The 476,174-nt window shown below is 39.0% G+C and overlaps 14 protein-coding genes and 2 long non-coding RNA genes across 28 annotated transcripts in view; 9 read left to right on the top strand and 7 right to left on the bottom strand.

Moving 5' to 3' along the window:
* Positions 1–13,762: 13,762 nt before the first annotated feature.
* LOC131685198 (chromatin target of PRMT1 protein) lies at positions 13,763–37,502 on the bottom strand. The gene is made up of 6 exons (XM_058968747.1): positions 37,244–37,502; positions 36,695–37,070; positions 36,467–36,612; positions 17,003–17,563; positions 14,303–14,424; positions 13,763–14,228 (listed from the first exon to the last, which is right to left on the bottom strand). Exons 2-6 carry the CDS (start codon positions 36,968–36,970, stop codon positions 14,086–14,088), a joined length of 1,248 nt encoding a protein of 415 aa, XP_058824730.1. The 5' UTR covers positions 36,971–37,070; positions 37,244–37,502; the 3' UTR covers positions 13,763–14,085.
* On the top strand, positions 18,974–20,522 carry LOC131685199 (uncharacterized). Its single transcript, XM_058968748.1, has 5 exons — positions 18,974–19,080; positions 19,162–19,348; positions 19,404–19,531; positions 19,622–19,909; positions 20,147–20,522. Exons 2-5 carry the CDS (start codon positions 19,222–19,224, stop codon positions 20,399–20,401), a joined length of 798 nt encoding a protein of 265 aa, XP_058824731.1. The 5' UTR covers positions 18,974–19,080; positions 19,162–19,221; the 3' UTR covers positions 20,402–20,522.
* A 2,296-nt stretch (positions 37,503–39,798) lies between the features above and the next one.
* Positions 39,799–41,627, top strand: LOC131685197 (WD repeat-containing protein 5). 2 transcript variants are annotated; one of them, XM_058968746.1, is made up of 5 exons: positions 39,799–39,912; positions 39,999–40,249; positions 40,312–40,408; positions 40,465–41,090; positions 41,159–41,627. In XM_058968746.1, exons 2-5 carry the CDS (start codon positions 40,115–40,117, stop codon positions 41,345–41,347), a joined length of 1,047 nt encoding a protein of 348 aa, XP_058824729.1. In that variant the 5' UTR covers positions 39,799–39,912; positions 39,999–40,114; the 3' UTR covers positions 41,348–41,627. The 2 variants fall into 2 exon arrangements, with proteins under 2 accessions (XP_058824729.1, XP_058824727.1); XM_058968744.1 differs by having other exon boundaries at positions 39,800–39,912; positions 39,995–40,249.
* Positions 41,628–41,753: 126 nt separating this feature from the next.
* Positions 41,754–359,446, bottom strand: LOC131685193 (actin-histidine N-methyltransferase). Of its 5 annotated transcripts, none has more exons than XM_058968738.1 (4): positions 359,137–359,446; positions 356,866–357,691; positions 42,522–42,824; positions 41,754–42,461 (listed from the first exon to the last, which is right to left on the bottom strand). In XM_058968738.1, exons 2-4 carry the CDS (start codon positions 357,579–357,581, stop codon positions 41,957–41,959), a joined length of 1,524 nt encoding a protein of 507 aa, XP_058824721.1. In that variant the 5' UTR covers positions 357,582–357,691; positions 359,137–359,446; the 3' UTR covers positions 41,754–41,956. The 5 variants fall into 5 exon arrangements, with proteins under 5 accessions (XP_058824721.1, XP_058824720.1, XP_058824722.1 ...); XM_058968737.1 differs by having other exon boundaries at positions 356,866–357,715; positions 359,155–359,446; XM_058968739.1 differs by having other exon boundaries at positions 359,225–359,446.
* On the top strand, positions 196,573–356,781 carry LOC131685192 (uncharacterized). The gene is made up of 3 exons (XM_058968734.1): positions 196,573–197,612; positions 338,810–341,701; positions 355,471–356,781. The coding sequence occupies exons 1-2, from the start codon at positions 197,379–197,381 to the stop codon at positions 341,627–341,629; spliced, it is 3,054 nt and encodes a 1,017-aa protein (XP_058824717.1). The 5' UTR covers positions 196,573–197,378; the 3' UTR covers positions 341,630–341,701; positions 355,471–356,781.
* On the bottom strand, positions 267,582–268,465 carry LOC131685194 (uncharacterized). Its single transcript, XM_058968741.1, has 2 exons — positions 268,317–268,465; positions 267,582–268,213 (listed from the first exon to the last, which is right to left on the bottom strand). Exons 1-2 carry the CDS (start codon positions 268,400–268,402, stop codon positions 267,628–267,630), a joined length of 672 nt encoding a protein of 223 aa, XP_058824724.1. The 5' UTR covers positions 268,403–268,465; the 3' UTR covers positions 267,582–267,627.
* LOC131685195 (uncharacterized) lies at positions 289,219–289,915 on the top strand. Its single transcript, XM_058968742.1, has one exon. It carries the CDS (start codon positions 289,289–289,291, stop codon positions 289,823–289,825), a length of 537 nt encoding a protein of 178 aa, XP_058824725.1. The 5' UTR covers positions 289,219–289,288; the 3' UTR covers positions 289,826–289,915.
* LOC131685196 (uncharacterized) lies at positions 302,732–303,389 on the bottom strand. The gene has a single exon (XM_058968743.1). The coding sequence runs from the start codon at positions 303,290–303,292 to the stop codon at positions 302,816–302,818; it is 477 nt and encodes a 158-aa protein (XP_058824726.1). The 5' UTR covers positions 303,293–303,389; the 3' UTR covers positions 302,732–302,815.
* An 11,026-nt stretch (positions 359,447–370,472) lies between the features above and the next one.
* On the top strand, positions 370,473–372,345 carry LOC131685191 (beta-1,3-galactosyltransferase 5). The gene is made up of 2 exons (XM_058968733.1): positions 370,473–370,961; positions 371,020–372,345. The coding sequence occupies exons 1-2, from the start codon at positions 370,661–370,663 to the stop codon at positions 371,907–371,909; spliced, it is 1,191 nt and encodes a 396-aa protein (XP_058824716.1). The 5' UTR covers positions 370,473–370,660; the 3' UTR covers positions 371,910–372,345.
* On the bottom strand, positions 372,339–374,297 carry LOC131685190 (acid phosphatase type 7). The gene is made up of 5 exons (XM_058968732.1): positions 374,258–374,297; positions 373,919–374,193; positions 373,451–373,861; positions 372,963–373,383; positions 372,339–372,849 (listed from the first exon to the last, which is right to left on the bottom strand). The coding sequence occupies exons 2-5, from the start codon at positions 374,125–374,127 to the stop codon at positions 372,553–372,555; spliced, it is 1,338 nt and encodes a 445-aa protein (XP_058824715.1). The 5' UTR covers positions 374,128–374,193; positions 374,258–374,297; the 3' UTR covers positions 372,339–372,552.
* A 9,108-nt stretch (positions 374,298–383,405) lies between these two features.
* Positions 383,406–387,094, top strand: LOC131685187 (transmembrane and coiled-coil domains protein 1). 5 transcript variants are annotated; one of them, XM_058968728.1, is made up of 2 exons: positions 383,406–385,086; positions 385,173–387,094. In XM_058968728.1, exon 2 carries the CDS (start codon positions 385,240–385,242, stop codon positions 386,794–386,796), a length of 1,557 nt encoding a protein of 518 aa, XP_058824711.1. In that variant the 5' UTR covers positions 383,406–385,086; positions 385,173–385,239; the 3' UTR covers positions 386,797–387,094. The 5 variants fall into 5 exon arrangements, with proteins under 5 accessions (XP_058824711.1, XP_058824714.1, XP_058824712.1 ...); XM_058968731.1 differs by having other exon boundaries at positions 383,406–385,115; XM_058968729.1 differs by having other exon boundaries at positions 383,406–385,115; positions 385,168–387,094.
* A 4,458-nt stretch (positions 387,095–391,552) lies between these two features.
* Positions 391,553–394,263, top strand: LOC131685189 (uncharacterized). Its single transcript, XR_009304748.1, has 2 exons — positions 391,553–393,976; positions 394,042–394,263. It is a non-coding gene; the product is annotated as an uncharacterized LOC131685189 (long non-coding RNA).
* Positions 394,264–420,967: 26,704 nt separating this feature from the next.
* Positions 420,968–423,414, bottom strand: LOC131680920 (E3 ubiquitin-protein ligase TRIM37-like). The gene is made up of 4 exons (XM_058961635.1): positions 423,036–423,414; positions 421,759–422,050; positions 421,598–421,699; positions 420,968–421,535 (listed from the first exon to the last, which is right to left on the bottom strand). The coding sequence occupies exons 1-4, from the start codon at positions 423,412–423,414 to the stop codon at positions 421,082–421,084; spliced, it is 1,227 nt and encodes a 408-aa protein (XP_058817618.1). The 3' UTR covers positions 420,968–421,081.
* Positions 423,415–437,375: 13,961 nt separating this feature from the next.
* LOC131685188 (uncharacterized) lies at positions 437,376–440,751 on the top strand. 2 transcript variants are annotated; one of them, XR_009304747.1, is made up of 4 exons: positions 437,376–439,366; positions 439,469–440,273; positions 440,358–440,550; positions 440,615–440,751. It is a non-coding gene; the product is annotated as an uncharacterized LOC131685188 (long non-coding RNA). The 2 variants fall into 2 exon arrangements; XR_009304746.1 differs by having other exon boundaries at positions 437,390–440,273.
* A 17,272-nt stretch (positions 440,752–458,023) lies between these two features.
* Positions 458,024–476,174, top strand: part of LOC131685173 (spectrin beta chain, non-erythrocytic 1) — a 418,083-nt gene continuing 399,932 nt past the window's right edge. The window contains exons 1-2 of one of the 3 annotated variants that reach the window (XM_058968702.1): positions 458,024–458,088; positions 474,771–475,150. The gene's annotated coding sequence lies outside the window, so the exon portion shown is untranslated. Of the gene's footprint in view, positions 458,093–474,770; positions 475,151–476,174 lie in introns of all 3 variants that reach the window. The other 2 variants (XM_058968703.1, XM_058968705.1) reach the window with 2 other exon arrangements.
* LOC131680919 (uncharacterized) lies at positions 460,058–466,388 on the bottom strand. The gene is made up of 2 exons (XM_058961634.1): positions 461,010–466,388; positions 460,058–460,930 (listed from the first exon to the last, which is right to left on the bottom strand). The coding sequence occupies exons 1-2, from the start codon at positions 466,386–466,388 to the stop codon at positions 460,058–460,060; spliced, it is 6,252 nt and encodes a 2,083-aa protein (XP_058817617.1).

The following is a 476,174-nucleotide window of genomic DNA, read 5'->3' as shown; positions in this document are numbered from 1 at the left end:
TGAATTGTGGGGCAATCATATCCGCAACAAAAACGGAAACTTGCTGTTCGACGAAGCGCAACTCGGCTACTTTGTCGTCAATGCACCAGATCGCCCAACCTATCTGTCTCCAGCTGGCGTGCCTTCTACCATCGACTTGTTCCTGACGAATCTTGAGATGCCGAATCCTTACACCATTGAGGAGTTAAGTTCTGACCATTACCCGGTCGTACAACAAATCCGCGAAGAAGCAGTCCACGGTCAGCGACAGTACAGGAAGGACTATCATAGAGTGAACTGGATCGAGTTCCGACGGCGAGTAGATCGACGAATTGCCTTTGACGCTCGACTGGAAACAACTGAAGACATCGATTGCGCAGTGCAAGAGCTACAGTGTTCTATCCAGTCAGCTGAGGATGAATGCGTGCCCAAAGTTCCAGTAGTAGGTAAGCTAGTGCACTTAGATCCAACTACCCAAAGCATAATTAGAGCGCGGAACACCTTCAGACGTCAATTTCAAAGAACTGGCAACCTATCAAAAAAAAGAGCGGCACAATACCTAACAAAATTAATTTCCCACCATATCCAAGAGCTCAAAAATATCAAATTCAACAATCTAATCCGCAGCTTCGATCCATATTCTAAACCCTTCTGGAAAACAGCCAAGATCTTAAAATCCAAACCCCAGCAAGTTCCACCACTGAAAGATAATAACGTTCTACTAGTAACACCAGCAGAAAAAGCCAATGCAATAGGTACCCATATAACCAACTCGCACAACTTGGGCAGCACCATCGTTAGCCCAATGGAAAATGTGGTTCAAGACACGTTAGTAACCTTAAATAACACCGCTTGTTACGTACCGCTCAACAAAAGAATAACCCCTGAACAAGTGTCAGCCTCTTGCAAACGTTGTAGGAATATGAAAGCCCCAGGTTTTGATTCAATTTTTAACATTGTGTTGAAAAAATTAAGCCCAGAAGCATACGCACATATCGCAAGACTTTTCAACAGATGTCTTGATCTACTGTACTTTCCGTCAAGCTGGAAATTGGCAAAGGTCATCCCACTGCCGAAATCGGGTAAAGATCCTACAAGTCCTACTAGTTACCGTCCAATCAGCTTATTGTCGTCGATTAGCAAGCTTTTTGAAAAAATGATACTAGACAGAGTCCTTGAGCACGTGAACAACAATAGAATAATCCCTCCTGTTCAGTTCGGCTTCCGAGTTGGTCATTCGACGACGCATCAGCTGTACAGAGTCATGCAGATAGTGCGCAGGAAAAAGGCCGTGGCAAAATCAACCGCAATGGCCCTGCTAGACATTGAGAAGGCCTTCGACAATGTCTGGCATGATGGCCTGATTTACAAACTGTACAGATACAACTTTCCGGTATATTTAATCAAAATCATTCAGAACTACCTATCAAATCGCTCATTCCGGGTTGCATTGAATGGTGCCCTCTCGGATAACTTCCAAATCCCAGCAGGTGTTCCGCAGGGCAGCTTGCTTGGTCCCGTGCTTTACAGTATATATACCGCCGACATTCCCGAACTGCCTGACGGTTGCTTCCTATCACTCTTTGCGGACGACACGGCCATCCTCTGCAAAGGGAGAGTAACCCGCCATGTTACCAAAAAGCTGCAAGACTGTATCAATAGCATCTGCACCTACATGACCACGTGGAAGATAAAGCTAAACTACTCCAAAACGCAAGCTATGCTTCTCCCATATAGCTTGTCTCCAAGGCTAAAACCACCAGTCGATTGCAAAATAGTAATCATTGGCTCTACCGTGGAGTGGTTAGAAGAGGCTGTCTACTTGGGACTGACCATTGATCCAAAGCTGTTATTCAGTAAACACATTGAAAAAGTGAGAAACAAATGCAATCTCCTAATAAAAAAATTATACCCTCTTATGAACAGACGATCCAAAATGAATCGGAAAAACAAACTTGCTATATATAAGCAAATAATTGCACCGGTCATGCACTATGGCATGCCCATCTGGGCCACCTGCGCTAAAACCCACAAGCTGAAATTACAGGTTGTCCAAAACAAATGCTTGAAGATGATCCTTGATTTGCCATGGGACACAAGGACAACTGAAGTGCATAGATCTGCTGATGAAAAAACCATCGAAGAAAAAATAGTCGACTCTTGTGCAAAGTTCAGAAATAGCTGCATCAACTCAGAGCACCTTCTGATACAAAATCTTATAGGTTAATTTAGGTTAAGGATTAGGTTAAGGTTATCAGTAAACAACTACTGTTGCAAAGGAACAACTTGGCTATGCGAAAAACTGAATATTATTGCTACACAAAACAAAGATGAAAATTTTTATAAAAATTGCGCCACTTAAAATGTAAATTATAACAGAAATGTAAAATACAAAAGAAACAATAAAATATTTAATGTAAAAAAATACAATTTAGCGCATATTAGTCTCTACGATTCCTGTTCTCGTTTGTTATCTTCTATGTTCTCGAAGCGTATTAATCTATTCACTTGTAAGTAGGAACACCAACCTGTCCGAACCAATGAGAACAGGCGAAGCCTATCGAAAGCCACAGAACCAGGCTCAAACCGCCTATCTCTATAAAAATACGTGTACCTGTTTCAAACGCTTTAAAATCTGATACGGAATATTGTTTGATGACAAAAAACCCTAAAAAATAGCGAACCTGTTTATCCCATTGTTGAAATTCTTCGCATAACTTTCCCACTAATAAAATAACCAAAAAAAGTAAAAAGTAAGTTTGTGGAAAGAGAAAGTTTCATTGACTTAGACATGGATACGATATTAATAACTAGAATAGTGAGATCGATCCTGTAAAACTATTCATCACTGTCGTTGCTTACAAAAACTTAAAACATGGCAAATACACCCATTTCCGATTTTAGTAAAACTAAAAGTCGCCCACTCAACAAGAAATCTATCAGCGTACACGTTCGTAAACAAAATGAATAGACAGCATCGTGGATCGTGGCTAGACCAACAGGCTAAGAATTTTCTGATTTGTATCAGATTTTACCACTGAAAATTTTTCGTCAAATATTTTGTAAATTAAATTTTTCCTAATGAAGAACTGGACTAATTACATTAGAAACGTTGGATATGAACGTAATTTTAGAATGCAAAGCTTTAATTGATGTGGCGTTTCTCTCCAGATCGCTAATTTAATTTTCAACTTCAATCGCGTTTTGCTTAATTGTCATTTTTGAAACATGGGCGTGGAATAGTTGTGAACTACCAACGCTCTGTGTCTAATTATTTAAAGAATAAATTCTGCATTGCACTTTTAAGGAGATTAACAATTAAATTTCATTGGCAGATTAAATTGTCTTTCATAATGAGTCTATCTGCAAAATTTCAGATCGATCCTATGCTTGGAAGTTGGATTAGACAACTGTCGGACGGTTCGGTTATATAAATTTTTTTGCACTGATAGGGCATTAGGTTTAATTTTTCTGCCAACTAACAACTTGAGATAGTTCTCTGGTTGCTTCTAATTATGTAGGATGATAAAATGAAGATAAAAAAAATTCCCGATTTTATCAACTTCCCCGTTTTATCAACCAAATTTTTTTAGCTGGTTGATAAAAACGGGTCATTACTGTACTGTAAAGGCGAACACGAAATTATTGCAACACATTCAACAGGGTATAACTTTTTTACCATTGGGTAAAAATCAACCAAATTTTGCACACTTTCTCATTGATGTGTATTGTTTACATGCTGTCAAACTCGAAGTCGTGTTTTTCGATTCAACGAAAATGGAGGTGAACCAACGCGAGTCGAGAGAACAAATTCTTTCCAAACACCTGAAATTTCCTGACCTGTCGCACCGGCAGTTGGGAAAAATGTTGAACATTCACCATTCAACCGTCTCCAGAGTGTTGAAGCGGTTGACGTTGAACCACGGCAAAGGAGCTGGAAGAAAACCGGGACCGGAGAATAAAAAGACGGACGGAAAGGTGAAGCGGATGATTAAAGCAAATCCCAACGTCTCAAGCCGTGATTTGGCTAAAAAGATCGGCATGTCTCAGAGCTACGTCCAGAATGCAAAGAAGAGAGCTGGACTACATACATACAAAGTACAGAACTTCCCAAACCGCGATGAGCGGCACCAACCGACGGCTAAAACTCGGGCACGGAAGCTCTACGAGAAGATGCTGACAAAATATGGCTGCTGTGTGATGGACGACGAAACGTATATAAAAGCCGATTTTAAGCGAATTCTGGGGTTGGAGTTTTTCACCGGTAAGAGCAAGTTCTATGTGGACGACAAATTTAAGAAGAAGCAAATGTCGAAGTTCGCCTCCAAATATCTCATTTGGCAGGCCATCTGCTCTTGCGGACTGAGGAGTGAGCCTTTCGTGACAAAGGGCACATTAAATGGCGAGATCTACAAATCTGAGTGCCTCGAGAAGCGCCTTTTGCGGTTCTTGCAGCAGCACGACGAAGCTCCGCTATTTTGGCCAGATTTGGCATCATGCCACTATTCTAAAAGTGTCCTGGAGTGATATGAGGCCAATTCTGTCCATTTTGTTCCAAAGGACACGAATCCGCCAAACTGTCCGGAGCTGCGCCCGGTGGAGCAGTACTGGGCAATGATGAAGCGGGAACTTCGGAAGAGCAAGAAGACAGTCAAAGACGAGGACATGTTAAGAAAATGGAAAAAAAACTGAGAAACTGGTACCGGATGACACTGTAAAGACTTTAATGGAGGGCATCAAGCGAAAATGCGTTCAATTTTACACTCAAGGCTCCATCGATTAACTTTTCTTTTGATTTTTGAAGTAAATGTATGTATAAAACTACCCTAACTTTTTGGTTTGATTTTAAACATTATAAGAAAATTGGCATGACATTTTCGGTGTTGCAATAATTTCGTGTTCGCCCTTTACGAGACGAACAAAGGTCAATGCGAGTCGTAGCGGGCGTTCCTCAGGGATCCATTTGCGGTCCAACTCTTTGAAACGGGATTTACGATGGGATGTCAACACTGCGACTGCCCGGGAAAGTGAAAATCGTGCGTTTCGCGGATAACTAGTCACTAACGGTGATGAGTGAGACAGTTGGAAAAATGGAGATGTCTGTGACGGAAACAATAGACGCAATCGAGAGCTGGATGAACGGGGTCAAGCTGCAAATAGCTTACCACAAGATGGATGTGTTGTTGGTCAGCAACTGCAAAGCTGTTCAGCGGATAAAGATCACCGTCGAAGGACGTGATTGCATCGAAGCGTGTACTGAAGCAATTGGTAGTGATAATCGACGACCGGTTGAGCTTTAACAACCACGTTGATTACACCTGCGAAAAGTCGGTCTGTTATCTATTTTTTTTATTCATTTCGTTTATTTGATAGGCACAAATGCGTTAGCTTGGCGGTGCCAAATTCTTTTGTTTTTACATTTTGGATATTTTAAAACTAGGAGGTTACAATGGTGAAATATTTTTTTTTTTTTTAAAAGAAAAATTTTACAGCTATCTTAAGACTAGAAATAAGATTCTATATACAAGAGAGGGAACAAAAGATTTTTTTTTATGAAAAATTTTAAAACAAGGAATTCAATAGTAATAGTTTTTAGGAAATATTTACAGTTATCTTAAAACTAACAATATAGTTTGGTACACAAAAGGGGGAACAAATGTTTATGAGAAAATTCACCGGTGTTTTAAAACTAGGGATACAATTCTATTTACAAGATGGGGGACAATAGTTTTAACAAAGAGGTAAAATTACAACTATCTTAAAACTAGGAATACAGAATACAAATTTGAACTTTTTTAGCGGAGACTTATGCTTGGTCAAGATATTCAGAGGGGGCTGTAGAAGCAGTTGTATCAAGGACAGGGGAGAGAAAGCGTAGATGGTGACCGGGAGAGAAGAGCAAAACTTGCAACTTTCGGGCAAACGGGAGATCAGCGAGACAAATTAGCGCCTCAGTCTAGTAGGTCGGATTGGCGGATGGTATTCTTCGGACCCGCGGGGAATCCTTCAAAAGTCATCGGACCTCGAGTCGCTCTCGCTTCAGTTTCCGTAGTGGTAAGTGCGACGGCGGTTACATAGTTGCAGTCTGGAGCTGATCGGTCCCAAAAGGCAGGAGAAAACTTCTAAAACGAGAAATAAAAAGAGAGGGGCTAAATTGGGATATTTATCGTTTTTATGAAAGTATAAATAAGGGACATATAGGGGAAATCACGATTTGCCAGCATATCTCGGACTGGGACATTGGGTGGTCTACCTCGGGCCCGAAGGGAATCCTTTAACTGAGACCTGGCGTCCAAATACCCGGCGCATACCCAGACAACGTGCTCGATGTCGTGATAGCCCTCGTCACAAGCGCACAGACTACTCTCCGCAAGCCCAATACGCCGCAAATGCGCATCCAAGGTGTAGTGGTTGGACATAAGTCGGGACATTACACGAATAAAATCCCGACCCACATCCATCCCCCTGAACCAAGGCTTCGTTGATACCTTTGGGATAATGGAATGTAGCCATCGTCCAAGTTCACCATTGCTCCACGAGGTTTGCCAACTGCTGAGTGTCCTCTGACGACAAATACTAAAAAATTCGTTGAAGCAGATTGGTCTTTCATATATGTCATTTAATGCGCCCACCTTTGCTAATGAGTCGGCCTTTTCATTGCCCGGAATAGAGCAATGAGAGGGGACCCAAACAAAGGTAATTTGATAAGATTTTTCAGATAACGTACACAAGGACTCCTGTATCATCCCCAGAAAATACGGGAGTTGCTTTTTAGGCTTCACCGCACGAAGAGCCTCGATAGAGCTGAGGCTGTCCGAAACGATGAAGTAGTGATCTGTGGGCAGAGTGTCGATGATCCCAAGGGTGTACTGAATTGCAGCTAACTCTGCGACGTAAACTGAAGCGGGATCATTGAGCTTGAATGAAGCGGTGATAGTATTGTTGAAGATACCGAAGCCAGTGGACCCATCGAGATTTGATCCGTCAGTGTAAAACATTTTGTCGCAGTCGACTTCTCGGAATTTATTATAAAATATATTGGGGATCACCTGCGGGCGTATATGGTCCGGGATTCCACGAATCTCTTCCTTCATGGATGTGTCGAAGAATACAGTAGAATCAGAAGTATCTAGGAAACGAACACGGTTGGGAGTATATGAAGAAGGGTTAATGCTCTGTGCCATGTAGTCGAAGTACAAGGCCATAAATCGGGTTTGAGAATTAAGCTCGACGAGCCTCTCGAAGTTTTCAATCACCAACGGGTTCAGAATGTCGCATCGGATGAGCAATCGATATGAGAGTTCCCAAAATCGATTTTTTAGCGGAAGAACGCCCGCCAGCACTTCGAGACTCATCGTATGGGTCGAGTGCATGCAACCCAAGGCAATGCGCAAGCAACGATACTGGATTCTCTCCAGTTTGATGAAGTGTATGTTCGCAGCGGAGCGGAAACAGAAACACCCGTACTCCATCACCGACAATATCGTTGTTTGGTACAACCTGATCAGGTCTCCTGGGTGAGCACCCCACCATGTTCCAGTTATTGTTCGGAGAAAATTGATCCTTTGTTGGCATTTCTGTTTCAGATACCTAATGTGACATCCCCAGGTACCTTTAGAGTCGAACCATACCCCGAGATATTTAAATGTGAAAACCTGATTGATCGTTACACCCATTAATAGAAGCTGGAGTTGCGCCGGCTCACGCTTCCTAGAAAAAACAACCAACTCAGTTTTCTCCGTGGAGAACTCAATACCCAGCTGAAGAGCCCAAGCAGACAAATTGTCCAAGGTATTTTGTAATGGTCCTTGCAAGTCGGCAGCTTTGGGCCCTGTGACAGAGACCACGCCGTCGTCTGCAAGTTGCCTTAGCGTGCATGAATTGGCAAGACAATCGTCAATGTCATTCACGTAGAAATTGTAGAGCAGGGGACTTAGACATGAGCCCTGGGGAAGACCCATGTAGCTAAATCGCGATGTTGTTAAATCGCCATGCGAAAAGTGCATGTGCTTTTCAGACAACAGGTTTAGCAAAAAGTTATTTAAAATTGGTGAAAGACCATGCTGGTGCAGCTTCTCTGACAGAATGTTGATAGAAACTGAGTCAAAAGCCCCCTTAATATCCAAGAAGACTGATGCCATCTGCTCTTTGTTAGCATAGGCCATTTGGATTTCTGTAGAAAGCAACGCAAGGCAATCGTTCGTCCCTTTGCCTTTGCGGAAGCCAAATTGTGTATCTGACAGTAAGCCATTTGCTTCAACCCAATTGTCGAGGCGATACAAGATCATTTTCTCGAACAACTTCCGAATACAGGACAGCATTGCAATCGGCCGATACGAGTTGTGGTCGGAGGCTGGTTTTCCTGGTTTATGGATGGCGATGACCTTCACTTGCCTCCAGTCATGAGGGACAATGTTACCCTCAAGAAACTTGTTAAATAAATTCAACAAGCGCCTTTTTGCAGTGTCAGGCAGATTCTTCAGCAAGTTGAATTTGATTCTGTCTAACCCTGGGGCGTTATTGTTGCATGATAAGAGAGCAAGTGAGAACTCCACCATCGAAAACGGTGTTTCGTTCGCGGTATCGTGAGGAGACGCGGCGCGGCACGTTTTCTGTACCGGGACAGAGTCCGGACAGATCTTCTTGGCGAAAGCGAATATCCAACGGTTTGAATATTCCACGCTCTCGTTGGTACTATTACGGTTACGCATACGTCGAGCCGTACCCCAAAGAGTGCTCATCGCTGTTTCTCTCGTTAACCCGTCGACGAACCGGCGCCAATAACTGCGTTTTTTGGCTTTCATTAGACTCTTCATTCGCCTTTCTAACGACGCGTACTGTAGATAGCTAGCGGGTAACCCGTCTTCCCGGAAGGCCTTATATGCAGTGGACTTTTCCGCGTACAGCTCTGAGCACTCTTTATCCCACCACAGGGTGGGAGACCGTCCATGGGTATTCGCGCTGGGTACTGGTTTAGTCTGAGCTTGATTCGCACTGTCGAGAATCAAGCCAGCCAAAAACCTGTACTCTTCCTCCGGAGGAAGTTCTTGAGTGGATTCGATTTTAACGGATATCGCGGTCGCGTAACTCTTCCAATCAATGTTCCGTGTGAGGTCATACGAGACATTGATTGTTTCCGATGGTCTTGAACCGTTAGCAATTGAAATCACGATAGGCAAATGATCGCTACCGTGGGGATCAGGGATCACCTTCCACCTGCAATCTAACTGTAGCGATGTCGAGCATAGCGATAAATCCAACGCGCTTGCGCGTGCTGGTGGTGTAGGGATCCGCGTCATTTCTCCCGTGTTTAAGATGGTCATGTTGAAATTGTCGCAAAGATCTTGGATTAATGTTGATCTATTATCATCATGAAGACAGCCCCATACCGTACCGTGCGAGTTAAAATCTCCCAGAACTAGCCGCGGTGCCGGTAAGGATTCCGTGATATTACAAAGCGTTCGGTGCCCTACCGAGGCTCTAGGAGGAATGTAGATGGAAGCAATGCAAAGGTCTTTACCTTTGATTAGAACTTGACAAGCGACAATTTCAATGCCTGGTGTCGAAGGGAGGTTAATTTGGTTGAAAGAATAGCACTTTTTGATCCCCAAAAGTACTCCTCCATAAGGGTTTTCTCGATCCAGACGGATTATATTAAAGTCGTGGAAGTTGAGATTTATATCGGAAGTTAACCAAGTTTCACATAATGCGAAAACATCACATTTTAAACTGTTTAGTAAGAATTTGAAGGAATCGATTTTCGGGAGGATACTTCTGCAATTCCACTGTAGGACAGTGATCGAATCAGTGACCTCGTTTGATGACTTAGCCATCGAAGGATACGATCGCTGCAAGGAGGGGCCATTTAGCAGTCAACTGTTTCAAAAATGTTTGCACTATAGGGAGAAAATGTATCAGAATGCTTTTAAGAGGATCAGTAACATTGAAAGCTGTGAAAATTAAGTCCACTATGTCAGAAAATTTCATTAGTCCGCTACTGGACTGAGTATTTGTTTGAAAAAAGGGAACACTTGGGGTTTTTGGTGTCCCTGGAAGTGGTGGATACTCCTTGTTAGAATTAAAATTTCCAAGTCCTGGAGCAAATTGCTTCGGCTTTAGTGCATCACTTCCGTTGGATTTATTGATTGTAGTTGGCGCACTCTGAGTGGATGACACCTTGGCACCCTTACGAGGCAATCTAGGGGAAGCTTGATTTTTCCTCTTCCTGGACTCCCCTGGGTTAACCAAAGATGTTCCCTCTTGTGGGTCGTCAGATTCTTGCTCAACGCCAGCCAAAAGAGCAAAGGAATTTTCGGAAGGGACAGATGGCGAAGCATTCTTAAGAATTTCTGCATAAGAGCGCTTCGAGCGTTCCTTAAGGGAGCGCTTAATTTTATCCCCGCGCTGTTTGTACGCGGGGCATGATTTAAGATCATGCGGAAGGCCCCCGCAGTAAATACACTTCTCAGTTTCTCCACTGCAAGCGTCATCCTCATGTTCTCCCTCGCATTTGCCGCACCTTTTCTTATTGCCACAATAGGTGGCTGTGTGGCCCAGCTGCTTGCAATTGCTGCAGTTCATTACCCGCGGTACAAACAGGCGAACCGGTAGACGAACCTTATCCAGGAGGACATAGTTGGGGAGGGAAGACCCGGAGAAAGTCACCCGAATCGAGTCTGACAATGAATAAGTTGTCTTATTATTCTCAGTTTTTGCTGAATACAATTGCTTGCATTCCAGAATCTTCACATGTTCAAGTGAGGGGTCCTTAAAGCAACCAACTCCATACTTCAACACGTCTTCGCACTTCAAACCCGGCTCGGCAACGACCCCGTCGATCTCCACTGCCAAACAAGGTATATACACCTTAAATTGCTTTGTAAAGCGCTCGTTGCGAGCAATCTGGTTTGCCTGGTCGAGGTCATTCACTAATATGCGTATCTTATTAGCTCTAACACGTGTTATCTGAGCTACGGCCGGGTAGTTAGCAGTCAGCTCCCGTGAGATCTCTAAAATATTAAGCGATTTCGTAATGGGCCGGAAATAGACCACCCAGGGCCCAGTTGAACTGGGTGGGTATGTTTTAATACGAGGAGGACTGGGGGAATCAGGGGAGGGAGTAATTTCGGGTTTATCCGGTATATCCATGGGAATATCATTCCCATCCAATGTTACTTCGCCCTCGGCCATTTAGGCACGAGGATAGCCCGTGGTGTAAACGAGAGATGAAACTTATATTCAGGGGAAAGGGATCTAAGAAATAGCGACAGATCGGGGGAAAGGGAAATGAGAAAAAAAAGATACTTAGCTTATATAGCGGCTTGTCCGGTTATTGAACTATTCACTTCACCAACCTAGGCACCGGCGAACAAAGCCTGCCGCAAACAATGACTGGCCTTCACAATGTATATATTTATATTGATCCACTCTATGCACAGCACAAGAAAACGATCTGCTTCGATCGAGAGTTCAGACGATTGTGGTCTGTTATCTATAGTGCGATATGAGATTCCTGCCAGCGATGCGGTGCTGAAAACCTTACGGAACCGCGAAAAGCTGAACAGGACGTTCAGGCTGGTGATTGTACGAATTACCTACAGAACAATATCTTCGGAGGCAGTATGCGTCATCGGCGAGATGATCCCCATCTGCATCATCCTGGCGGAGGATATCAAGTGCTATAATCAATCAAACGCCAGAAAGGTGAGGAAGATGAGAATCGATTCGATGGTGACGTGGCAGCAGGAAAGGGACAATACGGAGAAAGGAAAGTGGACCTACCGGCTCATCCCAAACCTGTCGACGTGGGTCAATAGAAAGCACAGAGAGATTACCTTCCACCTGAAACAGCTCCTGTCGACCCACGGTAGCTTCAGGAAGTATCTTCATCGGTTCGGGTACGCAACATCACCATTGTGCCCGGAGTGTGAGAACGTCGAGGAGACACCGGAGCATGTGGTCTTCGAATGTCCGAGGTTTGAAGCAACGTGCAGGGAGTTCCTCAAAACGGGAGGACCGGACATCAGCCCGGATAATGTAGCCTACAGAATAACAAGCGACGTAAAGACGTGGAACGCAGTCAACAGAGTTATGATGTTGACCATGACCGTCTTACAGCGGAAACGGCTTGATGAACATCGAGCAACGGTTTCAGGAGAGCAATCACCGCCATCCGAAATCGCCAGACTGACCACGGAAACCACACTGGTTATTCCGATAGAAATATGTATAGCGAAAACCAAAGAAATATCGGTATTGGGAGAATTTCTTTCGCAAGTGAACTCTCCGTCAGCGTAAGCTAGATTCACCGCTGGGAACTGGACTGAGTAGACCACGACGAGACACCACCAGTCGCGGGTCATCGGGGCACCAATGAACCGGACGCCATGCTTCACCGGAATCGCCGAACTGACCTTAGCACCTAGCTGATTGGCTTTGGGAGAACTTCTCTCGTCGGGGAACTCTCTGTCGGAGTAGGTTAGGTCCATCGTCGGGAAATAGACTGAGTAGTTCACGAACAAGTCAGGGAGCTGAATGGCTCATTAAGGAAGTAGTGCAAGATGGCACAAGAAGGGAACTAAAGGGAAAGATGTTGCGGTGCTAAATGGCTCTGTACACGGAGCCAAAGGGCTCAAGAAGGTTTGGTACTGAAACCAAAGAAAAATCGGTATTGGGAGAATTTCTTTCGCAAGTGAACTCTCCGTCAGCGTAAGCTAGATTCACCGCTGGGAGCTGGACTGAGTAGACCGCGACGAGACACCACCGGTCTTGTCGGGCCTCCAACAAACCGGACGCCCTACTCCACCGGAATCGCCGAATTGATCTCGGCACCTGGCTGGTTGGCTCGCTTTCGAACTTCCCTCTCCGTGGAGCTCTTCATCGGAGTAGGCCATCGTCAGGGACTAGATCGAGTACTTCGCGGATAAGTCGGAAGCTCAACGAAGAAGTGATACTAAATGGCACAAGGGAACCGAAGGGCTCAGTAAATTAGAGTCTGAAGTTTGCCGTCTAGATTGTCCTCGTAGCTCGACCCACACCTAGTTTTCCTAATATCATACAGAAATTACCACGTTGTGTGGATGGTCGAAAACTGGTAGTGTGTCAAGGATGGATACTGTAACCCTACGGAAAGAACTAACTACAAAGTAATTGAATATGAGTGTGCGCTGTGCACATAAAAAACCTCTTCTCGGGGAGGAATCAGGTTGCGTGCAAGAGTAGTTTTACTAGCGGGTCGGGTGGCTACTTAAATCCGTTCCCTGAGTTGTAGCTTTGGTACATTTTTTCCTTGTCAAGTTGTTTTGAACATATTTTTCTGCTCTCGAAAAACATATATACAGTTAACAGGAGACAGAACAGCAACATTGCAAAGATTACACACCACAGTGACAGGGTAGGTTCCATTTTAGCAGTAATGCTCACATACCTAACAGTTAAAGATCGCAACAGAAACAGCCAACAAGATTAGGAAACTTCCATTGTTATTGACCCGGCGCGACGCAATGTGGAAAAAGTATACACTCAGGTTTGTTTTACGCGGGGGATACAGGCCGTGTAAATGAAAACCGCGTAGATTCCAAAATCCGCGTAAATGAAGACCGTGAAAATTTAAGAATCCGCGTTAATGAAAACCTCATTAATGGATACCGCGTAAATTCAAAAATCCGCTTAAAAACACGGCCCAAAAAATCCGCGTCAAAAAACCCTGAGTGTACTTCATTACGACGAATGGTTTCTTCAAACCAGTCAGGCATTCCGACGTAGTAGAATCAAAACCAATCTGTTAATGTATTCAGTCATAAGAAAACAATTTATTTCTCATCTTAGTTTGCAGGTGCTGTATATTCTATATACATTCAATGCTCACGACCTTGTTGATAAATTACTAAAATGTATTCCTCAAGTTCAGTTTTCGGCGATTTATCAAGTTCATTTTTCTAAACAGAAAAACGGTTCCTTATCGTCTATAGTTAGTTTAGCAGTTTACTTTAATTATAAGGATACACACACATGTGTTTTGTATCATTAGTTTAATTAGATTGGACAGCGAACCTCCATCCTACTCAAACCGCCCAGTCTGTGTCTACTGCCAGGCGTTACCAACTCCTATATACTACGGTGCATCCCGTTCATGTACTCGTCCATCTCCTTGTCCAGTGATGACTTCGTGCTGGCCATATACTGATCCAGTTCCTTGTCAAGATCTTCCTTACTTTTGGAAAATGCCGATAGCCTGCGTCCTTGTGATGCTAAAACCGGAGAAAAAGCAAAAAATAACAGGTATTAGCTCAGATTCGAAACTTAATCCTATGAAGCAACTAACTGTTGCGACCGCGTTGTCCACTACGTGACCGATTCAGTGACGCCGGTCGTCCCCGAGAGCGCGAACGTCCACGGTATGGGATTCCACCTACACCTCCGCTGAAACCGCCAGCTCCTCCTCCTCTGCAATTAGAAGCGAAGACGAAGGGCAGCTTAGGATCGGGCCCGACGAGAATGCTGAGTTTTGTGCGGAGTTTTGTTTCGTGGAATGAGTTTGGTTTTTTTTCAGAGCATGTGTGTCTCAAATGATGGAAATCAGGCTAAGAAAATCGAGTGTTTCTCTAGACTTCCCACCCATTTGGTATTTTTGTATCAAAGTCGAGATATTAAATGTCCCTTATCTGACTAATTCCTGGATCACTAATAGGTGTTTGTAGTTGCCAGAAATAAAGTTAGGGATCATCCATAAATGACGTAGCATTATATGGAGGAGGGGGAAGTTTTGTATTTTGTGATGATGTGTGACGACAGGGGGGTAGGGGGTCATGTCATGCTACGTAGCTTTTTTAAAGGGGAATAGAATAGAATTTAAAAAAAAAATACGGTGAAAAGGGGGGGGGGGGGGGCAGAGTTACTGTCAAGCTACGTAATTACCAGGGGGGGGGGGGGTATTTAGAGGTTTGTGACGAAATGCTACGATGGGGGAAGGGGGTGTAAAAAATCACTCAAAAATGCTACGTCATTTATGGATCATCCCTTATAAACTTTTCATTGAACCCACATTCATACTAAACAGATTTTCATATGTTGTCCAATGTAGAACTGAAATGAATTTCTGAAATGAAATTTTATGATTTGCATTCTCAATAACGGCAGCAAAAAAAACAAACGGAAATCAGTCAAATCAGTTCGAAAATTCGATCCGTGGTAATGCAGAATAAGACTGTTTCTGGTTTGTACCTGAATTGCATTAGATAAATATTTTTTAAATTGAATAAGATGATCTCAAAAGTCAAGTGCATTGCGTAGCACTCTTTTTACTTTAAAAATTGAAGAGATCTGATACTAAGTCGGTGCCAAATACTGATGAAATGGTTAAAAAACTAATCAAAATATGGAACAACAATAAGTCCGGTTTTACAGTGTAGGAATTATTCTCACATTGAAGCATCCGTAATACCATTAAAGAAGTTCTACAGAATATGATCTGGTCTTCCAACTTTTTGCCAGCCGCTCAATTTGAATATCGGTATACTTCCATAATGCTCGTCTTTAGGGCAAGTTCCTTACTGAAAGGTTGGAGAAATCATTTTTCCTTTCCAATTTGCTCACAATTGAAAGTTTGTCCTATTCCCTGGCTGCTCTATTTTTCCTTTATGAGCCAAACTACAGACATTTCAGAATATCTGCCGTTAAGCATCAACGTGTATTGCTAGTCTGTTTTTATTTATAATGCACTAGTAGTTACAGATATATTAAGCTTATTCATAATAACGAACAGAAGTCGTAGTATTTTACAAAGCTGGCTGAAATAAAATTAATTTCTCAAAAAGGGATAAGTTCAACCTGACAGTTGCGAGCATGAAAATTGAAAATAATTGGAGTATTTTCATTTCATATAAAAATCAAATGGTTAATTCCTACGTTGCCTCTTCCCCAACCACATAAAACTACCGCAAATACACCCAGAACCAACTCCCTCCGAGCCGATCCCCAAGCTTCCTTCTTCGGTTTTGGTCGATTGAGCTACAAAAAGAAAAAAAGTATTACGAGAAGTACTCGCACACAGTCCAGTGATGATTGCACAATGATACCAAACAAATGATAGCGTTTTATACCAAACCAGTGATCTCTAGCCAAGACGAACGTCGCAGAGAGACTCTTCCCAGCTGATGGACTAAAGGATGGACCACATACTGGCCGCTCCATGTTGATCAACCGTTGTTTTGCTAATCCATCAGTTGTAGGGCAGTTGAGTTGTATCCCAACAGAGCGTCGTGAAGAAATGTCCGAGCACTTGCAGTGCTGTCTGGTTCACGTCTTACCACAGGGCTACTACTGCAACAACTACAAGAAAAGTGCTCGATCGAGCGTACTTTGTTCGGGAAAGGCACCGGCGAAGTGCAATAAATTTGGGGAAGTATAACCATTTGTATATGATTCAAACGATCAGTAACCTAGGATGTAAGATACGGTTTGCCAGGAGAGCGGTTAAGAGCTGACTGTTAATGGTGGTAGTCTTGTTTATCAATGTGCTTCCGAAAGTAAGGATACCAAAAGTCAATTGTCACTGAGCACTGCTGTTACAATCCCCAACTGTTTCACTGTTGTTTGAAAAATATATCCACGTCTTCAATTAGAGCAATCCATTACGTTCTGATCTACGATTATGTATCGAGTAAATGCATCCAGTTAGCATGTGTCACTTTGAAATTAATGTTTTTGGCTGTATAGCTTTTTTGTGAGATGAAACTAATCCAAACACGCTCGATTCTGCTTCTGCCGGCCACTCAACAAGGTTACTGAACGATTTCAAGTTCTCTTTCGGCATCTCCCTTCTGTTATATCCTCTAAGAATAGGATTGTTTACAAGAAATTAGATTTGGGTTAGAAATACTCGTTTCTATCATCGCTGCACGGCGATCTGCAGGGCTTTCACCAACCCAAGATTCAAAAAGGGACTGTTTCCACAATCAATCCTTTTCCAGGATGATTCATCAAAGAATTGTTCTCAGTTGCGTTTATACCAACGGATCATTACCTCTGCGGGTTTCGTCCGGGTCTTCCTCCGTTCCAATCGTTCTGATAGGGGGTAGCTCCTCCACGTCGTAGACCACGATTGCCAATCCATCCGCGTCCACCGCGGTACCCATTGGTGCGATTCGTGCCGAGTCGCCCATTCACACTTCCATACCGCAGGTTCGAACGTGAACCAGTACGCATTAGATAACCATTACCACGGCCCCGTCGACCATTGGAGCGTCCACGTGCGCGACCGTAGCCACTGCCGCCACGATTTCCATAGTTTCCGCCATTGTAACCATTCATACCGGTGCTGCGCGATCTGTCGCGAACGGACTGTACGCGTGAACGCGAACGGGACATACGGGGACGCGAACGTGATCCCGAATTTGAACGATCCCGGCCGCCCCGGGATCTGGATCGTCCTCCCATATTGGCGGAAGAATTCGTACGATGCAACGGTTGGCGGGCATTGCGGGAGCGGCTGCGGGCTCTTGAATTATTGCCAAGACGGCTCGAGACGTGCTGCTGAGAGCTGGTGCGATACAGCGCCTGCCGCTCGACGTAATCGGCGTTCATTCTGGAAGATGGAAAGAATATTTCAAGGTAAAATATTTGAAGCAAATTTAGTATGTTTTATAGAGCAAAAGTTACGTGTAGTAGCAAAATAGATTAAGCAGGTAATTTAGCATAAGAACAAGTGACAAATATTTCGTTTCGCAGAATAAACATTTCCAAAAAATGGACTTTTTTCCTTTCGGTATAACATTTATTTGTTATAATTATAGAAGAAAGTTAGTTTATCCTCATAGTATGTATAACATTCCCCCGAAAACCATTCTCCAGAAGAAAAAATGCCGAAGCTTTTTCCCCAGAAACACATATTTCAGAAAGTATTATTTCCCAGAAAACTGATTCCCAGAAAGTACCAAAGCCCAGAAAACTTTCACCAAGAAAGAACCAGAATACAGAAAACTGTTCCGCAGAAAGTACCAAAACACAGAAAATTATTTTGCCGAAGAATTTTTTTCTTCTATTGTCTCAATAAACAATTCGTTACATTTAGATCATGTGTACTTAAATACTTGTTATAAGTTCGCTATTCACAGTATTTTTTTAATATTTACGCATTAGCACATTTTCAGCCATTGAAATATTTTTCGATTTTTTGAAAATTCTAAGAAATGTAACCCCTTAATAACTCGATACTTTCAACAACAGAGTACTTAGCATAGATCATTAACGTTTTCTTTCATTTTCATTTTCATTTCGCAGCGTTTGGTGGGGCAATGAGAGCGCAAGTCAGTCCAAGGCCGATGATCGGAGGGGTAATGGCAGAATAGTCTATGCGGACCACCAAAACGCCATGGGAGAGGAACAGGGTGTGGGTTGAAGTAGGGTTAATGGATTGATGTATACTTGACGAATAATTGCGCTGCAGAATGTGATGAAAAGGTGCATTGAACAGTACTAACAGTGTGGATGATTACAATTGCATGTTCGCGTTTTTGACCCGGTTTGTGTTATCGCGAAGGCTAGCGGCGTTTGTACGTTTTGAATGAGATATTATGAGTGTATATGGGAGCATATGCAATTGATTGTGTTAGTGAGTGTTATAATGAATCTAAATTAAGATATAGTGATAAAACGAAAAAGAACATGCCGAATCAAAAGAAAAAAATGAAGACATTAGGTAGAAGCGTATAAATTGACTGATTTTTTAGTTTACATGAGTAGTGGAAAAGCAAACTAGAAGTAAAACAAAAACAGACAAATGAAGTAGAAGAAAAGAACGGGAGGGACGTATTCTAAGTTGCTTATATTTGGGAACATAGCCACTTTATTGACGGTTTGGTTCGCGTGGATGATGGTTCTTCAAAATTACTAGGCACATTTTGAACATTTGACTTGATATGGTCCCAATACTTTGGATAGTTCACTTAAATTTTAAATTCAATACATTGTGCAATTGAATGATGTTTACTTTACACGCAGAGAAATTTCGAGTAGTTGAATCAAAAAATTCCATTTTTGAACTCAACAATTCATTATTGTTATTTCGAAAAATAATTATAATTGGATCAACAATACTCGCTGGTAAATTCAAAAAAATATTTTTTTTGATTTGAAAAATAAATTGTTGAATCAACAAAACAAATTGTTGATTTTTTTTTTCAGTGTGTAGGTCTAGTATAGTCAGCAAAGAAACCGCCATTTTGCAAACATTCAAAAGTTAAAATGAGTTCGCCGGAAGAACATGTACAGCAGGAGGTTGCAGTGGAAGAAGTGTCCGCTGAAATTATTGAAACCGTCGATTTGTTAAATGGATTTGGGTTATCGGTGTCGATAATTGAGAGCTTTATCGGTGAGTAAGTTATTATTTATTTGTGCCAATTGTTTTAAAGTATTATTGTTTTCAGCTAACGAATACACCGCTGAAACATTGCGCATCATCGAGCGACGCGAGGTGGAAGAGCTGATTCCGGTTCCGTTTCTGGCCGAGCGAACTAAATGTATCAACGGGTTAAATACCTGGAGAAAAGCTCAGGTATTTTTTGTTCACGTTAATTGTTACCCATAAGAAATTATTTTTTGTGTATAACTGCCACTATATAGTTTTCTTTTCTCTTTCCTATAGGGCCTCCCCACGCTGGTAGATCGTATACCATTGCAGTCAATTTTGCCTTCCACGGAGAACACTGTAACCCGAGAAAACTGCACAGCTGCATATTTGCTTGGCTCTTCACCCAAAGGACAACAAATTATCCAGCAATATAGGGACGAGAAGTTCCTGTCACGAAGCGACAAAAAAAGCATCACGCATATTGTTGTAGATGAGTTCAAGGATCGGTTTTCCAAACTGACTCCTACTGAGTTGCTGGATAGAGCGATCGAACTGCATAGACTTTTTCCAAGCGAGCCACAGGTAAGACATCCCTGCAAATCATCAGAATGGTGCTGTGTGTATGTAATTCCTATTAATGTTCACTGTTTTGTAATTAACCCTCCTTTCCATACACCTGCGCATGTCTTGTGCCTCATAGATTATTGATATCATATCTTGTATCATATATACTTTTTTGTACGTTACTCAGTAGGCGTAACCGTGTATTGTTCGTAGAAAATAAAAGTAAATATTGCAATTTTGTGATATTTTTTACAGGAAATTTGGTATCAGCCCACATGGACCAAGGACAGTGCTGGTAAAAAAATCAAAATACGTAAACAGGCAAAGGGAAGATTATATGATCGTAACGTTAATTATAAGGAAGCGACGAAAGACAAACCGATACAGCCATCATCATCGCAACAGCATCAACAAGCTGAAGGAGGACATTGTTTTACGGATCAGCAAGGTAAGCCAAATCAAAAACTGAAGTGCTTCTCTATATTACCAATAATATGCCTCCTGTTATAGTTGCCGACTTTAAACAAACTATAAACTGGATAACTCACAATCAGGATGAATGGGATGAAGTTAAACATAAATGGAAAAATACAAGTGCACAGAGGATTTACGAATTATTAAAACTCAAAAACCGCACTGCTTCGTTGCTATTATCTGAGTATCCAGTCTTTAGAAACCATCAAGGATATCAATTGATACAAATAGACTTTCAGCTGCAATTTCCTGATAAAGAAAAACTCCTTTTCGATCGCTGGTCGAGTTTTCTAAAAGGAATTCGTCATATCTTGCAGGTTGAAGTTTCAGATACAGAAGGAAAAGCATTGCTTGAGCTTCTTAAAGCCGATGATATATCCGTTGGTAAGTAAATAACTAGATTTAGTAATAATTGCATGACTCAATTATATGTTCATTTTCATTCATAGATGGTCAATCCTTGATTACTGTTTGGTTGTTGGCTCACGTACTGCCTAGCCCCCTATTGATCTGTTCGGGAAAACGACGATGGAAACCTTCGATTCTTGAATCCCGAGACAGCATCGTAGTACTTGTTAAAGACCTGTCAGAGCTACAAGCAACAATTGCTAAACTATTTAGCTCCTGGCGTGATTACGACATAGCATCAACCCCCTTCATAGTTGTTCATGGAGAAGATTTAAAACATCCCACAGGATTCACAGTGTGGAATAACGTGGTGTCGTATAAGCTTCCTAGTTTTCAAAAAGCACTGGACATATGCTTGAAGCTCTATAAATCATATTCTCTTGATTTTCCACGACAGACCGCTTCTGTTTGACATTTACTGGCATGTTATTTGTACGATTTTACTCTCCCGAGTGAACAAACCAACATCACGGCTATGGTTACAGCTATTCGTGCAAAAGCATCGTCATGATTTCTTGTATTGTACCGCAATGTCCATGGCAATCGAAGTTTTTACATCGTTTTTATGATCATTTAAATAAATTCCACGATCAACTGCCTATATATGCTTGTAATCACTTAACCTGTACCCGAAGATTTAGCGTACGATATTCGTTTTTCCGCCATTTTAAAAAGCACCTGGAAGAAGATGAACAAGCTCAAAGCGTATCTGTTAGCAACGAATATAGCATAAATGAATTTGTAACAAAAACTTCCGAAAATGTACGACACGAATATGTAGAGGAGAGTAGAAGTGTACAAATTAATGAAGAGTTTTCGTTGGAATCATTAGAACAACAAAATTCATTATCTTCCGATACAATTGATATGAGTACTGTGTTAGAAAAAATAGAAAAAATGTCAATTGATTTCAATTTGAAATGGCTAAATATGAATTCGATGCCAAGAAAAACTGTGTTTGAAGTACACAAGGATATACAGACGAAAATTTTAAAGCCGTTCGTGACGGTATCAGAACTAATGGAAGTTAGAGGCTTAATTACAAAAGAAGGGAAACACATGTTCGATAAAATGTGTGAAAAATTTAGTAGCGTTGACACAGAATATAAATGCATTGAAAAATTGAAATCCACTGACCTCTACATTGCACCAAAGGAATTTGTTATTAGTAATGAACTGCGCCCAGGAGTTGTAAGAAGTGGACAGTTAATGGATAGTGATCCAATAACAGGTTAGTATAAAGGCGATTTTTAAATTTATCTTAGCTTAATGACACAATTTTATATTTCAGGAATATTAATGCCTATCAAATTCAATCTTCGAAAATATTTGGAATCGAATAACGTGATGAAAACTGTTTTAGACAATCTTACCCCATCTGACGATGGATACATTCGCAGTTTAATTGATGGTTCTGTATGGAAGAAACGGACACAAGATGCGGCGTCGAAAATCATCATACCATTAAATCTTTTTTTTGATGATTTTACTTCAGGGGACACCGTTTCTCCACATGCTACTCAAACCTCGGTATGCGGTATTTACTACTACATACCAAGTTTGCCGGGTTACATATTAGCCAAATTAGTGAATATTCTTGTAGCCGGATATGTACTGTCCATGGATAGGAAAGAATTCAGCAATGAAGATCTGTTCAGCAATCTGATAGATGTATTAATTGAACTTGAAACGGAAGGATTAGAAGTAAGATATGAAAACAAACTAATACATGTTCATTTTATGATAGGTTTTATTACGGGCGATAATTAAGGATTGTCAGGAATCCTAGATATGGTAGAATCAGTTCGTGCTCATTTTTATTGTAGACTATGTAAAAGAAATAGAACAGAGAGAGAGACTGATGTCCGTGAATACGAGGAAACTTTTAGGACAGTAGATAATTACGAACAAGATTTAAAAATGAATGACGTTTCACTGACCGGTATTAAGACCGACAGTATTTTTAACCGCATCCCTTCTTTTCATATAACATATAACGTATATTTTGATTCTATGCATGATGTATGGGAAGGAATATGTGTATATGGTCTCAGACATCTATTGAATTATTCTATTAATATTAAAAAACTGTTTACTCTTGATGAGTTAAATAATAGAAAAAATGTTTTCGTATTTGGGAGCTTGAATTCTTCAAATATTCCCAACGACATTAAAGATATTAACATATTGAAAACAAAAATTAAAATGACAGCAAGCGAAATCAAGACATTAGTTACGTTTCTACCGCTCATTGTGGGAAAATTAATTTCTGAACATGACGAAGTATGGCAACATTTTTGCATATTAATACAAATTTGTCATATTGTGATGCTGCGTGAAATTCCTAAAAGTCTAATAGAAACTTTAAGACAGTTAGTAATTGTTCATCATGAACAATACCAAATATTGTTTAAAGATACTCTCAAACCTAAGCACCATAACATTGTCCACTACGCTTCATTTATTATGCATTCCGGCACACCCCGTCATCAGTGGGCCATGAGGGGCGAAGCAAAACACCGCGACGCGAAACAGTATAGCAGGATAAATAATAATAAGATCAACTTATGTAAATCATTAGGCATAAAAGGAGCTTATAAGTTCGCCTACAACGTATTCAACAATATATTTATTGCTCCTGTAATTGACTACAGCGAATCTAAAATTTCATTTTTACCGCTTGCTCATGAATTTCAAATGTTACTGCGAGATTAACAAAGATTCAGCATGTCATATTGATAAATTTTGGAAACAAGGTTCGTTGTTTACTAAAGGAACCATTTTTTATATCAGCAACAAAGATTTGATTAGCATGTATGAAGTACAAGACATTCTAACTGACGATGATAAAAAACTATTTTTAGTTTGCTATAGCATTCACGCGCAAAAATTTGTGGAACATTTACAATGTTTTGAAGTAATTATAATAAATGAACCTAGGATAGTTGTTGATATAGAAAAGCTGCAAACACTAACTATAAATTTACATAGAGTAGACGGTAGACTCTATTTTAGGCATTGTAATTTTGTAAATATTTTAAATATTTAAAATAAATAAAATATTAAAAATATTATTGTTCTTTCAAACTACAATAAAAAACGAATACTATTGACTTACATATCGTAGAATCGATATTTAAAAATAATTGATTCAACAAAGGCTTCATTTCGATTCAACAAATGAACATGGCTGCTTCAAAGATTTGAGTATTATTTCAATAAAAAATATTTTTGATTCAACCAATAAAAATGGTTAATTTAGAAACTTAAATTCGTTGCTTTAAAGATTTCTTTATATTATTTCAAAAACTGATTTTTTGTTTCCACTAGCAGAAATAGTTGTTTTATAAATTAAAACTTGTTGCTTCGAATATTAATTTTATTATTTCAAAAAACAATATTTTTGATTCAACTAACAAAAATTGTTGATTCAGCAACTAAACATTGTTGTTCAAACAAATTTTTGTGATTTCAAAAAAAAAAATTGTTGACCCATGGGATATCTGTATTTTAAAAACAAAAAAATATTTCATTGAATCCAACAAAAAAAATTGTTGGTGTCAACAATATTTATTGTTAGCCGGGAAACAACAATTTTTTTTTTGTTGATTTCAATACAGTATATTGTTGAAGTTAAAAAATATTTCTGTGCGTGTAGATTTGGGTTTAAAATGGTATGATCGTTGGCTAATTGCTTTAAGTTTTAATGCATTGTGCAAATTGAATGATATTTAATTTAGATTATATGTAATGAACCACTAACCACAGGATACTGCATCGGTCTGGATCTAGTTGAGTTGATAGCAAAAATAAATTAATCTGCCAGTCGTCAGGGTATATCTTCGCTTCTATCCACCACCTGAAGCACGCGCCGTGTTGCTATTAGATTCTAGGGACCAACAGAATCCAAGGTCTCCAAGCTACAAATCCCTAAGCATACAAATTTACAGTCTGGAGTTCACCGCCAAGCCCACGGATCTTGTATTTGTATTGCTTTTTTTTCTTTTTTTTCTTCGAAACCAGGTGGAACAGTTATAGTTAAGTCAGTCCTGGTACGGGTCAGGTGGATAGTTTGGGTAATGACTGAGCTGCTCCATGCGGACGACATGCACTCTATAGGAGAAGAAGGGATGATGGACTGGGAAGAAGGGTATGAAAGGTTTGTTGAGCGTAATGTTAAGTCATTTAGTATGTCCGTCCATAAGTCAGTACAGTGCTTATTTGTCTGGGTTAGCGTGGGCGTTTACTAATTGTGTAATAGTGTGATCGCTAAAGGCTCGAGCATTTGAATGCTAGCGTGTCTCTAACTTTGCGTGCATAAATTCTATTTTAGATTCGTTTGGCCATTCGCATATTCACGTGTATTCTTGAACGATCGCGCGCGGACCGTGAATCTGATAAATTATTTTTAGTGTATGGTAGAGGGACGTGTTGTCTGGTGAATATGAGCATTATTCTTGATTGGTCCAACTGAAGGCATGAGTCCAGGCTGATCGAGAGTAGAGAATTCCAAACGTAGCCGGTCTATGATCACGCGAGTGGTGGGTTAATTCTTGAGACCGCGGTTGTAAAGTTATAGGTGCTGAAAAGTTCACTTAAGTAGGGGGGTGTTTGGTCGGGATTGTTAATTTATAAGTGCTTAACCATCCACTTAGTCACCGGGGTGTTATGCTTTTAACGAGATCGTGGGTGTGGTCGTGCGTGGATGAACGCGATGGACTCGAGCGTTTGTATGTGGACTTTTTTGTCGCGTGTGCTAGTATGTATGTAACTTCGCGTGGACACATTATTTTTATAAGCGTGTGGCCATTCGCATGTTCGCGTATTCTTCAATGATCGCGCGTGGACGTCTTGTCTAGTTTTTATTTCTATTGGTCCAACTAAAGGCATGAATTTGGGCTGCTAGGATCAAGAGCGGAGACTTTCGGACGTGACCGATTCATGATTGCGCGAGCTTAGATTCTTAGGTTCCAACGTTCACCTAATCAATCGGGGTGTTTAAATATTGGCGAGATCGCGGGCGTTCGTATTTGTGGCCAGGTTTGTGTTATCGCGTAGGCCACGTTTGTACATTTGGAATGAGAGATTGTTAGTGTATATGAGAGAATAAGCAATTGGTGTTAGTGAGTGTTATCATGGATCTAATTGAAAATATAGCAACAAGGGTACCATGGAAGTGGATAATAAAGGTCGCCAAGTTAAGTACTCAAATTGATCACAATGTAGCTTAAGATTGTATACTATTCCCCCGAAAATCATTCCCCAGAAAGTCATTCCCCAGAATTCCACTCCCCTAGAATTCCATACCCCAGAATGCACCATCTCCCAGAAAGCCATTCCCCAGAAAAGTTTAACTTTTTTGTTGATTTGATCTTTTCAAACGTACTACTGTCGTGATTCGCTGGTTGGACACTTTTTAACTGGACCGCTTTTTAGTTGGACCTCCGCTAGTTGGACCATTGTCCAACTACAAAGCATCTGAACGTCAAAATCTCGTGTAAAATTTACTTTGACAATCAATCTGACAATGTTTAGAGATATGAACAGATGCATTTACACTGCCAACATCTCCTTTGGAGAGTTTTTGACATTCGTCCCCACACTATCAGGGTGGGTTGCTGGGGAGTTACGGCGGGTTTCCTAGAACAATGTTTCAATAGCCTACCGCTCGCCAGCATGTATTTTAACACGCCTAGCCGCCATTTCGTTTACTGGGTCCAACTAGCGAATCAAATTAGTTAGTTGGACAAGGCTGTGGCCCAACCAGCGAATCACGACTGTACTCGTTCCCACTTTCATCGAATTTAAATAAAGAATAGCAGACTTTCCCGAAAAACCATTCCACAGAAACTAAAATACCGAAGTGTTTTCCCCAGAAAGAACTATTTTCTAGAAAACCTTAACCAGAATGAACCAATGCTCATAAGTTCATTCCGCAGTTATAACCATTTCCCAGACATTTTTTTGAAGTGGGAAATTCTTTTGATGAAAATCGAAACATTTTTTCAGTATGTTGGCCATATTACGCCCTCGAAAAGTGCACTGGTAGCAGCATTAGACAATAGCAATATTTTTACTTTTCTTTTAATAATATAAGCATACATATAGGACGAATCGCAAAATTCAGTAATGGTGTGTTTTTCAGTGCCATTTAACAACAACCATAGAAAGCGGTAGCCCCCTTCCTAGGATCCAAAGAATGAAACAGTGTTATGTATGTAAGGTTATTTGGCGAAACCAAAACTTTGTACATTACCTAAGTCAAGGAACTGATGCATGATGCACGATGTTAAGCTTGTACGGATAAGCCGTCGAAAGCGGCGGCTCCTCGCAAAAATATCATTGCACCAATTCGGCCAAAACACTAGCTACACCTTTTATACACGATTCCAACCATTCATTTACAAATTAGTCAACCCTCAGGCCCAGGAGCAATTGGTATATCCCCCGTATACTTGTGCATATGTCAGTGGCGCCATAATCGGAAATGCTTTAACAGTCCCAACTAGTAATATATTCAATTCAAAATGATCGCTAACATTGACGAATAATTGTTGTCAAGTATTATGTCTGTAACTCTGTGGTATAAGTACCATTTGGCGTAAGGTATGAAAATACTTTCGAATGTATTTAGTGCAACCTGTTTGAGTAAACCGAGTAATCGGGTGGATCGTACATTTGTGTACGAAACATTCCCAATACAAAAGAAACTCTAAAAACCCACGAACCCATTTGTCAAAATATGCATTCATTTCAATTTTAATATGGATTCAACCAAAGCTTCAAAGAAGGAATCAACATATATGTTTGAATAAACCGGGCAGACGAAAAGATCACAAGTTTGCGTGCAAGAATTACTTGGCGTACAAATTCAAAGAACTGCTCATGTTTGAAAGAAGGAACCAAGTCCTATGTTCGAGTAAACGGGTTATACGAGAGGATAACAGGTTTGCTTGCGAGAGGCCGCCGCTTTCGACGGCATATCCTCAGCAGCTTAACACCGCATAAGTTCCTTTATGCGTAAACCTTTGGCTCAACCACAAATAATGACCCAGCAAACCACTAAGAACTAAAGTAAGCAGTATATTGACTATATAAGAGCTGTCCAATGCTTATAAGCTTTATATGACCTTCACAAATGTTTATAAGCTGTATATCAGCTTTGCAAATGTTTATAAGTTGTATACAAGCTTTGCGAATGTTTATAAGTTGTATACAAGCTTTTCGAATGTTTATAAGCATTACGAACATTAAGCATTAAAATAGACCGTATATGGGTATATGAAGCTATACTTCAGAGCCTAAAAACCCTGTAGTTGTAAGCCGTAAGCGGTAGTCAGCGATGCCGTTATAACGCCGTTAATGGTTGACATTTCTATTAATCAGAAACAATGAAGTCCAAATCAAAACAAATATGATATGGCGCACTTTGTAAGCACAAAAAAAAGTTTGTCGGCTTAGGAGTCACAAACAAATTAAAGGGAATCAAATTTTTGAGCCAGAAAATGTAAACCGCGATGAATAAATTTTAGTTTTGTGTAGGAAAGGAGGTAATTTGAAAAAAAAATATTCCCAAAACCATGCTTTTATTCGTCAGCGAGTGAAATCAACTTCTAATCAAAACAAAAATCGTTCAATTTAAGAACGACAATATAATTCATATAACCAAATGTCCAAATGGATCAAACAGCAAGCGCACTGGAACAACTTTATCCCCATAGCTTGTAGAAGCATAAGTTCGAGTCTGGATCAAACGATGTATTGAAAAAAGTTAAACACATGTGGCAGATAGATAGAAAGAAAGAAAAACAACTTTTGCTCCATTTTCATTTTGTTTTTTTTCTCAACCAGTACACAAATTGTTTTGATATTCCTCCATAGGCGCGGTAGAAAAGTATGTATATCAGCCGAATATTTCGCAAAAAAATGGCTTTTGAACAGCACTCATGTACAATACGATGCCTATAAGGCCAGTTACCCTTGTTCTATACGCGGCTATAGAGCCGATAACTTTTCTGGGGAATGGGGCATCCTGGGGAATGGGACATTCTGGATAATGGTTTTCTAGGGATTGGTACATTCTGGGAAATGTCTTTCTGGGGAGTGGCTTTCTGGGAAATGGCTTTCGGGGGAATGGTATACAACCGTAGCCTAACTAAAAAGAAAATAATCGTATCCCAAGTTTCTGTGATATAATCACTGTAATACTGTTTTGGTGGAAAAGCCCCCGGACCACATCAAGGCACAGTATCATGCCGAGGGGGATCTTGTATTTGTATTGCTTATTGGGGCTTTAACTTCGATGAGTCATTCGCCCTTAAAAATTCGTATGTTACATTTCGTGTTTACATTATAATTGTCATATCTCAGCTTTATTTGTTGTCATGGCTAGATGCGGATTGGTTCGAAGGGTCGCGGGAAGCCTCCCCGGAGCTCGTCGATTTCCAACCTATGGGCTTTCTAACGATTATCAAATACTTATTACTCGACTTTGCGTCGGAACAATCTTTAATGCAACAAGCATTAAAATCTGTCAAACAGTGGTGACTAGATAAATTATCAGTTAACCCAAACAACAATTCACTGGAACTTTTCACGAAGAAGCAAATAACTACCGGGGTTCGTCCCTTGCAGTTCTTTGATTCTGAGCTACTGTGTGCAGATCAAGTCAAATACGTTGGAGTTATATTGGATTCCAAACTCACATTAAGTTCAGAGGCAAGATAGCGTGCATGGCCTTCGAGCAGTGCAGACGAACTTTTGGAAAGACCTAGGGTCTTTAACCTAAATACATCTATTGGATTTACACGACAATTGTACGTCCAATAGTGTCATACGGATGCCTTGTGTGGTGACAGAGGGGAGAGTTGATGACAGGCCAGTCAAAGCTAAACCATCTGCAAAGAATGGTGCTCATGGCGTTGACTGGTGCTTTCACCACGACTCCGACTGCTGCTCTTGAGGCACTTCTAACTATCAAACCATTACACATACATGTATTCTGTTTGTTGATTTTTCTCGGTGAAATTAAAAACGATACTAGTTCAGCCTGATGGCTGAAGCATAGTAGGCCGAAACGTTACGTAACGACGAAGAAAACTAGTATCGTTTTTAATTTCACCGAGAAAAATCAACAAACAGAAAACATAACAATTTTGCGGTGACAAATAAACCCTAAAAAAACATTACACATACACTTAAAACAAGAAGCACTATCATGTGCATACAGACTGCAGGTTACTGGGCTTTGGAACAATAATCATGTTGATCTTGCTACCAGTCATACACGATTGTGGTCACAAATGGTTACATGGGGTGAAGATATTCTTGCTCCCAGCGACATTACACTCACTTGTAGTTTTCCTTACAGGACATTCCATGTGAAGATTCCCTCTCGAGAGGAGTGGTTGTCTGGCTTTATGGAAAGACAACAACAAACGCAAGTGGTTTGTTACACTGACGGTTCTCTGATGGAGGGACGTGCTGGTGCTGGTGTCTACTGTCGTGAAATGAGATTGGAACAATCTCACTCACTAGGTAGATACTGTACTGTATTCCAAGCAGAAATCTTTGCGATTATGTGCGGGGTGCAATCGGCCCTTCAACTGAGTTTATCCGGCAGAGTTATAAACTTCTGCTCCGATAGTCAGGCTGCAATCAAGGCCCTTAGCTCAGACAAATCCCGGTCCAAGCTAGTGATCGCGTGCCGAACCCAAATCGAAGAACTAAGCATTGTCAACACTATCTACCTTGTCTGGGTGCCCGGACATTGCGGTATTACTGGAAATGAATGGGCTGACGAATTGGCCAGGGCAGGTTCAGCGATTGACTTCGTTGGTCCTGAGCCCGCGCTGCCAATTTCGACAAGTTGGATAAGGGAAAAAATTCGGTCCTGGGCTTCGTCCGAGCACCGCAATTATTGGAGAAATCTACAAACGTGTCGCCAAACAAAGGCGTTTCTAGAACAACCATGCCGACTGAAACTCAGAGACATACTAAAGTTTCTTATCCAATGTGGTAAAGAGCTTTAGGTTTATTCGCAGGCAAGTAAGAACTACTTGTGAGTTTAACTTACCTGTTGTTTATTTTTGTTTCGTGCTGTTATTTTTCCCACCCTTCCAATTCTACTTCCCCACACCTCCTTGTCCTTTCCTTCCGCTCAGGAAATGATGAAAACACACGGCAAGGCACAAATCCCCGACTACGTCCGGGGAACGTGCCATTTGAGCCAATATATTCTGATTCCTGATTCCTGATACCCATTCATAACCTCGACCCACGCCAATATTGCCTTGTCTTCCGGACCAATATGAAATTGAGATTGAGAAATTTAAATAGCTCACCGGTACCTTGGCAGCTCCTTTCCTCGACTACCCAAAGCGACTATTCTGTAGCCCGCGTAAATATTTGAAATCCCTGCTTGAATTTTTTCACGTGCAGGCCTACGCGGTACTTGCCAGCCGTACAAGGTGCAACTGCCGTCCTCGACCGTCCCTTAGCACACGATCGTTATCCAGTCCACCGTGTCTCGTGCAACCGTTTTCGTTTCGCGAAACACCGAAAACTACTCGTCAATTTAAAAGCCTGTACCGTGCTTTTATCGAGTGAGAACTCTAAAAAGGATGGCATGTCGCATGTAAACGGTCTTCGACCGTCGCTCTACATGACCGTTCCACTGAATATGCTGATGATTTTCCTTTTCCTCTCAGAGAAGTTGGATTTGAATGTTTCGTGAAACCGGCCGACCACAAAATATGACCATCGACGATTCGAACGAAACTTTGAAGTTGAGTTCGGTTTATGAATCTTCTTGATTTTCTCTGACAATTGCAATGTTTTGCTACAAGAGCCTTTCTTTAAAAGGGTGTAGACATTTCTACGTGCATTTATTTCAAAATTTTTGTTCGATTACTGTATGTTATACAGCAAAACTTTCTGAGAACGAGTTACAGGGAATGAATATTTCTGTACAAAAAATATACACTGAAAAAAATTCTGGGTCATTTCTCAAAAAAAAAAAATGGTGTTTAAAAATTTAAATTGTGAAAGAACCTATTTTTTATATTTTTTCTACAACAACCTAAAAAAGAAACATTTTGAATGTGATTGTATGATGGAAAACTTATCAGTTGAAAAGTTTTTCTAACTAACTTTATACGTGTTTTTAAATTCCGTACTGATTGATGCTTAAAACTGTTTTTTTATTACAGAGTATAATTTTAAGTATCGTTTTAAATCAAAATGCGTTTTACAAAAATCTCCCAAAATGCTATAGTTTTCGAGATATTTGGAATTTTGTTCCAACATAAACAGTTAATTCGTGTGATTGTCCTTTTTAAAAGTTAGTTGTGTTCCCCTATCAAAAAATAACAAAAATCTAATGTGGTAGTTCTCGAGATCGGGTTGCCCTCAAGAACCATCTGCACCGGGTCGTCGTCCGACATTCTTACGTGTCCAGCCCACCGCAAACGTCCTATTTTTGCGGTATGCGCGATGGATGGTTCTTCCAGCAGCTGATGCAACTCATGGTTTATTGGTATGCACGCCACAATAGATGGTACGCAACACCTTTCGTTCGGAAACTCCAATGGCGCATTGGTTCTCCACGAGCATAGTCCAGGTCTCGTGGCCGTAGAGGACCACCGATAATCAACTAAGTGCGGCGGCGAATTTTGTTCGACTGGAGCGTCCTCCGGAGTCCAAGGTAGGCACAATTTTCCGCCAAGAGCCGTCTCTGAATTTCTCTGCTGATATCATTGTCGGCGGTTATCAGTGAGCCCGAATACATGGATTCATCGACCATCTCGATTTCGTCACCGTCAATCGGAACTCGGGATGGAAGGTCCACATTGTCGTCTCTAGAACCTCTTCCTCTCATGTATTTTGTCTTCGAAACGTTGATGGCAAGTCCAATCCCGCTGGCTTCAGCTTTCGGTCTGATGTACGTACTCGACATCGCCTCAAAGTTCCGTGCCGTTATGTCAATGTCGTCGGCGAAGCCAAGAAGCTGGACGGACTTCCTGAAAATCGTGCCGCTCGTGTCTATCCCCGCTCTCCTTATTACACCTTCTAACGCAACGTTGAACAGCAGGCACGGTAGACCATCACCTTGCCGTAACCCTCTTCGAGATTCAAAGGGACTCGAGAGTGTCCCTGATACTCGAGCAACTCACATCACCCGATCCATCGTCGCCTTGACTAATCGTGTTAGCTTATCCGGAAAACCGCACTCGTGCATTATCTGCCATAGCTGATCTCGATCGATTGTGTCATACGCCGATTTGAAATCGATGAACAAATGATGTGTGGGCACGTTGTATTCGCGGCTCTTCTGCAGAACCTGCAGATTGCATTCTATTTGAGATAACATAGTCAAATTTTCCCCTCACAAGGATCACAACATCATCTGCAAATCCAATCACTTCCTATCCCATTTCAGTTAATGATTTCAATAGCTCGTCCACAACTAATGACCACAATAAGGGTGATAGAACTCCGCCTTGAGGACATCCCTTATTTGTTTTCATAGTCAGTGACGTGTTTCCAAGCGCGCTAGTTATTTCACGGTTTGTAAGCATTGAGTTGATCCAATTTATTGTGTAAATGTCAAACTCATGTTTTCTCATAACATTCCGCATTGAACTATGAGATGCATTGTCGAAAGCTCCTTCTATGTCTAAAAAAGCCGAAAGTGAGATTGCTTGTGTTCCATAGAATTCTCTAGTTTTCCAATCAACATGTGTAATGCATCTATTGTTGATTTGTTACTTTGAATTGAAATTCGCTCAGTGGAGAGTCTTTCAAGTACTCTGCTTTAATGTGTAAGTCAATCATTTTCTCCATTATTTTCAGAAGTATGGAGGTTAGGCTGATTGGCCTAAAAGATTTTGGAAGTGATGTATCGCGCTTCCCAGATTTTGGTATAAATATTACCCTTGTTTGTCTCCAGCTTGTAGGTATATAGTTTAGTATTAGACTTGCCCTAAACATTTTCGTCAGGTATGGAATGATGTTCTGTTTGCTTTTCTGTAGCATTATTGGCAGTATTCCGTCCATCCCCGGCGATTTGAATGGTTCAAAGGAGTCGATCGCCCATTCCACCTTTACGACTGTTTATATAGCACTGACAATTTCGTGAGCTTCGGCACTAGCTTCATATGAGTCAAGCTCTGCTTCAATTTGATTCTGTGTTTGTATATTATTAATGGGAAACGACCCAGGAAAATGTTTCTCCATCATGATACTAAGTGTTTCTTGGGAATCAATGGTGAAAGTTCCGTCGTCCTTCTTCACACTACCTAACCCATTTGTATGATCTTTAGAGATTTTTTTGTAGTCTTGCAACGACGGAAGTTTGTTCAACCCGCTCGCACATCAACCTCCAACTCTTTCTTCGCGATTTCCTAATTTCTAGGTTATATGCCGAAAGAGACTTTTTATGCTTACTTTTTTACACCGGCTACTTTGTTGTTTTTCGGCCGACCGATCTCCTCCTTGACTTTTTGGAGATCAGGGGCCGGCAGCCTATCGTCTTCTGCGCGTGCTTCAAGATCCGTTGCCATACCGGCTTCGCCCTCTGCTGCTTCACCGTTGAGGCGTTCGTCATAGTACTGCTTCCACCTCTCAATCACCTCACACTCGTTCGTAAGAAGGTTATCTATCAGAATATATTGGCTTAAATGGCACGTTCCACGTATGACACGGCATGCAATCGACAATTGTTTCACAAGTGTCGGAAATTGCATGACCTCGATCCATTGATGCTCTCCTTGGTTATACACATGATCTTTCCAGTCCTTTGTATCAAAATTTAACAAGAACGTTGGTTCACGAATATATTTCCAACGGGTTGTACAGTTTCGCCATTTGGGATCCGTTTCATCGTTGGATTCAGTTGACGTAGACGGCACATCAGCGAGAAAAAAATAGCAGGTGAATGCCAAATAGACAAGAAATTTCATTGCTTGGTTGATGTTGTTGTCTTCGATCGGTTTCGTCGTTTACATATCGAAATGCTCAAAATATTTCGAAAAATGTCAACATTACTTAAAGTGTTGCAATCTCAATATCGATTTGAGTTGACGATGGGGGACGACATATTCCTGAAATGTATCCGAGACTCGACGTAGCAATCCAGCAGTCAAGTAGTTCCATAAGGGACCGTGGTCAACTCTAGAACCTTCACTTTATTCATTGATCTACACCAACAGACCCCTTGGCCCCAAATGGTGGTTACATAGACTAATTACATGTAAGGATTGACAAAAACATAACTTCAATCGTATTTCTCGTCAAGTGAAAATAAAATAGGATGACAACTCTGCACAGTAAGTCCAAGACGAATAGGGGTCAAACGAAGTTTTCCGCAGTCAACAGATTTCTTTTGCAGATTCTGTAGAAACGGGTGTCCATAGAATGCATGCAAATTTGTTGGGATATTTTTGAGATGTCGGATGAGAAAATATAAAGATGCAATCGGAATCCCAATGCGATTACTTCCTCTGCCCAACGGGTCCCATTGTGCACGTCGTTAAGGGCCATTGCGTTGATATCAAACATCTCTCTTACGACAATATGTAGATGCTTTTGAAGGCCTGTCTTTCTGTCCTTCGGTAAGACGATCGCGGTTTGCAAAAAAAAGAACAATTGTTGAATATGGCAGCACAAGCATGATTGCTTATTCGATTGGAATAGAAATGGAGCCACTTTTTGACTGCCCATGATCGCATACCAGTCCCATAAAGATAGGAAGCCCCATAGAAAACGGGACAAATATGCGATCATGGGTAGTTGAGCAAGTTGGATTTTTCCTTCTCCTCCGTTAATGCTATTTTCACGCAGATGTTGTTTCTGTGTGGTTCCGTCGTTTGATGCCGATTTTGGCATTTACAACAGCTTTTGGATGACAGTTGTTCGGATTCACTATATACATTGGACAATTATGCGTAGGGCGGTCGTATAGAGTTCATCAGTGTTTTATTTTGTGCTGTGATCACATTGTGTTGGCATTTTCCATTTCCATTCATCTATTCCCTTCCAAACAGGAATATGATCGAACCGCATAGCAAGACACAAATCTCCGAATAAAGGTAAGGTACGTAGCGGACTCATGACTTAAGACAAACATCTATAGTCTTCTAAGTCGCCCAAAAAGAACTTAAAATATAGCTTGAGATTCCACCTTACCGTAAATAGAACATGATTGATACCGATTCGTAGGTATCTAACAAATAAAAAAAAATCAATAGACCGAAATCAGGCCCCATATCACCCACCCTCCATGATGAGTGCAAATTTCCCATGCAACAATACGTTACGTCGTCCAATGAAAGCGAAAACCTACCAATAACGCCCTACTTCAGTCAAAGTGGCTCGCTCAGAGTCACGCGATAAAATGATTTCCATATTCCACGATATGGTGGTTTATTGAAATCAATGTTCCGCTGTTACTACAAATGCGATAGACAACATCTACAGTATTTTATTTGAACCTCGTGCATGAAGGGGTCGTCAACGAAAGTGATTGTTTGTAACCAACCCCACCTACACGTTGTGGGGTGGAAATGACATATTGGCACATTTATATCTGTTTACCAATAAAATCTTTCACATTAATACACTCGTCCTCCGCTAAATTACCATACACAAAGCTACGATGAACTTAATACTATTTATTCGTCAAATGTTACTCACGTGGCGATATCGGAAAGGCTGTTGGAGCGCTGAAGGTGGTATGAGCCTCCCACCAGTGAAAGCGTATTTCCGGCTGCCCGACGAAGATTAACTCTCGTTGCAAAATTACTGCGATTTAAACGCTGCCGACCGGAGCGAATGTTTCTCTGTTGAAAAATAACAATCAGTTTATAAAAAAAAATCGTCACTAGTCCTGCATAGATTTAATATTAATAGCAACATCCTTACATTTTTCTGACGAAACGCTGAATTATGTCCCGTATGCAGTCTGTCCAGCTGCCTGAGCAGCTGCCGGTTCGCTAGCGAACCTTTAGTGTTAAGCGAATCGACCGAATTGGATCGCTTGCGACGAAGAATTCCATTTGCCATGTGGGGATTCGTTCGGGTGATCGTAGCGTAATTTTTGTCAGCTGGAATCACCTTGGACATAACGGTGAAGCGGTCATTTAGCGAGACACCGGTCGAGCTGTTGAAGTGAACTTTGCTAACCGTGACCGTGTTCATGGTGCTTTCGCTTTAATTTTGTCGAATCTTCAAACTGCTTTATTTTGTTCTATGCCGCCGAAGATGATGCACTTCTTAATATAATCAAAGATGGCGGTGTCTGAAAAAATGGAAATAACACGCAAAAATAGGTAAACGATGCGGATCAACAGTAGAAAAAATCTCTCGTCGGCCGAAAGTAGGTAGCCATTCTTCAAAATCTATTCTTGGAACTGAATTAGGTTTGCCCTCAAAATGCTGTTACTTAACACATCTGCGTTGTGAAATTCTTACCTCCACAGTAAACTCAGAACTTCTGCTTCAACTTTTAACTAACGAAACTTCAGAATCGCACCTGACGAATTCCGACCACGTTTCAACCAGCAAAATAAAACTTCCTTTTTGGGAAGTTATCACTTCCACGCTAGATTGTTCGTTGAACCGTTGCTTTTTTTGCTTTTCTAACCTTCTTCTACACCGATGACGAATCTTCAGAAGTTAAAAAATCAGAGGGAAAAACGAACGAAACACGTCCACTCTCGGTGCCGTTCAGTTACTTTATGCGAAAGGCGAAACAGAAACAGGGTCTTCGACAAAAAGTAAACCAGCGGGAAAAGCTTTTGTCGCTCTAGTACCTCATATAAGTGATGCGAAAAATGTGCTTGCAGGGGTGTGAGTTGGCGATTTGTGGCAAAACCAAAATTAGTCATGCGACACCTATGATTCAGCTCAAGAACTGGCAAAGTGATACAGTTTTCTTTTTTCACCCGCAAGTGAGTCCTACCCGAATGGAAATGCACAACAGTATTACAGCATTTTTTACTGCAACATTACAACGAAAAAACAATGTTATTCTGGAAAAGTTGCAATGGAAATATAATCACATTTGTTTTTTTTTTTTTTTTTATTTCGATTATAGAGGTTTTAACCTTAAGGTCATTCGCCTCTTCGGGTTAGAAAAATCTCTTATGAAAAATTTCTAACCCTATGTGCGGGGTCGGGACTCGAACCCAGGTGCGTTGCGTACAAGGCAATCGATTTACCAATACGCTACGCCCACCCCCATAAATCACATTTGTTGTTTCTACATCCAATTTCATTGCAAACTCGATTTTTACATGGAAAAAGGGGGGTCGTTAAGGGATGTAAGAATGAAAAAAATGATCTTTTCCCATACATTCTGAAATCAAAAACATCGATTTACATTGTTGTTCCGTTGTAGATTTTGGAGGAATGATGGGCTAAATCATAAGTACATCGATGTTACAAGACAAGTTGTTGTTAACAAATAAAACTGTTGTAAATTCAATGTTTCTACGATCAATTTCGATATTGCTTTCTGTTAGGGTAGCTTACAACAAAAACTTTATTTTCTTCTCGGAAAAAGCTTACCACTGCCAAAGTATGAAACAAACGAGTAAGAAATTTAGTTTTATTTGCAATTATTCTGAAATTACAGCCATTTGCAACTATTTGGCTCATACATTTCTTCGAAATGTAATCGGGGCAGAGTTAAAAATAATCGAAGCTCTTTTTTGACGGCTGAAAATGAACCTGATGCGACTCGCGGTGAATAGAAAAAATATTCATTCAAATATCCATGTTATTCATTCAGTTGAATACCGTACAATATATTCATTTCACTACTTATCTAGGAAAATGTTTTCAAATGCCGGTAAAGCATACGAAACAACAATCATCATCGCTAACATTGTACCAGGGCCTACTTTGATGCGTTTGATTCGTTGCTGCACGATCGCTTCGTGTAATAATCGGAGACGAATGAAAATCTGCATGGATGAATGGGCGGTTTGTTCGTTTGATGTTTTCAGCTGCGTCACTGAATATTGAAAATGAATGCGGCTGAATATGATCAATTTTCATTCAATAAATTTGAATATTTTTAACTTTGAATCGGAGTATTATAGTGGTAAAAAAAAATCGTTCCATAAATGAAGTTCCAACTCGAAACCGAGACCCAATCAGTACCAATGTCAAACTGCTTCATATTTTGGACTACGTTGGACAGCGATTCTCAACCTTTTTCGTACCACGGACCCCTTAGAAATCACCCTGGGTTACTGCGGACCCCCACGAATAAACATCGATTTTGTATGCCATCTGACACTTTCCTATTAGCCGGATATATTGTTTCCTCGCGTGATCTGGAGAGTTTCATGAATTTACACCATCTCATGAAGGTTTAGCTTAATTTAGGAGGAACGGGAAATGATGTTGCGATGGCTCCGGTGCTCAACAAATTACATTTCGGAACAACACACATATAGTTCTGCGAATAATATTAGAAACCACCATGTTTTACACTTTTTTCGCAAAATGTTTACTCATCATCTTATAAAATGATGGTTTTCCTTCATTTTCATAAACAATTATCAGTAAAATTATCGGTGATTTGGTGTTTAAAAGTTATTTTTTACCAATGTTTACAGTAAATAATATTTATATATATATATATATATATATATATATATATATATATATATATATATATATATATATATATATATATATATATATATATATATATATATATATATATATATATATATATATATATATATATATATATATATATATATATATATATATATATATATATATATATATATATATATATATATTATATACACTATGACAGAACAGAATAAAATCAGCGCACTTTGCTTCCAGCGCTATCTATAAGCGGTTTCAACGTAGAATCGCCGATCGTTGCAACCAAATACAAATATTGTATTTGGTTACAACCCTGTTTCATATCATGCCCACGTGGCAAAATTTGAAGAAATTCGCCTTAAATTTTGACATTTTCCTTTATTCTTTTCTTGCTTCTAAAAGAACGCGATTTTTGCAGCTTGATAGAAGCTGTGGTTGTTTGAAAGTGATTTGAAAGAGTTGTTTGAAAGGGAATTTCTCACTAATTATCTTAACCAATCCTTCAAAAGGTAGGTATTTTTCCGCACTACACTTCAATGATACCGGTACCAAGGAAAAGTGTACATTTTCGCTTTTTCTCCTCTCCGCTAGTTAGTACGGGCATCGAGCGGAGAAGGGAAAAAACCTACAGCACAGATACAAACACGTCTGCGCGCGTCCTAGAGTAAACAAACGCCCTCCCGTTCGGAATAACCCGGTAAATTAGCCTCGATGATGGTCCCTATTGGCGGCCCTGTCGGACACGGTGGTCATCCGATCCACATACCGACCCCAATTCAAAATGCACCCCCACAGTCACAGAGCCAGCATGCTCCGTCCAGCCAAAATCGACAGTCACTTTCGGTGGTGAGTATCGCTTTTTGTCTACATGATCGATCACATTAAACATTGCTTGAAATCTGTTCTAGAAACCTAACTATACCCTAAAGTTTACGTTGGCTGGGCACACCAAAGCCGTTTCGGCGGTGAAGTTCAGTCCCAATGGCGAATGGCTAGCGAGTTCTTGTAAGAAAACATTTTGGTATTATTTTCTTGTATGCTAACATTTAAACAATTTTCAGCCGCTGACAAGCTCATCAAGATCTGGGGTGCCTACGATGGCAAGTTCGAGAAAACAATTTCCGGTCACAAGTTAGGTATCAGCGATGTGGCCTGGTCCAGTGACAGTCGGCTGTTGGTGACCGCTAGCGACGATAAGACGCTAAAGATTTGGGAGCTAAGCTCCGGCAAATGTTTGAAGACGCTGAAGGGACACACCAACTATGTGTTCTGTTGCAATTTTAACCCACAGAGCAATCTGATCGTATCGGGTTCATTCGACGAGTCGGTTCGGATTTGGGATGTCCGGACGGGAAAATGTCTGAAGACACTACCTGCGCACTCGGATCCAGTATCGGCTGTTCACTTTAATCGGGATGGTTCTTTGATTGTGTCCTCCAGTTATGACGGGTTGTGCCGCATTTGGGACACCGCCAGCGGACAGTGTCTCAAGACGCTCATCGATGACGACAACCCACCGGTGTCGTTCGTAAAGTTTTCACCCAATGGAAAGTACATTCTGGCTGCTACGCTGGACAACACGTTGAAACTGTGGGACTACTCCAAAGGCAAATGTCTCAAAACTTACACCGGTCACAAGAATGAGAAGTACTGTATTTTTGCCAACTTTTCCGTTACCGGAGGGAAGGTAAGTGTCACGATTATAAGAGGTCATGTTTAAGATAAATGTCAAATCTTTTTGTTTCCGGAAACCAGTGGATTGTCTCGGGAAGCGAGGACAACATGGTTTACATTTGGAATCTGCAGAGCAAAGAAATTGTCCAGTGTCTACAGGGCCACACCGACACGGTCCTGTGCACGGCATGTCACCCAACGGAGAACATCATAGCTTCGGCAGCCCTCGAGAGCGATAAAACGATAAAGCTGTGGAAAAGCGACACATAAAATTGGGCCCGCAGGCAGTTGGGTGACCACCGGCCGTGAATCCTAGCATCCTGCTGGCGCTAATTTTGTGTGTCCATATACCTATCTACTGCTACTTCTACTACTACTACTGTTACTACACCTCTAAGCGTAATTCAACGTAGAATAAGTTTTGCACCTTCGATTCACTTACTATTGTCACATTTTTGAATGATAATGTGTGAAATTATCCAATAAGACATTTTGACTAAATGTAAGAGAAATATAATCCAGAAAATAATAAAACAATGATATAAAATTATTTGAAATGTCTTTATTGTTAACTATTGCGATCCTGTGGTTCGTCTGGCATTTTTACACCTTCAAATCTAAATTGCGTATGGATTTATGTAACCAAGGCTTTCGGCTTACAAGTAAACTGCAAAAATAAAATCAAGTGATTCGATTTTATATTAAATAACTTCGGTTACAATGCAAAAAATACTGGCCCTGCGTGGACTACAATTGAGCATGAATAACAAATTAATTTTTCCAAGACGAAGGAAGCTCTGTCATTACAAGAACATTAAATGTTTTAAATATCTGAGAAGAAATTCGAGAATTTTGACAATTTTATCCTACCAAATCCCCCTACTGACCGGATTCCTTCTGCTTACAGTACTCGACAGCTTCGCTAATTACTGTTTTCTCCACCACCCGGTACTGCACTAGCATCGCCCGAATGTGCCCCAGTTTCGGGGCACCCTTCTGACTCTGAGTGGCCAACAGGGCCTCATCCTGTTCCAGTGTGGTGCCACTCATTCGCAGCAACAATTGCAATCGGATGGATAAGAACTTCCATACTTTCCGTTCAAGTGCTTCGTCCAGGACGTGGTTTGGATCCAGCAAGTTCTTGGTAACTGACTCTTCCTGGGCGATCCAGTGTGCGAGTTGTTCTTTGGTCATATTGAAAACACGGGCAAATCCTAGTAGCTCCGTTGAAATGCAATTTGTGCCTCGTTGAACGGTGTAATCACCGGCGGTTGAGAGCTTCAGCGTCTCAAGCAATTTTTTCCTTTGCTCGAACAGCTCGTCCGCTGCGTTCAGACTTAGCTGCATCGACACGGTGCTATTGGTGTTGTCCGGAAAGACGAAGCTATCGACGATAATCAAAATAATATGTTATTAGAATTAGTACCAGTTAAAAACAACTTACCCATTGTGCACGAGAAAATCCGCATTGCTTCGGTTGCCATAGTAGATAAATATCTGCTCTCCCTTCCGGAAGTCCTTCAGCGCAAGGCTTTCCACTCTCTCCGATTGCTCGTTATACCCAGTCGTAATTTCCCCATTCATATGATTGGCCATATCCCAGAACGGAATCAGCACCGGGTTGGTTCCGAATTCATCGGTATCTGTGCCAGCAGTGTTGTCCGCGTCGCCAGTGCTGCTAGACTCGGGATCCCTCAAATTGACCGGTATCAAATTCTGGCGGGTCATTACCGTCGATGCGGCCCAGCTGTGAAAGGAGAGAATGGAAAAGATTGAGTTTCGAGGGAGAAAGTATTCAGCGATATGTTTTATTGTGGCGAGCCAAAATGAGAGTCTCTTAAAGCAGACTGGTCATCTACACTGCATCCCACATTTATGGGTACTTCCCATTTTGAAGGGTTTTTTTTGAATTACTACATTTTTTGAGTAGATTAAGAAGTTGAATTGAAGATTTTAAATAAAATTTGTGAAGCCTATTCTTATCGGTTCGTTTATATCGACAGTCTGTGTGAAATGGGAGGCTCAAATTAATTTGCAGGCACACTTCCGTAAGCTAACGCTCCATTTTCACGGTTACAGCAATACATAAAATCAACAGCTGTGTTGTGTCGGAATGTTTTCCCACATTCTGCAGAGCCTAATTCATTTCGACGAATATTCATGAAACTGAAATATTATTTGCAAAAGCTCCGTAGTTTGACCGCCATTCTTCAGTTTCCTTGAACGCCAACTACACGCGCATCTTCCTCAATTGCAGACAACCAGCGAGTGCGAAGTCGGCTACCTCTTGCATCTTCTGTGCTGAGTGTAACTTTAGATGGTCTCTCGGCATTCACACAATATGTCCAGCCCGCTGTAGTTTGCCATGTTTTATCAGCCTTCCAATATCAGCACGTTTGTGTACTTGGTACAGCTCGTGGTTCATGCGTCTGCGCCAATTGAATTTTGTACTGTACCGCTGAGTATTGAACGCAGAATTCTTCTCTCAAGTACAAAGAACAATTATTTGCTCGTCTGCGGGATACGGAGCTTAAACTGACTACGCAAACCATAAAAAGTCATATGCGCAGCCGCAACATGGCTTTTCACCTCTCGGATGACATCGTTATCGCATATCACTAGTTTTCCAAGATATATGAATTCGTTTGACAACCTTGTACTGTACACCGTCGATTTTCACTGCGGAACCAACTCCGTTCAGACTGCCTCGATATATACCAGCTACCATGTATCTCGCCTTGTTAAAATTTATAGTCGGTCCGTTTCTCGCAACTAGAGGTGTGCGCCACGCCGCCGCCGCCGCGCCGCGCCGACGATTGCATGTAAAAATAATAAGCACATCAGCGTGACGCCGGCGCGCCGCTGATTTTTACCTGAAATCGGCGGCGTGGCGCACACCTCTACTCGCAACCTCCTTTTTAATGGACTCCAGTGCCTCTTGCACTGCTCTGCGATCAACGCTAATGAGCTCGGAAATAAAAGGACTCCCCTCGACCCACTCCTGAGTCGATTCCTTGTCCTACCAGGAGTTTTTGCTCCAAATTTCAAGCAAATTGGACAAGTCTCGCCAACGGACCAACGTGCATGAAGTTTGAATGGGTTTTTTCGACAATTGGCATGGATTACAAATTACAAATTTTCGTAAATTTTTGTAAATTTTACAATTTTTCGTAAATTTTACAAATTTTCGTAAATTTTACAAATTTTCGTAAATTTTACAAATTTTCGTAAATTTTACAAATTTTCGTAAATTTTACAAATTTTCGTAAATTTTACAAATTTTCGTAAATTTTACAAATTTTCGTAAATTTTACAAATTTTCGTAAATTTTACAAATTTTCGTAAATTTTACAAATTTTCGTAAATTTTACAAATTTTCGTAAATTTTACAAATTTTCGCATATTTACAAATTTTCGTAAATTTTACAAATTCTCTGAAATTCTACAAATTTTCGTAAATTTTACAAATTCTCTGAAATTCTACAAATTTTCGTATATTCTACAAATTTCACAAATTTTGTAAATTTTACAAATATTCGTAAATTTTACCAATTTTTGTAAATTTTACAAATTTTTGTAAATTTTACAAATTTTTGTAAATTTCACTAATTTTCGTAAATTTTACTAATTTTTGTAAATTTTACTAATTGTCGTAAATTTTACAAATTTTTGTAAATTTTACAAATTTTTGTAAATTTTACAAATTTTTGTAAATTTTACAAATTTTTGTAAATTTTACAAATTTTTGTAAATTTTACAAATTTTCGTAAATTTTACTAATTTTACAAATTTTTGTAAATTTTACAAATTTTCATAAATTTTACAAATTTTCGTAAATTTTACAAATTTTCGTTAATTTTACAAATTTTTGTAAATTTTGCAAATTTTCGTATATTTTACTAATTTTTGTAAATTTCAGAAATTTTCGTAAATTTTACAAATCTTCGTAAATTTTACAGATTTTCGTAAATTTTACAAACTTTCGCAAATTTTACAAATTTTCATAAATATTACAAATTTGCGTAAATTTTACAAATTTTTGTTAATTTTACAAATTTTCGTATATTTACAAATTTTCGTAAATTTTACTAATTCTCTGAAATTCTACAAATTTTTGTATATTCTACAAATTTTGTAAATTTTGCAAATTTTCGTAAATTTTACAAATTTTGTAAATTTTGCAAATTTTTGTGAATTTAACAAATTTTCGTAAATTTTGCTAATTTTCGTAAATTATACTAATTTTCGTAAATTTTACAATTTTTTGTAAATTTCAAATTTATGTAAATTTTGCAAATTTTTGTGAATTTTACAAATTTTCGTAAATTTTACTAATTTTACAAATTTTCGTAAATTTTACTAATTTTACAAATTTTCGTAAATTTTACTAATTTTACAAATTTTTGTAAATTTTACAAATTTTCGTAAATTTTCGCAAATTTTCGTAAATTTTACAAATTTTTGTAAATTTTACAAATTTTCGTTAATTTTACAAATTTTCTCAAATTTTACAAATTTTCGTAAATTTTATAAATTTTCGTAAATTTTATAATTTTTGCAAATTTTTGTTATTTTACAAATTTTCGTAAATTTTACAAATTTTCGTAAATTTTACAAATTTTCGTAAATTTTACAAATTTTCGTAAATTTCACAAATGTTTGTAAATTTTAAAAATTTTCGTAAATTTTATAATTTCACAATTTTTTGTAAATTTTACAAATTATCGTAAATTTAACAAATTTTTGTAAATTTTACAAATTTTCCTGAATTTTGCAAATTTTCGTAAATTTCACAAATTTTCGTAAATTTTGCAATTTTACGTGAATTTACAAATTTTTGTCAATTTTACAAATTCTCGGAAATTCTACAAATTTTCGTATATTCTACAAATTTTGTAAATTTTACAAATTTTCATAAATTTTACAAATTTTTGAAAATTTAACAAATTTTCGTAAATTTTACTAATTTTCGTAAATTTTACAAATTTTCGTAAATTTTACAAATTTTCGCAAATTTTACAATTTTTTGTAAATTTTACTAATTTTTGTAAATTTTACAAATTTTCGTGAATTTTACAAATTTTCGTAAATTTTACGAATTTTCCTGAATTTTACAAAATTTCGTAAATATTACAAAATTTCGTAAATTTTGCAAATTTCCGTAAATTTTACAAATTTTCGTAAATTCTACAAATTTTCGTAAATTTTACAAATTTTCGTAAATTTTACTAATTTTTGTAAATTTTACTAATTTTTGTAAATTTTACTAATTTTTGTAAATTTCACTAATTTTAGTAAATTTTACAAATTTTCGTAAATTTAAAAAATTTTAGTAAATTTTACAAATTTTTGTAAATTTTACAAATTTTTGTAAATTTTACTAATTTTTGTAAATTTTACAAATTTTCGTACATTTTACAAATTTTTGTGAATTTTCGCAAATTTTTGTATATTTTACAATTTTTTGTAAATTTTACAAATTTTCGTTAATTTTACAAATTTTTGTAAATTTTACAAATTTTCTTTAATTTTACAATTTTACAGATATTTGTAAATTTTACAAATTTTCGTAAATTTTACAAATTTTCGTGAATTTTACAAATTTTCGTGAATTTTACAAATTTTCGTAAATTTTACGAATTTTCCTAAATTTTACAAATTTTCGTAAATTTTACAAATTTTCGTGAATTTTACAAATTTTCGTAAATTTTACAAATTCTTGTAAATTTTACAAATTTTCGTAAATTCTACAAATTTTCGTAAATTTTACAAATTTTCGTAAATTTTACTAATTTTCGTAAATTTTACTAATTTTAGTGAATTTTATAGATTTTCGTAAATTTTACAAATTTTCGTAAAATTTACAAATTTTCGTAAATTTTACAAATTTTTGTAAATTTTCGTAAATGTTACAAATGTTTGTAAATTTAGTACATTTTACAAATTTTCGTAAATTTTACAATTTTTTGTAAATTTTACAAATTTTCGTAAATTTTACGAATTTTCCTGAATTCTACAAATTTTCGTAAATTCTACAAATTTTCGTAAATTTTACAAATTTTCGTAAATTTTACAAATTTTCGTAAATTTTACGAATTTTCCTAAATTTTACAAATTTTCGTAAATTTTACAAATTTTCGTGAATTTTACAAATTTTCGTAAATTTTACAAATTCTTGTAAATTTTACAAATTTTTGTAAATTCTACAAATTTTCGTAAATTTTACAAATTTTCGTAAATTTTACAAATTTTCGTAAATTTTACTAATTTTCGTAAATTTTACTAATTTTAGTGAATTTTATAGATTTTCGTAAATTTTACAAATTTTCGTAAAATTTACAAATTTTCGTAAATTTTACAAATTTTTGTAAATTTTCGTAAATGTTACAAATGTTTGTAAATTTAGTACATTTTACAAATTTTCGTAAATTTTACAATTTTTTGTAAATTTTACAAATTTTCGTAAATTTTACGAATTTTCCTGAATTCTACAAATTTTCGTAAATTCTATAAATTTTCGTAAATTTTACAAATTTTCGTAAATTTTACAAATTTTCGTAAATTTTACAAATTTCCGTAAATTTAAAAAATTATTGTAAATTTAAAAAATTTTACAAATTTTTGTAAATTTTATTAATTTCTGTGAATTTTGCAAATTTTCGTATATTTTACTAATTTTCGTAAATTTAAAAAATTATAGCAAATTTAGAAAATTTTAGTAAATTTTACAAATTTTTGTAAATTTTACATTTTTGTAAATTTTACTAATTTTCGTAAATTTTACAAATTTTCGTAAATTTCATGAATTTTGCAAATTTTTGTTATTTTACAAATTTTTGTAAATTTTACAAATTTTCGTAAATTTTACAAATTTTCGTGAATTTTACAAATTTTACAAATTTTCGTAAATTTCACAATTTTTTGGTAATTTCACAATTTTTCGTAAATTTCACAATTTTTTTGTGAATTTTACAAATTTTCGTAAATTTAACAAATTTTCGTAAATTTTAGAAATTTTTGTAAATTTTGCAAATTTTCGTAAATTTTACAAATTTTCGCAAATTTCACAAACTTTCGTAAATTTTACAAATTTTCGTGAATTCTACAAATTTTTGTAGACTTTACAAATTTTCAACAAATTTTTGTAAATTTTACAAATTCTCTTAAATTTTACAAATTTTCGTAAATTTTGTAAATTTTAAATTTTTGTAAATTTTACAAATTTTCGCAAATTTTACTAATTTTCGTAAATTTTACAAATTTTCGTGAATTTTACAAATTTTCGTAAATTTTACAAACTTTTGTAAATTTCACTAATTTTCGTGAATTTAAAAAATTTTCGCGAATTTTTACAAATTTTGGTAAATTTTACGAATTTTACAAATTTTCGCAAATTTTTCAAATTTTCGTAAATTTTACGAATTTTCGTAAATTTTACAAATTTTCGTAAATTCTACAAATTTTCGTAAATTTTACTTTTTTATATTGTAACGACATATGATTAGCAAGGGACTGGAAGGTGAAGTATTTTTCAAATATTAAGAGCCATAGTACTCAAGGGAGAGCAAGGATTTGAAGTAGTCGGCTCCGACAGCATAGGTCATTAAATTGACTTTACGCTTGTCCGGACATGCCGCAGACTCAGGTGATTCGCATTTAATGCCAAAAGATCCTGACTACTGCGCTGCAGATGACAAAAAGCTAAGTAACCGGGAAACTCTAAGCTTGTTCATTGACCCTACTCCACGCTTTTCTAAACTTTCTTACTTCAAATCCTTGCTCTCCCTTGAGTATTATGGCTCTTAATATTTGAAAAATACTTCACCTTCCAGTCCCTTGCTAATTATATGTCGTTACAATATAAAAAAGGAAAAAGATTGACTCACTATAAGTCGTTAATAAAAAACGTAAATTTTACAAATTTTCGTCAATTTTACTAATTTTCGTAAATTTTACTAATTTTCGTAAATTTTACAAATTTTCGAAAATTTAAAAAAATTATAGTAAATTTAAAATTTTTTAGTAAATTTAACAAATTTTAGTAAATTTAACAAATTTTTGTAAATTTTACAAATTTTTGTAAATTTTACAAATTTTTGTAAATTTTACTAATTTTCGTAAATTTAACAAATTTTTGTAAATTTTACTAATTTTCGTAAATTTAACAAATTTTCGTAAATTTTACAATTTTTTGTGAATTTTGCAGATTTTCGTATATTTTACTAATTTTTGTCAATTTCACAAATTTTCGTAAATTTTACAAATCTTCGAAAATTTTACAAATTTTCGCAAATTTCACAAACTGGTAAATTTTACAAACTCGTAAATTTTACAAATTTTCGTAAATTTTACAAATTTTTGTCAATTTCACAAATTCTCGCAAATTTTCGTATATTCTACAAATTTTGTAAATTTTACAAATTTTCATAAATTTTACAAATTTTTGTAAATTGAACAAATTTTCGTAAATTTTACTAATTTTCGTAAATTTTACTAATTTGCGTAAATTTTACAAATTTTCGTAAATTTTACAAATTTTCGTAAATTTTACAAATTTTCGTAAATTTTGCAAATTTTCGTAAATTTTGCTAATTTTTGTAAATTTTACAAATTTTCGTAAAATTTACAAATTTTCGTAAAATTTTCAAATTTTCGTAAATTTTTGTGAATTTTCGTAAATTTTACAAATTTTCGTTAATTTTACAAATTTTTGTAAATTTTACAAATTCTCTCAAATTTTACAAATTTTCGTGAATTTTACAAATTTTCGTTAATTTTACAAATTTTCGTTAATTTTACAAATTTTTGTAAATTTTATAAATTTTAAATTTTACAAATTTTTGTAAATTTTACAAATTTTCGCAAATTTTACAAATTTTCGTAAATTTTACAAATTTTTGTAAATTTCACTAATTTTCGTAAATTTTAGAAAATTTCGTAAATTTTACGAATTTTCGTAAATTTTACGAATTTTCCTGAATTTACAAATTTTCGTAAATTTTACAAATTTTCGTAAATTTTTGCAAATTTTCGTAAATTTTACAAATTTTCGTAAATTTTACAAATTTTCGTAAATTTTACAAATTTTCGTAAATTTTACAAATTTTCGTAAATTTTACAAATTTAAAAAATTTTAGTACGATTTTACAAATTTTTGTAAATTTTACTAATTTTTGTGAATTTTGCAAATTTTCGTATATTTTACTAATTTTTGTCAATTTCACAAATTTTCGTAAATTTAAAAAATTATAGTAAATTTAAAAATTTTTACAAATTTTCGTAAATTTTACAAATTTTCGTGAATTTTACAAATTTTTGTAAATTTTACAAATTTTCGTAAATTTCACAATTTTTTGGAAATTTCACAATTTTTCGTAAATTTCACAATTTTTTGTAAATTTTACAAATTTTCGTAAATTTAACAAATTTTCGTAAATTTTACAAATTTTTGTAAATTTTGCAAATTTTCGTAAATTTTACAAATTTTCGCAAATTTCACAAACTTTCGTAAATTTTACAAATTTTCGTAAAATTTACAAATTTTCGTAAATTCTACAAATTTTTGTATATTCTACAAATTTTCGTTAATTTTACAAATTTTTGTAAATTTTACAAATTCTCTTAAATTTTACAAATTTTCGTAAATTTTATAAATTTTGTAAATTTTAAATTTTACAAATATTTGTAAATTTTACTAATTTTTGTAAATTTTACTAATTTTCGTAAATTTTTCAAACTTTCGTAAATTTTGCAAATTTTCGTAAATTTTACAAATTTTAGTAAATTTTACAAATTTTTGTAAATTTTACAAATTTTTGTAAATTTTACTAATTTTCGTAAATTTTTGTAAATTTTACAAATTTTCGTAAATTTTACAAATTTTATGCTTTAGAAAACGTTTTGATAATATTTAAAGTGATTGTTTACTTGTTTCAGCTCACATTCATTGCTGTTTCAACTTACCTCGATATGAGGAGAGTTGAAACAAAAATCAATATATTGATGCTTTGTTATTGATTTGTACCAGTTATTCTGATGTATTTTGATAAAGCATAAACAGAAGTAAGAAATTTCAAAATAAGCAATCAACGAATGCCAGTTTTTGTCGAATTATCTAGCAAAAACTAAAAAATGTTTCAACCCTCCTCGGTTTCCCCTACAGCAAATTAGCCGCTGTTGGTCACGGTCTTGGCTATCACAGCAACGTAGTTGAATAACATTATCAGTGTTAATCTTATTATTGAACACGGCGGATTGATTTTTCAAAGGAATATGGTTCGTTCAAATTAGACACCAGTTTGGTTTTGCCGTCGTTATTAGAAATGCAAATCACATTGTATCCGAAAAGCTATCGATTGCAATGAAGTATATATGTATGCCTGTAGAAGCGTTGAAGTGTATAGCTAGCAATCTTGCCTACATGGTCGTCCAGCAGATCAACAAAGCAGTGTAACGAGATCAAACACTGCACTACTTTGTGGAAAAAGAATTGAGACACAAAATCTAAAACTTCTTCTATAATCTATATTGTTTAAATATTTTCCAATATTTTGTTCATCGTGTACAAGCTAAGACATAAATAAAGCAAACGACGGTCAAACATCATTAAAAATGAATACATGTTTTTACTCCATAAACTGACAATATAAAACAGTTTCTACTTAAATTAAATAATTCAATAAATGAAGTATTATTATACTAGAAAACGTTTCATTTTCATTTTGCAGAGTTTGGTGGAACAATGAGAGCGCAAGTCAGTCCAAGGCCGATGATAGGAGAGGTAATGGCAGAATGGTCCATGCAGACCACAAAAACGCCATGGGAGAGGATCAGGTTGTGGGTTGGGTTAATGAATTGATGTATACTTGACGAATAATTGTGCTGCAGAATGTGACGAAAAGGTGCATTGAACAGTACTACTGTTGGCTGCTCAGAAATAAGTATAATATGTTTCTCCATAAGGTTTGATATCAAATGTATATATTTGTGATTATGTGATGCCACTTCATAAGTGTTAAAAAGTTCACTTTATACCTTGGTTTTATCAAGTTTGCGAGATCGCTAGCGTAGGTGTACGAGAAAGATCGCGCAGGGCTCAAGCGTTTGTATGTTCACGTGTTTGTCGCGTATGCCAGCACGTATGTGATTTCGCGTGTATAAATTCGATTTTCTAACTATGTGCCCATTTGCATATACGCGTGTGCTCTTGAATGATTGCGCAGATCGTGAATCTGATGCTTAATTTTTATTGCACAGTTCAGGTACTAGAAGAGAGTTCCCCCATAAGACTAGAGTTCCCGGTCACGTTTCCATAACGTGTTGTCTAGTGCATATGAGCGTCAATTTTTATTGGTCCAACTGCAGGCATGAATATAGGCTAAGAACGAGGGCAGCGACTGCTGGACGTGACAAATGCTAAAACGCTAATTTAATCACCGGGGTGTTTTAATGTTGGCGAGATCGCGGGTGTAAGTATGTGTGGATGAATGCAATGCACAGTGGTCCAGGAAGCGAAATTAGCGGGAAACAATTGTTAACGCATTCATCTTTAGGTTTAGAGGTTTGGTGTCTTAGAAACATTTATTGTGCGTGACAAACTGCATCTTTTGGCTGAAACGGTTTTAGGGTGGTCCTTAAAATGTCAAAGTTGTAGATATTATTTCAAATTATAGTTCACAGAGAATGATACTTTCTTCTGCAATATTCTAGAACAATCAATTCTGAGCAACTTTGTTGAAGATACTAACTTTGCATCTCAAGCCGTTTTCATTTTATAGTGAGTTCCATGTCATAACTTAGGGTGTCTCTCAAAAAAGCAGTTTTCTCCGTACAGTTTTTTAATATGATTTTTCTCACAAAAGTACTCTTCAGTGTACTTTTAGAGCATGATTAGAGGCAACTTTTGCTGAAGAAAGAAAAATTTTATCTTGTCTGGTTCAAAAGTTATACTTAATTTTCACTTAAAAATGTCGATATCTCAAAAGGGGGCAAACGAAAATTGATAATTTTGATTGTATTTGAAAGGCTGTACTTTTGCCTACAATATATTGAAAAATTGGAGAACGCTTTTTTGTCTTTCTCAAATAAATCAAATTTCGGTAAAAACATTTTTGCGTATAATTCTACAGCGCTCATATTAAAAAATATTTGTTTTACGCGGATTCTGTGAATTCTTGTCAAGACTTTTCAAGGATCACATACATTTGCAGGCTTTTCATATTGCAAATAGGGTGATGACCCTATTTTGGGCTCGCTCTTTAGGGTGGCGCACTCTATCATTAATTACTCGACCTATGTACAATCGTTGAAATGCATATAAATTATGATCAATGCGTTGGGGTCAATATATTTGCTTTATTCTTGAGAACCAGTATATTAAATAACTTGTATGCGAGTGCAATAGAAACTAGAATCGCTTTCCTCTTACTTCCACCCTACCATACCACCAACAATAATGGAGCTATCGGAAATGCAAATATACACTGAAGTCTTTTTAGGCGGTTTTTTATGCGCGCATCCCCTACATAAAGAAGCCTAAGTGTACAGTATGTAAAATACTTAAAGACACCCTCGTTCTTTTCTATTTAATCCCATTACCACTACTAGACTGCCACACATTATTACGACGACTAACTTATTCAGTTTTTTATTTGTTGGCTGTGAAACGCAAATCAAAATTTTTTAAAGAATTCTCGTGGTACAATACAACAAACCTTTCCTATGACCAAAACTACTGAAGCGATAAAGGGGTGTCTTTAATTTTTTACATACTGTATATAGGAATTGTTGCATTCGCGCAATTCTCTGTTTTCATCTTCGTCGATGAATCTTTGATCATACCCATTAATTTTTGTAGTAGAAGATTAGTTTGATGATTTGAAAACCACAATAAGCGCGTCTTTTAAAGATTACTGCTAGTGTGTGTAATACTGGGAATCGTTACCAAACATCTTAGCTGCAATGAGTCGAACTCTCATCAGTTCCCCATTTGATAATCAAAATCATGCTTAGTTTCTGGGTTTCAGTATTGCACTTGATGTACTCAATTAAGCGCTTTGCAGAGTGGTCTACCAAATCTACGACAGTCGTTTTAAAGTACTTGAATGATTCTACTGTTATATGAAGGTCAATTTTGTTTTTTGGTTTGTGGTTAGTAGATTGCAGATCTTGATACTGCTACCTGCTAAAGCTGTTCCTGCAAATGAACGAAATCGATTGTAAATTTGTGTAGATTTTAGGAAATCTTGGCATTGGAATTATAGGTCAAGCAAATTATAGGTCAAGTCATTGGTGATTGGTGGTCTTCACCCTATCTGCATTATGAAAAGCCTGCAAATGTATGTGATCCTTGAAAAGTCTTTATAAGAATTCACAGAATCAGCGTAAAACAAATATTTTTTAATATGAGCGCTGTAGGATTATACGCAAAAATGCTTTTACTAAAATTTGATTTATTTGGGAAAGACAAAAAAGCGTTCTCCAATTTTTCAATAAAATTGTAAGCAAAAGTACAGCCTTTCAAATGCAATCAAAATTATCAATTTTCGTTTGCCCCCTTTTGAGATATCGACATTTGAAAAGGGCGTATTTTTAAGTGAAAATTAAGTATAACTTTTGAACCAGACAAGATAAAATTTTAGTTTCTTCAGCAGTGCCTCTAATCGTGCTCTAAAAGTACACTGAAGAGTACTTTTGTGAGAAAAATCATATTAAAAAACTGTACGGAGAAAACTGCTTTTTTGAGAGACACCCTAAGTTATGACATGGAACTCACTATAAAATGAAAACGGTTTGAGATACAAAGTTAGTATCTTCAACAAAGTTGCTCAGAATTGATTGTTCTAGAATATTGCAGAAGAAAGTATCATTCTCTGTGAACTATAATTTGAAATAATATCTACAACTTTGACATTTTAAGGACCACCCTAAAGCCGTTTCAGCCAAAAGATGCAGTTTGTCACGCACAATAAATGTTTCTAAGACACCAAATCTCTAAACCTAAAGATGAATGCGTTAACAATTGTTTCCCGCTAATTTCGCTTCCTGGACCACTGTGCAGTGGTAGCTTGAAATTTTAAACTCGATTATCTCGAAATGTCGTTTTTCCAAAAATGGTTTTTACCACTCAACCGATTTTCTTATTTTTTAAATTGATTGTAAATAATTTTTCTCGTCCCTTAATGATTCCTTTTTTATGCATAAATTTTTGTTTTGTAGATGAGATCTTTTTTAATACAATTTTAAGAGCTTAAAACAGTGATTTTTTAAATTGTTATCTATTCAACTAATCGTTAAAGTACGAGGAGTACTCATATATTATGGATTTTTTTGAGTTTTGGGATATTAGTTGATCTATTGCTTTTCAATAGTGATCACCGTAAACCTCTTAAATAAAAAAGGGTTTTGGGAAAAAAGTCATAACTCCGCCAATTATCAATATATTTTTATAAACTTATGCTTGTTTATTTCACTGAAAATGTGCTACCAAAATACTATAAGTTTGATGTAGTGAAATCATTGCTTTATGCCTTTACGTAAATTCAAACTTTCTTGACATTTTTTGCGCAAGAAGGTATGCAACCGTTCAATGAAGGAATCATTGTTTTTATCTAAATTGTTCTCCGCTAAGGAGAAATACAGAATAATGAAAATAAACTAATTTATTTGGAAATTATTTTTTTTGTATTTTTTGAGATACCGGCGTCTTGGGCAATTTTCGAAACAGAAAATATTGAAAACTATATTACTGGCGGGAAGATCTCTTTTGATCGTTCCATTTTCTGCTATCGCACTATTTTTTGTGTCTGCCATCCTTAAATTGAGGGTTAAGGCAAGCTAAATACGTGCCTTCAAAAAGGATCATTCCCAACACCCAGTGAAATTTAAAGCACGAAATCACTCGATCATTTCGGTTTCCAATTAAAAGTTCATTTTATCTCGAGAATTGTAACCCGCCAGGTCTTGTTGAGGGTTAAAAAATAACAGTATAAAACCGTAGCGTTTTCGATTGAATTTGTATTAACGGGAAAGACTCGAGCGCTTATATCTTTTGTACTTTATTTCCATCGCGTGGACGTTTCAATATCGTGGGTACTATCGCCATTCGTAATTTCGCGTGTACTAATGCTTCTTATTAACCGCATGGTCGTTGCATATTGAATAAATGTGTATGAGAGAGCATGTATGTGTATGTTTTTATAATAATACAACAGCTCTGAATCAATCTTATAGTAGTGAAAAAAATAAAGTGAAAAAAAAACAAAACATTAATTACTACTTTTATATTCATTTATTAACTGATATTTGGATTTAAGTACCGCCAATCCAATCTTGCGCAGTGAAAGTGATTCTTACGAAGCAAAAATAATGTAATCGACATCGCGACAACACTGCGTTTCGAGAAATATCACCAACAACTAAGATAGCGATCGCCACGACAGACTGGGCACTGATATGTTTTGTTAATTAATTTCATTTCGGTCGCGGGGGTCTGTCGTTTACTCCAATTCAACTGCACAGCATTCAGATGAACACGTATATATTGTAATTTGCTTAGCCCCTATACTTATCCAAGTTTTGCAATAAATCGTATAAACCCATTACTTAATATCCTTAAAATAGCGCCATACTGTGCTGAACCGGATAGTCTCTAGAAAAGCGATAATTTGAAAGCTTCAGTGAATGGATGGTCCAATTCAATAATATCCCATTCGGAATAAAAAAAAATCTGCGATTGCAATTTGGCTCTTCACCAGGAGGCGCAATGCAGAGAAGTGGAATAAAAAAAACAAATCCCCTCAATTATGATGATGATAACGATGTCTGTGAATAATACCGCCGCTAATGATGAAAAGCGTCGTTATTTGCAGTCTACCAACGAACGAACGAACGATTTACGCATATATGGGCTGCAACGTGCGGCTTTGCATATGCCTACATAAATATAGAATGGAATCATCCTTCACACAAAGGACGGAAACTTTCCCCCTATACTGCGGTAGGCTCTTGGCGGATCTAGCTGTATTGCATTCGCGCACACATTTCCGCATAAATTGCGGAATAAATCGGTTCGAACGAAATGAAACGATCCAAATGAAAAACATAGACCGGTACGTGATGAATGCTCGAGAATGGAACATTTCGCTTCGACGGTTTGGGCTTTCCAGGAGTCACGATATATTTGATATCCACGATGATGCTTGTTTATTGAAAAGCTTCTCACAATTAAATAATGCCAACTTTTGGCTAGGCTGTCTCAAATATTTACTCCCATAAATTCTGTCCGAGTAATGTCGCAGAATTAGTGAATTAGTTATGGGATTTGCGTTTCGACTTCGTCTCGTCAGAATCCGACACCAACTTAGTGACAGGACTAAGCTAGTGTCGGGTTGACGCTAGCTCCAAAAAACGAAAAGATTAGATTTTTTGACAATAATGTCATTTGAATTCGGTCTTTTCTTGTCTCGTTCAGTCGTGTCATACTCAACGTTCCGCCCCGTACATCATCGAACTACGAACATACCAATTAGGTAAATATATTACGAAGTTATTTCAGCTTCAAGTCTGACTACCAATGGTACACCGGATGTATTGTTAAAATAAATGATTTTGCCACTTAATTTGCACCATCGAACTTTAAACAGCTAGAGCTTTGTTCTCTAGAATTGAAAATGTTAAAAAATCGGGTTTCTCATACAAATTCTCATGCAAATTTCAAAAGCAATGCGCTACGACGAGTCATAATTAATCGACCGTAAATTTGGCGGTGGTCAGTATTACCGTCCGCGTCCCTTATCACCTATTTTATAAGGTAATTCATCAACAGTGTTATCTTTGAAAATGAACTATCTTGGTTATGCAACTAATTTCCCTGATCTTATTTTATTGCAAATAATTAAGTACGTTTTATTTTATTATAGATATTCAGAATTGCACATATTTTGTCGTATGTTCTTTTATTTGATGGCATTGTAAGGGAACACGTATCCGCCGGTTGATGCTAATCGAGCTGACATTTCTTAGGCTTGATCTACCTAATTTCTTTGTTTAGTGTTTACTTGACCAACTAGGACACTAATCCACGGGGCATTTAATGTGTGTGGGGAATACGCATGGTCTTGTCTGAGTGAAATGATGACTGTTGATTCATATAGTAGGGGTTGAGAATTGGCAGTTCGTCAGAAGAATCAGAAGCTCTATTTATCAATTTGCAGCAGTTATATCAGCAAAAAGAATATATGGTCGGTTTTGTGTCAAACCGGACTAAGTCACAAAACATTAAAAAATGAGATAATCATAGCACTGGATAAAGAATTTCTTTAACTAAATTCGACTTTTAGCTGATTTAAAATATGTTACAATAAGCAAGAATTATAGCAAAAAATAATTTCAAATTATAATGTAAAGGATACTGCGATTCAAGCATTAAATTCGTTTTTCTCGAAATCAATACAATGTCACTTAGTCCGGTCTGACTTGACACCGACCATATGTTTTATTGTCATATTCATTGACTTACTTTTAGTCTCATTAATTAATTTACTGAAGGGGTGGGCGTAGCGTAGTTGGTAAATCGATTGCCTTGTACGCAGCGCACCTGGGCTCGAGTCCCGACCCCGCACATAGGGTTAGAAAATTTTCATAAGAGATTTTTCTAACCCAAAGAGGCGAATGACTTTAAGGTTAAAACCTCTAAAATCAAAATAAAAAAATAATAATTTAATGAAATCAAATTAATTAATGATTCGCCGGAATAAAGAAACAAAGAATAATGAAATCGTGAACATACCGTTAGATTTAATTAAACATGAGCAACACTCCCGACTGTCGGCAGTCCTGAGCTGAAGTTGCTTTTTTACAAACCGATCATTTCCAAATTAATTCAACAAACGGTAAATCTATCATAAATTCTCGGCAGCCGGCTGCCCAGAGCAATAAACAGATGATAACACTTCTGAGAGTTGCATATCACTTATCAAAGTGAATCCAGATTTGTGTGACTCTTTACCTCATCCTACTAACAAAAAGTCCTTCCCCGTGGCAAACGTGGAGATGCGCCGTTATTGACATTTCAAAGTATAGAACTCTTGAAACGTGCACATTGAGAATGGATATCTGCTCCCAGGCCCCGTTCGATGAGTTTTTGTGCAATTACGCTTGTTCTGGTCAATCACGGAGTAGCAACTACAAATTGTACGGTCATCATGCTCATGCTCATGCTCAAATGCTCATGCAAATTTCAAACGCAATGCGCTACGCCGAGTCATAATTAATAGAACGAAAATCGACAGTAATTTAGAGCCCCGAATAGAGCCAACAACATTTTGTGCTGAATAAACGGTCATTTTTCACCACCCTAATATCTACTAGGGCGGGGAAAAATGATCGTTTATTCAGCACAAAGTTTCGTTTTTGTAAGGCTATATTGTCTACCTAATGCATGTATTTTTATATTTGAGCTGGTGTTAGGTTGACGAGATGAGTGGGTGGCGGGTGGAATTTTCCATTCTCAGACGGATTTTAGGTAACTTAGCAGCTGCTTAGGTATTATTCGCACATATGTTTGATACTTCGGGTTGTTGCGATTTGATAGATATTTCAAAAGCACGGGCAGACTTGACTGGGTTTGCGGATCATCAGAGGAGTAGTTAGAGATCGTAGTGGATGAGGAGAATGAGTCATGTAGAAACAGTTTCAGCAGTGATTCCTTTTTTCATAAAAGTTGCAAAAGCTTTACTAAAGCGATTCTAGGCAATGAACCAAAAGGTACGCTCTTTTGAGCAAGATAAAGCTTTTACTACAAGTTTGTAGGAATATTTTATATTGATCAATTCCTAAGTTCATTGTTTTCGATTCAAACTTGCATATTTTTGTTTTTACTAATTCCATATCAACATATCAACATAACAAACATTTGTTTTGCTGATTTCTCTTAATTTGTTATAATTTTAACCCAGAAAACATTTGAAATTGATTCTACCAAGGGTAAAGATGTTAATTCATGTGTATTTGTCACGAAATTCAACTCGACAGCGGAATAATGATCGAAATAAGTTTGTTTACAAAAATCTCTTTAGCCCTTTGAAGAATTTATATTGAATTATCAATCCGAATTTCTATGATTCATCAACGAGATTACAAATTTAAAATCACATAAATTAAGGGGGAACTGTATTCTACTGCATTGCGGTTATGTCTCAAAGACAGGGCCGTATATAGAAAATACGGGCCCGGGGGTCCAACGTACGGGCCCCCACCACTGTATATTGCCCGTGCATCACAAAGTTAAAGTTTGAAATCTATTGTACTTACTGATATTATGTACCTATATTACACTGAAATTATATTGTTATGTGCCAGTTTTTGCTCTAGTTGTTTGTAATGCCAATGACGATAAAAACGGAGGGCTGTTAATACTCTATAGTATTTTGAATACGTCTTCGTACGTTTTGGTGACTTTGAAGAGGAATTTTTCGTCAATAGTATTAGAAAAAGTAAAGAAATGGAAATATTGAAAATGTAGTACATAATTGCAAAAAATATAAACATTATCTAAACAAAAAAAATCAAAAATTCCCTTTGTTCAATTGTGCACAAAACAAAATAAAGGGAAAACTTTATATTGAAAGTGTGTACAGAAAAACTAAAAATCGCAAAATCAACCACATAAACAAATTAAAGTCAATTGTCAAAAAATATATAGTCGAAAACAAAAACCAAAACAAAACCTGTAAGAATGGATAAAAGAAAACAGGAAACTAGACAAATTGCAAAGATTAAAGATGTCGAACATTGTTGAACAAATGGTGAAAATTATAAAAAAATCGGCAGATGTTGAAAAATTTTGAGAATCAACGAAAATAAAAAAAACAGCTAAAAAAATACGAACATTGATATAAAATAAAAATTCATAAAACTTAAAAGCTCAAAAATAATAAAATATATTCAACATTAAAAACAAGAAATATTTAAAGCAATAGAAAAAGTGAATAAAGCGTTAAGAATGCATAAAAGTAGAGGAATAGATATAAAAGACAAAAATAAAATAAACTTGAAGAAATAAAAAAAATGAATTGAACAAAACGGACAAAATGGAAAACAAAAAATAGTAAATGGTATACCATAGAAACACACAAAATTGAAAAAATAACAAGAAGAAATTTAAAAAATAAATTAGATTATTTAAAGAATGGAAAACAACATTACAAATGAAACTTGACAGATATTCAAACAACAGCCTAAATGTAAAACGAAAAAAATGCGCATAATGGCAAAAAAAATCTAATGTTTTATAGAAAAATAAAAAAAAAAACAAACCTATTGGAAAATGGCCAACAGAAAAAAGTACTTTCAAAATAGGTTATATAAAAAAATGAAGAATAACAAAAATGAACAAAATGAAAGATTAAGGAACATGTGCAAAAAATTAAAAAAAAAACTACAAGGGGCAGCCCTATGGGGTTGCACGAGTTGTAGATGTAGGACTATATTATTTAATGTAAATTATTTATTTTCTTAGTACATTTATAGTAATAATAAATCAAATATATTTCTTACGTATGGTTTAATCACAACCAATCAACATCGAATATTACATATTGAACCAAACCTTCTTGGTTATCAGGTCATTTCATTTGTAGTAGGTGATCGAATCCGATTAAACTTATTTAAGAAGATCTGAAGAAGGAAGACAGAAATCTGTGACCAAACTAATATCTGGAATCAAATCTTTATAGCATAAGATTAGCTTGTAAAAACTTTTCGATTGTGTGTGGTAAAAAACCGGACCAGTGAAGAAAAAACAAATTTTAGACAATATAATCACATTTCATGTATAGACCAAGCATTCTAGTTATATTTTACCGTTAGGAAAGTTGCCTAAAGTACGCATACAAATATAGCGAAAGCAATGGTCTTAATCATATATCGTAACTATAAATATACAAGAATCGAAAACAATTTTATATATGGACAAGATGCGTTTTTGCAACGGTTTTCAAGTGGCAGTGTAATCATTCATAAATAGGCTTTGTAGACATACCACAAAGCCTATTTATGAATGAATATACTGCCACTGCCTACTAGTAGAATGAAAATACTATAGCCTGAGTATAAATGAATCACGTGAAGGGGAAATGAATTGATTGAACGTAAATAATAAACTTTCTTTGTGCAATTTAGTAACAAATAAGATCTACCTACCTACACATTCGCCTCAAACATTAAACCCAAGCGCACAAAGCAAAATGAATCAACGCTGATGGGTAGAGCGAAAGAGACAACTAATATCACGACACTATGTTAACCGTGTTTGCAAATGAAGCTCGCATGTACAAACTATTTTGTATACGAATAATTATACATAGAAGTGTGCTGGAAACGAGCACAACACAAAAGATAGCATAGTGTTCACATTCACTGGGTAGCGTACCACCACAGGCAGTGGAACGGACTTCTAACTCAGCTACACTGGCTGTGAAAATACACAGCGCAGTGATCTGCTTCGTCTGCTGCTCAACCGGCAACTGAGCTGGTGCGGCGAAATCCGTCCGTTTAAATAGTCGATGATGACGTCATTCATAGAAGCGTAGCGCGCTAGGTACACAAATCTGTCGTGCTGGACTAGGGAAGCGCTATCTTCTGTGTGTAAATGCGCGATATTTTGACTAGGTTGTTCATTATTTAAATTTTTAATGCCATGATATCAAAAATCTTTGCGTTTATCTATTGGAATGTTTTCTTAGAAGTATTTCGGGGCGATATGCGCAAAAAATTTGAAAATTTATCGTGAGATGGCTGAATTATATGCGTTTAAAATTGGACCACTTTTCGTTACATACCATTTTTGTAGAATTTGCAACGTGCATCCCTATATCGAAAACAAAGACGTAGTCCTACGTCAAAAATGTAATAAATTAGCAATGAGAAAAAATAATACGACAGAAAACGGAAAGCTAAAAACTAGAAAACATGTACCAAAATACGAGAAGTGTAGATAAAGAGACAATGAGACATTTTAGAATGTAAATTCATTCTAAAAACGTTATTAATCCACCTAACAGTGTGATGAGACATTTCTTATAACTCTTATCACTCTCTTCGGATATTATATCGTTTGAGAACATTTAGAACTTGATGCTTCGCGATGTTTTTGATAACACATACTACATGGGATAGTGGCAGGACTCAGAGAATCACTCAAATCAGCATAGGACAACATCAGTGCTAGAAATCTCAAACCAAATCAATGGGAAGGCGAAAAAATGGCCCATAAAATAGACATACAAACGAATTATTGCTAATGCTCTGTTAATAAAATATCTAAATTCCTCAATCAATGCATTGTGGTGGGAAAACTGATTTTTCTAAAGGGGTTATGTATATTGTACTGAACCAAAAAAAAAATCGATTTGTTTTAATCAATTTAAAGTTTATACTTTACTCAAATTTTCAACGCGACTGAGAATTAAGAAATCAACGCTTTTTCTTGAAAAAACCCACCATTCAAAGAAAATCAACAGTGCATATTTTTAGACTTGGTTTTATTTCCTATTTAAGAACTATTGTGTTTTTTACATCCTAGATTGCATGATTCAGTGATCGAAACCCAAAACTTCATGAAGTATTTGAAATTATTAAATTAAAATTTGTGTTTGCTATTGAAATTGACAAAATGATTGTATATATAGTATATAGTCCCTTTGGCGATTGTTTACTTTTTTGGTCCCACCTATCAGCATTGAAGTATCGCCCTTACGTTTTTTTACAATACCAATTTTACAATTGGTGGGGGTTTGGTGAAAATCGATCTTAATGTCTAAACGGCATAATTCTGAAACCGTAATTTTTGAAATTTTTAAATTATGCAGAATTAATTTTTCAGAAAATAGTAACAAGCAAAAAAGTACCAAAGTCCAAAAAATCAATTTTTGTCAAACGTAATTTTTTCGAGTTTACATCAAATCTCAATGTTTCATGCATTATAATGTCATTTGGCATCAAAAATACAAATTTGATTTTGAAAATTTTTCATTTCAGTTTATATTGGAATTTGCTGTGTGATTGCACTCTTCAACTCGTAACTCCGGATCCGGAAGTCCAATCAATAAAAAAAAATCAATTACAGCCGATGGGAAGATTGTACCTTTCATTTGAGACTAACTTTGTGCAAATCGATCCAGCCATCTCTGATTAACAGAGGTCATATTTTTTTTCCACATACACACATACTCACACATACATACAGACATGCATACACACACAGACATTTTCCGATCTCGACGAACTGAGTCGATTAGCATATGACACTCGGCCCTCCCGGTCGGGATTAGATCGACGAATTTTAGAGTGAATGAGAAAGGCAAAAACATTTTTAGCAAATGTTGAAATTTATGCATTTTTTGGTGAGCAGTTCTATGTTTCATAGACATTAAATCAATTTTAACTTCGCTTCCTATTAAATAAAGACCCTTATTACAGTACATCTCTACAAAAACGAGATCAATTTGAAAATAAATCTGAGGATTATGATTGATTACAGAACTCTGGAATTTTCTATTGGAATGTTTTCAGGCAGAAATTTGATATTGATGCTATTAGATAACTGTGAAATCAAGACCAAGAGATCAGTTACATATCAGGACCCCATTCCGACAATTTATCAAAAGTCCTCATGATGTTTACAACAACAGGTTATCAATCTACGGATCAGATAATTGTTATTGTAATATTGAATTAAATCAGTCTGCATCAATAAATTTTCAACTTCAATCCAATATTTTTTTTGGGTGTGGTGGAGGGGGGAGGGGGGTTGTATGGTGTTAAACCCCAAAACCTTCTCTTGGCTACGCCGTTGCTTGGAGTTATTTATTTCGCTTTTCATTTTCCGATATGTTTCAGATCGATCCGATGGTTATAAGTTGGAAAAATTACAGTCAGAAGGTTCGCACAAATGAACATTTTTGTACTGATAAGTTATCAAGTTCCTTCCAGACAACTTGGAAGTGTTCGGTGATTATTTCTAGCGGTTGTAGATAGTAAAATGAAATACAAAATTCGTTTTATCGAAATAATGTTTGGCTTATTTCAATGGATTATTACTATATTCAACAATAAATAGGCGACAAAGAGTAATCAACAAACAACAAGCCATAACTTTTAAAGTATTCAAAATAGATATTTGAAGTCTTCAGTAAAGTTATTCGCAAAAGTAAGAGCTACAAATTTGCTGAAGGCATCATTTCGATGTAATCACTTCCAAGAAAATTTGTGAAAATATCTCACTCATAGGGGGATTAATCAGCAAAAGCACAATACCAAAAGAAAGGGCATATTGCCTCCATTAAATTCTCCGAAGATACTATTGACCTAAAATAAGCCGTTTTGTCGTTAATAATAGATTACATGTTTTTGGTCATATTTCTGGCTATGGGAAATGATAAAAATCTTTCGTCCGCATTTAATGTTAAATATCTCTTTTGATAATAGTCCGATTTCAACAATCTATAGCTTGTTCGAAAGGTATTCGTTAAAGCTGTCTAAAAACATATAAATTGTTAATCTATATTGTCAATTTCGGCAGATAATTCAAAAAAACTGCAAAAAACGCCATTCTTACGCATTCAAACATTCATATCTTGGAAACTAAACATCAGAATCAAAAACAAATTAATAGCGTTCATACTGTTTTTTAGTTCTTTCATTTAAAATTGGTTTGGATAAGATCGGTTCAGCCATTGCTGAGAAACACGAATGAGAATTTGTCCGTTACATACACACACACACACACACACACACACAGACATTGTCCCAAATCGTCGAGCTGAGTCGATTGGTATATAAGACTCGGCCCTCCGGGCCTCGGAAAAAATCTTGAAAGTTTGAGCGAATTCTATACATTTCTTTTATAAGAAATGTAAAAAAGGAAATGGAAAATGCAAAAATATATAGAGAAAAAAGAAAATAGAAAAAAGGAATTATAAAAATGAATGGAACTAATAGACTAATTCTAAAAGTTTGATGGAATGACAACAATGACAAAAGAAACAAATGAAAAAGCAGGGTATTGAAATATGAAACAACAGAAAAAATGGAATGGAATGGAAAAATTGCAAATACAATGGAAAAACTCAGCAATGACTATAAATTAAGGTAAGTGGTAAGGATAAAAATGCAAAAATAAACAGCGTGAAATGCAGGATAAAATAAAAATATGGTAACAATGGAAACAGATAAAAAGCAGAATGTTGAAATTGCAGATATACCACTACTTGCAGCCTTCATCAGTGTTTGTATCAATATGCTTTCATCAGTGTTTGTATCAATATGCGAAAGACATCAAAAAAGAAAAAAAACATTCCACTAAGTCGCCCAAAAACAGTGCTTTTTAAAGTGCTGAAAAAAATTGATCAACAAAATTTTAACAAAATTTAAAAAAATCCATGTAAAAATGGGGAAAATAGCGAAACATGGATCAAATTACAAATAAGGGTTGTGATTCGATTTAACGCTATGCTGGTTTCGAAAACATTCATAAAAGCAAAATAGACTCTGCTTTATTTCTTATGTTCGTAGCACAAAATATATCATATATTCTTCACATTCACCGCAGAGTGTAATATTGTGGTAGAGCATTTAGGTGTATTTTTTTCGCATTTGTGAAGTTTTGTTGTTTTAGTGGGGGCAGTACTTCACATCCTTGAATATCTGCAAAAAATCAAAAAGCACTAGCCACTCTCACTGTGAAGGATAACCCAAACGAAAAATCACACTTCAGTGTCTTTCAAGAATCTTTGTGAGGAGCATATAATCCGTTGATCCATTGAAGTGAAGGTCCTGTGGGGTAAAGTGAATCTGAGCCCAAATGATGGTGAGAACTTTTTAAATATATTCGCCAACATCGAGAGGGGCCCTACTTATCGATTATGGTCTGCAACCCGGAAATGATGTTTATGATGACTGTGTGCTAGACGATTTATAAATTGATGCTGAGAGTTCCTGATGAAGAAAAAATTGCAAAATTGCAAAATAATCCACTGGATTCATCCGGATTTGATCGTGTGGGCGTTTGTATGTCGTGTGGGTATATACCTTCGCGAATATAACATCGATTGTATAACCGTGTTGTCATTTGCAAATTCGTGTAGATTCATGAGTATACGCGCGGGTCGCGAGTCTGATGTTAGATTTTTAGTGTTCTACTAAGATGGTTGAACTGAAGGCATGGACCGAGGGTGCTAGGACCAAGGCACTTGAGACGGCGTTAATAATTTCGTAAATGCCAACACATTCACTTGATCCTAGATATATACATACGAGATAGCGGGCATAGGTGTGCTCAGATGATCATGATGGCATGATCGCATGTGTGTTCTTATGTCTTATCGCGAAGGACATGAGCGTTTTTATGTTAATGTGTTTAATAGAGTGATCCAAAGTAATGTTTTTCGTGCGATAGTGCCCAAACCATACTAAAAAACATAAGTAGAACATGACATTTAGGCTGTTTTTTTTTTAATAAAATACCAACCGGAACTACTAGCACAAGTCGCTTGAAAATAATACCATTTTCACTGCTTTAATGATTTTTTAAACTTTCATTTCGATAAAATATATCAAACTAGTTGTATTTGTCGTTTATTGCATTGAGTTTTATTTATTTAAACTGTTTTATGCTAACTTAGATTGCAATAATCAGTACAATGGTCAAAAAGCGCCAGAAATGATTATTTTTGCAATCTTTGAGTTTTCACCACAAAAAAAATCTAAAATTGTTTTGCGTGAAAACATGAATTTCAAATCCATACCTATCGACAGTCATCATAAATGAGTTGAAACTTCTTCCATGATGGATATTTGATACACCCAAAAATAGTAATTTTCAGCATTGTTTCAGCTTTATATTATCGCTGTTGATAATTTATAAACATTATCTAGTGAAAAACCAAAAAATTACTCTACTAAAACCCAAATAAAAGTGTTGGGTAATTTCTACATAAGAAAAAAACATATTTTGGTTTTAAAATTTGGTCGCCATATTGAACCTAAGCATTTCTTACCGAAAAATGCCTTATTTTCTGTATATTTGGATTTAACTAAGTAATTTCATTTTTTTTTTTTACAAAATCATGTTTATAAATATAGAGTGGGCGTAGCGTAGTTGGTAAATCGATTACCTTGTGCACAACGCACCTGGGTTAGAGTCCCGACCCCGCACATAACGTTAGAAATTTTTCATAAGAGATTTTTCTAACCCGAAGAGGCGAATGACCTTAAGGTTAAACCTCTATAATCGAAATAAAAAAATGTTTATAAATTATCAACAGTGGCATTGTAAAGTTGAATTTTTTTATGAAAATGACTATTTTTTGAGTGTATTGAATATCCATCATTGAGGAAGTGTGGAGGTGATGCATATCAATGAATATCCGATGTGAAATTCATGTTTTCATTTTTGAAATTTTTGCTTCACGATAAAAACTTGAAAATACGGTAAAATTGCTTTTTTGACACTTTTTGACACTATGCAGGTTATTACAAACTAAGTTAGTATAAAAAAGTTTAAATAAATGAAACTCAATGCAATAAACGCCAACTATAACTCTTTATAATATATTTTACCGAAATAAAATTTTGTATGTTCAATAAATTAGTAAAGTGAAAATGGCAATTTTTTCAAGTTGTTCTGGTTAAAATATTGATGAAAGAAACAGCTTGAACTTCTTGTTTTTGTTCATATTTTCAAGATTCGGTTGGGGTATTATAGAACGATAATTTTTTTGTACCACTCAAGTGTATAATCGCGTGGGTGTATTGATGTCGCGTATGCTAGCGTGTGTAGAACTTCGCGTGTTTGAGTTCGTTTATATTACCGAGAAATCGTTGGAGTTTCCAACTATGGACTACCGGGTGAATATGATTATGACCGCGCCAGAGCGGGCGTTTATATGTTGACACATGGGACCGCCTTTATAAATTCGTAAATGCTAAGACGTTGACATAACCGTCGGGACGTTTATATGATTGCGAAATCGTGGGCGAAGGAATACGTAAGTGATTGCGTTTGCGACAAGGTTTGTATTATTGCGACAGATTCGAGCGTTTGTATATCATTTTGGGCGCAATTTTTAATCGTGAGGGCGTTTGTGTGGCGCGTATGCTAGCACGTTTATAATTTCGCGTATACTAAGGCGTGTCCATAACCGTGTGGTCGTTTGCATATCCGCGTGTGCTTTTCATTGTCGCCGAGGAAGACACACCAAAAAGAAACACAAAACATTAATTAGACATTAATTAATTAAAGTTGGACGGACTTACGACTCGTATGCTACAATATAGTAGAGAAAAACATTAGATATTGGAGTAATCATGCGCGGAAGGGGAAAAATTGAAATGAGAGATGAGAAAGACCAAAACAAATAGCACAATGACAAAAAAAACACTAGTACTCCGAATACAATACAAATATTCGAATGGCTGAGCTTTGATTTTGTCAAATTGAAATAGGTAAAAGCATGCAACATAAAACAATTTTTTTTCGAGAGTTGTCCTACTGAAGCTGTAGAGCTAGGGTCCCGGAAGGGTTCCCCTTCAGAATCACTCACTACAATTGCAGACGATACGGGAAATGTCATCCACTAAAACACTGCTTAAGGCAGAAAATGTCATCCACTGCAGCGGTACGTGATGCTGAATGTGATTATATGGGTTAGTTATGTGGGGGCGTATGAATCACACGATCGCGTGTATCATCGCGAAGGGATCACGCGTTTGTACGTTCGTTAACGTGGTCGATCGCGTGGGTGTTTGTATGTCGCGTGTACCAGCCTGTATGTAACTTCGCGTGTTTTATAACCGTGTGTCCATTCGCATATTCGCGTGTATTCTTGAATGATCGCGCGTGGACCGTAAATCTGATACTTATTTTTAGTGTATGGTTTAGATGATAGAAGAGAGTAAGTTTCCCTATATCACTAGATTCCATGTTGCCATGGAACGTGTTGTTTAGTACATGTAAGCGTCATTTTTTGTCCAACCGAAGGCATGGACCTAGGCTGCTAAGACCGATGAGTTTGTTAGTGCTAAGCCATTCGCTTAATCATCGGGGTTTATTCATGTTTGCGAGACCACGGGTTTTGGTATGCGTGTGTTATCGTCAGCATTTGTATATTAACAGGCTGAAAGCTAGAAGAGAGTCAGATTCTTCATATCTCTAGGGTTCCCGGTCATGTCGCTCTGGGACGCGTTATTTAGTAAATATGTGCGACATTTTTTTGATTGGTTCAACCGAAGGCATGAACCAATACTACTAGGGTTAGGAACTATCGGATGTGACCGAGTCATGAACATGTGTTTGAAGGTTCGCGCTTGAGACTGTGTTCATGAGTTTATAAGTACTAAAACGTTCACTTAATCACCGTGGGATTTTCATGTTTGCGAGATCGCGGACGTAGTTTTGCGTGGACGAAGCTCAAGCGTTTGTATGTTAACGTATTCGTCACGTCTGCTAGCGTTTGGCCATTCGCAAATTCAGGTGCGTACTGAAATGATCGCGCGGACTGTGAATTTGATGCTTAATTTTCAGTGTACGGTTCAGATACTAGAAGACTCACTCACTCATATTCCTAGAGTTCTCGGTCGTGGAACGTGTTGTCTAGTGAATATGAGCGTTATGTTTTTGATTCATCCAACTGACATGAGGCTAGGCTGCTAGGACCGAGGGTACGGACTTCCGGACGAGACCGATTCATGATCGCGCGAGTGGTGGGTTAATGCTTGAGACCTGTAAACTTATAGGTGCTAAAACGTTCACTTAATTAACGGGGCATTTTAATGTTGGCGAGATGGCGGGCGCAAGTATTTGTGGATGATTGCAATTGCATGTTCGCTCTTGTTTGTCTTATCGCGAAGGACACGGGCGCTTGTACGTTTTGAATGAGAGAGAGTGTGTATGAAGAAAGATGCAACTGAATGTGTTAGTGAGTGTTGGTATAAATCTAATTTAAGATATAGTAATAGAAAGAAAAATAACATGCCGAATGAAGAAAAAAAGATGCAAAGAGATTAAGTAAAAGAGTACAAATTGGCCGATGGTATTTTTGGTATACAAGAGTAGTGGAAAAGTAAACGACAATTGCATTCTTCTAGAATTTTATGATACTATGCTGACCGGGAATGGATGATACACGTGCATCGGTAAACGAATCGTACCTTAATTTATCCAATCCGATCTTCCCGAATGAATAGAATCGAATGCACGAATTAAACACCGGTAAAAAGTGACCAGCGAATTCTAACAAGGATTACCCACTAATCTATCATATATGCCAGTTCTGCATCCATTCCCTGACCGAGCTGTCACAAATACTCAGACGAACAAATACACAGATGTATGTCTATCTATGTATGTCTCGACTAGCAAATGACAACTGTACACTAGTAATTAAAACTATAATTACACAGTGCTACAAAATAAAAATAATTGAATGTACTTTTAAAGTGATATATTAAAGGTTGTAGTTCTGGTCAAATACAACACAAAACCATGTTGATCAATTTAATATACCCTCAAAATCTTGATTAATAGCAAAAAACGATTTTTCGGAACTTTTTTACGCGGTCATTTTTCAACCGATTTTAAAGTTTTAGAAAGAAGAAGATAATATGAAAATTACCAATATTATGCGATTTTTTCATTAAAAATATGAAAATTGCTCAACATTTTTATTAGAAAGCGTCTTCGTTTAAAAAAAAAATTAAGGAGAACATTTAACTTCGTATCCAACGACCTATTTATGAGTAAAAACGGTTGAAGAATTAATTATTTTTTTCCAAATTGGAAACTTGCTCGCATGAACTTTTAAGGGGACGGTTTCATATGAAATTTCCAAAAAAACGATTTTTTTGCTCAATTACGTATACATTTAAAAGTATGTGTGTGAACTTTGAACATGAAATTGGATAAAATAACGGAAGATATAATTATAGCATCTTATAGTGCGAGCCAATACCTCACTAACCCCTTAAGAGTTCATGCGAGCAGGTTTCTAACTTGGAAAAAAAAATTAATAACTCAGCCATTTTTCAACCGATTTTGTTCAAAAATAGGTCATTAGATGCAAAATTAAATGCTTTCCTTAAATTTTTAATAAAATTGTTGAGAATTTTTTATAATTTTAATGAAATTTTTAAATTTCATATTATTGTCCCAGAACCGCATAGTACTTTTAACAAAAGAACATAATATAGCAATCCGTCGAAAAGAAAAGTTCTTATTCTTTCCAAAATATCCAAAAAATTAAAATCAGTAGAAAAATGATCAGGCAAATTTTTTTTAGTGCCGAAAGTTTCGAAAAATCGTGTTTTGCTATAAATAAAGATTTTGAGGGTATACAACATTTTTGGTACATTTTATTTAATTCGTTTATTTGACACGGCTCAATGCGTTAGCTTAGAGGAGCCATGGGTCTTTTTTATATTTACAAGATGTAAAAAATAAAAATTGCAATACATTTTATTTTGAGCCTGTAAGATCCCGTGCGCGCAACTTGCTATTGCGTCGTTTACGCCCGTATCAGCATCTTGATTACTGCCTTGATACTCGCGATCAGATGTTCTTCCTGGCTTCTTCCCCTTTCGGGTTACGAGTGTGAACACTCCATCCTTGATGGTAGTTTCTTCACTGGTGGTATTAGTTAAGTTTGAAGTACTTGACGCAGCTTGTACAGTTGTCATTATTGCCTGAACAGCAGCCACGAATTTGGCAACCGTTTGCGGTTCAGGTGAAGATATTGGAACTTGGGTGTTGGCATTTCTTTCAGCAGGTGAGCTTTCCTCAGCGGTTTCTGGGCAGGGTTGTCCGTTTGTTCACAGAACTGGAACGTATTCGTTTGTCCTTGATATGTACAAAGAGTTCGCTGTGTATTGGTATCACCCCCTTCTGTTTTGTACTGCAGGGTAAGGTAGGAGGGAATGGGTTGGTCTACCCGCATTCTCACCACAAAGACACCATTTGAAATGCCTGGGAAGTAGTTTTCCCATGTGTCCTGAATTTTTGAATTGCCACTTTGCAAGTAAGTGGAGATAAATCATGTAATTTAACTTCAATATTTCCATTATCCATGTATATAGGGATCTTGATTTCAACGTTGTCACAAACAAGCACGTGTTTCAAGTTGTTCTGCGAAATAAATCCTTTCGCCTGGGCGAATTTGTTGAAGGTTATCAGCACCGCATGCCTGACGTGTTTAAGCTGTATGGAGGTGACTTCCGAAAACCGAAACTGCATTTTCACCTTCAGCAGATGTTCCACATCACGAATATTTGGTCTTATGCGAAAAGACCTGAAGTCAATCGCCGATGTGTTAGGCCGAATAATCACGTTTTGTTCATGAGACTCAGTCATCTTGAAAAATCACCCAAGAATACAAGTAACGGTATCCTTTGTTCTTTAAACAACGCACACAAGAAACTGTTTTTTCGCTTTGCACTGGCTCGGACAGAAGCAGGAGCACACTGAGTATCGTGACCACTGTCTTTGATGATTGAAAATAGACTGATTTTTTGGTACATTGTTTTGTGTTGCATTTGATGATACAACCTATACTAGGTCTCTTAAAAAGTACAAAATCACTGTAGCACCGTGTTATTACTACAATAACTCTAATAGGGTTCTACTTTTACATTTCTTTAATTAATTAATTAGCCTGTGTACAATACCGACGTCGACCTAAAATCGACATACAACGAACTCCACTGCAAACAGTTTCCACCAACACCTCCATTAAGTTGTGGAACAGTTTGGAAACACGGCCCACAGCAAAAGTCAAATCACGCCAACCCGCCGATCGACCACGCCAGCGCGCACAGGCTAGTGGTTGATCATTAGTTGTGCAGAATATGAAAAAAACACAAAAAATAAAACAAGGTCCATAAGCCCTCTCGGTCTCCTCGATGCACCACTATCGAACACGATAACTCAAAACATAATCAACGAATTCACTTGATTTTTTATGAGATTGTACAATATGTGTAGCCTGTCGATGAACCACAGAAAACTGAATAAAAAATTTGTTCTCCCTATTATTTTGAAGAAAAATGAGATAATTTATAGTAAAATTTGAGATTTTTTGGTTTTCATGAAGCCATTTTGCGAAACTAGAACTTTTATCTATTTTTTTTTTGTTCATCAAGTAACCAAAAGTCTTCACAAATCTTATTACATGTCATGTGTCATGCAATTTTGTCAAGAGCTATTGTGTTCGTCGCGGCGCTCCTCGACGTGGAAATTGTTGGACGTTTACTCTTGGAACGCTCGTATGCGTGGCTCTGCGTGACTGAAAATCTTTTTTTTCGTACACTATGAATGTATACATAATTCATAACAATATTTCAAAAGTTTTCTTCCATTTAATTCCACTATGTTTTTTATAGTTAATGCACTTGCACTTCACTATTTAACAGAGACCGGTATTTCGATTACTACTTGTAATCTTCTTCAGTGTTTGTATCAGACGAAATCCAGGTATCTGTTAAATAGTGAAGTGCAAGTGCATTAACTATAAAAACATAGTGGAATTAATTAGAAGAAAACCTTTGAAATATTACGTACATTCCACTAAGACCTCCGTTCGCGTTTATATTGTAATTCTTAACATTACACAAAATATCCATTGTTGCCTTGCCTTCAAAATCGTAAAACAAAATAACTTTCGGGTTGAGCACTTTACACCAGACGCCCCCCCCCCCCTTAATCCAAAACATATGTTCAGTTATTATGCTTTCTCGATTGAAGAAAATTATGAACTTAGGAGTAATCTTTGGACGGGGCTCTAGGGTTAATCTTTGGGCTAGGAAGATCTATGGACATATGTATACTGCTTAAATGCATTCCACAGTACATTAATCCGCTCGACTTTGGAGTGCTGTTCTACTGTTAGGCATCCTCACTAACAACATAGAGTTGAATTAAGTTTGATTTTTGTGTTTTGAATTCTTTCAAATTGTGTTTCGATTTGAGCATGATGACCGTACAATTCGTAGTTGCTACTCCGTGATTGACCAGAACAAGCGAAATTGCACAAAGAACCAACGAATGGAGCCTGGGAGTAGCTTCCCATCCTCAGTGTGCACGTTTCGAGAGTTTCAAATTTTGAAGTGTCAATAACGGTGCCGGCCACGTCCTTACAGTTATCGGGGAAGGAAGGGAATGTTAGTGTGATAACCGTTGTTATGGAGACCGTGTATACCTCTGCATCTCCACGGTTATCACGGAAAGGAGGTTTTGTTAGTGGGATGGGATACATAGTTACATAAATCTAGATTCACCTTGGTAAGTGATACAATCTATGCGACTCTCAGAAGTGTTATAAGTTAATAATTGCTCTGGGCAGCCGGCTGCCGAGAATTTCAAGAAGATTTATCATTTGCTGTATTAATTTGGGAATTCTAGGCTTAAAGATATGCAACTTAAACTCCGGACAGCCGGCCATCGGGAGTATTGCTTTTCTTTAATTGAACAAATATTTTTATAAGACAAGGGAACTTTCAAGTTTCTTTACTCCGACGAAGGTCGAAAATCTTAGAACAATAATATAGAATATGATACGATTGTCTTAAGTTGTTACTTGATTGAATATTACTATCTTACTATCTTAGTATAGTTATCGAGGTTAAATCGCGATATAAGCATATATACTTTCTTTATACAGTCATGATGAACAAGCCGGCTCTTGTAACTATTATTCACGCGCGATGTTATGCTATCTCACGACGAATTCGCACTGGGGTATGGCAATGTTTGGTTTTTATTTTTCATGGTTCATCCCAAATGAAGAACCCTAATTTTAGGTATTGAAAGGTACCTTGAAAGGGGGTCGAGAAGTCGTTGCTGGGGGTCCGCGAAGCAAAATATTTTTTCCGAGTGGATATAAAAAAATCAAGTCTTGTTTCCTAACAGACTGAAAATGATATATTGATAGCCATGTTTGGCCGTGTGGGTCCACAACATCGCAGGGTGATTTCTAAGGGGCCCGTGGCTCGAAAATGGTTCAGAACCGCTGATATAGACCGATGCAGAGAATCCCTTCTCAATTCAATATTTCCAACGTTACTCTTAATGGAAGCAAACTACAGCCCATCGACTTACAAAATTTTGGACTCTTTATACAGACCTGCGAATCGTAAAAAAACGCAACCAAAAAGAAAAAAACGTTTTGACAGTCCTTCTGGACGTAATCCCCGACACCTCGCAAGACCGGGCGCAAAGTCTATAGAAAATCATATCCGCAGAAAACCGTTAACAAGAAAATACATAGGCAATACATGTAGTAACGGATTTTTTACACGATGCACGCAGATAATCGATTAATCATTATAACAATCGAAAAAATTAATAATCGGCTGTCAGTTTTCGGAATATCCAGTAACTCGAGCAACTGATATCCGTTAAGCACCACAAAATACCACAAAGAGGTCACCACCGAAGTTTGAAAACCGTGGAACAAAACGGGACGACTCTCCAAAAACACCAAGCCACCCATACCTGTTGCAGCAATCGGTTGTTACGGTCGACTAATCGAATACACCAATCGGGCTCTCGAAAATCACTCGACCAACAGATAACAATTTGTCAAAATCGGACATCACTAAATCCAAGAATTTCGTACAACGTCTATGTCTACTTTCACCCGCGGCACACCTAACACAACACCAGACCAGATGACTCGCAAGCCATCAAAAATCTCGACTCGCACCTCTCCCATGTCGCTTTCTCCCCTGACAGTGCACTACACCGGTGTAGCCCTTGTTACACTCAAATCTGGGTGTAATCAGTCTGTCTTTTTTCCTGCACCACACCGATGTAGCACCAAGAAAAATCGAAAACGCTATAAAAAACAAAGCCCGCATCTGTATAAAGAACGTGGTTGCATGCTTAGGAACTCGTATCGAGGGCAGACCAAACAAACAAAATCACATGTGAGCTCAGCCGATCCGAACCCACACGCATAAGGCGCTGCTCTTTCACCACACGCACCTCACAAACCCATCACATGACACAAACACACCGGATACCACTCTCAATACTTTGTGGATTCTCAATGAGCCAGGTACAGTGTAAATTCAATCCGTCCAAAGGCTAGACCCAGCGCAAGTATGACACTCAGTGCTGCTCACGCGTGCACACATGTGAGTGTACACATGAAACCTCACGCGCCCCACCACTTGCCAGCAAACACTATCATCCCCGAGGGGCAAGCACTAAATCTTCAATACGACGCAGTGCCAAAAGTCTTACATAATTAGTTACTTTAAGTACCATTAAGTACCACAAAGTATATTAAGTACCGCAAAGATTCCAAAAAGTACGTGTCAAATTCATTGTAGTTGAATCACTGAAACGGTTTTATGTACAGCACCTTCGTAGTTTAAATACGCAAAATATTTTAATTACCATCAACATGAACTTTAAATACTTTAAGTACGTACACATCGATATTAATTACATTAAGTACCTTATTAAGTACAACAGCAGAATTTTTAAATACATTCATAATTTACTTTGATTATATTCAAAATAAGCTTGTATTTTCAATACGACGCACTCAAACCAGCTAGTGCTTGTCCCTCGATCGACCCAGTAGGCAGAGAGAAGGCACGTTAACCGATCGCCATCAGGGCCGCCAAAACGCGTAAAAGCATACATTTTGTAGGATTCCAGATAAAAACCAATTTACCTGAATTGTTGGAGAACAAGCATTAGCCTTGATCACCTCCCAACGTCAGACCAGAAAACACACACTCGTCAACACTTTCAACTCATACAGCAAACATCTAATACGGATAAATGTTACGGACACACTTTATAGACCAGTTTCAACTTCGACCCCGATTACGGTTATTTCCAATCAAATAGCGCACTCTGTTGCTCTAAACCTGTTCATTTCGTAAAAATACCATTTCTAATTCAGTTCTCGCAACACTTTCGAATTGTGTTTCGATTTGCTGACAAAAAGCGAAAGCAAATCAGAGCTTCCGTTTTTGCTTCCCGGGACATCACCCGGGACAAGCCAATTGCTTTAGGCGTTCACATGTGTCGTGTGAACTGTTTGGGTTGTTTTGTGTCTAACGAGTGCTAATTTGGGCACTAGTTTAGATACATCGTCTAACTTGACACCCAGTTGGTGCTAGTTACTGATGAGATGAATCCGAAACACAAAAATCAAACTTAGTTCAGGTTAGGTCTTGTGCCCTTAATGCGCAAATTGGTTTAATCCAATTTTTCCATTTGGGAAACATTGTATAACGTAGAGTTGTAAAAATCGAATCAGTTAAACGGTGTTTCATTCAATTTCAATTTCATTCCAAGCTGCAAGGACCGTTAACTAATTAGTCTAAATTCTTCAAACATCATATTATTTTCAGAAAAAGTGAGAATGAACAGTTCATGTAATCAGAAACAAGTTAACATCATTTTCCATCAAACTATTAAGCGGCCTTGGCGAGCTTCTCCCTGCAGAAGAGTATCCATACGAATACGAAAAACTGGACGGACATCCAAATTGGATGCGCTTATTACTCCGAGACGAACTTTCAGCGCATTAAACTATTCAATCCAACCGGAACTGTTTGGTCTCTACTGAACAGAGCGGACTTTATATGCTAACAGTGGCTATATGCCGGAATCGGTTTCACCGCCTCATTAGCTCCTTTATTCTGTTTTGATTTTTTGCCACTTAAATTAAGTCATAACATACAAACATTTTAAAGCTACTGCCCGCTCAGGGCCAAGCAAGACCGCTCTATCTCGCCAGGTGTATCGGCAACATGACTCCAAACGCACACCAGACACGCTGTGATCAATAAGTGGTTATTAAATGGCAGCATAAAAAATGCGTTACTTTCTTTTGCTGCAAGTCGGGCGCGGTATTTACGATCGTTTTCGCATGAAACAGACAGAGGGACAGACCACAGATGTAAACAACCCGGGGGCAGCCTGGTAAACGACATGCGAAACGGAACCATACGTATTACTTTCTTTTGATTATGTAAGAAGTTTACGGATTGGGGATGTGATTCCTTCGTTGAATAGTCTATTCGGACACCATCCACTGCTTACAACACGTACTTCTCGAAGTAGGACTTGAACTTGACTATCAAATTCAATCGAATTTACCTCCATGCTTCATAAAATCATAAAATCATCTTAGTTTACTGCAAACCTGATTAGCGTATCGATTTTGCTACCGGATGGTTCTCGTTTGCATTCATCTCTCTTGCAAATTGCTGTTCTCAATTCCACCTTCGTTCGGTCGGTTGGTCTCTATTGAAATAGCGAAGGACAATTTCCACCCAATTTCGGGTACCTATCCACGTCGGGCAACCGATTTTTATTGCGCTTGAAATTTGAATAATTGATTTAGCAATTTTACTCTCCGCCACACCACCGTCAAAACCACTGCCATCGAGGCTACCGCCGTTCCGTGCTTCACACTCACATTCACTTCCGATTTTGATTCCGTAGCACGAACGTGATTTGATCAGGGTAAGGCGTGCATTGTAACAACAGCACAATGTTGTGTTTTCAATTTCTAGCGGTGGCGATGGGTAGCTAGATTATTAAGATTTGTGAGTTAATATGTTCGGTGTAATGCTGATTTCGGTTTTCGATTCCGGTCACCCTAGGTTCAAACAAATGTTTTCAAATCGATTGAAAACCGACAGTTTCGAGTGAACCTGGAGCGACTTTGATCCAAAAACGAAAGGGTCGACAGCCTCAAGATGTAAGATTCAAGTTACCCTTTTTTATGAACTTAGCAGTAATCCCTTTTTTGCAACTTCTTCCACCTAGTGCAGCAAAGATTAGCGTTAGTAGCGTTTTCTATTTTGCGGAAGCTCAACACAAATATAGTAAGAAAAATAAATACCTATTATTACTACGCTCAAGTACGAGCGAGCGTAGCCTAGTGTTACAGCGTTACGACGAAATCGAAAAAGGCATTACAAGAAACACAACAAGCTTGAACGAATAAACTATCGAAGTCATCGCATTAGGTGAAGCGTTTATTTATTTTATTATGTCGGTTGCCCTAATTGTTGAAAAATGATGAAAAATTAATTGGCTTATTTTAATATGCAGCATGAACAATGCCGTAAAATTATTTTACTAAGCTTTTGCTCATTCCTTAATCTTATTTTCAGTTCCAGCAACTTCATTTCTTTTTAGGTAATCCGCCCTAAGATTCTCCGGCCTTATAATCCAGCATCAGTTCCAAGAGGCGATTGCGATATTATCCTTCACAAATCTACTATATCTATTTACAATTATTAAGGTTGTTGGTGTGGTTGTTTTCGCCGAACACCACCATGATGCCACAACAGATCCATCACTATGGTGCTGGCAAAGTTGCTAATTTCGCAATTTACATCGGAAACGAAGTATAAACGATGGCTGTGAAAATTGGCTGAGACCCCGTCATCACAACCATAATCATTGAAATGCAGCTTCCTCTTTTCGTTGGCGGACGTAAACGTAAACAAGTGAGGTAATTATTTTGAAGAAAGAAATGCCGTTTACTACTGACTTTTGCAAGTCTGAACGACCTTACTTTGAACAGATATGTTGAAACCTTATAGTTTTCTATATTTCGAAGATTGTACTCCAATGAATGTTTTTGATAAACCGTATTGTAACGAACGCGTAGGATTTATCTACAGATGGCTTGATGCTATTTATTATTATTGGTAGGTATATTCAAAATCGCCCAAATCAGTGCTGATCTAGGAAGTAATTTTAACAGGAAACCATTTTTCACGTTTTCCACGGTGTCTTTGTCGAACAACTTTATTCAAAAAAATTCGGCATCAGTAAAACTTCAGGATATGAAAGAATGGACTTTTCCCTTTCATTTGAAAGTAAAATTAAAATATTCTGTCGGGGGGTCTAGAACAACTTTTTATTTTAAAGTTTTTTGATTGAAAACTTAAGTTTTTTAATGAAATTAATTCGCATTTTTGCCACTAATTGGTACTATAGACATTCAAAAAATACTAAAAGTGAGAATCTGATGAACAACCCCATTGTCTACAACTTCGTAGAATGCTATAAATCGATATAAAATCACCCGAGAAAGTTATTACAATTTTACCAGCTTTAGGTGTGCGCGGGGCCTAAGGATTAACTAGGACTTACAAAAACATGTTAGGTTTAAATGAACAGTAAATTCAGATACACTTCAATGTATACAAAGTCCCATTCTGAGCAGAAAAAATATATTTTTAGATTTCTCCGAGTGTTGGGCGAAAATGACACTTATTTGAATGAACTAAATAGACAATTCGAGTCATTGTAATAAACGACGGATTTTATTGCAATTTTGGGTTGAGAATCCTGTTTGTCTTTATCAACATTAAAAGAAAGATGATTGAAAAAGAAAAAAAGCTCTTCGAGTTTTGGATCCATGTTTGTTTTCTTTTGGGGCAGATTCATCAGAGTTTATAGATGCAGATTTTTGCTTGTCCTCAAATTTAATTTCCAAATCGAGCACACTTCACATAATCCATAATTTCTTTTAAGAAGAAATTCCGGAGTCGTTACTGTACCATACATTCAAGTAATACAAGTCTGTTTATTAAAGATTTCCCTCATAATATGGGATAAGAGCAAAACAACATATCAAGAAGACAGAGTTGCCAGTTCAGTTCAGAATCTGGAGACATTAACCGCAACACGTCTTTCGGGTAAGGGTGATACTTTCTATATCTATTTTTATATTGAGATCGCTATCTTCGTACAATAGACAAAACCTTTATTTCTCATTTACTATTGCGATTTCTGTTCAATGTACAGCGATTTCCAAAAGTTAACAAACTTGAACATAAATCTCATCGAATTATTTTTCTATCCTTCATGAAACTGTCAATCAGGATTCTCACTCGAAATCAAATCAAATGACTGAATATCTAATCGAGTTTGATCAAATATAAAGTTAAAATTTAGGCCAAATATATCCCACAAGATGCTAACGAGCAAAAAGGTGGATTCAAGGTTACATCAAGCGTACTCCAGAATGAGTGAAGAAAAAAAAGAAGAAACAAATACAGTGGAGACCCGATTTTATCAGCCCCCATCTTATCTACCTCCGATTTTATCAGCTTTTTGACCCGATTTTATCAGCTTCATATGAAAATTGATAGTTGGTAGTTTAATGGGCTCTAGCAGACGAACCAAGTTGAATTTGAGTAAATCCTTTCTTAGGCATATATTTCTTATCTTAGAGATCCGAAAAATGCAAAAATATTTTTTTTTTTTTTTAATTTTGCGCTGTCAGACCCCTTTAAAGGGAACTTAAAGTAAATAATCAGAAAAGGTTGCAAGGCTATATCTAAAGAACAAGGAAGAATATTTTAAGAGCTTCGGTTTATTAAAAAGACAGAAAAATATATGTCCCGATTTTATCAATGTCCCTGTTTTGTCAGATTAAAATTCGCTAAGGGGCTGATAAAAACGGGTCTTTACTGTATATCTGTGACAGAAAAAAAATGTTTCATTTTGCTGCATTGCCCAGCATCTTTCAAAAGAGTCTTAATTTCGTTCAATTTTTATCTACTCTTCTCTATATCTCCAAGCTCCTAAAATATCATTGGTGCGCATAAAACGGTGGAATCTGTAATTATGTTTTTTACGCTTAAAGGTGGGACTTTGCTAGCATTCAGGTTCTTCTGAGCACACTGTTAAAATAAGGCAATCTATTTTTTAACAAATAAAAACGTTTTTGGAACAAAGCTTCTTAACCAATAGGCCCCGTGCGAATCTAGAAACTTTGATAAAAATTTAATATCTTTCTCTGGCGATTTTAGATCGCGATGAAATTTTTAACAAAGTTGTACACAATGAAATTGTCCATCTGGTTCTCACTTTTGGTAATATTTGTATGTCTAAAGTACTACCTAGGGGCAAAAATGTGAACCAGTTTCATTGCAAAATTTAAGTTTTCAAACAAAAAAACTTCAAAATAAAAAGTTGTTCTGGAGCCCCCGATAGAATATTTTAATTTCACTTTCAAATGAAAGGGAAAAGCGCATTCTATCACATGCTGAAGTTTTAGCGATGTCGATTTTTTTCGAATAAAATTGTTCTACCAAACACACCGTGTTTCATCTTTGAATTTTTATTGGATGTGTTAGAAACATGTTCACCCCACAAAAAATGGTTAATTACGACAAATCGGTTTTAGAGTGATCACAAAAACACCAAAGATCTACAAGTTATTTCAGCAAATCGTTGATATAGTATGTACGATACTTTTTTATGCAATGTTCTAGAGCCATCAATTCTGCACAAATTTGTTAAAAATGCCAAATTTATCTTTTAAACTGTTCTGATGTTAGTGTAATTTCCACAATTTCACGGTGTGTTTAGTACTTTAGCCGTAAGCTCAAACACGTACTAACTATTTTTAAACCGGACTAACTTTTAAACCGGCCTAAACTATTTGGTAAGCTTTAACCCAACGATGCTGTCATTTATATGGCTGCGTTCTGATCTGCGATACACGACAATGTTAAAAAACAACAAATTCATGTTAAAGAAAATGAGTAAATTAGACAACATGGAGAATTGTTTTTTCATTCCGATATTTTCTTGCAATAAAATAGCTTTTCTTCGTCATATGTCTCGTTCCATAGCGTGTGAGAACAATTTTCTCAACATGTAATCGATATGTTCCTGAAATTAGAACTTTAACTTGGTGGATAGTTTATAGTTGGCCGATGATGTACAGCATTTTGTAGTGACATAATATTCAATGCACAAAAGAAAATAAGTTCGAGGTGGTTGAACCATCGTTTGTAACTGGTGCCATGATAGTTATTTTAAACTTTGATTAAAAAATTGGTTGAAATATTTCAATTTGAATTCAAAATGAATTGTGAATATCATTCTAATTGAACACGATACCTGTCGACACGGGGGCAGAATATTTATATTCGTTTCAAGCTAATTTTCACAAGTTTGGAATAAATATCAATTATAAATAAAGGTTAGATCACACTCTGCGAATTAAAATTGTGCACGTTTTTTTTCAGCGAAGCTTAAATAAAAAGTAAACAAAGGTCAAACAAAAAATTAAACTTTGACAGAATGATCACAAGTGTTATATTTCATATTTTTGATCGGATATTTCTGTAATTCATCAATGCAGATTGGAACGATTTTATTTGCTAACAAAATTTCTACGATTTTATAAATAAAATAATAAGTACATTAAAACAGAAATGGAAGTTTTGAGCATCCTAGTAATATATTTTTACGAACAAATATATTGATCGCCGTTGCGTTCGCAATCAATTTTAAAATATTTTCATTTTGATGTTTTATGGGAGTTTATTCATATAGGAAAAATACGTATATTTGAAATCTTTTATTTAATCTTTGCTTAGGGTATCTATGGAGTTACTTTGTAAGCAGTTAACATTCTGATTCAATTTGTGGACAATTGCAGACCTACTGATCACTGATAATCCTTCCTAGCTGAGACTCGAACATGCGATGAGTAGTTTATAAGATCAGCACCTTTCCCTCTGAACCATCAGACCAGGAATCGTTTCTAGGTAGCCCAATACTAGCTAATATGTCTCCAAATGAAATCAGAGAGTTGACATATATGATTTTAATTATGCTCGGGTTATGTTATTGCGCATTTCGAACGAAAAGCTGGAAAATGAATAAATAAGGCTCAGAAGGTCCTCAGACAGTATTCTAAAGTATAAGTACTTTATCGACCCAAATTTTATTTTCGCCCAGCAGCCCAACACCCCTTTTTGGTGGGATACTTATCCTCAGCTCATTTATTTATTTATTAATTTATTTATTCATTTTTTTATGTATTTTTTTATTTTTATTTATTTATTTATTTATTTATTTATTTATTTATTAAATTATTTATTTATTTGTCTACCAGGTGTATAAGCTTGTATTTATGACATGCATTAATAACGAAAAACTGTTTTGAAAAATGTTTCGAAAACTACTCAGGAATGGTGAAAAGTCTCAGCTTGTCTCGGTCAGAGCCGTCAATGCGGTGCACCAACCGAACACTTAAATGATGAAAAGTTTTAAATATAGGTCCGATGCAGATTTGTTTCATTATTATTTGTGTTGAGCTGTTTAAAGCAGTGGTTTTCAACCGGGGTGAATTCACCCCCAGGGGGTAAATTATGATTAGATCTCGCTAATTATATGCAATTAGCCGCAAATCTTGAACAGTTCTTGTTCGAAGCACCACCTCTTTGGCGATGGAAGTAAACTGATTTCATTAGATGGCCAGCCCATTTGGCTTCGCACGCAAACTGGACCAATATTACCCACTACACTGCTTATGGGCAATTGTAGCGGGCCGTGATTCTGAATGTGATATTCATTGTACGGTTCAGATATGTGCGGTCGTAGGGACTTCACGATCGCGAAGGACTCGAGCGTTTGTACGTTAACGTGTTCGATCGCGTGGACGTTTGTATGTCGTGTGTACTAGCGTGTATGTAACTTTGCGCGCATAAATTCGATTCGACCATTCACATATTCGCGTGTGTTCTTGAATGATTGCGCGCGGACCGTGAATCTGATACTTAATTTTTAGTGTATGGTTCGGACGCTAGAAAAGAATAAGTTTCCCCATATCACTAGTGTCATCGGTCATGACGCTATGGAACGCGTTGTTTAGTAAATATGAGCGTCATTTTTTGGTCCAACTGATGGCATGGACCTAGGTTTCTAAGACCGAAGGTAGAGATTTCCGGACGTTTGTAGGTTGCATTTGTAGGTTCCCGCTTGAGATCGCGTTTGTAAGTTTATTAGTGCAAAAACATTCACTTAGTCACCGGAATATTTTCATGTTTACAAAACCGCGAGCTTTAGTGTGGGTAGATGATCGCGAAGGTCTTAAGCGCTTGTATGTTAACGTGCTGAATACTAGAAAATAATAAGATTCACCATATCCCGGCAGAGATGGTTTGCTCATCAGTGTTCGTAGAGAGAAAAGAGCTATCACACGCTACACACGTATTTTCATTGAGAGTGCGAGTGCGCGCCGGTAGGTCTCTTACACACAATGCCATCGCACGATCTCGGGCATCTCACACAGCTCGCTTCAGAACTGTGCACAGGCAAAATAAAATGATAAAATCAGTTCTCACACAACTGAAATAGACGAAGAAATGTGTACGCAGCTCGCACAGCTCTGCGTAGTTTACAGTTGTATGCACAGAGCTATGCACAGTGTTATGAGTGAGCAGAATTGAAATAAAGCACGTTTAAAGAGGCAACATTATTTGATATATTATATGACACGTAGAGATCTATATTGGTAATTGGCATCCACATCAAAGATTTTCTTCTTTAACAAAATAGTCAACTTCGCATTCATTGTTTGATTATCATGTTCAATGTTGATATTTTTGAAATTCAACTTCTGAGAACAAAAAAGCAACACATTTTTTTTTAATAGCCCGCCTCACCCCCACACTAAAAAGCTCACAAACGGAGCCCCCTGGTAGTGGACACATCAGTTCTCAGCGTACAAAAAAAAAGGTCAGCACAACAAAACAAAGTCACGAATCGCGGAAACGCTGAGAACAAAAAAAAACAATACGAGACCGACAAAACACAAAATTTGACAAGAAGCTACGGCGAGTACCCAGCGGAAAAGGATCCTTTTAAGGGTCCCATCGTAGCTTTGCAGGAAGCTCATAATAATTTAAATTTATTTATTACTTATTGCTAGAAAAAATGCATTTATCAATTGTTTTTATTTAAAAAAAATGTTAACCAATTATAGCTAAAGGAATAAGCTCGATTGGTGGTGAACGAAGTTTATATTAAAAATTCTCCTATTTTATTTTTTAAAATTAGTTTCAATTTTGCTTGGAAACGAGTGCGACATGTTATTTGCTTTAAATCAGTAGGAAGCTGGTTGAATAACTTAGGTCCGATGAAAGAAATGCGTCTTTGACCAAGGTCCGTGGATACTCTGGAGTATAATAAATGATTGGCTTGTCTGGTGCTGTGAGCTCGAATTCCTGTCGTAAATTCTAGATTATTATGAGCAATAGTATTATGCAAAGCATTGTGGATGTACATTATTGTTTGGTAGTTAGTCAACCCAAGCAAAGGTAAAATGTTATGGGCATTATTATTGTATAACAAAATAGTAGGGTACATAAATGGTTTTTTATAAATAATTTTAAGACATCTGTTTTGAAGCGTTTGTAGCTTTTTCAGATTCGAAATACTGGCACGGCCCCACACAGATACAAGGTAGTTCAGCAATGAGTGGATGTGCGCATAATAAAATTTTAGAAGTACATGCTGGGGAACAAAAGAGCATACTTTACACATAGCCCCACATAACGATGCAACTTTTCTCTCTATAGATGTTATATGCTCAATCCAGGAGAGTGTGGGGTCTAAGTGAAGTCCTAAATATTTGAAGCAGTTAGTTTCCTGAATTACAGACTGTCCCATTCTTGGGTCTGGATGCACGCCTATAGCTCTTCTAGATGAACGAAACAGCATATATTTAGTTTTTGATAGGTTCAAGAAAAGAAGGTTTTCGTTGAAATAGGTCGTTAGTGTTTTTAAATCCGATTCAATGTCGCGTACAATATCCAGGCAGTTGTTGTTCGGGTAGAACAACGCGGTGTCATCCGCGAAAAGACGAGGAGTCCCTTTTAACCCGAGTCTACCTAGGTCATTGATATACAATAAAAATAACAGTGGCCCAATATTACTGCCTTGGGGCACTCCTATTTCTATTGGTCTATGAGAGCTACACGAGTCTCCAATAGATACGAATTGGTTCCTATGCGACAGATAGCTACGAATAATATGATTTGATAATCCTCTGATACCATAGCATTCTAACTTCTTAAGCAGGATTGAGTGATCCAGTGTATCGAATGCTTTTTTTAGGTCCAGAAAAAGGGCACCAACAATTCTTTTGCTATCAATTTGACTAATGATGGAATCAATTAGTTCGGTCATTGCAATTAAAGTGCTGCAGCCCTGTCTGAACCCATACTGGTAGTTGTAAATTATGTTGTGTTTGTTCAAAAACTCGAGTAGTCGAGTGATGAGCAATTTCTCAAGAATTTTATTGAAAACGCACAATGTTGAAATTGGTCTATAGTTGGAAGGTTGGTTTGGATCACCAGCTTTGAAAATTGGAATTACTCGGGCTATTTTTAAACAGTCTGGGTACCTGCCGGTTTGAATTATTAAATTAAAAGCTTTGGTTAGGATATTTGCAAAAGTGGTACAGTTACTCTTAAGAACACTAGCGGGGATCTTATCAGGACCACAACTGTTATTTTTTTCGAGGTCTTTAATCAAAAGGATCACTTCGTTTATGGTTGCAGGACGCAAGAAGATTGTTTCTTGGACGTGTTGTATATTTATAATAGGATTTGAGTTGGGACTCGTGGGAATATTGCAGCCAAATTTTCGCCAATACTAGAGAAATATTCGTTGAAAACATTACATAGTTCTTTAGTCTCAGTGACTCTGATATCATTGCAAATTAGGCTGATGGGAACATCCGACTTTGAACGACCAAAAATGGTATTAATATTTTTCCAAAGTTTTGAATGAGTTGTGTTGGATAGAAGGTTTTCAAAGTAGGCCTTTTTGCACCGCTTTTTCATTACATTAACTTTTTTAGTTATGTGTTGCAGAAGAGCTTTGAGGTTTTCATCATTGGGGTTATTTTTTACTCGTTTCAGATAATTACTTTTGATTTTAATCAGTATCCACAAATCGAAATTGATCCAGGGGCAAAAAACGCCTTTACATTTAAAAGTTTTGGAGACCGTTCTAGTGTTTTCCGCAAGTAAAGAATTGTAGGTTGTGATGATATTTGTAAGACATACATCTACATCATCAATCAACTCGATGTTTTCTATGAAATTTTGGAAGTCGTTATTGAGTTTTTCATGATTGATTATTGATTTAGTCAAATTAACGGGTTCTCTTTTTACTGCAAGTTTATATGAAGATATAATTTGAACGTGATCACTAACTATGGTGTAAACCGTGTCGTTTCGTAAGCGAGCAGCATCCTCCAGTCTACAAACAACGCGATCAAGAATATTTGAACTAGCTGGGCGAGTCGGAAATGTGTTCGTACATATGAAACCATACGATTCCAGGAGAGTTTTATAACGTGAGACGATATTGTTATTCGATAGGTTAACCGGTATATTGAGATCTCCTACAATGAAACAGGGGCGCGAATTTGAAGCGGAAGCGAGAACACTTTCAAGCTTGGTAAGGAATTGACCAATATCGTAAGATGGAGGGCGATAAAAACAATGCACATCGAAATAATGTTGCATTATGCAGAGTTCGATGTGAGCATGATGAAAGCCGTTAACAACAGTGTTCAGCACTACTCTATGAGAAATATTCTTCCTGACGTAGATAGCTACTCCACCGTTCGATTGTTCTCTACAGGAAAAAAAATCCCATTATAGCCCCTAATTTTAAAGATATCTTCATTGCCCGACTTGATCCACGTTTCCCCGATAACAAGCACATCAATTAATTTATTGCAACGATCCAATGTTTGCAAGATTTGATCAAATTTACAAAGCTCATTCATACCCCTTATATTCCATTGCAAAATATTCAGCGATTTACTATTATTCATTGAAACACTCGCATTATAACTGTCTATATCATCGTGAAAGAAATTTTCTATATAAGCCATTGAAATGAAATGTAAATTATATGTAAAAGAGCAAAATGTTATAAAAGCAAGAAGCACTATTCCCTCGGGATATTGTTTGTTCGTTTTCTTTTGGGTGATGGAGAAATATTCGCAGGTAGCGAGTCTGCAGCGTCAGAAGAACCATTTGAGTATAGGCTAGTTATGCGGTTTAGATCATTCCGGTTATTTTGCTAAATCTTCATGAAAAATTAATCAGCACTTTCCCCTAACAATGATAACTGCTTTGCGTTTACATCACACAAATTACAACATGCAACTTTAACAAGTTTTCCACTTCCGTTATCAATCTGCTTTCTCGAAAAAGAAGTTCTCGACCACACTTTCTGGCAGGAGCGGATCCAGAAAAAAATTTCGAGGGGGGGGTCCGAAATTTTGATTTTTGAATGAACATTGTACAATACGTTATGTGTAACAACCTCATTTAATGAAAACCAGTTTTGGTGGTCAAATTTGGTTTGCAATGATTTTAAGTTTGAAACTAATATAAAATCGAAACTCATATTCAAAATTTCTCACCAAGTTGAAAATTTTCGGAGGGGGTCCCTCTAGGGTTCGTCGCGGTGCGGATGTGGGCGGTAAATGGATTGTCCGCACCGCAACCGCAAAAAAATTATAAAACCGCACCGCTTACCGCAACCGCAATTTATTTACCGCACCGCACCGCGCGGTAATGCGGTAAATGCGGTAAAATTTTTATATTTTTAAAAATAGTGTTGAAAAATTGTACATACCATATATAATAAAATGTTATTCTTATTCACACGAAAATTTAACTTTAAGAGACTCCTCAGAATGTAATGTTTATGAAAAAAATCAACTTTTGTATTTTCTATTAATAAAATTCCGTACATTTTAAGGCAAACATTATACATTCAAAAACGTTCTACTGCAGTAATAGGAAAACTTTTATTTTAGCAACCCTTCAGTTAATTGAAAAATGTGGAATAAAAATGTAATAAGAAATGAAGTTGCATATTTTTTCTTTAAATTTTCATATTTTCAATGTTTTTGACATATGAAAATGAAACGGATGATTTTCACATTTACGTAGTAAAAACCACCTTTCATTCTTAAAGGAATCTCACCAAAAAATACAGTCTAAATACCAGTACTTCTATATAGTACCGCATATATTCCAATACAGTGAAATAAAAACATATTGTATTTCATCAATAAGAACGACGCCATATTTGACGAAATAAAAATGCTCTATACATTACATCTAAGCAGGAGTCCGGTCTCAACCGGTACAGAATTATTGAGCATTAGAAAAACTGCAAAAAATGTATGGTTTTTAAAAATAGGGGGTTTTACGGACAAAATATCCCAAAACTCTAACTTCCGCATTCTTCAAGAAACAGATGTATTATCATTCAAAAACTAGGATTGCTCCCTTTAAAAATGTACGAAGTGTAATTTTCTAAAGGCTAGTTCGAAAGTTCTAGCATTTAATGTATTTTCCTATAATTTTTTCCCAAAGAGCCATTGCAAAAACTTCAATTGAAGTGAACCGGAGTCAAACTATGTGGTATTTGTGGCTTCATAAAAGCTACAAAATAGTCTTAACTGAAAAATATTAGGACTTAATTTGGTAGAAAATTATAGTAAATTTGAATGAAAGTACCCAAAAAAATTATGTAGCATACTTTTTGAGAAAGAGTCCAATAAAATTGACTGCAGAATATTCACATTGAATTTACACAGCAATCAAAGAAGATAGAAATACGATGTTGATGAACGAATGATAGAATAATCATCCTAATTTGGATCCCTCCTTATTTTGGACGCTTTCATACATTTGTATCCTTTACTGCCAATTACTCCAAATTCGTTTGGTTTGATGAAGAGGGTTGTGTTTAAGTCCTAGCATAATTAGTTCATCTCTAATTCCATTAAATTAGTCAAAATTCACAGCTGAAAAATTGATATCGAAAACGATTCATAATTTCACGATTTCCAACAGAAATCGGGAGAAGTGATGCACTTTTAAATAGGATTTAAGAGTACAAATTTATTATTTTAAATGATCTAATAATTTTGTCCCTATTGGGTTCTTGAATTTTATGTATTTGAAATGGTTAGTTTGTGAAGTTTTACTTAGAAGTATAAAATAACTAGTCCAAAATATGTCGTAAAAATAATAGCGCCAAATATTTCGGACACAGCTAGATTTTCTTTCGTTATAGCAGTCTGTTTATCAATTTAGAATAATCAAAATTATTACTTTATCAATTTTTTTTGCGGTGCGGTTGCGGTAAAACCGCGCGGTAAAAGCTCTTTCCCGCACCGCATCTGCGGGAAAAAGTGTCTCACCGCACCGCAGATTTCGCGGTGCGGGTGCGGTAAATACCGCGCGGTTGCGGTAATTACCGCAACCGCGACGAACCCTAGGTCCCTCTGGATCCGCCACTGCTTTCTGCTAACATGCTCTTAGCCATTTTCACATCAGACAAAACGCACGCATTTACCTGATTGCTGCTGTTTACTCGATGAGATCAGTTTGCATTGAAAACAGAAGAGTTCAGCTGACTGTGCGCAGAAAACTGTGCACAGAGAAGTTTCCATGAGCACGCAGAGCATGCTGCTGTGCTTTCGCATATTTACGAAAGATAAGCTATAGAGAACATCTCACAGTACAGCAGCACTCATAGAAGATTTTCTACCGCTCACACAATATTGCCCTCGCGCAGTATTATCCGGTTTGTAAATGAGTGGGCTTCGCAGTGGTAGAAGTGAGAAACAGAGCTGCGCGCACAATTTATGGAAGATGTGCGAGAGTGCGCATATATGATGTGCGCCATGCCATCTCTGTATCCCGGTCATGTCGCGATGGGACGCGTTGTTTAGTGGATATGAGCTTCATTTTTTTATTAGTTCAAGTGAAGACATGGACCTATGCTACTAGAGCCGAAGGTGGGGACCAGTGCTGAGCTCCATCACGGTACTGATGGCAAACCTGCTAGACAAAAGAGAATGAAACGGTTAGCTGTTAGAGCAGTAAGCGATGCTTATTGAGTTACGGTTCTCATTCCAATGAATTGACAACAGTCAGACGGTTCTCTTCTGAATCTCTCACTAATTGGAATCATTATTGAGAAGAAGGGAAATTGACCGTCGTTTTATTAACAATATAAATACGGTTATGACAGTCATCTTATTACAAACAACGAGCTAGAATTAACAAACATGCGGTTTCACATAAATAGCTATGCATAAAAGAAACTGAAAGGTGGAAAAAAATCAACAAAACACCGCATGCTGCCTGAATACAATACACTGATAATATTTCGTTTACCATACCAATACAGAATAAATGGTACTCAATCTGTCGATCATTTCAATACGTTCTCTCTCGCACGGCTTCTGTGAGAGATAGTTAACTGAAACACTATCCGAGGAAAATGGAAATGAAATAACGGTCATTTTTGTGGTGATACGGTTACTTCATATTTACCATCACAATTTAAAGAGCATCGTGAGATTGCACAGCACTGGTGGGGACTTTCAAACGTGACCGATTCAGGATCGCGCGAACACATGCGTTTGTAGGTCCGCGCTTGGGACCGCGTTTATGAGTTTATAAGTGCTAAAACACTCACTTAATCACTGGGGTGTTTTCATGTTTGTTTGTTATCACGAAGGCCAGGAGCGCTTTTACGTTGGAATGAGAGAAATTGTGAATGAATATGATAGAATGTGCAATTGATTGTATTTGTATGAATCTAATTTAAGCTGTAGTTAAAAAAAGAAAAATAACATGCCGTATAAAGATAAAAATGTTGCAAAGAGATTAGGTAGAAGCGTATAAATTGACCGAGATTCTTTTGGTATACAAACTAGTAGAAATACAACAGAAGCAGATTAATGAAGTAGAAGAAAAGAACACATATAACATGCAATCGAACTACTTAAACTCGTCTAAATGCCAACAAATGATATTTATTTACCATTAACGACAATTGCATGCTATTTCGATTTTGTCATACTATACTGACCGGGAATGGATGATTCACATGCATCGGTAAATTAACCGTATCTTAGTTTATCTAATCCTATCTTCCCGAATGAATCGGATCGAATGCTCGAAATAAACACCGGAAAAAGTGACCAACAAATCCTAGGAAGGAAAATAATGCACGCGAGACAATAAATCACACACTATTCCATCATATACGCCAGTTCTGCATTCATTCCCTGACCCATCTTTCACAATTACTCATACACAAATAGACATACGACTAGCACATAACAATTGTACATTAGTACTAAAAACTACGATTGTTACTACACTAACACTAATAGGCTTACATTTCTTTAATGGTTGATCATTGTACAAGTTTTCAATGCCCTGAACTGTTAATCTCCTAAGAATAAAAAACAAAAGTAATGTTAAAACCAGATAGAATGAGTTATGCTTAGATGAGATTACTAAAAACAGCACGAATAAAAACAATCAACATTCGGACTATAATTTTGGTTGGCTAGTAGCGAACTCGCATCGATAATGCAATATTATCGATGCGACATATTATAAATATTTTTTTTTAATTTTTACAAGAAATACAATTAACTTACAAATTTACTTTGGTAACTACAAAGATGTGAAAAAACATGAATCAAACGTCAAGAGCAGTCTACCTTCTCATCTTACTGAGAGCAGAAGTAAAACATTGCTCCGCTATAGATATCAGTAGCTCAAACGATCAATTTCACCTACCGCTTTGCAGGTTATTCGCTACACAAACAGTATAGTATCGTTACTCCCGACTGTGAATTTTTAAATATGGGAAAATATATGAAGAATGGAAACAATATGTTACATTCAGTAAAAATGCCAATACCATCCTGTGCATCCCAAAATCCTCAGATATATAGTTTCAGGTGTAAGGATCAACATTGTCGAGGACTCTATCGATACTATTCAGCAATAAAAAGATATTCTAACAAAGTTATTATTCTCTCTTCTCACACGTGCTTAGAAAAATATATTTTTGAAAATTGTGTTGACCTTGTCCGGTGACTTTCAATGCAGAGTAACAGTGGATTTTTTAAAATTGAATCGTGAGTTTTTATTTTCGATTTTCTCTTATATATTGCTTAAGATACTTGAAAACTCTTGTGAGCTATCAGAGGTATCAAAAAGAGCTTATTTTTGGCATACGGTTTGTGGAGTCAATTGCCATTTGAATTAGCAGGACACCAAAAGAAAGCTCAAACCGTTGCCGGTCTACTGACTGTACAAAACTGGCACCCAGCGAAAAACCCTTCCTTTAAACCGGCAAAGAAAAATTTAATTCATCAACTGCAAGCAACACCAAGATATAGAAATCGATACCTTATGCTTAACCGCAACGGGCTACATCCAGTCATTGCGGGGAATACTCATTCTACTTTGACTGCGCCCAGTTCCTCAAAACCAACAGCCAGCATCGCCAACGAAAAAGCAAATGCTAAGGAACCCAAATACACAATCGTGGCCGGTAAAAGCAAGAACATCAGACTATCAGAACGGAAAATGGCAATTGCGATAACGACATACACGTGAGCGATAGCATGATAGGAAGCAAACTGGGGTTTGAAATTTAAATATTAGATAATGAAGAGAAACAAATTATGAACAATCCACCTAACATGAGTTCTTCCAAAAACCGCTAGTATATTTTTCTAAGCAAAGAAAAATTGTTTAAAAGTTACTGTGTATATATAAATTTTGAATAAAATAATTATTTCAATATATTGGAAAACCAGAGAAAAGCTATGAAAATTTTAGCAGAGCTATTAATTTCTAGCTTTTTTGTAGGTACCTTCAAACAGTTCAGCATGAAATAAAGTATGACGGGTTACGCTTTGCTAGCACACTATTTCGACAAAGGCCGACCATTGACCTCAACTCAACTCACTCGTTGGAAAATCCTTATTTCAAAAGCGAAAACAACACATTTACAGCCAACACCAATCCTCGTGAATTTCCACCGACCGAGCTCAGTATCAGCGTTGAGCATTTGTTGTCCAATTTGTGACGAGTGTTCTCTGTTGTTTGCATTTGATTTATTTGCTCACTTTGGATGCTGTATACTGCTGCTGGCCGGGTTGGCGAACCGCTTCAACAATAAAAGGATTAGCGAAACAAACCCGGTCAGCCAGCTAGGTGCTAGGTGCCAGAGCGAGAAAAATATGCTCGGTTCAGTTTTCCTACTAGACCGCCTCGTTGAAATCAATTACGCGGGTACTCACTTCCAACCCAACGCGTATTGGATAACCATATAACCGTAGCCAAACAAAAGTTATCGATTCGTATCCCTCCTGATGCCCTGGCTGCAACGATCTGTTTATTGTGCAAATAAGCATCGATCCTTGCCATGTTGATGGAAATTCATCAGCATTAATAAACACTGTTGCGCTGTTGTAACCGAGATGCGATGTCATTGAGATGTGATTAGGTAACTCTTCGATGGCGCGCGCTTGGATGCCAGGCACGTAGCCAGAGGGGGGGCTAGGGGGCTAAAGCCCCCCCCGAAATTTTTCAAAAATAAATTTAAAAAACCGGTGACTTTTAACAAAACTTGTTGCTTATTTGGTTTGAACAAATTATTGAGAAAAAGTTAAAGAAGGCTATTTCTAACCACCGAAGGCAATGGTCACGAAATTCAGTGTGCTTTATGCTTTTGCTCGAGCCAGTGCGAAGCGAACAACAAAAAAGTAACTTTTATATAGTGTGCCTTGTCTGAAAAATACAAGAGACTGTTACTTTAATTGTAGCTGTAATAATCTGTCGAGATTAGTGATTAGCAGAAGCAAGAATTGGTGCTCCAGCCAAATGCGGTGATTATAAATTAGATTAGACTTTCGGAAACCGGCTCTATCCAGTTCTACCATGGCAGGCATTTAGCGCTCAACAAATCAGTGCAGACGAAACCATTCATTTCGCACAACTTAAAGCACAAGGTTGTGTGTGACAATGCTATAATTAAGATCCTTCTGTATATGGACTATGAGAAAATGAATGTTCCGCTACAAGATCGGATACCGCTTACTCGCAGATTAATGTCACATTTGGGAGAAATGGAATCTATTTGGAAGGGCAATTATTGAGGGCGAAAAGCAAGGAAGATATTCGCGAACATAAAGGCAGCAACTACGTTGATGACACGGAAATGTACAATAGCGAGATAGAAATGAACTACTCCCCCCCAAGACATAGTTGGTGAGGAAAAAAATATTTCCTCGCCTCGTAAACAGGTTTCCACGTGCAATGGCTAAGCGCTTGCGCGAGATCTGTAGGACAACCACATAAACTCGTTATATTATTTTTATTGTTTACATAAGTCGTAGAGAAACTGCAAGAGCCTTATTCATCTCTGATCTTCTGTCAGGACGCATCGATTCTCCAGATTTACTAGAGCGAGTTAACATCCAAGCAAGGTCCAGAACGTTACGCGGAAACGTTCTTCTGAGAGTGCCGTTTCGACGAACTATTCAAACAGCTAATGCCGCTATCACGGAACTACAACGCCTCTTCAATCGTGTGTCGCACTTGTTCGACTTTCATTTGTCTCGAATATCATTGAGAAATCGATTCCTGCAGTTTTTTAGATGTAATTAGTTTAAGTTTCCATCATTGGGGCCGAGTACGGCCTGTTGATGTGCGTGATAAATAAATAAATAAATAAAAAAAGGAAATATATAAAAGACCCACGACCCAGTTTGTTATTTTTAAATGATAAGTTTTTGAATTGCACACAATTTTGAATTTCTGTATTAGGTCAGTGCACACTGTACACTCTGTTCTCTGTACACTACTCTGCGCTACACAAAAAGTATTTCAATTTATCTGAGAACGATTGAGCCGAGAATAGAATTTTCATTTCGCGTCATTTTAACGCAATACCATTTTTATTAACGCTTCATTTCATTGTTACGAGTAATTCGTTCCGTACTAATACACTGTTAATCCGTAAATCCGAAATATCTTCGACAAACGTGCAAAAAAAATTCTTTTAAAAGTGGACCGGGCAAAAAGTGGTAAAATAATAGGCAATCACGAAGAGGGACTAAAATGTTGGGACTGATTGAATCTATAAGTCAATAAGTTGGGATAACAGTTTCGATTTCATGTCTTAAGTATGTGACAGTCTTTCGTTCCGTTTTTGCTCGTCATGGAATAAAATGAGAGAGATAATCTTAAATAAGAGAGCAAAGAGAGGAAAAAATCAACCAATCTAAATCGACTCAAGATCACTCTTCTATCTTTACTATACACTCAACACGAGTTCTTTCCGAATTGCGCTCTGATCTTCTCATTTCGTCTTCGTTGCGTTAGGTGCAACAACTTTAATTGAAACTTTTTCCCAAATAGTGATAAAACAAACATGTAATCAGACAAACATTACAACTTTCTTCAAGAAATCATACATCTCTTCCAATCTTGATGATGATTGAAAAAAATCAAGAGCTAATTATTTTTATTCACAAACAAACCTATTACTAAACAGATTAGTGTTCATATTTGTTTAATGAATTGGCAAAGAGTTTTGCAAAAGTTTTACAGGAAACGGATAATTTGCTGTAATTTAAAACAGACAACTCTAAAAGAAAGCCTCGGCAAATTAGGTGCAAGTGCGATGTGTTCTCTTCCATGTGTCGGAAGCAAGTGATGCTGAAATTATTATCTATGTTTATAGTCTCTAGTTATTTTGGTGGTGTAATCAATGTTATATTTACCAAATTTTATGTAAATTAGAAGCATTGAGTAATCAGTGCTAAGTAATTTTCTTTCGATTTGTGAATAGATTCTGAGCAACTTCGCTCAGTAGATTAAATTCTGGGTAGTTTCCATTAGTAGATTAAATCATTGAAATATATATTTGACATTGTCCAAAACCCCACGAATTCCGAAATAAAACCTTCAAATAAATAAATAAAACCAAAATGTTCAAATATAATATTTACTTAATCTAGGTAATCTTCTCAAGTTACAACGGTTTTGCAAGATTGTCAAAAGTCAATAGAGCTAAGGCATTCTTGCTTTGTAGTGAAATCAGTAGTTTTTGCACTCACTTTACATTTTGACTTTTACTATAGTTTTAGGGATCTAGGAAAATCAGTCTACGATATTTTTAATTCATAAGTACAATGATATAAAAAGTACCTAAAAAGAATCAACTTAAATAGATAAAAAGATAGTTATTCTGAGTTGCCTGATAATGTTGTCGAAGATAGTCTTTAACCCATTACCTATGAGAGTCAAATGAAAAAACATGTGTTTTTTTCAGGATTGTTTTGATTACGACATGATCAGTATCATTTAAATTGAAAATTTCATAAAGTCGAGTTAACGCAAACTTCGGATGAAGTCAAAGAGCTAGTAATAGTAGAAAGAAACCTGATCATGAAAATAGGAGTTGAACCTATTTTCTGCATCTACAAATCGCCTGCCTTATCAGAAGATTTGAAGCAAATTTCGACATTCACTTTGTTCGGACATTCTTTGCAACGGTAAACTTTGATTTCACACTGATATATTCCTATTCATGGGGACAACCTTGACGTTGGTTTCGTTCTTCTGATTAGCAAATGCGTGTAAAGTTTCATGAGACGGGTTTTTGGATATTTTTCTACTCATTCCAATTTAGCGTCTTCTACAAATTGTAAAGGTGTATCGAATGTGTAGCATTTTCAAGCAGCGTAGCATGCAGCGTAGCATTTTCAAGCAGCCCTTAATACTTTGAGCTCTTGACTATTCATTTTTGTAACTAGAGAAATTTCTAACTTGTAAATCAAAAATAATCAAATTTAATTCGTCGATGCACTATAGCCTTTCTTGTAACAGGCAACATATTATTAGAGTTTTTAGTGTCTATTGTCTTATTTTTGGAATTGTTTTCACTAAGAACTTTTCATAATTACGTTCAGTTTCCAGTGATTGTTTCAAGTCATCAGAATTAATACATTTATGCAATAATTTTTAAGCCCCTCCCGAAACAAAATCCTGGCTACGGGCCTGTTGGATGCACCTTTTCAAAGCTAGGTTAAGGATCCATTTGTTCGTTAGGACTGTTTCGATTGAATAATGAAAGATGTTTGCTTGTAGATTGTTTGTATTTGTTCAATAAATGTTACGTTTTTCTGTTTTGCAACTTCCATTGAGCGGTAACGATTTTTTTCAACCAAAACAATTTTGGAGGGTATCTTGGAGGAGGGTCTTGCTAAATGCACATCTAGGCATGTAACGAAATAATATTTTTTCAGATCATTTTCGGTGTTCAAGATAGGTTGAATGAATTTTGGGGTGGTCTTAAAAACAATTGAAGAATTTGACGACCAGCACTCAAACTGATCAATTTCGTATGAGATGTTGTTACTAGTTATGTGTTGAACTCAACTGTTGCAAAATTAGTGTGCCAATTCAAAGCATCACACACAATCAAAAATAACTTTCTGGTTGAATTGTAATCGCTGAGTTCTGTTCGATTGCGTTGAGGATCACTGCGATTGACAAGAAACTGAAGAACAAATTTAATAAACGTTACGTCAACAGAAAAAAATCGCTTTCGTTTATTAGGGTCATTAAACTCGCCACAATCTATTAAGGCATCGTCCTATTTTAGTTGATCTTGGCGATACATATTATTTGCCTCATTGCACATTGTTGAAGTATCATCAACTAGCCAGCTCTCGCCGATATTAATCTTAGGTCCATTTTGAAGCAATCTCAAAAGACGAGAAAAGCACAGCTGAAAGCGAAAGTGTTTTGTCGTAGTTGTACAGCGTGTAGCCTACGTCTGAAATTGGTTAATACATACTTCTGCTTCATCAAGTCCAAGCCGACCATCCACTCGAGGGGAGGCTCACAGCTGAGATAGATGCGATGACCCCGGGGATCGCGGGAACAGAGCATTGCGGTGCGATGGGAACCAACCACTGCACTGTTTAGCAGTGATTTTAATAACATTGTTTCTCGCGTAATGGCTTACTTCATAGAGCACGGCTTTGTTTGCTTTTCTGATGGGAATAACTCCCAAGAAAAGGAAGGAAGTAGAGTTTTGAAATTGTTATACATAGTGGTTCTTCCGTTATTTAATTGTGAAATAATTGGCGATTATGTTGATAATTGTGGGATGTGTTTAACTCATGTATAAATGCGGCGGTGTAAGTTTTTTCTTATTAACCGTTTAAATTTTTAAAAAGGTGACCGAGTTCCGGTCCAAGATGATATGCATTAATGCCTCATAGGCGGCTACCACGCAAAGAACTCTCCCAAATTGAATAGATTGAAGGTATTGCAAACAATATTACATGTACATTGAAAACCCGTTTTTATAGTTTTATAGTTTTTTGACCCGATTTATCGACCAACCAGTATTATGAGGCTATGTGAGGAAAAGTGGCAGCACTGCCGAATCTCTCGGAAGTGATTTTGTGTTTCTCCCATAGTTTACAAAATTTTGCAGTGAAATATAGTATATTTAATAGTAAATCGAAGTTAATCGCTCGGTAGGTCGTTTCTCCTGTTGTGTTATGTGTTGGTAGGCAAAAATATCGTTGGAATAGTGTAATTTGACGTAGTGATTTTATCGTCACATCACAATTATTTTACTATGTATGTGCGCGAATCGAGCGAGCTACCAAAAAAATGTTCCCACTTAGCATCGACAGCGCCATCTGAACTTGACTAGTTGATGCAACGATTTCACTGATTCCCAGTTAAACTCATTCCGGAACCGGTTCGGATATCTGAATGGAGTTAGCACCCGGTCAAAAAAAAATGCGGACGGAGATCGTCAGGCGATTTAAATAATTTGACGTTAGACTCAACTCGCCTGTGCTAATTGCCCCTAGGAACAAATGCTATTTGCGAATGCGATTTAAAGGCAATTTCAATACTTAGACGACAAATTTTCTGGCGGCTGCAATGGACTTGGTTGTTTTTGCATTTTTCAAATATGGCGGTTAGTGTTATCCACATTATTCATATTATTTATCTTATTAATTCAATATTTTTTTTATTGTTTTATTCATGTTATTTGTTTCATTTGTTTTAATCATTTTATTAAATTGTTAGTTTTTCCCAGTTCATATATTGTTCAGTTTCTTCATTTTATTAATTCGGTTTAGTCAGTTCTTTTAGTTTTTGGATGACAGTTAGCTTGAAACAATTTAGTTTACTCTCTTAATTTCATAACTTTTTTAATATTGTCTGATTTTCATTTGAGCTAATTTGATTTGTTTTATTAATTTGATTTATATGGATCATTCTATCCATTTTATGAATAACTTTTTTTTGCTTCATAATTGTTTAGATTTTTGGTTTGTTTTGTTATTGTTTTTAATTTATTCAGTTTATTATACGTGTTATACGTGCAGGACTCGAGGCTGTGCTTGTCTCACATATAGTTGCTTGCCAGCTTTGCGTGCGTTTGGCAATTTAATGAATAATACAATTATATGTATGATAGGTGTCTCATCCCACTAATGGGTGGATTAAATCGGTTTTATGTATACATGTGTGTATATATGTGTATGTGTTTATGTGTGTATATGTACATATAAATGTTCAAAAACTGGTTGCATTATACACGGGATTGTTTTGTAGTGTACACATATAATCTATTAATGTGAAAAACTGATACTTCTGGATAGAAGTCAGATCTTCCTCCAATTACAGCTCCTTGGAGATCTCCAATGGAACAACTTACACAAGTCCAACAGGCAGTGACACCAGACTAGGAGAAACGGAAGCGCTGAGGAAAACACGGAGTCTATCGGTTCTTTTTTATTATTTCCCCTTTTCTTTCTTAAATAAGCAGGAATTCAAGAAATGTGGATGAGAGTTAAAGGAGACATAAATGGGAGATAGGAATGAAGGTAGAAAACTGAAAAAATGGTAAGTTCTAGTACACATGTGTTATGTTATATATACAAATTGAACCATTATAATAAATACGCGTCGATTTCCTGCTTAAATGGAATCGAAAGTTTTACTGTAATGTTACAATCCAATTGATACAAACATTACAGTAAGGCGGGGCTAGTTGATGGAACGATGACCTCGGAACATGTCTGGCACTGTACACGAAATGGGTCATCGGAAAGTCAATTGAGCTAACACCTTCCTAAATCCGTGAACCAAGTTATTTGCATGAATGTTTAAATACATGCAAACATCTTTTTTCTGTAAATCACTACCAGCTAGTGGGAGATAGGAAGGTTAACACACACACACAACCAGTATTATGAGGCTATGTCTAGAAATTGAAGGAGAATATTTTCAGAGCTTCGGTTTATTAAAAAGAAATAAACAAATATGTTTTGCCATTGTCCCCATTTTGTCAACCTAACATAAACAAAGGGGGCTGATAAAAACGGGTCTTCGCTGCATCAGTTTGAATAAATTAAATGCCTTAATTATCAACAACTAATACTAGTTTGGGGGACGGGCAAAGCGTAGTTGGTAAATCAATTGCCTTGTACGCATCTCATCTGGGTTCGATTCGCAACCCCGCACATAGGGTTAGAGATTTTTCAAAAAGAATTTTCTCTAACCCGAAAAGAGGCGAATGACCATAAGGTTAAAACCTCTATAATAAAAATAAAAAATACTAGTTCAATCACAAATCTCCATTTAATGCGCCAGCTAAGAAAATAGTATATTTTTTATTTCGATATTTATTTAACTCTTTTCGGGTTAGAAAAATCCCTTTGAAAAATTTCTAATCCCATGTGCGGGGTTGGGAATCGAACCCAGGTGAGCTGCGTTTATGGCAATCGATTTGCCATCTACGCTATGCCCGCCCCTAGATAATTGTAACCAAGGATGCAAATTGCCTACCTTTTCTATGGCTGTAATATTTTTGGCTACATTCTACTTTCTCATACGACGCTGCTGTCATTCGCTACTGCAGGACGCTCAGCGCTGTACGGCAGGCTGTGTGCTAAGCAGTAACATAACAAGAAAATACTGCCCCTAGTACAGCCACCAGACGCGAGCGGTACAGCTTCTTTTTTTCTTATTTTACACTTTTTAATATTTTTAATCACAAACAACGGCAATCAATTTACGCCACGACCGGCATCAACGCTTTCGTCTGCGGCCCTCTCTCTTTGAATGTGTACAGAAAAGTGCACAAAGCGAGAGGACAAACTTTACTGCGCTACACTCTCACCGAGCAGTCGGAGTACAGTAGCAAAACGAAAATGTTTCTTACTGCTGCACGGAAAAGTGTACTCGGTTTGGCTACCGTTCGGGCAGGCGCAGTAGTGATGCGTCGCTATAGCGGACTGTACGGCTTATGCAAATGTAAATGTACCGGAAAATATGTAGTTTACCGATACCGTTCGCATTCCTGATTGTAGCATTAAGACGTTGATTGCAACACGCCTGGATAGTGGTGAATAAACAATGCCGGGAGTGTTTATTGGGTCATGCTTTTCAAGCTTTCCCTTGCCTAGCCAATAATTAGTATTTTTTATATTTGCATGGTGTTCGTATTTTCTCATACACGACATGCAAACGTCCACTAGATAAAAAGAACGCGCTCAATTAGGGGAATATGGGGAGATTTGAGCAAAACCTGCATAAATCACCAAAAAACTTTTCAATCTTTCCAAAGTGATTAAAATATAATGTGCAAAAGTATTGTGTGTGCTCATGAATGCAATGTTGCTTCAGAATCTTCATCGCGACGAAGCACGGTGAATATGAATCTCCTGCATTCGTCCCACATCGTTCTTCGCTGTTATATTCAACTTGCTGTTGATATTCATCCACGAATGAAGCCGACTGCCAATCCATGTTCATCCGAATGCCTTATCCATACGTTCTTGCCTTGCTACTCATCGAACGACCGAATGAACTGCACGAGGAAGCTATGCAGTGAATGATGAATAAACGAATCAGCAAACCATTCCTCACCATAGCGATGATCGCTTCCAACTATTGGCGAAGATGACTTCAATTTTATCTTCGCAGAATGATGGCTCGCGAAGAAATATATTTTTATTCTGATGCGTTGTACTTTTCGGAACAAGCCAATGCGCTACTGGTTCTTCAGTTCAAAACTTTGGGTTAAATTAACAGCCGAATCAAGGCAATATTTGTTAAATATAGTACAATCTTAATAGAAGCCTTGTGTGTCAAGTATTCAAAGAAGATTGAACCCATGTTTGGTGATAAAACTCGACATAAGCAAAACAAAATTCTTTTGGATGAAGTTTTGATTTTAATCTGCACATGGTGTTATATCACAATAATTTAACCTATTGCGCATGTTTTGCTAATATCACGACGAAATCGCTTAATCAGCACGGTTGTTTAAAAATAAATTAGCTGTAGAATGAACAGTGTGTTGTGGGTGTAATATGGACAATACAAATATTACTTCTTGTTCCCCCATCGGGAAAGACTTGGCATAACAAACGTGCTGTAATTATTTTACTCTATATTGTCGAGATCCTTAGATACCAACAAAAAATATAAAATGGTTGAATTACGATTTTTTAATGCATTCCCTTCTAGGGATTAGCTATAATGATTACATTGCATGTGCACATCTCACGAATTCAACCATGACTGCTAACTTTGTTAACTAGTGCTATAAAGATAGATTGATGTTTAAGGTGAGATTTTTTGTGACGTGGTTAACATTAACAGTAGGTACCACAGTTTGATAAAAAATACATCATTTAACGCAAATTTATTAATTAGGGGTCATACACTAATTACGTAAGGACATATGGGGGGAGTGGGTGTTTCAAAATATCTTACCGATTCGCACCTGGGGGAGGGAAGGTTTGCCCTTTCTTAAGTAATATCGTGCATGAAAAATGAAATCGATAAGAAAAATATTCTTCTCATAAGAAAAGAAACTATTTCTTATTTGTGCCATGAACATTTTATATATCAAACAAAATGAGCACATACTGTACATCATGGTCATGGAAACGCAGACCTCAAATTGAAGTGTTTTGTAGCGACAAAATATGATTGTTAAATTAGTTATGGAATTTATTGTTGCCAACGTAAGGGGCGGCTTAATTGTCGATGGTTTTGGAGCAGTTACAGAAATTTCTTGACTCTTGGTGGTGCATTGTTCTGATCGGGAACTGGAGTCACAATCTGCTTTACAATTTAAGAAGTGTTGAGACCCTTTGTGTTGTTAGGCCAACATCCTTCTTTTCAAACTTTCGCTTCAATCCCGCAAGGTATATGAAAAAATTTCTGTCATGTGATTGTCAAAGAACTTGTTGGCCGTATAGTTCCAGAGTGTGAACTGTATTTTACTTCAAGAAAATTTGAAGATAGCTATGTCGGAACTATGCGTACGATAAGCGTTATAGTTGAAACTCCGAACAAATTCACACCAGAAGTGGTTATAAATTCTTTTGAGTTCTACATCACAAAGAAATAGATTCAAAGGAAGTGGAATATAGTGAAGCAAATTATGTGGAACAAATCGGAGTTTCTAAATATCTCCCAAAATTTATTCTGAAATTTCTATGATGATTATACACACACTTAGAAAAAATCGTATAAATTTACGTCTCCTGATCCTGATATATACGAGCATCAAGTTTTACGTTTGATTTTAATTTTACATGACATTGAATTTCGTAAATCATGTAATTTTACTCAACATATGGCGTTTGTTCTGAATGACAGTAAGTGTAATTTTATGTCATTGCGCATGAAAAATATGTTTCATGTAAAATTAAATGGAACACGATGATGTTTAATGTTTAGTCATTTCGTGAACTACGGTTTGTTAAATTGTGTCATGTTTGCAATTACGTCAATGATAAAATTTATAATTTTTTGGTGTGTAGTTAAATTTTGTCCTGAGTTCTCTTTTAATAATTCAATAAGTATCGTGTTCGCTATCGAATAATTTAATGAATTAACAATATGATTTTTAATTACACAAAGCAAGATAAAATCTTATGTAGGGGGAGAGGGAGTTCACCAAAATCATACGAACTCTTATCTGGGGGGAGGGCGAGGTTGAATAGTTCTAAAAAAGCCTTACGTAATTAGTGTACGGCGGCCCCGAGCAGAATATTTTCTATGATGAAAGGATTTTTCATTTTAAACATTTATAATTACCTTAAGGGATCGAAACAAGCATAAAAATATTTTTAAAAAATTAAAAACCAAAGAGAATACGTTATAGCCAAATGTAGAATCTTACACTTAGTCAAGTCTTCCCATGTTCCCCTACTCTATCGTCGGAGCAATTAAATTTACGTACATTTTCGAAATATGCTAGAAGTACCAAGTTCCAATCAATTTTACATTTAAATTTCGCCCATTTAAAATAAACAACTTGATCAAATTTAGTAACGCAAGCTTCAAGATAATCAACACATTTCTGATCAAAATTAGTCGATTAAAAAAAGCATTTCGCGGAACGCATTTTCACGCTAGACATTTTGAATTTATTTATGAAACTGTTATGAACACTTTTTCATTAAAAATATTTCTGTTTAATATTCCAGTAGCACTGATTATGGCAAGCAAAGCTTATTTCCGTTCAACTTCATAGTATGTCTTGACTTGTAGAACGCTTGAGCGATTTTGGAAAATATTGATATTTTTAACGTCCATTTCTCATATTATTTAGGCGCTTCTTCACAAAAGAAATTTTGAAGTTTTCGAAGAAAACTTTTGCCTTTAAAAATCTGGCCTAGAGGATTGATATGTCTTGACATATTGATTCCCTAGACTCTAGTTTGTTCCGTGAAAAAATTATGAACACTTTTTATATAGGGTTTTGAATGAATATTGCAACATTTAAAAAAATTGTTATGGCATTTTCAGGCCATTTTTTTCTAAAAAGTCGTATATTCTTTATGGAAAAAACAGTTTTTACTTTCAGGCACTTTATTCAAAGATGACGAAGTTCTTATAACTTTCAAATGAAAATAGTATAGTGGTTGGTGTCCTTAAACATCTCATGCGCTCTAATATATTTTTAATATGTCCAGAGATTACATTTATGTTAAATAATAATTACTAAATTTATCTAAAAACGGTTTTAAAGTGTCACAGCACTGTAGAATTAAAAAAAAGTCGATTTTCAATTTATTAGTCAAAAATGGCTTGAGAATGTTAAAAATTATATCCCAAAACATGGAAGACGAAAACAATACATAAATATTCAGATTTTCAATTCTACCGCAATGCCTCTTATGTATATCTCGTGCGTACTGAAAACTTTTACCGCGTTTTTCTCGAAGCCACTTTTTTTGAGCTGGCCGCAAATGTAACTCGAGCAAATGATTTTTGAACGCTTGGAAATTTTCACAGTATATTCAAAATTGATTTCTCCAGCGACGTACGTAGGATTTTTTTTATTGCTTAGCTTTTTTAATTAATTTTGTGTCGATTTTCATGACATGTTTGACGTGCTCTACAGTGGTGTAGCCCCTTAATAGAATATATCCAAATTTTATTTCTTGATGTCATGTCAAGTGAGATATACATATTCAGCATTTTTTCTGTAATGCTTTGTTGTACAACTTTATTGAAAACATGCTAGATTTTGTTGAAATTAAAACCATATTAGCTGCTATTTATGGTACAAAAACTTATGTTTACAAGCAACAATTGAAATTTTATAGCACGCTACAAGTGCAATTTAAATGTTATGAGTGGCTATAAAAGTATGATAAAACCTCAATTGATACTAGGGTATAAGACTAACCGGTTCAGTTTTGGCAAAAAGTTTAATATTTGCTAAGTTTGGTTGAAATCGGAATGCATCGATTTGTCAAAAACTTGTGGCTTGATTATACTTCTATAGATATAGAAATTATATTATATAAGAGTATTTCGTCTTACGGTTGCTATTTGTGCCAAATGGTCCTAAGAAAATCATTAAACGTAGATTCAAGGAAACTATCACCCAGTGTTGATTTCATCATTAGAAAAAACTTTAATTGAAGTACCAATAGTCTAGTATGTAGATTCATAATTGTGTTGATTCGGTTTTCGCCCGCGAGACATCCGCAGATTGACAAATGTAATTGATTTGTTTTGCTTTGCTTACGCAGCTTCCCGTTTCAAATCTGGTAAAAAAAACATCAGCAAATAATCATTATGTACTACTAATTGTTGTTAATAGCAAAAGTCATCCTATTCCGAACATAGCAAGCATTTCTGCACCACTTCAGTCATGAAGCTCTGACCCTTCCATCAATGAACAAGAAATTTGTTTTTCTTGGTCGCAATGCAGGAGGAATGAAGAACGAAGAATCCTTAGCGAAGAATGGCTAGTGGCGATTATCACCTAAGCCATTTGTGTGCCGATCCGAACGATGCGTGAAGATGAACATTGCATGAATGGCTAAATTCAACAAACAACGATGCGAACAAGCAGCGAACAGCAGACATCAGATTCGGATTTTTTGTTTGTTTGTATTATTCATTTTCGCTGATTCTGTGCTTCCGTGTGACGAACGGCGCAGCGTTATTCGAGGCATGGGTGAATGACACGACGAATATCGCATCGATGATGAACGAATGAACTAGTTCGGAGAAGAATATTTGCAACATTGCATGAATGTTTGCAGAATTTTTAATTTACTTTTTCAAAAATTATAAAAGTTTTTCTGTGATCGTCCCCGGGAGACTTGACCAAGACCTGGTGAGTTTTGACCAAGAGAATTTTGAAAAATCAGACCAAAAAATAATGACATAAAATATACTGTAATTCTTTTTCTTCATATTGACGAGATCCTTTGGTAGCCGTAAACAATATAAAAAGGTTGCATTTCATAAATTGCGACTGTTTTTAATGCATTTCCTTTTAACTCTTCGCTACGCGAATTTTTTTCATCGTTAATACTGTTATTTTTAGATTTATATAGGTTTTCAGAGACGCTGATTTTGACGTCGAAATGTAAAATTCAAAATAGCGGATCCAATACGGCGACTGAGCTTGGCTGAGTTCCATGTTTTTTGTATTGATCTAAAATGTTTTACAAGGGGGTTTTCGGGGTCGCTGATTTTGATTCTGACGTTAGAATTGTCAAATTAAACAAGGCGGATCTAATATGGCGATTGGGTTTGGCTAAATTTTATGTTTTTTTATATTGACCTATAACGTCACAGAGAACAGACATCCCTGATCGAACAAAAATATTTAAAAAACGTGTGTAAACATTCGAATTAATATACGATAAAAACTAGCGCCGCCACACCAACCTATCCAAACTATCCGTCAAATCCATTCCTGAACAGATTTGAAATCCTGAATGGATTCAGTATGGAATCTTGCTCAAAGAAAACAACCGATTCCGACTCTATCGGTTAATGCATTTGAGCTGGAATTCATGCTGGAAGTCCGAACCGGTTCCGGACTAGTTTGACTGGGTAGAGGAGTAACCGCTTTCAATTCTGTTGAACTCAGCCACAAAAAAACAAGACGACGGTAGCGCACCTGGTTTGGATATCCCAACTACCTTCGAAACCGTTAGAGTTTTTAAACAAGTTGAATCCTGAAGATGGACGTCTGTTCTCTGTGATAACGTCTTCTAGACGTTTCTTAGGGTCACTGACCACAATGGAGATGTTATAACTGCAAATTTCATGATAGCGGATCCAATATTTGGCATAATTTCATGTTTTTATATTGGCATAAAGTGCTTCTAGGACAATTTTTGGGGTCACGGTTCTGACGTGAGTACTGCAAAATTAAAAATGGCGCATCTAATAAGGTAACTGCATTTGTTGTCATTTCGTAAAAAAAAGTTGCAATTTTGTAGACGCCATTTTGAATCTTGGAAATCTCATATCAGAATCGTAATCAGCGATCTCAAAAACCACATAATCTATTTTTATGCTAGTTGATCGGTGTTAGGTCAGACCGGACTAAGTCGCAAAACCTTAAAAAAATGAGATAATCGTAGCGCTGGATAAAGAATTTCTACAGCTACATTCGACTTTTAACTGATTTGAAATATGGTACAATAAGCAAGAATTACAACAATTATTTTTCGCATTTATATGTCAACGCTAACTAGAAATCCAATAAAACCCTAGGAGAAGTAGGTGGGACGTATACTTCCCACTGCGTCGCAAAGGGTTAAGGATTACTTGTACTGCTTACATGACATGGTCACACGTCACGAAATCAGCCATATTACTACTAACTTTGTTTACTAATACTAAAAGATATAGAGTGATGTTTGGATGTTTGATGGGGGATTTTTTGTGACGTGATTAACATCAGCAGTAGGTACCACAGCATAGTAAATATCAGATTTTTTTTATCTTTCTTCAGCTTACTATCACTTGGTCAAGTCAAGTCTAGATATTGCTTTCAATGTCGTGCAAATTTTGGTCATAATGATTTCAATGTTCCGATTTATGTAAAATCATTTCACTAGTTCATAAAGAATAAAATATATGGGGACTTTAAAAGTAATTAGGGACCGTTCATAAACTACGTAGACCGAAATTTGAGGATTTTTAACCCCCCCCCCCCCTTCACCCTAGTAGAGCTTTGTAGACTTTTACCAACCCCACTCCCCGCGCTATAAGTCTACGTATTTTTTTTATTCGCGGGAAATGTGAAATTAGCAAAAAGTACATTATAATGTTCAATTAAAAATTTGCGTTCAGATTTACTTCAAGTTTTTTTTTAAAAATTAAGGAAAGGTTTTTTACATTGGTTTTTGTCTATGATTGATCAAATCAATTAATACCAATTTAAGGAGCTTTCCAACGTTTGTGTAGCGGAATACTTCTTTTCAAGGTTAGTCACTCAAGTATACAGTAATGTTTCGATTATATCACGCTCGGTCTATATTTTAGCTTGATATATTTGAAACGTGATATGGTCAAGGCTCCGAAAATGGCAACCACAGGCGAAATTTTTTTTATCGAATTTTGCGTCAAACTGTTTGTTTTCCGTATGTATTAGAGGTTATCTAATATTAAAAAATATGAATGTTGAGCCCAGAAAAAATCCCATGTCTGTCATCTATAAAAGTTTCTTGATGCTACTTGCATGACCTGAAAATTGCTAAAAACCGTAAGGAGTTAAAAATGTACTCAAAATGCATATTTTCAATTTTTTTTCTGGAGCCACATTTTTCCACCGTAGTCTAATTTAAATTTGATGATATTGCTTGAAAAATTGAGATGAATATGGATAAATGCTTATTTTCAATTGTGAAGTAATGGAAACCATATAACTTGTAACGCTTCTAAATTTCTTAGTATATGCCAGTCATAAATACAATTTTCTTATACAATACTAATACTAAATATAATTTCTAAGCAAAATGCTCTTACGAAAAATTTTCCGAAATATTTTGCTTTTTTCCTTCAACAAAAATATCTAGTAGTGAAAATACGTCCTTTTAATAAATAACTCACAGATACCAAACGCGAAAACATAACACGTTTAAGATTTTGGTGCAAATAAAAAATATTTAAAATATAATTGCATTGTGGAGAAAATAACAATAAAAAGAATTTAACATATTTCAAAAATTCTTTTAATTTTTAAATTTAATATTTTTTATTTCAATTTAATTTTTTTTTCTTTAAATAATTTAGTTATAGAATGTATTTCAAAATGGTTTTTGAATTCAAAATTCTCATGAAAACGTGTGCTTCAAAATGCAGATTTTTTTCAGTTATTTTAGATTTTTTCGACATAATATATTACTTCGTGAAATTACGACCTTTTCATAAGTTATTCACGTTTCTTCATCAAAACCAATATGTTTTACATTTCTTATAAAAGAAATGTATAGAATTCGCTCAAACTTTCAAGATTTTTTCCGAGGCCCGGACGGCCGAGTCTTATATACCAATCGACTCAGCTCGACGATTTGGGACAAAGTCTGTGTGTGTCTGTGTGTGTGTATGTAACGGACAAACTCTCATTCGTGTTTCTCAGCAATGGCTGAACCGATCTTATCCAAACCAAGTTTAAATTAAAGAACTATCAAACAGTAAGAACGCTATTAATTTGTTTTTGATTCTGATGTTTAGTTTCCAAGATATGAATGTTTGAATGTGTAAAAATGGCGTTCTTTGCAGTTTTTTTAAATTATCTGACTGACTTATTAATTGACAATATAGATTATTTTTAGGCAGCTTATACGAATACCTTTCGAACAAGCTATAGCTTGTTGAAATCGGACTATTATCAAAAGAGATATTTAACATTAAATGCGGACGAAAGAATTTTATCATTTCCCATTGCCCGAAATATGACCAAAAACATGTAATCTATTATTAACGCCAAAACGACTTATTTTAGGTCAATAGTACCTTCGGAGAATTTTATGAAGGCAATATGCCCTTTCTGTTGGTATTGGTATTTAATGTCTATGAAACATAGAACTGCTCACCAAAAAATGCATAACTTTCAACATTTGCTAAAATGTTTATGCCTTTCTCATTCACTCTAAAATTCGTCAATCTAATCCCGACCCGGAGGGCCGAGTGTCATATGCCAATCGACTCAGTTCGTCGAGATCGGAAAATGTATGTGTGTATGTGGAAAAAATGTGACCTCTGTTTCTCAGAGATGGCTGGACCGATTTGCACAAAGTTAGTCTCAAATGAGAGGTACAACCTTCCCATCAGCTGCTATTGATTTTTTATTGATTGGACTTCCGGTTCCGGAGTTACGAGTTGAAGAGTGCAATCACACAGCAAATTCCTATATAAACTGAAATGAAAATTTTTCCAAAAGCAAATTTGTATTTTTGATGCCAAATGACTTTAAAATGCATGAAACATTGAGATTTGATGTAAACTCGAACTTCTCATATAGAAAGGTTATGCAATCACTCTAAAAATCGTCAATCATACCGGCCCGGAGGGAGTATGCAGTGAGGGGTTGCTACTTTAAAATTAAAACTAGTTTAAAATTTCTTAACAAGTTGAAAATTTTCGGCAGGACCCGGACCTCTCGAATCTTTCTCCATGATCCGCCGCTGGTTTCAAGCGATGTTTCAGTATCACATAGTGTCTCAAGATCGTGGCTGTCGATCCATTGTATGTATGTGCAAATCGTACTGAACATTTCCACCATTGTATTGTACATAATCAGCCATGGAATCGTAGTCTGGACAAATGAGAAAAGCACAATTGCACCACTAGGTGGATTAAAACAGGTTTTTATTTAGGGAATTCGTCGAGTTGAGACGAAAACGTAATATGATTAATAACGAGGATAACACTTTCCGAATGTAGAGAGAAATTTATGAAAAATGACGATTTCCATTCGACTCTAGCAGGTTCTGATCGATTTTGATGAGCATTTGATTTTTGTTGTATGACCAATTATATGTATAGGTCAAATGTTCAAAAACAGTAATTTAAGGTCAAGATATCATCATTTTGAAACCGCCGATTTCGGAGGTTTAGTATCTTCGATGAGTTTTACAAACATTAAACAGCGCATCATTTGATAAAAAATTTTGACGGTAAATCGTCCAAGAAGTATTTATGGTGAATTTTCTCAGGTTAATATTCATGATTACAATAAAGTCTCAACAAATTCGCTAAAGACACGAACTCTGTTACTATTTTCTGAAAAATTAATTCTGCATAATTTTAAAACTTCAAAAATTACGGTTTCGGAAATATGCCGTTTGGACAGTAAGATCGATTTTCATCAAACCGAATTTCTGGCTACGCCGCTGACTTCAAGAAAGTAGAAACAAAGTCGTTCTACACTCGTTCACAAGAAACTTCTTCGAATGCTGAATATCTATTATAATACATTGAAATCCCAATTTTATCAGCCAAATATGAACATATGTTTGAGGGGCTCTAGCAGACGAACAAGACTGAATTCGAGTAAATCCTTTCTTGAGCATGTTTTCCTTATCATGAAGATGAAAATATGCTAAAATAAAAAGTTCATCATAATCAGAAATAGTTATCAGACTACATCATGGGATGGGAAGAATATTTTAACAGCTTCAGTTTATAATAAAGAAAAAAAATTGCCCGATTTAATCAATGTCCCCATTTTGTCAGCCTAAAATACACCATGAGACTGATAAAAATGGGTCTTTATTGTATGTATTATTCACTGTGTTTCACATTAATAGGTACATTTCATTTTAGGGGATATTTGTATTGTACTACAAGAATTTTTAGATAGTTTTCAAGGGGTTATTTTATAGACTTCTTCCATAATTTGGCGAACCTATTCCAATTCGTATACCAATTAGTGTTATCAAAAACATCGCGAAGCATCAAGTTCTAAATGTTCTCAAACCATATAATATCCGAAGATAAGAGTTATAAGAAATGCTTCATCACACTGTTAGGTGGATTAAAAGCGTTTTTCAAAATAAACATGAAATTTCCCGTTAATACTAAGTTCCCAGACCAAGGATGATTTGTGCACGACTGTGTCGATATGCTTGCTTTAATAAAAATATAGAACTGTAACGTGACAGATTCTGGTTGTAACGTGACAGATCGTTGAGAATACTTCATTAAATCGAAAACAAAGTTTTTCTTCAGGAAAACTATATTTCAAAATCTTCCTTGTTTTTCAAGCTTCAACTTAAAACTGTGTTCATGCAAATTTGGGGGCCAACGGAACAGACTTTTTCAATTTAGTCGGGCAACCTATAAACTCACTGCGAAAAGTATGTAACGTGACAGACTATTAAAATGACAATAACACGAAAACCGTTCATGATAGAAAATAACTTTCTGTAGAAAAAATGTGCGGTTTAGTGACCTTAATAATGTGCAGTTGGGATAGAATCTGATTTTATGCTGACTTATCTTATGAAATATGCGTAAAACTGTAACGTGACAGACAGAAGCCTTGATCATATGTCCAAGGAACAACCACAGTAACTCAAACAAACATTGAAATGTAACACCATGTATATTTCTACAAATAGTTTCATGCAGTCTTCCCAAACCCACACACACGATGTTTCGTACCAAAACACGTGCACATGTTCGCCTGCACAACCGAGCCCCATGTACGTACACGGTGTGCGTGCACATAGGTTCGTGACAGCAGTTTTCTCTTTCTTACTCTCATCATCACTAGCGTTGACTCTTTTTGCCTTGTTCGAATAGTTCTCGTGAATTAGAGTTTGCCTATCGTTCGCTTGGGTTCGATGTTCGGGGTAAAGCTGTATATCGAGAAGAGGCGTGTTTGAGGTTGAACGCGTGAACGAAATTTTGTATACAGGTACAAACTTGTTCATGGGAAGTCTCGTTTCATGTATACGAAGTTTATTATTCAAAATTTACGGAACAATGGCACTTTTTTCGTAAATCGTTCAGGTCATGCAATCGTGATTTGTTCATAAATTTTTGATCGGATTTGGACTTCGATTACAGTAATACCCAAAATGCATCCGCGGTAGTGTTTTCATGATGTAGTCACAGAGCAGTGTGTGCGTTTTGTCCACAAGAATTTAGTACCAGTACGTTTTCATTTCCAATTCCCAACATTTAAATCCTATGTCTTGGAGATTAAAATTAAAATGATCTCCAGAATTTTACGGTGAAAAATGTGTAGTCGCGAAGTGTGCTCTGAGAAACTACATTGTTAAATTTTGACAATTTATGAAGCACAGGGGAAGCAATAACCATGTAAACAAAAAAGGTCCACAGTTTAACTAAAAAACTAAACAAAAAGTATGTTTAAACTTTTTATTTCAAAATTTTAGTAGTTCGAGCTTAAACTTCTACAACAGCGTGCATATTTGAGTTTGACTCTTCATTTAAAATCATTTTCACTGTTTGAAAAATGTTTTTTAAGTCGTAGGTCCATGTGTTGTTAGGACGACATCTAGGGTTCAGAGGTGAATTCGCCTCTCTGACATGGGTGTTAGGTACTCAATGCGAATAGTGCCAGACGGAAAATGAATATCATTAAAAAACTGGCACCATCGTGGCAACCAAATATACACTAAATCTAAAAAATCGCCGGTCTTGTATGACGCCTAAACAACTCGAATTTGGATTTGGCGTCTAAATGGTTGCCAAAACAGTTCTAGCTACTGATGAGATGAATTCGAAACACAATATTTGACGTTATTTATCCAAGAGTTGTTCAATTAGAAACGAATAATATTTTTCGGTAAATTTTCGTCTACCTTGAAGTTGTCAAGTGTCGCTTTCCAGATTTATAAAGATGGATCTTCTCTTCTTCCACCTGAGGGCACTTAAACATAATAAATCTATCATTCTAGCCAGACAGACAATCCGGTGCGGCGGCTAAACGAGCAAAGCGTGAAAGCAATCTCCCCCGGAATCCCTCTCGCTGCCAACTCAGACCAAACAATGCACAGGAGGGCAATTTAATTTGACAAAAGCTCGGAAAAGCATTTCAGTCGAAATTAAAACTCGCTGACGTTGACAAGACAGGAAGCTGGCTAGTCTGAAACGCTGTCGTACCATACAGTACACACGTGTGGCATACCGACCGCGTCCGCATCGTCTTTTCGAGATGAGAAAATGCATTTCACACAGAACTGTCTCGTCACTGTCCAAAGCCAGATACTTGAGTGTCCTATTTTCACCTGCATCCAGACAGTCACACTTAAAAGGCTTTTCCATTTTTTAAAAGCAGCCATCGGTCAGATGGTTCCGGAACCCGAGTCTTTCAACTGTCGGCGGTGACTCCGAACACAGAAGTGCTCTCTCAGTATGGTAGCTTGGCTCCGGCAGCGTCGGAAGGATCGGGATAGAGGATTTGTTTGTTAGTTCTTTTATAGCTATTAAAGCAAATCAGGCATAAGTCTCCATTAGAGTTCGAACAAATAATACCGAAATAAGCATAGTGAATGATATTTTTTTCTTCGACCTGATGTGCTCTGCTCGGTAATATCAAAGCTCGAATCGAACGTGTATACCTATCGAATCGATGCAGCAACGCCAATGTGAAATAGAAATTTCAAGTCAAGCCATTAATTCGAATTAGATTGGGTTGATTAGTTGGATGCACGCTGATTATTTCAACTGACGTATCCTATCAATTTAGTTTATATTAGTGGAATCATGGAATACTACTACACTGAAAATGGCGAACCTAATCACGTTAATGGTCTTTACAATAACTGTCAAAATTTTTCAAAATTCTTATATTGTTACCGACAAGCAGCACAACATAAAATGCAGTTCCAGGCCACCGCCAGCGCGTCAACCAGTTTGTTGCGATATGCACGAAAGGGAAAACTTCCCTGATCGGCTAATGGCACTCGTAAAGAAGAAGAAGTTTCTGCTGCATGTTTACATCGAGAGCAACTTTCGCTATCGATTGCCGGTCCCGATAAGTGCACTGTAGACATGGTGCCCATATTATGAAAAGATGAATGCACAACATGCAGCTAGGCAACCGGTTCGGTGGAAGTGTCAAGGTGTGGAACTATTATCGATCTCCTCTGGCATACGGACTAGTGCACGGTGCACCTGATGAATGATGACTTTGGGAAATCTGTTTTATCATACGTTGATATGGTGAAACAAGTTTTTCCACCCTTCAGCCGATTGCGCTACTGAATGAGGATGAAGAGAAATTTCCCACTGCATAGCAATCAATCGAAATGGATGGCGAGTTTGTTTCGTAGCTCCTAGCGGAACCAAAAATTACACCTTCGGGCGAATATCCGAACAAACAATGTTTGCCGCTCCAACGAAATGATCTGCGACATGAGTTCAGTCATCCGTTCGATTTTGGTTGCCCTAACGGGTGCCATCATACCGATGATGAACGATGACAATCAACGTGCCAATTGTCAGTGCAGTTGCAGTAAGTAAGTAGTGAACTGGAACTTTCACCAGGAACGGGTGTCCTAAATTATAGCACTCGTAAAAATACAGGGAGAATTTTGGGGAATAAAAGGCGGGCAGCAAAAAATAATGAAATTTAAACGACATGTAAATCAATACGAATGTAAACATACAACGATTGAATCAAAAATTTGATTGAAAATTACGTTAAAATCAATTGGAGCATCAAACAGCATACAATTTTACACTTTCGTTCGTGTAATATTACATGTCATTCATTTTACAGCAGTACTCGAGTAAAAATACATAGGAAGCGCATTGGTTTTCCGTTTAAAGAAACTGTAATTTTCAATCCACGTGTAAAATTATAATAAAATTTGTTGAAGAAAGCACGACAAGTCGTGTGTGTTTGTGGTGGAACTTAATTTTACATTTATATTCATGCTCCAAATATGTGCAAGAAAATAAACTTAAAATTACAAAATATTTTTTTCTGTGCAATGTTCTATACTAAGTCATAACTCTGCAGTTTCGTTTTCTCTACTTCTTCTACTTCTACTTCTAAGACTTACGCGGAAGTTTTCAGACACAACTACGCTGCTGAATGATACTGGTACTCATTCAAGTATAATATATCATTAGGCAACCCAAACTAAAAAAAACAAACTCGCTGCAAACAATATACCAACTGTGGGTAGCAACCAATTTTGCAACATAGGTACTAAATATGTTGGCTAATCCGCTAGTTTGCAAACTCTTTCATCAGAAGATGCTTTCGTTTACCAGCTGGTGATCCAAGCAAAAATGAAAGTGAAATTCGATTTTGTTATTGATATGGTTTTTGCTCTGCCAAGCCGGTTATGTTTATAGCACTTGCAAAATAGCTTTTTATTTATTTATGCTTTGTGTTCACGCCCGCCCCACAGCTTGTTAGCGCTTTTTTTGTAATTAAGATACTTAATGAGAGAAGCAGCGCTGTATCGACTATTGTAGCTAAATAAAGTGAGGAGATGAAACATTTTGGCCCTCTACTGATGACGCGATTGGATCGACTTTTTAGTGGGGCTCTTAGCTCTTCTATGCAGAAAACTCGTGTTGAATTTTGACTTTTAAGATTTCCATTCCGATTTCCGGGAATGATTTATTCAAATCCTGGATATCCCGGAATATTAGATTTAATCACAAATTGTCTTTGGTGTCTGAAAATAATACTATTCAACATACTCGTCAGTAACTAACACCAACTTAATGCAAGTTAAATAAGTCCAAACCAGCACCAAATTGGCGCCAGTTAGACACTAAAATCCAAAAACTCACACATCTAGTCGCTGATGAGGAGAATCCGAAGCACCAAAACAAATTTTTATTTTAAGTATTGTGTCCTTATATACAAAAAAATGGTTTTGTCCATTTTTTGCGCAGTACCAAACGTGTGGGTCCCATCCCAAAAGACGATTACTTAGTTCTCATCAGCAACCATGAACTTCTGAGCCTACTACCGAGACGTCACTCGGTACTAGCCAGTTGATTAAGCGTTCGCGCAAGATGCAGCGATGTCAGATCTACGGAAATGTTCGTAGATCTACGGATTTGAAGGTTTTCTGCGGTTCTGCGAATCCGCAGATAAAATCTACGCGAATTCAATTTTTTTTTCTACGAAAAGCTAAGGATTTATCGCCGTCGTACTTTTGAAGGATGTTGCCAACAATAATTCACGGATATACTAATTTCAACATAAGTCTGAAAATGGAGAATTTGCAACAGCACGTCAAATGATAGTACATAATCGCGACCAAAACTCGAAAGCTTAGACCCTACTTTATAAAACGCTTTACATTGGTTAAAGAGCCTTTAGACGATATTGATCTGGGGGAAAATGCATGCAGTTAGAATCAATAAATCCTACATAAGTCGTATACCATCAATCATTGAAATGAAATTTAAGTTCATTTTCAAATGAGAATTTGTTTGGAATCAGATAGATTTAAAGCAAACTTCAAGTTTTCTATCCGTGTGTAGATGAATCTTAAGTAAAAATATAAAATGTGTCCTTTTTGGACGCCAGCTAAACTGAATTTTACAATGTACGCATTTTGATTCAGCTGATTTTCTATTATAGTTCATCACAAAATTAATATATAACGGATTTATAACTATTAAGTTTTAATATAATTTTCAAATGTTCATTGAAAAAGGTATATAGTTCATTGTGATTCAGGTCACGGCTCATACGCACGGTATAAACCAGCAATTCGCCATTTCGTTTCTGGTGCACTATCATCGCTTGGACTTACGAATTGTAGGGGAGACCGGGGCTAGTTTGTGTTTTCAGTTTTCGTTTTTTACAGCTTTGATTTTGGTAGATCTTGTAAAATAGAACACGTTGCATGAAAGGGTAGACTGTTGGCAACATCTCTGAATTTTATTAGAATATTTGATACGTTGTCTTCATTTCTAGAGACAAAAATATGTGACGCGGAAAAGCCGCCAACTTACCCCAGCATCGGGGTAAGTTGGCGGTATGTATGGGGTAAGTTGGCGGACTGCCAAAAAATAAGCAATCCAATGAAAATATAATTACATAAGTGGTCCATATGAAATGTGCCGATTGTCATTTCAATAAAACTGTATAGTATTCGACACTTTTCATTATATTTCAGTCTCAATGCCCCGTCATTTTGACTTCGACGCGTACTCCATATTCAAAAGCAAATTTTCGAAATTCTTCAGGCGATTAGCTGAAATAATTGTCCCCTGCATTGACGAGAGACACAAGAAAAAGTTTCTCTTACTGTGGAGTGAATTTCAGAAATAAAAATATATGGTGACTATTTTGGCACTATAAATAGTACCGCCAATTTGCCCCGTGTATGTGCGTTACTGCCAACTTACCCCAACCGCATATTTTATAAAAAAGGATTTAAAAAATTACTTTTGGGTATGAATAGGTATAAAATCTATACGGACGCTGAAAGCTCTTTTCACGTACTATCGAAAAATATAATCGTTCGGTGAATAGATAGAAAACCATCTTAAATAACACAAAATGTTTAAAATTAAGAAAATTTACAAAGTATGCTCAGAAACACAACATCGCCCACAGCTTCTACAAAACAACGTTTCGCAACAAAAACACATTGGATAATGCGTTTCACATTACTTGAGATACACAACGAGTGACAGCGCTTTATGTTTAATAGAAACGGCGAAAAGGGGGTTCCGCCAACTTACCCCAACCGCCAACTAGCCCCGGGCTCCCCTACGCATAGACAAATGTTCCCCATTCGAAGCTCATGTGAAATGAGGACGCTTGAAACACGGCAACCTCTTCTATCAACTTTGCGATACAGATGGAAGACTTCGTATAACAAACGAAAATATCTTCATCATCCTTTTATGTGTAACTTTCACTTATAGCGTTTTCATTTTTACCTAGTGCTACACCGGTGTAGTGCAAAAAAGACACAGACTGATTACACCAAAGTTTAAGTGAGTCTAGCACCGACTACACCGGTGTTACGCACTGTCAAAAACGAAACGACAATATAGCATAGACATTAGTGTCTGGGCTGACACATTCACTGTTCTTCTTCAATATTTTCGAAAATTTCGGGTTTCAAGATTATTAATAATTTTATGAATGATTTATTCACTGGTAAAGGTACAGAATTGGAATGGAAATGTACAGGTCGCAAGCGAAGACTTCTTTTACCAATTATTGGTAAGGAGAATCTTAAGTCAACCCCAACCGACAACGGCCTAATATGGATCAATCTCGACGCAGTCAGAGGTAAATATAAATATCTATAGCACGAAGCAATATTCAGAAGCACACCTAGAAAGACCGAACCCGATGTTATCGAAGTCAGGACTTTCTGAGAATCGAAGGTCGATTCTGACCATGTTCTGGTAATGTGTAAAATTTGTGCTAGAGCAGACTAGAAGCCGAATGATTGCAGCGACTACAAATGAAAGCTAATTTTGAGCGCAATAAGCTTCCGTAAAGTTGGTTTCTTTGTTGATCATATTACTATACACATATGAACGTGTGAGGAACTCAGCCAAAAGTATTTCTATCTCACGAGAAGGGACATCGAATCCAAGAAAAATCTCATTAACGCATTCAGGGCCGTTTAGTGGTCTTTTGGCGTCCTTGGTGGAGTATCAGTTTGGCGCCACTTTGATGTCCAGTATAGAGACAATTTTAGGAACTGTGAGCTGGTTGGTGAATTGTTGGCTACAGTCCATATCATTAGATGCGAATGATCTAATGATATGCACCGAAACCATCAATCCATAAACCAGATCACAGCTCCTATGATTGTCTCCTCAGTATCCCGGTCTCTTCTTCTGAATAGATGCTCCGTTCGTAGTTTGCAAACATCAAGCGTCAATTGATTTTCATGTTCATGATTAGCGACTGTAATTTGCACGAAATAAGCGACAGTCAACAATGAACGAGCGTCAATCGATTTTACGTCTAATAATGTCACGACATTCCAGTTATGTCCCAGACATTACCCACCCGTTATTTTGCACAAGCGAGGTAAGCAAGGATGCTTTTTGATCTGTTTTCTGTTTCTGCTTTTAAACATTTTTTGTCAGTCGCTAGGAAAATCGGTAGCATCCAGTCATACATCGAGTAAAGATAGGAGACGACATTTTTATTTTGCTATACGCTGGCTCTTATTAATGAATGTCAAACAAGATTCATCGCCGAAGAAACATCAAACTCATTCGAACCATATCTGATTTTCTTTCGGATCAAAAATAATCCCATAAGAAGCGACTCCAAACGTCACCACGGGCGCTATTTTATTTTTTTCGTCTTAAAAAATGTATGAATGAAGACGAAAATATAAACTTTTTGAATGCTGAAACTTTTTTCAAATTTTTCTTGATCATTTGGCCTTTTATTTAATTAATTTATTTCTTTGCTAATTAATTAATTTATTCATTTATTCAGTATTCAGCCAAGGTACAGACATTTGTAAAATTGTAAAATAATCCATTAATGTCCACCTTTTTCTGAGGTACAGAAAGTTGCAAAAGGGGTTTTCCTTGAAACTGTTGGAGTTAGAAAAAGTAGGAAAAATCTCTTTTGATCAGGATAGGTGCTTCCATCGCAGTGCTAGAAGCTGCTGAATTTTTAATTACCGATACTCATGGAAAAGGCAGTCGACGGCATTTTCAATTGATAGGTTTTATCAATTTTCAAGACAACGTTCGTATTTCACCGTTACCGTTACTGTTCCTGGCAGCACTGCTCCAGCGGAATACAAACGGGCTAATTGCAATAACTTTAGTTCTACGGATAATACTTCTAACTGTTAGTGTAGTTGGTGGGATTTTCACGACAAAAAGGCCTTCCTTTCAAATTAATGCTTTTTATTTATTTTAAAAATTATGAAGCGGCTGGGCTGTTTGAATGAATGATGCTGCCAGGGCCGGCGGATAGCGTGGGTAGTATGGGTAGTACTACCCACTCGAAAATAACCGAGTGGGTTATTACCCACTTGAAATTTTTGACATTTTCATAAATTTGAAATCTGATACGTATGTATCTCGGGCACACATTTGAAAATATCGATGCACAACTACTTCATTTACACAAACACACTGCAAGTGATTTAATGTAAATGTAATGCAAGCGTGTGTATTGCGAAAATGAGACAAATCCCTATTTTATTACCCTCACCCTATGCTTACTACCCACTCGTGCTAAATGTGTAACGCGGGCCCTGCATGCTACTAACAACTGCAGTTTGAACATGGTAGGGTATGATTTGAGATTTGTTCCTTCTTGAAGTTCAATCAAACCTGTCGAAAATGTGCAATCAACAAGTTTTAATACATAACATACATGTAAATTTTTTTGGGCTCGTCATTCATGTTGTTTCATAATATTCTTTGTTGGGTAAAAAAATAGTTTGGCGCAAAAATCGATAAAAACATTTTCGCCCGACGTTGTCATATTAACCATTGAGAAAAACTACTCAAAATAATCGTAGTAATGTAATAAAGCAGAGAGAGTCGGTTATTTTCACAAGTGTACGTTGTAAGCTGGATGAAAATGTCAAGGATTGGTATTGCTACTTTGTCGCATCGGTAATCGGAACTTCTGTGCTTGCGGGACAACCACTAGCGAAAAATTGTTCCCGAGCCTGAAAATGAGTGGTTCGGACCGTGTATACATGGTGGCGCTAGTGTTCTAGTAAAATTCGCGGATCGAAACTTTTTTTAAGGAATTTCCTCATAGTGTTATATCTGTTAGTCTGTGATATTATGGCCAACATTTTTTTTGCAGTAGCCATCTAGATTTGGTTTTACAATGCCACATACTACCAAAAAATTGGATCCTCCATCGAAATTGTGATATCACCTAATTCGGGTGGCCTGTTTGAGAAATTTTGACTCTACACGGGGCATTTTCAGTAGTAAAATCACAATTTTCAATCTCGATTTAATTTTTTTAGAAATATCACATTCGCCATTTTTTTTATAAACGTGCCTGAAAGTATTCTCTTTGAAATTCAAGTAGATTTTTTTTCGTTTGTCCCAATTTTAGATATAAATATTTTAAAAGGACCTATATTTTATTTAATATTGCTCATAACTTCGGTTCTGGAAGTGATATCTGAATTATTCTATTTTGAAAAAAATTGTCGCAATGAACTTTAAAAGTTGTCTGAAGACACCGTTTACGAGAAATAAAAAATACAAACGTTACAGCAAAAACAGTTTTTATTAGGTACACCCTAAGTTGCTCAATTAAAATAGCTACAAAATGAAAACCTTTTGATACAACTACGACGTCTTCGGCAAAGTTGCTTGGCTTAAGTTTCTCTACAATATTTCAGAAGACTGTAATATTCTATATCCCCACATTCAGAAAATAATTTTTGAAACACCCTAACAATAAGAGCCACCCTAATACCATCTACTGAAAAGATGAAACTGCTTATCGCAGTGTGCTTGAATATTTAATTTTAAACCACTGCGATGGCATATTGTTTTGAACATAACACTCGGGGAGAATCGCGTCGACTAAAATCGGGCCACTATATGAAAGTAAAAAGCTAGTACTTTCAGAATGTTATGATGTTGTTTGCTCCTTTTTGCTCCTTAACGAGTTATTTAAGGAGGAAGTTACCCCAAAAATATCGCAAAATTTAAAATATCTTTTAAAAATTCTACAGATAGGAAGTAACTATGTTTGACCAAAATATGTGTTTCGATATCGCAAACAACTTTGTGAAAGATTCCAAGAAGATAGGAGAATGTCCTAAAAAGTTATCACGAAAAAACTAATTTTAAGGGGTCTTCCATATAAAATGTTCCATAACTTGCAAACTATTAAAGCTAGATATATAGTGTCTTCAGCAATTTCTTTTGTAGTAACATTTGCTACAACTTTGTCGAAAACACAAAGTCTCTATTTTAATTAGTTCAGGAAATAATTTTCGTATATCACTTTTAGGTGAATTCATCACAAAACGATATACTCCACAATCATATGGGTAACAACTTCTCCGAACAAACTATACACTCAAGTTTTTTTACGCGGTTTTTTTACGCGGATTTTGAAATTTACACGGTTTTCATTTACGCGGATTTTGAAATTTACGCGGTTTTCATTTACGCGGTTTTTGAAATTTACGCGGTTTTCATTTACGCGGTTTTTGAAATTTACGCGGTTTTCATTTACGCGGTATCCATCAATGAGGTTCCCTTTATCGCGGATTCTTAAATTTAAGTGGTCTTCATTTACGCGGATTTTGAAATCTACGCGGTTTTCATTTACGCGGATTTTGAAATTTACGCGGTTTTCATTTACGCGGATTTTGAAATTTACGCGGTTTTCATTTACGCGGATTTTGAAATTTACGCGGTTTTCATTTACGCGGCTCGTATCCCCCGCGTAAAAAAACCTGAGTGTACTTCTAAAGTTAACGGTTTAGACGCTATTAATTTTGAGCACGAAAACGTTTTAAAACACTGTGCATTGGAAGTTCACTAATTCCAAGGCAATGTATCCGAAAAATGGTAAGAAGGATTATTAATTACGATCGCAAAGCAAAAGCTGGTAGAATTCTACATATTTTTACCAAACATCCTATACTAATGTCACGATAAATAGCGTTCAGAAATCTGAAACAGTTCGAAACTGATTTCAGTTTTTAGTTTGATGAAGAATATTGCTCGGTAAACGTCACGCCCTCTTCAAAACCAATTTTCAGCGGAACCAACAATTGGATTCACACTCCACACAATTAAAGAAGAAACAACCATTCCGTCTCCCTTCTCTTTCCCACACAATTTAATTTCCCCGAAAAATTGCTTCATTAGGTAAGACAAAGAAATACTACGAGAGGCGGAAGCAGTTCAAATTGAAATAACCCCTTCTCAGCAACACTGCCCCTCTATCTCCTCCCCCGCATGCGCCATGGTCCTACCGGAAAATGCTTTGTAAATAAAGCTTAACATAAAAGTAAACTATCCAAAAGCGGCACTTCTTGGAAATAGTTTCAAAGAGAGCATACTGCAATGGCCTCCTCCACTTTACCGGTGCCATCCATACCGGGTCGCAGCTTCCGCCTGTTACAGAAGCTCTGTTTCCAGTGGATAACACGCAAAATAAGCAACGTTCATGAATATTTTCGCTAACAATTATTCTCTTTTTTACATTTACGCCTTCGGCTCGATTTCATTGACGGGATAATTTTTTCTCCAGTTTTTTGTTGCACTTGTCTCTTGTCTGTTCCGAACAGTGCACCCGCATCGTACTCAACGACGCCATCGACGTCGGTCTTGCGCTCGTCGAAAAAAAAAAAAGTACGAACAACAGAAAATAAGTTAGCCTGGTGCATTTTTTTCCTCTCTAACATAATAACAAACTCAATTTAACTCGATCGAGTGGGAAAAGATAATTAAACTTCAGTGAGTGGTAATTATCGACGAAAGATTTAATTGAAAATGTGCAATTTACCTGACGGTGCGGCGAAGACGGGCGAACAAAGTCAAATGGAATAATACGTTTTAATTGATTGCTGGACACCGGGCTGTTATGAAATTGATTCGACAATTGTCAGATAACGTTTGTTTTGATGCAAAAGACACACTGCACGTTCATCCGGAATATATGACGTAACAGTGGTTCCATAGTGTGGTCCACTTATCCGGAAGCATAAAATCAGGTGTTTCTTGGAGAGGGCGGGCACAGTGTAGTTGGTAAATTGATTGCCTTGTAGGCAGCTCACCTGGGTTCGATTCCCAAACCCGCACGTGGGGTTAGAGATTTTTCTAACTTGAAAAGAGGTAAATGACCATAAGGTTAAAACCTCTTTAATCAAAATAAAATGAAGGTATTTGAATAAAATAAGGTAAATAAAATAAGGTAATCTAATTTATAGTCATACTGAAGGTATTTTGTTATAATTTCATAAAAGGTAGCAAAACTACTTCAACTTGAGAACTTTCTTTAGGATTCCCATCTTCATCTACAGCATACTAGACAACCCCCACGACCAATTCGTTCTAACATCGAGCCATTTGTGCAGTGTCTTAAGTTGATATTCCTGTTTTCGTTAACGTTCGCTTGATAATTGACCAATGCTTTTCGTTGGGTGGAATTGCCGGCAGTTTGGTGGAATCAACATTATTTTTACAGGAATGAAACTTTTCTCATGTGATCCCTATGCGTACTTTACACTAAAAGTAGCAAATTAAGTAAGAATTTATTGTTAAATATAGTTAATATGCGCGATTTAATGATAAAAATGTGAAATCGAGACTAAATGTCAGAAAATTTGATGTTTCTGAATTTTACCGGTATCGAATCTATTTTTGTTTTATTTCTAAGAATTTTCCACGTTCCACAAGTTACATTTTATGAAAATTGATTGAAGAATGATAGAGATATATACAAGATAAAATTTAATATGAATGACAAAAGGTTCTACAACAACAATATTTGTAGTAATTGGTGTAAATATTCTGTAGATATTTTCAATCTTTTTAACATGAGCTGTTCTTTCTATACATTTATTTTATAAATTCCTAGCATTTGCAAATTTGAGCCATATTTTCCTTATCTTACATAAAGCTATATAAGGTGCACAGAATTGTAAGAGAGAGAGAGAGAGAGAGAGAGAGAGGGACGAGATGGGAAATGTCACCTATTAAAATACTGCTTAAGGCCAATTGCAGTGGTCCAGATGTACGGGCGTAGAGATTTCACGATTGCCTGTATTATCGGGGAAGCCTCAAGCGTTTGTATGTTAATATGTTCGATCGCGTGGACGTTTTTGTTCCTCGTGTGCTAGCGTGTATGTAATTTCGCGAATATGAATTCGATTTTATAACCGTGTGGCGGTTCTTAAGCGAATGGGTTGCCCCATATCACTAGCTTTCCGATCATGTCGCCATGGGAAGTTGCCTAGTGGACAGCATCGTTTTTTATTGATTCAATTTAAGACAACGACGTAGACTGCTAGGACAAAGCTTATGGACTCCTGGATGTGACCGATTTATGATCGCATACACGGGCGCTTAGCAGTTTGCGCTTCAGATAATGTTTGTCAAATTATACGTGCTAAGGTCGGATCGCGAAGGCTCGAGCGTTCGTATGTTAATGTGCTCGACCGCGTGGGCGTTTGAATGTCGCGTGTGATGGCGTATTGGTATTGTGTATTAATTAGATTTTATAACTGTGTGGTGATTCACATATCCTGTAGGGTCGCCCTCAAGAACCACCTTCATCGGCTCGTCGTCCAACATTCTTACGACGTGTTCAGCCCACCACAGACGTCCTATTTTTGCGGCATGCGCGATGGATGGTTCTTCCAGCAGCTGATGCAACTCATTGGTCATTCGCCTGCGCCACGTTCCGTCTTCATCTGCACGCCACCACAGATGGTACGTAACACCTTTCGTTCGAAAAACTCCAAGTTGGTCCTACACGTGCATTGTCCAGGTCTCGTGGCTGTAGAGGACCACCAGTCTAATCAGCGTCTTGTAGGTAATCAACTTCGTGCGGCGATGAATTTTGTTCGACCGGAGCGTCCACCGGAGTCCAAAGTAGGCACGATTTTCCGCCAAGATCCGTCCCTGAATTTCTCTGCTGGTATCATTCTCGGCGGTTACCAGTGAATTACACGAATTCGTCAATCCGTCAATCCTAACTCGGTATGGGAGGTCCACATTGTCGTCTCTAGAACCTCGTCTTCTCTTGTATTTTGTCTTCGAAACGATGATGGCAGGTCCAATCCTGCTGGCTTCAGCCTTCAGTCAGATGTACGTTTCCGACATCGCCTCAAAGTTCCGTGCCATTATGTCAATGTCGTCAGCGAAGCTAAGAAGCTGGACCGACTTCCTGAAGATCGTGTAACTCGTGTCTATCCCCGCTCTCCTTATTACACCTTCTAACGCAACGTTGAACAGCAGGCACGGTAGACCATCACCTTGCCGTAACCCTCTTCGAGATTCAAAGGGACTCGAGAGTGTTCCTGATACTCGAACAACGCACATCACCCGATCCATCGTCGCTTTGACTAATCATGTTAGCTTATCCGGAAAACCGTACTCGTGCATTATCTGCCATAGCTGGCCTCGATCGATTGTGTCATACGCCGATTTGAAATCGATGAACAAATGATGTGTGGGCACGTTGTATTCGTGGTACTTCTGCAGATCCTATCGAATCGCGAATACTTGGTCCGTGGTGGTGGAACCCATGAATCCTGCTTAGTAGTGCCCCATGAACTCCCTTGCAAATGGTGGCAATCGACGGCAAAGAATTTGGGAGAGGACCTTGTAGGCGGTGCTAAGTAGTGTGATCGCGCGGTAGTTGCAACAATCCAACTTGTCACCCTTTTGTGTAGATTGGGCAAAAGACACCCTCCATCCTCTCCTCCGGAAGAATCTCCTCCTCCCAAATTTTGGCGATTGGTGCAGCGCTCTAGCCAATGATTCACCACCGTATTTTAATAGCTCGCTGGGTAATTGATCTACGCCGGCAGCTTTGTTTTCAGCCGACCGACCCCCTCCTTGACTTCTTGGAAATCAGGGGCCGGCAGCCTATCGTCTTCTGCGCGTGCTCCAAGATCCGTTGACATACCGCCTTCGTCCTCTGCTGCTTCACCGTTGAGGTGCTCGTCATAGTACTCCTTCCACCTCTCAATAACCTCACACTCGTTCGTAAGAAGGTTGCCGTCTAAGTCCCTGCACATATCGTCTTACGGAATGTAGCCTTTGCGCGAACTGTTCAGCTTCTCGTAGAACTTTCGTGTGTCGTTTACGCAGTACAGTTGTTCCTTCGCTTCGCGATCTCGTTCCTCCTTTTGGCGCTTCTTTCTCCGAAGGACCAAGGTTTGCCTGTTCCATGCTTGTTTGTATCGCTCCACATTCTGTCTCGTTCCGTGCTGCATTCTTCTTCTCTATTAACTGCTTACATTCCATTCCTAACGGCGCAATAGTACTTTCTATGGCGGAACGGATCTCCCTCCAGCCATCTTCAAAAATAGCTGCGCCCAGCTGTTCTTCTGTGGGTAGTGCTGCTTCCAGCCGTTGTTCGTAGTCTTAGGCAACCCCGGCGTCCCGAAGATACGCGATGTTGGGCCTTGGCGTCCGACTACGACGAGTGTTGTACATCGTCAAGAGTTTGGAGCGCATGCATACTGCAACTAGGTAATGGTCACGTTGCGCATCAGCCGTCGTACACCTCCTCCAGCTTCGCATAGAACGCTTCCTTCTCGTCGTCGGGTCCCCCATCGTGTGGTCAGCGTACGTTGATGATGCTGTAGTTGAAGAAACGGCCTTTGATCCTCAACTTGCACATCCTTGCGTTGATCGGAGTCCATCCAATCACGCGTTGACGCATCCTACCCAGCACTACAAAGCCGGTTCCCAGCTCGTTGGTGGTGCCACAGCTCTGGTAGAATGTAGCCGTCCAATGCCCGCTTTTCCATACCTTTTGTCCTGCCATCCAAAGTTCGTGCAGTGCTACGTGTTCAAAGTTGCGTGGTTGGAGTTTGTCGTAGATTATCCTGTGGAAAGCTGGAAAGCAGAGTGACCTGCAGTTCCATGTTCTGAGTTTCCAATCGTAGTCCTTATTTCGTCGTGTAGGTCTTTGCCGATTGTTCCGATTCGTATTTTCTTCTGCATTGTTCGTAACGGTTAGTTTTCCAGGGCGGCTTGTTGGGCCTTCTCCAACCACCTGTCTCGCGAGAGGACCATCGTGTCAGCTCTGTTTAGAGTCCCACGCTGACACGAAGACGATACATCGGCCGCCCCTAACATGAAGAACAGACGCTGTTTTGAGCCGCCCCTGACATGAGGAACAGACGCTCGGATGGACTCACCCTCCGAAAAGAGAAGCCCCCCTTCCCTGTCAGCATACGACCATGGTCCCACAGGAATTGATTTCCCGATCTTTCCAATGGTTACTCGTACCCCAGCTGGCATCGCGGGGAGGTATGGATAGGAGTTACTGGACAAGATGCTAAGGACCACTGTGGCGAACCACAGGGTCTATATTACGTATTGCCCAGTCATTTACTAACCACGCTTGATACCGCGTTTGAATTATAGACGTGCTAAAACGTTAACCAAGTTTTTTCATGTTTGCAAGATCGCGGGCTTAGGTTTCGTTGATGATCGCGAAGGGCTCGAGTATTTGTATCGGAGCATCGCACGGACCATGAATCTGATACTTAACCCTCCGGCACTCGCGCCGTTGTATTTTGTACAACACCTTCCGAAACTCTAGCGAAATCTTCTTCCAGCACCAGGGGCTGCTCACTCGGGGAACCATTCGCGCGAGTACCGGAGGGTTATTTATCAGTGTACGGTTCAGATGCAAGAAGAGAGTGAGATTCCCCATTTCCGGTTATGTCGTCATGGAACGTATTGTTTAGTGGATATGAGCATTTTTATTGGTCCAACTGGGAAAGATCTAGACTGCTAGGATCGAAGGTAGGGACTTCCGGACGTGACTGATTTATGATCGCGTGAATAGATAGATGTGGACATTCGCGCAGCCAAGATTGTAGTACAGATACCACTTTTTATTTATTATTTGTAGGATCATGCAAATTAAGGTATGTACCGAGGTATAGGCGTTTGTGTAGCCACAATTGACATAGTTTTTATAAATCCGAAGGTTCTAACAGATTGACTTAATCACGGGGGCGCTTTAATGTTTGTGAGATCGCGGGCTGTACAGTAGGGCACCTTTAAAAATGATCATCGTGATTTTTATAAACAGACTCACCGAAAAAGCTAGAGCACCGGAAGTCCCCACACAAAGCCCAAACCTATCGGATATGATCATTGATCAAAGAGCACAGAAAAGCGATTAAAGTCAGAAAATACACACCTCGCGAGAAATCATCGCAAATCTAATACGCCAAATGGGCCAGAGATACATCATACGGTGCCATCTCATAGATAATACTTCCCCTCAAAATAGTTTCTCCGGGAAATCTTCGAGGAAAGTGAAGAAATGCGGCCTTAAACCTTTCCCCGGTATCACAACTCTCAAAATTGCACACCTGCCGATGCAAGAAAAAATCAACAGCTGCGGCTCCTAACCCAGGTCGCATTATTGCCCAAAAAGTCGCCCAAGCTCCTGAAACCCGTATTCAAAATAACAAAAATTTTTATAATAATCATTTTTACATTCGATTGAACTGCTTTTAGCATGGCGTTAGTCCAAATGGCATTCGGAAAATTCGCTTTCGACCAAATGGCTCTTCAGGCCAAATGACATTCAGGTAAATGACCCTTTCGGCGAAATGGCATTCGGCCCAAAGTCACTCGGGTAAATGACCAGTTGGGCAAACAACATTCGGCCAAATGGCTCAAAAGCCAAACTGCCTTCAGCCCGGCATTCGGGTAAATGGTATTCGTCAAATTCGTTTTCGGTCAAATGGCCCTAACGGTATTAGGCAAAATGAACAGTCAGGAAAACAACATTCGGTCGAATGGCTTTCGGACAATCGAACCGGAACTTTATCAAAAATCTATAGCTTAATCTATTGGGATTTGTTTCTAGAAGAATATCTGAGCAATACATTCAAACATTTCGAAAATTTATTGTGAAATCTAGATAAAAATGTGAAAAAGGCATAACGCAAATGAGAGTCTCGCTTTGTTTACTTTCTCTTCCGTCAATAACGACGCCGCTTTACGTTCGCCCCTTAACGACATCAGTCTTTCGATATTTATTGAAACAATGTTGGAAAGTTTTATGATGACGCCATAATAATAGAAAGAGAAAGTAAACACAGAGAGACTCTCGGTTGCGTTATGCCATTTTCACATGTTTATCTAGAAATGGTTGACTATAAGCGCTCAAAACCTAACCACTTCTCGTTATACATCATTTTTGTTGCATTTGCTAAGTGTGCCCCCATATCGAAAACAAAGACGTAGTCCTACGCCAAAAATATGAAGAGACAACAGCGATAGGCAAACCGATTCAGTATAGTGAAAAAATGATCAATTCAGTGATTTATTTGGGAAGATTAAAGAAATATCTGTTTGATTTTGATCTGGAGAAGATATTTTGATTCCATAAAAGCAAATAAGTGTGCATGTGTTCATTGGGCTTATTTAGTTCGGTGCAACGCTTTCATTCAGTTATTTTCGATACAAATTCCAATTCAGTTTCAAACAGAATTTTATTTCTGTGCTGGCTCTGAGTGCAATTATCGAGCAAAAATGCATCAGACAAGGATTGCGAAGTTCACTTATGCTTTAAAATTTGAAAGATGCCACATTCTGCCTTCAAATATAACAAATAAATGTTTTTGTTTGTGAATTAAATAATATTTCCTCTGAACTGAAGGCATCCGATTCTGTGTAAAATCTCAGTAAGCTTGGAAGTGAATGAATGAAGGAGACGTTGGAACTAAATGCTGGCAACTTTTACAAAAATTATTCCGCTCGACATGTTGTATTTTTTTCCCTTTTTTATTACGAATAATAAGTAGTCACATTTTCTTTTTTACTTTTTTTTAACGACATTCAATTAGCTACTACTAAGTAGGGAAAGTTATGAAAATTTATGGCCATAGTACTCAAGTGAGAGCAAGGATGTGAAATGTACAGATCGGAAAACTAGAATCGCTCAAGTCTACCAACATGTCTCCCGGCAAAGACAGACTTGTCTCTCTTTACCATGTGAACCGACAAAGGAGAAGTCACGTAGGATCACCACTGAAAACCTGTCGCTACCACTGCAAGAGCAATGGCAATAGCCTAATAAAAATCTACTTCGGCATTTGAAAGGCACACAGAGATAAGGATTTTCATTAATGTTGTTAATCGTCGACAGGTTTACAGTGGTGACTTCTCTTTTGTCGTTTCTCATGGTAAAGAGGGACAAGTCTGACTGGGCCGGCAGACATGTTGGTAGACTTGAGCGATTCATAGTAATGCTGCCTAAGCTCGACTCCTGCTTGCCGAAGACAAAAGATTAGTCCGTAAGATTTTAAACCTGACCTTTATAATGACCCTGTCACTTCTAGTTTCCCGATCTTTACATTTTACATCCTTGCTCTCACTTGAGTACTATGACTCTAAATTGTTATAACTTTCCAGACTCAGTCATCTCTATCTAATCTCATCTAATTGAATGTCGCTACAAAAAAAATAAAAAAAGTTGTAATTATACATTCCTCTAAGGCGCTCAATATCAGATTTATTTTAAAGAATTGTAACTCTTTCAAAAAGAATCGTGGCTCACTCACTCTTTTTCAAAAGTGATTCTTTTGATTGATTGGCGATTCACTCGCCCATCTCTAAACAGCGTACAATCAGAGCTGTCTAATGAAGGGACGAGGTTTTATTCGCTGGGTAGATACTGCACGGTATTTCAAGCAGACATGATCGCGGGTAAGAGGGGGGTACAATCGACTTTTTAACAGCTAGCAAGGTTATAAACATTTGAACAGCGCAGTTATAAACTTCTGCTTCTGTCAGGATGCAATCAAGACCCTTAGCATGGATAACTTACGGTTCAGTTAGTTATCGTCGGGCAAATCGAAGAATTTAGCATTATCGATACTATCAACGTCGTCTTGATGCCAGAACATTCCGATGACATACTAAAGTTTCAAACCAGTCCTTACTGCTTTAGGCCTCCTGCGAGTATTACTTGCCTCCTGTTCGTATTTGTGCCGTTATTTTGCCAGCTCTTCCAATTCCTTCCCTTCTCTTTCACAAATGTGTGGAAAGTCTTCCAATCAGGGATACGGTGAAAAGACACGATAAGGCATTAATTCCCGATTACCACTGTTGACTTACCATATTATCCAATTTATGTTGATCCTTAATGATTCCTGTTTCTTTGACAACATAATTGAGCATTGAAAAAAAATTCGAATTTTGATTCGATTAGTGACTTCAAAAGCCTGACAGAAAAAAAACTCATTACCAAGCATCAATCTAATGACGATTTTCAGCAATAACATTACCAACATAATCGTAACACAGAAAATCTCTTTAATTTACTCATTCGAATCAACTGAAGCTCATTCCGGTGAATTATTTAATAAATTGTTAGAAATTCATATATTAAGCACGTGTAATGATGCCATTGTGAGAATTTACGGTATCCCGAAAACGCAAGGAAGGCACCGGGACAGGGAGGCTGTAGCAACTCATGCATTTTTAAGAATATAAATTACATACCATCACATACTCGTAGTTGCATAGCAGAGTGCTCTGGAATCAGCTACATCAGCAGCAACTAGAATGCTGCCCACACTGCTAAGTGCTAGCATACTTTGTGCTATTTCACTCATATATTTCATCATCGTTTCATGACCCACTCACTATTTGTTGCAGTGGAATAATACAAGGATATCGCATTAACCGAAAAAAAGAACTTTCAACGTAAAGCATGTCTTCTTTTCATTTGTTTAAAAGGCACACTGATTCTCTGTATTTGCCAGCTGCAGTTCCATAATGATACCGTTCCTTTGGACCATTAGATAGCCCAATCTGAGCAGCATTAAAGCGTCTAAGAACAGAACAACAGTATCAAGTTGCTACCATCTAAAGCTCGAGATTTATTATCACAATGGGCACTCACTGGAATACACCGGATTACAAAGCTACATAAATAAACGTCTGTTTGAGGGAAGTTGACACTCATCGGTAGCTTTACAAGATGGTACAATTGAAAACGGCTTTGACAAGACTTCCTCTGGTGTCGATTTCTTCGTCTAAACATATTGAAGAGAATTTTCTGTTTCACTATTTCCAACAGCAGACTGCAAAACATAACTTTATCCTATAGGTACGCCCAAGTTACATAACAAACGACAACAATAATAATAATCGGATTGCTCTTGGCAAGTGCGCTGGACTGCAATGACCACAGCAGCTCAGTTGGGTAACCGACTTTACGACGTGCCATAAACATCAGCCCAATCAGCCTGCAGTCTTCTCTAGTCTCTCGTTTCGATAGTCAGCAGCCAATGGTGGAATCGATTGTGTGGTAGTAATACTACACCTTATCCAGAGGAAATGATCACTACCTGAATGGAGAATGGCACGACACGACCGGTTCGGACTCAGGAACCATTGAGTGGAAAATCCGGTTGCTGACTGCAAGATGCGGAAATTTGTTCGAATTATTAACAATTGTGTTTCATCTTGCTTTTGTGGCCGCCTCCCCAGCGAAGGCACTGGAACTAACCCGAAAGTCGAAGGGTTATGGGTTTCACTAAATAACTACCGTGAGCAGCTTTGGGTTTTTCGATCAGTGTCCGTTTTCGGCATTTTTTTGGCCAATTCGCCGACAGGGACTCAACAGATTTTGGCTAGAGATAAATACAATCGATAGTTAGTGGGGCAAATTGACCGTTGATTAGTATGAAGATTTCGTAATACATGTTTAAAGTCCGCAGCTAAATCACACCGCTAACGGATGAGTGGATCAGATGTGTATCGAGAAGCCACACTCATGAAGCGTACTAATGATGAATTATGAGTACCAATTTGCGGTCACCATAAATCAATTCAATTGTACCACCCAGTTTCTATTCAATAGGAAGTGCTACTTATAGTACCTCTTACAATCAGCGCCAGAGTAGGCGTAGGGCACAGTAGTTGAAGAAGGCGTTGAAAGGACGCAGCAGGGCAGAAAACGAGCTTAATTAATAAGCACTCTAGTTTATTTGCCATTGTCGGAAATAGTGCGGTCGATTGGGACATTTACTTCAACAAGAAGAGAAATTTTCCAAATATTTTAACTCATGTGCCTATGTACCGTCATACATGATGTGTTTAAAGCTGTTTTCGTAAACAGAGCACTCGATTATGTGGATCTTCTCAAGTACTACAACGTGTATTAATAGATGTCAATCATCATTGAGAGATGGGCGAATATTACTATTTTTGATGTCTATCGCTGAAGTATAACACTTTACAGAACTTTTTGGTACATAAAAGGCAGACAAACTACGGGACCGCCTATTAAGCCTATCCACGAAATTTTGCACCACATGCTCCGAATAACTGAAATTGACTTAAATAAAGACTAACGTGTGCAATTTAAATTCTGTTAAATTGATATTATTTTAACAGTTTGGAACCAGATAATTAAGCCAAACAAATGTAAGAAAGTTTAGCTTGCACATCGCATGAATTCAACACTATCCCAACGGAACCTCGTAAAACGACTCAGGCTCCGAAAGTGCTTCATACTTTACCGCCAGAGATAAATTTGATGTCACAGAAAACTGCAAAAGAAACATTATTTTCGAAATTAGCCAGAAATATTTGATCTAGCAAGCAATCTACAGTAGCAGCAAACGAAGTCAGATTTAGATTACAACTGGAACTATGAACCAGGAAACTTACCTCAAAGAGCACGTTTGAAAACTGACTATTTTTAGGCAGCACTATGGTTCTACGATATTTTGGTGTGATTTGTGCCGGTGAACAAAATCAATTTTGGAGTAGTATTTAACTTTGTGCCCAAAGACTGCAGTACGACAAACTGCGCCGAACTGCAGTGAATCAAAGAATTCTGCGTAATATTGAACAATAATCTAAAAAATCTCTTGGCTACGATTTTAACAAGACGCTGTCCTAAAACAAATCTATTTCACAAGATTTGTTCGACTGAACTCGCAACAGTGTTATTCTTAGCATGTTGAACGTGAACACTACAACGTTCCTGATGCGATAAAGCTGGACATTGGCTTCTAACTTTGGAAAAAGTAATCTTTTGTTCCCCAATAATACCTCCACTTCGCTAGCAGAAGGCCAAATCTGGCATCCCTTAAAATCAATCTATATTGTACTGGTAAACCCCTTTTAGACACATTCTTTCGTGACGTTACAACGATTTGACGAATCTTCAACCAAGTAGACAAAATTTCACGAAAGAAACAATCAACATTAACCGAATATACTGGAAGAGGATTGTTTTATGACCGATAATGTAACGTGACGTTACAACGCGTGGCAAATTTGGACTTTCAATGTATTTCAACAAAAGTCAAATCATCAAATTCTAGTATAATCAGTTTATGTTGATTGAATCTTTCGTGAAATTTTGTCTACTTTCCGAATCTGTAATAAGTTTTGATGTAGGCGTTCATTTGATAAAGTTATAACATATTTGTCGAATGAAGATTCGTCAAATCGTTGTAAACGTCACGAAAGAATGTGCCTTCAGATGAATTCAATTTCGATCCTCGCTTTTTTATTGCAAAATAAGGGATGTCTATTCTTTGGTTTATGCTCTCTTTTTGTACAAAAAATTTTCAGTAGTATCTAAAGATGGGCGAATGATTCGCGAATCGATAAAAAAATCGACTCTTGCAAAAGAGTTAATGAATAGAGCTTCCATCCCGGGAATTTATTTCCCGGGAATCCCGGGATTTTTGGATTTCCCGATATTCCCGATTCCCGGGAAATTGTGTTTTCTCATTCCCGGGATTTGGGAATCCCGGGAAAAAGATTTTTAATTTATTTCAAGAGACTTAGGTTCTGCGAATGAAATTCTGTAGGAAATATCTTTACCGGCAAACATTTGGAGTGAGTAGTGAATGCAGATTGTGCTTTTCTAACTGATTTGCAGATCAGTATGTTTGACATGTTTTCGTGATTTTTTTAGGTATATAGTCCAAGCCATACTCAAAACACTGTTAAAGAATGTTGATTTTTTCATTAAAAACCTGTTTTAATCCACCTAGCGGTGCAATTGTGCCTTTCTCATTTCTCTAAACTATGGACGGAGGCTTTTTATGTTCAACATAATTGTGGAAATGTCCATTACATTCTTAGTACACTTTGCACTTATACACAATGGCATGCCAGCCACGAACTTGATGAGCTACGTGTCGACGGTGAAACACTTGAAACAAAAAAATATCATACTCCATTAGCCTAATCAGCATTAGATCAATGTTATCTGCTTGCTAACTCATTTTGTCATGCGGGGATGGGTATGTGAGGAGGGCGAAAGTCCCATGAACGAACGACTCCCCAGCTTAAATTGGTATGCTTTGTAATATAGTGGTGGTTTAAAGATGATGGGGTTGAAAGGGAGGGGTATGAGGTGGTGGTCTGAGGGGTGATTTAAGGAGATTTTTAAAGGAGGGGAGTGAACAGTAGAGGGGGGGGGGTGTAACCCCTCTCCGTAAACCATCAACTACGCCCCTGTTAAAATCCAGAAACCTTATGCGAGTCGAAAAAAAAATTTAGGGATTAGGTTGACGTTTTTCAGAGTGATTGCATAACCTTTCTATATGAGAAAGGCAAAAATGTGCAAAATCCAAAAAAGTGAATCTTCGTCAAATTTTTTTTCGTGTTTGCATCAAATCTCGACGTTTTATGCACCTTGAATACATTTAGCATCAAAAATAAAAATTCTATTTTTAATTTTTCCCATAGTTTTTATGAGAAATTTCTGTGTGGCCGCACTCTGAAACCCGTAACTCCGGAACCAGAATTCTGATCGATCCAAAATTCAATAGCAGCCGATGGGAAGGTTGCACCTTTCATTTGAGACTAAGTTTGGGCAAATCGGTCCAGCCATCTCTGAGAAAAATGAGTGACATTATTTGACACATACGCACATACATACATACACACACATACACACACACATACATACACACATACACATACACACAGACTACACTCCGCTAGCGAATGACGGATCCCAATAGTAGCATGTCTGTAATAACATACGTACATGGAACTATTGAGAACCAGAGCTACAGGTCCAAAGCCCTGGTAAAGGAGGATGGTTGTGATGATCCGGGCCGAGATCACCACGTAAAGCAAGGTAGGGCATAACCCCAATTCCAAGGCGTGAAGCGACCCGTGCCGAGGGATGAGTGATCGAGGGGGTGAAAAAGATGCTCGATCGTTAACGGAGCCTGTGGGGTACCTGGGCAACCCCCACAGTAAGCGTCCCTTACCACGCTAATGCGGAGCTCTGACGTGGCGGACATATATTTCTCGCGCTACTCGTGGGACTATACATGGAGATAAACAAAAATAAAAACAAACAGACGGAGGTGCCAAACCCCTTCGCTAGAGGTGGTTTGGCGAGGTCTCCCCCCCGTGGGGAGAGTAGTGGAGCGATGAGTGCTGCATCCGAAAGCACCAGTGACCCCCCAGCGGCGGTAGGCAATAACCCTACCAATGCATCGGAGGGGCCAATATCTGCGATGCGCAAAGTAGCGAAGCAACTCGATTCTATAATCGACTTCGCTAGCGGAAAGCAGAATATAGCCAAGGAGTTGAAGTTGAGCCTCCTGGAGCTCCGGAAAGCTGTTCGTGTCGCAAGACAGGAACAGCAGGCATATGTTGAGAGGGTGGAATGTCGGGAGAGGCCCGACAGAGAAACCCAGACAGTGGCCTCCAATAGGGAGGAAAGAGAGAAGGTCGATAGAGGTTCACAGACAGTGGCCTTTACCTTCTACGGAGCAGCCACGTCGATCGGAGTGGCGACCGAGTTCCCCTCGAAGGGAAAAGGAAAGGGCAATCGCAAGACGGCATCGAATGCGAAGCGCCCTAGGAAGTCGCCAGGCGAGGGTGCCAAAACCGACACCACTCGGCGTGCAACCGTCAAGGTCAAACGCCGCCTGGGTGAGGTAAGCGAGGGCGAGAGTGACCTCGCTGTGGAGAGCGATGGTACCAGCAACCCGACACGACCGGGGCAGGGGGGCTCAAACCCCTGGACGCTGGTTACCAAGAAAAAGCCGGCACCGAAACCGGAGGTACCGCGGCCTGCGAGGAAGGCCAAGGACAGAGGCGAAGCCTTGTGGTTAAAAACCGACAAGGACAAATACGCCGATGTCCTTAAATCGATGAAGGCGGCCGAAAGTCTCTCGGCCCTTGAGCAGGATGTGCGTAGCGTAAGACGCACCAACACGGGAGAGATGCTCCTGGTGCTGAAGCGAGGCGCACAATCAAGTGCAGTATATAAGGCCTTGGCCCAAGAGGTCCTTGGTGAGGGCGCCCAAATCAGGTCGCTAGGTGCGGAAACAACTCTCCAGTGCAAGCACTTGGACGAGTTCACGACCGCAGAAGACGTCGTCGCAGCCGTCAAGGAGCACTGCGGCGTCACAATCGAGCGGGCCTCTGTGCGATTGAGAGACGGACCCTCTGGCACCCAAGTAGCCTACCTCAGGCTACTGAATGCGGATGCCAAAAAGGTAACCGAGAAAGGGAAGCTGAAGATCGGCTGGTCGGTATGCCCTATTAGTATACCCCAGCCGCCTTCAGTGGATAGGTGCTATCGGTGCCTCGAATCCGGCCATAAAGCATACGAATGCAAAGGCATAGATAGGAGCAAGCTATGTCGTCGCTGCGGCGAGGAGGGGCATAAAGAGCGGGGGTGCACTAAGGCATATAAGTGCCTTATCTGCACCGCTAAGAAGCAAGCCCATAAACATGCTATGGGCGGACCTTCGTGTCCCTTCGGCGAGTTAAATAAGAAGAAGCCGTGAGAGTCACACAGCTAAATCTTAACCATTGTGCAGCAGCCCAACAGCTGCTGTGGCAGTCGGTCTCGAAGTCGAGGACAGATGTCGCCCTCTTATCAGACCCGTACAGTATCCCTGCCGGCAACGGCAATTGGGTGTCGGACGGGTCTGGAATGGTGGCAATCTGTACAACGGGAAGGTTCCCGGTTCAAGAGGTAATACACCCCTCCGCCGAGGGTGTGGCGATTGCCAAGATCAATGGTGTGTTCTATTGCAGCTGCTACGCCCCATCAAGGTGGCCAATAGAACAGTTCTACCAGATGATCGACAGGCTCTCGTCGGACCTCGTGGGCCGGAAACCGGTAGTAATAGCGGGAGACTTTAACGCTTGGGCAGTGGAGTGGGGCAGCCGCTGTACAAATAGCAGGGGTCAAGCGCTAATGGAAGCGTTTGCGAAACTCGATACTGTGCTAGCTAATGATGGCTCCGCTAGTACATTCCGTAGAAACGGAGTGGAGGCGTGGATTGATTTGACCTTTGCCAGCCCGAGTCTGGCTCCAGGCATGGAATGGAGGATAGACGAAGGCTACACCCATAGCGATCACTTAGCAATCCGCTTTAAGATCAACTATGGTGTGCAGCATCCGAGGGCGGGAGATCCCTGTCAGGTACGCGGGTGGAAGTCCAATCACTTCGACAGCGAAGCTTTCACCGCGGCCCTGGGACTGCAGGCCAACACCGACAGTCTAAGCGGGGATGCGCTGGTAGCTGTTCTATCACGCGCGTGCGACGCCACTATGCCGAGAAAAACACTGCCAAGAAACGGTAGATGCCCGGTATACTGGTGGAGTGCCGAGATTGCAGCTCTACGGTCAGCCTGTCTCAGAGCTAGACGTAGGATGCAAAGAGCTCGCACCGAGGATGCAAGAGAGAACCGCCGTGAAGTGTTTCGAGCTGCGAAATTGGCCCTTAACAAGGCTATTAAGAGCAGCAAGAGAGCGTGTTTCGACAACCTGTGTGAGAGTGCCAACGCGAATCCGTGGGGTGACGCCTACCGGATTGTGATGGCCAAGACCAAAGGGGGCTCCTCACCCCCAGAACGGTCTCCGGACCGGTTGGCAACGATTATCGAAGTACTCTTCCCGTCTCGAGCCACAAGCCCCTGGCCACCTGCACTACGAGACAGTGCGGGCACGGTCGAAATGGTGGCTCCAGTGACGAATGAAGAACTACTCGCAGTGGCTAAATCCCTAGCAATGAACAAAGCTCCAGGGCCGGATGGAGTTCCAAACAACGCTCTCAAGGCAGCGATCATAGCGAACCCGAACATGTTCAGGCTAGCTATGCAGAGATGCCTTGACGAGTGCCGTTTCCCCGATAGATGGAAAAGGCAGAAACTGGTGCTGTTGCCGAAGCCCGGGAAGCCGCCAGGCGACCCATCGGCGTACAGACCAATCTGTCTGATAGACACGACTGGCAAACTGCTTGAGAGGATCATCCTCAACAGGCTCACCCCGTACGCGGAAGGTACGGACGGTCTGTCAAGCAACCAGTTTGGCTTTCGGAAGGGTAAGTCCACAGTGGACGCTCTCAACTCAGTGATAAATACTGCCGAGATAGCGATCCAACGAAAAGGGCGAGGTATTCGATACTGTGCGTTAGTGACACTTGACGTGAAGAACGCATTCAACAGCGCAAGCTGGGATGCCATCGCGCTCTCGTTACACCGGCTTAGCCTACCGGTGGGTCTGTACCGGATCCTGGAAAGTTACTTCCAAAACCGCGTACTGCTATACGAGACCGATGCCGGTCAGAAAAGGGTTCCGATTACCGCCGGAGTCCCGCAGGGCTCGATCCTAGGCCCGGTGCTATGGAACCTCATGTATGACGGGGTTCTGAGACTGAAGTTCCCTCCTGGGGTCAAGATCGTCGGCTTTGCCGACGACGTAACCTTGGAGGTCTACGGGGAGTCAATTCCTGAGGTAGAACTAACCGCAGAACACGCGATTAGCACGGTGGAGGAATGGATGAGCGCGAGAGGCCTGGAGCTCGCTCATCATAAGACGGAGGTAGTTATCGTCAACAACCGCAAGTCGGTACAACATGCAGTTATCCATGTGGGAGAAGTCGCGATCACTTCACAGCGAAGTCTGAAGTCTCTCGGAGTCATTATAGACGACAAGCTGACCTTCGGCAGCCATGTCGACTATACGTGCAAGAGAGCGTCGACTGCTGTTGCGGCACTATCGAGAATGATGTCCAACAGCTCAAAGGTGTGCGCCAGTAGACGTAGGTTACTGGCAGGCGTTGCCGTATCTATCCTCAGGTACGGCGGCCCGTCATGGTCAAGAGCACTGAGGGTAACCAGTTACCTACAGAAACTGGAGAGCACCTACCGCGTGATGTGCCTCAGAGTGATATCTGCCTACCGCACGGTATCACACGATGCATCCTGCGTGATAGCGAGCATGATGCCAGTCGGGCTGGTCATTCGGGAAGATGAGGAGTGCTTTGAGCTACGTGGAAATAGGGGAGCCCGCGAGCGCACCAGGGTGACCTCGGTCGCCAGATGGCAGCGTGAGTGGGACAACTCCTCGAAAGGTAGGTGGACCCACCGGCTGATACCTAGCATATCGAGCTGGGTGGGAAGACCCCATGGGGAAGTTCACTTCCACCTGACACAATTCCTGTCAGGCCATGGCTGTTTCCGTCAGTACCTCCACAGGTTCGGGCACGCGGAGGTCCCAGTCTGCCCGGACTGCCCAGGTGTAGATGAAACTGCCGAACACATACTGTTCGTATGTCATCGGTTCGACGTCGAAAGAAGAGCAATGCTTGACGTCTGTGGCTGGGACACAACCCCGGATACCCTTATCCAGCGGATGTGTCAAACGGTGGAGAAGTGGAACGCAGTCTCGGCTGCTACCATCCAGATTGCCAGTAGGCTACAGGTAATCTGGCGAACCGAGCAACAGACGACGGGCACGGCTAACTAGTGATTGGTTAGCTGGAGCGAAAAAGGCCAAGCGCAAAATAAGAGAGTGAATGGTCTGTTCATGCCGAGGTAGGTTGGCGCAGCGAATGGCAACCGCGTAAGGGGTAAACCCAGCCACCCCGAAGCAAGACAGAAGAGTGAGTGTATAGGCGTATAAGTGGACTGCCTCATGCCAAGACGGGAGGGTCGTAGCGTAGTATATTGGAACTAAGCTATCGATGCCTCATGGCGTGGCAGAGGAGTGAAAGGGTGAGCATCCAAGTCAGTCTCACATTGCATGTTAAGGGTGAGCATAAAAGTCAGCCTCACAGGTTGGTAGAGGCTAGCACAAAAGTCAGCCTAGCAAGGAATGAAAAAGGTGAGCACAAAAGTCAGCCTCGCATGGTATGTCAGAAGTGGGGCCTAAGAAAAATGTCCCACATGGGATGCCAGAGGGAGTGACAAAGGTACAATAGAGTGGCACGATTGAGAGTGAATCAGGTGATAGGGTGAGCACCCAAGTCAGCCTCACATGGATGGGTAGGGCGAGCACAAAAGTAAGCCTAGCAAGGAACGAGTAAGGTGAGCACACAAGTCAGCCTCGCATGGAACGTAAAAGGTGAGCACAAAAGTCAGCCTCATGTGGGAGTGTTTGAGAGTGAATCAAAGTGCGATTGAGAGAGCACCCAAGTAAGCCTCATACAGGATGTATGAACGCGTGAGTGAGAGTGAATGAGTACATTTAGTACAGCCATCCCCCCAGAAGTAATACCGAGAGGTAGTTCCTGGGAGGAATGATGGCGGAGCCCAATGGAGTTTAGTCGGTATTAATGGCTGGTCACCATTCGAGTCCGATACGCCCCCAGTGCACCCCGTGCGGTAGATTGGACCCTACCAATAGCACGTGTACTGGGCTAGGACATAAAGGTCTTCTCCATTGTAAAAAAAAAAAAACACACACACACATACAGACTTTTTCCGATCTCGACGAACTGAGTCGAATGGGATATGACACTCGGCCCTCCGGGCCGGGATTAGGTTGACGTTTTTCAGAGTGATTGCATAACCTTTCTATATGAGAAAGGCAAAAATGTGCAAAATCTAAAAAAGTGAATCTTCGTCAAATTTTTTTCGTGTTTGCATCAAATCTCGACGTTTTATGCACCTTGAATACATTTAGCATCAAAAATAAAAATTCTATTTTTAATTTTTCCTATAGTTTTTATGAGAAATTTCTGTGTGGCCGCACTCTGAAACCCGTAATTCCGGAACCAGAATTCCGATCGATCCAAAATTCAATAGCAGCCGATGGGAAGGTTGCACCTTTCATTTGAGACTAAGTTTGGGCAAATCGGTCCAGCCATCTCTGAGAAAAATGAGTGACATTATTTGACACATACGCACATACATACACACACACACACATACACACACATACACACATACACACACATACATACACACATACACACACATGCAGACTTTTTCCGATCTCGACGAACTGAGTCGAATGGGATATGACACTCGGCCCTCCGGGCCGGGATTAGGTTGACGTTTTTCAGAGTGATCGCATAACCTTTCTATATGAGAAAGGCAAAAATGGATTAATTTGCCGTCCGTTGTACCGAAACATTTCCTTACAGTAACGTTAGTGATGCGTACGATTTCTCTGCAACCGATGATCCGATTGATAGTTAGATCTTGAGTGAAAGGGCTTGCAATCAAATTAGCAATGGAAATTGCGTTACTTTCTTAAAAAATCGATGTGTGTTTGTTTCAAAACTTGGGATAGTTTGTAGCGATATCATGCTTAACGCAAACGCTATTTAAAATAAGGTATGTTTCTAGAACTTGTGCATAAATATTTGGTCGGCTCATCGAATGCATATTTTGTCTTTTTTGTTATACCGTAACTGTAATATCTGTAAATTTTTGGATGCATGAAAAGAAATACATAACGTTGTATCTACCCAATATCATGCGCATCCAAACTCTTTGAATGTCGCTTTCAAGGATGCAGGCAGGATTTTTGAAGGGATACGATCAAGCAATCCAGATACTTGCCCGTAATAGGAAATCGATGGTAGGCTTCATCCATCGCTGCACAGTTTGTCTATTATCTACTTGATTTTGATTCACACTTAATGATGTTGATCCTACTGTGACGGAAATGGATTCCATATATAAACTTTCCTCTTTTGATCGGAAGTAACTGTACACTACCCTGAAGCAGCTCAATCCTTTCATTCAAAATTACCAAAGAAGGTGCTATGCATTAAATTGATCACATTCCATCGTATCAGAAAAACAAATTCCAATTTTGGACAGTAACTCCAGCAGCTGCGTTTAGTATATCATCCTAATCGTAATCGTAATTACCAAAATTTAGGTTCTACATATAGACAAGAAAAAGTTGATGTTGCATAAACTTATTGACGAGTTATCAAATGATTAATGATGTGTAGGCCACCAAAATGCCATCTTCTGACAACTGCTTTAGGGCAGATATACATGCAATCAAACGGGTTTGAAAACTTTTCAATTTATTCTTTTCTTTTCAAGAAAATTACTCACCTTTTTATTTTTCTTATTTATTCCCGGGATCCCGGGATTTCCCGGGAAATTTATTATTTATTTCCCGAGTCCCGGGAAGCTGAAAACCGTCGGGAAATGGAAGCTCTATTAATGAACCACGATTCTTTCTTAAAAAGTTGCAATTCTCTATAAAAAACCTGCGCTTGAACAATTTAGTGGAATGTTTTATTTCCAGCATTTAGAGGGGAACAGGCATTGTATTTATCGCTCATATGAGTAATTGAGTCTGGATAATTTGCTACTGCGACAATAAAAACTCACATTTTCACACGAAAAGTTATTGGCACTCACACAACTTCTCCGGATAAATAAAACGTGTTATTTCTCCGGATAAAGAAAATCGCCGGAGAATGAGCGAATGAGTTTATCGTGGTATCCTTTTTGTGCTCGCTGCCTTGCTGTCGCAATTCCAAAACACGAAAAAACAAGTCTGTCGTACTTCTTTGCCGCATTCCTTTGAAATTATGTTTATATTTTGACGCTTTCATTGATTTCTACGAAATTAAAATATTATCCCAATACTGAAACATTCCTCCGGAAATCTAAATCCCCGGGAAGCAGATTAATTCATTCTGTTTATTTCAGTTTTACGGCCCCCAAGAGAACAAAATTAAGGCTTTACAATATGTCTATAGTATTTTGGAGTAGTATAAAATATCCCGACGTGAATACTCTCCCTGAGTAAAAAGAGCATAAAGATTCGTCGTGGTGAGTGGTGAAGCGCTTTATAGTATTTCTGCAAAAGACTGCTTATAACGTCTGTTTATACACGAGGCATTGCAGCCTTCCCAATGCGTAATTGTTACACCAAGCCTTATTGCGGCATATATTTGAATTTAGTACAATGCCACAATACGTTGCACAAACAACAGAACAGACGATCTTTTTCAAAGAAGACGTAACTAAACACAAAGTAATCCCGCCAAATGTCATCCGATAAGGGACACACAATTTTCTCCCGTCCAGTGTGATTGCCATTCAAAATCCTAGAAAGGGGTTCACGAAAAAGACAACCTCGAATCGGTGACCACACCGTCGATCTCACCTTTGTGAGCGGAGATGAAGACGTGGTAGTCCTTGATAAAAGAACGAAATTCACTTGTTTTAGGAAAAAATATCGCATTTCTGAGTTCATCTAGACGCATTTTCGAGATATCTGTCACGGCTGAATATTTTTGTGTTAGTTCTTTCGAAATCTTTAGGGATTATCTATTATTCGAATGAAGATCAAATGTGAGCCGTGTGAGTTCAATGTTTATTCAATTTACCATCAACTGAATCTTTTCAGGGTATGGATACCGGCGCAAAGTAAAAACTTAAAAGCTTCTCAGAGGACAGAAAAGGAGAAGTGTGATCACCTATCTTCATTCTCTTCGATGTATGACTCGCTGCTTTCACACATTGTTCTTAGCAACTGTCACGAAAAATGTATAGGATATAACAGCAATAGATCATAAAATGTACTACGAAATCATCTGAAGGAATCCCCTACTAATTCGAGGAGCATAACTCAGTTCATGATGTCTCCTGATGTAAACCAATTTGCGCATGATGGCACAAGGCCTAACGCAGAAAAGTTGGATTTGAATCTTTCATGTTCTACTCGTCAATAACTCACGCCAACCGATAGCAGCCAAAAGACAGTTCATTTCCTTTATTCGTCAGCGGCCCAGAGCTTCTGCGCTTGGCTAACCGAGACATCAATTGGTACCAGCCAGTTACTTTATGTGTCTAATTTGCTCCAATTTTGGTGTTAGTTTGGATATATCGTCTAACTGGTAGCAAGGCACAGTGGTCGAACACGACAAAAACGTCAACTTAATTCACTAGAGGCCAAACCATCGAATCACAGGGTGTCTTTGGAGGAATTGTCCGTATTAATATTCCCCACAATCTGATAACAATTGAAATTAGGCATGGCTTACTATGATCGAACTGAAAAAAATAACTTTTTATACTGACGAAGTAGAAAGTTGGAGTCGTCGACAAAGTTTTAGAAATGCTCATAGTGAAGAATTTTGTTGAAGAACTTGAGCTTGTAGGACTAAAGGTTATCGATTTATAAGGCGTTTTCTATGGCAACCCCCTAAAATCTAGTTTTTTTTAAATAACTTTTTTCATTGTGACTTTTCGTGCAAACTATGTTCAAGACAAATGTGTAGGTATCAAAACTACATAATATTCATACTATGTTGCGTTTCGGCTTCGCCTCATCAGAAACCGACACTAACATATTGTCGGAATAGATTAGCGCCGGCTTGACGCAAATCCCTTAAAACTAAAACACACTATGTGTTTATGAAATGAAATAAGGATTTGTGCCCTCCTGTACAAAGACTGGTTATACCAACAAATTTTCACCCTAGTGAGAAATTTTGGTTTTTACCAAATTTTCCTCCTTAGGGTGAAATATAGCATAGTGCTTTCGCATAGGCCTGCTAAGCCAAGACAAGTTTCGGCTTCACTTGTGTCTCATCGGCATAAACAGAACTTCTGCTCGAACGGAACATCACGTTTGATCAGTCGTTTGATTGAAACACATAGTGTGTTTTAGTTTTAAGGGATTTGCGTCAAGCCGGCGCTAATCTATTCCGACAATGTGTTAGTGTCGGTTTCTGATGAGGCGAAGCCGAAACGCAACATAGTATGAAATAAGGATTTGTGCTGCTCGAACGGGACATCACGTTTGATCAGTCGTTTGATTGAAACACATAGTGTGTTTTAGTTTTAAGGGATTTGCGTCAAGCCGGCGCTAATCTATTCCGACAATGTGTTAGTGTCGGTTTCTGATGAGGCGAAGCCGAAACGCAACATAGTATGAAATAAGGATTTGTGCCCTCCTGTACAAAGACTGGTTTTTACCAACAAATTTTCACCCTAGTGAGAAATTTTGGTTTTTACCAAATTTTCCTCCTTAGGGTGAAATATAGCATAGAACAATTTTCGAAAAACTGACAGTGATAAAAAAAAGTGTAAACAAAACACTCTAAACTACTTATACCCAAATTTTCAAGAGAAAGCAGCCAATTGGACATATTCTATAGTGTTTTTTTCCGGGATGCAAATTAATATGCGACACCCTTTAATGGCGTTTTTCTTGAAACCGTGTTTTTCAAATTTGCGAACACGATAACTTAAAACTAATCATTGAATTGACTTGATTTTTTTATGAGAATGCACAATATGTATAGCCAGTCGGTGAACCACAGAAAACTGAACAAAACAATTTTTTCTACCTAGTATTTTGAAGAAAGGTGAGCGAATTTTACCGTAAAATATGAGATTTTTCGGTTTTCATGAAGCCACTTTCCGAAACTTGATCTTTTTCCTCTTTTTTGGTTCATCGAGTAACTACAAGTCTAAACTTTACAAATCTTATTGAATTTCCTGTGTCAGAGAATTTTTCTCAAGAGTTATCGTGTTCGCCGCGGCGTTCCTCGACGTGGAAATGATTGGACGTCATCTCTTGGAACGGTCGGATGTGTGGCTCTGAGCGACTGAATTTTTTTTTTCGTGCACAATGAATGTATAAAGCTATATCAACATTACACAAAAGATCCAGTGTTGCCCTGCCTTCAAAATCGCAAAACGAATAACGCGGGGGAAGAGACAGTGTATTCAGAAAAGTTATTTGCGAAAGAACCCTCCACAACTTTGCCGAAGAGGCCAGCGCATATCTCATACAAAAAAAATTATTGCAAAATCTCATTCCTAGGAGGATTAATCACTAAAATCATAACAGCAAATGACGGAGCTGCCGATTTCGGATATACTAGCGACACTATTGACTTACTATGTGAATCACCATATTTTTCAAAAATCAACGAATTACGTTGAAAATAATGTTGTAATATGGAAAGTTGTAATTTTTGGCATTACAAAACTTTTTATGGAATATATCGGACTTATCACGACCATATATAAAAGGTTATATTAAAGGATTTGGCTTTTAGGGTGCAAAAGATAAAGACTTTGTATCTTCAGCGAAGTTGTTGACATATATCTCATTTTTAGGGATATTAATCATCAAAATCACAACGCCATACGAAAGGACGTGCAATATCCACAAATTCATCCGAAGACGTCATTGTCCCAAATTTAACGATTTAGGCGTGATTAATAGAGCGCACGATTTTGGTATAAGACAAATTGGTCTAAGATAAGACGATTTTGGTATGAAACAAATTTCCACTATTCATTCATTTGAATTTGTTCCTCATTACAACCTGTTGAAAATTTTGGTTTGCTATGTAGAGCTAGTGTGTTTTTTCACAAAGTTCTTCAGAACAGTATTTTCTATAACTTTACTGAGAACAGCAAGCCTTTAGCAAAATTAATTGGAAGAAAATTTCTATCTTATCGTTAAGAGGATTAATCGCCCTACTCATCACATTTAAAGATGCGCCATTTTATGCCTAGAAGCTATTGCATTTTGAAGCACTATGCATTTTTCCAACCCATCGAGCTGAATCAGTTCGTATATAATACTCAGCCCGAAGACTGGAGGCAAGTGAATGTCATCGCCATCCAAAAACCAGGAAAACCAGCCTCCGATCACAACTCGTATCGACCGATTACAATACTGTCCTGTATCCGGAAGTTATTCAAGAAAATGATCTTGTTTCGCCTCGACAATTGGGTCGAAGCAAATGGTTTACTGTCAGATACACAATTTGGCTTCCGCAAAGGCAAAGGGACGAACGATTGCCTTGCGTTGCTTTCTACAGAAATCCAAATGGCATATGCTAGCAAAGAGCAGATGGCCTTACGTTGCTTTTACAGAAATCCAAATGGCATATGCTAGCAAAGAGCAGATGACATCAGTCTTCTTGGATATTAAGGGGGCTTTTGACCGGGCTTTCACCGATTTTAAATAACTTTTTGCTAAACCTGTTGTCTGAAAAGCACATGCACTTTTCGCATGGCGATTTACTAACATAGCGATTTAGCTAGATGGGTCTTCCCCAGGACTCATGTCTAAGTCCCCTGCGCCACAATTTTTACGTGAATAAAATTGACAATTGTCTTGTCAATTCATGCACGCTAAGGCAACTTGCAGACGACGGAATGGTCTCTGTTGCATGACCCAAAGTTGCCGATTTGCAAGGACCATTGCAAGATACTTTGGACAATTTGTCTGCTTGGGCTCTCCCGCAAGTTCTTCACGGAGAAAACTACATTGGTTGTCTTTTCTAGGAAGCGTGAGCCGGCGCAACTACAGCTTCTATTATTGGGTGTAACGATCAGGTCTTCACATTTAAATATCTTGGGGTCTGGTTCGACTCTAAAGGTACCTGGGGATGTCACATTAGGTACACTTCCTTGCAAACTGGAGAGAATCCAGTATCGTTGCTTGCGCATTGCCTTGGGTTGCATGCACTCGACCTATACGATGAGTCTCGAAGTGCTGGCGGGCGTTTTACCGCTGAAAAATCGATTTTGGGAACTCTCATATCGATTGCTCATCCGATGCGACATCTTGAACCCGTTGGTGATTGAAAACTTCGAAAGGCTCGTCGAGCTTAGCTCTCAAACCCCTTTTATGTCCTTGTACTTCGACTACATGGCATAGAGCATCAATCCTTCTTCGTATAATCCCGACCGTGTCAGTTTTCTAGATACTTCTGATTCTACTGTATTATTCGACACATCCATGAAGGAAGAGATTCGTGGTATACCGGATCACATACACCCACAAGTGATCCCCAATATATTTTATAATAAACTCCGAGAAGTCGACTGTGACAAAATGGTCTACACTGACGGATCAAATCTCGATGGGTCCACTGGTTTCGGTATCTTCACCGCTTCATACAAGCTCATTGATCCTGCTTCAGTTTACGTTGCAGAATTAACTGCTATTCAGGATACCCTTGGCATCATAGACACTTTGCCCACAGATCACTATTTCAGCCTCAGCTCTATCGAGGCTCTTCGTGCGATGTAGGCCAAAAACAATTCCCGTTTTTTCTAGGGAAAATACGGGAGTCTTTGCGTACGTTATCTGAAAAATTTTCCCAGATTACCTTTGTTTGGGTCCCCTTTCATTGCAGCATACCGGGCAATGAAAAGGTCCACTCTTTAGCAAAGGTGGGCGCATTAGAAGGTAACATCTATGAAAGACCAATTTGCTTCAACGATTTTTCAGTATCTGTCATCAGAGGACACTTAACAGTTGGCAAACCTCGTGGAGCAATGGGGAACGATGGCTACATTTCATTATCCGGAAGGTATCAACGAAGCCTTGGTTCAGGGTGATGGATGTGGGTTGGAATTTAATTCGTGTAATGTCCCGGCTCATGTCTAACCACTACACGTTGGATGCGCATTTGCGGCGTATTGGGCTTGCAGAGAGTATTCTGTGCGCTTGTGATGAGGGTTATCACGACATCGAGCACGTTGTCTGGGCGTGCGCCGGATGTTATGGCGCCAGGTCTCAGTTAAAGAATTCCCTTCGGGTCCGAGGTAGGCCATCCAATGTCCCAGTTCGGGATATGCTGGCGAACCACGATTTCTCCTATATGTTCCTTATTTACATGTTTATAAAAACGATAAACATTCTAATTCAGCTCCTCTCTTTTATTTCTTGTTTCTAGAAGCTCCCTGTCATACCTTGTAGGCCCGACCAGTGCCAGAGTGCCACTATGCGACCGCCATCGCCTTGTGTAGAAAGAAACTGAAGCGAGAGCGACCCGATGGTCTGATAACTTCCCCGCGTGTCCGAAGAATACCTTCCGCCAACCCGGTACTCGGCGACCTACTAGACTGAGGTACTGTGTCGCTTATCTCCCGTTTGCCCGAAAATTACAAGTTCTGCTCTTTTTTCCATGTCATCATATACGCCTTCTCTTCCCTGTCCTTGGTACAACTGCTGCTACACCGATGTTAAAAATAAACCCCCCTCTGAATATCTTAACCAAACATAAGTATCCATTAAAAAAATCAAATTTGTATTCTGTATTCCTAGTTTTAAGATAGCTGTAATTTTTATTCTTCATTAAAACTATGGTCCTCCATCTTGTAAATAGAATTGTATCCCTAGTTTTAAGATAGCTGTGAAATTTCTCGTAAAAGCTTGTTCCCCCTTTCGTATACCAAACTATATTTTTAGTTTTAAGATAACTGTAAAATATTTCGTAAAAAAAAATTACTCCCCCTCTTGTATATCAAACTGGTACGTTATCTGAAAAATTTTCCCAGATTACCTTTGTTTGGGTCCCCTTTCATTGCAGCATACCGGGCAATGAAAAGGTCCACTCTTTAGCAAAGGTGGGCGCATTAGAAGGTAACATCTATGAAAGACCAATTTGCTTCAACGATTTTTCAGTATCTGTCATCAGAGGACACTTAACAGTTGGCAAACCTCGTGGAGCAATGGGGAACGATGGCTACATTTCATTATCCGGAAGGTATCAACGAAGCCTTGGTTCAGGGTGATGGATGTGGGTTGGAATTTAATTCGTGTAATGTCCCGGCTCATGTCTAACCACTACACGTTGGATGCGCATTTGCGGCGTATTGGGCTTGCAGAGAGTATTCTGTGCGCTTGTGATGAGGGTTATCACGACATCGAGCACGTTGTCTGGGCGTGCGCCGGATGTTATGGCGCCAGGTCTCAGTTAAAGAATTCCCTTCGGGTCCGAGGTAGGCCATCCAATGTCCCAGTTCGGGATATGCTGGCGAACCACGATTTCTCCTATATGTTCCTTATTTACATGTTTATAAAAACGATAAACATTCTAATTCAGCTCCTCTCTTTTATTTCTTGTTTCTAGAAGCTCCCTGTCATACCTTGTAGGCCCGACCAGTGCCAGAGTGCCACTATGCGACCGCCATCGCCTTGTGTAGAAAGAAACTGAAGCGAGAGCGACCCGATGGTCTGATAACTTCCCCGCGTGTCCGAAGAATACCTTCCGCCAACCCGGTACTCGGCGACCTACTAGACTGAGGTACTGTGTCGCTTATCTCCCGTTTGCCCGAAAATTACAAGTTCTGCTCTTTTTTCCATGTCATCATATACGCCTTCTCTTCCCTGTCCTTGGTACAACTGCTGCTACACCGATGTTAAAAATAAACCCCCCTCTGAATATCTTAACCAAACATAAGTATCCATTAAAAAAATCAAATTTGTATTCTGTATTCCTAGTTTTAAGATAGCTGTAATTTTTATTCTTCATTAAAACTATGGTCCTCCATCTTGTAAATAGAATTGTATCCCTAGTTTTAAGATAGCTGTGAAATTTCTCGTAAAAGCTTGTTCCCCCTTTCGTATACCAAACTATATTTTTAGTTTTAAGATAACTGTAAAATATTTCGTAAAAAAAAATTACTCCCCCTCTTGTATATCAAACTGGATTCCTTGTTTTAAATATTTTCATAAAAAAATCTTTTGCTCCTAGTTTTAAGTATTGGAAATGTAAAAAACAAGAATTTGTTACCGCAAAGCTAACGCATTTGTGCCTATCAAATAAATGAACTGAATAAAAAAATACTTAGCCTTCCGGGGCCTCGTCAAAATTTTCGAAGTTTGAGCAGTATCTATATTATTTAATAAAGGTGAAAATGATATGTCTGTACAACTGGGAAACAAATATCGAAATTTTAAAAATAATACAAGTTATACAATTAATTAAGAGGTAAACTTTGCAAAACAATAAATACTAAAGAGCGGAACCGGAAGCTGTGTGAAACTTTGTGACTGAATCGTCAGTGAAAATTAAAAAAGAAGTTCAACATAATAGTGAAATAAACTAACACGGCACAGCACAGCGTTTTCTCTGAAGCGGAAAAAAATTAAAAACTTCACAAATTCTTTCACCAACTACCGCAAGCGACCGGCACTACACATATGTACGCTTCGTACTTCTCACCTACGGATGAGCGCATCTTAAGCACCCCGTTAATCTCATCCACACCTCGATGGTCCTTTTCTGATGGGATATGTTGGCTGACACTCGCCGAGGCTCGTTCATATTTGATGGTAAAGTTTACTGGAGGTATGTTTGAGTTTGGTCTCTCTCTTTTGACTCGCTTTTCCCGAACTGGGTGCTAAGTTTCGCATTAACCCGATTAAAATATCATAGCAAAATGCTAACAAAACTGCATCGTCCGCAGATTATTTTTTTTAAATTATTTTAACAATCGAGGAAATAATGTTAGTAACATAATTTGTTACCAAAAGAAAAGAACAACATTATAACAAGTAACCACAGATTACATACAGTTTATAGCATTTTGTTATGGACTTTTGATCGGGCACCTTTTCAATAGCAGTTGCTTCGGCTTAGATTCAAAGGTGGTTGATGTTGACAGTCACAATTTATTTCACCGCAGTGTAGTTTGCTGACGTGTGGAGTTGGCCTTCGCGCGAAAAAGTTCCTCTGGAGCGACACAGTCGTGGTGGATTTTTTGCTTCCTTCGGCAATGCAGCGTGTTTTACACATTTTTATCATAGCGAGAAAAATGCACAGTTCCGTTAAGAATTAAGAACATAGAAAATGGCACGGCATGGCGTAAACTTTGTACTGAATGTTGCTGAAAGGGTTTTTAATTTCCTCGGAAATGTTCGTGCCAGCAAAAGAATAATGATGTGATACGTTGGTATGCAACAGAGCATAGCTGTTTCAGAGACTGGTTGGCTTTGAATGATACAAAAGAATATAACAGGCAGCTGTAACAAAAAAAACCTCCAGATTCTTACATACATAATCAAGGTACCAACCACTATAAGCTATAAAGGAACGGTCAAGCATGAACAGGAGATATTCTATAACAAACCTCCTCCGATAGACAAAAACGCTGTAATCTTTAGTTCCACCACAGTGGACCCTGATCCATCTCTAACGCAATTGCACAATATTTCATATCCCCCACGTATACACCTATACATAATCTGAAGCCTACAAGACATAACTCTTCACCGAAGTTAATCTGCCACCCGCCATAAAAGATCCTTGCATTGTAACAAATTTCTCGCCCACTTGGCTTGCTGCACTCGGCTGAATTTCTTGGCAGAGCGTTGCCTTACACACCACCAGCAAGTCCTGTGTAGTATGTAGTGTACGTAATGCAATTTGTCTGCGGGAGTAAAGCTTGCAGAACAGCACGTACACTTCTTGTACGGAAGGAAAAAACTTTTCCTTCCAAGGCAGTCTCTGCTCGGGTGGTACCGTGTAAGCGTGCCAAAATCTTTGATTTATGGTGCGGAAATCCTGCCTTATAGAGCAGCGATTGTAGTTTGCCTTCTTCTTGAATTTGTTCAGACATTTAAAACTTGTTGTGACTTCTAAAAGCCAGCCGGGGGGAACCGATTGAGTCCTTCCGCTTGTTGTTTCGACGCGTCAACGCGCTCGTCGCTTGTGAGGTTGAGGGCGACACCAAGGGAAGGAAATTCTTCATTGTTCATAGGTGGGATCACAGAAGACATGCTACACTGCTACACCGGAGGATATATTAGATTGAAGTCAATATGATCACTTAACAGGGGGCTGGGTCTGTTCTTATAGCTCTTAATAAATTTGTTATTCATTTTTGCATATTTGTTACTAGGTACATGTGTTCTCTTATTTCCTCATCCAACGGTAATCTACTCCCAGTTTGCTTACAGCAACTGAAGACAGAAGTCACAAAAAGCTCGCAAGGTAAATGGGAAAAACATATAGTTAACTTGGCGCGTCTAGTACATGTGCTTTGAACCATAGGGGTAATTCAAGCCACCTCTATTTTACAAAAATTTGAATAAATAATTTGAATATTTGTTCCTTCACAAATTGAACTCAGTCGGATCTTTCGGATTAAAGATCATCTACTGCGTGGCAGATATCTCGACTGTTCGCCCAGATAAGCTCGGAATTATGATATCTTGTCGAAAGCAAGTAGATGACCTTACTGACGATAAGTATTTTATGAAGGACTACCGCGTTTGCATACCCATCCACAAAGTTGAGATAGATGGCGTGGCCACCGATTCGAAGTTTTCTTGCATGGATCTACTGAAGCACGAAGCTGCTGTTTGAAAGATCCCTTACTTCAGTCAGCTAAGATTTTAAATTGTAATCGCATAGGATGGGGCAACCTTTTATGTTCCATTTGTCAAACTCAACGAACTGAGTCGAATGCTATAAGAGACGCAGACCTCCGAGGTTCGCTTAAAAAGTCGATTTTCACAGTGATTGCATTACCTTTATTTAGGTGAAAGTCAAAAACATTATTTGTGAGAGTCCGTCATATTTCGTGCCCGTACGGAGACCTGTTTTCGCGACGGGAAATATTTGATTTCAACTACATCTTGGGGGTAATTCTTGTCTCTTGTGTTTACGTATACGTCCGTATCATCATCGTTGTTACTGCCTTGATGTTCGCGATCTGATATTCTTCTTAGTTTTTTGCTTTTACGGGTCACGACTTCCTCATTGACGGTATTGGTAGTTGAGTTTCAGGTACTTGAAACTGCCACAAATTTGTCAACCATTCGTGGTTCAGGTCATGCTATTGGAGACTGTGTGTTGGAATTTATTTCCGTAGATGAGCTTTCACAGGCAGTTTCTGAGTATGTTTATCCGAAATGTACCATATGTTCACAGAACTGGCACACAATAATTTGTTCTTGATAGGTGCAAAGAGAAGTCTGTGTAATGTGATCTGTACTGAAGAGTCAGGAAGGAGGATAGTTAATCCATCCACATTCTCCCTTACTTGAAATACTTGAAAAATAGTTCTTTCATGTGTCCTTTTCTCTGAATTACAATATGAATCTGTTAAACATCCACTTTACCAGTAATGGGCGTCAGATAATGTAACTTAATTTAGAATTAGCTTGATTTTAGTGTTGTCACACTAAAACAAAAGAAACTGTTTTTGTTGTTCGCTTTGCGCTAACTCGGACAGAACCAGAAAGCACACTGTGTATCGTAACCGATGTTTTCGCTGGTTGCAAATAAACCATGGAAACATGGTTGATTGTTTTTTATGGAGACTCGAGAAATAGTATTTCAAACCGATGTGACTCTTCTTACACATCGCTGTTAGATAAGAGAACTCGTGCAAAATAGGCACGCAACTAGTGGTGGGATGAGAACAGTTTCGGGTACTGTACGAAAAATACCTATAATAATAAACTGAATAAATTACAGAATATAAACAAAACAAATGAAATTCACAAATTATTTAGGCAAAGAACTGAACGGTTAATATGATTCAAATTAAGAGAAAAAATATAAAAAAATTAGTTCAGCTACTTGAGTGAATAATTAGACATTATAAAATTAATAGAATAAATTAAATTGATTCAAAGTAGCAAAATGGATGAAATGAGTAAAAGAAATGATTGAACAAAATCAATAAAATTAATTAATCGAAAAAACTGAACATGAATTAAAAAACTGGAAATAAATTAATAAAATGTATGAAAAGAATTGAATCAACAAAATGAGTAAAATGAATAACATGAATAAAGCGAATAAATTGAACATAATGAATAAAATGAATTAGGTTTTACACCAGCCGACAAAGCTCCACAAAATGAGCCGTGAATTACGTGAGTTCGAATGCAATAGATGAGCACTCGTTGCACACGAGCTCATGCAAATGTCGAGTAGACAACCACCGAGAATTGTTAAACATGAGCGTCATTCATCATGAGTTCATACGTGTCGTCATCTTGTAGAACTAAATAAAACGAATAAAATGAATAATATGAATAAAATGAATAAAATGAATAAAATGAATAAAATAAATAACCTTGTACGCAGCACACCTGGTTCGATTAGAAATTTTTCATAAGAAATTTTTCTAACCCGAAGAGGCGAATAACCTTAAGGTTAAAACCTCTATAATCGAAATAAAAAAAAAAAAATGAATAAAATGCATAAAAAGAATAAAATGAACAAAATGAACAAAAGTACAGAGTAGACAAACCACCGCGAATTGTCAAACATGAACTTCATTCATCAGGAGTTTATTCGTGTCGTCATCTTGTAGAGCTCAATAAAACGAATAAAATGAATAACATGAATAAAATTAATACAATGAATAAAATGAATAAAATGAACAAACTGAACAAAATGAACAAACCGAACAAACTGAACAAAATGCACAATATGAACAAAATGAAAAAATGAACAAAATCAACAAAATCAACAGAATGAACAAAATGAACAAAATTAAAATTGCCAAAATTAACAAATTTAATAAAGTGAACGAAATTAACAAATCCACAAAATTAATAAAATTAACAAAATTAACAAAACGGTAATTACTGTTAATTAACAGAATTAACAAAATTAAAATTAACAAAATTAACAAAATTAACATAATTAACATAATCAACGTAATTAACATAATTAACAAAATTAACAAATTTAATAAAGTGAACTAAATTAACAAATCAACAAAATGAACAAAATGAACAAAATGAGAAAATGAACAAAATGAACAAAATGAAAAAAATGAACAAAATGAACAAAATGAACAAAATGAACAAAATGAACAAAATGAACAAAATGAACAAAATGAACAAAATGAACAAAATGATCAAAATGATCAAAATGAACGAAATGAACAAAATGAACAAAATGAACAAAATGAACAAAATGAACAAAATGAACAAAATGAACAAAATTAACAAAATTAACAAAATGAACAAAATGAAATGTTTGGTTGAAAATACAGATATTTTCGAAACGCACACCACCTTTGGACGAAATAAGCATACGGGGCAATTCGGACCCCCTATTTCATCATCGACCGTTTAGCGACTTGCGGCTACGCACACGATTGCATACGCCACAGCAATGAAAATACATGTTTTTGTAATTATTTTTTTCTTTTTCTTTATCTAATAAATATTTCATAGGTAAACATAATCACATTGCAGAAAAAATTACGGTCTGAATTGCCCCTACATTGTAAAAGGTTGGAAAAACGTAGAGTTTGGTAAATCGTCGCCTAGCGCTGCCATGGAGTGGAGCAAACGAACTTTTACGGATCTAAAATGTAGCTGGGGTTTCAAACTAACAATTAGGACCTTGTACGCAGCACACCTGGTTCGAGTCCCGACCCCGCACATAGGATTAGAAATTTTTCATAAGAAAATTTTCTAACCCGAAGAGGCGAATAACCTTAAGGTTAAAACCACTATAATCGAAATAAAAAAAAATAAATGAATAAAATGCATAAAAAGAATAAAATGAACAAAATGAACAAAAAATGAACAAAATGAACAAAAGTACAAAGTAGACAAACCACCGCGAATTGTCAAACATGAACTTCATTTATCAGGAGTTCATTCGTGTCGTCATCTTGTAGAACTCAATAAAACGAATAAAATGAATAACATGAATAAAATTAACACAATGAATAAAATGAATAAAATGAACAAACTGAACAAAATGAACAAACCGAACAAACTGAACAAAATGCACAAAATGAAAAAAATGAACAAAATCAACAGAATGAACAAAATTAAAATTACCAAAATTAACAAATTTAATAAAGTGAACGAAATTAACAAATCCACAAAATTAATAAAATTAACAAAATTAACAAAACGGTAATTACTGTTAATTAACAGAATTAATAAAATTAAAATTAACAAAATTAACATAATCAACGTAATTAACATAATTAACAAAATTAATAAATTTAATAAAGTGAACGAAATTAACAAATCAACAAAATTAACAAAATGAACAAAATGAACAAAATGAGAAAATGAACAAAATGAACAAAATGAACAAGATGAACAAAATGAACAAAATTAACAAAATGAACAAAATGAACAAAATGAACAAAATGAACAAAATGAACAAAATGAACAAAATGAACAAAATTAACAAAATGAAAAAATGAAAAAATGAGCAAAATGAACAAAATGAACAAAATGAACAAAATGAACAAAATGAACAAAATGAACAAAATGAACAAAATGAACAAAATGAACAAAATGAACAAAATGAACAAAATGAACAAATTGAACAAAATGAACAAAATGAACAAAATGAACAAAATGAACAAAATGAACAAAATGAACAAAATGAACAAAATGAACAAAATGAACAAAATGAACAAAATGAACAAAATGAACAAAATGAACAAAATGAACAAAATGAACAAAATGAACAAAATGAACAAAATGAACAAAATGAACAAAATGAACAAAATGAACAAAATGAACAAAATGAACAAAATGAACAAAATGAACAAAATGAACAAAATGAACAAAATGAACAAAATGAACAAAATGAACAAAATGAACAAAATGAACAAAATGAACAAAATGAATAAAATGAACAAAATGAACAAAATGAACAAAATGAACAAAATGAACAAACTTAATAAAGTGAACAAAATTAACAAATTAACAAAATTAAAAAAATTGACAAAATTGACAAAATTGACAAAATTGACAAAATTGACAAAATTGACAAAATTGACAAAATTGACAAAATTGACAAAATTGACAAAATTGACAAAATTGACAAAATTGACAAAATTGACAAAATTGACAAAATTGACAAAATTGACAAAATTGACAAAATTGACAAAATTGACAAAATTGACAAAATTGACAAAATTGACAAAATTGACAAAATTGACAAAATTGACAAAATTGACAAAATTGACAAAATTGACAAAATTGACAAAATTGACAAAATTGACAAAATTGACAAAATTGACAAAATTGACAAAATTGACAAAATTGACAAAATTGACAAAATTGACAAAATTGACAAAATTGACAAAATTGACAAAATTGACAAAATTGACAAAATTGACAAAATTGACAAAATTGACAAAATTGACAAAATTGACAAAATTGACAAAATTGACAAAATTGACAAAATTGACAAAATTGACAAAATTGACAAAATTGACAAAATTGACAAAATTGACAAAATTGACAAAATTGACAAAATTGACAAAATTGACAAAATTGACAAAATTGACAAAATTGACAAAATTGACAAAATTGACAAAATTGACAAAATTGACAAAATTGACAAAATTGACAAAATTGACAAAATTGACAAAATTGACAAAATTGACAAAATTGACAAAATTGACAAAATTGACAAAATTGACAAAATTGACAAAATTGACAAAATTGACAAAATTGACAAAATTGACAAAATTGACAAAATTGACAAAATTGACAAAATTGACAAAATTGACAAAATTGACAAAATTGACAAAATTGACAAAATTGACAAAATTGACAAAATTGACAAAATTGACAAAATTGACAAAATTGACAAAATTGACAAAATTGACAAAATTGACAAAATTGACAAAATTGACAAAATTGACAAAATTGACAAAATTGACAAAATTGACAAAATTGACAAAATTGACAAAATTGACAAAATTGACAAAATTGACAAAATTGACAAAATTGACAAAATTGACAAAATTGACAAAATTGACAAAATTGACAAAATTGACAAAATTGACAAAATTGACAAAATTGACAAAATTGACAAAATTGACAAAATTGACAAAATTGACAAAATTGACAAAATTGACAAAATTGACAAAATTGACAAAATTGACAAAATTGACAAAATTGACAAAATTGACAAAATTGACAAAATTGACAAAATTGACAAAATTGACAAAATTGACAAAATTGACAAAATTGACAAAATTGACAAAATTGACAAAATTGACAAAATTGACAAAATTGACAAAATTGACAAAATTGACAAAATTGACAAAATTGACAAAATTGACAAAATTGACAAAATTGACAAAATTGACAAAATTGACAAAATTGACAAAATTGACAAAATTGACAAAATTGACAAAATTGACAAAATTGACAAAATTGACAAAATTGACAAAATTGACAAAATTGACAAAATTGACAAAATTGACAAAATTGACAAAATTGACAAAATTGACAAAATTGACAAAATTGACAAAATTGACAAAATTGACAAAATTGACAAAATTGACAAAATTGACAAAATTGACAAAATTGACAAAATTGACAAAATTGACAAAATTGACAAAATTGACAAAATTGACAAAATTGACAAAATTGACAAAATTAACAAAATTAACAAAATTAACAAAAAGAACAGAATGAAGAATAAAATAAACAAAACGAAAAAAATGATAAAATTAACAAAATGAATAAAATGGATTAAATTAACAAATGAATAATATGAATAAAATATGTGAAATTGATTAAATGAATTACAAGGAACAAAATTAAACGACATGAAACATTGATTAAAATAAATAAATAAAAAAATGCATGCAAAAGTATTATTGTAAGATTAATCAAATCAACAAAATGAATGACAAACCAAATAAATAGAATCGGTAGAATGAAAATAGAAGAAAAAGTAACCAGAATAAATTGAATTCAATTATTAAAACAGAAAACTCAGCGATAATAAAACAATTATAAAATTAATAGAATAAAAATAATTTGGATGAAATAAATAATATGAATGAAACATATTAGTCAGATCATAAAAATTTAAAAAAATCTAAATAAAATTATGAACTGGAAAAAATAAATAAAATGCTTAAAACGAAAGCAGTAAATAAAATAAGTTAAATGAATGATATGATTAAGATGCATGAAATGAATAAACTGATCAGAATGAAACGAATAAAATATATAAAATGAACTCACGAATAAAAAGAATGCTGAATGAAATAAAAGCTTAAAATGAAATGATCATGTATTTAAAATTAGTCACATATGCAAAAAAATCAAAACGAATAAAATTCATCAGATGAATAATCTGAAAAATGTGTACATAGAATGAAATTAAAAAAAAAATTAAAATGAAGGAAATGAATATAACGAATTGTACGAATTTAAGAACAATTGTTTCAGAAAGTTCTGGAATACTTGGTAAAACCCCTTTAATTAAAGAATGGCTTATTAATATACGATACACTTTCTAGTGTTTGAATTCTTTTCTGTTTTCAACTTTTCTTTTTGGGCTTCTTTTCTTGACGATGTCGTTTAAGATTATCTGGTATTTCTACTTTATTTATGAAACTTAATTATTTATCAGGAAATTGGAACGTTCATTGTGTTTTGGAATTCAACTATTTCACAGAATTCTCAAAAAAGTATTTTGAACAGAATAGAATTTTCAAGTCCAGTATATTTACGCGTAAATGGGAAAACCAAACTGAGCGAAGGTCGCATGTGCTTTCAAGCCTCTTAAAATGAGAGCGACAGAGACAGAGAATGCTGATGAATGAGACAGGTAAATATTTTAAACTCTTCATTTGCATTGCAGAAAATAGAAGGGAGTGTGCATTGTCTAGGCTATGTTGGCGATTATATTACTGTCGATAGCACAAAAGTCGTGTATTCAGTCGATTACAATGCAGTCTCTTTCCAGTGATACTTATAGCTTTCGAATTGTTTCGTTCGGAATTCTTTGTTCCGGAGATATGAATTAATGAGCCTTATACCTACTAATTGTGACTGCCATTGAAACTCCGTCTGAAGCGTTCTCAGCGTGGAGCAAATAAGGGCAATTGAAGCATTCGCTATAAGTTAGAAGAATAAATGGGAGACTTGTTATCCGGATTTAATTTGTTAAGTTTTGATCTTTGTCCGTTATTTATCATAAAAATTCACACCAACACAATCAATGTGCATTTTCAATCACAAAACATACAATCTTAATTTTCAGATGACGTATTTGAACATATGTTTCATTCAAAATTCAATAGAGATCCGAAAATTAAAAAAAAAAACGCGTGGAATGTCTGTTTTCAAAATTTTTATCTTCAATCATCCATATTCCCTAGTGAAGTCGAATATTTTTCTGAGATACGTAAGTATTCCTTAATTAAAATAAATATAAACACGCGGTATAGAATTTAATTAAATTAGAGTTGATATAGTTATAGTTCGGTCACATGCCTTTCCATAGTGCAACGTTTCGAAGGGATCGTTTCATCTTCAGGAGAAAGCAGGGTTTGAATATTATTTAGTTGTAGATTTCTCGAAATACAGTTTGCAAAATTTGTCAGGACGACAATTTTTTTACAAGTAGGATATAATATTAAATTTATTTCCGTAAGTGACTCTGTTGTATACCAAAATGCAAAAATATTTATAGGGAACAGCAAACAAAAATTAGTTTTGTCTTCTCAAACTTTGGACATGAACAAATATTTCAGATTAGTAGAAGATCTTACTACATAACTTATAAATGGATAGAAAAATAGCAAGTTAGATGTGAGTCGTGGCAGTTTTCACGAAAACGAACAGAGAGAAAGAGAAATAGAGAGCGAGAGAGAGAGAGAAAAAATGAGGAGGGAGAAGCGTGTGAGGAATGGTAGCTGAAGGTTTAGTGCAGTGGCATTATTTTTATATATTATGCAAAATCTTGATTATTTCCAACTTTATTATAAATAATGCAACAGTTAATATTTTCGCCATGATCAGTATAACTTAAATATTGCAAAAGAAATCACTAGAGTCATAGGATTCAAAAATAAAATTTCTCACGGTGCTCCAGGAGTATAAAATGAACATGAATTATATGAGAAATCTATTATATCACTATTGGGTGGATTACTTTGTGATCTGTGTAATAATATACCACCTAATATCTACCTCACGGCTAAACGCAACGTTTAATTCAAGGGGTAAATACATCAACTATGGGAAAGTTTTAACTTTGAAGTGAACTTACACATTATTTTGTCTTTGAAGTGAACATATTGATTTTTGAGAAATAGTACATTTTTTTTATATAATTAATTAATTTATTTAGGCCCAAATGCGGTAGCACGACGAGGCCGATTGTTTGTTTTTTTACAATAAATAAAAAAAACAGCTACGTTAAATTTTTGGTCTCGTTCAGGCGCAGCTTTCTGCTGCGTGTTGAGATCCTTTTTCTAGGGGGCGAAATATTGCCAGTGTTGTCCACTGCAAGTTGAGGTTCATTTCGTTTGTCTTTCGCGTTATCGTTCACGTCCATGTCCTCATCCGTACTACTTTCCTGCTGCTCGCAGTCGGATGTTCCAGTTTGTGTTTTACTCTTAAGGGTCGTTTTAGTATGTTCGTTATCGGCATTCGTTTCGTTGTTGTTGTTGCTGGTTGTTGGTGCTTGATCCATAGATGTTGGTTTTGCAGCTGTTAGTGGTTTAGCGTAAGATGGTTGTGTGCTGATTTCAATTGGATTTGAGTTTTCCTTAACAGTTTCTACGCAAGGTTTTCCGAAGTGCAGCTTCTTCGTGCAGAACTGGCACGTAGGAATTTGCCCTGGGTACGTGACTAGTGATGTTTGATGAATGAGAACATCGTCACTTCCTAACGCTGTGACGGTTATGTATGAGGGAATTGGCTTGGTCACACGCATTCTCACCACACGAACACCGTTAGGGATGCCCGGGAAAAAATTCCTCCAAGTCTCATGTGTAACGGAGTCTACTTCTCCGTATTTTTGCAAGCATTTTTTAATCGCGCCGTCAGGGGTACGCGTAGCCAAATCATGGACACGAACTTCTACAGCGCCGTTCTCGATGTATACGGGAATGCTATATTTAACATTGCCGCATTCGGCGGTGTGCTGCATGTTGTTTCGCGAGGCGAATGACTCAGCTTGGTTAATGTTGTTGAACGAAATCAGCACGCAATGTTTGATATGATGCATTTGTAGGGTTTTCACTTCAGCCAGATTGAGTTTCATCTGCACTTTTAATAACTGTTCCACTTCCCGAATGGCTGGTCTTACGGGGCATTTCGAAAAATCAACAGCAACACAGTTCAACCGCAGCTGGGTTGCTTTTTGCTGGGCACCGTCACTCATCACTAAATCGCACAGTAGGTATAGGCTATTGTTATATGGACTGCTTGTGTGATAGGCACCGGTTGATTTTTAGGTAGAATTGACTGTTTCACTTGCGCGGGACGATTTTTTGCTTCTGCTCAGGGCGAGATGTGAAGACTGAAATAGTACATTAATCATTGAGAAAATTCAGAAAATGTTTTCGGAATCGGATTTCTTTGAATCACGTAGATGTGTTTTCATATCCCAATATTCAAAATCGTTTTAGTTTTGATCCTAAAACACCACTAAAGCAATGCTCTTTAAGTAACGGTTTGATTTTTGTTTATTGAAAATTGGCAAATAAGAAATGAAAATCCAAAATGTTTAATATCTCCGCCGCTCGTTAACCGTTGTGTGTCCGACGCGGTACCCGGGTACCTTTTTAAGTTTCAATTAATTAAATTTCTATGTTTTATCCATAGCTGGAAATTGAAACTTTGTGACATCTTAGAACTTCACTAAGTCAAGCTTTTGGGTTAATAATATTATTGATATAGTAAGGGTGGGAGTGAGGAGGGGCTCCTGAATTTTTTTACTACGTAACAGGCCGACGTGGGTACCCGGATACCCACAAAACTAAAATGCCCGTAACTAAGGTAATATCCAACCGATTTCGATACTTTTGGCCGTTTTGGATTCAGGAACTCATCCACTTTTGGACTTGGTAAAAATGAATCGGGTTACTTCATTCCGTTCTCGGGAATCCGGGTTTCCGGAAGCAGGTTCCAGTGCTGGGGTACTATTTGCGAACTTCAATGGAATACTAGCAATATGGGTATCAAAATTCTTGGAATTGCATCAGTAGGCTGTATCTCGTGGTTTTAGAACCATTTGGTGATTTGACCCCGGAACGGACATTCCGGAGCAGGTTCCCGTGGGGCCGTGAGTGGCCATTCCATTCCAATTACATTTTTCAAATTGCCATAGGGTCCCGTAACAATAAAAAACACACTTCCGAGACAATTTGAAGAGGTTTGATACTCATATTGCTAGTACATTATTAAAATTTACAAATTATATCCTAGTACTGGAACATTACTCCGGAAAATCCGGATTACCTAAAACCAGATCCATTATTCTGGTTCTATTGTACAGAATCAAAAAGTGGACGAGTTCCTAAATCCAAAATATCTGAAAGTGTCCAAATCGGTTAAAGGAAGCCATTGTTATGAGCATTTCAATTTGTGGGTACCCGGGTACCCTCGTTGGCCTGTTAAAGGTGTTTTTTTTTGTTGGACACATAACTGTTAACGGATCTTGACTATCTATAGCTTATACAATATAAATTCCCAAATGGGTTAATTGGATTAAACCAAGCGCATCAAGCCTACAAGACCTTAAATAAATTTGATTTTTGTGTTTCGAATTCATCTCCTCAGTAACAGTAATCAGTAACCACTGATGTAGTGTTCCAACTCCTATATAACTCACTCAACGAACCAAAATAGTGGCTTCATAAAAACGATATTCCAGCTCAGAAACTGGATCTCCATTAAAGCTACAAGGATTTCAAATACTGCGAGAAGATTAGTCGACAATAAGCAAACACAAATCCAACACTTTCATAGATAGGGGGAAAGGAATTCGTAAAATCCTTTCCACAAACGAACGCTACACTATTCAAAGGAGGAGAATAAAATGCAACACGAGTGCTTACTATGTAATCGAGCCCACTCCTTTCGCAATGAAAGAGAAAAATATTCCTTCCAGAAACAGGTACGTGTCTCAGCGAAGCGAAACAGGAAATAAAATGGTCGCAATATACAGCCTTGGTTGACTGCACTCCTGTAAGTTGAAGCGGCTCGCTTGGGATTATTATGATATTCTTTCTGCATAGGAAGATAAAGTATCCCAACGTGAGCTTTGTAGGTTGAATTTCCAGACAAATGACGCGCTCTTTTACTATTCCATTGACACTTACCGATGACGTGAGAAAATTTTACTCACCTGAAAAGAAGGAAAATTTACAAGATAAGTAATATCTTAATTTTTATGGGAAAGACTTAACAGTAGTAAAAAATTCCGAGAAAAAAATCCCGTAAGGCGTTGAAAAATAAATATGCTAAAAGCTTCATTCGTCCTGTGAGCATGTTGAAAATGAAAATGTAGTGCCATCATTCAAAGATTAGAACAACGAAAATTCCGCATACTCATGATGAAACACATCTATTCTAGTACAATTCTATGAAGAGCTAAAATAGCTCGGATAGAACCGGAACAGACGAGAGTGACTCGCAGTCGGTTGACAGAGTAACAACCAGCGAACATCCGAATGGCATATTTTAACGAATGCTTGACCTGAAAACGGTTTTAACACAGCCCAAATACGAGGGAAGGAGGGGGGGGAGGGTTGGCAGTTGAGCAACGTCTGAAAAAGATCCATTTTGGGATGGCATTGGTACTAACCAGTATCCGAGTGTGTCAGACCTGCCAGACGTCATTGACAGGACAGTTTTGGGGCATCGGGTTTACTGCACCGGAACCGGCACTACGGCGTGCACTGTTCTCGTGCATATAAATACATATAGAAGATAATGTCGACTGTTCGACGACAGAGGAAATCAATCGAGTTAAAAGCTTGCTCGATGGTGACACTTTTGACAATGTGACTGACTGGTAAATCGGTTATGATTGATAAGCCTAAACAGAGTGTTGTTTATCGTTGCGCGGAAAATCAAGCAATTCTAAACGATGCATTAGTAGTGTTAGCTGCTAATGAATCAAATGATCGTGCAACGAGTTTATGGATAGTGACATTTGTGAAATGTGATTACAAGTTTTTTTTCTTTTTTTAACAATATTAAAAAGTTTGCGAAAAAATTAATTAAAATGAAAATACTATTCAGTGAGATAGATCTAGTGTGCAAAAGAACTATTATCATATTTCTTGACTTCACCGTCGACATCAGTATCATTGAAATTGATCGCAGAACAGTGGAAGAGGAGTTTATGTCTAGAATCGGATTGACTATAAATTCTGACAAGACAAAGGACGTAGTAGCTGGTAGATAAAGAGAGGGACAGACCGAACGATGAAATAACAAACTTTAAAGTACTACGGTTGAACAGTTTCCTTTCTCGTTTTTACTAAAACTTATTTTTTTATTGCAAATGATTAACAGTCAAGACACTGAAACTAGAACGAGGTTTCGTTGTTGTGATATCAGCAGATATTACATGAGAATCGTCAATAAGAGAAACGCAGTATTTTATTCTTCTCACTTAAAACTTTCTTCTAAAACGATTCGACTTAACAAAATAATATTTTAGAAAAACTTTTGGAATTCAATTGAGGTTATTCATTTGGATATCAACTAATTTTACTTTTATCGATATCTAAAAAAAAACTCGAAGGTTCGACGTGGAGCTATACTATTCTCAAAAAAGTTGCAAATCGGCTCATTTCATGACTCTTGCAGAGGATGCAAATAATCTTCATTATACAAATGAGAAATCTAGAACTCGGTTTCGGAATGAATCTTTGACAAAAAAAAGTTTTTATTCGGTTTGCAGTTTTAATTTTTGTTAAACAGCAATAAATCATGACGATACCCATTACCATAACTATTGGGTTATTTGTCCTAGCATATAAGCCATATTTTAGAGCTAAACGTTGTTTTAGCAAAAAGAATCGCTTTTAAAACATCTGAAGAAATTCCGGAAACAAAAAAATATATATTAATAAGTAGAGTTTCATGTTAACTACAAAAATTATATGTTTAAATATCTTATTTCATGGAAAGTGTGAGATACATAATTCTGCCATTAAGAAAAATGTTTTTAAAGAACAACCGATAGCCCGAACGAAGCGTAGCAGAAGGTTCAGAAGGCGGTCAGTACAGCAGTCACATGAGTATGGGATAACACACGAGGAAATCATTGGAACAAATGTTTCGAGGTGGAGTGGAAACGAGCAACAGATGAGCAGAATCAGACTAGGAGCTCAATGCTCGCAGTGGCTACATGTCGGAACAGTGAGCTGAAAGCAGCTGAAAAAGACGATCATGAGAAAGAAAAGTACTCAGCACCGATGAAAAATCAACGCCTGGGGCGGTCATCTGTTGACCGATTATATAGGAGTGAATGGAGCACTTTGGTTGTTGAACGACAATTGTACACAAACAAAACCAGTCTTGAGAAATATGGATTGGTGCACTAGGGGAAGTGTCAAATGATATTCGGGAGCTGAAAAAAAAGCGCGAAAAGTGATCAACCATCTGATCATGATAAGAGATGAAAAAGTTTGCATAGTTGGATGGCATCATGACTTATCGACTATTATAATTATCGAGACATAACGCCCCTCAATTTTGCTTATACGCTACTCTTCCGTATTCTGTTTAGCAAATAATGCCTATTGACAGAATATTTTGTCAGTGATTTTCACAGCGGGTTACGAGAAATCGAACAACAGACCATTACACTATGACAATACTATCTGTCGTTGTGTTATCGACGTTTGCTTCTGTATCGAGGTTGCACGTTGCTGCAACGGAGGTACTGGGTACAATCTTTGTTTCTGCTTAGTTGGTACTGGCAGTAGATACAAAATGCATCAGTTATTGGGTGGCCTTTTGATTGTGTTTTAGCAGCGTATGTCAATAGCCGTTCGTTGGTGTTAACTGTAGTAGGTTGATTTTTCTTCTCGGCTTCGACGCATGGCTTTCCTTTTCTGACAGTAACATCACGTTACTCACGGAGAGTTATTCTGAGCGTAACTTTAGGTGAAGTGACTTTTAAGTAACCATCGTCGCCTAAGTGACTCTCAAAATCGCAGTTTTCGGTGTCACCTCAGGCAAAGCGTAAAACGTTTATAGGAGTCATTTAAAAGAAGGTTGTAAGTAGATGACGGAAATTGATGCTTGACGCCATTATGAGATCCATGATAGCGGTTGCCGGTAACCACCGTGATAACCGCCATCAATACGAGTGTCATTGAGAAAAGTGGTGATCATTATTGATGGTGATGATTACAGCTATATTGAAATCCAAGATGGCAGCTGGCGATTACTGCATAACTCTGGAAATTATATAATTATACAGTGAAGACCCGTTTTTATCAGCGTCATGTAAAATTTTAGGTTGATAAACCGGGAACATTGACAAAATCGGGTCATATATTTTTCTTTCTTTTTAATGAACCGAAGCTCTTAAAATATTCTTCTTTAGTTCCTAGGTATAGCCTCGTAACCATTTCTGATTATATAGTTTCCGTTAAGGTGGTCTGCGCAAAATTAAAAAAAAAACATTATTTCTGCATATTAAGGACGCCTAAGATAAAACAAATATGCTGGATTTACTCGAATTCAACGTAATTCGTCTGCTAGAGCCCATCAAACTACCAATTATCAATTTTCATATTAGGCTGACAGAATCGAGCCAAAAGCTGACAAAATAGAGGACTGATAAAATCGTGTCTTTGCTGTATTCAAAAATGAATGGCACCTTCTCCATATTCCAACATGAATTTTTATTGTGGTCTGATTTGATGCGCGGTGCTAGGTGAACATTAGACTGGTTCAATTTTTCTGAAAATTCGTTTGCAAATAACTTTGTGGAAGATTCCAAGTAGATACGAGAATGTCTAAAAAAGTTATCATAAAAAAAACTAATTTTAAGGGGTCTACCATACAATATGTTCTATAATTCGTAAACTACTAAAAATAGATATATGGTGTCTTCTGCAATTTCTTTTGTAGTAACATTTGCTACAACTTTGCCCAAGGCACAAAGTCTCTATCTTAATTAGTTCGGAAAATAAATTTCGTATATCACTTATAGGTGAATTAATCACTGAACGGTATACTCCCGTGGATGTACAATCATAAGAACAACAACTTCTCCGAACAAACTATACCTCTAAAGTTAACGGTTTAGACGCTATTAATTTTGAGCACGAAAACGACGTTTTAAAACACTGTGCATTCTTAGCATTTCAATGGAAAAATTCGCGAAATTAGAGTTTTGGGACAATATGTCCTAAAAACCTCCAATTTTTAATAACCATTCTGCTCTATGCTGCAAATCACACATATTTTGCAGGTTTTCTAATGTGAAAAAATCTTAGGAATCGAACGAAACCTTTGCGACCAATGTCAGAATACGAGAAGTTGGGGATATAGGGCATATTACTCTACAATCAAATTTTTTCTTAAATGTACCTTGTTGAACGTAGAAAGTCGTGTGGAACAAAATAGAAGTAGATAAGCCGTCGGAAAAATTATTTTGTTTTGACATTTAGTCTCGATTTCACATTTTTCATTAAGTAGTTCGAATCAACTCCATTTAAAAATATTTAATTATTTAATTATCTTTTTCCTTTTTGAAAAACTCAGAAATAGTCAGTCAAAATACGGGAAGTTGGGGTATTAGGGCATTTGATAAAAAGTGTGGTTTCTAGACTAAAATGTCAAAAATTTGATGTTTCTGAATTTTACCGTTAACGAAGAACGAAATTTTATTTTATGCTGAGATTTTTTCACGTTCTACAAGGTACATTAAATAAAAATTGATTGAAGAATAACAGAGAAATATGTGCGCGAGAATATGATAAAATTTGATACAAAAAACAAAATGCCCTAGAACCCCAACTTCCCGTATTCTGATACAAGTCACAAAGATTCCATTCGATTGCTGAGATTCTTTTACACTATAAAAACTGGAAAATATGTATAATTTGCGGCATCGAGCAGAACGGTCATTGAGAATATGATTTTTTTAGGACAAAATGTCCAAAAACGCCAACTTTCCATCTTTTCGAGAAACATTAATATTTCCATTGGAATTCTTCAATATTTTTTTCAAACAAAGGCATAAACTGAAATTTTCTGAATGTTACTTCAAAAGTTATAGTATTTAATATATTTTTCCTCATATTTTCCCATAGTACCAATGTCTGAAACTTCAAGCTAAGTGGGCGGGAGTCTAAAATTTGTCCAAATAATTTAAAATTCATCGGAGCTTACTTTGACATTTGTCAAATTTGTGAAAGGGTCTTTGATTTTTCCAAAATAAGTGTTTTTTGCAATGCACTATTGCAGATTGAAATCGGTTCAGTTAATGTTTTTTGCCTCAACGAATAATAGTCCGATTTGTTTAAAATTATCAGCGAACATTTTGGAAAAAATTTCGCATTTTGAAAATATAGAACATTCGATTGTTTTTTTCAAAATTTCTGTCTCTCTGCTGTTGGTGCTAGGTGCGCAGTGCGGACAAAGACCGACGGAAAATGAAATTAAAAAAGTAAAATAACTGTTTCGGTGTATCGAAATCTCTACCAAAAATGTAACCAATAATTAAGGCTTGACGAAACTGAAAAAAAATTGAGCTGTAAGACCACTCCCCTCCCCGTAATGAAAAAGGCTGCGCACGCCTATGTGATAACAATGGAGGAATTCCACGAAGATCCGTCCGAAAAACTTTTAAATTGTGACCGACCATCCTCGATTCCGATGAAACTTTACACATTTCACCAGCATTGAAAACTAAGCATTTTCCACAGCCAATAAGATTGATTTGACTCAAGAGTAATTTTTCAAAAGGGTGTGGTAGTTTTTACATGTAGCATTTTCGAAAAAAAAACTGTTCGATACCGTTTTTTGTACAATAAAACTATATGAGCACGAGTTACAAGGAATGAATACCTCTGCACGAAATAAATATACACTGAAAAAAATGCTATGCCATGTTTTACAAAAACAAAAATTTATGTTAAAAATTTAATTCGCCCCATTTTTTTTTAAATATTTTATATATGGTCAACGAAAACCTGAAGATAAAAAATATATTTTGAATGTGATTGCAGAAAAAAAACCTTTTTTTACTGATAAGTTTACCATAACGAAAAAAAAATTAAAAATATTTCATCTCTCTTAAAGTTTTAGTTAACAAAATATAAAAAATTAAAAAAAAAAGTTTTTTTTTTCGCGATTTAAATTTTTAACATGAATTTTCATTTAGTGAAAAATGACACACCATGGTGTTCAGTGCATTTTTTTTTTTCGAACAGAAGTATTCATTCTCTGTAATTCGTTATAAGAGAGTTTTGCTGCATATAAAATACAATCAACAAACAATTTTTTTTGAAACTAATGCATGCAAAACGTCTACGACCTTTTGAAAAATTGCTCTTGCCTCAAAATGTTGCAATTGCCAGAAAAAAATCATGAAGATTCATGATTGCCCAGTTCAGATCGAATCGGCGATGGTCATATTTTGTGGTCGGTTTCTCGTGGAATCCCTCAATTGTAAACGCGAGGTCAAAAAGGTGTATTGCGACAGGAAATAAGACTTTCTACGATTTACTTAGTCAGCTGAAGCTCCACAGTAGAAGAACGCACATAAAACCTGCTCTATACAAATCGCTGATATTCCCTGTTGCTCTGTGTAGCCATGCTGTGTCTGTCATGTGACTGTCAAGTACACGGTGTGTTTGAGAAAAGAATTATACTCTGAATACACGGCGGAACAATAGATACATAAATGACCAGATGTACCAAGTATACAAAATTCTATTGAACGATAATGTAAAATTGCTCAAAACAGAAGAATTATTACACATTTCAAAATCATTTGCATTTGAGTGTTTCGAGTGCTAAATTAGTTTAAAAAGCTATCTTTTTTTACATAATCTGAAGGTTTCGAACGTACCATGTACCACGAAGAAACACCGCACGGGAAATATTCACACAAATCTCCGTCTTCTAAAACCTGTTGTCGGCGAAAACTGAAAGCTCCATCAGCGAATTCCAGCGACGAAGCCCATTAAGCTCCATCATCACGAAAAGTTAGCAACCGTTTTTCCTACCTAAAATCCACTTAACCGCATCGGTCCGAGCCTGGTTCCTCTTCCCCTTCGTACTCACCTTTCGCAAGCGACTAAAGTTTTCCCCAAATTTTCCCACATACTCACAGAATGTTGCGAAAAAGAAAACCCATTAAGCGTCACGTTTCGCCACTTTCCGCTTCCTGCAATTCTGGAATTTCAGGCGCAATGACGCCCCGAACTAGCAGCAGCATGGTTCGAGGTAAAAGCTTCGTTCAAACAAACACAAACTTCCTACCCTACCCCCGCCCGACGACCATGTAAAACCAGCCAACTAGCTGCAAACACAACCTCTTCGTATGCAAAAAAGGGATTTCCTCCCACAGAAAAGGAAACTAAAAATGAAAGGAAAATCCGTCGAGCTCGAGATGCTTTTGCTATTTTTTGCGAGTACATAGTGAAGCTTTTGGTCGCAGAGGCAGTGTATGGAAGGGGGGAACTGTCGGACCATGCATCGGTGAACGTTTAGGAATCTCTGTGCAGCATATGGGAAGGGGAAAGGGAAGGAAAAGCTATCGAGGTTTGGTGTTAGTTTTATTTCATTACCCGTTCCGTTTCATGCATTTTCCTGTCCGATACTTCATTTCGATGGCCGGCTGCCCCTCAAGCGGAGCGTTTCCACGCCAGCTACACAATGGCGCAGAACGAGCGTGGTTAGAAATGGGGAAAAAGGCAAAGTGTCTACACATGAAATAAAAATCATAACAAAATATATCTAGGTAGGTATGCAGATAGGAGTGAAAACGAGCCTTTGATTGACAGATGAAACCATGTTTTTTTTAAACTTGAAAGAACCTCGCTACTAACACGGACGGGGCGGGACCAACATGGAAATAGGATTGACGAGAAAAATGCATCCTAGCTGCTGCAGCTACAGGCAACGAAAGTTAATGCCCAAACCGAACGGATGGCTGCTGATGTGTTCATTCGTCGGTGTGGTTGGCATATAATGAAAGCAGGTACGGGTAGGTACACAACGATGGCAGTTGCAGTGCACTGGCGCTAGCTAGCTGACTGAAAGGGATGTGTTGAGGGTTTTGTGTAAATTGTTTTATGTTGGCGTTCTATGCTTTGGTTCGTGCGCTCCGTTGGAGCTGCCGATGAATCAAATATGTTTTGTTTGACCCAAGTGGGCGTGAGTACTAATCAATCGGGTGTTTTGTTGCCGTTAGAGGACTTCAGGCCCACTGACTGAGCGTCAAAACCCGTTTAGGGAAATCTGCACTACTATGGATAACATTCTATATCAAACGAAGCGTTGTTGTCCCGTCAGCTTGCCTCAGTGACCGAGCGATATTTTTTATTCAAAGCATGTCAAAATCCTTTGAAATTAGACGCTGATACGGGAAAAACACACGCGAGATTTATTCATCTACATTGAACCTTTGATATAGCTCACACTGTCAAACTCTGGGTCCTTTTCTGACAGTAACCTCACTCGCATCGCTTAAATTACGTAACTCACGGAGTGTTATTCCGAGAGTAACCTTAGGTGAAGTGACTTTTAAGTAACTATCGTCGCCCAAGTGACTCTCAGAATCGCAATCTTCGGTATCACCTCACCCAAAGCGTAAATTATTCCTGAGTATAGGAATCATTTGAAATAAGCTTGTAAGTAGATGATGGAAATTGGTGTTTGACGCCATTATGAAATCCATGATAGCGGCTGCTGGTAACCACAAAACAGTGATAAACGTCATCAACACGTGGTAATCAGTATTGACGATTATATCAGATTGTAGTTATGTTAAGATCCACGATGCAGTGTTGTGATTACTGCAGAGCTCTGACAATCGTCCTCAAAATGGACAATATTAAACAATGGGTGGTCAAAGTATTTTCTCCTTCCAAATCTTCGAAATCATCCAATGGAGTGCTCCGTGTTTGAACCGCTCATATGGCAGTTAATCATTGCCAGTGACTGTATCGTTCCTATATCGTACGATTTTCTTCTGAGTTTCGGGTAAATGCGGTGCTGGAAATTGGTCGTCAGTTGCGCGCGTCCCCAGGCTGATCCTCCGTCTGCTGCTTCGCCATTTGGATGTTCGTCAAAATACTGCTTCTACCTATCGATCACCTAACACTCGTTCGTGTGAAGATTTCCATTAACGTCTCTGCGCATGTGGCACATAGCGAGATCGATTTACCTTTTCGCAGAATTTCCGTGTGTCATTAACACGGTTCAGCTGCTCCATCGTGTCGTTATCCCGATCTTCCCGTAGGCGCTATTAGTGTCGTAATTCCGCTATTTTCTCCTCAACTAACTGCTGTCACTCGCGTCAAACCAACCGTTTCCTCGATTCGGAGCTTTCGTATCAAGTATGGCTTTGGCAGTGCTACCTATGGAGGTTCGTAACTTACTCCAACCAACCTCCAGAGTAGCCGCAACTGTCTCTAGCTGTTGAGCGTATTCCACGGCAGTATGATCGTCTTGTAGCTGCTCGATGTGGAACCTTGGCCAGTATTAAGCCCATGCAGACCGCTATCAGGTAGTGGTCCAAATATATATTCGTACTGCGTGGGGTGCGAACATGTGTAATATCAGGACAAAAATTCACCGTACATTCGAACGTGCTCAATTTGGCTCTCGGTTTGCGGATCAGGTTATCTCCAGGTGGTCTTGAGAACACCTTTGAGAGAGAAGAAGATGCTTCGGACTACCATCCCTGGGGAGTAGGGTTCGCAGTACCGACCCTTTTTGACGAGAACCGGTACTACGGTACTGAAGCACCCAGTACCGGTAGTACCGGTAAAGTACCGGTACACGAACATTTTTTAAAAAATTCGAAAAAAGCTACAAAGTGAAAGTGAATGCTCAAACTGATGACCTTCTTCTCAGATGATTAATTTGTACTGATCAAAAAATCATGTTTCTTGTTTTAATTACTTCGGAATGGCATGACTCATTTCACAGAAGACATTTTTCGTTCTTTTATTTCGAAATCTGGGTCACTTTGAAATCAATAACTGCTAAGCGGTGCAACTTTCGTCCATTTCAACAAATGGTAAATGTAAGAAACCCTATTAACAACAGTAAATAAAAGCGAGAATGGCAGAAAATCCGAGCAGGTTGCTTGCACTTCCTCTCTTGCTTTTCTGTAAATTGGTTTCGACCTTTATGTCATTTGCCTTCTATTCTCTAATGCATACCAAGGCTGCTTTCCTGTAAACTATGAAGATTTGCTGAATTTTACGATCAATAATAATTACAAAACGCCTCATTTGAAGCAGTTCAGCAAGTCTAAAACTGTTAGCTACTAAATCGCTGTTCGTTCTTTTATAGATAATGGTTTAAGAGCAAACCAAATACAGACCTGACTTAGACCATAGTCTTATTACGCGCCACACAGTGAATAATGGAAACCAATCAGAATGTCGCTAATAAAAAAAAATCAGAGCAAAATTTTTACGTCTCTTACGCTAGGTGTGAATATTTTGAGATTTAGTACAAGATCGTTAAAATTTGATTTCGACAAAATAGTGCTGGATTTTTAACATAACGTTCAGTAAAACGGGGACTGGTAATATATACCTTCTAGAATTATTATGATGATGATTCCACCTCATTCCCACAGAAAGGTTAGCTCAACGATTTATCTAGAAGGTAATTAATATAATTAAAAGTCATCTCTGGACCTATATTTTAAAAAAGATCCCTCTAGAGAGTCCACATATTTGTAATAAAAAATTGTATGGTACCGAAAATACCGGTACTGGCTTTTGTTCAATACCGGTATTACGGTACCCGGTATTCCCGGGATTTTCCGGTACCATTCATGTATTACCGATACCATTCATGTAATCCACGCTGAGTTAAACATTCCGTCGCAGGCAGCACGTAAAATGCATCTTTCTTGTCTTCGGGTTCCGCTTCATGAAGGCAATGCACGTTAATGATGCTATAGCTGAAAAAACGGCTTCTCACTACACATATTCTTTTTCTGATCACCTGCCACTTGATCATGCGTTGGAGTATCTTGCTGAGCACTATAAAACAGGTTCCCAGATCGAATGTTGTGCCGCCGCTCTGGTAGATTGTAGCAACTAAATGCCCGCTCTCCCACACCCTCTGTTGCGCTAAAAACCTGGGGAAGCCAAGCGACTTGCAGGTTCATGGTCCAAATTCCAATCGCATTCCTTTTTTCGTTACGATTGTTCCGATTCATATTTTCTTCTTGATAGTTCGAAGCAAAGTGTTTCTGGGCGGAATGTTTGGTCTTCCCCAGTATCGTCGTGTGGGTTTTCTTTATTGACCGCTACCCCACCTAAATGATACCTTCGACCGCTATTTATTTCTGCCTACGGTTGAATTGAAGCATCCTCATTCGCACACACCTTCTCATTTCTGCAAGTACTGCAGAAGGCTACTACTGAATGAAATTACTTGAAATCTGAACTCTAACTGTTGATCTGTCGACCCAGTACTTTATCAGGTCTTTGCACGTCAGACCCAGTTTGGTGATGACACCGTCGATCTCGACTAGCCGGGCGGGCACGTAGACATGAGAGTTCAGCGCGAAACACAACAATGGCGGCACTGTATGTATTTTTAACCTTTCTAACAATTGAAAAACTTTCTAAGAGTGAAACAAAGGTAAAATGATTTTATTTTATGAAAATAACTGATGATGATGCTATATGCTATAGCTGAAAAAACGGCTTCTCACTACACATATTCTTTTTCTGATCACCTGCCACTTGATCATGCGTTGGAGTATCTTGCTGAGCACTATAAAACAGGTTCCCAGATCGAATGTTGTGCCGCCGCTCTGGTAGATTGTAGCAACTAAATGCCCGCTCTCCCACACCCTCTGTTGCGCTAAAAACCTGGGGAAGCCAAGCAACTTGCAGGTTCATGGTCCAAATTCCAATCGCATTCCTTTTTTCGTTGCGATTGTTCCGATTCATATTTTCTTCTTGATAGTTCGAAGCAAAGTGTTTCTGGGCGGAATGTTTGGTCTTCCCCAGTATCGTCGTGTGGGTTTTCTTTATTGACCGCTACCCCACCTAAATGATACCTTCGACCGCTATTTATTTCTGCCTACGGTTGAATTGAAGCATCCTCATTCGCACACACCTTCTCATTTCTGCAAGTACTGCAGAAGGCTACTACTGAATGAAATTACTTGAAATCTGAACTCTAACTGTTGATCTGTCGACCCAGTACTTTATCAGGTCTTTGCACGTCAGACCCAGTTTGGTGATGACACCGTCGATCTCGACTAGCCGGGCGGGCACGTAGACATGAGAGTTCAGCGCGAAACACAACAATGGCGGCACTGTATGTATTTTTAACCTTTCTAACAATTGAAAAACTTTCTAAGAGTGAAACAAAGGTAAAATGATTTAATTTTATGAAAATAACTGAAACAAATCATACATTATTATTTCGATGAAATACTTTTCTGTTGATGCCAATTATAATTATCAGTCAGTGCACACCTTCTTCAGTCACGGTATTGGCTAGCGTCATTCTTCATGCTTCATTGGACAACTGTCGCTGGTATTCCGTCCAACAGAAATGTATTAGGTGATAATGAAGCGGAATGCTACAACTTCATTTTCAGTTCCCGTCCCGCTTCACTTTCGCCCAATCCATTTCTGTTGAACAGAACTGGAGTCAATTTTTTAGATTTCCCTCTTCAGCTTTTTTAAAATTTGTTTGAACAGGCATTACCGTTTCTATTCCTCCTAATTCATGATATTAGCCATTCCAAAAACGCTGTTTTTCTTGCCACAGGAATGGATCCAGCACTTAATTTTTCCAGCTTTATGATAGTGTCGGAATCTGATGAAATCGAAGTCGGAAAGCCATCCATTACTTTACTAAGTTAGTATTTGTACCCATCAAACACAACAAGTAGTTTAACAGAAAAAATCGCCTTTGGGAGAAATATAATACACTGCAAATCGCATTGGCCTCCTACGTTGAACCAAGTTTCGATTTAGTTGTGTCTCATCGGCACATAAGAAATTTTGCTCTAACAAGACATAGCGTTTGATCAGTCGTTCGTTTTTTACCGTTTCCGCTTTGGATGTAGTGTCAATCTTATGTTAAATTAATCCGACTTTAAGTTAGTGTCGCATTCTGAGGGGACGAAGTCGTTGCGACTTTATTACAGATCCCTTGCCAAACCCAATTTTTTTCGCAAAAATTTAGTTCAATTGTAAAACCTTCCTGCGAGCAGGAGACTATTTTTTCGAAATCTGATTTCGTAAAACGTTTACCGTTGATCACATCCATCGAATTTCGTCATCACCTGGGCGTATAGCCTATGAGCCCTATGTTTGTTGCTGGGGGCGTCGATTGGATTGCTTACTTACTTGGTATTATTTGAAATCTTCTCGGAGACGGATTCGCCTGCTAACCTACAGAGGATTGCTTTTAATTTATTAGAAAGATCATAATCCGAGATGTTGTACGGAACACGCTTGATTCGCACTTTGTTGTCAGTTATAAGAATGTCCTTGTAATTTTTAACAAATTGAGCCAAGTTAACTCATCAACTTTTGTCAGCTCCTGCGTTCATGCTGAGGAATTTTTGTGTTAGTGTGCACGATTATTTTTCTTTCCTCTTCCTGCATGATGAATTTCTCAGAAATAGATACAAAACTGCGAAAAAATAGACCGAGCAGCACTGTTTACAAACAAGAAAACGAGTGCATATCGCCAAAATTAAGTGTCCCACTTTTAAATTATCTATTTCCAGTAAATTCGCCGATATCTCACCGACCCGTAAATAAACTACCGGATCTTTTTTAATCGGAAAGGGTTGGCGAGAATCCGAGAGTCATTTTTGGAAACAGTTTTATCAACGTTGCTAATGTTTCTCAAGGAAGCAACCTACAATCTTTGCTGTTTCCGCTGTTCTGCAATGACGTTTCCAATGTGATACCGCAGATTATGTTGAGCTATATCGATACCTGGATAATTTCTTTGATTGATGTTATCACAATTTGCTAACTCCTAATGTATCTAAATGCTCTGTGATTTCTTATACACGAAGAAAAAAACTATAGTACCGTAAACCGGGGTGACATTGATCACTTTTCGAAGTAATCATTACATATTTTTAGACGCAATACATTTTTTTAAAGTTTAATATTTTTAAACCATGTACTGATGTATGGAGAACAAGATTGGATGGTGCTACCTAAAATTGTCCGCTTATAGCTGTTTTTTCAAAAATGATTTCAAGTTGAAGTCCGTTTTCGTATTCCGGGGTGACTTTGATAACCTGCATGTTCACCCACATTAAGTTATCATTGTCAATGTTTTTCATTGAAATGATTGTTTAAAATGATTCTGGAAAGATATTGATTGTTAAATAGATGTTAATTGGTATTATACAAAGTATTTCAATGTACTGTAAAATTCGAGTAACCAAAGTTCGTATAATTCGTGTCCAACTAGAATAAAAGATTCTGAAAACCTTTAAAGCTGCTCAAATTGTTTTATTTCAACGCTTTGTCGACGTACAAAAAGTTTCATCCGTTCTATCACGTTGTAATATTGAACAATAAAAAAATGTTGCGAATTTTAGCTTAAAATAATTTGAAATAATTGCCAACTAGTTTTACAAAAAAATGTATTTAAAATAAACAAACTCTTAAAACTAAAGTTTGCACATCCCAACCTAAAGGAAAATAAAAACTCGCTTGTAATTACTTTTGCTCAAATCTGAGATTTATTTGTTTTATAAAAAATAGACACTTTACGAAGCTTCGTAAAAATAAGGTAAAGTCAAATTTCGTTTTTTTGTAGTTTTTGTACCCAAAAAACCGAACAATATATGTACTCAAAAAGTATAACAAACCAGTATTTTATAAGTTTAGAGTAAAAATCAGTTCAAATTAAAATGATTCGGTAGATTATTATGGTTTAATAAGCGATCTAGGAAAAAAAATCGAGTGATCAAAGTCACCCCCCTGATCAAAGTCCCCCCGGTTTACGGTATTGCTCTACACTTTAATCCTAGCTAAAGAGTTTACTGATCCGTATTGTTATACTGTAATTCGAACTTTATAAACATTTGTAAAACAAGTTTTAAAATAGTGGGTGAACGGAAAACAGTGAGTCTAGTTATGTACGGTATGCAAACTAGGCTCGATGGCGGATCCAAGACATAGTGTCTCAATCATATACATTTGGAACAAGATCAGATGTTGTTTCAAACTGTTCTCAACTCCTATTCGACAGCTCTCACAACACCACCCATGTGATCTTCAGATGATCTTTTCCCGGTCAAAACGAAATAACAAGTTTATAACAGAACACAATTTTTGTGTCATATTGTGTTATAAATTAGGTCTCGTTAGTAGTTAAAATAACAGAAATTTATAACAAGTAACAATCCGAGATATAGTTTTGAAATATTTCTGTTGTGTTTCTGATCGGGTTTCCTTCCCAATAACACTTCATGTAAACCAATGCAGGTCAGATGAAAGAGATCAAATAAATAAACAAATAAATAAGTGAATGAATAAATGAATAAATAAATAAATAAATAAATAAATAAATAAACAAATAAATAAATAAATAAATAAATAAATAAATAAATAAATAAATAAATAAATAAATAAATAAATAAATAAATAAATAAATAAATAAATAAATAAATAAATAAATAAATAAATAAATAAATAAATAAATAAATAAATAAATAATAAATAAATAAATACATACATAAATAAACAAATAAATGACAACGAACAACTTTGTCACATAGCTTCTCAAGTTCGTGGTTGTCGATCCATTGTATGTATGTGCAAATCGTACTGAATATGTAATGGACATTTCCACCATTATATTGAACATAACCAGCCATGGAATCGTACACGCAAAACAAACGGAACAAAAGGTCACGATTTCGTGAACTGAACGATTTACGAAAACCATGACCAAGTTCCTGAAATTATGGATGAAAAACCTCGAATTCATGAAACTATTTGTGTTTTCAAAAAAAAACTAGTTCGCCCCGAATATATACAGGGCGTTACATTAGAATGTGTGGTTAGGGTACTGTTGTTGTTCCCTGGACATGTTTAGTGTTTGTTGTGATTCTAGTTCATGATTTGGGAATACGCAGCCGATAGTCAAATGAGTATCATGATTTCAAGAGCTTATTCGCGATTCTGGTGATTTCTCATCACGTTATTGTGCTATCTTATTCATGAGTTTACTATCGCATTTTTCTGTCAGACTAGTGGGACTAAAATTCATGATTTCAGGATCTTAGTCGCGATTTTTGTAATTCACGTTATCGTGATATTTTAGTTATGAGTAGAGTGATTTATGTTCATGGTTTCAGTTTCTTAGTCACGATTTTGGACATTTTTGTCACGAGTTGTGTGATTTGTGTACATGATTTCCGGATCTAAGTCACGATTTTCGTAACTGCTGTTCATGTTATCGTAATATTTTAGTCATTAATAGATTGATTCATGTTCATGTTTTCTGGATCTTAGTCATGATTTTCGTAATTTCTGTTCATGTTATCGTAATATTTTATTTTAGAACTTACTTCCAAATTTGACACGAAGAGTAATATGACTAATGTTAATGATATCAGCAGTTTTATCATGGTATTCGTAAATTCTCTTCTTGGCAGGTTACTATCGGTTTTTTTATTCGGAATAACGTGACAATATGAACTGTATCATCAATATGTGACTAATTCGCTATATCTTGCTCTGTGAATTATATCACGCACACTATTTGGGATTCTCATCGCAGTTTTCGTTTGCTATCCAAACATCACAATAAACCTTATCAAACGAATATCGATGTTCGAAGTTCTAATAGGTTTTTTTATATCTAATGCTCACTATGGTCATAGCAGCTGAGCATTTCATAAAATTTCATTATCATGTTGCATGAAATTGTAAATGATTTGCGATATCTTCTAAACATCACCAGTACGCAAAATAAATTGTAAATCATGTACCAGTTCACGAATACGTGAAATATATTTCATGATTTCGTGAACTATTTCCCGGGCACGGATATTGGATCGTAGCATATATTAGGAATCAAACCAGTTCACGAATACATGAATAATATTTGATGATTTTCTAAACTATTTCACGGGCACGGATATTACCTCGTACCTAATATATTAGAGATCATGAATTAATTCACGAGAATTGAATGCATTCATGAATAAAATCTTGAATTTCGTAAAATAGTGCACGGAACATATCCAGAATATTTTATTTTGTGAATTAGGGCTCCTATATCTATGAATATCATCATAACTCAACCTTCGGTTTTATGAATAATGTTCATAAAGTTGTGAACTAGTTTGCGTACTGAAAATCTTATTAGAAATGACTTGGCGGAAACCGTGACTGAAGTACACAAAACAAAAACACATTATTTTTGTTCATGGTCCTGTTTTCATAACGTAAAAACATGATTGTTCCAGGATTCATGGCACTTTATTCACGATTTTGGGAACAATGTTTTTCCGAGTAGTTTGGATAAATGAGAAAGGCACAATTGCACCGCTAGGTGGTGTATTAAAACAGGTTTTCTATACATCGATTAGTTTCCGAGTCACCTGCGACTGAAAAATGTTCCATTTAATAAAATTCCAAAGTTCACAAACATATAGGGTAACTGTACCCTAATTCATCTTGCTCCTGTATTCATCCCACCCATTTGAATACATTAATTAGAAGAGTGTCTCTATTCAACGCAATAGGTCACTTGGATGGATGAATGAGGGTGCGTTGTACTCGACATTTTGTTTCGCTCAAACGCGAGTATTTTCCATTTTTTAAACCAAAGATTTTTTATCTTACTGCCTCTTAGGAATGAAGCAAGGGTGCTGATACCTATTTAAGCGCAATCCAATCACAGTAAGCCGAGACTACGCACAAATAGGTATACAGTGGAAACCCGATGTTATCAGCACCTGATTTCATCAGCCCCCGATTTTATCAGCTTTTTGTCCCGATTTTATAAGCTTCATATGAAAATTGATAGTTGGTAGTTTGATGGGTTCTAGCAGACGAACCAAGTTGAATTCGAGAAAATCCTTTCTTGGGCATATATTTCTTATCTTAAAAATCCGAAAAATGCAAAAATAAAAATATATTTTTTTAAATTTTGCACTGTCAGACCCTCTTAAGGAAAACTTGAAGTAAATAATCAGAAAAGGTTGCGGGGCTATATCTAAGGACAAAAGAAGAATATTTTAAGAGCTTCGGTTTATTAAAAAGGCATAAAAATATATGTTCCGATTTTATCAATGTCCCTGTTTTATCAGCTTAAAATTCGCGAAGGGGCTGATAAAAACAGGTCTTCACTGTATTTCCACCCCGTGCTAAATTGTTACCCTGATGGGTTACATACTAATGAGATGATTAAGGGCTTATTATTTTAGGTTAAAGGATACACTTGTGAAACAATCTGACTTTATCGTTTTTGCTGACTTATCTTATGAAATATGCGTGCCAATGTAATGTGACCGAGTAAAGCATTGACCATATACGACCTCTAGAAATAACAAGTGTCGGACTAACGATCTTTCCCTTTCCAGCTGCAATCTGCATTCGGAACTGCCCGGTGCTCGTATTTAGTTCCGATTCCGATTATGCACTAACATAGTTGCAACCGAGGGTAGTCGCACAAGCTCTGGCTCAAATCATTCTTTCTCTTTTTCACTATTTAAATAAGATGTACAGGGGTTAAAATTCGGGACTCGTATTTTTAGATCGGAGCTCTTTTATGATAAACAAGTACCTAGCTCAGGACCGACTATGAATTTTTGTATAAAAATTTGGAAATCTGAAGTACAATACCGATTTCAATTCCTAAGTCTTAACGGACCACTTCAATATGAACTATCACAGTGTCTTTGTCGAACAACTTTATTCAAAAAAATTCGGCATCCGTAAAACTTCGGGATGTGAAAGAATGGACTTTTCCCTTTCATTTGAAAGTAAAATTAAAATATTCTGTCAAGGGGTCTAGAAAAACTTTTTATTTTAAAGTTTTTTGGTTGGAAACTATGGGTTAAGAAGTCGATTAACAAGGACAAAAAATGTTGGTTTTAAATAAACAGTAAATTCAGATAAATTTCAATGTATTCAAAGTCCCATTCTCAGTAGAAAAAATATATTTTCAGATTCCTCCGGATCTTGGGCGAAAATGAAACATTATGAACAAGGAGGTGTGGAAAGGTGTTGTCCAAATTTATTCGATAATCTTATACCTTTTCAAGATGTTGATTAATGTAGTGACGGATTTTATCATGCCTTTTTCATTTCGTTTCTTGCTCTACGAGATAGCTAATGTAAACTAGAATGACCCTTCTTCCTGATCCTATGCTGCCTGGTAAAATACAATTGGCTTAAATTCAAAACTTTATATGTGAATGAACTAAAGTAAGTCGAGTCATTGTAATAAACGCCGGATTTTATTGCAATTAGGGTTGAGAATCCTGTTTGTCCTTATCAACTCTAAAAGAAAGATGATTGAAAGAGCAAAAAGCTCTTCGAGTTTTGGATCCATGTTTGTTATCTTTTGGGGTAGATTCATTTCATCAGAATTTATAGATGCAGAGCATTGCTTGTCCTCAAATTTTATTTCCAAATCGAACACACTTCACACAATCTTAGAAAAAAGAACAAAACCAAATTTCATAATTTCCTTTAAGAAGAAATTCCGGAGTCATTACTCGTTGAACACGGATCACAAAAGAAAACGAACAAGAAAATATCAAGCTGGACCATACATTCAGTAAATTCTCAAAGTAATACGTCTGTTTATTGAAGATTTCGCTCATAGTATGGGATAAGAGCAAAGACAACATATCAAGAAAACAGAGTTGCCAGTTCAGTTCTGAATTTGAAGACATTAAAAGCAACACGTCTTTCGGGTAAAGGTGTTACTTCTATATCTACTTTTATATTGAGATCGCTATCTTCGTACAATAAACAAAACCTTTATTTCTCTTTTACTATTGCGATTTCTGCTCAATGTACAGCGATTCCCAAAAGTAAACAAACTTGAACATAAATCTCATCGAATTATTTTTCTATCATTCATGAAACTGTCAATCAGGATTCTCAATCGAAATAAAATCAAATGACTTAATATCTAATCGAGTTGATCAAATATAAAGTTAAAATTTAGGCCAAATATTTCCCACAAGATGCTAACGAGCACAAAGGTTGAATCAAGACTATATCAAGCATACTCCAGAATAAGTGAAGAAATAAAAAAGAAGAAACAAACATATCTGTGACGAAAAAAACGGTTTCATTTTGCTGCATTACCCAGCATCTTTCAAGAGTCTTAATTTCGTTCAAATTTTATCTACTCTACTCTACCTAGAATATCATTGGTGCACATAAAACCGTGGAATCTGGAATTATATTTTTTCCGCTTAAAGATGGGACTTTGCTTTAACAATAGGCCCCGTGCGAATCTAGAAACTTTGACTGGTACTGCTCGCCTTTTAAGTAATGATAACTTCCAGACGTGTGTGACGTAATCAGATCATCCAAACTTCGTCGCTTCATCAAATCTGTTTGGTTTTCAAGCATGCAGCGTTACTCCGTCAGGTAACATTAGCAGCAGTACATGTCCTGCTGATGCTTCGACTGGAACTGCTTGTCTCTCAAATAATGACAACTCTCAGGATGGCGATCATCTTTGGAATGATGTGCAGGAATTTCAGGAATCGACTCTTGACGCAGACTTGAATGGTAAACTGACGATTTATTACCAGAACGTCCGAGGCCTACGCACAAAAATCGATGAAGTTTTCATAGCAATCTCTTCTTCTCATTACGACGTAATTGTTCTCACTGAGACTTGGCTAGATGATAGGATTCATTCTCGTCAGCTTTTTGGCGATACATATGCTGTTTATCGAAACGATCGCAGTTTTGAGAACAGCCGTAAATCACGCGGAGGGGGCGTACTTATCGCCGTGTCTACTGCATTGAATAGTTTCGTCGATCCAACACCTGTTGACGTTTTACTTGAACAGCTATTCGTTAAACTGAAGTTACCTGATCGTTTTGTCAGCATCGGTGTAATTTACTTACCTCCAGATCGTAAGAGTGATCTAATCAGTGCAAACAACCATGTCCGATCGATTGATGCTGTTTATTCTTGCCTTGGAAGTAATGATTGCGCATTATTGTTACAATCAGTCTGGCCTCATTTGGGATACACATGACAATGTCGCACCTGTAGTCAACGTTCTTCGCTCTTATATTTCTACTGCTTGCGCTGCGCTATTGGATGGATTCAGCTTCAACTGTATCACACAAATTAATAGCATTGAAAATCGTTACGGTCGTATCCTAGACTTTGTCTTATTGAATGACACAGCACTAGCCGACTGTCAGATCCACGAACCTGCTGAATATATTTCTGTGATTGATGCAAATCATCCTCCCGTAGAAGTTATTATCAGTATGCATAAACCAGTTATTTATGAGGATATCCCTGATGATCTTGGCCTTGACTTTCACCGAGCTGATTGCTTGGGACTTGCATCAGCACTACTTCATATCGATTGGCATTCACTTGAGGATACGGAAGACATTGACTCTGCCGTTGAATATTTCACTGCTGTGATTAATGCCGTAATGGCTCATTATGTCCCTCTGCGTAGGCCAGCTCGTAAGTCACCGTGGGGTAATGCACATCTACGACATCTCAAGCGACTCAGATCAAAAGCACTACGATTGTATTGCCGTACACGCTGTCGTTTCGCCAAATATCGTTTTGCGCTAGCGAGTAATAATTATCGATCCTATAACCTTTTATTGTACAAAAGATACTCCATTCGAACACAAGTAAACCTGCGCAATAATCCCCGTCAGTTTTGAAAATTCGTGAACTCCAAGCGGAAAGAGAACGGATTACCTACTGATATGTTTTTGAAGGAGCAGAGTGCTAGTCTGGCTTCGGAGAAGTGTGACCTATTTACCACCCACTTTAAAAGCGCATTCAATGAACCTATTTCATCTGCTGATCAAATTGCGCGTGCTTGTAGAGACACTCCATTAAATATTTGTCCTTTGGGACGCTTCACTGTTACAGATCGTCAGGTTATAGCAGCAATCAGTAAGCTAAAATATTCAGTCACTCCTGGTCTTGATGGCATACCTTCATGTGTTCTTAAGAAATGCACGGATGCATTAATTTTGCCGTTGACAACTCTATTCAACAATTCCTTTAGGCAGTGTTGTTATCCTTTTAGCTGGAAAAGGTCAGTTATGTTTCCTGTATTCAAAAAACGAGATCGGCGAAATGTTGAAAATTACAGAGGAATTACATCGTTGTGTGCCTGCTCCAAAGTGTTTGAGATCATAATGAACGATGTGCTCTCTGCATCCAGTCAAAGCTACATTTCTCCTGATCAACATGGATTCATCCCAAAAAGATCAACCTCCACGAATCTCGCTCATTTTGCTTCATTCTGCTTGCGTAACATGGACGCTGGTGCTCAGATCGACACTGTATATACCGACTTGAAATCAGCATTTTACAGAGTTGATCACGCAATACTTCTGGAACGGTTGAAATTAATAGGAGTGTCTTTTGATCTGATTCGTTTGCTCGAATCATATCTGAGAGATCGAACACTTGTAGTAAAAATTGGATGTGTGTTCTCTGCCCCATTTTCGAACAACTCGGGTGTTCCTCAAGGAAGTAATTTGGGCCCACTCTTGTTCACACTCCTTATCAATGATCTAGCTACAGTATTACCACCGGGTTGTCGTATATTTTACGCTGATGATGTTAAATTATACATGATCGTCAAGTGCATCAGGGATTACTTAGCTTTACAACAGCTCTTGGAGACTTTCAATGACTTCAACTTGCTTACAATTAGTATTCATAAGTGCAGTGTAATATCGTATCATCGCAAGCACAAACCAATTTCATACGACTACTGTATTGGAGAACAGCATCTTGAGCGTGTACTACAAGTGTGTGACCTTGGAGTCACTTTGGATTCTGCACTCACTTTCCGACCTCATTTCGACTATATTATTAACAAGGCAAACCGCCAGATGGGATTCATGTTTAAAATTTCTAATGAATTTAAGGACCCTCTCTGTCTCCGTTCACTTTACTGCGCATTGGTACGGTCAATATTGGAATCTAACTCCGTAATATGGTGTCCGTACCAAGCAACATGGATAGCAAGAATTGAAGCAATTCAAAGAAAATTCGTTCGTTATACACTAAGGCGCCTTCCGTGGCAGGACCCTATTAATCTTCTGCCATACGAAGACCGCTGTAGATTATTAAGTCTACACACGCTTGAAGCGAGAAGGAGAGTAGCCCAAGCTGTTTTTGTCGCTAAGATTCTTCTAGGAGAGTTAGATACGCCAGAATTGTTGGCCCAACTCCACATCTATGCACCGGAACGTGTACTCCGTCAACGAAGCTTTTTGCTGTTGGAACACAGGAACTCCTTGTATGGTAGCCATGATCCAATTCGCTTCATGTCTGCCACATTCAACGAAGTGTTTGCGGCTTTCGATTTCAACGTGTCATCTACTACCTTCAAAAACCGGCTATTAAGTAGTTTCTGACTTACCAGATATTTCCTGAGGACATTTTAATCTGTATTTTTATTTTTTATGCTTTTGTTTATATTTTTTTACATTGTTTATTTTATTGTATTAGTTTGTTTTTGTTATATTTATTTCTGTATTTATTGTTAAGTTCTGTATTGTGTATTTGAAAAGATATGGGGTTTTTACGCCAATTTGAGTATAGTTAATGTTTCACTCAAATTGGCTTTTCCCCATCCCTTCATATTCATTAAGACCAACTAGATCAGATGAAAAATAAATAAAATAAATAAAAATTTAATAGCTTTCTCTGGCGATTTTAGATCGCGATGTAGTTTTCTACAAAGTTGCACACAATGAAATTGTCCATCAGATTCTCACTTTTGGTAATATTTGAATGTATAAAGTACTACCTAGGGGCAAAAATGTGAAACAGTTTCATTGAAAACCCTAAGTTTTCAAACAAAAAAACTTTAAAATAAAAAGTTGTTCTGGAGCCCCCGACAGAATATTTTAATTTTACTTTCAAATGAAAGAGAAAAGCCGATTCTATCACATGCTGAAGTTTTAGCGATTCCGATTTTTTCGAATAAAATTGTTCTACCAAACACACCGTGCTATGGTAATACTACACCTGTATTATTTGATTCTTTCCTCTGTTGTGGCAATCAGAATTGCGTCCAATTTTCTTCAATACCTAAAACAAAGTGCAACAAATATTTAAAAATACTCGTCCAAACTAAATATTGAGTGGTTGCGAAAATTTTTTGTCCTAAAATTTTGGAGTGCGGTGCAGATCGATCCATAATGGCGCTTTTTGACACTGCAGCTCTCTGGGCAAGTTATCTGCGTAACTACATCATAGAAAACACTCAACATACCTTGATCCCTTCGTGATAAGCGGGGAGACATTTATAATTCACAGTTTCGAAATGACGGACGCGATTTTGAATATTTAGCAGCCGTGAGTTATGTTACAGACAATAATGGTAGTCAACTCTGATTCACCAAATACCTCGATTAATAGTTCATTAAAATCAATTCAAATATATTGGACTTTAATAGCTGTGCAACAACTGATTTGAGGTTACAGCTGTACGTTCAACTCCTACTAAGTGTTGGAGCCCCTAATCCTAGCCCATTGTGCCCGTTCATAAAGACGACACTGCCTAGAAGTAATCATTTCATTGGGTTCATCGTACGGTCATGAAACAAAACGAAAAACTCGCACTCAAACATAGTTCCTCAAACACTCCATCTGAAACTCCATTCACAGGTTCTCAACTCCAACTACCAACAGTAAATTCCGCATGTTAACATCTGTTCTTTCCTGCCGCACGTAGCCTCCGGAATCCTACCGGCGGCAGTACAAACACCCACAATAATCCGCTTTGAATCCCATTTCGATTCGGACTCAAAAGCGCAATCTGCCTGCCCCCACTTTGCAAGCATAACGCCTCCCCCATCAACCGATCGCAGCTTTTCGGCTACCTACCTACTCAGAGCAGAGTGAATTTGAAAAGCATGAAAGCGACAGTTTTCCTCGCCAACAGAGATATACCGGTTGAGCAGTCACAATCGGTCTCACTACACAATACACACACACACATCGTCACATTGAGCATGATGCAAAAGCAAAACAAACATGTTCTTCGGAGCATTTCCATGAACAGCATCACAGCATCGGCATATCTATGCTTTGGAAAGCTTCGGCTAGGCTTTCTCGCTCTCGGCTCGGTCACTACAGTTCGGGTTCTCTCAGCTGCAACATAACTCATAACTTCGCTTTGTCAGGGATGGCAGTACGGGTTGCTATTGAAATGGTTTATGAAAAGATAAAAGCGTTTCAATAGAGATAAATATCAACTTGACAGACACTTTGAATCGATCTATGTATGCAAAGGAACAATGTGTCAATCTCGTAACGCCTGGCAACACTGCCCCACTCTACTCTAAACCAGTCGGTACACGTTAGTAGATCGGTGCAAATCCAAACAAGCCGCAGCATCCACCTGTGGGTTTCCCATTAAGCCGAACCCAGCAGGCCGTACGGTGTTGGTGGGCTCCGACTGGACCAGTCTGTCGATAGACTTTGAATCGTAAATAGCTGTTTGAGCAGTGGCAAAGCAACGACACCGACGACGACGACGACAAGAAAATATCGGGAGGATTTTCCAAACAAACCGCGTGTCTGACTGGCGTAGTGTAGTCACTCGGCAGACGTTGGACCAGGTGGACGTTCGTTATTTGAATTTGCGCGCTCACTACAGACTATAATCATCTCACGGATGCGAAACTGAGTACCGTTTCTCAAATCGATCGTATCGAATCACGTTTCAAGCTGATTTAGCATATCGAAAAGCAGACAGTAGTCAGTTAGGTTCGGCAGTTAGTGAGCAGCCTGTGCGTTTGTGGTGGAGACAGCAACAAAGGAATTAGAAATTCGGTTCGTTTGATCCGTTGGACGGAACAGGCCAACAAAAACATACCGCCCTTTCGGGTGGTGGAAACCTGACCCACCGAGAGCCACTGACTGGCACCCGTTGCCGTGGAATAATTTGCGCGCTATTTTGCCGTTGCTGGCGGTGTGTGTGGCACGTGGAGTTTTGAATGCGCAAAGTGAATTTGGTTATGCTTCGGCAAGATTGGTCGGGAAAAAAAGGCTTGAGCTTCGCGAAACGAGAGTGAATGTGGAATATGGCGATGATAATAATACAAGAGGTATTAATTATTGCAGCAATTGGAGTGTGATTCGTAACATTGTGGGTGAATTTACTGTACGGCCTGGGGGAGTAGAGGAGGTTGCAGAAGATAATCAAAAGTGAATACTGCACAAACAGCCTTCGGGGTGGCCTTGTGGGCAATCGAGTGTACCTGTAGGAGGAAAGCGAGAAGCAAGTGCTATGTTGAAAATGCAATTTCACTGCAATTTCGAGTGAGCGGGAAACAGGATCTGAAAGCCTTTGTTGTTGTTTTTGTTGTTTGAGTTTCATAGTGCAACCTCGCTATTTTTACCGTGCTGTCGTGATTTCATTCAAAGTGCCAAGGGAAGATGGAAGTGTTTAACAGGATGAAACTCGTGCTGGCACTAGTGGCGCTAGTACTTTCGGTGATGAACAGATGTTCCTTTGCCGAACCGGAACTGACGGCTTCGGTGTCGACGGGTGGCTCAGCAGCACAGCGGCACTCGTCGGAGGGTGCTGCATCCGTTCAGCAGCCAGAGGATCGAGCAGAAGAGGAGGGCTTGAAGGATGTTGCCGTGTCGGAAATTGTTCAACCACCACAGGTGAGGAAAAGCAGCATGATTGTGTGTGATTCATAAAACGATACACTATGAACGGAGTGAAGGTACTTTCTAGTGTTGAACTAATGCACAGAGAACGTAATTTTGGAACCATTTAACACAGTCTACTTCATCGGTGTCCGGTCGTTTGGCAGTCTGCTATTAGGCTGAATGAGCTGAGCTTTTGAAAGTGCTGTAATATTATTTAAATCCTGCATAACTCTTCAGTAGGTTTGAATTCAAATTTTTAAGTGAGTTTTGTGTGTTTAGGTGCGATAATATAAATAAATCAATAACCACTGAAGAAAATCGTTCATAAATTGTGGAAAAAATCACGATTTCGTGAACAGAACGATTTACAAAAATCGTGACCAAGTTACTGAAATTATGAATAATAAACCGTATTCATGAAAATATTTGTGTTTCCAAAAAAATAGTTCACGCCAAAACATACATGGCGTCACATTTGAATATTAAAAGAACCGACAGTTAAACAATGTTCATGATTTCAGGAGCTTAGTCGCAAATTTCGTAACTCTGATCACGTTACCGTGATATTTCGTTCACGAGTTTACTATCGAATTTTTCTGGCTGAGTAGCGGAAATTATGTTCATAATTTCAGCACCTTAGTCACGATTTTCGTAATTTCTATTCACGTTTTCGTGATATTTTAGCCACGAGCAGAGAAATCTATGTTCATGATTTCAAGATCTTAATCACGGTTTTTGATATTTTAGTCACGAGTAGTGTGATTTTCTTCCATGATCTTAGTAGCGATTTTCGTAATTTACATGCAAGTGATCGTGATATTTTATTATTATGGTTACTTTGGGGTTTGACACGCGAAGTCAAGTTAGTCATATTTAGTTTCACTATGATATTCGTAATTTCTCTTCGCCTTATCGTGATATCTTACTTTTTGGTTACTACCGATTTTTTTTACTCGGGATAACGTGACAACATAAACTGGCTCACAAAGGTGTGAATAATTCGCGGTATCTAGTTTTGTAAACTATATCACGAAAACGATTTGTGACTCTCTAATGTATTTTTGGTGATCAGCGCAGTTTTCGTTTTCTGTCCGGACATTAAACTGTCTAATAGTTTACTTATATCAACAGCTCGCTCCTACACCCAAAATCCGACGGGTATGTTTCTATTACTTTTGGGTAAGATTCTATTGTGTTTTCGGTAACAGACCACGCAATTGCGCATTGCGGTATTAAACTCATATTCCCACAAAGGTAGTAAACGGTGGAATGACGAATTTCGGTTGCTGTTCATGTATGCGCATCACACAATCAAACACTTTTTCAGTATGTGTCAACCTCGGCTCTGTTCGGATGTAGGATAATTTGGTCGATTGCTATGATAGTACTAGTACCGAGTCAAACCAACCGGAATCCTGGCGGATCTCTGACCATATTCAGGCTGGAACCTGCCCCAATATTGGCAGAAAGCAGCCAGAATTACGGATTTTTACTGGGTAGGTTGGATAGTGGAATAAAAAGTTTAGGCGGTTTCCGGATCCGGCCTAGCTGCCAGATCCGGACCAGTCCCCAAATCCAGACCTCCCGGATCCAGACACGTACCCAGATCCGAACCAGCTCCCGGATCTTGACCAGTACCCGGATCCGGACCAGTACCCGGATCCGGACCAGTACCCGGATCTAGCCCATCCCCTTTTCCCCTTACCAAGTCCGGACCAGAACCAGACCCAGACCTGGTGCTTAGATCCAGACAAGTGTCTGGATCCGGACCCTCGGTTCAGATACGTGGATCCAAACCATAGGTCTTGCTTCCCGTACATGACGGGAAGGACTGTTCATGTTTTGTGCAGTCGCTACCTTGCTGTTAACGTCCGTGATAGAAAAGAAATTTCAATTTAACACCAGCCGAAATTCCCCACCACTATTCCGAGTCGTTTTTTCTGACTGTGCTTTGAAGCTAGCCGAGTGTGAGCCGATCTTCAAATACGGAATGTGTCGTGTAGAGAAAATCGAATCTCGTCTTTGTCCACATAGTGTTCACTTCACTTGATGCGCAATACAATGACAAGCGAAGTGCTACACACTTCCAGACAATCCGACGCGATAATATTTATTGAATAAGAATTGATGAAACATGAGTGCGACGCAGAGAAGATTTGAATGTGTTGGTATTGCCGTTTGAGGAATTTTTTGTTGTGACCGTTTTAGCATGAAACGTCTTGCTATTAGAACATTTTTGCCTTTCTCATATAGAAAGGTTATGCAATCACTCTGAAAAACGTCAACCTAATCCCGGCCCGGAGGGCCGAGTGTCATATTCCATTCGACTCAGTTCGTCGAGATCGGAAAAAGTCTGTATGTGTGTGTGTATGTATGTATGTGTGTGTGTATGTGTGTGTGTATGTGTGTGTATGTGTGTGTGTATGTGTGTGTGTGTGTATGTATGTGCGTATGTGTCAAATAATGTCACTCATTTTTCTCAGAGATGGCTGGACCGATTTGCCCAAACTTAGTCTCAAATGAAAGGTGCAACCTTCCCATCGGCTGCTATTGAATTTTGGATCGATCGGAATTCTGGTTCCGGAATTACGGGTTTCAGAATGCGGCCACATAGAAATTTCTCATATAAACTATAGGAAAAATTAAAAATAGAATTTTTATTTTTGATGCTAAATGTGTTCAAGGTGCATGAAACGTCGAGATTTGATGCAAACTCGAAAAAAAAATTTGACTACGATTCACTTTTTTGGATTTTGGCACATTTTTGCCTTTCTCATATAGAAAGGTTATGCAATCACTCTGAAAAACGTCAACCTAATCCCGGCCCGGAGGGCCGAGTGTCATATCCCATTCGACTCAGTTCGTCGAGATCGGAAAAAGTCTGTATGTGTGTGTATGTATGTATGTGTGTGTATGTGTGTGTGTATGTGTGTGTATGTGTGTGTGTGTATGTATGTGCGTATGTGTCAAATAATGTCACTCATTTTTCTCAGAGATGGCTGGACCGATTTGCCCAAACTTAGTCTCAAATGAAAGGTGCAACCTTCCCATCGGCTGCTATTGAATTTTGGATCGATCGGAATTCTGGTTCCGGAATTAAGGGTTTCAGAATGCGGCCACATTGAAATTTCTCATATAAACTATAGGAAAAATTAAAAATAGAATTTTTATTTTTGATGCTAAATGTGTTCAAGGTGCATGAAACGTCGAGATTTGAAGCAAACTCGAAAAAAAAATTTGACTACGATTCACTTTTTTGGATTTTGGCACATTTTTGCCTTTCTCATATAGAAAGGTTATGCAATCACTCTGAAAAACGTCAACCTAATCCCGGCCAAATTTTTTTTTCGACTCGTTTAGTGTTTCTGGATTTTAACAGGGGCGTAGTTGATGGTTTACGGAGAGGGGTTACACCCCCGCCCCCCCTCTACTGTTCGCGCCCCTCCTTTAAAAATCTCCTTAAATCACCCCTCAGACCACCACCCCATCCAGCCCTCATACCCCTCCCTTTCAACCCCATCATCTTTAAACCACCACTGTATCACAAAGCATACCAATTTAAGCTGGGGAGTCGTTCGTTCATGGGACTTTCGCCCTCTTCACATACCCAGCCCCGCATGACAAAATGAGTTAGCAAGCAGATAACATTGATCTAATGATGATTAGGCTAATGGAGTATGATATTTTTTTGTTTCAAGTGTTTCACCGTCGACACGTAGCTCATCAAGTTCGTGGCTGGCATGCCATTGTGTATAAGTGCAAAGTGTACTAAGAATGTAATGGACATTTCCACAATTATGTTGAACATAAAAAGCCTCCGTGCCATAGTTTAGAGAAATGAGAAAGGCACAATTGCACCGCTAGGTGGATTAAAACAGGTTTTTTTTCTTATTACCGTAAAGATATTACGGCCAAGTTTTGGGTGTACTACTGGTCGCTAGCTTCGAGACATAACTATATGATATTTCATAGAAAAGTGAATGGATCATGAACATGATGATATCTTCTAAATAACACAAGAACGCAAGATGGATCGTGAATCATGTACTAGGAGTTACGAACCAGTTCACGAATACAGGAATATTTTATGATTTTGTAAACTATTTCATGAGCACGAATAGTCAGTCGTAACTAATATATTAGGAATCATGAAAAAATAGTATGTTTTGATTTTGTGAAGTACACGGCACTATGGGCCACAAATCGAACAAATTTTGGTCGAAAGCCCAGTAAACTTCGTAAACCGTAAGTACTAGGTAATTATTGTCTTCGAAACAAATTCACCACAATACGTGCACTTCATTTTAGTGTAAACGAATTTGGGATGGATCTCTCCATTTTTAAATAAAAAAATTATCTCCTGAACACACAATCTTCTAAAGAAATGTAGAGAAATTATTTCTTAGTACCTCCGTTGAAAATGTCATAACTCTATCTGCCACGGTTTTTCTTTTACGGCGTTTTTCATGCTCCTAATAACTGGCTGGCTTTTATCTTTAAAGTTGATTTTTCGTGAATGTCAACTTCGAATAACAGTTTGATCTTAGAAATGCATATATTTCTTCCTCAGAGATACACTCATTAACTTTTATATAAACAGAAATATTGATGAGTTTATTTTCAAAATTCAACATTTTCTAAGGTAAAGAACTCCGAAGGTAGGCAAAAAGTAGCCATCAATATCATACTTAACTGACAACACTTTAAAAACAGTTCCATGGACACATATTCGATTTTTTCTACATTACAGATGAAGTTTAGAAGCAAAATTTTCACATGAAGAGTCATAAGGAGACAAACCATTTCCCACTATCGATTTACTGATTTTGAAGCACCATTAGAGGACCATGACATTGTCACTTTTTGCCACCTTCGGAGTTATTTACTTTATAAGATGTTAAAGCATAAAACCATCAATGCCTCTGTTTATATAGAAGTTAATTAGTGGCACTATAGAAAAATATGCGCTTTCGTAAACACTACCTAGAAATTAACTCCAATGGAGTTATTTTAAAAAAAAACTGTTTTTTTGTGGAGCCACCCTAAACGAAGCATAGAAAATCACTGTAAAAAAAACCGTTACAGAGAGAGAGAGAGAGAGAGTTATGACATTTGCAACAAAGTTATACAGAAATGATGTCTCTACATTTCCTTGGAATGAAACCTTTTATTCGCTCAGAATTTTTTTGTTTAAAAAATCGAGAGGGCTGCCCTAACTTCGTTTACACCAAAATGAAGTACACTTTTTGTGGAGAATTTGCTCCGAGGACACTGAATGTCTAGTACTTACGGTTTATGAGTTCTAAATTTTCGACCAGGAAAATTTGTGGTCCTTGGTCCACGGTCAGCCGTGACTGTTATACTAAGAATCTGGAACAAGCGCGGATATTCAATCGTGAATTATGGGGATCATGAATTAGTTCACGAAGATGAGTATATTTCCGAGTTTCGTGAAACAGCTCACGACAAAATATCCAGTTTGTTTTGATTTCATGAACTAATTCACAACAACGAGAACGAGATCATGATCAAGATACAAAAAATCATGAATCAGTTCACGTGATATAGTCCGACTCCGAATAATGTTCCTAAATCTATGAATAAAATCACGAGTCATCCTTTGGTTTTATGAATAATCTTCATGAAGTTGTTCACGTACAGAAACTCGATTTGGTTAAAACCGTAACAGAAGTGATAAAAGTGTTACGCAGGCAACAGCAACGTTTTGACAATTTGAATTTGAAATATTAGTAGGAAATGTGCTGTTTCGTGAGACCAGAGCATATATATCGTAGGACCAACATGGCTTTTTTCCTTTTTTCCTTCGACAACTACTAATCTAGCCCAATTCACTTCGCTCTGTATTAAAAATATTGAACTTAGATCTCAGGTCGATACTGTATACACGGATCTCAAGGCTGCATTCGATCGTGTAGACAACTCTCTTCTACTGGCAAAGATGAAGCGGCTGGGCGCTTCGGATTATTTTATAGGGTGGCTTAAATCATATCTCGTAAATCGTTCTCTGTGTGTAAAATTAGGAAATAACGAGTCATACCGTTTGTCAACTTGTCGGGAGTGCCTCAAGGGAGCAATCTAGGACCGTTGCTTTTCTCGTTGTTCTTCAATGACGTTTATTTTGTTATACCTCCTGGATGTAGACTTATATATGCCGATGATCTCAAACTATTTCTTATTGTGTGGTCAATAGAAGATTGCAAGGAAATACAGCAACACTTAGATGCTTTCTGTAGTTGTTGTAATCGCAACTTGCTGGCTCTCAGCGTGTCCAAGTGCTCCATAATATCTTTTACATGTAGAAAAAATCCAATACTGTGGAACTACACCATTTCCGGGGAATCGCTAGAGAGAATGACAGTTGTCAGAGACCTCGGTGTACTTCTGGACTCACAACTGACATTCAGAAATCATTACTCTCATGTTACAGCACAGGCAAATAGGAAGCTAGGTTTCATTATAAGAATCGCCAAAGAGTTCACTGATACATATTGTTTGCGGGCACTCCACTTTTCACTTGTGCAATTTGTCTAGGAAGCTTCAGCACCCATTTGGTGTCCTTACACAAGCATTTGGATCAACCGAATCGAAGCAGTGCAGGCAAGATTCCTTCGTTTTGCTCTTAGAACTCTCCCATGGCGTAACCCAGCAGAGCTACCACCGTACATCGATCGCTGTCGTCTGCTCGATATGGAAACCCTAGCCAAAAGGCGGAACACATTTAGAGCAGTAATTGTTGGGAAGATATTAACTGGTCAAATAGATGCTCCAGATATTCTCTCACAAATAAATGTCAATGTGCTCCGAGAAGTCTCAGATCGCATAACTTTTTAAAACTCGAGTGTCAACGCACCGAGTACGGTCAAAACGAACCCATTAGGGCGATGTGTAATGTTTTTAATAGTGTTTATGGCCATTTTGACTTTTCTGTATCTTGTGATGTTTTCAAAAATAGACTAAGAAGGTTGACTTAGATTTTAAGATTCATTTTTTTGTAATATTTGTATTTTTCATTTATGTAATGCTGTGTACTATGTTATTATATTTTATTGTAGTGTGAATCCATTGTAATCAGGTGTGAATATATGAAAAGATAATGGGTTTTTACGCCCATTTGAGGATTGCTTCTGAAGTATATCCTGAAATGGGCTTTTCCCATTCAACTACATTTCATGTAGACCAACATAGGTCATAAATAATAATAATAAATAATGAATTTATGCATGGCTAAATATTTATCAAACTAAATCCAATAAGGCGAAGATATTTTTTCGATGTTTTTAAAACTTGGGGCACGATATTCGAGGCTAAATAAAACAATGTACACACTTAGTAAATCAGCGGTTCGACTTTTATTTGAAGAGTATGGATCCTACAGATTATTTAAAAATTAATAACACAAACAATAAAAGCAAACCATTCGCCATATTCAGGCAAGAAAATGAGAAGTAGCAAATGATGCGAAAAATCATGAAACCGCGGAAGAAAATGTTGCAAAAACATGTTTTTACAGCAGTTGCGTCTGGTTTGGACTTGCAAATGACTTCTTTGGTGCCCTCGTCGTCGCCAGAGAGTGGAATTGAAGTTGTGCATTTCAGTTAACGTGGGTGCTTAGCTGTGCGACGATCACGTTTGCGCTTCGGAAGATTTTTTTAAATTATTATTCCTTCTCTTTTTCGATCATGTTTCTTTCGAATTCAACAACACCTTAACCCAACATTGCCAGACCTACTATATATAGTAGGTGCTAACTCCTATTATTCAAGCAATAACGCAGAACAGGCATCATCAATGAGTTAATATTGTTCATATACTCTTGCAGAATACGTTTAGAGAAGTTAGACTAATGTTTATGTTTTGTTTTCATTCAATTTTCCCTTAAGGGGTTATACATGTTTGTCAGGATGAAACAAAAATCGAATTTTTGAAAATTAGATATTCTGAAATTACATACGCTGAGGATTTTTTTTTAAATTTCATTAAGATCGGAATACTACAACTTGAGTTACGGCTATTAATAGACCGCTACTCATTGATCCCTCGTAGGAGGTGCGTAGTGTTTGATATGCTGGACCGTTAGCTCGCTACACCGGCAGTAAAACTCGATTATCTCGGAGTTGTACTTTCTTGAAAAGTTCATTCGCGGCGATCACAATATCTCAGGAGCTAATCACTAGATCAATCAGAAATGTTCACTAGTTGTGTACACAAATAATTTAACTGGAATGACCACATTAATTTTTTCCGATTGGAAACCTCGAATTGTAATGCGCATGAAAAATAAGTTAGGCAATAATGGGTTAAATTATTATATTGTTAACTCGCGCGAAATATCTGACGCGTGAGTTAAAAATATGGACGACGAGCACTTGCTGCCGCCATCTTGCACAGATGCAATTGCGTTCTTTATGTCCTCTTCCCTTCGTACTAACGTTTTTCGCACGAAATTACGCACTATTTCACTCTCAAAATAATTCAAATTCACATTATAATAGTGACCTATAATGTCCCAAACGGTAGACTTATCGTGACCCCAAGCGAATGTTTCATGTTGATGACCGTACTTTTTTTCAAAAACATCGAAAAACTAACACAATACTCGTGTTCAGCATTAATTTTTACGTAAGAAAAAACTCAGTTGACATTGTTTTCATTGATTAAATGTACTGAGGACGAAAGACAATGCGTTTTCACAGAACAACACGCGAATACATAAACGGTGCAGTAACTAATAATGCCCGCTGATCCACGGTAACAGCCGAAGTGACAGCCGTCAACGATGTTTTCTACCGTGTAACTAATGCTCCTAGATTGTGCGACCTCTGCAATAACGTAAAAAAGATAATGCCCCTATTGTACCTTCACACCCATTTGACTCCATCCTACTACACTTAAAAATTTTCATCGAATATGGTCAATGTTTTGAAATGGATGTAGAAGATGTACATGTACATTTACCACTCATCAGTGCAAAACACAGGGTGGTTGGTTAATATATTTCCTTTTTTCTAAAGGTTTTTTGACAATTTTTACAACAAGTAAAAAAATCATTTTTTATTTCGACTTATGTAGTCACACTTTCTTTTTTACTTTTTAACGACATTCAATTAGCTAGAGATTACTAAGTAGTGAGAGCAAAGATTTAAAATATACAGATCGGAAAACTAGCAGTGGCAGGGTCATTAGAAACAGGCCTAAAATCTTACGGACTAATCTTTTGTCTTCTGCTGGCAGGAGTCAAGCATAGACAGTGTTACTACGAATCATTCAAGTCTATCAACATATCTCACGGCAAAGGCAGACTTGTCCTTCTTTACCATGAGAACCGCAAAAGAGAAGTCACGTAGCATCATCACTGTAAACCTGTCGGCGATTAACAACATTAATAAAAATGTAGTAAGTATAGAAGTTGGATTCTACTTCTTCATTACCGATCACACTATCTCCACTATCTGGACTAGATATCGATCCATCAACTCATGGACCGGGGACCGGCTTTACTTTGAATTGAATTGAACCCAGATCAACTGGCATGAGTAGCGGTCACGCTTACCACTCAACCACCGGCGCAGTAGCACGGGCACTTTTGTATCCTTAAGCAGACTCATTTCACTACGTAGCTGGGGCAACGATACAATACTATTTGTGCATTGGATATAGAACAAAGCTTTGGCTTGCTTCACTGGTGCCTATAGCGTAGCGACTTTTTGCTTCTGTTTTGTGCGAGGTCAGAAGATATACTGAATCGAGTGCGTTGTACGCAGCTCACCAGGGTTCGATTCCCAACCCCCGCACATGGGGATAAAGATTTTTCTAAGGAGAATGACGCTAAGATTAAACTCTATAATCAAAATATAAAAAGTGCAAAATAATCTCATATTTTCTTAAAATCTACTAGTTTCTAGTAAAAATTCCAAGTTATCAGTTTTCAAGCAACTACTGTGCAAAATCGGAAGTTAATCAAATCAAATCGACTATTATAACTTTCTAAATATCACTACTACAAGTTTAGTAGATTCTGATTGGAAGCTTGACAGAAATACATTCACTCTAAAAACCGACCTTTTTCCTCTGAAGGCCGACAGTGTTGCCGAGTTTTCGGTGGCTAGTGTTTCGGTGACCTGTTATATATTTTAATAAATATGTTCAAAATTGTTTTAAATTGTTCTTGGTTATACTTGTCACTTGGGAATAAAAATTCAGCATCAACACAAGATAGCGTTTTTCTGTAGATTTAATGTTGGACAAGAAAACGCTGGTTGGACATTCTATATATGTATCCCCCAAAAAATATCTCATGAGTTATTTCATTACGTTATGCATTACTTTTAAATAGCTATATATAACCTAAGAAACGAATACTCGGGATCACACACGCTTTTGTATCTACGAAGCACCCTCAAGGCCGAACTATACCGGGGTGCTTTTCTTCTTGGACAAGAGCGTGTCAGCGTTTCGCAATCAAGCTGGAACGAAATCCCCCAAAGGAAGCAACGAATTTTCATCCACACCATCATTGCTTGCTCCCTCCTTGTACACGTTGTGGTAGGGAAGAGTGAGTCACACACGGTCCCATTGAGCATAATTTCGATAAAGATACCTGACGACATGGAAGATGCATGAAGATGTTCAGTTCAGTTCAGAAATCAACCAGCAAACCGCATACCGAACAATAGGGAAGTGACAAATTTTCTCATGTGTAAAACCGTTATACGATGGATTGATGAAATGACATCCGCCTTCACCGCCATTGGTACGAGATACATAATTCAGAAACGTGAATCAATAGGAAGACAAAGCTTGATGATTCTCCTGACGCTGGTGGTGATCATTTATTTAAAAATATCTCTTTTACTGTTTGATATGTATCGGTAGCGGGTAGAGCTTCCATGCCGGGAATTTATTTCCCAGGAATCCCGCAATTTTCGCTTTCCTGGGAATTTATTTCTAATACTCCCCAGTTTTTCTTTTTTTTACAAAAGATTTATTCTCTTCAATAGATTCAATTTCTGCAGATAATATCTGAAGACCCAAACATGCAATCAAATATTTAGCTATCCAAAGATTCAAAAAATGCAAAGATTAGGACCCCATAACCAAAGATAAAAAAAAACAATTTACTGATCTAAACATTTAGTCGATCACATTCAGAAATTCAAAAAAAAAATGTTGATCCTGGATCAATTTACTAAAACATTTAACTAGCACAAATATACAGATTTGTCTATTTTTAGACCACTTAGGATAGCAACTCTAAAACTCCTTGCTTTTATGGGAACAGCCAATTACGGCAAACCACAACCTTTGCATTAGCCCTTACAATCCGTATACCAGTTTTTTTTTGAGACTTGTTAATAACGCGCTCATCTCATTTATCATTTGAGCAATCATTCGATCTGTCTGGGAGCTGGTGGAAATCGAAACTTTGTACAAATTAAGCATAGCATGATTACCATATCATTCGTAGTTGCTATTTCGTGATTGAAGCGAAGCTGCACAGAGAAACAACAAAAGGGGCTTGGGAGTCTCCACTCTCAATGTGCACGCTTCGCCAGTGAAATGCTAATAAGGGCGCCGGCTACGTCCATACAGTCATTGGGGAAGCGAAAGAATGTTAGTGCAACAAACGTTGTTATGGAACCCGTGTACACCACTGTTTCTCCACGTTTTCGACGGGAAGGAGTTGTTGTTGGTAGAATGGGGTAAAGAGTAACACAAATATGGATTCACCTTAAAAAGTGATACGATCTATGCAACTCTCAGAAGTGTTATGGTGTGTTTTGTTGCTCTGGGCTACCGAAAATGCATGATAGATTTATCGTTCGTTGAATTAATTTGGAAGTGCTCGGTTTGTGAAAAAGCAACTACAGCTACGGACAGAACAGTTGGGAGTGTTATTCATGTTTAATTACATCAAACGACACGTGAACGATTTTACTATTCCTTATTTCTTCATTCCGACTAAACTCTACATTCCAAAAACAATACAAAATACTTTTGTGAATTCCAACGGGGAAAACAGATCGCAATTTTGTGAAAAAATTCCTCTCAGAGGCAGGATTCGAGCCTGCAACCTTTGGGACTCCGGTCCAATGCATTATGGTATCCCTGGGCAATGATGACATCCCAGTAAAAATTCCTATCTCGAGAAATTTGTCAAAATAGACATGCTTAGACTATCTAATCGAAGATTTCATAACACAAGTAGTACTTATCATGTACTAACTTTCGTATTATTATAAGAAGTGAAATAAGAATTATGTATTGGTTTCTTTCTCCGCGAATGATTGGATAAAGTTCCAATTCTTATGTAATCATTATTCAGGCGCGTTGTTATGCCAAGTGAAGCGCATTTTAAACGGTACAAAATAAACACTACCGCAATACCTGAAGCGACTAAGTTTGTACGTCGAATATACAACCGACGACATGCGCACGTGTTTTTACGCTTATTATTGGAGCAAGGTGGGAGACAATAAGAACGAAATTAAACTAATTTAATTTTAAACAACAATATGCCCAGAAAATTCAGCAACAATAGAGAAAGGTCCTAGTTTTGTCACCTTTTGCGTCAATAATCACACTGTAAGATTTTTATACTCTTGAAGAAATGTGGTTATCACGACAATTAATAATATATACTACCTTAAGGTATTTGAAAGCTCTCAATACAATGAGAAAAATTGATTTAATTGATTGTTGTCTTAATGGACTCAAAAAAAACCAATTAATATAATAAAACAATTGTGCAATTTGGTAACTGGTTTTCAATTATTCTCGCGAATTGTCAATTCACAACCTTCATACATTATTAAACAGTCATCATTCCACTCAGACAAGACCATGCGTATTCCCTATGCGCATCAAATGCCCAGTGCATTAGTTTTCTAGTTGATCCAATAAACACTAAACAAACAAAAAAAACTACAAGGGGCAGCCCTATGGGGTTGCACGAGCTGTAGACGTAGGACTATACTACTTAATGTAAAATATTTATTTTCTTAGTACATTTATAGTAATAATAAATCAAATATATTTCTTACTTCTTGGTTATCAGGTCATTTCATTTGTAGTAGGTGATCGAATCCGATTAAACTTATTTAAGAAGATCTGAAGAAAGAAGACAGAAAACTGTAACCGAACTAATATCTGGAACTAAATCTTTACTGGAAGATGGGGTAAAACGCACCCCCTAAGGAAATATGATCATAACTCAGCTATAGAACATCAATTGGGAGAATTTAATTAATGATATTGTTTAGCCAAAATTTTTCTCTGTAATCACAATCTTAACGCTTTACAAAATATTCGAAAATATGAAAATAATTCAATTCTTCAAAATCATTAAAAATTACCTGAAAAATAAGCGGGGCAAAACGCACCTGTGCGGGAGTAAAATGCACCACAACAACGGGGCATAATGCACTAGAACAACGGGGCAGAATGCTCGGCGAACAAGCAAGTATTTGTTTTCTGACGAGATTTCACGTGCCATTAAATAGTTATTTAATTAGTAGGTTTTCAGAACGATTTTTCTGTTTTAGATTGAAAAACCAGCAAAATCAAAGAAGAGGGCATTTTGCCCCCGATGGAGCAGAGATACAAATTTGGCAAAAAGTGAATTATTTACTAGATTTTTCATATGTAGTGCGACAGAATAATGAACAACGATATAAATAGAACTGGAATGTTCTGATACGATAGTAAAACAGCATTCATAAGAGCTGAAAATTTTTGTTGCACGAGCCATAATAATTACATGAGAAGAGCACGTAATTGTTTTTTGTTTATTTCTCAAGCTGTTATTGATGCACGGTTATCAAACCTTGCCAGTGTATGTTAACTATGGCGGACTTCCGACTGGTGTTATCCTTTTCTCGAAATTTTCAGCTGTTTTCGATATAAGCAATGGGTGCATTTTGCCCCATCTTCCCCTATAGCATAAGATTAGCTTATAAAAACTTTTAAGAACTTCGATTGTGTGTGGTAAAAAACCCGGACCAGTGAAGAAAAATCAAATTTTAGACAATATAATCACATTTCATGTATAGACCAAGCATTCTAGTTATATTTTGCCATTATTGTAACTTTCCTAAAGTACGCATACAAATATAGCGAATGCAGTGGTCTTAATCATATATCGAAACTATAAATATACAAGAATCGAAAACAATTTTCTATATGGACAAGATGCGTTTTTGCAACGGTTTTTCAAGTGGCAGTGTATCCATTCATAAACAGGCTTTGTAGTATGTATCTATTAGTAGAATCAAAATACTATAGGCTGAGTGGAAAAGAATCACGTGAAGGGGAAATGAATCAATGAATTGATCGAACGTAAATAATAAACTTTCGTTGTGCAATTTAGTAACAAATTAGATCTACCTACCTACACATTCGCCTCAAACATTAAACCCAACCGCACAAAGCAACATGAATCAACGCTGATGATGATGGGAAAGAGACAACTAATACCACGGCACTATGTTAACCGTGTTTGCAAATGGAGCTCGCATGTACCAACTATTTTGTGTACGAATAATTATACATAAGTGTTCTGGAAACGAGCACAACACAAAAGATAGCATAGTGGACAAAGCTCAGTTGCATTCACTGGGTAGCGTACCTCCACAGGCAGTGTAACGGACTTCTAACTCAGCTACACTGGCTGTGAAAAAACACAGCGCAGTGATCTGCTTCGCCTGCTGTTCAACAGGCAACTGAGCTGGTCTGGCGAAATCTGTCCGTTTAAATAGTCGATGATGACGTCATTCATAGAAGCGTAGCGCGCTAGGTACACAAATCTGTTGTGCTGGACTAGGGAAGGGCTATCTTCTGTGTGTAAATGCGCGATATTTTGACTAGGTTGTTCATTATTTAAATTTATAATGCCATGATATCAAAAATCTTTGGGTTTATCTATTGGAATCTATTCTTAGAAGTATTTCGGGGCGACTTGCGCAAAAAATTTGAAAATTTATCGTGAGATGACTGAATGCGTTTAAAATTGGACTTTTCGTTACATACCATTTTTGTAGAATTTGCAACGTGCACCCCTATACCGAAAACAAAGACGTAGTCCTACGTCAAAATAGTTTGTTCAGTCCCAAGAAATGTCAGCTCGATTGGCATCAGGTACTTTTTCCCAAACAAGTGTGAAAAAAATCGCAGAACTACTAAATTCCGTACAGTTGATATGCTACATGAAAGGTCACAGGTCTACGCATGACTGTTCCAAATCAGCTGATAATTAATCGAGCCCCGATTAGAGATAATTCTCAGTGCGAATAATTGACAGCTGAGTTATGAGTCTCGTATTATTTGACCATGGCCATTGATTGAACATATGGAAATCACAAATATGATGAAATATCGATTTACCAACTACGCTATGCCTGCCCCAATTTCAAGGTTTTTTGAGTGTTAGTAATTCAATAAATGATTCTAAATAATTCTTACGAAGATAGGAATTTGGTCTTTGCGACGACCATGTTCTGAGATACTAAGATATGAACTGTTAAGATACCACCTATTTCTGTTTCAAATTCATCTCATCAGTAACTAGCATCAACGTGGGTTCAGTTAGACGAGAAATCCAGTTTAGCATCAAATTAGCAAACAGCCACACAGCTTTTGTGAACGTGTGAGGCAACTGGCTGGTCACGTGTGATGTATCGGAAAACAAGCACAGCAGCTTTGTTTACTGATGAGAAATCGAAAACAAACTCTTGTTTTTTTTTAGCTTGGGAACCAACGCCTGCTACTATGTAATATTTATTCCCAAAAGCGAAAAAATTGATTAGACTAATTTGTGCATAAGCGGCAAAATCTCACTTTGAGAAAGTCAGGTTTCTGTTTGGAATTCATTTCATCAGTAATTAGCACCGTCTTGAAACCAGTTAAATCTAAACTAGCACAAACCTGTGCCAATTTGATGCTAGTTTGGTTTTCTACAAATCTAAACTAGCACCAGATTGGCGTCTAACTGGTCCCAAATTGATGCTAGTTACTGAGGAGATGAATTCGAAACTCAAATGCGACTTTATCTAATTTAGGTTTTGTGCCCTTACGCGCAAATTGGTCTGATCCAATTTGATCCCTTTTGGGATTTAATATTATATAATAAATTTCTGCAAATTATTGTGCGTTTTACCCTTCAACAAACTCATAGCCAAATAATTTTGTAACACGAAAATATACTCACACCACCTTTGCCATAGATTGGTTGTTGCCAAAGCTACTAAATCAACGTTGAACGCCCTCTCACGGATATTGCTTTAGATCGTCGTTTTGTGAAGTTGCTAATGTTCCTAAACTTCCCGCTTTTACTTCCCTTTCGAAGGAACAGTCTGCTTCCTCATCTCGTACAGATCAGAAGCCAAATAGCGCACCGCTTGCGAACAGCACACAAACAAAAAATACTATCCGCGCCGCGCCGTTCTAACGTGTACGTGTAACATATATACACAGGAAAGTTCCGTTGCACCTAACTTCGAGTGAAATGAGTGAACAACCAAATAAATTTCGCCCATTACGGGAGAACACAATCGCGATTGATTTTTCGCAAATCCGTCTTAGACCTTCAGTGCGCGAGGTGGAACAGTTGGTCAAGGTGAAAATGGAACTTGATCTTACAGAGGTTTCATAAGTCCAGCTTCACCACACCAGGAATGTAGTACTAATAACGTTCAACTCCTTAGCCGAGGCAGAAAGCTTCGTAGCAAAGAACAACATGCAACATGACGTCGAATATGAAAACGTCAAAACCAAGATCCCCGTGTATATGGATCTCGATCTAACTGAAATAAAACTCCATGATCTGGCACCTCGTACTGGCACAGAATATATTAAAAGATTCATGTCGAAGTATGGAGAAGTGGAATCAGTCTCTAACGACACATGGAGAAACTTTTTCCCTGGCATTCCCAACGGTGTTCGGGTTGTGCGAATGCGACTGAACCAACCTATACTGTCTTATTTAACTTTCGAGGCCAGATCATCGCAAGCTGTTAACTACATACAAAGAACCCTTTGCACATACCCTGGATAGATGCCCACGTGCCAGTTTTGTAACTAGACGGCACACTACGGAAAGCCATGTGCCAAAACAACTAACGAAAATTCATCTACTACAACCCACACCACCAAACAGCCTTAGACATCTACTGATACACCACAGGCAGCCGATCAAAAAATGCATGCCGGACAAACAATAGGTTTGTTCCAGTACACGGAAGTCACTCCGGAGTAAACAGGAGCAAAAAATCTTTGCTCCTTTTTACTCCGGTTTGCTACCAGAAGAAGACAAAAGAGAAGAAGAGAGTGTAGGAACGATTTTCTCCGGAGTACTTCCAGTTTCTCCTGGTACTGGAACAGACCTAATATTCCACGGTATCCCAAAGCCAATAGTTAACGTACGCAAGGAAGAAATAAACAAGAAGGAAGACAGCTATAGTCAGAGTCACACGAAAACACAAAGAGCACTAAGAATCTAACAGCGACGAACAAAGCTCCAACGATGAAGACATGGACGTAAACACGAGCGAGGGAGAGGGCAGACGGACTGAGCAGCAAGCGACAGTAGGTAATCCTGACCATTGCTCACCACCAAGAAAAAAGATAAACACGAGAAGCGGAAAGCAGTGCGCCCAGAAAGGCAGCAATAATATTTGATTATTTTTTTACTATTATTTTATGAATTGTAATCTATTATTTTTGAATTGTATACGAAATCCAAAAGGCGAATGACCCTTGGGGTTAAAACCTTAATAAACAAACAAACAACAAAACAAACCTTTCGAAGGAAGATATGACCACAAATTTTACAGCTCAGAAAATCTCAACAACTTCGGCAGGGATTGAACCCAGACCCACTTGGATGAGTCGCGGTCACGCTTACCACTTATGTGACTGTTTGTGGCGAAATTGTTGTTTTGGACTAACTTTTTTTTTTATTGATTTTCCATTTTGCGTGTTATATCGACCTTCATCAGCATTGCATTCAGAAAAGTAATTTTTATATGTAAACAACTTTGTGGAAAGCAACCAAACGCTCCCAAAATTAGCACAGTCTTTTCAAACCATGATGTCGGACATTAAAATTCTAATGCTACTCATTAAGCCTGAACGCAACAAAAACGCATAAAAATATGCAATCTCAAAATCCAAGCTGTACCACATTCAACTCCTTCCAAAAGCGAGCTCTTCATCTTATTCGACAAGAGCCAACCCATCGTCCTACAGGGCATTTAACATGTACGCTTGATCTAATTAGGACTCCTCCTCGGCATGTAATTTCGCGGTTCGCCACAGCCACTCTGTTGGAAACCAAGTTTTAACCACCAGCCAGATGCTTCCCATTCCAAACATGAACTACATTTTTAGAGAACAAGCAAAAACAATACCTACACCAAAACACAAAACCCAAAGTGTGCCCGAATCTCCCACGAGTGATAGCCCGAAGCCAGAAGGTGGTGGTTTGATACGGATATCTTGTACGTAGGAAACGGTGGAAACGCAATGAAAATGGCATAACCATTTTCCCGCCGGGTCTCGCTCGCTTCTGATGTATGACGCTGCAGGTAGAAAATATACGACGACCGACCGGTCTTTTTGTTCATTTTGTTTTTATTGCATTTTTTTCGGGGGTACCGCGCATTCAACCTTTCTTTTGTTCATGTGATTCATATCACATCATCTTGAATGGGTAGGAAGAGCGAGAGAGAGAAAGCGGAATGGCACCATCCATCCTACTCGTCTCGTCCACTTGCTGGTACCTGTGAAGCACGGTAAATTATCTCGCGTAAATTTACCATCAAGTCGCATAATTATGCAAATGCTTTCCTCCAACTTCCGTCCGCTGAGAACTGCCAAGCGAAATAATGTCTGCGGTTGAGCGTGGTGTGGTAGGGGCCAGTAATAACTAGTAGCCAACAAGTAGAGCTTTTCAGAGCACACCGAGGTGCGCTTGAGTGTTACTTCAACTATGTATTCAGCGAAGTTATTACTGTGTTCTTTTTGAGTTATTTTTATTAGGGTCCATTTTATTTATAATGAACGTGACAAACTTTTCCGGCAACTAATCAACAAACTTGCAGAGATTTTTTTTGCGTTCGGATTGAAGTGTAAGTTTTAGAGGCTTCAATCTTAAAATCGTACAGCGCTTTTTCAGATTAGAATAGTCAAATCGTATAAGAAAGGGTATGTATCGGATCAAGCTCGGTTGCGTAGCAGACAAGTATATTATCAATCCTCCCAACCCAGATAAAATGTTTTAATGAAAATAGCCACGTAATATAATAGAAGAACGTTACTTTTATGATTTCTTCTCGCTCAAGTTTAAAGATATACATAGCTTGCTTTGGGAAAATGACTTCTCATCATTTTCCAACAAAAGCTCGAAACTAGACGCAACACGACATAGTTTTCGATGGAACACCATATGATTTGGTTATATTAGCAAGGTTTTATCATGCTACAATCTACAGCCAACCCGACGATAGATGTTACCAAAACGCCAGAATCTGCCTAATAAGCCATGCACTAAATTCAAGCAACTTGTTGACATGGCCCGAAGTATAACTCCAGTACTTATGAAGAGTAGCAACAGCCGCGTGTCATGTGGTTCGATAAGACCCAATCTTCACACTAGCAGCAATCTTCGAGCCCGATTAGAAGCGTTTGCCATCTCATATATGTGTACATCGTGCGTCACGTAGAAGCAGCTCGTTAGTGGTAATGAACACTCGGGCTTATTCCTCCTGGAGCACTCTCCAGCAGAGCAGCAGAAGAAGTGGCGTGAATCGGTCGGTATGCATAATACGATTAACGCGTCACGTTCATACATCTCAGGCCCTGGGTTCAGGTGGATGTCGGCAGCCGCCGTGAACGAGAAAGATAATTCCCAATTCAACGGCGTTCTTCGTTCGTCTGTGCCGCGGCAAACGCCAGACTGTGCACGCAAATCAATTGTGTTATGTGTTCGTGAGGGAAAAGTTTCTTGCTACGCAGTAGCATCTTGAGTTCGAAACAAACCCGAACTTAATCCACCGGACAGTGCTGTGGGATGGGTGTCTTACTACATACCCAGCTATCAGCGATCATTGGTGTCCTATTAAACTAATGAGATTAATTGCCTAGAGGCTTAATGAGAAGAAACCGAAACTATGTTTCGTTAATTGTACGGCAATTGAGGCAAAGCGTTGGGGATAGTTTTCATATTAACAATGAAAATTCCGGTTTGTGGGAGATTCTGTTTGAGAGTTATTCTGCTGGAGCTGTACAACTGGGTTCTAAGAAGGGCTCCCATTCCGAATCACTCACTACAATTGCAGACGAGATGGGAAAAGTCACCCACTAAAACACTGTTTGAGGCCAATTGCAGTGGGCCGTGATTCTCATTATAATATTGAGTGGCGAAGGAACTTCACGATCGCGTGGGAATGACCGCTTATAAGTTCGCTGTTGTGACCGTATTAATCAGATAATAAGTATATAGCGTTCGCGTAACCATCGGGACATTTTTGTGTTTGCCAAATATTGGGCGTAGTTGTGCGTGGTATTATCGCGAAGGGCCCGAGCGTTTTTTATGCTAACGCGTGAGCCTTTTTATGTCGCGTGTGTGCTAGCGTGTATGTAACTTCGCGTGAATAATTTCGTGCTAAACGTTCACCTAATTTTCGGGGTGTTTTCATGTTTGCGAGATCGCGGGCGTAGGTGTGCGTGGATGATCGCGAAGGGCTCAATAGTTTGTATGTTAACCTGTTTGACGAGTGTTCTAGAGTGTATGTACAATGTATAAATTAGATTTTATAACCGTATGGTCGCTTGTGTTCATGGATCGCGCGGACCGTGTATATTATGCCTAATTTCAGCATTTCTTTCCGGTATTCCCATTTAAGCGAAAACCAACCCGTTTCCTTGCAGTGTGCAAACTTAGTCATGTGCTCTGCGCCCTGGTTTGAAAGTTTAAATTTTGTATCAAAATCATACGATTTTCTGTTTGGTTTGGGTTTGGATTGAATTCAACTTTGAGTGAATCAAACATAAGTGAGGAATTCCACGAAGATCCGTCCGAAAATTTTCGAAATCGTGACCGATCGCCTTAGATTCCGATAATACTTTACACGTTTCACCGGCATGGAATACAAAATATTTTCCATAGTCAATAAGATTATTTTAACTCAAGAGCAAGTTTTTTAAAAAAAGGTGAAAGTTTTTACATGTAGAATTTTCGAAAATAAATTGTTCGATTACCGCATTTTATGCAAAACTATTTCAGAACGAGTTACAGGGAATGAATACTTCTGCGCAAAGAAATATACACTGAAAAAAATATTATGTTGTTTACCACAAAATCAATCTAGTATCTTGAGCTGGCTGCTACTCCGTTATCGATCTATCACCCCTGGCTGCTATTCCGTTATCGATCTAGACTAGCTTAAGTTGCGCAGGGAATCAGCAGATAATTATGCTTGGCAGTAGCGAATCATCTTTCAATGTGCAATTCCTGATAATCCTAAACAGTATTGATCAATACCGACGCCGGCCAGGCCGGAACATAGATCGCGGAAGGAAAGGTAAGGAATGTTAGTCCGATACTTGCTTGTGCTAGATGTCGTATATAATAGTTGGATTCTACTTCTGCATTACCGACCCCTGAAAGGTGACTCCTTTATCTGGACTATATATCGATCCATCAACTCATGGACCGGGGACCAACGGCTTTACTTCCCTTCCGAAGGAAGACGTGACCACAGATTTTTTCACCCCAGACCTCGGCTAGGATTAAACTCAGACCAACTGGAATGAGTGGCGGTCACGCTTACCACACAATCACCGGCGTCGTCATTTGAATGTGAATGCATGACGGAGAACGTATCGGTAAAAAAGTTTTTCTATAACGATAACTTTAAACATGTTTTTTAAATTTCATACTAATTGACATACAAAAGTTACAAATTTTATTACAGAATATGATTCTAAGTATTATTCGGAATCAAAATGCATTTAACAAAAAAACTTCCAAAATGTGATAGTTGTTGAGAAATTTTGAATTTTGCACCAGCAAAAACAATTATTTCGCGTAATTATTCCCTTTTTAAAAGTCATTCATGCTTCCCCATCATAAAAGGCCAACAATGTAATGCTTATTGTTTTAAAGACTCACACTTAATTTTTTGTGTCGAATCTCAGCTTTTTTCCGCATCTTTTACCGAAATCTTAACAGCTGAGATCTCAGTAAACAATTTTTTAACTGAGATCTCAGAAAAAGTGACGATTGATAGCTGAGACTCGGAAAATATTTCACCGAAAATCAGCAAACAAATCTCATTTTACTGAGATATTAGTTTCAAAATTTGCTGACTACGCGTCTGTTGGGAAATTACCGATCCGAATTGAGTGTGTAAAGAAACATTTTAAGTATATTTGGATCATGGGGAAACATTCAATAAAAAAGTTTGAAATATTTTTACAATTCATACTATTTGCAGTTAAAAATACAATTTTCTTTTTGAACATAATTGTAAACGTCATTTTAAATCAAAATGCTTATAACAAAAAACACGAATTAGTTCTCGAGATATTTTAAATTTTGTTTTAACAACACATTATTTTGCTCACTTACAACCTTTTCATAAGTTATTCGCGTTTTTCCATTCACAGCGATAGAGTTTTCAAAAGGCTCGTAAAATTCGCTGAAAAATGTACTATCAAAATACTACAATTTTGATGTAATGAAATCATTACTTTGTGCCTTTACACAAATTCAAACTTTTTTCAAATTTTTCTCGCAAAGAGGTATGTAACCCCTTAATAAGAACATTGCTATGCATGACCGTATAAAGTCACTCGGAATTAATCTAATGGACGGAAAATCCCCCTTCAAGTAATACTGAGTGTAATTACTTGCAATCAAGTATGCCCTTTTTTATTTCGTTTAAGGGCGTGGCCGTTTAAGGGGACATAAAAAGTTTTTGAAAAAAATAGAACCGCCCCAACTAGGCCACCTTCCTGAAGGAGGAAAACAGATGGAAATGATGAGTTAAACGAAAGCAAATATGTGAAAAAATTCCCCCCCCAGAGGCAGGATTCGTACCTGCAACCCTTGGGACTCCGGTCCAATGCATAACAACATACACACAACCGCCTCTGCTATTTGATCTATTTAATTTCCCTGCTAGAATTTTTTTTTATGCAAATAAAGAGGATTTTTTCGAAGAAAAAAACTTTTTTTTTTCAAATGCCCGCCATTTTGTTTATAATTTGATTTTTTGAAAAACGTGGGTATGACTAGATCATTTAATATGCTTTTAGACCCTTTTCGATTTTTTTCCTTCCCGGTAAACGTACGAGTACCGCATTAGCAACCTCAATGAACCAGAAGATAGCGGTGAAGGGGTTTTCGTATTAAACTATCAATTATTATTCAAGACAAAAATTTGCTTTGTATGATACAAAAAACCTCAATCAGTTTTGTTTTCCTGTTTTCAAAAAAAATCTGAAAATGTGTCAGAAAACAAGGTGAAAACTTCTATGCCCCCTTAATTGACAGGACTCAATGCGTCAACATAACAGAGCCGTGGATCTTTAATATTTACAAACTGTAAATAACGGAGGTTCGATAAAAAATGAGAATGATTTCAACACATTTCTGTAATTAAAGTAAAGAGCGTAAATTTTTTTCCTCTCCAAGAGAATTGCTCTCTGGTCTCCCTAGAAATCGGCGGCATGTTTCCTCCCGCCCGGGTGCTGTCAGTTCCATCGAAGATGGCGTCGAAACAGCAAGCACTCCGCGAGCGTGTTGTGCGGTTTTACGAAACGCATGGTCATCGTGGAAAAAAGTTTACGGTAGACTACTTTCGAGACGAAAACGTGCCCGTGAGTACAGTTTACCGGAGAGGAGAAGGAAGCGTTGAAAAAGCTGGTTGACGACAAGGACGGAACGAGTTTGCGTGACGCCAGCCGAAAATATCACTGCTCCCATATCTTGATTCGCCGAACTCTCAAGATGGAGGACATCATCTGTCAGAAGAAGACTCGGTCCCCCGAGTACACGGACCAGCAGATAGCGATCGTGAAATCGCAATGCCGGTGGATGACGGAGAACTACCGCGGGACGTCGTTCGTGCTGGACAACGAAAGTTACTTTCCGCTCTCGAAGACCCACATTCCAGGAAATGACAATTACTATACTAGTTAGACCATACTACCGATTTCGTCCATCAAGTGCCACAGTGAGGGACTCTGAACAGAGAAGATAACTCTAAACCCTATTCTTCTAAACTCCACCAAGGAGTCCGACATAAAACTGATCCCCCGATGATTCTATTTGAAATGACTACTTCGTGAGGAGGCGTGCTAATGCACTTCACTTGATTCCAGATCTAGCTGATCGTGTCGTAGATTTCGCTGGTCTCATAACCGCCATATTAGTCCTGCACGGCATGATATTCTACATGCCCTCCACTCTACGTTGACCAGTTGGATACCGTGGTCGAACCAGCGATTCAGGTTGGAGAGTGGCTTCCGGTTCACTGGTGCTCCGACGACCCTATATTGGTGGTTTGTCGCGTTCGGTGCTATTCGGCGTAGTCTTCGACGGTGGAGCTAGCCTACCTCGGCGGAGAGCTCCCCGACGAAAGAATCTCTACCGCAACTGTTGACGGACGCGTTATTCTTCCTTCGATGCAGTCCGGCAGAATTCCGAGGTCAGTCCAACGATTCCGAGTGGAGGATTGCGTCCGGTTCACTGGTGCCCCGACGATTCAAGCCGGCGATTCGCTACGGACTACTCGGAATAGTCCCCGACGGTGGATCTTTCCTACTACGACGAAGAGTTCCCCGGCAGTGGAAGATCTTCCGAAACCGACGCTACCCGGGCAGATGCCGAGGTCGGTCCTGCGATTCTGGGTGGAGGGTGACTTCCACTTTTCTTTTCGCTCAGACATGAAAAACAAATAATAAATCGTGCAATAATTTAAAGTTATAACGTATGCGGAATAAAATTTGGACAAAATGCAAAAGGCAATTTTTTGTAGAAAACCCTTTATTAAATGTTCTCTCTATATGAAAACATTTGTCAGCTTATTAACTTATTGTAGAAAAAAATTGAGCCCATTCAAGTAGCTTTTTGGCAGTTTGCAGGAACTTTTTGCAAAGAAGTCGATAAAATTTATGTTGGCATATTCTTGATTTCTTTCTTTATTTTGATCATCATGTTTGTTAGTTTTAGGTCGAAAATTATTGGCATATACTCTCTGCTTCAAATTATTCCAGAAATACTCATTTAGACGCAGTGGTGGTACATTTGGAGGGATATCAGCCTTTTGTACAAAAGGTATGCCATAATCCTCCATTTTTTTGTATAATAGCTAGGTGCCAGATTGTGCATTCGCTGCCATTTTGTTCACAAGGTATCCATCCTAGTGGTTCGAAATTAATACTGAATATTTAAAATAAGTGTGCCTGACGTTTAGTATGGTACCTTTAGTATGGTACCTTGCGCAAGGTTGCATTTTTAATTTAAAGCTGGAAGCGTTGTCCAAATTTCATTCCGCATACGTTAATGTTCAAAGTGGCTGTATTTTTTTTGAAATGGTTCGGAAAGATCGCTTGCTGTTCATGATACTTGAAAATTAGTGTACTTTCCGAAAAAGAATATCTTGTTTTGCCTTTGACTACCCAGGGTTCGCAATATAATTTATAGATAGGGGAGTGGGCGTAGCGTATTGGTAAATCGATTGCCTTGTACGCAGCGCACCTGGGTTCGAGTCCCGACCCCGTACATAGGGTTAGAAATTTTTCCTAAGAGATTTTTCTAACCCGAAGAGGCGAATGACCTTAAGGTTAAAACCTCTATAATTGAAATAAAAAAAAAAAAAAAAAAAAAAATTATAGATGTGTCTTATCGTTATCAATAATTGAAAAAATGTGTATTCTGCTTAAAAATTCACCGCACCTAATTTTTCAAAAATGAATTTTCGGAAATAGTGCACTTTATATTCGTAAATGTTGAATTTTCGAACAACCCTAAGTGCTTAAAATTTTGAGGTAACAAGAAAACAAAAAATGAACATCAAATATGAATTCAGCGTCACAAAATTACCTTAATGTGAAGTTTTCATCAAATTCGGGCCACTTTTGAGATTTTGTCCGACTTTTGTATGAAAGGTGATCACTGTGCGTCGACGATGCGTACGCTCAGTCTAGTCCCCAGCGGTGGATCTAGCCTACTCCGGTTGCGCCCGGTGGTCTACCTTATCTCTCTTCCTCAGACTGTCTTGTCAAGTGCCATGGTCGGTCCGGCGGTTGGAGTATAACTTCCGGTTCATCAGTGCCTCGACAACCCGAGGCCGTGCACTGCTACGTTGCTGGTCGTTGCTCTTCTCGCCAGCTTCGTTGCAACGCTGACATCATCTGAACGATTGTCCTGTTCCCCGCGTCCCATTTTCCTTTGTCCGCACACATTCTTTCGACAATATTGGTCATGTTAACGTCCTCACCGACAATGGTTCTCATTTCGTTTCGCTCGTGCTCGAATCGCGGGCATTCGAGGACCACGTGCTTAGGCGTTTCCTCTGCATTTCCGCACGCGATGCAGAACGGCGAACTCGCGTGGCCGAACCTGTTCAGATACTTTTTGAAACAGCCATGACCAGACAAGAACTGCGTCATATGGAAGTTCACCTCACCGTGCGCTCTGTTCACCCAACCCAACAGGCATGGAATTAGTCGATGGGTCCATCTACCGTTTACAGCGTTATCCCACTGATGCTGCCACTTGACTAAGGTATCAGCTAGGTCTCGTTTACGGACTACTCTCGTGCCTCGATTCCTATAACTCCTCTGACGAGATAGTTCGGTACGCGCTAGACACCCGCATGGCCATCAGCCTGAACGTGCTGTTCAGCCGAGGTGTGTTCCTCTTCATCTGCAGTGCCGTCACCCAAGCAGGTCCTGCGTATCTGTGGAGACACTTACCAGTAGACGCTTTTTACTGCTGCTGATTGCCGGATTGTTGGGCATGATACGAGATAGTGTCGAGATCACTTTTACGACCCTCCCGCATGCGTGGTCGATGTGGCTATTGAAGCTTAAACGGTCGTCTAACATCACTCCCAGTTGTCTAACTTCCCGCTTTGAGTTGATGATACACTCTCCGACCGAAATTCTTGCCTGCTGCGTTGCTTTTTGGTTGCTTATTAAAACCATATCGGTTTTGTGGTGAGCTAACGTCAGCTTCTTCTCGCGCATCTAGTCTTCCACAACATCCATCGCCTCCGTTGCGAGTACTTCTACTTGCTCTAGTGATTCGCTGATCATTAGGAGCACCACGTCGTCTGCAAAACCGACAATCTTCACTTCTCTGGGGAGGCTCAACTTCAGCACTCCGTCGTACATAGCATTCCAAAGAGTTGGGCCGAATATGGAACCCTGTGGAACGCCCGCTGTTACGGTTACACTTCTTTTTCTGGCGTCAGTTTCGTAGATCAGTTTCCGGTTCTGGAAGCAGCTCCTTAGAATCCTACAAAGGTAGTCGGGATCTCTCAGTCTGTGCAGCGAATCGGCGATTGCAGCCCAACTAGCGCTGTTGAAGGCGTTTTTTACGTCTAGTGTAACCACTCCGGAGTAGCGATTACCTCTTCTCTTTTGCTTCTGCGCAGCCTCCATAGTTTCCACGACCGTTCGTATGGCATCCACGGTGGATCTACCTTTCTGGAAACTGATCTGGATATTGGATAGTCCATTCTCTCCATCTGTGTATGTTGTAAGCCTATTAAGGATTACTCTTTCAAGCACCTTGCCGACTGTATCCAACAGACATATCGGCCTGTATGCTGAAGGATCTCCAGGGGGCACCTGGCTTCGGCAATAGCACTAGCTTTTGTCGCCTCCAGATGTCGGGGAAGTCACCATCGTTGATACACTTTTGCAACGCAGTCCTAAACATATCCAGGTTCGGTAGGGTTGCTGTTTTCAGAGCCACGTTGGGGATACCGTCTAGTCCCGGGGCCTTCTTGGTTCTGAAGGCTTTTGCCACCACCATCACCTCCTCGTTGGTTACCCGAACTTCTTCTTCGTAGTCATACTGCATTCCGTATCGCGTGGGCGGCCAGGCCACCGGTTCATGCTGGGGAAATAGCGCTTCTACGATGACTTTCTTCCTCTCCGGGCACCTGCTGGTCCTCTTATCTTCGTCATGGCAACTCTATAGGCGTCGCCCCAAGGCTTTCTTACTGAGCTTGATTTCCTTGTTAAGTGCGGGTCTTTCAGCCTTGTACGCTGGCATTAGAGCATCTCTTTCCGTGACGTTTCGGGCTCTCTGCATCTTCCTCCGGGCTCGGTGGAAGCATGCACGTAGGGCGGCAATCGCCGAATTCCAAAAGAAAGCTGGGCGGCGACTGTACCTTGGTTTACCTTCTCTTGGCATGGTTGCATCGCACGCTCTTGCTAATGCCGTTATCACTTCGTCTGCCGTCTGCACTGAAGTCAATGTGATTGCACTCACGTCTCAACGCCTCGACGAAGATTTCCTTGTCGAACTTCGTTGTTTTCCACCTCCGCTCGGTTTGATTGGATCACACGCGCTTCCGACTGCCTGTTGCTTCCGATCGTGTACCGGATCGCTTGGTGGTCGCTGTGGGTGTACCCCTCGCACACTCTCCAATTTAAACTTCCAACCAGCCCGGGCTGCAGAAGGTAACGTCAATAACTCAATATCATCCGACGCGGCGCACAGTGGCTGGAGGGAGGCTGGCCAAAACCTCAAAAATTTATTTTTGAAATATTGATATTTTATATTTTTTCTAGATTTCTCATATATTGAATGATGTATATTCAAAATTTTATGATCATTGGATAAGAACACGATTTTTAACATGAGTTTAAACGTAGCAAAGTCCGGACTTTTTATTGATTTTCATTTCCGAAACCACCATTGCTCTGTTCACTTCAAATGCATGTTGCTCTTTTGATTTTCGTCCGATTTTAGCACAACTAGTTTCATTGTGTAGAGGAACGAAAGAACTTGATTAGTGAATAAAATTTATTTAGTAAATTTGCTTGGAACTATGACTTTTTAGTTTAAATATGTTTGAGGTGGTCAGATCAAAAATACTTTTTTCACTAATGTATTCTGTACAAATTTCGGAATCATTTCGGAACGGTCCCATAATATACATTCGATGGGGAATAACCTCTACTTTTCGAATATCATGGTCTCGTTCTGCGCCTAGGTGCGCAAAAAGTTTTAAGGAGATTTTGAAGCTTTGTTGCTGATATGGAGGCGCATGGTGTTTTGTTTAAAATAGTTAGACAATCTACAGTAAACCAATATATTACACAATGGATTTAAAGTAGTATTCTTCATTTTTTATGATATTGCTGACGTTGGTGAACAGTAACGGAAAATCTATCATGAAAACGGGATCATAGTTATAAGAAAGGTTCAATGACACTGTATGGAAAAATGCATTTAATATTTTACGACTTTTGACATCAAAAATGAGCTCAGCACCTCAAAATTAGCTTAAATTGTGATTTTAAGCCAAATTAGGTAACATTTGAGGTTTTGTCCGACTTTTGTTTGAAGACCCGCCACTGTGCGGCGGTAGGAACTGGTTGTACCAACTGCAACTTCTACGTTCAGCTTCAGCTTTGCAAAGGCCTTTGAGTTGGTAAAGCAGCTGCCCCATTCTACTATCCAAGCGTTGAAATCGCCGGCTATAACGACACAGGTCTCCGATCGATAAGCTCTTCTGTCAGCTTATCGAGCATTTCTGGGAATCGATCGGTCGTCCACCGTGGAGGGGCGTAGTAGCTACAGAAGAAGACTCCATTAGTTTGGCGATTACGAAGCCTTCATCCGCACTATAAACCACTTCCTGAAATGGATATCCCCTCATCGTCCAAATCGCCGCTAATTTTTCGTTATCAGCCATCCAGTTTCCATCGCTGGCCGTGATACGGCAAGGCTCCGAAATGATAGCTATATCGCATTTATACTTCGCTACAGATTGCAGCAGCAAGTGTTGTGCTGTGTCGCAGTGGTTGAGGTTGATTTGCGTTACCTCCACTGTGACTTCGTTGCAGTCGCCTGTTTGAAGACTGTTTGGCTCTGTAACGTCGTTGTTACCTTCATCGGTTGCGCTGATCAGACATTTCGGAGCATGCCGGCAGTCTTTTGCCATGTGGCCTTCTTCCCACGAACCTTCTGCATAATTTGCTCCTGTCAGGTTCGCTGCAGTTTCTCGCCAGGTGGCCGAACTCTTGACACTTGAAGCACACTTCCGGTCTCTGGGACACGCTCAATGGACATACCGACCAGCCAACTTTGATCTTCCCATTTTTAAGTGCCTTGTTTGCTGCTTCGACTGGAAGCCTAACCGAAGCCGCTTGCGTGCCGAAAGGTCCCTTCCTCATTCGGATCATCATCTGCAGTTCTCCAAGCTCGCACTGCTTTTCCAGAGTTTCTCTTAGCTCTTCTTCCGAGGATATCTCATCCAGGTCCTTACATTGGATGGTTGCCTCCGGGCACAAGGCTCTCACTTTCACCGCTTCACCCATAGCTTTCTCGGTGAGTTCTTTATAAGTAGAGCTGTTTGACTTCGAATACTTTTTCAGCTTCAGAGTGATCTCTCCGGTGCGGGTGCGCCTGGTTTTCTTGATATCTGAGACCAGCTCCTTGAGTACCGGGTTTGTTCGCATTGCGCGCAGTACCTCCTCGTATGAGTCATCGTTAGCTTTGACTATGAGTGTTTCACCTTTGTTTCGTCCCTTGAGAAGCTATCCTTATTGTTCGCCCTCCGTTTTGTGGTGCCGACGACTTCCCATTTGGTGTTTTAATCCACGTTGGTGGCTGCTTCGTTCGCTGCGCGTAGCACTACGCCGGGAGCCTCCTTGTGTTTTTTAGAACCTCCCGGTCTTGCATCACCTGGAGAAGCTCTTGGATTCTACGGTGTAGAGAGGGACGTCTCCTGCGGTTTGTCTTTCGCCTCGTGAGACTCGCTCACTTTCGATGGTGCCACTGTTTGCCCTATTTCCAAGGACTTCTTGGCCATCAACAGCTCCTTTTCGGTTACCTCCAATTTCTGCTTCAGGGTTCTCCATTCCCTGACGGCCAATGCGAGGATAGCTTGTATCCTCAGGACCGGTGTCTTGATGTCCTTACTCCTTTTGTCAACAAAGTTGTGCAGTTCGTCCACCAGTTTTTTGGCTACTGCTATACTAGGCAAGCTTGGTATTTTCAACCAGGCGCTCCCCTCATGCTTTTGCTGCTTCTGTTGAAGCTGCGGCTGCTGATGCTGTTGAGGCTACTCCTGGTATTGAAGCTACGGCTGCTGTTTCGGGAAATCCGACAAAAAAGGCAATTAATTGGAAGCCACTGAAAAAGTATGACAATATATACACCAAAAGTTGCGGATTTTTTAGGAAATAAAATGCAATCAAATTTGTTCACCGCACGCACTTGCGACCGGAGATATGGGGCTTTGAAAATCCGGAACATTACCGGTATTCATCAAATCTGAGACCTAATTCAGAAGCCGCTGAAAAAGTTCAAAGAATTATACCCTTAAAGTTGCGGAAAGCTCTAGCGATCGAGATGCAATCAAATTTGTTCACCGCACGCACTTCTGACCGGAGATATGAGGCTTTGAAAATCCGGAACACTACCGGTATTCATCAAATCTCAGGCCCAATTCGGAAGCCGCCAAAAAGTACAAAGAATTATACCCTTAAAGTTGCGGAAAACTCCAGCGATCAGGATGCAATCAAATTTATTCACCGCACGCACTTGTGAACGGAGATATGGTGCTTTGAAGATCCGGAACATTACCGGTATTCATGAAATCTGAGGCCTAATTCAGAAGCCGCTGAAAAAGTTTAAAGAATTATACCCAAAAAGTTGCGGAAAGCTATAGCGATCAAGATGCAATCAAATTTGTTAACCGCACGCACTTGTGACCGGAGATATGGGGCTTTGAAAATCCGGAACTTTACCGCTACTCATCACATCTGAGGTCTACTTCAGAAGCCGCTAAAAAGTTCAAAGAATTACAAATTAAACAAATTTGATTGCATCTTGAGCGCTAGAGCTTTCCGCAACTTTAAAGGTATAACTTTTTGTACTTTTTCAGCGGCTTCTAAATTTGGCCTCTGATTTGTTAAAAACCGGTTATGTTCCGGATCTTCAAAGCCCCATATCTCCGGTCACAAGTGCGAGCAGTGAACAAATTTGATTGCATCTTGGTCGCTAGAGTTTTCCGCAACTTTAGGGGAATAATTCTTTAAAGTTTTTCAGCGGTTTCTGCATTAGACCTCAGATTTCATGAATACCGGTAATGTTCCGGATCTTCAAAGCCCCATATCTCCGGTAACAAGTGCGTTCGGTTAACAAATTTGATTGCATCTTGATTGCTAGTTTTCCGCAGCTTTAAGGATATAATTCTTTGTACTTTCACTGCGGTTTCTGAGGTCTAACTCAGATTTGATGAATACCGGTAATGATCCGGATCTTCAAAACCCCATATCACCGGTCACAGATGCGTGCGGTGAATAAATTTGATTGCATTTTGATTGCTAGAATTTTCCACAACTTTAAGGGTATAATTCTTCAAACTTTTTCAGCGGCTTCTGAATTAGGCCTCAGATTTGATGAATACCGGTAATGTTCCGGATTTTCAAAGCCCATATCTGCGGTCACAAGTGCGTACGGTGAACAAATTTGATTGCATTTTAATCGCTGGAGTTTTCCACAACTTTAAGGGTATAATTCTTTGTACTATTACAGCGGCTTCCGAATTAGGCCTCAGATTTGAAGAAAACCGGTAATATTCCGGATATTTAAAGCCCCATATCTCCGGCCACAGTTGCGTACGGTGAACAAATTTGATTGCATTTTGTTACCTAAAAAATTCCACAGCTTTTGGTGTGTATATTGTGATACTTTTTCAGCGGATTCCAATTAATTGCCTTTTTGGTTGGATTTCTTCCACTGTGCACTGGTTGGCTTTGGCGAGGTGGTGACATCGGTAAACCGTTTTGGCGAAGGAATTCGCCGCGTCTACTTCATATGGGTAAGTTTCTTGCTCCATTGTGTTGGGTCCCAACTACGGGCCGCTATCTCCACTCGTTGCACATAGTCGCTTCTCGTGATCCCATGATTATCTATACATACTAATATGTTAGCAGCAGGGAGGTCATGCAAGTGTTGACACTATATCTTCACTAGTGTTCAGAGCCGGATCGGCGTAAAATCGGGAATGCTCCAACCGAACCTAGTGCCACCAACTAAATGATGACGAGTTTTGAACGTACCCGGAGACCTGCCAGGGGTTTGTTGGGACGGAGGCTGCCGTGCTGTTAGCCCACCCGCCATTTCAAGTCGGTGTCATCCTGCCTTACTCAGGGAGTAGAACAGCACTAGAGTGCCCAGAAAAATGATGAGTTTTTAAAAACTCTAACGGCCCACCCCTGAGTCGATTTCTAGTCCCACTAGGAGTACTTGCTCCAAATTTGAAGCAAATCGGACAAGTCTAGCTACCGGACCAACGTGCTTGAAGTTTGTATGGGATTTTTCGACAATTTACATGGAGAAAACCAACTAACTCGCATTTTCGCCGCTAGGTGGCACTGTGTGCATCGTACTATCACTGTAAGTGAAAATAAGATAGATAATTTAAAAGCCTATACCTTTGTCGAAGACTGCTAGTCAATCCGGCTTTGTTAAAAGAAGTTATTAAACTTTGAACGAAGTGATGTCTGAGTCAGTTTTGCAAGGGGCCTAGCAGTGCATGGGTGTGTATCGGTACTCGATTCCCACCAACTATACATTTTTGTGAGATAATGGTTAGATTTAGCTGAATTGTATGTTCAGAAGAAGTGTAGTACATAATACGAGCTATATTTAGGTTAGAAAATTTTAGTTCCACTTGTGACCGCATAGAGGGCGCAAACACCAACTTTTTATAGAAGTGAGATAGAGTATCGATATGTTCGGAAGAATTATTTAGAAATACTTGATCTACAACTTTGTGGAAGACACCTAATCTCTATCTCTTTCCGGTGAAAAGTTAGTATTGGCGCCCTCTATGCGGAAAAATGTGGAACTAAAATGTTCTAACCAAAACATGACTCGTATTACTTACTATAAATCTTCTGAACATACTATTGACCCTAACCTAACCATAATTTCACAAAAATGTTTAGTTCCTGCGAATCAAGCACTGATACACAACCATGCGCTGCTACGTTCTATGCAAAACTGACTCAGACATAACTTCGTTCAAAGTTTAATAACTTCTCTTAACAAAGCCGGATTCACGAGCAATCTTCGACAAAGTTGTAGGCAATCAAATTATCTTTCTTATTTTTACTTACAGTGACAATACGATGCACACAATGCCACCTAGCGGCGAAAATGCGAGTTTGTGGGTTTTCTCCATATAAATTGTCGAAAAATCCCATACAAACTTCAGGCACGTTGGTCCGGTAGCTAGACTTGTCCGATTTGCTTCAAATTTGGAGCAAATACTCCTGGTGGGACTAGGAATCGACTCAGAGGTGGGCCGATAGGGGTATTTTTTTCGCTGTCACTTTAAACAGCACGTCTGTCAGCCCAAAGTCGCCGTCCAATTCGTGATCCGTGTCCTGTCCGTTGTCCCCGCCGAAAAGTCACCCGAAACACTGTCGTATCATTTTGCTTTTGTATTTTTCTCTTACAACCTAATATAAACCTAGCAAATATAACCTTAGAGCTTTTGGTATTTTTTTCTTCTTAGATAATGGTCTATTGTGTGCAGTTAAGCAGAGCTCAATTCGCTATCAGTGGAAGCAAAATGAAAATTCGATTTCTCATTGATAGTAAAAGAAAACAATTAAATTGGTGTTCTGCAAACTAAATGGAAACAAAAAGCGAAATAAATGCATAACATGAATCCATAACAAAATCAAATCCAATTTCAATATCATATTTCACTATCATATCATAAACTAATTTCAAATCAAGATTTCAATTTGATACTAACATCACCGCATGATTTGACAGCGCCGGTGGTTGAGTGGTAAGCGCGACCCCAGTAGGTCTGGGTTCAATCCCAGGTGAAAAATCAGTGGTCACGTCTTCCTTCGGAACGGAAGTAAAGCCGTCAGTTCCGGCCAATGTGTTGATGGACCGATATCTAGTGTCTAGATGGTGAAATCAACTCTCTGGCGTCGATGACTGGCACTCAGTGCGGACAGATATCAACGGAAAACAACCTAAAAAAATCGAAACATGATTTTGATTGCTGCTGAAATTTTGATACTTGATTTTGCGCGTTTAATTCGGAAACATCACGAAACCAGGAACATCTGGTCATTAAACATTCCAAACAATGAAAAAAGGATTACCAAAATTATGAAGCGTGACGGATTAGCTCTGGTAGGTTACACTAAAGCTATTTTCGTTATTCATCAGTTCACTGGACAAACATGGTTTGATATCAAAAACACAGCAACACCAGAAGGATAACCAAAAGCCTTCGGATTCCCGTTGTTTGGTTTAGTTCTGCACACTCGGTATATTTCGTTGAACAAAAAAATAATGCTTTTAACATTGGAAAACCACTAACCCATTTGTCATCCGCTAGACCGGAATGCTGTGTGGTGGAAAATTATCACCGATTTAATACGCGCATATGTACAGGCCCGGATAGGCCGCAGCCGAGCGATGTCCATTTCAAATTTAAACCCAAACCACACAGCGCGACCACTGCACCGGCACTGCCGGGAAAAGGTGGTGTCAATCGGATAATATATGCATGCTTGATAATCGTTGACAGTTTTACATTCTGTACCTATGCTATACGAACCGAAACCATTGAATCGTCCTTCCGCACCGTTCGAATTGGACGACAAATTTTCCCTTTCAGTGCTCCTCGCCACTAACTCAATTTCGTTTGATATAAAAAAAAAACAACAAAACAATAAATACAATCTACAGGAAAATATCCCGCACACTCCCGAAAGTATCGATAGTTGATTTATTTGCACCACTTACCAGTACGTATGTAGCTTTCAGCAAGTTTCGTGGGTAACCGTTCACCCCTACCATATCAGGGAATGTGTCCGGTCCGCGTTTTTCACTGCTCCTGGGTCCGGGATGGATAGTATCTACGCTTTCAACCAACCATAAATACCATTCGGTTGTTCGTCCGATAGTTAGAAAACGGGTCTACCAGGGATACTATTACCGAAAACATGAGCGTGTTAGATGCGGTATGATAAACAACTGAGCGAGAAGTTTCCAACAAATACCGACCACGGGAAAGGTTACTGATGACTACATACGGCTATGCCGCAGAGCATGAGGTTTGGAAAACGTAGTTTTAGGCATTCCTGGGGTCTGGTAGCAAACGCTCTCTAGTATACACGTATGTGCATTATTTCGGCAGTAAAGCTTCGTTTTATGGTGCGATAGTGTCGTCCTGATTTATCTTAAAACAACCATGCAGCACCAACGGTTGACCCCTAACAGCGTGCTCTATTTGGAGGACCAACAGAAGGGTTTAGGCGTATCGTGAACAGTTTAAATTATTGGACGGTAATGAAAATTAATAGGCACAATTGATACCTACGCATATGTGGAAGGTGCCGATACATTTTCTAAATCAACAATATTAATAACAATGTAAAAATGACATGGAAAAACGTAATTTGAGCTTCGACTCTGCTTAATTTATGTTTCGCATAATTGTGATGCGTGAAATGACAGTTTGATGCATTTTTGCAGTAGTTTTGGGTGCATGAAAGCACATACGGTAAAGGAGGAGTTTTAGTCTAGCATAAATGCTATTCACAATTGCTCAAAAGCAATCTTCCTCGGTGCTGTTGTACCATTTTCTGAGAGTGGAATAAGATTGGTTTTGTATCAAATTAACGACAGACAGGCGCGCCGCTTAGCATTGCTGACAAGGGATGTTGGCCCACGCCTTCATCCACTTTCAACAATATTTGACCCGTGCTTAAGTCCCGTCACGTAAACGCGTAAAATCAGGATCTATTACATACAGGCCCGTTTCCAATTCCAGTTTCTTTTTTCTCTGACGCATGAAAACTGCACCGTCGCGACTACGGAAGAAACGGAGAAAACCTGTTAGTTTAACCAGAAACAACCCACACCCGCGCTGGGTGTACCAAGCTTCAAGCCGATAGCTTTGTACACTTACCTAGCATTGAAATGGCAAAATTTCGTTTTCACTTCACTAACTTGTAGGCATCGTATCTCTCCGACAGCACCAGCACTGAGTGGCCTGTACCGTCTTGATAGTCCGCGCTCTCGCACGCCAAGGCAGCAGACGGCTATGGCGAATTCTTTTCCACGCCCGTCGCATCCACTGCATGGAGTTATCCAATCCAATTGGTTTCTTCTCGCATTGAAATGAATAAGGTAACGTAAACGTGCCGCGTCCAGTCTCCCAGCCTCGCCGAGATCCCTTTGTGTTACCGGTCGACTAGACAAACCGGTGAAAGTGGTTTTGTGCTGGGCTTTCTTGTTTTCTGATTTGTATATACATGTATTAGGAAAAGCTACATAATCTTTCGATTCGAGCCCAAGGCTAGGTGTTGTTTGTTAGAGTTTGCAGAGATTTTGTAATTTTGCTTGATTCATGCAAATAGCCAACGGATCCACCCTTTATTTGTTTCAAACTCATGAGTTCTTTTTGTATAAAAGTCTTAAAGAGCTCAAGTGTAGAAATAGCTTGTTTCCGTGATTTGAATAATATTCGAGCTGCACCCTATTTTCTTTTTCTTTGTAGAATCATTTGACCGATTTGACAGGCGATTATTTATCCAAAACAATCACTATGAATTGCCCTAAAAAGATTTTTTTTTTTCTAAGGCTTTTATAAAACTAAATTAGATAACTTAAGCTGAATTGATCTTGGTTGTGACTTTAAAAACTTCGTAGAGAAAATATTCAATATTGCTGTGTTATTCTATACGTTTTTTTCAGAACTTTGTCTAATTTGATTTAATCTAAAATTTCTTGAAAATACTGCGGTTTTCGAGAAGTACGATAAACGGCGGAATTTCGGTAATACATCTTGCGAGTTCATCAAGTGTTTGTGGATTTTAGAACAGCGTACGATTCAGTGAACCGGGACGGCTATTCGACAAAACTGATAAAGCTCATTCGTATGACACTAAACGGGTCAAAATCGAGGGTCCAAATATTCGGAGAGATTCCGACTCGTTTTGGACATCAGATCCATTAAGAGGTTACACCAACGTAGAATTTTCAAAAAAAAATTTTTGTTATTAGCCTTAAATGTGCTTTAGGGTCTTAAAAATTAATTAAAATTAAAATATGGTAGGCAACAATAATATTTTCAGATTTTTTGCTCTTCACGCACAAAGATGGTTTTAAACAATTTTCTCCTTAATGGAGAAAAAATAGTTTTTACCAAAATTTTTCTCCATTAAGGAGAAATACAGCATAGTACATTGGCTTGCTAAGCCAAACCAAATGTTTCAATTTCATTAGTTCTCACCAACTTAAAATGAGCTTTTTTCTTATGTGTTTTTGTTTTGGAGCTAGTTTCAATCCGGCGCTAGCTTAGACCTATCACTCAGTTAGTGTGGGATTCTGATGCAACGTAATCGAAATGCAAATTCCATTACTAAAACTGAGTACACTCAGGTTTTTTACGCGGATTTTCCATTCAACGCGGTTTTTTACGCGGATTTTACAATCAACGGGTTTTTTCACTCGGATTTTCCAATTAACGCGGTTTTTGCAAAAATGCAAAGACTTAGACCTTTTTCTTAAATTCCTAGGTCCTTTTAAATACAAAGAACTTAGAAGAATTGGTAGTTTTTATTTTGCGCGGATCTCGCACACTGTTTTTGCAAAAAATATTCTAAGTCCTTTTGAATGCAAAGCACTTAGTAGGTATTTTCGGAATGGTCTTGAAGAGTAGGTGCCAGAAATTGAGGTTTGACGCCATTTTGAAATCCAAGATGGCGAATTCAGGTTTAGCAAAAATCGCTATAACCCAATCAATATGGATATTTTCGGAATAGACTTGATGAGTAGGTGCCAGAAATTTCGTTAAACCGGAAGTCACCATCTTGGATTTCAAAATAGCGTCAAACATCAATTTCTAGCATCTATTCGTCAAGACCATTCTGAAAATACCCATATTGATTGGGTTACAGCGATTTTCGCTAAACCGGAAGTTGCCATCTTGGATTTCAAAATGGCGTCAAAAATAAATTTCTGGCACCTACTCGTCAAGACCATTCCGAAAATACCCATACTGATGGGGTTACGGCGATTTTCGCTAAACCGGAAGTCGCCATTTTTGATAACAAAATGGCGTCAAAAATCAATTTCTGGCACCTACTCTTCAAAACCATTCCGAAAATATCCATATTGATTGGGTTATAGCGTATTTCGCTAAACCGGAAGTCGCCATCTTGTATTTCAAAGTGGCGTCAAACATAAATTTCTGGCATCTACTCGTCAAAACCATTCCGAAAATACCCATATTGATTGGGTTATAGCGAATTTCGCTAAACCGGAAGTCACCGTCTTGGATTTCAAAATTGCGTAAAAATCAATTTCTGGCACTACTCTTCAAGACCATTCCGAAAATATCCATATTGATTGGGTTATAGCGAATTTCGCTAAACCGGATGTCGCCATCTTGGATATCAAAATGGCGTCAAACATAAATTTCTAGCACCTACTCGTCAAGACCACTCCGAAAATACCCAAATTGATTGGGTTACAGCGATTTTCGCTAAACCGGAAGTCGCCATCTTTGATTTCAAAATGGCGCCAAAACTCCATTTCTGGCACCTACTCTTCAAGACTATTCCGAAAATATACATATTGATTGGGTTATAGCGAATTTCGCTAAACCGGAAGTCTCCATCTTGGATTTCAAAATGGCGTCAAACATAAATTTCTGGCACCTACTCGTCAAGACCATTCCTAAAATACCCATACTGATGTGGTTACGGCAATTTTCGCTAAACTGGAAGTCGCCTGGCACCTACTCTTCAAGACCATTCCGAAAATATCCATATTGATTGTGTTATAGCGAATTTCGCTAAACCGGAAGTCACCATCTTGGATTTCAAAATGGCGTCAAATAGCGAAAATCGCTGTAACCCATATTGATTGGGTTACAGCGATTTTCGCTAAAACGGAAGTCGCCATCTTTGATTTCAAAATGGCACCAAAACTTCATTTCTGGCACCTACTCTTCAAGACTATTCCGAAAATATCCATATTGATTGGGTTGTAGCGAATTTCGCTAAACCGGAAGTCACCGTCTTGGATTTCAAAATGGCGTCAAATAGCGAAAATCGCTGTAACCCATATTGATTGGGTTACAGCGATTTTCGCTAAACCGGAAGTCGCCATCTTTGATTTCAAAATGGCGCCAAAACTACATTTCTGGCACCTACTCTTCAAGATACATATTGATTGTGTTATAGCGAATTTCGCTAAACCGGAAGTCGCCATCTTGGATTTCAAAATGGCGTCAAACATATGGATGTGGTTACGGCGATTTTCTCTAAACCGAAAGTCGCCATTTTTGATAACAAAATGGCGTCAAAAATCAATTTCTGGCACCTACTCTCCAAGAACATTCCGAAAATATCCATATTGTTGAGGTGCGGGTCATAAGGAGTCCAGACCCGTCTCTTTCATCTTTCCGAAAATCTACTAAGTCTTTTGCATTCAAAAGGACTTAGCAAAAACCGTATTAATTGCGAAATCCGCGCAAAAAAACTGCTAAAATTCATCTAAGTTCTTTGAATTTGAAAGGACTTTTTTCAAGAAAAATTCTAAGTCTTTTGCATTCAAAAGGATTTAGAATATTTTTGCAAAAACCGTGTTAATTGCGAAATCCGTGCAAATAAAAAGTTCCAAAAATATTCTAAGTCTTTTGCTGAGTTTTTTTAACGCGGATTTTCGAATTAACGCGATTTGTTTAACGCGGATTTTCGAATTACTGCGGTTTTTAGGCGTCCAATTAACGCGTTTTTTTACGCGGATTTTCCAGTTAACGCGGTTTTTTCACGCGGTGCGTATCCTCCGCGTAAAAAAAACCTGGGTGTATTGCATGAACAGTCTTGCTTGAGAGCTCTTGCTTCCAGCTATCGATCTTTTCCTTAAATTTGTTTGGCAAACGTACAAATCGAAAATATAGTTCAGGACCTATGAATTAGGTTGTTGATCTTTTGTTAGTCAGCTTATCAACCAAGTCGATCTCTTCTATTCCCATGTGCCTTGATGGTCATGTTAAAAGGAGCTGGCATTCGCTTGCCAGATTCATTAAAATTCGCCAGCAGAAGAAATACCAGACCTTAGCTCTTAGACAGTTCAAGTAAGATTCTTTTGTTTTCAATTTGTTGTTTGTGGACAACAACGTTTTTAAACAGCTATAACTTTTAATTGAGGTAAAATTTGCTAATAAAAACAAGTAAGATTAATAAATATGACTATTGCCTTTCATTTGAGTATTAGTACTTGTAAGGGTCAGCTCTAGAACTGAAGTTATTGTAATTAGTCTGATTGGATTCCGATGGAGCAGTGCTGCCAGGGACAGTTTACCTTGACGACGGAAAATGAATTTTTCATATATTCGTTATGTTGCAATATTATTGAAAACTAGTAACTAGTGTCTTTGGCTATGTGTTCCACGCAAGTGGACTTTTGTAAAAATTCTAGGAAAATTGTAATTAGCATTGGAAGGTATAAAATAAGCAGCTTCTAGCACTGCGAGAGAAACACCTACCTTTATGAAAAAAGGTGTTTCGTGTTTCTTAACCCCACCGTTGTCAAGGAAAAATAGTTTTGAAACCCTACATACACTAGAAAAAAGTTGGGCATGAAAGGGTTAACCTGGCACGTATTAATTTGTGCTTAATATGTGCACAGCGTGCTCTGTGTAATTGTACTGTCTTATGCGCTGTATTGCAGCTTCAGTTAGGAAGAAATATCTGGGAACTAGTTTCTCCAAGTATCTTTCCAGTTATATATTGGGCTATGCAGTCTTCGATTTATAAAAGCACTATTTTGTCCTCATCCGGCGTTTCGGTCCGATTGGGACCTTTTTCAAGGACTCGATAACGGTACGATACAGTCGACTGCCATCCAAAAGAACAAGTATCTTTCGTTACAAATTCCAAAACTTTGCCGAAATGCGACATGAATTAGTGGCAATATCTCAAAAACGCTATGCCAGATCCTGTTACTGTATCTCGATTTGCCCATCGTTCGTATATACGAAAATCTTAATTTTGAAGCTGCTACGTGTTATGCTACAAAATGAATCCTTTTGCCTGGGCAATTTGTTAGTCGGTTCGAGTGCTGTATGCCTCACCTGATGGAAATGGATTAAGGTGACACTTTCGTTAATGTTAGTTCTATTCTAATCGAATGGCTGGGTAACCCACATTTTTCGGAAAACGGCTTTTTCCGTTTTTGATTGTTCGAAGTAATCCACGTTTATGTATGTAGGGTCAGGCAAAGGATTCCTGTGATTTCGTGCATTTTAATAGAAATTGGTCCGAAACCCAATTCATACGAAATGTTACTACTTAATCAAAACGCATATTTTGTGTGTCGTAATATCAGCAATTTATTGCTTAAGCTTAGTCGTATACACTAGTTTAAATCCCCGTACCTTTTCAACAGGTAGTCCAAAACAGTAGAGCAATAATTGAAAAAGTATACAAATTACACTACTATTGAATTGTTCCTGCGTTTAAATTAGTAGCCTTCATTGTAATTTAGGCGATGAAGCGATGGCCTCAAACAATCTATGAAATTATTAATAAGGCCGTCAACTTAATTTTATTCTCAAAACCATACTGTTCAGTGTTCTGCCATAAAATATATATATTTGCCCAGATAATTACGGATCGAACGATATTAAAATTTAAACCAAAACAATAAAAGCGAACTTCCTAATAACTTTTGTCACATATTCTCTCATCGTTCGACAATTTTCGTCCGGCACAATAACAGCATTTCAACTTCAGCGGAAATTTCGACAATGCTTTTAGCAAATGCATTCCTCATAACAAATTTATATTGCTTCATTCCGGCAACAAAGGAGAGGGGGAAACTTTCGTGCCGCACACAACAGCAAGCTTTGGGGTAGAGGATATAAATTGGAGGCCCGAAGGAAGGCCGGGAGGAACAGGTTCGATGCGAGCTTCGTGTACCAACATTAACTCCATTCGTTGAAATGTGGTTGCACCGATCAGATCTCCAAAAGCGAGGCAGCACCTCGGTACACTTTAAATATACGTCGCCATCCGGAGAGATTTACGACCGCGACAGAAACAACACCGGGATGTGGTGAATGAATTTTGGAACAAAAGTTGCGCTTTCTCGGGGAAGGTGGAAAGATGAAAAATGGGACCGGGCCTTTGTGCTTTATCTCGACCGCATACGCGTTGTTGACGTAGACTATATGGAAAAATCTGGTGACTAAATATGACAGTTCTGGATGCCACATTGGGCGGTCCGGGATGTTCGGGTTGGGCAATCTTTTGACTTAAATTATTATTTGATAAGACCAAAGTTAGAGGATGAAAATATGTCTAGTCTATTGCTGCACTTTCTGCATACGGCGTTGATCTGGTAATAAATCTCGGCAAACATGTATTTTTACCGGGCAACAATATAGAGCAAAAGCAATCTTAGAACTCACAGTTTGTTCATAGATGCAATAACACTTACTCGAAATGCGGCACAGCTTAAAACTTGTTAAGTTGTTGTGTCGGCCGACAGGAGCTAAACAAGTCAATGTTGTATCTCTCATTTACACAACACCTACATGCCTATTTAGCCATCTCATCGACTGGTGATCCTAATACGGACAAAGTTGGCCTATGATATAACAATAAACTAAGATGCATTGATATTTTAATTAATGAAACTGTAGTTATTAATGAGCTTTTCAAATTATAAGAAAATTTGGGGTAGAAAGATCGTCGATTCATATAATTCACATTTATTTACATTTATATGAAAATACGTTCAATATGACGAAATAATTTAAACATATACTTTGATTAATTTAATATTAAACTGAGCTTAGTACGACCTAACCTGTAGAAAACAACCAGAAGTTACTTCGTCACTCTCCACCAATGCCTGTCCGACCCAGTGGCGATTTCGACCAAACGGTCAAGTGCCGCAACCAGACGGTAGAGCAGTTACGGCCGTTAGCAGGATTAATTCAACATCCACTCAAAGGTGAAAACCCCACGTGAAGCGCTGAACCATAAACTAATTTGAAGCAAACACAAACAAGTGGAACACATCAGCATTCCACGTTCGATTTTTTTTCGCAGTTTAAGTGATGCTCATATGAAAATGAATATTCGCTGAAAATCGCTGAGTTAACGCGTTCGCTTTTGCTGGAATAAACTTCTGACTAATTTTTTACCCATCTACAACTCCAAATAAAAGCACTAAACTGATACAGCAATAAAATTATCTCCGACCGACCCTAGAAGAGACAAATAGGGCCTGGGAAATGTTTCTCGTTCTGTACATTTCCAACATTGTCCCAGGCATGTTTTTCGTTCTCAGTCACCGTGTTCCAACTCCAACTCTTTCAGCTGTTTTTCCCCTTCTTCCAACTGCCATCGTTGACCGTGTTAGTTCCGTTTCATAGAAACCATATTCTTGTTTATTGTACAATCCTGACCAATATATACAGCTAGTTCTGAAGCTTAACTATTGATCCGAAACAGGTTCGCTTTTGCAAAGCGGTGAAAAAATCTGAAGGTAGCCAATAGTGATCCACACTCCAAACGTACCTTTTCCAGCAAAGGCATACATGATTCTGAATTATTAACTATAATCAGCTGGACCCTTTTTTACATGGAATGAATGTTGAGCATCGGTAAGTTGCTACCCGTTTAATAACTACTATCTGGAAAATTATTTAAAAGAAACTTGAGAATGAAAGATGTTCTTGGGAATTCTTTCCAATCTATTTATTTCCCCCAAAATTATCCAGGCATAGTCTGCAACTAATCTCCGAATGTATTTGACATTATCTTCAAATTGTGTAGAAGCCATGACGATATTGTAGGTATTAGAATTGTAGGTACATTACATAGTAATCCAGAATGCAAATTTAGCAGGGATCTGTGATTTTACTAAAACTAAATCACTTAGCCTTATTGTGCCTTTAGAAAAGTTTTCATAGTTTCTGAGCCACTTCTTTTTGTTAAAACAACAAAAATTTAACTTCTTGAACGCTCTAGATAGTACGCCATACGAACTTCACTGAAGTTGTAAAACGGCAAATTTTGGAAAAGTTTGATGAAGACATGTAAGCTCTATCTGTCATATTTTTTATTTTACAACAAATTTAAAAACAAATGGTGTCTTAGTGTTTCCTAGAATAACTGATTTATTCAAGGAAAACAATTTATGCACACTAAAATAATCTTCATGTTGTTCAAGTAAACTTTAGTTCAAAATAAAAACTACAAAAGTTATTGAAATAAAACCATTTTTGCGGAACATCTTAAAGCCTTTATTTCGATTTGTTGTGCAATGGAAACTATACAATATAGAGCTTGTTTGTCTTCAGCATTTCATTTCTGAAATGTGTTGTTCTACAACTTCATCGAAGACAGCCAAGCTCTATCTCGAACCATTTCAACTGCAAGTAGAAAACGAGCGTATCGAGGGTACGGTCCAACTGGATGTAACCCGGGGGTTTTCAACCTTGTTAATGTTGGTACTAAAGGCTTCGTGCTCTGTTCCGAAAAACGTCGACAAATCTTAGCATACTGCAAAATAAAGGAACTAGCGATATTTTTAACTTATACTGAAATATAGGTACTTACACATCCAATTACTCCAGAAAATGATGCAAGGATGTCAAATTTTGTTTAGATATATTTGCCTCCACCAAGGCCTGCATTGATGATCTTTACCAGAAACTTCAAACTGAAGCGCCATCAAACGGTGAGTGTGGTCAAATCTGAAGGGACCGTAGTCACTCAATCTAAAATTGTAAAATGAGCCACATTTTTCTAGACCTTTTTCCTTCGTTTCACGTCTTTATTATTTGTCTTTGGTCAAGCTCTGTCTTGAACCGCTACAAAGTTCAATATTAACTTTTGCTGATATTAGAATCACCCTAGCTTCTGTTTAACCCATTCATGCCCACGTTGTTTGTGGACAACAACGTTTTTAAACAGATATAACTTTTGATTGAGGCAAGATTTGCTCACAAAAACAAGTAAGGCTCATTAATGTGATTATTGCATTTAAATTGAGTATTAACAGTTACAAGGATCAGCTCTAGAACTGAAGTTATTGCAATTATTCTGATTGTATTCCGATGGAGCAGTGCTGCCAGAGACAATTTACGTTGACGACGGAAAATGATTTTGTCATATATCTTCGTTATGGTACAATATTATTGAAAACTGATAAAACTTATCAATTTAGACTGTCGTTGGCTACGTTTTCCACGTAATTGAACTATTGTAATTATTCTAGGAGAATTGTATTGAGCATTAGAAGGTAAAAATTTACCAGCTTCAAGCACTGCCATGGAAGCACCTATCTTTATGAAAATAAGCTTTTGGTGTTTCTTGACCCAACCGTTTCCAAGGAAAAATAGTTTTGAAACCCTACATGCACTAGAAAAAAATTGGGCATAAAAGGGTTAAACGAATAGAAGGGCCTTGCAAAGCACAACAACTTTCTCAGTCTAAGGCTAAGTTATTTAGTTTTAGCAAAAAGTTAAAATTCTTGCTAAATTTACATTCTGGACCACTATGCATTGTTCAACCCGGAAATGGCTTAGTACTTACCGCTTCTGCATCCAAATTCATCGCTGTTGTGCTATCTTATAAAAATCTCTACAAAGTGGCGTTTTCAGAATTTTGACATTCTGCTTAATTACTGAGATATAGCGAAAAACGCGCTGAGATTTTTATTTTATTTTTGCTGCAAATGACTGTGTCTGGGGATTGGCTCAAGTTATCTTGATTTATACGATGTTTTAATGCGTAAAACTATCTGAGAAACACAATGGCATAATCATTTTCAAAAAAAATCACATGAATCGTGAGAAAAATGCTGTTTTAGTTTTCAACTGCCAATATGGCATATTTGGCAACACTGTAACCAAAACAACTACTTTTTCTAGATTCTCTGACTCATTTCCTTCAAAATGCATCTCACCGAATATTTATAGAGCGAATCTCGACAAACATATGATTACGGCTTAAAAGCCAACTGTCAAAATTCTCTTTGAAAGGAAATTCCGGACAAACCGTTACTTGCCAATCACAGATGTTGGTAGTAAATAAAAAAGAAAAGTTTTCTCTTTCATTAACTGCTATGGACTGTGTTTAGCCAGTAACTGTTTGTCTAAAATTTCCTTTCAAAGAGAAATTTGACAATTGGCTTTTAAGCCGTAATCATATGTTTGTCCAGAAATGAAGCCGGTTTATAAGTTAAGTTAATGATTGATGATTTTTCTCTATGGAAAATTTTCCATGCACGATTATGACACGTCATACAAATTTTGTCACGTATGAGTGCGACTTTTGTTTACATTTATAGTAAAAACTCGCAACATAGTCAACCGATCTTCGTAATATTTGAGAGATTAATACAGAATAGATAGAAGCATCAATTGGCTTCTTTGTATTGTTTGTACCATTTTTAAGTTTCAAGATATTCAACCTCAAACTTTAAAAATCGTTTATCTCGAAATGTGCTAAATGGCGCTTGTTGTAAGATAGTACAACAGCGACGAATTGTTATCAATAATTGAATAACTGACGTCCAAAAAAGCAAAACCCACATTGTTTCCGGAGCTGACATTTTTTTGCATTGTTTTGTTGTTTAATAATCCACGTGCATCGACATTTTAGAAATTAGGAAATTATTTTTAGTTGCTTTGATGAGCATAACTTTGGCTGGTCTCTTTTCCGGCATTCGCGCTACATGTCCAGTCCACCGTAGCTCAGCGATGTCAGCATGCGTCTGCGTTGACTATGCTATCAAGTATTGAATGCAGAATTCAAAAATAAATAAAGCACTGCACTATGGTCCCAAAGCTGTATTTAGGAAGACAAAACTGTTTGCGCCAAAACCGTTGGTTTTATATATATAATATCTTCGGCAAACTTTGTTAGTACTTTCTTGCCGATTTTTTTATATTAGTTGAATTAGGGTGGTCCTTGTGGTTAGGGTGTTCAAAGTACCAACTTCTTAGATATGTAAAATTCAGCTGCATAATGTTCTACAAAGTTATAAATCAATCAAATTTAAGCAACTTTTCTTAAGAAACTATGTGGCTATCTCTAATGGTACATGTGCTATAATTTTTGCAATATTTAGGGTGGGGTGGCTCTTTAAAAATTGGTTTTACATTAATATCTTTTTATGTGTTAATTTCTCGCTAATACTTTGTTTTAGAGGTTTTTAGAACTTTTGTAAATACACATTTTTGCCGAAGCAATGAAGTTTCTATCTCTTTTGTTTGCATAGTTACAGGCGATTTTCAAAACAAAAATGGTTGTTTTTCAAAGCTATATATCTTCCAACATTGCAAATGGATTTTCAATCTTTTAATTTCATTTGAAAGATCGAAACTTTTGTAGTTTTTTATGAAAAAACTGCGGGAGCGTTATTTCTGTAAAATAAATAATTAATTTTTGAAAATGGTGTATTTTTCAACAAAAATCGTTCATAACTTTTTAAATAGACGAGATAATAACTTTGTTACTTCAGCAAAAATCTTTGCCATGCAAAGTTCTAAAAGTGCTGCAAACAAACTATTTACGATAAATCAATGTATGAAGTGACAAATGAGAAATAGTGATTTTAAGAGGTCACGTTTTCATCGCTCAATCTCTTATGGTAAAATCAACTGAGAAATAGTCAATGTGTGTTATAATAAAAATCTATTGAATATGTGACACTGTTTGAAAACACAACATTTTACCGTACAACTACATGTTAGCGTGAATTCACAATAGTGTTAATAGCGTACTATAGTAAACTCCAAATAAAAGTTATCTATTACGGGGCCAATAAAGCAAGTACCGTCATCATGCATTTTATAGATGCTAGGGAATTATGCTTTATGAGTTATTTTACCAGTTCGCGGTTAGCGATTTTCAGACCTTTTACTTTTATTTGTTTTGAAGTAACAAAAAATTGAGAATCTTTTTTTAAATTACCCACAGCCGTCATTATAGTCGATAATTAATTTATACTTTCAAACATTGCATAAATGTTGGAAAACCATACAATAATTTCCGCTGCTATTAATAACACTCGTTTCAAGATTTTATTTTAAGATAACAAGACGTGAACTAAAACATTTTCTTTCTAGCACTCGTTTTGAGCACTAGTCCAAACCAAAAAGGATTTACTTAAGTGAGCATAGATGACTTTTGTTGGCCGATTTAGAGTTAACGATAGTTTGCAGCTAACACTACTGTAAATCCACTGTACTATTTAGATGTACGGTAGATTGTTCTTTCAAAAACGTTTACAAATCCAATAGAATTGCCATGACATTCGGTATTATCACACTCAATGACTATTTTTTAGTTGATTTTACCATAGGAGATTGAACGTTGAAAACGTGACCCCTTAAAATCACTATTTCTCATTTGTCACTTTATACATTGATTTATCGTGAATAGTTTGTTTGCAGCACTTTTAGAACTTTGTATGGCGAATATTTTTGCTGAAGTAACAAAGTTATTATCTCGTCTATTTGAAAAGTTATGAACGATTTTTGTTGAAAAATATACCATTTTCAAAAATTAATTATTTATTTTACAGAAATACCGCTCCCGCAATTTTTTCACCAAAAACTACAAAAGTTTCGATCTTTCAAATAAAATTAAAAGATTGAAAATCCATTTGCAATGTTGAAAGAAACCATTTTTGTTTTGAAAATCCCCTGTAACTATGCAAACAAAAGAGATAGAAACTTCATTGCTTCGGCAAAAATGTGTATTTACAAAAGTTCTAAACACCTCTAGAACAAAGTATTAGCGAGAAATTAACACATAAAAAGATATTAATGTAAAACCAATTTTTAAAGAGCCACCCCACCTTAAATATTGCAAAAATTATAGCACATGAACCATTAGAGATAGCCACATAGTTTCTTAAGAAAAGTTGCTTAAATTTGATTGATTTATAACTTTGTAGAACATTATGTAGCTGAATTTTACATATCTAAGAAGTTGATACTTTGAACACCCTAACCACAAGGACCACCCTAATTCAACTAATATAAAAAAATCGGCAAGAAAGTACTAATAAAGTTTGCCGAATATACTATATATCTAAAACCAACGGTTTTGGCGCAAACATTTTTGTCTTACTAAATACAGCTTTGGGACCATAGTGCACTGGATAGTGCACTGCGTTTAACGCCTACACTTTATGGCCATGTAAAACAACAGCTATTTGTATAGCACAAATTTTAATTTTATGAGTGTCTGTAAGCTATGCGATTTTAGCCAAGAACGTAAACCATAGAAACTCCTGTTTTCAGTTGCAACGCGCCTTTTTCCTCTGACTGACATTGTTATCGTAGGGTGCGCGACGTTAGAGCTAATTAAGACATAAGACAGAATGAATGATTGGCATAATATACGTTAGGCACAATGGACGATAGGCATAATGCACAAAAAATATAAAAATAAACGCAATGCTTTCTTTATTGTAAAGATTTCAACCTTATGCTCGTTTTTTGGGTTAGAAAAAACTACGCTTTCCTGTATCCATTTGCATACCTTCGCATAACTATAACGAGCGACTGCAAAATGAAAAACACCATGCGAGTGTAGATTTTTTTCTATTTTTTCCATGGATGAGTTATATGCTTTCATCATTACGGTGAACAGCTTTAATTTAAGCACATCTCAAGCCTATTAGATGTATTACCAATACATTTGTACCCATACATTAAAAAGTAAAGCTAAATAATGAACAAACATTAAGTTTTGGAACCTACGGAAACTTGCACTGTTATGGACAGCATCAACAGTAGGGTATGGATGTTACGTTTGTAGCGATACCTTTTTTGTTACAGTAACTCGTCGCAGTACATGAAAAAACTCTCACTCATATCAGCCAATTCCCGTAATTCTATCTTTGACGGCTTCAAGAATACATTCATTGAACTGCATAATATGGGAGATAATCAATATAGAAGCAGCAAATGCATCATTCTTTCTTTCATGAGCTGTTCTTCATGGCATATATTTTCTTCTTGGATAACTGCACCATGCATGTATGTAAGAACTAATCTATGTTAATATGCGTTTGAAATTTATTTTAAACAAAAGGGTTGAGCCAATTTTAGTCATGTGCAATTTATCGGTTATACGAGAAACTAAAACAAGCTGAGTTTCTGCATGCCAAGCATTCGATCTGCTTCTTTTATTTGAGCAAAGATTTTTTTTTGATTGAGTTAAGAGTAGTTCTATAATTTTAAAAAAGTTAAAACATTCACGCCATAAGTTCCGTTAAGTGATACTTCAACGTGATAATTGATACCTAACGTCTATTATGCCAATCGTCCATTATTCTTAATGTCCTTTATGACTAACGTATATTATACCTAATGTTCATTATGTCTGATGTCTTTATGCCTGACGTCCATTATGCCTAACGTACGTATACTAACCGTCCGTATGCCTAACGTATTTAAGGCTAATGGGGTACACCCGTTATCACATGTCACAAGTGTTCCAAAATGTACGAATACGTCGAAAACCTCACACCGTACCCCATCGATTTCCACCTCGGAACCAATACCGTTCGGACTGTCCCGCTCTCTATCAGCTACCATCCACTTTGTCTTTCCAGAGTTTATAGTCAGTCCGATTCTCCCAGCGTCCCGTTTTAAGGACACACAGGCCTATTCCTTTACTCTCTGATCAATGTCAATAATGTTCTCTTATGCGTTATATCTTCCTAGCGCAGTTCCGAGGGCTATGTTGAACAAATGATTAGAAAGTGTACTGCCTTGCTTCAATCCATCTAACGTCGCGATCGAGACGGATGTCTCTTTGGCTATTTTGATGCTTGATTTATATTCATCCAGCATCATACCAATCAGCCTAATCGGTTTCGTTGGGAAACCACGTTCAAATGGTGGTCAGTTCACCCAAACAATATGAGTGGGTAATATCAAAAACACAACCGCAGTGAAGTAGAATACCCTTTAGTCTGCTAATTTGAATGCTGCCAATCTCTATTCTCTTCTGAGAGATTATATTAAAATCCGGCAAACCACCATTTTAATTCCAACTTCTTATGGGGAGCCTTCTCTCCGCTGGACCTACGAGCGATTTACTGCTGCTACGACGTCAAAACGTAAGCTGACGAATTTTTCTTTTTGGCCATTCCTTATACGTGCCGTCAAAGCAACGCTAACTTACTCGATCGAATAGTACGGACCAATCATAGTGCAGATAATTAGTGCTTTCACAACATCCATAATGCCATTTATTTATAGTAGTCGTACATTTCACGAGAGGATGGGCGTAGCGTAGTTGGTAAATCGATTGCCTTGTACGCAGCGCAGCTGGGTTCGAGTCCTGACCCCGCACATAGGGTTAGAAATTTTTCATGAGATTTTTCTAACCCGAAGAGGTCTGAAAATTAAAACCTCTATAATCAAAATAAAAAAAATACAGTTCACGAACTTGAATACAAAATAGCTGGACATATTTCGAATTCTCACTGCAAGTGAAAGTAAGAAAGATAATTTTAATACATACAACCAGTAGAAGACAAAAGATTAATCCGTAAGATTTTAAGCCTGCTACTTTCAGTTTTTCGATCTATATATTTCACATACTTGCTCTTCCATGAGTACTACGGCTCTAAATTTTCAACTTTCCTACTCAGTAATCTCTTACTAATTGAATGTCGTTTAAAAGTAAAAAATATAATGTGACTAAATATTAGTCAAAATTAAAAAGGAAAAAAGAGTCGCTGTAGGCAAAACCATCACACAGTAGCAAACCAGCTAGCACTGTAAGAGGAATGGCAATAGTCTAATAAAAATCTACCCCGGCATTCGAAAGGCAAACAGAGATGAACAGCAGCATTTCATTGATGCTAGAATCGTCGACAGATTTTCAGTGGTGATCTTACGTGACTTCTCTTTTGTCGGTTCTTATTGTAAAGAGGGATAAGTCTGTCTTTGCCGTGAGACATGCTGGTAGACTTGAGCGATTCGTAGTAATGCTACCAAAGCTCGACTCCTGCCAGTAGAAGACAAAATATTAGTCTGTGAGATTGTAAGCCTGTTTCTAATGACCCAGCCACTTCTAGTTTTCCGATCTGCATATTTCACATATTTGCTTTCCTTTTAGTACTACGGCTCTAAATTTTCATAACTTTCTCTACTCAACAATCTCTAGCTAATAGGATGTCGTTGAAAAATTTAAAAAATATCTGGTTTTGTAGCAGACTGCACATCAGTCCAACTTTCTTAGAAGTTATTAAACTTTTAAAGAAGTAATGTCTGAATCAGTTTTGCATGGGACCTAGAAATATAGGACAGTGAATCAATAGTAAATTCCCGTAAACTTTATTTTTTTGTGAAATGATGATGAGTTTCGCAAAATAGTTTATTTGGAATAATTATGGTCTATAATGTGAGTCATATTCAGGCTGGAAAATGTTAGTGCTACATTTTACAACATAGATGGTAAGGGACGAGCAGAGCGTCGGTAGTGAATCGATTGCCTTGTACGCAGCTTACCTGAGTTAAAAACACATAATCTAAAAATTCGAACAGTCCAAAAAAGAAGAATATAAAAGTAAAAGATCGGAAATCGGAAGAGCAAAATATAAGAAGAGGAGGAAAACTGAGAAGCGATAGAGCAGAATTTCAGATAAACAGAAGAGCAAAAAATTAGACCTATCTTTCCATTTTTCTTTCGAAAAATGAACCAAAATTCAGCAAAATGAAAGACTCATGAAAGGAAAAAAAATATCAAAGGAAATAGCAAAAAATAATAATCCATAGAGAAAGAGCTGGAAAACGATGTGCAAAATCGAGCAAGCGAAAAAGTAGCAAAATCGTCAAAAAGAAACTGACGAAGTACAAAGAACAAAAAATAACTTAGAGCTAATAAAGTGCCAATAAACAGAAAACATAGAATTAATAGAGAGTCACAAAAATCCCATAAATAGTAAATTAAGTTAAATAAGGAGCCTATAAGAAACCAACAGAACCAATAATAACCAATAAAAGCAATTAGTTTAAAAACATAACCACGAATGTAACTAAGAACAAAATAAGTCAAACAGTACCAAAAATAAACCAAACACAAGAAAAACATAACCAAAAAGACTAAAAAGGGACAAAAAACCAAAAATCAAAATCTAGATTTCACTAATTTTGTACCAGATGTACACTAGATCCAAAACAATGAACACGATCCATGGTCCAAAGCTAACCACTGCACAGTGGCTCAAAACAGCGTTTAGAGGTACTTAATTCATTGGAGTCAAAACTGTTCATATTAGCGATTTTACATATTCTACAATGTTTGTGTGTGTAAAAAGCGCCATCCTTTGGAAACATTGTTGTTTTAAAAAATTGATCATAGTAGGCTATAAAAAATTTAACTTTTGAACCGAAAGAGATAGCGCTTGGCCGTCTTCAACAAAGTTGTAGAGGAGAGTATTTTCATAAATTTTGCAGATGACATGTTGTCTCTGTCACTCACAGTTATTGAGTTATAAGGTATTTTCTATGATGAAGTCCTACAATTCTTATTTTTATTTATAGCTTTTTTGTTTCTGATTTTTCGCGTTAACAATGTTCGAAGATATTTTTTATCATTACAAAACACACAACTTTTTCGAAGAAACAAAATAGCTGTGAATGCTGTGTAAAGACTTATGGCTGATTTTGATTTTATTTTACCTGTTTTTGAACCCGTGTAACTTTCCTATCGGCAAAAACTGTAATTATACTATCAATTGTTCTAATAGGACTGGGTTTCGCCTACAAAACGAATGCAAAACCGTTTGTCAAAATCACCCGCGAGCGTGATGTCCCGCAAGAAAAAAAGCTCAAATTTGCCGATGAGCCCTGTGAAATCGGAACATGGCATTGAAAGCCGAAACGCAATTTATGACTTACTAAGCTTTCGATGAGTTGGCCTTAATGGGTAAGAATGGTTTGTACCCAATTTTCCCAATGAGGAAAATGTTGCGTAATGCGTAATCACACCCTGAGCAAATGAAAAGCTCGTAATGCACCCATAATCATGGTCGAATTTATCCCCACTGCATCGTGCTTTGATATTGTTTGGGATCAACACATGACAGCACTATCTCTGTGGTCCGATATGGTCCGAACCATATTTTGGTATATTTATGGGCTATTGGGACGATACTTATGAATTTGGCTCGGATTATATTGATGTTCTTATTAAGGATCAGTATGGTGTTTGAGCTCAAGAGAATTTGCCCAAGTATAAGTACAATCAATGACTTACGCATATATCTTTGTTCGACTCCGAAAAACACAGTAAAATAATAGAACCGGGGGGAGCAACTCATGAAATAAAGAATGGAATATTTTATTATTTTTCATTCAACGAATATAACGACTTTGCTGCTTCAAGCAGAAGAACGAAAGGGCTGACGATCAGAATATTTGAAAAGCAAAAGAACAGAAGAGCAAAAAATGAGAAGAGTAAAAAGGTTATGTATTTGGCGGTGCTGCCTAGAAATTTGAAAGTACTATTTAGTCTTTATCTAGAATAAAAACAAACTAATGTTTTTAAATTTCAAGAGTGGCCAGCCAACCACATAGCTTAAAGACAAGAAAGAAACAATATAATCAAAACTGCAACTAGGATTAAACAAATAAAACAGTAACTTAAATATAGTGTAAATGGGAAATATGCATAAAAGTGCACTGATGCATGTGAAAGTGCTATCATCAGAAGTGAAAATAGCCGCTTAAGATACATTCGTTCTGTTATATTTATTACTTCACTACGAGGTGGCAAAAGTACCACACGTCAAATAGGACTATTCACGTGGTATAGCGATTATTTTTATAAGATAACCAAATCCTCGCTGATTTTGGAAAAGTTTGCCATTTTTGCCTTTCTCATATAGAAAGGTTATGCAATCACTCTGAAAAACGTCAACCTAATCCCGGCCCGGAGAGCCGAGTGTCATATCCCATTCGACTCAGTTAGTCTCAAATGAAAGGTGCAACCTTCCCATCGGCTGCTATTGAATTTTGGATCGATCGGAATTCTGGTTCCGGAATTACGGGTTTCAGAGTGCGGCCACACAGAAATTTCTCATATAAACTATAGGAAAAATTAAAAATAGAATTTTTATTTTTGATGCTAAATGTGTTCAAGGTGCATGAAACGTCGAGATTTGATGCAAACTCGAAAAAAAAATTTGACGACGATTCACTTTTTTGGATTTTGGCACATTTTTGCCTTTCTCATATAGAAAGGTTATGCAATCACTCTGAAAAACGTCAACCTAATCCGAAAATTTTTTTCGACTCGCATAGGGTTTCAGGATTTTAACAGGGGCGTAGTTGATGGATTACGGAGGGGGGTTACACCCCTCCTCTACTGTTCGCTCCCCTCCTTTAAAAATCTCCTTAAATCACCGCTCAGGCCACCACCCCATCCAGCCCTCATACCCCTCCCTTTCAACCCCATCATCTTTAAACCACCACTATATCACAAAGCATACCAATTCAAGCTGGGGAGTCGTTCGTTCATGGGACTTTCGCCCTCTTCACATACCCACCCCCGCATGACAAAATGAGTTAGCAAGCAGATAACATTGATCTAATGCTGATTAGGCTAATGGAGTATGATATTTTTTTGTTTCAAGTATTTCACCGTCGACACGTAGCTCATCAAGTTCGTGGCTGGCATGCCACTATGTATAAGTGCAATGTGTACTAAGAATGTAATGGACATTTCCACGATTATGTTGAACATAAAAAGCCTCCGTGCCATAGTTTAGAGAAATGAGAAAGGCACAATTGCACCGCTAGGTGGATTAAAACAGGTTTTTTCAAATCCAGCGATTGGTTTGCCATTCATTGAAAAAAATTCAGTGTGGTTTGATTTAGATACGAAAATTTTCGCTCTGTGTTCTGAATCCCATACATACACAACCGGAAAATTCTAAATCTCCTCAATGCATCCTATTTGTTTTAACCAATCGCTCCAACGTTTACTGAAAACTGCCACTCGCGCCGCGGGCAGATAAATCCCAGCGACCTGGAAGGGCCCCGCGAAAAGTTTGTGAATCCTTTCCCGCTCAATTCCGTTGGACCTTCGGCCAAGCAAACATGCGAACGATTATAGGTCTGAATTTTAGGGAGGCTGACAAGAGGAGCCGAAAAAATAGCGGGGAAAATGAAAATATTTTCCCTATTGATTCAGACATGCCCAGTTTGTTTTTTACCGACAGCAGACAGCTGGGACCAATGAAATGAAGTGCAAATAATTCTTCCGAGGGAAAGTATGCCATACCTACCGGTGGAATGCAGAACCCGGCATTTCGCTGAAAAATTACTTCAGAGAAGAGAATGGAGAGGATAATAAATGGAATTTGGTCAGTGAAATGGGTTATCTATATCTACAGTAGAACTGTCTGGTTGTAATGCCCCCGATGCGTTCTAAAATGCTCACAGGACAAAGTACCCGTTGTAATTCATGTTCATCTATCAAGTACCGCTTGGCTGCAGTTGATCTGATGACGACGACAAACCGAATCTTCCATCGAATGGGCATTCGGGTAGAAGATCCTGACAGGAGACCCGCTCAAACCGCGACTCTGCTCGAAATTGAATTTCAGTTACCAAGCTGATCGAATTTCACGCTGTGGCAGTTTAACGAGGACCGCTGTGAATCCGGTGAAAAAAACACGGACCAACACCAACCGGTGCGGTAGTAATCGAATTTGCCGTCCCAGACTGTCGGTTGGTTAGCAATATTGATTGGATAGCTAGTGACTGTTGGGGGGGGGGGTGCATTAGTTTGTGCGTGTGTTAGGGTAGTTCGTCTATAAAATATTTTCGTGCAAATAAAAAAGGTAGTGGATAACGTTCGCGACATAACCGGAGAGATGTAGAATACATAAGGAGCCGGTACTTCAAATGTGTTGATACACATGCAATTCGGCACGGCAATTTCCCAACTTATATCTCAGTGTAGTGAGATTTGTTTGGTGGTTTTCAGTGAAATATTTTCCGAGTCTTAGTGTACTCACCAGAATTTTGGGATAAAAAGTGATTTGGACGAGAAATATTTCAAATTATTTATTATAATAAAATATGGATGGGTACTGTTTGCGACATAACCGGAGTGTCGTGACTACACTTCGTTAATTAAAATTTAATGGTATGCAACGGAACCATGTTTGAATGGGAAATTCTCAAATGATTCTTCATGATAAATTATTGCCTTTCTCATATAAAGATATGCTATGCAATCACTCCAAAAACGATTTCCTAACCAAGGCCCGGAGGGCCGAGTGCCATATAACATTTTATTCCGTTCGTCGAGATCGCAAAATGTCTGTGTGTGTGCTTATGTATGCGTGTGTCAAATAATTTCACTCAATTTTCTCAGAGATGGCTGGACCGATTTGCACAAACATGGTTTCAAATAAACGGTATAACGCTCCCATAAGACGCTATTTAATTTTTAGTTGATCAGACTTCCGGTTCCGAAGTTAAGAGTTGAAGAATGCGGTCACACAGCAAATTCCCATATAAACTGGTAACTTTTTTCCTTTTTTATTTCGACTATGTTAGTCACATTTTCTTTTTCACATTTTAACGACATTCAATTAGCTAGAGATTACTGGATAGGAAAAGTTATGAAAATTAGAGCCATAGTACTCAAGTAAGAGCAAGGATGTGAAGTATACAGATTGGAAAACTAAAAGTGGCAGTCATTAGAACAGGCTTAATATCCTACGGGCTTAACTTTTGTCTTCTGCTAATGAGGGTCGAGCTTCGGCAGCATAAGCATAATCACTCGAGTTCACAGCATGTCTCCTGGCATAGACATTAGCCACCTATGATGGATCCCCGGGGATCTCGTCACGTTCCCGAGCTAATGTCACACCTATTTCCCAGCGAACTCTTGACCAATTTTTACCAACTTGATTTCAAATGAAGGATATAATACTCCCATTGACTGCCATTGAATTTCATTCAGTTCTGATTTTTGGTTCTGGAGTTACAGTTTGGTTATTGCGGTCACATAGGAATTTCTCATACAAATCGGTATAATCGAAATACATCATAGGTTAAAAATCTATTGGAATGAACATCAAATTACTTCAATTCGCAGGCCTAGATCATCCTAGAGTGACCCTTTCTTAGCAAACGGAAAGAAAATCAACACTCGCGTCCCTCGCACACTGCCCCTTATCTATAGTGTGTTTTTCGATTGGTTCAGTTTGTGTTGGAAACCAAATGGGCTGGCCATCGAATGAAATCAGTTTACTTTCATCGAGAAAGAGGAGGACCTTCGAACAACAACTAATCAAGATTTGTGGCTCGCTGCAAGTTATTAGCGGGAATTAATAAGGAATAAGCGAAGGAAAAGATTTTCAAATTTAATTCTTTTGAGTGGTTTGATAGCGCTAATAAGGACCAAATTGTTTGCCATAAAAATATTTGTTCCGATTGGTCCTGGTTACTAGCACGAGCTGCACAAATTAATCTACGAAGATGAATCCCAATAATCACCTTCTCTCCAGGTAATGGAGGTTATTAACGTTCAAAATCTGACGCGCCTGCCATAGACGATATTTTGAAAGGGGACATTACATTAAAATAAAGCATGTTTAAAAATCGTCGTAATTGCTATAACACTATCGGGTTAGTGGAAGTATTTCAAATAAGATTTAAATTTTTATTTTATTTAAGTACTATGGCTCTAAAATTTCACACATTTCCCTAACTAGTAATCTTTATCTAATTGTATGTTGTTAAAATGAGAAAAACTTTAACCGATTTTATCGGACGAATACCAGATATAGCGGATAAAGGCGGAAATTTAGTGGAATGTTCCGCATTATAGTTGCCTGTAATGGAAATTTATGGAATTGTTAGAGAATTATAGCAGATTATAGAAAAAAATGGCGGCAGATTCGCGAACACGTTACGAAATGACAGAAATCGCATATTAATAAATAAAGTCACCGGAATAATTTAGCACCGGATCAAGGTTAGATCCAAAACGAAAACACAATTTGTGTTTCGAATCAAACAACTGACCAAACGTGATGTCCCGTTAGAGCAGAAGTTCTGTTATGCCAACGAGATATAGCGAAGCCTAAACTTGGTTTGGCCTAGCAGGCCAATGCGAAAGCTCTGTTTCTCCCCGAGGAGGAAAACAATGGGTAACAACCGATTAGTGTCGAATTCAGATGAGACGAAGTCGAAATGCAACCCACGACTTTATTAGGTTAGGATTTTTGCCCTTCACGCACAGAGTGGTTTCATAAAAAATTCTCGACTTTGGGAGAAATATTGGTGTTTACCCATTTTTTGTCCTTAGGGAGAAATATAGCATGGAAATCAAATAATGAACAATAAACACTAGCAGTAAACAGTAAACAGTAAACAGTAAACAGTAAACAGTAAACAGTAAACAGTAAACAGTAAACAGTAAACAGTAAACTGTAAACAGTAAACAGTAAACAGTAAACAGTAAACAGTAAACAGTAAACAGTAAACAGTAAACAGTAAACAGTAAACAGTAAACAGTAAACAGTAAACAGTAAACAGTAAACAGTAAACAGTAAACAGTAAACAGTAAACAGTAAACAGTAAACAGTAAACAGTAAACAGTAAACAGTAAACAGTAAACAGAAAACAGTAAACAGTAAACAGCAAACAGTAAACAATAAACAACAAATCATCAGTCCTTCCTATGATCCTGAGCAAAAACTAATAATCGCTTCACATAGCTTTAACTAAATCCTTGTGGATTGATACTACACTCAGGTTTTTCTACGTGTTTTTGCTTGTTTTTACGAGGATTTTTTAGGCGGATTTTCCAAATAACGCGGTGTTTGCAAAAATATTCTACGTCCTTTTGAATGCGAAAGAGTTAGACTTCTGAAAAAAGTATTCAAAATCCTTTAAAATGCACAGAACTTTTGTCAGCTTTTTTGCACGGATTTCACAATTAACACGGTTTTTGCCAAAAATATTCTTGGTTCTCATACTTGCAGAAAACTTTTGGAAAGATGGAACAGACGGGTCTGGAAGACTTCTTATGGCCCGCACCTCAACAATATGGGTATTTTCGGAATGGTCTTGACGAGTAGGCACAAGAAATTTATGTTTGACGCCATGTTGAAATTCACGATGGCGACTTTCGGTTTAGCGAAATTCTCTATAACCCAATCAATATGGGTATTTTAGGTAGGTTCTTGGCGAGTAGGTGCCATAAATTGATTTTGACGCCATTTAAAATCCAGAATGGCGACTTCCGGTTTAGCGAAGTTCGTTATAACCCAATCAATATGGGTATTTTCGGAAGTTGAAGTTGTAGTACAAATAGTTCTAAGTAAACAGTTGAATTTACTTGAATTTTAACTATGTGTTTAATTTGAATCAATTGAAACCCCCAACTGGCATAAAAAAATTGGGTGCATAGTGAATGATTTTTCACAAACTCCCATTAGAACTACGATTGATAAGGTTTAATAACTACTAAACGTAAATATGCAGCCTAAGCTTACGGAAGTCTCCCATATTCAAACTAACCATGTGCGCAATGCAGTGCTAATAACGTTCAATTAATTAGCCGCAGTGGCGTAGCCAGGGGGGGGTTTTGGGGGTTAAAACCCCCCCCAAACCAAAATTAATTGGAATGAAAAAAAATGATGCTGACGAATTTAATTTAATATTCCACAAAATATTTTTGGAAAAATATTCTCTGAACACTACATTGAGAACTGTGTTTAAAGCGTCATGAGAACTTTTGGAAAATTGTGGGAAGGGGATCTTGTAACTTATCTCTTAGCCAAAATCCCACAGTTGTCAAATTACGTCAATGTAAAATAAAATAACTATCTGAATTATTATGAGCTCATTTTGAGAAAGATGCTTCAAAATATGGATTAGAGACAATTTTTCGAATGGGAATCTAAATTTGAATAGGTTGATTGCATATAAAACATAAGCTTGTTTACCGAAAACTTACATACATTTCAACATTTGCTGAAAATGTATTTTTTAGATTGTGTAGAGTTTAGACAACAATTCAATATGGTTAACAACAAGAATAACATTTCAGAAACTAGTTGAAAGCTGATGTAATTTTATCTCTAGCAGGTCAGGATCGGTTTTATGAGCATTGGATTTTTGTTGTATTATCAACTATATGACTAGCCTCTTAGCAGGATGCAATGAATGGCGTACTAAAATTTTGTGTGCTACGTACTGCAAGTTGTGAGGTTGACTAATGAAGAAAAGTAAAATTAATGCTCGATAAATTTTTAACGGCCACGATCACATTCATTCGAAACTGCCAAATTTCGATGTTAAGTAACATTGAAGAATTTCAAAACGTAAAACTGTTCATCTGCTGATAGAATAATTTTGACGGTTAATCCTGCTAGAAGTAATTATAGACAAGAATTAGTCTTCAACCAAATTTGGGTCGAGACTTAATGTCTCCAGCAAAGTTTTCGAAAGTGCTATTTCTAACAACTTTGTCAAAAACATAAATATCCCACATATTCAGAGTATCGAAATATAGTAGTAGAAAACCTTTACAACAAGCTATTCTGAAATTACTGTATTTGATAAATCTCTTCTGCGGTAATTAAGTAATAAATTCACATTGCGTTCAAGGTGCCTTTGAAGCTTATACAATAATTCCCAGATATTAAAAGGACTCAAAAACACAAAGAGTGATTCCATTTTCAGGAGCTAGCATCAATTCGGCGCTAGCTTAGTCCGCCCACCAAGTTAGTGTCGGATTCTGATGAGATGAAGTCGAAACGCAAGTTCGGTTCCATCCATCCATAATTTAGTTATAGGTTTTGTGTTCTCAACTCGCAATGATTGTTTCAAACAATTTTATCCGTAGCGCAGAAAAAAATAGTTTTCACCTAAATTTTTCTTCACTAAGAAGAAATATAGCAGGCCCAGTCCATTTAAATTCCTATATGTTGAATTCATGTAGCCTTCATATTTTCAACAAAATTGTTTGAAATGACATTATCAAAAACTTTGCTGAAGGCACCATGTCTCTTAATATTTTTGAAAAATTAATTCACCATAATTACCTCTATGAGAGTTAATCACTAAAATTTCTATATCAAAGCAGGCGCTGTTTTATGTTGATAACTTCCCGAAGTTGTCAAACCTTCAAAGTCAAGGATTATTATATTAGGTGATCTTGAACGTTGAAAATTTTTTAGATCATTTATCCCACTTTAAAAGATCGCAATTTTTGACTTCATTGACATATTATACAAGAAAATAATCTATAGAGGTTTGAAAACTGTTCCATGTTGATCCTTCTTGTTTATAGACTGGAATGACATCTGTTAGACTACTTATGTTTTTGAGTTTTCAATAATTTATCAAACTCATATTAAATTTTAGCATTTTTTAAAAAAATTTGCGATTTTCATCAAAACCCCCTCCAAACCAAATTTCTGGCTACGCCACTGATTAGCCGAAACAGAAAGCTTAATTTGACGAAACAATATGCATTTCGTCGCACATGATAACGTTTATTGTTCCTGAATATATGGAACATCTGACACCGTGTACTTACCAATAGAGATTTGCAACCGATATATTACTCGAAAACAATTCTTCGATAGCGCTATCGGCAACTTAAAAAACATTTGTTCATTAGGACTGTTGTTACATATACGATGATGACGCCACTGGCATTCACCGAAGTATACGAGGGGAATATTTTCCCCGATCATAAAGTGAAAATCAGTGTTTGAGACCGAATATAAATAGTGGAGCTAATGTTTTGGCAAAATGCGTAAAACGAGATTTTTTGGAGGGTTTTCGTCATAGTTGTGTGTCTGTTTATCTGTGCTATAATGTCTAAATATGGAGAAGTAAAATTCGTTTAGTAAGATGCATTGAGAAACCAAGGTATCATCATCAGAGTTCGTGTAACGACAATTCCGTATCAACATTTGAATAGGGCCAAAGTCGCAATGAGAGCAAGCTGAGAAATTTGATGTTGAAATTCCCATGCTTTATTTCAACTCCTATTTAGCGATTTGGAATCTTTTATCATTTTTTTTTAGTTTGAGTATAAACACTGGCTTTAATTTCGATAATTTGCCATTAATTCGATTTTATTTTTCGTTTATTGCCATAAAATAGGTAGAATATTTATTTAGTCCCCTTTGAAAGATTTGTCTCCATTTCGCCGTTTGTGTTCGGCCCCGAAAAAAAAATGACAGCTCTATTTCGCCCGCAATGTTTGGCCCGTCTTCCAGACAAAAGCATAGATTGGTGTTTTTATGTTTCGTCCGTAAGTTTTTGTAAACATCCATTTAGCCCTAGCAGTGTTGTTTGAAATTGGATTGGTTTTAAAAAGATTTTCGAGGTTCTTCAATAAGAGCTTAGTTATATATTAATTTTTATTTTTTATCGCCTTTTCTTTTAGAGCTTGTGTCGACACTCGCCGTGATCTCATCATTCTCTCGTACAATCCGTTGGATCAACCGAAGGAAACGATGATTTCTGTTACAGCTCTCCTGTTACCACTGAAATGGGGACAATTTCTACAATATTTAACCATTATCAAAGTTATGTTGGAAGTAAACCAGACCGTGATTTTTTCAACCAGCACTGCCCTACTACTATATCTTGTGAAGTGTACCATTTTTAATACAATTCTCGTCGCTAAAATCGTGTTGTCAACTAGAGAAGCCAGCACCAAGGCATTTTAGCTATCATTATGATTGGGCCTAAAAATGCATGGGTCGAAAAGGATACCGATAGCAGACAGGACATTTATGTTGATCGGAATTTTTCCGTCAAAGTAGCTCACGTTGAAATGAAAATAATAGCTGATTCCAGATAAATCTGATGTTTTAATCGCATAATTGCTTATAAGCATCTACGAAGTTGTCTGCGTTTAACGCAATTCAATTCGAACACTTTCACATGGTCTCGCGGTCGGAGCAGAACTTGTGAATTCCAATTCAGTCTCGTCGCAACAGTGTTATTTATATTTCGCTCGAAGCTTCGTCAGTGCTTTCTTTGGTGAGAACATCATAGATATAGCTTTACTCTTCGATCACCTTCGCTGCAAGAGGTAGTTCCGATGCCTCTTATTTTACCAATTGCAATTTTGTATCGTTCATTTTATTAAGCCAAAATATCGGTTGATACTAACAGTCGTCTGTGGTACAGAGTCGGGATTATGTTTCATTGCACTGTTGGTTTACTTCTTTGATGTCACCAGAGATGCTTGCTGGAATGTTTCCAGTACCCAGAACATCACTAGAGTATTGTTAATCTGCTCTTCGCATAGATTCAGCTGGCAAAAAGTTCCTTGTGAACAAGCTGAGCGTCTCTTTATGAGATCACAAACGTTCCAACCAAGGTCGGCCTTCACCAACAGGGCTTTCGTGCGACCATTTGAATGTCAAGGTTAAACAACTTATTTTAATCCACCTATAGGTGCAATTGTGCTTTCTCCTACATGGACACTAGGATTACATGGTTGGTTATCTTCAATATGTGTTATTACACATCGCTTCTATACAAGAATCAGAAGCATTTTAAAGTTCGGAACAGAATTCCGGCCCTATTCTCACAGTCACGTCATCTAGTGAGTAGAGGAAAGATGATTGTGAGAATAGGGCCATTCAGAAATATCCGGGGCCTTACAGTCACGTCTCCTAGTAACTACATTTCCTTCTAGTCACTAAGTGACGTAACTGATAATTGTGCCCTAGATATTGCTTAAAGCTGTCAACTTATATTCGACAGTTTTCACAGTGGCACTCGCGTTACGGTATGGTATGGCCAAAAAGGTGTCAAGGGCGTCAATTAAGGTTGTCTGACGTGTTCTTGATGGTTACATCATTAGCGTTTTAATTGATAATCGACAGGCACCCTCGGCTGATCATTAGAATAAGGTGTTTGGCTTGTTTGTTTGGTACTATGGTATGTCATTTCTTTTTGCTTCAAATAGTATGGAAGAGAATGCTGAGCTCGATGGTAGTTTCGAGATATTTTCAAGCGGTCGGAGGTGGAATGCTTCATGACGTGGAAGGTGATTTGAGGCTGCAGGTTTACGATCCAATTCTACAAGACGATCGATTGACCGTGTCGGGGCACTGTAAGAGTTGAACTAGGCGGGCTGGAGTTGGTGTAAGAAAGGTGCCGATACATGTCGTTAGTGTTAAAGGGGTTAATGACACCTAATATAACAGACTGATTCTGTGTGTTATTAATACATATGATGCTGATTGCTGATATTGTGGTTTGGTGCTGGACTTGTGGCTTTCGACTGGTATGGTGTCCTCATGGCAACAAGGCTCGATGTAAGCATGACAACATGCTCGATGTGATATCCCTCGCAAGTGCAGACTTCTCTCAGCAAGCCAAGTACACCGCAAATGCACCTACATCATGTAGTGGTTGAGCCTGAGCGGGGACATTTCACGAATGTAATCCTGACGTACATCCATCCATTAAACAAATCTACTAAAGAAGACGAAAAATACCCTGCGACAGTACAATCAAGTGTGCACGGCAGCACAAGAGATTACTAAGACCATCAAATCATCAAGCGTAATCAAATAAAGTCAGTGCTGCGGATAACGGATAATCGAACTGTGATCCATAAACCGATTGTTTTCGGACGTATAAAATAAATTAATAAAATAATGTATTGTGATACTATTTACAAAGAATTTATTTTTTTATGTTTGACTTTCACTCTACTTCCTCATCAGATGGATCTAGATCGTCGTCGAAGTGATCGACCACTGTCGATTTAGGTTTTCTTCCTTTCCTTTTCGGAACCAGCTGTTTTAATAGCGCATGATAATATTGTTTGTTTGTCACGTACGGTAATAGCTTCTGTAGATCTTCCAATTTCTCCGTACTTATAGGTAGTGGTTCTGTTGTTATAGGCGCGGGAGGTTCACTTGGCTGTCTATCAGGAAGTTTCATGTTAAAACAAAAATAAGGCCCATCATCGAAGTTGTATTTGTAGAACACCTTTCCGGGCTCCGAAGTTCTGTATTCAAAAAAGCAGATGTCTTTGAAACGGATTTTCTGGTGGTGCTCATCTAGTCGAGGACGTTTGAAATACTGGTCCAGTGTTTTTAATGCTAGGAATTGGCTTTGTTCCGGTTCGATAACTTCGAAGGGAACCTTCCGGTTTATAGCTCCAACGAAAACGGCCCAATCGCGTGGTGTTTCAATGCTGTTAGTGGTCCGTTTTTTTGCCCGTTCTATCACAGCATGAATGGAATCCACTTCCATATGGGAATGCCCAGAGGTCATAAATTTGTGGCGAATTGTCAAATCCCTTTGCTGCTGTTTGCACATCTCTATGAAGTATAAAAATGTACTACATATAACGATGTTGAGGTTTTGACCTCCACAGCGGTCAGAGTAGTACGTCATGAGCTTGATGTTTTGGCTCATCTTCTGCAAATCAAGCAGAAGACAAGATCCAATCTCTTGGGCTCCTCGTCTCGCCTTCGACTCATCCCACATGTAGCAACTAGAAACATTTCTTCCGTTACTTGTCGAAAAAATGGTGAAATTTAGTGTCCATAGCTGGCGAGAGTAGAACACAAGCCCACTTTGCAAATATGGCGTAGCCAAACATTTTTGCAGGTCATGTGAAGCTGTCCGAATCTCTGAACTGGTTTTTGCTGCCTTCATATCTGCTTTTTTCTCAGCATATGCCAGCTGGGCACGTTTGTGGTGGGCGGTCCTTTCCTTTTCGATCAAAGCAATTTCTAGATCAGATTGAGCCAGCTTCAGTTTTATCAAAAACTTATCACACTCGCAGCAGGTGTCCGCTTTTGGTTTGCGAAATGATAGGTTGAACTGCTTGAATATTAGACGGTAGCTGTTATAATGAACACTGGTGACGCCATCAGTTTCACATTTGTGTTTATACAGCTGGTACATCTTGGTAATATTTAAATCACTACTTAAATACATTTTCGATGATTTCTCTCGTGAGTAATGCGACGTATAAGCTGGAAACGAAGTAATATGATCCTTAATGTATTGAACATGACCTTCTGGCACCACTTTGTGGCAGGTGTTGTTGGATCTTAGATCGTCTGCGGTTATGCCGAGACCTGCCAATTGTTTTTCAGCGAGAACTCGAACTTTTTTGTCCCCAATATCGAATGTGGCTAGAAACATATTTCTGCATACACGTTTACGACCGTTGACCGCTGGCATGTAGTAGGTTCTCGTAAACAGCCGTCTTGAGTTCAATACCTTAAATAATGGATGGTAAACGAGATAATGTTATTGCTATTGTTATTAAAGTTCTTTAGTAAATTAAACCATGCATCAAAGCAAATAAAATACAGATAAAAAATCTCTTAGTCTACATATTACAGTCGTTATTCGCTGGTTGGATACTTTTTAACTGGACTGCTTTTTAGTTGGACCTTCGCTAGTTGGACCATTGTCCAACTAAAAAGCATCTGAACGCCAAAATCTCATGTCAAATTTACTTTGACAATCAATCTGACAATATTTAGAGATGTGAACAGATGCATTTACACCGCCAACATCTCCTTTGGAGAGTTTTTGACATTTGTCAGTCGGTCCAACTAGCGTTTCAAATTCGTTAGTTGGACAAAGTTGTGGTCCAACCAGCGCATCACAACTGTAGTATAATTGTGCTTTTCTCATATGCTGCCAGCTGGACGGTTGACTGAAGGTGCTTACAGAGTGGCGGCGAGAAGCTGAGCTGGCGCTGATGCTGACATTAGAATGCGAGATGCGAGAATTCTGCTTGCTGCAAACCAAAGGGATGATGTCAGAGTGAAAGCTGAGCGGATCGGCGCCGACTGCCTGCTTTTACTCTGACAGGTTCCATTTGATATGCAGCAAGCAGGTTTCTCGCATCTCGCATTTTAATGTCAGTGCCAGCCCCTGCTCAGCTTCTCGCGGCCACTCTGTAAGCATCCTGAGTTATTAAACTGACAATCTAGCAAAGAAAGCACAAAAGTATAGGAATTGATGATGACGGTGGACAAATAGCTGAAAACAAGACCGCAGTGAACGATAGAGTCGGGAGTGACCAGATACGTTGAAGCAAAGCAACATACTCTCTATTTTTGGTCAATCAAAAGCGCATAAATCCATAGGTACATCGTGAAGTGTAATAGCAGTTGATGGATATCAACAAAGTGAGATGAGACTTCAGACTTGAGTTAGAAGTTGAAGTGTTATTGTGAAATCAGAACCTTTCATTGTATGAGAAAGGCAAAACATGTTGACTAGTAGAAATATATGACGAAGATTGCTTTCTTTTTTCATTCTGTTAGATTTTTTAGTTTTTTACCTTTGGTCTAACAGTTGTTTTCACCGCAATGTGGTTCGAAAGAAACTGGTTTTGGGCCGGCATCGACAGCTTCAAAAAAGTTGAAAGTATTTTATTACGAACATTGTCGCTATATGCTTCACCGCACTTTAACTTCGTACATCCACACGCAGGTCGCAATGTTCTCGCTGGAACTGTAATACCGTCCGGTCGTGTATACTCTAGACCATGAATACGAGCTTCTCGGTTTAAGACTCGTATGTTTTCCTGGGTTTGAGTTTGTGTCCTTGGTTTCGGTATCGTATCGTTGAATCCCAAGTCACCTGTCAAGTGTTGGTCCTCTGCTTCACCTGTAAATATAAAAGCGATAGTTTTTCAAGTATTTTGTTAGTCAAATTATGGCAATGTTACCAATGTCTTCTTCGAAAAGTACTGTTTTATTAGAATATTTCTCAAACATATTCTCTAGATCGAATTCTTTAAGCAATGTACAGTCTCCAACCTCAATTTCATTGGCTTCATCGTCTATATCTGCTTCTTCTTCATCCGATGATAGACCATGGTCGATGGGCATTGAATGCAAGATAACGGCATCCGATAGTGTTTTCGTTTCGCGTGCTGACTTCAAGATAACGACATTTTCATCATCAATAGTATTAATTCGTGGAAAAACGTTTCTCGAAACATCTACACCACTACTACGATACGTAGCATCGTTCTCTCTCGACGGAATCGGAAACTCCTGACATTTTCCTCTTAACTTGGACCGACTGGAATTGTGCGAGTTCTCAATCGCGCTTACAGTCACGGAATCCGACACGTCGAGGTCCTCTTTCGAAATCGTGCCGTATGCTGTTGATTTCCAGTTGATTATGTTTTCGTCAATATGACTGTCACGCGTCTTCTTCATACACTTTGAAGATATGCTGCATTGTCGTGAACCATGGGCAGAAACCACATCGAAGGTGCTTGTGGTTCTGTAAGGAAAACAACTGCGTTAGTAAAATCATTTAGAACACGAATGTATATATTAAGGTGTGTATTGAATGATTGGTTAGCAATTAGTATAAATCATCGTACCTCAACGAACTTTCACCACTACTCGGGTACGTATTGTCGCTCTCTATTGTTTGAATTTGCACCAATTGGTTATTTCCTCTTGACATGATGTTATGACAATTAAGCGAGTTCCCAATCGCTTTTACGGGCAGAGAATCCGGCACATCGAATTCCGCTTTCGACAGCGTTCGGTGTACTGTTCCGGTTGAATACGTTTCCGTCATTTCGCATATCATGGGTAAGCCTCACGTTAGTTTGCAGTGTGTTATGGCCAAAGACTACATTGGTAGTGCTTGTAGTTCGTGGACGAACGTTTCTGCAAAAAACACACATTTACATTAGTAACATTATTCTACAAATGATTACGTACTGCAAAATGCAATGTCTGTTAACAATTAGTATCGATAGTCATACCTCGAAGAAGTTCCATCAGCATGGAACATTTCGTCGCTATCTCTCCTCAAAATTTGGATGTCCCCTCTTGGCATAGTCTGGTTGATATTGAACGAGCTCTCAATCGCGCTTACGGTTAGTGAATCCGACCCGTCGAAATCGTCTTCCGGAAGTGTTCCGTATGCTGTTGCCTTCCGTTTGCATACGTTTTCAGGAATACTAATATCATAGGGCTTCCTCGCCAGTTTTGGAGATACGCTACATTGTTGTGATTTGTGGTTAGATACCATGTTTCTGTAAGAAATACAAAAAAATATGTTCGTAAAATACTATCAATAATTGAATAAGTATTCTGAAATGTAAAATGAAGGGTTAGGTTGCAATTAGTGTCGATTGTTATACCTCGAGGAACTTCCACCGTCGCTTCGGTGTGCGCCATCAGCCGCTCTCGGTAGAATTTGAAACAACTGGTTGTTTCCTCTTGGCATAGTTTGACTGGCATTAAGCGAGTTCTCAATCGCACTTACGGTCAAGGTATCAGACACGTCGAAGTTTTCTCTCGACAACGTTCGGTGTACTGTTGACTTCCGACAGAATACGTTTCCATCATTTCGTATATCATGGGTAAGCCTCACGTTAGTTTGCAGTGTGTTATGGCCAAAGACTACATTGGTAGTGCTTGTAGTTCGTGGACGAACGTTTCTGCAAAAAACACACATTTACATTAGTAACATTATTCTACAAATGACTACGTACTGCAAAATGCAATGTCTGTTAGCAATTAGTATCGATAGTCATACCTCGAAGAAGTTCCATCAGGACGGAACATTTCGTCGCTATCTCTCCTCAAAATTTGGATGTCCCCTCTTGGCATAGTCTGGTTGACATTGAGCGAGCTCTCAATCGCGCTTACGGTTAGTGAATTCGACCCGTCGAAATCGTCTTCCGGAAGTGTTCCGTATGCTGTTGCCTTCCGTTTGTATACGTTTTCATGAATACTAATATCATAGGGCTTCCTCGCCAGTTTTGGAGATACGGTACATTGTTGTGATTTGTGGTTAGATACCATGTTTCTGTAAGAAATACAAAGAAATTATGTTCGTAAAATACTATCAATAATTGAATAAGTATTCTGAAATGTAAAATGAAGGGTTAGGTTGCAATTAGTTTCGATTGTTATACCTGGATGAACTTCCACCGTCGCTCCGGTGTGTGCCATCAGCCCCTCTCGGTAGAATTTGAAACAACTGGTTGTTCCCTCTTGGTATAGTTTGACTGGCATTGAGCGAGTTCTCAATCGCACTTACGGTCAAGGTATCAGACACGTCGAAGTTTTCTCTCGACAGCGTTCGGTGTACTGTTGACTTCCGACAGAATACGTTTCCGTCATTTCGCATGTCATGGGCCCGCTTCACGTTATTTTGGAGTGAGTCATGTCCAAAGACTACATTGGTAGTGCTTGTGGTTCGTAGATGAATGTTTCTGCAAAATAAAACATAATGTTAGTAAAATCACTACAAATGATTGGATACCCAAGTATTCCAAAATGTATATTGAAGGGCTAGTCGGAAATCAGAGTCGATCGTCATACCTAGAAAAATTTCCACCATCACTCCGGTACGTGACATGGTGTGGTATAATATGAAACAATCGGTTGTTTCCTCTTGGCATAGTCTGGCTGGTATTGAGTGAGTTCTCAGTTGCGCTAACGGTTAGGGAATCCAAAACGTTTATGTCCTCTTTCGGAAGCGTTTCATATGTTTTGGGTTTCCGGTTGTATACGTTATCATTAATATGAATTTTGGGGGTTATCTGGACACGCTTTGAAGATATGCTACATTGTTGTGAACTATAGCCAGAAACCACATCGACGGGGCGTGCGGTTCGTGCAGAAACGTTTCTGCAAAAAAAAAAACAACTGCGCTAGTAAAATCATTCAGTAAATGATTGTATATACAAATAAATGCATTGAAATGTTAATTAGTAATCAATATAAATAGTCATACCTTAAAGAACTTCCATCAACACTCCGGTACGTATCGTCGCTCCCTCTTGCTCGAATTTTAAACAATTGGTTCTCTCTTGACATGATCCGGCTGGCATTATGCGAGTTCCCAATCGTGTTTAAGGGAGTAAGGGAATCTGAGGCTTGGAAATCCTGTTTCAACTGCGTACGGTGCGCTGTTGACTTCCAGCGATATTCGTTCTCGTCAATTCGTATGTCATGGTTCAACTTTAAGTAGTTCGAAAATGCGTTACTTTGCTCTGTATTATGTCCAAAGTCACCATTGGTAGTACGTATGGTTCGTGGAGGAACGTTTCTGTAAGAAAAACATACATACGTTATCATTTTAGAAATAAGGAATACTCAAATATACTGAAATGTACGTTAGTATTTAGTATCGATTGTATACCTCGAAAAACTTCCACCATCACTCCGGTACGTGACATCGGCCCCTCCTGGCGAAATTTGAAACAACTGGTTGTTTCCTAGGGACATCCGGCTGTCATAGAGCGAGTTTTCGATCGCGCTTACCGTAAGGGAATCCGATACATCGAATTCCTTTTTCGACAGCGTTCCGTATGCTACTGACTTCTGGCTGAAGGCGTTTTCATCAATTCGAATACTGTGGGTCTGTTTCACGTGCTTTGAGAATACGTTATTTTCCTGATTTTCCTGCTTAACCCGTCTTGGAGTTGAATGTTTCAACGGCTGTTGTGTATGAAACGATGACTCCAAAAACGATTGTTCATTCTTATTCTCCAGCGCCATCATGGCTGCATCTGAACAAAACAAAGTTGTTTACGAAAAAATGTATTGTTTTTTATGTTTCAAAATAATTATTCTAAATTTGCATCTTAAACATACCCAACAGCATCTGGAAGTGATCACAATCCATTTTTTACCTATTTTGTTTGATAAAATCAATAAACTTTTCAACTTTTTCAGAGAAACTTGCGCAAATGTATGTTTCGACTGTCAATGAATGTAAGCACGCGTTTAGACCTTTCACTATGTATGTGTGTTATGGGGCGAAATTTCGCCTCGTTGGTTTGACAGAAAAATAAGACATTAGTCCTTTTGTTTTCATCAAGTTGTATTTAAAAAAAAGGTTTTCATTTAAATGTAATGATTTTATACGAATGTTTAGTGAATGTATATTCTAAAATTAAGGGAAAATCGGTTTGTGTACATATGCGACATTAGCCCTTTTCAAGTGTTGATACGGAATTGGTCTAGCACATCTCATTCTATCCTTCCTGACCATCCTATGCGAACTTAATAATATTATCCATTATCAGACAACGCCTTGCACCTTCGCAGGCCAGTTCAATACGTGTCAGTTCTGTGAAAAATTTGCACACTACGGAGAACCCTGCGCTGAAGTTGCTAAACAAAATTTCTCAACTGCAACCAAAGCCAACAAACATCCATTGATACTCAACCAATGCAAGTCGTGGACTTCCTCGACTAGTTACAGTAGATATTGTGCCCTTCACGCACACGTTGCTCTCTTCCAATTTTCTTCCTAGGGAGAAATGTTACGTATTGGTTCGCCAGCCGCCCGTTTTAAGTCGCCATTTCTCGTCTGTCTGCAAACATAACTTTTTGGAGCTAGCGTCAATCCGGTGCTAGCTTTGTCCTGTCACTAAGTTAGTGTCGGATTCTGATGAGACGAAGTCAAAACGCAAATTCCATAACTAATTTAAACATAACTTCTTAACTAGCAGCACGCTGCTTATCACTAGGAGATAAGTTAGCACATAAACACAAGTATTGTTTCATTTTGAAATGTAATGTTTATATATCTGGTCATGTTTAATGTTTATTTATCGTGCCAGCAAATTCCTCAACTAAATACCCGAGCAAACGAAAAGCCCATAATACACCCATGCTCATGGAGTTTGACATGGGTGGTTGAAATGGGTTCAACCCATGAAAACACCATCACCATGGTCCGGTAGATCCCATATAAAATACCATATGTTATTGAGACCATTTTATGGTGTCTTGATGGTTGTGAATTTTGGCACGGACCATGTTTAAGGTCTTTTCAAGGGGCTATGTGGTGTTTGAACCCATGAATATTTGCTCGGGTAACCAATGGGCAATGTATATCGCAGAACCACCCTATGTGATACGAGTGTTTTTGCGTGCACCGCAGGACGTTGTAGTCACATTTTTTGATAGAATAACACAACCGGCCCAACCTGGACCTCATGAGCAGGACTCGCTGAGCGTTCACGCTCACACTAGAGCTTGCCGCCGCAGGTGTTTGCCGCATGTTGGCAAGATTAATTGGATAAATAGTATCAGCATTTAACCTGTTGGTGGCACCTTTTTCGGCCAAACCGGAACCGGAGTGCTGACAACCGAAACCCAAAACGAAAACCACCTCCCGTCGTGACACTGCAGGCGTTTCGATGTTGCGTGAAATTAAAATGCCCTCCGGGTAGCAATAAAATGAAAATTCGTTTCCATCCTGTTCCTGCGTAGTTCGCGGTTAGGTGCCTGTTTAGTGTAGGCCGACGAGTTGTGGGCAATCGTGTGACGAGGATTCAGGATGAAGTGCTGTAGAAATGGGATTCATGTTCTGTTTTTTGGTGATACCATCATGCATAATATTTATTTTAGACGCCTCACCTCGGAATTTTTGTAGAGCCAGATACCATTTTGGCACCCTTTGTAAGCGAGATAGGTATCAGGACTCAAACCTAACTTTGATTATTTTTTCGCCAAGACTCGCAAAACTACGTAACATATACCAATGCGCGAAACTTAAATGAGTCCCTGCTAATTTAGATTCGGCACTTTCAATGGCAAGTATCTTAGAACCTACTTGGTTTAGAATAAAACTTTATTGGAAAAATTGCATATTTATTTTAGTTTAAAGATACATTTTGGGGTTGTGTTTTTTATCTCTCTCGAACGAAAACTGGGACCAAACTTGGGGTAGGATTTTTGCTTGAATTGATAAGTGTACGTGGGGGACTAGCAACAAAAATTACCGAGGTTTATACCGAGATTTATAAATATTCACGTCGCGAATATAATTAGTGTCTTTTGTACTAGCTTCAGTTTACTTTGCTACTTCTGAAGTTGTAATAAACGGATTTCAAACTAGCTTCAATCATTAATTTTCGTCATCTACCGAGTAGCCTCTATCAAACGAAACTTATATTGAGGAAGGTTTCAAATGTTTTATTATTACCGAAATCCGATTTCAAAATTGCTTCAAACAACAATTTTCATTCACTACTTGCTTTGCCATTAATACTTTGCAATTTTTGTAAGGTGACACCGAAAATTTCAGTTCTGAGAGTCACTTCGGTAACGATGGTCACTTAAAAGTCACTTTGCCACACTCGGAATAATTCCCGAGTGATGAGACGTTAGCTCAAGTGGGGTGACTGTGAGAATTGAGTAGAAAATAATGTTCGATAAAGGTATTCGATAAAGGTTGGACGAACAGTACAACCTTTTAAATCGATCACTCCCGTTTCAATACAGAGAATAATCACTGTTTTTCCTATTATTGATATCGGTGTTTAATGAACCACACTCACAACAATGGTTTACTTTCAGTAGTTTGAAAACTTATTCGCTCTGTCGTGCGTTATTTATTGTTTCCACCTGTCGTTGCGATCTCATCGACCTGTTTCTACCCCTTAGCCTATCCTGTCCATGCACACAATGCTGTTCGTTATTCTACACCACAATCAAATACGACGCCAGCTGTCGATATATGTTCTGTAAAATGGTATTCTAAATCTTACCAGCAGTTTGTAGTAGATGTCGAACGACACACTTTAGTGCACCAAACCACACTATCTCTAGTTCGAACAATAAATATATTTTCCCTCATGTGGGTATGTACAACGATAAACATGGTACAACCACTAGAAATTTATTTATTATTGTTGTGTTCAAAGTTATCGGACACTTTACAGGAACCAACAGCCCAACCCTGGTGGCAAGCCTAGACAATCTGCTATTTGTCTACATATTGCTTTTTCTAGCATGACTGCAAAAAAGCTAACCGACATCATCCCACACTTCCGCTTTGACTTAACCCAGTTTGCCGTTCCTGTCGGATCGGGTGCTTCCGTTTGACTCTCTCTCTCTCTATACATACATACCCACAGCATCCCACAACAATCCCACCAGACAACCGGACACCACAAAACGAAGAAATAGTGAACGGGGGAAAGACCAGAGATGGCAATAAAATATCATGCCTCCGGCAATAAAGGAACCAAAAACCAGTTCCTCCATGGGAGCTTTCGAACATAGCCGGTGGCTGATCCATCTCTCGTTCTATCTTGGTTCCCTTCCGGTCGGTTGATGCGGTAGGGAAAGTTCTACGTACCCGAACCCGGTCCGGCTTGCCGGAACACCCAGAGAACACGATTTTCTGTAAATGCATGACGAACTGCATTCGAACGAGAATCAATTGCGAAGCTTTAGGATAAACTAAAGATGCGATACATATAGGAAATTCAAAGAAAAATTCTTTCAGTGCTTTCGCTAAGCTAGACGAACATACCACCGGAAGTAGGAATAATGCGACAGCATCCACACCCCCAGACGTATCGTACACACTGCACCGAACCGGGTGTGAATTGAATTTAGCGTGAAGGGGTTTCCGCCACCCGTTTGTCTAGGTTTTAGAAGTTTCGTTCCTGCAACAAGTTCGATCCACATAGGTACGTACATGTGGGTGACAACAGACGCGTCAGTTTAACACTGGACAGGTATATGGTATATCTGTGAGTAAAAAAGAGCGATCAAATTCTGATAGATATTTGAATGTGAAACTGACGGAAGTCATTTAGCAGGATTCAGAAGAACCACAAAAATGTTCATAGTATGTTTGCACCATAGAAGACCAAAAAACATCGTCGTTGTGCTCTTTGCAATTGCTTGGCTGTGTATATTTTTGACAATTCTGTGGTGTATGTGTCGTACATATTTGTCTGTGCATCAGCGGACGATGTAGACTACTCTCGTGGGGGAAATATGCGGATTGCTCTTGTCATATTATCTGTCGTTTACAGTATTGAAAGCATTGACGCAGTGAACGATTTCATTCGGAAACAACCCAAAGCTAGTTGGACAATTTTTGCATAAATACCTGAATACTATTATAAATTTAGACATTGACGAAAAACCATTCAAAATCTGCAACTTGGTCATTACGTCACATCATCGACATACATCCGGTATGGATTACTCACCTGAAATAAAATGGAGAAAAATATGGAAATTAAGTGATTAAAACGTTTTTCTACATCTTTTTATTGAAACATATTTTTATCGTTAATTTGGAAATTGGATTGGATTTGGAGAACTAACATAACTACTTAATAGAGAGGGGGTGTTGATTACTGGGAAACCCTGGAAAATTAGGAAGTTCAATTCTACTTGAAAAAATTGGAATTTTAAGCGAATTTCCATTCGAATCCAAGAAAAGATTCAGGTTTAGGTTTATACTTTGATGTGTCATTTTTTTAATTTCTTTACTTGGCACGGATCGATGCGTGAGTTTGACGGTCCATATCTTTTTTTCTGTTTACACCAAATAAATAAGCATAAGCCTAAGCATAAGAGATGGTTACTACTCCATTATTGACTAGAACCAATTGAAATTGCAAAATGCTCAATGGATCAACATGCTTGGGAATAACAAGATCAGCCATATTGTGCAATCTAGATTGATTCGTGCATGGCGTGGTCACGACCGAATGCAGATCTTCTGGGGCAGGAAGGAATGTTAGTCCGATACGTGTTGCTACTAGTGACCGAGGAATCCTCTGCATCACCGCATGTCTCATGGGAAGGAGAAATTTGTTAGTAAGTGTGCCAATAGCATTATCATGATATAATTGCTCTGGGCATCCGGCTGCCATGAATTTGGAAGATTTGTTATTTTTTTTTTTTTATTCAAATCGTTTATTTGATAAGGCACGTTGCGTTAGCTTAAAGGTGCCAATTTTGTTTTGTTTTACATTTTAAATTGCTTAAAACTAGGGGATTACATATTGATTTTTTAAAAATGAAACTAATGCGATTTTATAGCTATCTTATATATCTACACAAGGGGATAATATTGTTTTCGTAAGATTAGGGGGGTCATTTAGTTTTTGTGGCAATATGGTTTGACATTTTTATCAGTGAGATTATTGGAGCAAATAATGTTTAATTAAGGGGGACAATTTTTTACGACTAACTTAAAACTAGGAATAACTAGAGGGCATGATTGAATTTTGTAAAGATTCGTAATTATAGTTATTTTTGTGGGTAGTAGAGTTGGGCAATTTCAATGAGATTATATAATATAATAGTTAAAACTAGAAGAGACAAGAAGAGCTAAATGCTTCGTGATGATATTGGGTGGGGGGGGGGGGGGGGTAGGGGTGTTACTTCTGGGTATAAGAGTCAGGGGAGGGAGGGTAGACAAAGATGGCAGGGAGAGAAAATTATTTCAGTTTCAGGCATCGTGAGATCAACGGATGGATTACAAACTCGGGTGGCCTTCATCAGGGGAATCATGTACTGGGACGCCGGGTGGTCCTCCTCAAGATGGCAGGGGTTTTTCCAGACGATTTCGTAGTACGGCTCAGATGTGGATCGGCTACATTTCGAGTTAAGCGTGCTATGTTCGTGCCGTAGGTCCCGTGTTTGTTGGCTCATTCGATACAGATGGTTTGATACAGGTGGAAGAGCGTTCTGAGAATGATAAGGAGATAACAAGGGGCAGTTAGACTTGTATATTGATGGTTTTCACAAAGGTGTATATAAGGGACATATAGAGAACATCGCGGCTTGCCAGCACATCTCGAACCGGGACGTTGGTTGGTCTTCCTCGGGCCCGCAGGGTATCCATTAGCCGAGACCTAGCGGAACTGTACTCGGTGCACGCCCAGACAATGTGCTCGATGTCGTGATAGCCGTCGCCACAAGCGCAGATACCACTATCCACGAGCCCAATACGCCGGAGATGTGCATCCAGCGTGTAATGGTTTGCCATGAGTCGGGACATCACACGAATGAAGTCACGACCCACATCCATCCCCTTGAACCAAGGTTTCGTCGATACCTTAGGGATTATCGAATGTAGCCACCTTCCCAGCTCTCCACTGCTCCACGAAGTTTGCCAACTTTCGAGGGTTCTCTGATGAGTAATACTGAAAAATTCGCTGAAGCAAATTGGTCTTTCGTAAACGTCTCCTTCTAAGGCACCCACCTTAGCTAAGGAGTCTGCCTTCTCATTGCCCGGAATGGAGCAATGAGAAGGGACCCATACCAAGGTAATCTGGAAAGAGTTGTCAGATAAAGCACTCAGTAGCTCCCGTATTTTCCCCAAAAAATACGAGGAGTGCTTGCCTTGTTTCATCGAGCGAATAGCGTCAATGGAACTGAGGCTATCCGAAACGATGAAGTAATGGTCTGCGGGTAATGTTTCAATGACTCCAAGGGTATACTGAATGGCAGCTAGTTCTGCGGCGTAAACTGAAGCAGGGTCACTGAGTTTGTAGGAGGCGGTGAACTTTTGATTGAAAATACCGAAGCCAGTGGATCCTTCGAGGTTTGATCCGTCAGTATAGAACATCTTAGAACAGTCGACTTCTCGGAATTTATTATAAAAAATGTTTGGAACCACTTGTGGGCGTATGTGGTCCGGAATTCCACTAATCTCGTCTTTCATGGATGTGTCGAAGAAAACAGTAGATTCAGAAGTATTTATGAAATGCACACGGTTGGGATTGTAAGAAGAAGGTTTAATATTCTGCGCCATGTAGTCAAAGTACAGGGACATGAAACGGGTCTGAGAATTGAGCTCAACAAGCCTTTCGAAATTTTCAATCACGACCGGGTTCAAGATATCGCATCGAATGAGCAATCGATATGAGAGTTCCCAAAATCGATTTTTCAACGGGAGAACGCCCGACAGCACTTCGAGACTCATCGTATGGGTCGACTGCATGCACCCTAAGGCGATACGCAAACAACGATACTGAATTCTTTCGAGTTTGATGAAATGTATGTTCGCGGCGGAGCGAAAGCAGAAGCATCCGTATTCCATTACCGACAGTATCGTTGTTTGATACAACCTAATTAGGTCTCCTGGGTGGGCACCCCACCATGTTCCGGTTATTGTACGAAGAAAGTTGATCCTTTGCTGGCATTTCTGTTTCAGATACCGAATATGGCATCCCCAAGTACCTTTCGAGTCGAACCAGACCCCTAGATATTTTACTGTGAAGACCTGAGCGATAGTTTGACCCATTAATAGAAGCTGTAGTTGTGCTGGTTCACGCTTCCTTGAAAATACAACTAGCTCAGTTTTCTCCGTGGAGAATTCGATACCCAGCTTAATAGCCCAAGCAGACAAATTGTCCAGGGTATTCTGTAATGGTCCTTGTAGATCGACAGCTTTGGGTCCCGTAACAGACACCACGCCATCGTCTGCAAGTTGCCTTAACGTGCAGGAATTGTCAAGACATTCATCAATGTCGTTGACATAGAAATTGTATAAAAGGGGGCTTAGACATGAGCCCTGGGGAAGGCCCATGTAGCTAAATCGTGATGTCGATAAGTCACCATGCGAAAAATGCATGTGCTTTTCCGACAACAAGTTTAGTAAAAAGTTGTTTAAAGTCGCTGAAAGACCATGCTGGTGCAGCTTCTCTGAAAGAATGTTGATCGAAACTGAATCAAAAGCCCCCTTAATATCTAGGAACACTGATGCCATCTGCTCTTTGCTAGCATAGGCCATTTGAATTTCAGTTGAGAGCAACGCAAAACAATCGTTGGTCCCTTTGCCTTTGCGAAAACCAAATTGTGTATCTGACAGTAAGTCATTTGCTTCGACCCAATTGTCGAGGCGGGATAGGATCATTTTCTCGAACAACTTCCGGATACAGGATAGCATTGCGATCGGACGGTACGAATTGTGGTCGGAGGCTGGTTTTCCTGGTTTTTGGATGGCGATGACCTTCACTTGTCTCCAATCGAGTGGGACAATGTTAGCCTCGAGAAACTTATTAAATAAGTTCAACAAGCGTCTCTTGGCAGAGTCAGGCAGATTCTTCAACAAGTTGAATTTGATTCTGTCTGGCCCCGGAGCTTTATTGTTACACGACAAGAGAGCAAGTGAGAACTCCACCATCGAAAAAGGTGTTTCGTTCGCGCTATCGTGAGGAGACGCGGCGCGGTAAATCTTCTGTGCCGGGGCGGAATCCGGACAAACCTTCTTGGCGAAATTGAATATCCAACGGTTTGAATATTCCACGCTCTCATTAGTACTGTTTCGATTTCGCATACGTCGGGCTGTTCCCCAAAGAGTGCTCATCGATGTTTCTCTCGTTAATCCGTCGACGAACCGGCGCCAATAACCGCGTTTTTTGGCTTTCATCAAACTCTTCATTCGCTTGTCTAACGTCGCGTACTGTCGAAAACTAGCGGGTAACCCGTCGTTCCGGAAGGTCTTAAACGCGGCGGCCTTCTCTGCGTACACGTCTGAGCACTCTTTATCCCACCAGGGATTGGGAGAACGTTTTTGTATGTTCGCGCCGGGTACTGGCCTAGTCTGAGCTTGATTCGCGCTGTCGAGAATCAAGCCAGCCAAAAAGCTGTACTCTTCCTCCGGAGGAAGTTCTTGGGTAGATTCGATGTTGTCGGATATCGCGGCAGCATAGCTCTTCCAATCGATATTTCGTGTGAGGTCATACGAAATATTGATTGATTTCAATGGCCTTGAACCGTTATTGATTGAGACTACAATCGGCAGATGGTCGCTGCCGTGGGGATCAGGAATTACCTTCCACGTGCAATTTAACCGCAGCGATGTTGAGCAAAGGGACAAGTCTAAGGCGCTCGGGCGCGCTGGAGGAGTAGGAATCCGTGTCATTTCACCCGTGTTTAAAATTGTCAAATTGAAGTTATCGCAAAGATCCTGAATTAAGGAAGACCGGTTATCATCATAGAGGCAACCCCATGCTGTACCGTGAGAGTTAAAGTCTCCTAAAACTAGTCGCGGTGCTGGCAGAGATTCTAAGATGTCTTGTAGCCGTCGGTGCCCAACCGCGGTGTTGGGGGGAATATATATGGAAGCTATGCAAAGGCTTTTGCCTTTGGTTGTTACTTGACAAGCGACAACTTCAATACCTGTTATCGAGGGAAGGTTAATTCTGTAGAAGGAATAGCACTTTTTGATCCCCAAAAGCACTCCTCCATAGGGGGTGTCTCGATCCAGGCGAATAATATTAAAGTCGTGGAAGTTGAGATCTATGTCGGAAGTTAACCAAGTTTCACATAATGCAAATGCATCACAACTCAAATTATTTATTAAAATTTTGAAGGAATCGATTTTCGGGATGATACTTCTGCAATTCCACTGTAGAACAGTGATCAAATCCGTGACCTCGTTCGATGAGTTAGCCATCGAAGGATACAATCGCTGAGAGGAGGGGCCATTTAGCAGTCAACTGCTTCAAAAATGTTCTTACTGTAGGGAGAAAAGCTAACATAAGACTTTTAATAGGATCAGTAATATTGAAAGTTTTTATTATCCAGTCCACTATGTCCGAGAGTTTTATAATTCCAGTGCTGTGATTACTCTCGAACTGAAACAAAGGAACACTTGGGATTTTTGATGTTCCTGGAAGTGCTGGGAACTCCTTCTCTGAGCTTAATCCTCCGAGACCAGGAGCTAATTGCTTCGGTTTGGTTGCAACACTTCCAATAGATGTGACTTTCGGAGCCCCCTCAAGGGACACCTTCTGGCCTTTACAAGGAACTTTACGAGAGGAAGTGTTCCTCCTCTTCCTATAAATTCTAGGCACCCTAGTAGATGTTCCCTCTTGTGGGTTACCAGCCTCGCCCTCGTCAGGAGGCAAGTGAGTATAGATGTTTGCTGAGGATGGTGGCGTAGCATTCTTTAACATTTCTGCGAAAGAATGTTTGGATCGTCCCGCAAGGGAACGTTTCAGTTTATCCCCGCGTAGTTTGTACGCGGGACATGCCGAGATATCATGCAGACTCTCCGCACAGTAAGGACACTTTTCGGCTTGCTTACTGCACGAATCATCCAGATGATTCTCCCCGCATTTTCCACAGCGGGCCTTATTACTACAATGGGTGGCTGTGTGACCCAATTGTTTACACTTTGTGCAATTCATGACCCGCGGCACAAACAGACGCACAGGCAGACGAACCTTGTGCAAGAGGACGAAATTTGGCAAAGCGGTACCAGCGAAGGTCACCCGATAAGAGTTTGATTGGGGGTACGTTTTTGAACCATCCCCCGCAACTACTACTGAGTGCAAACGTTTGCACTCAAGTATTTTAACTGGCTGAAGTAAGCGGTCTCTGAATCGGCCAACCCCGTACTTCAGCAGATCCTCGCACGTCAAACTCTCATCGGTTACGACGCCTTCGGATTGTACTCTTACAGCCGGAATATACACGTTATAATCCCGCGTAAAGTGCTCACAGCAAGCAATATCGTTTGCCTGCTTTGAGTTGGCTAGCAACACCCTTATCTTGTCCGAGCGGACCTTTGAAATTTCGGTCACAGCCGAGAACCGTTCCGTCAGGTCTCTAGAAATCTGAAGAAGATTCAGTGATTTAGTCTTGGGCCGAAAGAAGACCACAAATGGACCAGTTGAGAGTTCTGGATAGCATTTGGGCCGGGGGGGAGCCTTAGAAGTTGAACCCGATTCAACTTCCATTTGACCATCCGGAGAGGGAACCATAGAAAACGTCAACGCACGGGGTCAGCGCCCGCGCAGACGGAAGAAAGCAATAAATGTGTTACAAAAGACAAAAACCACTTAGCTTTAAACTGGTGTCCAACGACGAACCGATCCAGCTTATACAGCTGGCTATTGTTTAATCCTCACACGCGAACAAAAGACTGAGGACCGAACCGAACTGGCAAAATAACCTTGAATGCGGATTAAAACTATTCTTTATCGCCTCACACAGCACTACGGACTAGAAAAAACAACCTCTGACTCGATGGAGAGCTCGAAAACGATTTGTTATTTGTTCTATTAATACTAATTGCGATATGGCAACATGAGCTCTGGATAGCAGTCTGTGAGGAATATTGCTTATATTTTGAAAAATCGATCATTGAATTCATTCATTGATCATTCAATTTTCTATCACGCGGATGTGAATTCGAGGGTCGGTTCGTCACGTGTTAAGTGAAAACTCTTCCGTAATTTGCAGTTATTTCGAGACGTATTTTTAAGTGTTTATTAGCCGGGAAAAAGTACCAAAGGATCGTCGGACAGTTGGACAATATGGGATTCGTCGAAGAAAATAGATTCCTGAAGTGAGACGACTCGAAAAACCGTGTTACGAAGGTTTTTCTTCCTCGCAGAAGCATCGTCAGGAGAGGAGACAAACGGAGCGTACGAATACCACGAATATACCTCCGCGCCCGCCGCTCATCGCTTCTCTACGAACGTTGTTGCTGCGAACATGAATATGAGAAGAACCAAGCTATTACAAAAGTGAGACAGACAAACCCACTGAAAAGTGCGTATGCACACTACAAGAAGAGCTTTATTTGATCATCGATGGCAGTTTTTTCCTTATCGTTCTTTCTGCTGTGGAATTTGTGCGTTGCGCGTATTCGGTCTGTTCACTCGTTGGGTGCTTGCTGGAGGTGTATTCTGTGGGGTGCATGGGAATCGCGGCGGAGTGTGAGCGACGTTAGTAGGGGCTGTGTGGGCTCTGCGTGTTTTTGTTTCTCTGTGCATACTGAGAAACAGACATATACAGACCTTCCATGTTTTATATTTCGCTCTCTTAATCTGCTGTGATTTTATGTATTTTCTTTAGTATACTTCAGGTGAGTATTCGTCGGGTGGATGGATCGAGTATGTTCAATGCGTGCGGTGCGGATGGAGGGATATGCTGTCGAAGACTGCATGAAATTCTCTGTGTATCATTGGTAAAATAGAAAAACTCATATACATATATTCTAATATATATATTAATTTTATTATATTCAATTAAATACACTAAACACTTGTCGATTTCTTACCTCATGTAAGGAATCGAAAGTCTTATTAACATTACATTACATTAAGGCGGGGCTAGTTGATGGAACGATTGCCTCGGAACACGGTTTGCCCTGTATACTAGAGATGGTCGGGCTTCAATTTTTTCGAACCCGACTCGAACCCGAGAGCATGAAAATTGAAAAACCCGAACCCGACCCGAGCCCAAACATTTTAAAACTTAAAAACCCGAACCCGACACATACCCGAGAAAGAAAATTTTGTAAAACCCGATCCGACCCCGAGAATTTTAAAATTTTAAAACCCGAACAAGAAAATTTAAAATTTGAGAAGTCCGATCCGAGCCCAACTTGCTAATACGAAGAATCAACCAAAGATCTCGAATATTTTTAATTCTAGGCACCCGAGCTGGACCCTAGGCTCATCTAAGAATAGTAGAATCACTCGAAACTGAAGTAGCACCATACGCATTGAGTTATATCTGCCTAGGGCAAAACGAATCACTGGCGAGTAGAATCCGCATTTATATTTACTATTATTGAACGTCGAATTTGTAATGTTCTGAGAAACTTATAAATCGTCGATATCTTAACCGGAAATTAGGTTAAATCGGCGACTAACTCATGGGGAAACAGAAGGCTTAATGGTCAGAGTTTCAAACAATCTTGCCCGTCGTAGTTAACCAAAATATCTAATTTTTATTAGAAACCATTCCTGCAAGGCAGTTTTCTATAATTTATTACATGTATTAAATTAAGCTTTGACAATTGGCAATTCGTATTCGACAGTTTACATGACGTCATCCACGTTACTGGTTGGTACGGTCAAACTTTTATCGAAGGGTATCAATCAAGATTCTCTGACGCGTTCTTGATGTCTAATCATTAGCGTTAGGACGATATATGATGGGGTATCTAAGTTACTTTATGCTTCAGATTATACGGTAAGCGCGCCAGCAGAGATGCTTCGACATCTCCAATGGAGCTTTCGGAGCGACAACAAACTTTTAAAAATCCGTTAATGGCTTCAACAGAACACACAAGATTTTCACGATCAATTTCTTAAGTTCGTGGAAATTCATGCATTTTCATGAAGGAATCCGCATCATGCAACGGCTCAGCTCAGGAACAATCTGACAGAAAGTGCTTGTTTCATATATGTACCACTGATTATGAGTGTCATGAACAACGAAACCTGGCGAAAGTGAACCTAGGTTTAGGTTTGATGGAACAAAGACAGTCTCTAGAAAATAAAATTTGGCTTAAACTATCTGCTTAAAAAATGTGCCCTTTTCAAATTTGAGCCGCCATAATGCCACCAAAGTACCACCAAATTTGTGAGTTCAAATCCTTGTTATTCCGTTTTAGTTTATGTTAATTGCAAGCAATCATTATCTTAAATCAATTTGATTATTAAACTTCCGTTAAAGCAGGTTCAACCTATTTGTTACATTTGGCCAACTTAACAGTGCTCCCTTAAAGTTTGTTTGGGGTACAAATATACCCCACAAAACATTCGTGAATATGATTTGTAATGCAAGACACACCATTCCATTCGTCATCTTCTGCAGCCCAGGCTCTGTAACATACTTACTTTATATACACGTACAATGCACCGGCTCTACCTGTTCCTTCGACGTACAGATGGTCAAAATAGGTTTGAAACTACCGGAGTTATAGCAATATGAAGGAAAAAGGGAATTTTGACGTATTTTAAAGACCTATTCTATACAAAATGAAATATTACATAATTAAATAATCAAAACACGAATATTTTTAACAGGTTACTTTACGAATGATTTTAGAATAAAACAATTTAATTATAAATTTAATAAAAATTAGACATATTAGAATGAATTTAGTTCTGGGGTACGAATGTACCCCACAAAACCGTTTACGTTTTGTCGCCGCGGCCTAAGTATTGGTTTTGAAGTACCTGTCGAAATTTATATTCCATAATAGAAAGTTGAACCAATATTTTCCGATAAATTCCTGTTGACTTGGTTTTTTACTAATTATCATGAAAAATAAATCGCAGTGATGAAGATGTGAAACACCTATTGTTAATGCTCTCTCATGAATGTTCGTTTAAAAATTAAATAATTCAGGCAGCTTGCGAATCTGAAGAGACGGAATTGTATGCAAGAATGAAAAAGTACAATATTTGAGCACCATATAATACGATGAATTCTAGCGATTCAAAGGTTCTAACATTTGGTACAATTATATGTGTCATCCATTCGTATCACGAAGTATACTTCACTACTACAAAACGTGACTGCGTTTTGTGTACAGACGCACACAGCGTCAAGAAATGGTTGGGTTGTTTTGTTCAATACCCGAACCCAACCTGACCCCGATAAGTTGTAATTTGAAAAACCCAACCCGAGCCCGAAAGTTCAAAATTTCAAAAACCCGTACCTGACCCGAACCCGAGAGTTTCAAATTTGAAAACCCGGAACCTGACCCGAACCCGAGAAGCTTAAATTTACAGAACCCGAATCCCGTCGGGTTCGGGTTGGGTCCAGGTTTCGGGTCAAAACCCCGAACCCGACCATCTAGTGTATACGAAATGGGTAATCGGAAAATCAATTGAGCTAGCACCTACCCAAATCCTGAAATCAAGTTATTTGTATGCATGCATATAAATGCATGCAAACATCTTTTTTTCTGTAAACCGCTGTCAGCTAGTGGGAGATGGGATAGGTTTCACAAACACACACATCATCAATTTTCTATCAGGCGACGAATTTCTCGTGGTGTCTGTTGTGTCTGTGTTTCCGGAAATCGTTTGAATAAAATACCGAATCTCATGCAACATGTATTTGTGTTATTTTCACTACTGGTTATACTAAGTACCAATTAAGTATAGAAAACATTAGATAGTTGATAGTACTACAGTTCTGAATGAAAATATGGAATATTGGATTTATTTCAAGAAAAATAAATAGATTTTTATGGAAGGTAAATATAAAATATTCCCAAACTTAACTTAACAAGAAAATCAGTAAGAAATATAATTTGAATCGGCTGTAAGAGAGAAAACGAGAAAGGGAACACCGAATGGATTTGAATTTTCAGAACAGTGCGTTTATAAGTATTGGGTAAAAATATCAACATAAACAATTCTAGACCAACACGTGAAAAGGGCGTAAGTGCAAATGAGAGCCTCTCTGTGTTTACTTTTTCCTTCGATTATTATGGCTTCATCATAAAACTTCCCAACATTTTTTCAGTATATAACAAAAGACTCTGATTTCGCCTAGCGTATTATACTAAGTGTAAAGCAGCAAAGGTAAAAGCGGCCGAGAGGGATTCCATGAGAAACCGGCCGACCACAAAATATGACCATCGTCGATTCGAACGAAACGTTGAAGTTGTGTTCGGTTTATGAATCTCCATGATTTTCTCTGACAATTGCAATATTTTGAAACAAGAGCAATTTTTCAAAAGGACGTAAACATTTCTATGTGCTTTAATTTCAATTTTTTTTGTTCGGTTACTCTATTTTATACAGCATTACTTTCGGAGAACGAGTTTTAGGGAATACATATTTATGTACGAAAAAAATATACACTGAAAAAAATATTGCATCATTTTTCACAAAAACAAAAATTTGTATTAAAAATATACATTGCAAACAAAAACCATTTTTAACAATTTTTTTATATTTTGTCAAGGAAAACCTAAAGAGAACAGAATGATGGAGAGCTTATTGGTAAAAAAGTTTTTTCTAGCAATAACTTTATACATGTTTTTAAATTTCATACTAATTGAGCTTAGCTTAGCTTAGCTTAGGTAGACTGCCCGTAGTTGCTTTTCGTGATTGACCGAGTGAGTGAAAATGCACAATGAACCAAAAGAATGATGCTTGGGAGGAGCAAATCAGTCTCACTGTGCATGTTTCAATGACTCAACATTTTCATAAAATGGTCAATAACGACGCCGGCCACATCCAATGCTGTTCTACCAGAGAAGGAAAGGAATTTTAGTTCGATTAGTAATAAGCATGAATTTCGACCGCATTCAATTTCCGAAAATTTTTATCGAGCGACTTGCGACTGTGAGTGTTGCTTCTTATTTATAATTTAACGACCGTTTTCACCTTTTTAGTATTAGTTTTTAATGTTCATTTAGCTCAAGCTTGTGCGACCGGCCCTACTAATAAAAGAGAGATGAGTTAACCGCGAAAAATTCAATCGAAGGTCGGGAACAAAATGAAGCTATAAACTTAATTCAAATATCATTTTAACATAAAACAAACTAGCAAAAGGAAATGCAATAAAAAATCGAATAGAAAAAACTAAGAATTGAAATCAAACTGGTACTACAACTGAAAAATAACGATTATTTTCGCGACAAGGATGCGAAAAAAAATTTGAGCAGTGCAAAATTAACTGAACTGAAAATCTTACTTTAATATTCTCCAAATTTTCCAAAATGCTATAGCTTTTGAAATATTTGGAATTTTGTTCCAACAGAAACAGTTAATTCGTGTGATTATGCCCTTTTTGAAAGCTATTCGGGTTACCCCATCATAAAATGTCAAAAATCAAATGTTTATCGTTTTAAAGATGAAAAAGAAACTTTTTCAGTATATTTCGGTCATGGAGAAACTTCCAATAAAAAAGTTTTCTTAACAACAACTTTTGACTTATTTGTATAATTCATACTATTTGCCGTCAAAAATACCATTGGTTTTTTGAATATGATTCTAAACGCTATTTTAAATCAAAATGCTCATAACAAAAAATTTCTGAAATGTAGTGGTTCTCGAGATATTTTAAATTTTGTTTTAACAGCACAATTCTTTTGTTTTATTACGACCTTTTCATAAGTTATTCGCGTTTCTCCATCAACAACAATAGGTTTTCAAAAGGCCCATAACACTTCCTGTAACTTTTCTTTTGATATCAAGGCGATATTATAACCTAATTGAAAGTTACATGAAAATAATTATTGATCTAAATCGACTATCTGGGTCGATTAATCGAATCAATTAATCAAACTCTCGCAAATTCCTCGATTAACGGATAATCGATTATTTGCAAAAATAAGTCTTCACTACGTTCTAGTGTTGGGTGCATGAAAATATCCCTCTGTCTGCCAGTGCCATCAGCATGCACTCACACATCTCAAGTACAGCGGTGTATTTGAACAATAGAGACACACTCTCGTACAGGGCAGGGTGTGGGTAGCAGTTTCAATTTAAGTCAGATTTAGACGATACATCAGCTTCCGTCAACGGAAAAGAACGACAACGTCACGTCACCGTTCCGTAAGGATAACTTGAATGCGTTTCTCGTGTGAGCATTAACGCGCTCTGTATGTCAAAACGTTTCGTGCCGTTAACTTAACTGCATGCATTCAACTGCATGCAACTAATTTTGACGCTTCGTTGACGTGCAGTACCGGTGACGGAAGCTTGACGTATCGTGTAAATCGAACTTTATCCTTACTGCACAGAGGATATGGACATCACTGTCAGTATGTATGTGGAAAAAGTGAAGATCATAAATTTGATTGACACAAAGCAACACCAGTAGTTCTGATCCAACCATGTCTATTACTGCAACACAGTTGAACGCCATTCTCTCTGCCTGTGAATATGAAACAGTGGATAGCAATCTTGCTTCCATAGTCGTTCGCTGGACTAACGGCGCTATTCGTGACCCTAATGAGGCGGCCATGTTCATTGCGCACCTTATCTACGAGAGTGATGGCTTCCAGAACCAGGAAGAAAGTGACGCCGAAGATCAGCCTTACGCTCCGTACCACGGCCGAGGATTCATTCAGCTGACTTGGGAAGCAAATTACTGTGCCGCGTCCAGAGAGCTTTACGGTAACGATTGTTTGGTTCAGAACCCGGATTTGGTGTTAGATGATTTGGGCACAAGCATGGATGTGTCCCTCTGGTTCTGGAAACATAAGGTGCGCCCCGCAGCGGCACCGTTCACCGACTTTTATCAGACGACCAAGGTCATGAATGGAGTTGTGGAGACAAGTTCCGAACACCGGATCGCAAAAATACGCTACAGCCTATATCTCAAAGCGGCCGAAGTGTTGGGTGTTGCTAATTTGGCAAGCGAAGGTTGATCGAAATCGTTCAATGTTTTATCTGACGACTGACAATGTGACAATAAGTCAATTGGTAGTGAAATAAATATGACGTGAATCATTTTTGAATTTTTGTACTTTCATTTCAAACACTATTTCGAACTGCTTTTTAGAGTCAAGGCGGAAGAAGCCCCACCCCGGGGGGTTTTTGCAAACAAGGATAAACAGAAAAAATGGTGTATAAAAAGCGAAAGTTTACTGCTACATTCCGTTGCGAAATTTGACCTGTTTCCACAGACTTCGCAACCGTAGATCTACGAATTTCTGTTCTTTCTACGGATCTACAGATTAACTCGTAAAATCTACGAAATTTTCAAAACTTCTTCAGAATTCTACGGTAGTTTAGTAAAAATAATACGTATTCGAATTTTTGCAATCAGTTTTCATTTCATGACATCAAATAGACAGTCATGTTTTGGATTCCGAAACCAATCGAACCGTAATCGGATTATGCATTTGAGTATTCAATCTAGAACATTTAAATTAAGGTTCGTAAAGTTCGTTCATTTGGAGTACAGAGCAACGCGAATTCCTATAATGGACGATGAGGGCTTTCTCTAATGAAGGCAAATGCGGAATATTATTGGTACCTTTGAGCCAATATTAACTCTGGGTTGAAAACGTGAATAATTTCTTCGATGTTAAACAAATTCATAAAATATTATCGGACCCTATAGAGGAATTCCACGAAGATCCGTCCGAAAATCTTTAAAATCGTGACCGACCATCTTAGATTCCAATGAAACTTTACACGTTTCACCGTCATGCAAGACTAAATATTTTCCACAGGTAATAAGATTATTTTGACTCAAGAGCAACTTTTCAAAAGGGCGTAAACGTTTCTACGTGTATGAATTTCAAATTTTTTTTGTTCGATTACTGTATTTTATACAGCAAAACATGTGAGAACGAGTTACAGGGAATGAATACTTCTGTTTGTAAAAAATATACACTGAAAAAAATGTTGCGTCATTTTTCAAAAAAAACAAAAAATTATGATAAAAATTTAAATTGCGACAAAACCCATTTTTTTTTTTTAAATTTATATTTTGTTACCAAAAACCTAAAGAGAAAAGAAACATTTTGAATGTGATTGCATAATGGAGAAAAAATCGGTAAAAAAGTTTTCCTAACAACAACTTCGTACATGTTTTTAAATTTCATACTAATAGACATACAAAATTGTCATTCTATTACAGAATATAATTCTAAGCACCATTTAAAATCAAAATGCATTTAACAAAAATCTTCCAAAATGCGATAGTTTTCGAGATATTTGAAATTTTGCTCCTTCAAAAACAATTAATTCGTGTAATTATGCTCTTTTTAAAAGTTATTCGCGTTACCCCATCAAAAAATGTCAAAAATTTAATGTTTATCGTTTTAAAGACGTAAAAGCAACTTTTTTAGTGTATTAGGATCCTGGAGAAGCTTTCAATAAAAAGGTTTTCCTAACAACAACTTTTGACATATTTTTATAATTCTTACTATTTGCAGTCAAAAATACAATTTTCTTTTTGAATATGATTCTAAACGCCATTTTAAATCGAAATGCTCTTAACAAAAAATTTTCAAAATGTAGTAGTTCTCGAGATATTTTAACTTTTGATTTAACAACACAATTATTTTGTTTTATTACGACCTTTTCATAAGTTAGTCGCGTTTCTCCATCATTAATAATAGGATTTTCAAAAGGCCCGTAAGCTTTCCTGTAACTTTCTCTTTGACATCAAGGCGATATTGTGAAACATTTTAAAGTTACATGAAAACAACCAACATATGATTCAGCTATATAGTTTAATCAACAGACCCTATGGTTGAAATATATTTTGGTTGCTTTCATGTAACTTTCAAATGGTTAACAATATCAATTTGGAAGATTTTTGTTAAATGCATTTTGATTTTAAATGGTGCTTAGAATTATATTCTGTAATAGAATTACAATTTTGTATGTCTATTAGTATGAAATTTAAAAACATGTATGAAGTTGTTGTTAGAAAAACTTTTTTACCGATTTTTTCTCCATCATGCAATCACATTCAAAATGTTTCTTTGCTCTTTAGGTTTTTGGTAACAAAATACAAAAAATTAAAAAAATGGATTTTTTCGCAATTTAAATTTTTATCATAAATTTTTGCTTTTTTGAAAAATGACGCAACATTTTTTTCAGTGCATATTTTTTTCGGACAGAAGTATTCATTTCCTGTAACTTGTTCTCAGATAGTTTTGCTGCATAAAATACAGTAATCGAACAAAAAAAATTTGAAATTCATACACGTAGAAACGTTTACGCCCTTTTGAAAAATTACTCTTGTATCAAAATATTCCAATTGCCAGAGAATATCATGGAGATTCATACAGCGAACACACCTGCAAAGTTTCGTTCGAATCGACGATGGTCATATTTTGCGGTCGGCCGGTTTCTCATGGAATCCCTCTATAACTGAACTTCATTATATTTCTGACGCTAGTATGACAGATCACCGATGAACTCAACATCGCATCGAGATAGTCTGAAATAGTATTATGGGACAGAAGACTGAAGAGGAAACAAGCACTGGGATATTTTGTGGAATCTGAAAATCTTGCTCAAATTTTTCTGCAGTTACTGAAACCATATATACTTTGAACATGTTCGAAGAAGTCGCTAGGATAACTGTATTGAGTTATGCTATCTATAGGCGAATTTCGTACTAAATCGTATTCAGAGTTGACAGCACCCTCTCAGATTTTAATGAAACTTTCTGTACATGAGAACTTTGTCACAAAAAGCCACTTTGCATACTTTGTTTTCCAAAAATGATTGTCTTTTGAAAAGGGTCAAACTTTTTTAACCAATTTTATTCAAATGGATATAGTCTAAAAATGACAAATCCTACAAAAAAATGTTGCAGGAGTGATTTGCACAAAATTAGTCGAATTTTTGAATAAAAATCTTCATCGACTCCTACACTGAAAAAATCGATTTTAAAAATTTAAAGCCGATTTACAAAAAACGCATCTTTGATTTGGATGAAATTTTGTTCCAAGATAGATAATTATGTTCCCTATGCTAGATGCCTGATACATGCAAAAAGTATCAGTTAACGAATTTGGTATATATTCATAACAAACTTAAATGAGGGCAAAGATAAGCCATTTAACATCATCGATATATGCGAGATTTAACTAAATACCACTTGGCCGTGTACGAAGAACTATCTTGTCTATGTACCCACCCGGGAAGTACAGATTGATGGTGTAGTCTCTAACTGGGGCCTGGTTCGTCATCCTATAAATTTCCGAAAGAGGAAAATCAGTTTTCTTTCCTAAGCTACCTCGTAAAGGCCTGAGAGTGTCCTTTGAAGGGTGCTGTTACAAAACCGAAGTAAGTGATTCCTGGTCTCGGTAATCTTAGAAAATAGCAGGAATTTCCACATGGTACATCAAAAACCTCAAGTGTCCCTATATTTCAGTCCCTACATTTCCCCCAAGCTTTAACACAACGCATTTGCATTACGATTAAAGGTCAGACGAAACGAGTACCCGACGCGAACAACCGTGAACAGTCTCCTATTTTGTAATGGGCAGAGATTGCTTAGTATTATACGCGAAAAGGACTTTTGAACGTCGGATCGCCCGAATTTTCCCCAATATACGCGACACTACAAATGCAAATTAAAAACTTGATGAAAGCTGAAAAACGCGATTATTGGCGCCGGTCCGTCGACGGATTAACGGACAGATCATCAGAGAAACAATGTTTCGTCTGGTTGTGTATTCGATTCATCCTGTGATTGGAATACACGGAATGTTCGTCATATGACAGCAATGCATCGCTTTTATGCAAATGATTATGACAGTAGTGGTGAGTGCAATCATAAAAGAGGCTATGCCGCCAACATTCTCCCCACAAAATTGATGGTTTTATATTTACCTATCAACGGCCATGCCCACATCGTTACAGTTACAGGAGGCTCTCCGTTTGATGAAGCATGGGAAGCACTCTTTGTATTTCTTACGGAAAACATGGGAGTTTTTGGGTACTTTATCTGAAAAAATCCTTATTACCTTAGTTTGAATTCTTTCGGAGTGCTCCATTCCGGGTAATGAGAAGGCGGACACTTGGATTAGAATGATAATGAGAATGTGGACATTTCGGCATAAGAAGGTGATATTTATGAAAGATCGCGTAGCTTTACCGAGTTTTTAAATATTTCTTCTCAGAGGATGCTCGAAAATTGGCAAATTTCGTGGAGCGATGGAAGTTCAGGAATCCCAAAGGTATCAACAAACCTTGGTCCAAGAGAATCGATGAAGGTCATGACTTCATTCGGGGCATATCTCGGGTCATGTACAGTCATTATACGTAGAAGACCCATCGCCGGCGTATTGAGGTCGTGGAGAGCGGTCTCTGCACTTGTGGTGGCGGTTATCGCGATATTAAACATGTTGTCTGGTCGTACGCTAAGTATTCTAGTACGCGATCTCCGTTAAACGAATTCCTTCGGCCCCGGTCCAGTACAGTCCGAGATGCCGTACCAAATTCGTTACTGATACTTTTTACATGTATCGGGCAACTAGCAGTTGGGAAATTGGATTCTGAGATAGTTATGGTTTTCAATCAAAATACTCTGAAAAAAATTAGTTTTTTCTTAAAAGCACACAACTTGAATTTTTTGACGGTAGGTAGGGAACATAACTACCTATCTTGGAACAAAATTTCATCCAAATCAAAGATGTTTTTTTGTAAATCGACCTTAAATTTTTAAAATCGATTTTTTCAGTGTAGAAGTCGATGAAGATTTTTTTCAATATTTTTATTCAAAAATTTGACTAATTTTGTGAAAATCACTCCCGAAACATTTTTTATAGGATTTGTCATTTCTAGACTATAGCCCTTTAAAAAAAATAGTAAAAAATGTTTGACACTTTTCAAAAGACAGTCTAGATCATTTTTGGAAAAACAAAGGATGCAAAGTGGCGTTTTGTGACAAAGTTCTCATGTACAGAAAGTTTTGTTAAAATCTGAGAAGATGCTGCCAACATTTGTTCGAGTTGGCGCGAAATTTGTCTATATGTATACCCAATTCAATACTGAACTTTTCACACGAAAACGAACCAATACAACAAAGTAATGGCTCTCGATTTTAATAGTTGACCTTTAGAACACTACCACTATATTTTGCAAATACAACTTGTGAACTTATCATCTGTTTGTAGATTTCAAGGTAGTCCATGATTCAGTGTAATAAAATCAGCTATGGTGCCAGATAATGTTTGAACTTGACTTCCCGACAAATTGAATAGTTTCGGTTAAAAACAAGCTACATCTTTGGCTATTAAACATCCGACTCGTTTTTGACGCTTGCTGTATTGAAGCTGAGCGATGCACTTCCTGATTTGTTGTTGAAGAGTGCTTGTAAGTGCGATGCCAAGAATTGCTGTGCAAAGGAACGCCACTATCATTAAAAGATCTCGTATGTTTCTTGGTTTCTGGATGACTTAGACACCATTAGAGTCGATCGTAGAGCAGTGGAAGAGGCTTTTGTGCCTCATAAAAGAGAGACTGCAAATATCGGTCTGAGTATAAACTCTGCCAAAATAAAGTAAATTGTAGTTGATAGAGAACCAGGTCGCCAGCATGGTGTTGGTTCCGAGATAGAAATTGACGCCGCAATAAGTTGTCGACGAGTTCATATGTATTGGAAGACTAGTGACATCAGTGACATGTGATAACGAATACAGCCGAGGGATAAAAAGCGGTTTGTGGCTGTAAATGGCATCTTCTACAATTTGCGTATTCAACCGAAGTCCCGCAGCCTACGGACACGCACAAAACTTTCTCCATACATATCGCTGGTACTCCCTGTTGCTCTGCTCAGATATGAGGTGCGGTCGTTGACGGAAATTGATTATCAACTGGTATGCAAACATGCAAGGCTTATAAAGTACGGCGGACTACAGATAAACGGGTATGTAGCTAGTTTGCAGGAAAAGAAAACAACTAAAGTTTTGTTCAGTTGTGAACCTGGATGTGGTTGGTGCAGATCCCGCACTCGAGAAATAGGTGAGCCTTTTTCGCTCAAAATTGATACGTAACCTTAGGCAAAAATCGTCATGTCAACGAAACGATGAATGGATTTTTTCGAACTAGGTTTTTTTTTGAACATACGAGATAGTTCGACGCGATAAACTTTAGACTTTGTAAGAAAGGTATGCCAGTACTCCGTTAGTAGGCAGAAAATTGTGCGTGACATGTCTCCGAGGATCTACGTAATTTACTCACATTTAACGATGAATTCTGCAGAATGGCATTGATCCACGGGACAGGAAACAAGTAACATTGATTGTTATTCATATATATATATATATATATATATATATATATATATATATATATATATATATATATATATATATATATATATATATATATATATATATATATATATATATATATATATATATATATATATATATATATATATATATATATATATATATATATATATATATATATATATATATATATATATATATATATATATATATATATATATATATATATATATATATATATATATATATATATATATATATATATATATATATATATATATATATATATATATATATATATATATATATATATATATATATATATATATATATATATATATATATATATATATATATATATATATATATATATATATATATATATATATATATATATATATATATATATATATATATATATATATATATATATATATATATATATATATATATATATATATATATATATATATATATATATATATATATATACATGTATATATATCCAACTTACGACCACATTTCGTATCGGTCGATTGCATTACACTACGCCTAGACAATTGGTTGAAGGTTAACGGTTTGTTATCAAAATTCAATTTGCCTTTCGCAAAGGCAAGGGTACGAATGATATTCATATGCTGCTTACGGCGAAAATTCAACTAGCATACGCTCTAAAGATCAACTGGTTTGTGTATTCGTGACCAATAAAGGAGCCTACGATTCTGTAGCAATTGTTATCTCGTATAAACTTCGCCGTTAATTCTAAGTAACTATTCATATAATTTGTACTCTTTATTAACACGAGTTTAAGTTAAAACCCAATTCCAAGATAGCAAAACGCTACAGAAATTCGGACCAACCAACAACTCTGAAGTGAGCCCATTTGCCCTCTCTCGCGTTATCGTTCACGTCCATCTCTTGATTGACGAAGGTGCCATGATGTTCAAAGTTGTATGTTATCATTTGTTTCTAACTCTTACGGCTCGCTGTTGTAAATTAGTTTTTTTAGCTTTGGTTGTGCTGGTTGTTGGCTTGGAGACACTAGACGTTTCGTTGTTGGTACAGGAAGTTAGTTTCGATATACAAAGCATGTCAGTTATTGGTTGGCCAATTGCTTGTGTTTTACAAACATTTGTTGAAAACGGATTTGTGGCATTGATTGCAGTAGGTTTATTTTCCTTAGCAACTTCGGAACTTTGTTTTCCGTTGTGTGTCGTCTGGTTACAAAACTGACACGCAGGAAACTGATCAGGGTAGGTGCACAACGATATTTGCCAACCGCATTTTAGCAACACGAAGGCCGTACAGTGTCGCCTAGTCGGACAAAACCTCAAAATTTTATTTCAGATTTTTCATGATTTAACATTTTTCTCTGTTTCTAAATAGGCCTTCTCAAAATATTAGGTCTCGATGACAAAAAAACAGATTTTTTACTGAGCTTCAAAGTCGAAATTGATAATCATTTCTGGAAAAAATGTGTTTTAACCTGTGATATTCAATTGATTATCTTTTCAGTTAAGATTCGGATTAGGGTCGAACTGATTTCATTGGAAAGGTTATTCGTTGGACTTATAATTGCCATTCGATTTATTCGATACAAGCCTATCTTCTCGCCAAGACATAAGGAACAAATATTAAATCATGCATTAAAATAAAATTATAATGTTCAAACTGGCTGTGCTTGTTTCGAAACAGTTCGGAAAGATTGCTTGTAGTTAATGACACTTAAAAGTTGTACTTGCCGAAAATGAATGCCTTGTTATGCCGCTTTCTGCTCGAGGTATGAAAAATTTGTAATTTTTCGTGATGTCTGAAGGAGACGCAACGTAGTGCTTGATTACCCAGGGTTCGTAATATAAATAATAAATATTTCTCAGTATTATCAATGATTAACAATATGTGTATTCTGTTAAAAATTCCCCACGCCAATTTTTTTGAAAATGAATTTACAGATACGTAAATGTTGAATTTTCGAACCACCCCAAAAATTTGAGACAAAACAAAAACAAAAAAATAACATAAAATATGAATTCAGCGCCACAAATCTATCCCAATATTAAGTTTTTATCAAATTCGGACCGCTTTTGAGGTTTTGGTCTACTTTTGTATGGAAGGTGATCACTGTGCACCGTTGGGAATGCCACTGAAATTTATTCCTCAAGTATCGTTTGTAACGGATTCCACTTCTTCGAATTTTGACATAAATCTTTTATTGTGTTCTGGTCTAATGCACCGCGTTAGGTCATGTAGGCGCACTTCCATTTTGACGTCTTCCATATATTCAGGATTTTGGGTTTGACGCTGTCGTATTTGACGCCGTATTGCATGTTGTTCTTCGCAATGAAGTTTTCTGCCTGGGCTGGACTTTTAAACATTATCTATACAAAGTTTCTCACGTGATGTAGCTGTATGAATGTCACTTCCTTGAGACTAAGATCCGTTTTCGCTTTTAGTGCCAGTTCAACGCCATGTACTGTAGATCTAAGAGGATTTTGTTTAAAGTCAATCGAAATTATATTTTTCCAGTTTACAGGCACTTTTGTTTTCTGTAGCTGGTTCATTTCATTGCGCAGCCAGAGGAGACGATATTATACTGTTTGTGAGGACTGATTTTGCTTGCTATTAATATAATATTTTCTGCACGCTGTGAAAAATATTTAAATTTTAATTTCCAACCGGAAAAAGTATCCATCTTCGCGGACCACAAGGAAACTTTTCACGGACCCCCAGAAAACTTTTTTTCTGCTGAAGATTATGATTTATTCAGGATACTGATACTGATAGAAGCATGTTCAATTTTATTTTTTTCCTTTTTTATTTCGACTAATATGCAGTCACATTTTCTGTTTTGCTGTTTAACGACATTTATTAGCTAGAGATTACTGGCTAGGGAAAGTTATGAAAATTTAGAGCCATAGTACTGAAGCGAGAGCAAGGAAGTGACATATACAGATCGAAAAACAATAAGTGGTAGTGTCATTAGAAACAGGCTTAAAATCTTACGGGCTAATCCTTTGTCTTCTGCTGGCAGGAGTCGAGTTTAGGCAGCAAAACCATATCATAATATTCAACAGAATGTCGGTAAAGAGGAACAAGTCTGTCTTTACCAGGTGACATGTTAGTCGTCCCGAGAGATTCGTAGTTACGCTGCCTAAGCTCGACTCCTGCCAGCAGAAGACAAAAGATTAATCCGCAAGATTTTAGGCCTGTTTCTAATAACCCTGTCACTTCTAGTTTTCCGATTTGTATATTCCACATCCTTGCTCTCACTTGAGTACTATGGCTCCAAATTTTCACAACTTTACCGACTAAGTAACCTCTAGCTAATTGAATGTCGTTAAAAAGCAAAAAAAGAAAAGGTGACTACATATTACTCGAAATAAACAAGGAAGAAATTTAAAATTTGAGCATGATTGTATCAGTATCCAGAATAAATCACAATATTCAGCAGAATGAGACCTCTGAGAATCTTTTCTCTCGAATCCTGCATCAAAATTCAATGCAAGAAAACGTAGAAATATGGATAAATTCCGATACAGATTCGTAAATTTTACAAATTTTCGTAAATTTAACAAATTTTCGTAAATTTTATAAATTTTCGTAAATTTTACAAATTTTCGTGAATTTTACAAATTTTCGTAAATTTTACAAATTTTTGTAAATTTTACATATTTTTGTAAATTTTACATATTCTCGTAAATTTTACAAATTTTCGTAAATTTTACAAATTTTCGTAAACATTACAATTTTTCGTAAATTTTGCAATTTTTCGTAAATTTTACAATTTTTCGTAAATTTTACAATTTTTCGTGAATTTTACAAATTTTCGTGAATTTTACAAATTTTCGCAAATTTTTGTAAATATTACAAATTTTCGTAAATTTAATGAATTTGCGTAAATTTTACAAATTTTTGTAAATTTTACAAATTTTCCTGAATTTTGTAAATTTTGCAAATTTTTGTAAATTTTACAAATTTTCGTGAATTTACGAATTTTCGCAAATTTTTGTAAATTTTACAAATTTTCGTAAATTTTACGAATTTGCGTAAATTTTACAAATTTTCGTAAATTATACAAATTTTTGCAAATTTTTGTAAATTTTGCAAATTTTCGTAAATTTTACGAATTTGCGTAAATTTTACAAATTTTCCTGAATTTTACAAATTTTCGTAAATTTTACAAAAAATTGCGAAAATTTGTAAAATTCACAAAAATTTGTAAAATTTGCGAAAATTTGTAAAATTTACGAAAAATTGTAAAATTTTCGAAAATTCGTAAAATTTACGAAAAATTATAATGCTTACGAAAATTTGTAAAATTTACGAAAATTTGTAAAATTTACGAAAATATGTAAAAATTTACAAAAAATTTGTAAAATTTACAAAATTTGTAGAATATACAAAAATTTGTAGAATTTACGAGAATTTGTAAAATTTAAGGAAATTTGTATAATTTACGAAAATTTGCAAAATTCAGAAAAATTTGTAAAATTTACGAAAATTTGTAAAATTTAAGAAAATTTGTAAAATTTACGAAAATTTGTAAAATTTACGAAAATACGTAAAATTTACGAAAATTTATAAAATTTACAAAAATTTGTTAAATTTACGAAAATTTGTAAAATTTAGAAAAATTTACAAAATTTGTAGAATATACGAAAATTTGTAGAATTTCCGAGAATTTGTAAAATTTACGAAAATTTGTCAAATTTACGAAAATTTGCAAAATTAACGAAAATTTGTAAATTTTACGAAAATTTGCAAAATTCAGGAAAATTTGTAAAATTTACGCAAATTGGTAAAATTTACGAAAATTTGTAAAATTTGCAAAATTCAGAAGAATTTGTAAAATTTACAAAAATTTGCAAAAATTTGTAAAATTCACAAAAATTTGTAAAATTTACAAAAATTTGTAAAATTCACGAAAATTTGCAAAATTCACGAAAATTTGTAAAATTTACAAACATTTGATAAATTTACCAAAATTTGTAAAATTTACAAAAATTTGTAAAATTTACAAAATTTGTAGAATTTACGAAAATTTGTAGAATTTCCGGGAATTTGTAAAATTTACGAAAATTTGTAAAATTTACGAAAATTTCTAAAATTTACGAAAATTTGTGAAATTTACGAAAATTTGTGAAATTAACGAAAATTTGTAAAATTTACAAAAAATTGTAAAATTTACAAAAATTGTAAAATTTGTGAAATTTACGAAAATTTGTAAAATTTAGGAAAATTTACGAAAATTTGTAAAATTTACGAAAATCTGTAAAATTTACAAAAATTGTAAAATTTACAAAAATTGTAACATTTACGAAAATTTGTAAAATTTACGAAAATTCGTAAAATTTACGAAAATTTGTGAAATTTACGAAAATTTGTAAAATTTATGAAAATTTGTAAAATTTGTAAAATTTACAAAAATTTGTAAAATTTACAAAAATTTGTAAAAATTTGTAAAATTCACAAAAATTTGTAAAATTTACAAAAATTTGTAAAATTCACGAAAATTTGTAAAATTTACGAAAATTTGTAAAATTTACAAAAATTTGTTAAATTTACCAATGTTAAGAAGACTACTATCAGAATCCAGAAAAAGATCCAAAAAGAATCCTGAGAAGTATGGCATCGATTTCCTAAGACAAAAATGTACTTTTAATTTTAAACTGAATAAGGTGCATATTTGGCAACACTGCCGTTAATAGCTAAAAAAATTTCCAAGATGTCTTGAACATTTTCGATCGAAAACATCGCTTATTGATTCTAGTGTATGCAGTATCAGAGATATAACTGAACAATAGCAATTATTTCACCAATTTGTAAATATTAGAAGTATTCCCGTGGACTGAGGGATGATTCAATCGACGCAATATTTCGGTTATTATATATTGGCTCCAGATGAACAAATTTAGTTTCATTTTTTTTTCTAAACAGATAATCGGATCGTTTTCCCTCGACTTTCTGCTAGGCAACCATTTTTTCAAGATATCTACATCTACCTTACAGACACTTTATATAACAGACTAGCGGAGAGAAAAACAGTAAAACTGGCAACCAAGAATGTAAACTGGCATCACGGAAGCTCCCATAAGCTTTGCATGGGCTTCCTCTTGTACTTCCCCTCTCAAAACCCTCATGCGCGTTTGGCTGCACTTTTTGACAGTCCGTTTGGCTGCAATTTTTGACATTTCGCTAGTCTGTGTATAGAGCGTCTGTAATCAACCTTTCTTAAAACCAAAACAACCCTATGCAAGTAAATGGGCCACATGAGGGTACAAGCAGCTAGATCCGTCATATATTGACTACTCTCATTGTTTGTGTATCACCATAGCGACATAACCCCATTATTTTCCCCGGATAATCGAGTCTGACTAGTCCGTTGCGAAGTCGGTGGAAACAGGTCAAATTTCACAACGGAATTTAGACGCAAGGTTTCGCTTTTTATGCGTTAATTTTTCCGTTTTTCCTTACATAATTGAGTGCGCGAATGATGTCACGCCTTTCTTCCCGGTTGGCAGAGAAAAGCGGTTCGGAATATTGTTTGAATTAAATTACAAGAACTCAAATTTCAGCGATATTTATTTCACTACCACTTGTTTTGTTGTCCCATTGTTAGTTAGTGGATAAAACGCTGGACGTTTTCGATCAACCTTCGCTTGCCAAATTTTGAACACCCAACACGTCGGCCGCTTTGAGATATAACCTGTAACGTTTTTTTGCGCTCGGGTGGCTGGAACTTGTCTCCACTTCTCCATTGATAACCTTGGTCGTGAGATAAAAGTTGAAGGGTGCTTCTGAGGGGCATACTCTTTTCAGCCAGAACAAGAGTCTCTTAGTTGTGACATCTTCTGCCACATTCTGCAGCGAATTATCGTACCCGTAAATGTTGTTGCACGCGTCACGACAGTCATAATCCCATGTTGACTGCGGAGGGTTAATTGCCCACCGATGCTGGAAGCCACCGGTTTCATGGATAAAGTGCGCGATGAACATGGCCGCCTCATTAGGGTCATGAATAGCGACGTTAGTCCAGCGAACGACTATGTCAGCAAGCTCACCATCCACTGCTGCATATCCACAGGCAGAAAGAATAGCGTTCAACTGTGATACAGTGACAACCATGATTAGATCAGAACTACTGCTGTTGCTTTCTGGCAATCGAATTTGTAATCTTCACCTTTTAAATTTGCTTGCATCATAAATACTGACAATTATGTCCCATGATGGTGGGTGTTCCCAACCAGCGATGCCAGATGTGAAGACATGTCTTAATTTTTTTAATTTTTTCTCGGAAACCTGGCTGATTTATGGCAGAATTCTGCCTCAATGTCAATAGCCGATTCGGAATGTTGGTCATTGAAGACAAATATACCTGATATCCCTGCTCCCCACATTAGACTCTCTTAATCACAACGAGAGCGTGTCGTGTCTTTTGTCCATACACAACTGGAGTAGTGATCGTACTTGAGATGTGTGAACGCATACTGCTGACAGAGGTAAGTTTTTCTACAACCAACAATAGAACGAAGTAATGGGCATTCTGAACAGAGATGCCAGGTACTTTTCTCAAATGTCTGCGATAATAATTTTAAAAGTCTGGGAAGAACAAAAAATGTCAGGAAAGCTAGTGTAACCAAAAGCCTTTATATTCAAAAATCTGCAAATATCTGCAACCAAACTAAAAAATCTGCAAATATCTGCAACCAAACTAAAAAATCTGCAAATATCTGCGTCATCGAAAAAATCTGCAGCTAAAATTTAAAGTCTGCGAATTTGCAGACTTGTCTGCAAATCTGGCATCTCTGATTCTGAAAAAAATCGACCCGCCAGATCGATTCTCATTATTTAAAAAAAATCGATCCTCGAAAAAATCGAAAGCAAAACATCGATTCGACAAAAATGCACCCTCTAAACAGCTGGTGGATGAAACATTCAGACTTATTTGCTCCACCCTTGCATTTGCGGGGGCCGGCGAAACACTTTTTTCCCAAGTGGGTAGTAAGATACGGAGTGATAAGTAAGTACCAATAACTCCATCATTTCAAATTTCGTTGCATTAATTTTTTCGTTCCCTTCGATAAAAGCTACATTTCGCGCCCACATGATTTGTTTGCTAATGGGAAATGTATCTTTTCGACGGTCGACATACCCTCAGACTCAATGGAGGTCGATTTGAATATTTCTCCGATGGCAAAAATAATGCCAATAAGTCTCATTTTCGATGCAAATTATATCCATCTAATACAACCGGCCCTGGATGGTCTACTTCCGAGCCAAAGATAAGCCATTTAACATTATCGATATATGCGTGATCTAACTAAGCAACGCTCGGCCGTGTACGAAGAAGTATCTTGTCTACGTACCAGCCGAGAAGTAGAGTTTGATGGAGTAATCTCCGACGAGGGGAAGTATGGGATTGGCTAATTTACTAGCCCTTTGCTTCATTCAATGAAAACTCTGGTTTACAAGCAACTGCGTTCAGCTAAAATCGAGGAGTATAAGAAACCAACTTTTTTTCCATCAGCCTCTTTTCGAGCCTTTCACCGGATCTGCTCTTCCAAACATTGTTCTAGGAAAATATTTACGGCTCTACAGTCAGCATAAAATTGAACACTACGTTTTATAACGTCCAAACGATTCGACCGTTGTTTTCGGTCTTCATCAGTGGAAATTTACAATATTTTATTCATTTTTTCAATATGCGAATTAAAGTGTCAACTCACTATTTGTATTGTTCTTGTCCGTTGCTTTTTCTATGCGGTCTACTTTCGGTGGTAATATCTTCCAATTTAATGGCTAAGTGAACATTCGGATTGTAAACTATATTCTAAACAAGTATGGATTGTCGTTTACCGATGAAAAATTGTAGCGCTTTTGGTTCATCTGTTTGAATAATTAGATCACTTGAGTATCACAACATTCGGGCGCAACGAGAGAATATGGATTGGGTTTTATTCAGTGGCTTATGATAGGGAAAGAGTGTATTGCGCGTGGAGAGTTTGATCTGTGATCTTTCGAAGAGAGGATTTGAGATGATCGATGCGCTGCCTGTGACCTGGGCTGTGTTGTGTTGGCAAAGAGCGGGGTGGTGGGACGTTTGATGGGGCTCGTTTTTCCCAATTACTTTGTACCGAATATAGCACTCCAGCGTAGGTTGCACTGATACCTCCGACATCGGTTCTAGAGATGGTCGGGTTCGGGTTTTTGGACCCGAAACCCGGACCCGACCCGAACCCGACGGGTTTCGGGTTCTGTACATTTAAGCTTCTCGGGTTCGCGTCGGGTTGCGAGTTTTCAAATTTGAAATTCTCGGGTTCGGGTCGGGTCCGGGTTTTTGAAATTTTGAACTTTCGGGCTCGGGTTTTTCAAATTACAAATTATCGGGGTCGGGTCGGGTTCGGGTTTTGAACAAAACAACCCAACCATTTCATGACACTGCACAGTGGTCGCAATGGTACCAAAACGTGCGTTTAATTAATGGTGCTCTAGGAGCTGATTTTAGCGATTTGGTGTGTTAGAAACACTTTTTTAGAATGGAAGCCCCCTTCTTTTGGTGTATACTGAATTGTGATTAATCCACCTAAAAGTGAGATAGAAAATTTTTTTCCACTAACTTTTAAGATAGAGGCACGATATTAATGACAAAGTTATAGTAAATTCTACTGCGAGAAAACTTGTTGAACATGCAAACTCTCCAAAATGTAATGGTGTTGAGATAAAGCACGTTGTTTGTGGGAGGCACCCAAAAAATCATTTTTTTATTATAACTTTTTTCTGAGATTTTTGCAATTCTTCAGATGTTCTATGAAGTTGTTGAATTTATGAAATTGCAGATATTTGTCGAAGACGTCAACATTTTTTATTTCAAAACTTAAGAGTTATTGAATAAAGTGGGTTAAAAATACCGCCATTTTGAACGACAATTACTAAGAGATGTGGAAATATGTGGAAGACATTTCGATTCTATGAGAAAGACAGTGACAAGTACTATAAGAAAAAATACTACTTGCAACGGGCATCCACCGGCCTGTATATAAAAAATACTTAGCGGCAATGTATGTTTTGTGTTTTGTAACAAAATAAGTACGACTTTTTCAGCATAAATTTTTAACGATTTTTTTCTATGTGTCGAATATTCTAAAAAATCATTGAGAGTAATAAATACACATATAAATCGTGAGCTTTGAATTTCTGTTATCTGAAACTATTCTTAAATTAACAGGATTTGGAAAGTGAACACTAGAGACGTCTAAAAAGGTTTACTGTATTTTCATGAGTATGAACCATAGCAAAGAGTATTAGATATCATTTTCACGAAACGACTGTGTAGTCAGAGTTGCTACTTAGGATCCGACTTGCCAGAAAATCTCTAGAAAAAATATTTTCACCTATATATTACATCTCTGTCAAATTTTAACCCTCAAAAAGGCAAGGGGTCTCATAGGCTCGGCTAGTTACAGTTCCCTAGTTTCAATGAATTTGTAATTCGAAATACAAATGATCGAGCGTTTTCGGGCTGTCGATTCTCTCACTGGTAAAACGACAAAAAAGAGGCTCTTGGTTTCATTGGGTCTTAGAAGCGATGCTTTATGAAGTCACAATTTTCGCTTGCCTTTTTGAGGGTTAATTTCAAATATTTAATCATTCAATGCGTGCTCGCAAAAGAATTATTGACAATTCCGGTTTTAACCGTTTCATGAAAACGGCATATAGGGTAGACGAGCCCTTATCCATCTCATTAGTCGAGATGTCACAATATTTCGTTGATAACTCGACTTAGAGTGACTGGATTGCGCTTAAGTATCACCATCTTTCCTTCATTCCTAAGAAGCAGTAAAGTTAGACTTTTTGAGTTAATGCGTTGAATAAAGATAGCAAATACTTCTCTAACTAATGAGTTCCAATGGGTGGGATGAATAGAGGAGCTAAGATGAGTTAGGGCGCAGTAACCCTAATACTGTTTGTAATGGTTTTTATTCTTGTAAAGACAGCCAAAAATTTTTGCGCATTTTTTAGTTGATCACTTTTTTTGTTGTGCTAGTTTAGGAATAATTCGTAAGTTGGAGACTACAGAGCTGAGAGTTTTGGATTCATATGTGTACTTTGACATTTTCAAAGATTTGTTAGAATATTCGTAGAATAGAATAACACATAGAAACAATTGCTATAAAAAGTTATGCTTAAAATGTCGTAATTATTTTGTTACAAAATGAAAAACATACATTGCCGCTAAGTATTTTTTATATACAGGCCATATATACAGGTATTTTTGCTTATAGTCCGTTTCACTGTCTTTCTCATAGAATCGAAATGTCTTCCACATATTTCCACATCTCTTAGTAATTGTCATTCAAAATGGCGGTATTTTTAACCCACTTTATTTAACAACTCTTAAGTTTATAAATAAAAACTACAAGGGGCAGCCCTATGGGGTTGCACGAACTGTAAAATATTTATTTTGTTAGTACTTAGTTTGGGGAAAAAACACCCGGACCGGTGAAGAAAAATCAAATTTTAGACAATATAATCACATCTCATGTATAGACCAAGCTTTCTAGTTGCTCTCAAACTGATCCTAAAAGTTCAAACACCCATGGATAAACCCAAGTTTGTAGATGTGTTTCGATGCCACAGGATTGTAAAATGGTTAATATTACGTCATGAAAATTGAATTCTTCCGTGACAATTTTTTTGCCTGTAAAATGCGCTGTGTGTATGCAAAGCTCATGATTTGTTGGGATATTAGCATTGATCGGAAAATGCTTTCCAACGCTGCGCATTGTATCGATTTTGTTGGCTATTTTCGGCAAATTTGAGACTAAGAGAAACGAAAGCAATGAAAATTGAAAGACGGATAGGTATTCTAGAGCGAATCAGTTATAAACTTAGAACGGAAAACTAGAACTAGGCAGGCTCATATGGGCATGATCGAAAGGAAATGTGAAGAATTTTTTTGCTTTCTGCAGAGTAGGAGTTGGGCGTTCCACCCAAGACTACCGCATGGTCTATGGTAGAATAAAACTCATCATCATGTTTTACCGCCGACGCCGGCAAAAAATTCTTCACAAATCCTCGCCTAGAACGACCATGCGATTATTCTTCTCCCTTTCTGCTAGCATCAAGCCGTGACGTATGCATTCAATCGACACCAAGCTATCGGTGTCGCACCGATCCTATTGTGATTGAACTACTTATTTATTGCTGCGCATTGCATACATACAGGACATTTTGCAGGTCACCAGAAGCTGTTCATTTTACCACCGCCACATGTTCATTTTTACCACTCGCTATAAACATGTCTCATTTTTGGACATGTTTAGAAATCAAGAATCATGTTTGAAAAAATGTGTTTATGACGAAGTATTTTTACCAGATATGTACAAAACATGTCTAACAAGAAACATAAGGTGATTGTAATATCTCATTCACTTATTAGTTAGATAATAATGACTTTGCTTAACGTGTTCATTTTACCGCCAGTTCCCCTACCTACCAACACATTCGCCCCAAACATTGAACCCAAGCGTACAATGCAAAATGAGTCAACGCTGATGATGATGGGTAGAGTGAAAGAGACAACTAGTACCACCACGACACTATTAGCGCGTTTCACCAAAATTCCACGCGGCCTTTCCCGATTGAAAGGAACGGCCGCGCTAACCCCTTCTGTCATAATATCGTGATTTTGCATAGCGAAGGGCTGAATGCTTTTGTTCCAAAAAACAGCCCTGCGTTATGCAACACTTTGTGCAGGTTGATTATACCAGTTGCAAGTGGTGCAAATTCACCAAGTTCCGTAAAATTCCTTTTAAATTACAGAATTGATAACATTGCTTAAATGAGTTAAACTAAATAATCAAATCCTGTTTTAAAAACTGTCCTTGCGTTTAAACCAAAATGGGAAGCTTATTACTACCACTACATTACTTAATTTCAAGCGAAAATAGCAAATACATGTGCTAGTTAAACCAAAAATTTACTGGCAACACTACAGCGGCATTTAGGAAGCAGTTGGAGCGGTTACCACGTATATGGCACCCCTATATCATTTGTATTGAACTGACATAAGTCAACATCTCAGCGGGCACACTAATTATGGGCCCCACTGACAGTGCAAATTGTTCTGCTCATGTTGCTCGGAGCTCGATTTTCACTAGTCAGATACCGTACGGCATGACTCAACAAAAACTTTATACCATGGAGCACCAACAGATTAAACGAACTTGACTATCACAAAATTGTGTCGAATGAAATTGAATTTGTTTATTGTGGATCGACCCTAACGCGACGTTTTGGATGTTGGCTTTGAAATCATGGCGGCGTAGCAGTTACCTATTGGACGGCACAGGGTAGCGTATAGTGATGTCTTTTTTTACTCGATTAACGCAAATAATCGATTAATTTCTAAAATAATCGAAAAATTAATAATCGATTACAAGCTTTCGGTATAATCGAGTAGCTGCTATCAATTAATCGAGAGCATAATTAATGAAGGGTGGCATTGAAAATGAAAGTCGCAGGGCAAAAAATATGACCAAAATTCTCCCAATTTTTCAAAATGTGTCAGGCGACTTTTTTTTTGTTGACAAGCTAGGATTTACTAAGTAATCGATTATCTTGGTCGATTAATCGAATGAATTAATCAAGCTCTCAAAAATTATTCGATTAACGGATAATCGATTATTTGCAAAAAACAGACATCACTAGTAACGTACCTCCACAGCCAGTGTAACGGACTTCTAAGTTCTAACTCAGCTACACTGGCTGTGAACACACACAGCGCAGTGATCTGCTTCGCCCGCCGTTCAACAAGCAACTGAGCTGGCTCGGCGAAATCGGTCCGTTTAAATAGTCGATGATGACGTCATCCATAGAAGCGTAGCGAGCTAGGTACACAAATCTGTCGTGCTGGACTAGGGAAGCGCTATCTTATGTGTGTAAATGCGCGATATTTTGACTAGGTTGTTCATTATTTAAATTTTTAATGCCATGATATCAAAAATCTTTGGGTTTATCTATTGTAATCTATTCTTAGAAGTATTTCGGGACGATATACGCAAAAAAATTGAAAATTTATCGTGAGATGGCTGAATTATATGTGTTTAAAATTGGACCACTTTTCGTTACATACCATTTTTGTAAAATTTGCAACGTGCACCCCTATATCGAAAACAAAGACGTAGTCCTACGTCAAAAATGTTGACGTCTTCGACAAATATCTGCAATTTCTTAATTTCAACAACTTCATAGAACATTTGAAGAATTGCAAAAATCTCAGAAAAAAGTTATAATAAAAAAATGATGTTTTGGGTGTCTCCCACAAACAATGTGCTTTATCTCAAGACCATTACATTCTGGAGAGTTTGCATGTTCAACAAGTTTTCTCGCAGTAGAATTTACTTTAACTTTGTTATTGACATCGTGCCTCTATCTTAAAAGTTAGTGGAAATAAATTTTCTATCTCACTTTTAGGTGGATTAATCACAATTCAGTATACATCAAAAGAAGGGGGCTTCCATTCTGAAAAAGTGTTTCTAACACACCAAATCGCTAAAATCAACTCCTAGAGCACCATTAATTAAACGCACGTTTTGGTACCATTGCGACCACTGTGCACTGTTTGCGTCTATACACAAAACGTAGTCTTTTTTGTAGTAGTGAATTATACTTCGAGATACGAATGGATGACACATATAACCGTACCAAATGTTAGCACCTCTGAATCGCTAGAATTCGTCGTATTTTCTGGTGCTCAAATATTGTACTTTTTCATTCTTGCATAAAATTTCGCCTCTTCAGATTCGCAAGCTGCCTGAATAATTTAATTTTTTAAACGAACATTCATGAGAGAGCATTCAACAATATGTGTTTCACATCTAAAATCTCTTTGCGATTTATTTTTCATGATAATTAGTAATAAACCAAGTCAACAGGAATTTATTGGAAAATATCGGTTCAACTTTCTATAATGGAATATAAATTTTGACAGGTACTTTAAAACCGATACTTAGACCGCGGCGACTTTTTCTCTGCGTAAACGGTTTTGTGGGGTACATTCGTACCCCAGAACTAAAATCGCTCTAATATGTCTAATTTTAATTAAATTTTTAAGTAAATTGGATAGTTTTATTCTAAAATCATTCGTAAAGTAACCTGTTTAAAAATATTCGTGCTTTGACTATTTAATTATGTAATATTTAATTTTGTATAGACTTGTTCTTTAAAAAACGTCAAAATTACCTTTGCTATAACTGCGGTAGTTTCAAATCGATTTTGACCATTTATACGTCGTTGTAAAGCTTATTAAATTTCATTTTGAACAAATTTTTTCAAAAACCGGTCAAAAAGTGTATTTATTCCGATGCTTTTTTGAAAACCAAACGCCAATACAAACGTCAAAAATACAGCTAACGGAGATGAAACAGGAAGGCGTCGAAGGAACAGGTAGAGCCGGTGCATTGTACGTGTATATAAAGTAAGTATGTTCCAGAGCCTGGGCTGCAGAAGCTAACGAATTGAATGCTGCGTCTTGCATACTATATACAAATCATATTCACGAATGTGTTTTGACTCTTTCATCCGCAAAAGCAAAAATTACGGTACCGATCGCATTTTTTAGTTATTTTGCTATAGTGCTTTGTTATATCAAATAACAGATATTATAATTCGGCAGAGTTGGAACTAATACAATTTTACATAAGTTTCTCGCTTACTATGTATCGATATTTTGCTTTTAAAAAAAGATAAATTATTTTTTTGAATTATGTACACATGACAAAACACTAACGCAAACGATTTTTTTTTGGGGTACATTTATACCCCAAACAAACTTTAAGCGAGCACTGTTAAGTTGGTCAAATGAAACAAATAGGTTGTACCTGCTTTAACGGAACGGAATTTAATCAAATTGGTTTATGATAAAGATTGCTTGCAAATTAAATAAACTGTAACGGAAAAATAAGGATTTGAACTCACAAATTTGGTGGTACTTTGGTGTCATTATAGCGGCTCAAATTTAAAAAGGGCACATTATTTTTTTAAAAGCCGATAGTTTAGACCAAATTTATTTTCTAGAGACTGTCTTTGTTCCATCAGAACTAAACCTAGCTTCACTTCTGCCAGGTTTCGTTGTTCATGACACTCATATGGTGATGGTATAATAGCACCACTTAAGGAATTGATTGCAAAAATTTTGTGTGTTCTGTTGAAGCCATTAACGGATTTTTTAAAGTTTGGAGTCGTTCCGAGAGCTCCATTGGAGATGTAGAAGCATCTCTATTGGCGCGCTTACCGTGTAATCTGAAGCATAAAATAACTTAGATACCCAATCATAGATCATCCTAACGCTAATGATGGGACATCAAGAACACGTCAGAAAATCTTGATTGATACCCTTCGATACAGGTTTGATCGTTCCAACCAGTAACGTGGGTGACGTCATGTAAACTGTCGAATACGAAATGCCAATTACCATAGCTTAATTTAATACATGTAACAAATTATATGAAACTGCCTTGCAAGAATGGTTTCTGATAAAAAATTACAAATTTTGGTTAAGTTGGGCGGGCAAGGTTGTTTCTCAGAACATTACAAATTCGACGTTCAATAATAGTAAATATAAATGCGGATTCTACTCGGCAGTGATTTGTTTTTCCATATGCAGATATAACTCAATGTGTATGGTGCTACTTCAGATTCGAGTGATTCTACTATTCTTAGATGAGCCTAGGGTCCAGCTCGCGTGCCAGGAATTAAAAAGCTTCGAGATCTTTGGTTGATTCTCCGTATTAGCAAGTTGGATTCGGATCGAGCTTCTGGAATTTTAAATTTTCGGGTTCGGGTCGGGTTCGGGTATTCAAATTTGAAAATTCTCGGGTCGGGTTCGGGTTTTACAAAATTTTTATTCTCGGGTACGGGTCGGGTTCGGGTTTTTAATGTTCGGGCTCGGGTCGGGTTCGGGTTTTTCAAATTTTATAATTTCGGGTCGTGTCGGGTTCGGGTTTTTAAATTTTCATGCTCTCGGGTTCGGGTCGGGTTCGAAAAAATTGAAACCCAACCATCTCTAATCGGTTCGTCTATTTACGGTGTTGGTGGTATTGTATATGTGGAAACACTCCAGCGTAGGAAGGGTATGTGGATGATAAGTTTCATTAATTTTAAGATCAATTTTTTAACCGATCGAGTAAAATTCGAAGTTCTTTTCAATCGTCTTGCAACACCTGTAACAGCAGACGCTGGAACATACAGGCTCTCCGGGCCTCGGAAAAAGTTTTCAAAGTTTGAGCGAATCCTATATATTTCTTTTGTAAGAAATGTAAAAAGTAGTAAAATTAATAGAAAGTTTTGTTACTTGTTTGATTTTTCTATTGAATTCAACAAATTGTCAAAACAATAATTGTATTTTGTTAATTTTTTCATAAATCAGCTATCCGTGCGAGAATCGGACAAAACGCCTCACTTGTGCACCGAAACGACAGACCATGAATATTCAACGAAGAACATCGAACGCGAAATTTTCTTTAACACTATCATCCAATATCAAAACTGTGTGTGTATGTGAGTATGTGCTTGCACTGTACCACTGATGAGTAACGAGCAAGCTACAAATAACTAAGTTTTTTATTCTCAACAAAATATGACACTTATAAATTTTCCGGATTCCAGCAAATCTACCCAATTTATCTGTCCTACTTTGCGGACTATACCGGTACGAGTTGTGTATCCTTTTCGCATAAACCTTTTCCTCCTCCCTCCGATTCGGAAAGTGACTATATTCCAAGCCGGCTACAACAAGTCATGGCTCCTCGTTGTAGTTATGGGAAGCGAATCTGGCCAGTTATGTACATATGTTATACGAAAGTAACCTCATCATCGCCATCGTGGCAATATTCGGCATACAAGAAGACAAACACCGCACGGTTCGCGCCTGCCGAGATTATGTTTATTGGTATCAAAGGTAATCTGTTTTCATCCTCTCGTGAATCATGTATGCAGCAGGTATGTACGAACATACATACCGAGATTCCCAGCACCGTATGATACGCGATGGCAGCAGCCAGCCACACAGCGAACCGGAACATTACCAAGCACAACTAGAATGCAAAAATATGCACGTGTCGCTGGCGCTGGCTCTGCTATGATGACACCTCACGTGGAACACATACCGTAGCTCTTGCATCGCAGTTCATCGCTGTCGAATGGTTAGGATCTGTGCTGCATTAGAAGCATCGAAGTCGAGGCGGCAAACCGAAACGGTGTAGTTCATTTTCTTGTCTCGTCCTGGCTAAGTGATGATCATAGGCTGAACCCTGAAGTCAAGGGTTTGCATTCAAACGACGTACGTATGTCGATTGGAACCAGTGCAGTGTCACTATGCTTAAGTGTTGGCCTGGAAGAAACCTATGCTCGTTCAATGGCGCGCAAAAAAACATTTCACACTCGCGACGAATAACCGTGCTTTTCAAACATTCGCGCTCGTCAGCTCTCGTTTCAGTTCTGTTTAACGTCTGCGAGGTATCAAACGCAGCGAGCTACCGGTTGCAAGAAAAGTTATGTTCTGTAAAAAGAACCTTCAATTTCGATTCCATATTGGCACCATGAAAATTATCCTTTGTAATTTACGCTACTATAATATGTGAACAATAAATGAAATGATCACTGCTGAAGACATGCTTAAGATCTGCAACTACGACGAAAATTCTAATTATGCTCTACGACAGTATTTACGATTTAAAATGCATAAACGGTAATATCAATTCTATATTCCATTCAATTAAATATTCTTATAATTAGATGGAATTACAGGCAATATTAAACATAATTTGGTAACTATGAAAAATCCAAAATCCATAGACTTATCCGTGTACCGCTCCTGTACGGTTTTGGAGTAGTGACACGAAGCCAAATCGGTCAAAAATATTGGATTTTTAATCGTGCTGTCTCAAAGCTTGAGCTTGAGCGACCACCCCTAGCTGCTACTCCGTTATCGTTTGGGACTAGCTGAAGTTGCACAGGGAATCAGTAGATAATTATGCTTGGGAGTAGCGAAACATTTTTCAATGTTCAACTCCTGGTAATCCTAAAGTGTTTTTGATCAATACCGGCGCCGGCCAGGCCCGAACGTAGATCGCGGAAGGAAAGGGAAGGAATGGTTAAAAATTCTTGAAATTGTCTCAGAAGTCTGTTATTTATTGTTACGTGACCATATGGCGATTCGACCTCGGAACGGACATTCACGGCCCGACAGAATCCTACTCTGGAATGTCCATTCCACCAAATGATTCAAAGGTCATAAGATGGAGTCTTGTGAAGCAATTCGAAGAATTTTGACACCCATATTGCCGGTATTCCTTTAAAATTCACTAATAGTATCCCAATACTGAAACGTTCCTCCGGAAATCTAAATCCCCGGGAAGCAGATTAATTCATTCTGTTTATTTTTGCAGAAACAAAAGTAAATGGGTTCCTGAATCCAAAGCATTTAAGTGTCCGAATCAATTAAAAATACCAACATTAAAAGCATTTCAGTTTTACGGCCCCCAAGAGAAAAAAATTAAGGCTTTAGCATATGTCTATAGTATGTTGGAGTAGTAAAAAATATCCCGACGTGAATATCGTGTGAGTCACACTCTCCCTGAGTAAAAAGAGCATAAAGATTTGTCGTGGTAAGTGGTGAAGCGCTTTATAGTATTTCTGCAAAAGACTGCTTATAACTTCCCAATGCGCAATTGTTACACCAAGCCTTATTGCGGCATATGCTAGAATTTAGTGCAATGCCACAAACACCAGAACAGAAAGACGATCTTTGTCAAAGAAGACTTAACTAAACACAAAGCAATCCCGCCAAATGTCATCCGATACGAGTTTTAAGGGACACACAATTTTCTCCAGTCCAGTGTGATTGCCATTCAAAATCCTCGAAAGGGGTTTTCGAAAAAGAACCTCGAATCGCTGACCACACCGTCGATCTCACCTTTGTTAGCGGAGATGGAGACGTGGTAGTCCTTTATAAAAGAACGAAATTCACTTGTTTTAGAAAGAATATCACATTTCTGAGTTCATCTAGACGCATTTTCGAGATATCTGTCACGGCTGAATATTTTTGTGTTAGTTCTTTCGAAATCTTTAGGGATTATCTATTATTCGAATGAAGATCAAATATGAGCCGTGTGAGTTCAATGTTTATTCAATTTACCATCAACTGAATCTTTTCAGGAGAGTTTTATAATGCACGGATATGGATATGTTAAATAAATTAAAATGCTTCTCAGAGGACAGAAAAGGAGAAGTGTGATCATCTATCTTCATTCTCTTCGATGTATGACTCGCTGCTTTCACACATTGTTCTTAGCAACTGTCACGAAAAATGTATAGGATATAACAGCAATAGATCATAAAATGTACTACGAAATCATCTGAAGGAATCCCCTACTAATTCGGGGAGCATAACCCGGTATCTCAGTTCATGATGTCTCCTGATGTAAACCAATTTGCGCATGATGGCTCAAGGCCTAACGCAGAAAAGTTGGATTTGAATCTTTCATGTTCTACTCGTCAGTAACTCACACCAACCGGTAGCAGCCAGTTAGACGATATATCCAAACCAACACCAAAATTGGCACCAATTATCCAATTTGTCTCATTTGGGTAAAAATGTTGCATACTCGCAGGCGTTTGGCTCTCATTCCAAACGACAGTTCATTTCCCTCACTCGTCAGCGGCCCAGAGCTGCTGTGCTTGGCTGACCGAGACATCAATCGATGCCAACCAGTTGCTTTATGCGTTCACACATGTTGTGTGAACTGTTTGGATTTAGTGTCTAACTGGAGCCAATTTTGGTGTTAGTTTGGATATATCCGCTAACTGGCAGCAAGTTGGTGGTATTTACTGGCGAATGGAACACGAAACGTTCAAATCCAACTTTTTTAATTTAGATCTTGTGCCCCTTTTTGTTGCATCCTAAAAATGGTCTTCTCGGTGTACTATAGGTCTTGATATATATCTAGATATCTTCTGAAAAGATGCTCCCTTCTCCTCTTTCCAACACACAGCGTCAACTGATTTCACGAATATCCAGATCGAGATTTGTTGCAGTAATTTACATAAAATGAGCGACAGTCAAACACGAACGAACTTCGGTCGAATCTTCTGGAAATCAAATGTTTTGGGAGAAGGGTGGTACAATATGTGATAAGGGAGGGGGAACCCATCGTCGCACACCCCTAACCATACCCCTGTCAAAATACAGCAAACCTATTTCAGTCAATTAGGGATTAGGTTAACGATTTTCCTTGACCTTTCTATATGTGAGAGGCAAAAATGCCATATCAACTAAGTCCAAAAAAATGAATTCCCGTCACTAAAATTGTTTTCGAGATTACACCACCTCTCGACATTTCATGCATTTTATAGGCATTTTGCATCAAAATTACAAATTCGTTTTTCAAATTTCCTTTACTTCCCCCTTTGAACATTTTTAGTACCTGAATTGAAGAAACCTCGTAGTTGGTCAATATGGTCAAAATAACTTTGGTTAATCATTATTGATCTACCTAAGTACTTTTGCACCTATTTCAAATAGTTTTGCATCTCAAAGTCCTTTTTAGATGAGACTCGAACATGCGACGAGTGGTTTCTAAGACCAGCCTCTTGCCCTCCAGGAATCTTTTCTAGGTGGCCCAATAATAGCTAATATGTCTCCAAACTTACTTATCTTTAGCTCATTTATTTAATAATATAAATATCCTAATTCAAAAAAATTATAAGCCTGGCCTTATCACATTACAATACAAATAGAAGTCGAACAGGTGTGTCATACGATTGAATATATGTTGGACCGCGTTCGCTGTGTGGTTGAACGGCCGAATAGGTACTCTCAGAAGACTCTGGCGTTTATTCGTTCGATCAAGGCTGGAGAATTGATGCCTGGCGACAACTAGAGCACTTGCTGTGTCTCTGCGGTGCTGCAGGGTGTCGAGTTTAATTAGTTGACAGCTGCTCTCGTAGCTAGGTAGCCGATCCCGCCCGGGTAGCTGTCTCAGAGCGAATCCTATAAATTTGCGTTGGATACCTTCAATTCGGTCGCAACCGTTCGTATAGTTCGGGCTCCAGATCGTCGAACAATACTCTAGAGATAACCGAATTAAGGAACAGTACAAGCTTTTTAGGCAATATACGTATATCCGTGAATGATTTAGCAGTACGGAAGATGAACCCCAGGTTTCGTGAAGCTCCGCCAATAACATATGAGGCGTGTTGCTTGAAAGTGAGCTTAGAATCTAATGTCACTCCAAGATCCTTCACGGAATATTCTCGAGGAATAAGCGGTCCTGATAGATTATAATCGAAATGAATAGATTTTTTTCCTCGAGGAGGTAATGGTAGAACATTTTGCGGGATTTAGAATCATTCAATTATTGATACACCATACGCTAAAGAACTATTTCTGCCGGATGTATAAGGCTGCTAAAGTCATGATACGGTTGAATATCTTGAAGGCATCGGCGTACGACAAGCGTAGTTCTCTGGGTCTGTAATTCACATCGTTGAAGTAAAGTAGAAAAATGAGTGGTCCAAGATGGCTTCCCTGTGGGATGCCAGACGCAGCTGCAAAAATTTTAGGGTGCTCGTTGCCTCTATTCAAGCTGAGTTGACGGCTTGCAAGCCTTTACATCTGCGGTAAAGTAAGGAATGGAACAGGTACGGTAAAGTAACTAAACAATAATTTTTACTTTTTTAACGATTCAAGAAGTGCAATAATTTTTCAATTGAATTATATACACGCAACAGTTTTTTTCTTGTTTTTCAAACCTTTTAATACCATTTTTTTAGTGATTCAAACGAGCAAACAATATATTTGTATAAGTTGTAAAGAGATTTTAGTAGGAGTGACAACATAAACAATTGTATTGTTTATTTTACAATGATTCTCCTTAACCCTGCCAAACGACGGGGTTGGGCACTAGAGGGTTTAAATTTTAGTTGACCTGCTGAACATTCATCGTGATCACCGCAAATCTCCTAAAAAAAAGTTTTCCGGGAAAGGGCCATAACCTCGCTAATTATCATAATTATTTTATAGACAAAAGCTTGCTTTTTTCACTGAAAAATGTATTATCTGTAAGTAGGGGTTTGCCCACTACTCGGGTTCTTGTTTGCCCGGCAGACCCTTCTTATCAGGGCGGCCTAGGTGCTCCTACAGAATTTCGGATTTTCGTTTCACAACAAAAAGTAAACAAACAAATAACCTAAATTTACCAACTTTTATTTGCTGTGTCCACTCTCCCTCCACTTCACTACGGCTGCTGGTGATTCGCTGCTGCGGGCGGAAAGGCGGGCGGCTTCTTCCGACCGGCCGGGTCAACAACGGCCGCGTTCTCCTTCAGTCGTATCTTCGTTGGCTGCTCCGGCAGCGGTCCTTGTCTTTTAGCTAGGGAGGTGAGCTTGGCTCCTTTGTTGGAACCTCCCTAGCGACGGTGGTGATGAATCACCGGATTCTTCGCTCCCCGCAAAGAATCCCGGAAGACACCGCAGTGTTCTTCCCAGGGGGAGCCGTTGTCCACCCTGCTTCACCCTCCTTGGCTATTAGCTGGGAAGGAGAGCAAAGCTCGTTCGGCTTATCCTTCCAAGCGAGGGCGGAATGGTGCGTCTGGATCCTTTACGGTTAGCCGGGGAAGCGAAAGCTCCTCGATAATTAGCTTCCCCCGACGGCGATCCAGCACCAGAAACAAACGAGTACCCGAACCACGGGCCGGCACTTTCTGACGGGTATTTTTACCGTCCACACGCGCACTATACCGTACTGGTTATGGTGGCGGGAAACTGTCCCGAAGAACACAAAACTGACCAGGCGTCTGTTCGATGCCGTGGTCCGTCACTATCTACCCTTTTACGATGGCCGCCTTCCGCACTCGACCACAACAAACAAGCACCAAAAAAACGCACCGCCGCATAGCTGTCATCGCTATAGCACAGCATAGTCAGACCACTTTTGCAGCGAAAGGAGAGCGGTAACCTAACTAAACCCTATGCTATTTATTTACAAATACACAAGAAAAATTACTACACCTATCTGGACTAATAACAACGTTCATGGACTATTATTTAAACGAAATTTACATCAAAAACATGAACGAGCATAATGAGCAGCGGTGAGTTATGTTGCAATAACAATACACTCTACGGAGAGAGTACGCACAAATAGGTATATTTCCACCCAGTGCTAAATTGTTACCCGGACGGGTTACAATCTCGCCCACACCGGGTGGAAAAAAATTGGCAACAATTTTTTTCTAACCTAACACCTAACACCGATACAATAATAATACGCAATGAATAAATAAATAAATAAACAAAGAAAAACTAACTACACCTAATTATTTCTTCCGCAATTTATCAAAATTCATCAAAAAAAATAATCGACCGGATGTCCTCATTGGTGAAAAGTTTGCCTGTGTTTGGTCTGATAATACTGACAGCGTACGCGAAGCGAGAGGTTGTCAGCCATTGTCATTATTCGGTTATGGGTTGAACCCTAAATCCAATCCGAAAACAAGATCGGTAACAACTCGATATTCCCAAAATTCTGCAAGTGGCATTGACAATTTTCAATGTTTCAACTTGCAGGGGAACGGTTGTCGGCATTATATTGTTCTTTTTCATCGACTGTCCAGAAATGTCTTACGTGTCCTTACGATACCAGTACTACACACTTGTGTTGGGGACAGTGCAGTAAAATTTCATTTCATTCAATCGAAACTGAATGAACGCAGTCAATCAGTCGTCTACGGTAGCATTCATATTCATTTAACGCATCAGATGCTGTTGATCTGAAGCTCGGTTCATGGCTCTTCACTCACCGTCGCTTTCAAATGAGTCGCAATTCATAGTCAACCTCCTTCGTTTGATCCTCTCAAATGAATAGATCCGCTTTCAATTTACCCAGTGAGCACCAGTCAAATGAGATCCAGGTAAGCCTAAGACAAGAAGAGACAACTGGCTTCGTGTTTTTGGTTATCTTGCCTTTCTTGTGCCAGATGACAGATGAGTGTATGCAGCTATCGAGGTTGGCAGTGCAGCCAATTTCTTTGTCATATTTAGATATGTTGCTATAATACACATAATAATGACCGTTTTATTAACACACATTTCGCGAACATTTATCTGGTACTAATCAATCCAACATTTTTATCACATACTTCTTGTTTCTAGCAAATTTGGCCAGCATAACAGCCTATTCATCAGAATCAAATTTGCAACAAAAATATAATAGAGATGAACGTACTACCAAATACGTTTTTCATTGCAACCAGTTCCAACAAGCTGTTATTACTAGATTCATTATATTTTGTCTGAAATCTGCGAATTTAAGAAATTTTGAAAAATAATTATGCATAATGCTATAATTATTGTACGAAGCTGTCAAAGTCATTGCTAAAATCAAATATGTAATTCAGCAATTTTCTTTGCACCTCTACCAATATTTTCCTGCTCCGATGACATGGTGAAGGGGTAAAACACTTCCACACTGGTTCTATAGGAACACATTACGAGCACAGTCTACAGACACGAGAATAGTCGATGTTCTCTATCAGAAAAAAAATCGAAAAGATTTTGCTCGACATGAATGCTATAAACAAGTCATATCGATGGTGGGTTTATTGAAGTAACCAAAAGTCGCCATATTGGATCGATTGCAAAATGTCCTCAATCATCAGTTTACGTCAACTACTGACCAGGACTACTTGTACTTGCAAAAGCGATGTAGACATATATTGATTATGGTTTCGCTTTAGTGGTTACCGAAAAACCGCCATCTTTGTTTTCATGATGGTCTAAATTCATAAATTCCGGTGTTTTATGACTATTTTAAATGATACCCATATTGATAGTTGTTTTCACTGTTTCTTGGTAACCAAAGGCCGTCATCTTGGATTTCAAATAGGCCTCACCTCTTTTTAAATGGTATCCATGTTGCCCTCATCTCTGATTTTAAAATGACTTTAACCATCGAGCTTGACTTTAAGCTTGACTTTATACGACCACCCCTGGCTGCCACTCCGTTATCGATCTGGACTAGCTGAAGTTGCACAGGGAATCAGAAGGTAATTATGCTTGGGATTAGGAAAACATCTTTCAATGTGCAACTCTTGGTAATCCTAAAGTGTTTATTGATCAAAACCGGCATCGGCCAGGCCCGAAAGTAGATCGCAGAAGGAACGTTCGTCCGGCCTACAGCAAGTGCTTTTGCTAGAGGCCGTATATACTACTGCGTACTCCACAAGTATCACGGGAGGAGGACATTTGTTAGTAACTAGATATCGACCCATCAACTCATGGACCGGAAACCAACGGCCTTACATCCCTTCCGAAGGAAGAATTTTCAGAAAAATCTCTACGATCTCGGCTGGGATTGAACCCAGACCAACTGGGATGGGTGGCTGTCACGCTTACCACTCAACCAACTGCGCCTTCGTTTAAAATGACTTTAACCATCGATTTCTAGTAATACGATTTCTGTATATTTCTGTATTTTGATAGTACGGCCATCTCTATATAAATTTTAGTGGCAAATTTGATTCTGATAAATAGGCTGTTATGCTGGCCAAATTTGCTAGAAACATGTAGTATGTGATAAAAATGTTGGATTGATTAGTTCCATTTTGGAAAATTAAGAGTTAATAAAACGGTCATTATTATGTGCTATAATAAGCAATATATCTAAATATGACAAAGAAATTGGCTGCACTGCCAACCTCGCTAGCTGCATACAGTCATCTGTCAACAATCATTCAGCAGGATAAAAGAAAGGTGAGAAACTAAAAATACAGAGACAACTGCTCCAAGATTAGGAGAAAGAAAGGGTCGGTACATTTGTCATTTTTGAGTGAATTTGTTTAAACTTGTAAAATTAAGCATGCCCACCGGGCCGCTGGTAGTAAACATAATCATCCGGACGAGCATCCCGGTTCTTTGGCGCACGGTGAAAAGAGAGAAAAGGCCGGGTTTTACATTTTTATCTCGAAACTACTGATAAAAAATAATTATTACCAAATCAAAACAATACTCGAAAAAATGACAACCTCACTCATACAGAGAAAAAATGTTCCTACCTGTATCCGTCTTGAGTTGTCTTGTCTTATCATAGCCTTTACCCTATATGTATTTATTATCTTGGTCGGAGTTATTTTCATCTCAGTGAGTGTTCATTCATATTCATTTGTGAGTGGTTCATTGGAATGGTTCACTTCCATTAACTGAGACCATGCTAATGCGATGTAGGTTTTCAATAGAAACTAAACAGGCAAAAACGTCAAATGACCAGAACCTGTTATTCAATTGACAGTGAACTCTGAGCGACTCAAACGAAGACGGCAGCAGAACTCAACTGATATAGTGGTGGTATGCTTACAGTGAAAGGCTCGCAGTTTCAATTGAAACGAATATTTTCGTTTGAAATTGATATTTTACCGCACTGGTTGGGGATTCAATCCAAATACATTCACACAGTCCCATTCATTCATCCTCAATCACTGGCCTTCTCGATCATTCACATTCCGATAAGCACTTCGAATTAACCCCAAAACAATTTTATCTTATCATTCACACATGCATTCATTCACTCTGTTCGATTCCACACTCATACATTCACTCATACCATACCGCTTAACACGTCATCGTTTCTCCCACTCACAGACATTCCGGACAAAGAGTTTGTATATTCGTCCCTTTTCGCCTCAAAACGCTTCCTACATGGCATAAGAAACGTTTGAGAGGGACCAAAGAATGTCTTTCGCATAATTTAAACAGATCAAAATGATTCCCACCGGAATCAAACGAACCATCCCAGGTTTAACCACAAACCCAAAATTATGCGAAATAAAATTGTATCTATCGACCCGAAATCGAAGACACGGTACCGTTTTACCCCATTCGCTCTTCCACTTACACCACTCTGATTCAAATCGGGCTACACCTGCATGATGCAGAGCCTTGGTGCGAACATCGGGGAAATTGTCAAAAATGATATCATCCATCTGAATGGATGAATGAATCATCATCAAAACAAAACAATACGGATCGCGGAATCGTCCCCCGCATCGTACTTCGCGATTTTTATCCGGTTTACGGTCAATTCGCGCGTTTTCTCGCGATAGTTTCGGCCGGGAATCAGCCGCGCTAGTGTTTGTGTCCCTATCGAAGAAGGGATCAGTGAGTTTATTATGAGATTGTGATCCAAATAAGGAGAATTTATCAAATTTCGTGCCCCCGTAGGTGCAAGTATTCCCCACGAAGAGGGGTTCTTGGAAAAAAGATTTATGTTGCCGAACACGGCAGGAAATAATGTTTTTTTGATGCGTCCGGGACCTTCAAGAATTGCACGGTGTAAAATTTTTCTGTTTTAAAGTGTGTAAATTCCACTCCACCGCTGCCGTGCCAGGTCCCGGGGCATACGTTAAGTGTAATTATTTGGTTACCTCACTGCGTGAGTGGGGCACAAAAGAATTTTATTTTGCGGTTTGCCGAATACGGCAGATAGTGTTGTGTATGCATCCGTTGACCAAACGACGGTACGGTGTAGTATACTTGTTTTTAAGTAGAGAATTCCACCCCTCCGTAACCGTCACCGGTGCCAGAGCATATATGTTGTGCGGATGTTTGTTTACCACACTGCGCGAGTGTGGCTCTGAAAAATTGCAGGAGGGATGGTTTTGAAGAACCTTCCCGCAGCAGTTTTGGTCTTCCTCGAATTTAATAGAGAGGACAGAGAAACTTATTTTATTTTTATTCGGACCAAAGTCCGTGTTGTTACCGTAGGGAACTGACGGCTGCTTTTGGAAAACTCCCAAGTGAGTAATCCATATAAAAACATACCGTCAGTCCACAGACGGCACGGAAAAGTTTTGATGCTGGTTTAAGGAGATTTGCTGGCCAAACTCCAAGATTTTTACCTGCTAAATCATCCAGCTCGTAGGAGGATACACCCTTTTTTGAGACAATTTTTGCCGGTAAGTATTGTGGTCCAAGTTTAGCATTGTAAGACTCGAGTGCATTCGACAACTTCATGTTTCGACGGTACACCATTTGTCCCGTTTCAAAAGGTTTGGAGAACTTTCGATGACGCAAGTTGTACTGATGACGAATGCCCTCGCTTGCCTTTGCCAAATTTTTGACCACAATCTCCCGGATTTTGTCTATCTGTTGGTGTCTTGTTTCTAGGTCACCCTCACCGGAAATCCTGCTGAAGTCATCGGCAGATGCCATTTCACACCCGTGTATAATGAAATGAGGACTAAACCCAGTGGAGGAATGAACGGTAGTATTTAGGATGCGCTCCACATCGGTGATGTGTACATCCCAGTTGCGCTGCTCGGTTCGAGCATATGCCCGGATTGCGGTGTTTATCGAGCGATTTGTTCGCTCCACTGGGTTAGCCTGCGAATGATAGCGGGAATTCAGCCAATGTTTGACGTTGGTTTCTTTTATGAATTGACTGAACTTCGAGGTGAAAGTGGAGGCATTGTCGCTTAGCAGAATTTCCGGGCTACCATGGCGATTGAACCACTGTTCGCGTAGTATCGTACAGAGTGATGTACTAGCGATTTTGCGAACGGGGGTTAACATGACGTACTTGCTGAAGACGTCGAGGACGACAAGCAAGTGTTGATTGCCACGTTTGCTTTTTGGAAGAGGACCAATATAGTCCACAGAAACCATTCGCCATGGTGCATTAGTCGCACGCGACTGACCCATTTCGGGCTGGACTGGGACGAAAGGAGCTTTGATTTCCTTGCACGTCCCACATTCTCGAATAAACTTTCGAACTTCCGATCCCATACGAGGCCAGTAATATCGCAACTGCACTTCGTGGATCGTTTTATCGTATCCCACGTGAAGCAAATTTTCGTGGGTACGTTGGATCAAATCTTGACGGAACTCGGGTGCTGGGACGAGTTTCCAACTAAACCGCGAGTCGCACGGAACAACTTTCGAGTTTACATACTTGAAAAGTTGATCATTTTCCACTTTGAAGTCGGCATAGTCGTCAGGATTTTGGATAACTTTGGACTTCATGGAACAGTACCAGTCTGAGGTGGACAAAGCGGAAACGGCTGCTACGGCCCGGGATAACGCATCTGGAACGACATTGTCCTTGCCTTTCCGGTGCTCAATAGACATGTCGTAGAGTTGTAATTCTAAACTCCAACGACTCAAACGTGAACTGGTTTTCCATTTAGTCTTCAGTATCCATGTAATCGCTGACGAATCAGTGACCAGTCGAAAATGATAACCTTCCAAGTAACCTCGGAAGTGTTCAACCGCCATTATCACCGCCAGACCTTCCTTCTCAGTTGCATGATAGTTCCTTTGGGGAGTGGTCAGTTTGTGCGAAAAGTAAGCAACTACTTTCTCACCCTCGGGATACTCCTGCACCAGAACAGCAGCGACTGCTACGTCACTAGCGTCTGTCTGAAGGATAAACTCTTTGGAGAAGTCTGGTGGGACTAAAACTGGAGGAGTGACTAGAAGTTCCTTAATTTTAAGGAACGCGAGTTCTGCCTCGGAGTTCCAAACTAAGCTCTTGGTTTTCGTTTTGAGCAGATCGCTCAAGGGAGCAGTGACCTCACTGAACCGATCAATGAAGCGGCGGTAATAACCGCACATACCGAGGAAACGACGAAGTTTCGTCACGGTAATCGGTCTCTCGTAGTCGAGAATCGGCTGAATTTTGTCAGGATTGACCTTGAGTCCGTCCCGATTCAACAAATAACCAAGAAACTTTAGTTCGGGGACTCCAAAACGGGATTTTTCCAAATTGATGGTTAGGTTGGCTCTTGCTAGACAATCGGCCACTGCTTTGAGCAACTGTATGTGATGCTCGAACGTTTCGCTTACCACGATGATGTCATCTAGGTAGACGAAAACGTAAGGTTCCCATTTACCTCGTCCTAGAACCTGGTCCATCAGTCGCGCCAGAGTAGCGGGGCTGTTGACGAGACCAAATGGTAGACGAGTAAATTGGAACATACCCCTTCCGGGAACACTGAAAGCGGTATATTTGCGACTATCCTTGGCCAGGGGTACCTGGAGAAAGGCCTCCTTCAAGTCTATAGTAGACAGGTACTTCGCCTTGGGTAAGCCGCCCAATATTCGCCCAGGGTGGGGCAGAGGGTATGCATCTCGTACAGTACGCTCATTGAGAGGCCTAGCGTCTAGACAAAGGCGAATTGAGTCGTCTGGTTTCGTGACCGCCACAATATTAAGCGACCAATCCGAATCAGACTCCTCGATAATTCCCATAGACCGCCATCGGTCAACTTCTTCCCAGACCTTTGACAGTTTCTTTGGGCTCATGTGATAAGGATATCGGCAAACGGGTGCCGCACCTTGGAATTCATCTTTGATGACAATCCTGTGCTCTGTGAATGAGGTTGGGCTTAGCCTTCCGGGCTCTACTGCCTGGAAACACTTCTTTACTTCTTCTACGCACGCTAACTGTTCCGAAGTGAGTATCGACTCACGCGGTACTTCATCTTCTTCATCGTCTTCTGATTCCTGACCTGAGTTCAACAGAGCACAGTTTTGTATCTCAGGAGAAATCCCAAAGGCGCGCCAAAAGTCCATACCTAGAATGGAGTTGACGGTCAGATGCTCTACTACAAGAGTGCATAAGACCTTTGTCAAATTTTGAAAAGTATACGGGAGATACGCTTGTCCAATGATTGGTAAGGATTGACCATTTGCAGAACGTAGTTCGAATGGTCGTTCCAAACTTTTCAAGGGACTTTTCGAAAACTTTCGGTATAGCTTTTTAGTCATAATCGTGGCGTTACTACCACTGTCGAGCAAGGCTTTGAAGGATTTGCCGTACACTGCGACAATTGCAAATGGACGGTTATCGAACGGGTCGTCAAGGACGATGGTTTCGACAGACAACGAATTATCATAGTCCTCATCACGAGCCGGTCGAAAACTGTCGTAAATCTGGGGATTAATAATGAGTTGTTGTTTGGAGCGCTGTTTTACTGCCAACTGCGACTTCAGTTGGTTCTGATCCCGTTTTTTAAGCAGTAAGGGCAACGAGAAACATCAAAACCTTTAAATCCGCACACTATGCAGAAGACCCGCCTTGGTTTCCGGCATTCCTCATATTCGTGTCCTTTGTCTCCACAATTGTAGCAGACGCCGAGCACTGGAGGACGATGCTTTTCCACCAAATATTCTAGGCACATCATAGGTTTCTGCGGTGGTTCGATCGGTTTTTGATTGTTTCCCTCGAGATTCTTGCCATCCTGATTCCCTTGCTGTTTCTTTTTCTGGTTGTCAGGAGGCTTGTTTGAATCAAGACCTGCCGGTTTGGCATTCTTGCTCCAAAACGTTTTGGATTTTGCGTTGCCGTTATTCTGTCCACCTCTCTTTTGGTTTTGATTGTTTTGTTTTTGTTTGTTTTGTGGTGGATTATCAGAATAAGCAGCAACTTCCCGAGAAGAACCGAAAACTTTCTGATAAATCGGCGTCTTGGAGGCGTCGATCGATTTACCAAGACTCATCAATTCTGAGAGCGTGTTCACTGGCCTGAGGATAAGCATTTGTTTATAGTCGGCTTTCAGGTTCCGCTTGAGCACGTCGAGTTTTTCGCTCGGTGCCATTGGAACCGTCATAGCACGAAATATTTTCTCCATTTCCAGGAAATATTCCTGGAAAGATTCGTTACGCATCTGCCGGCGCTGGAGAGCCTTCATTTTGAGCGTAGCATCAAGTTCAGGATGAACAAAATTTACCTTGAGCTCGCAAACAAGATGGTTCCAGTTAAACAACCGGTTTTGCGCACGCATAGCCTGATACCAGGTCAAAGCATTGCCAGTGAACAAATGCATCGCAGAATTGAAAAGTTCGTCTTCGCACATTTGCTCACACGCAGCGTAACTCGCTACGGTGTCCAAGAATTCATTTAGTCCCGTTCCTTCATCAGTTCCAGCATACTTCCGAATTTTCCAGTCAGCGACGCGTTGCGGGTTACGCGAGTAATTCCTTGGGGCTGCCATCGATCCGTTTCCCGCGTTGGTAGATATTGAAAAGTTCGGATAGGATGGTCCCGTCCGCTGTTCGGTCCATTCAGGAACGTGAGGCTGGTTCTGAGTTTGGTACGGGGCTGTGAATTCGGTATTCTGTTTCGGTTTCTCGATTGGAAGTGATGGGCGTATATTTTGTTGACCCGAGAATCCTCGCTTCAACACAAATTGATCGGGACTGGGCGCCAGTGTTGGGCGAGGAATCTCTGGTTCATCAAATGAATCGGGTACGTCCATCAAACGCAAATCTTCCAGATCGGTCTGCAGATCCATCTCGGGTGCACTTTCCTTCTTATGTACTAGTGCCCGAAGTTCACTGACGGATTCACGAAGTGAGACAACTTCTTGAACCGTCTTTCTTAAAACTGACGAAATGGTTGTCAGTGAAGCAATCCCACCCATTAGCGTTTCAGTAGCTTTTGAAAAAGCATCAGACCCCTGAGACGCTAGGGCTCTATTATCGTCGGATTGCTGTCGCAATTGTCGAATCTCGTCCCTCATCTCGCACAAGACACGCAACAGGTCGTCCCCTACGAGCTGTTTAGAAAGAGATCCTTGGTTATCGGAAGGATTGGATCCCTGTGGAATCGCAGGTACGTCTGTACTCAGCAAATCTCCCAAAATCTCTCCATCCTCCCCTTCTTGGTTGTCGGGAGGAAGTGCTGCCTGTTCGTCGTTAAAATGACTGGCATAAACTGCTAGAACTTCCTCCAGCAACCCCGAAATTTCCTGGTTGACCTCCCCTGCCGCATAATTTCGGATAACCTGGAGCCTAGACCCCAAATGAAGCAACCGTGTTCGGTAAATCTCCTTGTTTGGGCACCGGTACTGGAGATCTTCCTTGATTGTTAGTAATTTACCAAGGCAGATCTCCTTTTCTTCACCCACGTCACCCCGGAAATTGCGAACTAATTCCCTCCGAGACGACCGCTCATGCGACAAAATTCCCCGAAGACGCCGCTGCCGCTGGACACCCGAAAGATCCGAATCAGGAGAGATAAAAATGCTTCGAGATAGCAACTCAAAATCCAGCTCATCGAAATGTAAATGATCGACGCGCATGAACACACACGCTTGGTTGAATTTCTCCAACGCCATCATAACTTGCGCTATATTGGAAGAAATCACCAAGACACAAAGCATGTAAGTACTGACACGGTATTATTTCTGATTTTTCGCCCACTAACGATTCCCTTAAAATTTCAGGAAATCAAGCTGCTCCAAAAATGTCTCAAATCGGATTGAGAATTCAAGGCGATTGGCCACCGCAACCGAATAACAACAACAACCTTCAAACTACTCGTCCGGCAGACCAAACACAAACAACGCAATCCACAAATTCGGACAAAAAAGGAAAATACAAAAAATCAAAAAATATACCAAAAAATGTAAATAAATAAATAATACGACCGCGAAACAATATTGCGGAAGAAACCTCACCGACTGTTCTACGAAAATCCTAGATTTAGTAGAAGCACCCCACACTCCGGAAGAAAAAAATATTTTCCAAAATAGGAAAATATTTTTTTCAGTGTGTTTTGCGCTGTGCGCCAAATGTAAGTAGGGGTTTGCCCACTACTCGGGTTCTTGTTTGCCCGGCAGACCCTTCTTATCAGGGCGGCCTAGGTGCTCCTACAGAATTTCGGATTTTCGTTTCACAACAAAAAGTAAACAAACAAATAACCTAAATTTACCAACTTTTATTTGCTGTGTCCACTCTCCCTCCACTTCACTACAGCTGCTGGTGATTCGCTGCTGCGGGCGGAAAGGCGGGCGGCTTCTTCCGACCGGCCGGGTCAACAACGGCCGCGTTCTCCTTCGGTCGTATCTTCGTTGGCTGCTCCGGCAGCGGTCCTTGTCTTTTAGCTAGGGAGGTGAGCTTGGCTCCTTTGTTGGAACCTCCTTAGGGACGGTGGTGATGAATCACCGGATTCTTCGCTCCCCGCAAAGAATCCCGGAAGACACCGCAGTGTTCTTCCCAGGGGGAGCCGTTGTCCACCCTGCTTCACCCTCCTTGGCTATTAGCTGGGAAGGAGAGCAAAGCTCGTTCGGCTTATCCTTCCAAGCGAGGGCGGAATGGTGCGTCTGGATCCTTTACGGTTAGCCGGGGAAGCGAAAGCTCCTCGATAATTAGCTTCCCCCGACGGCGATCCAGCACCAGAAACAAACGAGTACCCGAACCACGGGCCGGCACTTTCTGACGGGTATTTTTACCGTCCACACGCGCACTATACCGTACTGGTTATGGTGGCGGGAAACTGTCCCGAAGAACACAAAACTGATCAGGCGTCTGTTCGATGCCATGGTCCGTCACTATCTACCCTTTTACGATGGCCGCCTTCCGCACTCGACCACAACAAACAAGCACCAAAAAAACGCACCGCCGCATAGCTGTCATCGCTATAGCACAGCATAGTCAGACCACTTTTGCAGCGAAAGGAGAGCGGTAACCTAACTAAACCCTATGCTATTTATTTACAAATACACAAGAAAAATTACTACACCTATCTGGACTAATAACAACGTTCATGGACTATTATTTAAACGAAATTTACATCAAAAACATGAACGAGCATAATGAGCAGCGGTGAGTTATGTTGCAATAACAATACACTCTACGGAGAGAGTACGCACAAATAGGTATATTTCCACCCAGTGCTAAATTGTTACCCTGACGGGTTACATATCAAAACTATAACTTGAATGTAATAATAATTATTGCTGGATACCTTTAAAAATCTAAATTCTCTCCATTTTGACCACACAAAAAGGTATGTAACCTCTTAATGAACGAAACCTCTAAAATTGAGTAAAAATAGGATAATTATTTGTAGTTTCTCTTATCCGTGTAGTAATAAACTAATCAGCTTGTGATTTAAAATTCGCAGCCTCCAGCAATTTTTTTTTAATTTTAATTTAATTTAAAAAAATTGTTATTAATCCGATTACATTACTTGGCAGTTCTTAACTGAACTGATATCTTAGCAAAGCCACAATTGAATAATGATTTTCATCGAAATGTATTTCGAATCTTAGTCAACTTTTAATGAAATCTCTGCTATTAAGATTTCGGCAAAAGATTGAAAAAAGCTGTGATTCAGTAGAAAAAAATTAGTTCAACTTTGCTCAAAATGGCACACATTTTTCATATGAGCCTAAATATCTATTATCTGTGATAGAACTGTTTGTTCTCATCCATACATATGGAGATCCGGAGCGTTCATCCTCGCGAAATACTAAGGCCGACGTAACATTGTAAAGATATCGATATAATTCCTGGTGTGATGGAACTAGATTAAGTAAAAATCTTTTATGGTCTATTCACACATACCAAAGTAGAAGTAAAAAACAAGGAAGGCGTATTTACCACCGAAACCCTCAAAACGACAAAAATCCGAATAGAACAAACCAGCACGAACGCGATAACTTTAAAAATGCAGCGTTATTGAGTGATACCAAAAAGGGGTTATCCCAGAGAAAACGGATTTATTCTCATAAAACTGCGTGCAGAGAACTAAACAATCTACAAAAACTTAAATTTAGTTTGATTTTTTTGTGTTTCGAATTCATATCGTCAGTAACTAGCACCAACTGGGTGTCTAGTTAGACGATGTATCTATACTAGTTCCTAAGTTAGCAATAGTTAGACACAAAAAATTTAAAACAGTTCTCACGACATATGTGAACGTCTGAGCAACTGACTTATCCTGAGTGATGTCCCGGGAAGCAAAAACAGAAGCTCTGGTTCGCTGACGAGAAAGCGAAAACGAACTCTTGTCTTACGGCTAGGGAGCCAAGCGGCTTGCATTATGCAGTCTTAATTCCCAAAAAAGGGAAAATTGGATTAAACCAATTTGCACAGTAAGGGCACAAAACCTAACTTAAATTAAGTTTGATTTTTTTTTGTGTTTACTGACTAGATGAATTCGAAACACAAAAAAAAACAAACTTACATGGAAAAAAATCCGTTCATAAATTCATGAATGACGTGATCAAGTTCCAATGTTATCAATGAAAATCGTAATCAAGTTCCAGAAATTATGGATAATAATCCTCGTATTCATGAAACTATGTGTTTTTAAAAAACTAGTTCTAGCAAAAATGTACACGGCGTTACATTGCAATTTTTGGTAGGGTTACGGTGGTTGTTCCCTGGACATGTTTAGTTTTTGTTATGATTCTTGTTCATACTTTGGAGATACTAGATATACTACAATATCAACCAAAACGATGGTCATTATTTCAGGAGCCTAGTCGTGATTTTCGTAATTTCTCATCACGTTACTATGAGTTTAATGTCGGATTTTTCTGGCAGAGTAGCACGATTTATGTTCATGATTTCAGGGTTTTAGTCACAATATTCGTAATCTATATTCACGTTTTCGTGATATTTTATTTACGAGTCTCGTGTTGAATTTCTCTGGCAGAGTAGTGTGACTTATGTTCATGATTTCAGGATCTCAGTAACGATTTCCTTAACTTCTATTCACGTTATCGTGATATTTTAGTCACACGTAGAGTAATTTTGTGTTCATGATTACAGGATCATAATCGCGATTTTTGATATTTTAATCGCGAGTAGTGTTATTTATGTTCACGACTTCAGCATCTTAGTCACGTTTTTCGTAATTTATATGCACGTTATCATGATATTTCATTCTTGAGCTCACGTTCGAATTTCACACTGCAGTGACTTGACTACGTGACAATATGATTTGGCTTTATGAACCCTATAATATATTTTTGATACCCAGCGCAGTTTTCGTTTTCTGTCCAGACATCACATTGAACCTTATCGAATGAATGATGTTGGAGGTCCTAATAGTTTTCTTATATCTGCTGCTCGCACCTAAATGGCGAACGCGAAATTATTGCGACGCCGAAAATGTCATGCCAATTTTCTTATAATGTTTAAAATCAAATCAAAACTTTAGGGTAGTTTTATACATATATTTACTTCAAAAATCAAAAGAAAAGTTAATCGATGGAGCCTTGAGTGTAAAATTGAACGCATTTTCGCTTGATGCCTTCCATCAAAGTCTTTACAGTGTCATCCGGTACCAGTTTCTTAGTTTTTTTCCATTTTCTTAACATGTCCTTCTCGTCTTTGACTGTCTTCTTGCTCTACCGAAGTTCTCGCTTCATCATTGCCCAGTACTGTTCCACCGGGCGCAGCTCCGGACAGTTTGGCGGATTCATGTCCTATGGAACAAAATGGACAGAATTGGCCTCGTACCACTCCAGGACACTTTTAGAATAGTGGCATGATACCAAATCTGGCCAAAATAGCGAAGCTTCGTCGTGCTGCTGCCAGAACGGCAAAAGGCGCTTCTCGAGGCACTCAGATTTGTAGATCTCGCCATTTATTGTGCCCTTTGTCACGAAAGGCTCACTCCTCAGTCCGCAAGAGCAGATGGCCTGCCAAATGAGATATTTGGAGGCGAACTTCGACATTTTCTTCTTCTTAAATTTGTCGTCCACATAGAACTTGCTCTTGCCGGTGAAAAACTCCAACACCGAAATTTGCTTAAAATCGGCTTTTATATACGTTTCGTCACACAGCAGCCATATTTTGTCAGCATCTACTCGTAGAGCTTCCGTGCCCGAGTTTTAGCCGTCGATTGTTGCCGCTCATCGCGGTTTGGGAAGTTCTGTACCTTGCATGTATGTAGTCCAGCTCTCTTCTTTGCATTCTGGACGTAGCTCTGCGACATGCCGATCTTTTTTGCCAAATCACGGCTTGAGACGTTGGGATTTGCTTTAATCACCTGCTTCACCTTTCCCTCCGTCTTTTTGTTCTCCGGTCCCGGTTTTCTTCCAGCTCCTTTGCCGTGGTCCAACGTCAACCGCTCCTGAAACCGCTTCAACACTCTGGAGACGGTTGAATGGTGAATGTTCAACATTTTTCCCAACTGCCGGTGCGACAGGTCAGGAAATTCCAGATCTTTGGAAAGAATTTGTTCTCTCGACTCGCGTTGGTTCAACTCCATTTTCGTTGAATCGAAAAACACGGCTTCGAGTTTGACAGAATGTAAACAATACACATCAATGAGAAAGTATGCAAAATTTGGTTGATTTTTACCCAATGGTAAAAAAGTTATGCCCTGTTGAATGTGTCGCAATAATTTCGTGTTCGCCCTTTATTAGTAGTCGCTATAGGCTGTACATAAATATATGACATTTCACGACAAAATCCAAATTTTGTGAAATAGTTCACATGAAAATTGCAAAACCATATGCAAAGTTGAAAATGAAAATGATTACGGATGTCTTCTAAATATCACAAGCACTAAATATAAATCGTGAATCATGTACTACGAGTCATGAACCAGTTCACAAATCAGTGAATAAAATTTCAGGATTTTGTAAAATATTTCACGAGCACGAATGGTCATGGTCGTGAAAATTATACTAGGAACTAGTTCACGAACATATGAACGATATTTTTGTATTTCGTGAACTAGTTCACAGCCACACATGGTCCGGTGTGACTATTATATTAGGAATCATGAATCAGTTCACGTTTCTATGAATAAGATTTCATGAATTTGTGAACATTTTTAAGAGCATGAATGATCTGTCGCTGGGAATCATAAATCGGTTCAGTTCATCTATAAATCAGTTCACGTATACATGAATAATATTTTTCGATTTTGTAAATTATTGCACGAGCTCGAATGTTAAATCGTATCTATTACACTAAGAATCATGAACTAGTTCACGAATATAAAAAAAAATATTTCATGCTTTTGTGAACTAATTCATGAACGTGGATGGTGAGTTGTGACTAATTCGCTAGAAATCAAGGATCAGTTCACGTATACATGAATAACATTGTGTGGTTTTGTGAACTATTTACCGAGCACGGTTATTGAATCGTGACTATTATATTTGGAATCATGAACTAGTTAACGATGATTGAAAGGATTAATGAATAAAATTCCGAGTTTTGCGAAATAGTTCACGCAGAAATATGTTTTCCAAAAGCTATGAATAAAATCACGATTCTACAATGTTCATAAAGCTGTGAACTAGTTTACGTACAGAAAATCTATTTAGTAATGGTATAACGGAAACCGTGACTGAAACAAAAACAAATATCTTCACAAATAAAAGCGTTATTTAGGCGTTACTGACTGGAAATGGAATATCATTATAAAACACACGATTTTTGTTCACTGTCCTGTTTTCGTAACGTAAAAACGTGATTGAACCTTAATTCATGGCACTTTATTTACGTTTTTTGTGTAATTTAAATTAGGTTTTGTGCCCTTAATGCGCAAATAGGTTTAATCCAATTTTGCCTAAATAAGCAGGTAAATTAAACTCACAAGTAGTTCAAATCGGCTGCAAGTAAGCCTAAAGCTCTTTACGAAATCGTCATTTCGCTACTGCTGGGCAGCTGCATATCAGATGATACGAGGTTCCGTAGTCGGATTCACAAAGATCACATGAAAATGACTCAGCACGCTGAATAGTTGCCATGTGATAATTGAGTTTGCAGGAGCCGGTTAAAGCCCTGGTCAACATGCCGCAGTGGAGTTTCCAAAAAAATTAGGAGATTTATCGAAATCACTGGACACGGTTGCTCTAGAAACGCCTTTGTTTCGCGACACGTTTGTAGATTTCTTTAATAATTGCGGTTCTCGGACGAAGCCCAGAACCGCATTTTTTCTTTTATCCACCTTGTCGAAATTGGTAGGGCGTGCTGAGGACGAACGAAGTCAATCGCTGCACCTGCACTGACCGATTCGCCAGCCCATTCATTTCCAGTAATACTGGAATGTCCGGGGACGCAGACAAGGTAGATAGTGTTGATAATTCTTCGATTTGGGTTCGGCACGCGATCACTAGCTTGGACCGTGATTTGTCTGAGCTAAGGGCCTTGATCGCAGCCTGACTATCGGAGCAGAAGTTTATAACTTTGCCGGACAAGCTCTATTGAAGGGCCGATTGTACTCTGCACATAATCGCGAAGATTTCTGCTTGGTATACATTACAGTGTCTACCTAGCGAGTGAGAATGTTCCGATCTCATTTCAAGACAGTAGACACCAGCACCAGCCCGTCCCTCCATCAAAGAACCGTCAGTGTAACAAATCACTTGCGTTTATTTTTGTTTATCCATATAACCGGACAACCACTCCTCTCGAGAGGGAATCTTCACATGGAATGTCCTGTAAGGAAAACTACATGGGAGTGTAATATCGCAAAAATATACCTCCCCTAGTCACCTCCCGTCTGTATGCACATGATAGAGCTTCTTGTTTGAGGTGTATGTGAAATGGTTTGATATTTAGAAGGGCTTCACGGGCAGCATTCGGAGTTGTCGTGAAAGCACCAGTCAACGCCATGCGCGCCATTCTTTGCAGATGGTTTAGCTTTGATTGAACCGTCATCACCTCTCCCTCGCCACCACACAAGGCATTTAAAATTCGATTATTTTTTAATGAATCTTGATGAAATTTTAACAACTGTATAAACGATCCATCTCACTAGTTTCTTAGTCATGAGGACAAAAAAATTAGTGAAATTAAAATGAAATGCACAAGTTTTATTAACTAAAAATTAAGCCGAAATAAGCATTGAACTTTTTTTTATTTCGATTACAGAGGTTTTAACCTTAGAACCATTTGCTACTTTTTTGGGGTCAGAAAAATTTCTTTAGGAAAATTTCTTAACCCTATATGCGACGTTGGGAAACAAACGCAGGTGTGCTGCGTACAAGGCAATCGCTTTGCCAACTACGCTATGCCCGCCACTTGAACAAATTCATGAGGGTGGTAGAAAACAATTTAGCGATTTATTGATTATAGGAAGAAAATTATCTATCGATTTAGATTACACCCTTGTACTATAAACAACGTATTCACTTGTCGCCCAAAATATCAAGTAAAATAATGATTAATGTGTGATAACCTTAACCCCCAGATATTACAACCTCTGTGGGAATTGACTCTGATCAGAGTGAACACTAAACGCCGATATCCGAAATTCCCCAATCTATAATTCCATACTAAATGAACAATTAAATCAGTTAGGCTGAAATTTCCCATCATGAACAACACAAAATTGTGGTACGGCATCAATTTGAGCGCGAATCATGCAAACAATGAAACTATTCAATTCCTACCGATTCGCACTGAATTTTAATACGAGAAGTATTTCCCCAACAAACGAGATAATATTGCCGCAGACCCACACTCCCCTCGGAAATTTCTAGACCGACCCACGGTTCACCATTCCGTGAGCAGAGGCATCCTTAGTTCGACCAACAACTGCATCACAATTTGCCTTCCCTTTCCGTCTGAATGCACCATTCGCCGCTAAATGACGAGCATGGTGGCGGAATGGATTTGAATAGCTTTCTGCCAGGGACTCGCAACAGTACAGCACAGAAGCAGACTATCTGAAATGAAACTCACTCTTGCGCTGATGCGCTATAAGCATGCACAATTAGTAACCATTCTGATTGATTGCAGCGGGAAATCAAAACCATTTCCCGAACGAGTTCTCTCATTTATAGGTCACAAGCTAATAGTGTGTTTATCATTTCTTTTTACTTCCAGGCCCTCCATCTGACGACACTGGTGCCGATTGGAATGCCTTCGCAACCTTTGGATGAAGAAACTTTTTCGTTGGCACCGAACGATGGCTTTGATGGTCGCAGGCGCCGTCGGCTTGGCAGAAAACGAAAGCGAAGACCACTGCAAGATGACTACTGGCAGGGAAGTCCTCGGGATGAGGAACCAGAAGTATTCTACCGTGGTGGCGCCGCAGATCAAGAAGTAACATTCACACCACCCGATCGAAAGCGGACCTATCCACGTTGGGATGCTAGCAACGGTGGAGCCATTTTACGACAAAGACCCGACCGATGGGCCAATCCCTACAGTGATGCAGTGAGCCCACAGTTTTCAACTAGCAGCGATCCACCGTCTCGTCCACGACCGTACGAAACGACCAACAGAGGCAGAGAGAATTTTCCACCTATTGACGGCAATAGGCAAAGAAGACTCCCCCGACCGGAGGAAATCGCAACTACAACCTCCGGTTATAAAGCCAATCGAAAACCATACTCACAAGCGAAACGAAACGAAGAGGACGGTGGATCGTCCGGTGAGACTGGTAAGGGTGCCGCAGCCGATCTCAAAACTCTACTCAAACAATCCGGTGGCCTTAGCCTCAGTGAGATTCTCCAGCAACGAAATATTTCTCTTCAAGATCTAATCAAAGGCAAACAGATGGCTTTAGCCGCATTAACTCAGAGTCCACTGGATTCTCAAACTATTACCGAAGCCGAAAATGACATCACTTCAATAATACCTACCTTGTCCAGCGTTAAGGTCCGAATGCAAGAGGAAACCACTGCCAAACCAGACTTCAGTGACATAAAAACCATCAAACGGATTCCTGTATATTCACCATCCGCGGCACCAATGGTCGCAACAGAGATTCCAACAACCATTTCTTCAACTACTACGACCACTGAATCTACACCATCTGCCCACGATGAAACCAATTCGGTCGAAGACATCATCACCCTGGATAACCTCGGAACTGGCAATGATAACGTCGCCATCTTTCCCACGGTTGAAATCAAACAGCTCGCCCTGAACCCGGTATTACCAACGGTTAAAGAAGAACGCCTACGACCCATCAAGGGAGTCGCCTCACGCATACGACCCGACCTAAGCAATTCCAACATCCGCACTGAAGAGATATTCTCCGCAACCAAGAAACGCTACGAAAATGCTAAATCATTTGCCACGGCTGAATCGTGGCATTCATCTACCGCCAGTCCCATATCCGTCACTGGATCAACAGTACGCGAAAGGTGGACTCCATCACCAGGATTGTACGAAAAACGAGAACAGTTCTTGCAGAAACTCAATCAGAATAAAGTACGAAATCGACCTTCTTCAACGGCCTCAACCGAAACTCATAGTGAAAATCCGGAGGAGCAACCCGACGCTCCCGAGCAGGAAACATCAGTTCAAACTTCCTCCGAACGAACTCTGATGCGTGTTCCGGCCGCAAGGAATCGGCTCTCAATAAAACCAAAACTGAGAACTTCACCACCATCTCCTCCACCAGTTCCCCCTCAAGCACAGTCCACCGAAAGCCACAGTCTCGCCGACGTGGAGTTCCACGACGAAGCGGAAAACGTCACCAAACTGCTCGAAACCGAAGAGCCCGAGCTGAACATCATCGAGAAGTTCACCTCCTTCGAGGATACAAAAACAAGCAGCGAACCACAGTCTGCGATCAGTTCGTCCGACCCAGCCACCAACGAGGGTGAGCTTCCTGTACCCAGTGAAGATGATGTGATCGAGCGCATTAACCAAAACACGCAACGTTCGTTTACGGACAGCCTGGAAGACTACTTTCGCGATGTGACGGAAAGCAATCCTTCACTGTTCAACGACCTTGGACCGATCACACTGTCCGACGATAAACGGGAGATCTTGGAGTTGATGGAAGATCGCCGGATAGGAGCTCGGCTGGCAAAGGTTCTGTCCCAGCGAAACATGACACTCGATGAACTGCTGGAACACAGAAAGCGAGGTTCCAGCCAGCTGCACCTGTCGGAGATTATCAACAGCAAGGTTAAACCGATCGAGGAAAAAATGGATATCGTGACGGCATTTGAACACTTCCCTCGATTCAACATCGGAAATCTACGCAGTATTCGACCGGATGACATCAAACAAGATTCGCAAGGTTTCAGTTATTTCACGTCGATTATAAACATTCGACCAACGGATGAAATCTACAAGGAAGGACGATCCATGCAGGATGATCGTCATCGAGAGCACAAGTTTCTCGACTGGAAGCAGCAACCGCACTCCCATACCGCAAATCACAAAATGGATGGCGTTCATTTTTTAGGTAACGGCGGAACGAAGGGTGGGCTGATCACCCCTTCACGAATGTCCGCCGATGCCGAGTTTGACAGCAGCAATGACCAAAGCAGTGACCTACTGGACCTGGAACTGACCGGTCATGGTTTCAACCATCGACACACGGTTACGATCGAGAGTGCCTCGATGCCGCTTGGTGTCCGCTCGGCGATCGTGGCCAGTGCCTGTATTGTGGGAGTCTCACTAGCAATCTTTGCACTGATCTTTGTTGTCTGTCGGTGGCGACAGCGACGGAGGAACAAACTGAACTACACGGAAAATTTCAACATGGCCAAGGGCCAACTACCGAACATGCACAACGAAGGGCTTAAGACGCCACTGAACGATCAGGTGGTGTACACGACGGGCCAACATATGCAGCAGATGCCTTTCCAGCGGAAGGATAGCAAGGTGAACGCGATGGATCCGAACTCCCAGGAGGTGCAGGACTATCTGTGGGATACGATGCGGAAGCCGTTTCAGTAGATAGCGGGGCTACGATGGGAGTCGCGAATGTGTAGAACGCCATAGGTACCGAGGAGGAGTTTGTGAATACAGGTGAGATTAGCTAGAAACTATAATGGTTTCACATGAGAACAAGTAGGGTCATGAGCCCATTCTGAATATTTTGGGGAATTGCTAGGCGTACACTCGATGCAATGTGTATAATAATTGGAAGGATGTAATCTGTATTTTTCGCTTCAAATGGGCATTTGAAACGACTCAATGCTTAACGGTGCCGTGTGTGTTTTCCATATTTAAACCAAATGAAAACTACTAAAAACATTTAATTTGTTGGAGTTATTGAATATTTGTTTCGGTTTGAGTTGAAGTTTTTTGTTCAAATTTGGGCCAAAAACTCAGTGAAACATTTACTGACGGTAAAAATGGTGCTTAGACTTCTCGGTGTCGCTTTCATCCAGTTCCATCTCCCATGCAGTTCAGTACTGATATCATTTAACATGGTTGCCCTACCGGAAAGTTTCGTTTTGCAGAACAACTAAAGAAATGTGATTAAAAGTGAGAACGTGTGAAATTTAGATTACCGTGTATATAAAACATGACAAACTAGAAGTTTGCATACACGACTTAGCACCGTTAACCCCCCTTGAGCCGATCGCACAAGTACACATCACAATGCGGTGAATTGGAACCCGTTACACCTAATTTTTGAAGAGTGAGAAGCATGGTATGTGTTTTTCAGACAATAAATTCAGCAAAAAAAAAGTTTAAAGTTGATGAAAGACCATGGTGAACGTCAAAGACAACTGAGGCCTGTTCTTTGCGAGCGTTGGTTATTTAAATTTCCATTACTAGAAACGCAAAGCAGTCGTGCGTCCCTTTGGTCTAGTTAGCGAAAACCCAATTGTTTAGCTGATAAGAAATCATTTGCCTCGACCCAATTATCGAACAACTTCCAGATATAGATTTATTCGGCCGATATGAGCTGTGGTCGGAGGCTTGTTTTGCTGGTACCCTCACTTGCTTCCAATTGTCCAGGACAATGTCACACAAACTTGTTGAATGGGTTCAACAAGCGTCTTTTAGCAGAGGTTGGATGATTCTTCGACAATTTATGTTAATCTGGTCTGGTAATCGAGCTTTATTGTTTTATGTTAAGTGAGCAAGTAAGTAACTACACCGTCTAAAACGGATCGTTCACAGTGTCAAGAGAGGATCCGACGCGTTGGAATTACCGTACCGGTACAGAACCTTCTTAACGAAATCCAGCGGTTGGGCTACTCGATATTTTCGCTAGTACTGATTCGATTACACATGGGGAAGGGTTCCAAAACGTGTAACAGGTCAGACTCGATTATCCGGGAATCTCACCCAGGATAATCGAGTCAAACTTTTGTGTGTTATTTTATTAATTTAAGCTGAAATTGAAATTTAAACGGGCAGTGCAAATTTTCTTTTTATGATAAATATAAATGTTTGGCTCTAGTCGATATTTCAGAACTTCAAAGTGTGATTAATCTTTCAGTTGGTTTTCATTTAGTATTTATATTGGTAACGAGTAAACAGTATCGGTTTTGTATAACTATTTGTACAAGCATTCAAAGACAAACTTTTTAATAAGGTGTGTCTTTGGCTATACAGGTCAAATTCAATTACTCGGTGATTCGATTGTCCGGGGATTTTCCGATGATGGTATACTAGTACAAAAATTAAAGTAAGTAATTAAGCTGGGCGACGTCGCATTCCTTGATTCCTGTTTTATTTACAAGGTGATGTCACATGTTGCTAAGTCTCGCGGATTTGTCGTATGTAAATCAAACTTACGAGTCGACCTCGCTGTTCGGCTGTACCATACGTAATGCATTTATTTAATTCTTTTTACTTTACAGAGGCCTCGCTCTCGGGTGGCATGCTTCCAAAATGAATTTCTACGTCCGAGTTTTGAAAATCTGTGTTAACTCTATCGACAGTGAAGTGAATCCTTGCGAAGTTTCGATTCTATAGCTCTTGATTTATGTATGGGACACGTCAAGTTTTGCTCTGCGAATAGGAACAAATGTATTTAGAGGTTGGATATTCAATATAAAAGGCGACAAAGCCATTCTAGCTCTAGATTCTGCCGGAAAACTATCCTGGATTGCGATTTCCATTCTAGCTCCTTCAGAAGTGAGAGCGGATTCAGTCGAGGAACTCCGCGGATTCAATATCAGCAGAGCCAGAAGTCTAGACATCAGAGTTTTCAACTTCATAGCGCTTTAGCAAGACTGGATGGATATACCGGTGAGATCGTTCAATTTTTTTTTTTCGAGAGTTGTCCTACTGGAGCTGTAGAGCTAGGCTCCCCGTCAGAATCACATACTACAATTTGCAGACGAGACAGGCAATGTCGCCCAAAAAAACACTGCATTAGGCCAATTGTAGCGGGCCGTGATTCTGAATGTGATATTCATTGTACGGTTCAGGTATGTGCGGGCGTAGGGACTCGCGATAGCGTGTATCATCGCGAAGGGCTCGAACATTTGTACGTTAACGTGCTCAATCGCGTTTGTATGTCGCGTGCGCGTTTGTATGTCGCGTGTGCTAAAGTGTATGAACTTCGCGTGTATAAATTCTATTTTATAACCGTGTGCCTTTCGCATATTCGCGTGTGTTCTAGAATGATCGCGCGCGGACCGTGAATCTGATACTTAATTTTTGATTTTTGGTGTACGGTTCAGATTCCAGAAGAAAGTGGGTTCTTACATATCATTAGAATTCCCATTAATGTCGCCGTAGAACGCGTGGTCTAGTGGATATGAGCTTTATTTTTTTTTTGATTGGTCCAACTGAATGTATGGACCTAAATTGCTAGAATAAAGGCTAAAGATTTCCGGACGTGACCGATTCATGATCGCGCGCGTTTGCGGGTTCGCGTTTGAGACCGCGTTTGTAACGTCATAAGTACTAAAACGTTCACACAATTGCCGGAGTGTTATCAAGTTTACGCGATCTCGGGCATAGGTGTGCGTAGATGATCGCGAAGGGCTTAAGCGTTCGTATGTTGACGTGTTTGTCGCGTGTGCCCGCGTGTATGTGACTTTGCGTGTATAAATTCGATTTTGAAACCCTGCGGCGCTTCATATATTCGCGGACCGTCATTCTGATCTTTAGTTTTCGGTGTACGGATCACATTCTGACAGAGAGAGAGAGTTACCCCATATCACTAGAGTTTCCGGTCATGTCGCCATGGAACGTTTTGTCTAGTGGATATGGGAGTTATTTTTCAATTTTATTATTTTTTTATTAATTAACAAGGACCTAGATTGTTTGTACCGAGGATAGAGACTTCCGGACGATCCCGATTCATGATGGCGCGAGCGCGGGAGTTTGTAGGTTGACGCTTGAGATCGTGTTGGTAAGTTTATGAGTGCTGAGATTTTCACCTTATCACCGGGGTGTAATCATGTTTGCGAGTTCGTAGGTTGCTTGGAAAATCGCGAGGGGCTCTAACGTTTGTGCGCTGACGTGATTTTGTAACGTGTGTTCTTGAATGGTCTCGCGAACCGTGAGTCTGATATTAAATTTTCGGTGCGCGGTTAGAATTCTGGCAGAGAGTGGGATCGTTTATATCGATAGGGTTCCCGGTCATGTCGCCATGAGACGTGTTGTCTAATAGGTATGTGCGTATTTTCTTAATTGGTCCAGCTGAAGGCATGGACCTAGGCTTCTAGGATCAAGAATAGACTTCCGGACGTGATCGGTTCGCAATCGCGTGCGCGAAGGCATTTTTGTAGGTTCCCGCTTGAGACCGCGTTTGAGAATGTGTGAGTGTTAAGACGTTCACTATCACCATCTTTGCTGACCCGGCTGAAGGCGGGAGTAGAATGGCAGTATAGGATTCGAAAAGAAGAGATAAAAGACAATATATGAGAGACGCAATAGATTAGACAGGTACAAGATACAGCTAAAGTTATGATCATCACATGAAAGACATACATTAGTACTTCAAACTCTATCAATATTTGAATAGCCAACCACCACACATAGCACATCCTTTCTCAATTATCTATTTGTTACTGGTTGATTGTTGTTTATGAGTGGGTGAATAGAAGAAAGTTAAAGAACAGAAAAAAAGCTCCTATCAGCCCTCCCGGCCTCCTCGATACACCACTATCGAGGCGTATTGTAATCAACATCTTGAAGCGGGCTTCTTATATAAATAAAATCTTGCGTCATAATGATTGGTGGATTATTGACATAAGAACTAATTAACCTCTAGTAGTAGCACTTGGTGCAAATAGAAACCAAAAAGAGCGAAGGGTCCTTATATTTAGATAATTCTATTGAGTCTATTGTGGCCTGATGATGTTTACAATACCGTCAATCCTCCTGCGAGAGGGATAAAGAAATAGATATTAATAGATAATAGAATAGATAAGATAATAGATAACACAGAAATAGATATTACATGCATCTAAACTACTTTTAGGTGTTTGGTGATGTGGTTCACGTGGATAGGATTTCTTCAAAAACTACGTGTTTCAGTTTATTAAGTTGATCTAGTTGAGCATTAACTAGTGGCTGAACAGTATGTTTAAGAGAAGGTTCCATCCATAAGAGATAAGAGACCAAGTATTTTAAACTTCCCCTGGTAGTGCAAAAATGCTCTATAAACTCGTAAATAAACTTTCCAAAGTAACTCGTATCAAATCATGAACAGAAAATCATATTATCAGTATCCAATAAGCCAACACCATCTCCTTTCACAACGAAACAACCAGTACGCATTACGGCTTGCCGGAGGAAACAAACACACAGATAAATTCACCACGGTGCACACTGGAACGCGCGCCGCACAGAGGAGTAATTGGGGTCGAATCCTGGCCAAAATTATTTGCTGCTGCAATTGTTGTTATTATGCCTTAATATGAACTAAAAATAGACAATTACTAGATTTTGGAACAATTTGGCATCTACCCCCTACCAGTGCAGAGGTCAATTTTCTATATCCTTTCGAATACTAGTAATTTCTAGGTGATCTTTGTAAAACATTTGTTTTTCCAGTTGCATAAACATTTGATCAGTGGGAAAGGGAGAAGAAAAGGGACGCGTGTGCATATTTTCATAGAGATACATTTTGGCAAACATAGGCCCTACAGCATTTCGGTGTACCTCAAATTAGTAAAAATTTCAATATTTCCAAATCGCTTGGGATTGGTGGATCGGACAAGATCGGAAGAGTTCGAATATTTTTTGTACAGCTGAAATCTTGTTTTGTAATGCTGCTTTAGCAACATTGCCGGATCTAGCCGTATAATGTAACTTTTTTATCATTCAAATTTGGAATAAAATGTTTAAAAAGGTATTTTTTAAAGTTGGTGCAATACACAGCAAGCCTACTTTTTTTAGTTAGTTTTAAGCTGAAGTTAAATAAACGGTTGTGTTGAACTACGTTTGTAATAATATTGTCTTATTGAATACAGTCATCATCACTAGAAAGCGATTTTGCTGAATATATAACGAAAACGATTAAAATATCCCTTAAAATATCACCATTGGGCATACATGCAAAAATTCTTTTTGATATACTCCTAATTTTGCCACGTTATACAGTAGGTTCTTAGGTATGTAAAAAATAATATAACGAAACAAAAAAATCGAAAAAAAAATATTTTGGTTTTTGGGCAAGAATTTGTTCTAGTTACTCCTCTGTGCGCCGTGGTGAATTTATCCGTACAAGCACCTGACGCCACATATAATTTAAAGAACAAGAGAGCGCGGTTATCGCACCAAACCACCCCATCGCCAATCCATTTATTCAGCTCTGAAAAAAATAATTGTTGTGTGCAAGACACGACCACGATGACATTAAAAATGCAGCCAGTTTTATGAGCAAGCAATATTATCCGTGGCCAAATTAGAACCCGGTAATTCCATAGACTGTTTCAGAACTACACACAGGCATGCTATTTGTCACTAGAGATAATTGTTGAATTTTTAAATTATAACCTATAGTGTGATAAGTTCAAGTTTTAAAAAAGTTTTATTCAAATCCATGAAATGGGAACATAAATTAATGATGCTCACAAACAAAACCTTACATCTATCTTTAAATATCTGCTATCAAATCAAATGTTTGCAAGCACGATAGAAAAATAACTGGTCATAAATCAAATTATTCGTAAACGAAGAAAGTTTAACATATTATCTTTATATATTCGGTGGTTTAATTAACATTAATTCTGAAATGTTCTATATTTGGGGTCCTAAAAAGAACGATTTTAAGGGAATCATTCAAATTAACTGTTTTGTATGTGGGGTCCTGAAAAGGACCATTGGTGGAATCCTGAAAAGGAATTTTTGTGGGATACACAAACACGCGTGCTATGGAATGAAAAATACTAAACTAACTAAGGGCTTTTGGTTTAACAAAAATACCATGCAGAATGGAACGATTAGTCAGCTGCAAAAAAAGGTTTGCCATCTCTTCCAGCTGCACGTTACTTACATCAGATAAATATTTCGAAATGAAAAGAAACAACCTTTCTCTTCAGCATCTACCTAATATGAAATACTGATCCCAGTCAAAAAGGGCAAGTTGCTTGCTAGCGGGGGGCTATTTGCCAACTCGGATGCGCTAATTGCCCTACAATTTGACAGCAATTTGCTGGCAATTAGGGGGCTATTTAAAATGCAACATTTGGGCGATTTGCCGCCGTCATTTTTTTGCCGCTCTACCCGCCCTTAAATCGCCCCCAAATCGCCCAGGGAACGCGCCATTTAATCGCCCTTAATTGCCTGATATGAAAATTAAAAATAACACTTATTTTCGGATTCATTATCTACTCTCATAAATTTATCAGTACACTAGGTAATCACCACCAAACTATAGGAAGAATTCATGGTGAAATTTGTATTGCACACCAAAGCTTACCACAATCTGACTTCCATTTAAACTTTAGGTTAGAGATCTTGTTCCACTATATTTTCACACGATTCCACAATTTCCCACATTTGTTGCCTAAATTAAGTGCACTACACAAACAAAGTACAGGTGAGAACACGCCAATTCCATTTCAGTCGCCAGAAAATTTCAACCAAGTCCATTTCAGCCGCCAGAAAATTTCTCTAAGTGTTGAAATAACCTTTAAGTCGCATTAGCAAATTGCATTTGTTCCTAGGGGCAATTAGCATAGGCGAGTTGAGACAAACGTCAAACTGGTTAAATCGCCTGACCATGCTCGTCCACATTTTTTTTGACCGGGATAGCTTGAAACGTGACATCGGCTTTTATCACTTTCGCACTGATGATGGAAGGACTGCCTTCATGCAGAATAACGAAAAAATATTTGCGGATTCCTTTTGGTACGGCTTTCGCTAGCTGGCAGTGTTGCCACATCCTCCAATTTGCTGAAGCATTGCAGAATTTTGGATTATGTTTCCGAAAAACTATTTTTAATAAATCACAGATTTTCGCTAATTTCAACCTGGAAATGTACTTTAAATAGCTGCATTTTTGTATTGTTTCGGAAAGATAAATTTAAACAAATAACAGATTGTTGCAAATTTCAGATTGTCAATATACGCGCACGCAACAAATAACGAATATAAACTGCGCAATCGGATTATCGCTGTCAATGATTGGAAATATTCAAATTTTTTCTTCATTGTTTGGTCTAGCCCTCAAAAGGGCTTTTAATTTAACAATAACATGTAGAATGGAAGAATTAATCAGCTTCAACTGAGGTTTGACAACTCTTCCAGCCGCGCGCTATTTACATCGGATCACCCCCAGCGGTAGTAGTGATCAAATGCAGCACTCATCGCTGCGCATTGTCAACATGCATGATTGCTACTGCTATTCTTTACGGCCCGACGTTTGCCGGGAAAATGAAGTCGTTCGAGGAATGATATTCTTTAAATAGTCGATGATGACGTCATTCATAGAAGCGTAGTGTGCTGGGTGCTCAAATCTGTCGTACGAGACGCTATAGGCACGATGTTACTTGTCTGGCAAAAGAGCAGCAACTGATTCAAACAGGTACGCGGCACATTTATTTATAACTTTTTGTGTTCGTTTGAATCACCAACTTGCTCCCCATTGACGGCGCTGCCGGGGATAGATTGACTGATGTATGGAATGTATCATTTCATGATTAGAATCATCAGAGCCTGGCGGCAGTCATGGTATCTATTACCTACCATCGAAGAATGTGAGCTGACATGAAACGCAGCAGCTGCTACGCTTACAACGTCAGAACACAAACTAACGAATTTTTCTTGTGTTCTCTTTTTATACGCGTCGCAGTTCCTTCGATGAAAAAGATGCAGTCCCAGCAACGCTTGCTTTTTGAGAGAATTGTACCAACCAATCATGGATCAGATAATTACTACTTTCATAAAATCCATTCTTTCCGCTATTTTTGGTAATTGTACATACTACCGAATGGGATACAAAATTGTTGTACATATTTCCAATCAGAAGCGTAATAATCTTATTTTTTCATTCAGTACAAAGGCAGATATTCACGTTTAAAAAATCGGGTAAAATTCTGGCAGAAAATTTTGAAACGGGACCCCTATATTGAAACGTTAGAAGTATTCTACTTAAAAAAACAAATTTGGAAATATGCAATACCAGATTTGAAATTTTCACAAGAAAAAAGTATCGCTTACTGATTTTCCCAGGTAAATGTAAGCTAAACGCCAGTCAGAAAGAACGCTGAAAATCGTGTTAAACGGTGTAAATTTACAATTACATTTTTTACGTTTTAACGACATTCAATTAGCTAGAGATTACTGGGTAGGGAAAGTTATGAAACTTAGAGCCATAGTACTCAAGTGAGAGCAAGGATGTGAAGTAAATAGATCGGAAAACTAGAAGTGGCAGGGTCATTAGAACAGGCTTAATATCGTACGGGCTTAATCTTTGCCTTCTGTTACTGAGGGTCGAGCTTAGGCAGAATAACTACGAATCACCCGAGTTCACTAACATGTGTCCTGATAAAGGTAGACGTATCTATCTTTGCATCTACTACAATGAAATCAATCCTACCATCATCAACTTCAGGTAAACTACAAACGGTTCTACGAACCGACAGCAATGAGTATCAGCGCAACAAAGACTGTGCCATAGCTAGCATAGCTCCTCTAAACCAACAAACAGCACTACCAAAGAACAAGCAGTTGTCAAACAAGGTCGTGACCCACAAGGCCAATGGACAATCAAAAACGTTTGAACTAGGAACCCCAGACCATCAACAGCGAAGGCACCGTGGACGCGCACGACAGCTCAATAGTAAATGAACTAATTGACCCTCAAGCAGTAGCTGGCGATCATGCTAATGGATTCCCTCCAAGAAAGTAAATCTCCACACGAAATAACAAGTTTCGTAGATAAAATCCAACAACTATACTCATCAGCCTAATCAGAACACCTTTCCTTGCGGGCCATCACTAGGGGTTTGCTCAGAAACACAAGTAGTGTTTTCGTTTTTGGAACTAGCGAACAATCCGGCGCTAGTTTAATCATGTCACTAAGTTAGTGCCGGATTCTGATGAGACGAAATTGAAACGCAAATTCCATAACTAACTTAATTATAACGTGTAAAAGTGGTTTAAAGTAATTCTCTTCAGTGGCAAAAATAGCTTTTACCTAAGTTTTGTTCACTAAGAAGAAATATATCGTAGTGCATTTGCTCCGATCCAATTATCATTCGACCAGTATGAGTTGTGGTCGGAGTAGAGTGCAATATTTAGACGAAGCATAAGCATAATGCTCACGACTAATTTGTACCGATTTGTCAAGTATAGCTCTCCGGTCAACGAAGAGCATTGTACTTTGAGTGACTTAGCGGTACGATTTGAATTCGTAGTTATAGTACGAAGTCCGTTGGTACACTCATATTGGCCATTTTTGAAACTAAGGGTCAGTCGACCTAAACTAATTTAAACCCAAGATGTGGTGATAACCTTACGTACACTGTTGATGTATCACTAAAAAAAATTAAATGATGTGCGAAAAGTTAAAACTATTCGTCGTCTTGACCAACCCGGAGAAAAAGACTCCGGTTTTTGGGAGATCTCTCTCAAAAACCGGAGTCTTAGGATCAAACTCATCTCAATTCGTGTGGGGCAATGTCATCTCAATTCGTGTGGGGCAATGTTATCTCAATTCGTGTGGGGCAATGTTATCTCAATTCGTGTGGGGCAATGTTACAGAAACTTGTTGAATGAGTTCAACGTGTTGAACGATGCTAAAGGGCTAACACGAAATTATTGCGACACCGAAAATGTCATGCTAATTTTCTTATAATGTTTAAAATCAAACCAAAATTTTAGGGTAGGTTTATACATATATTTACTTCAAAAATCAAAAGAAAAGTTAATCGATGGAGCCTTGAGTGTAAAATTGAACGCATTTTCGCTTGATGCCCTCCATCAAAGTCTTTACAGTGTCATCCGGTACCAGTTTCTCAGTTTTGTTTTCCATTTTCTTAACATGTCTTCTTGCTCTTCCGAAATTCCCGATTCATCATTGCCCAGTACTGCTCCACCGGGCGCAGCTCCGGACAGTTTGGCGGATTCATGTCCTTTGGAACAAAATGGACAGAATTGGCCTTATACCACTCCAGGACACTTTTAGAATAGTGGCATGATGCCAAATCTGGCCAAAATAGCGGAGCTTCGTCATGCTGCTGCAAGAACGGCAAAAGGCGCTTCTCGAGGCACTCAGATTTGTAGATCTCGCCATTTACTGTGCCCTTTGTCACGAAAGGCACACTCCTCAGTCCGCAAGAGCAGATGGCCTGCCAAATGAGATATTTGGAGGCGAACTTCGACATTTTCTTCTTCTTAAATTTGTCGTCCACATAGAACTTGCTCTTGCCGGTGAAAAACTCCAACACCGAAATTTGCTTAAAATCGGCTTTTATATACGTTTCGTCGTCCATCACACAGCAGCCATATTTTGTCAGCATCTACTCGTAGAGCTTCCGTGCCCGAGTTTTAGCCGTCGATTGTTGCCGCTCATCGCGGTTTGGGAAGTTCTGTACCTTGTATGTATGTAGTCCAGCTCTCTTCTTTGCATTCTGGACGTAGCTCTGCGACATGCCGATCTTTTTTGCCAAATCACGGCTTGAGACGTTGGGATTTGCTTTAATCATCCGCTTCACCTTTCCCTCCGTCTTTTTGTCCTCGGGTCCCGGTTTTCTTCCAGCTCCTCTGCCGTGGTCCAACGTCAACCGCTCCTGGAACCACTTCAACACTCTGGAGACGGTTGAATGGTGAATGTTCAACATTTTTCCCAACTGCCGGTGCGACAGGTCAGGAAATTCCAGGTCTTTGGAAAGAATTTGTTCTCTCGACTCGCGTTGGTTCACCTCCATTTTCGTTGAATCGAAAAACACGACTTCGAGTTTGACAGCATGTAAATTAGACTGCCCAGAAAAATAATGAATTTTTGAAAACTCAATCGGCCCACCCCTGATTCGATTACTAGTGCCACCAGGAGTACTTGCACCAAATTTGAAGCAAATCAGACAAGTCTAGCTACCGGACCAACGCTACTGAAGTTTGTATGGGATTTTGCGACAATTTACTTGGAGAAAACCCACTAACTCGCATTTTTTCCGCTAGATGGCACTGTATGCATCGTATTATCACTATAAGTAAAAATAAGAAAGATAATTTAATTGTCTACAACTTTGCCGAAGACTACTAGTCAATCCGGCTTTGTTAAAAGAAGTTATTCAACTTTTAACGAAGTGATGTCTGAGTCAGTTTTCTATGGGGCCTAGTTGTGCTTGGTTGTGTATCAGTACTCGATTCCCACGAAATATACATTTTTGTGAAATAACCGTTAGATGTAGCTCATTAGTATGTTCAGAAGAGTTGTAGTAAATAATACGAGTCATGTTTTGGTTGAAAAATTTTAGTTCCAACTGTGATCGCATAGAGGGCGCCAACACTAACTTTTCATAGAAGAGAGATAGAATATCTAAATGTTCGGAAGAATTATTGAAAAATGCCTGCTCTACAACTTTGTAGAAGACACCTAATATCTATCTCTTTCCGTTGAAAAGTTAGTGTTGGCGCCCTCTATGCGGTACAATGTGGAACTAAAATTTTATAACCAAAACATGACTCGTATTATTTACTACAACTCTTTTGAACATTCTATTGAGCTAAATTCACCGATTATTTCACAAAAATGTTTAGTTCGTGGGAATCGAGTACTGATACACAACCATGCACTGCTAGGCCCCATAGAAAACTGACTCAGACATCACTTCGTTAAAAGTTGAATAACTTCTTTTAACGAAACCGGATTGATTAGCAGTCTTCGACAAAGCTGTAGACAATTAAATTATCTTTCTTATTTTCACTTATAATGATAATACGATGCATACAGTGCCATCTAGTGGCAAAAATGCGAGTTAGTGGGTTTTCTCCATGTAAATTGTCGAAAAATCTCATACAAACTTCAGGCACGTTGGTCCGGTAGCTAGACTTGTCCGATTCGCTTCAAATTTGGAACAAGTACTCCTGGTGGGACTAGGAATCGACTCAGGGGTGGGCCGATAGGGGTAATTTTTTTCCTGTCACTCTAATGTAAATAATACACATCAATGAGAAAGTGTGCAAAATTTGGTTGATTTTTACCCAATGGTAAAAAAGTTATGCCCTGTTGAATGTGTCGCAATAATTTCGTGTTCGTCCTTTCGGGTCAATGGAATTTCCGGTTCACAACAGAATCTCGGCAGATCTTTTTCGCTAAATCGAATATCCAAAATTTGAACTACTCGATCTTCTCGTTAGTACTGATTCAATTACACATATATTTAGAAGGACCCCAAAAATATTAATTGATGTTTCACTCATGAACTCGTCGACGAACGGGCGCCAGTAAACATCTTTTCTTAGCTTTCATAAAACTTCGCGTTTCTAACGTCGCGTAATGCGGATGCCTTATAAGTGGAGGGCTTATTCTCATATACGTCTGACCAGACTTTCTCCCACCACGGATTGGGAGAACGTCTTTAGATGTTCGCGTTGGGTACTCGTTCCGTCTGGGCTTGAATTGCGGTAAGTATCGATTAGGGCATCGCAATTTTTTTTTGATTCTTTCCCTCTCATATTGTGACAAATATCAAAGTAAGCTCAGATGCCAAATTTCACATCATTTGGACAATTCTAGATTCCCGCTCACTTAGCTTGAAATTTTTGAATTTGGTGCTATGGGAAAATATGGAGGAAAAATATATTAAATGCTATAACTTTTGAAGTAGCAATTAGAAAATTACAATTTATACCTCTTTTTAAAGAAAAAAATTATTCCTGTTTCTAGAAAAATACGGTAAACTAGGGTAGTACTGGACTGGACATTACACACTCGTTTATCACATCACTGTTATTCAGTGTGCTGAGTATTATTCGATTAATCTTTGTGAATCCGATTACTAAACTTAATATCATCTGATATGAAAATGCCCCGCAGTATGCGATTTCGTGTTCGAACTTTTGGTTCCCCGTACTAAGACGAAGAGAACTAAGACTTAAGCATATATTATTGTTCCTATCACAGTGTGCTGATAAGCTATTGGCATCCTCAGTAGCGTTCCTCATTTCTTCGGAAGTGACGAATCCAGGCTCTTTACTATATTGTATTGAAGTATTATCAGTAATTGTTTAAATTCTTTCACAGCAAGCTATGCTGCTTGAAGATTGCTTAGCTCGTACGCAAAGGAAAAAATGGATATTATATTTCATAATAGAGAGAAGGCCATTCCTTCGTGGACCAACAATTAACAGCAATCCATAACCAAACTTTCATCTGCCAGCATCCGATACACGCAATTTTCACTCTTATTTTTTCTGTTTTTCAGCACCCGGGTCCAGCGGACCGTGAAACATCACTCTAAGCTTTCCACACACACTCGCCCACACACATACCCAACCCTACGACGCTAATGCCGATGCTCTGCTGCTGTGCTTTTCACGAAGGAAAGGAAAACTCTCTTCACACCACTGCCGCCGCCGCCGCCGTTGCCGTCGCCGTCATCACCACCGTACCATGATCAACACCTTACTTACCTGTCCGTATCTGCTATTGTTATTACGAGTTTACTAATTGATAATAATCACCATGTTATGGATATGGGCCTTGCATGTATCCGAGCGTGATCGAAGATCGAACGAAGCGGATGCATTCCCTAAATGATGCTGCACATGCGAGACGAAACAAATTTCCACTTTTCCACATACTGAGAGGGCAGACGGAGGTGGAATTGGTAGAAACAAAAAAATGAAAACCACAGATGATGAACGAAGTACATATCTAACAGACATCTTTGCCTACGATAATGCAGTTTAGTTCGATCGATCTACAAACTTCCCCTTACTTCGAACAACGAAACACGGATTTGAATGTTTCATCTTGGTAAATGTGTGTAAGAAAATTATGCGAAAGGGGGAAAAGAATGCAAAACAACACCAGAAAAAAATACAAAACCGATTGTTAAGATACTAGCAGAGTAAGTTTCAATTGTGCAATATACATAAACGGTAAGAAGGAAAGAAGAATACAAATGGGCGAAGTAGCATTGCACAGGTAGCATGTCTAAACCAGAAAGCAGAAACAGCGATACATTTTAAATTAGTGCTAACGATAATTTATAATTAGCAAGTAGTGGTAGTAGCCATTCATGTAAGCTCACTAGCCGTATGGTAGTTTAAGGATTACTTGATTAGGTGCAAACAAAACTTATATCAAGGCTCTGTTTCGTCAAGGCACCGGTATTTATGTGTAAGATAGCAACTTTAAATCCTGTCACAAAAAAAGTAGAGGAAAGTTCAGAAATGCAATATTGAGGAATAAAATTTAGCTTTAAGCTTGGACCGACGAATCTTCATTAATTAATTATTCAGCTCATCATTCCCGTACCGGTCTCTTCCAGTGTTAATGGTTTTATTTATTAAATTAGCCCCAACAGAGTTCAATTGTATTTAAACGCGCAGCAATAATGTAGCAAATACACAGAAATAGTGTAAACAAATCATGAGTCTCGTTTTCCCCACGGAAAGAGGGTTAAATAAAGTTGAAAAATGAAAGAAAAAAAAATTGATTATTCTTTTATTTTCACCACAATGCCCGAAATAAGTTCAACGTATACAATAAAAATCATAAAATAGTAATTCTACGACCCAAATGTTAGAATGAACGGAGGAAGACTTTCACAAAGAATTATTTTTATATTAGAATTCTATAAAATATCACTCACCAGTACAAATCATAGGTAAAATTATCCTTCAGCAGGGGCGTTTTCGCCTGGATGAACTTCTTCACGAATCCGTACTGCCGGGCGATGTTCTTACACTGATTCAACGACGGCCCGAAAGCGCTGGTTCCCTTCAGTTCGGCCATATCGGTCGGACTAAAATACAACACCGTCGAGTACCGATCTGGCAGCACATCCAGGTACGGTTTCCAAGCACTGTTCGGCTGAAACCGTTCCACTATCAGCAGCAACGCCAGCATCAAATTCGACAGATTCTGCACCATCATTACCGGGATGTCCTTCATTATGTCCGGGATCTTGGTGTCGGCCGTGACGGAAAAGATCAACTTTTTCGGTACGGTCACAAACAGATCACCGGCTTGGAAATCTTTGGTCGCTTCCAGGCCCAGCTCGAAACCGGAAAATTCGGAAATTTTAACTCCATCGAACTGGCAACCCTGCTCCCTGGCCCACCGGCAGAACGTTTCAATATTGGCCTGCCGAGGTTTTCCGTTGTTGGTTTTCAGCTTCAGTTCCGATTCTACCTTTCGGATGCGCTCCAGCACCGAGTACATCTCCTGGTACTGCTTGAACTGCTCGTTGATGTTGGCGGTTTTGAGGAAGCTATGCTTGATCAACGAATCAACCAGCGTGTTCAGTTCATTCAGCTTGCTCATGGATAACTTTTTGCCTCCGCTGGACATTGTGGGGCCGGTCATAGTCACTAGTGTAGTAGGTAGTCGAATGTAATTCAACGAGTTGAACGTTTTTATTACGTTTCTCTATGTCTTCCGGGTTTACTCAAATTCGGATATGATAATTTTCACCTCTAGGTTTGATAAAAATACTCAGACTTCGATTACTTCAACAGTGGTACTATTTATTCATGCATCGTTGAACAGACATATTCATCAATTCAAGCATGATTTTTAAAAACAGCGAAACTCGCACTTGACCCAAACAGAGAAAACGGCGATGACATTTTCGAAGTATTATTTTAAATGTTATTTAAAAACCATACCGATTTTTATACCAATTATTCATCCAAAATGCTCACCAAAGACGCCTTTCCATTGAATGGAACGAACATTCGCGATCAAGACATTTAAAAGAGCGGATTGAAGAAAAATTAAAGTTACGATGTTATTAGTATCACGCTCACAGTTTCGTCGTTTTACTTTCGTTGGTTTGGTATCTTTGTTGCACTTACGTTATTTCAGTTTCGTCAATTGTGGTGACTAATCTTATCATTTTTTAATCAATTCTATGACTGAACTGTTCCGCCGAGGCAGTATGCCAATGAGGACAACCAACATTTAGATTTGATCTACTGTAGGATAGATTTAGATAATCAAAAATAAAAATGTGCTGAAAGTGCAATAGTGGTGCTTAGAATAACATTACTTGCATTCTTTTTCTCTAAAATATTGGCTAGAATTAAGGAACTGCGTGCTCTTGTTCCCCTTATAGAAACATTACCTATATTGAGCATTTTAGTAGAAAGATTGTAGTATATTTTAATGATTTAGTTACACAAACCGATTAAATTAAAATAACGTAAGTGTTACAGCAGTACCAAACCTAACGTAACTAACATGACGAAACTGTATTTATGCACTGTTGACGTGTCAGTTGTTTGTTCGTCATTATTTCGATTGCGCAATTTTCAGCTGCATTACCGAATGAAACGAATGTTTGTCAGCATGTACATTAATGGCGTTTTCGTTTTTTCTTGGTGCTACACCGGTGTAGTGCAAAGAAAGAGATAGACTGATTATACCCAAGTTTGAATGAGTGTAGCACCGACTACACCGGTGTAGTGCACTGTCAAAAACGAATATGCCATAAGATGCGTAGAATGCGGGGGAGTGATAATCTCAGTTTGTTTACATTTGTTAGTTACGGTGTTTTCAAAAATCATGCTTGAATTGTTCAAAAACCACGAACCCATTGGATTTGGGTTGCACAAATTATTTTTGCGTGATGCCTATTTTTCCAACATATAGGAACAAAAATAAACATTTTTTATTAGTCTAAAATATTGTGCTTCAAAAAAAATTATATGCAAAAATTAATTAATTCCATCATGGTGAATACGTCCCGCAAAGACATGAATAAAAATAGAACACCTCTATCGAAGCAGACAGGGCACACGCGAGTTATTGCGGATAACACTGAACATATTTCCAATAAGAATTTCATTGCATCCCACGCATTTTCCAATTCGCTCACGTTACCCATCAACCAATTTCCATTCAACCAAATTTTTCACACCTTATCACTTTAAAATACCTTTGCCACTGCTAACCGGCTCAATAGGTAATAGAGAATCACCGCTACGATTTTATTTAGCAATATTCACCAGTATTAGCTACAGAACGCCACTTGTGCAATGTCTTACAGGTTTTTAAAATCTGCCGAACGAAACAACACGTTAGAAGAGCAGTAATTTGGTATTTTATTTTCGTCTCAAGTCGACCGAAAATTTAAACGGGAACCGCGAGGCTGGAGCAGTCAGATACCGCTACTTTAATATTTACGTTTCGCAATGTTTATTTTATAATCGGGGCGACAGCTGTCATCACACCTTTCTTTGTTTGTGTACAAACCGGAAAGTGGAACCCATGCCGGTTGATTTTAAGTAGGGGTGTCAAAGAAATTTCTTAATTTTTTTTTTTTTTGCCTTTTAATCGATGACGGTGATAACAGTGATCAAGGGCCGATTTCTTCACCCTCGCTTAACCTTTAAACCAGGTTCACCAGTACGTGAAGAAATTGGTCCTAAGCGGATACTGCGAAGAATACAAATATGTGAAAATAATTTTCACATATTTCTCGACAAACATATGATTACGGCCTAAAAGCCAACTGTCAAAATCCACTTTGAATGGAAATTCCGGACAAACCGTTACACGCCAATCACAGATGTTGATAATAAACGAAAGAGAAAAGTTTTCTCTTTCATAAACTGTTGTGAACTGTGTTCGACTAGTAACGGTTTGTCTGGAATTTTCATTCAAAGTGGATTTTGACAGTTGGCTTTTAGGCCGTAATCATATGTTTATCGAGATTTGTATTCTTCGCAGTATCCGCTTAGGACCAATTTCTTCACGTACTGGTGAACCTGGTTTAAAGGTTAAGCGAGGGTGAAGAAATCGGCCCTTGATCACTGTTATCACCGTCATCGATTAAAAGGCCAAAAAAAAAAATTAAGAAATTTCTTTGACACCCCTACTTAAAATCAACCGGCATGGGTTCCACACAGAATTATTCTATTAATATGGATCTACCGTACAGAGCCCGTTCTCGTTTTATTTGGAATATTAAATGAAATTAAGAAATTAAAAATAAAGCGGTACACCCGAATAGAAATGTACAGTAACAAAACCTTGATTTTCACTGTGACAGTACAGTATTTTTACAATAATTTACAGTAAGTTTTAGTGTTATGCTACAATACAAAAACAATAAACTTTAACGTTTTTATAGTAAATTTCAATGTAAAATAGACTTTTACAGTGAAAAAGGGGGGTGGTTATGTATCTTAACATTAAAAAAATCAGTTTTTCTCCATACATTTTTTCTCGAAAACAGTAAAATTTAATGTGAATGCACTGTATCAGTTTTTTGCTGAACAGTGAAATTTATTGTTACATGAAATTTTATTGTAAATCTACTGTGAGAACTTGGCATCGAACAATGTTGAAACAGTAATAACTATAATATTTATTATTTTATGATTGTTTGTAGGGTAAATGCTATTGTAAAATTCTATCCGGGCATGGAAGCAGTAATTGCAACATCGATATAATGTAAATTTTCAGTACGCATTTTTGCGTTTTTGTTGCCTAAAAAGCTAACTGGTTATCTAAGAAAATTAAAACTGGTTATTTAAGGAAAGTGCCACAATAGATCTAAATACTGGTCGCAGTTCATCTCCAACAAAAAAAGGAAATAAAACTGTTTTACGGGTAATATTTCTACACAAAAAAAAATAATATTGTTCCTTCAAAAGTTTTTAACTTTTGTTTTAAAAGAAGTAGAAAAATCGAGATAGTGACTGGAAAAGTTGTTCAAATAATATGTATACTTTTATGGTGGAAGTATTTTTGCTAATGTAACGATTGTATTTAAAAGTTGGACCTTTTGAAAAAAAAAGTATTAAAACAGTTAGACTCGCAGCACTGAAATCGGTCCCAGTCAACGAAACGGCGAATAGGTCGGTTAAAATAGTTGCCGGCGCGCGGTAGCCTATTAGAAATTTTGTTCTAGTCTACCCGCCGTAACTTTCACTTTACTGGAAAAATAGTGTAGGGTATGACGGCTGGTGTTAGCAAAAAAAAATTATTTTTTTCCGAGTTTACAGTTCCGAGATTATAGTTCCACAGCATCTGTTTGGAATCTTATCGACAACCGGGAAACGAAGACGTTCGTCTGAATAAGGAACGTGAACTACGTAACCTCTGCATTGGTACTATGAATTACGCGTGTTGCTTCGTACCGGTATGCTTTGATTGGTGTTAGTAAGACCGTGATGGAACTTCTCTAGGAGCCAAAAATCCAAGAGATTTATTGCCCGTTTCGTCTGTAGATGAACTTTCGTTCACATTTTGAAAGCAGCAAAATAAATATCCTCACATCAAACTGCACAGGGGACAGCAAATAAACAAACCGAATATCTTATGCACAATCCTAGAGAGGGCGTTAAATGTTGTTTTGGTTAGCCACTGCAACAACCAAACTGTGGTAGATGCGGTTCGAGCATATTTTCGTGTGACAAAATTATTTTGCTGTAAGTCTATCTGGGGGTAAAATTCGCAATAGTGGTGGTGAAAATTATCACGCAATAAGCTGTTTCTTTGGTTGGAAAGGGTATTTATCTTTTAGCTTCCTTCACTTCAACCATGTTAATGTTGCCACTTGATCGTATTGCATCCTTTGTAAGAACACTCGTTCTTTCCGGTGTAAGCATCGTACATCTTGACGGGTTCGTGCTATTTGGATGTCGACATCGAACTGTTTATTCCATGGTACCACTAGTAGCCGTACTTTGAAATTAAAATGATTTTATTTTGTCTTATTTACAGAAACCGTTTGGAAATCGATAGTATCGTCAATCAATTGCAATTCAAAAGCAGATTACAGAAGCTTCCACCAACGTCACCATCGGTCAGACTCGTGCTATTGGCATACATAAACCGCACGATTTTTACATGAAGTACTGCCCATGATCGCATATTTGTCCCGTTTTCTGTGGGATTTCCTATCTTCATGGGACTGATTTGCGACCATGGGCAGAGTAGTACAGTGTACCACTGTGTTCCAGCTACTGCCGAAGTTTGAAGCAGAATTAGTACATCGGATGCCGCCCTCTGCAGAATTGATCCCTGTTCCGGATGGGCTTATTTTCGTGATAACGAAAGGCACGCTCTGTGAGGATTCGTCCAAGCAGGTTAGCCCAAACAATTAGATTCCGCTGCTGCTATGTAGTCCTCCGAGTTATGAGCCTTACCCTGGTTTTGCTTTTTCTACATATGCGTTTGTTGAGAAGTGCGAAAGATGAAGCCAATTTTAGGTGGTGGTTCACTGACTTGCCTGTCGGTCTTTCAGACCCAGGTCAATGGTGTGTTCGATTATTTCAATCAATTTAATTTTCTTACAGATCTTGAAATCGATTGTTCTACAAAAATATTTGGCCTGCCATTCCGTGCGATCTGTGTGTCGCGTGTCGAATCCGCTACTCATAGAAAGACGATGAAGCAGATCGTTAGTTCGCTGAAGCTATATTTTGCTCAATACCGCGAGGTTGCTGCTTTTGCTCAATTCAATGCGGATTTTGATGCTGCCATCCAAGAGCCGTTGAACCAGAGTGTTAATTTAGCTGAACTGCTGAGCCATCGTCAATACGTCCCATAAGTTAAGGAGAACCAAATTAAATAATAAATCAAAGAAAATTAAAAATATTAAAAAATAATAAGTAATATTTTGTATTGAATGCATTTTTTACTTTTCATTTAACTTATATGACTATTTATTCGAAAAGTATGTTCCTTTCATTTTAAAAGTAAAATCCTTTCAATTAAACATGTGTTTGCATTTATTTTAAAAAGAAAATAACTCTTAACCATAACGTACATACTTTGAAAGCCAAAGTAGCAAGCCTTCTTAAAACAAAAGTTTCCGTACTTTTAAAGAGAAAATATATGCTTTCTGCAAAAAAGAACCAACGAAAACTCTTAAATTTACCAACGATCTTCGTAAAAAATTTAAGAATTCCAACGTTATTTTTGTGTGTGTAAGTAATCAATATATTAACCACTGAGAACTTACATACAAGTAAAGTTGTCAACTTGTGTAAGAAATAAAACTGTCGCTTTAAAATGACAACAGCAAGTAGCAACTTGCCACTGGCCGGCGCTTCGATCGGCCAGCAATCGCTATACGGGACATGTGTGCAAACTTGGATACAATGGTGACTCACGCATGCGAGCCTGTATGCGATGGTGATTTTCAACGTATTTTCATTTAAATGTTTACACAGGTTTTTCGGAAAAGTTTGTTCTAACTTATATGTCTGTTCTCTGTGTATTAACAGAATGAACAAGGCATGCAGAACACGTTTTGATCTAATCTTCTGCAAATAAACACTTATTAACCAAGAATTTTCAAAATAAACAACGATCGGTAAATGAGTCTTCTATTTACTGATCACGAAATAATTAATCACATTCAGTTTGCGATTTCCAAAAGGTTTGAATACTCCGATAAGCAACTGTAACTCGCATTAGCTGTATTGGAACGTGTCATATTAATGTATTCCTTTCAAAGCATATCTGGTTGACATTCGGACGAAATATGCGAAAGGGTAAGACCCTGAAAATAACCAGTGCTTTCCAATGATAAAGATGCGAATTGCCGAGTATGTATCTAGTTGTAATTTCCAGAATGCGTGATCGAGTGCCACTACAGATTCTCTTGATATGTTAAGCTATTGCTCAAGTCTTCACAATTGAATAACGTGAAGCGGGAATCTTTGATCAACGAGAGTACTTTGACCACATAAACCTTGTTTCAGTAACTGGACGATAAGAAAATTCCCTTTAACAAAATCATTGAAACAAAAAAACAATTTCTTGGAAAACTCCGGGGCAAATACCTTGTATCTATACAGGCAATTTTGTTTTTATTGGGGACGTAACAATATTGGATCTATTTGATTTATCTTCTAATCTTATTTTTAATGAACGTTGAAAGTTAAGACTTCTTGCTCTTTATTAAATTTTCTCTATCTAAGGCCGATTCCTTCACCCTCGCCAGTACCTTTAAACCCAGCTTAAGCGCTAAGCGAGGGTGAAGAAATCGGCCCTTAGACCCTACCAAAAATCTATAGATAACAAGCGACCATCATTGCCAGATTCCTTTTCCTTCTTTTCAGAAAATGCTGAAAATAATTGTACCTCAAAGATCGCACCTAAGCTAAGAATTCACAAAAATTTTATTTTCATTTCCATTGATGACTCGCAATATACGTATCAATGTCATCATTCAAAATTTTTATTAATTTTGAATGCAATATTGAAGTGCCTGAAAAAATCCAGAATAGATCGCGCAGCACTGGTGTTTAATCTTGTATGTAACCCTTTTGTAAATATTATCAAATGCAAATCAAATACGCCACGGTCCCATACAAAAAGGACATCATTTTATGGGTTACCGAAAACCAGATTTAAAGAATGCTATGCTTCATGTCTGCTTGACAAGTAGCAAATATTAAAAATTAATTATAAAAGGTAACGCCTTTTGATAGATCCAATCAAAGCACTTTATCCTACATGTTATTTGCTGCCAACATGATTTGCATCCTATAAGATTGGTCGGACAGCTGATGAAAATTAATTTCAGATTCTAAACGACAAATCAAGAAGAAGCGATTGTAGTGAATTTGAACGCCAATTTAGTCCGAATTGTTAATCAGGTATATTTTTTCGGTATGTGTTGTTGAAAATAAATTGACAAGCGCTTATCTCGAACGAATGTGGTTGGATCGAACGCTTATTCCGTTTGATTTTACTGTCATTTATTTGTATTTAAAATTTGTGTTCATGTGACACTAAGTCTTAATGCACTAAACTTAAAAATAATTAACCAAATGTAACAGCAAACGGTAACAAAAAAGTGATAAATTATAATTGAGGTTGAAGTGCTTGGCAAGCTTGTTGAGGTGACGAACTATCGCTAAAATCAGACTATTACGTAGTTAGTGTTACGCATTTCGATGCGTAGCAATGTCCGAGGGCGAAGAACACGGGTTAGGGCGTAGATGTTGATTTGTCCAAGCAGATCGGGAACATCATACTCAGTCAACAGAAGCTTTAATATAAAAATGGCCTGAAAAGCGCGTCTACGCTCTTGCAAAGTATGTAGTCCTAATAGTCTGCAACGGTTCTCATATGGTGGCAGGTTCAACGGATCATTTCAAGGCAATTGACGTAAAGCGTATCGCATAAATTTGGGCTGGACAGCTTCAATCCTTTCACTCCACGTTGCATGATAAGGGCACCAGACGATGTTTGCAAATTCCAACTGTGAGCGCACCAGTGAGCAATATAAAGCCTTGAAACATAGAGGATCCCGGAATTCGCTGGAAATTTTGAATATAAAACCAAATACAAATATGTTAATACGGAATGCTCTGATGATTTTTCGAGGACTCGTTTTACGCTACCCTGTACCTGGAAAGGTACAGTGTCATAATGACAGTGTACTTTGATAGCATAGTGCTAAAACTGGCTGCCCTGGTAATTTTATTGTTGATTTTTCTGACAAGTTTGCTGCAGAAAAAGCCGCGATAAATCAACAAATGAAATTTTTTTTCGATAATTACCTACTGAAATGGCGCCTACGGTATTTGTATTTGATAAAACCTAGCAGTCGATTTGCTTTGTCGATAGTCACTGACAAGTGATTGGTATAAGTTAGCCTTTCATCGAGAATAACACCTAGATCTTTTACATGGTCAACGCGTTGCAATTTGTTGTAGTTGAAATTAAGCATGTCCCTTCTACGATGAAAACTGATGACAAAACATTTCGTAACACAAAGGATCAACATGTTTCTTTGACACCAATTGTAAAGTGTATCAATGAGACACTGTAACTCACGACAATCGGCTTCATTCCTTATCACAAGAAATACCTTCAACTCATCGGCAAAAAACAGTTTCCCTCCACGCATTCGAACGAAGACCGCATCATTCACGAACAATGAAAATAGTAAAGGACCTAGTGTACTACCTCGAGGAACTCCGGAAGTATTTCAAAAGTATTCAGACACGTTATCACCAATTTGCACGACGACCTCGCGGTGAGCAAGGTAGGATCGAAGCCAGTGGCAGGATCTCGAGGTACATCCTAGTCTATCAAGCTTTGCTATCAGTATCTCATGATTAATTGTGTCGAAAGCGGCATGAAGATCTGTTAGACCATGTCCACCTGGAGTTTTCAAAGCAAAACGATGTGAAGCTAACGAAATTCGTCTCAACCGATCGACCAGGGAAGAATCCGTGCTGGGAAGTGCTTATGTAATGTTTACTAGCAAAAAACAGCACCTCGTTGATAAGCGATTTGAGGATTGTTGAATCGACTCTCAGCGAAGTGGTACCCCGGTAGTTCACGATGTTGCTTTTGTCATTTTTCTTGTGTACCAGAAACATAACTGAATACTTCCAATCATCGGGAAAGTTTTGCTGCTGAAGTGACACATTGAAAAGATGCGTCAGTGGGATCGCTAAATTATCGGAACATTTTTTTTTCAGAATTCGACACAGATCTTTCATTAGGGCCTAAGTCGCAATGTACTCAAATGGAGAAAAATCAGTTCCAATATTCGGCGAAGGTTTTCTAAATGTAGTTTTTATTGTAGGTATAAATTACTTTATGACCGTGTTTTTCCGGAAGCATTTTTCGTTAAACCTTATGACAATATAACAAAGAATTTAATTCCTATGTGCTTTTAGTGGGTAGAAACTAAAAAAATGCTTACGCCCAATTTGCATCCCAGTCGTGATTTCGCCCTTCAGCAACCACAATTTGCGGAAGGGCTAAACCGTGTACATAATTTTCAGAAGGGCGCGGTAAATGGGCTAAACTGACTCTGTCTTGCTGGGTAGGGCTGGGTAAATGGGCGAGCTTGACAGTATACTTTTTAATAGGGCTCAGCAAATGGGCGCATAGAAACCCAATGTAAAAGAAAGGGCGCGTGAATCTTTTCTTCAAATTTCATGAAAATATCGAAATATTCGAATGTTTATGTGGAACAACTATCGAGTAAACATGATCATAGTAGATATTGCTTATCATTTATATAACAGAATCGCCGTTTATTCTTTTATTTGTGAATAATAACCGTACGCCCGCTTCTGTCTAAAAATGTAAGTTTGGCCTTTATATTCCATATAAGAAGAAGGGCCTAAGTTGAAATCTCGAAGAAAACGCATGTTTCGCCGTTTTGTTTTCTTTAATTATACATCGAACTAAAAACCATTTTAACTAATTTTCACGTTAATCTTGTAGTATTTTTGTTGCATAATGTCGTAATAGCGAAAACGCAGTTTGTTTACATTTGCGATTTAAGCCCTAATGAAAAATCTATGTCGAATTACAGACGGCACAGCACTTTGTCCTGGAGCATAAGACGATTTTGTTTTCCGTATTGCAGAGAGAACCGATTGTACTGCAATAGTGAATACACACATATCCACCGCACCAATAGGATTATCACGGGTCGCGTTTTCGAGCTCCATGGTAGATGGCACATCAGTTGTGAAGACACTTGAGAAGTAGCTGGCAAATAAGGAGAATTTTTCCGCCGTTGTACTCGCTACTTCTCCATTGTAGACCATCCTAAACGGAAGACCCGTTTCCTATCTCTTCGTTTTAACAAAAGCCCAGAATCCCTTCGAATTTCGTCGTGAGTTTTGTTAGATGCAGTTCACATATCGTTTGTACAGCAATTTATTGTAACAGCGGTACTCGTTACTGGCGAATGCGAAAAAGCGCTTGAGAATAGGGCATCGACAATTTGTGTACGCACGTAGAGCCTTGGCACGGATGCGTTTCAGATTCCGAAGCATAGCATTAGACCAGGGAGGCTTCCTGGGAGGTTGATATTCTGGTACGGATTTTTCAACACAGTCAAGGAGCTAAAGCTTCTTCATATTGTGGTGAACTAATAATGGAAATGAATATTTCTAAAGCGGGATGACAGTTATCCTAAGGAACGATCACACTGGAAGGTTCACTCACAGAACACTCAGGCAAAGCATTCTCACTGACAAACATAAGGTCTAGAAAACGGGATTGATGGTTGGAAATCGTGCTTACTTGATTTAGTCCGTGAAAAGCCATCCATCACAAGCCATTATGAAAATGCAAGACAATCATTCGAAAAAGCGATACGTTATAATGCAGAATGAGGCTGTCTATTTACCCGATAGTTTTAGAGTAACGTTTGCCTTCCAGTAAGTTCTAGAATAAAACAGGATAGAATTCTAGTTCCTGAATATTTGAATCGTCAGTTTAAAATGTCTAATGTGTAGGATGCTACATAAACAAGGGGAGGGCAGTTTTGAAGAATTATTTCAGATTCCTTTTTTTTGCTCTAAGTTCAAGAAGCACTACTCAAATCGTTCTACAGAACATCTGTTTATGCTGCCGCTATTTTCTGCTAGTATCGAATGGATGATTTTAACTTCAATATTAAAAGCAGTCGCTAAATCTATTATAATCTATTGCACTGGTGCAAAGTACTTATTAAAGAGTTACCATAATACCACAGAATACAGTACAACTTTATCTAGGTAAAATATAGTTTATCGAGAAACGTAATCAGAACCAATTATTACCGCTGTACTGAGGAACTACCACGAACCGGCACTAACGGGTAGCCATAACTGGCTGGTTAGACAAGTCACTGATGCTTAAGGTGGTACCTGCTGGGGTGGAAGTTGTTTAGGACACGCATCAGAGAATAATTTTGAAACTCAAACCACACACTAACAGACACAACACTGTGATGGAATTCCCTCAAAAAACATCGATCCGGCAATTTTTCAAGAACACTAGCTCCACCTTTTATTCACGGTCCCAAACACTAATTTGCTGGTGGGTTACCCCTTAAGTTTGGGAAAAAAAATTCACTGGTGGTCTATCCCCCATATTCTTGTTCATATGTGAGTGGCGCCATAATTGCAACTATGGCCACGGTCCCAGCTAAAAATATATTTAAAAAGACCGTTAAAGCGGGCAAAGCATTGTTTTCAAGTGTAATAGTGTGCAATTGAAATACAAAAACACTATAGGCATTATGCGACTAAAATGCCACTAAAATACAACAAGATTGAGGTGAAAATTAGTTAAAATGGTATATAGATCGATTTATAATTAAAGAAAACAAAACAGCGAAACATACATTTTCTTCGAGATTTCGACTTAGGCCCTTCTTCTCATATGGAATATAAAGACTAAACTAACATTTTTGACAGAACAGGGGCGAATGGTTATTATTCACAAAATTGTTTGGTGATAACCAGACGGAAATCCGTTCATAAATAACAAAGTTACCTGGTCAGCGTGGCAAGCAGAAAATTAGCAAAAGTTGAGCAAAGCGAAATTGATGCTGACAGAGTTTCTGCGTGCATTTTGCGCGATTTGTGCGAGAATTCTGGCAACGAATTCGCTCAAATGCAACAACCGTTTCTGACAGAAGCGGTTAAACCAACCGATGCTGCTCCTAGGGGCAGATCACTATAAGAATGTATAACAAATTTGCATCAAATTAGAAAAAATGCATTTAATTTCCATTTTTGCATCAGCTTTGCACTCCCTCGAAGAAAAGTTTGTTTAAAAAACGTCCTACGCTGATCCACTTTGTTCGACGTTTTGTTAAATGTAGTGCTAGTTTTTCTGTAGGGTTTTGACGTCTTACACGCAACGCAAACAACATTGCACGCAACGCAAAATACATTATGAATTTCTATTTTGATGGAAATAAATGCATTTAATTTCGTTGATTTTTAAAAATGCATCACAAGTGATCTGCTCCTAGTGCTGCTCACTTTTATCCAGAATCCAGTCAGAAATGTACGGCCAAGATCTCTGCACGTAGGAATTGCCAGGATCTTTGCACATTCAGAGTTATGTCAGGATTTTGCTCGGTTCCTGTCAAAATTTTCCAGAAAACGCGAGCGAATCTAACAGGGCTGCCTAACCAAGACTTACAGAAATCTAGCAGAGGAGACCTGCCAGAAAATTTGCTGACTGGGTATTAACGTTCAAAATAGTGACGCAAAAACGTGGCGTCGTTTGATTTTAGATTTTAGAATGACACCCGGCCCCAGATAGTGCAATAGGACATTTTCAATGTCAAAAATCTTCAAACAATGTTCGGCTCATTTCGACGAGTTTGATTCGAGCCAAATATAGGAGGCCCTTTATACACCCGCAAGTCTTTGAATAAAATGTCTATGGGATTATAAATTTTCCAGACGGTCCTATTCTATTTTCAAGATGTTCCCGTAAACACATGAATGTCAGACCGATCAAAACAAAACGCCTACACATTCCCAACGTTTCGGAAAAAGTATCCAGTCCACCGATTTTGCAGGATTAAAAACTTAAGTGCTACATACTTGTGCCAAGTTGAACAAGCAGATTATCGCTGCCAGTAAAATAAATTATAAACCATTGTCAATGCAAACTTGCCAGCTAATAAGATTACTGCAGTGCCATTATTGTTAACCATGAGAAAGTTTCACCGTTTTTTAGCCTTCGTCATAGCCTTGCTTATCCTGTATCTGGTTTATCGCTACTCGTTCAAAACTGATAGTGAGGGGAACTATTTATTTTTGAAACCACTGGATACTACTGGCACTGGTTTAGCGGGGAAGGGATTCTTAACGCTGCTACAATCGGATTTGGAGGGGACTTCCTTGGATTCACAAAAGCCAGCTAATCCTAAAAGATTGGTCGATTTAACGGATTTTCGCTTCAGAATTGCGAACGATATCTGCAAGGAGAATGGAAGCTATTCGGAGCTGTTGGGTGCGTTTAACCAGCAGGGTTTAAATTCACAGACGATTGATTTTATGTCTTTTTTTAGGTGTCATTCTCGTCACATCATACGTCGGTCATGACGCGCTCCGTTCTGCTCACCGACAGGCCATTTCACAACAGAAACTCATATCGATGGGAATGTTGAGGATTTTCTCGTTGGGAAACATTCCTGCGACGGAAAAGTTTATTACTCAAAACGCCATTGAACACGAGCAGAAGCTTTTTGGGGATATCATTCAAGGTGACTTCACGGAAGCTTATAGGAATTTGACCTACAAGCATGTAATGAGTCTGAAATGGGCTACTGAACATTGTATGCGAGCCAAGTTTCTGATCAAAATGGACGATGATATCGTGTTCGATCCGTTTTATATTCAGAATCATTTATCGGATCTGGATCAACAGAATAAGCAGCTATTGTTGGCCGGATTCACTTTCACAAACAAGAAGGTTATACGGCTTAAAGCAAACAAATGGTTCGTTTCCAAAGAGGAATTCAGCCGGGATGCTTATCCATCGTACCTGTCCGGCTGGCTGTACATCACCAACCAACCGACGGCTCGCCAGCTAGTACTGCAATCTGAGTTGGTTCCATTTTTCTGGATCGATGACACCTACGTGACCGGGATACTAGCGGAACGAGCTCGCATTCCACTAACCAACATCAGCAAGTGGTTCAGCGCAAATTCGGAGTTTCTTGACTGCTGCATTCGGGACATGAAGCGCTTCTCGTACCAGTGCGATTATTATGTAGGTCCGAACGGGGGTAACAATAATCTGATAGTGGACTTCGTGCAGGAACTGGAGCGGTGCTATGATAATGCGTGCTATCAGCGGCCTAGTGGGAAACCGCTGACGAAAACTTGCGTTGCTGAGTACAAAAATCAGGTTCAGGAGCACGGCAGTGCACAGATTAGCAGGATGCGGCTCAGGTAAACGGCAGGTTTATACAGAGATTTTAACGTAAATCGTCAATTAATAGTCGAAATATGACGACACCTAGATATAGAACATAACCCCAACGAACCGAAGCCCGTCCGTAATAGGTGTGGATCGTGGCGCACAGAGCCTTATGGGTCCAAGTTATTTCGTGCGAGTATTGTTCTTACCCGTATATTACAGAAAGGGGTAACATCAATGTGAGATGTCATATTAAATTTAATCTCAGCGCTCCATTAGTTCTAAGCCTTAAAATCATTCCAGATCTGATTGAATTATGTGCTAAGTATTAAGAACATTTGAAAAATTTTGCTTTTAACCTCAGACCATTTTACAACCATAGTTTAAGCAATTTTAAGATGATTTTTTTCGAAGACAAAACAAGGAGCTGCCATTCCGTTTTAGGTTAACAAAACCGAACAAGTATTCTAAGAATCTGTGATAAAGCTATAGGTTCTCGTATATTTTAATAGATCGTACCATGACCATTAGATTCAGATATCGTGTATTTTTATCACTTTGGTAACATAGGTAATCCGAACAAGTGCACACTACCCTACCTATAGATATGATACGAATGTAACAACTGTTTTACGTGAGAATAAAGTTTTATCTTTAAAAGTCCAAACCGACCCGAAATTCAATTAGCCCCATTCTGTTGTAGCAGCTGCTTGTACGATAAATGCTGCTCCTTGACGATGGTGAACGAATCGATGACCGCTCCCTCTTTGTCCACGGAAATCTGCTCAAAGTACAAATGAGTTCCGTTGATCGCCTTCATGCGGGTATAACCGTAATCTTGACTGTGGATTGCACTCCATTCGGGGATTTTGTGTATGAACGGTTCACGTCCTTCCTTGCAGCCGGCCGAACCGGTAACCAGATGAACCGGTGCGCGAGGATTACGGTAGGGTTCCTCATGGGAGCCATTGTATACCTAAAACAGAAGATGGTGCCATTATAACCATTGTTCAAAAAGGAGAGGTACTGCAGCGATGGAAACGATAAATCACAAATGCACCGATGGTGCAACAACGGATCAAGCTTTACCTTATAGTCGTAGATGGGCCACAGCCGCTCGTACGAGTGCTCATGAGCCCAGATCTCCACGTCCACACCGTGCTCGTAAAACAGATCCTCCAGGCCGAACCAGTGCGAGAAGGGAAGCCCAACGCGCACCAATGTTTCACCATGGGTGCAATCGTTATCGTTATCATTGCTGCAGTACATCGGTCGGTGACCATAGGTCACAATCCATGGTCGCTGGGCACGATTTTCCGGTCGGTTTGCCTCCTCCAAATCGCGTCGCAGCCACTCGTATTGATTCACAAGCGTCTTCAGACCGTAATTTATGAAGTAGTACACTTCGGTTGAGAATCCGATGAAATGCACCGGGCCAAGGTTAAAGCTATACATCATATTCTCCGTTCCACCCGGCATACTGAACCGTGCTCGGTAGTTAGAGAAGTTGCTACGGATTAAATCGGTTAATCTTAGGTAAAAAAGCTGGTCTCACATTTCACCTCCCTAATACTCACTATTTCTCTTCATGATTTCCAGCGCACACCATATACGGTGTGTATGCCGCAATCGATTCGATCTGATTCATGAACTGATCCCCGACAAGCGCATTCTCCGAGTTCATATCGTACGCAAAGTCACCAACATGCAGTATTGCATCGTACATGTGCCTCTGGGTATCCTCCTGTAAGCGCGCCATCGATTGGGCGTTCTCATTGCCCATATCACCGAAAATGGCCAACGATGGCGACCAGTCGGAACCCTCCGGGACAGTATGAAAATAAAACTCGGCCGACCAGCCCATCTTACTACCACAATGGTACTCGTAGCGAGACGATGGTTGCAAATCCTTCAGCACTACCCGGTGAATGTACTGCGTGTGCCGCTGGGAACCTCCATCGACGAACTTCTGTTCGGTTCCCGTTTCTCTGATAGTTATTACGATTATTATTATTGTCATTAAATACATTTTTATAGTGACTCACCTCAGTATATATCCACCGATTCCATACTCAACGACGGATTCATTCGTTGCAGTCATAGTACTCCACGTAACGACCAGTTCGCTTGTCGATTCCCCGAAGGCCAGATGAACCTGTTCCGGTTGATAGTAGAATACTTGGCCACTTACCGACCGGATCAGTAGTAGCACGAATGGGGCCATCACCCACAGTGCCATGTCTTTGGACACCATATTAAATTATTTCTGAAAATGACCACTTCCCAATGATGCGTAGTTTCGCACTGTCGTCAGCAAAGTCTAGAAATGAGTTCTTTGTTGTGAAGAATATGCAGTTAAGCTGTTCTGTTTGTTCGACAATCACCGATAACAGCAGCAGCGAGCGATAATCCTTCGCAAAGATTTTTGTTTTTGTTTGTTTTCTCACGAGTCACGGCTGCGCAGTATTGGGCAAGCTCTGTATCGATTCTATACCGTATCGGATCACCTCCTAGTAGATCGATTATTTTGTATTGGTAACTGGGGTGGGGAGGAGCAAAAAACCAGTCCTTAGCGGGTTAGTGGACTTACGGCCAATAGGGATCATTAATTTGGAAAAATTGTGCCAGTTTTTCATATGTATTGATAGCGGGTGTCCTTACGAGTGCACTCATATCATTCTTAAGCCTTAATAATTATTATTCTTTCCTGATTTTTAAATACAAAAAAATTTAAATTCAACCAGAGATGCAAGATACTTTTTTCAAATGTCTGCAATAATAATTTTAAAAGTCTGGGAAGAACAAAAAATGCCAGGAAAGCTAGTGTAGCCAAAAGACTTTATATTCAAAAATCTGTAAATATCTGCAATGAAACTAAAAAATCTGCAAATATCTGCAACCAAACTAAAAAATCTGCAAATATCTGCGTCATCGAAAAAATCTGCAGCTAAAATTAAAAGTCTACGAATTTGCAGACATGTCTGCAAATCTGGCATCTCTGAATTCAACCAACGAACTGACAGTTGTCCCACTAAATGGCGTATCTGCAAATATCTCGTTCGCCTCATTGTTAACCGGGACAGCACCCCACACAGCTTGATCTGGTACTTTGTCAATCCCCACTGAGACGTCCAAAAAATTGTTTCAAAATCGTTCAACACGGGTCCAACGATGGACGTTCGTTGAACGGTTATTTGGACGATGTCAAAATTGGTCCAACGAATGTCCTTCATTGGACGATTTTGAAACCAACCGTTCTTAGAGGGTCCCGCCATCCCAACCCTCTAAGAACGGTTGGTTTCAAAATCGTCCAATGAAGGACATTCGTTGGACCAATTTTGACATCGTCCAAATAACCGTTCAACGAACGTCCATCGTTGGACCCGTGTTGAACGATTTTGAAACAATTTTTTGGACGTCTCAGTGGGAAGTTTCATCTGCAAACTATGGTAGATCTGATAAGGCAACCTATAAAGTCGTGCAAGTCGCATGGGCTTGGATGTGTTATTGTCATAGAAGGAAACAAACTAAAAAATGTTTTTTTTTCAATAGTTTCGAGCCTAAAAATTGGTAAAGGACTGAGATATTAACTCACGGTACTAATCTGCATCAGAATATGTCTTAACCCGCACACCCCTAAAGATCCCTATTTCTTCACTTGGATGAAAACCGGTTTTCGTTGAAAACCAGTTTTCGGCTAATTAGCACAGAGAACAGACGGCCATCTTCAGCATTCAACTTGTTTAAAAATCTCTAACGGTTTCGAAGGTAGTTGGGATATCCAAACCAGGAGCGCTACTGTCGTCATGTTTTTCTGTGACTGAGTTCGACTAAATTGACAGCGGTTATTCCTCTACCCAGTCAAACTAGTCCGGAACCGGTTCGGATTTCCAGTATGAATTCCAGCTCAAATGCATCAACCGATAGAGTCGGAATCGGTTGTTTTCTTTGAGCAAGATTCCATAGTGAATCCATTCAGGATTTCGAACCGGTTCCGGAATGGATTTGACGGATAGTTGGGATAAGTAGGTTTGGCGGCGGTAGTGTTTATCGTATATTAATTCAAATGTTTACACACGTTTTTTAAATATTTTGTTCGATCATGGACGTCTGTTCTCTGTGTAATTAGTCTCCAGCAACCCGAAGAAATTGGCCGTTAGTGTTTTGGTTCGTGTTTTGATACGGTGAGCCACGGTACAAGTTGGCTAAGTTTCCTAGCGACAGGTGAACTATTCGGTACGGTGAATTCCGCGTTTGTGTCATCGCGCTGAAAAGGCGATCGATATATTAAGGCGGCCAATTTGAAGACGGCGAAAAACAATAAATGGCAGTGTTTACTATTGTTTCCGTACGCGCGTGTATGTTTCTAAAACTAACGAAGAAAGTCCTTCGCCGGCAAATTTTGCCTCAAATGCATCAACCGATTGAGACGGAATCGGTTGTTTCCTTCGAGCCAGATTCTATACTGGATTTCGAACCGGTTCCGGAATGGATTTGACGGATTGCTGGGATAAGCTGGTGTGGCGGCGGTAGTGTTGTGCCGTATATTCATTCAAAAGTTTACACGCATTTTATAGACTTTTCTACGGCTCATGTATGTACACTAGGGTGGGACAAAAAATAGATTTCAGCTCCGAGCAACTTTTTGGGTACCATTTGGGTCCTAGAACATCTGTGCAAATTCTTAACTCGATCCCTGAAACTATATTTTTGCGCCCACTGTTTAAAGTTTACATGGGATTTTATATGGGAAAACTAACTTTCACAAAATAATTCCTCCAGGGGTCGCCCATTGCTTCCTAAAAATAAACCGTTATGTGGCTTTTGTAGGAAATTTAACAAAGAAACAAAGTCTCGAAAACTACGAAACGATCTGATGCTTGAGAAAAAAGTTATTAAGCTGAAACCAATTGACGCTCTGACGATTGATAAAATATTCATTTGTTCTAGCACCACTGCTGTTGGTTGTCCAATTATATGTAATTTTGTTTTTATCTTCTCTTAATGTGTCTAAATCATTTATCTATACTGTTTGGCCACTTCGCAAGAGTTCTGAGGGATAAATTCTTTTGTACATAATAAGAGGAAGTTAATGATTTTGTATATAATTCGACCGTTAGCAGCAATGGTGCTATAAAAATTGAAATTTTCATTAAGCTTCAGGGCATCAATCGATTTTTGCTTAATAACTTTTTTCACACGCATCCGATCGTTTCGCGGTCTTCGAGAGTTTGTTTCCTTGACAAATTTTCTATAAAAATCAAACATCTATTTATTTTTAGAAGGTAACGGGCGACTCTTGGAAGAATTAATTTGTAAAAAACGTTTTCCCCATACGAAATCCCATGCAAACTTTAAACCGTGGGCGCAAAAATATAGTTTCACCGAACGAACTAAAAATTTGCAGAGTTGTTCTGTGAGCCAAATGGGACCCAAAAAGTTACTCGGAGCGAAATTTTATTTTTTTCATATAACCATGTCCCACTCTAATGTACACGTCACATGACACAAATACTACATCACTAGCTGGTGGAAAAAACAAAAAAAAAACAAAAAAGGCAAAAGCAAATGGAAATTTTTTCAACTAGGTAACGGCATTAGTGTTCATAAAGGCTAGTTTACAGCACAGACTAACAGACATAACACTCAAAAACAAAGCTTCGCCCGCTTTAACGGTCATTTCAAATATATTTGTAGTTGGGACTGTGGCCACATTTGAAATTATGGCGCCACTGACATATGAACAAGCATATGGGGGATAGACAACTAGTGAAAAATTGTTCGCAAATCTGAGGGGTAACCCACCAGTAAATGAGTGTTTGGGACTGTGAATAAAAGGTGGAGCTAGTGTTCTGGGAAAATTGTCGAATCGATGTTTTTTGAGGGAATTCCTTCATAGTGTTATGTCTGTTAGTCTGTGTTTACAGTTTGGAAAACGTGTCACGGGATTTGGGTCTCTGTGTATTTTAAATGGAGCTCGGGATTTCAAATCCCGTAACGGGAAATGAGACAACACAAAAATGACAGTTTTCCTGAAGTGTAAACCCAACCGCGGGAAACATCACGGGATTTTAAAACTCTCCACACAGAAATCCGGCCGGGAGCAATTCAACACAAACTGTTTCCAACGGGGAAAAAAGTATTTTTATAAGGTTTGCAATTCGCTACAAGTTTGTATTTTTAAGAAGCAGCAGAGTTTTTGGTTTGGCAGTTTGGAGAGATCTCGGCGGGAAATTTTCGCTGATCAAATCCCGCCGTAAATTCCGTGACCGTTTTTCCGAACTGTAAACTAGCCTTAAGACCGGTCGACAAGAACTCAATTACCATATTTGTTCAATCATGGATGTCTGTTCTTTGGAGAGTTTATGACATTTGTCAGTCGGTCCAACTAGTAAGTCCTGGGACGGGACCTGCGGATTCGTGTTTTCTTATTCTTTCTTTTTGTTTGTTATATCTTACTTCTTCGATTCACACACACTAATACTTGGTGTAGTTCAAGAAATGACATGACTTTTTTAAAGAACAAACAAGAATTGAGCTTTCAATTTTTTTTTGTGAATCCATTATCATGAAGTGCAAGGTCAAAAATTGCGGTCGTAGTAAAGCGAAAAATCCGGAGATAACTTTTCACCATTTTCCGGTGAATCCCGATTTGTGAGAATAGTGGGAGGAGTTCACAAGAATTGACGATCTCGAAATTAATGAAAGCACTATCATCTCCACTATCATTATTGATCTAATGATTAATTTATTGAAATATTTGAAAAAAAAAGTTAGCATTTACTTAATTTCAAATAGAATACTCCCCATATTAATCACTCTGAGGACAGCCGGTTCAATCTGACATTTGCGTGCTGGATCAATTTGACACGCGTTTTTTTTCTTTCCGCAGGTCCCGTCCCAGGTAAGTCAAAGGCTGTGGCCCAAACAGCGAATCACAGAGAACAGACGTCCATCTTCAGCATTCAACTTGTGTAAAAATCTCTAACGGTTTCGAAGGTAGTTGGGATATCCAAACCAGAAGCGTCATGTTGTTTAGTGGCTGAGTTCGACTGAATTGACCGCGACTACCCAGTCAAACTAGTTCGGAACCGATTCGGACAACCATTATGAATTCCGGCTTAAAAGCACGAACCAATAAAGTCACAATCGGTTGTTTTTTTTTTGAGCAAGTTTCCATACTGAATCCATTCAGGATTTCGAACCGGTTCCGGAATGGATTTGACGGATAGTTGGGATAAGTTGGTTTGGCGGCGCTAGTGTTTATCGTATATTAATTCAAATGTTTACACACGTTTTGCCTTTCTCATATAAAGAAAGGCTATGCAATCACTGTAAAAATCGACTTTTTAACCGAAGCCCGGAGGGCCGACTGTCATACACCATTCGATTCAGTTCGTCGAGATCGGCAAATGTCTGTGTATGTATGTATGTCTGTGTGTATGTGTGTGTGTCATTTAAACTCACACAATTTTCTCAGAGATGGCTGAACCGATTTTCGCAAACTTAGTTTCAACTGAAAGGTATAACGCTCCCATAAGCTGCTATTAAATTTTTAGTTGATCCGACTTCCGGTTCCGGAGTTACGGGTTGAAGAGTGCGGTCACACAGCAAATTCCCATATAAACTGGTACCACCATGATGTTCAAATGATGTAAAACATATTAAAATTGATGTAACATTACTCTAGTTTGCGGGTCTAGATCACTAATGATCAATCAAAGCAGCTTTGACCACATTGGCCACCTATGACGGTTCATGACGCCCCCGGGGAGCCCGCCAAGTTCCTAAGCTAATATCACACCCATTCCCCAACGAATTCTCTACCGATTTTTACAAACTTGATTTCAAATGAAAGATACAGTAATACCATTGACTGCTGCTGAATTTCATTCGGTTCTGACTCTTGCTTCCGGAGTTACAGGGGTGTTAGTAAGGATACACTGGAATTTCCCATATAAATCGGTACAATCGTAATACCTCAGAGGCAAAAAACTATTGAAATAGTCATCAAATTATATCTAATCGCAGATCTAGATCACTGATTGCCAATCAAACATTCTTTGAATATATTGTCCACTATCGACGATTCCGGTAGTCCGGAATTCCGGGCATATTCCACAATTAAAGTCACATCGGTTCTTCGGTGATGACTGAACCGATTTTCTCAAACCAAGTCTCAAATGGAAGGCAAAATATGCAGTTGAGTATTCCGTCGCCGCGCCGACCCCCCCCCCCCCACCACCGCCTTGCCCTTACACCTCCTTCCTTCATCACTCCCCTCCCCTTGGACCACCCTCACGCCCGCATTTCCTTCATCCACCCCGTATACCGAAATAAGATGAAGGATTTCTGACGCATCCTCCACTCCCACTCTATTAACCCCCCATTCCCTCCACTTTCAAACCAATTCCACCAACATTTCAAAATATATTCACATGAAGATAACATTGAACTCATGCTGATTAAGCTAATTAAATATTATTCTTTTGACTTTCTCATATAGAAAGGTTATGCAATTGCTCCAAAAACCGACTTTCTATCCGAGGCCCGGAGGGCCGAGTCTCATATAACATTTTACTCAGTTTGCCGAGATCGCAAAATATCTGTGTGTATGTATGTGTGTATGTATGTATGTATGTGTGTATGTGCGGATTTGTTAACAAAATGTCCACATCGGTTACTCGGAGATGGCGGAACCGATTTTTACAAACTAAGATTCAAATGAAAGGTATAATATTCCCATAGTTTGCTATTGAATTTCATTTTCAACCGACATCTTGTTCCAGATTTCGAGTTGAAGAGTATGGTTCCAAAACAAAATTTGTCCACATCGGTTTCTCGGAATTTTCTGAACCGATTTTGACAAATTTGATTTTAAAAGAAAGGTCCATTGGCTGCTGTTGAATTTTGTGTGGATCCGAGTTCTGGTTCCTGAATTACAGGGTGATACACGCAGCAAATCCCGATTCTAACGAATTCTGCGATGAATGTAAGGTGATTTTTTTTCCAAAATGTACACAACTGTTGAATTTGTAGATCTAGGTCACCAACAGTCATGCAAAGTCTCTTTAGCCACACTGGCCATCATCGACGGATCCAGAAGCATCCAAATTCAGAATAACGGTTATATTGGTTTCTCGAAAATGGCTAGACCGATTTGGTCAACTTAGTCTCAAATGAAAGGTGTGGCGTCCCTGGAAACTGATATTAAATTCCATCCGACTTCCGGCTCCGGAGTTACGGGTTGTGGAGTGCGATCACATAGAAAACTCCGATTCAAACCGATACCGCGATGAATGCAAAAAGGTGCTCTTATATATACTTACCAAGTGTAATAAGAATGAAAGACATTTCCATAATGTTATATTGTACGAACCAGCTATTAAATCATAGTTTGGAGAAATGAGAAAGGCACAATAGCACCTCTAGGTGGATTAAAACAGGTTTTTTATGTAGTTTTTGTTCGATCATGGATGTCGAAAGAGAGAGTAAACAAAGAGACTCACTCATTGTAGATATGTTGTTTTGAATAAAAGCCCTAGACACAGAGAACAGACATCCATGATCGAACAAAAATATTTAAAAAACGTGAGTAAACATTTGAATTAATACACTAGCGCCGCCACACCAACCTATCCCAACTATCCGTCAAATCCATTCCGGAACCGGCTCGAAATCCTGAATGGATTCAGTATGGAATCTTGCTCAAAGAAAACAACCGATTCCGTCTCTATCGGTTGATGCATTTGACCTGGAATTCATGCTGGAAATCCGAACCGGTTCCGAACTAGTTTGACTGGGTAGAGGAATAACCGCTGTCAATTCTGCCCTCTAAGAACGGTTGGTTTCAAAATCGTCAAATGAAGGACGTTCTTTGGACCAATTTGGACAACGTCCAAAAAACCGTTCAACGAACGTCCCGTCACAGAGAACAGACATCCATGATCGAACAAAAATATTTAAAAAACGTGTGTAAACATTTGAATTAATATACTAAAAACACTAGCGCCGCCACACCAACCTATCCCAACTATCCGTCAAATCGATTCCGGAACCGGTTCGAAATCCTGGATGGATTCTGCATGGAATCTAGCTCAAAGAAAACAACCGATTCCGACTCTATCGGTTGACGCATTTGAGCTGGAATTCATGCTGGAAGTCCGAATCGGTTCCGGACTGGTTTGACTGGGTAGAGGAATAACCGCTGTCAATTCTGTCGCACTCAGCCACAAAAAAACATGACGACAGTAGCGCACCTGGTTTAGATATCCAAACTACCTTCGAAACCGTTAGAGATTTTACACAAGTTGAATGCAGAAGATGGACGTCTGTTCTCTGTGGTCCCGTGTTGAACGATTTTGAAACAATTTTTTGGACGTCTCAGTGGGTGGTTTGGATATCCCAACTACCCAGTTAAACTCATTCCGGAACCGGTTCGGATTTCTGAATGGAGTCATTACCCACTGAGACGTCCAAAAAATTGTTGCAAAATCGTTCAACACGGGTCCAACGATGGACATTTGTTGAACGGTTATTTGGACGTTGTCCAAATTGGTCCAACGAACGTCCTTCATTGGACAATTTTGAAACCAACCGTTCTTAGAGGGTATGGATACCAAATGAAATGCAACAACCGATTCCGACTCAGAATCGGTTGTTGCATTTGATTTGGAATCCATAAGGACTCCATTCAGGATTCCGAATGGTTTGACCGGGTACCTGCGAAACCGTTAGAGATTTTACACAAGTTGAATGCTGAAGATGGACGTCTGTTCTCTGTGATAAGATATTCGGTTTGTTCAGATTTTAACTAAAAGTTGAAAATTTCACCAAATGATTCACAGCCTAAAATAACGAAATTGTAAGCGTGATACCACCCACTGAGACGCCCAAAAAAAATGTTTCCAAATCGTTCAACACAGGTCCAACAATGGACGGCTGTTGAACGGTTATTTGGACGTCGTCCAAAGTTAGTTCAACGAACGTCCTTCATTGGACGATTTTGAAGCCAACCGTTCTTAGAAGGCAACAACAACGTAACTTAATTCTTGTCTTCATAACGTTCTTTTGACTGTCTTGATCGCGAATGTTCATTCCATTTAATGAAGTCACCTTTGGTGATCATTCCCGGTCAAACCATTCGGAATTTGATTCGGAATCCTGAATGGAGTCATTATGGATTCCAAATCAAATGCAACAACCGATTCTGAGTCAGAATCGGTTGTTGCATTTCATTTGGAATCCATAATGACTCCATTCAGAAATCCGAACCGGTTCCGGAATGGGTTTAACTGGGTTTCGGCTGAATATTTGATGTAAAAATCGGTATAATTTTCAAATAACATTTAAATCAAAACTTCGAGAAAGTCATCGCCTTTTTCTATGTTTGGGTCAAACGAGGGATTGCCCTTCCTATGATGATTCTCAGGGATCCCAGTTAAACTCATTCCGGAATCGGTTCGGATTTCTGAATGGAGTCATTATGGATTCCAAATCAAATGCAACAACCGATACCGACTCAGGATCGGTTGTTGCATTTGATTTGGAATCCATAATGACTCCATTCAGGATTCCGAATCAAATTCCGAATGGTTTGACCGGGATAGACCGTTTTAACATCAAATTATGGTCTTGTCAAACTGCAAATGACGTGAAAACCCAAGATGATACCAGATAAGGTATAGGCATACGTAAAGCGAGAGTTTTGGTTTTACAATTAGCAACATCTATATTGCGTAAATACTGCTTTACTTCCAGAAAAAAGAAGTTGTTAAAATCGAAATTAATTAAAACAATGTTTTGAATATAGAAACTAGTGCTTTCAGCCTTTTTGAGGTTCTCAAGGCGTTTGCCAACAATAATATTATTGTACACACATGCACCTTATGCAGATTATCTTGAATCTGTTTTGCGTTTGTCAAATCTGCCACTCTTCTTATTCTTATCTGGACACGCTCTTCTTCCCTTTCCCGCTCGGACGTGCCTGGCAGGATTCCCCCAAGATAGCCGGCAGCGAAATAAAAACTCTGGCAGAATTTCTGGGGGTCTGGCTGGCAGAGCGCTGCCCAGCCGGCCGGCTCAAATGCAACAACCGTTTCTGGCAGAATTTTTCGCCTTACGGTTATTAACGGTTTTTTCTGCCGGATTTCTGCCAGGCACGCACCGGCAGGACCGGTTTAGCACCGCTTCAGGTTTTGCTTGTATTTTTTCTTAATTTTTTTTTAATTTTATGTAAATTTATAATAAAAACATGTCTGGAGACATGAAATCCATATTACTTACCTTGTTTGAAACCAAAATCTTTGTTTCTTCCTATTTTTTCATCTGCCAAAACTATCCTTCTTGGAAAAATATAAATATGGCGAAAAAGAAACAACGATAAACAAAACAGAACCGGTGAGGCGAATCTGCCTGCCATAACTGGAAGGAGTATAGCTGAATTCTGGCAGCGCCATTTTGATAATTTTGACAGCTGCCGGAATCCTGACGGATTTTTGCTGGCTGCTCGTTTTTCTTCCAAGCGGGTTGGGGCAGACCCTCGGGGTCAAATGCAAGTTTCGCTTTGTTCAAAAATTTTGCATGATTTGTTTCATTTGAGCCCTGTAAAGTTCAGCCGGAAATGAACTGGAATTCTGGCTGGTTCCAGTTCGCATTCCGGCTCCAGTGACACAACCGAATCTAACTAGAATCGGTTGTGTCGTTTTCCGGCTCCATTGACACAACCGATTCTAGTTAGAATCGGTTGTAACACTGGAGCCGCCCACTGAGACGTCCAAAAAATTGTTTCAAAATCGTTCAACACGGGTCCAACGATGGACGTTCGTTGAACGGTTATTTGGACGTTGTCCAAATTGGTCCAACGAACGTCCTTCATTGGACGATTTTGAAACCAACCGTTCTTAGAGGGCGGTATTCGGTTTAGAGCCAGTCAGCATTTCGACTGAATTTTACTGGGTTTTATTCTTTAAAATCACAAAACCACAGGGCAATATAATCATCGTCACAAGCCCTCGGTCACACAGTGTCAGTAGATAGTTCAATCAGAAAAGAAGAAGAAGAATGTTTTTCGTCCAAGATTAATTAAATCGTTTGACTTATTGTAAAATTTGCTTCGTTGTTCGTACGTTACTGCGAAAAGTGTTTCGATTTAGTATGTACATTCTACAGATAAATATCTAATTTTCATTGTGCCGGAAGAATAGCTTTTTAGGTGATTGTAAATACTTTGCAGAAAGCGAAGTATGCTGTATGTGCCGCAATAACACGGAATAACTGCAGTTGTTTCCTTCAGTTTAGCAGTGAAATACGCAGTGGATATTTTCCTTCTTCACCGGGAGTGTAAACGCGACGATGGGCGGAATCGATGCGGAGTGCTCCTGCTTACACCACTGAAATGATTCCGCAATCTTCGGCAACTAATGATGGCGATGCTCAGGCACAGCAAAGTGATATGACTGAAAAAGATGTCCTGGCAAACATATCTCTTTCCGATGACGTTAAAGATAATGATGAACCATTTATTACACCAGCACTGCTGGAAGAAACTGATGGAAACCTCACCATAATTTCTCAGCTAAGTAATGATTCAAATGATATTAAAGCATTTTACAAAGGACATCACAGAAACAGCAGTTCGCTTGTATATAACCGTCTTGTTACGAAAATTGCTTGTACGAGAGATTCTATAAAGAAAGAACAAACCGCCAGAGATGCAAATGTCAATGAGTACTTAAAACTAGCTGCTAGCGCTGATAAACAACAGCTTCAAAGAATAAAAACAGTTTTCGAGAAGAAAAATCAGAAAAGTGCGCACAATATATCATTACTGCAAAAAAAGTTAGAATCCTATTATAAAAGATACAAAGATTTTCAATACCACCATAATCAAAAGCAACTACAAACTGTTCGCCAACCGCGGGAAATGTTTCGCGACGTTAGTCAAGGCTTACGAAATGTTGGTGGAAATATACGCGATGGAGTCAGTGGACTGTCAGCAACAGTTATGTCGAAGCCAAGAGAATTCGCTCATCTCATTAAAAATAAATTTGGGAGTGCGGACAACATAAATCAACTGTCGTCCACATGGTATACAGATCAAAACGTTATGGACATCAACAGAAGCCTGAATGCATCACACATAAAGGACAACACAGACTTCCGATACGAAAACTTTAACCTAGGTATGGCTGTTGAATGTGACGATACTTCCAAGGGGATAGTATTGTCCAGTCCTGGAATAATTGGCGATATTGACAGCAAATACAGCGAACATGAAAGCGAATGTAGTAGCGTCACGAGCGACAGCATCCCATTAAGCTCTGGGAAACATCGCGTGATGAGAAACCAACGTTGCACACATTACAAAGCTATCAACGATATCCGCGATGATTACACTCGATTGAAAGGCAAGCTTGAAAGATTAGAGGGTTTACATAAAGATGTTACAGACATTGCGATGTTATTGGAAACTGAGCGATACCGCACCGAAAGATTAGAGGAGCAACTTAACGATTTGACAGAGCTACATCAAAATGAAATTGAAAATTTGAAGCAAGCTATCGCTGATTTAGAGGAAAAAGTCCAATACCAGAGCGATGAACGGTTGAGGGATGTTTACGAAATAATGGAAAACTGTCAAACGAGGGTTTCCAAAATGGAACAAATCTACCAGCAGCAATACGTGACGGTTGAAGGAATAGACAATTCGAATGCTCGGGCGGTAGTAGTTAAACTAATCAATATTGTATTGACGGTGCTTCAAGTACTGCTGCTATTGGTAGCTACAGTGGCCGGAATAGTAATGCCATTCCTAAAAACAAGGGTTCGTGTTCTATCGACTATTTTTTGCGTCTTGTTATTAGCGTTAATGTTCAGGCACTGGCCTGAGATTAGACAATTTTGTGTGCGTTTGATTAGATAGGTTTCAGGCTTAGGTTTTTCTTTTAAATTTAATAAAAAACACGTTGTGTAACGTCATTCCGAACCTATCAATGCCAATCTTGATCAATCCACTCAGAACTATAAGATGATTTCATAAAAAAATCGCGTTTGCCATAAATACAATCTGATGCGAGACCGCGAAAAATCATTTATGTAGCGTTTACATTTTGGATGGCAAATTAGATGCTGGTACGGGACCGTGTTCGGAGGTGACCGATAAAGAGATCACACAACCCATACGTTAAAATATACTTTATTAAAGACTAGATGCGAACAAACGGAGAGGTAAAAATACGCCTGTACTGCTAGTATAGTATCACATTCTGACACAGCTAGCCGGATGCTGTTCGGTGCGACAACTGAGTCGCAGACGGACTAGTGAGCCCAGTAATTCCTATTGGGTTGTAGGGATGTCCACGTCTCCAACCTCTCCCCTCTTAATACAGTTGATAGGGATCGAATCATTACCACAGTGTTTCCAAATAGGCAAAAACGTGATCGAAATTGTTTTGACCACGAAAAAATGCTTTTCGAGCTATAGTGTCTTCAGCAAAGTTTGTCTATAAAATATTCCCCATCTTATTAAAGTATTAGTTTGGTGATTAATCCCCCTAAAGCTGAGAAGCAAACTTTTGTTTGGTCATTTATGAAAATAATAAAAAACTGTGTTCAGCAAAGTTGTAGGGAATTTAATAAGAAACAACTTTACTGAAGAGACTAAGTATCTATCTTTTGATTTTAATACACATTTGTGGAGTTTTCTGTGATACACCCCTGAAAATAATTTTTTTCAACAGAACTTTTCTGGGTGATTTTTTAGAATTTTAAAATGTTCTAAGATTTTGTTTTGTATAAGAAAATACACAATTTTTGTTGTACAAGTTTATTTCTATCTCTTATATCTGTTGAGTTATAGAAATTTTTAGTACCAAAAAAGCAACATTTTGGTATGAAATAACACTCCAATCCGCAAATTTCCGCAAAATAAGGCATATTCATTCGAATCTATAAAGCAAACGCTATCGAATCCAGGGATAATTATTTGTCGCATGCTGTCTCTTGCATGCAAAATCATATATTCAAAAATCGACTATAAAACCCTTTCATAAGGCCATTCAAAAATTACATCACACATTTAAGGGTTAAAGGGAGGAAGTGTGAAGCATGTTATTACATAGCGAAGAGGTAGGAGGTGGGGAGGGGTTAACATAGCCTATCAACTACAAAATGGAATTAAATATTGGAAATATACTAATACTATGTTTTCAATTCTAAAATCTTTTAGTTTGGATCTAAATTATAATAAAATGTCTTTCTCTCGACTTGTGTCGCTTTCAGTGTCTGTGTTGTCACCTGGCCAGACCAAAAGATTTTTCGCATCCTCCGATGACGGTTGTTACGAGGTGTACGTGTGCGTCGACGTTGACTGGGACATTGCAAGTCCTCCATAAGTTCGGTCGGCAAGACGAAAGGTGTTTCGGTTTACGACTCGGGTGTTACGCTGTTCAGACCACAACCATCCAAGAGGATAGCTAGTGGCACTTGTGGACTTTTCACTGTTTCTGCTGTTTGTTCCTCATGCTCAGCTTCGTGCCGAGTCCTCATTTGGTTGCAGTGTGATCTGATGAGATCATGTTTCGATGGCAGCAAGATGTTATACATGACACCACCTATTCGCTCGATCACTGTTCCTGATTGCCAGCTCCACTTGTTGTTCCGATAAACCTTGACCCAGACCAGATCTTGCAAGTTGTAGTTCCGTACCTTGGTTCCGTGCTTCCGATTGAACTGTTTTTCTTGACCAGAATTCTGGATCTTATGCGATGGAGTTGGCGGACGTAATAACTCTAACGATGTGCGCACTAGTCTACCAAAGATATGTTTTGCGGGAGATTTCCCACCGGGTGCATTGCGACACGGCGTTGAACGATAGCAGAGAAGAAAAGTGTCGATTGCAGCATCGAGAGTTCCCCCCCCCCTGCGGTGATATTTTTGAGGGACCTTTCAAACGTGTCGACAAATCTCTCCGCCAATCTGTTTGACTGCGGATAAAAAGGTGCAGTTTTTAGGTGGGTGATACCGTTGCTATCGCAGAAAGTTTCGAACTGGTCACTAGTTAACTGAGGCCCGCTGTCCGTAACCAGCGTTTCCGGCTGTCCGTGTCTGGCGAAGATTCCTCGAAGAATGCGCAACGTTGCTGTTGTGGTGACATCCTTGGTGCGTACGACTTCTGGCCATTTCGAGTGCGAATCAACCAGAATGAGATAATACTGCCTATCGATTGGCCCTGCGTAGTCGAGATGCAGCCGCTGCCATGGTTTTTTCCGGCGCTGGCCAGGATTCCAAATTCGTCTTCCGATCGCACCTGACTACGGTGGCACATTCGTTACAGGATCTATGTTCGGCCAATACAGGTACTGCCGTGCAATCGACCGCATGCGCTCGACTCCCGGGTGACCCGTATGTAATCTCACCATACATGAGACATCCAGCCACGACGGACAGTCCATCTCGTCGCAGATAGAATTGCTGTACTTCACGATCAGTAATACTCGTCTTCTTTGAGGGCCATCCTTCATTGACAAACCGAATGACTTGCTGTAGTATGTCATCTGATTTCGTTCTGCTCTTGATCTCCTTAAACGAAAGCGGAAATGCCTGTAGTGACTCGTTAATAATGATCCGAATACTTTGTTCCAGTTCGAGAGTGGCAATTACAAATTCCTCGTCTGGCCGCACGTGACGATTCATAAGCCGTAATAGTCGTCAGCATGGCCAAAACTATCCGTGTGCACGTAGCAGATGGTAAAATCGTATAGCAGTAGCGTTAGGGCCCATCGCTGTAGACGGTTGGCTGTGTGGACTGGGATGCCCTTTTTTGATCCGAAGATTGCTAAAAGCGGTTTGTGATCGGTCTCCAGAGTGAACCGACGACCAAAGATCATCCTATGGAATCGCGTCACTGCAAATACCAGCGCTAATCCTTCCTTCTCGATCTGACTGTAGTTGCTTTCAGCAGCTGTCAGGCTGCGGGACACGTGACAAATGGTCTTTACGGATCCATCGGGAAACTTATGTGCCATACGGGCGCCCAGCCCGACGTTTGACGCATCTGCCGACACGATGATTTCCAACTTGCGGTTGTAGCGCGTCAGCAACAACGGTGATTGGAGAAGTTCACGGAATCGATCGAATGATTTCTGACATTCTGTTGACCACACGAACATTGTACCAGCCTTGAGCGATTGATCCATGGGCTGTCGGAGCGTGCGCATTCCCTTGACGTACTTGCCGTAATAGTTCACACCTAGGTACGCACGCAATGTTGAGATGTCGTGCGGAGGCGGTCTGGATCCGGTCGTATACTGTTAGCATCGAGAATTTGGCCCAGGTACTTAACCTGGCGCATATTGAAGGAACATTTTTCGATGCGCACAGTGAAACCGTAATCTTGCAAGCGTTCAAGAACAAGCTGCAGGTTGTGTTGATGTTCCTCTTCCGTACGACCTCCCACCAAAATGTCATCCAAATAACCAGTAGTGCACTCAAGTCCAGCAAGCATTGCGTCCATCAACTGTTGAAAGGCCCCCGGTGCTGCTTTGATACCGGGTGACAGCCGGGTAAACTGAAATAGGCCTCGGTGTGTGTTGATTGTGAGAAGCGGTTGGCTGGCTTCGCCACTTGTACTTGGAGGTAAGCATCGGATAAATCGATGTGACTGAAAATCCGACAGTTTGCCATCTTGGTAAAAATGTCTTCCGACAGGGGCAGAGGGTAAGTCGAAAAACCGCACAGATCCGAACAGTTCCATTCGGTTTTCGCACGACGACAATCCCAGTCCGAAAAGTCGACCTTCTTTATGATCCCAAAGCTTTCCAACCGGTTTAGTTCGTCTTCTACGACGTTCTCCATACTGTAGGCAACCGGCCGTTTTGGATGAAACACTGGTTTGGGGTTTCCCTTGAGCACGAGCTGCACTGGAGTCTTGTTGCACAGACCCATTTGGTGCGTAAAAACATTGGGAAACCGATCCTGCAGTTCTGCTATACCTTGCGTCTTTGGAGTGCCGATGTGATTGCAGAATGGCGTAATTGATTGATTCCACAAATTAAACAGGTCCATCATGTCAATGCCTAAAATGTTGAGGTTGACATTAGGAGCAGCGACAAAAATCTTACCCTCTCTGATGACGTCATTGAGGGTAATATTGCATTGCAGCTCCGAGACGAGTTTCAGCGGCTCCCCAGATGCCATTTTGACCCGGAAAAATGCGGGTTTAACCAGTGGACGACCGATCCGAATCCACGACTTATGCGAGATGATGGATATATCGGACCAACGAATTTCCGACCTTGGCTGACTTGCCACTGTTTTTGCTGACTGCTCGCGTTGCTTCTTTTTCTTCGTCGGCAGCTTTTGGAAAGATGTGCTGACAGACGGTTTCGACTAAAAACAGGAGCAATAGCCCTCACGATGACCTTGCTTACCGCAATCTCTGCAAAAGTGGTCGCGAAATCGGCAGTCCTTTTTGAAATGCATTCCGCCGCACGACCAGCAAGTAGTCCGTGGCTGCTCACGATCGCTGCTAGCACTGGTTGATTCCCAGTAAAGTTCAGCCGGAAATGAACTGGAATTCTGGCTGGTTCCAGTTCGTCCACGGGCTCCAGTGACACAACCGATTCTAACTAGAATCGGTTGTGTCACTGGAGCCAGAGTACGAACTGGAACCAGCCAGAATTCCGATTCATTTCCGGCTAAACTTTACTGGGTTGGTGCGTTTGATTCGACGATCGTTTGTGTGTCACATAAGGTTTGTTCCAGTACCAGGAGAAACTGGAAGTACTCCGGAGCAAACAGGGAGAAAACCGTTCCTGTACTATCTTCTCTTTTTTCTTCTTCTGGTGGCAAACCGGAGTGAAAAGGAGCAAGAATTTTTTGCTCCGGAGCAACAGGGAGTAACTTCCATGTACTGGAACAAACCCATAATTAACTGTGAACGGGTTCTCCACCAGCACGGTATCCCAGTTAAACTCATTCCGGAACCGGTTCGGATTTCTGAATGGAGTCATTATGGATTCCCAATCAAATGCAACAACCGATTCCGACTCAGAATCGGTTGTTGCATTTGATTTGGAATCCATAATGACTCCATTCAGGATTCCGAATCAAATTCCGAATGGTTTGACCAGGATCCTGCTTTAAGATCACAAGGTTATTGCACTGCTTAACGACTTGCTGAAGGGTAATATCTGCTGTTTCGTTGAGTTTATTGATGAGCCGCATCCGGATCTCTGCCTCCTTGTTTGATCAAATCACCCGAAACGTAAAGTGCCTCAGCACTTAAACTGCTCCTCTGTCAGCTCCGAAAGTTTGAAGTCAACACCAGATTTGTTTACCTTGCACGAGTGGGCGAGATAATCTTCACCGTCCTCCTTGGTTGTCTGGAGGCAATTGTAACGCCGGCGAAAAGTGGACACTGTGGCTCCAAACAGCGCTTTCAACTTCTCGACGGTTTCAACGAAGGTGTACTCACGAGCAAGCTTTGGTAGAATGAAGCTGTTGTAACGCTCGTGGTCTTGTGGGCTCAATTGTCGTAGCAAAAGTCGTACCTTTGCAGCGTCATCCAGTTTTCCAGCGTCTTTGTCAAAAAGATCAGTATAGCGGGAAAACCATGCGCCGAACGTGTGCCCATTGTCTTTGTCATATGTGAATTCCGCCATGTTGCTTGAAAGGGAATCCAATATAACCTCATCACGAGACAAGTTCTTGATGGCTTCCTGCGTGGCGGCCAACTGCTGTGACATTTTTGTCATAAGTGCCTGCTGGTTGGTGAGGATGGTTACAACCACTTCCGAGACCTGGTCTGCTGCTGTTGCCGGGTCCCAGCACCTGGTACAGGAACTGTTCCTCCTTTGGTTGCCATGTGCAAAATTTTCCGCTCTTGACTGATTCGTTGAACTGCTTACCACAGAGAACAGACATCCATGCTCATACAAATAAGTATAAAAAACTTGTGTAAACATTTGAATGAAAAACCGTTGGAACACTAGCGCCACCATACCAGTGTATCCCAAGTAGAGGCCGAAGCATTTGAAGTATATCGACCATTTTTAATTGTCTATCTGATCAACTCAGGGTAGCCAGATTGAATGCATATTATCGGTAGACTTATTTAAAGTTTGTCGACAGGTCGTTTGGGAGGTTGTATTTTTGTTTCAAATAGATAAAGTAAACATAGTTATGCAAAACAGTGAACCACGCAAACGGCGAACGACGCATCGAACAAGTTAAGAAAATTATTTGTATTGTATTCTGGTCACTTGTCACTTGTAAATCGGTACCTACGTAAAAAAATGGTAGGACTAACTGCCGATAAATCGGTAGGTCTGGCCACCCTGAAGTTATCAAAACAAATGATTAGTCGCTGTGCCGCAGTTGTTTATTTTGTTTGTTTTAAAGGTAGCCGAAAGTTTAAAATCGTTTATAATCTGCATTAATTTTCTGTGTGACAATTTGGAGTGGTCCGATTACTGCTTACATGGGACGAGACTAGACGAAACTGAGGATCGACCAATTCTACGATCGGATATCTTCGTTGGATGTTCCATGAGACATTTATTACTTAGAGGGGCTAAGAACGGGAAAACCCTTATTTTGAACTGCAGTACAATACTACGCAATACGGTCGAAGCCCACCTTTTTCACGATTTCAGTAAAGCATCAATTGTGTGAATCAATCGACGGACAAAGATTACTTGCTAACTGTATGAGAATCTAGTGGGTGTGAATCGCAAGTGAACAACTGCAAGCGCAGATTACCGGACTGTGAAGGAAGAAGCCACATACCGATCACAGGAGCTAGGTAGAATCATTCATCGACAATTCGTGGAGCAACCTGACCAACCAAACGAAAATATATCGATTATACAGGTCAGGTATTTCTTGCCCACGCGCGGCAAGCCGAGGGAGTTTAACCTAACCAGTGATCTAATTGTTAATTCATCTGAATAGTTCGCTCGCAAGCAAAAAGTCGATAGATTTCTGTATGCGCTAGTTACTGAAAGGAATCAGTCCCAATCTGGACAATATGGCTCGCCGGTATCAATCAATGAATGCCCCATGCAGATAGCTGTTTACTGTAACTGAAACAGAACAAGCAAGTACAAGTTATATAAATATATATACACTTTGCCACCCACAACTTATCAGTTATTCTCTCTTACAGATATTCATAGATAGTGAAACACAATACTTTCCTTGACGATGATTACAAATATAGGTTGAATGCGTGTAGGTACATAACGCATAACATTTCCTGTTATGTGGGATTTGTACAAATAATGCAAATATGAGAATTTGGATGTAATTAAAGTTTCAATTATACATACATAAATAAGTGTAAAACTAAAGAATATATTTTAATACATGGATACATATTAAGAACAGATTTCATTGCAACATTCTATTTTTTTTGTAAAAGAACGATAACATTGTACACAGTGTTTCTGAACGTTTTATGTAACATCTATTAAGACAACGGTAAATTCATTCGGATTGCCTTTCTGTTGCGTTTTCTATTTTTTTTTTTTATCTTAAAATACGTTTATTTAGGCCCAAATGCTGTAGCTTAACGAGGCCGATAATTCATTTTTTTTTATATTACATGTCACATGTTAGTGGGGGAAGGGAAAGCCGTATTTAGGGGCGGCTTGCTCCCCTCTTATGTAAGTAAAGGACAAAGGTAGGAAGTGGGATACATATTGTGTAATTGACATCGTCGTTTGCTGATTGATCATTGTGGCGGATATGCACACTTTGTTGTAGTGTTGTAGTTTCCAGCCTGTAATCGCAGGGGCGAGGGGAGGGTCGATATTTCGGATAATTATTGGCACTCTATATCATCTGCATGTGCGGTATGTCATGATGTTCTGGATAGACGGTTATCAAGAAGAGTGTGCACCGAAGACTCGTGAAGCAATGCCATATTGTAGATACAGGGATAGGTTGGTGAGATTCTACTGTGAATGAGAGAGGGTAAAATGTATTAAACTTGGACATCAATGGTTTTCAAAAAGATATAGATAAGAAAAATATAGGGGTGGTCACGGCTTGCCAGGACGTCCCGGACTGGCACATAGGGTGATCTACCTCGGGCCCGAAGGGAATCTATTAGTTGGGACCTGGCAACACAGTACTCTGCGCACAGCCAAACAACATGCTCGATGTCGTGATAGCCGTTCTCACAAACACAATGATTATTTTCAGCAAGCCCTATACGACGGAGATGCGCGTCAAACGAGTAATGGTTGGACATGATCCTTGACATCGTACGAATAAAGTCCCGGTTCACATCCAACCCCTTAAACCAAGCATTCGTTGATACCTTCGGGATAATGGAATGTAGCCACCGTCCCAGATGCCCATTGCTCCATGAGGTTTGCCAACTATCGAGCGTCCTCTGACGAGAGATACTGAAAAATTCGTTGAAGCAAATTGGTCTTTCGTAAGTGTCGCCTTCTAATGCGCCCACCTTGGCTAAAGAGTCCGCCTTCTCATTGCCCGCAATAGAACAATGTGACGGGACCCAAACCAAGGTAATCTGGTAAGATTTTTCAGATAAAGCACTCAGATATTCCCGTATTTTCCCCAGGAAATACGGTGAGTGCTTTCCAGGCTTCGCCGCACGGATGGCCTCAATGGAGCTGAGACTATCCGAAACGATGAAGTAATGGTCTGAGGGCAGGGTGTCAATGATCCCGAGAGTATACTGAATGGCAGCTAATTCTGCGACGTAAATTGAAGCATTGAATGAGTTTGAATGAGGCAGCAAGATTTTCGTTGAAGATACCGAAGCCTGTGGACCCGTCGAGAATTGATCCGTCAGTGTAGAACATTTAGGCGCAGTCGACTTGATGGTATTTGTTATAGAAAATATTTGGGACCACTTGTGGGCGAATATGATCCGGAATTCCACAAATCTCTTCCTTCATGGATGTATCGAAAAATACAGTTGGATCAGAAGTATCTAAGAGATGAGCACGGTTGACGTTATATGTAGATGAATTGATGTTCTGTGCCATGTAATCGAAGTACAAGGACATGAATCGGGTCTGAGAATTAAGCTCGACAAGCCTTTCGCAATTTGCAATCACCAATGGGTTCAGAATATCGCATCGAATGAGCAATCGATATGAGAGGTCCCAGAATCGATTTTTCAGCGGAAGAACGCCCGCCAGCACTTCGAGACTCATCGTATGGGTCGAGTGCATGCAACCCAAGGCAATACGCAAGCAACGATACTGGATTCGCTCCAGTTTGATGAAGTGTATGTTCGCAGCGGAGCGAAAGCAGAAACATCCGTACTCCAACACTGATAATATCGTTGTTTGGTACAACCTGATTAGGTCTCCTGGATGGGCACCCCACCATGTTCCAGTTATTGTACGGAAAAAGTTGATCCTTTGTTGGCACTTCTGTTTCAGATACCTAATGTGACATCCCCAGGTACCTTTAGAGTCGAACCATACCCCGAGATATTTGAATGTTGAAGCCTGAGCAATAGTTTGATCCATTAATTGAAGCTGTAGTTGCGCTGGTTCACGCTTTCTAGAAAATACGACTAGCTCAGTTTTCTCCGTGGAGAACTCGATACCCAGTTGGAGAGCCCATGCAGACAAATTGTCCAAGGTATCTTGCAGTGGTCCTTGCAAGTCGACGGCTTTAGGACCTGTAATAGAGACCACACCGTCATCTGCAAGCTGCCTTAGCGTGCAGGAATTGACAAGACATTCGTCAATGTCATTCACGTAAAAATTGTAGAGGAGAGGGCTTAGACATGAGCCCTGGGGAAGGCCCATGTAGCTAAATCGTGATGTCGATAAATCGCCATGCGAGAAATGCATTTGTTTTTCAGACAACAGGTTTAGCAAAAAGTTATTTAAAATTGGCGAAAGACCATGCTGGTGCAACTTCTCATAAAGAATGTTGATCGAAACTGAATCGAAAGCCCCCTTAATATCCAAGAATACTGATGCCATCTGCTCTTTGTTAGCATATGCCATTTGAATTTCTGTTGAGAGCAACGCAAGGCAATCGTTCGTCCCTTTGCCTTTGCGGAAGCCAAATTGTGTATCTGACAGTAAGCCATTTGTTTCGACCCAATTGTCGAGCCGAAACAGGATCATTTTCTCGAACAACTTCCGGATACAGGATAGCATTGCGATCGGACGATACGAATTGTGGTCGGAGGCTGGTTTTCCTGGTTTTTGGATGGCGATGACCCTCACCTGTCTCCAGTCATGTGGGACAATGTTACCCTCAAGAAACCTATTAAATAAATTCAACAAGCGTCTTTTGGCAGAGTCTGGCAGATTCTTCAATAAGTTGAATTTAATTCTATCTGGCCCCGGGGCTTTATTGTTACATGATAAAAGAGCAAGTGAGAACTCCACCATCGTAAACGGTGTTTCGTTCGCGGTATTGTAAGGCGACGCGGCGCGGTAGATTTTCTGTGCCGGGGCGGAATCCGGACAAACCTTCTTGGCGAAATCGAATATCCAACGGTTTGAATATTCCACGCTCTCGTTAGTACTGTTTCGGTTTCGCATACGTCGGGCCGTGCCCCAAAGAGTGCTCATCGATGTTTCTCTTGTTAACCCGTCGACAAACCGGCGCCAGTAACTGCGTTTCTTAGCTTTCATTAAATTTTTCATTCGCTTTTCTAATATCGCGTACACTCGATAACTAGCAACTAACCCGTCGTTCCGGAAAGTTTTATACGCGGCAGCTTTCTCCGCGTACACGTCTGAGCACTCTTTGTCCCACCACGGGTTGGGAGAACGTTTTTGGGTGTTCACGTCGGGTACTCGTTTCGTCTGAGTTTGAATCGCGCTATCGAGAATCGAGTTGGACAAAAACTTATATTCTTCCTCCGGGGGAAGTATCTGTGTTGAATCGATAGTTTTGGATATCTCAGCAGCGTAGCTCTTCCAATCAATGTTTCGTGTGAGGTCATAGGGAACATTGATTGGTGTCGATGGTCTTGAACCAGTGGTGATTGCAATTACAATTGGTAAGTGGTCACTACCGTGGGGATCAGATATTACCTTCCACTTGCAATCTAACCGTAGTGATGTCGAGCATAAAGATATGTCCAGTGCACTTGCTTGCGCAGGTGGTCTAGGAATTCGTGTCATTTCCCCTGTGTTCAGAATTGTCATATTGAAGTTGTCACAAAGGTCTTGAATTGTCGAAGATCGATTATCGTCGTATAGACAGCCCCACCCCGTACCGTGAGAGTTAAAGTCTCCAAGAAGCAGGCGGGGCGAGGGAAGGTGTTCAATCACGTTGGAGAATCTTCGATATCCCATCATGGCCCTAGGAGGAATGTAAATAGAAGCAATGCAAAGATCTTTGCCTTTGATTGTTGTTTGACAAGCGACAACTTCAATGCCTGGCGTCGAAGGGAGGTTGATTCGATTGAAGGAGTAGCACTTTTTGATCCCTAAAAGTACCCCCCCATATGAGTCTTCTCGATCCAAGCGGATAATGTTAAAATCGTGGAAGTTGAGGTTTATATTAGAAGTTAGCCATGTTTCACATAGGGAAAATGCATCACAATGATTGTAATTTAGCAAGTGTTTTAATGAATCAATTTTGGGGATAATACTTCTGCAGTTCCACTGTAAAACAGTGATCAGATCCCTGATTCCGTCTAATAAGTTAGCCATCGAAGGATACGATCGCTGTAAGGAGGGGCCATTGTTCAGTCAACTGTTTTAAAAATGTTCTTACTGTTGGTAGAATAGCAACCAGCAAGCTTTTCATAGGATCGGTAATGTTGAAAGCTGTGAATATCCAGTCCACAATGTCAGAAAATTTAAGGAATCCCGTTTTAGGTTGAGTTTCTGACTGTAAAATTGGAGCACTTGGGATTTTTGGTGCCCCGGGGAGTGCTGGGAACTCCTGGTTGTATCTCAATTTCCCAAAACCAGGAGGTATTATCTTCGGATTTGTACCAGCCCTTCCAGTTGATGAATTATTTTTATTTTGTACCCTTGTTTGGGACAACCTAGGACCCTTACGAGGAAGTTCAGGTGAGTTTTGATTAGGTCTTTTCCTAGAGTTTCCAAGCGGAGCCAAAGAATGCCCCTCGCAAGGGTCGTTAGAGGCGTTATCGTCAGTTGGCAAGAGAGCGAATGGGTTTTCGGAGATAAGTGGAACAGCTCTTTTAAGCATTTCTGCGTAAGAGCGTCTGGAGCGATCTTTGGCGGATCGCTTCAGTTTATCCGCGCGAAGTTTGTACGTTGGGCATGTCAAAAGTGCATGCGGATTCTCCCCACAGTAAACACACTTCTCAGCAGGGCTACTGCAAGTATCATCCGCATGGCGTTCCCCACATTTACCGCACCGTTGCTTGTTGCTACAGTAGGTGGCCGTGTGACCTAGCTGCTTGCAATTGGAACAATTCATGACCCGCGGTACAAACAGGCGTACAGGTAGACGAGCTCCTCCCACTTCAACGTAGCTCGGAAGTGCAGATCCGGCGAAGGTTACGCGAAACGAGTCTGATGGATAGTAATTACCATCTTCGATGGACTTTGAGTGCAATTGCTTGCACTCCAAAATCTTAACTGATTGAAGGTTAGGGTCCTTAAAGCGGCCAGCCCCATCATTCATCAGATCATCGACAGTTAGACCCGCATCACTTACCACACCGTCGATCTCCACATCACGAGAAGGGATGTAGACGCGATACTCCAGCGTAAAGAGGCTATTTCTAACGATATCATTGGCCTGTTTCAAGTCAGTAACGACTACGCGCAGTTTGTCTGACTGAACCTTTTTAATCTCGGTTACGGCCGAGTAACGTTTTGTCAGCTCCCGTGCAACAGTTATGCTGTTTAACGGTTTATTTTTGGGCCGAAAGTATACCACCCAAGGACCAGCGGATCCATCCTGGTAAACCTTGACTCGGGGGGGCTGTGAGACATTGGGGGAAAGTGGGGGAAGTGGATCGACCATAACATTATCTGTCTCAGTATCAGATATACGTTCTTCTTCTTCATAATATTCCTCTTCGGAGGGTGATCCTTCTGTTTGTTCCATTTTGTTGCGGGAGCAACACGCTCGACCGCACTGTTTAACTTAAATCAAAATAAAAAATCAAAAGCAATAAAAAGAAAAAAATCGATAAGAAAAGTAAAAAACGAAACACTTCACCAGTTGGTTCCTGACGAGCTGGTAGGTGAATTGATCCTTCGTTTGTTTTATCCGTCACCCGCGTGACCTTCACACAGTAGAGCTGATATAGCTCGTCTAAACAAAGCCGTCTTTCAGGCAAGAAAAATGTTTAGTAACGCACTTCACTGCACTACTTTAACTGATATCGCAGGTAACAATTATCACTCGCGTGACTGTTTATTAGTAATGCTTTACTGCAGCCTCTGCCACAGCAAGCACCTTCGTACCACCGAAAAAACTAAACCACACCGGAGAGAACAAAAAGCACTTGTTTCCCGGTACAAAGTTGGGTTACGAATGATTGCGTTTTCTATGCTTATACGCATTTGCTGCTATTTTATTCTGTAGACGTACCTCACGAAGAAATGCTTGGATTAAAGTGTTGAAAATTATATCTATAAGTCTATTGAAACATGTTTTACAGTCAATCAAATCGAATTTTTCGTGTATTAGATATGATTTTAGTCGTGTTTTTACTCCTTTTCGATTTTCAAACAGAAATTTACGAAATTTCGTTTTAAAACTCAAAAAACATATCAACCCTATGTTGTACAAAGTATTATTTGGAATATTCACATTTCTCGTTGAAAATTGAGCTTTCGTTTTACAAAACATATAGTCTTCGTTGTTAATGACTAGGTCATTTTTATCAATAGTAAGATTTTTTCGACATTTCTCGTGGCGCAATTTTGAGACAGCGGCACCGATAATATATACCAGGGCATTCATTTCTTTTTTTGGCAATCACAAATGATGCTTCCGGGTCCAACTCTTCGAATTTATATGATTGTTCCCGTTGGTGTGTCTGTACAAGGAATTCTTGTAAATCATTCTCCTTTATGAGAGGTTCTGCTCCGTCTGCTTGGCAGTTCCTACCATCATCGAAATTTTGTTCAGCTGTTGATATCATCGCATATTTAAAAGCGCTCCCAAATTGAAACGCATTTGGAGCGTCGTTAAAACCACATCGACGACGTATTTCAGCAAATAGATTTTCTAATGCATCTTGACAGAGAGGGTTTGTGCAAAGATAGGTACAATTGAAATCCTCTTTTAACACATTCCACAGCCATTTCAACGCGTTGATATTACCTACAAAACCTTGCAGATATGGCGGTCGTTTTTGCGAAGCTCTTAAGGTGGATGATTCTTTTTTAGCCTACGGAAAAATGATTTCCTCAAAACTGGTTATACAAAGACTTTAAAAATTGCCTTTTTGACATCGAAGCAAGTGTTGTTAGTATAATACATGCGTTTCAATGTTGTTAGTACTTTGGTTAAGAAATCAATGTGGCTGGAACCATCAGTGATCGGCGTCCTATATGGCTGAGAAAGTTATTTATGTACTGGTTAGAATGCTTTACTTTTTCCCAAAGGTGTTGGTGTTATCAATGATTACATCTTGGAAAAACTTACCTTCCCTACAGAGTCAGAATATTTTTCTTTCGAGTTAAATATGTCGAAGATTTTGTCGTGAATTTCTAGAAATTTACCAGTATGCAAGGCTTCTTCAGGTAGTTCACCAGTCTGAACATAGTGACGGATGCCAAGGGCACATGACTCACTCAATGTTCTGGTGGCCAATGCCACGTTCATAGCAGCGAAAGGAGGTAGATCTATATTTTTTTGTCTCAATTTCGGAACTAAACGCAAGCTTGCTGATACGTCTACTTTATAGAGCTGATGCACATGGTGAAACGAAGCTATCGTTCGATCAAAAACAGCATTATGCTTATATAGCGCGTTTCGGGCATTTTTTATTAAATGAGGGGTATCATACATGACTGCAATTTTGGAATCATCTATTTCAATGAATGGGGTTTGTGCTGTTGCCCCAGCTTCTCGCATCATCTTAACGTTGGTTGTGCACTGATCTGTGGTTATGACTAATGGCGTAAAACCACAAGTGCTTACAGCACGAATGCTTTTTTTGATGAATTCCAGTAGCCCTTGACTGCCTGGACTATGATGCGCTAGAAGGTACCCTATTGGCTGTAAGGAGAGCTATAAGTGTTCGTATTAGTGTATTTTTTTCGTATGTCAATTGAAACGTACGTACAATCCTGATACCATAACTGTAACTGCCTCCGTTGCGAGTTTTGTGACATCGTTTCGTTCAATTTTGCGTCGCTTTCCGCTATCAGGAAAGCCAAAGAAAACGTCTGCTTTAGCAGAATATGCCAAATCGGCTTTAAGAGACATGCCGTCGCACGATATAATGACAACCTTTTGGCCCTTTTCCCTCATTTGTTTGGCTTTTGTCTTCATGATGGCGAGAATCTGTTCATTAAGACCAGGTGCAATCCGAACAATTCTATTATGACGATGAATGGAGTTTTTATGCGGGAGTATTAAGTGATTTGATTTTATTATATAACGGTAAGCACGTGGCCCGCTCATATATGTTCCTGCCGCGAATTTCATCGTGGCTGGATGATACCGACGGCCCTTGGGCTTTCTTTTCATATTACGCAAACAATAAAAAATAATAGGGTTTAGACGAATCTGTTCTCCCAATTGTTCGTTATCAGATTTTAGCCTTTTCAGTTCATTGAAGTTGGTTTGAACACGGAAAAACTTTCTCTTGATCGCCTGCTTTGATTTCAAACGACGTGCGCTTTGTTGGCGGCAGATAAATAGTTGCCTTTTCAGTTGCGTTATTGTGTTTTCCAATTTCCTACACCTTTGCTGTTCAGATTTGATTCGTGCTTGACAAGGTACGTGCGATTGAAGGAAACTACTGCGAATATTAGCTGAATCATCGGTAGAATGCAAACCAAATCCAACTGTCCTACCATCCGAATTAGGCGAATCTGGATCAACGCTTTAGAGTATCATATTCGAGATTTTCATGTACATAACATTCTGTAAAATCATTTTACTTACCATTTCTTATCTGCAATCACATTACTAGATGGGTAGCTATAATCTGGGTCATCAAATGGTGAAAGATGCATATTTTGATTTAAATCTAATTTTCTGCTACTATCCGCTAGCACGTTATAACAATCGTCGATAACTCGCTCCACTGGCAGGCTCCAATCTGAAAAATCTGTATCATTGGCGAGAAACTCGACGTCTCCATTTCCGTCATTTTCCACTGTCGCACCTGATGAGACAACTCCCTCCTCTGGCAGGCTCCAATCCGAAAAATCTGTATCATCGGAGAGAAACTCGACGTCTCCATTTCCGTCATTTTCCACTGTCGCACCTGATGAGACAACTCCCTCCACTGGCAGGCTCCAATCCGAAAAATCTGTATCATCAGCGAGAAATTCGACGTCTCCATTTTCGTCATTTTCCACTGTCGCACCTGATGAGACAACTCCCGCCACTGACAATCTCCAATCCAAAAAATCTGTATTATCGGCGAGAAACTCGAGGCTTCCACTTCCGTCATCTTCCACTGTCTCACCTGATGGGACAACAAACGGCAATATTCTACGAAAATACTACAGTTAGATTTGTAAAAATACGCATATTTCTGTACTAACCCTTTTTCCTTTCTAAGCGGATCACGAAAAGAATGCGATGGGAAATGATCCGAGCACACTTTTTTCATCGAAAACGCTTCTACTCCACAGTCGAAAAAAAGTTTCGTTGCTTCCGAGGAGCCGCAGAGGGAAACCCATCTTCGACATCTAGTATTAAAATTATGAGGTAATTTTAGGGATTAAGCACAAACAAGGTTTTAGGTGGTTGGAGAAGGTAAAAAAAGGCATACAACTCGCTATTTTTCGGGAAAGAATAGAAGGATTTTCCGATACTATCTCCATGGTGGTTCGTACACCAGAATATTTCACACTTACGACCCATAGTTTAAACCACTGTAAAGTGAACGAAAACGCACTAAAGACAAAGTAAACTAAACTAAAAAGTTACAAAACTATCGGAGCTGCCGGAGTCATGGATCACATAAAATAAAGATGGTTGTGTGTGTGTTGTCAGCACTTGATTTGACTGCTGTCACTGCCGTGAAATACACGACGAGTTGACAACTGTCAAAATCGGTCAGATCAGTAGCGCCACTGGCGACAATGTTCGAACTACATTTGAACTGACCGTTATTTTTTTTACACAACTTAAATGCTCGAGATGGACGTCTGTTCTCTGTGTGCTTACTATCTGGATGATTCCCGGCACGAATTTTACAACCGACCCGTCGCCACTGTTGTGATATTGGAGCGGTGTAATTATGACGAGACACAAATGACGATGAATGTATAAAATACTTTATTAAATTGACTAATATAAAATGCTTCAAGCAACTTTCGTTGCATGCTTGCGCTCGCCTTACCACAAACTAACTATTGATGACAGCCTCGGCGTCATCTCCGGTCACAACTGCCCGGTCAAACCATTCGGAATTTGATTCGGAATCCTGAATGGAGTCAGCATGGATTCCAAATCAAATGCAACAACCGATTCTGAGTCGGAATCGGTTGTTGCATTTGATTTGGAATCCATAATGACTCCATTCAGAAATCCGAACCGGTTCCGGAATGAGTTTAACTGGGTACCTGCGAAGGCGTCTGTCACACTGACGGCTGTCAGTTGGAGAGTCTGAAGTAGAGTGGTGACAAGAGGTCCTGCCAACACACACACATCCAGCGAAAAAAGTGCTTGTTGATGTACGAAGTACCCTGGCCATAATCGCAAGTCAGTCCCATGTTCTATGGCATTCCCTATCAACATGGGACTGACTTGCGATTATAGGCAGCACCGCGGTGGAACAGTCCACCCTCCAGGTACTAGATCACAAATGACAAACGAATGAAATAATCAGTGGATGCAATTTATTTTGCTGCACTCCCTGAACCATCAGCAAGTGATTACTGACTGCTTTTTTTCAACACGCAATCCACAATGAAATTTCTTCGCCGAATCAACAACTGAATAATCTTGGCTATAATACCGGAATCATACTGATTGGCGTTATCACCTTTGGCAGAAAAAGTATTTTAATCAGCTGCTACCATTTTGTGAAGTTAGTATTCGTGATGCTCGAACATCACTATTTTGCACAACAGCAATTTCTATTTTTGAAAACACATTGGATTGCGCAGATTTGTTTGAGACTTGCTTTGAGAAAATTGAGTCAGTCATCACCGAAGAACCGATGTGAATTTAATTGTAGAATATGTCCGGAATCCGGAATTGTCGATAGTGGACAATATATTTAAAGACTGTTTGAATGACAATCAGTGATCTAGACCTGCGACCTGATAGATAAGTTCCATGTATAGAGGATCGCGATACGCCAGGATGTCTCTAACAGGAACATGGATTGGTCTTCCTCGGACTTGTAAAGAATCTACTAATTGTGATCTGGCTTCACGATATTCAGTGCAGGACCAAACAACATGCTCAATGTCATGGTAATCTTCTCCACAAGCACAATGATTATCCTCAGCGAGCCCAATACGACGGAGATGCGCATCTAAAGTATAATGATTGGACATGAGCCTAGACATCACACGGATGAAGTCCCGACTTACATCCAATCCTTTGAACCATGCCTTCGTTGATACTTTAGGGATAATTGAGTGTAGCCATCGTCCCATATCTCCATTGTCCCAAGATGTTTGCCAACTAGCAAGTGTCCTCTGTCGAGAAGCGCTATAAAATTCATTGTAAGCGATGGGTCTTTCATATATTTCACCATCTAGTGCACCAATCTTGGCTAAATTATCAGCTTTCTCATTGCCCGCAATAGAGCAATGGGCGGGGAGCCATACTAGGGTAAATTTATAACATTTTCTTGTTAGGTTACTCAGAGATTCTCGTATCTTCCCCAAAAAGAATGGATCTTGATTATCAATCCTCTTTGAGCGTAGAGCTGCAATTGTGCTGAGACTATCAGTGAGGATAAAGTAATGGTTCGGGGGTAAAGTATTAATTATTTGCAAACTATAGTGAACTGCTGCTAGTTCCGCTATATAAACAGAGGCGGGTTCTGCAAGTTTGAGAGAAATTGAAAAATTATTGTTGAAAATACCGAAACCAGTGGCCTCACTGATTCGTGACCCATCAGTGTAAAACATTTTAAGGCAGTCTATGTGTTGATATTTACTTGTGAATATTTTAGGGATCTCCCGCGAGCGTAGATGATCCGAAATTCCACGAATCTCTGCTTGCATGGACGTGTCGAAGAATAAAGTGGATTCAGGAATATCTAGTATATTGACGTATGTGGGAACATACCTAGCAGGCGTTATTTCTTGTGACATGTGATTGAAATACACTGTCATGAATCTGGTTTGGGGTTGAAGCTCGACAAGTCTTTCAAAATTTTCAATTACCAGTGGATTCATAACCTCACATCGAATAAGTAAACGAGAAGAGAGATCCCAGAATCGGTCTTTTAAAGGAAGAACTCCCGCTAGTACTTCAAGACTCATCGTATGGGTCGACTGCATGCAACCTAAGGCAATTCGTAAACAGCGATACTGTATCCGTTCCAGTTTAATAATGTGAGTGTTCGCAGCTGAACGGAAACAGATGCATCCATATTCCATTACTGAAAGTATTGTTGTTTGATACAATCTTATCATGTCACTTGGATGAGAACCCCACCATGATCCAGTTATTGTTCGCAGAAAATTTATCCTTTGTTGGCATTTCGTTATTAGATACCTAATGTGGCCTCCCCATGTGCCTTTAGAATCGAACCAAATTCCAAGGTATTTAAAAGTCAGGACTTGGGCTATCGTTCTACCAACCAACTGAAGCTGAAGCTGAGCTGGATCACGCTTCCTTGAAAAAACAACCAACTCTGTTTTCTCCGTAGAGAAATCGATGCCTAACTTCAAAGCCCAACTTGATAAATTATCCAAACTATCTTGTAGTGGTTGTTGTAAATTTAAGGCTTTTGGTCCTGTAACAGAAACCACGCCAACATCTGCAAGTTGCCTTAGAGTGCATGGGCTGACAATACAATTATCAATATCATTCACGTAAAAATTGTAGAGAAGGGGGCTTAAACAAGAACCTTGTGGGAGGCCCATGTAACTTATTCTGAGTGTCGCCAAATCGCCATATGAAAAATGCATGTGCTTTTCTGACAATAAATTGTATAAATAATTATTTAATATCGGTGAAAGACCACATTGATGTAGTTTCTCCGAGAGAACATCAATGGAGACTGAGTCGAATGCTCCTTTTATGTCTAAGAACACAGACGCCATTTGTTCTTTTTTTGCGTAAGCGAGTTGGATTTCTGACGAAAGTAGCGCCAGACAATCATTCGTTCCCTTTCCCCTCCGAAAACCAAACTGGGTATCTGATAGCAAGCCGTTCGCCTCAACCCAATTGTCGAGACGTCGTAGGATAATTTTTTCCAACAATTTCCTGATGCAGGATAGCATTGCAATCGGTCGATACGAGTTATGATCGGAGGCTGGTTTTCCCGGTTTTGGAATAGCGATAACTCTCACTTGTCTCCAGTCGTGCGGGACAATGTTCTGCTCAAGAAGCTTATTGAATAAATTCAACAAGCGTCTTTTTGCTAGGTCAGGCAGATTCTTCACCAAGTTGAATTTAATTCTGTCTGGTCCCGGAGCATTATTGTTGCATGAGAGGAGCGCAATTGAAAATTCCATCATTGTCAAAGGCGAATCTATGAAATCGTTACTTGTGGGAGCATCGCGAATGATTTTCTGCGCAGGAGCAGAATCTGGACAAATTTTCTTGGCAAAATTAAATATCCAACGATTCGAAAAATCTTCGCTTTCATTAGTCACGTTACGATTCCTCATTCTTCTGGCTGTGTTCCAAAGAGTACTCATTGATGTTTCTCTTGACAAGCCATCAACGAAGCGTCTCCAATAACTAGACTTTTTGGCACGACGGAGACTGTCAAATTTGTTTTGCAAAATGAAATAATTTTCAAAGTTCTCACGTATACCCCCTTTCTGTTTCGTAATTTCTTTGTAGGCAACTTGTTTAGCTTCATATGCATCAGAGCACTCTTTGTCCCACCAAGGATTAGGGGGCCGTCTATTTATTGTCATTCCAGGATTGCATTTCGTTTGGGCTTGTTCTGCTGCTTCAATAATTAAACCCGCTAGGAATTCATATTCTTCGGTAGGGGGTAGCTCTTCTGTCGAAGCAAGAGAAGTGGAAATTAATGTTTCGTATGTTTTCCAATCAATATTTCGTGTTAAGTCATAAGGAACATTGATTGAATTCGTAAGTCCTAATTCACTGTTAATTGAAACAACGACCGGCAAATGATCGCGCTACCGTGAGGATCAGGTACAACCTTCCACGTGCAATCTAACCGAAGTGATGTCGAGCACAGAGATAGATCTAATGCACTTGGACGTGCAGGAGGTCTGGGGATGCGTGTTGTTTCGCCAGTATTTAAAACTGTCATATTAAATTCGTCACAAACATTGTATATCAAAGAGGATCGATTATCATTGTAGAGGGAACCCCACAATACTCCGTGCGAGTTGAAGTCTCCCAGTATCAGACGCGGAGCAGCCATGGATTCCACTACCTCAAAAATTTGACGTTGTCCAATTTGAACTTTGGGAGGTATATATATAGAAGCGATAGACATGTCTTTGCCTTTAATATTCGTTTGGACTGCTACAGCCTCAATGCCAGCAATCATGGGGATGGTAATTCTATAGAAAGAATAGCACTTTTTAATTCCTAGAAGCACTCCTCCATACGGGGTGTCTCGGTCTAGGCGAATAATGTTGAAATCATTTAAGTTGAAATTAATGTTTGAGGTAAGCCATGTTTCACATAGAGCAAAAGCATCGCATTTTAAATTATGCAGTAAAATTTTTAAGGAATCAATTTTAGGTATGATACTTCTGCAATTCCACTGTAAAACAGTGATGGAATCTTTCATTGCAGGAGGTGAATTACCCATTGAAAGATACAATCGCTGCAAGGATGGGCCATTGAGCAATCAGCTGCTCTAAAAATGTTCTAATTGTTGGGAGGAAAGCTGAAAGTATACTCTTTAGTGGTTCAGAAATATTGAATGCTTTAAAAATCCAATCAACAATTTCAGAAAATTTCAATAATCCTACCCCCGGCTGAGGCTCAGAGGAAGTCGAAATTTTATTATTTCCAGTAATGGTGTTCTGTTTGGATTGTACGTTCCCAAAACCGGGCGGAATTGATTTCGGTTTTGAATCGGAATTTTTCGGTTTTGGGCGCAGTTTATCTATTGGTGGAGAAATTTTAAGGCCCTTTCTTGGCAGCTTGGGAAAAGAAGACTGTTTTCTTTTTCTGGAATTTCCGGGTAAAATTAATGATGTACCTTCGCACGCTCCGTCAGAGTCAGACTGTTCCGAAAATAGAGATGCGTAAGTGTTTTCTAAGAAGATGGGTTTAGGGGTAGCATTTTTCAACATTTCTGCATAGGAGCGCTTAGACCTCTCCTTCAAGGATCGTTTAATTTTATCCTCACGCAATTTATAAATGGGGCATGCAGGGAGCTCATGTGAGTTTTCTCCGCACATTAAACATTTTTCTGAATTTTCATTGCATGTATCCTCTTGATGAGAACCCCCACATTTGCCACACCGTGCCTTATTGGAACAGTAAGTGGCTGTTTGGCCAAGCTGTTTGCAATTAAGGCAATTCATTACACGAGGGATAAAAAGGCGAACAGGGAGACGAATCTTATCGATAATGACATAGTTGGGCAGCGCAGACCCAGCGAAAGTCACTCGAAATGAGTCAGACAGTCGATAAACTTTTTTATCTCCTTCGTGTGATACTGAATGCAATTGCTTGCATTCAAGTATTTTTACGTCTTTAAGTATGGTGTCTTTGAAACGACCAACCCCATGCTTAACTAAGTCATCAACAGTCAAACTCGATTCTGTGATGACCCCATCAATTTCAATTTCTTTTGAAGGAATATACGCTCTATATTCACGCGTAAAAAGCTCGCAAGAAGCAATTGCATTGGCTTGTTTGAGACTACCAACGACAATGCGTATTTTATCTTTATTAACTTTGACGATCTCTTTTACATCCGAGAATCGCGAAGTCAAATCTTTAGAAATTTGAATGATATTTAGCGCCTTTGCTTTACGCCTAATAAATACAATCCATGGTCCCGTTGACGACTCTGGGTAAATTTTAATTCTAGTCGGATTTACATTTTCAGCATAAGGCTTAGGGGGAGGGTCTGTTACTCGTTCTCCCATCTCTTCATCCATTTTACCTAGTAAGAAAAACTATCACAAAAAGGAATGAAAAATATACCTGTTATCTGCTATCTATTAGGTGACGAAGACACCGATAGAACACACCTCATGTGTTACGTTGTAAACTCGGTGCCCGTTGTTTGACAATGTGACACTTGCTGTCCTTCTTCGTCGCGTTGCTTCTTCAGTAGAGAAATAGTCCTACCTGCAACACTTCAAAACTCTCTCCGATTAAGCTGCTCGTCGGCAGTGATGTCCCTATCCTCTGTGCAGTAAAGAGAAATTGAAATTACTCCCCACGCTCTGGCAAGCAAAACGAGAGCGCTTCTCTTTGGTTCATATACACCACCGTATTTGATATGTGTAAGCGCATGTTGATGGCAGAGGTAAATTTTCATACACCCAACACTGGAACGATCTAGAGTGTGGAGAAGGGCTCTTGAAATTCTCTGTGGCGCGCTCAGATAAAGTCACCACCGCGCGCGCCACAGAGTCGCTGTGGTGTATTCACTGGAGTGTATCACTGGCGTGTGATCTTTGGTTTGTTTTCGTCTTACAAGCGACAGCGCGGGTGAGATTAATTTAATTTGCACAAGTTGCGTTATGTTGTGTGGATGGTGGTGGCTTATTTCAAGCTTTTATGATTTTCTACTGAAGATTTCATACAAGTTACTTGGTAAAGCTTACGAGTTTATAGAGTGTTGTTACACTACCGTGGGAAACCTGAAGTATTCGAGCCTAAAGGCAAACAACGTAAACGTTTTACGTATCAATGTATCGGCTGGTATAAACAAAGTTTTATAATGATCTGTAGTATCAGATTAATCGTATAACAGATGTAAGACGGGATTTGTACATCCACATTAGGACCGGCCTATTTTTTGTTCGACTGAATAACTCAATGGTAATTTAACTTATTTTGATTGCAAATTTGGCGACGCCAAAAAGTAACGTGATCCATTACAAGTAATGTCCTGGTATTACACACGTTCTCGATTATTATCATACGCAGGCATTGTAATTCTCTCTCACTCACGCGAGAAGAGGCTTATCCGATATCCAACTTTTCCGAGATAAAGTCCACATAAAATAAAATAAATTTCACGAGAATTCACATTGTTACTTGTTTTTTTTCTGTAGCGCGTTATTAAACGACGTGCCAATTTAGAAGCGCTTCTATTTGACCGGTACAGTGCTTTCAAGGGGTCACAGCACTGTAGATTTTTGAAAACATTTAATTTTTATTTATTGGTTGATTTTTGTTTACTGGTGCTTTAGGATGCTGAAAATGATATTCCAAAAAATGAATCGCGAAAATAAATATTCAAATTTTTCGCTGCGCCTCTTATGTATACCCCGAGTATACTAAAAACGTTAACCGTGTTTTTCTCGAAATATTTTTTTTGATCTGGCCAGAAATGTAACTCGAACAAATGATTTTTGATCAGCCTAAAATTTTTACAGCATGTTCAAGATTACTTTCTCCAGCGATGTACGTAGGATTTAATTTTTTCATTGCTTAATTTTTAATAAGCAATTTTGTGTCGATTTTTAACACATTTTCAGCGTTTTTCGACTAAAAAATTTGCCATTTCACGAAAAATCAAGACATAGAAAAAATCTTACGTACGCCGCTTGTTGTCGTTCTAAGAAGTTTAAAAAGCTTTGGTTTTTGGCTCTGGATCAAAAATTACGGGACATAGAGTTCCGGCCGTGGACCCCTTCCAAAAAAAACTCCCCGGCGGAAAAATGCTGCACAGCCGCCATCTTGTGATGAAATTACTCGAATAAATCATTTTTTTTTGCAATTCATTACTTATGTTATATATCTCATTAACCCTCCGGAAGTCGCGCTTATGGCCCACTGAACGAGCAGCCGCTGATGCTTTAAGACGATTTCGCTAGATTTTCAGAGCAGCGTGCACTACCGGAAAGTTAAACAAGATCTCAATTATTCTCGTTATTGCGTCAAGATAAATTCCCGAAATATGCCTATTTTTCGTGCTCTATAGTGGTGTAACCCCTCAATAATTAGTTCTGGATTCTTTTGATGGCATTTTTCTTCTGTTCCATCATTTAAATAAATTAGTTGGTTTTCTCTCGAATTTCCACGCGATGGAATAATAAGAGAGAGAATTAAAATTAAAACCTAACATGTTCGGGTACGAGTATAGCAAAGAAGTTCAAAATGGCAAATCCACCGTCTTTGCAGTACATACTAAATTGTTCCAAGGAACGTTTATCTGTTTACCGTGATTTTATAATTTGTAAAACTAATAATATCACGTTTATGTATCAGAGGATGTTTATGACCTCACCGAATAAAAATCTTCTTGTGTAAACCTTGAACCGATAGTTGATTTCGTGACGTAAGGATGTGCTTTTGTTTTCATTTCGATCCGAAAAAGGAATACGATCTACGTTTATCCCAAAAATTAACGTAAACTTCGTATTCTATACATATATTAATCAATTCTACATACAATTCTGCATACACTTCGAATCGAGTACATTTCCGTGATTTTTATTCTTAGTCCAATCAGGTGATTCAAATTTTCTGATAAACAGAAATATAGGATTTTATTCATGACGAAATAAGTTTTTATGGATATTTAGTAATATTATATCAGACAATACTAATGCTAACAAAGTAAGTACGTAATAGTTTAATAGTTCTGCACTTTAGGTGTGAGTCGCATTTTAGTCATGCTTGGGTCAGTAAAAGCCAAATATTTTACGCTTTTTTGGTTATTCTCGAGCGACGTAGCGATACAAAAAAATATTTCGTTCTAATTCTAGTATAATTTTTTTGAAAATCTTCACTTGTACTTCATTACAACTATAGCATTAGTTAGACTAATAATATAGTGCAATAAAAGCAGAATGTTGAAAGTTGTTCTACGTGGTTTATGAACTGCGCTTGAATTTTAATTGCAAATATGAGAAATCGTTCAACGTATCTTTGGTATGTGTGCAAAGAACTAGAATATTTGAGTGAAAATTCTGCTAAAAAATCGATGAGAAGTTCTATGGGCGACGTCAATATATTAAACGAAAGCTTTTAATCCCAAAAATGATAAAAAATGTTAAGATTGTTTATTAACCAATTTATGTATGTGAAACTTCTTGTACCATTACCACTACCATGTATAATTAATGTAGCCATTGCTAATTACGGCTCCTATGGGCCATGCAACTATAGATACATTAGCTCAACTATATGTGCAAAAGAGCTCAAAATTCAACGCAATTTTTTTCAACTGTTTTTTGAGCAAATGTCCAATTGGAACTTTTCATTGTTCCTAGTGTTGGGAAAATCATTATTAATAAAAGTTCATTCCAGGTTCATTCGCGAATCAATCTTTCCCAGAAAATTTCCAAACAAAAATCTGTGAAACCAAACATCGCATCCGAATGTATCATTCTTGAGACAAACATTCAATGATTCTTAGCATCGAAGTTCGCACACGAACTTCTGCCTCGGTGAAACTCTTGAAAGAATATTCGCCCAAAGGAACATCGAAAAAGAGACATTCGGAAGCGAAAAACGCTTTTAGTGATGCTTTGCACATCACATTGAAAATATGATTGTATATGGAACTTTCATACTCGGTCATACAAACAACCGGTTGTTAAGAACCGGCCACCATACCAGAATTTGCTTTTTTCCATATATATATATATTTTGACAACATACTATTCAAGCACCATTTTAATTTTTTCCCATTTTAATTCTATCGATTGATGAAAAGTTTTTTTTTAACACGATGGCTTCTGAAGAAAGCTTCGTTGACACTAAAGTACCCTGACGCTTTATCCCATTGAGCTATCGCCGTAATATCGAAGAACGTAGTTTTTTATATCATGTTAATCTACAGGTTTTTGGAATCTTTGGAAATCCCTCGGAAATCCCTTGTTCGAAGATCGTGCAAGATGTTTTCACAAGGCGAACTTTTTTCTATATTTTCGTTGATATGAAAGTTCGCAAGCAATCTTTTCTTCTTCCGATATTTGCTTGAACCGAATAATGTTCCCAAACATCGGCATTCTTGAAGTTCACTGACGATTTTTTCCGTAGCGATATTTTATATCAGTGAACTTTTTATTAGAAAATCGGCGATGAAAAGATTCTGTTGTGAACATTGATATTTTGATATTTTCCCAACGCTGGTTCCTAGTACCTTTTTGATAAAACACTTCATTCAAGAAAGTTATAATGAGGAATAATTTATCACACAAAAATCGCTTGTTCAAACTTGAGGAAACACCTTACTTGTTACTTGAAAATACGAAAATTTCATAGAGATAGACAGAGATTCCGCCAGATACTACCAGATACCTAATACTTTGTTTTGCTGTTGATATTACGTGCAATGAATCCGTCCATTATAATTACGGTCTAAAATACTAACTGACGCAAAAATCTAGAATACGTATGATAAACATTGTTGCTGCTGACCCATTTATAACATCCTTTTATGGAACACAAGATTCATTGTTCATTTAAAATAAGCGTGAACACTAGTGGCCTTTTTTCTTGACCCTGAAACTGAGCCAATTTATGTCGCTCATTGACGTGCAGAATCCCCTCCCTAGCTCCCATGCTCTTGAAACATTCGCTTTCGCCTGCTGTTTAAACGATTTCTACGCAAAATAATAGACAAATGAACAGATGAATAACGGGTGTACGCTCAATTGTGATTTCGTATGTAAATTAATTATCGCCATAAGCGTATACCTAATTTTACTGAATATGTGAAGCCTGTCGACGAAATCTAAGATTTCGTTTTAAACTTGTAGGATTAAGTTATAATAAAACTATTAATACTTATAACACGAGTTTGCATATCAGGTGCCTCTGGTCATTATAAAACTCTCTATGCGATGATACGTAAAAAGTTTTCCCAATATGCTCCGAGGACCGAGTACTTTTAGTTTTGCAGGTGGTGTAACAATACTTTATAAACTCGTTCGCTTTACCAAGCAACTTGTATAAAATCTTCAGTAGAAAATCATATAAGCTTGAAATAAGCCACCACCATCCACACAACGCAACAACCTGTGCAAATTAAATCAATCTCACCCGCATTGCCACTGCCGCTTGTAAGACGAAAACAAATCAAAGATCACACGCCAGTGAATACACTCCAGTGAATACACCACAGTGACTCTGGGGCGCGCGCGGTGGTGACTTTATCTGAGCGCGCCACAGAGAATTTAAAGAGCAAGAGAGCACGGTTATCTCGCACCCAACTACCTCAACACCAGCGCACACTTGAAATCGGTCTATACAGCTCCGAAAGAAAGAGCGTTCTGCTTTTTTCTGTGGTGTGTGATCATTGTATCCTCTGTGTAGGCATCACACTTTCGCGTCAGTGCATCACTAGGGTGAAATGCCATCACTGCTCGTCGGTATCACCACCACAAGCGCGCTCTCTCCGTTTCCACCACTTTGGTAGACAAATGTGGCTACCTGTGGCTTGCTGCGAAAATCCCACTGTCGATGCGGTACTTTTCGGTGCCACTTGTTTTCCTTATTCGTCGTACCACTTCTGCGGTAGACAAATAGAGCAAATGGGTCTACCTGTGACGCTTCCCTCTCGTCGATTAGAATTGCCCGACGACACCAATACACTATATTTTTTTCTGTGTGTACAGGCACGATCACTGTCGATTTCTGCCACCGCGGTAGGCAAATTCGTCTACCCGCGGTTTGCTGTCAAAACACCACTTGTCGAGGATGCCGTTGACCACGCCTCCGACGTATCAACTGTCGACTCACACTTAACAAACTGGTCTCTCTCTCTCTCTCTCTCTCTCTCTCCCACAATAACGCATACAGCGTCTCGCACTCCGTCACTCTCTCGAGAACAAAACCTTCCACCTGGAGGCACAACCGTCTCGGTCGGTTGCAAAAACTGTTATGAAGTATTACGATTGTAACGGTTTATATGGGAAATTCCAGTGTAGCCTTACTAACCAACCTGTAACTCCGGAACAAAAATTCAGAACCGAATGAAATGTATCGGCAGTCAATGGGATTACTGTATCTTTCATTTAAAATCAAGGTTTTCATTTGAAATCAAGTTTGTAAAAATCGGTCAAGAATTCGATGGGGAATAGGTGTGATATTAGCTTAGGAACTTGTCGAGCTCCCCGGGGGCACCCAGAACCGTCATAGGTGGCCAATGTGGTCAAAGCTACTTTGATTTACGATCAGTGATCCGTAAATTAAAGTAATGTTGCACCTATTTTAATATGTTTAACATCATGATGGAATCAGTTTATATGGGAATTTGCTGGGTGATTGCACTCTTCCACCCGCAGCTCCGGAACTGGAAGTCGGATAAACGAAAAATTAACCACCAGTTTATGGAAGCGTCAGCACTTCGAACCCCAACTCTACGTAAAACTAGGACTGGGATCCAAAATGTTTATAAATACCAACCCGCGCACGGAGCCTGTGGGGCACCAGGGCGCACTCCACAGTATTTTTGCCCTTACTCTGTCAAGCGGGGCTCTGACAGGGTTGACTTTTATTCCCTAGCTATTCGTGGGAACAAAACGGAAAATGCTAATAATACTGTAAACAGGAGTTTGGCGATGGAGGTGGTGAAACCCTTCGCCCCAGAGGATTTGGCGAGGTCTCCTCCCAAATGAAGGGGGGTGGAGGATAGCGGAGCGATGGTGACTGCAACCAACAGCACCAGAGTCTCTTCAGTGGTGGTAGGGGATAGCCCTATCAACACGCTCGGCGGACCACTACCCGCGATGCGCGTGGTAGTCAATTCAACTCAATAATATCATCGAGTTTACAAGCGAAAAGCAGGCACCAACCGAGCCCAAAGTACCGGGTCACAAGTGGGTACCAGCCAGCCGGTGCCATCGGCACGAGGGGACGAAAATCCCTGGCAGCTGGTCAGCAGGGCTAAGCGGAAGTCGAACGCACCTCGACCTGCAAAGAAGGTCAAGGACAGAGGAGAGGCTCTGTTGGTGAAAACCGACAAGGACAAGTATGCCGACATCCTCAAATCGCTGCGGGCGGCCGAAAGCCACTCGGCTCTAGAACAGGATGTGTGCAGCGTTAGACGTACCAAGCCGGCGAAATGATCTTGATGCTGAAACGAGGTACTTGCGCACCAGTGGGGCGGCGTACAAGAAGTTGGCCCAAAGGTCTTGGGTGACGGCGATCAGGTAAGGCCGTTGGGTGTGGAAGTGACCCTCCAATGCAAGCAACTGGATGAGGTTACGAACGCAGACGACGTCGTCTATGCCGTCATGGAGCAGTGTGGCGCAGAGATTGAGCGGACCTCTGTACGTCTATCAGAGGGACTCTTTGGCACAAGGGTAGCCTATTTCAGGCTACCGGTTGCAGAAGCCAAAAAGGTCATCGAGAGAGGGAAGCTGAAGATCGGCTGGTCAGTATGCCCAGTAAGCATATATCCTACGACTGCAAGGGTCCAGACAGAAGTAAGTTGTGTCGTCGCTGTGGTGAGGAGGGACACAAGGCGCAGAAATGCGATAGGGTACCAAAATGCCTTATCTGCGCCAGTAAGAAGCAAGACCGTAACCATGTTATGGGTGTACCTTCGTGTGCCTTCGTTGAGGCCAGTAAGAAGAAGCCGTGCAAGTAACACAGTTGAATCTTAAGCACTGTGCATATGCCCAACAGCTGCTGTGGCAGTCGGTCTCGGAGTCGAGGACAGATGACGCCCTCCTATCCGACCCGTATAAAGTCCCTGCCGATAATGGCAATTGGGTGGCGGACGGGTCGAGGATGGCGGCAATTTGTACAACGGGACGGTTCCCGGTCCAAGAGGTAGGACACTCCTCTGCGGAGGGTGTCACGATTGCCAAGACCAATGGTGTGTTCTATTGTAGCTGCTATACCCCACCAAGGTGGCCTATAGAACAGTTCAACCAGATGATCGACAGGCTCTCGTCCGACCTAGTGGGTTGGAAGCCGTTCGTCATAGCGGGAGATTCTAACGCTTGGGCAGTGGAGCGGGGCAGCCGCTGTACAAATAGCAGGGGCCAAGCGCTACTGGAAGCGCTTGCGAAACTCGTCGCAGTGCTAGTCAATGATGGTTCCACTAGCACATTCCGTAGGGATGGGGTCGAGTCATGGATTGACGTAACGTTTGTCAGCCCGGGTGTGGTTCCCGTCATGGACTGGAGGGTAGACTATGGGCTACACCCATAGTGATCACCTAGCAATACGCTTTAGGATCAACTATGGTGTGTAGCATCCGATGGCGGGTGATCCCTGCCAGGTACGCCGGTGGAAGAACAATCACTTCGACAGCGAAGTTTTCACCGCGGCCCTGGGACTGGAGGCTATCACGTGCGTGCGACGCCACCATGCCGAGGAACACCCTGCCAAGGAATGACAGACGCCCGGGATATTAGTGGAGTGCCGAGATTGCAGCCCTACGATCAGCCTGCCTCAAAGCTAGACATAGGACGCAACGAGCCCGCACCGAGGCGCTAAGAGCGGACCGCCGTGAAGTGTTACGAGCTGCGAAATTGGCCCTTAATAAGGGCAGCAAGAGAGCGTGTTTCGACAACCTGTGCGAGAGTGCCTACGCGAATCCGTGGGGTGACGCCTACAGGATCGTGATGGCTAAGACCACCCCCCGATCGGTCACCGGACCGGTTAGCGAGGATTATCGAAGTACTCTTCCCGTTTCGAGCCACAAGTCCCTAGCCTCCTGCGCCGCAAGGCATTGTGGGTGCGGCCGAATTGGAGGCTCCGGTGACGAATGAAGAGTTACTCGCAGTGGCTCCTCCGAACAGCGCTCTCAAGGCAGCAATCATAGCGAACCCGAACATGTTCAGGCTAGCTATGCAGAGATGTCTTGACGAGTGCCGTTTTCCCGATAGATGGAAAAGGCAGAAGTTGGAACTGTTGCCGAAGGCCGGGAACCCGCCGGGCGACCCTTCGGCGTACAGAGCAATTTGCCTGATCGACACGACGGGCAAACCTGCTTGAGAGGATCATCCTCAACAGGCTAACTCTGTACTCAGAAGGCGCGGATGGCCTGTCAAGCAATCATTTTGGGTTTCGAAAGGGTAAGTCCACGGTGGACGCTATCAATTCAGTGGTAAAGATCGCCGAGATAGTGATCCAACGCAAAAGGCGAGGTATTCGATACTGTGCGTTAGTGACACTTGATGTGAAGAACGCATTCAACAGCCCAAGCTGGGATGCCATCGCGCTCTCGTTAGGCCGGCTTAGCCTGCCGGTGGGTCTGTACCGGATCTTGGAAAGCTACTTCCAGAACCGTGTACTACTACACGAGACCGATGCTGGTCAGGGAAGCGATTCTATTACCGCGTTTCTATAAGGCTCGATTCTAAGCCCGGTATTATGGAATCTTATGTACGACGGGGTTCTGAGACATGCTGGTGTCAAGATCATCGGCTTCGCCGATGATGTAACGTTGGAAGACTACGGGGAGCCAACCCCCGAGGTAGAACTGACTGCTGCACACGCGATCAGCACTGTGGCGGAAAGGATGAGCGCGAAAGGCCTGGAGCTCGCTCAACATAAGACGGAGGTGGTTATCGTCAACAACCGCAAGTCGGTACAACATGCAGTTATTCAAGTGGAAGAAGTCGTGATCACTTCAAAGCGGCGTCTGAAGATTCTTTATCATAGATGACAAGCTGACCTTCGAAAGCCATATTGACTATACGTGCAAGAGGGCTTCGACGGCTGTTGCGGCATTATCGAGGATGATGTCCAACAGCTCTAAGGTGTGCGCCGTCATGGGCGAGAGCGTCCTTCATTGGACGATTTTGAAACCAACCGTTCTTAGAGGGTAGGAAAACCGTTCAGCCAAATTTACTGTTTCTCACCGCGTGTCTTTGGGTGTATGTACAGACTCTTTATACACAGACTAGCGAACTGTCAAAAATTGCAGCCAAGCGAACTGTCAAAAAGTGTAGTCAAACGAGCGTGATGGTTTTATAAGAGGAAGCCCATACGAAGGAAGGTGCCAATGGTTGGGTCACAGAGAACAGACGTCCATTTTCAGCATTCAACTTGTGTAAAATCTAACGATTTCGAAGGTAGTTGGGATATCCAAACCAGGTGCGCTACTGTCATGTTTTTTTGTGGCTGAGTTCGACAGAATTGACAGCGGTTATTCCTCCATCCAGTCAAACTAGTCCGGAACCGGTTCGGACTTCCAGCAGGAATTCCAGCTCAAATGCATCAACCGATAGAGTCGGAATCGGTTGTTTTCTTTGAGCAAAATTCCATACTGATTCCATTCAAAATATCGAACCGGTTCCGGAATGGATTTGACGGATAGTTGGGATAGGTTGGTGTGGCGGCGCTAGTGTTTATCGTATATTAATTCAAATGTTTACACACGTTTTTTAAATATTTTTGTTCGATCATGGATGTCTGTTCTCTGTGGTTGGGTGGTAAACGTGACCGCCACTCACACCAGTTGGTTCAATCCCAGTCGAGGTCGTTGAGATTTTTCTGCGGTGAGAAAAATCTAAGGTCACGCCTTCCTTCGGAAGGGAAGTAAAGCCGATTCCCTATATACATGGGACTGACTTGTGATTATAAACAGTATGTAAGAAGCAATCAAACTGATTTTTTAAAAGTAATTTTTTATTGTTGTTAGTTGGCAAATTAACTGGAAAAAGTTTGAGTTTGATTTACGTGCATAAGAGAAATCAATAAGCGTATTTTGTCACTTCAATTGCTAGTTTATTATCCTGATTAGTCGAGTGAGTTCAAAAATGTTAATAATTCATTTTGATTAAACCATTTTTCTTTCTCTTTTTCGTCTGTAGCTAAAATGTTTTAAAAAAAAGGTCCGTCTAAGAAAATCCAGAGCCACATTTGCTCTGATATTCCCCCAAATATCGGAGAAAATCTTCGTTTTCAGCAGCTTTCTTTTCCAGCTGTTTCACATACTCCTCGAGCTGTGCACACTTGTCGGCATAAGTCTCAGCCTGCTGGACAAGAATTCGAACCTCTACTACATCATTCGTGATGGCCGTGTCGAACGTACCCACCTGTACGGCAGTGTCTAACTCAAATCGAAGTTTTCGTTCGGGTTGTTCAATAAACGTTACCCCATACTCACCAGGGATTCCCTTTACCAATCGAAGGTCGCAGCGAAGTTCTTTATTCTCATCATAGGCCAGTTTGAGCCTCCATTCGAAACCGCAGCAAGTTTGGGGAAGTGATTCGTAGAATTTGTACTGGCCAATAGTTTCGTTGAATTTCTCCATACGAAATAAGAGAACCGTTGGCTCCGGTAGAACGGCACTATAGTAGGAAGCAATACATTTTAAAATAATGTTCACAGCAAGATAAATGCTTAGTATTACTTTTTATACAAAGGATTTACCAGCCTGGCCTCCAGGTCCGGCTCTTCGCGAAGGGAGCCGACACTATTTCCAACATTTTTTAGATTAATCAAAGTCGTCGCGCTAAAGAGAGAAATTGAATGTTACTATTGAAATCGACGTTATTCAGTGTCTGCACTCACTCAGTCTTCCCCTCGAGCAAGCATTCCAACGTATCTCGAAGTTTGGTAGTATCACCCTCAGCCACTCTCATCATGTCTAATAACTCCTGCTGCTTTTCAATTTGTGCCTGAAAATGCTCCGAACTTTCGGTCATCATAGACTCGAGCATTTTTGTGGCGCGTGCTTTTTCATTCGTCAGCTGCTCTATGTTAGCTTGAGTCACTTTTTCAACGGTATGGTGCTGTTGGATTCGGTCAACCAGCCACTGCAGATCACATTTCAAATTATCCTGGTAGGCCTTACATGCTTGTTCTGTGGAAGTATTAAATATTTCGATAAAATGAAAAGCTCCAAAGAAACAAAGAATCGTGTTAGGTGGCGGACATAGCGTAGTTGGTAAATCAATTGCCTTGTACCTGTGTTCGATTCCCAACACCGCACATAAAGTTATCTATTTCTTAGTAATGACACTTTTATTGTGCGTACGAACAGAAACTTTAAAATTCGCTAGTCTGGTCCCTCGATTTCGTCTAGGACCTCTATACCAAACCACAGAAAACAGACATATAAGCTAGAACAAACTTTCCCGAAAAACCTGTGTAAACATTTAAATGAAAATACGTTGAAAATCACCATGGCATTCAGGTTCGCATGCGTGAGTCACTCTTGTATCCAAGTTTGCATACAAGTCCCGTATAGCGATTGCTGGCTGATCGAAGCGCCGACCAGTGGCAAGTTGCTACTTGCTGTTGCCATTTCAAAGCGACAGTTTAATTTCTAACACAAGTTGAAAACTTTACTTGTATCACTGGGAACTGACATACAAGTAAAGTTTTCAACTTGTGTAAGAAATTAAACTGTCGTTTTGAAATGACGACAGCAAGTAACAACTTGCCACTGGTCGGCGCTTCGATCAGCCAGCAATCGCTATACGGGACTTGTATGCAAACTTGGATACAACGGTGACTCACGCATGCGAACCTGAATGCCATGGTGATTTTCAACATATTTTCATTTAAAAGTTTACACAGGTTTTTCGGGAAAGTTTGTTCTAGCTTATATGTCTGTTCTCTGTGCTTGTATGTCAGTTCTCAGTGATTTAACTGCATATAACGAATTTTGACGTTCCGTCTTAGGGGCATACGTTGCCAAAAATGCTATGTTTCTCTCCGCAGTTCTCTTACTAGTTTTTCTAGTAGACAATCGATTGAAAAATAAATTGGACGGGTATATGACCGGCCGACTATACATGCAATTAAACAATTTGCTAAATATAAGCAATTTTATCGGCACTTACCAACCGGAACTGCTTGATCCCGATGTTCCACATGTGGCTCCAGGAACCAGCAGCTTGTACAAATGCACTCTTCACATGCATTACAGAAAAGCGACAGGTCGTGCGATTTGTGCTTGTCGCAGCGATTGCGACCGTTGCTGGTATGCCGCTCGAAAGCTTTCTGTATTTGGGTAAACGTGCATGCCTTGACCAAGTTTTCAGTAGCCAGATCGGCTCGACAACATGGGCAGCTTGCTTCCTTCGTTAACCAGGTAGTGATGCATTCTTTACAAAAAAGTTTAGAACAGTGGGGACACAGTTGCGTGTCCTGCAATTCATTATGGCATATGCAGCAATCAAATAAAATAAAATCATCCGAATCACTTGTATCTTTCTGCATGATCGAACCTTTCCTCGCTTTGAATTTGATATACTCACTCTTGAATATTTTTATATACTTTACATCCGTATCCTAGCAAACGACCGTTCAAACTTAGCTGAACAACTCTTTCGAAAAAATGCGTACATGCGACCCGGTCAAACCATTCGGAATTTGATTCGGAATCCTGAATGGAGTCAGTATGGATTCCAAATCAAATGCAACAACCGATTCTGAGTCGGAATCGGTTGTTGCATTTGATTTGGAATCCATACTGACTCCATTCAGGATTCCGAACCGGTTCCGGAATGAGTTTAACTGGGAAGAACGATTGGTTTCAAAATCGTCCAATGAAGGACGTTCCCAGTTAAGCTCAGCCGGAAATGAACCGGAATTCCGGCTGGTTCCAGTTCGTATTCCAGCTCCAGAGACACAAACCGATTCTAACTAGAATCGGTTGTGTTACTGGAGCCGGAATGCGGACTAGAACCAGCCAGAATTCCAGTTCATTTCCGGCTGAACTTTACTGTGTTCGTTGGATCAATTTGGGCAACGTACAAATAACCCAAGACGGATACAGGTGTGCACATTTTTGTCTGTGTGTGAGTGCGGTTGTCATTTTTCTTTGATGAAGCCGAAAAAACAAGAGGATATGAAGAAGAAAAGCACAAACAGCTGACGTAGCGGGCCCTTCTGTTGCCATAAGTTTTGTTTCGGTTCGGTCATAGTTAATTTAATCGGTTTTTTTTTAGGTAAAAAGTGTCCATAAGTGTTCTAACCCACTGAGACGTCCAAAAAATTGTTTCAAAATCGTTCAACACGGGTCCAATGATGGACGTTTGTTGAACGGTTATTTGGACGATGTCCAAATTGGTCCAACGAACGTCCTTCATTGGACGTTTTTGAAACCAACCGTTCTTACAGGGAATCGATAGATCCGAAGTGACGCTCGGCCTTTTCTCACTTTTCATCGTGCGCCAAAGATAGGGTGACCATATCAAGCGAGTAAAAAACCAGGACAGCTCAAAGGGAACTACCTCCATCCATCACCTCTTAATCGATTGTGCCTTCGCCCCAGATTTTCGACAGCTAAAAAGTTCTAGGTTCTGGCAGGCAGAGCTACGGCAGTAAAACATTGATAGGGTCAGGCAGGCATAGCTCAGCCAAAAAGTCTCATGTGAATTCGATCACCAAGTTATTTTCTTCAGTTTTGCACACACACAGTTTTTGATTCATAGCCATCAGCGAAGGCTACATGATGTTGTTGGGAAAATCCCCAATCATGAATTTAGCGGATGGAACGAACTGTGCAGGACAGGCGAGGAGTTATCAGCACTAAACACACGTCATTGAAGTAAGTCAAAAACGTAAACGGTCCCAAGTAGCTCCCTACACAATTCCTGATTTAAAAATAAGTACCTGGCAATCTCCAATGACAATCATTATATCTCGATCTGAAATTTAGGATCGAAACAGTTGCAAAAACTACCGTTGATAACAAATTTCTCTATTTGATCATTTGTTATATGAAAACAGCGGATCGGTTGGTGTAAATAATATCAGTTTGAGCGCGACCTTCCATACTCCTTGTTATGTAGAATGCTAAACTCGGCAGGTAAGTCGCCGTTCAGCATCCAGGCGTGAAGCCATGTTAATCTTCGTACTGTTTCCATTAACGCTGAATTGGTTTCTCAATCACCAGCTAGAGTGAGAGAACACTAGGCCGATTTCTTTACCCTCGCTTTAAACTTTTAAACCAGGTTTACCAGTGCGTTTAAAAAATGCCTGGAAAGAGAACTCAAGCAGAAGCAAATTCAAACTTCGATTTGTCTTCTCAGAGACATCAAAATGAATTCTTCGGGTGCCGGATTGCAAGACGATTTAAGCTAGGAAGAAGCTCTTGTAATCATTGTTTTATCGCCATTGATAGCGGCCAGAGTTTGGTCAACATACATATGTACATACGAACGGCTTGCTCTTTTCCTTTTCAATTTCCACGTAAGAGAAGAAGGTTGAGAGATTAAAAAAGATTTCGATCTGAACCAGAGGAAATAAGCGAAGACTCAATAAAGAAAAATATTTTAGGCTTACAGGGGAAAAACCAGGACAAATCAAGCGTTTTCTTCGACTTCCCAGGACACCAGGACAGTCATTGAAAAACCAGGACATGTCCTGGGAAACCAGGAAGCATGGTCACCCTAGCCAAAGAATCAGGATGCTCGTTCGCAGGGATGCCAAGTGCCTTTCCAAGAAGTCTGTAATAATTTTCGAAAAAGTCTGGAATTGTCTGGATAGGATAAATTTATAGAAAAAGCTTGAGGATTGAATTTAAGGCTGTGAACTTTCAGCATCTTGGAATGCTGAAATTTCCACCTGATGAAAACTCAACAAAATTTATTCGCCTTTAGCGAAAAAGACTTCGCTATTTTGTGTTTCCAGTTATTCTAAAAAGTTTTGTTTTCATAATCATTACTTGAAAATGCGGTTTTAAAATCAACGATGCATTCTTGTATCTCATTTTATTATTTGTCAAACTGTCTGGATAAATCTGGACAAATTTTCTGAAATCTGGATCAGACAAACATAAATCTGTATGTCTGGACGATGCTTAAAAATCTGGAAGAATCCAGATAAATCTGGAAGGTTGGCTCGTTCGGATGATGATGTTTACTTCAAGGGCCCCGGCCGCCATGCTTAATTTTGCAAGTATAATACTAATACCACAGAGAACAGACATCCATGATCGAACAAAAATATTTAAAAAACGTGTGTAAACATTTGAATTAATACACGAAAAACACTAGCGCCGCCACACCAACCTATCCCAACTATCCGTCAAATCGATTCCGGAACCGGTTCGAAATTCTGGATGGATTCAGCATGGAATCTAGCTCAAAGAAAACAACCGATTCCGACTCTATCGGTTGACGCATTTGAGCTGGAATTCATGCTGGAAGTCCGAATCGGTTCCGGACTAGTTTGACTGGGTAGAGGAATAACCGCTGACAATTCTGTCGCACTCAGCCACAAAAAAACATGACAGTAGCGCACCTGGTTTAGATATCCAAACTACCTTCGAAACCGTTAGAGATTTTACACAAGTTGAATGCTGAAGGTGGACGTCTGTTCTCTGTGCTAATACACTCAAAAGTGTCAAATGTTCCCACCTTTCTCTCCATCTTGCAAATAACCATTCAACCTGGGACGGGACCTGCGGAAAGAAAAAAAAACACGTGTCAAATTGATCCAGCACGCAAATGTCAGATTGAACCGGCTGTCCTCAGAGTGATTAATATGGGGAGTATTCTATTTGAAATTAAGTAAATGCTAACTTTTTTTTTTCAAATATTTCAATAAATTAATCATTAGATCAATAATGATAGTGGAGATGATAGTGCTTTCATTAATTTCGAGATCGTTAATTCTTGTGAACTTCTCCCACTGTTCTCACAAATCGGGATTCACCGGAAAATGGTGAAAAGTCATCTCCGGATTTTTCGCTTTACTACGACCGCAATTTTTGACCTTGCACTTCATGATAATGGATTCACAAAAAAAAATGAAGGTTCAATTCTGGTTTGTTCTTTAAAAAAGTCATGTCATTTCTTGAACTATACCAAGTATTAGTGTGTGCGAATCGAAGAAGTAAGATATAACAAACAAAAAGAAAGAATAAGAAAACACGAATCCGCAGGTCCCGTCCCAGCATTCAACAATAGAGCACTCTAGTTAAAGTGTGGCCAAAAGGCCATGACGTATCTGAACGAACACGAACCCAGTGAGCAAATTTTCTGGCAGAGACCGCTCTGCTAGATTTCTGTAAGTCTTAGTATCTTAAAATACGTTTATTTAGGCCCAAATGCTGTAGCTTAACGAGGCCGATAATTCATTTTTTTTATATTACATGTCACATGTTAGTGGGGGAAGGGAAAGCCGTATTTAGGGGCGGCTTGCTCCCCTCTTATGTAAGTAAAGGAAAAAGGTAGGAAGTGGGATACATATTGTGTAATTGACATCGTCGTTTGCTGATTGATCATTGTGGCGGATATGCACACTTTGTTGTAGTGTTGTAGTTTCCAGCCTGTAATCGCAGGGGCGAGGGGAGGGTCGATATTTCGGATAATTATTGGCACTCTATATCATCTGCATGTGCGGTATGTCATGATGTTCTGGATAGACGGTTATCAAGAAGAGTGTGCATCGAAGACTCGTGAAGCAATGCCATATTGTAGATACAGGGATAGGTTGGTGAGATTCTACTGTGAATGAGAGAGGGTAAAATGTATTAAACTTGGACATCAATGGTTTTCAAAAAGATATAGATAAGAAAAATATAGGGGTGGTCACGGCTTGCCAGGACGTCCCGGACTGGCACATAGGGTGATCTACCTCGGGCCCGAAGGGAATCTATTAGTTGGGACCTGGCAACACAGTACTCTGCGCACAGCCAAACAACATGCTCGATGTCGTGATAGCCGTTCTCACAAACACAATGATTATTTTCAGCAAGCCCTATACGACGGAGATGCGCGTCAAACGAGTAATGGTTGGACATGATCCTTGACATCGTACGAATAAAGTCCCGGTTCACATCCAACCCCTTAAACCAAGCATTCGTTGATACCTTCGGGATAATGGAATGTAGCCACCGTCCCAGATGCCCATTGCTCCATGAGGTTTGCCAACTATCGAGCGTCCTCTGACGAGAGATACTGAAAAATTCATTGAAGCAAATTGGTCTTTCGTAAGTGTCGCCTTCTAATGCGCCCACCTTGGCTAAAGAGTCCGCCTTCTCATTGCCCGCAATAGAACAATGTGACGGGACCCAAACCAAGGTAATCTGGTAAGATTTTTCAGATAAAGCACTCAGATATTCCCGTATTTTCCCCAGGAAATACGGTGAGTGCTTTCCAGGCTTCGCCGCACGGATGGCCTCAATGGAGCTGAGACTATCCGAAACGATGAAGTAATGGTCTGAGGGCAGGGTGTCAATGATCCCGAGAGTATACTGAATGGCAGCTAATTCTGCGACGTAAATTGAAGCAGGATCATTGAGTTTGAATGAGGCAGCAAGATTTTCGTTGAAGATACCGAAGCCTGTGGACCCGTCGAGAATTGATCCGTCAGTGTAGAACATTTTGGCGCAGTCGACTTGATGGTATTTGTCATAGAAAATATTTGGGACCACTTGTGGGCGAATATGATCCGGAATTCCATAAATCTCTTCCTTCATGGATGTATCGAAAAATACAGTTGGATCAGAAGTATCTAAGAGATGAGCACGGTTGACGTTATATGTAGATGAATTGATGTTCTGTGCCATGTAATCGAAGTACAAGGACATGAATCGGGTCTGAGAATTAAGCTCGACAAGCCTTTCGCAATTTGCAATCACCAATGGGTTCAGAATATCGCATCGAATGAGCAATCGATATGAGAGGTCCCAGAATCGATTTTTCAGCGGAAGAACGCCCGCCAGCACTTCGAGACTCATCGTATGGGTCGAGTGCATGCAACCCAAGGCAATACGCAAGCAACGATACTGGATTCGCTCCAGTTTGATGAAGTGTATGTTCGCAGCGGAGCGAAAGCAGAAACATCCGTACTCCAACACTGATAATATCGTTGTTTGGTACAACCTGATTAGGTCTCCTGGATGGGCACCCCACCATGTTCCAGTTATTGTACGGAAAAAGTTGATCCTTTGTTGGCACTTCTGTTTCAGATACCTAATGTGACATCCCCAGGTACCTTTAGAGTCGAACCATACCCCGAGATATTTGAATGTTGAAGCCTGAGCAATAGTTTGATCCATTAATTGAAGCTGTAGTTGCGCTGGTTCACGCTTTCTAGAAAATACGACTAGCTCAGTTTTCTCCGTGGAGAACTCGATACCCAGTTGGAGAGCCCATGCAGACAAATTGTCCAAGGTATCTTGCAGTGGTCCTTGCAAGTCGACGGCTTTAGGACCTGTAATAGAGACCACACCGTCATCTGCAAGCTGCCTTAGCGTGCAGGAATTGACAAGACATTCGTCAATGTCATTCACGTAAAAATTGTAGAGGAGAGGGCTTAGACATGAGCCCTGGGGAAGGCCCATGTAGCTAAATCGTGATGTCGATAAATCGCCATGCGAGAAATGCATTTGTTTTTCAGACAACAGGTTTAGCAAAAAGTTATTTAAAATTGGCGAAAGACCATGCTGGTGCAACTTCTCATAAAGAATGTTGATCGAAACTGAATCGAAAGCCCCCTTAATATCCAAGAATACTGATGCCATCTGCTCTTTGTTAGCATATGCCATTTGAATTTCTGTTGAGAGCAACGCAAGGCAATCGTTCGTCCCTTTGCCTTTGCGGAAGCCAAATTGTGTATCTGACAGTAAGCCATTTGTTTCGACCCAATTGTCGAGCCGAAACAGGATCATTTTCTCGAACAACTTCCGGATACAGGACAGCATTGCAATCGGACGATACGAATTGTGGTCGGAGGCTGGTTTTCCTGGTTTTTGGATGGCGATGACCCTCACCTGTCTCCAGTCATGTGGGACAATGTTACCCTCAAGAAACCTATTAAATAAATTCAACAAGCGTCTTTTGGCAGAGTCTGGCAGATTCTTCAATAAGTTGAATTTAATTCTATCTGGCCCCGGGGCTTTATTGTTACATGATAAAAGAGCAAGTGAGAACTCCACCATCGTAAACGGTGTTTCGTTCGCGGTATTGTAAGGCGACGCGGCGCGGTAGATTTTCTGTGCCGGGGCGGAATCCGGACAAACCTTCTTGGCGAAATCGAATATCCAACGGTTTGAATATTCCACGCTCTCGTTAGTACTGTTTCGGTTTCGCATACGTCGGGCCGTGCCCCAAAGAGTGCTCATCGATGTTTCTCTTGTTAACCCGTCGACAAACCGGCGCCAGTAACTGCGTTTCTTAGCTTTCATTAAATTTTTCATTCGCTTTTCTAATATCGCGTATACTCGATAACTAGCAACTAAACCGTCGTTCCGGAAGGTTTTATACGCGGCAGCTTTCTCCGCGTACACGTCTGAGCACTCTTTGTCCCACCACGGGTTGGGAGAACGTTTTTGGGTGTTCACGTCGGGTACTCGTTTCGTCTGAGTTTGAATCGCGCTATCGAGAATCGAGTTGGACAAAAACTTATATTCTTCCTCCGGGGGAAGTATCTGTGTTGAATCGATAGTTTTGGATATCTCAGCAGCGTAGCTCTTCCAATCAATGTTTCGTGTGAGGTCATAGGGAACATTGATTGGTGTCGATGGTCTTGAACCAGTGGTGATTGCAATTACAATTGGTAAGTGGTCACTACCGTGGGGATCAGATATTACCTTCCACTTGCAATCTAACCGTAGTGATGTCGAGCATAAAGATATGTCCAGTGCACTTGCTTGCGCAGGTGGTCTAGGAATTCGTGTCATTTCCCCTGTGTTCAGAATTGTCATATTGAAGTTGTCACAAAGGTCTTGAATTGTCGAAGATCGATTATCGTCGTATAGACAGCCCCACCCCGTACCGTGAGAGTTAAAGTCTCCAAGAAGCAGGCGGGGCGAGGGAAGGTGTTCAATCACGTTGGAGAATCTTCGATATCCCATCATGGCCCTAGGAGGAATGTAAATAGAAGCAATGCAAAGATCTTTGCCTTTGATTGTTGTTTGACAAGCGACAACTTCAATGCCTGGCGTCGAAGGGAGGTTGATTCGATTGAAGGAGTAGCACTTTTTGATCCCTAAAAGTACCCCCCCATATGAGTCTTCTCGATCCAAGCGGATAATGTTAAAATCGTGGAAGTTGAGGTTTATATTAGAAGTTAGCCATGTTTCACATAGGGAAAATGCATCACAATGATTGTAATTTAGCAAGTGTTTTAATGAATCAATTTTGGGGATAATACTTCTGCAGTTCCACTGTAAAACAGTGATCAGATCCCTGATTCCGTCTAATAAGTTAGCCATCGAAGGATACGATCGCTGTAAGGAGGGGCCATTGTTCAGTCAACTGTTTTAAAAATGTTCTTACTGTTGGTAGAATAGCAACCAGCAAGCTTTTCATAGGATCGGTAATGTTGAAAGCTGTGAATATCCAGTCCACAATGTCAGAAAATTTAAGAAATCCCGTTTTAGGTTGAGTTTCTGACTGTAAAATTGGAGCACTTGGGATTTTTGGTGCCCCGGGGAGTGCTGGGAACTCCTGGTTGTATCTCAATTTCCCAAAACCAGGAGGTATTATCTTCGGATTTGTACCAGCACTTCCAGTTGATGAATTATTTTTATTTTGTACCCTTGTTTGGGACAACCTAGGACCCTTACGAGGAAGTTCAGGTGAGTTTTGATTAGGTCTTTTCCTAGAGTTTCCAAGCGGAGCCAAAGAATGCCCCTCGCAAGGGTCGTTAGAGGCGTTATCGTCAGTTGGCAAGAGAGCGAATGGGTTTTCGGAGATAAGTGGAACAGCTCTTTTAAGCATTTCTGCGTAAGAGCGTCTGGAGCGATCTTTGGCGGATCGCTTCAGTTTATCCGCGCGAAGTTTGTACGTTGGGCATGTCAAAAGTGCATGCGGATTCTCCCCACAGTAAACACACTTCTCAGCGGGGCTACTGCAAGTATCATCCGCATGGCGTTCCCCACATTTACCGCACCGTTGCTTGTTGCTACAGTAGGTGGCCGTGTGACCTAGCTGCTTGCAATTGGAACAATTCATGACCCGCAGTACAAACAGGCGTACAGGTAGACGAGCTCCTCCCACTTCAACGTAGCTCGGAAGTGCAGATCCGGCGAAGGTTACGCGAAACGAGTCTGATGGATAGTAATTACCATCTTCGATGGACTTTGAGTGCAATTGCTTGCACTCCAAAATCTTAACTGATTGAAGGTTAGGGTCCTTAAAGCGGCCAGCCCCATCATTCATCAGATCATCGACAGTTAGACCCGCATCACTTACCACACCGTCGATCTCCACATCACGAGAAGGGATGTAGACGCGATACTCCAGCGTAAAGAGGCTATTGCTAACGATATCATTGGCCTGTTTCAAGTCAGTAACGACTACGCGCAGTTTATCTGACTGAACCTTTTTAATCTCGGTTACGGCCGAGTAACGTTTTGTCAGCTCCCGTGCAACAGTTATGCTGTTTAACGGTTTATTTTTGGGCCGAAAGTATACCACCCAAGGACCAGCGGATCCATCCTGGTAAACCTTGACTCGGGGGGGGGCTGTGAGACATTGGGGGAAAGTGGGGGAAGTGGATCGACCATAACATTATCTGTCTCAGTATCAGATATACGTTCTTCTTCTTCATAATATTCCTCTTCGGAGGGTGATCCTTCTGTTTGTTCCATTTTGTTGCGGGAGCAACACGCTCGACCGCACTGTTTAACTTAAATCAAAATAAAAAATCAAAAGCAATAAAAAGAAAAAAATCGATAAGAAAAGTAAAAAACGAAACACTTCACCAGTTGGTTCCTGACGAGCTGGTAGGTGAATTGATCCTTCGTTTGTTTTATCCGTCACCCGCGTGACCTTCACACAGTAGAGCTGATATAGCTCGTCTAAACAAAGCCGTCTTTCAGGCAAGAAAAATGTTTAGTAACGCACTTCACTGCACTACTTTAACTGATATCGCAGGTAACAATTATCACTCGCGGGACTGTTTATTAGTAATGCTTTACTGCAGCCTCTGCCACAGCAAGCACCTTCGTACCACCGAAAAACTAAACCACACCGGAGAGAACAAAAAGCACTTGTTTCCCGGTACAAAGTTGGGTTACGAATGTTCTGTAAGTCTTGGTTTGGCAGCCCTGTCAGATTTCTGCGCGTATCCTCCCACTGAGACGTCCAAAAAATTGTTTCAAAATCGTTCAACACGGGTCAACGATGCACGTTTGTTGAACGGTTATTTGGACGTTGTCCAAATTGGTCCAAGGAACGTCCTTCATTGGACGATTTTGAAACCAACCGTTCTTAGAGGGCTGTGCAAAGATCCTGGAAATTCCTACCTGGTAGAATTTAGCACGAATCGAGCAAAACATCTGACAAAGATGTGGCAAGCGAAGCGTGCAGAAATCTTGGCTGTACATTTCTGGCTCGATTCTGGATAAAAGTGAGCAGCATCGGTTGGTTTAACCGCTTCTGTCAGAAACGGTTGTTGCATTTGAACGAATTCGTTGCCAGAATTCTCGCGCAAAATGCTCGCAGAAACTCTGCCAGCATCAATATCGCTTTGCTCATCTTTTGCTAACTTTCTGCTTGCCACGCTGACCGGGAACAGCCTCTTGGCCACACTATACCTAGAGTGCTCTATTCAACAAACGTCCATCGTTGGGGTTGGACCCGTGTTGAGCGATTTTGAAACAATTTTTTGGACGTCTCAGTGGGCGGTGAACGATTACCCAGTAAAGTTTAGTCGGAAAATGAGCCGGTATGCTGGCTGGTTCTAGGCCGTATTCCGACTCCAGTGATAAAACCGATTCTAATTAGAATCGGTTGTGTCATTGAGGCCGAAATACTAACTAGAACCAGCCGATTCCGGCTCTTTTCCTATTGAACTTTCCCAGTCACCAAATTTTCTGGCAGAGACCGCTCTGCTAGATTTCTGTCAGTCCCCTCTAAGAACGGTTGGTTTCAAAATCGTCCAATGACGGACGTTCGTTGGACCAATTTGGACAACGTCCAAATAACCGTTCAACGAACGTCCATCGTTGGACCCGTGTTGAACGATTTTGAAACAAATTTTTGGACGTCTCAGTGGGTCTTAGTTTGGCAGCCCTGTCAGATTTCTGCGCCTATCCTGTCGGGCTAGTTGAGCTAGGGCGAACTCGTTTTCGCTCGCGTTTTCTGGCAAATTTTGACAGGAACCGAGCAAAACCCTCCCTCTAAGAACGGTTGGTTTCAAAATCGTCCAATGAAGGACGTTCGTTGGACCAATTTGGACATCGTCCAAATAACCGTTCAACGAACGTCCATCGTTGGACCCGTGTTGAACGATTTTGAAACAATTTTTTGGACGTCTCAGTGGGCTGGCATAACTCGGACATAAACTGTGCAAAGATCCTGGCAATTCCTACCTGGTAGAATTTGGCACGAATCGAGCAAAACATCTGACAAAGATGTGGCAGGAAGCGTGCAGAGATCTTGGCCTCTGGATAAAAGTGAGCAGCACCGGTTGGTTTAACCGCTTCTGTCAGAAACGGTTGTTGCATTTGAGCGAATTCTTTGCCAGAATTCTCGCGCAAAATGCTCGCAGAAACTCTGCCAGCATCAATTTCGCTTTCCTCAACTTTTGCCAACTTTCTGCTTGCCACGGTGACTGCCCAGCATTTTGCGCGATTTGTGCGAGATTTCTGACAGAAAACTTTATTGTCTGCAACTTTGTCGAAGACTGCTAGTCAATCCGGCTATGTTAAAAGAAGTTATTAAACTTTTAGCGACATGCAAAACTGACTCAGGCATCACTTCGCTAAAAGTTCAATAACTTATTTTATCAAAGCCGGACTGACTGGCAGTCTTCGACAAAGTTGTAGACAATTAAATTATCTTTCTTATTTTCACATACAGTGATAATACCACAGATAACAGACGAAATGACGAAAGTAGCGCACCTGGTGATGATATCCCAGCTGCATTCGTAACTGTCTTCGTTTTTTACACAACTTTAAAGCTGGACTTGGACGTCTGTTCTCTCATGCAAAATAATTATCCATGTTTGGTTCAACAAATCATTTCTTTATATTTTATCGAGATATTTTTTTTATTCTAAATCAAAGAATTTATTAAACCAAACTGGATTTTTGGTAATAACTCGACATAGATCTTTCATTAGGGCTTAAATCGCAAATGTAAACAAACTGCGTTTTCGCTATTCTGACATTATGCAACAAAAATACTACAAGATTGAGGTGAAAATTAGTTAAAATGGTTTTTAGTTCGATTTATAATTAAAGAAAACAAAACGGCGAAACATGCATTTTCTTCGAGATTTCGACTTCTTATCATATGGAATATAGAGGCTAAACTTACATTTTTTTGACAGAACCGGGCGTACGGTTGTTATTCACAAAATTATTCTTTAAACGGTGGTTCTATTATATAAATGATAAGCAATATCTACTATGATCATGTCTACTCGATAGTTGTTGCACATAAACATTCGAATATTTCGATATTTTCATGTAATTCGAAGAAAAGATGCACGCGCCCTTTCATTTACATTGGGTTTCTATGCGCCCATTTGCTGAGCCCTATTAAAAAGTATACTGTCAAGCTCGCCCATTTTCCCAGCCCTACCCAGCAAGACAGAGTCAGTTTAGCCCATTTACCGCGCCCTTCTGAAAATTATGTACACAGTTTAGCCCTTCCGCAAATGGTGGTTGCTGAAGGGCGAAATCACGACTGGGATGCAAATTGGGCGTAAGCATTTTTTTAGTTTCTACCCACTAAAAGCACATAAGAATTAAATTCTTTGTTATATTGTCATAAGGTTTAACCAAAAAAGGCTCCGGAAAAACATGGTCATAAAGTAATTTATACCTACAATAAAAACTACATTTAGAAAAGCATCGCCGAATATTGAAACTGATTTTTCTCCATTTGAGTACATTGCGACTTAGGCTCTAATGAAAGATCTGTGTCGAACTATAAGTTGTTTCACAGAGAAAAGACGTCCATCTTCAGCATTCAACTTGTGTAAAATCTCTAACGGTTTCGAAGGTAGTTTGGATATCCAAACCAGGTGCGCTACTGTCGTCATGTTTTTTTGTGGCTGAGTTCGACAGAATTGACAGCGGTTATTTCTTGAGCGTTTTTTCAAAACGACATATCTGCAATGAGTTACTCTCTTTGTTTACTTTCTCTTCTGTTAATAATTCGGTCACTTTAACCACAGAGAACCGACATCCTTGATCGAACAAAAATATTTAAAAAACGTGTGTAAACATTTGAATTAATATACGATAAACACTAGCGCCGCCACACCAACCTATCCCAACTATCCGTCAAATCCATTCCGGAACCGTTTCGAAATCCTAAATGGATTCAGTATGGAATCTTGCTCAAAGAAAACAACCGATTCCGACTCTATCGGTTGATGCATTTGAGTTGGAATTCATGCTGGAAGTCCGAACCGGTTCCGGACTAGTTTGACTGGGTAGAGGAATAACCCCTATCAATTCTGTCGAACTCAGCCACAAAAAAACATGACAGTAGCGCACCTGGTTTAGATATCCCAACTACCTTCGGAACCGTTAGAGATTTTACACAAGTTGAATGCTGAAGATGGACGTCTCTTCTCTGTGCTTTAACATTTATCCCTCAACTCTTTGCATAATATGCTAGTTAAAACCACCGTCTTTCGATCTGTACTGTAAAATAAGTGAAAAGTGTTATAGTAACGCCGTAAAAATCGAAAGAGAAAGTAAACAGAGTAACTCATTGCAGATATGACTTTTTGAAAAAACACTCAAGATTTCTCTACCCACCCACTGAGACGTCCAAAAAAATGTTTCAAAACCGTTCAACACGGGTCCAACGATGGACATTTGTTGAACGGTTATTTGGACGTTGTCCAAATTGGTCCAACGAACGTCCTTCATTGGACAATTTTGAAACCAACCGTTCTTAGAGGGCAGTCAAACTAGTCCGGAACCGGTTCGGACTTCAAGCATGAATTCCAGTACAAATGCATCAACCGATTGAGTTGGAATCGGTTGTTTTCTTTGAGCAAGATTCCATACTGAATCCATTCAGGATATCGAACCGGTTCCGGAATGGATTTGACGGATAGTATGGATAGCTTGGTGTGGCGGCGCTAGTGTTTATCGTATATTAATTCAAATGTTTACACACGTTTTTTTAAATATTTTTGTTCGATCATGGATGTCTGTTCTCTGTGGTTGTTTGTTCTTTATTTAAATAAATGATTAGTTTTTGCATTACACATTTATTGATGTTTGTTTTACAAATTTACTTACATCCATGATCGAACAAATATGTTAATAAAATTTGTATAAACTTTTGAATTAAAACACTAGCGCCGCCACACCAATTTATCCCAACTACCCGAACAGAAAGCAATATCGAAATTGATCGTAGAAACGTTGAATTTACAACAGTTTTATTTGTTAACAACTTTTCTTGTAACATCAATGTGCTTATGATGCAGTCCTTCATGCCTCCAAAATCTTCATTTGTCTTCAATGGCCAGGATTCTGAATCGGTTATTGATTTTGAGCAAGAATTCTGCCAGAAGTCAGTCAGACATCCGAATGAATTTGTCTTCAATATGAAAAACTCGTATTCGCAACATTTCAAATGTCTTCAAAATGAAGACAAATCTTCAAATCTGGCATCTCTGATGTAAATCGATGTTTTTGATTTCAGAATGTATGGGAAAAGATCAATTTTTGCATTGTTACATCTCTTAACGACCCCCCTTTTTCCATGTAAAAATCGGGTTTACAATGAAATAGGCATCTTTAGGGGGTGTGCGGATTAAGGCATATCCTGATGCAGAATAGTACCGTGAGTTAATATCTCAGTCCTTTTTAAATTTTTAAGCCCGAAACTATCGAAAAAAACATTTTTTAGTTTGTTTCCTTTTAGGACAATAACACATCCAAACCCATGTGACTTGCACGACTCTATAGGTTGCCTTTTCAGATCTACCACAAAAACCGATTCCGACTCTATCGGTTGGAATTCATGCTGGAAGTCCGAATTGGATCCGGACTAGTTTGACTGGTAGAGGAGTAACCGCTGTCAATTCAGTCGAACTCAGCCACAAAAAAACATGACGACAGTAGCGCACCTGGTTTGGAAATCCCAACTACCTTCGAAACCGTTAGAGATTTTACACAAGTTGAATGCTGAAGATGGACGTCTGTTCTCTGTGAATATACGTGAAGAGGGGTTTTTTAGCGATTTTTTTAGAAAGTTTGGTGCAGAGAATTAATCAAAACTTTTTACATTATAATGTTCTATGCAAAAATATTGACAAGCGACGCGGTGACGTAGCTTCTTGTAGAATGTCTCTGGAAAACACGATTTGCAGTGTTAATTGCCATTCAAAAACTAGTTAACCAATTTATTTCAAACTTTGCATACACATTCTATGTATAAAATACCTAACACCCCTACGTTGAGTTTTCGAGATAATTTTTCAATTAAGGTGGGTTGTGGAATACCACTTATCTTCTATCAGGTATAGCATCAAAGTATAACTCATTGTTATGTTTATTCAAGCAAATCAAATTCAATGAGTTGGCTTTTTCATATATTATACCATATTTCTAGAAAATTCATCCAGATTCCGCTACTTTAAATTGACAGTCGAACGGGAGAGTGTGCGAGCGAGACTCGCATTGCTTTTAGCTGCTAGAGTACGGCATGCTATTGACTGCTGGTGATACTGGTTCTAGAAGTGTCTTGGTACTGTTCGTGGCTTTTCATGCTGGTGATGGAGTTAGATCTTGCTGACATCTCTGAGCATCATGATGTTAGGATTAAGATCCCCAGATGTATATACGTATCGAGATATGACTACCTGAGCTGACACCACTAAAGCGGGTTCTATTGAACGTTGCGGGTCACTGTCGAATGAAGTGACATAGTTAATGACTCACAAGTTTTAATTACGGAATACAGCAAATAATTCCCCGTCAAAAAATAGATCACCACGCGCATTGGAAAACTGCTACTAGATACGATAAACACAATCGAGCACTTAGCTTCTTTGACAACCAACCACTAGTGAGCGAAAGATAATTTGCATTAGAATTCAACATTCATACAAGACTAACCTATTTTTGAAAATTCTGGATAAATTCTATAACTTATCGACAATTGACACTCTTGCAGGGATGCATTTAATAAGAAGGATAGCGATATTTTTTTTGCATATTTCAAGTATCCGGAAAGATGGAGAATTTAAATATTGAAATAATACCAGGATACATTCAAAACTGCCGGTGTGTTATGTTTCTTATAATCATAGCCGAAACTAAACTAAACGCTAAACTTAAACTCTTCTATTTCGTTCAACCGTGAACTCTTACTGAATGTCATACCAGAAGACATCCCGGAATGTGGCTCAGTCCGGATTCTAAGTTAAAATTTACTTCCTTCATTGCAGTGTCCCCGGCATGCGACAAATACAGAGGTAATTGCACATTTGGATTTTCCCTCCCTCGGTCGCCTATCGTGGATAGTGAAACACACCATTAAGTCATCGATCTATATCGGTGTGGTTCATGTCTTCAGTACTAACAATCAAGTTCAGATTGGCGACTCATGGCACACTGCGTATTGTGCTAGCTGGTTTTTGAATACAGAATCCTTCTGATGATCGCACATCTATTGCATAATTTGAGTATTTGAGTTAATAAACTTGACAACCACGAACTGGTGATTGATGGGATTATTGTTAAATGGTGCTTTGATTACGATATAATTTTAGCTGATCGCAAAGAACACGTATCTTCGCTGGTATATGATTTGCCTGTTGCACCATTTGGGAGTCATTCAATAATAGACTGAACCACACGTATTATGGTATGCACATCCGCTCGGAACGCCCGTTGAATACGAAATTAGCTAATACTATTCAGTTCGAATTCTTTTGATTTGTTTTGAGTCGCTGTTTGGATAATTTAATTTCGTTTCTTAAAATCGGGATCATTCGAGCTGGAGGCTAGTTAGTAATACGTGCGACGTTCTATTCAATAAATATCAAAGCGGAGTTAGCTTACGCTCGAGTATAAAAGTAATTTGAACACCTTCAATCAGTATCATTGCATTCGAAGCCGTGGATTTAGCTAGAGTTCTTGTATCAAACGTGTTCAAATCTAACTTACCGAAATGGCTATAAAATTAGTAGTAAGTGATCGTGGTGCAAGTGTCGAGAGCAAAATTAGTTGCTTGTTTGTTAAAAGTGTTTTTTTTTTCTTTCAATTTTTGTAGTCCCTACTCGCCCTTGTGCTGTTTGCTGTGAGTGTTCTATCTGCTCCTGCCCCGAAACCGGACCCAAGAGCGCAACTATATGCCGCTTCTCCACTCGCATACTCCGCATATTCTCCCTATGCCTATACGAATTATGTGTCACCCTACGCTAGCTACGCGTCGCCCTATTCGTCGCTGGCATATCCTGGACTAGGTACGTAATTTGTGAATTGATAAAAAGTTTGATCTATAGTTGAGTGTTTTGTTTTGCCTAACAGCATACAGCTACTCATATCCGTATGTTATATAAGTGGCAGCGAAGTTCAAACCATCCTTCAGGAAACAGGACTTAAACATGTGTGTAAAGTAGTGTGTTAATAAATAGTTGTACAAATTTCCAAGTCTCATCGAGCAACATTTGTGTATTTCATTGAGAATCCGAACCTAATCTACAGCTACTCTACGATATTGTATATAATATTACCACAGATAACAGACGTTCAGACAAGACCAAAAGTTAAAATTTATTAAAAAATCTGTGTAAAAATAACTGTTCAGCTATTACCTTCTACGCAACTGTTTGCAACGCTTGTTTGAAAATTTTGCTTAAACTGCATTACATCGATCACTACGCCACCTACAAAAGTTTGTCAAACTTATATCAGATATCCTATTTTTTCATTGCTAGTGTTTACACATTTCAAATCGAGCAGAAACGTATTCTGTCTGTGATATTACTAATCATAATTGATAACGTGTGTCCATGAGTGTAGCATTGTTTTATGTGAGTTTTAAATATAAGCAATGAAAGCGGTCATTACCGTCCACAATTTAGTATAGTAATTTGCACGCAATAATAATGCTCCATATTGAAAGTACTCTAATTTTCAAATATTAGCGCAACAGCGGAGTTTTCTAGTACTTTTATAAGTGCGTAAGCTGGCACAATGAGCCGCAGCCCTTCCAACGTAATAGCTTTAAATAGACCAAGAAGCAAAAAGGGCTCTTTCTAGCCCGAAACAAAAACAATTATTCGCTAGCATTAACGGTTAAATTAATTATATTTTTAGTTAATACTGTGGTCGCATATTCGATGTTGGCGCCAGTGACGATGTGCAATAATACAAGGGACAGAGCACTAGCACAGAGAACCTAGCAGAGAACAGACATCAATGGTCGATCAAAAATATTTAAAAAAACGTGTGTAAACATTTGAATTAAGATACGATAAACACTAGCGCCGCCACACCAACCTATTCCAACTATCCGTCAAATCCATTCCGGAACCGGTTCGAAATCCTGAATGGATTCACTATGGAATCTTGCTCAAAGAAAACAACCGATTCCGACTCTATCGGTTGATGCATTTGAACTGAAATTCATGCTGGAAGTCCGAACCGGTTCCGGACTAGTTTGACTGGATAGAGGAGTAACCGCTGTCAATTCTGTCGAACTCAGCCACAAAAAACATGACGACAGTAGCGCACCTGGTTTGGATATCCCAACTACCTTCGAAACCGTTAGAGATTTTACACAAGTTGAATGCTGAAGATGGACGTCTGTTCTCTGTGGAACTAGTGAGAAATTGTTCCCGAGTGCGAGGGATAATCCACTTGTAGATTCGGGTGATTTACATTTGATAGAAATGCCAAAACATCCTAACTCCTGCGGTAGAAGACAAAAGCGGCCCTTACACGTTCAATATTTTTGTCAATGCTATTTTATACTGTGTTTTGACGATATTGCTTCAATGCGTCAATCCCATTTGAAATGCACATCGTCAATACGTCAATACTTCCATTACACGTACAATGCGTTTGTCAATACTCTCTACTATTGACAAAAATATTGAACGTGTAAAGGCCGCTAAAGGGTTAAGCTGTCGGGAAACTAAACTTGTTAGCTATTTCACACTTTTCTAAACATTCTCTTACTCTTTCTTAAGTACTATGGCACAGAGAACAGACATCCATGATCGAACAAAAATATTTAAAAAAAAACGTGTGTAAACATTTGAATTAATATGCGATAAACACTAGCGCCGCCACATCTACTTCCCTCTAAGAACGGTTGGTTTCAAAACCGTCCAATGAAGGACGTTCGTTGGACCAATTTGGACATCGTCCAAATAACCGTTCAACGAACGTCCATCGTTGGACCCGTGTTGAACGATTTTGAAACAATTTTTTGGACGTCTCAGTGGGTTATCTCAACTATCCGTCAAATCCATTCGGGAACCGGTTCCAAATCTTGAATGGATTCAGTATGGAATCTTGCTCAAAGAAAACAACCAATTTCAACTCTATCGGTTGATGCTTTTGAGCTGGAATTCATACTGGATCCACTCAGAAGTCCGAACCGGTTCCGAAGTAGTTTGACTGGGTAGAGGAATAACCGCTGTCAATTCAGTCGAACTCAGCCACAAAAAAACATGACGACAGTAGAGTACCTGGTTTAGATATCCCAACTACCTTGGAAACCGTTAGGGATTTGTACACAAGTTGAATGCTGAAGATGGACGTCTGTTCTCTTTTTTTTGTTTTGACGTAGGACTACGTCTTTGTTTTCGATATAGGGGTGCACGTTGCAAATTCTACAAAAATGGTATGTAACGAAAAGTTGTCCAATTTTAAACGCATATAATTCAGCCATCTTACGATAAATTTTCAATTTTTTTGCGCATGTCGCCCCGAAATACTTCTAAGAATAGATTCCAATAGATAAACCCAAAGATTTTTGATATCATGGCATTAAAAATTTAAATAATGAACAACCTTGTCAAAATATCGCGCATTTACACACAGAAGATAGCGCTTCCCTAGTCCAGCACGACAGATTTGTGTACCTAGCGCGCTACGCTTCTATGAATGACGTCATCATCGACTATTTAAACGGACGGATTTCGCCGAAGCAGCTCAGTCGCCTGTTGAGCGGCAGGCGAAGCAGATCACTGCGCTGTGTGCTTTTACAGCCAGTGTAGCTGAGTTAGAAGTCCGTTACACTGCCTTTGGAGGTACGCTACTCATGCGAATGACCTTGTCCGTAAGCTATCTTTTGTGTTGTGCTCGTTTCCAGCACATTTTTATGTATAATTATTCGTACACAAAATAGTTTGTACATGCGAGCTCCATTTGCAAACACGGTTAACATAGTGTCCTGGTATTAGTTGTTTCTTTCGCTCTACCCATCATCACCAGCGTTGATTCATTTTGCTTTGTACGCTTGGGTTTTATGTTTGAGGCGAATGTGTAAGTAGATCTAATTTGTTACTAAATTGCACAACGAAAGTTTATTATTTACGTTCGATCAATTCATTTCCCCATCACGTGATTCATTTCCACTCAGCCTATAGTACTTTGATTCTACTAATAGGTACATACTACAAAGCCTATTTGTTGGCGATAGTCAACCAATGTAAGGGGTGTATTCCGGTAGTATAATTTCAAATAAAACAACCGTCGTGTGCGATTTCAATATGCGAGAGGTTATAATATTCCTGCGGGTAATAGTTTTATAAGCTAGCATTAATATAAACTGTAAATTTAAGTATAAATTTGCTAAATATAATGAGACGATTAACTCACGTTTAGTCCCTTTAGTTGTAAATTAATCCGCGCCAATTAGCTCGGTATAAGTTTAGTTCCTTAGTTCTGTTCCTGTAGTTGATAAGAATTTTAATTATAATATAAATGTGATGATCCAGGTTCTGGTATTTCTTACCAATTATCACCAACTTATAGATTAAGGTTAGGTATTCGTTGTAAGATAGCGTGGGATTATTCAGCACTGTTTGTACAAATTATCTATAAGTGTTATTAATTATTTATATAAATCAAATTTACCTATTAAGTTCACTTCATTAGTTTTAACGTAGAATTAAGTTCAAATATCCACAGTAGTTTTAATTTTAGCATAGATTTAAGTTTAGGCTATGGAATTCGGTGCACGCTTCAAAGTCCGTTTAATCGTTTCTGACCTCCCACTCACCTCAGTGACAAGTATTGGTACCTATCATTTTCAGTTGCCCAGCGAAGTAGTTCGGGAGGGTTGAATTGGGGATCTAAACAAAGGCGTTTTATAAAAAGGTGTCTACATCTGTGTCACGCGGGTGAATTGGGGTTCGGTGCGTTCATTTGCGTTGGTCGCAGGTGACACTATTTATGAATGAATACAATGCCACTTGAAAAACCGTTGCAAAAACGCATCTTGTGCATATATAAAATGGTATTCGATTCTTATATATTTATAGTTTCGATATATGATTAAGACCACTGCATTCGCTATACTTATACGCGTACTTTAGGAAAGTTATAATAATGGCAAAATATAACTAGAATGCTTGGTCTATACATGAAATGTGATTATATCGTCTAAAATTTGATTTTTCTTCACTGGTCCGGGTTTTTTACCACACACAATCGAAAAGGTTTTACAAGCTAATTTTATTCTATAAAGATTTAGTTCCAGATATTAGTTCGGTCACAGTTTTCTGTACTTTCTTCAGATCTTCTTAAATAAGTTTAATCGGATTCGATCATCTACTACAAATGAAATGACCTGATAACCAAGAAGTTTTGGTTCAATATGTAATATTCGATGTTGATTGGTTGTGATTAAACCATACGTAAGAAATATATTTGATTTATTATTACTATAAATGTACTAAGAAAATAAATATTTTACATTTAGTAGTATAGTCCTACGTCTACAGCTCGTGCAACCCCATAGGGCTGCCCCTTGTAGTTTTTTTTTGCTAAGAGCGTAACACTCTTACTTTTACCAATATTTTTTTTCTGTTTGTAACGGTGCACAGTCGTCCCAAAGAGCGAAAAAGGGGTTTTTTTAGATTGCGTCAAAACTGTTGACTTTAGCAATGTGGTGTCTTTGAAAAAGTTTCTTGAAATGGAACTCCTCTTTTCAACTTATCGGATTTATTATTAATCCCCCTAATAGTGAAGACCTGAATTCTCTAGCTTTTAAGCTTTTTGAGATATAGAGCATTATATGTGAAAGGCCCCTTAAAAACAGTTGTTTCATCATAAGTTTTCTTCTAGATTTTTTTCCATTATATAAATGTTCTAGGACATTGTTCGTTAAACTACATTACTTTTCTGAAGACAGAAACTTGATATCGCTATTATGTGTGGAGATATTCACATTTTTTTAATTAAAAATAGCTCTTTTTCCAATGCCGATAACTTTTAAACGTACGAAAAAACGGGTAAACCACTCTATTAACAAATCAAAGCACAAGAAAAGCACAACAAATGCTGGAAAAATCAAATCTCCCCAAGACGGCTCTCTATGGAAATACTCGAGTTGAAGTTTGTCTCATTCATAATGGTTCAACTAGCTGAAGACCATTCAGCTAGTTGAACCATTGTGTAACTAAAAAGTATTTGAATGCCAAAATCTCATGTCTAACTTACTTTGACAACCAATCTGACAAAAATTAGAGATATGAACAGATGCATTTATTTTCCTGTCGTCTTGTTTGGAGAGGTTTTGTGATCTATCAGTCGGTGCAAATAGCGAATCAAACTCGTTAGTTGATCAGTATATGGCCCAACCAGCGTATCATGAATGGATCTATTATTTTGAGATTTTGAATCAATTCCATAGTGTGCTAATCTTTGGTGAAGCGCTAAGAATGGAGAAGACAATCGCAAGTTAGTTTGATCCAGTTCTAACCTCAATGATGAACCTGTTCCTGATTAGTCGTTTTGTTAACCTAAGACAAGACGTGAAAATCTGCTTCTTATTTTTCATTCGACATTCTTCTTTTCGCACATTTTCACCCTTGCCGAAATCTTCTGAACTGTGTTGTTATTTGAACCTGTTCCTGATTAGTCGTTTTGTTAACCTAAGACAAGACGTGAAAATCTGCTTCTTATTTTTCATTCGACATTCTTCTTTTCGCACATTTTCACCCTTGCCGAAATCTTCCGAACTGTGTTGCTATTTTTATTAATGAAAATGGAGTCTTGTTAATGTATTTTATCCCGGCAATATTTTGTATCTTGAATCCACTATATTGGTGAAGGGCACCGTTTTTCCATGTCATGGGTGTTTACTTTAGTAAGGTGAAGCCATTTTCTGAAAAAAATTAGATTATGGTGCGGTTTCTGTCTTATTTTTGTTAAAGTTAATCAACCACGTATACGGTAAATGCATGATAAACACTTGTTTCACTTTGCCGCACAATTTCTGTTCAATTTAGTCATATTTACTTTTTTAACGATAATAATTTTTTTAAAGTAATGACAATGTTTCCTATAAATATAGCAACGCTTCCAAACATCATTTCGCTATCCCTGCAATAACATTGAGTGCGGTGCAAAAAGTCAGAATCAACCAATCAGGAGCTAGACCATTCTGACGTTAAATTGGAACAAAAACGGCCCCCTCCCTATTGTCACGTCTTGTCTTAGTTGTCAATCAAGAGCGTTCACACGCTCATTCATAGCAACTCAAATTTTAGTGGCTGGCCACTCAATTTCATAAAAAGTGCACGTAGTCAAAAAAGGAGTTTGTCCTGTTTACTCAGTTTTGAGTTTGGGACGCAAATGTCAAATTTGAGTACATTTTACTCAAAAAGTAAATGCGGAAAATAATCATTCAGTATTTTTAATATTATTAAAAAGAATATCATTGGTACTTCATTTACCATTTACCTGTACTTCCAGGTGCTAGCGATGTCCGGAAATATAATCCGACGATGTTTTTGAACATCTCTTTCATGCCTCGTAGTAATAGCAGAAGCTATAAAAACACGAAAACAAGTTAGATTTGAATACAAACAAAACTCAGAGAAACCTACCTTTTAGTTTTCTGAATGTACCGCATCGATTTTACAACTACTTGGTCCGAGGCTTGATCTTTTATCATAATTTTAATCGACATGAAACTTCATGCACTTTTGCTTGAGGATAACTTTTTTTTCACCCAAACCTTGAAAAATTCAATGGTTACTCACAAGTTGAGTTGATTCTACTCAAATTAAAACTCATTTTTTGACATATTGCTTCTATTTTTGAAATTGAGTGGTCTGAACTCAAATTTTGAGTAGTTTTGGATGAGCGTGGCATACTATTTACAAAAGTGTTAATTAACAGTGCTGCTGGATCTATTCTCGGTGGTTTACATACTCAAACATTTCATACAAACAGTATACAAGTCTTGAATTGCAGCGAGATATAAAAAAAAATAAAATTTAATTTTTAGGCTTAGCTATATTTGTGAATTCTTGGTTTCGATGCAATGGTTGGGGTACAATAATTTTCAGCAATTGTGAAAAGCATGTAAAAGGAATCCAGCAATGATGCCCAGTGAGCAAATTTTCTGGCAGAGACCGCTCTGCTACACTCTGAGAAATTCACATGTCCAATTTACGTGAAATATCACGTAACTGATAAGAATTTATAAAACTTCAAATGTTACCTGAAGTTAGTAACATTGACCTGCATAACACATCACGTTCACTCCTCATTTTGGTGAAATTGACGTGATTTTCAGGTATGCAAAAACAAACAATATGGCAACAAGCGAGTTGGTGGAAGAACTATTACTGCTGGATTAAAAATTTCCCAACAGTTTATTGTAAATATTGCTAGGTAAGTTGTTTTTTAAACAATTCCTTAATTATTGGGTGTAACCATTTGCACTGTTTATTATTTATTTAATTTCAGAAGGCGGAATCGGAATTTTTATCTGAACTGAACTGAACCCGAGGATCAGTTCAGTGAGAATTCGGAATAGCTGGATATTTCTCCAACACCGTCGTTTTTTAACTTTATTCAGCTTTGGAGAAATCGAAATGTAAGTAAACTGTAACAGTTGCAATTTACTCTACATTGTACCACAGAGAACAGACATCCATGATCGAACAAAAATATTTAAAAAACGTGTGTAAACATTTGAATTGATATACGATAAACACTAGCGCCGCCACACCAACCTATCCCAACTATCCGTCAAATCCATTCCGGAACCGGTTCGAAATCCTGAATGGATTGAGTATGGAATCTTGCTCAAAGAAAACAACCGATTCCGACTCTATCTAATGCAACAGCATTTGAGCTGGAATTCATGCTGGAAATCAGAACCGGTTCCGGATTCGTTTGACTGGGTAGAGGAATAACCGCTGTCAATTCTGTCGAATTTTTGTGAATAAAAATCTTTAATCCAAAAATATTAGTTGCATTTCAAATAATTTGGTAATTATTTGATCAACTCTCTCGTTAAATACAAATAAGTTAAAACAGAAAATAAATTCAGAAAATAAGCTGATTTCACGCTCTTTGTGATAAAAATAGACATTGTTAACAGTAGTTTACTGAAAAAAAATCTTGTTTAGGATTAAGCGATGTGGTGAATTCACTTATATTAACCAATTAATCTGAAACGACTAAGACAATATTACTCGAAGAAGCTAACCCGCTCATTAAATCGAAGTTTTTCTCACCGGATGCTTCAGAAGAGGAAGCCTCTACTTTAATCGAATTTGTTGGTACTGTTAAGAGTGTAATATGAGTGTATTGCAATTAACAATTACCTATAAAGAAATTACCGTGTATAACTGAAACGTCAAAATAAAAGTTCTTCTTAAGCTATCAACTGAAACGAACCACACGCATTCTCGTGATTGTCTGTCCGAAATTCTAAAAGGTTATGGACCCAGTTTAAACCACGTTTTTTTCTCTTTCTCGATTTGGGACCGCGAAAGAAATCGGTCGGTAGTGCGCGATGGAGGACGATGCAAGAATCCTCAAGTTCAGACCTTTCGACGGAACGGGTTTTAATAACTGGAGTTTCCGGATGCGCGTTTATCTCCAGCAACTGGAGGTGCTGCATTGTGTGGAGAAAGCAGCTGAAGAGGAAGATTTTTGGGAAAGTCCCGCGGGCGCATCGAACGAAGTGAAAGCGGCGAACGAATTAAAAAAGGCTGCACGAATAAAGCAGGACAATAAGTGTCGTTCTGTTTTAATTCAGGCGGTAGCGGACAGTCACCTTGAGTACGTCAAGGACAAAGAGAGTCCAAAACAAATCTGGGACGGGTTACACGACGTGTTTGAACGAAAAAGCATCACAAATCGCTTTTTACTAAAACGTCAGCTGCTGTCGATGCGTTTCTGCGAAAATGAAAAGTTGCAGGAACATTTTTTACGGTTTGATAAACTCGTGCGTGAGGTCAAAGGCGCTGGTGCGAAAATGGAAGAAGAAGATGTGATCTGCCATCTTATGCTGACGATGCCGGAGTCATACGATGCCGTCACTACCGCTATGGAAGCGATATCAGAGAAGCTTACCATGGATTTAGTGCGACGGAAATATCTCGATGTGGAAGCTAAGCGCAAGGGTCAGCGACTAGAAGTCAACACGGAAGAAGCAGCGTTTTCGGGGAAATCCAAAATCAAAATAAAGTGTTTTGGTTGTGGTGAGCTTGGCCATAAGAAAGCCCAGTGTCTTAAATCCGGCGAAAATAAAAACAATGGTCAGAGACACGGGAAGAAAAGTATTGCACAGAATGCGAATGTTGGTTCAAAAACGGTGTCTTTTGTGGCAGCGGTGGAAATCGCGATTACTGGCAGTGTTATTGATGCCAAATGGTTTTTGGACAGTGGTGCCTCTGAGCATATGGCCAATAATAAGATGCTGTTCGAATGTCTGGAAAAATTAGATCAGCCGGTTATAATACAGACGGCGAAGAATGGTGTTAACTTGCTCGCTCATTTCAAAGGGCGTATTGTTGCTAACGCTATTGTGGGTGATGAGATGATACAAGTGAACATGGAAGATGTTTTGTATATTCCGGAGCTTTCATTGAACCTCCTGTCGCTGCGGCGTTTGGAAAACACCGGTAAAAAGGTAATTTTTTACGGTGGGCGTGTTACTGTTGAGGACGATGGTGAAATTGTTGCTACCGGAAAGCAGTTAGGTCGTCTGTACTGCATGAATCTTATTTGCGAGAGAAATGGAGAAAAAGCTCTAGTAACGGGAAAAGTGAGTACGAAAATGAAGCTCTGGCATCAAAGATTCGGCCATCTCGGAAACGACAATTTAGTGAAGATCATTAAGGAAAACATGGTCGATGGCATGTCGATTGAAGACACTTGTGATAGTTCGATGAAATATGTGTGTGAACCGTGTATCAGTGGAAAGCAAACGCGTGAACCGTTCCAAACCAGGGCGGAACAGCGTGCTAGAAGGCCGCTGGAAATCGTTCACAGTGATGTTTGTGGTCCGGTAAGCCCAATTTCGTGGGACGGGAACGAGTATTTTTTAACGTTTACTGATGACTTTACACATGTGTGCGTAGTGTATTTGCTTAAGTCCAAGGACGAAGTATTAGATCGGCTAGTGGAATATGAAGCGATGGTCACCTCTCATTTCGGAACAAAAATCGGTCGACTTCGGTGTGATAACGGGGGCGAATACACTGGGAAGTTAATGAAGAGATATTGCAAGCAAAAAGGCATTCGTCTGGAGTATACAGTTCCATATACTCCTGAACAAAATGGAGTTAGTGAAAGGCTAAACCGTACGATCGTGGAAAAAGTGCGAGCGATGCTTGAAACAAGTCGTTTGCCGAAGAACATGTGGGGTGAAGCGGTGTATGCTGCGGCTTACCTCCTGAATCGGAGCCCGAGTGTAGCGATCGAAGGTAGTGTAACACCATATGAAGCTTGGAACGGGCGGAAGCCGGATGTCTCAAAACTTCGTGTGTTCGGGAGTGATTGTTTCGTGCACGTACCAAAGCCATTGCGCAAGAAACTTGATGGTAAAAGTCAAAAAGTGCTTTTCGTCGGGTATGCGCCGAACGGTTACCGCTGCTGGAACGGGAAGAAAGTTTTCGTGTCGCGGGATGTAATTTTTAACGAGTGCGAGTTCGGTGGATTACGCATCGATAAAGAGCCAGACAATCCTAGAATGGTGGTGATCAAAGATCGACCATCGAGTGATTGTATGCCGGATGATTTGTGTGACGTCAATAATGAGCCTGACAGAATTATACCAGAGGAATCTGATTCGGATGATATGCATTCGCTGGATGATGAAGAAGAAAACCCGATAGTGGATAGTGGTTCCCGTCGAAGTACACGGATGGTTGCTCCACCGGTGTGGCACAACGATTATGAGGTTGACATTACAGCGTTTGCGCTCAGTGCTGAAGAGTTCGTCGAGAACATACCGTCTGACGTGGAAGTGTTGAAAACGCGTAGTGATTGGCCAATGTGGAAGAAAGCCATCGAAGAAGAACTGAAATCGTTGGAGAAGAATGCTACTTGGAGCTTAGTTGAACTACCTAAAGGAAAACGTGTGATTGATAACAAATGGGTATTTAAGATCAAGAGAAACAGTGAAGGTGTAGTGGAGCGATATAAAGCCAGGTTAGTGGCACGAGGGTTCTTTCAACGACACGGCTTTGATTATTCGGACACATATTCACCGGTTGTAAAGATGACGACGCTACGTATTCTCCTGTCACTTGCGAATCAGGAATGTTGGCATGTTCACCAGATGGATGTAAAGTGCGCGTTCCTCAACGGTGTGTTGGATGAGGAAGTATTTATGCGCCAACCGTCTGGCTTTGAGCGGGGAGTATCACTGGTGTGCAGATTGAACAAAGCCATATACGGTCTAAAGCAAGCGTCGCGTAAGTGGAACGATCGGTTTCACGAGTTTATGAGCCGTATGCAGTTCAAACGGAGTGAGAACGATTTTTGTTTATACGTTTGGTCGAAGAATGGTATTGTATTGTATGTAGTGATATATGTGGATGATATTCTCATCATTGGAAATTCTGAAAAGGTGATAGGCGTACTAAAGAATAAATTGTCTGCTGAATTCGAGATGAGAGATCTGCAGGAAGTAAGTAGCTTTCTTGGGCTGAACATTAAGCGTGATCGGAATAAGGGTCTAATGATAATTGAACAGAAAGCGTATGTGACAAGTGTGCTTGAGCGATTCGGAATGAGCAATTGCAAACCATCTGCGATCCCCATGGAGCCGCATTTGAAGCTTGAAAAGAACAAGGAAGCCAAGCAGATCACTCATAACCCATACAAGGAATTAATTGGCTGTTTAATGTACCTGATGGTAACTTCAAGGCCGGACATTTGCGCTGCTGTCAATTACTTTGCAGGATTCCAGTGCTGTGCGTCGGACGAACATTGGGTGTACCTGAAACGAGTCCTAAGATACCTGAAAGGTACAATGGATTATCAACTTGTATATCGTCGACAAGATGTACCGGATGGTCTTCAAGCGTTTGCTGATGCGGACTGGGGTAACGATCCAAACGATCGACGTTCAGTGTCGGGATTTGTAATCAAACTGTATGGATCAACAGTTGCATGGGCAACTAAGAAACAAACCTCGGTAGCTCTGTCAACTACAGAGGCAGAACTAATGGCTCTTTGCCTTGCCAGCTGTGACCTAATTTGGGTTGCTAACTTGCTACAGTCGATTGGACGTGAAGTTCAAGAACCAATAACGGTGTTCGAAGACAATCAACCGTGTATTGCTCTAACGATGGAGCCTCGTAAACAGAAACGGATAAGCATGTTGATATTCAGCATTTCTTCGTGAGGGAGCTCGTCGAGAAAGGTAAATTGCGTCTTGAGTATGTACCAACTGAACATCAACTAGCAGACGTGATGACCAAAGGACTGCCTTCGCCAAGGTTTCGGATGCTTCGTGACCAACTGGGATTGTTAAATTGAGGGGAGATGTTAAGAGTGTAATATGAGTGTATTGCAATTAACAATTACCTATAAAGAAATTACCGTGTATAACTGAAACGTCAAAATAAAAGTTCTTCTTAAGCTATCAACTGAAACGAACCACACGCATTCTCGTGATTGTCTTTCCGAAATTCTAAAAGGTACAGCATCACAACTAGTGTGCCATTGGAGATTACGGTTTACACTTGGAACAGTTAGATGTTACTTTGGAACAGTTAAATGAACAATGCAAAGAAATTGGCGAAATTTGTGTATTCGATAAGCTTATACGAGTGCCTGATTTATTCGAACACTATATAAGCGGCGAAAAACAATGTCTTTCAGAAAGACGTCAGGTGCGATGAAACCTTTATTATAAGCCAACTATGTTCCTACTGGCACTATAATGATACTGTGCTTAATATCGTTGTTTTCACCTGCTAACATTGCTCGATTAAGCGATGTAGCACTTTTAGGCTAGAATCTTGTAATAAATCTGTGAGAAGATTACTTGCATTTAATTTGTAATTAGTTGTTTTATTGCTTACGATATATGTAAGCTCAGGTCAAAGATATAAGCATATGGAAATCACATCATCAACCAAAATAAAACATATATATATATATATATATATATATATATATATATATATATATATATATATATATATATATATATATATATATATATATATATATATATATATATATATATATATATATATATATATATATATATATATATATATATATATATATATATATATATATATATATATATATATATATATATGTATACATAAAAACAAATAAACAAATTATTATTATTATTATAAGTATGAAGTTAAATCAAGCCTGTATATTAGGGCACGATTTTTTGAAAGAAATCAAAAAACTCAGAACATCGATACTTAAAACTAATCGCTTAAAATTTTTCAAACAGTAACAGTCCGATAAAATATAAACATCTTTACCGCTTCTGTACCCAACAATTTTTAAGGATAAAAATTCAGCAATTTAAACTACTGATTCAGTAATTTTTATTTAACCATTTGACAAATTCTTCCCCACCGAAAATTCAACAATTAAATTGTTTTATTGACAACACAATAATCAAATTTTCAGTGATCTGTAATTCCAATTTGACAATTGAATTACTGAATTTTTTGCAAAGAGAGTCGGTCTAATATCTGAATTCAAATGGCTGAGCTATAAGCATCTTGGATTATTGATTTTTTATAACCAAAATTAGGTGCGCGTATATAAATTCCATTATCCTCATTGGAAATCCACGTACCTCCAACCTGAAAATAAGTTTAAACATAATGGAACATCACGTAAATGTTACCTGATTTCCTGTCGATTTCGCCAAAACTTTACGCAAAAAGCACGTGAAAATCATTTCTTATTTATTGGACTGTTCACGTACACGGAGAAAAAGAAAAATGCTAAGTAGCATATTATATATCACAATTTTAACATTATTTGCTTTTAATCATTGAAATGCATATTAAGTATGCACCGCAAGAATAATATTTATGCATTTTAAGATTTTATTATTTTCCGTGCATAAAGCGTTACTAACGTTACTCTTGGGACTTAACCATTTTTCATTTTCTTTATACGCAAATGATCTCTCTGACGTCTTACAAACTTTTCATTGCTCTTGTAAATTTTTAATGTTTCTGAGAGTTTCAGGTTTTCCGACGTTTTCAATGCGCTGGTTTTCGTCCAGGTACTATTGTTTTATTTTATAAAACGGATTAAAGTAGATCCGAAGTTTCCGTGTTTGAGCCTAAAGAAATTCGATCCGGTAATTTGTGCTTCAGGTAAGCTATACGTATTGAAAATTAATAAATCTGCTACCGTAAAGAATGGAACTGTGGATGCGAAAACGGATTCTCCCACAGATGACTCAGTATTAAAATTAAATCATTGCTTAGTGTCCATTAAAAACCCGCTGTTGCTGATACTGATTTTTTTCCACACAGGAACCAACTCTGACCCTGTTTCCTTTGACCGGACCAAAATCAATAAACTCAAAAAACAGAAAGATCCGTATGATGAGTCCATTATATTAAAAACTGGGACAAGATGTTGGAAGTCATCTGGAAGGTAAACGTTCTTGATAATTTTTTTTAAAACGACCCGGTTTTGACATTTTTTTTAAAGCGACCTATTTGGATTTGTAGCAAATTGCAAAGAATTGAAGTCCACGTAAACATTACTAGCAAACTAGCACAGTTCAATTATGACGTCACCACCTACCGTAAAGTCTTTCATTATTCTTGCACGATTTTATGATTACGTTGGTGCTCAATAATTGAATATACATAAAACATCTTCACTACGTTGTAGGTACCATTCGATCATATAGTAGATTTACATATTTAAAATTATTAAAATTATTGGCAGCATTTAAAATAAAATTGAGAGAATATTTAATAAAATTGTTTGCTCTTTTCATTTTATTTTAATTTACAACCTAAAATATATAGAAAAAAATAATTATGCAAACAAAAATCTGCCGTTGATTAAGCGTATTTTATGCATTGTTAGAATAAAATAGCAATAAGCATTTCGAAAATAAAAACAGATTATGCTATGATAGCATATTACCAACTTTATGCATCCCAATGGGTGAATAGATCGAATATGGTTTTTGCATAAAATTTATGCTATTTAGTATTTTTCTTTTTCTCCGTGTACATAGTTTAATCACAATTTCATTAGACTACGTGCAATTCCGGTAAAAGTTACGTGAAAAATAGGGTGGATGAAAACCACCTATGTTTTCAGGTAAATCGAACGTGAAAATCCACGTACCTCCTACCTTAAAAGCATTTTAAATACAACGGAATATCGCGTAAATATTACCTGATTTCACATCGTTCTCACCAAAACATCACAATCATGTCTTATTTACCGGAAACTAAATTTTAATCGGCTACGTGCAATTCCGGTAATAGTTACGTGAAAAATAGGGTGGATGAAAACCACCTATGTTTTCAGGTAAATCGAACGTGAAAATTTTTCAGAGTGTAGATTTCTGTAGGCCTTGGTTTGGCAGCCCTGTCAGATTTCTGCGCGTATCCTGTCGGGTTAGTTGAGCTAGGGCGAACTTGGTTTCGCTCGCGTTTTCTGGCAAATTTTGACAGGAACCGAGCAAAACCCTGGCATAACCTGGACATAAACTGTGCAAAGATCCTGGCAATTCCTACCTGGTAGAATTCAACACGAATCGAGCAAAACATCTGACAAAGATGTGGCAGGAAGCGTGCAGAGATCTTGGCCGTACATTTCTGACTGGATTCTAGATAAAAGTGAGCAGCATCGGTTGGTTTAACCGCTTCTGTCAGAAACGGTTGTTGCATTTGAGCGAATTCGTTGCCAGAATTCTCGCACAAATCACGCAAAATGCTCGCAGAAGCTCTGCCAGCATCAATTTCGCTCTGCTCATCTTTTGCTAATTTTCTGCTTGCCACGCTGACCGGGCATCAGCTTCCGTCAACGGAACGTTACCGTTCCATCAGGATAAGTTAAATGCGTTTCTCTTGTACCCGTTCGTTCACACGTGCCGTACGTCAAAAAGTTCCGCGCCGTTGACTACATTTAACTACATGCAAAGAGAATAGGGAAAGAGACGAAGAGTGAAAATCAGTCAAAACGGCAACACTCCCTTTATGATGTTTTCAACGCTAGAATTTTGGCAACCGCTTCCACAGGCAGCACTTTAAATGACTCCTATTATATTTTGAAAACCCCGTATGTCGATCGTTGGATTTGTTTATCAAACGATGCGCATTTCGACACAAAGAGATGAAATAATTCTAAAGCTTGTTTTTACTCATACATATACTCTAGAATGCACCTCACAACCACGATTGAACCAAATTCTGACGAAAATTGAAATTTCTTTTTTAATAGATGTACAATACTTATCTCCTCCAACTCAGGCATGAGTAATGTTTATTTACATTGCACGATTGGTCTGCTTAATAAGGTATTTTTGGCTTCACACTATTCGTCTCTTTCCCTATTCTCTTTGAACACATGTAACTAATCTTGACGTTCCGTACCGGTGACAGAAGCCTGTTGTATCATGTAAATCGTACTTTGAGGTAAACGTACGAAATTTGTATCAAAACAAGAAGTGGCGACCTTTTTTTTTTAAATGTTGCTCGTGGCAAAAATTGAGCGTGAGGTCACAAATGATAAATCTTTGCTACTCTGTTCAGTAGAACAGAAAACTGTGCAAATCCGTACATTAAAACAGAGAACTGTGGAAGTCTGTGCAGTTTTAAAAATCTGCAGAGCATTGAAAATCTGTGAAACACAGATTAATCTGTGTACCTGGCATCCCTCGCTCCCGCCACTGAAATCACGAAACTCGAGTGATCACGGATGCCCGCCAAGAGCAGGGATACCAGGTATATTTTTCAAATATGTTCACATTTTTAATCAAAAATATCTCCATTTGTCTTCATAGGACCAGGACTCGGAATCGGTTATTGATTTTAAGTAAGAATATTTTGCCATTAACTAGACAGATTTCCGAATAAAATTGTCTCTAAAATGTAAAAATTATGTCTTTAAAATATTTCAAATTGTATCTTCAAAAATGAAGCCTTGTATTCACATCTGGCATCCCTGGCCGAGAGCGTGGCACGACCAACGTTAGCAGTTGCGTTAGCCGGAATCAGCAAACGAACCGCGAGAGTCCCGTCATTGGAACGTAAACAAAAATAATAATAAGCTTATCTCGCTCTCCGATGATTGGAGTTGCCGGGCACTCGGCTCGGCTCGGCAGTCGGCACTGCAAACCGCACTCTCAACTTGTTGAGTGAATCAACACTGCTGATCGCCGCGCCGCTTACACAAAGCAACACTCACACATACAAACTTGTTCGCAAAAGGAAAGAGGCATTCCAGCACGGAAAGCATATTATTGGAGCGGCCATTCAATTCAGTCTTGAGCTCAACTTCGAACGTGTTGGACACGGAACTTTTGTTCGCTGTAAGCTTTTGTAGGTCGCGGAACAAGTTTTCTACTAATTTGATTGCATTCGGCACGGATTTTCAGTGCATTATTGCTAGCGTAGAGTGACATTCACGGTGGCTACTAGCAAGTGAACCATTGTTTCGTACAAATAGTGCGATCGGAAACAGTAAACTTGGAATTTCTTGATCAGATTTTTTTTGTAACTGCGAAGATTGAAAAGCCAGCATCATCATCGCTGCTGGTTTGTTGCAAGTGTGCGGGAACGAAAAAGAGAGCGTGTAGTGCCCGCGAGTGTGGATTCGATTTCGAAGTTTGGTTTCACACATCTCCCATCGGCGGCGAAGTCGGCGCGAGTGAAAACACACGTACCCTAACTAACATATAGGCGCAGTGAGCTTTTGAATTGTACGTCGTGATCTCGCAGCCATACTGTATAGGAGCGAGAGGATCATCGAATCGAATCTCGGCGATACCAGTGCATACGATCGATCGGGCCTGAGCTGAGAAACGTTGCGTGGCTAGGGCTAGTGTGTTGGTGTTAGTGTGGAAGTAGTTTCGCGAGAGAACGTGCGCCGCCGCGGCTTGTCTTGCCTATGTGTCCGTGTTCTTGATCTTGGACTTTTGGGATGGTTGCGTCCGAACTCACTTCACTGTGTTGGAAAAAAATGCGATTATTGGAGTTAATTTTTTTTTGTTGTTCGGTGAATCTGTTCTGTGTTGCTTGTTCGCATTTGTGTTCGTTCGTCGCGTTGGTCAGCGGTATTTTGTGCACAAAAAAATTCAAAATTTGATTGCTAATATGAACGTGGTTGTCGGGAGTTTAGTTGACCCCACCAGATAAGAAAATTTCTTTAATGGGGATTCAGAATGAAAATGAAACTGCAACAATGTGATTAATTTGGAATGAGCCAAAATGTATGGGGAGAGGTGGGTCAAATGACTGATTCGGATGAATTTGGACGTTGGTTTTGAAATTAAAGGAATATCACCATCTCCGCTGGCACAAAAAATAATAAAATTATGGCTTTAGTCATAATTCAAAACAAAACGTATGTGTTTTTGAATTCACTTTATAAATATTTTTTTAAAAAAAGTACGACGTACTATCATTCATACTTTGATAAAATAATTTTCTTATGAATCGGTTCCATACAGGAAGCTCGTCGCTATATAAATTTTGTTTGATATCCATCGCGAGATTCTGTTGTTGTGTACGCAGTATAAATTTTCCTATAATTTTCACAATTCAGTGGAAAACGTAGTCAAGGACGATCGAAATTAGTGGGTCTAATCAGTTTCCAAAAATATTGCAAAATAACAAAGATATTCTAAATTTTTATTTTTCGCCCTCAACGCAAACTTTCCTTTGCAGCACCTCCACCTTCTCTTGCTCCATCGGAATCCAATTAGACTAATTTCAATAACTTCAGTTCTAGAGTTAATACTTGTAACTATTAATGCTCTAAATAAAAGGTAATAGTCACTGTCGAGGTTGTAGGGCGAAGGAAAAAGGCCGTTTTGACAGCGTAATGATTTTAATTAGCTTCAACTGTAATTATAATTCGGAATTAGTGAGCGTATTTATATTGTAAATGTACCTTACAATTTGGTGGGCTATTCCTTTTCTCCGCCCTAGATAGCGGTTAGCTTCGTCTGCGAGCTAAAGGGGTTAAATTAGATTTCAATAATTAAAAATATTTCTTCTTTCTTAGCTGCTTACTTACTTTCCTTCTAGCACAGTTAACTCACTTCTATCTAATTCTATACTTTACTCCTAACCTCGCTTTCACTCTTTACTATCTTTACTTTTCTTCACTTTAATACTAAAATTTTCAATTTGTTTAATTTTCAGCACTTTGCTAGTTCAGTCCTGTTCTCGTTCACGGCTAATGTGGAATAGACCGATTACGAGAACACGCGGTCTTGCCGTTGACAGTTCGGTGACGTATCTCCACTGTCATCAAATGACGTCTGTCACCCACTGACGCGGCGCTTCACTGTTGTGTTGCTTTTGAAGCGGACGCGTTGCCTTTGTCAGGCAGTGTTGCCAGCTCGACGGTTTCTGCGTTGACAGTCTCCCCCGGGTGTAGTCCGGAGTCCGCCGGAGCTCCACTCTCCTTGACGTCGAGCAAAGCCAACCGCGTCACCGGTCGAATACAAGTCTTGTCGCCTATGTTCACAACCGCTCGTCGATTTCTGCCGTCCGCATGCTGCTTCAGGCAAACTATTCGCCCTCGCTCCCAGCCACTCCGTCTCGTCGGCTCCGCGACCATTACCAGGTCGCCTGGTTTCAATGATGGTGTCTCGCTGAACCATTTCGGTTGTCGGCGGATCACCGGCAGATATTCCACCAACCAGCGCCCCCAGAATACATCTAGCTGATGCTGGATGTGCTCCCAGGAATCCCCCAGGATTCGACACCGAACTGATTCGCTGAACTGTCTCGGTCCTTCATCTTCGTCGTTCATTTGCTTCATCCCATTCGAACTTAACAACAGGAAGTGGTTCGGGGTGAGGGCCTCGGTCTCCTCGCTCTCCAATGGCAGATACGTCAGAGGCCTTGAGTTCACGACACTTTCAGCCTCCACGACCAACGTCTGCAACCCCTCGTCGTCAAGCTTCCCCTCGGAATACGCTTCTTTCATTGCAGCTTTAACGGACTGTACTAGGCGTTCCCACGCTCCGCCCATGTGTGGTGCTCCTGGTGGTATGAAGTTCCACTTCGTGTTTGCACTGGTAAACGTTGCGGACAGTCCCTGGCTGCAGTACTCGATCGGCTCCTTGGAAATTCGTTCCGTTGTCGCTGAAAAACTCGGCAGGTGGCCCGCGCCGTCCAACGAATCGGCGGACGCACGAAATACAGGACTCTGTTGATAGTGTGTAGGCGATTTCTAGGTGTACGGCACGAATCGTTAGGCAGGTGAACAGTGCGACCCATCGCTTTACATTGGATCGCCCCAACTTCACCAGCAATGGTCCGAAATAATCCACCCCTGTGTAGGTGAAAGCTCGCTCGTGATGGGCTAAGCGGGCAGATGGCAGTGGTGCCATTGGAGGGATCATTGGTCTGGTTCGCCGTATTTTGCAGGACGGGCATTCTCTGCCCACTTTCTTGACCACCAATCGAAGCCTCGGGATAGCGTACAATTGTCGAACTTCGTTAACGACCGTTTCAGCATTGCCATGGCGAAAGTTGCGGTGGAATCGATGCACCAGAAGTTCCGTGACGCGATGCCTTCTCGGTAGAATCACGGGATGGCGCACGTTGTAGGCGACGTTCTTAACTGCCGCGATTCGACCCTGTTCACGTAGCAAACCCTTCTCGTCCAGCTTCGGCATCATTTGGTAGATGCAACTGTTTTTCCCGATGACTTCTTGACCGGTCTCATTGGGCGCTTTGTTTGACAGCGCTGCAACTTCGTCCGGGTATTGTTCACGTTGCACCAACTTGAAGATGACTTCTTCAGCAGCCTTCAGCTCCGACTGTTGCAGCTGTCCACTATATCGTGGCTGTTTCTTCGATACATTGTGCAGAAAACGGAGAACGTATGCGGTCGCACGTTGCAACCTGTCCCAGGAAGAGAATCGGTCGAAATCGATCGTTGGTTCAAACGAACTGTGATGTAGTGTCGATACACGCATTTCTTCCACGGTAACCATCACCGGTTCTTTGCGACAGGTCCAATCTGCTTCCAGGAGATTCAGGAAATGCGGTCCTTGGAACCACTTGCTGTCGTGGTTGAAGTACGGTCCACTACCCCATTTCGTTGCTTCGTCCGCTGGATTTGATTTGGAAGGCACCCATCTCCAGTCGCTTACCGAAGTATGCTCAAGTATCTCACCTACTCTACAGGACACGAACTGTCGATAGTTTCGAGGGTCGGCATTAATCCAGGATAGCGCCGTTCTGGAATCGGTCCAGAAAACCGTCTTGGAAACTGGGACGTCGAGGTTTTCCTTCACAAATTTTGACCACCGTACGCCCAGTACACATGCCTGCAGTTCCAGCCTGGGAATAGACCACGGTTTCAGGGGGGCGACCTTTGATTTTGCCGCTACTAAGCTGCACTGTGGTTTACCGTGTTCGTTGAAGGTGCGTAAGTAGATAGCGCACGAATAAGCTACTTCGCTTGCGTCGACAAACACATGCATTTCAGCCCTGAGGTAGGTCCTTCTCGTGGCGTTGGGGAAGTAACATCTGGGAATTCGGATCTCTGCGATATGGTTGATCATCTCGATCCACCTCTGCCACTTCGCATAGACTAAATCGCCTACTTGTTCGTCCCAATCCGTGCCTTCGCGCCACAGGTCCTGGATCAAGACCTTTCCGTGGATGATAAACGGCGAGAGTAACCCCAGTGGATCAAACAACGTCATGACGCAACGTAGAATCTGCCTCTTCGTCGGTCGGGTTGCCATGCGAATCAGTGTTTGTACCTCGTCGCTCATTTGAGTAGAGAAACTCAGTTCATCGGATGATGGGCTCCAAAGCATACCGAGCACTCTCTCGGTTGTCGACCCGTCGATCAGGTTCAGTTGCTTCTCAGTTCCATCTGGTACTTCGCCCAGTTGCTCGAGGACCGTGCCGCTATTTGATCGCCAGTTGTGCAATTTGAAGCCTCCTTGGCCGTGAATGCATCGCACGTCGTTTGCTACCTTTGTCGCCTCTTCTACGGATCCGAAACTCGACAGGTAATCGTCAACGTAGTGATCGTGGACGATCGCTTTCGATGCCTCAGGAAACAGTTCAGCGTGCTGTACTGCGTTCCGATTTTTGACGAATTGTGCCGAAGCTGGTGAACAGGTGCTCCCGAAGGTAGCGACATCCATCAAGTAGATCGTAGGTTTCTCCGATGGACAAGCGCGCCACAAGAAGCGCTGGGAATTCTTATCTTCCTCTCGGATACGAATTTGGTGGAACATTTCCTGAATATCCGAGCTGACCGCCACCCCATACTGTCGAAAACGGAATAGCACGGCTGGAAGTGACGAGAGTTGATCCGGACCTTTGAGAAGAGCGCTGTTAAGTGAGACTCCATCGACTTTGGCGGCTGCATCCCAAATAACTCGGACCTTTCCTGGTTTCTTAGGGTTTATTACCGCTCCCACCGGGAGGTACCATACCCTTCTTGGGTCCGCTGCATCTATCTCCGCTTTCGTAGCCCTGTGCGCGTAACCCTTTGCCTCGTATTCGCACATCTGTCGATGGAGGTTCTCTTTTAGCAGCGGATCGCGATCCATTCTGCGTTCGAGACATTCTAGACGACGTACCGCCATCGTGTAGCTGTTCGGGAATTCTACATTGTCTTCTTTCCACAACAAACCCGTTTCGAAACGGTTCTCTACTCGTCGGGTTGTAGTTTCCAGGATGGTTAGCGCTCGTTGTTCTTCCTTAGACATTGGAATGTTTGACGGGCGCACGCCTGCTTCTTCGATGGCAAAAAACTGCTTCACCGTATCGTGAAGTTCTTCGTCGCAATCGCATCTGCTTACGTGGAAATTATAAGCTTCGGTGTCACCGCTTTCTCGCGGGCCGTAGACACACCAGCCCAATCTGGTTCTCGCAGCTATAGGACCGGTACCATCGCCCTCTCTTACTTTAAGTGGTAGCGCAAGTCGTAGGTTGTCGATTCCTATGAGGATCTTAGGCTTTGCGTTATGGTAGCTGCTAACCGGAATCCCCCTAAGGTGCGCGTGTTTTGTCGCTGCTTCTTCCACCTGGAAACTCTGACTCGGCAGATTGAGACATTGAACCGTTCTTGCGTTCACTATCTTGTGCCGTTTGTGCTGTCCTTCACCTGCGATCTCGAAAGTGATGCGTTGCGATTCCTTTTCCATGCGGGAAGTGTTTCCCGTCCAGCGTAGACACAAAGGCTGAGGGCTACCTTTCAGACCCAACGATACAGCCAGATCATGTTCCATTAGTGTCAGATCTGATCCCTCGTCCAAGAATGCAAAGGTATCAATCGAGACGTCGCTTCCATGTAGGATCACGGGAATTATCCGAAACAGCGTCGACGAAGTCAGAAGACGGTGGGTGTGATTCTCCGCCACTAATGCATTCGATGCTGGAGCCTTTGGAGGCCCACGTAGAGAGTGAAGCAGTGGATGATGGCGGAACTGACAACCCTCGATGTCACAACTACTACGAATCCGACACGCCCTGCGTCCATGGCTGAATAGACAATTCTGACAAAGACCTAAAGCTCGGACTCTTCTCCAGCGGTCGTCGACGTGCAACGCTTTAAATGCAATACACTCGCGCACTCGATGACCAGTTTTGCTGCAGTGTGCGCAGTCAAACTGTTTCGCTGCGCCGGTTGGCACATTTATTGACCGTACAGAACTGACTGCTCCTTCCATCGCGTGAGTGTTCACGAACGCTTTGTTCTTCGGACGATCGCGTGGGTTGTTCCTTCTGGACTCAGGTTCGAAGGTTACTACGCTCGACGCGTCCTGCACCACCGACGTCATGTAATCGCCGAAGGTTTTTAAATCGACGACTTGAAAACTACGCTTATATCCTGCCCACATCATCCTTTGATCTGCGGGAAGCTTCGCAACGAGTTCCTGTAGTAGTGAAGGATTCGATAAATGAGCGCGTTCGTTCGCCGCTTCGATGTGGTCGCATAACGCTTGCACCGCCATCCCGAAATCGATGAGACCTTCCAATCTGTCGGACCGTGGTGCTGGGATGTCTCGCACCTTGCGTAGCAGAGCGTTGATCAGCAACTCAGGACGTCCAAATCGCATACGAAGTGTCTCGATCACTTGGGGCACCGCTGCTGGTAACACCAGCCGACTACGTACTGTTTCAAGCGCAGAACCAGACAAACATCGTTGCAGGCGAAGCATGTTCTCACCATCCGAAAAGCCGCAGGCTTCTGTTGTGTATCGATAGCTTGAAATAAAGATCGGCCAATCCGCTGGGTCTCCAGAGAATCGGGGAAGTTCCTTAGCCAGGGACTGCCGTGCTGCTAGCTGCTGCTGCGTTGGACCTCCTGGAGCTCGAGGGGGAATCACTTGGTCTTGATACACATTTTCTGACAGACGAGGGGGCAGGGGAAATTTATTGAATTCAACCGGGTATGTGGGGGAATCACGCATTCGTTCATCGGTTTTATTCTTATATTGACTCTTGGGCAGAGTTAGTATTTGTGTTACACCCGGGCGCGCGTGAAAAACTTGCTGCTGCTCGCGGGGAACTTCAGGAGGCATTTTACTATTTCCCGGATGCGCGAAATTTCGCGACTGTTCACGGGAAATTTCATACATATTGGTCGTGGGGCAATATTGAGAGGTGTATTCGTTTGCATTTATTGAATAATTACTCAAGGCTTGACGCTTACCTGGGGGTTCCATATAGCTTGGATTGTTTTCCGTTGCTGCGATTGTTTGACTTACCGCTGCCAAACTAGTATGGCTTACCGGTTCCCTCACAGGCCAGCGACGATTTATTGGGTCGATTCCACCTACTGCTTCAGCTTCGGAACCATTTTTAGACCGAATTCGTTCGTACTCCGGGACAGTTGCTAACGTTCGGCCCGCCTTGGGAATGGCGCCGGTCTGCTTCTCCATGCGCGGCTGGCTTGCCGCTGGCTTTGGTAGCTGCTCCGTCACTGTACTGCTTGCTTCCGGTTGTCCGACTCGTTCGCACATTTCCGCACTGGATTGAAATCCTTCAAGTAGGTTGCGGCACAGTTCCAACTGTGCTTGTAGTGCTGATAGCTGTTCGTTTGTCGGTTTTGCTCGCCTTTCGCATTGCTCCACTCGGTTCCTGAGTTCCAACAATGCATCCTCAGATTTCGTTCCCTGTGGTGACTGAGACGCAGACGGCTTCAACACTGCTAGGGGAATGGTTACCATCGGTGGCGCTACCGATCTGGGTGTACCCGGCGCCGGTACCGAACGACGAACAGATGATGCTAGTGGGGCACCGGGGGGAAGTGGAGTAGAAAGACGCTTACTTGAAGTAGGTGAAGCCGCTTCATTGGTAGCACTGCGCGCTGAAACATCACTGCGATGGCTGCCATTTTCTTCTCCTTCCAGCACTTTGTCGATGAGTTTTTGTTGCTCATCAAGATGGCGGCGTTGCAGCTCTATTTCCGCACGTTTTCGTTCTAGCTGCTGCCTTTCCACCAGCTGGCTCATACAGACGGAAAGCGCCGACGCTGCACTGGCACGACTGGAACCGCTCTTCAATGAAATGGCATCCTCTTGCATGGAGGTGCAATCACCGCACACCCATGCCCGGTTCATCACACTCGCATCCACCCCGGCGCATGTATAGTGCCGCCATCCGTCGCATCGGTCACACTGGACCATATTGTCCGCACTATCCGGACGTTGGCAGGCCACACAATTGGATTCCTCTTGTTCCAACTCCGTTGTATCTCCAATTGGCGTCTGTTCGGCCATCTTACCTCAAATTTTGAAGATTGTCGAGGTTGTAGGGCGAAGGAAAAAGGCCGTTTTGACAGCGTAATGATTTTAATTAGCTTCAACTGTAATTATAATTCGGAATTAGTGAGCGTATTTATATTGTAAATGTACCTTACAATTTGGTGGGCTATTCCTTTTCTCCGCCCTAGATAGCGGTTAGCTTCGTCTGCGAGCTAAAGGGGTTAAATTAGATTTCAATAATTAAAAATATTTCTTCTTTCTTAGCTGCTTACTTACTTTCCTTCTAGCACAGTTAACTCACTTCTATCTAATTCTATACTTTACTCCTAACCTCGCTTTCACTCTTTACTATCTTTACTTTTCTTCACTTTAATACTAAAATTTTCAATTTGTTTAATTTTCAGCACTTTGCTAGTTCAGTCCTGTTCTCGTTCACGGCTAATGTGGAATAGACCGATTACGAGAACACGCGGTCTTGCCGTTGACAGTTCGGTGACGTATCTCCACTGTCATCAAATGACGTCTGTCACCCACTGACGCGGCGCTTCACTGTTGTGTTGCTTTTGAAGCGGACGCGTTGCCTTTGTCAGGCAGTGTTGCCAGCTCGACGGTTTCTGCGTTGACAGTCACATTTATTAACTTTACTTGTTTTTGTCAGCAAATTTTGCTTAAACGAAAAGTTTCAGCTGTTTAAAAACATTGTCAGTCATAAAGAACATGGGCATGAAAGGGTTAAAAACATTAAACAAAGTTTGCGGAGGTCTAAACTTGTCCAAATGGTAAGAAATTTGGAATCTGAGTTTACTTTGACATTTGTCACAATGCAGAGAGAGGGGACAAACAAATTTTAATTTTTTTTTTGCGATGCCCTAATCGTTGCGTAAATATTCTCAAGGTTTTCAGAAAATAAAAAAAGAATCCAGAACATCCAAATAAAAAAATTCAGGAATGAAAATGAGCTAAAAATTAACTAAATTTTATTCCAAAAATGGAAAAGTTATCCCCAACTAAGAAATTGAAAAAAATCAATATTACATAAAAAAGCTCAGAATCTGATAAAAAAATTATTAATAAAAAAAATTAAAATGAAAATGATTAATAAAAGAAATTAACCAAACAAAGGTTGGTAGAAAGCAAAACAAAAATGTAAAGATGTAAATTTGAAAATCAAAACTTGGCAATTTTTCAAATTTCATGAAAATGACACAAAAATAAATACAATGAAAAATAAAAAAAATTGGAAAATATGATGCATAATAATTGAGAAAAAAACTTAAATATCAATCTGAAAAGAATTATATATCTTTGAAATTAGAAATTTGCAAAATAAAAGAAAAATACAAGCGAAAAGTCGATTTGTTGCTTGCGTTTCGACTTCGTCTCCTCAGAATGTGGCACTTGACCAAGGCACTAGATTGACGCAATACGATTCCACTTATTCTCAGGAAGGAAGGTCGACAGGGTTCTTGCAATGAACTGATCGAAAATGCGCGGTAACAGAACAGGTTTGCAGGTTTTAAGCACAAATCTTTTTTTTGTAGGCAAAATTGTTGAACGTTATCAATATTAACATTATTTTGTATATGATTGAACTGACTTTCGAAAGCTTAAGCTCCACTTTCACCCAGAAAAATTTCAATCTGCACTCAGAAAATATATTTTTCTGCGCGGACCCCCAGCAGCGGCTTCGCGGCCCCCTAGCTTATTACACTACGTACATACAAACCGACACAAACAAAAATAAATTAGTCCCTGTCCCAACGCTACTCACCCACTGTTCAATCGATTCAATTATTCGCGTGATAGTACAACCCGTTGCACCCGTTTCCTTACTGTGTGCAAAGTTTATCGCATGCTCTTCGCCATGATGTGCAATTTGAAACTTTACATACACAAATGGGTTCGTCTAGCCAAAGTTTACCATGCCAACACTGCCGAAAATTCGTGACATGTCCCACTTATCGCAACCGTCCATTATAATCCAGGGCGTTGCTCGTTCGAAAAGCGAGCAACGACTGATACAAACGAACACGCGGTACCGCAATAAATAACCTCCCCGTATCCGATTGAGTCACATAGGTGCTCTCTTCTGGTGCTGCACGGAATACATTGACTCATGTATGGGAGTTTTCATGTTTTCCGAGATCAATTCATTTTTACTTGTTTTTCAATAGTGTTTTCTGTTAATTCCGAATTGTTTTGTTGGTAAAAGATGGAAATTCATTCATAAATAAAAGTTAATAGGGCAAAAACATGACATCGAAGGATTTTATATGGGAAGGTTGCACCTTACATTTGAAAGTAGGTTTGTGCAAATCGGTCTATCCAGAAGAAAAATTGATGAGATTGTTGGACACATACATACTTGCATAAACACACACATACAAAGTTTTTCCTATCTCGACGAACTGAGTTTAATGGTATAAGAGAATTGGTCCGACGGGCCTTGGTCAAAAGATCGAAATTTCGACCGATTGCTTAACATTTCTATATTAGAAAGGCAAAAACCAATTTATATTTATAAAAGTCAATGTTTGTATGTATGTGATATATGGACTCCCATAAGGCTTAACCAATTGCCGTAAAAATCGATACGTTGTAGGCAATTGTTATGGAGCGTGTTTGTGTAGGATTATCTACTCGCCAGATGACGCTTCGGAACAAATTGTGTCTTACTCCTATTTCGTTGAAAGTTGCAGCAACGTGCGAGACAGGTATTAGCTAGTAACCATAAATATACATCTATTGGATAGTGTAGGCGCCATTATATAAGTGAAAAGAGAAATCAACGCCAAATTTTTCGATAACGTTAATGTTACATTCATCGAAGTGCGTTGACGATGAACGATGAAAGTAACGTCTAAATCAACGTCGTTGAATTTAACGGAAAAATTATCGATTCAACGATATCGCGTTGAAATGATAACGTTGAAGTCATTAACAACCCTGGTGTACATTACCTTGAGTATATTTAAAGTTAAGTAAAATGTGCCTAATTTTAGGTTTATCTCAAACTCAAAAATACCTTACTCAACGGAACTCGACCTAATCGAATTTTTCGTTTTGTTTTTGACAACACAGTGCAACTGAAACGCAAAACTCAAAATATCATACACGCTTGGAAAAAATGAAAATTAGATTTGATGTGAACAAAATTGCGACATTTCTCTGATAATGGAAGTTTACATGATTTTATATGTAAAATAAAACATTGTGTCTCTTTTGATGTAAAACTCGGCTGAGGAACTGTACTCGTCAAGACCATTCCGAAAATACCCATATTGATTGGGTTACAGCGAATTTTGCTAAACCGGAAGTCGCCATCTTGAATTGCAAAATGGCATCAAAAATCAATTTCTGGCACCTACTCTTCAAGACCATTCCAAAAATATCCATATTGATTGGGTTATAGCGAATTTCGCTAAACCGGAAGTCGCCATCATTGATTTCAAAATGACGTCAAAAATCAATTTCTGGCACCTACTCCTCAAGACCATTCCAAAAATATCAATATTGATTGAGTTATAGCGAATTTCGCTAAACCGGAAGTCGCCATCTTTGATTTCAAAATGACGTCAAAAATCAATTTCTGGCACCTACTCAAGACCATACCCATATTGATTGGGTTATAGCGAATTTCGCTAAAACCGGAAGTCGCCATCTTAGATTTCAAAATGGCGTCAAAAATCAATTTCTGGAACCTACTCTTCAAGACCATTCCGAAAATACCCATATTGATTGGGTTATAGCGAATTTCGCTAAAACCGGAAGTCGCCATCTTTGATTTCAAAATGGCGTCAAAAATCAATTTCTGGAACCTACTCTTCAAGACCATTCCAAAAATATACATATTGATTGGGTTATAGCGAATTTCGCTAAAACCGGAAGTCGCCATCTTTGATTTCAAAATGGCGTCAAAAATTAATTTCTGGAACCTACTCTTCAAGACCATTCCGAAAATACCTATATTGATTGGGTTATAGCGAATTTCGCTAAAAGCGGATGTCGCCATCTTTGATTTCAAAATGACGTCAAAAATCAATTTCTGGCACCTACTCAAGACCATACCCATATTGATTGGGTTATAGCGAATTTCGCTAAAACCGGAAGTCGCCATCTTAGATTTCAAAATGGCGTCAAAAATCAATTTCTGGAACCTACTCTTCAAGACCATTCCGAAAATACCCATATTGATTGGGTTATAGCGAATTTCGCTAAAACCGGAAGTCGCCATCTTTGATTTCAAAATGGCGTCAAAAATCAATTTCTGGCAACCTACTCTTCAAGACTATTCCAAAAATACCCATATTGATTGGGTTATAGCGAATTTCGCTAAAACCGGAAGTCGCCATCTTTGATTTCAAACTGACGTCAAAAATCAATTTCTGGCACCTAATATTCAAGACCATTCCGAATATACCCATATTGATTTGGTTATAGCGAATTTCGCAAAACCGGAAGTCGCCATCTTTGATTTCAAAATTACGTCAAAAATCAATTTCTGGCAACCTACTCTTCAAGACTATTCCGAAAATACCCATATTGATTGGGTTATAGCGAATTTCGCTAAAACCGAAAGTCGCCATCTTTGATTTCAAAATGGCGTCAAAAATCAATTTCTGGAACCTACTACTCAAGACCATTCCAAAAATACCCATATTGATTGGGTTATAGCGAATTTCGCTAAAACCGGAAGTCGCCATCTTTGATTTCAAAATGGCGTCAAAAATCAAATTCTGGCACCTACTATTCAAGACTATCCCGAAAATACCCATATTGATTGGGTTATAGCGAATTTAAAACTGGAAGTCGCCATCTTTGATTTCAAAATGGCGCCAAAAATCAATTTTTGGCGTCTACTCTTCAAGACCATTCCAAAAATATCCATATTGATTGGGTTATAGCGAATTTCGCTAAAACCGGAAGTCGCCATCTTTGATTTCAAAATGGCGTCAAAAATCAATTTCTGGAACCTACTCTTCAAGACCATTCTAAAAATACCTATATTGATTGGGTTATAGCGAATTTCGCTAAAACCGGAAGTCGCCATCTTTGATTTCAAAATGGCGTCGAAAATCAATTTCTGGAACCTCTTCAAGACCATTCCAAAAATACTCATATTGATTGGGTTATAGCGAATTTCGCTAAACCGGAAGTCGCCATCTACCATTCAAAATGACATCAAAAAGCAATTTCTGGCACCTACTCCTCAAGACCATTCCAAAAATACCCATATTGATTGGGTTATAGCAAATTTCGCTAAACCGGAAGTCGTCATCTTTGATTTCAAAATTACGTCAAAAATCAATTGCTGCCACCTACTCTTCAAGACCATTCCAAGAATACCCATATTGATTGGGTTATAGCGAATTTCGCTAAAACCGGAAGTCGCCATCTTTGATTTCAAAAGTACGTCAGAAATCAATTTCTGGCACCTACTCTTCAAGATCATTCCGAAAATACTCATATTGATTGGGTTATAGCGAATTTCGCTAAAACCGGAAGTCGCCATCTTTGATTTCAAAATGGCGTCAAAAATCAATTTCTGGAACCTACTCTTCAAGACCATTCCAAAAATATCCATATTGATTGGGTTATAGCGAATTTCGCTAAACCGAAAGTCGCCATCTTTGATTTCAAAATGGCGTCAAAAATTAATTTCTGGAACCTACTCTTCAAGACCATTCCAAAAATACTCATTGATTGGGTTATAGCGAATTTCGCAAAACCGGAAGTCGCCATCTTTGACTTCAAAATGACGTCAAAAATCTATTTCTGGCACCTACTCCTCAAGGCCATTCCGAAAATACCCATATTGATTGGGTTATAGCGAATTTCGCTAAACCGGAAGTCGCCATCTTTGATTTCAAAATAACATCAAAAATTAATTTCTGGCACCTACTCCTCAAGACCATTCCGAAAATACCCATATTGATTGAGTTATAACGAATTTCGCTAAACCGGAAGTCGCTATCTTTGATTTCAAAATTACGTCAAAAATCAATTTCTGCCACCTACTCTTCAAGACCATTCCGAAAATACCCATATTGATTGGGTTATAGCGAATTTATATTGATTGAGTTATAGCGAATTTCGCTAAACCGGAAGTCGCCATCTTTGATTTCAAAATTACGTCAAAAATCAATTTCTGGCACCTACTCTTCAAGACCATTCCGAAAATACCCATATTGATTGGGTTATAGCGAATTTCGCTAAACCGGAAATCGCCATCTTTGATTTCAAAATGACGTCAAAAATCAATTTCTGGCACCTACTCCTCATGACCATTCCGAAAACACCCATATTGATTGGGTTATAGCGAATTTCGCTAAAACCGGAAGTCGCCGTCTTGGATTGCAAAATGGCGTCAAAAATCAATTTCTGGCACCTACTCTTCAAGACCATTCCAAAAATATCCATATTGATTGGGTTATAGCGAATTTCGCTAAAACCGGAAGTCGCCATCTTTGATTTCAAAATGGCGTCAAAAATCAATTTCTGGAACCTACTCTTCAAGACCATTCCAAAAATACCTATATTGATTGGGTTATAGCGAATTTCGCTGAAACCGGAAATCGCCATCTTTGATTTCAAAATTACGTCAGAAATCAATTTCTGGTACCTACTCCTCAAGACCATTCCGAAAATACCCATATTGATTGGGTTACAGCGAATTTCGCTAAACCGGAAGTCGCCATCTTTGATTTCAAAATTGCGTCAAACAGAAATTTCTGGCACCTACTCGTCAAGACCATTCCGAAAATACCCATATTGTTGGAGTGCGGGCCATAAGGAATCTTCCAGACCCGTCTCATCCATCTTTCCGAAAATCTTCTAAGTCTTTTGCATTCAAAAGGACTTAGAATATTTTTTGCAAAAACCGTGTTAAGTGATTTTCGAATTAACGCGGATTTTCAAATTAACGCGGTTTTTTTTACGCGGTACGTATCCCCCGGGGGTGTACATGCTTAATAGCGCCGCCTGGCGGATCTATTCCAACTTGATTTGTCCATATTCGCGTAGCCCTTGACCTTCTCTAGAACTTTGCCGAAAACATGATTTGAGATGATCATATTCTATAATGTGCTGAAAGCTGGTTTGCTCACTAGCACCACATAGTTTCCCAAACGAAACCTGTCACCATCTGGTAGTCTTTGATTTCTCGAGCAACTTCACAGAAGACCGCCCCCTCTAAATATTCTCGTTATTGAGATAAAGAATGATTTTGACATTAGTTGAACATTTACATTCGCACTAGCGCGCCGCCTAGTGGGACAATTCCGAGTTATAACTTCCACCATCCAGAAGCTCTTGACTTCCTGGACAAATCTTCCTAAGACACCGCCTTTGAAAATAATCAGTGTTTCGATCTATTTCATGTTGAACCCATTCAAGGATAGTCACATTCACGATGACAGGTTCGATTTATTTACTCTGTTTCAAAGCACCCCTGGCGGCACAGTTCTCAACTAATTGGATATCCAATTGCTCTAAATTGTGTGTAAGCACAATAACTTTGTCAAAGAAAGTATGGCGCTAAAAGCAGACAAAATATTCGGCCACAGCCTCAATTAGTCAAAATTCCATACGCTATGGGATTCCTATTACGCGAATTCCTTTTTTACGCCCCCCTTTATGGGCGTAGTAGGAGACCCGATTGTACGTGATTGATTAACTTTTTCAAAAACAAAACAGCAACCAAACCATAATCTATTTTTTTCAGAAAATTGCTTCATCAAACTTTACTAAACATCCATGACATGGAAAAACGGTGCTCTTTCTCAGTATAGTGGAATCAAGATACAAAATATTCCAGGCATAGAATAAATTAACAAGAATTCATTTTCATTAATAAAAATAGCAACACTCGCTCGAAAGATTTCGGCAGGGTGAATATGTGCGAAAAGAAGAATATCGAAGCAAAAATAAGAAGCTGATTGTCACGTATTGTCTTAGGAAAAAACGCAAAGCCGACAAAAATGATCGAAAATATTTTCTAATAATATTAGTTTAATTATTTGTTATACATCTGCCCATTCCCCGTTTAGCGTGTATGCGCACAGTGTAACTCGTACCGAAGTGACTGATGACCCGCGCGAACCGATGACGACGCTCGATGGATGACGCAATTTTGCGAATGAGCGCGCGAACGCGCTAAACAAAAACAATCCGGGAGTGAGTGACTCTGTGTACTGTACTGTAGTGTGGAGCGAAATCAGTGACCATCAGCAATAGCAGTTTGGCTTTTGTGTTTTTCGGGCAGTAAGTTGAACGGTGAAAATCATGTTTTTTTTGGTTTTACAGGTGGTGTAGTGTTTTTTTTTTTCTTCGTTTGCGTTCTTTCTTGCAATATCTGTGCAAATATTAAAAGTAATAAAGTGAAAATAAGTGAAGGTCATCGAGTGTGAAGGAAAAAGCGGAAGGAAAGTTAGTACTGCACTAATCGGGGTGTGTGTGCGTAGTGCGTGAGCGCACGCGCTCATATTTGTGTGAGTGAGTGAGTGAAAGCCGAAGGAAGACCTCGTAGCTTGCGTGTGTGCGCGATTGGAGCGGAAGTTCCTTCGCGGTTGGAAAGGTCACGATAAAAAAGGGGGGTGATAAAGTGTGGCAGTTTTTTTACTAGCGGAATCGAGTGTTTGCAACAGCTACAACTCTGGATTACGGATACGTCGACGATTTTAAAGGTTTGTGTTTTTTACTATTATTATTTTGGTTTGGTTTCCATGGCATCGTTTACTTTTTTTGTTTTTTCGGAAAAATCTAGAGCTTTTATTCAAAGCGACATATCTACAATAAGTGACACTCTTTGTTTACACTCTTTCGATTTTTATGGCGTCACTATAGCACTTTTCACTTATTTTACAGTACAGGTCGAAAGACGGTGGTTTTGACTAGTATATTATGCAAAGAGTTGAGGAATAAATATTAAAGAAACCGAATTATTAACAGAAGAGAAAGTAAACGAGGAGAGTCACTCATTATAGATGTCTTTTTGAAAATACGCTCAAGAAATTGGAAGTTTGATGATACACCAAGCGGCGAACCTTTACTTGGTTCTATGAACAACCGATTTTCCGCAGTAAAACTATTGTTCAATGAGCTTTAAATTATTTTGATTGTATAATTACAAGTTTCTATTTAAGGTATCTTATTCCAAATTTCATATGAATCAAAATGTTATATCAATAATGAAACAGCGAAACTTTAGGAGCTATCTACTACTGTCCTGCTCTTTGATAGCACCAACAACTCTAGTTACAACAAAGTGAAACCTACCTAAATTCGCACAAAACAGTGACCATGGTTAGACCACCAACCCATCCGGTAGGTCTGGTTTCATAGAAAATGTATTTTCTTCGCCATTTCCACAACAAAGTTTCTGTCTAAAACATGTTGATAGGCACCACATGGACATGATGAACGTGGTTGGGGAAGGGGAGAATGTGGCATGTGTAAGACATCCGAGAAGTACATTCGCGCGGCATACATGGAGCTTCAATGAATAGGTTTTGCGGCGAAAACAAAAACCGCGATTCACTCTAGTGATTTCCGAATCTGATATCCTACTGCCTACTGTCCGTGCAGTATCTCTACCAACCACTGCCGGCCACCACTAAATGCTATACTTACCGTAGACCGAAGATTTTCTTATTTTACCTCACTTTCCGCGCTCACCGCCGCGGTGCGGTGGTTCGAGACTTTTCCCGT

The sequence above is a fragment of the Topomyia yanbarensis genome, chromosome 2 (genome assembly GCF_030247195.1).
Source record: "Topomyia yanbarensis strain Yona2022 chromosome 2, ASM3024719v1, whole genome shotgun sequence".
NCBI classification, from domain to species: Eukaryota; Metazoa; Arthropoda; class Insecta; order Diptera; family Culicidae; genus Topomyia; species Topomyia yanbarensis.
The sequence above is the reverse complement of the archived record's forward strand: the minus strand, read 5'-3'. Positions and strand labels throughout refer to the sequence as shown.

Coding starts and splice junctions, on each gene's coding strand:
- LOC131685197 (XM_058968746.1), top strand. CDS start 40,115: ATGATGGTCCCTATTGGCGGCCCTGTCGGACACGGTGGTCATCCGATC. Junction 40,250..40,311: donor ATCGACAGTCACTTTCGGTG/GTGAGTATCGCT, acceptor AATCTGTTCTAG/AAACCTAACTATACCCTAAA. Junction 40,409..40,464: donor CGAATGGCTAGCGAGTTCTT/GTAAGAAAACAT, acceptor AACAATTTTCAG/CCGCTGACAAGCTCATCAAG.
- LOC131685196 (XM_058968743.1), bottom strand. CDS start 303,292: ATGGTTGTCACTGTATCACAGTTGAACGCTATTCTTTCTGCCTGTGGA.
- LOC131680919 (XM_058961634.1), bottom strand. CDS start 466,388: ATGGTCCAGTGTGACCGATGCGACGGATGGCGGCACTATACATGCGCC. Junction 460,931..461,009: donor TGAAGTTGGGGCGATCCAAT/GTAAAGCGATGG, acceptor CACTATCAACAG/AGTCCTGTATTTCGTGCGTC.
- LOC131685198 (XM_058968747.1), bottom strand. CDS start 36,970: ATGAACACGGTCACGGTTAGCAAAGTTCACTTCAACAGCTCGACCGGT. Junction 17,564..36,466: donor AGCCTTTCCGATATCGCCAC/GTGAGTAACATT, acceptor TCCATCTTCCAG/AATGAACGCCGATTACGTCG. Junction 14,229..14,302: donor TGGACAACGCGGTCGCAACA/GTTAGTTGCTTC, acceptor CTCCGGTTTTAG/CATCACAAGGACGCAGGCTA.
- LOC131685195 (XM_058968742.1), top strand. CDS start 289,289: ATGTCTATTACTGCAACACAGTTGAACGCCATTCTCTCTGCCTGTGAA.
- LOC131685192 (XM_058968734.1), top strand. CDS start 197,379: ATGGAAGTGTTTAACAGGATGAAACTCGTGCTGGCACTAGTGGCGCTA. Junction 197,613..338,809: donor AAATTGTTCAACCACCACAG/GTGAGGAAAAGC, acceptor TTTTACTTCCAG/GCCCTCCATCTGACGACACT.
- LOC131685190 (XM_058968732.1), bottom strand. CDS start 374,127: ATGGTGTCCAAAGACATGGCACTGTGGGTGATGGCCCCATTCGTGCTA. Junction 373,862..373,918: donor ATCGGTGGATATATACTGAG/GTGAGTCACTAT, acceptor AATAACTATCAG/AGAAACGGGAACCGAACAGA. Junction 373,384..373,450: donor GGAAATCATGAAGAGAAATA/GTGAGTATTAGG, acceptor TTTAATCCGTAG/CAACTTCTCTAACTACCGAG.
- LOC131685194 (XM_058968741.1), bottom strand. CDS start 268,402: ATGTCAAGAGGAAATAACCAATTGGTGCAAATTCAAACAATAGAGAGC. Junction 268,214..268,316: donor AGTGGTGAAAGTTCGTTGAG/GTACGATGATTT, acceptor TTTTCCTTACAG/AACCACAAGCACCTTCGATG.
- LOC131685199 (XM_058968748.1), top strand. CDS start 19,222: ATGAGTTCGCCGGAAGAACATGTACAGCAGGAGGTTGCAGTGGAAGAA. Junction 19,349..19,403: donor GATAATTGAGAGCTTTATCG/GTGAGTAAGTTA, acceptor TATTGTTTTCAG/CTAACGAATACACCGCTGAA. Junction 19,910..20,146: donor TTTTTCCAAGCGAGCCACAG/GTAAGACATCCC, acceptor TATTTTTTACAG/GAAATTTGGTATCAGCCCAC.
- LOC131680920 (XM_058961635.1), bottom strand. CDS start 423,414: ATGCAGAAAGATACAAGTGATTCGGATGATTTTATTTTATTTGATTGC. Junction 422,051..423,035: donor GGATCAAGCAGTTCCGGTTG/GTAAGTGCCGAT, acceptor ATACTTCCACAG/AACAAGCATGTAAGGCCTAC. Junction 421,536..421,597: donor GTAAATCCTTTGTATAAAAA/GTAATACTAAGC, acceptor TTCCTACTATAG/TGCCGTTCTACCGGAGCCAA.
- LOC131685193 (XM_058968738.1), bottom strand. CDS start 357,581: ATGACCGGCCCCACAATGTCCAGCGGAGGCAAAAAGTTATCCATGAGC. Junction 42,825..356,865: donor TTTACCTATGATTTGTACTG/GTGAGTGATATT, acceptor CTCCTTTCACAG/CTGGGCCGCATCGACGGTAA. Junction 42,462..42,521: donor GATTTTCTCGTGCACAATGG/GTAAGTTGTTTT, acceptor TATCGTCGATAG/CTTCGTCTTTCCGGACAACA.
- LOC131685191 (XM_058968733.1), top strand. CDS start 370,661: ATGAGAAAGTTTCACCGTTTTTTAGCCTTCGTCATAGCCTTGCTTATC. Junction 370,962..371,019: donor AAGCTATTCGGAGCTGTTGG/GTGCGTTTAACC, acceptor GTCTTTTTTTAG/GTGTCATTCTCGTCACATCA.
- LOC131685187 (XM_058968728.1), top strand. CDS start 385,240: ATGCGGAGTGCTCCTGCTTACACCACTGAAATGATTCCGCAATCTTCG.